Source organism: Podarcis melisellensis, assembly GCF_964234715.1.
Source record: "Podarcis melisellensis genome assembly, chromosome: 10".
Lineage (NCBI taxonomy): Eukaryota > Metazoa > Chordata > Lepidosauria > Squamata > Lacertidae > Podarcis > Podarcis melisellensis.
In genome coordinates, this window is record NC_138542.1 from 66802942 (window position 1) to 67379657 (window position 576716).

The 576716-nt window shown below is 45.7% G+C and overlaps 8 protein-coding genes, 2 long non-coding RNA genes and 1 pseudogene across 20 annotated transcripts in view; 6 read left to right on the forward strand and 5 right to left on the reverse strand.

Annotated features, from left to right (window-relative positions):
- Positions 1-8921: 8921 nt before the first annotated feature.
- LOC309379830 (H/ACA ribonucleoprotein complex subunit 2-like protein pseudogene) lies at positions 8922-10247 on the reverse strand (annotated as a pseudogene). The gene is made up of 2 exons: positions 10090-10247; positions 8922-9078 (listed from the first exon to the last, which is right to left on the reverse strand). The product of its transcript is annotated as an H/ACA ribonucleoprotein complex subunit 2-like protein pseudogene (transcript).
- Positions 10248-33160: 22913 nt separating this feature from the next.
- LOC309378863 lies at positions 33161-51325 on the forward strand. 2 transcript variants are annotated; one of them, XR_014172216.1, is made up of 3 exons: positions 33161-33345; positions 47445-47780; positions 48330-51325. It is a non-coding gene; the product is annotated as an uncharacterized lncRNA (long non-coding RNA). The 2 variants fall into 2 exon arrangements; XR_014172217.1 differs by lacking the exon at positions 33161-33345 and having other exon boundaries at positions 46755-47780.
- On the reverse strand, positions 42950-188879 carry TAF3 (TATA-box binding protein associated factor 3). 3 transcript variants are annotated; one of them, XR_014172145.1, is made up of 8 exons: positions 188548-188878; positions 180604-180846; positions 89091-90889; positions 82258-82343; positions 52804-53059; positions 46642-46748; positions 43426-45298; positions 42950-43368 (listed from the first exon to the last, which is right to left on the reverse strand). XR_014172145.1 is itself a non-coding variant. In XM_081926888.1 (7 exons), exons 1-7 carry the CDS (start codon positions 188711-188713, stop codon positions 45184-45186), a joined length of 2769 nt encoding a protein of 922 aa, XP_081783014.1. In that variant the 5' UTR covers positions 188714-188879; the 3' UTR covers positions 42950-45183. The 3 variants fall into 3 exon arrangements, 2 of the variants coding, with proteins under 2 accessions (XP_081783014.1, XP_081783013.1); XM_081926888.1 differs by having other exon boundaries at positions 42950-45298; positions 82258-82340; positions 188548-188879; XM_081926887.1 differs by having other exon boundaries at positions 42950-45298.
- LOC309378867 lies at positions 167483-180592 on the forward strand. Its single transcript, XR_014172226.1, has 3 exons — positions 167483-168179; positions 170765-170934; positions 179735-180592. It is a non-coding gene; the product is annotated as an uncharacterized lncRNA (long non-coding RNA).
- Positions 188880-196253: 7374 nt separating the features above from the next.
- On the reverse strand, positions 196254-213834 carry ATP5F1C (ATP synthase F1 subunit gamma; the record flags this gene model as incomplete). Of its 3 annotated transcripts, XM_081927409.1 has the most annotated exons (10): positions 213618-213834; positions 212276-212310; positions 211828-211959; positions 202915-203119; positions 201697-201840; positions 201361-201425; positions 200333-200488; positions 199054-199150; positions 197911-197955; positions 196254-196401 (listed from the first exon to the last, which is right to left on the reverse strand). In XM_081927409.1, the coding sequence occupies exons 1-9, from the start codon at positions 213671-213673 to the stop codon at positions 197949-197951; spliced, it is 897 nt and encodes a 298-aa protein (XP_081783535.1). In that variant the 5' UTR covers positions 213674-213834. The 3 variants fall into 3 exon arrangements, with proteins under 3 accessions (XP_081783535.1, XP_081783536.1, XP_081783537.1); XM_081927410.1 differs by lacking the exon at positions 197911-197955 and having other exon boundaries at positions 213618-213833; XM_081927411.1 differs by lacking the exons at positions 196254-196401; positions 197911-197955 and having other exon boundaries at positions 199050-199150.
- A 1487-nt stretch (positions 213835-215321) lies between these two features.
- On the forward strand, positions 215322-233636 carry KIN (Kin17 DNA and RNA binding protein). Its single transcript, XM_081927315.1, has 14 exons — positions 215322-215483; positions 218263-218357; positions 218976-219019; positions 219120-219242; positions 220908-221089; positions 221827-221875; positions 222007-222064; positions 223828-223954; positions 225305-225355; positions 226814-226882; positions 229180-229279; positions 230673-230773; positions 232166-232257; positions 233263-233636. Exons 1-13 carry the CDS (start codon positions 215370-215372, stop codon positions 232226-232228), a joined length of 1176 nt encoding a protein of 391 aa, XP_081783441.1. The 5' UTR covers positions 215322-215369; the 3' UTR covers positions 232229-232257; positions 233263-233636.
- Positions 233637-234129: 493 nt separating this feature from the next.
- On the reverse strand, positions 234130-279532 carry ITIH2 (inter-alpha-trypsin inhibitor heavy chain 2). 2 transcript variants are annotated; one of them, XM_081926870.1, is made up of 23 exons: positions 279325-279531; positions 277243-277308; positions 274413-274448; positions 272117-272289; positions 271471-271575; positions 269229-269391; positions 268401-268508; positions 266962-267090; positions 266570-266686; positions 264657-264825; positions 261623-261748; positions 260307-260488; positions 258819-259004; positions 258062-258201; positions 252324-252496; positions 251763-251885; positions 243008-243130; positions 241240-241326; positions 238528-238641; positions 237898-238096; positions 236316-236488; positions 235294-235405; positions 234130-234619 (listed from the first exon to the last, which is right to left on the reverse strand). In XM_081926870.1, the coding sequence occupies exons 1-23, from the start codon at positions 279406-279408 to the stop codon at positions 234472-234474; spliced, it is 3036 nt and encodes a 1011-aa protein (XP_081782996.1). In that variant the 5' UTR covers positions 279409-279531; the 3' UTR covers positions 234130-234471. The 2 variants fall into 2 exon arrangements, with proteins under 2 accessions (XP_081782996.1, XP_081782997.1); XM_081926871.1 differs by lacking the exons at positions 241240-241326; positions 243008-243130 and having other exon boundaries at positions 279325-279532.
- Positions 279533-287321: 7789 nt separating this feature from the next.
- On the forward strand, positions 287322-344870 carry ITIH5 (inter-alpha-trypsin inhibitor heavy chain 5). The gene is made up of 14 exons (XM_081926882.1): positions 287322-287580; positions 301582-301626; positions 303135-303298; positions 305686-305787; positions 307324-307574; positions 313286-313455; positions 315554-315670; positions 328013-328184; positions 330255-330564; positions 333229-333785; positions 335282-335335; positions 337572-337688; positions 341171-341548; positions 344261-344870. Exons 1-14 carry the CDS (start codon positions 287461-287463, stop codon positions 344560-344562), a joined length of 2859 nt encoding a protein of 952 aa, XP_081783008.1. The 5' UTR covers positions 287322-287460; the 3' UTR covers positions 344563-344870.
- Positions 344871-366138: 21268 nt separating this feature from the next.
- On the reverse strand, positions 366139-416873 carry LOC309379831 (store-operated calcium entry regulator STIMATE-like; the record flags this gene model as incomplete). The annotated part of the gene is made up of 8 exons (XM_081929296.1): positions 366139-366707; positions 373417-373533; positions 378100-378183; positions 379811-379923; positions 396658-396779; positions 406129-406224; positions 406380-406428; positions 416681-416873. 8 exons carry the CDS (start codon positions 416871-416873, stop codon positions 366591-366593), a joined length of 891 nt encoding a protein of 296 aa, XP_081785422.1. The 3' UTR covers positions 366139-366590.
- A 13911-nt stretch (positions 416874-430784) lies between these two features.
- SFMBT2 (Scm like with four mbt domains 2) lies at positions 430785-502943 on the forward strand. 3 transcript variants are annotated; one of them, XM_081926898.1, is made up of 21 exons: positions 430785-430880; positions 442151-442304; positions 444839-444933; positions 446687-446927; positions 456772-456860; positions 460494-460740; positions 463008-463105; positions 474081-474182; positions 474726-474873; positions 478534-478616; positions 482634-482760; positions 484629-484742; positions 487725-487767; positions 489066-489136; positions 491201-491340; positions 492660-492769; positions 496903-497078; positions 498803-498975; positions 499832-500080; positions 500750-500878; positions 502143-502943. In XM_081926898.1, the coding sequence occupies exons 2-21, from the start codon at positions 442199-442201 to the stop codon at positions 502281-502283; spliced, it is 2682 nt and encodes an 893-aa protein (XP_081783024.1). In that variant the 5' UTR covers positions 430785-430880; positions 442151-442198; the 3' UTR covers positions 502284-502943. The 3 variants fall into 3 exon arrangements, with proteins under 3 accessions (XP_081783024.1, XP_081783023.1, XP_081783025.1); XM_081926897.1 differs by lacking the exon at positions 430785-430880 and having other exon boundaries at positions 441613-442304; XM_081926899.1 differs by lacking the exons at positions 430785-430880; positions 499832-500080 and having other exon boundaries at positions 441613-442304.
- A 64307-nt stretch (positions 502944-567250) lies between these two features.
- The window catches only part of PRKCQ (protein kinase C theta), a 54622-nt gene continuing 45156 nt past the window's right edge, over positions 567251-576716 (forward strand). Inside the window, exon 1 of one of the 2 annotated variants that reach the window (XM_081926972.1) lies at positions 567251-567433. The gene's annotated coding sequence lies outside the window, so the exon portion shown is untranslated. The remainder of the gene's footprint in view (positions 567434-576716) is intronic. The other variant, XM_081926973.1, reaches the window with a different exon arrangement.

The window sequence follows — 576716 nt, forward strand, 5'->3', positions numbered from 1 at the left end:
CTCCCTGGAAAAGACCCTGATGTTGGGAAAGATGGAGGTCACAAGGAGAAGGGGACGACAGAGGACGAGATGGTGGGACAGCGTTCTTGAAGCCACCAGCATGAGTTTGACCAAACTGCGGGAGGCAGTGGAAGACAGGAGTGCCTGGCGTGCTCTGGTCCATGGGGTCACGAAGAGCTGGAAACGACTAAACAACAACAACCCTGCTGTATAGTGAAGCACTTCTTTGGCGATCACTCTTAGCCGAGTAAGATTGTCTTCCATAAATACGGTTTTAACAATGAGTCCGTAACTTGACTGGGGAGGCCAATTCTGGATCCACACGTCCTTCCACAGTGGGGACATTGGTTTCTGGGTGGGAGTTGATCACGGTGTGGATTTGCCAAGCGTGCCTTCCTCTTAGCACGTTTCTCCCTTGCGTCCTGAGTTCGAGTGTCTTCAGAGCCCATGACACCTTTGGTAAAGGCTGTTCTCCAACTGGAGCACACTAGGGCAACAAACCCTAACCACGTGTGTGTACAGAACTAGCAGGGACTGACCAGGAAGGAGAACTTCGGACTGATGAGATATAGCACAATGAAAAAGGTCGACCCTGTGTGTGGCAGCTGTGAAAACGAAAGGAAAGGGAAAGGATGGATAGCACAATTGCACACATCACAACGCCCTTGCGCAAATCTATATATTGCATCGCAGCTAATAAAGAGCGAACACGTGTGTGGACTGCTCGTCATCGATCCACCACTAACCCGCTAATATTGCGCCAAGGACATAATGCAGAACAGACCCGCAAAGAAACCCTTCAACAATCGGAGGGGTCCTCATTCTAGTGCTATTAAACTCCAACTTTTACACCATGCACTTTTTTCACCCGTGTGTGCGTAATCTACCTCTCTCTGAGGACCGCCAAGCGACAGACAAAGTGGACTCCAGCCTTTAAGGTGCCACGAAAGACAGCCTCTCTGTCTTGTGGGCTTTTTAAACAAAAAAACTGCAAACGACTAACGCCTCTGCAAATGGACGCACCACCCACACGCATAGGCAAAAGCGGGCGAGAGAGATTAAAGTTGGAGTAAATGGGAAAGGCGAGAGCGCGCGAGGGAGATCCTTTTCCATTCTTCCTCGCTCTGCCTCCTCGGTGTCTGGACATTTGGTGCTGGGCGGGGAGGCGGAGGCGCGCGCAAAGAATCGGGGCTGTTATTAGCCGGCAGGGTTATTAAAGTCCTTAATGAATGAGTGTTTGTGAGATCCGAGGTGGGGGAGAGAGAGAAGGAAAGAGGAGGAGGAGGCGGGGAAAAGGCCGAGGGGACTCGACTTTCATGCCAATCTCCTGGAACAAATAGCGAACATTTAACGTTTACACCCTGCCTGGCGACTCGCTGGCGCTCGGCGGACTCCTGATCCGTCCCCGAGACGTCCAGGGAGCTTTTGGAGAGGACTAGAGTTTCCAGCTATCAGGTTCTCGCGATCTGCTCCCCTCCGCCCTTCGCGCAGAGGGCTTGGGTTTCAGGGCTGCGCTGGCCCGGGGTCTGCAGCAGCGCCAAGGCGCGCTTCCCCGCGAAGCGCTGTCAAGGAGGCCGATGGTGGTGGCGCAGGGGGGGCCCGAGGTCAAGGCGGGCTGGGCAGCCGGAGCCGCCGCGGAGGCCGGAGCAGAGGCTTCTGGGAAGACACAGGGAAAGAAGAGAGGCTTGGAACAGGAAGGGTGGGAAGGGCAGAGGCAGGGCGGCCTAGTGGTTTCAGCCCACAGGGGAGGGAAAGATTGGGGTGGGCGTTTTACGCACGGGCTGCATTTCGAGCAACCTGCGCCGTTTGCCAAGGGGCGAGCCTTGTCGCGCGTGCCAGATTCTCCCTCCCACCCCGCGCTTTCTTTCTGAGAAAGGCAGAACGACCCATCTCGCGTTACAGACAGCCCCAATCCTCAACACGGGACATAGAAAGCTGCCTTGTGGAAGAAAGTCCATCTGGTTCTCCAGGATTTCAGGCGGGGAGTCCCTCCCAGTCCTTCTGCATGCAGGACAGATGCTCCGTTGCGGAGCTGCATCCTTTTCCTCAGACCGACAAGGCTTGCTCTGAACATTTGAGCGCAGAGAGAACCCCCTTTACCTAACCGCTTCTGATGTTTTTAACAACTCTTTTTTCTTTGATGGTGTATTGCTGTAGGGGGCTGTTGTTTAACAGGAAATATATATACTTCTCCTGCCCTAAAAGGGGTGGGGTTAGAACTATTTTCTTAAAATATGTAAGTGAGTTTTAGCCTTCTTTTAACTTCCCTCTTTAAAACTCACTTAAGAACCTGGGTGAGAAAATGTGTATATTAATCATTCGTTTTATTAAAGGAGAAGGGGATTCTGAGCACATAAGTGAACCAAGAGGTCCAGCAATGAGAGGGGTGGGCAAGTTCCTTATGAGGACCCTCGCCCCTTCTTTTCCCTCTGGTGCTATCTATGAATGAGCGGCCCTCTCTGTCAGAAATAATGGAAACTGCACGACCATGTACTTGTACTTCAAAGCTGAGATGTCTCTGTTTCACACATGCAAACCATCACTTGGGAGTTGCGGCCATCAGGTGATACCTGTTGCCTCTTTTAGTGGGGCGAGTCTTATAAGACCTGTTTTTTATTTGTAGAAATGGGGGGGGGTAGTTTTTCGTTGGTTGGTTTGTGGTAATTGGTTTTAGTGTTTACATTGGGTTTGTAAGCTGCTTTGGGTCATTTTGTAAGAAAAGGGACTAAATAATAATAAATAATGCAAACCAGCACATAAGGCCCTTAATTTAAAATGTGATTTCACCAATCCTTAGAAGACAGACCAGTTACCAGTTATAGTTATGATTATAGTTATACATTTATTCAATAATCAAATTTCTATTCTGTCCTTTATTGGGGGATTATGGGGCGGTTTACAATATAAAAGCACAAAAATATATAACATAATAACCAATAAAAGGCTGCACATATGCACCAGTTTAAAAGCCCATAGATAGTTTAATCAGTCAAAGGCCTGGGAGATGAACACCAGTTTTGCCTAGTGCCTAAATATATATAATGAAGGTGCCAGACAAGCCTCCCTGGGGAGAGCATTGCACAAGTGGGGAGACACCGCAGAAAAGGCCTGTTCTTGTGTTGTCACCCTCAAGACTTCTTGTGGAAGGGCCTCAGATGATTATTGCAGGATGCGGGGTAGTTTATATGGGGAGAGGTGGTCCTTGAGATATTGGAGTCCTGAGCCATTTAGGGCTTTATAGATCAAAACCAGCACTTTGAATTGGGCCCGGAAACTAATTGGCAGCCAGTGCAATCGGGCCAGGATCAGTGTAATATGCTCAAACCGTCTTGCCCCAGTGAGCAACCTGGCTGCTGAATTCTGCACAGGCTGAAGTTTGGGAACCATCTTCAAAAGAAGCTCCATGTGTAACGTGTTGCACTAATCTAACCTAGAGATTACCAGAGCCTAGACAACAGAAGTTAGGATATCTCTGTCCAAGCTGATGGAAGGCACTCTGGGCCACTGAGGCCACCTGAGCCTCAAGTGACAGCAAAGGCTCTGGAAGTAACCCCAAGCTGTGTAAATGCTCCTGCTCTGTCCCAGCTCCTGCCAACCTAGCAGTTCGAAAGCATGCCAGTGCAAGTAGATAAGTAGGTACCACTGCAGCAGGAAGGTAAACGGTGTTTCCGTGCACTTTGGTTTCCATCACGGTGTCCCGTTGCACCAGAAGCGGTTTAGTCTTGCTGGCCACATGACCTGGAAAGCTGTCTGTGGACAAACACCAGCTCCCTCAGCCTGAAAGCAAGATGAGCGCCACAACCCCATAGTCACCTTTGACTGGACTTAACCGTCCAGGGGTCCTTTACCTTTTTACCTATACCTTTGAATTTCAGTTGCTGTTGAGGTGAAGGGGACAAGCAATGGCAGGAAGGCTGATTGCACTCTTGATAAGAGAATGTAGAGCTAGTTAAACCAAGGGTGGGAAACAATTTTATCCCCAAGGGTAGCACACAGTGGCAAAATTCTGAGAACTAACTTTCAGAAGAGGTGGGCAGCTACCCTTGCGGTCTTCAAAAGAGGTGTGCTTGGCACCTTTATGATACAACTTTCAGTGATTGCTGAATACCTGCCACTTCACCCTGGCCTTTGGCACCTGAGATGTATATTTTTCAGGACTCGACTAATTTCTGTGTTTGTAAGTTGTTTCAGTGTTGTGTTTGAATGGCTATAAGCTGCTCTGGGTCCTTAGTGTGAAGGACAGAGAATAATAATAATAATAATAATAATAATAATAATAATAATACCCAAACAAACAACAAACACATCAATGAACCACACTAAAATGCATAGCTGAAAATTGATCAGGTAAATCAAATCAAAAGTAGGTAACATCCCACTCCTAATCTTACCCCTCCCCTCCCAGATTCAGTTAAAAGGTAACGGGACCCCTGACCATTAGGTCCAGTAGTGACCGACTCTGGGGTTGCGGCGCTCATCTCACTTCATTGGCCGAGGGAGCCGGAGTACAGCTTCTGGGTCATGGGGCCAGCATGACTAAGTCGCTTCTGGCGAACTAGTGCAGCGCACGGAAACGCCGTTTACCTTCCTGCTGGAGCGGTACCTATTTATCTACTTGCACGTTGACGTGCTTTTGAACTGCTAGGTTGGCAGGAGCAGGGACTGAGCAACGGGAGCTCACCCTGTCACGGGGATTTGAACTGCCGACCTTCTGATGGGCAAGTCCTAGGCTCTGTGGTTTAACCCACAGCACCACAAGTTATATTGCATGCATTACTTCCTCCAGCAAAGAAACACATATTTTTATTTATTATTTGATTTATTATTTGATTCAAAAGTCAGTTTTTGTCCCAGAATGGAAAGAATGCACAATTTCCCCCAGTTGTGTTAATATAATCCAGAAAAAGAGTGCCGGACCACAGCGGGGGAGGGGGAAACGGAATCCACCAACTTTGCTTTCCCTTTGGACAATTTCATTGCAAAGGTTAGTTTCTCTACCATGGCCACATTCCAGATATGGAGCCTTGCTTCCAGGATCATAGTTTCTGCTAATTTCCAGGCTTTAGCTATCTCTAGCCCAGCTACCATTAATAAAAAGGATATAAGAGGCTGATACAGTACATAATTTCTCCCTTCCCATAAGTTGTATGACCAGGCAGAGGGCCTTCTTGGTAGTGGCACCCACCCTGTGGAACACCCTCCCATCAGACGTCAAGGAAAGAAACAACTGTCTGACTTTTAGAAGACACCTGAAGGCAACCCTGCATCGGGAAAATTTTAATGTCTAATGTTTTACAATTTTTGATGTGCTGTAAGCTGCCCAGAGTGGCTGCGGAAACTCAGCCAAATGGGCGGGGTATAAATTATGATGATGACTCAGTTATTTCCCCTTTATCTTCCTCTCTATCAATATTTTGATTTGCAAGCTCTTTGGGGCAAGAAGCTCTTAAAAAGAAAAGTCATTCTGCAAAGCATCATCCATGCTATATGTATGGCAATCAGTGGGAACTGCAACTATTATGATGGTTGATAACGGTGATAAAATAGAGGCTGTAATTAACACTTACTTGAACATACAGGGCATTGGTGGTTAGCATGAAACAGAAGACAGAGGGCTTGTTCACATTCTACCCTTTAACCAGGCACAGGTACTCTCCCCTTTTGTTAGCGGAGGGCCGAACTTCAGTTAGCTATGTATTTTTAATGATTTGGGAGGGTAACTGCCCCCCTGGCTACGCCTATGTGTGCAAGTGTTTGCGTGGAATAGTGTACATTTGATGATTTGTAGAGCTCTGTCACTGTGTACTCTGGTAGACAGGCAGCTCACCCCTCAATGATATGACCTGCCAATAGCTGTAGGAGTGAGCAGCCCAAGTGTTTGTGTACACAAGTTGTACGCTCATTGAATGCAACATGCAAACATCCTACAGTCAAAGTGCTATAGTTGCTGTATATAAGTACTTCAAGTATTGTGAGTGAAGAAGATTGCAAAGCAAAGGTTCATTTTTCTGGAATTTCACTGGCCCTTTCATTTGACCACGGCATCATGAAGGAGGTTAAGGTTTACTCTTACTAGGGAGTAAATGCCACCGAAACCAATAGGACTTACTTCTGAGCAAAACCTTTAAGGGTTGCGATGCATGGTTTACCCAGATGTAAAACCTATGAATCAGAGGGATGTATAGGATTACATTGCATGGGGGGGGGGTGGACTCCTATTCTGCTGGTCCAGCACTGTGGTCTAAACCCCTGAGCCTCTTGGGCTTGCTGATCAGAAGTTTGGCAGTTTGAATCCCCGCAATGGGGTGACTTCCCATTGCCTTTCTCAGCTCCTGCCAACCTAGCAGTTCGAAAGCACGCCAGTGCAAGTAGATAAATATGTACCACTGCAGCGGGAAGGTAAACAACATTTCCGTGGACTCTGGTTTCCGTCATGGTGTCCCGTTGCACCAGAAGCGGTTTAGTCATGCTGGCCACATGACCTGGAAAGCTGTCTGTGGACAAACACTGGCTCCCTTGGCCTGAAGTGAGATGAGCACTGCAGCCCTATAGTCGCCTTAGACTGAACGTAACCGTCCAGGGGTCCTTTACTTTTACCTTTTACCTTTATTTTAACATCCATGCCAACATGACCTTACAAGGGGCCACTCGGGACTTTGTGGAAAGCATGGCCTCCATGGGGTTGTCCCCAAATAAGTTTGGCCCAACTCATAGTCATAGACATGCCTTAGATCTGATGTTCACCTCTATGGAAGTGGGTAATCTGACACTAAGTTCCACTACACCAAAAAAGTGACATGGTCAGATCACTTCTTGGTGCAGCTAGACTTCTCTGTGAGCCTTCCCCTCCTCAGAGAGATAGGACCGATTCAAATGATCCATCCCTACCACTTAATGGACCCTAATGGCTTCCAGAGAGTGGTAGGGGATGTCTTATCCCATGTTGACGGCCTTCCAGCAGATTCCCGGGTGGCCTGCAGGAAGAAGAAGAAGAAGAGGAAGAAGAGGAGGAGAAGAGGAGGTGGTAGAGTGGCTGCCTTGAAAGCCTAATGTCCCAACGGCATCTTCAGATAGGATGGTTAGTAATAATAATAATTTATTATTTGTACCCTGCCCATCTGGCTGGGCTTCTCCAGCCACTCTGGGCGCCTTCCAACAAAGATTAAAAATACATTAAAATGCCACACATTAAAAACGTCCCTGAACAGGGCTGCCTTCAGATGTCTTCTAAATGTCAGGTAGTTGTTTATCTCTTTGACATCTGGTGGGAGGGTGTTCCACAGGGCGGGTGCCACTACCGAGAAGGCCCTCTGCCTGGTTCCCTGTAACTTTGCTTCTCACAGTGAGGGAACCTCCAGAAGGCTCTTGGAGCTGGACTTCAGTGTCCGGACAGAACGATGGGGGTGGAGACGCTCCTTCAGGTATACTGAAGGGGCTTTTAAAACAAGACAAACTGGTTTAATTTGCATAGGGAAGGGGAGATATCTTAGGAAGGGGCTAGAAGCATGTTATAGGCAGCTTCAAACAGATGGCCATTCCGCGTGGAACTGGATTGGTTAGAAACAGAGGAAAGTTATAAATGAAGTTCTTAAGATGTTTTGACTGGAACAAAACGCTGTGCCTTTACTATCAAAACAGCTAGGCTTTGTCCCTCAGAGAGGGTTTGTTAGTAAAATTCCAGTTTCCATCATTCCTCATCTTTATTCCCAGTTCAAGAAATACATGGTTACAGGATGCCTCCTCCCAACCATAAACAATATTCTGTGAACCGCCTTGAGGGTGGTATATACATTCAATTAATAATGATGATTATGATGATGTCATAGAATTTTAGAGTTGAAAGGGACAACTAGGATACTCTAGTCCAATCCCCTGCAATGCAGGAATCTTTTGCCCAATGTGGGACTCAAACCCAGAACCCTGAGATTAAGAGTCTCGTACTCTACCAACTGAGCCGTAAGTGTCCTTGACCTTGTTGCTGAATTTTAGTAACCGCTACCGACATCACCTTGCCAACAAAGGTCCGTATAGTTAAAGCTATAGTTTTCCCAGTAGTGAAGTATAGAAGTGAGATCTGGACCATAAAGAAGGCTGATCGCCAAAGAATTGGTGCTTTTGAATTATGGTGCTGGAGGAGACTCTTGAGAGTCCCATGAACTGCAAGAAGATCAAACCTATCCATTCTTAAGGAAGTCAGCCCTGAGTGCTCACTGGAAGGACAGATCCTGAAGCTGAGGCTCCAAGACTTTGGGCACCTCATGAGAAGAGAAGACTCCCTGGAAAAGACCCTGATGTTGGGAAAGATTGAGGGCACAAGGAGAAGGGGACAACAGAGGATGAGATGGTTGGACAGTGTTCTCGAAGCTACCAGCATGAGTCTGACCAAACTGCGGGAGGCAGTGGAAGACAGGAGTGCCTGGCATGCTCTGGTCAATGGGGTCACAAAGAGTCGGACACTACTAAATGACTAAACAACAAAAACCACACACAGAGAGAATCCCCGAATCCATAGCTGCTTCTGATAGGGAGCGCCTAAGTTTAAGTAACACAGACCTGGTCATGTTGCCTCAAGCCCATTTTAGTGAGGCAGTTTGCCACAATGGGAGTCAGGGAAATGGAAAAGGCATGGGCATCAAGTGAAGTCATCTCACCCCCCACTCTCTCTCTCTTTAAAATTAGTTAAATCTCTCCACCTTCCCCCCACCCTTTACAAATTTCGCTTGCTGCAAGACAAGTCAATAACTTCTTTCTAAATCAGTTGCTTAATATCTGGCCCTTGAAGTGGGTATGAGCCACAGGGCTGGTGACAGTGCCAATTGCAGTATTCTCTTCCTTGCCCCACTCCTCTAAAATCAGGGTTAAGCTACTGCCAAGGCAAGTGCCTGTTTGTCCATCTTAGTAGCATCTCTTACTGATGTTCTTCACAAAGGGAGGGGAAGAGCATCCACATCCTCCATACACTCATCATAGGCTTCCTGATATTCCCCATGGGGCTTGATGATAACACACGTTGGTCGCTCTGAACCTGCAGCTGCTCCCAAGTCCGTTTTGGAAGGGATGTAGAAATATGGAAGGCTCCTGTCCACACGTGATGGGGATGTGGCAATAGATATCAGTAGGAAGTGTGTCTCCTGCAAGAACTGTGTTCCCCTTCTCGCCCTTGTTGATGAATTTCTGGACCTGTTTCACCCCACGCTGGATCTGTTTCTGCTTCAATGCTTCAATAATAATAATAATAATAATAATAATAATAATAATTTATTATTTATACCCCACCCACGTGGCTGGGTTTCCCCAGCCACTCTGGGCAGCTTCCACAAAGACCAAAAATACACTAAGATGTCACACATTAAAAACTTCCCTGAACAGGGCTGCCTTAAGATGTTTTCTGAATGTCAGGTAGTAGTTTATCTCTTTGACATGTGATGGGAGGGCGTTCCACAGGGCGGGCGCCACTACTGAGAAGGCCCTCTGCCTGGTTCCCTGTAGCTTTGCTTCTCACAATGAGGGAACCACCAGAAGGCCCTCGGCGCTGGACCTCAGCGTCCGGGCAGAATGATGGGGGTGGGGACTCTCCTTCAGGTATACTGGGCCGAGGCCATTTAGGGCTTTAAAGGTCAACACCAACACTTTAAATTGCGCTTGGAAACGTACTGGGAGCCAATGTACCGTAGGTCTTTCAAGACCGGTGTTGTATGGTCTCGACGGCCACCCCCAGTCACCAGTCTAGCTGCCACATTCTGGATTAGTTGTAGTTTCTGGGTCAGCTTCAAAGGGAGCCCCACGTAGAGCGCATTGCAGTAGTCCAAGAGGGAGATAACTAGAGCATGCACCACTCTGGTGAGACAGTCTGCGGGCAGGTAGCCTGCGTACCAGGTGGAGCTGGTAGACAGCTGCCCTGGATACAGAATTGATCTGCGCCTCCATTGACAGCTATGAGTCCAAAATGACTCCCAGGCTGCACACCTGGTCCTTCAGGGGCACAGTTACCCCATTCAGGACCAGGTAGTCCTCCACACCAGCCTGCCCCCTGTCCTCCAAAAGCAGTACTTCTGTCTTGTCAGGATTCAACCTCAATCCATTAGCCACCATCCATCCTCCAACTTGTACAGCTTGCGCGTCAACTTGTGGGAGGCCAGAGGCCGCGCGATGGCGTTCACGTTGTCCACCAGCTCGTGGTACAACTTATTTGGGGTCGCCTCAGGCTCCAGCTCTCCCCTCGACTCCTGGTGCTTGGCTTTGCCCATGTTAGCTGCCGAAAGAATGTGGAACCATGTGGGGCCATTTCCGCTCCTGACACCCCCCTCCCCAGGGCAAGGACCTTGGGCCCCCTCTCTGATGTTCAAATGCATCTTGTAATGCCATGTGTGAGAGATACAACCTTATTGCATTTTAAGCTGCTAATTTGTACACACCCCTTGGCATGGGACAACACGGCAGCCCTCCCTGACAGAGATACATGTCTCTGTATGCACACACCACAAATATCCCTTTCCTTATGCTGGTTCCTTGAAATAAATGCCTTTCTATGCGGGTGGTGCTGTGGGTTAAACCACAGAGCCTAGGACTTGCCAATTAGAAGGTCAGCAGTTTGAATCCGCGCGACGGGGTGAGCTCCCGTTGCTCGGTCCCTGCTCCTGCCAACCTAGCAGTTCGAAAGCACGTCAAAGTGCAAGTAGATAAATAGGTACCGCTCCGGCGGGAAGGTAACCGGTGTTTCCATGTGCTGCTCTGGTTCGCCAGAAGCGGCTTAGTCATGCTGGCCACATGACCCGGAAGCTGTACACCGGCTCCCTCGGCCAATAAAGCGAGATGAGCGCCGCAACCCCAGAATCGGCCATGACTGGACCTAATGGTCAGGGGTCCCTTAACCATAATGGCTGGTATCATCTTCTATTTCCTTTTTAAAAATCATTTTCTACCCCCCCCCCATCTGAGACGCACAAAACACATATTTCTCTTTATTGCATTTATTCATCACTTTCTCCCAAAAAAAATATATCTCAACGTCCACAAACAAAAAATGTATTTCTATTTATTGCTTTTATTCATTGCTTTTTCATTTATTACATTCATTTATTCATTCAATGCAATTCATTTATTGCATTTATTCATCGCTTTTTACCAATATATATAAAACTCTAAGCATCTTACAAATATATATATAGTGCCAGCAGCTTGTTGAACATTTAAAGCCAAATACGCAGAACAAAACGCAACAGAAGAAAAAAATTCTGGCATATCATGATGCAGTAATAATATTTCTACATATATCAAGAGCAACAGACAGGAGGACGGATCCCATATATCACATCACAGAGGACACAGATAGATGCAGCCGGCTACAAATACGCCTCCGACCAATGTGTGTGTATAATATATACATATATTCTGTATCCCACTAAGGGAGCCTTTCCGGAGAAATTTCTCAAATACAGCAGTGTAATTTCTCCGCTGATTTTGATTGACATGCTGTCCCTGGGATCATGTGTTAATCCCTTCCTCACTCAAGCCTTTTCATAACTCATTTCTCTCTGCTAGATGGAAACTCTGATGGTTACCGAGGCAACCATGATAGCGCTAAGCCATTTCCCTCTCTGCAAGGAGACCATTATTCCGCCTGCATAGACCATTTGCAACAAAGGTCGCAGCAAAGTCATCCCCAACACAGCACACGTTTATTAAACTTTTATTCTTTGTTTCCCTCTGTCCGTCCCTCCTCTGCCCACCCCCCCAACCTCTGCTTGCAACTCTCTTTTCTTAACTGAGATGCTAGTTTGGCACTTGCATATATATATATATCTGTGAATGAGAAGGGAGGGGGCCCGTACCCAGCAGCTCAGGCCGCAACAACGGAGGCAGATAATATTGTTCCTGAATTGCATACACATGCAAAATAATAATAAAAATAAGGCCAAATCGAGAACTTGGAGCCTGGGCAGAGCATGTTTACACAGGCAGGCTTCACATCAGTGATTTTGGTTTGCCTTTTGTCCCTTTGGTTCGGTGAAGAAGTTTAAAAAAAACACCCCAAAATAAATAAAAACAAGGAAATTAAAATGTTCAAGACATCGATGTAGGGCATGAAAGGGAGTCAGACTTTTGAATGGCACGAACCATGTTGCTTGAAGGGAGGGGGTAATATATTAGCTTTCCCATCCAAAAAAAACGATATCCGCCTTACTATCTGATTATAATGGGTGTTATCCGGCAACTCCTGCAGCCAAGCTGGTGCAAATATGTTGCAATGCTTTCCTTTGGACCATGTCAATGAGGCCAAGAGAGGTGTATTGTCATCTGGGCAGCTCAGGTCCTCCATGCACACTTGTGCTGCCTGGAGAGGTCACTTCCAGGCTGCTAATGCAATGGTTTGACTTCACCCCTGGAGGCTCACTCCATTGTCTTTCGAGACAGACAGATGCCAACAACAAGATGCCAGAAAAGATGGAGTCCATTTAAGGCACAAGAGTCACCACCTAATGGGGTGGGTGCGGCTCTGTAGATGAAATGATGATAATAATGATAATAATGATAATAATGATAATAATGATAATAATGATAATAATAATGATAATAATGATAATAATGATGATGATGATAATTTGTTATTTATACCCGTCCCATCTGGCTGGGTTTCCCCAGCCACTCTGGGTGGCTCCCAACAGAATATTAAAAACACGATAAAACATCAAACATTAAAAACTTCCCTAAACAGGGCTGCCTTCAGATGTCAGATACAGTCATACCTTGGTTTTCGAACTGCTTAGTTCTCAAATGTTTTGGCTCCCAAACTATTTTTGGAAGCTGAACATCCGACAGGGCTTTCACAGCTTCTGATTGGTTACAGGTTCTTGCAGCCAACCCAAAGCCGCGCTTTGGTTTCCAAAAGTTTTGGAAGTCTAACGGATTCCATTCAACTTCCAAGGTATGACTGTGGTTGTTTATTTCTTTGGCATCTGATGGGAGGGCGTTCCACAGGGCGGGCACCACTACCGAGAAGGCCCTCTGCCTTCTTAGACTCTCACTTCCAACCCCATGACCATGGGCCATGTTGACTGGGGCTGATGGGAATTGGAGTGCAACAACAGGGTCTCCATCCCTATCCCAACCAATGCTTTGAGACCATGGCCTAGAATTCCACGATGGTTGGGTCACCAGTTCTCCCTGAGATTTAGAACTGGAGACTCAGGGGGTGGGGCTTGGGAGTTAGTAGGTGGGACTTCTCAGGTCAAGGGGCGGAGCCCAGCTGGTTCAGAGCAGAGGGTTTATGACTGCAGTCTGGCTGCTCCTGTTGCCCCAGGGGCGAAGCCTGATGACCATAGAAGTAAAGTAAAGGGACCCCTGCCATTAGGTCCAGTCATGGCTGACTGGGGTTGCGGTGTTCATCTCGCTTTATTGGCCGAGGGAGCCGGCATACAGCTTCCGGGTCATGTGGCCAGCATGACTAAGCTGCTTCTGGCGAACCAGAGCAGCGCATGGAAACGCCGTTTACCTTCCTGCCAGAGTGGTACCTATTTATCTACTTGCACTTTGATGTGCTTTCGAACTGCTAGGTTGGCAGGAGCAGGGACTGAGCAACGGGAGCTCACCTCGTCGCGGGGATTCGAACCACCGACCTTCTGATCGGCAAGTCCTAGGCTCTGTGGTTTAACCCACAGTGCCACTTGTGTCCCTTTTGATGACCATAGGTGGAACTAATAGCAATTCCTCTCAGACTGAGCAGAAAATAGCCCGCTCCCTTGGTGCTGGCTCCTCCGCCTAGAGTTTTGCTCCTTCTATTGGACACCCTGAGAAAAATAAGTCTGAAATTCTGATAGTCTTTAAGCACCCAGTGTCTTGTATAAATCAGATCCATTTTCTCCCATGTGACAGAATGACTGACAGAGGTGGACTTTGGCAATATGACGCCTTGAGCAAGGACAAAGTTCAGCACCCCCCTAAATATTTCTCATTTTCAAAACAATTCTTATTTTGCAGGGACATCCACGGATTTACAGAAGCCGCCCCGCTTTCTGATTTGATCCCAGAATGTCCCGCTTTTCCTTAGGATGCCCATATTTTCATCGGAGAAATGTTGGTGGGTATGGAACCGCTGTGATCACATTTCCACTTGGTCACCTTTTCCTGGTGTCGCACCGAATGCTTTTTTCTGCCTGGCATTTATTTTGGACCTATTATTGTTACCTTGATGATCACAAGGAAAGGAAAAGTGCTGTGATCATGCATGGCTGTTTCTCTGGCAGATTCCCTGTTGCATTCGATGCTCTACAGTCAGATGGCCAATCAGGACTCTAGAGTATTATTTATTGCATCCGGCGTTTGCCATCAGTCATGGGGGTGGGGGAGGGGAACTTAACAAAGACACGGCGGGGTTTATCTATAAGCAGCTAAACAAACATGTCTTGCTCCTCCGTTATCTACTTGTTAACAAAATGCTATTGGGCGGCTCGAAACATCAGCATTTACTGCGCGAGGGCCCTTTATCCAGAATGATGTATAGAGAGGTCCATCAATTAGTGCAGAGGATTTGTTGATATATCTGCCATATATATTCCCTTCTCTTCCCCAAAGCTCCCCTGATTTCTTTATTTTTAATTTTTGCAAACAATGTTGTGGTCCGTCTCGTGTTGAACATGCATGCCCTGAAAGGGATGATCAATTAAACCATAGGAGCATGATTAAATCTTAGGAAGGTGCCTTGTACCAGGACGGATTCTTGGTCCTTCAATGCCAGAGTTGGGCCACATGTTCCCAGTTCATCACACACCTGTGTGCATTGTACCAGCACAGTTATTTTGATCAGAGTACAGTGGTACCTCGGGTTAAGAACTTAATTCATTCCGGAGGTTCGTTCTTAACCTGAAACTGTGCTTAACCTGAAGCACCACTTTAGCAAACGGGGCCTCCTGCTGCTGTCATGCCGCCGGAGCACGATTTCTGTTCTCATCCTGAAGCAAAGTTCTTAACCTGAAGCACTATTTCTGGGTTAGCAGAGTCTGTAAGCTGAAGCGTATGTAACCCGAGGTACCACTGTACTTTGATCGGAGTACAGTGGTACCTCGGGTTAAGAACTTAATTCGTTCTGGAGGTCCATTCTTAACCTGAAACTGTTCTTAACCTGAGGTACCACTTTAGCTAATGGGGCCTCCCGCTGCTGCTGCCGCCATGCGATTTCTGTTCTTATCCTGAAGCAAAGTTCTTAACCCAAGGTACTATTTCTGGGTTAGCGGAGTCTGTAACCTGAAGCGTCTGTAACCCGACGTACCAATGTATGTTATTGAGAATCTCAACGCGGACAAGTCCTCCTGCAACTACTGCGGCAAGAATGTTACTTGCCCCAAAATGGAAAGAAACAGAAGTCCCGGCAAAGGAAGAATGGATACAGAAACTTTTGGAATATGCAGAAATGGTGAAACTTACCAGAAAAAAAAACAAGAAATCAAGATAATGAACTTTTTTATAAAAGAATGGAAATGGTTTATTGAATATTTACAGATAAATTGTAAAAAGATAAAAACACTGGCAGGATTATTGTAATAACCTGCAGTTACATAAGAGCATACATTTAAAGAAGATAAATAAATGAGTAAGTTAAGTGACTTTGGGTATGCAGAAGATATTAAAAATAAATTTAAGGAACCACAGAAAGAGGGGGAAGAAAGTCAAGTTTTAAAATGCCAAAATGATTGTAAAATCAGTGAAATGTATGGATCTGAAAAGTTTTCTCTCTGTGTGTGTGTCTAGTCTCCTGTTTATGGGACTAGTGAAATAAAAAGGGGGTGGTGGAGAGAATGAGTGACAAAACTCAGGTTACAGACACTTCAGGTTACAGACACTTCAGGTTACAGACTCCGCTAACCCAGAAATAGTACCTTGGGTTAAGAACTTTGCTTCAGGATGAGAACAGAAATTGCATGGTGGCGGCAGTGGGAGGCCCCATTAGCTGAATTGGTGCTTCAGGTTAAGAACAGTTTCAGTTTCAAGTACGAATTAAGTACTTAACCTGAGGTACCACTGTATTTTCTTACATTTTGACTTCCCTTCCTTATGTCTGTGTTGTACCTGTTGTCTTCCTTTTATCTGTGTCCATAACGACCGTTTATTTTCTATTTCAACTTATATTTCAATCATTCATTTATTCCCCTTCCCTTGCCTATTATTTAAATCCTGCTCGCGATTTCATTTGCCTATAGTTTATTCTCAAGTAGTCTGAAAAGAACCTCCCCTCTTTAACAAAGTTCTCATCTTCTTGATCTCTTCTTTTTGCTTTCAACTTTGCCATCTCTGCATAGTCCATTAAATTTAGAATCCATTCTTCTTTCATTGAGACTTCTTCTTCCTTCCACTTCTGCACATACAGGATTCTGATTGTAGCAGGATACATAAACAACTTAACCATCTCTTTTGGGATCTCCACCCAAGAACTTGTATCGTTAAGTTGGCTTTTGAAATGTGACATTTCCCCCCCACCAACCAGTTTTTCTTTAATATGCCATGGATATGTTTAACCCTCTGCTTTTACACTAAATCCCAGCTTGTTATATTTCCTGCCAAAGTGTGGGTTTAGAAAAATGTAAATAAATAAAGAGAGAGGTTCGGTGTTAAGCATATACTCAGAGTAGACCCATCAAAATCAATGGACTGGAGTAACGTAAAGCTATTATTTTTCCATAGGCCTGCCCTGACTATAACTTAATTGGATAACACCCCTTGGCTTTGAAGCAGCTAACATTGATTAAGATCGCAGCTCATTTTTAGAAACTCACCCATATCAACTTTAAAGTCAGCAATAATTAAAAGAGAAACCAGGAAGCTAGCTAAGTTGGGGAGAGGATGACTAAAACTGGAAAACCTCACTGCTAAGAAAGCAGTTTCAAAGGGACATCTTATGACATCTCTTGCAGTCAAACTTAGCTCTGAACTCTTGCGATGAAAACTTTCAAGTACCCAGGACCACTTAGGGTTTGAAAGGTCAAAACCAGAACTACCCAAGATACGGTCCAGTAATGACATACCCTCCACCATTTCTCTGATGAAATAAGGATGTCCTATTCCATAATAAAAACAACAGCAACAATGATTTTATTATTTATACCCCACTGATCTGACTAGCAAATAGAAGGGGACGAAATGGAGGCAGTGAGAGATTTTACTTTCTTGGACTCCACGATCACGGCAGATGGTGACAGCAGTCACGAAATTAAAAGACGCCTGCTTCTTGGGAGAAAAGCAATGACAAACCTAGACAGCATCTTAAAAAGCAGAGACATCACCTTGCCGACAAAGGTCCATATAGTTAAAGCTATGGTTTTCCCAGTAGTGATGTATGGAAGTGAGAGCTGGACCATAAAGAAGGCTGATCGCCAAAGATATGATGCTTTTGAATTATGGTGCTGGAGGAGACTCTTGAGAGTCCCATGGACTGCAAGAAGATCAAACCTCTCCATTCTTAAGGAAATCAGCCCTGAGGCTGGAAGGATAGATCGTGAAGCTGAGGCTCCAATACTTTGGCCACCTCATGAGAAGAGAAGACTCCCTGGAAAAGACTCCCTGTTGGAAAAGTTTGAGGGCACAAGGAGAAGGGGACGACAGAGGATGAGATGGTTGGACAGTTTTCTCGAAGACATAGGCGCCGACTCCATGGGGCCTGAGGGGGCCCGAGCCCCCTCAAAAATTCGTTTGGGGGGGCTCTGCCCCCCCAATAATTTAAGAAAATTATTACCGTATTTTTCCCTCAAAAAGAGGAAGCGGCTGCTTTCCTGCATTCTGCCTCAGGGTCTTACTGCCCATCCTCCTCTGTTTCCTTGCTGTGTTTGCTCAAACGGAACAAAGAGCAGGGAAAGCCCCTCCCCTCCAGGCAAGGAGAGGGCTGAAAACATGCAGGAGAGAGAGAGAGAGAGAGAGAGAGAGAGAGAGAGAGAGAGAGAGAGAGAGAGAGAGAGAGAGAGCTGACTGGCTTGGGTGGGTAGGTGAGGGAAAACTTTTGCCTTCCTTTCCTCCCTCCCATTATACCCCTCTCCTGCATTCTTAGCCAGCTGCTTCTCTGCACACCCCTCTCGTGCTCCTTGTCTGTTCTGTGTTTTTCCTTCCCTCCCCACTTAAAATGTGGTTTAAAAGCATGGATCCACATGGATCCTCAGGATCTTTGCATTGGGTCACCCCAAATTCACCAACAGATCACATAGCATGTCCATGGCTACAGCCTGCCCCCCCCCAAAATCACGCACCCACTGTTGCCTGGGGCTGCAGTGGTGCAAAAATGTGGTTAAAAAGCATGGATCCACATGGATCCTCAGGATCTTTGCATTGGGTCACCCCAAATTCACAATCAGATCACATAGCATGTCCATGGCTACAGCCTGCCCCCCCCCCAAAATCACACACCCACTGTTGCCTGGGGCTGCAATGGTGCAAAAACGTGGTTACAAAACATGGATCCACAGGGATCCTCAGGATCTTTGCATTGGGTCACCCCAAATTCACCATCAGAGCACATAGCATGTCCATGGCTACAGCCTGCCCCCCCAAAATCACACACCCACTGTTGCCTGGGGCTGCAATGGTGCAAAAACGTGGTTACAAAGCATGGATCCACAGGGATTCTCAGGATTTTTGCATTGGGTCACCCCAAATTCACCATCAGATCACATGTCTGTGGCCACAGCATGAAGCACAAAAATGATACATCATTAATATTCACCGCCCACGGCGGCAGCCAATCGGCTGCCGCAAAGGGCGGGCCCTTACAGGTTCACTTAAGGTCGGGGCAGCCCGGGGCTCGCCACTTTCGTTCCCCCAGCAGCAGCGGTTTGGAGGTCTTGGGCCCCCCCAATATTTTTTATAAGTCGGCGCCCCTGCTCAAAGATACCAGTATGAGTTTGACCAAACTGCGGGAGGCAGTGGAAGACAGAAGTGCCTGGCATGCTCTGGTCCATGGGGTCACGAAGAGTCGGACACGACTAAACGACTAAACATCAACAACATCTGACTAGGTTGCCCTAGCTACTCTGGGAAGCTTCCAGCATATACAAAAACACAAGAAAACATTAAACATTAAAAACTTCCCCATACAGACCTGCCTTCAGATGTCTTCTAAAGATAGTTACTTGGCTCAGGGGTCGCATATCTCCATACTCTCCAACATTTGTCCGATGAAAATAGGATCATCCTAAGGAAAAGCGGGACATTCTTGGATCAAATCAGAAGCCGGGATGGCTGCTGTAAATCCTGGACTGTCCCTCGAAAATAGGGACACTTGGAGGGTCTGTAATGACCACACTGCCTTTTCCAGAAATGCTTCTATAAATTCATAGAGAAAGAAATAGCAATTCCCTCTGTTTCCAGCTTTCAGGCGTCACCTACAGCAGGAAAGAATAAGGAAACCTGGGCAAACCTGAAGTTTGCATAACTTAGGAGAAATGGAATATTGCACATTCAAACGGAGGGACACACACACACACACACACACACACACACACTTTAAAACACATTCACATAATATCATTAAAGTGCTGTAATACCAGTTTAAACAGTTGAAAAGGTGAAGGTAAAGGGACCCCTGACAGTTAAGTCCAGTTGTGAACAACTCTGGGGTTGCGGTGCTCATCTTGCTTTACTGGCCAAGGGAGCCGGCTTCCGGGTCATGTGGTCAGCATGACTAAGCCACTTCTGGCGAACCAGAGCAGTGCACAGAAACGCCGTTTACCTTCCCGCCAGCCGTGCTTTCGAACTGCTAGGTAGGCAGGAGCAGGGGCTGAGCAATGGGAGCTCACCCCGTCACAGGGATTCAAACCGCCGGCCTTCCGATCGGCAAGCCCTAGGCTCTGTGGTTTAACCCACAGCACTACCCACGTCCCAATAATCAATGTACTGTACTATAAAATAAATAAGACAGTATTGTAGATGATAAAAATTAAAATTATTATTTTTCTTACCTGCATTGTAAGGTAAGATCTGCTCTTTTGCTTTATCTATACATTATTTCTTACCTGCTTTTTAACATCTTTATGCGCCCCCTTGCCCAGATTATCCGGAGCTTTGGGCTGGGCTGTCACCAATATGCTGATGACACTCAGCTCTATCTGCTGATGGATGGCCACACTGACTCGGCCCCGAACACACTGACCAGATGCTTGGAAGCTGTGGCTGGATGGTTTCGTGGGAGCCGATTGAAACTAAATCCTTCGAAGACAGAGGTCCTATGGCTAGGTCGGGATGGCATGGGGATGAGGGACCAACTCCCTTCTCTTGCAGGGGCCCAATTAGTGCCATTGCCTTCCGTTAAGAGTTTGGGTGTAATCCTTGACGCCTCCCTTTCCATGGAGGCGCAAGTTACAGCAACAGCCAAGGCGACATTTTTCCACCTTCGCCGCATCAAGCAGTTGGTCCCTTACCTTTCCCGCCCCGACCTGGCCACAGTGATCCATGCAACGGTCAGCTCCAGGCTTGACTACTGTAATTCGCTCTATGCGGGGCTGCCCTTGAAGCTGTCCCCGAAACTCCAGCAGGTGCAGAATGCTGCAGCGAGGCTCCTCACGGGGTCTCTGCCATGGGAGCATATTCACCCAGTGCTTTTCAAGCTGCACTGGCTCCCGGTGGAGTACAGGGTCAGATTTAAGGTGCTGCTTTTAACCTTTAAAGCCCTTCACGGCCTAGGACCCTCGTACCTACGGGACCGCCTCTCCCAGTATGCCCCACGGAGAGCCTCAAGGTCCATAAATAACAACACCCTAGTGGTCCCAGGCCCTAAGGAAGTTAGATTGGCTTCAACCAGAGCCAGGGCCTTTTCAACTCTGGCTCCGGCCTGGTGGAACGCTCTGCCTCATGAGACCAGAGCCCTGCAGGATCTGATTTCTTTCCGCAGGGCCTGTAAGACAGAGTTGTTCCGCCTGGCCTTTGGCTTGGAGCCAATTTGATTCCCTCCCTCCCTCTCTCCCCCCTTTCCTTTCCTTCTCCTCCTGCGATGAGGCTACATTTTAATATTTTAATATTTTAATGTTCCATTATTTTAATGTTGTATTTTATTCTTGTTTTTAAGTTGTAACCATTGTATAAATTAAAACCATTGTATAAATAAAAGTTGTATAAATAAAAAATTATTATTAATTATTATTATTGTTTGGATGAGGAGCTTTTATCCATTTCCACAGTCACACAATCAATCAATCAATCAATCAGTAGCTGAACTGGGTTGCACACAGTCACAAAATCAAATTAACTGAAAAAACCTCAAAAACACAAAATAAATAGCAAAAACAAAAGTGCCAAACTTAATCCATCCCAGAAGTCCATTTGACTTCTGAAATGTTCAAAAACCAAGGCGCAGCTTCTGATTGGTGCTGGTGCCCCAGAAACAACAGCTGACAACCGCATCAGATGTTTGGCTTCTGAAAAACGTTTGAAAACCGGAACACTTACTTCTGGGTTTTCGGCGTTTGGGAACCAAGGCATTTGAGTACCAAGGTACCACTGTACTTCGAATCGCTATGAGTTTGCCTCAAATTGCATTCATTGTTTGCCGAATCTGCTCTTTTGCCTTATCTATACATTATTGCATTTTTGATCCGAGTGATTGTAACGTTTTTTGCTTTCCGCTTGCTATTATTCTCGTGACAACTCCCCCCGCCGCCTTTGAGCTCAGAACTGTTTTTGGAAAAGTGGACCGCATATATTAAATCAACTTGCAGAAAATCCCTCCAGACTTGGGGTCAGTGCTAGACATTCCACATCCGTCCGTGCAAGATACAGCAGCATGAATGGAATATCAGAGCTAGAGGAGTTGATGTGGGAATCAAGCCGCTATCAGGAGAGCCTGACGGATGTGTTGATGATTTACGGGTGGAAAAAGTGAGAGGACGTTACAGTCCGGAATGTTCACAGCTTCTAATGGTCTATCGTCATATATTATAAAACAAACCAGGACCTACATTGTGGGAAAATGATTTCCTCTGCAGATTAATGAGGCCTCGAAATCAGGAAAAACAGTCTTAAGGTGTAGGCACTACCCTTTACGTATGTTTATCTCTTAAGGTTTATCTCTCGAGTTACAGGGACAGGCTCGGAATGAAAAACGGCACAATGCTTGGAATTGTTTATCTCTTTATTTCTTTGCATATAATTTATACACTCCTTGATTGCAAAAAATACAACAACAACCCTCAAAAGATAAACCAGTAACAACAAGAAAAAGTCAAAACCATACTTTAAAACATATACACGTTAAAAAAACTAAATCAAACTACCACAGCTTTCTAAACATCTAGGCTGTTGTGGGCATCCATTTGTCTCAAGAGACAATGGAGTGCGCCTTTGGGAGTGAAGCCAAACTGCTGTGTTAGCAGCCTCCTTGGGGCATGAAATATACTCGGAGTCGAGTGTGAATTTCATGCTCTTTATTCAGCTCATAGTAGCAATGAATGAAACTTTCCCCAAAACGTCTAGCTATATATACATTATTTACACAATGGGCCCCGCGTGACTGGCTAATTCCGGGCTGCTCCTGTAGGCCAGTCAGGTTGCGGATTCACCTCCTCCAGAAGACTGATTGGCTGCTCCTGCAGGCCAATCAAATCACTGATTCACCTCCACCTGGAGCTGGATTGGGTGGCTCCTGCGGACCAATCAGACTGCTGCATTCTGGATCCTATTGTTCTAGGATTCAGCTCAGTACATAACAGGGCACAAGCCTAGGCGGTGTGTATGGAGGTCCTGGGTTGCCCAGACAGCAAGACCTCCCTCTCGGCTGCGCTGATGTGGTCCAAAGGAAAGCAGAGTAATACATTTGACACCAGCTTGGCTGCAGGAGTTGCTGCAAGGAGGCATACAAGGAGCCATTCAACCATCTGAGGGACTCTAGATTTGTATAGGATTTGCTCCCTAGCCTTTTCTTCTCCCAAAGATATCCCGCAAGGCAGCAGAGGTTTCACATCAGAGTTTTCCATCTCCTAAATGGGCTACTTTCCCAGGTGGATGAGTCCCATCTGCCCCTTGCTTCCCTCTACAGCACATGCAGAAAGTGCCTTATGGGTAAAGGTAAAGGGACCCCTGACCACTAGGTCCAGCCGCGGCCGACTCTGGGGTTGTGCCACTCATCTTGCTTTATAGGCCGAGGGAGCCGGCGTTTGTCCGCAGACAGCTTCCATCTCATGTGGCCAGCATGACTAAGCTGCTTCTGGCAAACCAGAGCAGTACACGGAAACGCCGTTTACCTTTCTGCTGGAGTGGCACTTACCCATATTTTTTGCTCTTTAGACGCACCAGACCATAAGACGCACCTAGTTTTTGGAGGAGGAAAACAAGGAAAAAAATATTCTGAATCTCAGAAGCCAGAACAACAAGAGGGATCGCTGCGCAGCGAAAGCAGCGATCCCTCTTGCTGTTCTGGCTTCTGGGATAGCTGCGCAGCCTGCATTCACTCCATAAGACGCACACACATTTCCACTTACTTTTTAGGAGGGAAAAAGTGAGTCTTATAGAGCAAAAAAATATGGTATTTATCTACTTGCACTTTGTCGTGCTTTCGAACTGCTAGGTTGGCAGGAGCAGGGACCGAGCAACAGAAGCTCACCCCATCGCGGGGATTCGAACCGCCGGCCTTCTGATCGGCAAGCCCTAGGCTCTGTGGTTAATCCACAGCGCCACCCGTGTCTAAACAATAGTGTTTTTAAAGACTCTGAAAAGAGGATGGTGGAAGGGCCTGCTTGATCTCAATAGGCAGGGAGTTCCAAAGTCTAGGTGCTGCCATCCTAAAAGATTGAATTCTTACAAATGTGGAACGGGTATTATGAGGCACCTGCAGTAGTGCCAATTCCACCGATTGAAGGGGTCGAGAGGGCACATGTGGGGTAAGACGATCTCATGGGTAAACTGGTTGCAAGTTGTTAAGGGAACTGTGGAAATGTAGCCGGGCATAATTCAAGCTCCAGAACACAACACTTTCTCATTCCTTGTTCCCTTCTTTCTCCAGATCCTGGACCCTTTTATGGGAGCTGAAGAAAGATCTAACTCCATATCAAGGCAGGGGTGAGCAACCTGTGCCGCCTTCTCAGATATTATTGGACTACAACCCCCATTATCCCTGATCATTGGCCATGTGAGCTGGGGGGTGATGGGAGTTGGAGGCCAACTGGTTGCCCATCCCTGTGTTTAGGAAGGGCACTGCTTTCTTCTGTATTCAGGAGTGGTACAACTGGGGTAGCTCAGTCGGTAGAACATGAGACTCTTAATCTCAGGGTCTTGGGTTTGAACCCCACGTTGGGCAGCAGATCCCTGCACTGCAGGGGGTGGGAAGTTGATGATCCTCACAGTCCCTTCCAAGTCTACAACACAACGATTCTATGATCTTTGAGTATCTGCTTCAGAAGTCCTCCTCCAGCTTACTGGGGAAGAGGGCCTCTTCAGTGTTGGCCCCTTAGTTATAACAATTTATAATTATAATAATTTTTTATCTGTACCCCGCCCAAATAATAAATTCTGGGTGGCTTCCAGCAAAGATTAAAAATACATTAAAATGTCACACATTTAAAACTTCCCTGAACAGGGCTGCCTTCAGATGTCTTCTAAATGTCAGGTAGTTGTTTATCTCTTTGACATCTTATGGGAGGGCGTTCTACAGGCTGGGCGCCACCACCGAGAAGGCCCTCTGCCTGGTTCCCTGTAGCTTTGCTTCTCACAGTGATGAAACCACCAGAAGGCCCTCGGCGCTGGACCTCAGCATCCGGGCTGAACGATGGAGGTGGAGACGCTCCTGCAGATATACTGGGCTGAGGAATGCTGTCCATCAGTACTTTCATTGTTTAGATCGGAGTGAGCAACCTGCAGCCTGAGGACTGCATGTGACCCTCAGTCTAATTTCATGTGGGAAGGGGTAACGAAGAGGAAGAGGGGGAGAGAAAAGCTGAAACAAACCAAGTGATGGAAAGAACAAAAGGGGATAAAAGTTTTCTGCAGGTGATCAGTTCAGAGCAAAACCTTCGGGAAGATTGAAACACTCTGGATATACAGTGGTACCTCGGGTTACATACGCTTCAGGTTACATACACTTCAGGTTACAGACTCTGCTAACCCAGAAATAGTGCTTCAGGTTAAGAACTTTGCTTCAGGATGAGAACAGAAATCGTGCTCCGGCGGCGTGGCGGCAGCAAGAGGCCCCATTAGCTAAAGTGGTGCTTCAGGTTAAGAACAGATTCAGGTTAAGTACGGACCTCCCGAACGAATTAAGTACTTAACCCGAGGTACCACTGTATTAATAAAAATGCACACAGAAGCAAGTCCCGCTGTGTTCAGTGGGAGGCTTCTGACCAGGTAGCTGAGTAACGGACAGCAGCCAAATATTTCAAACACACAAATCAATTACAATCCCATTGCTTTACATGGGAGCCTCAAGGCAGGCAACAGAATCTAATGCAACACAGCTCTGGCCTAGGGAACTCACTGCCACAGTATGCACAGATGGCGATTCGCTTAGGCACCCTTCACTCATCCCCAGCTGTGAAGGGACAATCCCTGCACTGCAGTCCCACGTGGTTGTGATGTGTGGCTGCGGATTCTGCAACCGCTTGGGCGTGGGTGGATTGCATGAGTATTTTCCACTTGACTGCCATCCGGAAAACCATTGTTAAGGTGGGTGGGGGAAATCCAGGTGGCTGTTTTCTCCTGCTTTGCTTGGGTAGCACACAGAGTTTAAAGGCCGCCTGAGCCCTTATAGTCGTCTATTATTATTATTATTATTATTATTATTATTATTATTATTACCATTATGTAGGGCTGCCTCTGAAGACAGCTCAGAAACTTCAGCTAGTGTAGAATTCGGTGGCAAGATGGTTTGAGCATATTGCACCAATCCTGGTCCGACTGCACTGGCTGTCAATTAGTTTCCAGGCCTAGTTTTGACCTATAAAACCTTAAATGGCTCAGGACTGCATGACCCCAAGGACTGCCTCTCTCCATATGAACCGACCCAGGTCCTGAGATCATCTTTTGAGGTCCTTCTTCATGTGCCTCCTCCATGAGAGGTCTGGATGGTGGCTACACGAGAACAGGGCCTTTTCCGTGGTGGCTCCCATCTGTGGAATCCTCTCCCCAAGGAGGTTCACCTGGTGCCTTCATTACATACCTTTAGGTGCCAGGCAAAAATGTTCCTCTTCAACCAGGTCTTTGGCTGCTTGACATCCAATGTCCTTTTAAATTTGTTGTGGGAGGGTGGGGGATAATTGGCTCATTGTCGTTCTTATTTTTATTATGTACCGGTATATTGTGGTTTTTATCTTGTAATTTTATGTTGTGGGCTGCCCTGAGATCCAGCGATGAAGGGCGGTGTACAATTTTACTATATAATAATGAAAACGAGCCCTGATATTCCAGCCCAGTTGCTGGGGAACACTGTCTCACCGTGCGACAGTGAGAATCTAGTATTGCAAGTCTCATGCTCTGAAACACTCTCATGCCCTCTAAGTGTCCCTATTTTCCAGGGACAGCCCTGGATTTACTGATGGGGAGCCACTCAGGAGGTTTCCAAGCAGTGAACATTCCCAGCCCCATCTGGGGAAGCCAGGAATTGAGGCTGTAACTTTCTGTAGGCAAAGCAGATAACATTCCCAGCCAGTGTGGTGTAGTGGTTAACAGTGGTAGACTCGTAATCTGGTGAACCGGGTTCGCTTCCCCGCTCCTCCACATGCAGCTGCTGGGTGACCTTGGGCCAGTCACACTTCTTTGAAGTCTCTCAGCCTCACTCACCTCACAGAGTGTTTGTTGTGGGGGAGGAAGGGAAAGGAGAATGTTAGCCGCATTGAGACTCCTTCTGGTAGTGATAAAGCGGGATATCAAATCCAAACTCTTCTTCAAATCCAAACATTTCTCCAAGGAAAACAGGGACGTCTTATTCCATCATCATCACCATCATAATTTTATTATTTATAACCCCCCCAGACACACACACACCTGACTGGGTTGCCACAGCCACTCTGGGCAGCTTCCAACATATAAAAAAGCAAAATAAAACACTTAAAAAAGCTTCCCTTTACAGGACTGCCTTCAGATGTCTTCTCTAGGTTCTATAGTTCAGACGTCACATCACTCCATACCCTCCAACATTTATCCGATGAAAATAGGGACGTCCTAAGGAAACAAAGGTCCGTATAGTTAAAGCTATGCTTTTCCCAGTAGTGATGTATGGAAGTGAGAGCTGGACCATAAAGAAAGCTGTGTATCTGAAGAAGTGTGCATGCACACGAAAGCTCATACCAAGAACTAACTTAGTTGGTCTTTAAGGTGCTACTGGAAGGAATTTTTTTTGTTTTGACTATGGCAGACCAACACGGCTACCTATCTGTCACTAAAGAATTGATGCTTTTGAATTATGGTGCTGGAGGAGACTCTTGAGAGTCCCATGGACTGCAAGAAGGTGAAACCTCTCCATTCTGAAGGAAATCAGCCCTGAGTGCTCACTGGAAGGACAGATCCTGAAGCTGAGGCTCCAATACTTTGGCCACCTCATGAGAAGAGAAGACTCCCTGGAAAAGACCCTGATGTTGGGAAAGATGGAGGGCACAAGGAGAAGGGGACAACAGAGGACGAGATGGTTGGACAGTGTTCTCGAAGCTACCAACATGAGTTTGACCAAACTGCGGGAGGCAGTGGAAGACAGGAGTGCCTGGCGTGCTCTGGTCCAGGGGGTCACAAAGAGTCGGACACGACTAAACAGCAACAAGGAAACAAATGGGACATTCAGGGATCAAATCAGAAACAGGGACAGCTTCTGTAAATCCAGGGCTGTCCCTGGAAAATAGGGACCTTTGGAGGGTCTGAAATTCTGTACCAGAGAGCTACAGTGAGGACTGGATTGTAATGGTTATATTTGCACCAGAGTTTGCCGCGGTTTGACTTCAAGAGCCCCAAGACTCTGAACACTCATTTTAAAAAATAAAAAAGTGTCTAGGTTTCCAAGAAAAGTTATGAAGCAAAATGTGTAGGTAATCTTCTAAGTGATATCTGTTAGATGAACCAGCCTGGCTGCTTCTACCTTTTAGTGAAGTCAGGGCTGTGACTGAGAAATGAGTTATTTTGGCCAACAGGCTATATAGCAATCCCTGGGGTACTAAAATACTGCTGTTTCCCCCAGTTTCCCCTTCCTTCCTTCCTTCCTTCCTTCCTTCCTTCCTTCCTTCCTTCCTTCCTTCCTTCCTTCCTTCCTTCCTTCCTTCCTGAGATCAGGTACTCCCTGCACATTATTGTCATTGCACAATAAATGTAGATGGGTGTTAAAGACTCTCCACCAAATGACAAATGAGAAAAAGGTTAGAACTTTGCAAGGAGGTGCAGGTATGTTTCCTGCCATGCAGAAGCTGAAGACTGGACACTCATCAAGACTTCAAGGTATACAGTTAACTTTCAACTTTGTATTTAATGGGGCTTACTCCTAGGTGAGTTAGGGTTACCATATGTCTGGAATTTCCTGGACATATCCAGAATACTGCAGTCAGAAGCAGTGTCTGTGTGGAAATCAGCAAAATGTCTGTGAAAACCTGTGTTGCTTTTGCTACTTTCCCTTAAAAATAGCTAAAAATGGCAAATTTTGTCCCAAAACGCTCAAAACTAAAAAACAACAACACTCAGCAACTTTTGTGTCCGGATTCTCACATTTTGAAATACGGCAACCCTAAGGTGAGTGAATTCAGGATTGCAGCTGAGGCTTTCTTGGAAGGTATGGTAGGGTATATAGTCATATAATATCACCAAGTATAGCACATGGCATTTATGAAAAAGTTAAGTCACAAACTTAGGACTGCTCCTCTTTGCAAAGCTTTTGCATTTTACATTTGCCACTTGGTGAGGATTCTGTAACATCCACCCATATTTATTGTGCAACAACGTCTGCAGAAAATAATTTATCTGGAGTACCTGATCTCAGATGAACCCCTTTTTAATCAAGGTAGGCAATAAATAAAAGTTTATCTGAGAGTTGTGAATCTGCACATGCTCAGAGTCCTTTTGTTTGTTTGTTTTTGTTCATGAAAACTTGTTGTTATTTAGTCGTTTAGTCGTGTCCGACTCTTCGTGGCCCCATGGACCAGAGCACGCCAGGCACTCCTGTCTTTCACTGCCTCCTGCAGTTTGGTCAAACTCATGCTGGTAGCTTTGAGAACACTGTCCAATCATCTCGTCCTCTGTCATCCCCTTCTCCTTGTGCCCTCCATCTTTCCCAACATCAGGGTCTTTTCCAGGGAGTCACTTTTCCAGTGAAAACTTAAAAGGTAAAGTTAAAGGGACCCCTGACCATTAGGTTAAAGGTAAAGGTAAAGGGGACCCCTGACCATTAGGTCCACTCGTGGCCGACTCTGGGGGTGCAGTGCTCATCTCGCTTTACTGGTCGAGGGAGCCGGCGTACAGCTTCTGGGTCATGTGGCCAGCATGACTAAGCTGCTTCTGGCAAATCAGAGCAGCGCACGGAAACGCCATTTACCTTCCCGCCGGAGCGGTACCTATTTATCTACTTGCACTGGCATGCTTTCAAACTGCTAGGTTGGCAGGAGCAGGGACCGAGCAACGGGAGCTCACCCCGTCGCGGGGATTTGAACTGCCGACCTTCTGATTGGCAAGTCCTAGACTCTGTGGTTTAACCCACAGTGCCACCCGCATCCCGACCATTAGGTTACATCATGTTAAATTTGTTAGTCTTTAACAAGACTTGTTTTGTGGTGCTTTATTTCATGAGTTCCTTTACAGGGGAAGGGGCCACCCAACCTCCTTACTCTAGCCTTGGCTGTAGCCTAGTGGTGTCTCAGCCACCGTCTGGCATCTCTGGCTGAAAGGATCTTGGGTTCGATTCCTGTGTGAGACCTTAGAAACACAGAAAGCTGTCTTGGTATATTTAGCTCCTCATTATCAACACTGACTGCTCTCCCTTGTTTCAGGTAGCGGGGTCTGTCTCTGAAGATGGCAAGAATTGAACCAGGTTAGGCCTTCCAACCTTAGTGCGCTGGCGGGGCAAGGAGATGGCAGTAGGCTACACAGACCCAGCTCAGGAACGATGCCCATATTTGTTAGACATTTCCAGAAGATGACTGAGTTGTCCTCTTGCATCACACTGGTATATCTTGAAGTAGTAAAAGTGTGAGAAAGATTATCTGATCTGAAGTTGAGTTACAGCTCTTGGCTGGGTGTTGATGAAGGGCACTTTGAGCAGAGATAAACAGATTTGTCATTACCCAAAGAATTAAAATAGTCAGGGGGTGGAAAGCGTACACTCACACTCAGCCTAGGCACTCTTTGCACAACACACCTGGGGTTTGGATCTGGGCCCATGGATCTAGAGCAACAAGTTTGTCAGTAGAGAATCCCAGGCCTGAGTGAGGCTCCTTTTAAGAAGTCCTCTCTGCCTGACATCTCACATATCTTTGCCCAAAACTTCATCTTAATTTTAGAATCTTAGCTAACCATTTGAAATCACCCCAGAAAGTTAACTTGGTTGTTGTTGTTTTGTTATTTGGTTTGGTTAAAAGATAAAATACTGAGTATAATAAAAGGAATAATTCCCTGGATGCCTAAGAACCAGGATTGGGGCAAGTACTTGCTAGTACTCTTTTATGCTACGGGTATAGGGTAGTATATAAAGTCTAATAATAATAATAATAATAATAATAATAATAATAATAATAATAGTGAGAAAGTCCCAGCAGAGATTTAAAATCACAAAGCATGCAGCAAAGCATGGAAATAAAGGCTGTTAGGCCTTTAAAATATCCCCTTCTATGGATATGAATTTGCTGAACAATTTTTTAAAAGGAATACAAAAAAGGGAGGCGTGAGGAAGTCAGGAAAATAAGTGAATCAAATATGAGAATTTAAAAAGAGGGATTTTTGTTTTTTGGTTTTGTGTATTTTTTGTGTTTTTCTTGTGTTTTTTCTTTTTTCTGTATGTTGTTACTCTTAAAACTTAATAAAATATTATATTAAAAAAAAGTAAAATATCCCCTTCTAAATTACTTCCAAAGTTCCCCACTTCCCTTAGCAGAGAAAGAGACCCCATGTCTGGTAAGTTAAAAAATGGTTTACTTACAAACACTTCAAAGGTCAGATTCAATTGCTTTTTCATATTGCAGAAGAAAAGACAGGCAGTACAACTTAGGTTTCAAAACAGTAAATGTTTCTTAATTATTTCCATAAAAACTCCAAGTTGGCTTGCTTAAGCCACACACTCTGGGCTAGGAGTGATCAGACCTCTTTAGTGATGGGGTTCACATGGTGGAAGAAGAGAGAACAAAGATTTCACAATCTTTCCTGCCAAGGTGCAAGAGAGTGACCTTGCTAAACCTGGCAGGACATCTTACTCTATGGTTTTAACCCCTTCATGCATTAATTAAAGCATGTTGGTTATATGAGGCTGGAAACTTGACAAGCTGATGCTATGGGGAAGTTCCATAACTCAGTGATAGAGCAGGTTCAGTTCCTGGCATCTCCAGGTAGGGCTGGGAGTGATCCCTATCTAAAACCCTGGCTAGATGGAACATTGACCTGACTTGGCAGAAGGCAGTTTCCTGTGTTCTTGCTTCTTACTTCCTGTATTCCTCCACTAGATGCTAAGATGTACTTCGATGAAGGAGTTGAGAATTATTGGTTAGAGATTTCAAGTCTCTTCCCAAAAGTACAATTCCCAGATTCCTCCTGAGGAAGAGAAATGGCTAGGGAACCAAGTGTCAGTTTCCAGTGTGAATATATGCCAAATGTTTGAGAGTTCGCGTTCAAGGCTCAGCAACCCAAAGCATAAGGAGGCTGAAGAGAAGAAGAAGAAGAAGAAGAAGAAGAAGAAGAAGAAGAAGAAGAAGAAGAAGAAGAAGAAGAAGAAGGGGTCCCTGGAATTCAGAAGAGCTTCATGTGATAGGAAGTAGCAATCTCCCTTAACATGCAGGAGATGTCACCAGGAATCAATATGCAAACTCCAACCACATCACTGTTACAGCTGCCCTCCATGTAGACAGGACGCTCCTTGCTTCACAAGGTCACCCTCCACGAATTGCATGGGTCTGGAACCGGCTGAGGGAATTTTTTTATATATATAAATAATTTTTATTAATTTTCCAACACAAATATACAATTTTAACAAAATTTCCACAAATTTGGTTCTTTTTGGACTTCCTTCAGCTTCTCTGGCAATCATCCATATTTACCTCGCAATTATGCATTCCTCTGTTTATATTGCCATTAAACTTCCCTCCCACACCTGTTTCTTTTTAACAATATATCTCAACTTTCACAGTGCTTCTTGAAATCCCGCCAGTGTTGTTTGCACATCACATAGAGAACCGGTTGAGGGAATTGGGTATGTTTAGCCTGGCAAAGAGGAGACATGATCAGTGGTGCAGCGTGGGCGGGCAGGGGGCACAAAATTATGAGGGGGTGCAACCAGGCACCCACACGCAGGTGTCAGCTTCTGTGGGGATCCCCACCCTGGAAAGGTGGCAGAGCAGTCCGGTGGGGAGGGCACTCTGGCACTCTTGGCGGCTTGCCAGCCCCCGGTGCCAGCAACCCGTGCTACACCACTGGAGATGATAGCCATCTTCAAATAGCTAAAGGAGGATGGAGCAAGCTTATTTTCTCTTGCTCCAGAGGCTAGGACCAAGTGGGGTCAAATTATAAGAAAGGAGACTCCAACTAAGTATTAAGAAGAACTTTCTGGTGGTAAGAGCTGTTCAGCAGTGGAACAGACTCCCACGAGAGGTGGTGCTTCCTTGAAGGCTTGAAAGCAAAGGTTGGAGGGCCGTCTGTCATGGATGATCTAGCTGAGGTTCCTGCATTGCCGTCCTTTCAAACCACAGGTGCTGAGCTGCGCCTAGCAGCTACGTGGGATGTTATGTGCATGTATGTGATGAATGTTGCATTAGGAGAGGCCAGCCAGGATGCCTCCCAGTGTTACATTTGCGCACCAGGCCATATTGGTCAGCCTGGGGCACCTTCCCACTAGACCACGTTGCATTGGGGTGCGCCTGCTTCCAACTCGAAAATTCTGCACCTACATGAAGCTGCTAATGTGGGAGGTGCCCTTCCCCATTGCACTATCAGTCTTGATTCAAAGATTAAACGAGTATTTTGCTGTGAGTCACCATGTGATCAATGCAATTATCCATTGATCAGGGCCATGGTTACGTGGATTATAATCACCAATTCAGAGAATGCCATCAAGGTACATACATAAGAGTGTTAGATCCTTCTGGATCAGGCCAATGGCCCATCTAGTCCAAGATCCTGTCCTCACTGGTCTTAACCAGATGCCTGTGGGAAATGTATAAGCATGATTCAAACACAAGAACCCTCTCCCTTCCTGTTCACGCCACACTCATACAAGAGTCAAAGGTAAGACAGGGTCAATGTGAGCCAGTCACAGAAGTCATTATCATATGTGCCGCCGGGGTGCAAAAATCCACCCAGTGCCCCCAAATCGTTGAGTCTGACAAGCGCCACCATTGTGAATGACAAGTGCCGCTGCTGGTGCGGTGCGCACAAAGTCAAGACATTTCAGTAATACATAGGTATATATGTACAGTGGTAAAAGGTAAAGGTAGAGGTACCCCTGCCCGTACGGGCCAGTCTTGACAGACTCTAGGGTTGTGCGCTCATCTCACTCTATAGGTCGGGAGCCAGCGCTGTCCGCAGACACTTCCGGGTCACATGGCCAGCGTGACAAGCTGCATCTAGCGAGCCAGCGCAGCACACAGAACGCCATTTACCTTCCCGCTGGTAAGCGGTCCCTATTTATCTACTTGCACCCGGAGGTGCTTTCGAACTGCTAGGTTGGCAGGCGCTGGGACCGAACGGCGGGAGCGCACCCCGCCGTGGGGATTCGAACCACCGACCATGTGATCAGCAAGTCCTAGGTGCTGAGGTTTTACCCACAGTGCCACCCGCGTCCCTGTATGTACAGTGGTACCTTGGGTTAAGTACTTAATTTGTTCTGGAGGTCTGTTCTTAACCTGAAACTGTTCTTAACCTGAAGCACCACTTTAGCTAATGGGGCCTCCCGCTGCTGCCATGCTGCCGGAGCACGATTTCTGTTCTCATCCTGGAGCAAAGTTCATAACCCGAGGTACTATTTCTGGGTTAGCAGAGTCTGTAACCTGAAGCGTATGTAACCTGAAGCGTATGTAACCCGAGGTACCACTGTATTTTGTTTTTCAAGCTTGATCAAAATTATTTATTATTTCATAACAATTTAACTTCCTTCCGCAGGGCATGTAAGACAGAGCTATTCCACCCGGCTTTGAATTTGAACTTAGCCTGATCTTTTATTCCCCTTCATTCCCCCTCCTCCCCTTTTTAGGAAGATTACCCACTCTGGGATCCCACAGCTAATTCTCCCCTGGTCTCCTCGCTGGTCCAAATAGGACTAATTTAGCCAGCTAGCTCTGGTTGGATGGATTTCCTCCCTAAATTGATTTTTGAATTCTGAATTTATTGCTATTCACTTTTTATACTGTATTTTATGCTGTTTTTTGTTGCATCAGTTAAGTGTTTTAGATTTGTTGTTAGCAACCCTGAGCCCGGTTTTCTGAACCGGGAAGGGCAGGGTATAAATAAAAAAATATTATTATTATTTATTACAACAGGTAGGTACCGTATTTTTTGCTCTATAAGATCACTTTTTCCCTCCTAAAAAGTAAGGGGAAATGTGTGTGCATCTTATGGAGCGAATGCAAGCTGCACAGCTATCCCAGAAGCCAGAACAGCAAGAGGGATCGCTGCTTTCACTGTGCAGCGATCCCTCTTGTTCTGGCTTCTGAGATTCAAAATATTTTTTTTCTTGTTTTCCTCCTCCAAAAACTAGGTGCGTCTTGTGGTCTGGTGCATCTTATAGAGCGAAAAACATGGTAGTTAAGATCTTAGGCGGCTTCAGCGCCGGGCGCCTCCCGGAGTTCAGCGCCCAGGTGCCCCGCACCCCTTGCACCCTGGGTAAAGACGGCCCTGGAACCAGTTAGACTGACACAAACTATGTTTCCAGCTAGGAACGAACCTTAATGCTACCCGGAGAAGTTAGACTTTGTGTTCAGGGATTTGGAGCAGAGCGGGCAGCGTGACTGCCTGAATCCATGAGCAATCACTGCTCAGACATTTTATAATCTGCAGCAGATAACAAGGATGGTGATGAGGAGCCAGAGGCCAGCTCGTAAATCATCTGGATGGAGTAGTAGAAGGGCCAATAATAGCTGTGGTGGAGTCAGCGAGACGTCTTCCATTTGTTGACCCAGCTTCTTCACCGACTTAATCCTGGCTTTGGTTCAGCAAAGACGGCCTACAACCCATTTCCTTGCTCCCTCCCTAATCTGGGCAACTCTCTTTAATCTAGGTTAGAAGCAAACGCAACTACTAATTAAAGAGTCTTCCATGGAGCTGGCAGTTGCCAGAGAGTGCTCTTCGTTCCCCGAAGACCACAAATTGCTACCATTAACATATTGGCTGATAAGCATCTCCCATGCAAGGAAGAGATCGTGATGCAACTGCCTGGAGAAAATCCACCTCCTCTTCCTCCTTGTTTTCTTCTGCTACTTCTGGGTTTCTGGGATCCAGGGCCGAGAATGTAGAGGTGCCACTTCAATGAAAGAGGAAGTGAGGAATGTCTCGACTTTAGGAAGGGCTATGGTTCTGCGGTGGCGCATCTGCCATGCACGCAGGGCCAGTCCTATGATGAGGCAGAGTGAGACAGTTGCTCAGGTGCAGGCAGTAGCCAGAAATATGAGGGCCATGTTCCCAGCCTGCGCACCTGGTCCTTCAGGGGCACAGGGGCACAGCTACTCCATTCAGCGCACTAAGTTGATGAAAGCTACAATAAGGCATCTATATCCCGCTGGGTATAAAATCCAAACTCTCTTCTTCTTCCCTAAACTATTCAAGGCAGCAGAGCCACTGTGGTGTAGTGGTTAAGAGCGGCGGACTCGTAATCTGGGGAACCGGGTTCGCTTCCCCGCTCCTCCAGATGCAGCTGCTGGGTGACCTTGGGCCAGTCACACTTCTCTGGAGTCTCTCAGCCCCACTCACCTCACAGAGTGTTTGTTGTGGGGGAGGAAGGGAAAGGAGATTGTTAGCCGCTTTGAGACTCCTTAAAGGGAGTGAAAGGCGGGATATCAAATTCAAACTCTTCTTCTTCAGAGATATGAGATGATCAGAGCCCCCCCAAACTTGAAGCATGAAAAGTCCCATAAAAAAAAATATAATTTAGGCAGAATATTTGGACTATTTGATATGTATTTGTATAATTTGGAACATTAAATGTGATTTGATTGGATTGTTAAAATGGGAAACTTAATAATTATTATTTTTTTTTAAAAAAAGAGAAGTGCTAGAGCTGAGCTCCTGTGAGCTCCGGCTGCAAAAAAAGTAGCCCTGGGTATCGTGAAGATGTCACTAGCACACCTGATGTGAACAGGCAAGAGAACAGAAACTACTGATTTAATTTGTGGGCATGTAGCGTATGAGACGTTCTGATCTGCGCTAATTGTACACCAGCCCCTGCCCCAAGAACACAACGTACAGTATCACTCTTCCAGTTGTTGCTTCTCTCGCTTTCTTCTCTCTGTGTGAACATACGGGTTGTGTGTGTGTAATGTAGATGTGTATCTTCCTATATATATACAAATGTAAGGCTGTCATCACACAGCCCCTGTTGGAGGATCTGCAGCACCACGACAATAATTCTGCATTTGCATGAAGTCAGAGTGCAGCCCAGATTGGAGGATCTGTAGAGCCACATGACAATCCTCGATCTGCATGAAATCAGGGTGCCATTTTCCTTTCAGTTCTCCGCCCCTCCCTGCTTTATTCAAAGATCTGCTGTTGTTTTAAACCACCACTTCTCCTCCTCAGTGCCTGCCCTTCTCACTTCCATGCCCATGGATGTCGTGCAACTTGCCTTCTCTTTTGCTCCCCGACTCCCCATGGTTGGATTAGACCAATGATGACGCATCTAGTCCAGCATCCTTTTCCCACAGTGGCCAGCCAGATACTTATGGGAAGCCTGAAAGCCGGACCTGGGTGCAAGAGCACTCTCCCCGCTAGCAGCTACCTCTGGTAGAACATGCCCATTGTGACTGTTGTTGTTTAGTCGTTTAGTTGTGTCTGCCTCTTCGTGACCCCCTGGACCAGAGCACGCCAGGTACTCCTGTCTTCCACTGCCTCCCGCAGTTTGGTCAAACTCATGCTGGTAGCTTCGAGAACACTGTCCAACTATCTCGTTCTCTGTCGTCCCCTTCTCCTTGTGCCCTCCATCTTTCCCAACATCAGGGTCTTTTCCAGGGAGTCTTCTCTTCTCATGAGGTGGCCAAAGTCTTGGAGCCTCAGCTTCAGGATCTGTCCTTCCGGTGAGCACTCAGGACTGATTTCCTTCAGAATGGATAGGTTTGATCTTCTTTCAGTCCATGGGACTCTATTGAGTCTCCTCCAGCACCATAATTCAAGTGCATCCATTCTTCAGCGATCAGCCTTCTTTATGGTCCAGCTCTGACTTCCATTCATCACTACTGGGAAAACCATAGCTTTAACTATACGGACCTTTGTCGGCAAGGTCCTCCTTCATGGATCACTTCCTTGTCTTGGCGAAGGGGCTTAAATAACTCAGAGAAGCTATGAGCTATGCCGTGCAAGGCCACCCAAGATGGGCAGGTCATAGTGGAGATTTTTGATTAAATGTGCTCCACCTGGAGCAGGAACCAGCAAGCCACTCCAGTATCCCTGCCAAGAAAATTCCATGGACAAAAACAACAGGCCCATCATGACTAGTAACCATTAAAAGTCTTCTCCTCCACAAATGTGTCTAATTCTAAAGCCATCCAAGGTCGTGGCTGCATTTTAACGAGTTGTGTTCTGCCACGAGAGCTTGTGGGCAGAGGAACAGGTTATAGATACTACTAATCAAGGAAATATTGGATGCCGAGAGCCGAGTGAAGAATTGTGATGGTCTTTTCAAGGCTCCACCTCGCACCCATCTGGCTAGCAATCTGCTAGGCTGCACTTTACGACATCTGATTTGCAGAGCACATGGCTCAACAGTTGCTTCATGCCTTGGAGATGGCAAACAGACCCAAGGCTCCCTTCCCCCTCAATTGCATTAAATCAAGATCGTTTCCTAAAGAGAGAATGACTGACACCATTTGTTAAGAGAGAGAGAGAGAGACGTTATTCAGAACATTATCTGCTTCGTTCTGCAGGCATGGAAATGCATCCACTTTTAGACTTTTAAAAACTTCTGAACAGAGAGAGAGGGAGGGAGGGAGGGAGGGAAAATACCCCACGGCGATCTAAAGATTGCACATAAAACTATTAGTATTGAAAACTTAGCCAGCATGGCTTCAGTGAACTTCATTCATTAACATTCTTGCTGGCAAGGTCTCCATATCTCAGCGTTCATTTTATACTTTAATTTGGTTAGTCGGCCTTTGTTTAATCGTCCTATTCAAAAGGGAACAAAAGAGGTTTAGGTGATACAGAAGGGTAATGCACTATATTTTATCTCTCGAAAGCTCAGGCAAACTGGGGAGGTTCTGATACTCTCCGATTCTCTTTTCTCCCCAGGACATTTGGAATCACAAATCAGGCAGGGGATGATAAAGATCCCCACTGTACTTAGTGGCAGACACCTTCCAGAGCGGGTTTTTTTTGGGGGGGAGGGAAAAGAGAAAGAAAACACTTTGTCACCCACAGAAATTATATTCTCAGCTCTACAGACTGTTCCAAAGGAAGATTATCTCTGCAAAAGAATGTCTGCATTACACCTTCAGGTTAAGTGCCTGACGCTCAGCTCTGCACAAATGCCTCTCCATGAAAAAGTTGCAATGGAGAGGTTTGTGGCCTTCTCCCCATGATCTTATGGTGGGTTCAGATGATCACTTTCCCCCCTTTGCAGCAGGAATGGGGAACCAGGTGGCATTGAAATCAGGGCATTTTGTCATCTAAGGCAAATAACAAGAATGTGCTTCTTCTTCTAGTTCCGTGGACAAAAGCAGCCCAGACTGGTAGCTCACCCTTCCTTTGATACTAGAGATGGGGCATTCTCCTGAAAATACACACAAAAGCAGCAGGCTAGTTTATGGGATGTGAGACTGTTGGGGTGGCACCCAGAACTCTGCCCACCTCTCACCAGCTGCCTCACTCTGACAAGTTGGAAGGGCCAGATCTTCCAGCCAGCATGGCCAGTGACCATGGATTTCATTTTTAAATTCGCATGCCGCCCTTCATCCAAAGATCACAGGGTGGTTCACAACAGAGGTATAGATAGTCCAATGGATTTTAAAAGGCCCCCCAACTCCCCATGCAGCTTTTAAAAAAGGATTCGTGGCATGGAAAAAGCGAGGAGAGCAGAGCGTGGTAGCCAACAAAGTAGGGTCCAGTATAAACGGCCTCAGTCCAGTATTCCTGAAGGAGCAAGTGCGTAGCTCGAGGATATTCCTGGAGATACCTTGGCCAATAGAGGCCCAAGTGTCCTCTGTGGCTACGAGTGCTTTTGACCAGCTGCATCTGGTTCACCAATTATGGCAATTCCTGGGCAAGGTTAGGTTGATCACTGTAGTCCATGCACTGGTAACATTGAGGCTGGATTACTGTAATGTGCTCCACATGGGGCTGCCCTTGGGTGTGATTCGGAAGCTCCAGATGGGTGCTGATGAAGGCATCTGGTCAAAAATGTGTGACACCAATTTTTTAAAATTAGGAATTGTAGGTGCTGAAATTCCAAGGGAGCAGAAAAGACTTTTTATGTATGGAATGACAGCTGCACAGATATTGTTAGCCTAGAGATGGAAGGAAGATAAAGTCCCTACCAGAGAAGAATGGCAAATCAAGTTGGTGGACTATGCCAAAATGGCAACACTGACCGGAAAGCTCAGGAACCAGAAAGACCAAAACTTAAATAAGGAATGGGGGAAATTAATAATTTACCTTAAAGACCACTGTAAGCAGTTGAAAACACTAGGAGGACTGCAATAACGCTTGTAATGTAATGAGAAATTGTCGACCAGAAGGTGTTAAAGAAAGATAGAACATTTTTCATGTATGCAACAACAGCAGCAAGGATACTACTCGCTAAGAACTGGAAAACTCAAGATCTACCCACACTGGAAGAATGGCAGATGCAACTGATGGACTATATGCAATTGGCGGAGATGACTGGCAGAATCCGAGACCTGGGAGAAGAAAGGATTGAAGAAGATTGGAAGAAATTCAAGATTTATCTACAAAAATATTGTGATTTAGTGGAATGTTAAGAAGGATGCTTGGTTATAAATAATTGGCCATCACTAAAATAGATCAGAATTTGATGATAAGAGAGAATAAGAGAAACAAAATTTGTAGGAGAATTTTTTTATTGTATTTTAATAAGTGGTTATAAATTTGGAAATAAGATGATAATTTGCTTGACAAAAATTTATTAATGATGCAAGTGGGAGCGGGAGACGTGAGGAAGTCTAAGGATGTTATGAAATTTTGTAAAAACAAAGCAACACTGTTTATTATTATTGTATTTACTTTCTAAAAATTCCAATAAATATCTATTTAAAAAAAAAAAGTAATGTAATGAGAAATATGGACATAGCGGAGTTAGAAAAAACATATATTACTGAAAAAAGATGTAGTAGAAAAAGGTTTAATGACAGAATCTATGGAGGGGAAGGTGGGAAGTCTAGAGATTAGGAAGAATCTTTTAACTGTGGGTATGTTCTGCCCGGACGCTGAGGTCCAGCGCCGAGGGCCTTCTGGCGGTTCCCTCATTGCGAGAAGCAAAGCTACAGGGAACCAGGCAGAGGGCCTTCTCGGTAGTGGCGCCCACCCTGTGGAATGCCCTCCCATCAGATGTCAACTACCTGACATTCAGAAGACATCTTAAGTCAGCCCTGTTCAGGGAAGTTTTTAATGTATGACATCTTAGTGTATTTTTGTTCTTTGTGGAAGCCACCCAGAGTGGCTGAGAAACCCAGCCAGATGGGTGGGGTACAAATAAATTATTATTATTATTATTATTATTATTATTATTATTATTATTATTATTTTGTTGTTGTTGTTGGATTATAATTTTAAGTATGTAAAACAAAAAATGTTTTTTAAAAAGAAAATGTGTGACGCCATTGTTAAAACAGTTGCCCATTTCCTACTGAGATGGGTTCAAGGTTCCTGATTTAATTTACAAAGCCCTGAAGAATTTAGGTCCAGGGTATTTTAGGGATCGCCTGAACCCTTATATCCCAGCTTGATCACTGAGATTACGTGCAGGAACATCACTGGTCATTTCCCAAGTTGGAAAGGCTCATTTGACAACAAGAAGAACCCAAGTCTTTAGTGTCATCAGCCCAGTCCTATGGACTACTGTGCCAAAACAGATTCAGCAGGTGCCTTCTGTACTAACTTCTGTACTAACTAGTCAGTGTGGTGTAGTGGTTAAGAGCGGTAGACTCGTAATCTGGGGAACCGGGTTTGCGTCTCCGCTCCTCCACATGCAGCTGCTGGGTGACCTTGGGCCAGTCACACTTCTCTGAAGTCTCTCAGCCTCACTCACCTCACAGAGTGTTTGTTGTGGGGGAGGAAGGGAAAGGAGAATGTTAGCCTCTTTGAGACTCCTTCAGGTAGTGATAAAGCGGGATATCAAATCCAAACTCTTTCAAACAGCTGCTGAAATTTGTTCTAGTCCGCCAGGCCTGTACAGGCAATTAAGAAGAGATGCTCCAAACAATGGTTAACCTGCACTTAACTTTTTACGGCTTTTATTGTATGGTTTTGTTTCATTGCTGTAAACCACTAATAGTATACTGGCATACAAATAATACCGCCTGGTGTAACTTTCCTGCTAAATGTAACAAATGAATATATTTGCAAACGTTGCCACAACCATCTGTCCCCTCCCCAATGTTTGCTTGTGTCCAACGGAGGTGAAATTTTGCATCTGAATGGCATTTCCCCCCTGAATTTACATGTGTTGCCCCTGTGCATCTAGTATTAGGGCCCTTGCACTCATCTGAGTTTGTTCTGCCAACCTAGCAGCTTGAAAGCAGGCCAGTGCAAGTAGATAAATAGGTACTGCTGCGGCGGGAAGGTAAACGGCATTTCCATGCGCTCTGGCTTCCGTCACGGTGTCCCGTTGTGCCAGAAGCGGTTTAGTCATGCTGGCAACATGACCCGGAAAGTTGTCTGTGGACAAACACTGGCTCCCTTGACCTGAAAGCAAGATGAGTGCCCAAACAAACCCCATAGTTGCCTTTGAATGGACTGAACCGTCCAGGGGTCCTTTACCATTTTTCTTTTTCCCATCTGAGTTTAAACCCTCTGCGCCAATTTGGGGCCATATGTTTGTTGAAATTTCTCCTTGGGCTGTATGCAGAGGTTCCCTTCCTCCAATGGAAGGAACTTTTTCCAAAGAAAGGAATCCCTCCATCAGAAATAGGGGAGCTACAGACCCAAAATCTGCACCTGGTGGTGTAGTGGTTAAGAGCGGTGGACTCGTAATTTGGTGAACCAGGTTTGCTTCCCCGCTCCTCCACAGGCAGCTGCTGTGTGACCTTGGGCCAGTCACACTTCTTTGAAGTCTCTCAGCCCCACTCACCTCACAGAGTGTTTGTTGTGGGGGAGAAAGGGAAAGGAGAATGTTAGCCGCTTTGGGACTCCTTCGGGTAGCGATAAAGCAGGATATCAAATTCAAACTTTTCTTCTTCTTCTTCTAATGACTGGGGTTATCAGTCCTCAATTCTACCCACTTTTTGTGGCAGTGACAACCCTTTAAGCGACAAGAGGTGATGGTAATGGAGTCTGCCAACCAAAGTGGGATTTATTTATTTACTTTTCATGGTGGAGTTGGACCAATGCCAAGTGATATTGAATGCACCAATATTCCAGACCCAGAGAGATGCCAGATTCTTATAAAAAACAATACAGTTAAGTTATAAACACTCCCTTTTAGGTTTCCTTAAATGCAATGCAGGAGGTAGGATTCACATTTTTTACAATAGTTTATTTACCTCTTCAAGAAATGCAGTGAGATGTCCAGTAACGTTAACAATTTTTATGGCAACCTTAGTTTTTCTGCTCTCCGACAATGGACACAGATAACATACACCTCACGAACACTTTGCATTTGCCTTTAAAAAAAAGGGGGGGAATCAATGTAAAAAGGCTCACAAAACAACTACAGCTCCAAATGAGGAAAAGTTGTGGCTGCAGTGCTGACTCAAGCAAATATGAATGCGGTCAAGCCTGATGACTTACACAACAATTTGGAAATAGGGAGGTGATCCCAGCTCAAAATTCTTTTGGTACAATTAAATTTGGTAAACTCTCCTTTTGTACAGCTGGTGAAATTTCTGGCATTTGGGCTCTATATACAGGAAACTGGCAGACCGTATTTGAAAACTGCAGGTGTCAACTTTTTAAAAGAGAGATGTGCGCTATTTCTTTTTAAAGAAGCACGTGCTAATATGTCAGAGCTTGGGCAGCAGATGCCGTTCAGAGAGAAGCAGCGCGCTGAAGGCCTCACGCACAGTGGATCCGCCACAGCATGTGGCATTCAGCTTTCCAGGTTGGAGAGGAAGCTGAGAGGTTGCTGGAACAACCTCCTGGCATGCAGGGCTGTGGGCAGATGGTTGGTAGCAACTGTACACTCTGATCTCTCTCTCCACCTACTGAAGGCAACCGTACAATGATTGCAGATATAGAAGGTGAAGGAGGTTGAGATAAGTAGTGGGGAGTCTTCACCCAGTGACACACTTCAAGCCATGCCTGTGGTGGTGACCCCTGATTTATTCTGGAAAATGAGGACCTGCACAATGGCACGTAAAGTTGGCTGGAAGAAGACCAGTCTTCCCCTGGGAAGCATTGAAGGGAAAAGAGATGGACCTCCTCAGATCCTCAGTTTCTTCTTCATCCTAAACCGTATCTTCTGCATGCACCATTCCGTTCTTTCGCACCTCTTTTGAACTGCGGTGGAGCTACTGAATGGCATTTACCCATTGCAAATGTTGCATGTGTGCTTAAATGACTGTGTTCAAATGACCGTGTTCCCCAGAATACGCAAGGAAGTGTTAGGGCCCAGTCATTTCGCAAGCATTGGCTTCAAGGTCACTGAAAGCATGCAGGCACCATTTAGAATTGTCAACACTGTGCATTCTGCTGTTTAAACCCAACGGTCATTCTCACATCTGCAGGTATCTTCAGGTATGGGAATAACCCAGAAGGTTGCATCTTTAAAGCATAGCTTGAGAAGCAGCACTGAAACTAGGTGCATCTGGGTAAGCATTTTCTAAGCTCCACCCCACGCCCCATCAGTATATTATTGGGGAATTCCATAAAATGCTACGCTGTACCTTAAAAATAATGAAAACCGTCCTGCTGCAATCTCTGAAAATAACAGAACCTAAAGAGTATCTGCCTGAGGAAAAATCTGTTTATGCAAATAACTTGGACACGCCTGTGAAATGTGCAAGCGACAAAGAAGACAGAATAAACTCCGATGGAAGGGGGGGCAAGAGTCTATATCACATTATTAGAGCCTCAAGGAGCGCAAAAACACACACACACACACAAAAGAAGGAAGTTGGCCACCATAGAAACTTTCCCGTCTTTTAAAAAAATAGAAGTTATTTCACAAAAAGCTGAAGCATGTTTATTAAGGTTAGGTCTTAAAAATCAAGGAGGGGCAGGAGGAGGAGGAGCGAGAAGAAAAGAGGTTTCATATATTCTTGTCAGAAAAATATTTACCAGCAAGCTACCCCACCCTGTGTCTTTAATGATTATCTGGCTACGCGGAAGAGGAAGCTGCGGGAAAATCATTTGAGTGGCTCCCAAGGGACAGCCGCCCACATTTGGGAAGACTTTCCTGTTTCTGAAAGGACAGAACTCTGAAGAGGTGGGGGTGGGGAAGCAGCTGGAAAAAGGGCAGCAATATGTACAAGTGTCAGCAAAGCCGTGGCCGATCAACACAGCTCTCTTTGGCCATAGACTCTCTTGGCTCTTCAGCCGGTGAGTTCGTGGCAGAGAATTCCTGCTCTAGGCCAACACCGTTTGACGAAGGAGCATCAGGGAGGGAAGGACAAGCAGCCAGCTCAGGGCGGACAGTGGGCATTTGTCCCCAATTCTCTCAAGAATCACACGTCCTCAAAACCTGATGGCGACGAAAGGGGTCAGGGCTGAAGTGCTGCAGTGACAGTCCGACCGGTCTCCCCAGTGGTTTCAGTGTGCTCTGTGTTTCCCCTTCTTGTGTTTTTTATCTTTCTTTTTGCTGGCACACCTGGAGCAGAACCACTGCATTTCTTCCGGGGGAGCAGCCGTGATTCCGACGCAAAGCCTGCGCGTTGGAGAACACAAGAGGCAAATGTAAGAAAATGAACAAGGGTTCCCAATAAGTGAAACACCAGCTGTCGTTCTTAACTAGGGCTGCAAGCTCTGCTCTTTTGCGATTAATCCTAGAATGGAAGAGTTGGACGGGACCCTTAGGGTCATTTAGTCCAAACCCTTGCAATGAAGGAATTGGCAGAAGCTTGTTTTGCAGATCTGACCCGGTTATATTGTGGGAAGGGACCCTCTCGCTAATCTAAAACTGGGGTCAGACAGACAAATTAAATCACAGATATAATAAAAAACCCAATGACATAATAACTCCTGTTATTTAAAACCTCTGGGCACTGCATTATGCATTATTTTGCTTATGATAAAGGGATGATATCTAGGTTCCATAACCACCATCTTAATTTCTCACATACACCTAATAACTCATGAACTATTATTCCCTTTCCTTTTAAACCCTTCTTGGCTAGGAATAAAGTAAGAGACTGAATGGGTAAAATTAAGGTCAGCCCAAGTTACTCTCTTATAAAAAAAAAGTTATTGAAATGGCACAGTGTCACTGTATTAATGTGCTAAGTTTATGGCACCTTGTTTGAATTGTAGTTTATGAGTAGTTCTGTAGCTGTCCTTTATAACAACTATGCTATATTCAAAAAGTGTGCCTGCAATTAAATAATGTAATTTTTTTTAGGATATTATATTTTGGCCATTCAGACCCCAAATTCATTGGTTGTGCTGTGTTGCACTTCCCTCTATCCCCTTTCAACCCACTCCCCAGAATACACTTGAACTCCTTTAAAACGCCCACCCCACTTTAGAGCAGCTGGTACTCTTATTTTAGGATGATGCAGGTTAGTGAAAAAAACGTTTCGGGTTTCTTTTGTACCCTTTGGGCGGATCAGTTATAATTCTAAATGCACAAGATGATTAAGAATATCAGTTAACTGAGCCAGTCCCCCAACTTATGGAGCGGGTCTAATTTTGCGGTTGGAAAAAAACTCGTTATGATTTGGCTAAGCGTAGAATTAAGTTCAGATAGCTTCATACCCCGACTTCAGTCCCGTCTGAAGGGAGTTCAGTACTGCACCTAGGGCAAACAGCCAGCACACAGCTCTCGTCTCTGTCACTACTGACAATCTGGTCTCTTTAAAAGTCAACCAGCAGTTGGTTGGGACATTGGAGCCATCGCACTGCTGGCCTCTGCTGCCTCAGGAATGGCCGGATTCAAAAGCAGGTGAAAACATTGCCTGCTTCATATAAAGCATGGAAGATTGTAAAAGAGAGAGGTAGCCAAGGACAGTTAAAAGTTATTCTCCAGCTTGACTTTAAGGGGCAGGCACTCACCAGTGGTACCAATCGTCACAGTCGTCGCAGCCTATCATCGCACTGCCGTCATCTGGCTTCTCGCAGCCGGGGCAGATCCAGATCTTGTTCCCCCATTCGTCTCGGATCTGGGATAAAAAGGCAGGGAAAAGTTGATGGCTTAGGGGTGTGTGTGTGTGTTTTTAAAGGCACTTCATGCAGCCAATTACTTCCCAAAGCTATTCAATAGAGAGAAGATTATGTGCCACCACACTCTATTTACATAGACTCAATATATGAATGTGCACACACACACACACACACACACACACACACACACACACACACACACAATAAACTGTTTCTATATATACATATGCCTGTTGTTTTCGTCCATGGAATTTTCTTGGCAGGGATACTGGAGATTGAGGGCACAAGGAGAAGGGGACGACAGAGGACAAGATGGTTGGATAGTGTTCTCAAAGCTACTAACATGAGTTTGACCAAACTGCGGGAGGCAGTGGAAGACAGGAGTGCCTGGCGTGCTCTGGTCCAGGGGGTCACGAAGAGTCGGACACGACTAAACAACAATATATACATATACATAACGGCTTTGCACTTCCACATGACTAAGGAAGCTGAAATCTGGTACCCATGCAGACCTCCTGAATACTAGAAAATACCCCAAAATAGTTGCAGTATTTCCATGTCACTTCCAGGAAGGTAGAAACCCAGTGCACACACAGCCCAAGATATCCTGATTATTAGAAGTCTAAAAACGGGGCTTTCACTTCCCAAATCTAATGGTAGAAACTTGTGACGTGCCATTTTGTCTCATAATCCAGGCCAGCAGAGACTGCTAAGCTGGCCACGAGATGTAATGAATGCTGTGCAGGGGGACACTGCCTTTTCACACACAAGAAAGAGAAAGAAGGTCTTGGTGGTGGATCTTCTGTAAGTCAGGGAGTGGGTCTTCTTTACCCATAAAATATCATGACCCATATATGCCCTCATCTTGCCTGTGTGTCGATATGTGTGCAAAATATTTCTGACTGGTGGGTGGGGTAGAGGCACCACTAACTGTTTTGGGGTATAGCTTTGATATTTGCTTGCCGCAGTGAATGAAAAAACATCTCCATTCGTTTATTCCAGTGGTTCAAGCGCTGCACAAACAGGGATCGGTGCCGGTGTGGGAAGTAAGATGCTTTTACTTCCATGCTGCACAGGACCAAATCATCACCCCTCTCTCAGAAATTTAAAGACTATCTACAGAAACATTGTAAAATTGAATGAAGCTATGTGGTTTTAGCAGAAATGTTATAAAGGTTTAGGAAAAAACAGACTGTTAATTGGTGAAAGGAGGGAAAGTTAAGATATATTATATTAAGTTATATTATATTAAGATAAATTACAGGACAAAAATTGGAAAAGATGGAAAGGATTTGCAGAAATAGCTAAACGAACTAGAATACAAAAAAGGGAGGTGTGAGGAGGTCAAGGAAACAAGCAAATGAAAGATACGTTATGGGAAGGTTTGATGTTTTTTACTTGTTTCTATTTTTCTGCTTTTTTCTGTTTCTCTTTTTTTTCTTATTGTGATGTGCTGTTTTGTTTTTGTTTAATATGGTGTTTTTATTTTTTATTTTTGTAATTTTTAAAACTTTAATAAATATTATTTTCAAAAAACAAAACAAAAAACAAATCATCACCCCTCTCTCCCACTGCAGAAGACAATCTTGATGACGTGTCCCTAATATATACAGTCTGGGGTGCAGGTATTGCTGTGTTATTACTTATTAGCCAAACTCTTCCAGCTCAACTAACTGATAAGATCAAGGGTATAAAAATTGTTACTGAGTAACTTTCCATTCCTTTGACATTTGTGCCATGGCTCCGTTTACTGAAGGGTAAATGGAAAAAAGAGAGAGAGAGACATAGAAGGTTTACAGCATTCAGAAACAGGCTGGTGGAATCTGCTTATTTCATTCAATATGGAAGCGTATTCAGAATATGACAAAATAATGACGTTTCCAGCCATGCCGTACATTGCAGCTGTCATAGCAAGCTGCTCCGGTAATTTCTATAGCATGTGTAATTTCTATAGCATGTACAACGGGCTTCTCATGTCATCGCTCTTTAAAAGTTTGTTTTTACAAAATAAATAAAATAAATAAAGCTCTATAAAGATAAATCTGATAAATGAAATTATAGGGTAAGTTTACAAAACAGTTGACAAAGCAAGTATTAACTGAATAAATATCTGATCGAAATCATGAAATTCGCCCCTTTTTAGACTTAGGTGACTTCATAACTTATGTGAAAAGCTTCACGTGCGAGAAAGGATACAGATAATTATGAACACGCGCAGAGATTTGTGCTGTCCTTATTGCTACACAGCCAACCCTTCCTCGTGGCTGCTTTATTTTATAACTTGGGGGGGTTTAAAATGCTTCTATGGTTGCAAACACAAAAGGTGCTGAGTGCTCTCACTGGAAAAAGAAAACCCCACGGCTTGGGTCTCTGAGTGCTGGACTAGGGGCTGGGGAGACATGAATTTAAATCCACACTCCTCCACAAAGATTGATGGGTGACCTTGGGCTAGTTGCTCACCTCTCACCCTACCCTGAACCGCAGAGTTGCTGCGGAAGTAAAAAGGGGGCAGAATCAAGTGGGCTGACTCAAGTTCCTTAGAGGAAAGGCAGGATGTAAACGTAAGCACAGGAAGCGACCACTATGTCTGCCTTAGGTCTGTACCAGGAAAGCTTTTATTGTCTGATGTGTTGTTGTTGTTAACAGTCTGCTGGAAGCCACCCAGTTGGATGGGTGAGGTACAAGTAATAAATTATTCTTATTCTTATTCTAGGTCTGGTCAGGGCCCAGATGGGAGACCCCAATGCATGACACCTTGGACTCCACGATAGAAAGGAGGCGAGACATAAAATAAAATGAATGAATGAATGAACCCTCGCATGAAATCAAGTCGCCTTATACTGAAGTAGGCCACTGATCACTCTAGTGCAGCGATGGAGTGCCTCCAAGTCCCATCAGCCCTAGCTAGCATGTCTAATGATCAGAGGATGATGAGAGTTGCAGGTCCATAGATCCCCCATCCGTGATCTAGCCCAATATTGTTTCCTCCAACTGGAATGGCATAATACCTTCTCCTTCTTCCTCAGAGCCTTCTACCTGGGATTGTGCAGCCTCTACCTTCAGCCTATGGTCCCTCCTCAACCAATATCCATCTTAAGGAACTTTGATTGTATGGAATGGGTACCTACGATGAGTTTTCTCAAAGGCAAAAGGTCCCCCGGTGAAGCCTATTACTGTATGCTGGATCACGTGCAGAAATTACACTGCAGTTTGCTAGCGAAGGAGGAAAGCCTCACACGCTGGAAAGCATAAAACTGCAGGTGCAGAATGACTGTAGTCCGCAGGAGTGCCGGGGAAGTGTCTAACCTGCTTGGCCAGTTGTGTTACGGAAACACTGGGTAAAATGGGCCTTTCTGGCCAAAGGCAAACAAGGATCAATTACAAGCAACTGATTTGCAAGGTTTTCCTTCCTGCTTCACAGCCTGAGAAGGCTTAGAAAGTGGGCCTTCAGTTTCTCTACTGTAGTTCTCACCGACGGAGATGGTGACTTTGTGATTAAGACATGAACTGGAGCTAAATCCCTACCTCAGACTTCCTGTTAGGCTACGAGATCAGTAACTCCTCCTGTAGTTCAGTTGTTCACCTGTGACATGGGGAGGGAACTTCCTTTCTCTTTCACACTCCTATTTTCTATTTCCTTTCTCTCTGAATCTCTTTGCCTAGACCTCATTTTGAGGTCTGATATTTTCTGAGCCAGATTTATATGGCACCCAGCAAAAAGAGCTGTGGTCGTTTGCTAAAACATCATGAAATCCTAAAAGTCACGCATTCAGGTTTCATTTTATGGATTGCTTAGTCTTTAGTATTTCTGCTGTGTGTGTTTATGTGTTGTGTTTATGTGTTTCTAAGTTGGAACCAGAGCAGGTTAGCTGCACTTAGGTCCTACTGAAACCAATGTGAAAAGTTATTCATAACTAGCATATCTTCTATGGGTGCAACTAGCTTGCCCTGGCTCTAATCCTGAGCGTATAACCCGGAGGGCTAAACATTTGTTCTTAAACACATCACAGCAATTATGTTTACATGTGAAATGTGAATATTACGCAAACACAGGCAGTCAATCAGGACTCCCAGAACAACCCTACTCTGTTTAGAGCTACAGATCTGCTTTTCACCCTTTATGTGCTTATTATGAGAAATGCCAATGATTGCTGCAAAAAGAGAGCGAGAGAGTATGGTGCTAAAAGCTGGAAATGCAGAGATCTGAATTCTCCTGCAGGTACTTAAAAGAGCAAAGTAATAAAAAATGAGATCCCACCAGCCTTGCATTACTTAAAAGTTCATAACTATGAAAAAGGATTTCACAATCAAACAGGTGCATTAATATTTCAGGCATATAAATCTCCATCATACAGTTGTGTACTTTTCCTTGTTAATATCTGCTCTACCATTCAGTTTTAAATGACACACACATGTAGGTTTACATACGAGCATGCATATTGACATCTGATAAATGTCCAAATCTGTGAATGATACTATCTGCCATGAATTCTTAAGGCTTTTAAGGAGGACAGTGCCAAGTGCCCCAAACCTGGAGATTCACTGGTTATTTCAAGGCCAACAAAGTGCCTCTGGTTATATAAGCAGATTTAATTTCTGCCATAACTGTCACCAACCGAAGGGCAGGTGTAAGTGCTGAAAACAAGATGGAAAAATAAATAAATCTGGTTTGGGTAATATGGTGAATCTATCATGGCAAATGCTGGACTTCCACCTGAATAAGGCTGAAATCTGGTTATTGGTGCTTAGTCAGCCTTCAGATTTATCAGTAAAAATCAGCAATGCACATCTCATGTAGTTTGTTTTGGACATTCACCAACAGGCCTCAGTAAAGTTTCCTGTTTCACAATAAACATTCACAATAAACATTCTTGTTGACTCTTTGTTGCCATTGTCCTTAAGCAAAGATTACTACCATCTTTTCAATGCACATAAAATTATTTTATTCAGAAGGCGATACGGGCTACTGCTTAACACTCAAAAGCCAAATAAAGTGGGATAAAGAGTGTATCCCTTCTAAAGCCCAGGAAGTGCTTCAAAGCAAAATAGCACTTTAAATTTTATTCACAAGGTTACAAACATGAAAACAAGGATGTTTAATAAACTTGGCATAAATCGTTTTGAAGGAGGTCATCAAAGCCTGAACACGTAGGTCTCATAACAAATAAGTTAAACTTAGCATGGGCTATTTGAGTTCAGTTTACCATAAAAATTAATAGCTCTTAAGTCTCATTTCCACAACTATTTATGTGATATTGAAATGATTTGTTGGGAACAGGTGGACTTAGGGACATAATAAATTCATATAGCACCCTATACCCGTAGATCCCATGACAGCCCACAGCATAAAATTATAATATAAACAGCACAAAATACATTAAAAAACAAAAACAAAGAGAACCAAAAAATCCTTCCCGTGTTTTGTTAGCCCCTAAATGGAAAACGAGCGAGGTCCCAACTAAAGAAGAATGGCAACTTAAACTGATGGAATATGTGCAGTTTGCGGACCTAACGTATCGAATAAGAGAACAAGAAGAACATACGTTTAAAGAAGATTGGAAAATATTTATTGAATATACCCGGGAGGGTGAGGTAATTGTGTACACTCGAAAACATTGGCGGCATTAAGATAAATTCAACAGTGTAAATAAGTTTTGATGGATGTAATAATGGAACACTGAATGGTTTCATTTATGTAAAATATGTGGGGATTTGTGTTATGCAAAATCAACCATGGAAAGAAAAGAAGGGAAGTCATTGATATTTTAAGGTTATTTAAATGAATACTCTTAATTGTAAAACAGAAAATTTAATAAAAATTATATGTGTGTATGTGTGTGTGTGTGTGTGTGTGTGTGTGTGTGTGTGTGTGTGTGTGTATATATATATATGGCACCGGATGTCAATCAACCCAAGGCCTGGTTGAAGAGGAACATATTTGCTGGGCTCCTAAAAGGTGTTTCATGAAGGCGCCTGGTGAGCCTCCCTGGGGAGAGCATTTCGCAAGAGGGAAATCAACGCACATTTTGTACTGAAAAGCATCCATGTACATACCACGTAATTACTGACAGTCTCCGTCACCACACTCCTTACGGGACCCTTGGATCCTCCCACAGCAGGCATTGCAGGAGACGGTGGTGGAATTGCAGCTGGGGAAATGATAGCAGGAGGCATAGGAAGAACCACGGGAGGAGGAGGCGGCGTCACGTGGACAGGAGCCGGTGCCGGGGATGGTGGAGGCGGTGGCGTCTTGGGCCGAGCCATGACCGATGGTTTAGCCTCCGGTGCCGACACCACTTTGCTGATGACACTGTTGGATAAAAGGGAGGAAAAGAACAGATGTAACAGCGCACTACAATGATGCCCAGAAAAAAACAGAGGGAAACCCGCCACAGATTTTTATCAAGGCAAGATAGCCCTAGAATAGTTTTCCTTCCCATTCATGAACCATATAGTGCTAAAACCAAATTTTGAAAATTTGCTTGCTTAAATCTTGCTGATTTTTAAAACTGCATTTTATTGCTTTTTCACACTGCTTTGAGGGTCTTTTTGAATGGAAAAGCTGCTCCTAAAATAGGGGAACATGATGGAGAACTCACTCTTGGTGCTCTATATCCAAATGTCCCAAAAGTCACATGATAAATAAAATTTGAAAAATCTGCATTATGGCTTTCATCAGATGGCTATGAAAGCAGCCATATCTGCTTAGGATCCATAATGTTTATATGCAATATATAATCAGCACCCAGATATTAATTGCTGCCTTTGCTAGAATCCATCACAGGGTGTTGTTATGGTAAATACATGCTAAAAGTAAAATACTGCGCTGGCAAAGGATTGAGGCAATCAATATTTATTTATAGACAACTGTTTCCTACACAGCAACAGGCAGACAAGTTATCAAATGGAAGAAAAAACCACAACTGATGAGGGAGAGGAGAGAACCCACAAGATTTGTCTAGGGTGGAGCTTACAGAACCAGCAAGACAAAGGCCATATCAAAAGATTACAATTGAACAGTCAACTTGTTTAGCTGATCAGAATGAGCTTATGTCAAGCACGCAATCCTGTTGCGATTCCGAAAGCTTAGCTAGCAGGGCAACGATGCTGATTCTGCAACGGTTGCCTTCGAACGGAAAGAAAAAGATCCCAAGCATGAACGGAAGGAAGACAGGAAGCATATTGGAGTTGCCATTTCACATACAAACCAGCAGTTCCAGTCAACATGGGTTGCCCAAAGGACAAATAAATAATAGATTATTTCCAGCTAAATTAGATTAATGGGCCTAAGTCATGCCTATAAATGTCAATGGGTCTAATAGCATTTGATACATCCCAATATCAATAAATACTACTAGTAGTAGTAGCTGTGCATAAAAATAGCAGAGGAGATGCTGAACTAACTCAGCTTTGGATTTTCAATACGACTCAAAATCCCACTTTTGTTTTGTGAGGAAGTAAACAGAACAATGCCTACCAACGCACATGGAATATGCGTTTCATTAAAAGGGGATAAGGTAAAGGTAAAGGTACCCCTGCCCGTTCGGGCCAGTCTTGCCAGACTCTAGGGTTGTGCGCTCATCTCACTCTATAGGCCGGGAGCCAGCGCTGTCCGCAGACACTTCCGGGTCATGTGGCCAGTGTGACAAGCTGCATCTGGCGAGCCAGCACAGCACACGGAACGCCGTTTACCTTCCTGCTGGTAAGCGGTCCCTATTTATCTACTTGCACCCGGAGGTGCTTTCGAACTGCTAGGTTGGCAGGCGCTGGGACCGAACGGCGGGAGCGCACCCCGCCGTGGGGATTCGAACCGCCAACCATGCGATTGGCAAGTCCTAGGCACTGAGGTTTTACCCACAGCGCCACCCGCGTCCCTAAAAGGGGATAAGGTATCCTTTAATGACACAACTAACTCTTGCTGACAACACTACACTGCAGCTATTCTGTGCAGCTTAAAGTACAGTGGGGCTAAAAGCTTCAGCCATAGACCTGCATCCAGGAATTTTTTTTATTATTTATTAAATTTATTTATTATTAAATACTGCCCTTCATCTGAAGACCACAGGGTGGTTCACAGCATAAAAATTCAAAATGAGAACACGAAATGTATAATAAAACAAGAACAAACCCATCGCCCCCTGCCCACAAACATATTTAAAAGGCCATGGAATGTTAGGTCAGCCAAAGGCCTGGTTACAGAGAAATGTTTTCACCTGTCATCTAAAGGTATAAAGATGGTTGCCCAGCTCTGGCATTTGCAACATATCTTCCCACCACAAAAAGTTATGGTTATGCTGCTGTCAAGTTTTGGAAGCAGAAGGCATTTTGTGCTCCCCGCGGCCCTGCTGAAACAGCAGCAGCAACAAACACAAGCGCTCTGCAAATTCTAGGCTGAGGAGGAAGGGTGTCATTCACAGGTATGAACAATTCTAGAACAAGCAAAGAGAAAGAGGAGGACTTTTTCAATGTGGAACGCCTTCTCCAAAAAACCTCCAACGGAGACCATCATCTTTGGTACACAAGACATCATGACTCCCTTTGGGTGGGGGGAAGTGGAGATTCCAAGCTGTAGTCTTATTAAGAGCGTGTGAGAGCGTCAGCGTTGGTTACTATGATGTGCCTAACTCGAGAGGGAAAGCGGGATATAAATTATATAGACAGATAAATTAGCAATTAGGAAGATATAGAAGAGACTGAGGAGATGCCAAATCAGGTATGACACAGAACAAATTGCATTTGAGCAATTTGCATTTGAGCAGCCAGTGTCTATAGTGAGCTTCATGCTCAAGGTCCAAGATTGGTCCTCAGCACCTGCTAAGTTTGAACAGAGTACAGAAAAACATTTTGAACAGTCATTAGTACGCACACTAGTTGGCTGTGCAGGACATTTTCAGCCTTGGTAATATAACTTGCAAGCAACAGTCTGGAGAACAGCGAAACAGGGTGCTGCATCTGATGTGGAAGACCGACATGCAGTACTCACTTACGAAACCAAATGAGTGGATGGAGATTGGGCAATTCAACCTAATTCAACCTAAGAAGCTGCCTGATAGGATATATGAAGGTAAGATTTCAGTGTAATCTGCCTGAGCTGTTGGGTACAGAAAGATCTAAATATGTATGGGGAAAAGGTAGAAGCCCAGTTTAGGCTTAATCACGTCTTGGTTACAGAAATGTAAATTACATAGTCAGGTGTCATAATGAACGCAACTTACAAAACTGATAATGCTAAGTGGTGATCAATCAATATTACAACTGTGTGAAAGAATTCTGCTGCATATGCCAATGTAGTTGATGTGCGCAACTGAGTGCATATGTTATGTATCTACACCACCCTCCCTCAGCCATCCAAAGGTCTCCTGCTGCGTGAAACAGCTCCACCCATCTTCCCATACTGCTCTTTCTGCCTGTACCTGACTCTCAAAATGCCTCTGGTCAACCACCTGCCTCAATTCCTTCAAGCCTCTCCTCAAAACTCACATTTCCCAGCATGATTGTAGATTGTCCCTATGACTTGTTGTAACTAAGCCATATACAGTGGTACCTCGGGTTAAGAACTTAATTCGTTCTGGAGGTCCATTCTTAACCCGAAACTGTTCTTAACCTGAGGTACCACTTTAGCTAATGGGGTCTCCCGCCGCCGCCATGAGATTTCTGTTCTCATCCTGAAGCAAAGTTCTTAACCCGAGGTACTATTTCTGGGTTAGCAGAGTCTGTAACCTGAAGCGTTTGTAACTCGAGGTACCACTGTAGCTGACATGATCACACAGGGTGGTAGTCAACACTACTAGTCCTACTCAGAGAAGACCCTCTGAAGTTAAGGGGCATGGCTAACCTAAGTTCATTCATTTTAGTGTGTCTACTTTGAGAAGGGCTTAGTTGAACACCACCCTTTCCCCCACCCCACACCCCAATGTATCCCTGGGTCTATTTTAGATTGAAAGCTCTTTAGGGGTTAGGGATTGTTACCTGCTGTTTGTAAAGTGCAAATGCATATAAACAAATAATATTTGCACCAAACTGCTTCTAACACTCAGCCATGGGCAAATTCGGTTGAAAACAATGCAGTGGAGATGGTTAGCACCTGCACACCAAGGTGCAGTGTTGATAAGTGTCAGCCCTGCATTGTTTGCATTGACTGTGTGCTTGGAGGTGCATCTGAGTGCACACCATGCCCTAGATGATCTGCAGAGCAGATTAATTTGCAAGCACGGAAGTGAACCCAATTTGCCTTTTAGAACACAAACGAGGTGAAATAATTTCAGGAAGGTGCATGTTCTTTGAGGCCCATTCCTCCCCACCCCTGATCCGAAAGATGGCAAGGAATCTTTCCCCCCTTGCAGTTTAAAGGAGCTTATTAATGGAGGCATGTGGGCTGGATGGGTGCACACCTGAGGCTGCACCTGCTTCCAGCCCAATAGCTTCCTTCCCATAGTGCAGGTACCAGGCTAAAGGTAAGCAAGTAGCACCCAGTTTGCTTCCCTGTAGTCTGTTAAGCTCCCAACTCAGCCAGCAAGAGAGCTTGAACCTCCTGGCTCTTTGCTGGAAGAGTTCTTTGGCAGAAGGCAACATGCATGCACAGCTTTCGGTCTTAGTCACTTTTCTGGGGTGTGGTGGAAGTCAAGGGGTTCTATGACATTCTCCTGCACACCTGCTCACTTCTCCCCATCTGCAGGGACCTACCTCTGCACTCTCCCATGCCCAACTTTTGATTTGCATGTCCGCAAGGTTCAAATCCCAATTTTACTAACAGGGAAGTGATTGACTGGCTCTGTTTGAAGTGCAGGCTTCAAACGTGTGCACAACAACAGGCCTGGCCTGTTTATCTCAGGTATCACATCCAAGATCTGCGCTACGAAGAGCACCCAATGCAGCCTGGCCACCACTCCCTTCAGCTAATGAAGCTCTGGCACAGCAGGCAGAGAAATGGTTTTGGCTTACGCCATTTGATTGCGATGGGGCAATCTCAGAGGGGGATGGTGACTCTCGTCATCCTATTGAAGGCAGAGGATGCGAGTGTGGCAACATGCAGGAGGAGACAGAGCCAAGTCTAATAATGATTAATAAGGTTCCTTTAATCATGCCTTGAGTGCCATGGGACTGAGCTGCCCTGGGGCTCCCTGACAGATGACCTCACTCCTGCTTCTTGATCTATCCACAGTTTTTCGATGCCATTGACCATGGCATCTTCCTGGCTCAGGTCCTTGGAATGGTAATTGGGGCACTGTGTTATACCAGATTTGGTCCTACCTGCAGGACAGAGTCCAAAAATGCAGAACTGGGAGAGTGCTTTTCAGCCCCCTAGCAGTTATGCCGTGGGGTGCTATTTTATACCCAGTGCTGTTTAGTATTTGTATGAAGCCAGCGGGAATAGTCATTAGAAGCTTTATGGCAAGGCGAAATCCGTGTGCTGATGACACTTGGCTCTGTTCCTCCGTAACACCTGAATCAGGAGAGGCTGTGCAGGGCCTGGGTTGGTGCACAGATGCAGTGGTGAGATGGAAGAAAGGAAAATAAGCTGATCTAGAATCCTTACAAGACAGGGGCACTGTGGGTGAATGGGTCCTGTGTCTCAAGAAATTAGTTGCCAGCTCTGGACAGGTCTGCACTCCCCACCCCACCCCGAAGGAGCACGTTCAGTTCACAGTCTGGGGGTGCTTTTGGACCCAGTTCTGCCACTGGAGGCCCAGATGGCCTCTGGGGCTAGAAGAGCCTTTTACCAGCTGCGCCTGGTATGACAGCTGCAACAGATCGTGGACCAGGAGAGCCTGACACAGTAGATCAGGCACGGGTGACTTCAAGACTGAATTACTGCAATTAGCTGTGTTCCATGCACTTCATCTGGGAGCTGCAGCCAGTGCAGAATGCTGCAGCAAAGTTGGTGACAGAAGTGAGATCTTGACAGCTTTTATATATATATATATATATAATACACAAAGAAAAAGGAAAAACACCCATTGCACCTATACCATACAAAAACAAATAGACTTAATACAAACTGACTCAAAGACACAAATGACTTCCCGTCTACTCCTTAATTCAAGTACACAAACTTGTTGCCAATACAAACTATTATCAAAATTTAACTGCATCTTAATTTATCTTAGGACTCACATCGTTCTTAAAGCTACTACTGAAGTTAATGAAATGCTGCGACAGAGTTTAAGCTACTGTAATTATTTTTCAAATATATTTTGAAGACTTCCCATTTGGATACAAATACCTGTTTTGGTTTGTTTTTTATTTTTTTCAGACAAACTGTCTAGTTCCGCGTATTCAATCAATCTTTGAATCCATTCCTGCATAGATGGAAGTTTATCAAATTTCCAATTTGCAGCAATTAGGACTCTTGCTGCCACTGTAGCGTATAAAAATATATCCTTTGTGTTTTTTTTAGGAAAGTTCAAGTCCGTAATTCCCAGAAGATAAGCTTCTTGCTTTTTATTGAAAGAGATTTTTAACAGTTTTTGCAATTCTAAATGGATGCCCTCCTCAAACACCTCAATTTTCTTGCATTGCCACCACATATGGTAAAAAGTGCCTGATTTTTCTCCACATCTCCAGCAATCGCATAGGATACCTTTAAACATCTTGGAAAGTTTCCAAGGTGTTAAGCACCATATGTGTTGCATTTTTAAAAAGTTCTCTCTTACGGTAGATCCTGACAGCATTGGACACTTCCACTTAGAGAACTGCACTGTTTGCCGATTTGGTCTATAAATCCTTACTATTGGTCTATAAATCCTTTATTTATATATTTCTCATTATATTCATATGCCACCTTTATTTTGCATGGATCACAAGGTAGTGTACATAGTTCTCCTCCTCCCCATTTCATCCTCACTACAACCCTGTGAGGCTCATGAAAAAGAGGAGGAGGAGAGGGAAATATATGAGGCTGAGGCTCATTCTTGCAGCTGAAAACCATAGTTTCCTGCTACATCTGAACCAGGCCTCAGTCTTAGGGCTTATACTCACACAATTTATACATAATTATTCCCCCCCTTTTAAAAAACTATCTTAATTCATTATAATGATGCATCCTATCTGTCACAGAGTTTCTGAAATAAACGTAATAAATATTACAGCAAACTCAATAATGTCCTAGCCTGTGGATTGCTGCTCTCATAAATGGCAAGCATACTCCGTTTTTCTGTGGAGATTATTCTGATGCTCATTTTATATGTAGGTAGAAAGCTCTCACACACCGACAGCAGGGATGGTTTGCAGATAAAAACGGCTTCCAGTCAGAAACCCCAAGCTGCACCACATCCCCAAACATTGGTGTACAATATGTATCGTCCAACACGAATACAAAGAACAAAAAATTATGCAGAGTGCTCATACGCACTATTTTAATTGTCGCTGCTTATTTTACATTCCTTTTCTTTTTGTTTGCAAGAATTATGGTAGTAACTGGAAATGGAAGACGTTTGGCTGGCTAAAGACCAGAGGAAGGGACTGAGATCTGCACAAGGGCTAAAATGCTACACGTTCTACTTCACACTCATAAAACTCCTCCACAAACTACCCTTGCTTCCAGAGCCTTCAGCATGTAACATCCTCATGCGTAGTTTGCAGTCATGAGGACTATGGCCTTTTTCATTTTTAAAGTAAAACCCCGAGAAAGCGTAATTGTGCGTCAGGTTGTATAGTGCATGGCGAAGGTGGAGACTCCCTCCAACCAATTAAAAACACTGTTGCTTTCTCAACATGTCACCATGCCACATTCTTTCTGTCTGAATCGGTAGGAGTGAGCATGGGAATCTCTCAATGTGTAGTTAGTGACAATTCCTTTAAAAACAACAACAACGACAGCAAACCCTCCCCCCAAAACCCCAAAACCAACCAGGCCCACACAGAATCTGCCCAAAGTACTGGGATCACAGATTAGCTCCACGATGGGTTGCTTTACCAGGCAGGGTTTATTCTGACACAACGATACCCTTCATTAAGAGATAAAAAGTAAATTAACAACAACAAAAATCACCACCCCAGAACGAAGGAGGTGTATGTGAGAAAAGCCTTGAAGCCTTCTTGGGATGAGTCTCCCAAGCAACCACATCAACCCAAAGTTAACAAGGTACCACACACACCACTCCCTTCCCCTGTGATGTGGGAATGGGAGAAAGGCTTTGGCAAGGAGACGGTCTTGCTCTAAGTACGCTTCTCATCGTTTTTCTTGAAAAAGGGGGTACTGGAACACAAGCAACACAGTTCCCAAGGCTGCAACGGAGCGTGGATATTTCTTTCATACATTTCCTCTGTGGTATCAGACAAAACGCTTTATGGTCACTGGGAACTACTGAAAGCTCTATGTACGCAAGGGCGTTCCCACCGCCATCTTGGGGGATTCCCCCTCTGCGCATGCAAATCATTGTCACTCTCATCAAAGAGGGCACCCAGCATGGGAGGGCACCCTTTCTGTGTGCATCACAACTGCTACGTTGAGGTGCTCTCTTATCCTCCCCAACAAATTCACAAGATAATAGCCTAATATCCCAAACAAAGTGGATGGTTTTCCTTATGGCCAGCTTGGGCAGTGCTGTAACTATTTGGGGGGTGGGTGCTGGTTGGTTGTTGCCGCGTTTGCCTCCAGAGGGGCGCCATTGAAGGTGTGTGTGTGTAAGCAAATGAGTGTGGGGTGTGTGCCAATCTGGGTCTTTGAGCCGGGTGAAATAAAGCCCAGTTTCACCCCTGCCTTAGGCTGACATCTGTCTTGTGCTGCCTGGCTCCAGAGCCATAAAACACTACCCATCATGGCACACCAAATCAGAGCGCAGTCTTTTTCCAAAGTAGCCGAGGGCAAATCGTTATTATCATATTCAGCTTGGACTTGGAACTTTCATTCCATTCTACAGGCCGGAGCTCCCCACACGACACATTCCCAGGGAAGGCAAAGCCTTAAACCTGCAAGGGCAGAGCGAGTTCTACCAGTCATTATGATGCCACAGGTAGGCAGGCAGGCAGGCAGGCAGGCAGGCAGGCAGATTGTTTGGGATGTAATTGGCTTGCACAGACGCAAGCCGTGACATGCTGCATCTGAGGCACAGCAAGACTCTTGAGATGTGAAATAATTTCCTATCTTTGGAAGCAATTTATTTGATTTCAATCTCATCCTTTGCAGGCCCAAAGCATCATGACTGATGAAAATAAACGGGAGTGGGGAGAGTGTCACCCCACAAACGCTAAAAAGGAAGCAGCTTTTGAAAGTCAGATTTGATTCCCAGGCCTCAAAGGCTGCTGTGCCAAGTGATCCACAAGTGCAAGTGTGAGGCATTACCGAAAAGGCGTAAACAATGTTTCCCCCCCTTTGAGAAATATTTAAGATCTGCATCTGAAGAAGTGTGCATGCACACGGAAGCTTATACCAAGAGCAAACTTATTTGGTCTCTAAGGTGCTACTGGATAATATTTTTTTTATTTTTATATATATTTCAACTGCATCTAAATAAGTAAATAAATCTAAATTCTGTGCAAAGAACTGTGGCAGTTTTGTAAATTTACTCATCTTCTGTTATTAATTCTGTTCTGTGGTCATTATTTGGATTAAGTAGAAAGCCATGTAACTTTGTAAATGTGTGCTTGTGGGCAAGGCCTTTCCTATATCCATTCTGCTCTCAATGTCTTACACACACCCATGCAATAATTGTATTTATAAATACACACAAACGCAGGCTAGCAGCTGGCCAACAATACTGCTCCAATACTGCTGCCTTTCCTGCTGACCTCCTTTCTCATCAACAGCCCCCAACCCCTTCTGACCCTAGCCTAGAATGCTAACTTCTGAAAAGTTTGAATGTTTGTAATATTCCTTAACACCACAGCTATGAAAGTCTCATTTCAATCAACTGATGCTGGAATTCAAAGACATGCATTTACCTTAGTTTTATTACTGAGTTTATCTGATTGCGGGGATAAATTGCAAAACCACTATGTTTTTCAAAATCTCAGTGTTCTTGCTTAAATATGATACCTCAGCTCAGCTCTCTACAACCACAGAAAGCGCCCTAAAAGATTACCCAAAGCTGGCGCTGATTTAATATATAATTTACATGTGCATAGATTGAAAAGCTATATAGATTAGGGCAAACGGGAGATAAATAGTGGTCTCGTGTACTTAGCCACACTAGTAAGCCACATACCTTAGTAAGCGAGGGGTTCTCAAAACTCTGTCCAATTGAGGCCTGCTTACAGTCTTTCAAAAAATGAGTTCACTGCACAATAAACATGCATTTGTTTTTCACACTGCCCACAATTCTCAAGAGTATGGTTTTGTTCCATGGACACTGCACTTCCTGAGTGCTCTGCAAGTAAACAGCTTTTACATGGGAAAATGCAGCTACTATTGTGACTGAAAAGGTGACTTGTGGGAGTCTTGTGCAAAGGGGAAAAAATGGGTTTGGGGCGTGCTTTGAAAGACTCAGAGAAATGACTGCTCGAGGACCAATTTCGATAGTTATCAACACCAAATACACAAAAAGAATGAGCTGTGCATGTCTGCCTTTGTGGATAGTGACATTATATAGTTTACTGCAGCAGCAGGGAACCTCAAACCCATACTCTTAATTAGGTCTGATAAGTCACTAAGTTTGGCCCGTGAGACCATTTTGGCCAAACCACACCAGCATATTAGTCCCTTGACATAATATATAAGGTGTGAAGACCTGTTATCTCTGATCAAAGCACGAAGGTAAGAGATAAGGAATATCTTCTCTCCGGTGAAAGTACTAAGCACCACAGAACTAAGACTTACCTTACTTAGCACTGTGGTGCTTAGCGCTAAGACTGAAAATAAGCTTATGCAACCACCTAAGATCAAATGAGGTCCTGTACACCTGTTAAAATGGCCCACAGAATCCATTTTGTTTCACACCCCTGGTTTTGTCACTAGGTGGCAGCGGCCAATTTCCTGAGTAGTACCAGAGGTTTCCTGTTGCTTCCACTTCTTGTTTAAGAGAGGTAATAAAGTTCTTCTCTAGCATCCTGACTGATGTGTCCTCTAGCCTTCTATGACACGACTATGCCAAAAGTGTACTGGAAGAAGCAAAGATCACCAGTGTTGAAGCAATGATTCTTCAACATCAACTTCATTGGACTGGTCATGTTGTGTGGATGCCTGATTATTGTCTTCCAAAGCAGCTACTCTCTTCTGAACTTTAAAATGGAAAGTGTAATGCTGGTGATCAACAAAAGAGGTTTAAAGACTGTCTCAAGGCAAATCTTTATAAAAAAGTAGTATAAACACCAACAATTGGGAAACACTTGCCTGCGAGCACTCCAATTGGAGAACAGCCTTTACCAAAGATGTCATAGGCTTTGAAGACACTCAAACTCAGGACGCAAGGGAGAAACATGCTAAGAGGAAGGCACGTTCGGCAAATCCACATCGGCAAATCCACACCATGATCAACTCCCACCCGGAAACCTATGTCCCCACTGTGGAAGGACGTGTAGATCCAGAATTGGCCTCCACAGTCACTTATGGTAAAAGGTAAAGGTAAAGGTACCCCTGCCCGTACGGGCCAGTCTTGACAGACTCTGGGGTTGTGCGCCCATCTCACTTAAGAGGCCAGGGGCCAGCGCTGTCCGAAGACACTTCCGGGTCACGTGGCCAGCGTGACATCGCTGCTCTGGCAAGCCAGAGCTGCACACGGAAACGCTGTTTACCTTCCCGCTAGAAAGCGGTCCCTATTTATCTACTTGCACCCGAGGGTGCTTTCGAACTGCTAGGTTGGCAGGCGCTGGGACCGAGCAACGGGAGCGCACCCCGCCGCAGGGATTCGAACCGCGACCTTTCGATCGGCAAGTCCTAGGCGCTGAGGCTTTAACCCACAGCGCCACCTGCGTCCACCTGTTAAAACCTTGTTTATAGAAGACAATCTTAATTGGCTATGAGTGATCGCCAAAGAAGAAGAAAAAGCCAGAAGTCCAAGTTTTGAATTAACGGATTTCTAATAAGACTAAGGAAAAATGGCACAGTGTCTTTCTCCGTAGAGGCAAAATCACTAAACCTGTCACTGAAATCTAGCGTTTCTACGAAAGCAAGGGGCTGCCTTTACAAAGAAAAAGGAAACGAAGTTTAATACCTCAGTCTTAGCTTTATGATGCAAACAATTCCCACAATGGTTACTGCTGAAGCAAGCAGCTACAAAGTGAAATACTACTTTTTGTGCAGTTTTCAGAATGACGACAGTCGCATTCTGAGCCAGAACTGTTATTAAAGCAGAAAAACACAAAACATAACTTGAAAAGGGGTATCTTCCTAGGGTGTGGGCAAGTGAAGCCTTCTATAGATACCAATGCAATTTATCTTCTTGGAGACTCTTCACAGTCCATGAATCCTTGTTGACCTTGATTAAGGGAAAGATCTGGACCAAGTACAATTACAGTACCGGTGTGTCTTCTAATAAGAAAGAAGCTGGTCATTAATGGACACCTCATCACACAGTTGCACAATGCAAATAGACACAAGTCAAAGGAGGACATTGAGGCTTTTGTCCATCCATGCTGTGTATGCTTCTTCATCAGCAACTGAAAACAGGCTACTCACGGAGGCCCAGAACTTCAAGAAATCTTACTCCGTATCAAATCAGGATACTTCAGGAATGCTTCAGAGATGACTAGAAAGTACTTTGTAAACCATGGACTAATGAATGAATTAAAGGCTCTATCTATCTATCTACCTACTTAGGAACAGAAGGAAATCATATTGATGTGTCACAGTCTATGAAGGAAATTCTAGTCCTTATCTAAGCCAAGCAGAAAGTATGGGGGGCTGATACTGGAAATGACATAGAGAACAAAATCTTATCTTGAGATTACTGCCGAAGAAATAGATCAACACAGACAAAAGGAACCTTTAATCACCACACTGTTACTCAACAGGCCTTGTAAAAAGCCAACAGCTGGCCACTGCGCATCCGGGATGCCAATACTATTCAGCTGTTATTGATTACTATTCAATGCATATTGATACACGCCCTTTTCTTGGAATTACCTGCTGTAGTGTTGTTGCTCAACTGAAAAATACTTTTGTTTGCTTTGGTGCCTTGGATGAACTTGTGACGGACCATGCAACCCTATTATAGGATCAGAATTCCAGGTGTTCCAGATATCCTACAATTTTCACCACATTACCACTGGCCTTTACTACTGAACTCAAACAAAAGGTGAGCTATAGAGAGCTGGGCAGACTTCAGAGAGACAGAAAGACCCATGCATTTCTCATGTAAGTTCCAGATCAACTCTACTGATAGCAATTCTGCTGGGCTATATCCAGTAGCTAATGAGAGAATAAATATAAACACAGCTTCCGACTCCACACAAGAATCTCATTCCAAAGTGGCTTGACCTAGGGGGAAAATGCTGTTTCAGATTAGGCAGGAGAGGTAACGAACATTTCTACAACTGCTGCAATTTAGTGTCGGAACTACAATATTAGGAGCATAGCAAACTCCAAGTACATGGAAGAAATGAGGAACCACACAGATAATATTATGTAGGGAGATCAACACAGTGAAACCCAATACCATCATTTTATTCCTGAAAAGGTACAATCACCAAATGCACGAGTAGTTTCCCAAACTCCAAGATTATTTACTGAGATTCTGCCAGAGCCATCCTGAAGGACCGAAAGCAATGTTACTACTCAGAAGGTCACTCACTCCTGCTGAGTTATTCAGAAACCTTTGAGTTTTTTAGATATGAGTGACTGAATGGGTGAACCACCAGATGTTTCAACTTGCTTTTCTTTAAATCTAAAGGGAGAGATGTGTAGAAAGTGTCATTATACAGTTTAGCCACGAGGCGGTAATGAACTTAGTTGAATCTGGGTGAAGGGCTGGAGCTTCCTGTTGCTGTTCTGTTCTTGTTTAAGACACAATAAAGCTCTTGTCCTGCTTTCTGATTGCTATGACCTCTGAGACCTGCATGGCACTATCTCACATCCAACTAGACAGGGGACTGCTTCATGCTTCGGGAACTGAACTTTAAGTCAAAGGCAGAAAGCCATTCTGAAAAAGTACCTAGCACCTGTAACTGAACGCCATCAGTTCTAGAAGTATGCTTCCAAAAGTCAAAGTGGAGCTCCAAAATAGCAGCTATCTACAACATGGATGTTTGTTCACATAAGTCAAGTGTTTGGGATATGACATTCTCTCTCCACATGGGTTTGGGGTGAAGTAGGCTGACAATAAGAGGGTGGCAAGTGGTGTAAGACCATGAGTTCTTGGGAAAGGGTGGTAACTCAATGGTGCAGCATTTGGTTCAATGTCTGATCATCTCCAGGTGCAGCTAGGAATGTCCCCAAACATCTGAAACCTTGGGCAGCCACTGGCAGTCAGTGAACTGAATGGATGAACCAAGGGTAGACAGCAGCTTCCAACATTCCTATGGTTCAAGGGAGGTGGTCCCCAAAGAAAGCAAGAGGTGTAAGAAAAACAACCCCCCAACTGATTTGCTACCTCCACTAAATATGTGCCAACCTATAAGCAGGGCAATAACTACGGAGACTGCCTTATTTTCTATCAACAGAAGTACAAATGAAAGGGGCCCATAGATACTCTTTAGCACAGCTCAGGAAGAGGCAGGGGATGATGATGATTAGAATTTGTAAGTTGCTTTATCTTTCGCAGGGTAACCTGAAGCTACTTACCAAACAAACAAATAAACAGACAACCCCCTGCTGCAGTCTAGATACGTTAAAATCGAGAGGAAAGAGAAATGCATTAAAAGCATCCCAGGCCACAGATACTTAAAGACCAAAGATGTGGTTACAGAGGAAAGTTTTTTGTCTGAAGCCTAAAGAAATATAATGTTGGCACCAGTGTACCTGGGGATAGCCCAGCAGCTCACCTGCAAGCTAAAAACAGCAACACGTACCCAAATCAAGGTACACAAATCGAGGAGGAAGGTTGGGTCAACTGAGAGACACCACTCTCCTGCAAGTGTCTGCCAGGTCTTCATGGGAAGACCAGCCGCACACACTGAAAACCACAATCCTGTACCCTCTACAAAGTGAAATAAAATACCCCTGCTGCGTGATGCCCTTTCAAAAATAAAACTGTGCTTGAATTCAAACTCTGCACAACAGGTTCTGGGTGTTTCTCTGAAGCAAGCGCAAGAATGTTGCCCACACCTCTGCATCTGCGGCTGGGGGCCTTGGCACAATTCTGGTTCCCAGACATATGTAACTAAGGAGCCAAAGATGCGAGCGTATGTTTGTCTGTTGCCCACACTGTGTTTGCCCTGCAGGAAACACTGATGTGTACCAGCAAACATGTTTCAAGCTGTTCTCGAGCACCTTTGGCCACACCATATTGGTAGGTGTAGGTAACATTAACTACATTTGAGGGAGGAATGTTAGGAGAGGTCTTTCCTGTGCCACCAAGCTTGTAATGAAGAAATCCTGCAGGCATCCACCTTCAGCTCTGTGGCCTTGGCATGGTAAGTGTTTGGTTGGCTCCAACTCGTTTGTGCATGGAGCTCTGCTCAGGCAGGTATATGTCTCAACTTGCCTGAAGCTCTCTCATTTATTATTATTTTTTATAATTGAGATGTACACATCACACACAAGCGCGCCTCCGTCACTCTTGTGCAACAGAGAGCAGAATCAAAGAATCTTGCATCCAAGTAATTGGTCTTTTCTTCCCAATGACTCAAACGTCTTTATGGATTCACTTTGGGAGTCACTGCTTGAGTGCGGCCCAACAACAAAATGAAAATAATTTTGCACCTGCTCCCCCACCTAACACAACCCAGCGGCATAATTGGTGCGGTGGCTTCTGTAATTAAAAGGAGGGAAGAGGACCTAAATCAACACTGGGACATGTTCTCACGCTTAAAATCCAGGTTGCCTTCAGGAGAAAGCTAAAAGGGTGATTATTTAAACCTTCTGGAAATGGCAACGTTATCTACAACAGCATAATTTACTGCAAACATCTACTCGGAAAGAAACGATGGTTCTCTTGGTCACGAGGCATAATATGCAGACTTCTGCAAAATGGGAAGTGGTGTTATTTATTTAATATATTTATTTGTTGTGGAAAAAGGTGTCCCCAAAGCGACTTGCAGATTAATGGAATGTAAATGACATGGAATGTAAATGACATGGAAGGCATTGAAGCCATGTTGAAAAATAATAAAACAAAATACTTGAAAAAGGCCCACCCATCAATATTTATAAAAAGGGGGAAATCCAATCTCCCTCCTACCATAAGAGGAGCCCTACAGATGGGCCAAAGACATGTCTTGGTAAACTCCAAATTGATGGTCAAAAGTCTTGGGTGAACAGAAATGTTTAAGTCTGGTGTCTGAAAACAGACAATGATGGCACCAGGTGTGCTTTCTGAGGGAGAGCATTCCAGAAACAGAGAGTCAACACCTTCTGCACCTCCCTCGAAAGCAGGCATACGAAGATGGGCCTCTGATGACTATCATAGTGCCCAGGTAAGTTCCAGCTGACTCTGAATGTGGAAGCGTCTGACTGTATCTATCAGTCCAACTCCACGTATCCAGGCCCCAGTCCAGATGAAGGTTGTTGGCAAAACAAAACAGGACGTTCTGCCTTTGTTAAAGAAGTCAATGTGATAAACTGGTTGCAAAAGGACTGAGGTGTGAATAACTTTCTCAGGACTGGCAAATAAATGATTCCCCGAGCTGAACACAGCCCAGCAGATATTTTTAAATGAATGTTCCTATGAACTTTTGTAAGTATATATGTATAGGCAATACATAGTCAACAACAACAACAACAAAATAAATAATAAAGGGAAGTACAGCACTAGCAAGTGTGTTCAGCAGCTAACGTAGAAATAATAAGAACAATTGTGTTAAGATGGGGCATTTTCTGCTACTGTCTCTACAACGCAGAGTAGGTGCATCATTCCTAAACGAGACTCGTGCCCCCCTGGAGATGAAATCTACAATGTTCCCACAGATAAAGCAACTAAAGAATAGAAAATATTTTATATACTTTATGTCATTATTTCATTCTATCATTTTCATGCCAATGTTCCTGTAAGTAACGCAGGATGGAAACCATCTGAAATCAATGATGAAGAAGGGGAGTCAAGGGCAGTAAGTGATGGGGAAATGCAACTACACACAATGAAAAATTGGTTAAAGTAGGGAACTAGGAATAAAGGGCTAAAGCCAAAGGCCATGTAGAAAATATGGAATTTAGAGAAGAGATTTGATGTAAGGGAGAGGGGGAAACATGTACTTTTTCAGGGAACTGCACACACTGAAAGGGAAGTGCGCTTGGATAGGAGTGGAGCAAGCAAAAGGAGACAGAATCATGCAAGAGAGGAAAATATTTTTTTGGGCAAGTGAGGATGGATGCAACTCCTGTTTTTGCAATCTGAGGAACGCTGGGCATTTAAAAGCCCTGGCGAACCACCAAATACAGTTGGTGGGCTACATTCACTTTGGTGTGCTACCAAACTGCAAAGCTGAACAGGCATAGAATAAAAAGCTATACCAATTGTCAGGGAACTGCCATCGGAGCCAGAGGCGGAGGGAAGGCTCCAGAGGGATGCCGGAGAGGGTCCCAGCAGGCAGAGAGGCAGCCCATCTGCTGGGGAAGGAAATCAGCGTAACACCAGTGGAGAAGGGGGGCAGATGGGGGAATCGGAGAGGAGGCTCCAGGACTCTTCACCGGAGACCAGCGGGGAGAGCACGGGTCCTCCGCTGCCCACACCCTCCTTGCGCAGAAGACTTCTGCGCAGGGAGAGTAGGAGGAGACTTGGCGTCAAAGAACTTCTTTGCTGGAAGAGGTTCAAGAAACGCCCACTGACGGATTCTGCCAGCAACTGAAACAGCCACGAAGTGAAGGGCTGTCCAGACAGAAAGGGTTCAACCAGGTAACCTAGCCAGGAGTGGCGGCAACTTATGCACGAGCAACCCCTAGAACCATAACACCAATAAAATAACCGACTGAAGTAATTAAGAACATTGGTCTGTGTGCGTGCGTGTGTGTAGTCTCCCTCCCCCCCCCTCTCTCTCATTTTTAATGTTTGATGTTTCAGTATGTTTTTAGATGTATTAGAAGCCACCCAGAGTGGCTGAAGCAACCCAGTCAGATGGGTGGGGTATGAACAACGACAACAACAACATGCACAGCATAACATTTGGACAAGTATAACTGGGAAGTAATACTGAGTTGTGACTTAGCGATAATAAATCTCGCAGGCCTTGCACCCATCTCACCTGCTACCTGGGCAGCCCATGTGCAAGCCTCACACTTTACCATTGTGTGAGGAGGACAGAGAAAACTATTGCAGGAAGCACAGCTTTCCCTTGTCAGAAGTGGCAGGCCCTATCAGTTCTGAGGCTGCCTTTCCCGACCCAGATTCAACCCAGAGTTTGAGCAACTCTAGACCTAAGCCTGCTGGGAAGGGACTTTGGGGATGCTCTATAAGGTGCACCAGACCACAAGACGCACTTAGTTTTTGGAGGAGGAAAACAAGAAAAAAAATATTCTGAATCTCAGAAGCCAGACCAGCAAGAGGGATCGCTGCGCAGTGAAAGCAGCAATCCCTCTTGCTGTTCGGGCTTCTGGGATAGCAGTGCAGCCTGCATTCGCTCCAGAAGATGCAAACACATGTCCCCTTACTTTTTAGAAGGGAAAAAGTGAGTCGTACAGAGCAAAAACTACGGTACATTCTGAGATAACAGAACCATAGGAATCTGCAGAGTTGGCCGGCACCACGAGGGTCAGCCCCTTGCAATGCAGGAACATTTTCGCCCAATGTGGGGATCAAACCCATGACCCTGAGATTAAGCGTTGATAATGTCCTGGAGTAAACTAACCACCTCTACTGGGAAATTTTATTTGATAAACAAAAGTGTGGTGGAGGTGAGTGAAAGAGTTACACTTTTTTGCCCATGTTCTATAATAATTTAATAATAATTTATTATTTATACCCCACCCATCTAGCTGAGTTTCTCTAGCCACTCTGGGCGGCTCCTAATCGAATGTTAAAAACAATACAGCATTAAATATTAAAAACCTCCCTAAACAGGGCTGCCTTCAGATGTCTTTTAAAAATAGGATAGCTGCTTATTTCCTTGACATCTGAAGGGAGAGCGTTCCACAGGGTGGGCGCCACTACCAAGAAGGCCCTCTGTCTGGTTCCCTGTAACCTCACTTCTCGCAATGAGGGAACCGCCAGAAGGCCCTCAGAGCTGGACCTCAGTGTCCGGGCAGAACGATGGAGGGGGAGATGCTCCTTCAGGTATACAGGACTGAGACCGTTTAGGGCTTTAAAGGTCAGCACCAACACTTTGAATTGTGCTCAGAAACGTACTGGGAGCCAATGCAGATCTCTCAGGACCGATGTTATATGGTCCTGGTGGCTACTCCCAGTCACCAGTTAAGCACTCAATAGCATCTCCCCTTCCTCCTTAGGATACATGTAAAGTAAAGGTAAAAGGACCCCTGACCATTAGGTCCAGTCGTGGCCGACTCTGGGGTTGCGGCACTCATCTCGCTTTACTGGCTGAGGGAGCCGGCATACAGCTTCCGGGTCATGTGGCCAGCATGACTAAGCCACTTCTGGCGAACCAGAGCAGTGTACGGAAACGCTGTTTACCTTCCTACCTATTTATCTACTTGAACTTTGACATGCTTTTGAACTGCTAGGTTGGCGGGAGCAGGGACCAAGCAACGGAAGCTCACCCCATTGCGGGATTAGTACCGCTGACCTTCTGATCGGCAAGTCCTAGGCTCTGTGGTTTAACCCACAGCGCCACCTGCGTCCCTAGGATACATGTAGATAGCTATAATTCTGAGGATAAGGTTCAAATTCTCTTGTCTACAGGTCATGGAGAGCTGCCCTTCCTCTTCTGAGAAATGGGTATCCCTGGAGTCCCTTGGAATAAGACATCCACTTTTCTCCAGGACTGAAAGAAGCTTCCACCTGCATACAGGCTAACCTGATCTCAAGGGTAACAGTTTGAATGAGAGGAGTTAGGCAGAAACCCCCTTTTTAGACATCACAGGGACAGAGCTGGCCATTGACCAGCAGCCAGAGATGTCTATTTGTACTTTCAATATACCTACGAGATAGGACAGACTTTGCTAATACCCTCAGCACAGCGCCTACAATGAGGAGCATTCACTCCCATTGTGCACTGAAAAGGCCAGACAAAAGGAAAGGGATCCAAGTCTGCTGCCTCTTTCTGTTCACTTAAGTGCATGTTTTTAGGAAAGGAAGGGGAAAAAGGTCCACACATGAGGAACATTCCCAAGCCTTCCATGACAATGTGCCGTTTCATTTCCTCTTCCTCTCATTTCTACATATAAAAAAGAGAGAAGATTTTTAACTTATCTTATCCCTGGGCAAGGTAATAATATATATCACAACAGCCACAAAGCAGACAAATTAAAATGAACCGAATCAATGCTAAATGTTGGGACCACGCAATCTGTCAGCTTAACACCTATTCTCCCCCAAAAGATGCCAGCCTGAAGAAGAATTCTACCACTAAGTAGCTTTTAGCCAGTCTATTCTCCTTTCGAGATCCAGGGGAAAGGCTGAAAAATGGGACACACTAAAGTTTCAATTCTGTTATCCCACCATTAGTGCTTAGCCATTCACTGCTAAGTGCTCCTTTGTGCAATAATTGGGCTTGCCATTAGGTTTGTAATCAACAGAAGACACTGGCTGCCAAGTCCGCACTGTCTCCCGCCCCAGCTGTGCCTTAAAGCCTTCTACCGCTTTCTCTCTCCCCCCCCACCCCAAAGTATCACTTTTTCCCTGTCTTCCTATTTAATTCCACAGTCAAGTTCTCCTCCAGAGCTTTCTGCTGAATGGGAAGTGTCTCGCGGGGTAACCAACACTGCCCGCAGCTGCGCCCCACAATAGCTCCCTCCTGCTTGTGTTACAGCTTGTGGAAGATTTGGTCACGGTGCCCTAACTGCGGCAAACAGTGATCCGATTCATAAAAACGTGCAGGAGGAGGGGCCTTCCAGCGGGATCCCTTTACCTGTTTCCCCACCACAAAACAAGGAACTAAATGGAATGGGTCGTGGGCGGCTTGGCCTGTAACGGAATCCCGCTGCCTGACAAGTCAATAAAGAGGCAACCCTCCCCTCCCCAGCCACACATGGAGAGCCAAGGTTAGAGGCAAACACAATTTGGATAGGCCTACACAGGGAGCTTAATGAGCCCCATTATTTGGCTATTGTGGGCAAACACTATGAAGCCAGTAATCTAAATTACCAAAGTCTGAATAACTTGTCGCTAAATGGCACACTGAGTTCAAAAGAAACCTTACAATGGCTTACTTATTCGCCCTTTCAGAGGAGGACCATTGTCCCACCAGGAGCCTAGGACGAAGAAGGGATCCTAAGACAAATTCTGAGTGATTTAAATTTATAAGAATTGCTGGACTACAACTACACTGCTCTGTAGCAGCTGAGTGTAACACACGCTACTTTTTAAAAATCTTATATGCTCCTCTATAAGGATCTAGTTATTTCCCTTATGTTTGTCCTGCTTTTTGTATTGCCCAGTCTTGGTCATTTTGAGTCAGAGTCAAAGCTTCTCAAGGCTTAATAGTTCCTTAGCACCACTTCAGCCTGGGGGTTTTCTCTTCTGTTAAACCCATACCTTCAAACTCTGGGGCGCAGGCACTAGGGATCTGCAATTTGCCATAGCTCCCTTGATGCATGTCCACTCTGCCAACCAGTCACACTTTGTGTGTTGGACCACAGCAAACTCTACTGCAACCATGGCAAAAGCAATTGCTGAACAGGGTGTGAAATTATTGCAGGTTCTGCTCATGTGAAATTTCTTACTTTGTGCAGGCACTGCAATGCAGAAATGCGCATATATAGATAGATATGGATAGATATATCCCATAAAGACAAAATCAAACTGTACTGCTGTGAAATACCCATACATTGTTAGATGGATTCAAAATATTTAAATCCATTTTTAAATTTAAAATATAAACATTTAAAATATTTTGTAAACTTTGTAAAAGCTTTGTAAAATTTTATTCTAGAGCTTCACCTTAGTCACACAGATCTTATTCATGATTCTCTCTGTTGAAGGCAGACACTGTACGAGGGTTGAAAGTTACTGTGCTACAGTGATAAATAATCTCACCTATTGGTCAAGCAATTCTCTTTCAACCTCAGTTTTCCTCTCTGCAGTATGAGGACAATAACCCCAACCTGCCTTACAAAGTTAGTTGCAAGGTTTTCTGAAAAATTTTGACTACTTGACAGTGTCATATAAATGCTATGTATTATCATTACTGGTCAGGTTCTTCCAAGCTGGTGTGCTTTAAGTTTTCAAAGAATGCACAGGATCAGCTGTAGGCATGTCCAACTTGGTACTCTCCAGATGTTGTTACACATCCTCAGTTAACATAGTCAATAATGGAGGCTGAAGTCCAATAACATCTGGAGAAAGCCAGGTTGACACCAGTGATTAAAGTACAACTAAATTGGATGCTGAACTGAGTCCAGCATTCTTTGCAAGATTCCCAGTAATTATTTGGTAGTCCACCAGAAACTGGCCAGTGGTTTGGGTCAAACTTTTTTTTTTTAAGCTACAGTAGTGAATGGGGATGCCAAAGTAATCCCACTGGCAGAAAAACGTAGACTTGGTGTGAAATATTAATATATCTGGCAAAAAGGTTAATCAGACAATAGTTCAAAAAAAAGCCAGTTTGTGGCAACAATACACATTAGCTGCTCAAAAATCTATTGGCAATTTAAGTTCAAGAAGTCCACACAAGCCCTTTCCAGATAACCAATCTTAAATGCCTCCCCAAAGAGACTGAATTAGTGATCTTGTAGCCTGATAACACAGGAAAACACACACATATGCACCAGCAGATCATTCAAATCATATAAAAAACGGTCATAGATTTCTCTAAAACCCAGCAAACTAATAAGTCCCAGATCCATTAAGGATAAGATCTTTCACAATAAATTAAATAAAACAATTTATTGAGGCCTGGGCTTGAGATAAAATAGATTTACTGGTTGACCTTTTATTCATTTAAAGAACAAAATTAGCTCTAATTGCATTAGAATGGAATCCAGTAAATTTCTTCTAATGTGGCATTTATGCAAGTGTTGCTGTAATTGTTTACTACAAAGATAGAAATGCTCTGATTATAATCTATTTTCCACTTGGTTTTAGTGTGCAGTCAAAGCACTTGCAAGAAACCACCACCTGGGATGTAACATGTCCTCTACACTTTGCTAGAGCTAGATTTGAATATCTAGCGACCCAAACCTGCATTTAAATTATTACAAAGGAAACTCAGTTTTTAAATAAGTTAGTGCATATTTATTTGGTGGTGGTTCACCCAATGGAGTAGGTCAGCCTTTCCCAGCTTGGTGTTCGTCTGATATTTTGGACTACCATTTCTACCAACCCTGAAAGTTAAAGAGTCCAACTGCATCTGGAAGACAGCAGGTCAGGGAAGGCTGGAGTAAACAGCAGGGCTGTTACAGGGAGATTATATGAAACTCAGTAGATGAACTTTATGCATTAGCTTGTGGATAAGACAGATGTTATGAAATGAAATGAATCTGTTTTTAGTTGATGCAGATAATGAACCATAGCGGGCACCATCTTGGAATAAGCAATCCCTTGGGTGTGAAAAAAGGAACTGCTGAAAACAAACAAAAGCCTATTTTCAGATGGTGATTATCACCCGCCGCTTATCCAAATACATAAATGGTTAACCATTATTTTGCAAAATGCTGCCTCATTGATTGATCAAAAAGGTGCCCCTGATAAAACAAGTAAATGAGTAGCAACTTATTTATCAAATGTATATCCTGCCCTTCATCCCAAAGGAGCCCAGGGTGGCAGAGAAGACATTTGTCCAGATAGAGTGGTGCCTCGCAAGACGAAATTAATTCGTTCCGCAAGTCTTTTCGTCTTGCGAGTTTTTCGTCTTGCGAAGCACGGTTTCCCATAGGAATGCATTGAAAATCAATCAATGCGTTCCTATGGAAACCGCCTTCAGACCAGGTTCGGGGACAGTCTGTCCCCCAACCTCTTTTGAAGGCCGGCGGGGGGCGAAAGTCTTTGCTCCCCCCCCGCCTGCCTTCCCGGGACAGCAGAGACTTCTCCGCTGTCCCGGGGCGATTTAAAAGCCCCCGGGAAGGCAGGCAGGGGGGGACAAAGACTTTTGCCCCCCGCCCGCCTTCAGAAGAGGTCCAGGACCTCTTCTGAAGGCAGGCGGGGGGCAAAGGTCTTTGCTCCCCCCCGCCTGCCTTCAAAAGCCATCCGGGATAGCGGGAAGCGCTTCCCTGCTATCCCGGACTGCTTTTAAAATGCTGGCGGTGGGGAGCAAAGCCTTTCGGCCTCCGCTGGCCTTCCTGAACCTCTTCTGAAGGCTGGAGGGGGGGGGAAGGCTTTGCTCCCCACCGCCAGCATTTAAAAGAGGTCCCCGGAGATTTCCCTATGGGCTTCCTTCTTGCGAAGCAAGCCCATAGGGAAATTCGTTTTGCGAAGCGCCTCCAAAACGGAAAACCCTTTCGTCTAGCGGGTTTTTCGTCTTGCGAGGCATTCGTCTTGCGGGGCACCACTGTAATGGGGTTTGCATAAAGGCACATGGACCCATCGAGTAGTAGTCTACTGCCTTCTGGTTCTTTTCCTGACAGGATATGGGAGACTTCATTTAGCACCTACAACTTTCATCAACGCTGATCATGGACCATGCTAGCTGGAGCTGAAGGCTTTCTATCCTTGAGGAAGAGTGGATTTTAGTGTGGGCCCAGAAATTTGTGTGTGAGAGTGAGTGTGTGTGTATGAGAGAGAGATGACAAGAGGCTCAGAGCAAAGTCCAAGACCCACTCTCAGACATGCTGAAGGTTAATTGCCCAAAAGCAGTGTGCGTTATTAGAAATCTCTTGGCACCTTGTTGGGAATCTCAAGTGTGGAAAGCACTGCTGAGCTCAGGTTCCCATAGGGATCTGATTGATCACTGTGAGAACAAAATGCTACACCAGATGGGCCTTTGGCCTGATCCAACAGTGCTCAATCTGAAGAAGAGTGGCTTATGAGAGCAATTTTAAAAATAAACAAATCCATAAACACTAAAACAGGAACCACACAATTCAGCAGCTCGGGAGACAACAGACTAGCATACCACAAGATCAAAAAAGTCTGGGGACAGGGATAATGTCCACCTGGTGGTCAAAGAGATCTTTGGTTTGGGTCAGTATCTTGAGGGTGGAGTTCTAGAGACTTTTCCCCAGTCACTATCCACCTCTGATGACTATCTTAAGACACGAGCAGGTTCAGGTAGAAGAACTGGGGAAGTCGGACCTTAAGGTTCCCAAATCTAAGCTGTCCGGAAACACTTGTTATCTCTTTCATAAAGGTAAAGGTAAAGGGACCCCTGACCATTAGGTCCAGTCATGACTGACTCTGGGGTTGCGGCGCTCATCTCGCCTTATTGGCTGAGGGAGCCGGCATACAGCTTCCGGGTCATGTGGCCAGCATGACTAAGCCACTTCTGGCGAACCAGAGCAGCGCACAGAAATGCTGTTTACCTTCCCACTGGAGCGGTACCTATTTATCTACTTGCACTTTGACGTGCTTTCGAACTGCTAGGTTGGCAGGAGCAGGGACCGAGCAAAGGGAGCTCACCCCGTCGCGGGGATTCGAACAGCCAACCTTCTGATCACCAAGTCGTAGGCTCTGTGGTTTAACCCACAGCGCCACCCGTGTCATCTCTTTCATACCACAGCATAATAGCCAAGTATACATGTGATCTGAAATAAGTGACCAGGAAAGGAAGGGGCAGGGAGACTTTTAGTAATTCCACGCCTGTGAGAGCAAGTTACTGACCTCACTTCGAAGATGAAGGAGGGAAGAGAGGCTAGAGGACACAGAAGGAAGGAGAACTAAGAAGCACAGACTTAAATAGGCAATTGGTATATATGGGGGGGAATTGCAGAAGCGAGTGAAAACAGAGACTCCTGCTCTGAGCACCAAAGCACCCATTTAGATGAAGCAAAGCCAGGAATTTAGATGGACATTTTAAATAAATGTTAGAAATTACCAATCTCCATCTCTTGCTGGCTGTTTGTCTAAGCAGAGACGACCAAATACCGAAAAAGCAAGCTATGTTCTTATCTGTACAGAAAGGCTCTGTAAGACAGGATTGACTGACCTTAATAGAAACAGTCTGAGGGATGCAGAGCCACAGTGATGTTGCTCTGCTTATTTGGTGCAAAGAATTTCCAATTCCATCCTTCTGGTGGTGTGCATAAATCCCTCAAATCAACCTGCTTCTTTTCAGCTTATTTTTTATTTTAAAAAAAGAGACATTTCTACATCATTTCGGTTCCCTCCTCCTCACATAGGTACTAATGAAATGGTAAAGTTGAAAGATGCTCTGTAAATACTGACAACACAAGATACAAAAAGGCACAGAAACCAAGAGGTTAATTCTACACATCGTGGTGGTTATTGCCTTAAAAGGCCTGAGCTGGCAGTGAGGCTACCTTAGGGAGTTGGTTCTCAACAAGCCGATCTTGAACCCTGGCAAGATGGTGGCACTGTGGGTGAATAGTTCCTGTATCCGAGAAATTGGGACAGCTGCCAACCCTGGATGGGGTTGCAGTTGCCCTGAGGGAGAAGGTTCACAGTTTGGGGATGCTCAGGTAATCTCTGTGACTACAAAGGCCTTTTACCAACTGCGACTGGTTCAACAGCTATGGCCATTCCTGGGAAAACCTTGCCACAGTACAGTGGTACCTCGGGTTAAGTACTTAATTCATTCTGGAGGTCCGTTCTTAACCTGAAACTGTTCTTAACCTGAAGCACCACTTTAGCTAATGGAGCCTCCTGCTGCCGCTGCACAATTTCTGTTCTCATCCTGAAGCAATGTTCTTAACCCAAGGTACTATTTCTGGGTTAGCGGAGTCTGTAACCTGAAGCGTATGTAACCCGAGGTACCACTGTAATTCATGTGTTGGTTACTTCAAGACTGGATTACTGCAATGCACTCCATGTGGGGCTTCCCTTGCGCATGATCTGGAAGCTGCAGTTGGTGCAGAATGCTACAGCACGATTGCTGACAGGAGCAAGGCACAACTCCACTTACCATGGTAAGTGTGCCCCCCACTGACTTGAACGCGTTCCTCTCAAACCTGGAATTGAGGAGGGAGGGAGGGAGGGTTGTCCCTGCAGCCATGCTGCCCTTTGGAAGCACAGTACAGTGCGACTGCGGGGATAATTCCACTTCCAAGTAGCAACAACAACAAACCCTGTACACGACAGTGTGAATGTGGTGCAAGGGAGGCATGTACAATTTGGATACTCCTAGAGACCAGGGAGAAGAGTCGGTGGAGGAAGATTGGAAGAAATTTAAAGACTATTTACAGAAACATTGTAAAATTAATGAATGTTAGAAGGATGTTGGAATGAAGTTATGTGGTTTTAGCAGAAATGTTATAAAGGATTAGGAAAAAACAGACTGTTAATTGGTGAAAGGAGGCAAAGTAAAGTTACATTATATTATGATAAATTACAGGACAAAAATTGGAAAAGATGGAAAGGATTTGCTGAAATAGATAACTGAACTAGAATACAAAAAAGGGAGGTGTGAGGAGGTCAAGGAAACAAGCAAATGAAAGATAAGTTATGGGAAGATTCGCTGTGTTTTTTAATGGATTTTATTTTTCTGTTTTCTTCTTTTTCTTTCTTTTCCCCCCTTATTGTGATGTGTTGTTTTGTTTTTGTTTAATATGGTGTTTTTACTTTTTCTTTTTGTAACCTTTAAAACTTTAATAAATATATATATTTTTTTTAAATAGAATTTGGATACTCCTTTTTCTACAACACAAGGACAAGGGTGCATTATGCAGAATATAAAAACAGGACAGTTGCAAAGGAAGAACTAAGGGTGCACCTTGGATTTGCTCCAGAAGCTTCTTGCTTTTAGCTGTGGCTTTCATTTTCTAGTGGGAGCTTGAACTTTCTCGCACCGGACGTCTTATAGGATGTCAGGCCACTGGGAGGAGGGCAGGATTTATTCCAAATGGCCTGGAAATCCTAACTAGGCTGATGGGCTGGAAACTCCCCACCACTGTCATACACATTTCCTTTTTTTAAAAAAAAAATATATTTTTTATTAAGGATTTTCTTGTTTTACAGAAGTGTAGTGCCTTGTATTTTTTTTTCTTCTTCCATGTAACATTTTTACAAATCCGTTTCACTTGTTGAGGCATTAGGGGGAGAAGAAAAAAGAAAGAAAAAAGAAAGGGGGGTGGAGAGAGGGAAGATGGATGGGGTGGGGTCGGGTGGCGGTGTTTCTATTATGTTTAATGTATGTAGAGTTTGGTGTCAGCGTTGCTTGTGTTGTTCACTTGTGTCCCTTTGGTGGTGAGAGAGGTTGGGGTTGGCCGAGGGTGTGGCTGTTCATTTGTGGTTGGCTGTGGTGATCTTTGTTTTCGTGTGTGAGTGAGGTGTGTGTGTGTTTTGGATCAGGTTAGCCATATTGATTCGTATGCTGTTGGTGGATTATTGTCATTGTCCTGTTGGGCTGTGTATGTGATAAAGGGGAGCCATACCGGGGTGAAGGCGTCTTCTTCTGTTTGTCTGTCCCCGTGTCAGTTTCAGTTTATTGGTTAATTTTTCTAGTAGGGCTGTTTCCCATACTATTTGGTACCATTGGTCCATGCTTACTCCTGACAGGTCTCTCCAGTGTCTGGTTATGATGTTTCTGGCTGCTGAGAGCAGGTGGGTTGTCATAGACATTTCCTTTCCCTCTCACAAAGGAAGGCTGCACCACCAGACCTCATTTCTAGAAAACACTTGGGCACCTCGTCTTTCAAGTAACAGCTCTTGCTTAGTGTCCTTGTCCGTGTACAGGAAGAGACAAACAGAAGCCCTGAATCTATGCACGCAGGTTGTATGACCGGAGGTGGCACCCCTGAATAGTAAGGTAAAGATACCCCTGACCATTAGGTCCAGTCATGGCCGACTCTGGGGTTGCGGCGCTCATCTCGCTTTATTGGCCGAGGGAGCCGGTGTACAGCTTCTGGGTCATGTGGCCAGCATGACTAAGCCGCTTCTGGCGAACCAGAGCAGCGCACGGAAATGCCGTTCCCGTCGGAGTGGTACCTATTTATCTACTTGCACTTTGACGTGCTTTCGGACTGCTAGGTTGGCAGGAGCAGGGACCGAGCAACGGGAGCTCACCCCGTCGCGGGGATTTGAACCGCCGACCTTCTGATCGGCAAGTCCTAGTCTCTGTGGTTTAACTCACAGCGCCACCCAAGTCCCTTACCCCTGAATAGTATAAAGGCTCTATTTGGTTGCAAAATTAAACATTTTAAATCATGACGGAAGCCAATTAGCATGCACGTTTGTCTAGGCAATATATTCATTAGAAATTGGGGATTAGTTCATTAAACAGGATTTGCCAGGGGGAGGAAATAAACAAATGGGATGACACTGCACCAAGCCCACCCACCACCAAGATTTTATCAAACGGGGTTGACTTTATACTTACATCTTGTCCTGACCAGCCCCCACTCTCAGCGTCAGCCTCGGAATCACGGGAGACGGCGCAGGAACAACAGGTTCCACTTTCATCTGCTAAAGGGAACACATTTAACTGTTAAATGGGCTGCATCTCCTAAAGAGAAATGTAACACCGACAGTGGGACATTGCAGGAAATTACCGTATTTCTTGCTCTATAAGACTCACTTTTTCCCTCCTAAAAAGTAACGGGAAATGTGCGTGCGTCTTATGGAGCGAATGCAGGCTGGGCAGCCAGAAGCCAGAACAGCAAGAGGGATCGCTGCTTTCACTGCGCAGCGATCCCTCTTGCTGTTCTGGCTTCTGAGATTCAGAATATTCTTTTTCTTGTTTCCCTCCTCCCAAAACTAGGTGCGTCTTGTGGCCTCCCATGTGTCTTATAGAGAGAAAAATATGATATTTTACGGGAAAGGAAGCACGGAACTTTACCACGGAACAGATTCTGGTTAAAATGAGAAAAGGCTGCGCAGCAGATTTTGCATTTACTCCTTATGACAGTATGGTTTAGTGTGATATTTACCTGGCTTTTTTAAAACTGTGTTGTCTTTGTATGACATTGCACTGTGTAAATGGACAAACAGTGCCATCCCCAAGTACCTGGAATCTAAAACCTAAATGGCGCCAAGGACCAGGAATCAGTGTCTTCTTAGAATCACAGAAGTGTAGAGCTGGAAGGGTCCCCAAGGGTCATCCAGTCCAACCCCCTTCAATGCAGGTGATGAAGCCAAATATAAAGGCAATTGGGTGTCAAAAGGAAGATGGTCTTGGCACCGGCTGAGCCTCCCTGGGGAGGGCATTCCACATACTGGGTGCCACAACTCAAAAGGCCCTCTCTGGTCACCTCCTACCTAACTTCAGAAGGCAAGGGCAGTCAGAGGAAAACCTTGGAAGGATTCTAAGTAGTAGATTAAAGCTAAAGTGCATCTGAAATAAAAATACAATAGGCCTAGTAGTGCTGATGGATCTTGAACTTGTTTACATGTTGAAGTCATTCTGGCTCTGGTGTGTTCTTTTACAATAGAAAACCTCATATGCTATATTTCTAAGATAGATAAGATAGATAGAAAGAAAGATAGAAAGATAACAAGTGGTAGTTTTTCCCGTCTCAGTTTTTTATGTCTTTGCATTTAAAACTGTCCCTTTTCTTAAGAATCCTCAGGAGGCACTGATATTTTGCAAAAATGTATTCGAAGTTAATTGGCCAAGAGCCAGTGGATGAATCAGCAAGGTGCCCTAATAAACACCATTAATCACCTTCCTCTCCAGTCTTTGGCTTTATGATTCAGTGCAGACACTCACAAAGCAGGCAAGGCTTGTATGTCATTGTTTGTTGTCATTTATTCAATGCGCTATATAACAGGAGCTGGCAAACACGCACACAGGAGTTGTCTTCTTGGGCTGTGAGCAAAGACAATCTGGTCCGGTGTTCTGTTTCATTAACAGCCAACCCAAGGCACTTGTGCGCTTCCAAACAAGGAGTAAAGACGGGGGTCTTCCTATTCTGTTTTGTTCCAAGCAACTGGCATTCAGAGATATACTGTACTGGGAAGTTCCATTTGGCTCTCACAGCTAATAATATCATTGTTTGTTTTTTCAGGTTGCTACTGTTCACAGGGAATCCAAAGGAAAGGGGTATGTGATGCTTATATCCAATCTCTCGATGACAGCAGAATTTGGGGGGGGGGACACCACCCTGGATGGGAGTAGGACCGCTGTCCATGAACACATGCCTATGTGTCTGGGAGACTAGGCACTTGTTATAGTTCCATTCTGTTGGTAGTCTTTCCTTTGGATAAAGGTAAAGGGTAAAGGGACCACTGACCATTAGGTCCAGTCATGGCCGACTCTGAGGCTGCAGCACTCATCTTGCTTTATTGGCTGAGGGAGCTGGCATACAGCTTCCGGGTCATGTGGCCAACATGACTAAGCTCCTTCTGGCAAACCAGAACAGCGCACGGAAACGCTGTTTACCTTTCCGCTGGAGCAGTACCTATTTATCTACTTGCACTTTGAGGTGCTTTCGAACTGCTAGGTTGGCAGGAGCAGGGACTGAGCGACCGGAGCTCACCCCGTCACAGGGATTCGAACTGCCAACCTTCTGATCGGCAAGCCCTAGGGCTCTGTGGTTTAACCCACAGTGCCACCCATGTCCCTTATATACCGGCTGTGCATCTTGATAGAGTAGAGCGAATTATTACCAAGCTAATGTTTGCGTGTGTGAATGTAATTATTTGTTTGTTTGTACCCCACCCATCTGGCTGGGTTTCCCAGTCACTCTGGACAGCTCCCAACAGAATAAACATAAAATTAATAAACATAAAAAACATCAAACATTAAAAACTTCACTAAACAGGGCTGCCTTCAGATGTCTTCTAGAAGTCAGATAGGTATTTATATCCTTGACATCTGATGGGAGGGCGTTCCAAAGGGTGGGCGCCACTACCGAGAAGGCCCTCTGCCTGGTTTCCTGTAACTTCACTTCTTGCAGTGAGGGAATTGCCAGAAGGCTCTCGGAGCTGGACCTCAGTGTTTGGACAGAACAATGGGGGTGGAGACGAGGCCGTTTAATAATGTAATAATGTTTAGCTTTTGAGCTGCTGTTTTGTTAGCACTGTTTTATAGATTATAATTATCGATAATTGTTTTAGTGATGATCTGCCAATTGTGTAAGTCGTGTGCTGTCAACTGTGATGCTGCAGTGTGAGGTGAATGGTTTGTAGGCCACTTTGGGATTTGCTTGAATGGAAGTGGCACAGAAATACAGCCAACCATCGATACACCTGCCTTACCTGAATTCGCCAACTTTATTAGAAACTATCTAAGCTGGCAGCTGTCACCAGTTCTTGTGACTAAGCTACACAATGGTGAAATACACCCTATTGAGACTTCAGGACCTGCTATTCAGCTTCGGGGGGTAACGTTCTAGTAAAATGGAGGAGGCAGAAAATTGTGTGACAGTGTGCTGTTTAGTTTGCACCTTACATATAGCCTACTGCTCGTTGCTTTATGATGTTCTGCAGCCACTAAAGATGCCACTGTATAAACACCTCTAGGAAAAACACTGTTTAAGGAATAAATTTTCAAGTGTCAGCATCAGTTGCAGCAGACATTTTATCTAATCAGAAAAGAAATCTTAACAGAAATCATGTTTTGATTCCCCACCCCCCATGGACTGGTTTTCAAGTATGGAGATCCACTCAAAAGCTTGCTTACTTATGGGGTTAACTTTTGGGTCTCCTAATTTTTGTCCAACTGTCACAATCCGGAAAGGTTCCAAATGGTAACCTGAGTCTTTGCATTTAACAGGAAACCAGGAGGTTAGAAGAACCTCTGTATGTCTGTGTGAGAGAGAATAGATGCGTGCAAATGCAAGAGAAGAAGGAAAAGGTGGATGTTACGGAAAAGGTGGATGTTAAGGGAACACGAGCTTTCATTGGTTAAAAATTAAAGAGCTGCAATTCTGGAGTAATACTGGAAATTCGGGCCAGCAGAAGAGCATTTACAGTGGATTACTAAGCTTCCCAAATCACCAAAGAAGTAAAGTCCAGCAATATAAGACTCCTTTGTAGCTAACTAAAAATACATTGTCAGTGGATTTGTCCAGTTTTATGTATAAGCAATACTTCTTTCACCTGAACTAATACTAGTAGTCATATAAGCCCCTTATTGCCATGTGCTGCATTTCCCCCCCTCTTTTTTTTTGCTAATCTTCAAGGATTTAGCTTCTTTGCCACATACCTCAGGGCACCAACTGATAAAGCTCAAACTCTCCGTTTTTCCAGGACACCAGCAGAGCGGCCTTGCAAAAAATGAAAATCACTCAAGAGATTTAAAAGGGGGGAAATTTATTTTCAAAATCCTGACTTGCAGCAAAGAGGTGGACTTTTTCGACTTTTTTTTTTTCCTCCAAAGCTTATCTGTCTAGATCAGTTTAAATTTTAATTCTATCCAGGGACTCTTTCATGCAGCCTGGCTTTAAAGTTTATCTTTTGACAGGGACTTTTCACCAAGGTAACAGGAAGCTTTGTCAATGTAATCTGCCCGAGCTTATATGGCTTTCCCTATAATACAATATATTTTAGGGCTATGAAGAATAGTCTTTTAATAGGTGGTATTGTTCCATTATATTCCTAATGTTACACCGAATTCTAAAAAACCAGGAGAAAAAACCTAGACAAGAACCAGTTATGGAATGGGGTGGAAAACTACATTCACGGGAATTATTTTTGAGTTTGTTCGCATGCTATGGTTTTGGTATAATTCCACCCCACGCCCTGTATTGTGAAAGGCTGTGGCTATGATCAGTTATTCAAAAACTATTGTCATCCATACGTATTTATTTATACCTGGTTTTCCACTGGGTAAGTATAATTCCATACTTAGGGGATTTAAAGCGCCATTTCTTACCCCAAAGCTTGCAAGCTAAATAGAATAAAATAAAAAGGGAAGTAAAGAGAGAGTGAAGAGGCAAATGACTGGGGTGGGTGGAAAAGGGGGAAGGTTAGAAAAGATGCACACACAGTTGCCAAAACCCAAATGACCCGATTTTCTCACTAAGGATATCACCCTCTCACGCACCTCCTCCCAAGCAGACTACGTATCTTTGAGTTGAGACAAACTTCCCTTACCTAAATCTGTTCTTTCCCCAGGACCTCCTCTTTTCTCAGAGAGGAGGACCGCTGCCTCTCTGAAACTGGGGACAAGAGTAACTGAGACAATACAGATTCCTCTCACCAATGCATCTCCAATTCAGCCCTCGCTGCAGATGGTTGGGCTATGGGGAGCGTCTCCACCCCCACCGTTCTGCCCGGACGCTGAGGTCCAGCACTGAGGGCCTTCTGGCGGTTCCCTCAGTGTGAGAAGCCAAGTTACAGGGAAACAGGCAGGGGGCCTTCTCGGTAGTGGCGCCCTCCCTGTGGAACGCCCTCCCATCAGATGTCAATGCGATAAACAACTACCTGACATTCAGAAGACATCTTAAGGCAGCCTTGTTCAGGGAAGCTTTTAATGTGTGACATTTTAGTGTATTTTTGGTCTCTGTGGAAGCCGCCCACTGTGGCTGGGGAAACCCAGCCAGATGAGCGGGGTACAAATAATAAATTATTTATTTATTTATTATTATTGACAGCCTGGTTTACATGCAATGCTAAACCATTGTTTACTGCTCGTGAGGGAGCCCCATCCCCTCTCCTAATCCTGCATGGCCAGGAGAACTTCTACTGAGTTTTGTTTCACTTTTAAATGTGGCAGCTAGCCTGGTAATTGGGAGCAGTTACTAGTTACTGGTCCTAAACGATCTACAATGGCTCCCAGCACGTTTCTGAGCACAATTCAAAGTGTTGGTGCTGACCTTGAAAGCCCTAAACGGCCTCGGCCCAGTAAACCTGAAGGAGAATCTCCAGCCCCATCGTCCAGCCCAGACACTGAGATCCAGCTCCAAGGACCTTCTGGCAGTTCCCTCACTGCAAGACAAACAGCTACAGGGAACCAGGCAGAGGGCCTTCTCGGTAGTGGCACCCACCCTGTGGAACAATCTCCCATCAGATGTCAAGGAGATAAACAACTATTTCACTTTTAGAAGACATCTGAAGGCAGCCTTGATTGGAAGTTTTTAATGGTTGATGTTTTACTGTGTTTTTAATGTTTTGCTGGGAGCCGCCCAGAGTGGCAGGGGCAACCCACTCAGATGGGCAGCATATAAATAATGTTGTTGTTGCTGCTGTTGTTGTTATATAGAGAAGGGAGCAATTTAATGCCAGTGAAAAATAGCAGCTAGATGTACTTAGAGCTGATTTATTTAGGAAATTGGCAGACAGGAAGAGATGCAGTGCTGGACCAGTAAAGACACGAGGTCAGTCATAAATAAAATTTCCTTTTTACCCTTGCCTCCAACACCCCTGTTGTCCTATTCATTTTTAGACTGCCAGCTTTCCTGTGCATGTAAAGAGGCAAATGACTGGGGTGGGTGGAAAAGGGGGAAGTAATGCTTTGGAAACTGATATAGTCCCCCTATATTAGGGGTGTCCAAACTTTTTTCAAAGAGGGCCAGATTTGATGAAGTGAGGGCCAACCAATGTTGTTGCGGTGTTTTTTGGATTTTACCCCAGGAAATAAACTGCCACAGAGGCCAGATTAAACCGACCGGTGGGCTGGATTAGGTCTCCAAAACGGACTTTGGACATGCTTGCCCTATATGAATAGTACAGGTGCATTAACTTGAACGAGCTCAAATTTTAAAAGAAGACTTAGGGTAGGGTAAAGGTGAAAACTGCAGGAAAGGTGTGGATTTAGGGATCTGTTAACTTTTTAAACTTTCATAATTAAAAGACCAACATAAACAGAAGCCCTGCAGGATCTGGCCAAAGGTCCATCTAGTCCAGCATCTTTTTCTCACGGTAGCCAACCAAATGTCCATGAGAAGCCTGCAAGCAAGACCTGAAAACACTTTTGTGATTCCAAGTAACTGGTATTTGAAGTCATACTGTCTCAGACAGTGGAGGGAAAACAAAGCCTTAACCTCCGTCTGTCATGGATGCTTTAGCTGAGATCCCTGCATCGCAGGTCGTTGGACTAGATGACCCTCGAGGTCCCTTCCAACTCTACAGTTCTAGGCTTCTATGATTCCGTTATCCTCATTTTACTACTGTGAAATCCTTTTGATCAATTCAGTTTTTAGGTTTAAATATTTTACTGTTTCAGAACCCTATGAAGCATATATTTAGATGTTGCTCCGGTATAATTCTGCTATGGTGTGGGAAGCTGAGCAATGAAGAACCCCACCACAAAATACACCAATTGCTTACTTTTTCGTGTTTGTGTTTCTCTTTTTCCTTTTCTTTCTTCTCCCTCTCCTTCTTTTCTTTCTCTTTCTCCTTCTTCTCCTTCTCCTTGTCCTTCTCCTTCTCTTTCTTCTTCTTCTTCTCCTTTTTGTCCTTCTTCTTTTCTTTGGGCTTCTCCTTCTCCTCAAAGAGTTTTTCGGGAAGGATCGTCGGGAGGGCCGGCAACAGCGACGGGAGTTTCATGGCAGCCGGGGTGCTGAACAAGGGCAGGGGCAGGTCTTTGGGAGGCAGAACAAGAGGCACTGACGAAGATTTACTCTTGCCTTTATTTTTCTCTTTAACTTTCTCTTTGTCTTTCTTGTCTTTATCTTTCTTGCCTTTATCTTTCTTCTTGTCTTTATGCTTCTCTCGTTCTTTCTTGGTGCTGCCATCTTTTACCTTGACTTTTGGCTCATCATCAAAGTCTTTAATTTTGAACTTGTACGGATCCAAGTCATCATCTCGGATCAAGTCCTTCCATGGAAATTTTACTTCTTTGCCTCCATCTTTGTCTTTATCCTTGTCTTTGTTTTTCTCCTTGTCTTTGTTCTTCTCCTTATTCTTCTCCTTGTCTTTGTTCTTCTCCTTCTTCTTCATTTTTGTCTTCAACTCTTTCTTCAGCTTCTTCATAACTTCTACTGAGGAAGCCAGCTTAGTTTTCTCCTCGTAAACTTTGAGCAGAGGCTCTGGAGTTGGTGGAGAAGCAGAGGGAGATGAGAAATAAGGGAAGTTTGCCGGCAAATTGGCAGGAGGACCCATATTTGCTTTTCGAATGACTTCATCTATGGAGTCATCCATTGTCCATGAAATGTCTGAGCTTGACGTTCCACCAGAGGGAGGAACTGGGGTGCTTCCTGCTTTATTTAAGCTGCTGTTAGCAGAAACAGAAGCTTTGGGGGTTGTAGTCTCTGACACAGACAGTCTTTTAGGGCTAGTGAAAACATCCCCTTCCGATTCTGACCCTGAGGAAAACTCGAATGGGTCCGGGTCCCGTTCAGCACAAGCACGAGCAATTACAGCATCAATGGAATCATCAATTGTCTTGTCGAGCACGGCCACTTTCTTCGCCGGATTCTCACTGTTTGGTTTCCCAGGGTCAACGGGGGTTGGCCCTTGTTTTATTTGGATATTCTCTTTCCCCATCTTTTCACTTAACGCTGCCAAGGGCGTTCTACTCGGGGTCTCCTGCTTAACTGCTACCTGAGGGACATGAACTGGAACCTTTGGACTCTTAGGACTTCTGGGGCTCTTGGATCGGCCCGGCGATTTCTTCTCTTTGGGTCCAGTTTTTGGAGAGCGGATGGGGCTTCCGGCCACTGCCGGTGACGGAGGAACTTTGGGCGCCTTCGTCTTCTGCCCAGGGGAGTTCGTTTTCACCTTTGCTTTAGGTGTAAACGCTCTCGGCTCCAACGGTTTGGAAACCGGCAACTGCGATTTTGCAATGGGAGCCAGTACGGGTGGTTCTGGAGAGAGAGGAGCCACGTCAGCACCATCCTGAACGCAAACCGGGGAAAGCATGGGTGGCACCTTCTGGGCATTGATGGAACTAAGAGGCTCACGCGGTTCCACCGTCCCCTCTGGACTATCTCCTTTCACGCTAGCTAGTTTTGGCCGCTTGGTGGCAGGCATTTCCTCAGATTCGGGACTTTCTAATGGCCTCTTGCTCAAGTAGTTTTCATCGTTGACAGCCTCCTCTTCTTCCATTTCTCCCTCTTCCTCCAAAGGTACTTGCATGGCTTCTGCTGAAGTCCCGCCATCAGTGGGCACCTGCTCTTCCTCTTCCTCTGTTGAAAGAAACAAGCAAAGGGAAAGTTGTTAGCTTACTTAAGACAATGGCACAACTTTCTAGAGAGATCACAAGAAGTAAGCTCACATGGACTGAATGACTCAGTTTAAGAACTGTACAAAAACAAAGCATTTCGCTTATCAGATACAGTATACAGATTAAATGGTACACAACAGCACTTTATTCACACACACTAACACACACACACATATATAGTATCATTTTCATATTTTCAGAGAAATCCATTCTCAAATTGTGGTCCATAAGCAATTTCTCTACTGCTATTTTTTTTTTTTAATCCATTACATCTAGCATTTCAACTGGAGCCAATTGCAGCACCTCCCCCCACGTCAAGTGATTGTCTGCGTCTTTGGATCAAAATATCACAACCAGAGGAGAGATTCTAGGTGTGCTGGATTTCGCTAGAGGGCCAAGGAAATATATATCCTCAGAGAGAGAGAAATGTCTTATTTCCTTCCTTAAACCAACCAACCAACCTGAAACTTTATTTTTACTGCGTTTCACTGAAGTTACATGTAAAGTAGCAAGGAAGGAAGAGCGGACCAAATAAACCAAAAGGAAACATAAACAACTCTGGTTGACCACCGTGAGTTTTATCCAGCACTGTGTGAGTGGACTTTCACTTGCACAGCAGGATTTCCTGTTTCTCTCCTGGGGTTCTCTCTCTAAGCACCCCTAAATATCTGTTCCAGAGTGTCCTCCAATTGTCTAGAAAAGATTTTGTATGTGTGCAGGAAGCTGCAAGGGAAAGTAGGAGGAACAGTCCATTGTGCAAACGAAAGTCTGTTACATGAACAAAACATCAGCATTGGATACAATCACAAGAATATATATATACATTTATGTATGTAGCGGCAAGAAAATATAGCTGGTCATCTAGAATCAAACGTCCCTTAATATGTGACACTTTTTGTTTATGTCAGGGTGTGTAGCTTTTTTAAAAATCAATGTAGCTACATGGATTTGTATTTAATGTCTCCCCACCCTGTCTTTCCTCCCAAAGGAGCCCAGGGAGGCAGGTTAGTCATATTCAGATTCGACCAACTGAAATCAAAGAATGAGATTAATTTAGGTCCATTAATTTCAGCAGGTTTACTCTGAGTAGCACTTGGTTGGACACAACCAACGGTTCAGTCACAAAATGATTTTCTAGCTCTACTACTGTTAAATAACCTCTGTATATTCATTTACCCAACTTCATAAAAAAAAAGTCTGTCTGGCTTGACCTTAGCAACACGAGAGTGGGTGCAGTACACACTCGTCTTTCGCTTAACTATATAACGACCCTCATTTATCCTCTTTCACCAAGAGGCTGCTTTTGAAGCTTAGTAATTGCAAGAATTTTTAAAACTCCAGCATGAAGGCAACCTGTAGATGCTATTAGTGAGGAATACCCAGAATTATTCGGTTTTTGGAAGGTGGCTGCAAGGAGGAATGAGTATGCAATTTTGTTATTTTAACAAACATTTTTTAAAAAATAAAATATTATTCTGAAACTGTGCAAAGTCTTCCTTTATTCTGAATCCAACTTAAAGAATCTCATTTGGAAGAGTTTCCTTTCAGGCTATGGGAGGGGATGTTTCTTCCCTCTAAAATGTGTCAATGCCCCGATTTAGGAGAGTTGAGTCAAGAGCCCTGGGCTGAAGCATGAATGAGTGCCAGCATCACAAATTAAGTAAAACGAGCTAACAAGTCGAGCTTTTGCCAAGGCCCAGAGGATTTACAGCAGCCAGTCCAGAGTGGAGACTTTGCCCGGGGATAAAGCCTTAGCCTTCTGTGAAAAACAGAAAAGTGTTAGGCAGTTCAGTTTTGCTTGGATGGGCATGCACATTTCTGTCTCTTAAAAAAAAAAAAAAGCAAAAGCAAATCACTCTTGACTGAGTCGGCACCTGCTAGAAATAGACTGAACCGCCAGTTTTTGTGCTGCAGGTTTCTCAAATCTGGTTCAATCATTATCTGATCTATTATGAGAATGAAATATGCTTTCTTGCCCTATAATGGTATGAATTAAGAGGGGGGTGAGTGGTGGTGCTGGAAAAACATTTCAAATTCATAGGGAACAGCTTCCAAGTTATAGATGTCAGCCCAATGCAGGCCTGGAAAAATGCCTTTGTGTGGCTTAGTTCTCTGCATCAAATTCCAAGGGGCCCAAGGAACTATGATTCCCCCTACCCCGCTTCAGAAGATACCTCTGATCACCCGCAAAAACACCATTCAATAGCTCCGACAGTCCATCAAGAGTTATTAACAAGTCCTCTAAAAGGTGTTTCAGACAGATGTTTACAGGCCTACTAAAAGCCAAAGATATTCTAGGTTTCTTGCGTTCTTAACAAGAGCATCTGAAAAGCTAAACCTCTTTCTAGATCGTATCAATTCAGACGAAAGGTGAGCTTTCACATGATTATGTTCCTTCACAGCAAAATACAAAATTTTCTTCTGTTTATGAATACGATTTATAGGCTACCTATAACTCACGTTCTCTGGGCGACTATAAACGCACTGTACGTGCAGAAACCCAAATGTCAGGGGAAAGACTAAGTTTGAATTCTTCTCTCTGATATGCAGAAAAATATTTCTGGATGCAGCAGGATTCGATCCTATGAGCCCCCACCTGCAGCCTCAAAACAGGTTTACCTCTTCACCTGTTCTTTGTGAGTGCTAGGCTTGAGTAATTGTGCATTCCCACTCTTCAATACCCAGAACAGCTGATAAATAATTCCAGGTTATACCCTGAATGAACGCAGTGCTACAATCCAACAATCTGACAGCAGCTCATAAGAAGCCAGTTATTAGAGAGAGAAAGAAATCCTAGCCATTTTGTATGGCATGGGATGGGGGCAGGCTGCAATGGAGTGCCTTACACTTCCTAAAGGCCTGAGTTCCTCCACTACTAAAATGGAAGAGCTTGAGCAAGCAAAATGTTAGCCGATATTAGTGATGCTGTAGCAGAGAGGTGTGGGCCTCTTTCTACCCAAGGGCTGAATTCCAAGATGGGCAACTTTCTGCAGTGGAACCAAAAGCAGAAGTGTGCAGGGTGATGGACTAACAACTTCTTCTTCTTCTTCTTCTTCTTCTTCTTCTTCTTCTTCTTCTTCTTCTTCTTCTTCTTATTATTATTATTATTATTATTATTATTTTATTTATATGCCAGCCATCTGAGTGGGTTGCCCTAGCCACTCTGGGAGGCTCCCAACAGAATGTTAAAAACACATTCCAACCACGCAAAAAAAGAGAAGAGTTTTCCACTACTTCTTCCCAGGTGAGCAGTAGGCATGATCATAGTTCAGATCACACATTCAAGGAGGGTGGGATAAGGGCTGGGGAGGAGCATGGTCTGATGAGGGGCATGTGGCCTGGGCAGAGTCCTGGGGGCCAGACAGAAATGCCTGGAGAGGCACATTTGGCCCCTGGGGTTGAGGTTCCCCACTCCTGGGGCAGTGGGATAGTGGTCATTCAAAGTATTCCCTGCACATTGAGATTCTCATTTTGGAGAACCCCAAAAACCTGGGCTGGAATCCTCAGTACTCATCTGATAGTTGCTGCGTTAACAGGGGGAAATGGAATCTAGACACTGAGGTCCAGCTCTGAGAGCCTTCTGGCGGTTCCCTCACCGCGAGAAGCCAAGTTACAGGGAACCAGGCAGAGGGCCTTCTCGGTAGTGGCGCCCTCCCTGTAGAATGCCCTCCCACCAAATGTCAAAGAGAACAACAACTACCAGACTTTTAGAAGACATCTGAAGGCAGCCCTGTTTAGGGAAGCTTTTGTTTGATGTATCACAGTATTTTAATATTCTTTTGGAAGCCGCCCAGAGTGGCTGGGGAAACCCAGCCAGATGGGCGGGGTATAAATAATAAATTATTATTGTTATTATTATTATTATTATTATTATTATTATTATTTAGTAAAATTAGTTTCAACAGCAACTATTGTAAGCTGTTGCATTTTCTCACACCTTTCCATCTTACTTAAAATCAATTTACACTTCTAAAGACTTGTCACAATCTTAGAATTTCTAGGGACTCTCCAGGCATATGTAACTGCCACCATATTTATCTGCAAACAAATACCACTGTAGTCTCTCAGCATCAAGCAATCATGGCTAATAACTGAGAGATCTAGAAACTTTCAACCAACGTGGGACTCAAACCCACAACCTGGGTTTAGGAGTTTCATGCTCTATTGTGCTTTGCATTGAAACTAAAGGCAGAGGAGTGATACTGTAGATGGCTTAGCTCTACTTAGCACATCAGTGAGACTTAAAAGCAGCTTAAAACAATAATATGGATGAACAGTAACAGAACTTTATTTAGCACATGGAAAATTAGCTTTGCAGTTCAAAATCTGGAGCGTATGAATATTTGGCTTGGCTCTCACCCTTTGCCAAAACAGAATATAAGACTTTCAGACTTAGGCCTAACTTTGGGAAGGAGGTTTTAAATGAAGATTTAGAATGGGCAACATTTAAAACATCACTCTAAATAACATCACAAATCAACATTTTTTAACTTCCATGGAGCAAAGGGCCTACACAGCTGTTTCCATACAAACATACCCCAGCATGGGCCAGATTCCCAAGTGCTAGGATGGCAACATGGGAAAAAAGCCATGGGATGTTGGTTCCTGAATCTCTGTAGTAACCAATGAAGGATCCCTTAGGATCCTTGGTCTTTTAAGAATGCCAGCTGATTGGCAGCTCCTGTGACAGGGAGATGCTGCACTGTAAGGGCAAAGAGATTTGAGCTATGAATGGGGAAGCTGCTGGCTTGAATCCCATCTCTGTTGTGAATTCTCCATCGGCTTAAATTAAGGTATGCTTGCTCATCCTCAACTCCTCAACTGCAATATGGGACCTAGCTTACAGGGTTGTTAAAAGGCTCACAAAATAATGTGATGTCCCTGGAACACTCTGAGGTGCCATATGAATGAAGCGGTACCCATGGTTACAAACGGGATCTGTTCCAGAGGCCTGGCCGTATCTCAAAAATTCTTTAACTGGACAACTGCTTTTGCGCGCACACAAACGGCAAACCCACTTCTGGGTTTGCCGCAGCCATAACCCAAAGATTCCGTAACCTGGAGGTTACACAACGCGAGGTACCACTGTACTGTACCTTTGTTGTTGTTCTTGCAATCCATCTGTCTCGAGAGACAACTGATTGTGCCTCTGGGGTGAAGTCAAACCACTGGAGAATCATAGCGCCTGCTGTGGCGGCAGAGGCCAGTAACTCCTAACTGCTCCCCTAGCAGCACCTAAGTGACCCCTCCAGGGCTCAGGCCTAGGCAATGCATATGGAGGTCCTGGGCTGTCTAAGTGATAAGACCCCCCTCTCAGCCTCGCTGTTGTGGTCAAAGGAAAGCAGAGCACGATGTTTGACAACAGCTTGGCTGCAGGAGTTGCCGGAAGGAGGTGTACAAGGCGCCATCCAGCCATCTTAAGGATTTGTGCAGGGTTTACTTGCTCCAAGGCTGTGGGTCAGTCATTCGCTAAGAGAAAAACTACCATCTTCTTCTGGGCAAGTCATTGCTCAAGCTCCTGGAGGGAGTGTGGTACTGAGAAGTTGTTTCTTACTTGTCTGCAAGGTTGGCTGAGGCTACCTGGTTTGTTTTACTATTTATTTACTTAGTAATTTCCTGCTGGGAAACCATGCAAGAAGTATACACATTTAAAAGCATAAAGATCATCAAAAATATTAAAGTACAATAGACAGCAGCGTAAGACTAGCAAAACGTCAACTTGCATGCCTCCGTTTTGCAAGTTTTCACAGCTAGAGGTCCTGCAGATGTAATTATCGGCTTGTGTGTGCGCACACTTTTTTTTAATATCACTTCTGGAATTCCCAAAGAACTTCATTTTAAAGAAGACTTTTAAACATCATAAGGTAAACTGACTGCAGATTTATTTTTCTTAACTTGGGTTTAAAAACTTTGCTATTTGCCCTTAACCATAAGGGATAACGCAGAGCAGAAAAGTCTGAATGTAACAAACAAACAGAATTAATTTCTGCATGGGTAGCTTCTGAAGAGAGAGGGGGGAAATATATTATTGCATGGTGGTGCCAAAATACTGGTCTGGGTTGCTGTTTTTCCTGTTTGGTACCGTTAAGAACCCTCAGCTGACAAATGTGATAAGAATACAGTAACAACCAAAACCATCATCATGCATTTATACTGTGCTTTAAGAGTACCCGGCTTTGCTTAAAAAAATAAATAAATTATGTTGCGCTATACATTACTTCGGTTGGGGAAGCCTTGCCATGACCACCACATACCTTGGAAAGAGCAAGAAATTGATGGCAGTATGCAAGAGATACACAGTGATGAGCAACACACATGCAAAATACACGGAGAATGCAGCACAACAGTGACAAATGGGCAATGAGAAAGGGAGGGAGATAAATGGGTGGTACACAGGAGATACAGGTAGGCCCCATATACCTGCCAGACATGGGGGCAGCATGCAAAGAAAAGGACACTGGGCGGCAGATGACTGACTGGGCTCACATGGGAAAGGGAGACACAGAGAGATGGGCAGAGAACACTGGGACTGGCTGAACAGGAATTTGATGCAAGCTTCCAGTAGCAGCAGCAGCAGCAACAACAACAACAAAACTACAGCATTTATGTAGTGCGCTAAAATGTTCAAAATGTCTCATATATACTGCATTTTTCCATGTATAAGACTATATTCCCCCCCCCAAAAAAAATTAAGTTTGAAATTGGGGGTCGTCTTATACACACTGAATGTTGCAATTAAATATTCTTAACTTTGGGCTCAAAAAATAGGAGTCGTCTTATACATGGGGGCGTCTTATACATGGAAAAATACAGTATTTAACCCAGAGTTCCTTGCAATAATCCTGCAAGGTAGGCCAGTATTGTTATCCCCATAGTGCAGGTTCTTTTTGCGGAGGCAAGGGGGAGAGGTGCAATGGCTGAGTTAGTCACTTGCCCGATATCCCTGGCGAGCCGATGGCTCAATTACGGTAAGATTTGTAAACCGGAGAAGAGAGATCATCCGTGAGTTGCAGAGTTCGATTTTAAAGGAAGAAATGTGAAAACATGGTGTGTGTGTGTGTGTGTGTGTGTGTGTGTGTGTGAGAGAGAGAGAGAGAGAGAGAGAGAGAGAGAGAGGGAGGGAGAGAGGAAGCTATGCACAAATCCCATATAATTCTAAATAATTTCATTTGCTATGCTGGCAACAGTCCAGTTGCTCATCATATTTTTTCCTTTGCAAGCTGCAGCCTACACTGCATCTCACCTTAAGAAGAGCAACAACCAACTGGGGGGGACGGACGGGACAACACAGAGTCAAAAAGCATCAGAAACAAACAAACTGCAAAGCTGAGCAAGTTTTCCTAGGATGTTTGCAACAGGCTCTCTCACTCCCCCCCCCCCACTCTATCTGCACCTCAGCAATAAATCAAGCTTCTTAGACCAAAGAACTCAGTAAAGTATATGCACTATATTCCTTGTTTAAACATATTTCATTTTCCCCCCCTGTTAAAAATGAAATTATTAGCAAAGACAAGGTAATTAGGCAGTGACAACTTGCACACTGCAACCAATCAATAACAGGAGTATATTAACTGGGCTGACAGTTGTGTGACGCTGATGGGTTATAAATGGCTCGGGACTGACCTGCAAAAACGCAGCCTTTCCCTAACATTCTGCAGAATGAAAAGGAGAGAGCCCTAAAATGCTATATAAGCAAGCTAACCTGAAATGACACCTAGTATTATAAATGGCCTAATCTATATGTTAATATGGTTGTATCACATAACTGCAGCAAGACTAAGATAACAATATGACTTTGGGGTTTCTATGGCTACCATCCTGGGCGAACGCGCCGAAAAGTGCCTCATTGCTGACACCACACAAGCTTTCCGAGGGCTTCTCTTTGGTTATTTATGATATGATTTATGATAACGACAACATCTCCCATTTTCTCCCCTCGTCAGATACAATAAATTGCCATCGTTAATCACTGCTCTTGGTTCAGACCCGATTACAATAGTATAATAGGGGCACAGCTATGGTAATAGTGTGCATTAAGGTGAGATTTCTCACACCCGCTCGTTCCCGATAAAAGAAATATGAATTTGGAGATCATCCGAGACAATGTCACTATCTGGAGTATTTCAATAATCTCCCTTTTCAAGTGCTTCTGGGTTGGAAATTTCTGAGCCATCTAAGATCCTCCACCGATCCTCTGACAAAAGGTCATGTTTTACGATCTGCAGATTGGGAATCCAGGCAGTATTTACACTTCTCAAGTGTGCTGCCACTGGAGTGAGCTGGCGGGGGGGGGGGGGGGGGGAGAGGGATGGCGAGTAAACAGTTTCCCCAGCCTGTGCTTACTTATTTAATATTGTGGAGAAGCGGCTTTTCGTGTTAGCATTGACAACGTCTTATTTTAAAACAAACCTGCAAATTCACTCATTTTAAAACATAGATGCAAACAGGCATTACCCAACGCAACAAGGCCATCTATCTGCCCTGCTCTCAGCTGTCCCTTCCCTATTATTTGACACCAGGGAAGCCCACAGGGAATGTAGGAGACCTGTAGCAAAGCAGAAGCATAGACTATCGATGGCTCTCCATGGTGAGGGACAATATGCTTCTGAATTCCAGTTGCTGTAAACCGAGGAGGGGAGTGGGAGAGCACTGTTGAGCTCAGGGGGTCTGCTTGCTTGCATCTATCTGTTTGGCCACTGAGAGAACAGAATGCTGAACTAAGTGGGCCATTGCACACACACACCCCTGCAAAATCCCTATCAGCATGCCTTAGGTGACAATTTTAACAGCACAATGCTAAAAATAAAAACAAGTCAGCACGGCATAAAACTATCCAAAGGCTGGTCTCAACTGGGTGCCATGTCCAATCCCTCAGAGACAGAGGACTTCTCACTGGACATCTTTTCAATCTTCTCTGCTCATCTCCCTGCCTCCATTTTTGGTAAAGAGATCACTTAAAGCACACATAAACAAGAGGTCAAGGTCTTCTATGATTCTTTCCATTGTAAAAGGTAAAGGGATCCCTGACCATTAGGTCCAGTCGCGGACGGCTCTGGGGTTGGGGTTTATTGGCTGAGGGGAGCCGGCGTACAGCTTCCGGGTCATGTGGCCAGCGTGACAAAGCCACTTCTGGCGAACCAGAGCAGCACACGGAAACGCCGCTTACCTTCCCGCTGAAGCAGTACCTATTTATCTATTTGCACTTTGACGTGCTTTCAAACTGCTAGGTTGGCAGGAGAAGGGACCAAGCAATGGGAGCTCACCCCATCGTGGGGATTCGAACTGCCGACCTTCTGATCGGCAAGCCCTAGGTTCTGTGGTTTAACCCACAGCGCCACCCGCGTCTCTCTCTTTCCCTAGTAAGGAGACACAAATTCATGCAATACACCAGGACCTACTTCACAAACCCTGCTTTCGATTTACACGATGGCATTACTGGGTTGTGGTCCAATCTAAGATGGTCTGCAACAGCAGCACTACCACCATACAAATATATATTTAAAAAGAAGAAACAGGGGCCCCCAATGTATGCCTGTGTTAAAGGTGTGTCTCTAGTCTGAAAATAGCGACGACAGCAGTAAACTTGGATCTGCCAACAAGCCAAGATGGCAGTCAATCAGGTTCCCTGACAAAGTGTTTGCAAACAGGTTTATCACATTTCCACCCTAACGTTTTAGATGTACACTTGGTATAACGTATTAGGTGTAAAGCTTAATGAAAATAATATGGCATGACCCTTGGTTGCCCCAGCCATATATTTTCAAGGACAGGGATGTGCTACTGAAAAAAGCGAGAGGGAGAGAGAAAAGGCAAGTCAGCTGCAGTAAGTCCCAATCTATCTACACCCTCTGCAGGCTTCGTATGAACTTCCATACCTAAACACAAGCTCTGGTTTAAAAAGGCAACATTCCTTCCTGGTTGCTTCCATAGCAGGCTGCTAATGATACCACTCTCGATTCACACTCTTGTTAAAGACGCTCTCATTCAAAGCCAGCTTCAGAGATCATGGTGAGAGAGGCAGCATGAAAACCTAGATGGAAAGATACTGAAATTTGCACAGCACACCCCTGCCAGGTGTTCCTACAAATTGGCAGCAAAAGACAAATTGCTTATGTGCGCATACAAGTTGCTCTGCCATCACTAAAATAAACCAAATGCACTTTTTAAAAAAAGTATCAATACAGGTGCCTCGCTTCTGGCACATGACATCAGAGTAAGGTATTCATAGCTCAATTAGCCAAGTATCTTTTGGCGCAGGGTAGATGAGATCTAGGCTGGGCTAGATTTGCAAAGAGCAGCCTATAAAGAGCTGCCAATGTTATGATCTTGTTCCTCAGCCCTTAATAGATTTACACATCACTTGGGAAGACAAGCGAACTCATGCCAGTGTACTGGGAGAAGCAAAGATCACCAGTGTTGAAGCGATGATTCTTCAACATCAACTTCGTTGGACAGGTCATGTTGTGCATATGCCTGATGATCGTCTTCCAAAGCAGCTACTCTATTCCGAACTTAAAAATGGAAAGCATAATGCTGGTGGTCAACAAAAGAGGTTTAAAGACTGTCTCAAGGCAAATCTAAAAAAAAAAAGTAGTATAAACACCAACAATTGGGAAACACTTGCCTGCGAGCGCTCCAATGACAAAGATGTCATGGGCTTTGAAGACACTCGAACTCAGGACGCAAGGGAGAAACGTGCTAAGAGGAAGGCACGTTCGGCAAATCCACACCATGATCAACTACCGCCAGGAAACCAATGTCCCCACTGTGGAAGGATGTGTGGATCCAGAATTGGCCTCCACAGTCACTTATGGACTCATTGTTAAAATCTTGTTTATGGAAGACAATCTTACTCAGCAGCTACGAGTGATCACCAAAGAAGACCAGAATTAGAACATCATATTCACTGCAGGAAGTTGACAGCATCCAGAGGATTTAGTTTTTGTGTTGTCAACATGTCCCCACGCCTACATCCCCCAAATGAGAGGCATCACTGCAAGAGAATAAGACTGGGACAAGTTAGGGAAACAAGCAAGGACTATGGATTCCTTGCAGGAAGTAGATAAATGGAAAGGGGACGACAAACTGAGATGCAAGATAGGAAGCCAATTAGAGCAGTGCTTTTGTACCAGAAGGCTGGGACAGGAATATTGTGATAAATAGAATAAAAATTTAAAAAGTATTTCCTGGAAAAAACAGAATGCAGTGTAGAGGCACATGGTGAGTGGTTTGTAGAAAAATGAATAATGGCTGCTGCAGACATTGGCCTCTGCAGTTAATGCAAGTTTACGCCAGAACCTTCACTCAGCTCTCACCTGTGGTTCCTAGAAGCTGTCAGCATGAGAAAGAAGCCACTATCCTGGGAACAGCTTTGACAGGCATGCAAATACAAAGCTCCAGCAGATTGAGCAGATGAGACCAAGAGTGGATCCAATGGTCAAGAAGGCGGTTTTTGCATGTGCTCTAGAGGTAAGTGAGGGGCAGATGTGGCTCGTTAACTTGGGAAGGTAATCTAAGAGGAGAACTTTGTCCCTAAAATTCTTCTGCCTTGCAGGATTTCTTCGGGGGAAGAAAAGGCTAAACCCTACACAAATCTGGAGTGGAGTCCCTAAGACAGTTGGATGGCACCTTGTACGCCTCCTTCCGGCAACTCCTGCAGCCAAGCTGGTGCCAAACGTTTTGCTGTGCTTTCCTTTGGACCACATCTTGTTGTCTAGACAGCCCAGTACCTCCATACGCACTGGGGAGGTCACTTTGGTGCTGCTAACGAAGCAGTTTGACTTCACCCCTGGAGGTGCACTCCATTGTCTCTCGAGACTGACGGATGCCAACAATGCTGTTAGTTTGAAAATGGTTGACATGCGAACAGCCCTGGAACTTTTCAAGCCTCGATTAGGAGTCCTTGGGCATATGCATGCACGGATACAGAATAAGTATAATAAGTAACAGGAGAGGGGGAGAGAAATTGCACGCACAAATTAAAACAAAGCATTAAATGCTCTGTATCTTGGGGTGGAGGGGGGAGGCAATAGGAGTCCCTCCCCCTATGTTTTTTTCAAACATAAGACTTTAAGAGGGTAGATCATAGCTTTGAAAAGAGCCTCCCCCTGCCCGTTTTATCACTCAACAAGAACTCTGTTCGCTTCTCTCCATGTTCAGCTGGCCTCCTTCCTTCTCTGTGTTTTCTACTTCTAACCCATTCCGCGTCAAGTGCCCCTAGGACTGGGAGTTGAGGAGTGGGGGCAGGGGGCGGGCAGGCAGGGAATTATCAGGTAGTGTGATCTTCCATGCAGCTACACAGTAGCACCTCTCAGGCGGCACTCAGCAGCCATTTGAAACTGGAGAGGAGAGCCCTACTCTCTGTCAGCTTCAAAACGCTGCTGTCAGCACCCCTGGAAAAGTGCTACCAGAGCACCGGGCCATCACACTGAGTAATAATTCTGCGGGTAGTTTTCTCACTCAAGCAAGCAGCAAAATTTAGAGGGCATGAGAAAAATTAAAACCACATCCACTCGAAGGCCTCTCGCTGTTTACGATGACCTTAGGCTTTTCTGTGGAGGAGGGCTGCGGAGATCTACCGCTTCTCCTCCCAGAACCTCATGCATCAGTGCAATGCCTTCTGATAAATCTCTCTGCTCAGGTCCTGGAAACTGAGCAACTGCGACGGGAATGGGGCTGCAGAACTGTTGCAAGAAGAGGCAGAAGGGTCGAGGGCAAGGGCACTAGTTGAAGCGGCGTTTTCTGCTGTGCACACCCTATCTATGTATTTTCTAAGGTCTGGATTAAATTACTGGTCAATTAAATTGTCATTTGTATAGTTCAGAATCAAAATAAAATGAAACACTCAGAGACTCTCTCCCTATATGTACCTGCCCTTGTATCAGCCAAGGTAGCCCTCCTTAAAATGTCCCAGCGCCGGGATCTCCTTGTTTGGCACTGACAAGCCTTTTCCGTGGTGGCACCCCGGCTGTGCTGCCCACTTCCTCTTGAAATTCAGATGGCTCTCATGCTGCAGGAATTTAGATCCCATGTAAGAACCTGGTTGTTTGCTAAGGCCTTTGATGTTATATTTCTGTTTTGCGTTTTGTAATATGCAATTTTAAATGGTGGCTTGCTGTTTTCACTGAATTTACTGTAAAGCCCCTAGAGATTTTTGGGTGTTGGTAGATATATAAATAAACAGATTGCACACATCCTGTGCTGGGGAAGACATCGCCTTAGAAAAGGCTCTCTCTCCAGTCAAAGAGAGAAGGCATATTAAGATAATACAAATGCTTGTATTTTAATAAGACCTATTATCTGTATACTAAAGTTACTCCATTGAACTTTCAGAAGCTGTAAGAAAATAGCCATTTGGTTCACACATAACAATGAAGCCATCTTGTTGTTAAGCCAAGTTGTGGTTGTGGTTGTTTTTTTGTATGTCTGGATCCAGCCCACTAACTATGGTTCGTTTTCTGTGATCCCAGTTTGCAAATTAATGCCAAGGCAAACCATGGCTAAGCTAGAACATGTGGCCACTTCACTCTCCCTGGTTCTTCCTGCTGCAACAGTGCTCAGACCTAAGCTACGGTTTGGCTTATTTTTATGCCTGATCCTACACTCGTGATTTGTCCTACTATAGACAACCCATGAGCCCTGGTTCATGTACACTAAGCCAAACCATGGCTTAGCTTCAAGAAGCATGGCAGCAAAAGATATGGGGAGGGGCAATGGGTTGACTGGGCTGATGTGGGCAAACTCAACAACCTTGATTAACTGCAATTTGCTTGTTTACCATATCTCAGACATCTGAAGAGGCACAAGGAAGAACAGTTAGGAAACAAACCAAGTTTTGTATAGATAAGCCATTACTTATTAGCTTGTCTGTGAAACAAACCATAGGTAAAACAAATCAAGGGTTAGCATGGTTTCGACATGCCTTTCTTTTGGAGAATTCAAGTTGATGTTTAGGAACTGGGAAGACTAAGGGCATCTAGGGATGTTATACAAAAGGATCGAGGAACAATTCCTCCTTCCTCTATTTGTACTTCCTGTATGATACCTGAGCAAGAACCCACACAGGCATTCTTCCAGGCTGAGATGCAAGAGATTCAGATCTGCAAAGAAATTGCCACAGGGTTGGGGGGGAAACACACTAATCTGCGCTTTTGTTTATCTGCTGCTCCACTTTGCTTGACGAAAATGATGGCTGGCTCCTAAACTGGCGACTGCTCAACACCAACAGAAGGTAACCCACTTAAAATAAAAAGGGGGGGGGGGAGAGAGAAACAGGATAAGGTGTCCAAAGCAGTACAATTAAAAAAACAGCCCTCTTCAAACCGCAGCAAGGCTTGGCCCCTGGTGCTCCAAGTGACCTTGACAAATGAAAAGTGGGTGGGTGGGGGAGGCGGGAAAGTATCTTAGGACCTGGGGCTCTAAAACTATTTTAGAATGAGCTTTGAATAATTGTCCTACAATATGAGTTTCCTGATTAATTGCTTAAGATAAGGTCTCCTTTTCCTTGCTGGCCTCCAGTGGCTCTCCCTACTTCCCATAATCACTTGTGTCTCAGTTTTTCCCCTGCACATTGGGAACGGCTGAGAAGGAGAGAGAGAGGGGGAAAAAAAATGAGATACACAATTCCATTACTTGAGGATTAGCCAGAAGATAACCCTACGTATTCCATTACTGACCATTATTTGAGTAATTATGCAATCAAATTGAGTCAGTTTGAAAGATACCCTAATTGTTTTCCAAGGTTTGCTCAAGCAGTGCATCCAACTAAGTCAAGTTGTGCCTGTGCACAACACAAAACTACATTCAGATTGCCAAGGAGAAATTAAAAGGAAAGCATTCCACTTGCTAGAAGCTAATTAGGCTGTTGAAGGGACCGACTACGTATATAAAGTAAGGAGTTAAGGATCTAGTCTGATCAGCCTTATGCCACAAATCATTCATGATGGCGAGCAGAACCCAGGCGGATGATCTCAGGGGTGTTTTCCCAGCTACAGGAATGCAAAATTGGATTTTGCCATGATGTTTCTGACAGTGGTGATAGCACACACACACACACATTAGAGAAGAGACTATTGCCTAAAGCTACACATCTGCATGTGTGTTACCAAACAAGTTCAGATTCCAAAGATAGGAAAAGCTGGTGGACAAATGTCACACACAAACACACACACACACACACAGAGAGAGAGAGAGAGAGAGAGAGAGAGAGAGAGAGAGAGAGAGAGAGAGATTGATTCTTTGAGGAAGTCCACAATTCTAAGCAAGCTTAAAGGTAAAGGTAAAGGTACCCCTGCCCGTACGGGCCAGTCTTGACAGACTCTGGGGTTGTGCGCCCATCTCACTTAAGAGGCCAGGGGCCAGCGCTGTCCGGAGACACTTCCGGGTCACGTGGCCAGCGTGACAAAGCTGCATCTGGCGAGCCAGAGCCGCACACGGAAACGCCGTTTACCTTCCCGCTAGTAAGCGATCCCTATTTATCTACTTGCACCCGGAGGTGCTTTCGAACTGCTAGGTTGGCAGGCGCTGGGACCGAGCAGCGGGAGCGCACCCCGCCGCAGGGATTCGAACCGCCGACCTTTCGATCGGCAAGTCCTAGGCGCTGAGGCTTTAACCCACAGCGCCACCTGCGTCCTTACTCTAAGCAAGCTTACTTAGAAGCAAATCCTATTTAAAACCAACATCATTTTATTCTTAGTAAATACGTTAAAGAGGACATGAGGCCTTAACATGAAGAGGATGGTAGAGGAAAGACAGTATTCAACAAGCAATATAGATGCCCCTATATATAGATGAATTTTCAGGGTGGCAAGAAATTTCCTGATGGGCTTGTACGGTGGTGGTCCATGAAACACTCAGGCAGATATCTAGCCATGTAAAACATTTTCTTTTTCCCTGTCTTCACTGAGTTGCTTAGCTTAAAGGGGGGGGGGAGCGGAGCCCATTATTTTAGTTCAATTTCTATGATTGATTGCCCGCTATATCAAAGATGCATATTCCATGCCTTCATTATATTTGGGTAAACATGCATACACCCCTCCGTGATTATCATAGGGGTGTGTGAACACAGCGGAGAGCAGAAAGGAAGGAAAAAGTAGATGATGTATGCCAAGCTGGATTTCAGGAGTTTTTATAAATCTGCCCCTCAGAGGGCAAAGACCCTGATGCTACTCAATAGCCACCTGTAGGGGAAACCACCAACAAAACCAGAGAGAAGAGAAGTTTAAGGCAAGCAACCGGCATGAATTGCTCATACAGAGCAAAACACCTAGACTGGGGGGGGGGGTGTTCCCTAGATGGATTAGCCTCCTGCCACTTTAGGGGTCCCAATGGAGGAATACAGGAGAATAAAAAGAAGAAGAAGAATTTTTCAGGTTCATACATTTCAATAATTTTACAGTCATTTTAACATTTCAAAACTTGACTTCCTTCCTCCTCTTTCTGCAGTTCCTTAAATTTATTTTTAATATTTTCTGCATATCCAAATTAATTTGTTCATTTATTCATCTACTTTAAATATATACCCTTATGAAACTGCAGGTCAGGGTGAATAAAAATCAATGATTAAAAAATATATATCAGATTTTTAAAAATTTAAATCGGATTTTTAAAATTTAAATTGGATTTTTTTAAAAAAAATGCTTTTGAAGGAAAAATCTTTCTAAAGACAATAATGTAACTTAAATAGAAAACTATCGAAAATCAGATTGTTGCTATTTCCTTGGCATCTGATGGGAGGGCGCGACTACCGAGAAGACCCTCTGCCTAGTTCCCTGTAACTTCACTTCTCATAGCGAGGGAACCCCCAGAAGGCCCTCGGAGCTGGACGATGGAGGTGGAGACGTTCCTCCAGGTATTCAAGTATAGTTAAAGGTCAGCACCAACACTTTGAATTGTGCTTGGAATTTATTTCCCTTAACTATAGTTCCCTCCTCCAATGCTCAGCTGCTACCTGTGGTACAACGAACAGTTACAACATCTAACATTTGAACCAACTGAAATATGAGGTCAAAACCCCAGACTCCCTGTTCCGTGTGTCCAAATCAGAATATCTACCTAGGCTCCACTGAATGCCAGAGGTACACTGATAGATGGTGATTCACATTCTCTTTCACACTATTAGCTGTGCACGCACACAACTATGGCTGCTTTGGCACCCCAATGAGCAACTCTTCAATAGGTGGACATGCTGGGCTGTGAACACATTCCTACGTGGCTTGGACAAACTCCACTGTGCACAGGGGCTACATTGGGTGGGTGAGTAAGTCTCATCTGTCCAAAATCAGGGCCCATGGAATAGTCACATGCAGGCATCCCACTTGCATTGGGCCTGTCCAAGTCAACACCAACAGGTATCAGCTCCACACAAACAGTACACCTGTGTGTGGATATCTGATGGGCTTTTCGGTGCCTGACTGGTGGAGCAGGAACACGCAATCTAGCTGTCCCACCTATACATCCTGACTCTCAAAAGCTTTCTGTTTGGTTTACTTGGTCTTCCCTTTCCATCCCATAAATCATACTTGTTGGCCACCAAGAAACTATGAGCAGGTCTATACCTCTGAATGCCTCAAGAACTGTTCTCGGGTTTTTTATTCCTTGCTTATTATATCCTGGATCATCAGTCCAAGATATTATCTGGGTTGTCAACTAAAGTTTTTTTTTGTTTTAATCACGTAACTGTCTTGTCTTTGAACTTATTAAGCATTTTAAAAATATTTTAAAAATAGAAAGATTCAAAGCCCACCCCATGTTACAAACCTTTGGGTGGGCAAAAATCTCCTTACTTAATTTATCCTCAAAACATCCCTGCAAGGTACGTTGCAATTCTGCCCCCCCCCCCAGGGCACAGATAGGAAACTTAAGATTGAGATAAGGGTTTTGCACAAAGCCACCCAGTGAGTAGTAGCTGGCTGAGACTGGATTAATTAACTAATTGAAATATATATACATCAACAAATCTCAACAGAGGCACAATTTTGAGTGTGTTAATGAAAAACACCCACTCTCATTGACTAAACAATAGGGACAAATCACTTAGCAGTTGGGAAACGCCTTAAACCCACTGCCTTAGCCAAGAGATGTATCAAGATTACAGTAATCAGGGTTAGAAAAGAAATAGAGGCATATTTTATATATATACAGTGGTACCTCAGGTTAAGTACTTAATTCGTTCCGGAGGTCCATACTTAACCTGAAACTGTTCTTAACCTGAAGCACCACATTAGCTAATGGGGCCTCCTGCTGCTGCCGCACCGCCGGAGCACAATTTCTGTTCTCATCCTGAAGCAAAGTTCTTAACCTGAAGCACTATTTCTGGGTTAGCAGAGTCTGTAACCTGAAGCGTATGTAACCTGACGAAGAATATGTAACCCAAGGTACCACTGTACATATATATATATTGAGAGAGAGAGAGACCTGAAATGGTTTACCACCCTGTAGAGGGCTAACATCCTAAACATTGATACTAGTGTCAAAAAAATCTGAAATATTTCCTTTATAATATTTGCAACTAATTTATTTGCCTGCTCTGTGTGTGTGTGTGTCTCAGGAACACCTGATATAATACATGGATCTTGACACAAAATCCCCTCCCCCCAGAAGAGAGAGACTGAGAAGGTACAAACTACAGTCCTTTCAGACTGCAAATACTGCAAATTGCTATACTCAGATTTTATTTCAGGCATCTGATGAAGTGGGCTTGAGTCCACAACAGTCCATGCAACAAACCAACAAACCAACTGTAAGGTCTTGCAGGACTCCTTGGTGTTTTTACTGCAATATAATGTTTTATTTTCCTTCTTGTCCTGCCCTATAGGACTTTGCAAGCATAGCCTTGCCCCTCCCTCTGTAAAAGGATTGTGTTAGACAAATCAATTCATTGCTGGCTCCTGAGGCTGGAAGGAACACTGACCAAAAAATACCCACTCAGGAGCTACAAGTTTGCACATTTCCCACATAGGCGTCTGGTTGGCCACTGTGAGAACATGATGTCGAGTCTTTTGGTCTGGGATGATCCAAAGATGCTCTTTTGCATGTGCAAAACACTTCTGTATTCATGCAAAGAGAGCAGGTGCCAGTTTCTTCTGACAGCACCCTCTAATTACTCAACAAAAGCCAGTCCCAAGGATTCCCTGACCTTCTGGGATGGGCCTTTTAAGGTAGACTTCCCCTGGAAGGGGCAGTCTGAAAAGTCCTCGCTCATTTGCAGGTGGCAGATTCCACATGGCTCTGCGGGTAACATCCCAAGTCTTTCACATGCAATGAAAAAAGTCAACACCAGTAGGAATTAACAAACCCCCCACCTTAAAAAAAACCACAATTCCCAATGATTGGTGGTTGGACATTTGTGTGTGTAAGGCACACAAGACTTTGTCCACAGACTCTGACTCTAAAAATGTAGAGTTCTGGAAGATATTTTTTCTTTTGCATACTTATTGAGCGTATTGGGGGGGAAGGGGAGAAGAGATTTATGGCATGGAGCGTGAACTGTGGATAGTCTCATGATTCGGTTAGAATGAAGAGTGAATCTTCTCAGCCGTAGCTGGGCAACTTCTTCCAAGTTAGGATTAAAGCCACTGCTTGGGAAGCTTCCCTTTTAATGGATAAGAGAGCGCTGCAGAGGCTGCTCAGCCAACCTCCACTACTGCTTTACAATTTGCTGATGAGCAAGGCTCAAAACCGGGTGGGGAAAAGGAGGGAGATTATCCTCTTGCTGCAGCTTGATGTTGAGGAACACCCAACCTATTAATCTAGTTACATGCCAAACAGTAAGCAGCAGTTTGATCAAATCCTATTAGCAACAATATGCCATTGCCCACTTCCTCCAAACCCCTCGTCCCCACCCCCCAATTTGTCTGGGATGCTTCAGCAAAGAACATACAAATGCAAAGTGCAAATAGTAACCTTAGCAGCTTCATAAATCAAGGCAGTATTTGCTGCTGGGTTGGTGGCTAAGCTGGAGGAAAGGCTGAAACTTTGACCTTGTCTCTTGCACTTTTCTTCACATGTTCCTGAAACCATTAGATGTTCTTTCAGCGCCAGCCCTACATATCTAGGGGAAGGATGGTGCTCATTGCTTCCAGTCACCACTAATGTTTGGGAGGACTTCACCCCAAGTTCTTAACAGGCAAGAGGTTTGTATTTAGAAAAAAAGAACATCAAAGGTTAGGAAAATATGGTGTATAAATAAGACACTTGCAGCTTACTTAAGGTGAGCGTGTAGATAACTGTTTGAAAATTTTACACCCACACCCCAAAAAAAATCCCTAAGGGAAAGTCTTTCAATTTTTTAAAAGTCATTTGGTTTCTTCAGAACACTGAAACAGAGGTTGCCTTGCCAACTTTCTCTTTCAACAACAAGTCTCCAAAAACCTTTGAATCTTGCCTATTTTGGCTTGTACTAACCGAGGAAACCAAACGTGTGGGCGAACACTAATTCAAAACCAAATAGTTAATAATCTTTTAAGTCAAAATAAAGCAGGGAGGAAATTTTGGATAAGGGTTTCTGGCAAGACTACTTTATTTTTAAAGTGTACAGTGTGTGTGTGTGTGTGTGTGCGTGTGCTTGTAGGTTGGGGGAAGCTGAATAAAAGCCCATCTTATTTTCAAGTCCTTAGAAAACATTCTCACCACACATAAAAAGTTAAAGACCCGTATTTCTTTTCCCAATCAACGTATCCTAGGCAATCTATCATCTAGATGACTTTTTATAGATATTTTAGGAACAGAATAGGATTTCACCCAGGAGCACACCATAAAACAAATCTACACTTTCAAGTAGGTCTTACTAGCCTCATCAGCTAGTTAAAAGCCATGTGCGTTAATGTGTTTTCTAACATCTAGAGAACATCAAAACATCCTGGCCATCTCTCACATATGAGACTTATGACAGTCAACAGCTCACACTGTAATGTACCGAGAAATTTTATGATGGTGGTACTGATGAAGTCTCTGGCAGCAACTGGCCAAGCTGCCCTAATACTAGGGACCAGGAAGAACCTCAGAAGGGTCATGGCTCAGGAGTGGAGGATCTCTGATATCTCCAGGTAGGGCTGAGAATGTCCCCTGCCTGAACAGAAGAAAGTCAGTATAAGCAATACTGAGCTGGATGGGCCATCTGACTCAGTATAAGGAAGCTTCTTATGTTCCTACGTTCTCTGGCTGCCAATGGTGGAGTTCATGCATAGGCAAACTCAGCCCTCCAGATGTTTTGAGACTACAGTTCCCATCATCTCTGACCACTGGTCCTGTTAGCAAGGGATGATGGGAGTTGTAGTCCTAAAACATCTGGAGGGCCATGTTTGCCTATGCCTGGTGGAGTTGTTCAGATCTTTCACAGAAGGGGAAAAAGAGGGCCTTAGTAAGTAGCAGATGGAGGCCTAGAATGCAGCAAAATGAGGGAATATGATATGAAGTGGAGAGTGAGGGAGTTGGAAGAGGAAGGGGAAGCAAGAGGTGGAGGAAAAGTAAATGAACAGGAAGAAGAGATGTGCACATGGCTAGAAGCTAAAGGTAGATAAGGATGATTTTTTAACATGGTGATTGAAAAAAGTTAGCCGAGTCACTGACTACAGTCCTCTAGTCAAATGGAAAAGCCCCCCACATTGTCAATTCACCTATATGTAGGAAGACAGGCTTTTTCTGCAAACAGAGGCCTATATATTTCAATGGCAACAGCAACCTTACAGAAAACACATTGGGAGGGAGCTTTTAAGCAGAGCTGGGTAATTTCCAAGGAATCCAAGAAGCAGCAATGCAACTACAAAGAAAGCAGGCATTTACTAGTATTTCAAAACACAAGAGAGTTTCTACGATTTAGGTAAGAAGGCTGGAGGGGGGATTGGAGCAAGCTAATATATATTTTGACTGGGCAAAACATAATAGCAAGTCAAAGTGATCACAAAGAACCAAGCACCAGTCTCAATGCATATGCTATTTATGGAAGTATCCAATAAAGTCCTTCAGCTAACGCCAGGATTTCTGCTTGCACAACGGAGCTTCTCCTACCTTTCCTCTCCCCGTGTCCCCCAATATGCTCCATAGGGTTGGGAAAACCCCAAAACAGATTTGGGGGACACAGGGGCAGTGGAGAGGGAGGGGAAATCCCATTGCAAAAGCAAAACTACTCTGGGTATAACCCTGTGGCTTTATGCTTTTATAAACTGCACTGGCGACCAATTAGTTTCTGGGCCCAATTCAAAGTGCTGGTTTTGACCTATAAAGTCTTAAATGGCTCCAGACCGCAATACCTCAAGGACCGCCTCTTTCCATATGAACCCGGATCCTGAGATCATCTTCTGAGGCCCTTCCTTGTGTGCCTCCTCCTCGAGAGGTCCAGAGGGTGACAACACAAGAACGGGGCCTTCTCTGCAGCGGCTCCCTGTCTGTGAGATGTTCTCCTCAGAGAAGTTTGCCTGGCGCCTTCGTCATACACCTTTAGGCGCCAGGCAAAAAGTTCCTTTTCAACCAGCCTTTGCTTGATTTGATTGTGTGATGGGACGATGAGCTGCTTGTGCGTAAAATGCAAGTCCCTCAGAGTTTGATCAGGCTTTCAAACCTCTGCCTGTGACGGAGCCCCTCCAGCATGGCTGCGTCAATCACTAGTAGAATCCGAAAGTGGCTGCTTTCGGAAACGTTTCCAACATAAAAGCTCCTTAACGGAAACACGTCGTCTGGCCTCTCGGCGTGACAGTTTCCGTCGAGGTGTGGGTGTCCCTATAGGAGGTCCTGAGACCTCCCCACTGGTTTCGCTTGAAGCGTCTCTGAGCCATCCCTCCGACTCACTTTCCCTTGGAGTTCTTGCTCGCCCTCTACTGGTTCCCTCTTCCGCTGCTACTGCTCTCTCACCCTCAGTGAGCCTTTGCGCCCCCGGCGCTTTAGATGGCAGTTCCCTGACATCCACCTCCCCTCCAGGGCCCCCTTCACCCCCTCCCGTCTCCTCTCCTACTGGCGGTGAGGAGGTAAAACCCTTGAAAGAACCTCCCTCATCTTCCGACGTCGCGAACACTTCCTTCCACTTGTTGCTGTTCCTACTCTCTAGGTACTCTTCGTCATCAGAGTCCACTCCCTCTTCCAACTCCGACTCCGCGAACCCTTCCATTTCCTCTTCCTCATCGGTGGTGCCGAAATACTCCCTCCTAAACCTTGCTATCGGCTGAGGTTTCCTCGGGAACCTTTGATGGAACGTTTCTGTTAAAACCTCGTCATTGACTTCCTGCGCACTTACCCAGGTGTTTTCTGACTCCGGTTCCCCTTCCCACGCCACTAAATACTCCACCTGATTTCCCTTCCACCTGGAATCGAGGATTTCCGCTACATGGTTGCGGCGTTCCCTCTCTTCCAAGGCTGGTCCCCTGACGTGCTCCCCTTCACCTCCTCCCCTGTATGGTGACAGTAACGACCTGTGGAACACTGGGTGCAATTTCATGTGATTGGGTAATCGGAGTTTGAAAGCTACCGGGTTGACCTGCTGAATCACCTCAAAGGGTCCCAATCTTCTGGGCCTCAGTTTCTTACAACCCCCTTTGAACGGCAACCCTTGGGTTGACAACCACACTTGATCCCCCACCCTTATGGTTTCACCTTCCCTTCTGTTCTTGTCTGCCTGCTTCTTATATTGTGCCTTAGCCCTTTCTAAGTTGAGCTGGAGCTGCTGATGGATGGCTTCCATCTCTTCTACAAAATGTTCAGCCGCTGGGACGCTCCATCTCTCCCCTCCTTCCCCTGGAAATGCCCTGGGGTGACACCCGTAATTAGCCAAAAAGGGACTCATCCCTGTGGACACATTCTCCGCATTATTGTAGGCAAATTCTGCCAACGCCAACTTTTCGACCCAATCGTTCTCTCTGTCATTGACATAACACCTAAGATATTGTTGAAGAATGCCATTTGCCCTTTCCGCCTGCCCGTTGGTTTCAGGGTGCCGGGCAGTTGAAAAATTGACTTCCACGTGTAACAAGCTCATGAGCTTCCTCCAGAACCTGGAAGTAAATTGTTTGCCTCGATCTGAGATCACCCTCGAGGGAGCCCCGTGCAACCTAAAGATATGTTCCACAAACAACTTCGCCGTTTCTTCCGCTGTGACTGCATGTGAGCATGCTACAAAGTGGCACATCTTAGTTAACAGGTCTACTACTACCATGATGGCTGTTTTCCCCTTGGACCTTGGCAGATCCGTCATAAAATCTATTGATATCGCTTCCCAAGGCCGTTCTGGTGTGGGTAAAGGTTCTAATAACCCTGCCGGCGCCCTTCTTTCCCCTTTGGCTCGCTGACATTGGTCACACCCTCTTACATACTCCCTTACATCTTCCCTCACCTTAGGCCACCAAAATTCCCTGGTAACCAACCACATGGTCTTGTGTTGCCCAAAATGTCCCGCCGTGGGGCTATCATGCAACTGCTTGAGTACTCTCCCCCTCAATTCACCTTCGGGTATATACAGTGCCCCTTTGTAATACAATGCCCCATTTCTTTCCTCAAAACCTCCGGGGCTCTCGCCCTCCCCCCTGAGACCTCTGAGCTTATCCTGGGCATATTCATCATTTTCCGTTTCCTCCACCAGTTCTCGTTGCCCCACCATCGCCGCCCCACACACCCAGCGGTCCTCCGGGATGACATGTCTCTCTTCGATCACCCCCTCCCCTTCCCAATATTCTGGTTTGCGTGAGAGCGCGTCCGCCCTGACGTTTTCTGGGCCTGGCACATAACAAATCTCAAAGTTAAATTTGGAGAATTCCTGTGCCCATCTCACTTGTCGTTGGTTGAGCACTCGAGCTGTTCTCCAATACTCTAAATTTTTGTGGTCGGTGCACACTTGCACCTTGTGTTGTGCCCCAATTAATAAATGTCTCCACCTCCGGAATGCTTCGTGAATGGCAAGTAGTTCCCTGTCATACACCGTGTAATTCCTCTCGGACTTATTCAGCTTCCGCGAGAAGAAGGCACACGGTCTCCACTCCGACGCACTCCTCCCCGGTTGAAGAAGGACCGCCCCTACCGCCCGGTCGGATGCATCTGTTTCCACTCTCATGGGTTTTCGTAAATCCACATGCAGAAGTTGTTCTTCCGAGGCGAAAGCCCTTTTCAGTTCTTCAAAGGCTCGATCCGCCTCTGCCGTCCAAACAAATTTCTTCTTGCTGCTGAGACAGTCGGTGATGGGCGCCGTCAAGTGGGCAAAGTTCTTGATGAACTTCCGATAAAAGTTCCCAAATCCCAAGAATCTTTGCACGTCCTTCTTGGTCTTCGGTGTCTTCCATTCCAGTACCGCTTGGACCTTGCCTGGATCCATGGCCAATCCCTTGTCTGACAAGCGGTACCCCAGGAATTCCACCTCCTTGGTATGAAACTGGCACTTCTCCAGTTTCACCCACAGCTGGTTGGCTTGCAGCCTGCCCAACACTTCTCGAACGTCCCTCACATGCTGTTCCTCATTTTCCGAATACACCAACACGTCGTCTAAAAAGGCCACACAATTCTTGTAGAGCAAAGGTCCCAGAACGTGGTTTATAAAAGCTTGAAAACACGCGGAGCCCCCTTGTAGACCGAAGGGCATAACGAGGTATTCAAAGGCTCCCAACGGGGTAAACATGGTGGTCTTCCATTCATCTCCCTTCCTTATGCGTATCAGATTGTACGCCCCCCGCAGGTCCAGTTTTGTAAAAATCTTTCCCTTCCTTACTCTGGTCAAAATGTCATCAATTCGGGGCATAGGGAAAGCCAAGGGCTCCGACACTGCATTGAGGGCCCTGAAGTCACACACCAGTCTCGGTTTGTCTGTGTTCTTTTTGTCCACAAAGAACACTGGGCTGCCCCCCACCGCTCGGGACTCTCTGATGAAACCTCGCTTCAAGTTTTTGTCAATGAACTCCCTCAGCTCCTGCATCTCCCTGTCTGACATGGCGTACAGCTTGCCTACTGGGAGTTGGGCCCCTGGGAGTAGGTTGATTTGACAGTCAAAGGGTCTATGCGGTGGCAGTTTGTCTGCTTCCCTTTCGCTGAATACGTTGCTCAGATCTGCGTATTGCGGGGGCACCTTCCCTTTGTCCATCACTTCCATCCCCGCTAGGGTGACTCTGTCTCCTCCCGAAACCTTCCCCTCCTTGCAGTGTTCTAGGCAATGCGCTGACCCAAAGGAGACCACCCTCTGATGCCAGCCCACTAGCGGATCGTGTAGCGCCAGCCAGCTCATCCCCAAAATGATGGGCGCTCCTCCCAGGATGGCCACATTAAACGCTATCTGTTCGGTGTGCCTTGCCACTCTCATTATCATCGGGACAGTCTGTTGGCTAACTTCTCCCCCCAACAGCTCTCTGCCGTCAATCGTAGTCACCTGCAAGGGGTTACTTAAAGGGATAGTCTGTATCTGGTGCTCAGCTGCAAACTCCTTACTCATGAAATTACAGGAGCTGCCTGAATCCAAAAGCGCCTTGACCTTTAGTGGGTGTCCGTTTGGCAGTTCTAGTAACACCTCTATCACTAAAGCGGGTCTGGGGGGTTCTGGCATGGGCACTTTCATTGCTCTTTGGCCTGGCTGCTGTGCCCCAACGGTGGCAGCCAGGCATTGGCTTTTACTTGCTCCTTGCCTTCCTCTTCCTTTCCCCCAACAGCTCCTGCCATCCCTTGCCATTCCTTTCTTTGTGGGCAAACTCTGGCAAAGTGCCCTGGCTGTTGGCAGAGATAACATCTCTTGGCGCTCTTTCCCTCCTTTTTCCGCCCTTCACTGGGATTTGAAACTGCGCGCGCCCGCGCTGTTCCAACTTCCATCGGCTCTGCCGGCGGGAAAGGTGGCTCTGGAATGTCTGGAATGCGGAACTCCCTCCAACGGTCTCCTTTCCCTTCCCGCTTTTCCATAGCCCTCGCCTCCTGGCGCGCTCCTATGGCCAGCGCAGATTTGGTTAACTGGTCCATAGACTCCGCCCTGGGGCCCCGGGAAAGCTCATCTTTGACGGTTGAAGAAAGCCCCTCTTCGAAAAGCATTTGGATGGGCTCCGCCGATAGGTCCCACCCCAATTTGTGAATCAACATGGTAAATTCAGTCCAGTACTCACGGACAGATCTGCTTCCTTGCTGGCAAGCCATTAACTGCCTTCGCACCACCCCCTGCTCAATATCGCTGGAAAACATCAGGTCCATGGCACGAAAAAACTTCCTCGTGTCCTTTAAGATCTCATTATTCGCTGCCATCAGGGGTCTAACCCAATCTTTCGCCCCGGATTCGAGATGGCCAATCACATACGCCACTCGTGATTCCTCATCGGGGAAGTCATCAAACTGCAAGTTTAGAGCGTATTGCATCTCTGTTCTAAAGGCATGATAGTTCCTGGGATCCCCCCCGAATTTCTGCACCAATCCTGGCACCTTTCTGGCGAGCGGGGTGGTTTTCTCCTTTCCCTTTTCTGCATCCTGAGCCCTCCTCTCCTCAAGCCTCGCCGTTTGCAGCGCCAACTGGATCTCCAACGCCCTGTACCTTTCTTCCAGGCTTGGACCTCCTCCAGCTGCTCCTGCTTCCCCGGTTCCGGCTGGATTGCTCATGATGCTTCTCCCTGCACAAGCTGGCTTTCGGAGACTTTCGGATTGCTGTGATGGGACGATGAGCTGCTTGTGCGTAAAATGCAAGTCCCTCAGAGTTTGATCAGGCTTTCAAACCTCTGCCTGTGACGGAGCCCCTCCAGCATGGCTGCGTCAATCACTAGTAGAATCCGAAAGTGGCTGCTTTCGGAAACGTTTCCAACATAAAAGCTCCTTAACGGAAACACGTCGTCTGGCCTCTCGGCGTGACAGTTTCCGTCGAGGTGTGGGTGTCCCTATAGGAGGTCCTGAGACCTCCCCACTGGTTTCGCTTGAAGCGTCTCTGAGCCATCCCTCCGACTCACTTTCCCTTGGAGTTCTTGCTCGCCCTCTACTGGTTCCCTCTTCCGCTGCTACTGCTCTCTCACCCTCAGTGAGCCTTTGCGCCTCCGGCGCTTTAGATGTCAGTTCCCTGACAGATTGACATCTTATGTCCTTTTAAAATGAAGGGTTTTGGAGGGAGGGACTATTGGATTGCTTTTATATTATGTATTTTGTGGTTTTTATATTTTGATTTTATTCTCTGAACTGCCCTGAGACCTCCAGGTATAGGGCAGTACATAAATTAAATAAATAAATAAATAAATAAATAAATAAGCAAACAAACAAACTCTGCTATTCTGCTGGAAACCGCCCAGAATGGCCGGGGAAACCCAGCTGGATGGGTGGGGGTATAAGTAAAATAAATAATAATAATAATAATAATAATAATAATAATAATAATAATAATGATGATGCTATGTGTAAAAAATTCCTTTTTGTTTTTCAATTTGTATTATTTTATAGTCTAGTCCTGGAAGATAGCATTACTGGTTTGACTTAGTTTCATGCAGGTGATGTAGTTGTGTGGAGGTGTATGTGTGTAAAATTAAGAAAATCTTCAATAAAAATATTAACAGAAAGAAAACACCCTCCCACCCAAAACGGTACTACTTTACTCAGCCTTTACTATGCCGTGGTCTTTGCCCTGCACCTTTTATCTGAAGACCATTCTATGTGCCTGTGAAAAAAAGTCATTTTTCAATTCCCAATTAAGGGGGAAGATATCAAAATTGCACAGCCCCCTAAGAGCATACATGTTAAATAATCAATATATATATATCTATATTTTTAAAAGAAAGCGCTTGCAGTTTCCCCTGGGCACAGAGAGCCCTTTTGGAAATAATGTGTTGATTCCTTTCATTTTATTAGGTCTGTTAGCAATGTGCTAGCGTTTGAGTTATAGCCAATTCAGAAACGCTCGCCATCCTATTGCTGAGGCTTAGATGAAGTGCTTACACAGAAAGGTGTTCTACAGACTTTGGCACTTCTTTTCTGGAAGTTTTAATAGCTGTAGCATTCTGCTCCTGTCCTTCCCCCCCTTTCTGAAGATTAGGATGGAGAGAAGGAAGAATTATCTCTAGAGAACTATAAAAGATAGAATTGATTTTTGGTAAGAAGTCTGTAGAAGTTCTTAATACTACCTTATCTTTACTCTTCCACTGACTAAGCTCCTATCTTCGGAACTATCCTTCCCAATGTTATCTATCAGAAAAGTAGCTTTTGAGGATGGGAAATAACATTTAAGTTCCTCATTGGCTCAAATATGGCTTTGTCCGAACTTGTAATGCCGAATTTAGGCTCCATGTTGGGAAGGTACTCTGTGAGTTGAGCGGCTTCAACCATTTTGCTGCTGCGGGGAAAATCATTGCGAGGCTTTGACTACAAAACTTTTTGCCATGCCGTGCGGGAGAATTTAATTGACGCCGACTGATCAGGGGCAGCTGATATGGGTTGACAGTGTGCCACTGTATCAAATTCTTCTTCTTTGGCGATTACTCGTAGCCGAGTAAGATTGTCTTCCATAAACACAGTTATAACAATGAGTCCGTAAGTGACTGTGGAGGCCAATTCTGGTTCCACGTCCTTCTACAGTGGGGTATAAAATAAGAAATGTATGACACCCAAGGTGGGGTAGTCAATAGCGTGTTGACTTTGACTGGGCGAACCTGGGCTGAAATTCCCACTCAGTCATGAAGTTCAGTGAGTAACTCCCAGTCAAACCTACTTCACAGGGTTGTGGTAGAAGATTTTTTTCTTTAATGGAGCATCTTCATGTTTTGCTGTCTTGAAGGGCAGTTACGAATGAGACAAACATCTTAGTGTGGTGTAGTGGTTAAGAGCGATAGACACATAATCTGGGGAACCGGGTTCGCTTCCCCGCTCCTCCACATGCAGCTGCTGGGTGACTTTGGGCTAGTCACACCTTTTTGAAGTCTCTCAGCCCCACTCACTTCACAGAGTGTTTGTTGTGGGGGAGGAAGGGAAAGGAGAATGTTAGCCGCTTTGAGACTCCTTAAAGGGAGTGAAAGGCGGGATATCAAATCCAAACTCTTCTTCTTCTTAGATATGTTTGAAAACCTTACAGATGCCAAATCATTTCCTGAAGAGGACGCAACAGCTGCATATAAATCAATATTCCAAGAAGCATTTTTACACAGCTAAAATTCTCAATGTCAAAAGGCTTAAGTATTGAAGGAATGCAATGCCGGAGTCTGAAAGGTCTTGCTTGTACAGCATATCCATTGAAATGTGTATCAGCATCTGATACACATTGTCTTCCCGCCAGGCAGGGGTTATGCATATGAATAACAGCTTCCTTTTTATTTTTGGAATTACCTTGGCAACTAGCGCAGGGAATATGGAGAAGAAGAGCCCTGCAGATCCTCACTAAAGACCCGCAGCTGCTGCCTAGCAGACTCTCCAGAGGGTGTGGGGGGACGGACTTTTCTGTTCATCTGCTGTGGCAAAATATTTCTGTCCTCAGGACTTCCAGAATTCCTGCTATCTGAAGGAATTCTTAAACTGAGACTTCATTCCCTGGTGGACTGACTCAGAGCTTAGACGGTCCGCTTTGGTGCTCAATGAGCTCTTGTGCTGTGTTTGAAGGAGAAATATGATTTTCTGGCCAGCCTGGAAACCGATACTTCTTCCCACTGCAGAGATTTTCACCCTATTCTGGCCAGCTTAAATACAGCACAGTTATTTTTACTGATATCGCTAATATGTCCATTCCCAGAAACGCAAACATTTGCAGGACACAGTCCAACACAGATTTGGGGATTGCAAGCTTCAAACTGCTTACTCTGGAGGAGTGCCAATGGAGTCAATAAGGCTACTCCGATGAAAGCGATATGAGGATCCAACTCAGATCTCCAGTATGAAATTTTGAGGCTCGCCTACTTTCTCAGGAAACAAAATAAAATGAGAAAGTGACATACTTCAAAGAAAAAAAAGTCTCTTCTTCAGCTAAGTGGCACAGACAAGGCTTCCTCCTTCAGCTACTTCCATTTCCATCTAGCGGTTAAAGGTAAAGGGACCCCTGACCATTAGGTCCAGTCGTGGCTCTGGGGTTGCGGCGCTCATCTCGATTTATTGGCCGAGGGAGCCAGCGTAGAGCTTCCAGGTCATGGGGCCAGCATGACTAAGTCGCTTCTCGCGAACCAGAGCAGCGCACGGAAACACCGTTTACCTTTCTGCCGAAGCGGTACCTATTTATCTACTTGCACTTTGATGTGCTTTCGAACTGCTAGGTTGGCAGGAGCAGGGAATGAGCAATGGGAGCTCACCCCGTCATGGGGATTCGAACCGCCGACCTTCTGATCGACAGGTCCTAGGCTTTGTGGTTTAACCCACAGCGCCACCTGCGTCCCACGTTACCAGGTTCCCAATCCGTCCTGTCTCTCAATTCAATTTTCCTCCTGACGCATACCTATGTCCATATGTGGTTTATTTGAAAACTGGTAACCTTCATTTTGAGAGAGTTAGGTATTATGGAGGACAAATGCAACACAATGCTTTAAAATATGGGAAGGTTTGCTTAGATGGGAAACTTTCCTCCCTATGCCTGATACACCCATGCCTAAAGTGCTACATCCCCTCCTTCAAATTCAGCTCAAATTCTGAGGAGTCTTGGCTTAAATCAATGCCCAACTAAAATGAAGTTTAAGGTAACTGAACTGCAAGTGCTCGCATTCCTGTTTCCCTTCTCAATCTCCTCTCCCCAAGTTCCTCAGGTGAGAGACTGGTCTTACTCTTTTTTCATACTGTAAAACACAACCTGTAAATGAAATACTTTCTCATAAATTTGCTTTAAAGTCTAGTAGAATGACTAACTGATGTGCATGTGTGCGCGCAATAGTAGATGTGAAGATTGCAAATATGGAGCTTACCAAAACATTCTCAGAAATGTGTCATGATTGGGTATGTGTGTGTGCATGTGTATGTGCGTATGCACACACATATTCCCAGCAGCAGCACAACACTTGTCCTTTCTCTGTAAATTAAGCAAACAAGGATGGCGCCTGCACTTCTGAAAAACACCTGATGTGCACTGACAAATATAGGCGAATTTTGATTTTCGTAAAACCTACCAGTAAATATCAGTCTACCGTAATGCCACTCGCTACTTTGAAGTGGTTGTTAAGAACTTTTTAATTTTGCTTTTAATTTTTCACTGATCTTACTTTTGCCCTTCTACATTTACTGGTACGTTGGTTCAGTTTTTCAGTCCAACACTTTTTTCTGCCCTGCCCTAAACGATGGGGTAGAAATATTAAATAAAGTAAATAAAAATAAAATAAAGCGCTGATCAATGCTCCTTCATGCTTCCAATTGCTTAGACGTTTCATTTTCCTTGGGGCCATGCAACATCTTGTGAAGACAGGTACCTGCTCTCAAAAAGGTAGGGAATCATTTCCCCTTTACTGGGTTAATGGCGTCAGTGCAACAGGGTTCCAATCATGCCCCCCTGAAGCCCAAGCCTGTTTCGGAGGGCTGGGGGGGGGGCTCTAGAAGAAGATGGATATGTGTGTTTGTGAGGGACTGCAGGGGAGGAAAGGAAGGGGAATCACAGAGGATGGGGAAGTCCCTGACTAATATGAAGCTGGGCCCTGTCATTGCCACTAATTTTATCATGATCCAGGTTGCCATTTTGTTCCTCCCTAAAGCTGACTATTTCTCCTCCTCAGTCTGCTTTGGTGTGCCACAGAACAAAATAAATTGTCCAGGTTTTTATTAAGTAGCATAAAAAAATTATCTTGATAAATAAAGGGCTCCCTCGGAACATGTTGGAAGCCACTTCCATCTGTTCAGGTGTCTTTTTCATTTTTTCCCAAAAGCTGTAAGTGATCCTATTTTATATGTCTGAGAGTAGGGAGACAACCTGGAAAGCACAACTCCTGTTGAGCTTCTTACACATAACAAAGGAAATAAAATCTGTGGCTGGTGCCCTTAATCAGCAGAAAAAATGGCATAACACGTGCTCCCCCGCAGCAGTTTATGAATAAGCGTTAGACAAAAAACATCTCTTTGCAATGTCTTACGCACACAAAGTCAGAGAGCATTTAAAAGCATCAGTGACTCTTCAACCAAGAACGGTGAAATTACACTGGCATATTTGATCTGAGAAAAAAAGTCAAAACAAGTTCCTCCAAGCTCATATTCTAGCATAGCAAAGCAACTAGTAACCCAACCTGTAACCTAAACTAAAAAGTATTTCATATCCTTTCTCAAAGGAGTTATACATGCAGATATTTTGGGGGCGAATAAAGTATTCACATGGGCAAGTTTCAGCTGTTATCACTTTGGGCTGTGATTATGACCATTTCAGACTGATTATGGAAATGGCCATGCGGAAAGGCAATACAACTGCTCCTTTGAATGGACCTTTCTCAAAAGCACCATTAGCTATCAAAGCATCCCATAGGGAGAAAGATGCTGAGATAGAGATAGTGCTAGGAGCCTGAAGCACTGGAAAATGACACATTAAACTGGTTTGTAGGCCACTCGTTTAATCACCTATGGTGAATAAGAACTGCCACCAGATGATCCAGCAGGTATGAAAGTTGCTATCCTTTCATCCCATTTAAAGCTGGCAATGTCCTTGCAATGAGTTGAATGAGTGTTGAAATTTAGGCTAGCAAATTCGTGGGATAAAGTAACCATTGCGGACTAATCTGCAATAACGCTCCCCTCCCCCACTACAGACCATTTAAATTTTTGTCATACCAATTTTACATATTTATGTCAGGCTTTCACTGATGGATCTAGACCCTTCTATCCTTTTTTTAACTGCAACAGCATCAAGAATGGGCTGGCCAAGTTACAATGACCCAAGTCTGAAATGGCTTCTCTGAAATCAGCGGAGCTGAAACTTATATATACGGGAGAGTGGATTAAAGTGTCAGAATGCAGTTCAAATAAAGTAAACCAAAAAGAGAGTAGAAAGGGGATGCTTGGAATTGATTTTTCTAACGAGGCATTTACAGGCACTCAAAACATGATCTCCACTTAAAACATAAAATAGTCATTGTGCTGATTTGCTACAGTACGGCTCGCTAAAGGATTTGATTCCACATTATCTGAAACTAGGTAGTTATCCAAAGTCTCATCTTCGTAATGGAATGGAATGTACAAAAGCAGAGCATTCAATTTAACACACAATATATTATCTATACAAATTGGTCCTCATTCAACAAACTTAAAAACCAAATTACAGCAGCCAACCAATTTGTTACATTCCCGGCAGAGGAAAAACACACACCACACAACACTAATACTACCTACTAACCATACTGATCTCTCTAATCCGTTCCCCCCCCCCCAAATAAATTGCAAGCTATCCTAACTACATTTCTGCAAAAGTCAAGCTTGTATGACTTTTCAGATAGTGAAAAACTAGCGTTTAAGAGTAAGTGGAAACATGTATGTTTCCTATTACTGCTTTATATTTTAAAGAAAAAATATCAAAGTGGTTCACAACACATTAAAACATCGATTAAATAATGAATATTACTATAAATTTCAGGAGGAAACTCTTTTTAAACCCATAATAATACTATATTTTCAAGAAACTGTGATGATGTGCATACTGCTTGCAGGAGGGTAGGACCAGTTCTTATATCTTAGATATACTACCCTCCTTTTGCAATGCTACTTATGTGATTTCTATTTCAGAACCACAAGAGGTTGTTTTCAGGATGTACTCAAGAATATCAGCAGTTAACATAATTCTGAATTTGCACTCCCTAAGGCTTAAGAGAGAACTGCCGCTCTTCCCCAGAAATGCAGCCAAGGCATGACTTTTCTCTACATGTGAAGTTCTTTTTCACACAACGTACAATGTTGTGCTTTTAAATTCCAGCAACCTGCCCTGGGAGTGTATGGTAAAAGGGCCAGAGTAAGAAATCTAATCATCACTGCAATAGCCACTGCTAAGGAGTCCTTTAAAAGAAATAGATCTATTCTCCATGAAGTTGTCCAATCAAGTGCTACTAGGTTACTTTACCTAAATTGACCTTCCATGTTCAGAAGCAATAGACCTTCGAATCACAGGTGCTGAGGTCAAACAAAAGGGGATCAGTCACCACCTTCTGCTGGTGTGTTTTATGCAAGTATGACGAATGAAATTTACAGATACAACTCAGAAGTACAGATGATGCAAACGTCCACATCTAACAAAGAAACAACAGGTTCCCTTTTAAAATACCAAGCAAGTCTGACAGTCAAAAGTGTGACAAGGTATCTGAGGATTTTCCATAAGAACCTTAAAAATGATGGTTTGAGATCAGGCACTGTTCGAACTGCATGCATTATCTCTTTTAAAATGTATATACAATTTGAAAACAAATACTGGCAAATTCACTAAATTGAGAGACCAACTTTAATTTAATTTGTTTAAAAAGAAGAAGTTCTCTATTACTAAAGTTGAAACACTTGCAATAACCCTACTTCAAATTCTGCGCCCCCACTAGCTTTTAGTAGCTTTACAGCCTTCTATCAGAATGAAGTTTATCAGATCTAGTCTGAAGGAAGGGTGTTAAAAAAAAAAAAGTTTGCACAAACACAACCTTCTCATTTTCAGGTGAGAAACAAGCAAAATATAATCTAGTGCTTCCTGCCATAAGAAATAATTGAAACCCTTATAAATTCCAGCTCCAAAAGATGGAAATCAGCACAATAAATGGACTCCATTCAGAAGGGGCTTTAAATGGGTTTTGGGATACTCCCATTGATTTATCTTTCTGAAACCCTCCACAGGTGTTGGATTTTTATTATTTTTTTGCTTTTTTACAGGTTGATAAATTAATGACTTTCATATTAGCAATTTTCAAAATACTTTCAACTTAGAAACCCTATTGATACAAGATTCCGCACTCCCTTTAAAGAGTGTGCGGAGTGTGTGTGTGGCTCTTGGGGGCTTTTCCCTGAGGAGGGAGAAGGGCAGCCCTTCTCCCTCCTCGGGGAAAAGCCCCTAAGAGGCTCCATGTGGCTCTTTAAAGGGAGCGCTGAGCAGAGCCTCCCGTCTGCATTCGCTCCATAAGACGCACACACATTTCCCCTTACTTTTTAGGAGGGGAAAAGTGTGTCTTATGGAGCAAAAAATACGGTATTATTCTGCTGCTCTACGTATTGATGGCATGTATTTTATCAGTTTTTGTTTGCCACACTGTAACTCTAACCGGCCTGTAGCATACGTGTATCAAATAAATAAACAACCATGGAAATGATTCAAACCACATCCAATACATTAAAAATCCACAGGTTTTCCCATACTAGCTCAGAACAACTTCCTAATTCTGATAGTTGACAGAACAGTATAATAATAATAATAATAATAATAATAATAATAATAATAATAATAATAATAATTTTACTATTTATACCCATCCATCTGGTTGTGTTTCCACAGCCACTCTGGGAAACAAAAAAACAAAAAAAAATCAAACATTAAAAACTTCAGGACACATTGTTTAGAATAGGGATGGGCAACCTGTGACTCTCAACTTTTTTTCTGGACTACGGTTCTCACCATCCCTGACCACTGCCCATGCTGGCTAGGGCAGATGTGAGTTGGAAATGCAACAACCTCTGGCCAACCAAAGGTTCTTTGTCATTAAATTAGGTGAATAATACAGCCTCAAAAATGACTGACGTGATAACCCCAACACTGGTTGCCTGTTCCTCCCACTGTATGCACCAGAGCATGTTGCCCACACACTATTACGTCATGTTTCTATCATGACAGATCCAGGGGTTGCTGCATGTGTGTGTACTTTCTCCTGGGAGGGCAAAAAGAGTGCATGCACCTTGCATGTGTATTGGCCACCAGTTGCCTGGAGATAACCATCACTCCTTTGCAAGAAACTATAATAGACAAGGACTAGCCTCATAAAAAACCAAAACACACAAAACACTATTCTGCATGGGAAACCCATCACTGAGTAAGTCTGTTCAATAATAAGGGTGTGCTCCTTTGCCCATTTCCGCGGTTCTGTTTAAAATTCAATTCTGAACCACCTGGGACTCTATCTGTAGCATCTATTTGGAAGCTCCCGTTTGACCTCTTGCAAGTAGATGAAAAAGTCCGGAGGGAAAATGGCGCCAGAAGACCAACAAGCCCTGTATTTCATGACTTGATTGTGCCCTCATGAATAATAAGTTTTCCCTTGCAGGAAGTGAATGTGTAAAGTCCCAATTTGGATTGGCACGGGGTTACTATCAAGAATGTATGTTCAGCTGAAACCAGAGCTTTTTTGTACGCAGTGCAGGGCTATGAGGGACTTGTAGTCAGTGATCAGAGGAATTCCTCCAGTGGGCCAGTGAGTGTTTATTCAGGGGAAGTTTCTCTGTGCCTACACAGGACCTGGATGACTCAGGCATCATCTCTTCTTTGCTGTGCCTAGTTTCCTCTGCCCACCCCCAAAGAGCTCTTTTAAATTTGTTTTCTAAAAGAACTCTTAAAATGGGAGGGAAAGTCTTCCAAAGCATTCGCCATCTATGACATTTAGCATCATTAAAAAGAAACAACAACCAAAAGTAAGAGAGAGGTAGGAGAGAAAAGCGAGACACGGAAAGGTCACTGTTGTATTTGGCGTTGGAAAAGCAGACTCAACAGCAACGGGGGTTTCTCTCGCTTTAAAGCTGTCCCAAGAAACCAGCTGCCTCATTAGATGGCACCACTGTGATGTGCTATTAGATGGAAGTAGAACTTGTGTGAAGCTAAGATGCCAACAAACCCAAGCTACAGTTGGGCGAATTCCTTTGAAATCCACAGACATTTTATTTGTGAATTTAAATACTCAAGTATGAATACTATCACATCTATTTTTATGATCTAATTCATGTCCTGAATTCTGAAGTCATAATTTGTATTTTTTCCACGCACACAGACCATGACAAGGGGTAAGGATGGAAACATACACAAGGTCATGATGTCAGGATCTAGGGTAGGTTTAAGTAGACATGAGAGAGAGGGGAACTGGACACAGGGCTGATGTTCTGGGGTTCACAAAAGAGATAGATTAAGTCACTGGATAGATTAAGTCATGACTGGGGCCACTGAAGTGGGTAGGATTTAAGCTTGTCTTGATTAACTTAAGTCCCATCAATTTCAATGAGTCTTCTCTAAGAATAACTAAGCCTGCATCCAACCAACCCATAATGTGCATTTTAAAACAAGGGCCAAACTTAATTAATATTTAATTCTGTATTGTTTTTAACACTTGATTGGGAGCCGCCCAGAGTGGCTGGGGAAACTCAGCCAGATGGGCAGGGTATAAATAGTAAGTTGTTGTTGTTGTTGTTGTATCATCATCATCATATAGACCCCCCCACCCCAGCAACCCCACACACATATGGTGTGTGATAATCAGGTGGGTAAAGGAACATAAATGCCTGCCTAGTTGGGAGACAGTAATGCTCCTGAATACCTGGTTGCTGGTAACCACCGAAAGGGAGAGTGCTCTTGTGCGTGTGGGTTCCCCACTGGCATCTGGTTGGTCATTGCGAGAACAGAATGCTGAACTTGACGGGCCACTGGCGTGATCCAGGAAGCTCCTCTTCTTACGTTCTTATGACTATCTGGTCACACAGACCCTCTTTCCCAGCCCAGATTTCACTCTTAGTCAAAACATGTGCTTATGGTGCAGAATTTCTTCCCTCTCTGCCCTGCGGATTCACCCACCCTGGCGCCAACCTCAGAACAGCAAACAAAACGGCATGTCCCAACGACTGAAATGCCCACTGACGACATGGAGCTATGAAATGTCTTTGCTGTCTGCTGCATGGAATGAAGAGCTGCCGGGCGGCACGGCTGCTGTGAGCAAGTTACGTCCTTGAGTCTGTCATCAGGTACAGAATAAGCCTTTATAGAGAAGTCATACTGTCCCACTTCCTGGCTTCTGTCAAGCGAACAAAACCCCAAGTACTAAACACATTTCATGCCTTGGAGTATCAAATGTTCTTTGCTAGCAGTCGAAATGGAACTCTGTTCATTTTCATTACTGCTTCATATGAGAATGTTAGCTCTATTCATATTCCACATTCGAGATGTTTAACCTGAGCCCGCTGTATGAAAAGTCAACCATGTGTGCATAAATTCAATATATTCTTCCCATTTGTGGCAATACAATGGCCTACCTTACAGACAGCGATGTTTGTATATTGATTCAAAACTATTCTCTTCTCCACCTGCCCAATTCATTTGGCATATTTGAGTAGAAGTCAGGGATATTTGGGTTAAACAACAATTTTATCATCACTCACGACACATTGTGTTTAGCACAAAAAGTGATGTCTGTACAACCGACGCCTGGGGAAGGGGTTCCATTTCAAAATCATGTCACGAAAAAATGATTTTTTAAAAATGTACTTTGCTGATAAACAGGAAATATATTATTGCTACAGCTAACATTTTCAAGGTAAGAAAATAAACACTTTAGCTACATTTGTAGGTTTAAAATAAATTCCGGTGTGTGGGGGTGTTAGCTAAATCAAAACCATATTTCAAGTGACAAAAACGTGGGACATTCATGAACACAATACACTTGAATGAGTCAGTAGTGCATACCAAAAAAGATCTAATGTAAGGGGAAAAAATATTCACAAGGAGAAACTAGAGAAGTTAGAATTCTTTGATTGCGCGATCAAAATAATTAAGATTGAAACTGGAGGTTTGAAGCCACAGAGGGCAGAAAAGTTTCAAGAGAATCTGAAAAGCGGTAAACTCTATTTAATGTGGTTGTAAGGGTCCCAATATGCAACAGGCTAACCAATAAGGAGTTATAAGGTCCAGACCTAAGAGCTGAACCATGGTTATGGCAGATGAATAGGCTTCAGGCTCATGTACTGCCAGATCCCTTAAGCTCTGATTTCTTCCCTCCTGTCCTGGTTTCAGCAAACCATAGGCTGTCATGCTGCCTGAATTTGGCAAACTATGGTTTGCGCAAACCATAACTGAAAATCTGGTTCAAACTGTTATTTGCAATTCTGGTTTGGAGGGAATGGAGGCAAACAGTGCTTCGTGTATTAAGGAAAAGGGGCAGGAAGTTGAGCAAGTGGCCAATGCCAGAGGCAACAGCTACTCATATCCAAGATGAGAGGTTACTAGAAAATCTTCTGCATTAACAGCATGGAAAGCAGGTCAGCTGCTTGAAAGATAAGTGCTGGAGACCTTTCTTATGCAAACTCATGAGAAGAGAGAAGATTGGTGTAAAGGCTGATGATGTCACGAGGACACTGCATAGGCAGAGCAGGTTGGCTGTGGTTTTCTCCTCTGCAAATTTTATGAGTAATTTTTATTCCGAGGGATGGGGGTCTTTTTGGTTGGAGTGGGGAGTTTGGGAGCAGTCCAAAGCCAAGCTATCATTTCCCTCCATCACTTCCTCTTCCTGCTGAGGCTCCCCAAAGGCATCTTTTCTACCTGGGCCAACAATAGTACTTTATATTAAATGAAGCACGGCTATTTTTCAATGGGTCTTGCTCCCAAGTGAGGGTGCATAGGATTGCAGTCTTGGTCTCTGCGCGCCATAGGAAATGCTGCCCCTGATAGATTAACAGAAAACTGAGAAATAGACTTAATAAATAACAGGACAAGCTTCTATGTGATGCACTGTTTTGTTTGTTCGACGCCTCACAGCTAGGAAGCTGCCCCCCTTTAAAAAATGAGATTTCACAACCCTGTTTGCAGAACAGGGTTGGATAACATTCATTTCAATGCATAGGGACAACAAGATGCTCCGTACAAATGGGGAATACCTGTTAACTGTTATACAATAGTCTGTTCTGAGCCTCAAATTTTGGGGTGCATGTTAATTAGCTAAAACATACAGAGGCAAAGAAGAGGAATGCCAGCAAATGCGACATCCAAGCTGCATGCTGTAAAGCTGCATTTTGATGGGAAGCTGAACTTTCCAAGGTGCATCCTATGCTTACAACAGGTTAGCTAACCATGAGTTAAAGCCTCACCCATGTGCACCCTTCTTCTGGTGTGCAAAACAAAATGAATGTTTCACAGTTCCTTGTAATGCAAACCAGAGCGTGTGAGTATGGGTAACCAAGACACACCAAAGTGATTGACGTTTGCTGGCCATCAAGACCACCTGCCTAAAAGCAGATCAGCTAGAAGCTTGTTATCCTGAGGAGGAACAAGTCCTGACCACACGGGGGTATTTGAGAGGCTCAGCTAGTGTTAAATGAGTCCTAAATATCATGTCCCAGTTAATCACGTCAGAGCAACCGCTGAGTGTTGCTTTTGTGGAGAAATGCTTATGAAATTATCCTTGCAAAAAAAACCCACCAAACCGGCGCTAGCTAAGCAATATGTTAAAACTTCCCTACAGCGGTGGAATATCTAAAACAATCACACCGCATATATTAATTGCTTGACAAGTTTTGTCTTTCAAATGCAATTCATCCTTGATGGAACATCACAAGAGTGTCTCAAACTAATAATATGCTGTTTATCCCTAAAGACTCACCAAAATGAAAGTTTTCAAAACCCGATGTAACTAAGCACCTGGGATGTTTATTTTACTTTTTGGTATATCAGTGTAGAACTACTTTGTTGGTTACGCAAAAACATTTTGTAAGGGAAATTCTTCTGCTTTGCTATTTCTAGTAAAAAACAAACAAAACAAAAACAAACAGCAGTGAGGCGTGGTGAACTAGATCTCAGTTTTCAACTTCCAGTTTGGTCAATTCATCAATAAAATCCTACACACAGTTACCTGGGGGTAAGCCCCATTGAACACAGCAATGCTTACTTCTTAGTAAATATGTATAAGGTTGCTCTATTTGTCTTGGTTCTCCTTTAAAAAAAAGACAATAGTGTCCAGTCACGGGAAACAAAACCCAGGTTGCATAGCAATCCAAACGCTTAAAAGTAATATTAATAATGATGCTATCTTTGAAATCTCACAGCACCAAGAAAACAAATACTCAACACTGGCCTAAAACCTCACTTTGGAGAGTATAGCAGAGCTGGTCCAAAGTGGGGGGATGTTATACTTCAAAGTAAAACTAATTATGTATTTCACTAATTACATTTCCAAAAGACACACAGAGCATTACCAACGAAACCTACAAAATCGACAAGAAAGCAAAGTCGACGACTGCCCAGGCCTGGAAAAAAGCTCCTGAGAATTACCCAGGGATTCCAACTTCCCTCAAACACAGCAGCACTAATATCATCCAGATTTGCTGGCCCAGCCTCGAACCATCTCAAGAAACTGTTTACATTAAAGTTGGGTTCAGCTGGAAGGTCAGCTAACGTTTAAGGCTTTCAAAAAAATCGGCAGTAGTCTCCTCTCCTCTAAAAAAAAGAGAGAAGGGGGGTAAGAATTAAAAAGAAAATCATTAACCTGACACATGAATGAAAACTAATTTTGTTCTATTTGCTACTAGAGGAGGGGGAAAGCCCAGTCAGTAGAAAAAAACACCCCTCCGCCCCCCCGAAACATTAACCTTAATTTCCAGAAAGTTTCATGCAATATCTGAGAGCTTTTAAGCTGCAGCTACTGTATTGAAGCCATAATGAAAATAAAAAGGTACTATCTCACACAATTAGCTACGATTTTTATCGGGTCTCTGGCTTTAAACCTGCACATGTATATCAAGTAAGCGAGATAAGGCTTTTAGATTGTACATATTCAGACTTTATTCCCTAAAAATGGCTTTGATGAACACCGAGGAGATGGCCGGAGATTATTTGCCAGTTCATTATGTCCTGAGCAAGGATCAATACAAGCTGGTTTTATTTGGGTCAGGCAGAGAAGACTACAACTTTACATCTTGCAACTGATAAATGATAGCAATAAAAGTAAGGTCTGCAAGAAGAAAGCGAGCCCCTAGTTCATCTAATTGTCGAAAGTACCTAAAACGGAGTGAAAAACACAACCTGTCTGGAGTGTTTTAAAGGGCTTGTGTAATCCAAGCAGATTGCAAGCTGTAATTTTTAACACCGAAAAAAGAGATAACTCACAAAGTTGTTCAGAGGGGTAAATAACTGCAATACAGTGACATCAGTAAACTTTAAAAACTTTAATGTCAACACAGTTTGTGTGAATGATCAACACTTCAGATGATTCCAGCATCTTGAGAAAAAGGGAGATCATTTAAATACTTTTAAAATTTACAATCAGTAGTTGTGCTGGGACAAGAATTTCTGGTGTCCTTTACATAAATTTAAGACAAGGAAGCTGGAGAGAGGCAAGCAAAAGTACCGCAACAAAACACAAACATTATTTTGTGCGCGTAAAGGAATGTGCTGTTTGGAATGTGGCACACTTTTGAACATACAAAAACTGCAAGTATGATGCTTGCTCCGGTGCATATCAGAAATAACTCAAGTTGCTGTCCTAGACCCAGTTTCCCAGTGAATCTGATCAAACTTGCTGGGACTAGTTTCTAAGTGGACATGTGTAAGATTGCAGTCTTGGAGATTCTAGCCTTGAAAGAATACTAAAAGCTTTTTATTCTGCTGCAATAAAACTGCAAAGTTCACATTATTCACTGGAGGAACTTAAAAGTGGTAGTGGGGAAATGAATATCTACCAACCAAACAGTAAACGTACACTTGCAGAGTTTTGCAAATCGGGGGTGGGATGGGATGGTGTTAAGATCTCTACTCTGAATTTCTGGATCAAACTTCTTAAGAGGCAGGCAGGGGGACAAGCAAAAATGAAATTTGGAAAGGGGGGGGGAATCAATTATGAAGCGCCACGGCCTTAAGAGGTGAGTGTTTTTGCTGAAGGAGTGCCTGGCACCAAAACCATTTCCAAACCTCTCTGTCATTCGGACACAAAAGACACAAGAGACTGTTTAGACTACTAATAAGACAGGAACCTTTCAAAGCCATGCTATGCTATTCAACAGTGGATGGCGGCAGTCAAGAAAACAATTCCTTGGAGATGAAAGCTGCCAGCATGTGCCCTCATGTAGGAATCCTATACCACAAGGGAAGAAAGGTAGGTGTATATATCTATGTGTGTGTGTGAGTGTGAGTGAGTCAGTCAGGGAGGGAGCAAGCAAGCAAGCAAGCAAGCGAGGGAGAAGGGAGCTTCAAATCACTCTGGAGTGACAATCTCTCTTTCCTACATTTCACCTTAAGTGGGAGACTGGCATTGGTTTCAGCAACCCCAGCTGACTGCCATCTGCTCTTTCATACCCACGTGTAACATTACAGCCTGCATGTTTGCAACCTCTTTACAATTAAACTGGCATGCAGCGACAAAGGACAAAAGAATACCACCTCCACTTTGATAAATATTTGAAGGCAGGCTTCTTTAGAGAGGCAAGAGCAGAAACAAGCATAGTTTTAATATGGTCACAAAAATATTATTATTTTTTTCCCTTCCATTTCACGAAGCAAAGCGAGATCTCGCTCAAGTGCCCCTTATGAAATTACAGTAATCTAAAACCCGGGATCTCTACTAGCGCCAGACTAAGAGTAACTGCAGAACTTCATAATTAACACGTCTCTCCTATATGTTTTCAATTCTGCACATTTACAGCTGAAAACAAACCCGTGTAGCCCAATTTAATTGCATTAAAAATGAAGTCATTTTATTAAAACCAAACTTGCTCAGAGAAGAAGAATTATTATCCAACCATTTCCCTCCTTAGCTTCTTTCAAAAGGTATTCAAAAATCAAATGAATGTTCAGGGAAAGCTTTTTAAAAAAACAAAAACGGACTAATTACATCGCATGCAAAACATTGGATCTGTTTCACAAAGTTTGTTTACCATGGGGGGGGGGGGAGATATAATACCAATGGCAAACTTTGCTATGCCAAAACAGAATGAGTTGGATGTATACCTGCTTTCAAATGAGCTAAAATGATTACACTGTAAAATCATTAGTCCAATATACTGTCAAAAGCCTAGCTTTAAAAACTTAATGATACATGTATTTTTCTGCACCACACAAAACGCATTACATACATTTGCATTACCTTCTGAATTTGGAGGTTACGCTGCATTAAATGTGGCAAATAGAAAGCGCTTCGGAAAAAAGCTGGAATTGGTACTGGCGTAAAACAGGCATGTAACAGCACTGCCTGCTTCCCTCGAAGCATCATTTAAAACTAACTAAATAAAAACAGACTGGTATAATATATATTTTTATCTTTATTTGCAGTCAATGCACTCACAGGCTCTATTTAGAAACAACTTCTCCCCTCATTATCAAGGACAATGAAAACGATTTGAGCTGATCCCAGCGACTCTTAAAAATACAGTCATTTCTTGCCTAGATAAGATGTATATTTGGCCAGATCCGTCTGGGAAAGGGAAGTTTCTTGAGGTGACCACAGGGCAGCTTCACTTCTGCGATACCTCCTCCTCGAAGCAGGGGGCAGTATTATTCGGGAAGGGAAGATTTGGAAGGAACGGAAAACCTTGTTGCGAGTCTCCCATGAAAACCACTCCCAACCACCGTCCACATGGCAAGTTGTGACCCACCAATAGTCACAGGTGGCTGACGGGCCAAGTCTTCTAGCTACCCTGGGGCTGTTGCAAGGAATGCCACAAAATAATGTCGGAATGGAAAGAGCCGTAATAGGAATCGTGTTAGAATAGAGGGCCAGTTGGACATCCAGCCCATAGCAGCCAAACAATAGTTATGCGACGCCTGCAGAAACAGCGTGAAGGTGACAAGATCAAGGTGGAGGTGAGGATCAGAGCCGAGAAGTGCCAAGTTCAAACTTCCAAGTGCTATGCTACACCAGTTTTTTGAATCTGGCAGAATGCCAAGAAATTTATCCATGGATAATTGTTCTGTACTATGATTTCCACACACACCTCAGGACCATGGGGGGGTGGGGGAAGAATACAAATGTGTTTAAACGGTGTGACCAGCATAATGGGGCATCTGTTTCAAATGCTCGATGAGGAGCACCTGACAGGTTGTCTTGCAAACAAAGCCCCACGCTCAATGAAAAATTATGGGGTTTTAAAAAAACATGGAAAACCTCCAACAATGTACCTAAAAATTCAGTATGCGCTTACTCAGGCTTACAGCCAACAGTTGATATTGCTGTGCCTTCTCTATAAGATGCCGACCTAACTTTTCTCAAGATTCTATTAACAATTGAACTTCAGTCTTCTCATCAGTTGCAAAAGAGACCCTTCTTCTTCCCTTCCCACACTCCCAAACCACAGGCCCCGAGTCAATGTAATTTGAGCATTGTTTCTGGGAATAGAACTCAGCATCTGGAAGAAGGTGGAAAAGACAGACGATCTTTGTCCAGCACATTACTGTTTTTAGAACGCAGCCATCTGAGCATGTTTGTAGTATTTAAATAAGACTGGTAACGAAGAGGCAACTACCTAGATCCCTCTGGCCATGGAATCTCTCGTAACAAGGACGATAATGCGTGTAACTATTTCCAAAGGCTGCCTATCTGATCAACACATGACAAAGTGATGATATTGCCTCAATTCAAACACCCCACAAATTCCATGGCGAAGCAAGTTTAACTATGGTTTAATATAATGTGAGAATTGACAAGCAATTGTTTGCAATCAACCAGAAATACAGAATCAGAAATCATGATTCGATGAGGGTTTGGAAAACATGGTTTATGCTAACGATGGATTTGACAAAATACGCATCTTACCAAGGTATCCTAAGAATTAAATGTGAATCTATTACGAGAGCAAAACAACTAATGATAACTTCATAAAAACAACATTGTAGCAAGTGGCTGATATATTATTCCCCGTTTAATGACTTTAACAAATTGGATACATGTGGATATATAAATAAATATGTGCATCTGCATGAAACAAATGTTTTCTGAAGCCAGTATCTAATGGTTATCATTTTGAAGTTGTTTTGTGCAGGCTACTTTGACTTTTTAAAAATGTTCAATAATTACTGATCTGGGAACACAGTCTCTGACATACCATAGTTACTGCTGTTGCTCCACCTACAGAAGGCTTCTCCTACAGAAACAGGAGAGCTGAACAGACAGACAATGAAAGGAGATTAAAGGTAAAGGTAAAGGTACCCCTGCCCGTACGGGCCAGTCTTGACAGACTCTGGGGTTGTGCGCCCATCTCACTTAAGAGGCCAGGGGCCAGCGCTGTCCAGAGACACTTCCGGGTCACGTGGCCAGCGTGACATTGCTGCTCTGGTGAGCCAGAGCCGCACACGGAAACGCCGTTTACCTTCCCGCTGGTAAGCGGTCCCTATTTATCTACTTGCACCCGGAGGTGCTTTCGAACTGCTAGGTTGGCAGGCGGTGGGACCGAGCAGCGGGAGCGCACCCTGCCGCAGGGATTCGAACCGCCGACCTTTCGATCGGCAAGTCCTAGGCGCTGAGGCTTTAACCCACAGCGCCACCTGCGTCCCGAAAGGAGATTAGAATCTTCAAATTATGATGTACCTGAACGTTTGGAAGCAAAACCATGCTTTTAAGCTTTAACCTATGGTTAACTGCAGATTTCGTGTGATGTTCACGTTTAGTCAGAATGTGAAGAACTGGCTATCGGGCATGAAACTCTATGTAACTGCATAGCTAGGAAAGGAGATGTGAATGTTGCTTACGTGAATTTGTTCCATAATGTGAATTGTGGAGCTGAAAGTTGGACTCCAGGTCACAAACATAAGGATTTGTAAAGAGTAATTTATGAGGACCTGAGGAACTCCTTGCATGTTCAGAAGCAAGGGAGCTTTGAAAAGGGAGCTTTGCACATGCTGTGTGTAACTTGTCATAACTTAGTTTACTTACCGGTATCCATGCATAAAAATAAACTGCAAAACCACTTACGTAACATCTCCTTTTGATTCCTTTTTGCAAGCTAAATGATTACCAGATAAATTCTGGTGACAACTATTAGTGTAATGGGGGGATTTGGAGTATGTTTAGCTTGGCTTGGCTTGAAAATGTCAGCAGGAGAATCCACTGGAAAACTTCCTACAAACAATATGACTTCTCTCTCCTCATCCGATGTGTTTCTAGCTGGGTCCCAAATGCAAAACGACAACAAGTACTGTCATACCAAGACCCAGGCAAGGCTCCTGTTACGTTTTCTTCCAACCTCCCATGTGTTCTTATTTGGCAGAGCTCCAGAAGATCTTTGGTTAGTACAGATGCATAAACAAAAAATATATAAATTTAAGCGTATCTTATTATTCAAGTACAAATAGGCACTGCAAAACTAAAAGACCACCCCCCTTAAAAGAAAAAGAAAAACCCTGCCCCCAGAAAACTTACAGAGAAAGTAATGCCAGGAGGACTGGAGAGAATGTAAGCTATAACTTTTAAGCTGAATGGATCCTTTTAAAATACTCATTCATCTTCGGAGTGAAGAAGCTGTGGCAATCTGGAATCCAACAAGCTATACCATTGCAGGGTACTTGGGTGTTCTTAAAATAAACATTTCTTCCCTTTGTGTGGAAATGGCGTTCTTTTCACTCTACATCTTTAGAAACAAAAGTCTTTCAAAAAGTATACAGAAAAACCTGCAGAACTCCCCTTGCACGTTTGCATAACTCACGTAAGATATACAACGGAAATGAACCTGCAAAGCTATTGCTGTAATGCAAACCATCACTGTCTACTGTCACCATTTAATTTGCATTACGGCCCTCTTTAGACACAGATCCTCCATTTAAAGGAAACATTATACAAAAAAAAAGAGGAGGAAAGAAAGAAAGGAAGGAAAGAAAGAAACGAAACTTTCATTTTTCTTTGCAATATTTAGTTACTTGGCTTCGTTTCCATCCCATCTCTTCCCAGAGGCTCAATGCAAGTAATGACAGTTCGAAATTAAATGAACATGCAAAACAATAAAACACAAAATAGCCAATTAAATAAAGATTATTCCACACCCGATTAACCCTGGCCACTGAATACCAATCCTAACAGGAAAGTTTTACAGCTCTTTCAAGAAAGTATTCCAGCTCAAGCTTTAATGAATTTCATGGGGAAGGGGCTTCCATCATTTCTAACTAAAGCCATTAAATATCTATGAAACAATTTTTGCATAGTATCGTTTATATTAGTTCTGGCATAGTAAGCAAACTATTACTGTACTGGGAGGGCAGGGGAGGAGGAACTATTGGATATTCCTTTAAAAGCATTTCAAAACAGTCAAAAGGATACTGAGGTCGTCTGACACTGGTGCTGTTATGCTCCAAGACTAATTAATATTATGCGGATACACATTCAATGGAGGCTAACGTTGGACTTGAACATCCTGATGTCACTACTTTTCTGTACTTGTTCTTAAAAATGTGAGCATGGAACAGAGTGAGTGGCAAAAGATCTAGGCTGAAATCCGCATTTAGTTAAGAAGCACACTGGGTGATCTTGGGTCAGGGGCTTTAGTCACCTCTCAGAGTGGTAATAAATAAATCAAAATACACACACCAGGCCTTTGGCTGATTAAAATTCTATGGCCTTTTAAATGTGATTGTGGGGAAAGGGGTTATTGGTTTTTTTTTTTTCTTTTATTATGCTTTTTGTGTTCTCATTTTGCATTTTTATGTTGTGAACTGCCCTGTGATCTTCAGATGAAGGGTGGTACACAAATTTTATTTAATAATAAGTAAGTAAATAATACAATAAAAGACCCCATGAAGGCATGTATAGCTCATTAAATGGCTCAGGACCACAGCACCTTAAGGACCGCCTCTCTCCATATGAACTGACCCAGACCCTGTGATCATCATTAGGAAGAACTTCCTGACAGTAAGAGCTGTTCGACAGTGGCATTTGCTGCCAAGGAGTGTGGTGGAGTCTCCTTCTTTGGAGGTCTTTAAGCAGAGGCTTGACAACCATATGTCAGGAGTGCTCTGATGGTGTTTCCTGCTTGCCAGGGGGTTGGACTCAATGGCCCTTGTGGTCTCTTCCAACTCTTATGATTCTATGATTCTTCTATGATTCTATGATCTCAGGCCTTTTTTGGTGTCACCTCCTTGGGAGGTCCAGAGGATGGAAACAGGGGGAAAGGCCTTTTTTGCAGTGGCTTCCCATTTGTGAAATGCTCTCCCCAGGGAGACTTGCCTGGCACTTTCATCTTTAGGCGCCAGGTGAAAACATTTCTCTTAAACCAGCCATTTGAATGATTAACATTCTATTGCCTTTACAATGGGGAAGGGGGCTATTGGTTTGTTTTGCTTTTGTTTTGTTATCAATTTTGTGTTCTTATTTTGCATATTTATGTTGCGAACTGCCCTGTGCTCTTTGGATGAAGTGTGGTATACAAATTTAATAAATAATAATGATAATAGCTGCAGTTTGGAAATATGCTGGTGGGTGGGTGCACTGACAGACAGGGATCTAAGGATGAAGAAATGTTGCACTAATAGAAGCATGTATGGCTGGCATTAGGCAAACAGCCAGGGCACCATGTAGGGAGACTCAGAAGGATCTAGTTCAGGGGGTAGGAATCTGCTGTACTCTATAAAAATCTGGAGGGAAACTCTCACCCTCCCTGACTACTGCCACATGCTGGGTAGTGCTAATGCAGTCCACCAACACCTAAGACTCTAAGTAATTTACTAAATTTATATTTATGGTTTAGGTTTACAAAAAAATAACCAATCAGCAGAACCAACAGCAAAACAAAAAAACCAACCCCCCATAGTGTTGGTTGTATTTGCAGCATAAATCATCAGTGGTTACAATTCTTGGCACTTGCGAGCTTGTGATGAATTTTGTGGACTCTCTGCCCTTCTGAAAGAAATCATGTCCTACAAGGCAAACACTTCCCCATTAAATCTATGGCATGCTGCTTTCTTTACATGAGCAGTTCATTCCACTGACATCAGTGAACCTCTAATGTATACCTGGAGCAAACTATCAAGGTCAGAAGCCAGAGTATGATCACAGAGCAGAATTTCCCTCTAAGGCGTTTTACGTGCCATGCAGCCAAAGGTACAGCAGCTACGAAACTTAATTTCCTGTCCTCTGTGTGTGTTTAATTCTCAGCCATAAAGTTATATTAGTATCGGTTTTTCCTTAGGATTTCCTCCGATTTAAGAAAAGGGAACAAACTGTGATTGATTACCTATTCTTAACGCTGAAGAGTTTATTTGAACATGCAGCGTGAGAGTAAAATGGAAGGCACCGATCGGGGTCTGAATGTTCTCATATATACAAGATCACACACTGAAACAAACACAGCTGGGATTGATTTCAGTAGATGGAGGTCTAGCTGTACTTACTGGGTTGCCTCTGGGCAGAGACCTGGAATTATACACCTTGGTACATGAAAAATTATTGTTTAGCGCAAGGAGCAATTGTAAGCACATCTTTTAGAGAAATTTAAGAAAGGAATACAGTGGGAAATGGAGAATACTTAGCTGTTCTACCCAGAAATTCCAAGAAAAAGAAATATTCGGAATACGAGGTTGCGAGTTTTCTGGTTCTTAGCACCAAGGAAATCTGCACAGCCACCGTGAGAATTTTTATCTTATGTTTGGATGTGACTCAACACCAGGATTTAGCCCACAGCGGGTTCTGAACCTCTGCAGTGAAGGATGTCATAGCACCAGATGCAGCTATCAAGATCCAACTCAAGGAGGGAGTTGTGGCGGATGCAGCCCAGCTAAGGAGGAGGTTTGGATACTGTGTTCCTCCCTGAGAAGCATTATTTTGGCCTTTGCCTACGAGTCGCCTTCCTTCCTAACTTGACAAGAACACTGTGGACCTTTGTGGGGTTCAAGAGCACAATCAAGCAACGAACACAGAGCTACAACTTTTCAGTGAGTGGCAAACAGTCATGCCAGGCAATTTAATGGGCACAAACTCAGAAGCGTACGAAGGATGTCTGTAAGGAGCTCTGTTGTTGTTTAGTCGTTTAGTCGTGTCCGACTCTTCGTGACCCCCCGGACCAGAGCACGCCAGGCACTCCTGTCTTCCACTGCCTCCCGCAGTTTGGTCAAACTCATGCTGGTAGCTTTGAGAACACTGTCCAACCATCTTGTCCTCTGTCGTCCCCTTCTCCTTGTGCCCTCAATCCTTCCCATCATCAGGGTCTTTTCCAGGGAGTCTTCTCTTCTCATGAGGTGGCCAAAGTCTTGGAGCCTCAGCTTCAGGATCTGTCCTTCCAGTGAGTGCTCAGGGCTGGTTTCCTTCAGAATGGAGAAGTTTGATCTTCTTGCAGTCCATGGGACTCTCAAGAGTCTCCCCCAGCACCATAATTCAAAAGCATCAATTCTTCGGCGATCAGCCTTCTTTATAGTCCAGCTCTCACTTCCATACTACTGGGAAAAGAAGAAGCTCTACTGCCAATCAATTCTTGGGGCATGCAAGGGCTCTCTCTTTGGTGCAGCCCAGATAGCTTTGGTGCAGCAGAGCATGAGGCTCTTAACCTCAGGGTCGTGGGTTCAAGTCCCACATTGGATGAAAGATTCCTGTGTTGTAGTGGGTTAGACTAGATGGCCCACATGGTCCCTTCCAACTCAAGCTACAAGATGAGAACAACTCTAGAAATCTGCCGGCTTGCTGGCTCTTCTGGTGTGCATGCGTAGTTTTGCAGTTCTTTCCCCTCCATCTACACCTTTGCAAACAGGAAGCTTGCACAGGCATGGCGTGGAAGATAATCTTGTTAGGAAGAGCATTAACTTCCACCGACATATTCAACAATTACAGAAGGGCAGGCCTACTATGGAGAGCGGCTGCTCGCCGGCCCACTTTCCATTGCCCTTAGAAACTCAAGGAGATTCACAGCATGGTGTTGCTAGAGAGAGCAATCTGGAGCCGCAGAGAGAACTGTAGTTACAACACGGACGCTGCTCCACCTACCTTCCACTGCTTCCGCATCCCATTTGCCCTTTCTATTATGCTTCTCCTCTGTGTCCTTAATTGGAGGGGAGCAAAGGAGGGCTGAGCCGAAGTTTAGGTCATGACATCAAAGAGTGCCCATAAAATAAACAGTTTCCAAGGAGAGCTCTAATACATTTCAAGCTGTGAAAATAATTAGTTCGTTCGACAACTGCTAACAGGGAACGGTAAGGGTAAAGGGCCAAAGGGATGTGTAGAAAATGGCGCTCCAGCTAAGTCCGGGCGAAAGCGGTACTGTTTATACGCCTCAAAACTAGGATCTTACGCATCACACGAAAGGACAAAAGTGTGTCCAACTGTGAAATAGCGCAGAGGACATGAAAACTATTCCGTTTGATCAAGTTTGCCAACAATTGGTTCTTAACTTTGCAGCCAAGATTGTGCATGTTTTAAAATATATATGTATATATTTCAAAAGTTGGTTAGGAACATAAGAATTACAATGAAGGTTCAGATCACAGGAGTAGCCAAGACAGCATGCAAATTCCAACTGTTATCCATTCAGACTCACAGTCTGCGTAGGATAGAGACAGATGTCCCCCAAATCCTATTTTTAAATTGTGCACCATTAACGGCATTCACTGCCCCTACTGTGGCAAGGAGTTCCAGAGGTTAGCTCCCAGTTGAGGAGAGAAATGCATCCTTTTCTTTACCTTACACTTACCATTGAATCAGTTTCACGGAACGAACCTCAAGTTCTGGTGCGCTGAGTACTTTTTCCTCTAATGACATTTCTATTTTTGTCTCTGTGAAATTCTTTTTTTAAAAAATCAAAAAAAACCAAAGGCACTTGATGAGTCTACCAATGCAATGGCTTACCACACAGAATCACACTGGGCTATGACTGCATCTGCTTTTACTGTGACTAGCGACTGGTTTGAGAACCACTTCTCCGTTATATGAATCACACACTCTAACCTCTGTCTTTTTTTCTTTCTACACTAAAAAAGTCTCACGCTCCCCATCACCTGGTCACGTATCATAATAAGCAGAATCACACACAATATTGTGAAGTGGGCACAAGATATTTACGTAGAGGTTTATTTTCAATTCCTTTCCTAACAATCTCTAGCTTCTTTGATCTGCTTCTTTCAGGGCTGCAACCTAGCACTTCCCTGTGATTTTTTGTGAAGACTCCCTAAAATCTTATTTCCTAAGTGATTTCACTTGATTTGTAAGATTTCATCAGCCTAGATAGTTATTTATCATCCTCTAATGCCTAAAGTTTGCTAAGTGCTGTGCAGAGATTAAAAACAGGTCTTGGGCCTAGTGCGCATGACATGTTAAGCCAAACCATGGCTTACTGGGACCACATGAACGTGGGGACTCCTGGAAAGGAGCCTTGTGATAGCTTTGCTCCTCCCTGGTCTTTTTCACTTCCTGGAACACTGAGCTAAGCCAAGGCTGGGCTAAGCATATTGTCTGACTCTGGGTTATGCTCTCTCCTTGCTAAACCCAAGCTTCCTTAATGCTAAGATAGCCATGCAGTGAGATGGCAATACAGTGGTACCTCAGGTTACAGGTTACAGACTCTGCTAACCCAGAAAGAATACCTTGGGTCAAGAACTTTGCTTCAGGATGAGAACAGAAATCGTGCTCTGGTGGCGCGGCGGCAGTGGGAGGCCCCATTAGCTAAAGTGGTGCTTCAGGTTAAGAACAATTTCAGGTTAAGAACGGACCTCTGGAACGAATTACCGTATTTTTCGCTCTATAGGGCGCACCGGACCATAGGGCGCACCTAGATTGGGGGGGGGGGGTAAAGAAAAAAAAATTATTCCCCGACCCCCAGCCCCAAAGAGCAAAGAAGCCAAAATAGCAAGCGGGATCCTTAACCTGAGGTACCACTGTACAACAAGCTGCAATGTTAGTTAAACTACCTCCTCCAGACTGAAAACTAAGCACTATCTCATTCAGCAGGATTACACACACACACACACACACACACACACACACACACACACACACACACCATAATAGTTCTGCATGGTTGAGACTTGAAGAAAATTATTCAGTAACAGGCTACTTGAAAATAACTCTCTGCTGCTAGCTCCATGCTTTTAAAAGACTCCACTTTTGAGTAATATATATGCCGGTGGGCTCCCTTAACAAGGGGTTATCAATGCATATTGTATTTTATTCCTAAAAGCTTTCATTAGAGGTTATTATTATTATTATTATTATTATTATTATTATTATTATTATTAGAGGGGTGTATGTGGATGGTATAACTGATTCACACCTGAAACAACCAAAGTGGATTCGTTCCATTTTGTCAGTCATTCTGTTTCCACAGCACTTTTTGCAGACTAAAAACCAAAGCAGAACCAACTCCAAAATGAAGTTGCCCAGGCCAAGGGGAATTAGGCAAGCCTCGCAGAAATAAAAGGAGAAGAATGATGAGAAGGGGGAGCAGGAGGACATGGAAATGAGTCGAGGGGAAAGGGGAGGGGGAATGAGGCACAGTGAGCCGGGGACTCACTTACTTAAGTGGCTTCACAGAGAAAAGCGATCAGCACCTTTCCCCAGGAGCCCCTTTAATCAACCTTGATGCAATTTCACTAAAGCAAATTCTATTTAATTTCATTGTGCCTGACCAAGCGGTACAATTCCTACTTACTGGACACTTTCTAGCCTTCATCAGGGCTTTCACAACAGCATTCATTCCCTTGGATTTATCAGTGCATTTATCGCCACATTTCCTAAAGCGCCAGCTCCATGAGGCAGAACCTCATGCTCAATACTTTATTTGTATTCCACAGACCAACCTTTGCATTCGCAGCCGTTGTTACTCTGATGATTTGCCCTGTTTCTAGGAGAACTCCTGCTGCCTTGCAATGTAATCACTCCAATATACATACATACAATATACATACATCGCAGCTTGGCATTGTGCTTCCACAAGATTTTATTTTTTAAAAACAACAACGCAACAACAAATAGGTATTTTGATCAGCAGCACAGTCAAATCTAAATTTAAAAGATGCAGCGTGCAGGGACATGAGAGTTATTTTTTAACAGTTAATAAATTTCGAAATGTAAAGAAGTGGTCAGTTTGCAACTGGAGAATCGTAACATGTTCCAGGCAGGGCCAGCTCAACCATTAGGCAGGTGAAGCCTCTGCCTCAGGCGGCAGAAACCTCCGAGGGTGCCTTGCCTGCCGTGCCACTTGTGGAGAACCATTTTGCCTCATGCAGCAAACCAGGATGCTCCGCTCCAGCCAATGAAGAACTTGCATGCTTCCACATTTAAATATTTTAGGGACGTAGCGAAATAACTAGTAGGGTCACTTCACATGCTGCATTTTCACAAAGGCTATAAAAGTAGAGAATCGGGGATGGGGAACATTTGGTTTCCAGATTCTGCAGAGCTGCAACTCCCATCATTGCTGACCGCTGGGAATGCTGTCTGGAGCTGGCTAGAGCGGACAGGAGTTGGAGTCCAACAACATTTGCAGGGCCTACCATTCTCCCAGACCTAGTGTAAAGCCTGTAGCTATGGCAAGAACCAAACTCCGAAACTGAATTGGGTTCCTTCCTTTCCATAGCCGGAATCCAAAGAGACTCGTGTGAATGCACAAAAAGCTTCTGTATAGCTGCCAGCAAGGGGGAGTCACTGACCTTTTCTTCCAGTGGTGGTCAACTGGTGACCTGCATGGTGCTGCGGCAATCCTTCAGGGGTGAGGGGGATTACTAGCATTTAAGAGGCTGCCACTGGAAGGAATAAATAGCACACAGTGCTTTGGATTCTATATACTGCAAACCTCTGCCTCCTCCTGGGACCTCATTACAATGGTCAGCTGTCCACAGATTCCACTCCAATGTATCTTATGCTGATAAGCAGCAAGCATTTTTCTGTGGTTACATTTTATTATGGAACTCAAGACAGTAAAGAGGAACAGGGACCACCTTCACAGAAGGCAAGAATGATGGAAAATGCAGAACCTGACTGTGCAAAAGAGTCAAGGTTATGATTTATTAGCCCCTGTGTATTTTCTACGCCAAAGTACAACTTGATGCCAATTACATCCAAAAGAATGGCTCATCTTCCCCACAAACCAAGTGCAATATGTTTATTAAACTGTTTATATTATATACCTTGCTTTTTCTAAAAGCCATTACTTCACTGATAGCATCTTTCTGCTTCTCCATTTAGAGGCAATTAAGGTTTCTGCACATATAAGCACCTTAAGAGACTGGCTCATAATGATTGCTACCGACTGATTTTTCAAAGATGTTATTACACCTTTGTGTATTTTTAATTTATAAAAGCTCTCAAGTGTCAATTGGCAGAACACACTGCACACATTATTAATGTTACTTGTGTTCATAATTGCAATTAAGCGTGTTTCATGTTCAAAGTGCATTCCCAGAACCACTGTGGGAGACTGCAGGTGGGGGAGGGGTTTGCCAGAGATTTCGAGGCCAACTGAGAAACCATGACTAAGCAGGTATCTCAGTCCCCACAAGGGCTTTCCAAGGGGGGCATAAAATGCATGCCTAACAATATTGAACAAACAGCCATACAGAATCCCAGTAAAATTTTGCGAAGTGGAGGTTCTCCAAAGTGGGAGCAGCTGCCGGGACGATATAACACTGGTGCTGAAAGATTTACAATGTCTCCCAGCACATTTCTGAGCACAATTCAAAGGGTTGGTGTTGACCTTTAAAGCCCTAAACACCCATGGTCCTGTATACCTGAAGGAGTGCCTCTACCCTGTCCTTTCAGCTCAGACACTGGGCTCCTCCTCCGAGGGCCTTCTGGCGGTTCCCTCACTGCGAAAAGTGAAGTTGCAGGGAACCAGGCAGAGGGCCTTCTCGGTAGTGGCGCCTGCCCTGCGGAACACCCTCCCGTCAGATGTCAAGGAGATAAATAATTATACTACCTTCCATAGACACCTGAAGGTAGCCATGTATTTGGAAGCTTTTAATTTGTGATATCCTGTTGTGTTTTTGCATATTCTGTTGTAAGTCGCTCAGAATGGCTGGGGCAACGCAATCAGATGAGCAGAGTATAAGAGGAGAAGAAGGAGGAGGAGGAGGAGGAGGAGGAGGAGGAGGAGGAGGAGGAGGAGGAGAAGGCTGTTTCCAGGAACTGCTTAGATTCTGACCTGCTTACTATCAGGCACCACAGACCAAAGCAAACTATTTGGAGCATATTCAAAAGTGCAATAATAAAGCAAGGCAGGCAAGGAAAACATGATCTGCATATGTTTCATATTATAAATGAAAAGGTGAAGACAAAGCTTATCAGAATAGATTCAAATCAGCTCAAGTGGTCTCCATATTTTCCGTCTGCCAGAGATGGGAATTAAAGTATTATGTTCTGGCAATGTTTGAGCTTCAATAGTTGATTAAACCCAATTTAGCTGGGCCTCACAAAAAGAAAACACACACGCGTACTCACAAAAACCAAACCCGTATAAGAAGTTTTTTTTAACAAGATCCTGTTCTCCTCTATGACACACTTCCAGAAATAAACAGCACCTCGCAATATCTGAGTAAAATATAACTAAACTTGACTGAAAGATCCTGGGAAAAAATGTTGATGACCAATAGCAACAGGCTATCAAAACTCAGCTGCAATGCAATACCGTGTTCCACTCAGGCCCCGTTTCAAAGGAAAGTCGTTTTCAATGGTTGGGTGGTCAAACACAACATTAAGTAGCAAGCACTAAAAAGTTAATTGAATGTTTGCCAGTGGACATACGAGCCATTTTTATACTGGATAATTAATTTCCTTGTTTTTATAAGAATTTTAAAGAGTGGACAACATGCACCCTGGGGGTAATTAGCTTCATTCAAGGGTAACTCCTTGTTTCTGCTGCCACGGGCCTCTTCTAGCTTTTGTAAATGGGAGTAAAACTGACCCTAGTACCCTGTTGGATAATTTTCTTATATATACCTCCACCTTCTCCTGCTCACATTTTTGGATAAACTAAGGTATGTTGTGTTTCAAGTCGTAATCGCACCATGTGCCCTTGCAGCCTAGAATCAACGGTTTAACACCTTAATATTCACAGGGATAAATGTTATCTTAGGGTCCCAGACTTAGCTGAGTGAAGCTGTGAACTGCTATCCCCAGTACACAATCCCTACACAATCTCTCAAAAGCTGCCACTTAAAGCCAAGTCTCCAAGATTCTCCATTCTGTGTACTGAAGCACCATGACAAGGGAGGGCCTTTTTAGCAGTGGCGTCCCATCTGCAGAACCTAGTGAGATCCACCTTCGCTAACATATTTCCTGCACCACGTAAAGACTTCTTTTTTCCTATGCTTTTGACTGAATAAGATGATGCTATTATTAGTGTGCTGCCAAAGCTTCCTGTGGCTGTTTATTGTATTTATCTCATAAAATTTATACGCTACTTGATTGTAAAAACAAAAAAACCCACAAAGCAGTTTACAAAGGGTATTTTTCAAAAAAAACAATTGGGGGTTGTTTTTGTTTTATGCTACATTTGTTGCATGATAGACTGAGATTCTGGTTTGCTTGCCCTTTGCAAAATGTGCATTATGAGGAAGACTGCTTGAAAGGCTTGCAAATTAAAACTCAACTCCCACTGTGCTCCGACACAGCAGCCTTGAACACTCATGGCCAAAGGGAAAGGAGAAGTGTTGCTAGGTAGCAGAAAGGCAGGGACTATGGAAAGATATAGGAAATCTGCCTCCTAAAATGGAAATTTCTCAACATGAAGAAGGTAGAAGACAATTTTCATAGTGACATTTGGGATTGACATGGCAAGAGTTTGCCATTTTGGAATACTGGGACAGAAGGTTCAGTGGGTTCTGTTTCAAGGCTAAGGAGCAGATAAGGAACTTTTAATTTTTATTGCATTCTGACGCTGCTCATCAGGCTTGTTTTTTATGTTGCTTGTTTTGATGTTGTCCACCAGGAGTAGAGCATTTCAGGGGTGGCTTTGCTGCCACGTTGACATCTGTTAGTCACCTACGGTGGGTTTCGCCTCTGCCCCTTTGTGCAATAAAATGAAGCAGCCCTTTAGAAAGTGTGCAGAACCCAACAACTCTATAGCACAATTCTGGGCTGTATCCAGTGTTAGCTACACTCAGTGTAGACCCTTTGACACAGACGTAACAAACTTACGAGCAACATTTCGTTGGGTCTGCTCTGGGGAATGTAATTCTCTGTGTTCAGCACCAAAACTAGCCAAAGGATGCACAAGTACACTTGAAACCACGCCTGCACCTGGTTAAGTAGCCGCTGGCCCTTTCTCTTTCTGGAGGCAATAAATAAATGCTCTGCCCTCTGCTTCCTACCAGCTCAATTATGTGCTAAACAAGACAGAGATGAGCTACGTCTTTCTTGCTTCCCAAGAGTATTAATGAGCTGGCAGCTAAATCCACAGTGGAGCTATGGCGGCTGAACACATAACACACTCTCTCTCTCTCTTTCTCTCTCTCTCTCTCTCTTTCTCCTAGAGCCCTTTAACTACAAGACTGGCAGCAGAGACAGGAAGAGGAAACAATGACAAAATAAAGGGGTCATTTCACCCCAATTATTAACTGGGCTGCCTTACCGCATACCCTCTTTCAAAAAAAATCACTGGTGCTTGGTTATCCTTATGCAACACTGTTGGGTAACCTGTGGTCCTTCAAGATGCTGTTCCGACTACAACTCCCATCACCTTTGACTCTTGGCAGCGCTAGCCTGGACCGATAGGAGTTGGGAGTCCAACAAGATGCATCCAATCACTTGTGTTCCTTGGGCCGTCACTTACGCAAGAATGAACGAAGAGTCACTGTGTTGCGTTCGGTTTTCTACACTGGACAACCAGCTTGCTTCTAAGAGGGCTATGAAGGCAAGAGCTCTCCTCACGGTACGTCCTCCCCACCTGATACAAAGAGCCTGCTCTGGTCCTGGTTCCCACCCCGAATGCTGCCAAGGAGGCCCTTAGGTGTCAGTAAGAAAGAAAATGTTATTCGAGGCACGACTAGAGACTTTGAGAATAGCATCAGGGAGGCTGGGACGGGACAAAAGTTGCTTTTAAAAGTAAGATGTGGTATGTTCACTCATGAGTCTTTTTTTTCTCCCCACGGGTACGGTGTGCTTGGAGGAGCACGCTTCTCCAAGGGGCATGGGTCTCTTCCTAGGTGTAGTGGCACCTAGTTTACAGTGATGGGACAGAAGTCATCATCGCCTCTGGCTCCTTCTCCAGCTGCCCAGCCTCCCCTCCTTACCACCTGATACCCTCTCCTGCTTTTAAGGGATCTCTCCACTCCATAAATGGGGCAGGACATAGAGCCACCAGGACTGCCTCTCTCTCCCTGGTCTCTAAAGACAAAGGAACTGGGAGGGGGCTCGTTCCACTCAGGCTGCTCCCCACCAACAGCACCCTCTGTGCCCTCCTCCTTTTCTTCCTCCGCTGACAGCTACTGCTGGCCCAGCCCCAAGCTAGTTGGGATCACAGGACTCACAACATCTTCAGCTATCCTAGTTTGCCAGTTTTTGGTTTCTGCAAGAGTTCAAAGATCCTCTAGGACAGCGGTTCTCAACCTGTGGGTCCTCAGATGTTGTTGGACTACAACTCCCATCATCCCTGAGCTCTGGCCTTGCTAGCTAGGGGTGATGGGAGTTGTAGTTCAACGACATCTGGGGACCCACAGGTTGAGAAAGGCTGCTCTAGGAGGTTTTATCCTCAACTGTTGTCTGTTGAACAGACGTAGACTTGGGCTGGGATCTGCTCATTATGGAGATATATAAAACAGACTGGACCATTTCAGAGTGCAGGCAGGAACCGCCCTGAGATCTACGGGTACAGGGTGCTAAATAAATTTATTTAATATTAATATTAACAACAACAACTCCTCCCTGCAGGCAGTACACTAGCACTGTAAGGAGTGAAATGGACAGAAATTTGCCCCTCTATTTCTACTTGTAGGGGATTTCTTTTACATATAAGGGCAGGCTTAGAACCTCTCATCCCTCATAGCCTAAAGAGACATAGGGTTGTATCCGAATATGTCATAACCAGAGTAGTAATGGTGGGCATTACTAACGCAAGTCCACTGACTTCAGCAGGCCGAGTCCATGGATGACTGAATCAGATACAACCCATAATGCTGGCACCAAGTCTCCATCCATGTGTAGATTGTGGAAGGCTGCTAATAATGCTTCAAGACATCTCAGGAAGGCTGGCAAAATGGAAGCAAAAAATTATCAGTAACTAGGAAGGCAAAATAACGAAGGTAGGAAGAGAAGGATACCCTTGAAAGTGGGACAACATTCCCCACATCACAACAATTTGCAGTGCTGCCTATCGCCATGGAAGTGAAGACCCAACCCCTCCCCTACAAGCCAATGTCTCAAGGTCACAGTCTTATAGTCTACCTTCTGTTCTACAATAGAACACGCAATTAGGTGGGGTTTTTTTTTTTTTAATCAAACACAAATTATTTCACCGCAAAAGGCTTTCAAGGCTCTAACACTACTTACACACGGTAGAAGCGTGTAACGCTGTTGCGGTCAAGTTAGCGCAAGATATGCCATTTACACTGGCAATTTTCCACTAACAACAAAGACCCAGGCCAGTTGATGCAACGTTTTCAAATCGCATGTAAACTATTTAGATGAATTCTTTTGACTGCCAATCCCAAGGGAGCGGAGGGAAAATGATTTGTTTTACCCTCCGAGCTCAAAAGCTCTCTTGGGAGGTAATTCAATTGAAATTTCACATTCAGAGTAGCCAGGCAGTGATAAACAGATGTTTAAATTAGCTGCATTACGCCATAATCAAACATCTTAGGGGGGGGGGTGGAGAGAAGTTTTGTTTTTCAATCAACACCACAAAGGGGTGTGTGCTTGCAGGAAAGGGGGGGGGACTGCTTTTTGGTATTTTTAGAAGGAATGTTTTTCATACCTCTGTAATCAATCAACCACAGTTAGGACTTCTTGAGACACAGAAACCTCTAACAACATGGAGAATGTGCAGGCTCATCTGGCATTTCATTTATCTGATAAGGAAAGCAATATTTTGGCACAGGGGGAAAAAAACTTCAAAAATTCAGCATGCTTTCAAATTTTATTTCCTAAAGAAATCATTGGGCTGTACAAAATTTCTGCTCTTCTCCAAGCTCTCCAGCCACTAGTTTCATTAATTCCAGGGGAAACTGGCAGAAGTATGAGCCAACTAAGAATATATACCATATATTCTCATGCAAGGCTGGCCGTATGACAGAGTTAGGCTCCCTTTGGGAAGACGATTGGGGCATGATGGGAGAGGGAGAGGACTCTGGTGCCCCACCAAATGGATTTCACATGTACAAGAGACTTGTCTAAGACATGTGCGCATAACTGATATCTAGCACCATCTTGAAGATTTTCTTACCCACCGGTCACAGGGGAACATAAGTGTGTGCTCTAATTGGATGTGGCAGCCTTTGGACCCACATTAGGTGGTAATTATGGTTGGCCCTATATATATTGGTCTTCTAACTTCTGCTAAACTGGCTTCGAATTGGTTTAAATTTGTAATGTGAAAATGCCATAGCATTGTAAGTACTCACAATAACGTACAACCAGCCCTGCTGGATCAAACCAAAGGCCTACTTAGCACAGGATTCCCTTCCAACAGTGATAATAATAATAATAATAATAATAATAATAATAATAATAATAATAAATTATTTATACCCCGCCCATCTGGCTGGGTTGCCCAGCCACTCTGGGTAGCTTCCAATCGAATATTAAAAACACAATACAGCATTAAACATTAAAAACTTCCCTAAACAGGGCTGCCTTCAGATGTCTTTTAAAAGTAGGATAGCTGCTTATTTCCTTGACATCTTCATGGAGCGGGCACCACTACTGAGGAGGCCCTCTGTCTGGTTCCATGTAACCTCACTTCTTGCAGTGCTGGAACCGCCAGAAGGCCCTCGGTGATTGACCACAGTGTCCAGGCTGAACAATGGGGGTGGAGAGGCTCCTTCAGGTATACTGGGCCACAGCCGTTTAGGGCTTTCAAGGTCACCACCAACACTTTGAATTGTGCTTGGAAATGTACTGGGAGCCAACTAGATGGACTCCCTCCGATCATGCTTCCCAGAAACTGGTATTCAGAGGCATAGCATCAAAGATTCTGGAGTTCATAAAGCCGTCGCTGGCTTCTTGGTCACTCATATGCTTCCTTTTCAGAAACCAACTAAAAGAATCAGTAAGCCTAGCTGTCAAAAGGAAGGTCACTAATCCCAATGGCCCCATATTCTCCGTAGGTTGGAATATAGCTTCGGAGGTATCTCACAGAAAGTTCTTCTACTAATAGGGAAGTATCCCATGTTAATCACACACTCAAACCAACACTTGTTTGTTCACAAATGATTAATTTGTTCACAGCAGCTTGTGGGAGGGAAGTATAAAAAACTTTAATCAGTAAAGGAAAATGGTAGTTTAGCGCACACGGCACTGACTTAAATATAAAATATATTTAGGGGGGGAAATTATTAGTAATATGTTCAGGTAGGAATAATAAAGCGTGCCAAATGTGTGCACTGAAATATCCATTGTCTTATTTATTATGTTCAATACAGTGGTACCTCGGGTTAAGAACTTAATTCGTTCTGGAGGTCCGTTCTTCACCTGAAACTGTTCTTAACCTGAAGCACCACTTTAGCTAATGGGGCCTCCCGCTGCTGCCGCACGATTTCTGTTCTCATCCTGAATCAAAGTTCTTAACCCGAGGTACTATTTCTGGGTTAGCGGAGTCTGTAACCTGAAGCATCTGTAACCTGAAGCATCTGTAACCTGAGGTACCACTGTATTTAGAGACCAATGGCCCATCTAATCCAGCATCCTGTTCTCACATCGGCCAACCAGATGTTTGTTAGAAACCAGCAAGCAGAACATAATCACTCTCCCCTCCCCTGGTTTCAAGCAATCAGTATTCAGAAGCATTGTTGCCTCCAACTGCGGAGGCAGAGCGCAGTCATCATGGCTAGTAGCTGCTGATAGCCTTTTCCTCTAAGAATTTGTCTAACCCTCTTTTAAAGCCATCCAAGTTGGCTATCACTGCCACTTGGGGGAAGGAGTTCCATAATTTAACTATACATACCATGAAGAAGGGGACGCGGGTGGCGCTGTGGGTAAAACCTCAGCGCCTAGGACTTGCCGATCGTCAGGTCGGCGGTTTGAATCCCCGCGGCGGGGTGCGCTCCCGTTGCTCGGTCCCAGCGCCTGCCAACCTAGCAGTTCGAAAGCACCTCCGGGTGCAAGTAGATAAATAGGGACCGCTTACCAGCGGGAAGGTAAACGGCGTTTCCGTGTGCTGTGCCGGCTCGCCAGAGCAGCTTCGTCACGCTGGCCACGTGACCCGGAAGTGTCTGCGGACAGCGCTGGCCCCCAGCCTCTTAAGTGAGATGGGCGCACAACCCTAGAGTCGGACACGACTGGCCCGTACGGGCAGGGGTACCTTTACATTTACCTTACCATGAAGAAGTACTTTCTTTTATCGGTCTTAAATCATCCAACAACTGTAAACCGATGTTAACTAATTATCATAAATGTGATAAATATATAGAACTGTATATTATCCAGGGGTTCCCCCCTGCCTCCCCAGATAGACAAAGTGATGCCTAATTCAACATGTCAAAAGACTAACAAGTTTACCCTTGTTGCCTCAACAACCCCCTTACAGATTGCTTCATGGGAAACTGAGTGTATTTTAGTGTGTTTATCGTTTTGATAGCTGATGGATAACCTTATGCATAGTCATTTTCATCACCATCATCATCATCATCATCATAGAAAAAAAACAATGGTCGGCTACCAAGCAGCGTTCAAAATTCAGCAGGCACATTTCACACCTGGCTATCGGCCATTTGTGACCAAGTAAAGAGATCCGGGAGCCAGGATGGTGCCTGACGTCTCCCCATTTGGAGGTGCAAGCCTGGGGATCCCTGATTTTTTACTGTTTTCACACACTAGAATTCTCTCCGTTATATTTTATCTGCATAATCAGAATGAACCAAGAAGTCGTATTGAAAAATACAACTGACCCGCAAATGGCAACTGGGCATTCCCTTTTACCAACTGTAACCCTGGTTTAAGGAGCCATTTGGCACCTAGCTTATATATCGGAGTTTCTAACACTAGGTTATTATATCATTATTATTATTTACTGAATTTATCTTCTGCCCTATAGCCGGAGGTCTCAGGACGGCTCACAGAACAAAATTTAGAGTGGCGGAATAAAACCACAGAGATTATCCAGACGCAAAGCCTCACTCGGCCGTGAACTTCACTGTGTGACCTTGAGCCAGTCACTACACTGGAGCCAAGTGGAGTCACATTTAGAGTAGACCACTGAAACTGATGGGACTTAAAGACAGCGTTCAGGGACGCGGATGGCGCTGTGGGTTAATCGACAGAGCCTAGGACTTGCAGATCAGAAGGTCGGCGGTTCGAATCCCCACGACGAGGTGAGCTCCTGTTGCTCAGTTCCTGCTCCTGCCAACCTAGCAGTTCAAAAGCACGTAAAAAGAGCAAGTAGATAAATAGGTACCACTCCAGTGGGAAGGTAAACGCCGTTTCCGTGCCTTGCTCTGGTTCGCCAGAAGCGGCTTAGTCATGCTGGCCACATGATCCGGAAGCTGTACGCCGGCTGCCTCGGCCAATAAAGCGAGATGAGCGCCGCAACCCCAGAGTCAGCCACGACTGGACCTAATGGTCAGGGATCCCTTTACCCTTAATGATAGTGTTGACTAATTTAAGTCCCACTGATTTCAATGGGCCTCTCTCCTAAGCATGACCAAGCCAATATTCTTCCCACTGTCTTTCAACCTAACCTGCTTTGTGAGGCCAGAGGCCAGCAGCACACCATGTATGTTGCCTTAAACTTATTGAGATATAAATAGAATTGAGATTATTAAAAATAAATAATATTTATTATCTGAAGGAGCGTCTCCACCCCCAAATGTTCTACCTGGACACTGAGGGCCTTCTGGTGGTTCCCTCACTGCGAGAAGCCAAGTTACAGGGAACCAGGCAGAGGGCCTTCTCGGTAGTGGCACCCTCACTGTGGAACGCTCTCCCACCAGATAGCAAAGAGAACAACAACTACCAGACTTTTAGAAGACATCTGAAGGGAGCCCTGTTTAGGGAAGCTTTTAATGTTTGATGTATTACAGTATTTTAATATTTTTTTGGAAGCCGCCCAGAGTGGCTGGGGAAGCCCAGCCAGATGGGTGGGGTATAAATAATAAATTATTATTATTATTATTATTATTATTATTATTATTATTATTATTATTATTATTATTATCATCATCATCATACACTAGCCTGCACATCTAAGTCGTTATTTGCTCTGAAGCGCATTTTCCACTCCCTTTACAATGGGTGAAATCAGCTTTATACATTCAAGTTACACACAGACCAATGCACTCTTTTCCTGGCACTGCCCCAAAGACACAAGCCCATTTACTAGAAAAAGTGGATTTCAAGCTGAAGGCAATAATAAGATCACAGAGGCCCAGTTAAAGTTTCACGGCTAGCCGGCAGCGTGCAAAACACAGCCAGGAGCGCCGCGAGAGGCATTTCACAGGAAAGCTTGATAGACACAGTGACAGACCCAATGCTAAAATTCAAGTTCACTTGACCCCGAGGTTACCACCACACTGCGGGCTACTGCTGTGGTCTGCTTTTTTGAAACCCAATGCAGCCGAGATAAAAACGGGGGGAAAGCAACCTTTCCCAGCTTCATTTGCTTTAGGAAGCTGAAGCCCAGATTAATTTCACACACAGAGCCTCGTGGGCTGTCTTAACTAACATTTAGAGAACACCAATGCAAAATGTAACACATGTTGTTCCATAAAGTTTGCAAGTTAAGAAGTTCTTGTTTAAGGTAGCTCTGCTGTGTTCCAATTTGAGAGAGAGAGAGAGAGAGAGAGAGAGAGAGAGAGAGAGAGAGAGAGAGAGAGAAATAGAGAAATTATGGAATGGGCTTCACAGAAACATTGCATATGCACCAAAGGTAGGTCTAGCCTTCCTGTCCTAAAAATAATCCTGAAGTTAACCGGTCACATTGCATTCCTCTTCAAAACATGATGTTGTGTCATTTGCTTTTGGCCAGAGTTTACGTCTAGAGTACTACAAAAAAACTGTTCTATAATGAGCTGAGAATCTTCTTTTAATAAATATAATAATAATAATAATAATAATAATAATAATAATAATAATAATAATAATTTATTTATACCCTGCCCATCGGGCTGAGTTTCCCCAGCCATTCTGGGCAGCTCCCAATCGAGTGTTAAAAACAATACAGCATTCAATATTAAAAACTTCCCTAAACAGGGCTGCCTTCAGGTGTCTTTTAAAAACAGGATAGCTGCTTATTTCCTGGACATATGATGGGAGGGCGTTCCACAGGGAGGGAGCCGCTACTGAGAAGGCCCTTGCATGCATGATAACATTTTAACACGTAAACTTCCACATCAGGTACTTGTGTCGGTTTCCCAGCTCAGCAGGAACTCACAGAAATATTCCTGTGTCTGAAAATGGGCAATGAGCAGATCATACAGCACCAGGGTTCTTTATTAATTCCTCAGCTTTAATCAATCATCATGCCTGCTACAGGCCTCTCCCCTCTCTCCCAAGGACATTACACACATAAATACATAGTGTGGACTCGTACGGACAAACCGTCCGTCTTGCTCACACAGACTAGTATCTCCCTGCAGGGTTTCAGACAAGGTTCTCTCCCAGCCAAGGACTGAACCTGGAACCTTCTGCATGCCAAGCAGGTGCTCTACCACTGAACTATAACCCTTCCCATAACCCGCTAGGAGCGGGGACATCCTAAATGACTGGCTGCCATGGCTCCTAAGAATTTGATATTAACGGCACCAAACCATCTTCCTCCGTTCTCTACGGGGCCAGCTCCTCAAACAAACAAGGCTGCCTCCCAGCAATTTCAAAAGTTCTGCTGTGCATGTTTAAAAGGGGGGGGGGGAGAGAGAGAGGGAGAGAGTCATTTGCTTGGAACACAAACCATGCTTCAGCAATTGGGAGCCAGGTTTCCAAACCAGGACATGGAAATGTCAGGCACAATGCCAAAGAAGAACTGAGCGAGATGGGAGGACTTCACATGCAAGGAGGGTTGGGGGGGGGTGTTGAGGTTGTGATCCTGCAGCCCACTCCAGATCACGCATCGTGGTTAGAAGTATTTCTTCGCAGCTGCCGCTCAATGTATGCCTAAAGGGTATCTAAGCAACAGCTGCCAAGATATTTTGTAAAACCAGCTCTCCATTAGCTGCATTTTACTAAAGCATTAACCCATACGCTTTTATTATTTACAGAAGAGAAGCCTCGTCGGCTGTGCAGCTTTAGTTTTATTTTTAATTGTGAAGGCCTGGCAATTATTCAGAACTGTTCTAACCAGTTAAGCAGCAACAGAAGCAAGACCTGCGTTGGTTGTGCACAAGGCTTTGCCAAATACATATACACCAAAACGCAGCCATATAGAGTTGTGGGTTTCCCCCTCCGTTTCTGTTTTTAAAAATAATTTTTAACCAGCCCATACTTTAGCCAGGTTTGTATCGCAAGGTCAACAGCAAACAGTATTTTTATGTACTCTTCTAGATGCCAGAGAATGTGAGAAGACCTCTACAAACCCGTTGCAAAGAAGCATGTTCCAGGCAAGGTTGAAACAGTGGGTCAGAAAACTGGTAGGGCAGGACAGGTGAAATGGAAAGTATTCAGTTATGGGATAAAATGAGGGAAGCCTGGGAGGTTTGCAGAGAGAGTATGTTGGCTATCACTGAGAAGTCTCGCCACCTGTGGTTCACAAATGACATGAAAAGGCTTTGCCCTCCACAGCGACAATCCTGAAATTAAAGGGCCCAAGACCATTTGCTCCTTTATGGTGATGCGTTCAAGAGACGCAGAAATGCAGGAACAGACATTTGCCTTGAAGAGGATGTTGCTTTAAAGAACACACACACACAAATGAAAATGCCCACTGTGTATTCAACAGCACTGGTTCAGCAAGCCAGCTCAGCCCAAAGGATGGTTCTGAATATCAGATGCTGGGAACGCCAAAGGGGAATACTGCATTCAGGTCCTGCTTGGTTGGCAACTGTGAGAGAAGAACTGTGAACCAGTTGGGCTGGAGTTGTTCTAAAGGCAATTTCACCCACCAGAAAAATTCCAGCTTGGGTACATTATTGCACTTTTAAACAGCAGTCACAGTATAGTGTTTCTGCCTGACCCTTACTGAGTACTTAAAAGTGGTTTGTTTTTTAAAGTAACCTTCCTCCTACAGATTTCCGCATCCTGAAAACAAGCGAGCGACTTGTCTTGAGTGCTCAGGCACCTACAGCCCTCAAAAAAACTTTGGTTTCACCTGGGTTCTCTTCCCTCAGCCAAAAGCAGAACAGGCAAATCTGAACGGGGGGGGGGGGGGAAGAAAGTCCCTTCCTGCAGTACTGAACCTAAGTGTCCTCTATTCTGGAGGAAAATAAAGTTTATTTTAATAAGATTGACCCTGTGACATGTCCTTTGAGAGGCTCCATCCTGTGACAATGATGCTGTTTCTTAGCAACCTCCCCTTCTCTGTCCCCTGCCTTTGCTGGCATTGTCGAACTACAGTTACGAACACAGCAGCAGCATATAAATTTAAGAAAGCGCACCAGGATCACTACTTATCTCCACTTTTATTTTATTTTGACCATTAGCAACAATTATGAGCCATCTTCCTTTGAAAGGCCTAGTAATTAGGGATGACGGTCAAACAGTGGGTGTGGTAGGAAAAGATAGCAAGTGTCGGGTGGGGGGGTGTTGTATTCTTTGATAGCACTAAGCCAACAAGCAAAGCAGCCTGTTGGTGTCATTCCTTCGGAGTTCATCGGTTGGGAGTGAATGAGATCTGCCTTCAGAGTGATAAATGCACATTTTGATTCGCTTCCCCCTTGAAAGCCAAGTGCGCTTTCATTGGCAGGCTGATTAAAGTGGAATTAAAATGTTCTCCAAGGAAAGAAATTGGGGGGAGAAAAAAACTTGTCACCTTTTCTGCAATGCTATCTGCCCCCCTTTAAGAGATAAGGACCCTCCTTTTTTTTTCCTGAGTCACAGACACCAGATACTTTGGGGTAAAATAAGAAAACTCATTACATTTTGAAAAGGACGATTGTTCCTATTTTTAAAGCTCTCGTTTTTCTGAATATTGGATTAAGGCGCTGTGTTACAAAAGATAACTTTGGCAAAAACGGTCTGGTGGTATTTGGTTCTCCACCCGCTCATTAAATTCCGGCTCAATCCCAGAAGTCCTCATCAACAACTCCTTAACCCCGCAAAAAACTTTGCTCCAGAGACGATGTACACAGAGTTTGGTCTGTGCGCACAATGATGCGTGTGGGTCTACGCTAGGTAGGTGGTGGTCAACTGACCGATTTCGGGTGGACCACCTAGACCTGTTGGCTGCAGGGCTTGGTCTCCTTCAGCAAACAGCTTCTCATGCTGTTGAGCTAGAATGCATGCTTTCAGAGAACGGTGCAGATAGTTTTGCCTGAACTGTGAGGAGTTCCCTGGTGACATCCTCGCTTTGTAAATTTAAAACACACAGCAGTGAGCCTCAGGGATCACAGTAAAGCAAAAAACGAAAGAAGACCACACAAGACTGGTCAGCTCACTTTTGGCCAGCCCTCTCCCGGATCCACCACACAGGGAACTTCACCTACATGCAGGTAAATGGGCCGCAAATCAAAGGAGTGGGGGCAAATTCCAAATGCCTTTTAAGTGAGTAAGCAAAATGAAGAAATGGGTTTGCTATGTGCAGACGTGGTACTCATGAATCCACAGCACCAGAAGTTTACATCTTCCTCTATTTAAAAACATTTAACGAAGAGTACAAAGCCCTGGAGAGAAAAATAGTAGAAAAGTAGTATAATTAGGGGAGCAACACCAGCCATTGCGAGTTATATTGTTATTCTCCATCAAGGAAGCAATAACTCTGAGGAATAATCCCCTTAATGAACCACCAAGATGGGGTTCTGACTTCCTAATTAAATTAAATTAAAAGTGTCAGGTATCAAACCTCGGTGGTAACAATGAGCTGAAGCTACGTAGTTGCCTCCCAACATGATCACATTAAGTAATACTGATTTTAATTTCTGGGAATAAAACAGTTATGCAGATGGCAAACCCATTATGCCATAAAACAGATGGAGGAGGGTGGAGGAGGAGGCACATAGCGGCGCTGAGCCGAGAGATTCTCACTCGTGTGGCAAAATCTGCCGGGTGCTGAGTCTGGAGTGACACTGTGTCCCATCCCTGTCTTTACGCATAGCTATTCTGGGGACAACTCAAGACACTTCCAACGCCATGGGCAGAACAGCAGGATAGGAATGGAAACAGATGCATGAACGGCGCTTGGAAGGCTTCGCAAAAGGTTGAAACACAGAGCTGGCTAAACTGGAAAACTGGATGTTTTAGCCCAGAATCATTTTTACCAGTTACTGGACCATTTCTCCGCAATACCTGAACGGCTAAATTTGAAACACTCTCACAAAAAACCACACCACTATGTGCATTGAATACAGTTTTTTAAAAAATGCTCTGAATCACAAACATATTTAGTTATTAAGTTTTGGACAGGGGTATTAAATTATAAAGACTGATGTTATAAAAGATGATTGGTTTGTTTATAGTGGCGTGGCAGGTTAAAAGGGAGGCAGGTAAGGGACTGACAATGGAAAAGGAAGTTCAATTATTACACTCCGTGCAATATCAGAAAAATCCACGTCACCCATGACAGCCTTTTTCACAACGTGGGGGAGCATTTTGGGGAATGAGCTCATAATTATTCATTAAAGATTCAAGCAACTCAGTTTAAAAACTATGCATGAGCAGCCTTTTATGTTGGTATATATTTTAAGTTGCCAGTTGCTTCTCTCTGTCTCTCTCTCTGCAAACAAGGTACTTACCAAAGACAGATTCCTGAAAGCTTTAAAAATTCATTAGAATCTTGGCAATAAATATGGCCACTGTATTTTACTGTAACAGTATTGATCGCAAAGCACTTGACTTATCTAGGGAGATAAAACTTATCTTGACCTTGTCAAATACGAACAGTCTGGACTTAAACACGCACCCCCACCCCACACACAACCAATCCTACGATAGCCCCTTGTGGGGGGAAACAGACACACAGAGATAACACAGAGATGATACAGAACAGTACATGAGTATTAATGTATTGGATGAAATGGGAATTTACCTTCACTCTTCCCACCCACCCCAAAATGACATATGCTACCATTTACTCATAGAGAACAGAAATTTCTCAAAGGAGGGGGGAAAGAAAAATTAAGGGGGAAAAAACGTGAAGCTTGCTAAACTTGAAGAGTCTGTGTGGAGTCCTATGTGAAAAGTTACCCAATCCCATCAGTTGCTCAGGGACCCAGCAAAATAAAATAAAAATAACCCTATCCCTAGGGTGCCACAAGAAGCAGAGTCCTGAACAGGGTGCAAAGTGTTCTTCCGTGACTATCTGAGGTTTTTTAAACAACAACAACAACAACCCAAAGTCCATTTAATTAAAATCTGAAAGCAGTACCTCCTTTCCCAAAGAAAGCATTTTTTTCCTCGCAATAGGAAAATGGGTAAAAACAAAAGCCTTTGTTTTCGTTTGGGGGAAAAGCTAGAGAGGTCTTCTTCAAACGCTATGCATTTTATATGGGGAAAAACAGCACAAAAGAATCAAGTTCCAATAGCAAAGTGTTCCAAGGGCGTATGTGGCATTCATAAAAGGAACAAGAGCTCAGAACACCCTATTCTAACAGCCTATGGTCCAATTTGGGGATTTCCTGTAGAACCATCTCCTCCGCACTTACAAGCTTCTGTCCATTCCCATGAAATGTTCTCTTTATACTGTTGGGGGCACAGGCTGACATTCCAGAAGAATAATATTTGGTTAATGCTTTCTACTTTTAGTTACCGTGCTTACCATCTAAACAGCTTCCTCCAAGCCTCGTTTATTAAAAGCTCGCAGAGGAAATGCAAGAGAATTCGCTGTCCAGAGGTCGTCCACATTAATCGCATTGTCAAAACTTCTCGGGAGCAGAGTTCAGCTATTTTGAAAAGTTTTTCTTTGAGCTAAGCGAGAGGGAGACAAGAGAACCTTTCTGCAAAAATTAATCCTGCAGCAGTTATAAATCGGAAGATTCACTTGTAGCAAAACTTCTGATTTTTTATTTTATTTTTAAAAACCCTCTTAATGTTACAGTGAACGTTGCAATGATGGAAAAAATGCGCCACGAGATCTAAGTGTGCTGTATCCTCTTCGAGCCCGTAAGACACTATGTGCTATTCTGGCATTCCCTGGGGAGGGGGAGGGCGTAGCACCAATATTTTTTGAAATTATTAATAATAGGCTGTTTAGGGGAATTTAGATGCCTCAAAGTGAACTAGTTATAGCCATAATAACTACTTATGCTGTTCATTAAACAAGTGTTAATTACGCTTGGGTGTAGTATAATTTAGATTTCAGTGCGCTGAACGCCTTGAACAATATTGTATAACTGCTCTGCAAAAAAATGCAGATGAAGCAAATTAGAAGGGAAAGTGTGCCAGGTAAGAGCAGAGGGCATTTCGCTTTCTCACTTAATTAAAAACCATATATGTGTTCGGCACATGTACAATTCTGTGTCTCTTCATACACATAATATTCCCCAGTATTACTCGAACATCTGAATGCCAAGACAAACAACTGTACATTAACAGTATTGTTGCAAAAGCGCCTGCAGGAATTCTGCACGTCTGTTTTTCACTCTGGGCACCTAAACGATACATAAAGTTTTGTATTTCCTCCTTAGATAGTGCTTAGCTGATAGAGAGCGTGCAACAAAACCTCTACATTTAGATGAGCAACAGTGTTTTCCATTGAGTGAAGACAAACAGGCTGAAAAACAACACTATCCACAGCAATGGCACAAAGAATAAGGCTCCATTGCTAATTATTCAGGGAACTGAATTTAATTACAGAGAGAACATTAAACGCTTTCCAAAACTGGAGGGGGGGGTAGTGAAAAAACCCCACAACCAACCCTGAAGACAACTCCAACAGCCACTAGTGCTACAACAGTGCCCTCTACTGGTTTAATAGCATATTGCTAGAAACCATATAATACGAGTGAATGAAAATTTTACTTTTCATTTGAACCACCAATAGTGCAAAGATTTTAAAACACACAGCATAAGATAATTTCCTCACACACGGGTGCTCAAAACATAAAACAAACCCCCTCAAATGGGTTGCACTATTTTTCAGACCCCGAGCTTCATCTGTTCTGCGGCTCTCATTCTGTGGAATTGGTTATTGAATTTTATTTGTTTATCGAATTGATACTCTTGCCCTTCATGGCAAACAATCTCGGGGCCACATTCACATTCAAATAAAGCAAACGCAAAACACAGAACAAAACCAGTCAATAAAAGCATGCCTATCTTAAATATTTTTGTAGCGTGTATCTTTTGTGTGTGGTATCTTTGCAAGCTGCTTAGAGACGATTGCAGTTCAGTGGTATATACATTATTTAAATAAGTAATCGGCTTCCTATACCACTTATCAGGTGGCACAATATCTCTCACTCCCACCAAAAGCCTGGAGGAGGAGAAGGGTTTTCAGCTGAACCAGATACACCTCGGGGAGGGGGGAGCGTGTTCCACAGTCAGTGCCACCACTAATAAGTCCTATTCTGAGCCAAAACACCTTGAGATTTGCTTGGTGATGAAATAAGAAGGGAGGCCTCTTTGGCTGGTCTTAAAGCCCAGGCAGATTAATGCTGAAAGAGGTGCTCCATCGGAAAACTGGGTCCAAACTCACTCAGAGATTTCTACGTAAGCTCTAAAACCTTGAGTATGGTTCTGTGGGTATAGACAGTTGGCCCAGACTATTCTGAACCACTGATTATTTTTTAAGGTTCTGAGCACCAGTCACTCTGGCCTCTGCATTTTGCCCCAGCTGGGGAGCCTCCAAACCATCTTCAAGGACAGCCCCAAGTAGAGTGCATTTCAGTAATCTAGCCTGGAGGTTATCAGAGAATGGAGCTTGATCTAGAAATGCTCCCAAGCTATGGATCTGTTCCTTTGTGTGTGCATATACGCATGCGCAACTGTGCACAGAACAGGACTCTAACCCAGTTCCCAGACACGCAAGCCACCAACCCACAGCGGCTCCATCTTGTTGGGATGGGTACAAGCTTGAATTTATCCAGCTCAATGCTGCAGCCAAGCCACATCTGTGTGGCCTCATATGATTTAGATGACAGGGACAAACAGAGATGAGTGTCATCTGTATACCAATTCCTTGCTGTAAGATGCCCTGAGAACTTGGGAATATTGCTAACAAAGAAGATCCCACTTGCACTCTTCAACCTTATATGCTGTTTTGCATCTGAAGAAGCTTGAATGTGGTTTCTGGATGGTCTCCCATCCAAGAGGCACAGGCCTGTGTTGCTTTTCTTTTCCTGGACCCAGTCTTTAAAAATAACAACACTCATTCCCCTCCGGCCCTTAAGATGAAAATGCATCTATGTCTTCATGATTTCCCACTGCTGGCATAGAGGGCCCATGGCATCCCTTTTCACATCGAAGAGGAGAGGAGAAGAAGAAGAGGAGTTTGGATTTGATATCCCACCTTTCACTCCCTTAAGGAGTCTCAAAGCGGCTAACATTCCCCTTTCCCTTCCTCCCCCACAACAAACACTCTGTGAGGTGAGTGAGGCTGAGAGACTTCAGAGAAGTGTGACTGGCCCAAGGTCACCCAGCAGCTGCAGGTGGTGGAGAAGACGCGAATCCGGTTCACCAGATTACGAGTCCACCGCTCTTAACCACTACACCACACTGGCCCATGGCATCCCTTTCCACGTCATCTGGCAACCTGCAAGGCTGTCTTTCCAACACAGACTCCAGTTATGATGGTCCACCTACAAACTCCTGCTGCCCACCACATGCCAATGGCTCCCCTCTGGCCACAACACTTCTTTGCAACAACAGAAATCTACACCGTAGCAATTGATTTGCACAGCAGGACAATTTGGGAGACACCGACAACAATGTTTTTCATCTCTCCATCCCGTGAGCTGGCCCAAAAGCTCTAGAAAAACGGGCTTTAGAGAATCTGAAACTATCTGTCCACCTAGCCTTTAGTAAACTACAGGCGCCACCTCAGAATAATTGTGTGTTTCACAGGCATCGGTGCCAACTTGCATGTTGTGAAATGCTTAAATAGCACGTGCTCTTACGCAACTCTCCCAAACACGGGTGTTCTCACTCCTTCGCTGCTCCCAAAGCCACAACAGTCCCAATTGAGGAAAGCACCATAGAACAAACTTTGATTACTTTACATTAGCCGGAACCAGCACAGCAGAGATTATTGTTCCAACAAATGAATACTCGTGTATCGGTATGCAAACATTTAGAGAAAAGAGGTCGCTTTGAATGTCACAATAGCCAAGAATAGTAGCCTTGCATTTGCTTTGCTGCCATTCCTCGGGTAGGAAAATTCTAACTTGAACCCTTCTGAGAGGACCTAGCCAATAACGTGTTTCAACTGAAGAGGTATGTAGCAACCTGAACTAAGAAATTTGGAAATACTGTACAGTTCTTTTACAACCGGTGTTACATGTTTGTGGCAGAGAGGAAAAGATCAGCCACAGTCTATGGAATATTCCAAAATAATTTGGATCGCATCAAAATATTCTCCCCAAGTTCAATGTTTGCTAGATAAAATTCCTAATAATATTGAAAATATAAATGACGTGGAGTCATACAGAGATGACAGATATTATACAGAGATATATACAGCATGTGGGCTTGATATTAATATGTCTAGAGAAATGCCACCGATGTTTCTAGCAATTCAGCACCAGCGATCAGACCTGAATGCAGACGTTTTTATCAGGACATCCTGAAATATTGTTGAACTGTATAGAAAACAACAACTACAAAGACAATGTAACAACAGTGTCAATTTATTTCCCGCCCTTCACCAGCAGGTTCCAGGTTGGGTTGCAACCATTTAAAATTCAACATTGAAAACAGTTTAAAACAAATTAACAGCCACAGGAATAGGGTGGGTCCCAAAAATACATATCTCAGGTGTCAAAGGCCAGGTTAAAGAGGTGCATACGTTGTTTAGAGCAAGGGAAGCCAACTCCATCAGCTGGAGCCAGTATAGCCAATTGTTAAGAGTTGTAAACCAACAGGCACCATGTTGGCTACTGCCGGTTTAGAGGAACTGAATTCACACTGAGCCGTCTAGTCTGGCAGACCCTGCCCTATGGAACTCCTAGCCGCCAGGGGCTAGGAAGGTACCATCTTTCCCTCCCTCCATTCAGATGTCTACGGAATACTTTCTTGTTTGGACAGGCCTTTGCAACATGCATTTTCTTTGTAACCCAATCAGTCTTTATTGATGTTTTAAAATTAAGTTCTTACAGATATCTTTCCCAACTTTGTTTTTAATACCTTGTTGTTTTTATTTTATTACAAAAGTGCAACTTATAAATTCGCGAATAAATAAATAAATTCACGAATAAATAAATAAATTCGCGAATAAATAAATAATCGCATTCATTTGCTATCGGTTATATTTGCTTCTTTACTCTCGAATGTGCAGGCACAAGAGGGTGCAAAACTGCAGACCAGTCCCATGCATTCATCTTCTAAACCTTCCTCTATGAAGGAAATTTTGCCGTGCAATTAACTGCACCCACAGATAGGCCCATGGCCTATCAGCACGGACATCCATCCTACATCCTATGTGTAATGTAGAATTAGCACTTTACAGGATTCTCATCAGTAAGTGTCTATTACAGCCCAAAGCCCCAAACCTTCTCACTTCTGACACGCGGATTAAAAGCTCTCTCTTGGCCTCAGTTTCGCTCGCATAGGTTGATTTATTTGGAATTTTCACATTTGCTTTTCAACCGTAGTGGCCTGCCCTAGTGGGGCACAGCCACAGCAACAGCCTCCTCGCAGCAGCGCCACTGGTTGCAGGTTTGATCCCCTTAAGGGACACGCTGCATATTCCTGATTTGCAGGGGGTTAGACTAGATGACCCTCAGGATCCCTTCCAATTCTACGATGCCACGGTTCTGCTTTTCAACTACGTCCTTAAAGCTTTTCACATAAAAATGTCCTCCCACCACCTGAGGTTAGGTGGTGAGGTAGTAGACAGAAGTACAGTAACCTCTGAACCAAGGTGTCTTATTCAGGGTCTGCAGATTTCCTTCACATCCAGAAAAAAGGGTGATCAGCCTCACATTCTGTAACTCTAATGAAAAGCGAAATAAAGAAAGTTTCTGCCTTTCCTAACAAACAGTTCTCTACAGAGGAAAAATGTAAATATGTCCTAAAGGTCAGCAAACATGAGTTATTTCAGGTGAGGAGGAAAGTCTCCCTTCAGTTATCAATCACATATTTTATTATGTGCTTCCCCCCCAAAAAAACCCCAACACCAAACAAATACACTAGAGATCACTGTGCATTGCACAATTATTGAGAAGGGCAAAATCAATGGCATGATCAAATTGAGTCTGGGTCTGGTTCCTGGTCAGTGAGGAATTACTTAAGCAATGTTGATGAAACACTTTGAACACCCTAAGGAACTATATCAATCTTATAATTAAGTACTGATCCTTGTTTCAGTCTGTTTTTTATTTTAGTGTTTTGTGAGGGTTATTTTTTTGTAAGACACCTTGATGATTTTTTTCTAATAAATGGAAAGGCAGTACATACATTTCTTAAGGAATAACAGCCATGGTGTTATTACTAAAACCCGGCAGGTTTTCTTTCACCAAATGTCATTCTATTTCGTCGTTTTGCCGTTTAAGATTTGGTCAGGTCCACAAAACCCAAAATCATATATAAAATTGTTTCCTCTCTGCAGCGCTTCCAATTCTTGAAACACTGGCATCTGCATTAACAACACATATAAATTTGCTATGCATGCAAATTCCATCATTTGGCGGATACTGTTTTCTAAATTTTTTTTAAAAAAAAATCCAGAAAAAGTTGCGCCTTTGGTGCCGCTGTGGCTTTAAAGGCACATGGCACAGAAATAAAAGCCTCTTTAATGGATGCTTTTAAGTTTTCCCATACAAAATCAAGCATTGCTTTGTTTCGTATTTAATTTGCAATAGGATACCCAGCAGCTTAGCTAAAAGAGCTTTCCTGGCCAGGGACTCAGCATCGCCTGCTGAGATGGGCTCCACGCAGAGGCAAAGCGCTATCGGAGGCCAGCTCCGCCAAACAGCACCACGTTCTCCTTTAAAGTTAATCTGAACATGCCGGACTTGAGGGGAAATGAAAGGTGAGTTTCTCTCCCTTCCTATGGCACGGAGACTTCCTGAGCAAAGCTGACTGGGCAAAACCTGCCATTTCCTCCTTGGTATTCCCAATTGCGCCTGTCAGACAGAGTTAGAGTGGCACGCATGGGGGGGGGGGGACCAAAAGCTAACACAGGAAAAAGTACTTTACACAATATAAGGACTCTTGTAAACTCTTAGTATCTGAAATGAGCCCCCCCTCCTCCCGATATTTAAAATCACAAAGCCAAACTGATACTGACAACAAGCCAAAAGAAAACACACACACATATACCTAGGAGACACCAGAACATTAACAAAATACCACATATTTATTTCAGTACTGGGGACGGAGGTGGGATGCACAAAAAGCTGGCAGGGGAGTTTTCCAGTCCACCCACTGGAAGCCAAGGAGTATAGCGAAAGTTGCCATGCAACAGTTGGGTTCAAATTCCTGCTTAGCCTGGAGTCTCATTGGGTGGTCTTGGCAAACTCAACTCTCTTGCAGCTTAACATGAGATAAGGAAATGATGTAACCTGCCCCGATCCAGTGGGGTAGGGTAGAGAAGCAATCCAACGCCCTCAATTCCCAACCACACTTCCTCGGATGCAAGCATCATTAATTTTCAGTAAGAACCTGCTTTCAAATAGACATGCTTTGTATCGCAACCTAAAAAGGAAAAAGAAAACCCATCCGAGTCAGGCATCAGAAAGGTGTTCTTCCGGCACATCCAAAATGACTAGTTGCATTAGTCAAGCACCTTCCATAGTGACCCTTTCCCTTCTTCCAGGTACAGACACTCATGACCACAATGTTCCTCACAACCATAAATGAACACTGTGGGTTTGCAAAAATATCTTTTATTGATTTTTCAACCAAATTTACCCTGCAGACACAGGTTCCTTGAGGGAAAGGACTGTTCCACTCTGGGTGGCTTCCAACACATATACAGTGGTACCTCTGGTTGCAGACGGGATCCCTTCTGGAGGTCCGGTTGGATCCCGAGGTTTCCGCAACCTGAGGACCACTTCTGCGCATGTGCGCATGGCAAAACCCAGTAAAATACTTCCGGGTTTGCCATGTGCGCGCCCCAAAGTTCACGTAACCGGAGGGTTACGTAAACAGAGGTACGACTGTAAAAGCCTAATAAAACAAACATTAAAAACTTCCCTATATAGGGTTGCTTTCAGCTGTCTTCTAAAAGTCACACAGTTGTTTTTCTGTTTGCTATCTGATGGGATGGCGTTTCACAGGGTGGGCGCCACAACCGAGAAGGCCTTCTGCCATGTCACTATAAAGTTACCATCTCCTCCTTTTCCGGCTAATGCATTGTGACTTCCTTAGTTAATTTACAACTAAACCCAGTTATTGGTGCTGGATTATGTTCATATTCTAGTGGGATTATTGCTTGCAGTATACCCCAGCAGCAAAAGCAACTGTCTACTCCACAACACTGTATACAGCTGCATTTTGCTCAGGCATTTTGCCCTCAACCTCCAAATCAGAGGTGTGATGTGTCCATCCACTTAAGGTGAAATATTCCCATAGATGCCACATTTCTGTTGAAGATGCTCAAATACATCCTTGCTGGCTCAAGTAACACCAAGAAATAAAGGGGGTGGGACAATTTATGGAACGCTTCATGATTTCAATAAAGCAGAAGGCTTTATATCCACATATATGAGCCCTAAAGAAACAGCACCTAGCATTTAAATGTAGTAACTACATTATCAGTTGTGACGGCAGTGGTGGTGAAAAAATTTCATTTTTATCCCCATAATCTACCCCATGTACAACTCACATATGCTACAAGTAGAAACAGTGCAGAAATCTGGATGTTATTTCGTTCATGCAATTCCGTGTGGGTTTTGCAGAATTTGGGGTTTTCTGTTCATGTTCTTTTAGCAGAAGATGGTGGCAGGCTTGGAACACCTTAAGGCTTTTGGGAAGAGACACATGCAGAAACACAAAACATGCAAACTGGGACTGGCAAGGAAAATAAGGCAGAAATGAACGGGAACTGAAAAAACTACTGATGTATGATTTTCCTTTCAAAATCAGTTGCACACTGCATTTTCTGTTGTTCTTTTTTAATTGCTCGTGCTTAGTTTCTATTTGTGATACCCAGCAAACACCCATTTATTTAAAAATATATAAATAAGATATTTTTTTTTTAAAAAATGTCTTGCGAAACCAAAGAAGGGAAATATGCCTCCACCATACAATGGGCACAATCTGCCTGGAACTTATCAACAGACGTTATTAAATGAATAGGAACTCCTCAAGAGCTCTATACACAGAACAAGGGAGTTCCCTGTGGACTGTGCTTATTAGACTAATTTGAAACAGATGGATTCTGGGGGAGAAAGGTTCCTGATGCTCCAAATGTAATGAGATCCTCAAGCTGTACACAGTACAGGAAGCAAAGTGGCCACCAAATAAAGCAAAACATTAACAAGAAATGCAGTGGGAGAGAACAAAATGGAATGACGGCTCAATTATGGGATTTAAAAAAAAAATCCTTGAAATAATCATGCTATGAAACTAAAATCATTAGCCCCCCAAGAGTCAAATTTATTTGCCCAAAACCAGTGGTCATTACAAAAATGGAAATATACGCAAGTTGTAAGGAATGTACATTTTTACAATGGGCTCCATTTTGTGCTATACATTTTTGTCTGATCTATTGGGCTGATAGAGTAAACACAGAACCTTTGTACATAAATATATTTATTCCTATCAACCAATAAGTAACAGATTATCTCACTACTGTTCCAAAAAGCAACTGGCCCAGTAATCTCTTTCCCAAGGGGAATTATATAGGCAGAACTACAATATATAATGGGAAATTATCTTCTACTTCTCTCTGGCAACAAATGTAAAGATGACAATAAGCACACAGAGACCTTAAACATATGCTGTGAGCACAGCATGACACATCAAGGCAATAAATGCTCTCATCGCACAATGTGGAAAAAAATTGTCTGGAAAACCACAATCAGATTTAACAGAAAAATAAAATGGTAAGAATTGCCTAGTTTAAAACAACGTAATTATACGTTGTGAACCACCCTGAGACCTGCAAATGATGGGCAGAATATAAATTTAAATAAGAACAACAATTTCGTACATATCTATTGGAAATTTGCTCCGTGTAACATTTTTCATGCAACCTCATATAGAGCATATGCTTTAATTTAAGCATTACGGAAGCAAAACTGTACAAATTGTGGGCAATAGCGAAGGAAACCCAACCTCGAATTTCATCATGAGAACAGGAGCGTCATGTGGGAGGTTTAAGAGCAAAAAGAAATTTGGGGAGTTTCCAGTTTGATGACATTTGCCCACCCCACACTTCTGTAACATGTGCCACTTGTCTAAGATCTTGTCTAAATGACCTTCTTGAAAGTGGGCAAAGTTCAACAGGGTCTTAGTCACTTGTACCGTTAGAAGTCTTGTCGATTCCAGATGCCCTGCCCGCATATGATTCTGCCTAAGCAAAATTCCTACATACTTAATAGGGTACAAGTTAAGGGTTTTAATATTATCCATCATTCACTTATGTGGCTTGGGCCTTTTATCAAATCACATTAAACTTAGCATCAGCACAGCTCAAAGGAAGAAGTTCCTTTTTAGAAAAAAGATCCAAGATCTCTACGAAGATGCCTCATAGTTATCACTGTAATGGATACAAGCGCCCTGCCAGCTTCAGAAACTAGTATGGAAACTTCGTCATCAAAAAATGTGGGAGATAAATGCTGAAGATTAAACAAAAATGGCACAGACATCCATGTCCTACGGTCCTCAGAGCAGAGACTGTATAGGCCAGTTAAACCAAACCCAGCTTTAAGGTCAATATAAGAAGAAAGATTTTTAATTAAATTTAGTGACTCTCTTATCACAACATTTGTACTGAACAACTTAAAGCAAGTGTCTGTCTGACAAATCAAAATCTGAAAACAGATCTAAAATTGCACATATTCAGAGGAGTAGCTGTGTTACTCTCTTCCAGCAAAAACAGCAGAGGGTCTGTGGCACCTTAAAGACCCACAGATTATAGTGTGCCACGTGAACCCACATTGTGTCAGATGAGCCAAAAAAACTTATGTCAAAGAAAATTTATTAGTCTTTAAGGAGCTACACAACTTTTTCCCTCCCCCCCATAAAGCTATAGGCCCTTTCTAGATATATATGGAACAAAACAGAGCACCTATGTATTCTTGGCTTTCCTTTAAAGAATCCATTCTATTCTTCCACTACAGTATTGTGTTCATCAGCATCAATTGCTAATTTCGGCAATATAGGGATTAAATCTTACATATGAAATCCAACAGACTTATGAAGCGATAATTCTTGGGTCTCTCTTGGAATAGATACAAAGCTTGACTCCCATCAAAACTGAATCTTACCAGAATTACAAATAAGTAAAAAGCTTTAGAAATACTGGGGACCACCAATTAATATTTTGTATATAAATTGGGGGGGGGGGTACCATATCCTCATGAGATGCAATTATTAGCAAGATCCTGAAAAAGCTTTCTACCTTTGCCCTCTGTAACTGGAGGCATTAAGGTGTATTCTTAATATCAGGGAAGGTTACTGGCAGACACTTCATTGCCAAGCTATTCCAAGAATTAAATAGAGATTAAAAATGCTCTCCCTACTGTGTGGGTAACATCTGTGTTCAATGGACTATTTGGTTTCCCTCTTTCTATTAGCCCCAAATATACGGAATAATGGGCTTCTTTTTCAGGCAACGTTGTTCTCCTTTATTCTTGACCCCATGACAATGAAACTAAAACAGCATTTTGTATCTCAGCAGTGCAATTTCTCCTTCAATGTAAATAATTTAGGATCTAATTAGCAGGTTTTATGCACCATAGAACAGGTTGGTTTTTTTCCCCAGCAGGTGGCCGAACTGAAAAAACTATTACACTCTTCCTCTGAAATTGTGTCCTTTTATATAGGTTGAAGCATTAAATGGGCAATTTTCATTTAATTTTTAAAGAATTTGCATGGAAGTAAATAAAAATTCCAGCCACTGCAGAGAGCTAAGCCTAACCTTCAACGCAACACCTAATTTATTCAAAATGATGCTACAGTCGCAACAGGCTGCATCCTTCACTTGTACTTATCCCATAGATTGATTAATAGCCTGAATTTCCCAGTCTTGGGGTAGCTACCTATCTAGGTTCATCATGCACCTTCAGCTGTGTTTTTAAGGCAAACAAATCCTTCTAACCAGTATTCTTGCAGTATTCTCCTTGTTAACTACATCAAGCAAGATCTCAGGCAAATTTTAACAATATTTTCAAAAGGACCACTTGATTGACACTCTGGGGGGGGGATACTCAATAATGAGCAGACTCCCCCCCCCCCACCTGCCCAGTCTCTGCTCACATCCCATATTATTCTCCCTTTGAAATCTGTCTTCCCTACTGGCTCTTCTCGAACGGCATCGTCTGTCTGCTTCTCAAGCTTGGCTGCCTTTCTCATTTTGTCCGTTTCTCCTGTTGCTTCTCCCTGCTAGGTCGATGCATACATGGAAGCTCATTTGTACAAAAAGCAATCAGTGTCTGGCACTTGACAAGTGGAATGGCAGAGGGAACTTAACACAGACTTTTACAGTACTTAACCACCAGGCATGGGTAGTTGACAGGAGAAGCTGTTTCAGGCTGGCCTCCTAGCCAGAAACGCAAGGGAAAGGGGAGACAGGAAGGCTGGCTATACAATACAGACTTAAGAGCGTAGCACTGCAAAGCTTCTCTGTCTCCAAAACATGCTGCCTGAAAACCGGCAGCCTATCATGGCTACTAAAATTACGATTGAAAATGAAAAGAGAGAAGGAGAAATGGGCACTCCTCACTGTTTCCAAAGGGTGACACACAATGCAGGTATTCCTGTGCAATGGCGGCTTTGCGTCTCCCAAAAGCAAGTCACATAGGTTTTCATCCAAAAATTTGTGACACATAACAGCAGCTCAGCAAGGTCTCCCGCAGAGACCCAAGACACACAGGTTTCAACCCTACTCTACCACCAACAGCTGCTGCTGCATCATTTTATAAATCTCAGCTTCCCCAATTTTGTGTCTGCTCCACCCTTCCTATGATTCATCATTACTTTGCTTCCCTATATCTGCTACTTCCTGCACCATTCTTTCCCCAAGTCTACTTTCACCCATCACATTCAATCCCAAACGCCATTCCTTCTCTGCCCGATTCCCATGGTCACTACCTCTCTCAAACTATTGCCTTCCATTCCACCGGGCTTCTGTCTCATCACAGGTTAGCCAACAACTGAAGAGAGGTAGTTATGTAACAACCAGCCTTGGGGATTTGTCCCTTTTCTTGAATTAGTAATGAATTTGCTTTTCCGGCAAAATGACAGAATTGGTATTTGACACACATGCTCTTTGCTTTCATAGGGTACCTCATTCTTGCCTATGATCAAGACAGACACCCTAAAAACACAATGGGTTTTATCCAATGTTAGTCCTACTCGGAGTAGACCCAGATAAACTGAAGACATAACTGAGGCCCATTAATTTCAACAGGTCTACTCTAAATATAACTCAACTCTAAATATAACTCAACTGGAGACTACTCAAGGCACTATATATGAAATATGTCCACCCACTGTATTTCCTAATGCACTGTCCTCATAACAACAAGCTTATTAAGTAATACTAAATCCACCGTTTAGCAATGGTCCTCCATTCTTGCCATAGCCTTTCATGCTAAACAAAGCAGCTATCTTTGATCTAATCAGGATTATACAAAACAGAATCTCTGTCTCAACAGAGAAAAGGGAAGATCTGTTCCTCCCTAGATATGGAGGCGATCATATCTATTTACATTGAATGGCAAGCAAAATAAACTAATTCTATATCCAGAAGACAACAATTTGTTTAAGCTTGAATGTGGTATTTCAGCTCACAAAGACCAGCACACGTAGCAGACAAGAGCGCTAACCCGAGTCATTTATAAGGTAGGAGAGCAACACCTGCTGGTCATGGGTTATAGTAAATACACAAAAGTCTCCACCACAGAAAAATTATCCAAGCAATAGGCACTAAAAACAAAAACTTCGCTTCTCAATAGCTACACACATACAAAATATTTGAGAGAGATAATAAAGTGAGAAGAAACTATCAAGTTTCACCCATGATAAATGTATGAATAAATAAATTCTCAAGGGCCACTCACAACATTGCAGCCAACACTGGCTCAAGAATATAGCATGTGAGGCTGTATCCTATACTGGAACTCCACTGGTGCAGGCCCCTCCCATATTGTCAAAACCAGATTTGGGGTTTGGGGGGGACACCCACCCAGAGATTTTGTGGTGCACGGAAGGAGAGGAAATGTTAAGTCTCATTGGACCAGCGGAGCCACATGCGCAGAACACTGAATGCAACCCACGGTCTGCTCTATTTGGCAGAAAGCGCTTCAGATTCTGAATTATGTAGCTGGAAATGGAAACCTGCAAAAATTCACAGGTTGTTGGCAACACTTCTCTGTGTGTTGGTTCCATGCGCCCGCAACATTGGAGCATTAAATGAATACATAGCACAGATCTATGGTGTGACCATGCTTGGAATACTATGTGCAGTTTGGTGGCTGCATTGCAAAGTGGGTGTCGCAGGCCTGGAAAAGACACAGAAAGGTGTGATCAAAACGCTCACAGAGCTGGAGCAATATGAGGAAGGTTTACAATAATGAGTAGTGGCAGGCAGGAGCACATTTTGCTGTTCAGGGTTTTCCAGTTATGGAGGAAAGCCCCCTTTCTGGTCATCTTGTGCCTAAATTCAAAACATGGTGGGACTCAAAAGACAGGTTGTGACAAAGATCATATGGTCCAGGCAGATTCATATGATATAGAGCTGCCACATTTTGCTTCAGATGAACTGAATGTCACTGCATGACGAATGTGTGCCTTTAGGATGCAAATTTTACACAGTCCATAGGAACTTTTATTTACCGTATTTTTCGCTCTATAACAGGCACCCGACCATAACACGCATGTAGTTTTTAGAGGAGGGAAATCCGTAGGCATGCCACCCGTAGGCATTCCCTCCATAACACGCACAGACATTTCCCCTTACTTTTTAGGAGGAAAAAAGTGAGTGTTATGGTGCAAAAAATACGGTATTTCTACCTTGGCTTTTCTCATGTCGTTAGTTCAAAGCAGGTGTCAAAAACACTAAAATATAATATAAATACAGTCCTACCTCGGGTTGAAGTTGCTTCAGGTTGAGGGCTTTCGGGTTGCGCTCCACGGCGACCCGGAAGTAACAGAACGCGTTACTTCTGGGCTTCGCCGCTGTCACATGCGCAGACGGTCAAAATGACCGCATGCACATGCGCAGAAGCAGCGAATCGCAACCCGCGCATGCGCAGAGACGCAGATTGAGTTCGCTTCAGGGGTACCACTGTAACTGCAATTGCTATCCAAGTGATGTCTAATACTATATAACTCACACAAAAAATGCAACAACCAGTACCACGAAATCTGCACAGGGCACAAGGTTTGGTTCCTATTTGTATTTGTCATTTTAGGAATTGGCCCAATCTGTTCCGAGTTGCTCATGCTTGGGATCTGAAGCAGCTTCACTGAAAACAAATGTCACTTTAATAGGAAATCAAAGCAGACAGAAGTGGATGAAATTTGCAGGCATAGCAGCCCCTCAAAAGTGGCTTAACCCTGCCAAATTATAAAAAAAATATGTAGAGATTTGATTTGGGACGGGACACCTTGATTTTTGTAGAAAAAGGAAACATTTCTAACTTTCTTTTATGTTCAAGAGAACTGTATGAAATATGCAGCCACAGTAGCCCCCCAGGTTTCACGAACCCTACACAACACTTCAAGAGGAGCAAACATACAACCCTACAATAGCACTCCTATCACTGGAACGAAAACCTTCTCTGGTACAAGGACTCTTTGCGCCACTTTATCCTCACCGACATATTACTGGCCATCTGTGTAAGTGGGTTCTGAGGCACAGTTCATTCAGCGTTCCAAACCAATCAGCTGAAGTTAGTAGCTCGCGATAATTTTCACCAGCCTACCTACTTGCCATGTCTTTTGAAGCAATTCATAGCACATTAAATTCCTGAAAAGAAGTGGAGGAGAAGAGAAGCTACTTCTTCCACGGTACAACACCTGGTCACTTCCCTGTTATTCTTATTCACCCATAGCGACCAGATGAATGTCTACTTGGAAATCTGGCTCATTAATATACTTCCCAATATGCTTTGCTCACATGCCATGTTGTAATGCACCCCATGACCAATCTTAACCCTACAATGTTTTTAATTCAGGTTCTTCACAACTTTTATCTGGGAAACCAATGCTGGGACATTAGTGAATTGCCCCAAACCTAACAGGGCTGGGCAGTGATTCTAACCCAGCTCCATTTCCTACAATGGCAGCTCTTTGAGCCATTTGTCAATGAAGCCAGTGGAACTACCATGGTAAACCTGAACAGCAAAATGTGCTGCCTGCCGCTACACGTTATTGCAACACTCAATTCTGCTGCTAGCTGTAACATATCCTCACGATGCGAAACAGAAGGTAGCAGACTCCAGGCTTCCTGAAATGCAAGCGAGCAGGAATTACTGCTCAAAAACAAGCAGATAAAAACAAAGCAAAGAAATCATTAATTTCTCACCTTCTTGAGAAGAGACAATGGGTGGCATGTAATCAGGAATATACTCTTTCCTCTCTTCTGCATCTTTGCTTCCAGGCTGGGGGAACTGCAGGACATTATTCTTGCTGACAGGGTATAAGGGGATTTGATGCGCAAAAGTGACTGGCTCAATATTGAGTATGTAATCTTCCAGCTCATGCAGGTTGACCCCCATAAGGTTGAAGGCTTCACCTACATCCTCCAAAATTGGATCTGTCCGGCCATCTGTTAAAAAAGAAAAGGAAAGGTTTTGAAAGCAAACATTGCAAGCGCATAAGAAATATGTTGATTTAGTAGCTTCAAAAGGAAAAGCAGCAAATCACTGTCAAGAAAAGTCCCAGCTGCCTCATTGCCTGGGTGTCCAAAAATCTGATTCTGGCAACTAGGAATATCAACACTTTTTCACAGGGTTCTTTAGGTCCTAAACACCTGACACTGCACTACTCACATTCAAAATTTTTGTTTCTACTTCTAGTTCAGACTTTTAAAATATATACACACAAGGCTACAGCGCCATTGGAAGAATTTATATCCATACATGATGGTGAGTCAAACTCAGGTGGCCAAGAATTACAGAAGCAAGTCAACATGCCAGTGGCTCAACCTATGTGTAGATGCAGAAAAGTGATGCCTCATGATAATTTGTGGGGAACAGAAGGGGACGGGCAGGGACCTGGAAGACTTCCTGTCTCTTTTAATTCCAATGCATTCCTCCATCACCATCAACACAACCTCCACAAGGGAGCCCCTCTGGTAAACCCATTTGGTTGCAGGGATATAAAAATATGTATTTCACCATGTGGTAGAGTTTAAAGGCAACGAGGTGTCCATGTGGCTACAGGTGTCTTAGGCTCATGTAAGCTCACATGACTCCTCAGTCACCTTTTTAGCAGCTGAAAGTATATACATTATTGTGCAGCCATATAAATATGAACAGTTTACCCTTGTTAGTTCCCCACCACCACAGACACTAGTTTTATTTGGATCATCTGTATGGAGTGCCATCACATCCTCTGCTAGTCCCATCTCCCCAGTGCTAGGGGAAGGTATGAAAGGGAGAGGTCTACTCTAGGCACATTACCCACACACCCCTGTTTAGAGCTCTGAATGATGAGGGTACGAAATCAAGGTGGGCAGCATCTCGACGTGGATGGTGGAGGACAGGGGCAGCAAGGGATGGGCCCCCTGTTCTGGTGCTCCATGAGAAGTTACAGAACTACTGATTTGGGCCAGGTAACAGTTCAAGATCTCCACTATCCCTGGGACAGATGAACTGTCCTTTGAAGAACGTATGGATCTGCTTTTTACCTTCTTAGTGCACTTAGCCCAATACTGTCCCCTCAACCTACATCAACTGAATTGGTACTTATTTCTACAATGAGCCATTTCTTTTGCGTTCATAACTTCATACCGTTCTATGTTCATGTATACCCACCTAGATGTCTCTTGGGAGCACTGCTTTCCCTGTGAGATGAACCTCCAGGTCCCTTCCAACTCTATGATTCTATGATCATTCATTAAACATGCACTTCTTGTTGTTTAGTCGTTTCGTCATGTCTGACTCTTTGTGACTACTGCCTTTGTGCCCTACTGCCTTGTTAATCTCCAGATCCACCACCAGAGGGCACCCCATCCATTCCCGACAGTAGTTGACAGTTGCAACATTTTGTCCTCCCACCTCAATTACAAAAAGGCCCACAAATATTTGTGTTTGTGTTTATTGTATTTATATACCCGCTTTTCTCCCAAGCAGCTCTCCTCTCCTCCTTTTATCCTCACAACAACCCTCTGAGAGAAGACAGTGACTTGCCCAAGACCACCCAGTGAGTTTCATAGCTGAGTAAGGATCCGACCCCTGATCTCCCAAGTCACAGTGCAACACACTAACCATTACACCACACTGGCTGGTAATGGCAGGCAGTCAAATTGTGTACTTGCCCAAACCCTGACTGCCTCCACCAACCTCATATCCAAAGTCCAATCAACTGGGAATAACTCTCCATAGGTCCCAACGAGAGAAGAATGGTTACGGAAGCTAATGGAGTATGCAGAAATGGCGAAACTTACTGGAAGAGTAAGAAATCAAGGCAACAAACTTTTAAAGGAATGGAAATGGTTTATTGAGTATACACAAATAAACTGTAAACAGATCAAGACATTGAAAGAATTATTGTAAAAACCTGCAGTTTCAAGAATATATGAGAGAATAGACGAGTAAAAGAATACTGTATTTTTCGCCCTATAGGGCGCACCGGCCCATAGGGCGCACCTATTTTGGGGGGGGGAATAAAGAAAAAAATATTATTTTCCCCCCCGAGCTTGCCGGGCTTTTTGGAGGGGAAAAAGTGCGTCCTATAAGGCTAAAAATATGGTAAGTTAAGAAAATTTGCAGCATGCAGGAAAGGGTGAAAATAAATGTAAAGAACCACAGAAATGGAAGGGAGTCGAAGTCGGAAATGTTAAAAGTTATGGTTAAATAATTGTTGTGATATATATAAATGAAAATTATAAACAAAATTATATTAAAAAAGTGAGTAAGTCTCCATACTCTCCTCCAAACTGGAAAAGAGAATAGGAACCAATCCCTGTCGTGCCCAGCACTGCTATGTCCAGAAAGGAAAATAATGTTCCCCACGGCAATTAAATCTGTGCCCCTCTTACACGATTACCTCCTTGAAGACAAACAAACAAGCTGGCAGAGTAGAAGGCTGCTGTGCCACTAATATTTCTATCCAGCCTTCTTTCTGCCAGCTCGCTTGCTGCTTTGGAGCTATCTGGTATTTAGGCTGACCTCAAGTCAACCCTGTTCCAACATTAAATGCACCCATTTTCTCCTTCATCTAACGGAATCCTCATCTCTTCTCTTCCCTTCAACCATAATTCCCAAATAGGGAGCAAACAGGGAAACTGGATACTAGGCCATGAGAAGCCCCAGTCTTTGGTCCACCACTTACAGTGAATATAACCCTATCAATTACCTTTAGCACCACTTTCGTATCCACCCCCTCTGTGAAAACTAAACTCCATACCCAAAAACACAACCAAAGAGCTAAAGGAGAGCCTGGCCACTGTAACATCATGCATTGATAAACTCAAGATTTAGTTACTGTAATACATTCTATGTGGGGCTGCCTGCAAAGCGATTCTAGAAGCTGCAGCTAGCTACAAAATATGGCAGGTGGGCCATTCTGGGGTTTCCTACTGCTCATGTGTTGCCAATTAGTTACCAGACTAGGTTTAAAGTTTTGGTTCCAACCTATAGAGCCTAAAACAGTTTGGGATCAAGTTACTTGAAGTCACTGCAGCCCTATTTGATCACTACTACAATCAGCTGGGGACGCAGGTGGCGCTGTGGGTTAAACCACAGAGCCTAGGACTTGCCGATCAGAAGGTCGGCGGTTCGATTCCCTGCGACTGGGTGAGCTCCTGTTGTTCGGTCCCTACTCCTGCCAACCTAGCAGTTCGAAAGCACGTCAAAGTGCAAGTAGTTAAATAGGTACCACTCCAGCAGGAAGGTAAACGGCGTTTCCGCGTGCTGCTCTGGTTCACCAGAAGCCGCTTAGTAATGTTGGCCACATGACCTGGAAGCTGTACGCTGGCTCTCTCGGCCAATAAAGCAAGATGAGCGCCGCAACCCCAGAGTCGGTCACGACTGGACCTAATGGTCAGGGGTCACTTTACCTTGACCTTACAATCAGCTGACTAGGCCCTTCCAGTAGTGCAGCTTGAACTTCTTATGCCTAATTTGTATGTGTTGCCGCAGATGGCTTGGTAACAGTGTTAGAAACTCAGATATATAATCTACGGTAATTGCCAAATGGCGCTTTAAATCTAGGTTATGTTTGCAGCAATAGAACATCTAGGCGCATATTATAATTATTGTGCAATGGGGTTTATTCTTCTTCTTCTTTTCATTTCATTTCTATACCACTTTATACTTTAAAGAACAAATCTCAAAAGTGGTTTACAATACATTAAAATATCAAATAAAACAATACAGAATAAAACAAATTCAAGCTTCAGGGGAAATATTTCAGATCCTTCTCTAAGTGACATTTTGCTTTCCTCAGTCGCCAGCCTGGCAACTAGAGATCCCCACGTGGTCACAATTAGACCCACACCAGTTGCAAAATGGGCCTGCCACCTGGCTAATTTCTAGGACTGTTTGGTAAGCTAGTCAGCGAGGCTTGGTAGACCTCATGAGCTCTGCAGGCCAGAGGACTCCCACACCTGCTAGTAGAGGGTCAATTGGCAGTGGCCAGGTGGAGGTCTTTTTCTGCGGTGGAACCCTCTTTATGGGACGCAGGTGGCGCTGTGGGTTAAACCACAGAGCCTAGGACTTGACGATCAGAAGGTTGGCGGTTCGAATCCCCGCGACAGGGTGAGCTCCCATTGCTCGGTCTCAGCTCCTGCCAACCTAGCAGTTCAAAAGCACGTCAAAGTGCAAGTAGATAAATAGGTACCGCTCCGGCGGGAAGGTAAACGGCGTTGCCGTGCGCTGCTCTGGTTCGCCAGAAGCGGCTTAGTCATGCTGGCCACATATCCCGGAAGCTGTACACCGGCTCCCTCGGCCAATAAAGCGAGATGAGCGCCGCAACCCCAGAGTGGTCCGCGACTGGATCTAATGGTCAGGGGTCCCTTTACCTTTTTACCCTCTTTATGGAACTACCTCCCATCTGATCTCAGGCAGGCACCAACCCTCATGACATTTCAGCACCTACTAAAAATGTATATTTTCAGGCCTTCACCCATGTGATTCCAGAAGGTTGTTAGATTTTAATTTTGCCCTGGATTATCAGCGGCATTCTTATTTTTGATCTGATTGATCTTAATGCTGATATTACATCTAAAAATTATGTATATCGGACCAATGTGGTAGATGGCACTGAAATTTCAAAATAAAAAAATAAGAGACTGAAATGTGGAATCTTCCCTCAGCCACAAACCCGTGGAGTCTCTAACCTTACACACGTCTTCCTGGGATGAAGTCCCTCTTAATTCCACGGGATTTACTTCTCTTTCGTCATGCTTGTGGATGCAGAACACGTGAACTTAAGTAGGCCGCTGTTTTCAGCCTCAGCTCCACTCCTGCAATACTGAGATAATCATACGGTGGTACCATAAAGGACTCTTGTAAAGAATGCCAACATAACGTTTGTGAAGTGCTTTGAGGATTACGCAGGGCTAAATAAATACTACAGTATGAAATAAATGCTAGTCCAGGAATGCATAACTACACCCCTTCTTTGTCATCTTTATAACAACCCCTTTCCCCCCTTCTGGTAGACACCTGGTTGGCCACTGTAAGAGCAGGGTGCTGGAGTAGATGGACCACTGGCCTGATCCAGCCAACTCTTTGTATGTTCTTTTTTTAAAAAAAAAATATAAAACTTTTCAAATATAACAATAAAGGAAAAACATTCCATTCAAAATATACATCCAATTCTAATCTTTCCACTTTCAGACTTCATTCAGTCTATCTGGAAATTTTCCATATTATCACAACTATTCACATTTCTTCCATCTGTATTGTTTTTTTTTAACCAAATTAATCTTAGCAATTATTATAAAACAATATTTCTTTCCATTATTATCACAGAGCTTCTTGAAAGCCTACAAACGTTAATTGTCCTTCACATATATTTTTAATATACTCTGTAAATTTATTCCAGTCTTCGGTAAATCTTTGGTCTCGCCGGTTCTGAATTCTCCCCGTTAGTTTGCCTAATTCTGCGTATTCCATCAACTTCATTCTCCATTCTTCTTTCGTCGGGATTTCTTCCTGTTTCCATTTTTGTATGTTCTTATGTAAGACAACTCCAGCCCTTCACTCCATGAACCTGACAGACCCATGCACCGCTTCCGCCTCTGAAGACAACCACATAGTGATCCTACTCCCCCCCACATTCAATATTAGTCAAGTGACAACAACCCACGTGGCCATCCCTCTCTTATGGTCCTCCCCACCCACCCACTCCTTAACATAACAACTCCATGGTACACCAGTGTCCACTACTCCAGTCACCTCACTCTCCAGAACACCATATGCCCCCCCATCGACTGCAGCCCCATGGCCATATCTTGCCACCTCTATAACAACCAACTTGGGGGGTGTCTCCCCAGGGAAGCTCGCGCAGCACCTTTGTTCCAGATCTTTAGGTGCCAGGCAAAAACATTCGTCTTCTCCCAGGCTTTTGGCTGATGAAACAATCTACGGCCTTTAAAACTGTATGTGTGTTTGGGTGGAGGGAATATTGATTTTGTTTGTCACTGTGGTGTGCCTTTTGCGGTTTTTATACTGTAGACCAGTGTTTTTCAACCTATTTTGGGCAAAGGCACACTTGTTTCATGAAAAAAAATCACGAGGCACACCACCACTGTGTGCGGAAGGGAGATGTCAGAGCCCCGCTGCTCTCTATGGGGAATCGGCTGAGAGCGGACCGCCTGTTCGCTCTCATCCGATCCCATCCGATCTGATCCCCACCCAGGACGGATGGAAAATAGGGTGGACACAGTCCGGCGCCAGCCTAGTGACCGAAAATTTGACTTTTTAAAAAAATCTTTCAAATTTTTTAATTTTTCCCACGGCACACCAGGCAACATCTCGCGGCACAGTGGTTGAAAAACACTGCTGTAGACGACCCTGTGATTCTCAGATGAAGGGCGGTATAGAAATTCAGTAAGTAAATACAGTGGTACCTTAGGTTAAGTACTTAATTGATTCCAGAGGTCTGTACTTAACCTGAAACTATTCTTAACCTGAAGCACCACTTTAGCTAATGGGGCCTCCTGCTCCTGCTGCGCCGCCGAAGCACAGTTTCTGTTCTCAACCTGAAGCAAAGTTCTTAACCTGAAGCACTATTTCTGGGTTAGCAGAGTATGTAACCTGAAGCGTATGTAACCCGAGGTACCACTGTAAATGAATAGCAAACCCCACAGCCCTCCTCTGCTTCCCATACTGCAACAACCTCCCGCCCTGCCCCCCATATTTATTATTATTATTATTGAATTTATATTCCGCCCTATACCCGCAGGTCTCAGGGAGGTTTACAGGATAAAATCAGTATATAAAACCACAAAATACATAACCAAAACAACAAAAACAAACCAATAATTCCCCCCAACAAATTTAAAAGGGCATAGCTAAAAACAGTTAAAAAACTTTTTAAAAAAACAATTTAAAAGAAGCAGCGCCCTCCAGTCCCATGGCCACGTCATGACACCTCCATGCCAACCCCATCTCCACATCCCCCAAATATCCGCTCCAGCCCCAAAGCCACGGCGAGCCAACCCCATGCTCCGCATATCTATTCTAGCACACTACAACAACCCCACACATATCGGCTCCAGCCCCATGGCAGCATCCTGACACCTCTATGCCCACCCCATATCCGCTCCAGTCCCAAAGCCATATTGTGCCAGCCCCACGCTCCCCCTACCTAACTCCAGCCCCCAGTTACCCCGTGATGATAACCCCAAGGCCCTCCTCTGCACCTAACACCATGACAACCCCACACACCCCATATCCGCTCCAGCCCCATGGCTGCATCCTGACCCCTCTATGCCCACTCCAGCTCCACGTCCCCTAAATATTTGCTCCAGTCCCAAAGCCACGTCACGCCAACCCCACGCTCCCCCTACCTAACTCCGGCCCCACAGCTACCCCATGATGATAACCCCAAGGCCCTCCTCTGCCCCTCACACCCCCCCACACCCCATATCCGCTCCAGCCCCACTGCCACGTCGTGACGCCTCCACGCCAACCCCACAGCCACTTCCCCCATATCCGCTGCAGCCCCACGGCCCCCTCCCCCAAGATCACCTCACGTGCGCCCCCATTCCTTCCTCCCCCCCCTCCCCGTGACAGCCCCGTCGCCATGGCGACCCCCGCGCCCCCTTTCCCCTCCCCCCGCGGCCGTTACTCACAGAGCTCGCAGTAGCGCCGGCAGCCTCGGCCCAGCGAGTGCAGGTACCTCTGGAGGACGTCGGTGAGGAGGTCGCAGGCGGAGAGCTGCACGGCGTCCCAGCCCAGCGCCTGGCACACCTGCGCCGTCGACACGCGCAGCAGCCAGCGCGAGTAGCTCTCGCACATCCTCACGGCCCCGCAGCCATGGCCTTCCCCCTCACGCCGGAGACGCCGACAGCCCCGCCGCAGCAGCAGACGCCCCCCGGGGTCCCGCCGTTAACGCCGCCGCCGCCACCAGAGCCCACCGCGACGACGAAGGCGCCGCCGCCATCTTGGGGTCGCCCGGGCAGACCGCGCCGGCAGAGCCCAGAGCCAGCAGGGAGAGCGAGCCGCTCGATTCGCTCCGGCGTCGGCTATCCAGGAGGACGGGGGGGAGGGGAGGGGCGTGACGTCACGCGGAGAGGGGCGTTTCCTTCTTCTGCCGCCGCGGCTCTTCTTCTTCTCCTCATTCTTCTTCCCTCACTCGAGCAAGACGGAGGGAAGGAGGCGGGCGAAGGGTTGTTGTTGTTTAGTCGTGTCCGACTCTTCGTGACCCCCTGGACCAGAGCACGCCAGGCACTCTTGTCTTCCACTGCCTCCCGCAGTTGGGTCAAACTTCAAGAACACTGTCCAACCACCTCGTCCTCTGTCGTCCCCTTCTCCTTCTGCCCTCCATCTTTCCCAACATCAGGGTCTTTTCCAGGGAATCTTCTCTTCTCATGAGGTGGCCAAAGTATTGGAGCCTCAGCTTCAGGATCTGTCCTTCCAGTGAGCACTCAGGGCTGATTTCCTTCAGAATGGATAGGTTTGATCTTCTTGCAGTCCATGGGACTCTCGAGTCTCCTTCAGCACCAGAATTCAAAAGCATCCATTCTTTGGCGATCAGCCTTCTTGATGGTCCAGCTCTCACTTCCATACATCACTACTGGGAAAACCATAGGTAGCGGTGTTTTATTCAAGCAGAAACCGGCTTCTGGTGCAAGTTCTCCCGGCTAGAGGTTGCTGCAAATGCATGCCCTGCAACATTTCTCAATTGAAAATAGGGACATCAATAATAATAATAATAGAAGAAGAAGAAAAGCATAATAATAATAATAATAGAACAACAGCAACAATTGTATTATTTATACCCAAGAACAATAATTTAATTATTTATACCCAACAACAATTTTATTATTTATACCCAATGTGATAGGAATTTTGAGGTCTTAGATATATGGTAATGTTCATAAGTGTACCAACCAAGCACGTACATAGATCAGCACAGGAAGACCGACCTGGAACCATTTTGATTCCTAAGCTGAGCAAATGTTTTCTCTGCAAGGTCAAAGTGGGAAACCTCCCCATTGTCTCTTTCCTTACAAATCCCGTCTTAAGGGCACATTTAAGATATGAATAGGGTGTGAGCCTGTGACACGCCCAGGAACTAAGTATTTATCACTACAAAAGACTGGCCAGGCTCCCCAGGCAATCCAATCAAGTAACCTGCCAGACAGGAGATGAACAAGGACAGGAGAAAAACAACATTCAAATTTCTGTTTTAGACCGCCTTTTCTGTGATGTAGGTATGATGTATCTGGGGGGTGGTCTTGGGTTACACCCCTTCTGTGATGTATGTATGATGTTTCTGGGGGTGGTCTTGATCTACAGAGTGGCAATTTCAAAAGTCTTTATAAGGCCTTGCGCGGCATTTTTCTGGGTTCCTCTTCCTCTCCTGCGTGTGAGGGGAGCACCCTGTTGCAACAGATCAATAAAGATCAAGCTTACTAGCTGCTTTGCTTCTCAATATTCTCTGGTTGGCCTCTGTTATTCTCTCCTACCAATAGGGAACCTATGTAAGGACTCTATATGGGCTCTTGGATACCCCATAAGGGAAAAGGGCAATTTTTGGTTACAACACCACCAACAACAATTTTGTTATTCATACCCAACAAAAGCAACAATTTTATCATTCACGTTTTATACTGTATTTTATGCTCTTTTTTGTTGCATCAATTAAGTGTTTTAAATTTATTGTTAGCTGCCCTGAGCCCGGGTTTCTGAACTGGGAAGGGCGGGTTATAAATAAAAAAATATTATTATTATTTATGTCCAGTAGCAACAACAATTTTATTATTTATACCCTAGCCATCCGACTGGGTTGCCCCACCCACTCTGGGCAGCTTCAAGCATATAGGAAATCATAACAAAACATTAAACATTAAAAACTTCCCCAAATGCTTTTATTTGGGGTTGCTGTCCTGTCTCTGCTGTGGATCACAGCGGACTCCTTTGAATCTCATTGTGTCTTAAAAAGGTAAAGGACCCCTGACAGTTAAGTCGTCGAAAATGACTCTGGGGTTGTGGCGCTCATCTTGCTTTGCTGGCCGAGGGAGCCGGCGTTTGTCCACAGTTTTTCCGGGTCATGTGACCAGCATGACTAAGTAGCTTCTGGCAAAACCAGAGCAGCACACAGAAACGCCGTTTACCTTCCCGCCGGAGTAGTACATATTTATCTACTTGCACTTTGACATGCTTTCGAACTGCTAGGTTGGCAGGAGCTGGGACTGAGCAACAGGAGCTCACCCCGTCTCGGGGATTCGAACCACCAACCTTCCGATTGGCAAGTCCTAGACTCTGTGGTTTAACCCACAGAGCCACCCGCGTCCCCATTGTGTCTTGGGTCTATGTAAAGTGCTACAAATTGCGACCCCATAGTCGCCTTTGACTGGACTTAACCATCCAGGGGCCCTTTACTCTCTCTTTTTTTAAACTTACGAATTGCAGGGGGTTTGGGTGGGGCTTGATGACCCTCAAGGTCCCTTCCAACTCTATGGATGCTGCTGTTGTCTGATCGTAGCTAAGCTCTGGAACTCACTGCCACAAGAGGCATTGATGGCCACCAATTTAGAATCACAGAATCATAGAGTTTGGAGGTCTTCCAGGACTCGCAGCCAAGATGGTGGTCAGGTATGCCGATGGCACCTTCTCACTTTAATATGGCTCAGCCAGAGTACATATATATACCAACTTTGGCTCCAAGGAGCTCAAGGTGGTTCTCCCCTCCTTGAGCTCCATGAAGACTTCCAGCTTCATGGCTGGGTGGGGATTCGAACCCTGGTCTCCCAGGTCCTAGTCCAACACCCTAACCACTGCGTCATATAGAACACTGGTACTGTACCTTTGCAGGTTACATAACATTCAGATGATATAAAATACATCTTTGCAGCCCCAAAGCTAAAAGAAACAAAATGGCTTTTAATTACAAGAGCACAAGGAGTTTTAAAGGAGACTCTTCTCTTCCATATGCATGTGAGAGCAGCAAGCAGCAGCCACACTCACTGCTGGATAGTTTGGGCACTAAGAGGATCCAATTCCCCCTCTCTTGAAGAAGCAGCCTTAATTTTCCATGAAGGATTATATATATTTTTTCCTCTAATATTTAAAAAGGGGCAGAAGTTAGCCAAAACTCTCCCCCTTTCTGCATTAGCTATCCATATCTGTCGGGAATTTGCTTTTTTTCCATGCCAACTATAAAGCTGGGCATTTGTCCCATTTTAAAGCATGCTTGGACTGGAACAATTACCTTCTAGTCTGCATTACATTTTGAATCCAAGTTTAGGGCAAGCCTGGGAAAAATGTCATCTCTCACAATTGGGTTTTAATTGAGGACAGCAGCAGGCAAATTGATACTCTGAAGAGGCAATTAGTCCCATCTTGGCAACTCTCTTATAGCTGCTTCCGTAACAAATACCTAAGCAATCCACAGAGGTGATAAACCTGGGTTTAGGCCAGTGGTTCCCAAATGTTTGGTGGTACCACCCCCTTGGTTCCATAAACTCACCCCCAGTACACCCTACCCTATAAAAAACATCGTTCAGAAAAGTAGTTGGCAAGATCCACTTAGGAAGAGAACAAAAAAATCCAAAACGGTAAAAACTAATTGCATATTTATTCAAAATCCAGTTAAAACTATTTAGGTTAATTCATTCAACAAAACCGATTGATCCAGTGAAACAAACGTTTTGAAGTCAAGGTAGTCATTTACACCTCCAGTGCCCCTCTGCTACTCACTCCTAGTTAATTCCACAGCACCCCACTAGTCTAGGTCATGGGTAGGCAAACTAAGGCCTGGGGGCAGGATCCGGCCCAATCGCCTTCTAAATCTGGCCCACGGACGGTCCAGGAATCAGCGAGTTTTTACATGAGCAGAATGTGTCCTTTTATTTAAAATGCACCTCTGGGTTATTTGTGGGGCACAGGAATTCTATCTCGCCCCCCAAAAAAACAATCCAGCCCCCCACAAGTTCTGAGGGACAGTGGACCGGCCCCCTGCGGAAAACGTTTGCTGGTAGGCTATACCACTTGGACCTTTGCATGGCTGAATACTCTTCCCTATAAAGGATATACTCCCTGCACATAGAAAATTAGCATATCAAGAAGGGTGCAAGCCTAGACTTAACTCCCGATGTGCCATTTTAACAAAAATGTAGAACGTAAGCATTCACTCCCAGCTGAAATGCTGCAGCCCAGACAGCAGTTTACAGAGCTCAGTGCTAAGGCCAGAAGGATAGACTAGATTACCTGAGAGGTAAAAGGGAAACATTCTGATCCCAAACTATTGTCATGGTCCGGCTAAATGCTGAGGAATGATGGGAGGCAGCAGCTGGGAAACCGCCAAGGGAAGAAGATATGAAGAGGGAGGAGCAGAGACAGGCACATGGAAATACCCAGTGAAGATTTAGGCAGCTGTCAGAAGGCAGGGACCCTTCAGCCTCTACAACTGCAAATCCTACTGAGAAGAGTCGCCATGCTCCTTAGGCCTGGCACCCCTGGGCAGACCTTGTTTCTTCTAATAAAGTGTTAACTTCACTTACTCAGTGTGATTTATTACTGACACCTGTTATTCCCCCCATCCGTATAGTTAAAGCTATGGTTTTCCCAGTAGTGATGTATGGAAGTGAGAGCTGGACCATAAAGAAGGCTGAGCGCCGAAGAATTGATGCTTTTGAATTATGGTGTTGGAGGAGACTCTTGAGAGTCCCGTGGACTGCAAGAAGATCAAACCTATCCATTCTTAAGGAAATCAGCCCGGAGTGCTCACTGGAAGGACAGATCCTGAAGCTGAGGCTCCAATATTTTGGCCACCTCATGAGAAGAGAAGACTCCCTGGAAAAGACCCTGATGTGGGGAAAGATGGAGGGCACAAGGAGAAGGGGACGACAGAGGAGGAGATAGTGGGACAGTGTTCTCGAAGCTACCAGCATGAGTTTGACCAAACTGCGGGAGGCAGTGGAAGACAGGAGTGCCTGGAGTGCTCTGGTCCATGGAGTCACAAAGAGTCGACATGACTAAACAACAACAACTGCAAATAACCATGGATCACTTCATACAATGGTCAGACATAAATGTCAAGACCTAGCATGAATGTCACAGGTGTTTCACAGCACACTGATCAGGAATAAGAAACCTGCAGATCTCCAGGAGCTCCAGATTCCATCGACCCCAGCCAACAAGGCCAAGTATTATGGAAGCTGTGGTTCAGTAACATCTGAAGGACCATGTTTTCCCCAACCTTACCAAAGACCATCGTTGCTCCCACCAGCCCCAGCCAGAACGACCAATAGTCAGGGATAACAGATGTAGCCCCAAACCTATGGAGGGCACAAGGTTGGGAAAGGCTAGTATATAGCTGGAAAGGTTGGCACCCTTCTTTCTCAGGAGACGATGGAGAACGCCTTTAGGGGTGAAGTCAAACTGTTCAAAGTTAACAGCACCTGGTAGCAGCTTGTGAAATGGCCCTCAGTTGGACTAAGTACCTTATTTTTCGGTACTTAGTCCACTCCCATGTATAAGACTTGGGGGGGGGGGACTCTGATTTAAGAAAATGGGAGATCTATTCATGTATAAGATGCCCCCAAATTTTGGACATTATTTCTTATGGGAAATACCTAGTCTTATACACGGAAAAATACGGTACTTCTTCTTGCTAAATGTATACAGCACTGATGTATTCTAGATGTCAGAGCTAAATAAATTTCTATACTGTTTAGGTAGATCCTATAATTCCCAAGAGAAAAGCTTCTAGTTTAGTTTGGTTTTTTTACAAATGTTATCTTAAACATCTTTTTCAACTCATTATATATCATTTCCCAGTAAGTTTTAACCTTATTACAAGACCACCACATATGAAAAAAGTACCTTTCTCTTTACATTTCCAGCACTTACTCGATTTTGATTTATACTGTACGTTTTTGCCAGTCTACTAGGTGTTAGATACAATCTAACATCTTCATATAAATTTCTCTTAAAACCATAACTTGCTGCAAATTTTATATCCGTATTAGTCGCTTCCATGCCAATATTCAGTGAGAATCCGTGGCTTGAGGTGTATATCGAACATAGGGAAGGCGTGTGAGCACATCTAACCTACTTATTGCATTGTCTTCACCCTAGGGCACGGCTGGTGAAGCTGTTGCCCTCCAGATATTGTCGGACGAATGTAACTCCCATCATTCTCAATCACTGGCCATTGTGGCTGGGGCTGATGGGAGTTGGAGTCTGTCAGGAAACTGCCATCGGAGTCAGAGGCGGAGGCAAGGCTCCCAAGCGATGCTGGAGAAGGGCCCAGCAGGGAGAGAGGCAGCTCATCAGCTGGGGAAGGAAATCAGCGTAACACCAGGGATAAAGGGGGGCAGATGGGGAAATCGGCGAGGGGGCTCCAGGATTCCTCGCCGGAGACCAGCGGGGAGAGCACGGGTCCTCCGCTGCCCACACCCACCCTGCGCAGAAGACTTCCGCGCAGGGAGAGTAGGCAGAGACTTGGCGTCAAAGAACTTCTTTGCTGGAAGAGGTTCAAGAAACGCCCACTGACGGATTCTGCTAGCGACTGAAACAGCCACAAAGTGAAGGGCTGTCCAGACAGAGAAGGTTTAACCAGGCAACCTAGCCAGGAGTGGCGGCAACTTACGCGCGAGCAACCCCTATAACCATTACAGAGTCCAACCACATCTGGAAGGTTACACACTTTTGCTTTCTGTTCTAGTGCAGAACCTTTACCCCCACAGCCCTAATTTAGCCCGGCAAGTCTCAGGGCTTGGACTGCAAACCATTGCCACGTTGCTCACACCTGCCATCATGTGATCTGAAGCTAAAATGGTCCCTACTCTTTGCATCAAGAAATCCACACTTTTAGAATCTGGTGGCTTTCTCTAGAGCCCCGCATGGGAACAGAAGGCAGCGAGGAGTTTGAAAGCTCCAACCTCTTCATGCAACAGATTGGGAGCATGCTTATCGATTTCCCGATTCTTCCTCTGAATTGCCAGCTTCAAAAATCTTCATCTGTAAGGGCAGCTCCAGCATCACCAAAAAAAAGCAAAGTGTTGGTGACGTCAGGTGATCTGACAGGTGGGCAGACTCAGGTTACCAAATTTAGGACTGAAGCTGTAATACCTTAGCACCAAAATATTTCACAAAGTTTTTTCAAACTTACAACGGAGAGATTTTGGATGTTACCATAACTGTGCATAGCTCTTATTTACATCAAAGAGGCTTTGCACACACACCCTCTCTGTCTCTCTCTCTCTCAAGGTGTCTGAATGTTTTTAATGAGATTGACATGCTGGCTGAGAGCATAAGACACTGTTGTTTACTTGTATTGCAGTCCAGCCACCCCCAGTTCCACATACCCAAAGAACCATGCCAGCTCTTTTCATGTAGGACTTTATTATAATATGATTTACAAACAGTTGGGATTCTTTGCCTGAAAATCCTTCACAGAATGACAGACCAATAATTTTGTCTCTCTAGAAAGGAAGCGGGATAAACTGCTTGCCAGAACAGCTTTTCTTCTTTACCTACAGAGAAAAACATTGCATTAAGGGAAGTTTGAATGTCACTCTTGACGGGATCGGCAGCTTTGTTTACTAATTGCTAAATTGCTGCAGAACTTGAACGGTTTCTCATTTTCTCCTTGCTGTGTTAGTCCTTTCTTAAAAGTTTCATTTTTAAAATTCTAAACAGACCACGACAGCACTGTAAAACATTCCATAGAATGCAATGGGCCTAATAGGTAATTTAAGCTAGGGAAGCAGTCTTTACATCACACTGATCTCAGTCTATTGAAACTTTTAAACTGTATATACGGCATTGTAAGGTAAAGGTAAAGGTACTCCTGCCCGTATGGGCCAGTCTTGCCAGACTCTAGGGTTGTGCGCTCATCTCACTCTATAGGCCGGGAGCCAGCGCTGTCCGCAGACACTTCCGGGTCACGTGGCCAGCGTGACAAGCTGCATCTGGCGAGCCAGCACAGCACACAGAACGCCGTTTACCTTCCCGCTGGTAAGCAGTCCCTATTTATGTACTTGCACCCGGGGGTGCTTTCGAACTGCTAGGTTGGCAGGTGCTGGGACCGAACGACAGGAGCGCACCCTGCCGCGGGGATTCGAACCGCCGACCATGCAATCAGCAAGTCCTAGGCGCTGAGGTTTAACCCACAGCGCCACCCGCGTCCCTATACGGCATTGTACAGTACAATAAAGGTATTGTTAATAGAAATGTTTATGCAACTAATTATTATTTTTTTGGAAGGCATCATCTCGGAAGAGAGATAAAGTATGTGTTGTTGTTTTCGTCACAGCTATCGTCATATGAAAATGTGTACAGATTTAAGAGATCAATGCTTGTGGGTTAATTGATTTCTGTTTCTTGAATCGGGTAACCCACAAAAAGTAACCGTGGAAATATACCAGCAGATTTGCCTATACTTCAAAGACCAGCTTGATCTGAAGGAAATCCTTTGCCTTTGTGCAACGTGGTCATCGTAAGTGCCATGACCTAAGCGCAAGAAACTTCGCTGCTTGTTTCCTCAAAGCACTTTCTAAACTCCCACTTGCAGACACTTTAGCACAGGCTTCATGAGTTGGGGAGAGATGAGGCAGGACTATCTTTAAGAAACTGCCTTTCGATTATTTGCAACCCAGTAATTTTTTGAACTCCACTGATAATCCCACCTCAAGGATGAGACAACTGAACATCTTGCTGTGGAATTTTAAGTACAACTGCAGTGTAGCATTTCCAGAACATTTGAAGCTACACAGTTAAAGATAGTATCAAGCATGTCTCTACAACACCCTTCCACCATATCTCTCTAGTGTTGTCTAGAAAAAACATTGCATTTTGATTTCATTTCTGCCAAATGCGTGGATTGGTTTTAAGCAAAATTCTGCAGGATGCAAGTATTCATGCAATACCAGACATTCATAAACATGCACTTCTAGAACAAACATCCTAAGTACTTTAACTACATTCTATTTTTTTTTTTTTATTTCACCACCCTTAACATCTATTTTCCAGCACCACTTTACCTGTTGACTTTGGACGGCCCTCACTTTCTGATTACCCCTTAGTTCCTAGTTGTGGAATGGTAAAAAAAATAATACAAAAACATGCAGTGAAGCAATTAGCAATGTAAATTAAGGCAAAACATGCAATGCATAGCAAAAACACTGTTGGAAGTCAGATCAACTGAAGAGATATACTGATTAACACATGGATTAAAGTCACAATTGCTTTCCATTATACAAAATGCCATTTTTCTCCAGCTTAATTGCATGATTTCAAGGCATGCTGAGGATGCACTTCTGCATTCTGTGGAGAGAGCTTGATCCAAAGGAAGCTGCAGACTGAGCTTTTCAGGGGGGAAAAGTTTGTCAGCATAGAACCGACATAGGGAATTCACTATCACGAGAGATGGAGACAGCCACTGACAGCCATCTAAACTGATGATTATTAACCATAATGGTTACATGGAGTCGTTGTGTTCCAAGGCAGCGGACCACTGAATGTAAGGTGCTGGGGAGCAAAGACCACTGAAGGCTGTTGCATTCTGTTATTGTTTGTTGTCTTGCCAAAGGCAAGCAGGGTTCCTCTCCATTCTTCCTCACCCACCCTGGACCTAACAATGAGAACTTGGATGCAATGTGGTTAGTAAGGTAAAGGGACCCCTGACCATTAGTTCCAGTCGTGACCGACTCTGGGGTTGCAGTGCTCATCTCGCTTTATTGGCCGAGGGAGCCGGCATACAGCTTCCAGGTCACGTGGCCAGCGTGACTAAGCCACTTCTGGCAAACCAGAGCAGTACACGGAAATGCCATTTGCCTTCCCGCCGGAGCGGTACCTTTTTATTTACTTGCATTTTGACGTGCTTTTGAACTGCTAGGTTGGCAGGTTATGTTGTCAGTGTGCAGCCTTAATAAGCACCCTTCCAAAAAATACATGTGCATCAACTCAGGTGCAGGACACAGAGAAAAGCAATATCCTGCAAGAAAACTCCAGTATTAGCCAACAACCACTGCTGTAAGTTTGGAATTAACAGGGAGGGAGTGGTGCCAAACTGTGCCATGCACTGATTACTGATTTTTTTTAAGCATAAATGGAAAATTCGTTGCCCCATTCCAGCGCACGGAACAGAATGCCTAAAGTATGGAGACTCGTATGCCAATACTTACAGAGCAGCAGCACCAGAGATGATCTCAATAAGCTCCTTGGTGATGACAGCTTGGCGGGTGCGGTTGAATGTCAGAGTCAGCTTGTCAATCATCTCAGCTAGAAAGGGAGACGGGAGAAGTTCAATGACAAAAGTATCAATAAATCTTAAGTTACTCGACCATTTTGCCCATTGGTTTTAAGTAAGGAAGCGTTTTGAGTACTTTATATAATCTACTTTTTTGCTTGCTCAGAACCAAGGACTTAAGTTACTTGAAATTTTGTAAATATTGCGAATCGCTGAATATGAAAGGGTACAGCATCAAGGATTCTACCAGCTACTTTCTGGGCCAAGGGCTAATTTCTATACTTTATTTTCTATCCATAACAATTTCTGTTATCGCTTTCCATTCTAATGAACTCTAGCCAAACTGTCCTCAGGCAAGTGCAGTGCAGTCCTATCTACAATGCTCAGAATCATGCCCTATTAAGTTCAATGGCGCTTACTCCCAAGTAGGTGTGCCTACGACTGAAGCCTTAGGCTTGTCTTAACAAAGCCAAGGTGTTTTTGTAAAGCAAGTAACTAAAAGGCAGCTATTCTAGCTGGTATGTAAACATGTGGGATGTGAAACTTAGAGCAGTCAAGTACAACATTCCTACAGTGGACATGCTAGGGGATGTTTTGTACCACTCAGGAGAAAACGTCCTATTTCCTCCTGAGCTGGGACAGAATTCCACTGAAGAGGGTGTAGCCTATTCTGGGCAGAGGAGCAGACGTTCCTCCATGTTGTTTTGTTCTTCTTCTTCTTCTCCAGTTTGTGTTTCTGTATGAACTGCTCAGTCGCATTCACTTGGAACTAATTCCCTTATGGGACAGTTTATATAGTTATATACTTGTGTAACCTAAGTCTGCCTTCAGGGATCTATCTGTGAACCTGAATGAATCTGTGGGTACACTACTTTTATATTACGTTTAATCAGATTCTCATGTCTATTATTTTTAAGAGGGATTAGAAGGGATCTTACCAGGAGTCGTGAGGCTCAGACGAGCCAGCAACAAGCTAAGCGCCGTGTAATTTAAAAAGGGGGATGTTTGGAACTGTGCTAGGATATGGAACTTGCTAGCACAAGTTAGGAAGGATATCATTAAATAATATATCCTCTCCTGCCTCCCTAAACATCCCCACAAAACAGAATCTTGCCTGCTGCTTTCCACTGGGCCTCTTATCTAAATTCTGGTAGTTTCTGCTTTTGCTGCTAACTTATCACAGTACACTGTAAACTGCATGGGGAGTTCCTTACAAGCATTCTTGCTGGCATTGTCCATGGCAGTCATCCTTGCACTTTGCTCACTAGTAGTAGACTCCTTTAATGAGTAGAAGATGATGTTTGCCAATGTAAATTCCTGATAGTTTCGCAGGACATCTGCATCAATATCATCATAGATACTAAGGCTTTCTGAAAAACGAAGAACAATAATATAGGTGGTTTATTAGTTAACATTTATCAGATACAGTAATAGCAAGCCAAACGCATATATGATGGAATTTCAAAAGCACTGTAGATTAGCAATCAGCTTTTTTTTTTTTTAAAAAAAAAGAAAAACACACAGGAAATCCTTAGCTTTCCAGCTATAAGCAATTTCTATTTTACAAAATTCAACTGGCACTTGCACACTGTTAGCTCTAATCGTGCCTTTTAAAAAGCAAAATAAGAGGCAAAGAATACAATAGTAATAATAAGTAGTAACGACACTGTGTCTATATAAAGGTAAAGGTAAAGGTACCCCTGCCCGTACGGGCCAGTCGTGACCGACTCTAGGGTTGCGTGCTCATCTTGCTCAAAAGGCCGGGAGCCGGCGCCGTCCGAAGACACTTCCGGGTCACGTGGCCAGCATGACGAAGCTGCACTGGCGAGCCAGCACCAGTGCCACACACAGAAACACCGTTTACCTTCCCGCTATAAAGGGGTACCTATTTATCTACTTGCACTTAGGGGTGCTTTCAAACTGCTAGGTGGGCAGGACCTGGGACCGAACGACAGGAGCTCACCCCGTCGCGGGGATTCAAACTGCCGACCTTATGATCAGCAAGTCCTAGGCACTGAGGTTTTACCCACAGCACCACCCGCATCCCAGCATCGATAATTTTAGACCAAAATTCTTGCTTCCTACGCACAGTGTGATAAATAAGGGCAATGGTTTGGCCTTTTGCAGTTAAGCACTTATGGAAACACAAACTTTAATCAGCATAAGAAGCAATAGCACACAAGGGGGAAATGCCCCCCAAAATTCAATTGTTTACTCCACTAACTAGCCAAAGTCTACTTACCAGCACCAGAAACAGTCTCAAGAGAATAGATGGGTTTCTCATCTGTCTTGTAGGAGATGACAGACCTAAAAGAAAAAGAAAGCTCTGCTGAACAGTTTTAGTGGCATGGCTTGAGAGGATCTGCCTGCCAAATGTTAAAATCCAGACACACTTAAGCAGCATGCAGAACTTCCTCTATTATCCTGGTGGCACTTGGAGCCACCAAACAGAAACCCACATTCAGACACCCAGCAGAAACCCACATTAAAACGCTAAACTATATTCAAATCTACTGACCTCTCCCTGCCCAATTCTTTTATTCCCCTTGAAAATGATGGAAGTTATGCTTTCTCTTACCTGAACCGATTATAGATGACTGCTCCTTCATCAAATTCGTATCCAGAATTCAGCAGTTCCAAGGCAATGATCGATGCATCTCCAAAGGTGGGAGGCTTCCTCCCCACTTCCTTGAAGTTCAACAAGAAGTTCTTGCCGTGTGTCCTACAACAAAAGCGAGCTCGCATGTAAAGTAGACCCGGCCACAGTGAAACACGCTTGAGTTACTATCCAACTGCTATGAGTTCTATACGGGGCTGGTTTTGAGAAGCGCCCAGAAACTTCCCCTGGCCCATAAATGCAGCGTCTAATGAGGGTCGCACCCATTGCTAGTGTGATTCTCCCTTTCTGAAACGACGGCATAGACAGGAATGTTTACGAATACCTAACGAAAGTTAATGATGATGATGATGGAGACAGATGCTCCCCACTAGGGACGGCATTCTGCAACTGGGGACCCACAACTGAAAAGGTCCTGTCGCAGGTTAGCACCGAATGGGCAACCCCCACCACCAAGGTCTCTCCCCCCCCCGTTCCCCTCCCCTTCTTTCTTTTTATTCCCGTCCACTGAGCACCTCCATCCTTTTCACCATCCACTACAATCTGGAGCTTAAACTTGCCTCAACCTTGCAGCTTCTGAGCAATTAAGCCCTTAAGCGTAGGTGCAGTGGTCCTATGGTCCTGTCGAATGCATCCTAAACATCAGCTCGCTCTCAGCAGTCTTCGGGTAAGTATCACTGCCTTACATTACAATTCTGAGCATATTCAGTTGCTCCTAGGACCGCTTCCTCAGAAGGAAGCTCATTACAGCCTTTGGGATTAATGCAAAACTACCAGTGGAAAAGGACGCGGGTAGCACTGTGGGTTAAACCACAGAGCCTAGGACTTGCTGGTCGGCGGTTTGAATCCCTGCAACAGTGTGAGCTCCCGCTGCTCGGTCCCTGCTCCTGCCAACCTAGCAGTTCAAAAGCACGCCACTGCAAGTAGATAAATAGGTACCGCTCTGGTGGGAAAGTAAACGGCGTTTCCATGCGCTGCTCTGGTTCGCCAGAAGCGGCTTAGTCATGCTGGCCACATGACCCAGAAGCTGTACGCCAGCTCCCTTGGCCCATAAAGCAAGATGAGCGCCGCAACCCCAGAGTCAGCCACGACTGGACCTAATGGTCAGGGGTCCCTTTACCTTTTAACCAGTGGAAAGAAAGGTTCAAATTCAAGGAAAGGGCTGCTGTTCCCCATTACCTCTGAAGTATGCCTCTCAGCTTGTCACCGATTCCGACTAACATGACCTCTTTTCCTGCATCTGTGAGGGCGGTGACTTGGCTCTTGATATTTTTAGCCACAGAAGTGTGGATAGCACCGCAGAGGCCACGATCGGAAGACACCCCTATGAGAAGATACTTCTTCTTGTCCTCAGGGGCCTTGATTTCCGCTTTTTCATAAAGAGCTAGTAAAGAGAAGATGGGGCACAGCCAACAGCAGGCATCATTAGCAGCCATCAAAATACAGCGGCATCAAAAGATACGTGGTAGAACTTCCTACCTTCCCACCATCTGTCATGGATGCTTTAGCTGAGGTACCGGCATTGTGGGGGGTTGGACTAGATGACCCTTGGGTCCCTTCCATCTCTAACATTCTATGAACTACACTACTTCCAATAAGAACCACTTCTACAAGAAATATTGCCCCACCATCTCTGTTACTTAATCAAATTCCAACACAGAGATCAAGATCACGCAAGAGAAACTATGAGCTTCTTCAGCATAATTTACTTTTCTGCATTTTGAAAGCTTGTTGACGACCCAATGTTAGAGTTAGCAAAACTGCAGCACACACCATTTGAGATTAAGTCACAGCCTATATGCTGTGACAAGGAACCAGGCAGAGGGCCTTCTCAGTAGTGGCACCTGCCCTGTGGAACGCCCTCCCACCAGATGTCAAAGAGAAAAACAACCACCAGACGTTTAGAAGACATCTGAAGACAGCCCTGTTTAGGGAAGCTTTTAATGTTTAATAGACTATTGTATTTTAATATTCTGTTGGAAGCTGCCCAGAGTGGCTGGGGAAACCCAGCCAGATGGGCAGAGTATAAATAATAAATTATTATTATTATTATTCCATCAGCATGTACCCCTAGTAACAGCAAGTGAGACACTACAGTGGTACCTCGGGTTACATCCGCTTCAGGTTACAGACTCTGCTAACCCAGAAATAGTACCTCGGGTTAAGAACTTTGCTTCAGGATGAGAACAGAAATCATGCTCCGGCGGCGCGGCAGCAATGGGAGGCCCCATTAGCTAAAGTGGTGCTTCAGGTTAAGAACAGTTTCAGGTTAAGTATGGACCTCCGGAACGAATCAAGTACTTAACCCGAGGTACCACTGTATAGGCAATCAAGGACAAAAAGAGTGCAAGGTATTTTCCGCACAAGCACAGAATATGTCAATGACAGAATACAATGGTCTGAAATTTTCATCTTAGCAACAAAAGCCACTGTCAGGGTTTCAGGGAGAGAAGAGCAGATGAGGGAGGAGACAGAGAGCGAGGGGGAAGAATCCCAGAGAGACGAGGAGGAGGATGACAATGAGCAAAGGTCGTCCATGAGTCTGTCCAGTGAGTCAGAGGACTCCCAAAAGGGAGCCCCCCTGGTCAGACCAAGGGGAGCCCAAGGGGGAAGCAGTCAGGAGCAGGGGAGCGAAGGGAGAGCCCCCAGTGGGAGTTGGAGGTTGGGGCCGGTTTCTCCGCCGGAACGGAGTGAAGGGGGTGGAGTTACCAGTGTGTCAGAGGGAGCAGAGCAGGAAGCAGACAGGGGAAGGAGATCGGGGCAAGACGTTCTGCCGGAAGGGGCGGAGAGTAGCACCGGGAGCAGTGCAGCGGTCTGATGTCACAGACGTAGAGCCACGGAGATGGAATGTAAAAGCAGCAATGTTCTTCAATAAAGACTTTTGTAAATAAACTGGATTGGACTTAGGTCTCTTGTGAGCTGGGACCACGGGTGGCTCTGACAGTAAGTCCCCTCTCTAAGAACGCAAATTTTTTTTTTGCAAAGCTCGCCAACGGTAGCAGCCATGAGTGCGGAGGAACAGCTGCAAGCGCTGGGGAAGCAGGTTACCGAACTCACAGCTGCAGTCATTGCATCATAAAAGAAGAATGACGAACTGGAGAAGCGCTGCCAGGACCTGCAAACAAGGTGGGAGCATGCAAGCAGGGCAGGGTTCCCGGGATCCAGATCGGAGGGAGTTGGACTTGGACGGCAGGGGGGCACCCTAGTCACCCACTTCGATGGGAACCTGAAGCACTACCCTAGTTTCAGGGCAGACGTCTTGTATGCACTGCATTTGCTTCGCAATGATTTTAAAGATGAGGAAGAGAAAGTGGGATTTATAATTTCGCATTTGCATGGGGAAGCCAGAGCTTGGTTGCGCAATTTGTGGCGCGAAGATGGCCCTGCCCGCCGAGACTGATGAATTTATTAAAGCGATGGATGCCTGTTTCCAGTCATCTGTGGACCTGGATATTGCGCGTAAAGAGATGCATGGGCTGCGGCAAGGCAAAGCCACAGTACGTCAGTATCATTCCAGATTCTTCGCATTATTAACTGTGTTAGGCTGGGAAAAGCACAGCAAACCAGTGAGAGATCTCTTCTGGGAAGGTCTTGGCGGCCCCATCAAGGATGAGCTTGCCAGGGGAGATAGACCCCAGACCCTAGAAGACGTGGTGCAAAGGGCTCTTGCGATAGGAGTAAAACACGAGGGACGCCCTTGGCACAATGGGGAAGGACCCCAGGCGCGTGCACCAGCAAGGACACCCCCTTTTATCCCCAGGGACTTTGGCCAGGCGCACCCCTCGCCCTTGGGGAGGCAGGGAGAAGAGCTGATGGAACTTGGTGGTGCTAGGGCTCAGACACCAGCCAGAGCCCCGGTTTCCGGTGCAGTAAAGGCGAAGCCTCCTAGAGGGACCAGGAAATGTTACATTTGTGACAGTGCACAGCATATGGCGAAAGAGTGCCCCCAGAGGCTCCAGAAGCACACTGCAGCTCTAGCAACAGTGGCAGCAGAAGTGATGCAAGGAGAGCAACCTCAGGGAAACGACAGTGCCTGGCTGGAAGCGGAGCTGCTGGGGCTCAGCCAGGCGGATCTGTAGAGCAGTCCCCAGCGCCTTTGCAACGCACAGACCCTTTACCACCCAAGCCAGCAGTGCAGCTCACTGCAATGCTTCAGTTGCCGAATGGAACCACCCTGGAAGTTCCCATCACGATCGATTCAGGGAGCAATGCGGATTTTGTGGGGATGCAATTTGTCAAGCAGCATCGCATAGCGCTTCTGCCCGCAACAACGCCTCTGAACGTAGTTACGGTGGATGGCAGGAAATTGCTAGGGGGGCAAGTTGTGCAACAGACGCCTCCCATGGTGATGCAGATTGGAAATCATCGAGAAGTCATTAGCTTCAATGTCACCCACCTGTCAGACACGCCCATAGTATTAGGCATGAGTTGGCTGGAGAGGCACAGTCCCGCTGTAGCGTGGTACCAGCGGCAGATCACCTTCTGCTCATCGTATTGTGCTCAACATTGCATCCAGTCCAACCAGGAGGAGGGGGCTGAGCAGCAGCTGCAACTTGGCATGGTACAGGCAGTGCCTCGCAAGTACGAAGGATTCTTGGAGGTTTTCTGCGAGAAAGAAGCTGACAAGTTGCCGCCTCACATGCCTTACGACTGTGCGATCGACCTGGTGCCGGGGGCGCAGCTGCCGACTGCAAAGCTGTATTCCATGTCTGAGGACGAGATGCAAGAGCTCAGGGAGTTCATAGAGCATAATTTGAAGCGCGGTTTCATCCGGGAATCCAAAGCAGTGGGGGGCAGTCCTGTTTTCTTTGTGAAGAAGAAAGACACGCCCCAAAAAAGACTCATTGTGGACTACCGGTTCATAAACAGACTGACTAAGCCCAAGGCCTTTCCCATGCCCAAGATTGACGACCTCCTAGCGACCGTTAGGAAGGGGAAGATCTTCACCAAGTTGGATTTGCGTGGAGCGTACAACCTCATCCGCATCCGGAAGGGCGATGAGTGGAAGACTGCCATGTTCACGCCTCTGGGCACGTATGAATACAGAGTTATGCCGTTTGGTCTCCAAAATGGCTCCCACGTTTTCCAAGCCTTTATGCATCACGTGCTGGCGGGACTCCTCTACAAGAAGTGTGTGTGTTTTCTCGACGACATCCTGATTTTCTCGGAATCGCCGGAAGCTCACGAGAAAGACGTAAAGGAGGTCCTGCAGAGACTGCGGGAGCACAGGCTCTACGCCAAGTTGGAGAAGTGCCAGTTTGATGTGACGGAGGTGGATTTCCTCGGCTACAAGCTGTCCGACGAGGGGCTGGCCATGGACAGCGTCAAGGTCCGAGCGGTGTTGGTCTGGAAGAGCCCACGCAATAGGAAGGAAGTCCAGAGATTCATCGGGTTTGCCAATTTCTATCGCAAATTCATCAAAGGTTTTGCAAAGGAGACGGCAGCAATCACGGACACCCTCAGTTCCAAGAAGAAGAAGTTCACTTGGACGGAACAGGCGGAGCGCTCTTTTCGGAAGCTTAAAAGCCTCTTCACCTCCGAGGAGCAGCTGCTGCACGTGAATCCCGGCAGGCCCATGCGGGTGGAAACCGACGCGTCCGACAGAGCGGTTGGAGCCGTCCTTCTGCAAGAAGATCCGCAAGGGAATTGGAGACCTGGTGCCTTTTACTCCCGGAAGCTCAGCAAGACGGAGCAGAACTACACCATATGGGACAGGGAACTGTTGGCCATTCACGCAGCTTTCAAAGCGTGGCGACACTTCCTCATAGGAGCCAAGCACACAGTGCAGGTCCGCACGGATCACAAGAACTTAGAGTATTGGTGAACAGCGAAGCTGCAGAGCCAAAGACACATGCGCTGGGCAGAATTCTTTGCGGACTTCGACTTCAGAATAGAATACATCCCGGGGGATTCCAATGTTATAGCCGATGCGCTCTCCAGGAAACCACAATATCTTGAGGAGACGGCACCAATAGCAGCTAAGCACATTTTTGCACTGCAGGCGTGGGCGTGCGCTGCCATAGCAGTCGACCTGGACGCGGTGCGACGCACGTTGCAAGTGGATCAGTTTGCACAATCCAAGATGGAGGAGCTGCGCAGGGGTTCACAGAGAGACGATGAGTTCCAGTTGCGAGACGGGCTCTTGACTCGCAAAGGTGCTCTCTACGTACCAAGCGACGAGCTCCGCGCAAGGGTTCTGCAGCAGTTGCACGACGCCCCCAGTGCGGGCCACTTCGGCAAGGAGAAGACAATAGAATTAGTGGCCAGGGACTTTTGGTGGCCCCAGATGAGGGGAGAGGTGGCGGATTACGTCGCCAGGTGTGACACCTGTCAGAGGTCCAAACCAGTACACCAGAAGCCAGCGGGATTGCTGGAACCGCTGGAGACGCCGCAGCAACCGTGGGAGAGGGTAGCCCTAGACTTTGTTACTGATCTGCCCAGCTCCAGGGGCAAGACGGCGGTACTGGTGGTTGTGGACCTGTTCACCAAGATGGCGCACTTCATTCCTTGTGCCAAGGTGGCGACGGCAGAACAGACCGCCAAACTCTTCGTCGACCACGTGTTCAGAGTGCATGGGCTGCCGCAGTCCATCCTGTCCGACAGGGGGCGCCAATTTGTTTCCAATTTTTGGCAGAAGCTTCTAGGTATCCTGCACGTCAAGATCAACCTAGCGTCGGCGAGACATCCACAGACCAACGGCCAAGCAGAGAGGGTCAACGCGATCATGCAGCAGTACCTGAGATGTTACGCCAATCAGCGACCCGCAGCGTGGGTGGACTACCTGCCGATGGCTGAGTTTGCCTACAACAACACGAAGCACGCATCGACGGGGGTGACGCCGTTCTTCGCGAACAATGGCCGTCATCCCAGAACATTTCCGAGGCTCGTAGAAACGGGAGAGGGGGTGCCGCAAGAGGCCGACCAGTTCGCAGCAGAGTTGCAAGAGGTGCACGAGGAGCTGCGGAGACATTTGGAGCTGGCCAAACAAGCCTATAAGGTGCAGGCGGACAAACACAGAAGGGCGGGAGAAGACATCCAGGTGGGGGACTGGGTATGGTTAGCGGCCCAAGCGATGCCAGCCAAATCGTTAGCCAAAAAGAAGCTAGGACACAGGCAGCTAGGGCCATACCAGGTTGAGGCTAGGATCAATCCTGTAGCGTTTCGCCTGGCCCTCCCAGAAGGATCCAGAGTGCACCCGGTCTTTCATAGGTCGGTGCTCACTCCCTACAAGGCCCCGCACAGGTTTCAGGAGTCAGAAACAGTACCAGACCCACGCAAAGAGTCACCCAAGAGGGGGGGGGGTCGCATAGGGCCGAACCACTCAACGAGGTCACAGAGATCCTGGACTCAAGATGGGGGGCAGAGGGAGTTGAATACTTTCTCGCCAGAGAGGGCACCCCAGCCAGTGCCAATAGTTGGGTGCCGGGCTACGCGTTAGACGAACCCCTTTTGAAAGATGAGTTCCATGCACTTTTCCCACATAGACCCATGCCAGCTGAGTACTTTGATGACTGGCTCTTTACACCCACATTGTCAGATAGCACGTTCCGGGGCTTCTCTTCCACCGAGGACGGAACGGCAGAATCGAGCCCGCCCAGAGGATCGTGTTCGGGAGTGGACACACTACCCTCGGATTGGTGGGAGGAGCAACCAGAGGAGGACTGGCGTAAGAGGTGGGTGAAGTGGCCTTGGCGGGCAGCACCAGACGAAGTAGCAATGGAAGAGGAGACTGAGAATGCTTTGGGTGAAGAACCCGAGTTCGAACACACATACACAGAACTGCCAGCAGAGAACATTGACGTAGACGACCTGTATCCCGAATCTACCCCCGAAGAGCCGCAGCTCCCACAATCTGCACCCGACGGGCGGGAGGGGGGAAGGGGGGGCTTCGAGGGGGGGATGGATGTCAGGGTTTCAGGGAGAGAAGAGCAGATGAGGGAGGAGACAGAGAGCGAGGGGGAAGAATCCCAGAGAGACGAGGAGGAGAATGACAATGAGCAAAGGTCGTCCATGAGTCTGTCCAGTGAGTCAGAGGACTCCCAAAAGGGAGCCCCCCTGGTCAGACCAAGGGGAGCCCAAGGGGGAAGCAGTCAGGAGCAGGGGAGCGAAGGGAGAGCCCCCAGTGGGAGTTGGAGGTTGGGGCCGGTTTCTCCGCCGGAACGGAGTGAAGGGGGTGGAGTTACCAGTGTGTCAGAGGGAGCAGAGCAGGAAGCAGACAGGGGAAGGAGATCGGGGCAAGACGTTCTGCCGGAAGGGGCGGAGAGTAGCACCGGGAGCAGTGCAGCGGTCTGATGTCACAGACGTAGAGCCACGGAGATGGAATGTAAAAGCAGCAATGTTCTTCAATAAAGACTTTTGTAAATAAACTGGATTGGACTTAGGTCTCTTGTGAGCTGGGACCACGGGTGGCTCTGACAGCCACTCTCAACTTTCTAGTCATGACCATATAGATAGGCTCTTGAGTGTGTGAGCAATACCTAGCAAAGTGTTTAAAACCAAAGGGGGCTCAGAAGTTTTTCCAACAGTGAAGGAGTAGGTGGTTCAACATCTTGAATAGCTTCTTATCAACCCCCTTGTAGGAGAAATACTTTAAACAATGTAAAATTACAATGGCTTTTATCCAACAAAGTTCTTTGGTGACGCTTGCACAACATAACTTCAAATTCATTTCCCCTCCTGCCATGTCCCCGGTTCTGGGGGTTCCCAAACATCTTTGCACTAATGGGATGACTTTGTTGGGAACAATCCAATATATAAAAATATGCTTGATTCCCATACATTTATGGAGGCTGCTGAATTCAGTCTATTTTGGTGTAGAATTTGGCTTGGCAGTTTGAATTTATTTAGAACAATATTTAATGTTGTTTTGGATTACTTTCTTTAAAACAAAACTTGGTACTGTCTTTTATATTTGTATCATTTTCTTGAATTCTTTATGAGTTTTGTATTTTATTATTGTAAATTATTGTTCTCGAAGCTACAAACATGAGTCTGACCAAACTGCGGGAGGCAGTGGAAGACAGGAGTGCCTGGCGTGGTCCAGGGGGTCACGAAGAGTCGGACACGACTAAACAACAATTGTAAATCACTTTAGGGCATCTCTCAATGTGTGAAGCAATATATAAAAGTAAACAAGAAAGGAGGTAGCGAACCTTTGGCTCTCCAGATGTTGTTCACTGGTCATGCTCGCTATGGCTGGAAGGGATTTAACATCTGGAGGGCCACAGGCTCTTTATCTCTGCTTTAAAGGACCAGGGCTTTATAAATCTAGAGAAACATCAAACTTTTGAGCTAACTTAACGTATCATCATTTCCAATGGTCCATAGTTAATGCAAATTTCAAAGATGATTTGCAAGTCTACTTAGAAGTAGTTCATCAGAAAGTTATAGGTCAGAAAATTATCCCTCCTGTTGGTTTCTGCTTTCTTCACTGAAGAAGAAGAAGAAGAGTTTGGATTTGATATCCCGCCTTTCACTCCCTTTAAGGAGTCTCAAAGCGGCTAACATTCTCCTTTCCCTTCCTCCCCCACAACAAACACTCTGTGAGGTGAGTGGGGCTGAGACTCTTCAGAGAAGTGTGACTAGCCCACGGTCACCCAGCAGCTGCATGTGGAGGAGCGGAGATGCGAACCCGGTTCCCCAGATTACGTGACTACCGCTCTTAACCACTACACCACACTGGCTCCTGTGCAGCAAATGCTTGTCACAAGACAATGTTTACATTCCACAGTCAGAGTTACTGTTGGGTTCCCATGGGAATGGGAGACTGGATGTGACGTACACTGGTTTCCTGTTTTTCAGTGTTCTGTCGTTTCTTTGTTAGAGAGGGAGTTGCTTCTCTGCTCTCACAGAGGCAAGATGTATGTCTGTATGCTCTCAGCATAGCTTGTAAATAAACTTCATCATGTAGCACATTACCTTTCGTTGCGTGACTACGCTCTGCTTGGGCTCAAGATAAGATGAGCCTGTATCAGCTCCAGATGGGCAGGAGCTGATCAAAATCTCCCACCTCCCACCCCCCAAATTCCCCCTCCCCCATGATTTAAAGGCTACTGCTGCAAAATCAGCCACGAGAGAGGCAACTCTGCTTACCCAATGCTCCGACTCCATAAACTCTGGCAGGCTTTAACTCTCTCTCTGCCCTGGAATACTTTGCTGCGGCAACCATCTTCATGGACTTGGTAATTTTCTGGATGTTCTTGATGGACTTTAAACGCCGGGTAACTGCACAGATGAGAGTGTATGAACAAAGGGAGGATTTCAAAGAGACACTGAGAAAAAGAAGCATTAAAAAAGGATCTAATTGAGCACTGGTCTCTGTAACAAGTCAAAATCAACCCATCTGTAGAGCATTGGTGTTATGCAGCCAAATCTATCAGTGCAGGGATGAATAACCAGATGTTTGACTATAGTTCTCATCACCCCAGACCATTGTCTGTGCTGACAGGAGGAGATGAACAGCATCTAGAAGATCACAGGTTTACCTTCTCTGCAGTAGTTTTTAACATTTCAGGGTATGCATCTAGAACGGAATACTTACTGTCTTTCAAAGTTGCCATATTCCTGACTTGGACCCTGAAAAATCAAACACAAAACAGATACTTTGTTTTTTTAAATGTTATTTCCTGCTAGTAGAACAGTGATTCACAGCTTTTCTAGGTTCAGAGGCACATCTGAAGACCTAAAGAACTGCTGTAGGTACCCCAAAAAATATTTCACAGGTGGTACTTGGCAATAATAATAATAATAATAATAATAAAGCCACCAGGCATCTGGGGAGAAAGAGTTTGGCAATCCCACCTGCCACTGAACCCAATGTTTTTTGAGTATACGTGATTTTGGCTTTAGCTGTTATCCCTGGAACGTTAACCCCAGCGTAAGCTGAGAGTTGCCTGTATATATTTACCATATTCATATATATGCCAACAGTGAACTCATTCTCTGCAATCAAAACAGCCGCATCTATGCGTGAGAGGCAGATACCAACAGGCATGAGTAAGCCCCAAAGTTGGCAGATGTACAAAAATATATAAATCAATAGGGGGGGAAATCCCCCCAAGGCAGTCTGAGGTTCAGTAGTCACAAAGAACTGGTGCTTTGCTGTTATGGGAGTGGAACAGCTGAAGCACTGAACTAGGAACACTCCATGCTGAAACATTTTGTTGCAGGGCCCACTTGCTATAGGTAGAAAACTATGGAGTTCCACTAAACAGTCAAGCAAAGCGGCTGAAAATCAAGCTGGGAAGTGGACAACCCATGCCAAAACGATTGGGCAGAAACCTTGACTGGAAGAGGGCAACGCTGTCAACCCTTTTGCAGGAGGGCAAAGGGAAAAGAGATATTTGGCGCAGATACACCCCTGCCCCGAATATCCCACCACTCTCCTTAGTCTGGCGGTGGAAATAATTCAGGTTAAGCATTGCAGTGCAACAGCAAAATGCCTGGGGGGAGGCAAACAAATTGAAAGATCCTTCTTAAAGCTGCCCCTCCCCAGGATGTGGAGAGGAGAGGAAAAGAGGAGGATGCAGGTTAAGCTTCACAGATCAGCTGCGGACTGCTCTGCCTCCTTTCTTTTAGCAAATGTTTTGTGCCACTGGGGAAGTATGTGATGCCAATGAAAGGTTTGATGATGATGACAGACCAGCTGCTTTTTCTTTTCTTTTTTGCATTCTGACGGGAAAATGCAACTAGCAGCCTGAAATATAAAAAATTATAACCTTGAGAGGGAAGATATTGGAGGTTGAACGGGACATATTTGCTGCCTAATAATAATAATAATAGCAGCAGCAGCAGCAGGTCAGGTTTCAACCGTGGCTCGTGGGGACCTCCGAGCATGTGCAGAGTGCCCTCCCTATGCCCCCTATGGCAGGGCCTTCACCTACCATTGCGGCTGCGAGAGGGCTGCGGCGGCGGCGAAGGCGGCTCCCCGGGACAGCATGGCGGCGGCCTTTCCTCGTCTCCTTCCTGCGGCCTCCCTTCTCCTTCTCCTCTTCAAGACACGGCCCTTCCTTCCCTCGCGCGCTGCCCGCCCGGACCCGGACCGGCTTGAAGGTCAGACAGCCCCCACCGCGCATGCGCCGCAAGAGCTCAACCTCGGGCGCGGGGCGAATGGTAAAGGAGGAGAAGGCCACGGCAGGCGAGGGGGGGAAGGAAAGCTTCCGGGTGAAAGGGCGGCGGAACTTGGAGCCTCGCTCTACGTGCCTCTCTATGGTCGGCCACAAGGGCAAACCGGTCGGGTTTTACCTCTTCCGGACTCTACGATTTAAATCTCTTATGGCGCGCAGGGGTGGACCATAGAGATGAGGGACAAGAGCGGCCCTTCTTCCCAAGTGATCCCATAGAGATGGTCCATAAATAAATTTCAGAGAGTATCTGAATACATTGTACATACGTGTGTGTGTGTATAAATACATTATAGATTAATTACTCTAGATCTATAGGTAGATAGATATAGATGCGCAGTCTGGATATCTATATAGATATATCTATCAAATGTTTTTAGCCTCTCTCTCTTTATATATATACTGTGTGTGTGTATATATATATATATATATATGCAGGTTTTGGTGTCCTCGGGTGTCTTCCCGTGTAAAAGTTGGGGTGTCTAGGCGACGTTTCGACGAGGTCTCACTCGTCATCTTCAGGCTGGTGCTTTCGGCTTCTTGGTTCCAGTAACAAGAAGCCGAAAGCACCAGCCTGAAGATGACGAGTGAGACCTCGTCGAAACGTCGCCTAGACACCCCAACTTTTACACGGGAAGACACCCGAGGACACCAAAACCTGCATTCCTGTACCCGTGAAAATCTACGAAAGCATATATATATATATATATATATATATATATATATATAGAGTTGACAGCTATATATTTTATATATATAAAATAGCTGTCAACTTTTCCCTTTTCTTGCGAGGAATCCTATTCGGAATAAGGGAATTTCCCTTAAAAAAGAGAAACGTTGACAGCTATGAGATATATGTCTATATATAGAGAGACTAAAAAAATTTGATAGATATGTCTATATAGATATCCAGACTGCACATCTATAGATCTAGTGTATTTAATATAAAATTTAATATAATATTAAATTTAATATAATATAAAAATATTTCACATCTATATCTAATCTATGATATATATATATGTGTGTGTATATGAAAGATATGTGGATTAAATACATTTGATAGATATATAGATCAGCTGTTTGCCACTTCTTTTAACAAAAAGAGAGAGGGATAATTCTAAGAATTGCTTTAACAGTGCCAACTGAGGCGTATCAAGGCCAGGCCCTATTGAAACCCCTCTATTCCAACGGGTCTGCTCTGAGTGTGACTGTGCGTCACCCAATAACAATTATATATAAAAAACCCGCCTGCTACCATAGTGTTTAAGAAACCGCATCTGCTTCCTCTGCAGCAAGTGTTGGCGTCCTTCTTGCTGCAGCCGCCCTTATGTCCAAATTTGGAACCGGAAGTCAGCGTCTGTCTACTCCTCTACACTTTCCGTCTCCCCCGTTCTATGGGAATGAGGATTGGTCGTCACTTCCGCTTCCGGCCCTTCCTAAGGGGGAAAGAACCCGGAAGCGGCTCTGATTGTTGTTTGCTTGCTCCTCTGTCGCTCCGCCGCCGCCGCCATGGGGAAGACGGACTTCCTGAGCCCCAAGGCCATCGCCAACCGCATCAAGTCGAAGGGGCTTCAGAAGCTGCGCTGGTACTGCCAGATGTGCCAGAAGCAGTGCCGGGATGAGGTGAGAGAGGAAGGGGTTTTTGGGGAGGGGGGTGTTGTGTGGAAGGGTGCCCAGTAGAGCCTCCAGAGCCAGGCGCAGCATACCTGTTTCGTGTTGTATCACCATTGCCATTATTATTATTATTATTATTATTATTATTATTATTATTTACAGTCCTTTGCCAAATACCCCAGGGCAGAAAAAAAAAATACAGAGCGAGAACTCAAAATACAGTGATACCTCAGGTTATGGATGCTTCAGGTTACAGACTCCGCTAACCCAGAAATATTACCTCGGGTTAAGAACTTTGCTTAAGGATGAGAACAGAAATTGTGCGGCGGCAGCGGGAGGCCCCATTAGCTAAAGTGGTGCCTCAGGTTAAGAACAGTTTCAGGTTAAGAACGGATGTCCAGAATGAATTAAGTACGTAACCAGAGGTACCACTGTACATAACAAAAGCAGAAACAAAAACAAAGCATTAATATCCCCGTTGTTGTCGTTTAGTCGTGTCCGACTCTTTGTGACCCCCTGGACCAGAGCACGCCAGGTCCTCCTGTCTTCCACTGCCTCCCGCAGTTTGGTCAAACTCATGTTCATAGCTTTGAGAACACTGTCCAACCATCTCGTCCTCTGTTGTCCCCTTCTCCTTGTGCCCTCCATCTTTCCCATCATCGGGGTCTTTTCCAGGGAGTCTTCTCTTCTCATGAGGTGGCCAAAGTCTTGGAGCCTCAGCTTCAGGATCTGACCTTCCAGTGAGCACTCAGGGCTGATTTCCTTCAGAATGGAGAGGTTTGATCTTCTTGCAGTCCATGGGACTCTCAAGAGTCTCCTCCAGCACCATAATTCAAAAGCATCAATTCTTCAGCGATCAGCCTTCTTTATGGTCCAGCTCTCACTTCCATACATCACTAATGGGAGAACCATAGCTTTAACTATACGGACCTTTGTTGGCAAGGTGATGTCTCTGCTTTTGAAAATGTTATTATTATTTGTCAGGGGTTCAGAAAGAGAGACACAGGAGGGGGAGCAAATGGAGAGTGAGGAGGAGGAGTACGAAGGGGGAGCAGGCAGTGACAGCGGCCAGAGTCACTCCACAAGTCTCTCTAGCGAATCGGAGGACTCACAGAAGGGAGCGCCCATGGCCAGAGCGAGGGGGGTTCCAGGGGGGAAGCCCCAGGAGGGAGGGGCCAGCGGGGAGTCCCTGAGCAGCAGTTGGAGATCAGGACCAGCTTCCCCACCAGAGCGCAGTGGGGAGGGGGAGTCCCAGGAGTCGGGACCAATGCTCTCACCACCAGCGGGAGGAGAGGAGTCAGGTTTGGCAACGCCCACATCAGGAAGCGGGGAAACGGTCAGAAGGAAGGTTACCGGCTGGGCGCGCGCGCCAAGTTCAAATGTAGAGGCGAGCTGCACAGCAGGGAGTCCGGACAAGGAGCCAGGTCCTAAAGCCCGCCGGAAGGAAGGGCGAGATTCAGGGGGGTCAGCGTCAGAGGAATCCAGGAAGGAAGTACCACCAGAGGGCAGAAGGACCCAGCGAAGGAAAGAGCAGCGCAGGAGGTGGAGCCGGGCTAGAATCTTAAACTGGTGTGGGGTCAGCAGTGAGTCAGAGGGGACTTAGCCGATCTAGCGTCAAGACGTGGGTCTGCGCGCCCAAAGCTTGGAAATGGAAACTAAACTTCAATAAAGACTTTTGTATATAACATCCAATGGGCGTCGGTCCTCTGTGAGCTGGGACCGAGAGGCAGTCCTGACATTATTATTTTATTTGCCCCCCTTTGCCCGAATATCTCAGGACGGTTCACAACAGAAAAAAAGAAAATACAAAGCGTGAACGCAAAATACATAACAATAGCAGAAACGAAAACAAAGCATTCATATCCCCACCCACCCACAAACATTTGCAAAGCCTCAGAATTCAAAAAGCATCTGGCCGACAGGCAAAGCTTCGCAGGTATGTTGCCCCTGCACATGGGGGCTCTGCTTGACATTAATGGCTCATCACCTTTGCAAGAAAGGACTCTTGTGTATCTTTTGGAGTTGTTCTCAAGTAAGATATGCTTTGGAAATCCGCTCAGGTTAAATATCTCTGATAATTTACGATATCGTGCACCCTTGGAACTTATAACATTACGGCCTTTGGCTAATGAAATAACCTACGGCCATTTAAACTGTATCTGTGAAGGCAGAGGTTATTGTTTTTGTTACTATAGTGTGTATTTTTGTGTCTTACATTGTAAACTACCCTGTGATATTTGGATGAAGGGCAGTATAGAACTTTAATAAATATGCTATAATAATGACATCCTGTGAACCGCCCTGAGACCCCCAAGTTTAGGGTGGTATATAAATTCAATTACAGTGGTACCTCAGGTTACATACACTTCAGGTTACATATGCTTCAGGTTACAGACTCTGCTAACCCAAAAATAGTGCTTCAGGTTAAGAACTTTGCTTCAGGATGAGAACAGAAATCGTGCTCCGGTGGCGCGGCGGCAGCAGGAGGCCCCGATAGCTAAAGTGGTGCTTCAGGTTAAGAACAGTTTCAGATTAAGTACGGACCTCTGGAACGAATTAAGTACTTAACCCGAGGTACCACTGTACTGTAGTAGTAGTAATAGTAGGAATAACAACATAAAATATTTGTGTCTGGGTACTTAAGCCGTAAGCAACGTCCTTCCGGAAAATGATCAAGGAAAAAGCTTCACACATTTTGCATTTCCACCTAAAGTTTTATTGTGGGGTTTTTTAATGCGGGTTGCTTGTCATCTCTGAGTACAACCCTCTTATTACATTTCCCTCCTAGAATGGGTTTAAATGTCATTGCATGTCAGAATCTCACCAGCGACAGCTGCTGCTGGCGTCTGAAGATCCTCAGCAATTCATGGATTATTTTTCAGAGTGAGTTTGGCCAAAATATTGGCACTGTTTTTACTGCTGTTTGTTAATTATTGTTGTATATTATAATCATACAAAGGCATATCATGGAATTCAGTGCGATACTAGGGAAATCATTTGGTCAGTGCATGTTTTTCAGCTTGCCTCACAGAATAATTTCCCACCTTTACTTTTCCTGCATGGTGTTCTGTTCTGCAATTTTTTGTAGATTTGACCTGTTTCCATAATCTTTTAAAACACTTTCTAGAAAAAGAAAAACCTCTTAGATACCAGGACAAAAAACAATTAAGCAAGCAACACAACCTTTTCAGTGTGGTGATTTGCACATACAAAGAACTTTCAATATGTGGATGGTTGTTGAATGAGACTGGAGCATAGTGGAGGCTTCCCCCATGGGGAATTGATCTATCCTTATGTGATTGGGACCAAGTAATCTTCCTGTTCATGTGCCAGAATTTCAGTATAATGAAGAGATCAAAGTCGCATCCTGCCTCTTGCCTAGGAAGAGTTCTGTGTTACTCAGAAGCTAGCATACTTGCACACAAATGAAAGCACTTATCTTCATATCTAATTTTGGTCAGACATTGATTTGCTGCAATTGTCCCTTTTATATTTCCCTAGGGAATTCCGGAATGATTTCTTAGAACTTCTCAGAAGACGATTTGGTAAATCACTTGGCTGGAACAGAACCACATTTCTTAAAATTCAGAATGCTTTCTATCTAACTTCAGACCTGTTATTAAGAGCATTTTTTTCCCCTTCTAGGAACAAAGAGGGTCCACAATAATATAGTATATAATGAATATATTAGTCACCGAGAACACATCCATATGAATGCTACCCAGTGGGAAACTCTGACGGATTTTACCAAGTGGCTAGGGAGAGAAGGTAATTCTGTCTTCTGTTTGTGAATGGATGGCTTCCAAAAAGGAAACCAAGAAACATCTAGGAATTCCGGTGTTGAAAATGTCTGAGAGCATTATCTTGCTGTTGTGAATTATTCTATCTTTCATTTAGTTGTTCCAAATTCATCTAATCCAAAGGGACAGTGTCGTATAATAGATAGTTGGGCACAGGCTTAATCTTTCTTTTTTTAAAAAAAGCAGCAACAAGTTACTAGTACTTAATGATTGTGACAGAATGTTTGAAAGTATGCAAGTAATAGCCTAGCCATTACGATGGGTCTCAAGCCCTCAATGAGTTAGGGATTTCCCCCACATGCAAATACAGTGGTACCTCTACTTACATTCACCTCCAGTTACGTATCCTTCGGGATACGTACACGGCAAACCCAGAAGTATTATTCCGGGTTGCACCACGTGTGCATGAGCAGAAGCGCTCTATCACCGCACACACATGTGCAGAATGGTCCCTCCAGTTGCGGAAACCTCAGGATCCGACTGGAGCTCCGGAATGGATCCTGTCCGCAACCAGAGGTACCACTGTACAGTCTGGTGGATTGAGCAGATGAGACCAATAGTGGGTCCAGCAGTCAAGAAGGCGGTTTCTGCACATGTTGTAGAAGGAAGCGAGGGGCAGATGGGGCTCATCAACCTGGGAAAGTAGCCCATCTAGGATCCTAAACCTCCACTGCCTTGTGAAATACCTTCAAGAGAAGTAAATCTACACAAATCTGGAGCAGAGTCCCTAAGACGGTTGGATAGCGCCTTGTATCCTTCCTTCTGGCAACTCCTGCAGCCAAGCTGGTGCCAAATGTCTTGCTCTGCTTTCCTTTGGACTACACCAGCAAGGCCAAGAGGTCTTGTCGTCTGGGCAGCTCAGGACCTCCAGACACACTGCCCAGGCTTGTGCCCTGGGGAGGTCACTTCGGTGCTTCTAACACAGTGGTTTGACTTCACACCGTTTGACTCTCTCTAGACAGATGGATTCCTAACCCTTGAAGGTTGGGCAGTGCTAGCTTGGGATGATGGGATCTGTAGTCCAAAACTCCAGGAGGGTGCCATGTTTGTGAAGTCTGGTGCATACACTTGTAACCATCTTACAGTGCAGATGGCCAGGTATGGGAGAAGAGGGAATTGATTTGCAGCTGAAAGAAGGGTTATGGGCCCTCTCTTGGGTTTGTAACTGGGAAGAGATTTGAACTGAGGTTTTTGGCTCATTCCCTTATTTCCCAATACAGTGGTACCTCAGGTTACATACACTTCAGGTTACAGACTTCGCTAACCCAGAAATAGTACCTCGGGTTAAAGAACTTGGCTTCAGGATGAGAACAGAAATGTGCTCCGGAGGCGCAGCGGCACATTTCCGTTAGCTAAAGTGGTGCTTCAGGTTAAGAACAGTTTCAGGTTAAGAACGGACCTCCGGAACAAATTAAGTACTTAACCCGAGGTACCACTGTACAGTACCCCAGTTCTCTTTAATACAGCAACAGAGATCTGATAGCTTGTCATGCCACAACATCAACCTGTGACTAATTTTGTATTGACTGAAAAAGAGTGCGGAGGACACCCAAATCTCAATTCCTGGACGTGCATTCCCGTTTCTTGTTTCTGTAACGGCCATAACCATTCTCTTGCTTTGTGTGTTCTTAAGGCTTCTGCAAAGTGGACGAAACTCCCAAAGGCTGGTACATCCAGTATATCGACCGAGACCCCGAGACGATCCGTAGGCAGCAAGAACAGGAGAAGAAAAAGAAACAGGACCTGGATGATGAAGAGAAAACGGCCCGATTCATTGAAGAACAAGTCCGGAGAGGCTTGGAGGGGAAAGAGCAGGTCCGCAAAGGTCTTTTCCATCAGATTCGAAGTGCAAAGGTCATTGGGTGTAACTAGAATGCCCAAGGAAGTTGGTGCAGAAGGGGCGGAGCTATTTTGCTAGCTTCCTAGCATAGATGGGTCTTCTTGTTTACCAGTAAGCAGCAGGAGTTGGCGTGGTGCAAACATTTCAGCAGGGGCACCAGCTTGGCTCTGTCAGTGCATCTGCAGCACATCAACCTGTCCGCTGCTTTGCCTTCCTCTCTCTTGGTAAGCAACAGTGACCCAGCTGCTGGGAGGGCAAGGCAGCCACAAGGCCGGTGAACTGCAGACACACTGCTAGAGCCAATCTAGTGCTCCTGACGGTGCCTTTGCACCTTGCTGACCTGCCCGCCACCTCCCTGCTCCCCTTCCCGATAAGCAACAGCGACCCACGTGCTGGGAAGCTAGCATAGTTGCTCTGCTCCACTGGCAAGTGGTTCCTGCGTTGGTGGCAACACCCACCATCATCCCTGTCTTCCTTTCTTTGATTCCCAGTGCGTCCCTGACCTGTGACTTTCCCTCCTGCAGATCTTGCCACTTTCATCTGTCCAAAAGCCGCCTGTTCTCTAAAAGGGCTCCACTTGGTTCATAGAGTCTTCCTTAAATTCCCTCCTTCATCTTCGGTCACTGTTAAGTTTAAACTCCCAGAACTGCTCTGGCTTGTGTTTGTCAGTGGTGTGCTCAAGCTCTGAAGTTGCTCTGTTATCCTCTTGCAGGGAGAACCAGTCTACACAGAACTGAACCGAGAAAACGAGGAGGAGAAAGGTAAATGGATATGGAACCCTGTGATCTCCCCAGGCAAGGCTTTTGCGGGAACCAATTGGCAAGCCTGAGATTGAACTCATTGTCTGGAGAGCATGAACTAAGAGGGAACGTCTTTTTTCCTTTTATTTCAGTGGTCTTTAATTTGTGCAAAGGAGCAAGCACTTCAACAGCGTCTCATTCCAAAACCAGGTCAGTGTGTTTCCAGTCTGCATCTTTTGTTTCTCATCTGCCCTTATTCGGACGGTGAATATTTTGTTCCACGGGGTGCCCCCCCATTACCTGACTTTTCTGCCTCTCCCTTCCCACCTCAGAGAAAGGAGAACAACCTTGGGGATTGTACTCCAAGCCTGGGAGTTGTTTCCCAGCATGGCAATCTTGCCAGCTTCTGCTTTCCTTTGAAAAATCTAGAACCTGGGTCAGCGTTGGAGGGGTGGAATTTCAAGACATCTCCTTTCCATCTCCCTGACTCTTTCCATAACTTCATTTCATGTCCCTGTGGGCTCTTAACACCCTCCTATCTAAACCCAGTTGCACCATCAATAACCTTCGTTTTCTGATCCTTGACCAGAAATGGAAGGGATGGTTTGAAAATACAGGGAGAAATTCAGCATCTTGCACTTGTGATCATTCAGCCCTGCTTGCGCCGGCAAAAGCTCTTGTATTGCTTCCTACTGCTACGTCTGTTGAATCCAGGCCATAGAATTGTATCCAGTGCTAGCCATACTCAGGGTAGTCCAATTGAATTACAGTGGTACCTCGGGTTATATACGCTTCATTGTTACATACGCTTCAGGTTACAGACTCCGCTAACCCAGAAATAGTGCTTCAGGCTAAGAACTGCTTCAGGATGAGAAGAGAAATCGTGCTCCGGCGGCACAGCAGCGGGAGGCCCCATTAGCGAAAGTGGTGCTTCAGGTTAAGAACAGTTTCAGGTTAAGAACGGACCTCTGGAATGAATTAAGTACTTAACCTGAGATACTACTGTAATGGGAATACCTCTGGATACCTCTGGTACCTCTGGATGTGAACGGGATCCGTTCCGGAGCCCCGTTCGCATCCTGAGCAAAACGCAACCTGCATCTGCGCGTGTGTGGGTAGTGAAACCCGGAAGTAACCCATTTCGTTACTTCTGGGTCACCGCGAAGCGCAACCTGAAAACACTCAACCTGAAGCGACTTTAACCCAAGCTATGACTGTACCTAAGGGACGTGGGTGGCCCTGTGGGTTAAACCACAGAACCTAGGACTTGCTGATCAGAAGGTCGGCGGTTCAAACCCCCGCGACGGGGTGAGCTCCCGTTGCTCGGTCCCTGCTCCTGCCAACCTAGCAGTTCGAAAGCACGTCAAAGTGCAAGTAGATAAATAGGTACCACTCCAGCGGGAAGGTAAAACGGTGTTTCCGTGCACTGCTCTGCTTAGCCAGAAACGGCTTAGTCATGCTGGCCACATGACCTGGAAGCTGTATGCCGGCTCCCTTGGCCAATAAAGCGAGATGAGCGCCGCAACCCCAGAGTCATCTGCGACTGGACCTAATGGTCAGGGGTCCCTTTACCCTTTGCCTTTATGACTGTACCTAACATAGGCTCATTGATACCAGTAGGTCTGAGTAGAATTCCATTGAATTCAACCCTTATTCACTTGGGAACGGAATAAACGGAGCAATATAGGCAGAGGTACAGAGCAGCATTTAATGTCTGAGCACAGGACTTGAGTTTCTTAGTGGCAGTGGGATTGGCACTCTGCTCGGCCAATCAAGCTGCTTCTTGAAGGGGGGTGGAGAGGGGCCCTTGCAGCCCCTGTTAAGTGTTATGTTTCTCTGAGAAAGTTTGCAGTCTCAGGCTGCAGGCCTAGCCCCGCTTACCTGAGAGTAAGCCCTGTTGAATTCACTAGGACTTCGCTTCTGAGTAGACAGGGGTTAGGTTTGCATTGTTCGTCTGCGTTCTCTTTTTTCAGCGCGCTTGGATCCAGTGCATTGAAGGAGGCGGGAGCAGCACCCACAGTGAAGCGGAAAGAAACACCTCAGAATTCAGAGAAGGAGAAGAAGAAGAAGAAGAAAACAGCCCTCGACGAGATCATGGAGGTGCAGTGAGATGAAATTTGCAGAATTAAGTTGCAAATGTGAAAGGGAAAAAAAAGGGAACAAAGCATGGAGATCTGCAAGAAACATAAAGCAGCCATGCGGGGTTAAGATTTCCATCTGAATAGGTTGAAAAAGTAAGAGGTTTACACTTCACACTAATCCGTATCATGGCTTAGCACCAACCTGTGAATTTCTAGAAAGGAGATTACAAAATGCTTTGCATTTTCCTACTGCATTTTGTTGAGCTATGGTTTGGTGCATCGTTCAAATTTGGGCTTCTGGTTTCGCCCTCTTGGACAAACCACAACCTATAAACGTTATGGCGGACCTAGATGGCAGCCCATCGTTGGTCTGGAGAGAGCTAACCAGGAAGAGCAAAGCAATCCCCATCTCCTCTCCCAGAGCCCATTAATTCATGCTTCTCACTATAATAAGAAGCCCCCTTTCTCAAAAACATCTCTCTTTGCACCTTGAGTAAAATGTGATAGAGCCACCAGGGGCATTGCTGTCTGGGAAAGTGTATGGAAAATATATTCCAGACAATAGTTGTTTTTTTAAAGTTCAGATTCTCACGGTTGAAATGTTGAGGGGTGGGCTGGGGGAAGCATATCCCTATCAAGTGGGGTGTGGTCGCATGTTGTTGGTGATACCTCTCTGGAAGTCATAAAATTCATTCTTTGGGGGCTGGTTAATGCCCATGTGATTCTGGACAAATCGAAACAACAGAGCATGTGCTTTGGCTCCAGTGCCTATATTATAGAGACATTTGTATTAGCCTCATCTCCCCACTACTCCATAAGTACCCAGGGCTCATAGGACAATTCTATATTCCCCTGCTGCTTTCAGATACCAACCCTGCTACAACATATAATGTTGCCAGATTCTTCATAGCAGCGCTCAAAATTCGTCGGATGATGACCTGTGCCACAAACTGGATTTACTGAACACTCATATCAGAGTGCTTTGTAAATTGATAGCCATAGGCTTTTATATACTAACCTTTTATGCTCTTCGACATCTGTTTAATGCTCTTTTTTTAAAATACATTTTTATTAATTTTAGCATACAAATTATAAAACGTACCACACAAATTACGACATCTGTTTAATGCTCTTAACCTTTCTTATAGATTCTTTTAGCTGCTTTTAGAGTCTTATAGGTTTTGTATATATACCTTCTGTTTTAATAATTTTAGCTTTCCAAAACGTTTTACAGATTTTAAATGTTTGCAAGCCCCCCTCCCACTTATGCTGATCTATGACCGTAATAAAGATGGAAGCAACACACTTTAAATATCATCCTTCCTTTGATCTTAAATTTGAACCAGTTCTGTGTCCTTTCCTCTCTTAGTTTGAGGAAGAGAAGAAGAAATCTTCCCGGACAGACCATTGGCTGCAGCCTGTAAGTATCCAAAAGGGGACCTGGACCCTATCATTCAGCGTGCAAGCTGCATTTTCACTTTCAGGCTGCTTCCATCCAAACAATACTCTGTGATGGAATAGAGGATTGATTTGCTCACGTGCCGGTTTTGTGTCTGGACCAAACGATGTGGAGTATTGGAAGGGTAGCACTTTATTTTTAATCTGGGTTCAGAATGAATTTTTAAAACTCCACTTTCAAGCCCCATCTGCACGCTGCATTTAAAGTAGTATGATGCCACTTTAAAGAGTCACGGCTTTCTTCAAAGAATGCTGGGAAGTGTAGTTCTTTGAGGGTGCTGGGAGTGCTAGTTTTCTGTGTGCATTAGGGAAGGGTGGACAATGGGACAAGGCCAGAGCAGCTGTGACCGCAGTCTGTGGCACAACGGTTAACCAAATAAACAGGGCCTCTGGGTTGCAGCCAAGGTCCTCACAGGCAGCATCTGCTGAGATCCATGAGAAATGAAAGGAGAGCAACCTACCTGAATGTATTTTGTCCTTTTTTAATCTCTCCACCCCCCCCCCATGAATCAGATGAATTTGTTTTAATTTGTAATTTGAATTGAACAAATGAGAAAAATTGCATGTGGTGGTAATATGAAGGGATTGAATAATGCTTTTGTTTTTATTTTTTTGCATAAATTTTGTTAGGTTTTTCTGTTTTACATTTTAGGATATTCATTTGAACAACCTTAAAATACCAATGACTTCCCTTCTCCTTCCATGGTTCAATTTGCATACCGTAGATCCCTGCATATTTTACATAAACGAAACCATTCAGTATTCCACTTTTAGGGACGCAGGTGGCGCTGTGGGTTAAACCACAGAGCCTAGGGCTTGCCGATCAGAAGGTCGGCGGCTCGAATCCCTGCAACGGGGTGAGCTCCCGTTGCTCGGTCCCTGCTCCTGCCAACCTAGCAGTTCGAAAGCACATCAAGTGCAAGTAGATAAATAGGTACCACTCCAGTGGGAAGGTAAACGGCGTTTCCGTGCGCTGCTCTGGTTTGCCAGAAGCGGCTCAGTCATGTTGGCCATATGACCCGGAAGCTGTACGCCGGCTCCCTCGGCCAGTAAAGCGAGATGAGTGCCGCAACCCCAGAGTCGTCCACGACTGGACCTAATGGTCAGGGGTCCCTTTACCTTTATTCCACTTTTACATCCATCAAAACTTATTTACACTGTTGAATTTATCTTAATTCTGCCAACGTTTTCAAATGTATACAGTTTTCACCCATATATTCATTAATCATTCTCCAATCTTCTTTAAACGTATATTCTTCTTGTTCTCTTATCCTATGTATTAAATCTGCAATCTGCGTATATTCCGTCAGTTTAAGTTGCCATTCTTCTTTAGTTGGGACCTCACTCGTTTTCCATTTTGGGGCTAAGGAAACATGGGCCGCAGTAGTGGCATACGCCAATACCCTTCTCTCTTCTCCAGGAAATTGTGGTCAAAATTATAACGAAGAAACTGGGTGAGAAATACCACAAAAAGAAGGCAATTGTCAAGGTGAGCCCGCTGGCCTTTTATGTGTCAGCAAACATGTTTGTTATGGCTGAGAGGGGAGGTATTTGGCGTGGTTGAAGCAGCTGTGTTGCAGGGCTCAGGGTTTTCCCAGACACTGCTCTGCATCCTCACTGGGCTGCTGTGACATTAGGCAGGCATGGGGAACCTGTGCCCCCCCCCAAATGTTGCTGCCATCATTCCTGGCCAAGGAAATCAGTCTCTTAAACTTAAGCCAATAAAAAGTACCGTATTTTTCGCACCCGCTCACTGTTTTGGGTTCCCCTTTAGCCCCGTGCAGCCTTTCCCTCCCGGGAGAGGCTGCGTGGGGCTAAAGAATCCATAGCCCCGTGCAGCCTCTCCTTGCCGGGAGACGCTGCGCAGGGTTTTCCTGGCTTTACTGGGAGGTGGGGGGATTCACCCACCTCCCGCAAAACCGGCAGAAGCCGCACAACTCCTTTAAAGAGATCACGACTTCTCCTGGCTTTTCTGGGAGGTGGGAGAAGGTCCCTTCTCCCTCCTGTGGAAAAGCCCGCAAGAGCGCACGGAGCTTGTGTGCAGCTCTTGGGGGCTTTTCCCGCCTGCCTCCCCCCTGCATTCGCTCCATAGGACGCACACACATTTTCCCTTGCTTTTTAGGAGGGAAAAATTGCGTCCTATGGTGCGAAAAATATGGTATTGAATATCAATATACGTATCAAGGCTTTGAGATTAGACCACTGAAGAAGTCCGGAAAACTACTTTGGGAGTGTGCTACCTTCAAGCCCCTGTAAAAGGGCCCCATTGGGGGTGAACAGCGCCCTCTTGATGACTTGGACCGCCAGGGCGAAACAGGGCGAAACGCCGGCACCCTCTCGTCTACAACTTCATTAACATCCATCTACAACTTCACTAGCATCTCTCAGTATTGGGAACAACATCAAACTTCTCTTTTGTTGGTATCTTCATGAACTTACCTGAAAAGATAAAGAAAACAAAAGACTGAATTGAGCACTTGAAAAATCCATTGAAATCAGACATTATAAGTGCATCTTAGGTTGGGTAGTTCGTAAGTCTCTGTGGCTTTGCATAACGGTCTGTATTTTTCTCAGAAGATTGATAAAGAACGCATAATCATTTTGGTAATTATTGTGTGTATATTAGTCGCCAACGTGTTGCATGAGTTGTACTACTGATATCAGCAGCACAGGTTGCATTTTTCCAGCATTGTTCCTGGCCAGGCTGGGAGATGGAAGTCCAATAGCCCTGGGTGTGCTGCAGGTTCCACATTCATGAATCAGAGAGCCCTGGTAAAACCTGGCATTGGACCTGCGAGGGTTCATATCCAGTGCCTTTGGGAAAGCCAGGCGCCATGGAAAATTAAAGTGCCTTGGGAAAGTTGCACTGCTCAGTCCCAAGTTTCCCATCTGACATGGGAGATCCACCGTTCCGTTCACCCACCTCACCCTGGCAAGTGTTTCCTTGCCTCTAGAGCAGGCATGTCCAAAGTCTGGCGTGGGGGCCGTTTGGAGAGCAATGGAGAGGAAAGTGCTTTTAAGGAGAGAGGGAAGAAAAAGGGACACACACACACACACACTTCCTTTAACATTTATTTGCTAGTCAAACTTCATCAAGAGGTTTGTGCCAACTTGGTGTTATGTTCCTGTTCATATTTTTTGAACTTAAAAGTTGACAGACAACCTTTATTACCAATAATATGTAATATTCTTTACAATGTTCCTGACGTATATTTCAGCTTCCTGGATTTTTTTCCATCTGGCCTTCAGATACGAAAGGCAGAGTAATTTAACACCTGTTTAGATTTGTCATCCATGTGACGAAATGAAAATTAATGTCGTTTGCAATTAACTTTGCATAAAATAGTTAATTTGCATTTAATTCTAATGGTTCGAAGAACGTCAGGCAAAATGGTCGGCCCTCACGCACGTTCACTTCATCAAATCTGGCCCTCTTTGAAAAACGTTTGGACACCCCTGCTCTAGAGAATGGGCCTTTTCTGCACTGGCTTCCCATTTGTGGAATTCTCCTCCCAGAGATGCTCGCTTGGCGACATCACTACATGTCTTTAGGCACCTGGTGGAAACAATCCCCTTTACCCAGGCCTTTAGCCATAGCCCACTATATTTGTGTGAGGGGACTGTTATGATTATTTTATTATTATGCGGTGTATTATGCTTTTACTATTATGCTGTGTAAATTATGTTCTTGGTGTTCTACACTGCCCTGGGATCTTTGGTTAAAGGATGGTATATAAATTAAAATAATAATAATGATGATGATGATGATGTGCATTAATATTATAGGAAGTAATTGACAAATACACAGCAGTTGTCAAGGTGATTGACTCTGGGGATAAATTGAAGCTTGACCAAATACATCTGGAGACGGTGATCCCAGCACCAGGTAAGCCGTCTTGCCAGACCAATTAGAGAAGACTTTGCTGGATCAGGCCCATCTAGTACCAACCAGATGCCTATGGGAAGGTTTGAAAGCAGGATCTGAGCACAGTTTTTGCCTCCCAGGCTGCCTCTGGCACGGGAGATAGAGCCTGGCCAGAATACCTAGAAGCCACCAACTTGAGATTTCCATTTCCCATCCCCTAGACCAGGCTTCCTCAACCTCGGCCCTCCAGATGTTTTTGGCCTACAACTCCCATGATCCCTAGCTAGCCTAGACTCTTATTTCAGAACACCAATTTCCAGTTCCAAATTCAACAGTGGCCCAGTTCACACGACAGAATTATTGATTTAATTATTACTTTAGTAAAGAATAATACTATGGAGGTCATTATTTTTGCTTGTTATAGTATCTGTTGTGTTTTTATATTGTAAACTGCCCTGTGATCTTCCAATGAAGGGCAGTATAGAGATTTAATAAGAAATAAATAATAATAAATAGTTTAATAGTTCATCCTTGGTGATTGTGGCTGCCGGTAGCCTTGCAAAGATTTGACCCGCTTGCTTTTGACAACCGAAAGCCATGTAAACAGAACCTGAAATATCTCTTCATTTTTTATTTTAAAAAATCTAGTCCTCACAATTTCTTGGCAAATACTTAAAAACTGTATTTATGGAAGACAATCTTACTCGACTACGAGAGAAGAAGGTTGTTTATTTGTGATTGGCTGTGGTGGACTTTGTTTTCATGTGTGAGTGGGGTGGGTGGGTGTTTTTGAATCAGGTTAGCCATATTGATTCGTATGCTGTTGGTGGATTATTGTCGTTGTCTTGTTGGGCTGTGGATGTGATTAAGACAAAAAAAAATCCTTCCAGTAGCACCTTAAAAACCAACTAAGTTAGTTCTTGGTATGAGCTTTCGTGTGCATGCACACTTCTTCAGATATGAAAGCTCATGCCAAGAACTAACTTAGTTGGTCTTTAAGGTGCTACTGGAAGGATTTTTTTTTGTTTTGACTATGGCAGATCAACACGGCTACCTATCTGTAACTGGATGTGATTAAGGTGAGCCATTAAGGCGTCTTCTTCCATTTGTCCCCGTGTCAATTTCAGTTTATTGGTTAGTTTTTCTAATAAGGCTGTATCCCATACTAGTTGGTACCATTGGTCCATGTTTACTCCCGATCAAATCCCACCTTCTCAACCTCCCCAATGCCAGAAGGCAGCAATGAAATTGGGAGATAGAGCTCTGTGAGCTCAGGCGACAGAATAATGTTTTGCATGCAGAAGAATCCAGTTGCTAACCCCAGTGTCTGTGCATTCAGAAAAGACAGCGTTAAGTTAGGCTGACCCAGGGTTTCACTCGATCTAAAGCAGATTCACACGTGTTCATGTTTCAGGCAAAAAGGTGCTGGTTCTAAACGGGGGCTATAGAGGAAATGAAGCTACCTTAGAGAGCATCCATGAGAAAAAGTTTTCGGCTACGATACTCATTGAAACTGTAAGTATCTTTTCACCCCTGCTGTCTCATGGCGTGCTGTTTGGAACTTTAACAAGGCAGTCTTGTGCTTACTCAGAAGTAAGCCCCACTGTGTCCAGAGGGTCTTACTCCCAGGTAAATATTGCACAGGACTGCTGCCGAAACCTCGTTTTGGGTATTTTGGCACCATAAATGAAATATTAAAATATTCCCCAACCCAAAATGCACCCCCCCTTAGAATAGAGCTCTTGATCAATCTTCTCACTAATCCTGCATAACGCTTTGCCAAGTAAGTCTCAGTCTAACCTGTGCGTTTTTCCAAAGCTTGGCAAACTCCTAACATTTCAGCTTTTATTTACTTAAGATTTCTGTGTCATCAGTACTGTTTGTCTAATGGACGAAAGAATCTCTCTCCTTGCCTGTTTTTCTATCCTATTTTTCCTTTTCTGGTCACTTTAGTTTCATGAGCTTTCCTCTTGAGTAAACAGTGCAGTTTGGCAGGGAGGAGAGACTATGAAAAGAGCTCTTCTGGCTCAGACCAAATTCCCATCTAGCCTAGCATCCTATTCAGCATCATTAGCAACTGATCGCAAGGGTGGTATACTAACAGCCTTATCCGGCATTGTTTTTTTCTGATCCACTTTTAAAGCCGCCCAGGTCAGTGACCATCACCAAATTTTGTGGAGAAAAATTTCATAGTTCAGCCATCTGCTGCACGGAGAAGTATCGTATTTTTCGTCCCATAGGGCGCATCGCCCCATAGGACGCACCTAGTTTTTTGCGGGGGAAATAAAGAAAAAAAATTATTTCCCCCCCAGACGCGGGGCTGGCGCGGGGGAAGCTCGAGCTTCCCCCGACCCCAGCCCCCAGAACAGCCTGCTATCCGCAAGCCTAGGGAGCCCGGCGGGAATTCGCGCCGATCTCCCCAGGCTTGTGGAGAGCTGCGTGAAGCCTGGGCGCGCTCTTCAGCGCGCCCCGGGCTTCGGAATGCAGGCAGCTCTGCGAAGTCGCAGAGCTGCGCGAAGCCCTGGACTGCACGCCGGTCTCCCGAGGGTTGCGCAGAGCTTCCTGAAGCCTGGAGAGCGCACCGACCCCTCTCGCTCTCCAGGCTTCAGCGAAAGCCTGCACTCGCCCCATAGGACGCACACACATTTCCCCTTCATTTTTGGAGGGGAAAAAGTGAGTCCTATAGGGCGAAAAATACGGTATTTCTTCTTTGCCCTGAATCTCCCACTATTCACCTTCGCTTTCTCTATACCATGCAGAATATCATATCCTTCTCTCATTTCCCCCCTTACTCACCTTTTATCTTCAAATTAGGATGCCCCAAATGTCATAACATTTCCACATAAGCAGGTCCTTCTAGCAACTGCCTGACTGAAGGTTTTTCTTTTGCCTGACTTCCCTTCCCAGGGACCTCTGAAAGGACGTAAAGTTGAAGGCATCCCCTATGAAGACATTTCCAAGTTGGCCTGAGATGATTGGAAGAACAGACGGACTGGGAGGTACCCTACCTAAGGATTCCGTGATGCACTCAACTCCACTGTGTCGGAGTTTTACAACTTGTATTTAAAAAAACCCAGAATTTTATTATATTTTTATGTAATGAACCGATGATTTTTTTGTGCCTAAAATCCCTTCCATATCAAAATTCTGCAACAGTGTAGTATTTAATTTCAAATTGTCCAGTGTGTTTGATGCGAAGCAGTCATTCCGTTAAGCCAGCTCAGTTCGTGGCTAAGCCGAAACCCCATTTCATCCTCCCAGCTAAGGACGGTCTAGGAAAGAGGCAATTTTTGGTGCTGGCTCAGTCCTTACTTCAGTTTTTGTCATCTTCCCCCATCACTGCCCTAATGTGATTAACTTGGAGGAATCCGCTCCCAGGCAACCCTGTGTTAGTCAGATTATGGCAAAGAACACCCCATGGGAGAGTCTGCCTAGGATCCAAGGACAGTGGTACCTCGGTTTACGAACTTAATCTGTTCCTGAAGTCTGTTCTTAAACCAAATCCGTTCTTAAACGGAGGCGCGCTTTCCCAAATGAGACCTCCTGCCAGCAGTGCCCTTCCACTGTTCGGCTTCCGTTTGTAGACTGAGGTACAGTTCACAAACCGGAACACTACAGTGGTACCTCTGGTTGGGATCCGTTCCGGAGGCCCGATCGCAACATGAAAAGAGCGCAAGCTGCAGCGGCGCGTCTGCACATGCACGGTTTGCGATTCACTGCTTCTGCACATACGCATGATGTCATTTTGCGTGTCTGCGCAATCGGCGAAACCCGGAGGTAACCCTTTCTGGTACTTCCGGGTCGCCGCGGGACGTAACCTGAAAGAACATAACATGAAGCGGACGTAACATGGGGTATGACGGTACTTCCGGTTTTGCGGAGTTCGTAAACTGAATAGTTCGTAAACAGGGCTGTTCGTAAACCGAGGTAGCACTGTAGTTAAACACACGGGGTCCATGATTGTCGCCATTTCATGAGCTTTTACCTGATTTCCTTTTCTACAGCCCCTCCTCCTGCTGCAACATTGGCTCCTAAGCGGTCTCTCAGTTAGCTGTTTGGAGGTCTTGAGGAGTAGCTGGGGGAAATCCTCGAAAGCTCCCCCAGAAGGGGCACCCCATAGCCGTTTGGATCCTCTCGTCTGAACCCCAGCCCCATCCTTGGATGAAATGGGTGGTGTAACACCGGTGATGCAGACGTTTATTTTTGGGAAATGGGGAATACGGCAGACTATCTCCACACTGTTTTCTGCATCTAACCCTCCACCCTCCCTTCAAAATGCTCTTCCGTCACCTCCAGTAGTCTTGTAAAAAATGTATAATGACTTGTACAGTGGCTTTTTTTATTGCTGTTTAAAAATAAAGGAGAATATTTGACAGTGTGTCCTTTTTCCACAACGCATTCACAACGATGGGACCTCCTCAAGTTAAGAATATATATTTCCGCCTCAGCAGACGGTGTGAAATAATTGGGAGGTTTTCTTTCCAATAAGCAGCTGAGCAAGCCTAAATTTAATTTCAGAAAGAGGACCTGTGTTTACTCCCCACTAATTCAGTCCCCAAACTGCTCAGCATCCATAAGCCCCCCTAAAGCAAATGTTGCCCTGAGATGCTATTTGTGTACATGTGTCAGGTGTGGGAAGTGGGACACAGACACAGTTCAGAAACCTATCTGGGGACCTCTGGAAGTGTGGTACTCTCAGCAGGGAAACATACCTGTAGTGATTTAATGGATGTTTTAGTTTAGATTTGTAGCTAATACCGTGTGACTTCTGTCCCAGCTGCAGTGGTGGAAGCCCTGGAGGCTTCGCCACAGAAACGAAACAGACGACATCATCCCCAAAAGGAAGCTTTTTATTCTCTTTGAAAAATATATATATGATGGCCGTATCTTACTTGGCCTTATTTTCAAACTCCACAATGTATGCCAGTTGCTTTTCTGCTTTTTCAACGACACCCAGAAAGGTTATGGAGGACCCTAGATATGAGCAGACAGATGTTTGCTGTCTTTAGTGGGGAGAAGATTTCATTGTGCTGGGGTGGGCAGTGCGGGATCTGCAGGCTGCATCTAGCCTGCCAGGGCTTTTCTCTTGGAAAAGGGGTTTTCACCTGGAAAGTCAGGTTCACAAGCAAATCACCAGTGGAGTGGGTGGAGAAGAGCCTTGGCCAATGAGATGCTGGCCATCTCCTGCCTCTGCTTTAGGCCCGCCCACTCTTTCAAGGATGCTTCGGATAGCTGTATAAAGTGGGGACGAGGTAATCTGTGTAGTGACCGTCGAGAAAGCCCTTCCCACTGTTGTGCACGAACCAGCAACGGACAGCAGTCCCAAACACACGGTCCAGGCGGTAGTCTTTCTGCACACCTCTGTAGGAAAAGCAAAATCAAATAAAAACCACTGTGGTATGCAACTAAGCTGAATAGAAGAACAGTCTTCTCATCTCCCTCACTAATCTGCAGTTGCCAGGATGCTGTTTGTTAGGGGGAAACGGTTTCAGAACCGTTTCAGGGTTTCAAAAAAAGAGGAACCTTTCTTCACCTGTGGTGGGGCTGCCCAAGTCTGGAGGCTGGTTTGTCAAGGAATAACCAAAATACTCAAAACGTCCCAATCTAACTTCACAACAGCTTTGTTTACTAAATCTATGGTACAATCAGTTGAAAAGTGTCAGCTCTCATGAACTCTTGACATGGGTGCTGGTGGCTGGCAGAACCTCCATTCCCCGAAATGGAAAACCTTGCAGGATTTGGAACTTTTGATTCAGTATAAAAATATGTGGAGTTCAGCTGAAAAAAGAACTCGTAAACTACGTGTTTCCCAAAGCGTGGGAGGACCCTGAAAAAAACCTGCCGTGTGGTTGGATTTTATATTGTACACAACTCACAGCTTTCCTCCTCGCTACAGTGTGAAATTTTGCCTCATCCTGTTCCACAATAAACCATGAACAAAGAGATTCACTGTAAGCAAAACTACATCTTTACATCCCATTCTGAGCATCCCTGAGGTTGAGAGGCTTTGGTTTCAGCTAGCTCAAGTGGTTTACCTGGTGACAGTGAGTTTGTGGCCTTTCACGTCCATGGTAGCATCAGCTTTCCCCGGATCTTGTCCAGGCCGTTCATTATAGATGTGCACGTCTGGCTCCAGCATGAACTGCCCTGGTGGAGGAGAATCATCACTTGTCATTAGGCGGTCCTGGGGGGCTGTGTGTGCCCCCTACAAGTGCATTTGTAGACGGGGAAACACTTGTTAAAGAGGATTACCCCTTGCACAACTATAATCCCCAAATATTTAGAGGCAGGAGTCATAACAGTTGCAGATCTAGCATAGCCATTGTTTCCCCAATCCGTTCTACATTGAAAATGATGTGGGATCAGGGACCTGTTGTAAATGTAGCCAATTTAACCCTGTGTGCCATATACACTTAACGACAGGTGGGAAGGGCCATGGCTCAGTGGCTGAGGCCAGATTTATGTGTAAGCTAAACAAGCTATAGCTTAGGGGCCCACTCTCTTGGCCCCCCCCCAAATTAAAGGATGTACATTTCCAAAATATAAGATAAAAAGCAAATAATAAAACCTACATACAGCAACAGTGTTTTGTGTTGTGTAGGCTCCTATGATTTAAGTCATGCACCCCTAAAATACCACTGGTTTGCTCATTTCTATATATAGGGCGCCTACATTCTGCATGGACTGTTATGTGCAAATGGCTTTGGATACCTATTAGGTCCATAAAATACCAGATAGCATATATTCAACAGAAAAAACAGTGGCAATTTGTTGTTGACAAAGGACAGCTGGACATATAAAGGGCCCCATTACCTTCAGTAGCTTAGGGCCTCAACCAGCCTAAATCTGGTCCTGCCTGTGACCACAGTAGCAACATTCAGAATGGTTCAGGTGAGAATTCTGTTCTTCTAAAGGAGAAGCACCATCTTTAACTTCCGCCCACCCTGGTTTTGAGCATTTCCTCTTTTCCCTAAAGCTCATCACTTTCACAAGGACCCATGTATACACAGCAACCAGCAGCACCGAACTCTGCTCCCTGCCTCCAAGGAGACTTTACCAATCAGGCCGTGTACACTGGAGGAGAAGTTGCTTGCAGGAGGGACGTAGATTCCCAGGAAGTCAACATTGACTGGGTGCTTCTTCCATACACGGTGAAGCACGACCACAAAGGACAAGTCCCCATCCACCGTGATATTGACTTTGTTGTCGCTCTTCACAGAGACCAGCACTCTAGGAGAAACGGCAAGTAGATACATGAGTAGTGTGTTGCGAGTCCTCTACTCAGAAACGCATTTGGTTGGGATTTGGCCATCTCATTGGGAACCAAACAGAATCTAGCTGTCATGTCCCGTAAACCTGTCAAATGCTGTCTTGGTTGCAACATGGCGTCATCATCCAAAGAGCAGCCTCAGCCATATGGTGTAAAGCAGGCACCCCCAAAATCGGCCCTCCAGACGTTTTGGGACTACAACTCCCATCATCCCTAGCTAACAGGACCAGTGGTCATGGATGATGGGAATTGTAGTCCCAAAACATCTGGAGGGCCGAGTTTGGGGGTGCCTGGTGTAGAGCAGGGATAGCCCATGCAGTGCTCTCCATATCTTTTGATGGATTACAACTCCCATCACTCCTGGCTGTGATGGCTGAGGCTGATAGGAATTGTAGTCCAACAACATCTGGAGGATTGCATGTTGACTACCCTCGGTGTAGTGGCTAGAGTAGTGAATTTAAACAGCTACGAGGAGAATGGGACTTTCAGTCTTGGCAACTGATTTTCATGCAATAAGAGCACCAGGAATGAGGTGCTCTGCTCATTAGGTCTGACACTCAACCAAGTTTGTGTCTTTGCTGATAAAGAGTTAACTCCATCTTTGAGCTGTGTGATTACAAACCAGCACACACCTTAAATAATAATAATAATAATAATAATAATAATAATAATAATAATAATAATAATAATTTATTATTTATACCCCACCCATCTGGCTGAGTTTCTCTAGCCACTCTGGGCGGCTTCCAATCGAGTGTTAAAAACAATACAGAATTAAATATTAAAAATTTCCCTAAACAGGGCTGCCTTCAGATGTCTTTTAAAGAGAAGATAGCTGCTTATTTCCTTCACATCTGAAGGGAGGGCGTTCCACAGGGCAGGTGCCACTACCGAGAAGGCCCTCTGTCTGGTTCCCTGTAACCTCACTTCTCGCAATGAGGGAACCACCAGAAGGCCCTCAGCGCTGGATCTCAGCGTCTGGGCTGAACAATGGAGGTGGAGACGCTCCTTCAGGTATAGAGGGCCGAGGCCGTTTAAGGCTTTAAAGGTCAGCACCAACACTTTGAATTGTGCTCAGAAACGTACTGGGAGCCAATGCAGATCTGTATTGTGGCATTGCTGACTTGGGGGGCTCACAAAGTGCCATGCAAGTCTCTTTCCCTGCCCCACACCTGAGGCTGTTTATGACACCACCAGGTGTAGGGCAGGTGGGTGTGGGTTGGAATGCAAATACTCCAATTAAATTTCAGGAACACACAGAGGCAAGCTGCAGATCACTGCTGGGGCACACAACGTACAATAACTCTCCCCCACATAAGGAGATCAACAAGTCTAGGGAAACCTGGTGCTCATCCAATTTCCCTATTACCTCCTTCGAATGAGGCTTCCTAAATTGGACCAGGAGAGGGATGTGTTGGAGGAGCCATCCTTTAAACGGATGCCCTCGGAGCTGACTTCAATCTTCAAGCCTTTCTTTTCGAAATTGAACCCGATCTTGCCAAAGTAGGTATGTAGCTTGTTGTTCAAGGGCTTCTTGGCCCCAACCAGCTGCCCATTGACAGCAATCCCTACAAAAGAGAACGAAAGCAGTGTTGGCGTTTCTGCAGATGTACTGCAATCCAGGCTGGCCTTTTTTTGGTCTCTTAGAAGAGTTTGAAGAAGAGTTTGGATTTGATATCCCGCTTTATCACTCCCCTTAAGGAGTCTTAAAGCGGCTAACGTTCTCCTCTCCCTTCCTCCCCCACAACAAACACTCTGTGAGGTGAGTGAGGCTGAGAGACTTCAGAGAAGTGTGACTGGCACAAGGTCACCCAGCAGCTGCATGTGGAGGAGCAGGGAAGCGAACCCGGTTCCCCAGATTACGAGTCCACTGCTCTTAACCACTACACCACGCTGGCTCTTACAATTTCATCCCCCTGAACGTTTCTGAACTCCCATGTTTCTATGACTGTTTCCAAATGCACAAAATAGCTGCAGAATGGCACTTTTTCTCCCTTACCGGACTTGGCATCTGAAATTAAGTTCAGGATCGCTCCGGGTTCAGAATCTATATTGAAGCAGATGTTCTTATGCTGCCTCGGCAGGTTGATGATGAAGTGGGGATCGTTGTCGACTGCAGAAGGAAACAAATGGTGTATGATCGATGCAATAATGGTGTATGATGAACAAATGGTGTATGATGCTTATGCAATAGAATGTAAATTAATAATAATAATAATAATAATTTGTACCCCTGCCACTCTGGGCAGCTCACAAAATTTGCATTGAGGTCCTTCCTAAAGCTGTCAGTCGTCTGCTAAGAAGTTCTTAATCCAATGGTTCCCAAACCGTTTTTTGGGCCACCCAAACCTTGGTTCCATGAACTCATCCGCAGCGCCCCCTACCCTATAAAAAGCCTTAACTAGAATAGCAGAAGCCACAGTAACAAGCAGTGGCGTAGCGTGGGGGGTGCAGGGGGGGCCGGCCGCACCGGGCGCAACATCTGGGGGTTAGGGTTAGGGGCACAAATCCATGGGTTAGGGGGTGCAAATCCACGGGTTAGGGGGCACAAATTATTTGCCTTGCCCCGGGTGCTGACAGCCCACGCTACGCCACTGGTAACAAGACAACAAAGCCCAAAACAGTAACAATCAATTGACCATTCATTCAAAATCCAGTTAAAGCTATTTAGTTTAATTAAGTCAACGAAACTGATGAACTTGATTCAGTGATGCCACCTTCGTAAAGTCTGTTAGTCATGTGCAGAGTTCCCTGCCACCCTTCTTGCCCCTTGGCACCTCCCGCCCCACCTCCACCTCTGTAACTGTGTTGACCCTCGGGGGGCGGGGGCAGTACCCCCCACTTTGGGAATCACTGCCCAAAGCAATGGCAAAAGGGCAAAGACAGAGGCGAGAATCAGACAGGCTGATCTCAAAACTGAACTGCAAAAGAGAATACACAGAGCAATCATGAATTACACCCCGCAATGGCACTCTTAAATCATGCACTGCGCGACACACATCACACCTGCAAATGGGTTTTTGCTATTTCCAAACACTGCATTACAGTGGTACCTCGGGTTACATATGCTTCAGGTTACATACGCTTCAGGTTACAGACTCCGCTAACCCAGAAATAGTCCTTCAGGTTAATAATAATAATAATAATTTATTATTTATACCCCGCCCATCTGGCTGGGCCTCCCCAGCCACTCTGGGTGGCTTCCATAAAAACCAAAAATACAGTAAAATCACACGTTAAAAACTTCCCTGAACAGGGCTGCCTTAAGATGTCTTCTGAATGTCAGGTAGTTGTTTATCGCTTTGACATCTGCTGGAAGGGCATTCCACAGGGTGGGCGCCACTACCGAGAAGGCCCTCTGCCTGGTTCCCTGTAGCTTTGTTAAGAACTTTGCTTCAGGATGAGAACAGAAATCATGCTCCAGCGGCACAGCAGCAGCAGGAGGCCCCATTAGCTAAAGTGGTGCTTCAGGTTAAGAACAGTTTCAGGTTAAGAACGGACCTCCAGAACGAATTAAGTACTTAACCCGAGGTACCACTGTAATTGAAAACAATCCCCCACCCCCACCCCAAAGGGAGCTCTAAGAGAAAACAAACTTTCAATACCACCAACTTGATCTTGGAGCTTTTTGCTCCAGCGCTTTACAAATAACACCCAGTTTTGAGTCAACTGACTTGTCTATGCACCACTGTGGTTCCTCTGAAAACAAAACTATTGGGAAGTGGCAACAGACTTCCTTATTTTGAATTGTTAGAATATGTGACTCCTCTGCAATGTGCGACCAACAAACCGCAGCCTGAGCATCCGTTAAATTGTTCTCTGGATTTTAGGACCAAACAGAAAAGCGCATGATGTAATTGCATTGAATCATTTAATGTGTCCAGTGTTCTTTAACTATAGCAGCCACAGATGCAGAAAAGAATTGGGATTGTGGCATGCAAGGAGTTAACCCTTTCCATGCTTCTGAAACCTCCCCCACCTCCATGGAAGTTTCCTGTCCGAAGTTAGCAGCTGTGGGGGAGAGCTTCATTGGCAAAGGAAGAGGGTTAAATATTTCCTCTCTGTGTACCCATCAGTGCTGGATTAGACAGTGGGCAGACAAAGCACATCCAACTTTGCTGGACTAGCTTAAACCCCACAATAATTTATTGTTATTCATGTTTTATACTATATTTTATGCTGTTTTTTGTTGCATCAATTAAGTGTTTTAAATTTGTTGCTAGCCGCCCTGAGTCCGGTTTTCTGAATCGGGAAGGGCAGGGTATAAATAAAAAATTATTATTATTATTATTACTCCACACTCTCCCACCATAGATTTATTAAATAAAGCACAGATTTATTGCAACACATGGAAAGATTCGATTTCCTCGCATCATTTCTATTTATGTCAGTGGGACGCCCCCTGGTTTAGCTGGGGATACGGAATAAAAAGAGAACATGTACACCCCAGGCTGAAACCAAGGGACACTCTTTCCCCTACTCAAATGTAACCCCCTAAAAACTCAGTCGCTCCCATGTTCACATTCACCCCCGTACAGTGGTGGCAGAATGCAGGAAGATGAACAGCAGGTGGCGCCAGAGCCAAGGGCAGAAAGCAGGAAGACTGACAGTAGGTGGCGCCAGAGAGGCAACTATTTCTAGTTTTGCCTCTGCCCTCCTCCCAGCTGAGTTCGGAGACAGTAAGATGGAAATCCAGCACATTATCTTCTACCTGCATGTATCCCGCTTTGAGGTAGGTTCTTTGTGCCCAAGGATGTGTTGGAATGACCAGGCTTGGACTGGCCTAAAAGTAAAGGTCCTGTTGTGGGAGAAGATTGGGGAAATATAATTATCCTTCTGGTCAGCAGCAATCTCTTTTTGGAAGAAGGAAATATTGTCAGAATGGAAACCGCAGCTGCGTTTCAGTTACTCATCGCAGCAAAGGTGTCCTTGGCAATACTGGAGGCGTTGGCCATAGAACGATGACTTAGAACCAACTGCATCGTTAGTAACACACTAATTGCCATCTTCATTCATGGCTGGGCATTGTTTTCTTAGGTAAAGGTAAAGGGACCCCTGCCCGTACGGGCCAGTCGTGTCCGACTCTAGGGCTGTGCACCCATCTCATTTAAGAGGCCGGGAGCCAGCGCTGTCCGGAGACACTTCCGGGTCACGTGGCCAGCGTGACGAAGCTGCTCTGGCGAGCCAGCACCAGCGCAGCACACGGAAACGCCATTTACCTTCCCGCTATAAAGCGGTACCTATTTATCTACTTGCACTTAAGGGTGCTTTCGAACTGCTAGGTGGGCAGGAGCTGGGACCGAAAGATGGGAGCTCACCCCACCGCAGGGATTCGAACCGCCGATCATACGACCGGCAGGTCCTAGGCACTGAGGTTTTACCCACAGCGCCACCCGCGTCCCCATTGTTTTCTTAATTTATCCTAAAAGCTAATGCTTTATGGGGGATATATCAGGGTAAGAAATACGCAAAATAAAACGTCCTATCTCAAAGATATCAGTGGTCTATGCAACAACGACAAACCCTGGTTTTATGTTGCCTGTATAAAAATTTCCTTATTGCACAATAGAAAGAGGCATAATTCTTGCATATTTCTTAGTTATGGCTGCTGCTGTTTGTTTTAAAACAACAACAACAACACCCAAACAAATACAATTAATTCTTGAAGTGTCTTTTTTTTTTAATGGCCCCATGCTCATTAAAAAGTGGCCCATGTTTATAGCACTGGAACAGAATGCATCATAATACTTTAAGTGTCAATGGTCAATCAATGGGTTTTCCTGGACACATGGGAACTGGGCAGCAAAATGTGTTGGAAAACCCGGACGTAGCTGCCGTCTGAGCAGCAAGACAAGGCCCCTCATCACAGTTTCCTCCATTATGACAAGATGCATCTAAATCACAGTAAAGGTAAAGGGACCCCTGACCATTAGGTCCAGTCGTGGCTGACTCTGGGGTTGCGGCGCTCATCTCGCTTTATTGGCCGAGGGAGCCGATGTACAGCTTTCAGGTCATGTGGCCAGCATGACTAAGCCGCTTCTGGTGAACCAGAGCAGTGCACGGAAATGCCGTTTACCTTCCCGCCGGAGCGGTACCTATTTATCTACGTGCTTTCGAACTGCTAGGTTGGCAGGAGCAGGGACTGAGCAACGGGAGCTCACCCCGTCGCGGGGATTCGAACCGCCGACCTTCTGATCGGCAAGTCCTAGGCTCTGTGGTTTAACCCACAACGCCACCCGCGTGCCTTAAATCACAGCAACTATTTCTAAATTAGCACATGCTCAGACGGCAGTAGAGAAGTACCGTAGGTTTTAATGCTCCTGATGCTCTCTCTGGTTCTGTACTGTATCTAGATTTGGGCCAACAACCCTTCAGACAGAGGACTGCCCTTCATAAAGGAGGACACACGGCCACCTTGAAGTGAGGAAACCCTGATGGCGATAAAAAATGGGGGAGGGAAAGAGTCCAACATCTATTACCTGCATGTATGGCAGAAATAGTTGGACCCATGACAGCAGCTAACGGACCCTGAGGTTTCACCGTAGGTTTCGCCCAAGATGGGATGGAATTGTCAGTCGGTGCTGGGCCAATAACTAAGGATCCTGTTCAGATAAACCAGAAGATAACTGTCATGTGCAATTAGCGCATTGTCCATAGAGCATTTGGGTTTCGCTTTAATGGTGCAGCTCTCATTCTAACATTTGCATCGTTACCACAAATGTGCCCAACACAGCCGTTTTTGGTTTCTTAAAAAGGAGTTAGCAGTACAAACTTTGAAGCAGTAGAGGCGGGTCCATTTGGGCCAATGGGGCGCTGCTTCACCAACCCTCCCTCGGTTCACCTGTTGCTCTGCCTCCTTACTTACAACCGCTATGAAGGCTTTGCTCTGCTTAGGGTCCCGGACCCTAAGGAAGTTAGATTAGCTTCAACCAGAGCCAGGGCCTTTTCAACACTGGCTCCAACCTGGTGGAACGCTCTTTCTCATGAGACCAGAGCCCTGCAGGACCTGATTTCTTTCCGCAGGGCCTGTAAGACAGAGTTGTTCCGCCTGGCCTTTGGCTTGGAATCAATGTGATCCATTCCCCCTCTTTCCTTTCTCCTTCTGTGATGGAACTCCTATTTGGGGACTTCCCTGGCTTTTTTTCTGGCCCACGTAGGACCAGTCTGGATAGTTGGCCTTGGTGAAGATTTGATGTTTTCATCCCCAAAAAGTTTTTGATTTGAGTTTCTACTGAAATGAGGCTGCATTTTAATGTATTTGAATCTTGTTTTTAAGTTGTCTTTTAATCAACTGTTTTTGATCGTGTTAGCTGCCCTGAGCCCGGTCTTAGCTGGGGAGGGCGGGGTATAAATAAAATTTATTATTATTATTATTGGCTTCTTCCCCTTTAGTCTCAGTGTGGCTCCTGTGGAACTCAGCAGGGCAGAAGAGGGGGAAAAACTAGAATTAAGACATTGCCTCTGGCTCCAGCTGCTGTGGTCTCCCTGCCTTCTGCCCATCTGTCCTCAAAGGGCACCGGCCATCACTGCCTTGATGCATGACCATAGAGACACCTGGCGAGAGAACCCTTCTCTCCACCATAAGAGTGTGTCCAGACCAGGGCCGTCTTTAGCATATGCACCGCCGGGGTGCAAAGATCCGCCCAGTGCCCCCAAATTTTGATGTAAGAGGGGGGCGCCAGATACATTGATTCTGCAGCTCTTCCACAAAAGAGAACGGAAATGACCCAGCGATCGCGGTCAACCGGTTGGACATCCTGGAGGGAGATAGTTAAGAGCTTAGGTGGATTCAGCGGCGGGCACCTGGCGCCCCACAGAATTCAGCGCCCAGGTGCCCCGCACCACTTGCACCCCCGTGTAAAGACAAGAACAGGACAGCAAGAAGAGGAAGAGTTGTGCATCATAAACCTTTCTTTTTCTTTATTTCTTCTTTCTTGCAATTGACCAGTATACAAATGGGCGTAGCCAGAATTTATGTTGGAAGGGGGGGGAGAACTCAGCTATCTGCCAAGTGATTGGTCAGCTAGTTTAAGCATTTTTATTTACCGTATTTACGTGAATCTAATGCGCCATTGAATCTAACGCGCACCTCAGTTTTCAAAACCTTGAAACCCAGAAAGCATTTGCTATGTCAGCGGTGTTTTTCAAGCTTGCAATCAAATTTAATGCACCATCAAATCTAATGTGCATGCTAATTTTTGTGATGTAATTTGGCCAAAAAAGGTGCGCAGTACATTTGAGTAAATACGGTATTTACTTGATTTAGGGGGGCAACTGCCCCCCAGCTACGCCCATGAATATACACATTTTGCAAGATAAATAAAGCCATATTATAAAGCAGTGTTTCCCAACCGGTGTTCCGCGGCACACTAGTGTGCCGCGAGATGTTGCCTGGTGTGCCGCGAGATGTTGCCTGGAGGGAGGCGGGCGAGGGCGTTTGCTTCCCGGAGGACGGAGCGAGGGCGCCCCCTGCTGGGCCGGGGCTCGCTCTCCCCAGAGGGTAAATCTGGATCAAATGGGGCGAGGGGCGGGCAGAATTCTGGGGGCCACTGATGCCCTACAGACCCCCCCAAGTCCTCCGGGGGGCGCGCTCTGCTGGGCTCTTTTCAGTCGTCGTGCTTGTGGGAAGCCGCCCCTTCCCTGGGCGACGCGCCGCCTCGCGACTCCGGAGTCAGTCCCGCGGGCTCTCGGAGGGACTCGCGAGTGACGGCGCGGCGGCTCCGGGGCGCGCTCAGCCGGGCCGCCGCGCGCCCCTGCTGCAGCTGCCCGGCGTGGAGCGCGACGCGGAGCCAGCCGGGCTTGGAGGCACCCAGGTAGGGCCGAGCCGGGCGGGGGCGGGGAGGTCTCGGTCTGCTGCGGGCGCAGGAGGGCGAGCGGGAGAGGGGGAGCCGTCGGGTCTCCTGGAAGGAAGCGAGGCGGCGGCTGAGGGGGATGCAGCCCCGTTCCCAGCAACAGGCGCTCCTCGAAGTGAGGCCACAAGTCGAGGCTCGGACAGGGCCTGGAAGCAGCGGCTCCGGCTCTTGGGAGCGGAGAAGGGGACTTCGAAAGCGGCCTGGAGGAGAAAAGCCCCGATGCAGCGAGAGCGGGGAGCGTGCTGCCTTGTCCAGGCCTCCTCGCTTTGTGCCGTCCGCTGCCGGGAGCAGGACACGGGGGCTCCTCGTTCGCATGCTTTCCCGGGTGATCGGTGAGGGTTAGGGTTAGGGTTAGGGTCCCTCAGTCCCTCGCTTTGCTGCCTCCTCCCCCCCCACCCCCCAAAGCTTGGAGGTTCCCCGGCAAGGGGGAGGGAAAAAAATTGAAAGTTACACTTTCGTGCGTCCCTCCCGGCGTGACGCTGCGTGCTGACGTCACGGGGCTGTAATGGTGGTGTGCCTCGATATTTTTTTCATCAAACAAGTGTGCCTTTGCCCAAAAAAGGTTGGGAAACACTGTTATAAAGGCCTTCTAAAACAATATAGGGCAATGTACTTAAGTTGTCAATTCCCCCCCCCCCCAATTCCCATCACAGCCCACGAGCCTGATGAGAAACAAGGTTTTTCATGCGTGTGTTTCTTAAATCACCTCTGACAGAAACACAAACAATTCTGGTATATTGCATGATACATATAATATTATATACTCCAGTTATCCTGAAATAAACCAGCACTTTGAAAGATGCACAACGGCAAGGCATATACACATATAAAATGTGTATGTGTTAATACTTGTGAAATTATATTGCAGGACTGCAGGGCTACATGGGACTTGATTCTTCAATACACATAATTAACTTTTGTATCTGTACCATTCTGCATATAATTAGTCAGGCTTTCCCCACGTTTGTTTTTAAACAGTAGTACTCGGACAAAACTGGGTGCCCCCTTGCGGGCAAAGCTCAGCGGGTTCCGTTGTTAATTTACTTTTAATTTCATAAAATATATGCACTGCTTGATTGCAAACAACAACCTCAAAGCAGTTTACAAAAAGGACAAATCAATAAAATTATGAGTGAAAACAGACAAAACATTCAAGAAATGAAAAGCAGCAACAAACTAAAGAACGCACCAGCATTCTAGATGCCCGGGTAGGCTTGTCTAAACCAGATATGCGCCAAAAAGAGTACAGTGAACACACCTGCCAGGTATCAATAGGCGGGGAGTTCCAAAGGGCACACTAAAAGAATCGATTTCTTACGTATGACTTTGTGGCATCAGTAATGGTGCCGATTCTGCACTGTTCAAAACCCTTAACAGAAGTCAGATGATGGTCCTTTAAACCCCGCCTGAAACTCTGGAGAGAGTTACTGCCGGTCAGTGTAGACAACGCTGAACCGAATGGGCCAATGATCAGACTTCTTTTGCCAGCTCATTTGGCTCCTACATTTCTCAGATGGCCCCCGCCTCCTTGCTGAGACAATATCTTGCAAAGCTCAGCCAGCAGGGCCACTGGGACCAGGCCAGTTCAGCTTCTCGCTTGAATTCCCCCTGCAAAAATGTTGGTTTCTGTTTCCCTCACTGAGCAGCTGCTGGTAGTCACAAGACTATGTTTTCATTCCACAGTTCAGTTACTGTTGTGTTCCCACGGGAAAGGGAGACGTGATGTGACGTTTACTGGTTTCCTGTTTCTTTGTTCTGTCGTTTCTTCGTTGGAGTTGCTCTCTGCTCTCACAGAGGCAAGATGTACATTTGTGTGTTCTCGGTATAGCTTAGAAATAAAGATTAGCAATGTAGCCATACCTGCTTCATCCTTACATTTGCGGACACTGGGATTATACTCTGCTGGGCTCAGTATCAAGATGAGCCGTATCAGCTCGAGGGCTGGAGCTGAATAAACTAACAAAAAAACCCCAAGATCCAGCAAAGGATTTAAACCAGATTGCCACAAGAAATGAATATCTGGTGAAGAACAGCCGCTGAATGCCAGATTCTGCCTGGGTTCATTCCCGTAATATCCAAGGCAACACGATGACCAAGTACAACAATGCAAGGTCAATATAAACTCTTTATATAATCTATACAGAACACGAAACCGTATGCAATCTATGAAATATGCACTCTCTGCAAAACCAAAGAAACAGAAATCTTATAAATCTCTGAAAGTCACAAAATATGCACTCTTGATGATTATATATTGTATAGATTATATAAAGAGTTTATATTGACACCGCATTGTTGTACTTAGTCATCGTGTTGCCTTGGATATTACTGATATTGTTTGCAACACAGGGCTTTAATTGTTTGGGTTCATTCCTGAGCACAGGGCAGTGCAGATGTTGCTTGCTCAAATCCTCCTTTTTTCCAATACAGTGGTACCTCAGGTTACAGACGCTTCAGGTTACAGACTCCGCTAACCCAGAAACAGTACATCGGGTTAAGAACTTTGCTTCAGGATGAGAACAGAAATCGTGCAGCAGCTGCGCAGCAGGCCCCGTTAGCTAAAGTGGTAGGGGTAAGGTAAGGGGACCCCTGACTGTTAGGTCCAGTCGTGGCTGACTCTGGGGTTGCGGCGCTCATCTCACTTTATTGGCCGAGGGAGCCAGTGTACAGCTTCCAGGTCATGTGGCCAGCATGACTAAGCCGCTTCTGGTGAACCAGAGCAGCGCACGGAAACGCCGTTTACCTTCCCGCCGAAGCGGTACCTATTTATCTACTTGCACTTTGACATGCTTTCGAACTGCTAGGTTGGCAGGAGCAGGGGCCGAGCAACGGGAGCTCACCCCGTCACGGGGATTTGAACCGCCAACCTTCTGATTGGCAAGCCCTAGGCTCTGTGGTTTAACCCACAGCACCACCCGCGTCCCTATAGCTAAAGTGGTACGTCAGGTTAAAAACAGTTTCAGGTTAAGAATAGACCTCCGGAACGAATTAACCACTGTACCAGAAGATAGACACGCTGTCCTGAATAATACCTAACAGGAGTATTTTGACAGTCTTTTCCACTATTTGTGGGAGAGCAGCCAAAGACGACATTAAGCACCCCCTCATTCTGACGAAAGAAGAATGGCAGACGAAATTAATTCTATGCAGAATTGGACAAAATGACAGGAAGGATTCGAAACCTGTGGGACCAGAGATTTACAGAAGATTGGAAGAAGTATATGAATTATATGAAGAGCAACTGTAATCAACAAATTACGCTAGTAAGACTACAATAAGTTTTGTAAGGAGAAATATACGAAGTGTTACAAAGTAGAAAAAGATAGAGATATTGGTTATGAGTTTGAAATGTAATAGGGAAGGTAAGAAATGCATACTAAGAGATTAGATTGGAAAATTTTCAGACAGGATTGATGGAAGTAAAAAAAATTGAATAAGATATACAAGTATGTTTAATTACTGTTGAAAATGATATGTTAAAAAACTAATAAAAATTTATATACAAGACATTAAGCACCCCCTCAAAGATCAAGCCTTTGCAGCCTTTGCTACAGGGAACCAGGGAGAGGGCCTTCTTGGTGGTGGCGCCCGCCCTGTGGAACACCCTCCCAGCAGATGTCAAAGCAATAAATAACTACCTGACATTCAGAAGACATCTTAAGGCAGCCCTGTTCAGGGAAGTTTTTAATGTATGATATTTTAGTGTACTTTTGGTTTCTATGGAAGCCGCCCAGAGTGATAGCGATAGACATTTTTCTCCCTAGTGGGAACTGTAGTTTGTTAAGGGTGCTGAGAGTCGTTAGTAGACCCCTATTACCCTCACAGAGTTCTCAGAGTAGTTAAACAATGTATCCCTCCTCACAATGAACTCTGGGAATTGTAGTTTTTGTGAAGGGAATGGGGGGGGTGTCTTCTAACAACTCTCAGCTTTTCTATCGGACTATACATTTAAAGAGGTAATATAACGCTTCATAGAGTTGTCTCTGCAGAGCATCCTGGGAACTGTAGTTTGCTGAGACTTGTGAGGAGCAGTGGCGTAGCGTGGGTTGTCAGCACCCGGGGCAAGGCAAGTAATTTGCGCCCCCTAACCTGTGGATTTTAGTAGGGGCAGAGAGCTGCGAGTGCGAGCGCGCCCCCCCAGATGTTGCGCCCGGTGCGGCCGCCCCCCCTGCACCCCCATGCTTCGCCACTGGTGAGGAGACCCCCTTTTCCCCTCATAGTGCTACAGTTCCCAGAGTGGATTAACAATCGCTCCTTCTTCCCAGGGAGCTCTGGGACATAATTGCAATAAATAAATAAATATAAATAAAATACCCAGGCATCGTAAGACCCATGTCAGTTGCTACCTAGCTAAGGTTGCTGGAGCCCTCAGAACCACAGGTGGTCTCTCCCCCTTCAGAGAACCAGCAGGTGGTGGTGGTGGGTCTTATTTCAAGAGTTTTGTTACTCTGCAACCACTCTGTTCATTTATTTTCATTCAGACTTCCTGGCCAGTTTCTGACTTCTCCTCTTTACATAACGTCTGCTTCTCGCCACCACAGACCACCCCTTTCTCCTTCTCTCCCCCTTACACCCTTCCAGTAGGCTCCTTGTGGCAGCCTAATTTCCTTCACAGCCTGTCCTGTTCCCTTCCACCTCCTCCTTCATCTCTCCTCCTGGCTCCTTCTTCACTCTTGCTTTCTCCAAGTTTCCTCTGTTTACCTTCGCTTTCACTCCTGTCCCCCTCTTTGTGCTTCATCCGGCTGGTACTGAGCAAGAATGTCTCATGGATGCTTTTGCCCATCCAGTGCCTCAACTGTGCTTTGGGTCAGCCACAGAGTCACAGTGCAATCCCTTCCCCTTAACCCACAGACGGAAAAGGTAAAGGTAAAGCTACCCCTGACCATTAGGTCCAGTCGCAGACGACTCTGGGGTTGCACGCTCATCTCGCTCTATAGGCCGAGGGAGCCAGTGTTTGTTCGCAGATAGTTTTTCCGGGTCATGTGGCAAACCAGAGCAGCGCACGGAAACACCGTTTACCTTCCCGCCAGGGTGGTACCTATTTATCTACTTGCACTTTAATGTGCTTTCGAACTGCTAGGTTGGCAGGAGTTGGGACGGAACAATGGGAGTTCACCCTGTCGCAGGGATTCAAACCGCCAATCTTCTGATCGGCGAGCCCTAGGCTCTGTGGTTTAGACCACAGCTCCACCAGCGTCCCTACTAACCCACAGACGAAACTCTGCAGCAAATAGGATCATAGGATCATAGGGACCCCTAAGGACCATCTAGTCCAGGGGTCAGCAAACATTTTCATCAGGGGGCCGGACCACCGTCCCTCAGACCTTGTGGGGGGCCAGACTATATATATATATATTTGGGAGATGAACAAATTCCTATGCCCCACATATAACCCAGAGATGCATTTTAAATAAAAGGACACATTCCACTCATGTAAAAACACGCTGATTCCTGGACTGTCCGTGGGTCGGATTGAGAAGGCAATTGGATCTGGCCCACGGACCTTAGTTTGCCTACCCCTGCCCTTGATCACCTTGGTCGCCCTCCTCTGTACACCTTCCAGCTAGTCGACATCCTTAAATTGTGGGGCCCAGAATTAGACATGGAATCTGTGGCTTATGGGACTGATAATGATCTAGTCCATGGGTAGGCAAACTAAGGCCTGAGGGCCAGATCCAGCCCAATTGCCTCCTAAATCCAGTCCGCGGACATTCCTGGAATCAGCGTGTTTTTACATCAGTGGAATGTGTCCTTTTATTTAAAATGCATCTCTGGGTTATTTTGTGGGACCTCCCTGGTGTTTTTACATTAGAATGTGTGCTTTTATTTATTTGTGGGGCATAGGAATTCGTTCATTTCCCCCAAAAAAAATATAGTCCGGCCCTCCACAAGGTCTGTGGGATAGTGGACAGGCCCCCTGCTGAAAAAGTTTGCCTACACTGATCTAGTCCAACCACCCTGCATTGCAGGAATCTCAACTCAAGCGTCGCTGGCAGGTGGCCACCCAACCTCTGCTTAAAAACCTCCAAGGAAGGAGAGTCCATAACCTCCAGAGGGAGTCCGTTCTATGGTTGAACAGCTCTTACCATCAGAAAGTCCTTTCTAAGGTTTGGTTGGAATCTCCTTGCAATTCGAATCCATTGGTTCACATATTACCCCTTGGAGCAGCGCAAAAAAAGCTTTCTCCATTTGACAGCCTTGTAGATGTTTTAAGATGGCTATCAGATCACCTCTCGGCCTTCTCTTCTCCAGGCTAAATAACAACGGGCTTAATAAATTTCAGTGGCTTCCCCTGTCTCTAGGTTTTGCACTCTCCTCCCCCATATGGTCACTGCGGGGAGGAAAAGTGATGAGCACAATACAGGGACCCATTTTCTCTTACCAGCATGTATGGCAGATGCAGTTGGGCCCATGAGGAGAGATGAAGGATCTTTTGCCCCGGATGTGGGCTTGGCCCAAGCTGGGATGGAATTCTCAGGCTTGGGGTGGCCAACAGCTAAAGCACCTGTAAGAAAAAAGGAATGAAATTACAACAGACCTATGAAAAGGTAAAGGACCCCTGGATGGTCAAAGGCAACTATGGGGTGTGGCGCTCATCTCGCTTTCAGTCCAAGGGAGTCAGCCATCACAGCCAGCTTTCTGGGTCACGGTGCACAGAGGACCGTGACGGAAACCAGAGTGCATGGAAATGCCGTTTACCTTCCCACCGGAGTGGTACCTATTTATCTACTTGCACTGGCATGCTTTCAAACTGCTAGGTTGGCAGGAGCTGGGACCGAGCAACAGGAGCTCACCCCGTTGCGGGGATTCGAACTGCCGACCTTCCGATCGGCAGGCCCAAGAGGCTCAGTTGTTTAGACCACAGTGCTACCTACGTCCTTTACCTACAGACCTATGTAATGCTGTGTCGTACCCTGAGAACTGGGAATAGTGTGGAACCAACCTGGGCAGCACCCTCTTTTGCGGTCTTGGGGTGAGTCAGCCAACATCAGCTCGTCTCCGTTTGGGCTCTCAATCAACATCGCTGTGTATGGGGTCACAATGTGATGGTCCAAAGACATCTGCAAGATCTTCTTTGTGATGTTCCTTTTCAGGGCAGCCGTGGTGGCCAGGTTTCTAGGTGGTACAAAAACAAATGATCTTCAAGGCTGCCCCATGGAAGACAAAGCCAGCTTCTTTTCTCCTGCTCTGGAGGGTAAGACTCAAACCAATGGCTTCAAGTCGCAAGGAAGGGTATTTCCGATTCAACATTACAAAGAACTTTCCGACAGAGCTGTTTGACTGTGGAACGGTCTCCCTCACAAGCTTGCAGACTCTCCTTCCTTGGAGGTTTTTAAGGAGAGGTGGGATGGCCATCTGTCATTGGATGCTTTAAAAGAGATTCCTTCATTGCAGGGGGTTGGACTAGATGACCCTTGGGATACTTCCCTTCTATGATTCTGTGATTCTATGAACCCTCTACGTTACCAAGGGATGAGTGAATCTGTCAAATTTCAGCCCGGACACTGAGATCCAGCACCGAGGGCCTTCTGGCGGTTCCCTCATTGCGAGATGTGAGGTTACAGGGAACCAGACAGAGGGCCTTCTTGGTAGTGGCGCCCGCCCTGTGGAACGCCCTCCCTTCAGATGTGAAGGAAATAAGCAGCTATCCTATCTTTAAAAGACATCTGAAGGCAGCCCTGTTTAGGGAAGTTTTTAATATTTAATGCCGTATTTTTTTAACACTCGATTGGGAGTCGCCCAGAGTGGCTGGGGAAACTCAGCCAGATGGGCGGGGTATAAATAATAAGTAGTAGTAGTAGTAGTAGTAGTAGTAGTAGTTTCTCTCCCTTTCGTATCCATATCTGAAATATACTCAGAGTCGCAAAGTGATTTCATGCTCCTTATTCAGCTCATAGTGGTGAGGAGGAATGAATGAAAGTCCCCTCAAAGTATCTGCTTTATATACATTATTTACACAATGGGCTGCACATGATTGGCTAATTCCAGAATTCTACTGTAAGCCAATCAGGTTGTGGATTCACTTCTATCTGGAGCATGATTGGGTGGTTCCTGCCAACCAATCATACTGCTGCATTGTTCTAGGACCAATCAGACAGCTGCATTCTGAATCCTATTGTTCTAGGACCAATCAGACTGCTGCCTTTTGGATCCTATTGTTCTAGGACCAATCAGACTGCTGCAGTTTGGATCCTATTCAACTCAGTACATAACAATATCCATTTGTGAACTTTTGGTGGTGGGGGAAAAGAATTTCTAGCCTGTAATATTATATATGAGCCTGTACTACTGATGAAGCCTAGGATGGCAAAACAAGGCTAATATTCCGGAAATCCTTGTCTTAGACTCTGTGAAAGGATTCTGTGGAACTGTAACAATTGTTCATGTGGATTATTGGACTCTGAACAGACAGGTGGAATAGACACTTATACATGTGTGGACCTTATACATGAACTGACTAGAGAATGAACTGATCCACTGGGTCTTCTGCTCTTTTCGTTGAACTTTAGGAGACTTCTGTTGAAATCTACAATTTGATACAATGAAGTATACCTTATTTATTTAAAAGTACAGCTGGTTACGTCTTGTGTGTTTATTGAGTATGTTTCACGTAACCATGTTATAGTTCAGAACTTAACTGGTTAAATTCCCTGGTGTGTGTCACCTGCTGACGTCAGCTTACAGAAGCTGGGCGGAGACAGAAGCTTTTAGAAGCTAAGAAGGAGGAGTTTTTTCCTGTACTTTCACTTCTTCTCTCTGTGTATCTGAGAGAGAAAGATGTGCCTTTGGACATGGCTGAAAGAAGCCCTGGACTTTGATGCTGTAATGTTTAATAAAGAGCTGTAAATAGACACACCTGTCTATGTGTGCTTACAAGAAGCAAGACTGCTTTACACGCTGTGTTCTACTCTGCTAAAAGCCGTGTCTGAGAAGAGACAGCAGGAGTTATTGCGCAGCTTGGGAGGAAGCGTGCCGGACCGCTGTAAATGATTGATTGGGATCGTAAAGCTGTCTGAGATCGCGGCCCTATCGATCAGGGAGGATCGATATATATCCGAACAGGTTATGGAGGTCAGCCAACGCTCGTAAAGCAGACGCTGTGAGCTCTCAGGAATGCTTTGAAGCTAGCGGTCTGCGGCTGAGGAGCGCAACGGGAGCTGACTGGGTGCCGGAGAGCAAGAATGATTAATTGCCTGCTTCCGAGAGGCAGTGAGAGCTTCTGATACAGAGAGCTGGAGCTAAAAAGCAGCTAAGAGCTGGAGGCTGAGACGCAGCTCAAGACGTTTCTCCACGCAAAGGAAGGCCGGAGTCAGCTGGTACGGAGTAAGTACAGCTTGGGGCACCTTGGGAGAACGGGAGAAGATGGCTGAAAGCCAGAATATGCCGGTGGAGCCTCTAACTCTAAAGAGTTGGGCAACGTGGTCCAGAAGAATAAGGGGATGGTTCTTGGTCGAAGGGCTTTGGGAAGCAAGTCAATGGGAGCCAAAATCACCCCTTGGCTGGCCAGCAGCTGGAGCAGGTGAAGCAAGCTGTGGGGCTGTGTTGGCTGAAGATAGCCAGAGGCTGCATCAAGAGCTAGAGATGCTCAAAGCATGCGTTGATGCATCACTGAGGCCTCATTTGGAGGGCGTAACGACAGCGTGGGCTGCCTGGAATTTGCTGAAGGGCTTGTGTGAGGCGTCAGCGAAAGGCCAAAGCCCTGGAGGAAGCCCAGGAGAGGCAGAAGGATGCCCAGAAAGCCCAATGGGGGCTGGGACAGTGTTGGGGAGCTGTTGTAATGCTTCTACACGTCTGTGTGATGGACTGAGTCCTGGAGAGGCTGGACTGGCAGGCCCTGTTCCCGATGTCTTGGCCTCTAGGAGCGCTAGTGAGCAGATCGGGGGGGCGAAGAGTTCCAAAGGCGAGTTTAAAGGACTTTCCCTTTGTGCTGAAGCAGAGAGGAGCTTCAGGGGGGGCCAGGCTGGTGGGAGGCGCCGTTCCAGAAGGAGGAAGGCCAGGCCAGCTGGGAGGAGCCCCGGGCAGTGTTTTTCCACTGGAGTTCGACGTCGGCGTGGCAGTTGCCCCCACCGGAGCAGAGAGCCGATGCAGGATGTTTGCAAAGACTTTTCCCATGGGAATCAGGCAGGTTTCCATGGCAACAGGCCTGGGAAGACAGGCAGGCGTGGAACTGAGCCAGGTGGCCGTGGTAAACAACAGGAAGAGTCTTATCAGGTTTCAGCGAGTATGGCAGTGTTCGAAGACGGCCGAGTGGAAAATTCCGAGATGGCCTTTGTTATAGACTCTGCAGCTAACCGCAACATGGTTCCAGAGACCCCTGCAGTCGAGAGGTGGAATTGCACGGCAGTTCCGAAGGGACAGACTATTAAGTTCGCGAATGGACAGAAAACTAGAGTTTCCAAGTGCACTAATACCTTTCTTTCTGTTTTACAGGAGACGGTGGATTTTTGTATTGTTCCAGAGATTCATCACTGTTTGTTATCTGTGCCTTATTTGTTAAATAAGGGGTTCAAAGTTTGTTTTGAAAATGATGTCTGCACAATCTCCAGAGAAGGGTGGTTACTGGCCAAAGTGCGGAAGGGACAGAATGATCTTTTCATTCTTAAAACGTCTCTTGGAGGTGAGGGGAAGGTTGAGAAAGCACAAACGTTGCGTGCTACATTTCCCAACCAGCGTGCTACAATTCCCGCTCATAATGTTACATGTGCATGCGTATGGCATCAGAGAACGATTCACAATCCTTTAGAGGATTTGCAGGCGTTGCCTGAGGTTGTTACAGGTTGTAAAATTAGAAATTGCCAAAGTGCCATTAATTGTGACACTTGCAAGCAAGCGAAGGTGAGAGGGTGCAGTTACCCAAAGGTGGAACGTGTTGCCACCAAACCTTTTGAGCTGGTACACATAGATTTGTCCGGTCCTGTCAAGGAACCAAGTCTAGGGGGGGCCAGATTTCTGCTAACTTTTCTGGATGATTTCTCGCAGAGTTCCTGGGCTCACGGTCTCAAATCCAGGGAGGATGCAGCACAGCTGATCAAGAGCTGGATTGAGGGGGTGGAACAGAGGTTCTCCACCAGGGTTCAAGCGATTATCAGTGACAGAAATGCTGAGTACACTGGTTCTGCTTTGCAGAAGTTCTTTCAGAAGAGAGGGATACGCCACACAGTTACTTCACCCCAGCAAGGGGGGGTGGCAGAGCTGAGGAGTGGAGCTCTGGTTAAGGCTGCACAGGTGATGCTGAAAGAAGCCAGGTTGCCTCCTGAGTTTTGGTTGGAGGCTACTAGGGCTGTGTCATTTACCTGGAATCGTGTCTACAACTCACTGGTAGGTGACACACCGTTCTCTTTGTTAAATGGCCGCAAACCCCAGGTTCACTTTCTGCGCACTTTTGGGACTCCTGCGCTTGTCTCTTTGCCTAAGGCTTTGCAAGGGCCAGATGGAGCCAAAGTCCAGAAAATGATCTTCTGTGGGTATGAGCCAGAAGCCCGTGCATGGCGGTTTGCTTACCCGTCAGGTGATCAGAGTAAGGTGCTGATCAGTAAACACGCTGAGTTCTTAGAGGAGGTTGTAAAGTCAAAGACTCCTGTCAGGCGTGATGTTCTCTCAGATTGTCTCTCTGATCCAGAAGACAGTTCTGATGAGGCGGAAGAAGAGGCTGAGGCTGCTGATGATGACCAGGTCACTGACCGGGGTCAGGAGCAGGATAGGGCATCTCCACAAGCTGTTAAGAGACTGCCCAAAAGTGAGCCTAGTTCTCCTGTGAGTGTGATGGAGAGGATTCGAAGACGCTTTAAGTCAGAGGGTGAATTCCATGATGCAGAGGACACACCTGCTGATCAAAGTGAGTCAGAGGAAACACCTGAGTTTGTGCCAAGGAGGTCCAGTCGCACAACTAAGGGTATCCCACCAGAGAGGTACCAGGCCACAGGTGCGTGGGTAAGTTTCGCACAGTGCGATTCTGAGAGTTGTGAGGTGGTTCTACAAATGCCAAACAGGTTTGCCAAGGGAAGGCGCAAGGCATTGGGGAAGGAATTGATCTCACAAGGTGTTACTGAAGATGTTGCACAGGTATCACGCAGGGACACAAGGGGGGGTGTTATAGTTCAGAACTTAACTGGTTAAATTCCCTGGTGTGTGTCACCTGCTGACGTCAGCTTACAGAAGCTGGGCGGAGACAGAAGCTTTTAGAAGCTAAGAAGGAGGAGTTTTTTCCTGTACTTTCACTTCTTCTCTCTGTGTATCTGAGAGAGAAAGACGTGCCTTTGGACATGGCTGAAAGAAGCCCTGGACTTTGATGCTGTAATGTTTAATAAAGAGCTGTAAATAGACACACCTGTCTATGTGTGCTTACAAGAAGCAAGACTGCTTTACACGCTGTGTTCTACTCTGCTAAAAGCCGTGACTGAGAAGAGACAGCAGGAGTTATTGCGCAGCTTGGGAGGAAGCGTGCCGGACCGCTGTAAATGATTGATTGGGATCGTAAAGCTGTCTGAGATCGCGGCCCTATCGATCAGGGAGGATCGATATATATCCGAACAAACCACTCCACAGAATGCATACTAACTATACAGTACACAGAATCACTAGTACTGGGTCCCAGCTAGCATTATTTCAGAGCTAGAATTACAGAAATTCTTCCTCTTCCAGGAAGGCTCTAAGAAATCCACTGAGTGCTTTCCTTCTCACCTCTCTGCCATCAGTTGGTTGATGGTAATGTAGGCCCACAGCTTTTCAGTGAATTTTGGGTCTGCATGATTATCTTTGCTCAGGAACTCATCCAGTCCCTCAACATCGGCCAGAGTCTCCAAGACCAGCTGTGCATTGGACTAAAAATGGGGAAGAGAAATAAGAGAGATACAAAGACCTTTTGTGAGAAACTTCCCCTCAGGTGCTATGCTGATGCAGTTAAAGTGTTTCTTACCCATCCTTCAAAAACAGGAATGGGAAAATCGGTCCATTTCTAGTTTCTCCATTTTCCAATCAAAAGTTCAGCTCTTCACATTTCTATATTGGTTTGGGAATTCCTGATTATAAAAGTCCTCAATACAATTCACCAGCATTTTAGGGAGAATTGCTCCTAATATATGCACATTTTTATATGCAATTTTGGCTAATTTACTTAATTTTGCAAGCAATTTCCCCCAGATAAAATGCATCTGTTGCATGTTATTTTCGCTAAGATATGTATCTCACATATGTTTTCCCTAGTCTATGCATTTCTGTGCATGTTGCAACAGCTGGAGAACTGCATTGCAGATGTGAATTTTGAAGGATGGGTGCAATTTGGTTTGCATATCGTTTCAGGAACTGTGAATTAGGTAAGTTCACCTGGTAAATAAAAAACTGATTCAAATTTCATCCCCACCCCTACTGAGAAAGCTCCCCACAGTGGCGTAAACATCTGCACTGGGGAATGAGATAAATGGGCAAACACTCTACTCACGGCAGTGGCTGTAATCATACTCTGCAAGTGTTGCACGTTTTCAGTGTCTACTTTTCCTGCGACCACAATCTCAGAGCCTCCAAAATAGTTCTGGAAAGTGTTGTGGGTGACATCGGACACCATTCCGTGCGGGTAGTTGAACTCCAGCTTTTTGAGAAGTGGCGTGGAGACTTGGTTGTAGAATTTCTGCAAAATCCAAGGAAGAAGACAGCTTGGTTTTTAAGAGAAACTTGCATCAGGCATGTGCAAGATAATAATAATACAATAATAATTTATTATTTATACCCCGCCCATCTGGCCGGGCCTCCCCAGCCATGCTGGGCGGCTTCCAACAAAATATTAAAATACAGTAATGCATCAAACATTAAAAGCTTCCCTAAAAAGGGCGGCCTTCAGATGTCTTCTAAAAGTCTGGTAGTTGTTGTTCTCTTTGACACCTGGTGGGAGGGCGTTCCACAGGGCGGGTGCCACTACTGAGAAGACCCTCTGCCTGGTTCCCTGTAACTTGGCTTCTCACAGGGAGGGAACTGCCAGAAGGCCCTCGGAGCTGGATCTCAGTGTCCAGGCAGAACAATGGGGGTGGAGACGCTCCTTCAGATATACTGGACCGAGGCCGTTTAGAGCTTTAAAGATCAGCGCCAACACTTTGAATTGTGCTTGGAAATGTACTGGGAGTCTGGTATCCTAAGAAGAACAGGACATAACAACAGTGGGGAAACTGGGGACAGGGAGGAAAAGATGAGATTTGAAGATCTTTAGTCAAGACCCACTACATTCACTATAAAAGTTATTTTTTGTAGGGGTTCCTCCAGATGTCCTGTTTTTAGTGTGCAACCATTCAACTGGCCAGCTAAACCAGGTAAGCGCAACTGCTTGATTCTCACTCTCTCCTGTCCCTTATTCAGCTAACGTGAACTAGCAATAAGCCTAGGGCTGCTAATGTCCTTTGCGCCGTGATTCCTAAGTGTTCAACAGCCAAGTGGCTGGCTGCTGGGTATTTGAAAACCACAGCAAGGAATTTCAACAGGTAGGTGGGACAACCCACCTGCCAATCGTGAGACACCTGAATGTCATGTGATGGACAGGCGGGTTTGCCTCACCAACTTGTCACAGTTATCTGGCCCCTCAAGCTAAAACACCTCCATTAGAAGAAAGGTCCTAATTGTATAAGCTGTTCAACAGTGGGAGAGATTGCCTGGGGAGCTGACGGGGTCACTTTCACAGGATGTATTTTTGAAAAGAGGCTGGATAGCCATCTATTCAGGGATCCTGAACTTCTTGCACCTGCAAGAAGTTAGTTTAGATGTCCTCCAACGACCCTTGCAAGTCTTTGGTTCTATTAAATCCAGATAATTTAACAGATAACCAGATGATAAGATGATGATGATTTCTGTAAAGAGGTTGTATGTGTCATGTTTTCCTTTCATTCTCACCCTCCTTTGTCTTCTATAAAATTTTGTATAATGGGGAGAGAGGGTGGAAATTCACCTTCATTTGAGATGAGGTCTCCTGGTTCCCAAAAACCCTCTGGGCAACGCCATTGTTTTCATGAGCCAGCCTTTTCAGAAAATCATAATCCACGTCGAATCCGATACCAAGGCAGAACAAAGAGATATCGTCCCGAATGTTCTTCTTCACGTTCTTCTGAATTGTAGGCAGCTTAAGTTCTCCTGATGGGGAATGGAAAGGAAGTAAATGGTCACATTCATCCAGGACTGTTCCATTAAAGTGTTGCATATGAGTCCGAAAATGAAGGAAAATAATAAATCAAGATGCTATTTCTTGGTACAGTGGTCCCTTGGTTCTTAAACACCTTGGTGCTCAAACAACTTGGAACCTGAACACTGCAAACCCGGAAGTAAGTGAATTTTTTTCGGAAGCTGAATGCACTCCATTTTGAGTGTTGTGCTTCCGATTTGAGCACCACACTTCTGTTTTGAGTGTTACGCTGTTTGTTTTTGCTATTTGTTTTGCGTTTTTGTGGCTCTTTTTTGTTTCGTTTTTATGACTGTGGGGAACCCAGTTCAACTACTGATTGATTGATTGATTGATCATCTATTCCAGGGGTAGGCAACCTAAGGCCCATGGGCGGGTTGTTTAACTGGTCCACGAGCCGCCCCCAAACCGAGCCGCCCACTTGGTGAGTCCCCGCATGCTGTGCTAAATGTGTCTGTGCAGACGCAGACACTGGAAATCGTGTCTGTGCAGATGAAGATGCAGACACTGGAAATCGCAGGCGCTCACAGTCCGGCCCACGGAGGGATCTCCGCTGGAGTGAACCGGCCTGGGTGAGGTAAACCTTGCCAACCCCTGATCTATTCCGATCCCCTTCAATCGCAGCTAAAGAATCCCTGATGGATTGGCCACCCAAGCCAAAATCCTCCTTTGTGCTGTGATGCTCTCCCCAGTGCTACCACATTATTGCTCTTCAGAGGAGATATAGCACAATAAAAGTGAGACAGCCTCCCTGCCGCCCCCAAACACTTGACCACCCCAAGAGCATCGTGAGCACAAATAATCATGAATGGGCAATGGAAAGGATATTGCATGCATGAAACAGGTTTCACTGAGCTCAGTGGTGCCACAGGCTAGTTAGTCATGTTTAGTACCACAAGGAGAAAGGGACGACAGAGGACGAGATGGTTGGACAGTGTTCTCGAAGCTACCAGCATGAGTTTGACCAAACTGCGAGAGGCAGTGGAGGACAGGAGTGCCTGGCGTGCTCTGGTCCATGGGGTCACGAAGAGTCGGACACAACTAAACGACTAAACAACAGGACCACATTGTAGCCGCAGGATTCTTACCAACGGTAGGATCTCCATCTGACACCAGCACGATCATGGACACAGAGTTTGGATCCAACAATCCTAGACTTGTAGCTTCATTTAAAATAAAGATGGCCCGGAGAAGGGCGTCGTTGATGTTTGTTCCTGATTCAAAAAATGAGAAAGAGGCAATAAACGACAGAGGGAAGTAGGCGCATTTAAATCCTATTGAATTTAAGGACGTCCCTATTTTCCACAATCAATGGGAGAGTTACAGAGCAGTCCTATAGATGTTTACTCAAAAGTAAAGCCAAGTTCAATGCGGCTTCAATGAGTTGAGTTCAATTGGGCTTACTTCCAGGTAAGCGAGCGTAGTATTGCAGGCATAGTATTCAGTGGGGCTTTTGGACCCTTAATTTTGGAGCACTGAATTCTGAGCACAATAGTTTACTCCTCCTCCTCCTCAATTTACAATTACCAGTGATCCTTAACGAACTACAGCAGCTAAAATTATTTCAGGGGGGGAAACACGCTTCAAATGTGCTTTACAAGTATACTGCGTACATAATCTGATTTAATAGATCATCACTACAGATAGCTCAGTCGGTAGAGCATGAGGCTCTTAATCTCAGGGTTGTGGGTTTGAGCCCCACGGTGGGCAAAAGATTCCTGCATTGCAGGGGGTTGGACTAGATGACCCTCATGGTCCCTCCCAACCCTGCCATTCCATGATTCTACGATCACTCACTCCCAGATCATCCCAAGAGTAGAGCTAATGCTTAGCATTCTCAACAAACTACAAATCCTAGGATTCTTTGGGCGAAACTATTGCAATTCAATTTGTATATAAATGATTATAGAGCAGGTATCCCCAACCTGTGGCCCTCCAGATGTTTTGGCCTACAACTCCCATGATCCCTAGCTAACAGGACCAGTGATCAGGGATGATGGGAACTGTAGTCCAAAACATCTGGAGGGCCAAAGGTTGGGGGTGCCTGTTATGGAGCTTCCTTGTAGTGCAGGTGGACCCCAAGATCATGAGAACACAAGAAGAAGCTGCTGGATTAGACCCAGGACCCATGAAATCTAGCATCCCATGTTGGCATCTCCACTCTGCCAAGCTGATAAAGCCTCATTTTCCTCTGGCCAAGCCTTCGGAATCGCCTCTAACGAATAATTAACGACCTGAGCCTTTGATGAGGCCTCAGGCATGTTCCCATTAAGCAGAGTTTCCAGCAGCACGCGGATGTGATGAGATTTATGGCTACATTGCAAAGAGTTTTCTTTCTAAGCTATACAGACAGAAAAGACATCCTCTCTCTATGAAAGCAGAGAGCAACTGAACAACAAAGGAACAGGAAACCACTAACGTCATATCCCGTCTCCCATGAGACTTCCAACAGCCTGGAAGGTCTCTGGAATGTAAACAGAGTCCTGTGACTCCAAGCAGCTGCACAGTGGCAAACAGAAACTAACATCCCATTCTCACAGTGGCTGACCAGATGACTGTGGGAAACCTGCAAGCAGGATTCATGCACAATAACACCCTCCTTATCCTCTGGTTTCCAGCAACTGGTATTCAGAAGCCTTGCTGCCTACAACTGCATGCATGAGACTCTGTTGCTTATTTTTCTCTCATATATAGTGATGAAGTAGGGCTGCCTTCCCCAACATGATGCCCCTCCCCAGTGTGGTTGGACTCCAACTCCCACCAGCCCCAGTCCACATGGCCAATGGTCAGGAATAAGGGGAACTGTAGTTCAAAACAGCTGGGGGGGGCACCAGGTTGGGGAAGGCTGAACAAGAGCATGTACTGCAAAAGGGGGTTACCCAAGATAGTGAGGCATCTACAAATGGTGGGCATTCCCCTATTAAAATTTACTCCAAATCCCATCACCCTCTTCATGAAGCTCCAAGAAATGTTATCAAATGCTTTTTTCGCATCTATGAACATTAATGCTGCTTTTTTCTCATTTCTCACTTCCAGGTACTCTATAATATTCAATACATTTCTGATAATATCTTTAATTTGCCTGCCTGGAAGGAATCCAGCCTGGTCATGATGAATGAATTCTTTTTTAGAAAAATCATTGCCAATACAAATGCAAATAATTTATAATCATTATTTAATAATGAGATCTGCCTATAAATCTGCCTATAATTTTTTACTAATGTCACATCCAAATCTTGCTTTGGTATCAAAGTTATATAGGCCTCTTTCCGTGTTTCCAGAACTTCTCCTGTTTTTAAAATCTCATTCATTGTGTCTTTCAAAGGGTTCACCAGCTGCTCGCTCAGTTTTTTGTAATATTTTGCTGTTATTCCATCTGACACTGGAGATTTTGAGAGCAGGGCGTGTTTAGTCTGGGAATATAAGATTAAAGGGAGATGTCTTCAAAAAGGGAAAAGGATGTCATGGAGAAGATGGATTGGACTAGTTCACGGTTGCTCCAGGGATCTAAGTAATGCAAATTTAATGGAAACAGATTTCAGCTGAACATGAAGGAACGTCTCCACCCACCCCCATCGTTCTACCCGAACACTGAGGTCCAGCGCCGAGGGCCTTCTGGCGGTTCCCTCACTGCGAGAAGCCAAGTTACAGGGAACCAGGCAGAGGGCCTTCTCGGTAGTGGCGCCATCCCTGTGGAATGCCCTCCCACCAGATGTCAAAGAGAACGACAACTACTAGACTTTTAGAAGACATCTGAAGGCAGCCCTGTTTGAGGAAGACTTTAATGTTTGATGTATTGCAGTATTTTAATATTTTTTTGGGAGCCGCCCAGAGTGGCTGGGGAAGCCCAGCCAGATGGGCGGGGTACAAATAATAAATTATATTATTATTATTATTATTATTATTATTATTATTATTAAAAGCAAGAGCTTGCCTTGGGAGGTGATGGGTTTTTTCACCAGAGGCATTTAAACAGACAATAGGTGACCTCCTACCAGCAATGCTGTGGTTTGAAGCTTCCTGTGCTGAGCAAGGGCTCGTGCACGATGATCTACAAGATTCCCTCTGACTCTAATTGCTTCTATGATGCATTCCATAAACCTACTTTGGTACCATGCTCACCTCCATTCGGATGGATTCCCTCAATGTACTTCTTTGCAGCTTCTGTCTCCGATCTGGAGGCTTGCACCAATTGGTCTCTCCAGCACCGGACGTTGTGGTTGAAGTCGACGACTGAAAACTGGTCTGCAGAGCGGAGTTCCCCTAGGATGGTTCTCATGGCTTCAACCGTCTGTAAAATGAACCGTTGCGGTGAGAATTATGGTTACCGTTCTCCATTCATATAACGTAAAGCCATAGGACATTAATCCATTTCACAACTGTAGCACTGCATTGCCTAAAATGACTGGCAGATACTAAATTTTTTTATACAGTGGTACCTCAGGTTACATACACTTCAGGTTACATACGCTTCAGGTTACAGACTCCGCTAACCCAGAAATATTGCTCCAGGTTAAGAACTTTGCTTCAGGATAAGAACAGAAATTGTGCTCCGGCGGTGCGGCGGCAGCAGGAGGCCCCATTAGCTAAAGTGGTGCTTCAGGTTAAGAACAGTTTCAGGTTAAGAACGGACCTCTGGAACGAATTAAGTACTTAACCCGAGGTACCACTGTATTTTGCAACTTTGCGAATTGTGCAATTTTCTTCATCTCGTGAGCTATCTGGCCATAAACAATTGTGGTGATGATGACCTCAAATGCAATCCCTTGCCTATTTTCTCAGATGCAAAACCCACTGTCTTCAGTCGAGATTTCTCCCTTGTAAGGGTGTTTAAGATTATGGACTACATTTTTCATTATTAGGGGATAAATTTTAGTTTTAATGGGTCAGAGCCTACTCTGGCTGACGCATGGACACCTGACATGCAGCAAACCCTCTGGCATCTGTTTATATTTCAGGGATACAGGTATGCAGAGATGGCACCTGGTCCCCCAGTGTTAACTCCTATGGAATCTCATAAACCCTGATGCGCACTTTCCCTTTCCATTAAAAACCTCTTAGAGGCATGAAAAAATAAACAACCCCGAACCGTTAACAGCTCCTTATCTTAATTCCTGTATCAAGCTATTGCATTGTTAAAAGACCCCCCTCCGAAGTTTCTTATTAAGTTTTCCCAATTTTCACACATACATTTCAATACATAATAATAAAAAAACTCCCCCCGACTTCCCAACCCTCCTTTCCAAGGTGTTTCTGTTCCTCTGCCTCTGTTGTACTCTGTCTTCTATCTCTTAAACCTTAACAAAACTCCTGGAATCTTCAATCCCTTCTGTTGTTCATAGTTCAAATTCTGCTTGCGTGTTCATCATATACAGTGGTACCTCAGTTACAGATAGGAAGCCGTGTTGCTCTGCCATAGTCAAAACAAAAATATTCCTTCCAGTAGCACCTTAAAGACCAACTAAGTTAGTTCTTGGTATGAGCTTTCGTGTGCATGCACACTTCTTCAGATACGATAGTGGTAGCTCAGGTTAGAGATGCTTCAGGTTACAGACACTTCAGGTTACAGACTCCGCTAACCCAGAAATAGTACCTCGGGTTAAGAACTTTGCTTCAGGATGAGAACAGAAATTGTGCTCTGGCAGTGCGGCAGCAGCGGGAGGCCCCATTAGCTAAAGTGGTACCTCAGGTTAAGAACAGTTTCAGGTTAAGAACGGATCTCCAGAACGAATTACCGTAAGTTCTTAACCCGAGGTACCACTGTAATAATATTTATTTAAATAATCTGGATATGCAGTGTTTTATTCCCCTTCAAACGCACATTATCTTTCACCAGGTCAAACTGATTCCATTGGTCTTTTTCACGAAGCTCTGCAAAATTTTGCCTCTGGCTAGATCAGAAACGAATGCCACCCTCAGGCTGGAAAAGGTTCCCCTGCCTCTGATTTCTTAAAAAAGCAGCAACAATGAAACCATCTCCTATACAAAGGAGGACACCTTGCCAAGATGGATGTCTTGTTGCTTCTACCACTTACCTGCCTCATTTTCAATCCCCACATCGAACCGCTGACATCGATCACAAAGAGAATGTTTTTCGGCAGGGGATCCAGGTTTTCAGGAGCAAAGTAGTGGATAAAATACCCGTTGAAGATCTGCAAAATAAAAAGAAGGAACCCAGATGCTTCAATTCTAGAAAAGGAACTTATTCTTGGAAGTTCTGAAATGGGCATGACCTCTAGCAACCCTTGCGGGTCATGAAATCGAAATAATAAGCAGTTATAGCTTGGTCATTCCTATGGAATATTTTAGCCTGTGTCTCCCCAAGCTGTTTGCTTTGGTACCAGAGAGTCCAGTTGATAGACGACTATCTAGCCCGCATTTCTAAGCACGCTCCTTAAAATGCTCCCCATCTGCAGAGCTAATGTACCTCCAGTTCGCCAGCTTTGCTGTCTCTGTTGACATCGTAAGTGACCACAAAATGGCCATCGACTGCTGTAGAAGAACAGGTGGGACACTTTCGTTGCTGGGCCACTGTTGGTTTGAAGGACACATGAGCCTTGAAGGAAAATCACAATGGCACAAGTGAGGCATTTTCATGCAACCAATGGTGTTAAGTTGTGGGTGAACATATCAGACGACACAGCGATTCTTCAAACAGCTCTTGTTTATTCACAGGCCAGGACAGGACTGAACTGAAGGGTTCAGTCAGCCTGCTTATATAGAGCTCCAGTACAACGTTACTGTAACAACTTTCTAAAACTATCCAATCACTGAGCATCACTTTCGATCCCTTATTTGCATAACTATCTACAAGGTGAGAATTTCAGTACATAACAAATGGTATTTGCACAAACCACAGCTATAATTTGAATGCAAAACCTGCCGGCATTTTTAAAAGCTCTCCTTTCCCCTTTCAGTCCTTCATTTGCAGATGATGAAGACTTAAAAAAAAACTATCTGTCTATCCTAAATGTTTTTACAGTGCTCCTTGGTTATATTCTCAGGATGGTTTCATGAAGTGCTGTTCGCATAAACGAGCAATTTTATGCACACATGGGTTTAAATAAAGTGGGAGGATCCAGATTGGGATTTCAGTTACAGGGCCTTTATTCCTCCCCCTCCAACTGCAGTCCCAGTCTGGATTAGGCCCTTTAACATCAAAACAATTTTTCCTTCCACTGCAAAACACAGCTGTAGAGGATATAGAACAGGCATAGGCAAACTCGGGACTAAACTGCTTCTGGCGCAATGGAATAGTGTGATGGAAACCAGAGCACACAGAAACGCCCTTTACTTTCCCGATGCAGTGGTACCTATTTATCTACTTGCACTGGTGTGCTTTCGAACTGCTAGGTTGGCAGGAGCTGGGACAGAGCAACAGGATCTCACCTCACTACGGGGATTCGAACCACCAACCTTCTGATCGGCAAGCCCAAGAGGCTCAGTGGTTTAGACCATAGCGCCACCAGCATCCCTCATGACTAGTAACCATGACTAGTAGCCACTGGTGGCCTTAAACTCCATGAATGTGCCTAAACATCATTTAAAACCATCCAAAACTGCCTCATGAGAGAGTGAGTTCCATTGTTTAACTATGCACTGCAAGAAAAAGTACTTTCTTTCATCTGCCACTGAACCTTCCAGGTTTCTAACATTTCTGAGGTTCACCAGTCTGGACTTTGTGGTCTTATGGAGATCTTCCTCTTTAGATGGGGACAGCACTTCCTTCAAAACGTGGAAAGCCACCCATTTGCATTTGTGGGTCCCTCCTCCTTCTCCTGTTGTGTGGGGCCCTGCGCTCCTGCCCCCAGAATCCTGCCCCAACAGGAGCTCCATTTCTCCCCACAGGGAGACAGTCCGCATTACCTTTTTCTCTCCTTTGGAGATGGTATGGATACCTTCAAACTGGTCTCCAAGTGAACTGGGGACGTGGACAAAGTGAAGGCCCTGAGGCTCGATGATGCGAACGTCCACCTGTGGTCACACAGCGCAGAGGAGTTTAGAAGCAACAAATAGAAACAGTGAAATAACAGGAACATCTCTAGAAAAATGCGGTGCATCTTGCCAAAGCATGCAAGGAAGAATCTCCAATTTAGGATGGCTTCAAAATTACGCTGCGTTTTGATGCATCTTAATACATTCTGATCATTGGGCATGATTTATATTTGTCTTTTGTTTTGTGTACATTGTTCAGAGATGCTTATTTGCGGCACTTAAAATGTGGAATTGCAATTAGTTTGTTTTTTAAAATTTATTTCATAAAATTAGTAGCAGAAGCACAAGAGCTCCTTTGGTTCGAACACGGAATTCGTGTTGTATTACACAGATTCCTTTTGGTTCAGAGATTTCTGATGAAATATGATAGCAAATTAAATTAACTACTGTATTTTTTGCTCTATAAGACTCACTTTTTCCCTCCTAAAAAGGGGAAATGTGTGTGCATCTTATGGAGGGAATGCAGGCTGCACAGCTATCCCAGAAGCCAGAACAGCAAGAGGGATTGCTGCTTTCACTGCGCAGCGATCCCTCTTGCCGTTCTGGCTGCTGAGATTCAGAATATTTTTTTTTCTTGTTTTCCTCCTCCAAAAACTAGATGCGTCTTGTGGTCTGGTGCGTCTTATAGAGTGAAAAATACGGTAAGTCTTTAAAGTGGTGCTCCAAACCCCCAATTCCAGCCCTGTCTTTTTGCTTTACCTCCAGTTGTTTGGCCAGCCTGCCTGGCTGAAGGGGGATAACATGCTCGTACGTCGATAGCTTCCTCCGAATTGGCTCTTGGTAATGGATTTCAAACTGGACTTTGGTTCCTCCTGGCACATTGAGTTCCGCTTTGAAGTTCTCCATGTCCAGAGTGTTGCTCCTGAATCCAGTCATTAATACACACAGGGGAGGAGAAACTCCCTAGCCCTTAACATGCCACCAAAATGCCAGCAGTAAATTGAGACAGGGGCAGGTAGAGGACCCCAAACATCTCATAATAATCTCTGCACTTTAAAATATTTTCCATTCACTTCATCAGAAAACAAATCTTTCACACAACCATTTTATTTTATTTGATAACCAATGTAATCTTCTCTGCTAATCATGTATGTTGCACCAGGCTTGGGAAAGCTTCCAGGCATCTCAAGATCATCTAGATAAGTGTTCGTTGTCGGAGTTCCCCAGAAGTGGACTACAACTTCCATCATCCCCAGCTGATTTGGTGGACTAGAACTCCCATACCCCCAGCTGATTGGGTGGACTACAACTCCCATCATCCTCAGCTGATTGGGTAGACTACAACTCCCATCACCCTCAGCTGATTGGGTGGACCACAACTCCCATCATCCCCAGCTCATTGGGTGGACTACAACTCCCATCATCCTCAGCTCACTGGGTAGACTACAGCTCCCATCATCATCATCATCTCATTGGGTGGACTACAACTCCCATCATCCTCATCTCATTGGGTGGACTACAACTCCCATCGTCCCCAGCTGGTTTGATGGACTACAATTCCCATAATTCTCAGCTGATTGGGTGGACCACAACTCCCATCATCCCCAGCTGATTTCGCCAACGATCAAGAGGGCAATGGAAGTTGTGGTCCGACAGCATCTGAGGACTCAAGATGACACTGATCCACATGATGAGTCGTCACGTGCCAGAAAATCATTAAAAGGTGGGCGAAGCCAGGACACAAGGATTGCTCTGAGACTTTTGGAGGACTGGTTCACCAGTCCCCTGACAAGTCAACATCTTGTGCTTCTGCCATATTAAGAATAAGCCTATATGAACCGAGAATCAATGAGCTGGTTCTTTGCCATCCCTCTGGCATTCAAATATAAGGACTGCCTATGTGGATCGGACCAATATTGGCCAGAATTCTGTCAGCCAGTTGCCCCTAGAAATCTCTCAAACAGTTCATAATAGTGGTAGTTCTTTGAACAAGAAGGCTACAGACTAAATATGCTCTGGCAGTGAATTTGGGAGGTTTGCAGAACTACAAGACATGTTTTTTAAAGCCCTAAGGGGCAACACCCCCCCCCAAAAAAACCTGAGCATTGTAGCCATGGAGAGGGGGCATGGAACGGAGTATCCTGGAATAGGGAATGCCTGGCTGGCTGGCAGTCTGCACACCTGTTCGAAGGTGAGGATAAACTGGTAGTTTTTTGTTGCAGGCTCAGCTTGCCATGTCTGTTCACCGGGGCACCTATTGCCCATTAATGTGACCAACACTTTTTATTCAAAAGCCATTTCTGCAGATGGTTCTCTATGACATTCCACAGAAATTAGTTCTATAAGCCATTGATCGGCAACAGATTCCCCACTCCCCCAGAGGCCAATACTTATGGGAGAGCTAAGCCTTTCTACCAATCTCTCCATCCATTTAAAATGGGCCTTTGGGTTTTGGAGACTGAGGCCCTCAAGGAGAGAATTCATCCTTTTAAATTTTATTCATTTGATTCCAACCTTTTCTCCAAGGACCTCAATGTCCCTCCTCCCCATTTCACCTTCAAAACAACAACCCTGTGAGGTAGGGCTGGCCAACAGACACTGACTGGCCCAAGGTCACCCGGTGAACTTCATGGCAGAGTGCAGATTTGAACCCTGGTCTCCCAGCTCCTAGTCCATCATGCTAGATAGATGATAGATAGAGATAGATAGATAGATCAGTGTTTCCCAACCTTGGGCCTCCAGCTGTTTTTGAACTACAATTCCCATCATCCCTGACCACTGGTCTTGCTAGCGAGGGATGATGGGAGTTGTAGGCCAAAAACATCTGGAGGCCCAAGGTTGGGAAACACTGAGATAGATGATAGATAGATAGATAGATAGATAGATAGATAGATAGATAGATGATAGATAGATAGATAGATAGATAGATATAGATAGATAGATAGATAGATAGATAGATAGATAGATAGATAGACAGATAGATATGAAGTCAGGTTCATACCTCAATATTCCTGCGGCTTTGCCTTTCGCTCTCGCTTGGGCATATTGACTTCTGGCTGCAGATTTCTCCTTCACGGAACTAGTGAAGGTGATGCCGTTGACATTCCTGAGGGGCAGAAAGCCAGTCACAAACAAGGAATCAACAACTGCAAAGTACCGTATTTTTTGCTCTATAAGACTCACTTGTTCCCTCCTAAAAAGTAAGGAGAAATGTATGTGCGTCTTATGGAGCGAATGCAGGCTGCACAGCTATCACAGAAGCCAGAACAGCAAGAGGGATTGCTGCTTTCCCTGCGCAGCGATCCCTCTTGCTGTTCTGGCTTCTGAGATTCAGAATATTTCGGCTCCCAAACGATCAAAAACCAGAAGTAATTGTTTTGGTTTTGGAACCGGAACTGGAACATTCTTTTGGAAGCTGAACGTCCAATGGGGCTTCCGCGGCTTCCAATTGGCTGCAGGAGCTTCCTGCAGCCAATCAGAAGTCACGCTTTGGAAGTCAAACGTTTCGGGAGTCGAAGAGACTTCTGGAACGGATTCTGTTTGACTTCCAAGGTATGACTGTACCCTCAAGTCTCCCCACTCCTGCTGCAGACAGTCACCTGCACATATACCAACCAACTGGTGGAACCAGGCCAGCTCTTACTTACATGGTAAAGTTATGAATAAATGCCCCTTTGGGGATCTGAACATCAAAGACCAGGTTCTGTGGGTGCCTGGCTCGGTTTTCCACTTTGGTCCGCACCATCGTGTTGGCCAGTCGAGATGTGATGGTGGACTGGACCTTGTAGCTGTGGAGGATTATGTTGTCATCGCCCGCCACCTGGAGGAATCAACAGATTTGGACAGGAGTCAGTGAAGGGACAGGTACAACTCCAAATACAGTGGTACCTCGGTTTACGAACTTAATCCGTTCTGGAAGTCCGTTCTTAAACCGAAACTGTTCTTAAACCGAGGCACACTTTCCGTAATGAGGCCTCCTGTCACAGGTGCCCTTCCACCATTCGGATTCCGTTCTTAGACCGAGGTAAAGTTCGCAAACCAGAACACTACCTCCGGTTTTGTGGTGTTCGTAAACCGAATAGTTCGTAAACAGGACTGTTCTTCAACCGAGGTACCACTGTATGCATATCCCTAGAACTTTCCTCAAGGGATGCTTTGATTCTCTCATGGTTGAGCAACTGGATCCCTTGCTTAAATCCATCAGGGCGCTTGGTGGCGTACAGAGCAAACATGCTGCACGGTCCCTTGGCTGGAGGATTCTCGGTCTATGTTGGATGACCCAGACAGAAGAAGCAAAGGCAGCATAGAAAAGCAAGAGCAAGAAGCAAAGGCAGCATAGAAAAAACAGCAAATGGAAGCTATGGGGAATGACAGTGTCGGATTTACGTATAAGCTAAACAAGTTATAGCTTAGGGCCCCACTCTCTTGGGGGCCCCCAAAAAGTTAAAGGAAAAAACCTGGATGTACATTTCCAAGATAAAAAACAAATTACTCTGATAAAATATGTATTTTGTTATGTGCAAATGGCTTTAGATACCTATTAGGTCCATAAAGGGACACGGGTGGTGCTGTGGTCTAAACCACTGAGCCTCTTGGGCTTGCCAATTGGAAGATCGGCAGTCTGAATCCCCGCGACTGGCTGAGCTCCCGTTGCTCAGTCCCTGCTCCTGCCAACCTAGCAGTTCGAAAGCACGTCAAAGTGCAAGTAGGTAATAAATACCGTAGGTACCGCTCCGGTGGGAAGGTAAATGGTGTTTCCGTGCACTGCTCTGGTTCGCCAGAAGCGGCTTAGTCATGCTGGCCACATGACCCGGAAGCTGTACACCGGCTCCCTCGGCCAATAAAGCGAGATGAGCGTCGCAACCCCAGAGTCGGTAACGAGTGGACCTAATGGTCAGGGGTACCTTTACCTTTACCTTTTAGGTCCATAAATGACCACATAGCATATATTCAACACAAAAAAACAGTGACAATTTGTTGTTGACAAAGGACAGCTGGACATATAAAGGGCCCCATTACCTTCAGCAGCTTAGGGCCTCATCAAAACTAAATCCGGCCCTGGGGAATGGTCAGCTCAGCTTATTATCTCTAGGGTGGGGAGATTCGGGGAAGGTCTGCCAAGTGATGCACTTGTTTTGAGAAGCCTTTCCTGAATCAGTCCAGCCTAGAGATCATCAACTGAGCTGACTGTGCCCCTATATTCACTGAGGATCTTGAGAAGGCGGTAAGGAACCCATGGCATGTTATTGGACTTCAGCTGCCACCAGCCCCAGCAATGAGTGATCACGAGGAGGTTTGTGAAAGTAGGCAGAGATGGATCTGCCATCAGAGGGATCCCAAAATGAGGACTAGCGACATGAGAAGGCGCCGAGAGCCAAACTGAGCCACTGCCACCCCAGGTGCCTATTTATTCAACAGGCATAATCATCTAAACCTCTAAGCTGTTTACAGAAAATATAGAATGTATGTGACAATTACGGGTGAAATCAGACAGTAAAAAACAACAGCCCACAAGTTACTCTACAGTTTTGCAAGATATAAATAAAATCAGTGGCCTTATAAACATACCTGACAATATAAAATCGCACGACAGATTGCATATTAAAATAAAATGGCGTATAAAAATATATTGATTGCAGGCGAATAACAAAAGACTGTAAAATCCTGTAATTATGTTTTGGAAAGAAAAATACGAGTGGCTTATGGAGTGCTCCCCCCGAGGTGAGGCGCTTTGTCAATCTGCATTCCAGCCTCCTGGGACAATATTGTGCAACTGTTTCCAAACCCCAGCTAGTTAATATCCTGGTACCTAGATCAAGGGGTTGGGTGGGGGGGTACTCTGAACAAACAGTGGGATTGATCTCTTGCTAATGGTTAACTGGGTTGAGGGTGGGGGCAGGAAATTATAGAAGAGATAGAGGAAAAATCAATAGGCAGGCTCACCAATTCTCCTGAGTCCTCATCACCAGATGTGCTTCTCTGAGGAGGTGGGGAGGGGGAGTTGAATGAAATGAGAACCAAGACTTAGACTTCATACTTGTATAAATACCAGTGGCGTAGCGTGGGTTGTCAGCACCCGGGGCAAGGCAAGTAATTTGTGCCCCCTAACCCGTGGATTTGCGCCCCCTAACCCTAACCCCCAGATGTTGCGCCCGGTGCGGCCGGCCCCCCCAACCCCCCCACGCTATGCCACTGATAAATACAGTGCCAGATTTACAAATAAGCTAAACAAGCTATAGCTTAGGGCCCCACTCTCTTGGGGGCCCCCAAAAAAATTAAAGGGAAAAAAACTGGATGTACATTTCCAAACTATAAGGTAAAAAACAATTACCGGTATATTAAACCTACCTAACAGCAATAGAGTTTTGTGTTGTGTAGGCTCCTACGATGTAAGTCAGGCTTCCTCAGTCTCGGCCCTCCAGATGTTTTTGGCCTACAACTCCCATGATCCCTAGCTAGCAGGACCAGTGGTCAGGGATGATGGGAATTGTAGTCTCAAAACATCTGGAGGGCCGAGTTTGAGGAAGCCTGATGTAAGTAATGGGCTCTGCCTGCTAGCCTGCTCCTTAAAAAACCACTGGTTTGAAATTATTATTTCACATTATAGCAAGTTTCTAGAGACTAGGTTATGAGTCTTTGTAAATTGTGTTTCTAAAGAAACGTTTGTTATTGCCGAATGCCAATGTGTTTGCATTATTAAGTTTGTTATGGATAAAAAAATCATTTTAAGTTAGAGCTTAATAATTATTTCACTATTAATACTATTAGTACTTCTTCTTAATTGTATTTCACTGTTAATATACTTCTTAATTGTATTTCAGTTCAACAATTACTTTGATAAAATACATATTTTGTTATGTGCAAATGGCTTTAGATACCTATTACATCCATAAATTACCATATAGCATATATTCAACACAAAAAACAGTGACCATTTGTTGTTGACAAAGGACAGTCCCATTACCTTCAGCAGTTTAGGGCCTCATCAAACCTAAATCCGGCCCCGTATAAATACCTTGGGTTAAAAGTGGTTGAATGACTAGTAACATACACAGCTGCCTTATACCAGGGGCCCACCTAGACCAGTAATACACTGGTCTGCAGTGTCTACACTGATCGGCAGAAGTTCAGAGTCTCAGGCAGAGGAAGGTCTATCTGATTCTTTTATAACTGGAATTGACTCAGAGCCCTCCAGCACACAAAGCTTGTGTGAATGTAAGAACCTAAAGAACATCAGAAGACACGCAAGGTCCAGCGTCCTGTTCTCACAGAAGCCAGTTAGATGCTTCTAGGAAGCCCCCAAAGTAGGTCAGAAAAACATTTTATTCTGCTTTTAATTTTCTGTTTGTAGCTGATACCCCAGAGTGGCTGGGGAAGCCCAGCCAGATGGGTGGGGTATAAATAAATTATTATTATTATTATTATTATTATTATTATTATTATTATTCCTGTCCGACTTGCATCTGGCATTGAGAAACAGATAACCTGCAGCACTGGAGGTGGCAAACTTGATTCATTTATTCATGTTTGGTTGGAATGACCTTATGTTGGAAACCTTTGGAATAGAGTATTCTCCATTCTACCTGCAATTACAGGCCAACCCATTTCTCCAAATCCTGCCTTAGCCCAACTGTCTTTGGACATAGACTTAGGCTCCAGCCTGCGCCACAGCAAACTAGCTGGCTTCTAACTGACCACAGAGGGGATGCGGGTGGTGCTGTGCGTTAAACCACAGAGCCTAGGACTTGCCGATCAGAAGGTCGGTGGTTCGAATCCCCGCGAGGGGGTGAGCTCCCGTTGCTCGGTCCCTGCTCCTGCCAACCTAGCAATTCGAAAGCACGTCAAAGTGCAAGTAGATCAATAGGTACCACTCCGGCGGGAGGGTAAACAGTGTTTCCGTGCGCTGCTCTGGTTCGCCAGAAGCAGCTTAGTCATGCTGGCCACATGACCCGGAAGTTGTACGCCGGCTCCCTTGGCCAATAAAGCGAGATGAACACCGCAACCCCAGAGTCATTCACAACTGGACCTAATGGTCAGGGGTCCCTTTACCTTTAACTGACCGCAGCACAATTAGCTCAGCAACGGAAGAACCAGACTGAAATCCCCCTGAATATATGGGAAAATAATATCTGGGATATAGCAATGTCTGACTGTGTGTCTCACCAGACACAGGAAGGCAATTAAAGGCCTAATGAATAGAGACACCTTTCAAGAAACATGGACCCCTTTCTTTAACTATGTTAATGACCGAAATCTCAAGACTTTCTTATACCAAAACGTTCAATATTCTCAGTGGAGGGGTTATGTTGAGTAATAGGTTTGAATGCTGAATGTGTATGTGTATGTCTAGAGACAATGGATAAAACAAACATCAATAGATGTACTGCTGGATAAGTGTTTAATGGTTCTTGCATTTGGGTTTGTTTAAAAACCAAGTAAAAAAATATTTGTTAAAAAAACAAACCACTGGAGGGAGTGCAACATTCCAAGAACCGATCACCTCACAGGATTTAAGTAATAATTATATTATAATAATTTATTATTTATACCCCGTCCAGCTGGCTGAGTTTCCCCAGCCTTTCTGGGGAATCAGCTATCAACAGAAAATTAAAAGCACAATAAAACATCAAACATTTAAAACTTCCCTAAACTGCCTTCAGATGTCTTCTAAGATAAATTCTTTGCTTGGCAAGGAATCTATTCTGTTTTTCTTTTCTTCCTCATTACACTTCTTTCCCTTCTGTGCTTTGTAAAATAAGTGAGCAACCTGTACCTGGTGTCTTCCATGGTGCAGAGCGGAAATCGTAGAGAACCCATCAATCTTCGCATCAACCAGATCCTAGAAAAAAACCCAATGCCAAGATCAGAGGAGCAAGGTGTGTGTTCAGTTCAAGACACACCAATGGTGAACTTTCCACCCGAAAGCGAATGAAGACGGTCAAGCAACTGAGGCAGCAGCAACCCAAGATGACTAGACAACAGCAATTCGCTTTGTGCGGGATGTACAATTGATGTTCGTTTGTTACTCCCGTTGCGTACTGATCTGCAAAACGTTATGCCTAGCTGCACTGTCAAGAATCAGAGAGTGTTGTTCTGGGATTCGGGATGGAGGAGACATTTGGTTCGGCGCACAGTTACCGTATTTTTTGCTCTATAAGACGCACCAGACCACAAGACGCACCTAGTTTTTGGAGGAGGAAAACAAGAAAAAAATTATTCTGAATCTCAGAAGCCAGAACAGCAAGAGGGATCACTGCGCAATGAAAGCAGCAATCCCTCTTGCTGTTCTGGCTTCTGTGATAACTGTGCAGCCTGCATTCACTCCATAAGACGCACACACATTTCACCTTACTTTTTAGAAGGGAAAAAGTGAGTCTTATAGAGCAAAAAATACGGTAAATCTATCAAATCTGTGCTTTCCAAAATGATATGCAAACCGAAACACATCTAAAACTCCGAAATTTGCACGTATCCGAATTTTGTGATGGTGCCGAAACTTAACAAGTTGGCTATTAAGAAGGGAATATACCCTTGCCAAGAAAACACAGATGCAGAAGCACAAATCCCCATCCGATTGAGGCTCCATTTAAAGCCTTGTTAAACCACTTTAGCAGCCATGGCTTCCTGCAAGGAATCCTGGGAGTTGTAGTTCATTCAGGGTGCTGAGAACTAATGGGAGACTCCTATGCAGAGACATCACCTTGCCAACAAAGGCCCGTATAGTTAAAGCTATGGTTTTCCCGGTAGTGATGTATGGAAGTGAGAGCTGGACCATAAAGAAGGCTGATCGCCAAAGAATTGATGCTTTTGAATTCTGGTGCTGGAGGAGACTCTTGAGAGTCCCATGGACTGCAAGAAGATCAAACCTCTCCATTCTGAAGGAAATCAGCCCTGAGTGCTCACTAGAAGGACAGATTGTGAAGCTGAGACTCCAATACTTTGGCCACCTCATGAGAAGAGAAGACTCCCTGGAAAAGACCCTGATGTTGGGAAAGATGGAGGGCACAAGGAGAAGGGGACGACAGAGGACGAGATGGTTGGACAGTGTTGTCAAAGCTACTAACATGAGTTTGACCAAACTGCGGGAGGCAGTGGAAGACAGGAGTGCCTGGCGTGCTCTGGTCCAGGGGGTCACGAAGAGTCAGACATGACTAAACAACAACAACAATTTCCTTCACAGACCTATAATTCCCAGAGCTCCCTGGGAAGATGGATGGATTTTTCAAGCACTCTGAGAACTGTTGTTCCGTAGGGTGATCTTGGGCTAATCATAACTTTTTGGCCTAGACTACCTCACAGGACTGTTGAGAGGAGGACCCTGTATTCTGTTTTGAGGTCCTTTGAGAATGGGTCAGATAATAATAATAATAATAATAATAATAATAATAATAATAATAATAATAATAACAACCCACTCAGTGTTAATATTACTAGCAGAAGCCTGTTTCATCCCACTCTGGAAAAGAGACTCTCAGGACGACTTATCACAGAGAAGGCAATCCTTGCCCTCGTGCTCATAATTTAAGAGACTTGACCAAAGAGACAAGAGGAAAAGGAAAGGAGAGAGGAGGAGGTAAAAAGCAAATTCAGGTATATGTATAGAATCACACTGCCAGCTGGTTAGATTGGTTCCATCTTACTTAAAACAACTGTGCTGATTAAGTCAGCAGAGTCCTGTTCCTATTAGCTGGGGAATGAGCCCCAATGAACTCAGCAAGGCTTACTTCTGCGTAGACCTGTAGTAGGCTTGTGCCGTAAAGTTCATAAGAAAGAAAGAGCAGAGGGAGGCAACCTGTTCCTTGTTTTCCTCCGTAGATTTAGAATGTTGTGGCCCAGGATGGAAATGGACGCTTACCTCTGGGTTTTCTTCAATGATTAAATCAAAGCCCCGTATTCCCAAAGCAAACAGCAAAACGAAGAAATAAGCGAGAGGCTTCATTTTGTCGCCTTCCTGAGAACGGCAAGCATAAAGGCTGGGTGGCCGGTGTTTCTGCTCTGCTGAACCAAGTTCAAGGAGGAGTTAAAAACAGCCGCCGAAGGCTTTCTAGTATTTTGAAGGTTCTTTAGAAATGCTAACTTTGGTCGGACTCGGGCAAATATTTGCCCGGTAACGCAAGTGGGGGCACAGGTTAGGAGTTGTGCAAATAGCGGCTTCTCATGCCGGCATCCTCTGATAATGGCTCCGCTTTGGATAGGCTCCGCTCCGCTTCTCTTTGTAGCTTTTGCCCTCTGCCTCTGGACTGAGTCACGTGCTATTATCGGAGAGCAGCCTGGCCATGGCGTGGAGAGGGAAGAACAAGAAGGGGGGAAAACATGCTGCAAAGGAGGACACCAAAAAACAGGGTGGCCTAGCTGGTAACATCCATGGAAGGATCTTCTAGTCCATGGGCAGGCAAACTAAGGCCCATCACCTGCCCCATCACCTTCTCAATCCGGCCCACGGACGGTCTGGGAATCAGCACGTTTTTACATGAGAAGAATGTGTCCTTTTATTTCAAATGCATCTCTGGGTTATTTGTGGGGCCTGCCTGGTGTTTTTACATGAGTAGAATGTGTGCTTTTATTTAAAATGTTATTTGTGGGCCATAGGAATTCATTCATTCCCCCCCAAAAAATATAGTCCGGCCCCCCCAAGGTCTGAGGGACAGTGGACCATCCCCCTGCTGAAAAGGTTTGCTGACCCCTGGTCTAGTTAATAGACATCAGTTGGACCTGCAACAGAATGTTGCAGCACAGGGTGCTCCCCTGTGCAGGAACCCAGACACGCCATTCATTTTTCCTCCCCTGCAGTAGATGGTCAACATTCAGTGGCCACTGAGCATTCCAATTCAGACAGCCCCTAAGTGTCAAAAGCCCTCTTCCTCCAGCTATTTGAAGGAACCAGAAATTGCAGGTGCACCAGGGGCTGGTGGGGCCAAAGGCAGGGAATCGTAGAGTTGGAAGGGACCCCAACGGTCATCTAGTCCAACCCACTGCAATGCGGGAATCTCAGCTAAAGCATCCAGGACACATGGCCATCCAACCTCTGCTTAAAAATCTCCATGGAAGGAGAGTTCACCTCCTGAGGGAGTCCATACCACTGCCAAACAGTTCTTACCCTCAGAACATTCTTCCTGTTCTTTGGTTGGAATCTCTTTTCTTGCAACTTGAAGCCATTGGTTGGCATCCTACCCTCCAGAGTAGGAGAAAACAAGCTTGCTCCATCTTCCATGTGTGTTGTTGTTGTTTAGTCGTTTAGACATGTCCAACTCTTCGTGACCCCCTGGACCAGAGCACACCAGGCACTCCTGTCTTCCACTGCCTCCCACAGTTTGATCAAACTCATGTTCGCAGCTTCGAGAACACTGTCCAACCATCTCGTCCTCTCTCGTCCTCTTCTCCTTGTGTCCCCCATCTTTCCCAACATCAGGGTCTTTTCCAGGGAGTCTTCTCTTCTCATGAGGTGGCCAAAGTATTGGAGCCTCAGCTTCAGGATCTGTCCTTCCAGTGAGCACTCAGGGCTGATTTCCTTAAGAATGGATAGGTTTGATCTTCTTGCAGTCCATGGGACTCTCAAGAGTCTCCTCCAGCACCAGAATTCAACAGCATCCATTCTTCAGCGATCAGCCTTCTTTATGGTCCAGCTCTCACTTCCATACATCACTACTGGGAAAACCATAGCTTTTAATATACAGACCTTTGTCGGCAAGGTGATGTCTCTGCTTTTTAAGATGCTGTCTAGGTTTGTCATTGCTTTTCTCCCAAGAATCTTCCATGTGAAGGCCCTTCAAATATTTGACGATGGCATTCATATCACCTCTTGGTCTTCTCTTCTCCAGGCTAAACATACCCAACTTCATCAGCTGTTCCCTCACAAGGCTTGGTTTCCAGAACTTTCATCATGGTGAATTTTTTTTTAATCACCTAAAAAGTAGAAGAAAACTGGATTATCAAAGGCAAATCTGTGTGAGCCCATATACCAGGGATGGGGGAATCCTGTGGTTCGCCAGAAATTAGTGGACTCCAACTCCCATCAACTGCTGCCAGCATCAACAATAGCCGGGCATGATGGGAGTTGTGGTTTCTGGAGGGCCACAGGGTCCCTATCCTCTACCTTACAGGGCAGAAAAGTCCCATGGGAAACTTAGCAAAACAAATACTGTCAAACCAACTTATTTGCGTGTGATGGCGGTACTTACCCAGGGCACCACTAGGTGGCAGGATGTGCTCAGTTATATTTCAAAGGTGGGGGAAACAATTTAGCTATGGCTTTCACATTTTGTACCGTGGTACCTCGGGTTACATACACTTCAGGTTACAGTCGCTTCAAGTTACAGACACCGCTAACCCAGAAATAGTACCTCGGGTTAAGAACTTTGCTTCAGGATGAGAACAGAAATTGTGTGGTGGCGGCAGCAGGAGGCCCCATTAGCTAAAGTGGTACAGTACTTCAGGTTAAGAACAGGTTAAGAACGGACCTCTGGAACGAATTAAGTACTTAACCCGAGGTACCACTGTACTTGTGTTGTTGTTGTTGTTTAGTCATGTCCGACTCTTCGTGACCCCCTGGACCAGAGCACGGCAGGCACTCCTGTCTTCCACTGCCTCCCGCAGTTTGGTCAAACTCATGCTGGTAGCTTCGAGAACACTGTCCAACCATCTCGTCCTCTGTCGTCCCCTTCTCCTTGTGCCCTCCATCTTTCCCAACATCAGGGTCTTTTCCAGGGAGTCTTCTCTTCTCATGAGGTGGCCAAAGTATTGGAGCCTCAGCTTCAGGATCTGTCCTTCCAGTGAGCACTCAGGGCTGGTTTCCTTCAGAATGGATTGGTTTGATCTTGCAGTCCATGGGACTCTCAAGAGTCTCCTCCAGCACCTTAATTCAAAAGCATCCATTCTTCGGCGATCAGTCCAGCTCTCATTTCCATACATCACTACTGGGAAAACCATAGCTTTAACTATACGGATCTTTGTCGGCAAGGTGATGTCTCTTGATCTACTTGCACTTTGACGTACTTGTATTTGCAAATAAATCAATCCAGCTCCGGATTTTGTTCGCTTTGATCGCAGTACACGGCATTCCCAGAACTTGCATAAACAAACAACACACCCCGACTCTAGAAGCCCCCCCACATGTGAACCCAAGAAATCTCCCCTCTATGATCTTGACTCCAGATTCCTGAGTAAGAAATAAATAAATCTGTCAATTTTTGTTTCTGCATTTGTCATTTTTCTGATCGCAAATCCGGTTCTTCACATTTCCACATCAGTCTGTGGGTTTGTTTAGTTTTTTAAATAATAAATGTCCTCATGGCAATGCACTGGCTTTTTAAAAATATCATTATTACCTGTCCTTCCATGTAAGCTCCCAGGGCAGGTCGCACATTAAATAAAAACCATATAAAATTTTTAAAAACAACTTGTGACTTAAAGGTAAAGGGACCCCTGACCATTGGGTCCATTCGTGACCGACTCTGGGGTTGCGGCGCTCATCTTGCTTTATTGGCCAAGGGAGCCAGCATACAGCTTCCGGATCATGCATGACTAAGCCGCTTCTGGTGAAACCAGAACAGCGCACAGAAACGGCGTTTACCTTCCTGCCGGAGCGGTACCTATTGATCTACTTGCACTTTGACGTGCTTTTGAACTGCTAGGTTGGCAGGAGCAATGGGAGCTCACCCCATCGCGGGGATTCGAACTGCCGACCTTCTGATTGGCAAGTGCTAGGCTCTGTGGTTTAACCCACACTGCCACCCGCGTCCCATAACTTGTGACTTACAACCATAAAAATAAGATGGGTCCTAAAAACACAGTTTTCTCCTTTTATATACATTTGTGTATGCAATCTTGCCTTATGCTGACATTTTTGCGAAGTGATTTCACCTAATATAATTCATTTTTTCTGGTCTGTTCACTAATAGATGCATTTTATACATACTGGTACTTATGCACATCTGAGGATATACTTTGTGTTTTCTTCTTTACAAATTACTTGACTGGAGAACTGCGTTGCAAAATTTGAAGATGTGTGGTATTCAAAGGATGGCTCAATTTCGATTTACATTCCTTGTTGGCATACATCTGTCTCGGGAGACAAGGGAGGACTGTGCCATTGTCAAACTTTTGGAAGGTTGCAGCACCTGTTGTGCCTGTAGAGACTGATATGGGAGAGACATGTTTTGTTGCAGCTGGGGCAGGAGAAGGCGTCCAGCTGTGCTGCTGCAGATGCACCAAGGTGTTTCTTCCAGTGGTCATTCCTCCTGTGGTCGGAGAGTGTGAATTAGGTAGGTTCACCTTGAATGCAAACGGGATCAAATTCCTCTCCACTCCCGAGGAGACCTCCAGCTACTCTGCTCTCTTTGTGCCGTTGCAAACGTTGCGAGTACCGTATTTTTCGCCCTATAGAACGCACTTTTCCCCCTCCAAAAATGAAGGGGAAATGTGTGTGCATCCTATGGGGCGAATGCAGGCTTTTGCTGCAGCCTGGAGAGCGAGAGGGGTCGGTGGGCACTGACCCCTCTCGCTCTCCAGGCTTCAGGAAGCTATCCGCAAGCCTTGGGAGCCCGAGGGAGTTCCTGCTGGGCTCCCAAGGCTTGCGGACAGCAGCCTGTTCTGGGGGCTGGGGTCGGGGGAAGCTCAGGCTTCCCCCGCCCCAGCCCCGCGCTGGGGGGGGGGGGAAATATTTTTTTCTTCTTAATTTCCTCCCCAAAAAACTAGGTGCGCCCTATGGGCTGGTGCACCCTATAGGGCGAAAAATACAGTACTTTCAAGCACAGCTCATAGAACAGTTTTGTTTCCTGTACAAATTTGTTTTGAATTGGTTAATTTTTTTTTTTAAGTTATGGGGGAATTACATTACAATACAAGCCATACAATAACCAATCAAACAACCCTCCCCCCCCAAAAAAAAACCAGGAGCAAGAAACTTCAGCAGCAAAACATGCCACCAATTGCAAAATCATTAGCAATCAACATTTCATGCTCCTCATACTGATTTTTTGCCACCTCTGACCACTGTTAAGGACACAAGAACACTCCAGGTTGGGGGTTATCCGGTCAGTTGGCAATGGGGCTGATAGCAAGCTTCATGCAAGCCTGGGAATAAATTCAGAAGAGGAATTCCGATTCGGTTTCCTGCAGTTGTTTCCCCTGCTGGTATGGAGCTGGCTCCGAGGCAGAAATAACAGCTGGTTGCATGATTAGCCGGCAAGTCAGGACAGAGTGTGTGGGTGTGTGTTCTTATTTGACCTCCGAGAGAGCTGGCAACCTTTTTCGGGCTGGCCTTGGCCCAGGACTGACCAGTTGCCGACAACTAATGTGGAAAGGCAGGTGATGGCACAAGCAGCTCACTCTGTCGCTTTGGAGTGGAAACATGTTCAGATGTTTCATTCTGGAGCGTGCAGGCCACTTTGCAGGGCGCACCTCTTGCGCCGAGCCCTGCAGACATGCCACACGGCCGAGCATGTACTCATTCATGTAACACACCTGTTTGTTTGGGCACCGTTTTGTTCCTCAGGAGCAGCCAAAGAGCAGAAACAAGCTCGCATCCGCATGTTCTCGTTTGTGAAGCGTGCAGTGCCAAACAAAACAGCCACTCAAAAGCTGTTCTTGACTATCAAAAGGAGAGAGGGTGTTATGTACTGAGTTGAATAGGATCCAAAATACAGCAGTAGCAGTCTGATTGGTCCTAGAATAATAGGATTCAGAATGCAGCAATTGGATTGGTCCTAGAACAACAGGATTCAGAATGCAGCAGTCTGATTGGTCCTAGAACAATAGGATCCAGAATGCAGCAGCCTGATTGGTCCGCAGGAGCCACCCAATCCAACTCCAGGTGGAAGTGAATCCGCAACCTGATTGGCCTACAGGAGGATCCCAGAATTAGCCAATCACGTGGGGCCCATTGTGTAAATAATGTATATAAAGCAGACATTTCAGGGGAACTTCCATTCCTCAGTACTATGAGCTGAATAAAGAGCATGAAATCCACACTCGACTCTGAGTATATTTCAGAGGGAGATGAGAGGGAGAAGAGGAAAGGCTGTAGCTCTGAGTGGCAGATCACCTGTTTTGCATGCAGAAGGTCTGGGGTTCAAATCCTGGCAACTCTAGGCAGAACTAGGACAGACCCTGATCTAGAATCCTGGACAGCTTCTGCCAGTCAGTGAAGACGTTACTGAACTGGATAGACCAACGGTCTGACTTGGTATACATTATTATTATTATTATTATTATTATTATTATTATTATTATTATGCCACCCTTTTGTCAAAAGATCTCAGGGCAGTTCACAAGATAAAACACAAATAAAAGGGAAACAACAAAACAAGTACCCTCCTCCCACAAACACATTTAAAAGGCTGTAAGAATATTAATCAGCCAAAGGCTTGGTTGAAAAAGAAGAGCATTCTACAAACAGGGGGCCACTGCAGAAAAGGCCCTTTCTCGTGTGGGTACCCTCCAGACCTCATCTGAAGGAGGCACATGAAGAAGGGCCTTAGGTGATGAATGCAGAGCCTGGGTCGGTTTATAGGGTGGGGAAGAGGTTCTTGAGGGTCCTGAGTCATTTAAGCCAGCTTCGTATGTTTCTAGGGGAACGTGAGAATTGGTTGTTGTTAAGTTGTGGGTGAACACATCAGACGACACAGCGGTTCTTCAAACAGCTCTTGTTTCTTCACAGGCCCAGAACAGAACTGAACTGAAGGGTTCAGCCAACCTGCTTATATAGAGCTCCACTACAACATAACAGTAACAACTTTCTGTAACTATCCAATCACTGAACGTCACTTTCAATTCCCTATTTGCATATGTGGACCTGAGTGAAAACTATCTACAGTATCCCCTTGCTTGCCCAGGGTGAGAACTTCAGTACATAACAGTTGTCCTGATATACCAGTCCTCCTCTGAGCCGACAATACAGAAAGCTACCTTTCCTTCTGCCATGTTTGGTGGATGTGGAAGAAGAGAGAGTCTTGAACCTGCTGGGTTTCCCACAATTAATTCCTGCAGAAGGCTGCCTAGTTGTTTCCATGAAGATAGGTGGTGGGGCTTGGTTCTGCTGGAAGCTGTGGCCTGTAATCCCAGGGCGAAGTAAGCGATAACAGCACTCTTCACATGCACCAAGGCAACACCTTAGCCTTACTTTACATCACCCAGAGCTTTCAGCCTGATGCTGGAAGCACTTAAGAAGAGCCTTGGTGGATCAGGCCAGCATCTTGGTCTTACAGGGCCCAACCAGATGTTCGAGGGAAGCCCGAGAGCAGGACATGAGCACATCTGGGACGAGGGATGAGAAAATCTGTCAATACCAGTTTCTCATTCCCCCCCCCCCCAATTCAGCTTTCCACACTTCCCCACCGGTTTTTTAAAAGCCACCATGAAAATTCACACAATGCCACACAAACATCTTTTTGAATTCCGCTTTGCACATCTTTGCAAGACAATGCATGTTTGTGTGCCATTGTAAACAATATAGTCATTTGTATGTATGCACCGTATATGCATTCCTGCACACCTTCCTTTGCATTGCAAAATTTGGAGAAGGGTGGATTTTGGTGGGCAGCCTGGTTTTCAGCTCGTGTGCTCTTTGGGAAAGTGCAGAATAGGTGGGTTCACCTTTAAATGCAAACTGAATCGAATCCGCCCCCCCCCCCTCTTCCCTATCTGGGACTGAGCTGAATCTGGAAGAAATGAAACCCAGAATCTTGGCCGAAGCAAGCGGCACTCCTGAGCAACTAGACTTTATCAGGAAATCCAGCAAGATCAGCTTGTGTTTCCCTTTCTGGTAAATTAAACTTGAGCGAGGAAACCCCGGGCTTGGCGATGAACTCTGGCAGAGGGGCTGGGTCCAGGGGAGGAGAGTAGGGCGAGGCGAGCAGCCAAGCAGACTGCTGTCAGATGCTTTCCACATCTCAGTGAGCTGCAGGCTGGAGCCGCAGCAAATACGTCCCCCCCCCCCACAACTTTCCCATCTTTTCCCACCCAGTTCCTCTAATTTTGGCTTGTGTTTTCCACCATGATCTGGCTGGTATGGCTTTGCTGTCGTCTCTCGGCCGTTTCTGCACAGCAAGATCCTGAACTCCTAGCCAGGGACCTAGAAGAAGCTGAGATCTTGGATTACAACCTCATTGACAATGTAAGATCTTTTTCAATAATAATAATAATAATAATAATAATAATAATAATAATAATAATAATAATGGTTTTATTATTGCTGTGGGTTTGTTGCCAGGAGACTATTAACAAGCAGGGAACAGAATAACTGAGAAAGGGTGTGTGGAGCTCAGCTCTTGTGACTTGAGGAGCAACCCGACATAATTTAGCAAGCAAAGCTTTTCTCCTAGCCCAGTGGGTAAAGGTTCGCTGGTTTTCTTCCTGCGTGTCCAGCTGCTGTTAAAATAAAAGGGTGGGGTAGCTGAATTTTTTAAAAAAGTGGCAAGCTTAATTAAAGAAAAGACCTTCGCAATCGTCCCTTATATGCAGAGTTGGCAAGCTTAGCCTCTAAAAGGTTTCCCTTATCATATAATAAGAGTTCTACGAGCAGTGCAGCCGGCTGCTCCCATTTCTTGCAGCGCTTTATAGTAATGTAATAATAATAATTTATTATTTATATCCACGCCCATCTGGCTGGGTTTCCCCAGCCACTCTGGGCGGCTGCCAACAAAATATTAAAATACAATAGTTTATTAAACATTAAAAGCTTCCCTAAACAGGGCTGCCTTCAGATGTCTCCTAAAAGTCTGGTAGTTTTTGTTCTCTTTGACATCTGGTGGGAGGGCGTTCCACAGGGCGGGTGCCACTACCGAGAAGGCCCTCTGCCTGGTTCCCTGTAACGTGGCTTCTCGCAGCAAGAGAACCGCCAGAAGGCCCTCAGCACTGGACCTCAGTGTCCGGGCTGAATGATGGGGGTGGAGACGCTCCTTCAGGTATACTGGGCCGAGGCTGTTTAGGGCTTTAAAGGTCAGCACCAACACTTTGAATTGTGCTCGGAAACGTACTGGGAGCTAACGGAGGTCTTTCAAGACTGGTGTTATGTGGTCTCAGCAGCCACTCCCAGTCACCAGTCTAGCTGCCGCAATCTGGATTAGTTGTAGTTTCCGGGTCACCTTCAAAGGTAGCCCCACATAGAGCGCATTTCAGTAGTCCAAGAGGGAGATAACTAGAGCATGCACCACTTTGGCGAGACAGTCCATATGGTTCTTTCACAGAACCATAGAATTGTAAAGTTGGAAGGGACCTTTGAGGATCATTTAGTCCAACCCCCTGCAATGCAGGAATCTCAGCTAAAGAAAATCTTAACTTTGGAGGGGTGATAGTCACACCTGGCAAATAAATAAACCAATATGCACACTTAAGGTGCAGGAGGACCCCATTCTTGAAGGCTGGATTTGACAGCGCTGCTTAAACATGAATGATGCCACCCCAGGTAGCTAAATAAAAACCCCCTTTTCAACTGCAGTATACCTTGGTACTGAGGACAAACAACAGAGGACGTTCATCACCCAGCTTGGATGCTTCCTGTAGCCTTTCTGCTTGCTTAATATAGTTTCCTTGCCTCCCAGTTTTATTCTGTCCTGAAGGATAACTGAGATATGATCTATTATACTGTGATTCTTTTTTTGGGTGGGGTTTGCTGTATATTCCCCTGCAACCCATTCTGATGATGGCCATTTTGGAATTTCAATCGATCTGGCTCGTCAGAATCCTAGGCTTCAGCTGTGATCCTATGCACACTTACTCAAGAGTAAGGCCCACTCATCCTGATGAGATTTTCTCCTAGGTAGACATAGGACTGTACTGTAAATAGACCTTTGGTCTGATCTAGGAAGGCCGTCCTACCGTTCCCAACTCTCTCAGAAGCCAAGGTCAGAATGCTCAAATATCCTTTCGTCCGTCTTGGGGCTGCACCTCGCCCTTTCGGACAATTTCGAGGTGCTATTTCTGGTATCCTCTGGTTGTTTTCTCAGCTTCCATTGATTCTCTGTGTTTTGTTTGGGATCTTGTGCAAAGCGAGGGGCGTGTTGTCCTTTACACCGCAGGAACACCTAACTAAACAAGCCTGAGGAATTCACTAGGAAATCCTGGGCTGAAAGGCAGGGGAGAGGCAAAGACACAGAACAAAAGGAAATTTTTGCCGTGTGTGTGTGGGGGGGGGGGGAATAGGTGATCTGCAGGTGAGATGCAGGTTCTCTGGAGGCTATTGGACACCAAGTCCCATCAGCCCCAACCATCAAGGGCAACAGGCAGGGAATGATGGGAGTTGGAGTCCAGTAGCATCTGGAGAGCCCACCTGCCAGGCTTAACCCTTTCCATGCCCACTGCTTTCCCTCTGCAATTCTGCCACTGGCCACAGGGGCAGTTTTCAATGTGTTTTACCTATGCGTCTTTCATGAGGGGGTGGGGGACGACCCCATTTGGGGTAACAGCTGAAAATAGGGCTTGAAGTAGAACAGCAGCAGGCTGGGCAAGGGTTAAGCAATTCTTTTTTTTAAAATAATTTTTTATTAAGATTTTCACAGATTTTTAGGATAATACACAAAACATAGAACATAGAAAAAACATACAACACGTATAATTTCAGATCTTACTTACTTATAACTTACTTTCCCGACTTCCTCATGCCTCCCCTTTCTGTATTCTCATGTCTAATTAATTGGTCAGCAAATCCTTCCCTTATTTTCAATTTAATTTTGTTAACCCTCATTTTCTTTTATCATAACCATTGTTGCTATTTAACCCCTAACTTTCTCATCCAGCATCAATCTAACATTCACTAATTTTTGAATATTTCTTTAGATAGTCTTTAAATGTTTTCCAATCCTCCTCCGCCGTTTCTCTTCCCTGGTCTCGAATTCTGCTTGTCATCTCCGCCAAAGCCATGTAGTCCATCACCTTCATCTGCCATTATTCCACGGTGGGTAGATCTTGTGTCTTCCAGTACTTTGCAATAAGTATTCTTGCTGCTGTTGTAGCAAAGGGTTAAGCAATCCTTATCCTCCTCCCTCCCGGCTGCTTAAGGCAGCCACTGACACATCGCCAAAAAAGAGGGAACTGATCGCAGGAAGAAGGCATAGGTCTGCAAACATTTTACACATCCAAATTTATATGTATCAATGGACATTTGACGTCAGTGTCTGTGGGTGACATCTGGCTGACATCCAGGGAATGATATCCAAGTAGACCCATTGTTCTACTTTGCCATTTGGCATCGGATCCATGCCAGGGCCTTTTCAGTGATGGCTCCCCATTCGTGGAATGCCCTCCCTCATGAGGTGCGTCTCCCTCCTTCATTATTGACTTTCAGGAGTGAATTCAAAAACATCCCTGTTTGATGACTGGAAGATGCTGCCCCCGACAAGCCTGAAATCATGGACTGAGAAAATATGATCGCATTTAACCTTCTTTTTAGAATGTTGCTAATGATATTGCAATTGATGTGTTTGCCGCCCTCGATGCCCTTGGGAGGAAGGGCGGGATACGAACTGAATAAAATATTCTATAACTGCAGTAGAAACAGAATGCACTTTACCAGGGAGGGTGAAGGATATGCCTCTGAATTTGTCGTCCAGAGGCTCACTGTCAGTGGGCAACTTCAAGGCTCCTCCTGCTTCCTTTTCTTAACGATTCATTATCATTAAACCAGCCCTGGGCCACATTCATGCATTTAAAGCGTTATCATGTCGTTTTAAACAGCCATGGCTTCCCCCAAAGGATTCTGGGAGCTGTAGTTTGTTAAGGGGGCTAAGAAGCCCCTGGTCCCCTTACAGAGCTTTGATTCCCAGAGTTCCCTGAGAAGAAGGATTTATCGTTAAACCACTCTGGAAATGGGAGCCCTGAGAGAGAAATAAGATGTCTCTTGATGTATGCTGTTGTCAATAGGCAGGGAGTTCCATAGTGAATAAGCTGCCCCACTAAATGATCAATTTCTTACAACCTCGGAGATGTGGCATCTGTCTCCCATTTTTTTGTAGTTGTGAAAATTTTGCGGTGTTCCCCAGCATACGAATACTCCCCGGTGGGTGTGTATGAGAGAGAACAGCAATTTTGTTTACATGACCAACAGCACTCATGCTTGGACACTGGAAACGGAAGGAATAATGGTGGCAGTGAAGCACTTGTTGCATTTTGCGGGAAGAGCAAACATTACCTGAATGATTTCATACCATTTGCGTGCCGAGTCCCCCCCCCCCCCATGGACACAATTATTAAGGTTAATGGGCTAAATAAGGCCACAACTTTATTGGTTGCAGGTGATGAGCCGTGTTGGCTTAGGCATTGGTCCTAACTGACTATATCTGACTTCAGCCCGTCCGCTAGAGGTCCGGGAAGGGTTAACCACCAGTAGGGGGAGTCCTGCTGAGGCAACTAGGAACTCCCCCGGGGTCACCAGACGGGGGCGTGCCTTAGGCCCTTACCTCCCTAGGCTTCGGACAGTGCCACGCCCCCCGGAATCCTTTATCGGACTACCTTTCAATATGTGGGACAGGTGATGCCGCTACCTCCTCTCGTCCATCTACAAAACAATACCAATGCCTAACCGCCAATAGCAAGAAAGTTGTGACGATTTGCTACGAGGTAGGCGAAAACCAAGTGGCTGGTGCCAATTTGCCAAGTGGGAAAATTCCTACCAGGCCCCTCAACGGCGACCAACCGAGGTCCATAGCAAGGTCACGGAACGAAAACCTTATAGGGCAGGCGGGTGGGGAAAACCGGAACAGCTGGTAGGCGGGAAAAGAGGGAGATCCCTGGCTGTGTCCTGCCTTAAATAGGGCAGGACACGCCCCCAGAGCCAGCCGATTGGCTGGCCAGGGGGTGATGTGCCCAGGGATTCCCCAATCATGCGGGGGCTGGGCTCCAGCCACCATGCGTGTGGTGGGGCCGTGACACCCGCAATCCCACCTCCTCTGCAGGGTGGAAGTGGCTTTGGGGTACAGTTAATGTAACTAAAGTTGTTTATAGCGTATTCATCAAAGACGAGGAACCAAAACTATGGAACCCCCTTCCACAGGACCAACCTGGATGGCTTTAAAACAGGATTAGACAAAGTCATGGAGGAAAGAGCTACCAATGGTTATTTGCCACAATGACTTTGCCCTGCCTCCACAGTAGTAGTAGTAGTAGTAGTAGTAGTAGTAGTAGTAATAATAATAATATTTTTATTTATACCTCGCCCTCCCTGGCCAGAACCAGGCTCAGGGCGGCTAACACCAGTAAAATTACAGTAAAAACACAACGGGTGGTGGGGGACCAATTTAAGATACAGGTTAAAATGCAATTTAAAATGCAGCCTCATTTTAAAAGTAGCCCATAGATCAAAACCATAAGGGGAGGGAAAACATAAGGGTCAGACTGTGTCCAAACCAAAGGCCAGGCGGAACAGCTCTGTCTTGCAGGCCCTGCGGAAAGATGTCAAATCCCGCAGGGCCCTAGTCTCTTGTGACAGAGCATTCCACCAAGTCAGGGCCAGTACTGAAAAGGCCCTGCCCCTAGTTGAGACCAACCTAACCACCTTGTGACTTGGGACCTCCAAAATGTTGTCATTTGTGGACCTTAAGGTCCTCCACGGGGCATACCAGGAGAGGCGGTCCCGTAGGTATGTGGGTCCTAGGCCGCATAGGGCTTTAAAGTAGTGCTTCTGAATACCAGTTGCTGGAAACCACAGGAGGCGAGAGGGGTCTTGTGTTTGAATCCTGATTGCGGGCTTCCCACAGACATCTGGCTGGCCGCTGTGAGGAAAGGATACTTACTGGACTAAGATGGGGCCATTGTCCTGCAGACTCTCCTTATGTTCTTATATCCCACCCCTAGATGTTGTTGAACTCCAACTCCCATCGCCTCCAGCCAGCCTGGTCAGTGGGGAGGGAGGATGAGAGTCGAATTCCAGCAACATCTGAAAGGCTACAGGTCCATGTGGATTGCTTGAAATAGTTTTACAGAGCTCTGTTTCCTATTTGCAAAATTTTGGAATCTGGGCCCAGGTTTCCCCAGCCCGGTTGAGGGGACTTTACTCCCCCCGGTTCATTCTATATTTAAGTCAGAGAAGCCTTTCCAAATCCAGGGGATTTCTCTGCAATCAAAACGGGGTTGCAGAACTACATTTGAGAGAGCAGCTTAGTTGCTGGCTGGGCGGGAGACATTGCAAAGGAATGACTTGGCTGTAGGATATATTAACGTCATTCACTTTTCCGCCCCGGGGCAGAAATAAACAAATGCCCACACTTGTTGCCAGGGGTTGTTGTGGTAGCGCTGGTTAACATCATCTGTTCCAGCGAGAGGTTTATAAAGCTGTCAGCCCGCTGCTTTGCTCACATGCCCTTATGTGCTTTGCAAAGAAAAAAAATGCAATCTGCAAAACGGTCCGGCAATTGCGTTTTCTACACATCTGCTCTGCAGGTCTTGTTTCTTAGCAGGAAGTTCTACAGAAAGGGCCAGCGGCCAGCCAAATTGCAGACAGGTCTGCCCTCTGGGGTTTTTCTTTTTTTATAATAATTTTTATTGATTTTAACATATAATTTATAAAATATACCACGAAATTTATGACTTATACAATCTTTTTAGACTTCCATCAGCACCTCTGATATAATCCACCATTTTATCCGCTTTTTATACATTTCTTAACTTTATATTGCCTTTAAGTCTCTTAACAAATTATCCTTTCCTTTATCTATTTTTGCAATACTTCCAATAATACTCCTCACAGAACTTCTTGCAAACCTACAAACGTTGTCTGGTCTTCACAAATACTTTTCAAATAGTCCGTAAATTTACTCCAGTCTTCTGTGAATTTCTGGTCCCGCCAGTTTCGAATTCTTCCTGTTAATTTATCTAATTCTGCATAGTCCATTAACTTCATCCTCCATTCTTCAATCGTCGGTAATTCTTCTTGCTCCCATTTTTGGGCTAATACTATTCTTGCTGCTGTTGTTGCATATAAAAAGAGCTTACATTCTTTTCTATTTATATCGCCCTCTGGGGCTTTTCATTGGATATTTATTTATTTATTTATAACATTTTATTGCATGATGCATTTATTGTATTTAAAAACAGCTTTTTATCCAAGTGGGGCACGTGGTTCTCCCCGCTTATTAAATCTCCACAACAACCCTGTGAGGTAGGTTAGGCTGAGAAACAGTGTCTGGCCCAAAGACACTCGGCTGAGTTTCATTTCTGAGTTTCATTTTGAACCTGGGTCTCCCAAGTCGTATCCCAACACTGTAACCACTACACAGCACTATCTCCCCATCATTTCCCCCCCCCCAAGATCTTTATTGAAACTTAACATATATACACAATAACCTGAATTCCCAATGATTTCCTCACATAAAATATAATTACAACAGCTGCATAATTATACACTTAATTATAAAACCCACCATCCTATACTTCCCTCCACAGCAATTTGACTTCTTTATATTTCTTTCTAACTTTTTTCCTTGCATTGTATAACAAATTATTTTTGTTAAATTCTTATTTTTCCTTCTTTCTTTATTGGTTTTGTTATTGTTTACATTTTTTATTCTAAGCCTATTAGCATTATTAGAACAATATTTTGACATATAATCTTCGAAATACTATCATGATATCTTGGCAAGTGTAGATTTTCACATGCCCGATATCTGCTTCAAATTCTAGAAAACCTTTAGATCGAGGGTGTTGTGCTTCAGCCATGTGTGTGTGTGAGAGAGAGAATGCGGCCCCCAGGCCACACTATATGGCCCTCAGAATCTTCCCTAGGCAACTCCCCTCTCTCTGGGCTACAGCCCTGGTCAGCACTTCTCGGATCTCTTCTCCAGTCCATTGGTCTGGTTGCAATTATTATTATAATTATAAATATATTTAGATCCCACCTTTCTTCCAAGTTGGCAGTTTACAACATTTAAAAACATCATCACAGAAAAACAGGACAATAAACTAGCTAAAAACAGCAACGGCATGTGTTCCGGAGCTGAGGATGGAGAGGTGAGTGTGACTTTTGCATGGCTGGGATGTAGCCTGCTGTACAAAGGTATCATGTTTGTTCTGTTATGTACTGAAGTTCTCACCCTGGGCCAGCAGGGGGATACTGTAGATAGTTTTCACTCAGGTCCACATATGCAAATAAGAAATTGGAAGTGATGTTCAGTGATTGGATAGAAAGTTCCAGTTACAGATAGGTAGCTGTGTTGGTCTGTCATAGTCAAAACAAAACAAAATTCCTTCCAGTAGCACCTTAAAGACCAACTAAGTTAGTTCTTGGTATGAGCTTTCGTGTGCATGCACACTTCTTCTACTATCTGAAAAAATTCCTTCCAGTAGCACCTTAAAGACCAACTAAGTTAGTTCTTGGTATGAGCTTTCGTGTGCATGCACACTTCTTGCTTTGGACAAACAGGCCAAACCTTACGCCAAAGAATAAACGGACATAAATCGGACATCAGGAATCACAAGACAGAGAAACCAGTAGGAGAACACTTCAATCTCCCAGGACATTCTATACAAGATCTCAAAGTAGCTGTTCTACTACAAAGGAATTTCAGAAATAGACTGGAAAGAGAAGCTGCTGAATTGCAACTTATTACCAAACTTAAAACCATGGAGAGACCTGGTCTGAACAAAGACATTGGATTCTTATCTCATTATACATGACAAAGCCATTTTTCACCTTCTCACCCCTTGCTTTTTCCTGTAAGACCTATTGCAGTCGTTAAGAGTCGTCAACAGGCTCATCACAGCTATCTGCCAATCACCCATTCCCACCACCCTTCTGAGTAATACCCCTCCCCACCTTCTCACTATATAGAAGGGTCTGGTGACTTCTGTTTCAGTGTATCTGAAGAAGTGTGCATGCACACAAAAGCTCATACCAAGAACTAACTTAGTTGGTCTTTAAGGTGCTACTGGAAGGATTTTTTTTTGGTTTTGGATAGAAAGTTGTTACTGTTGCATTGTAGTGGAGCTCTATATAAGCAGGTTGGCTGAACCCTTCAGTTCAGTTCTGTTCTGGCCTGTGAATAAACAAGAGCTGTTTGAAGAATCGCTGTGTCGTCTGATATGTTCACCCACAACTTAACATGTTCCTTCCACTTTTGCCTCTGGTCACGACCACCCTTGGCATGCAGTCCTGGGAGGGCTGATGTCAGGAGCAGGCCAGCAATAACTCACATGGTGCCAGTGAAGTTCTCTCTCTTTATTCAAAGAAACAACTCAGGAGTCCAGGCCTAGTGAGTGCAGCAACCCTTCTCTGCAGGTTTCCTCCAATCTGAGGCTCCTTCGTCTTGCCTGTCTTTGCTCCGCTCTCTTCATACCTCTTTGGGTTCTGGGAGACCCGGCAGAAGGGAGCTGGTTGCTTCAGGAAGGGGAGACAGCCCGGCTTCCTGACCAGCCTGACTTATTTCTGCTTCTTGGCCTCCCTCCTCTCCAACCTCTGCTTCTGCCTCCGATTCTGGGCTGCTCTCTGCCACAGACTCTTCCTGCTCACTAAGCCCTGTTGCCTCTTCAGCTTCCTCCTCCTCCCAGTCTTTTCCCTCTTCTCCCTCTGGCCACACATTGTCGTCCCACCACCAATCCTCCGGAAACTGCCAGAAGGGCCTCAGAGCTGGACCTCAGTGTCTGAGCTGAATGATGGGGGTGTAGATGCTCCTTCACGTATACTGGACCGAGGCCGTTCATGTGTTTTGACACTGGGGAATGCGTGACTTAGCTCCAGCATCTTGGCATTCCAGCCCCCATGTAAACAGTCATAAAAATCTCATTTCTGGGAGGCAAATCAGCAGATATAAATTGACAGCAAAGAAAATTGTAGGGTGGGTGGGAGGCAAAATATGCCCTTACATTCCTGAAGTTCCTGTTCCTTTTCACCAGGGAAAGGGGGAAAGGGCTTACTGTTCACTTTTAAGAGGGAGATTCTGTAGAAACACTTTCCCTGAACACAATCCCTTCTTCCTTGCCAGAACATTGCACATAACTTGCGAAATTCAGATTGTACCCTCATCAGGAAGAACTTTATGGCAGTAAGAGCTGTTGGACAGGAGAATGGACTCCCTTGGGAGGTGGTGGGTTACTTGGAGGTTTCTAAGCAGAGGTTGGGTGGCCATCTGTCATGGATGCTTTAGATGAGATTCTTGCATTGCAGGGGGTTGGACTAGATGACCATCGGGGTCCCTTCCAACTCTACAGTTGTATGATTCTATTATATATGTGAGTGTCTGGAGGCGGTTGGAGGATGGATGGCGACTAACAGATTGAGGTTGAGCATGCACCACAATATTCAAATTTCTGTTTTAGACCACTTTTCTGTGATGTAGGTATGATGTATGGAGGGGTGGTCTTGAGCTCCAGGGCAGGGAATTTAAAATCCTGCGTGTGGTGAGCGAGGACCCCGTTGCAACAGATCAATAAAGATCAGGCTTACTAGCTGCTTTGCTTCTCAATATTCTCTGGTTGGCCTCTGTTATTTTCTCCTACCAATAGGGAACCTACGTAAGGACTGTTACGGGGGGGGGGGCATGTCTTCTTCACCTTCTTCGCTACAATATATCCATTTATTCCCAATTGTCAATGTCAATGTCAATGTCAAAAGGGACTAAAATCTATAAAATCCGTAGAAAATCAACGTGCCAATTTGCTCAATTTCTCTAGGACTCCATCACCCCTCCCCTGTCCTCCATAATCCCTCAAGTAAGGTGTCAAGACCCTAATCCTGTCAAATCACTCTGCCAAACCTTTCCTCCGGGCAATGCCAAGTGACAGACTATGCATACATGGACCATTGTCTTCCCATCACCGGCACTCAGGAAGCGCTTATCTGCGCATATCTCCAGCTCTGCATATTCCCCCCTCCCTCCTCCATATGTTAATCCGGTGTAACCCAACCTCTCCTTAATGTATTCATGATGTAATCTGTGTAACCCAACCTTTCCTTAATATATTCATGATGTAACTGGGATGTATTTTGCACTGTATTCTGGGACATGGAGGGAGTTTCAAAAGTTCATGTCACCCCTTTCTCGCTGTTCAATCTCGTCTTGAACCTGTTGCGCAATAAACTTGGATCTTCTGTAATTTGCTCCTGTGCCCGGCTGAGCTCATTTTCTTCCGCAGGGACCCGCGGACATTTAGTCCGACGAGCTGGGTGGCAGAGTAGCCCCGCACCCAGATTTTAGCCGTAACAGGACTCTATATGGGCTCTTGGATACCCCATAAGGGGAAAAGGGCAGATTTTGTTCACAACAGGGCCTCATCAAACCTAAATCCGGCCCTGGGCATAGTGGACAATTGTTATAACTATTATTATTTATTAAATTTGTATATGGCCCTTCAGCCATAGATCTTCCAGGACCTGGGAGACTAGGGTTCAAATCTGTACCCGGCCATGAAGTTCTCTGGGTGATCTTGGCCCAATCACTCATTCCTTGCCACAATAGAGTTGTGGTGAGGATAAAACAGGGAGAGCCATGTACCCCTTCCCCTTGAGCTCCTTCGAGAGAAAAAAGAGGGCTATAAGTGCAATAAATAAATAAATATGAAAACATCTCAGAAACAACGGCTGTTCCAAGGGCAGTCCCATGTATAACAGATCCGTGGGGTCTTATCTGTATTTTACCAGAGCATGGATCACAGTAGCACGGCTGCAACGTGACATACAGAATTCTAAAAGGTTCCCTGCGTAGCTGGCTCTGTGTGTGTGTGTGTGTGTGTGTGTGTGTGTGTGTACACTTTATGGGGATAGCTTGGCTTTGCACCAAGGACCATGCATTCCTTAGCTGGACTGCCGCACGTTCCAGCATTCAAACCAGGACACAACCCGGCGATAACTTGGCAATACAACCACAATTCCATTTTCGCAGCTTTGTCCTGTGAATTTGTTTGCCTTTGAGCGCACGTGTGTGTATAAATATAAGGAGAACTTGACAGTTAAACAAGCAATTGCTCAGTACAAAACTGTCCATGACTGCAACCGTTTATTTCTCAGTTAAAATGATTTCTTTCCTTCACCAGGGATTGCCAGTGTGCTATCCATGAGTCCTAGTGTTATAAGAGATGGAGAAAGACTTGCGCTATTACGCTTTCTCCATGCCATGCATAATTTGTGCAAACTTCCATTATGTTTCTTCTTACTCACTTTTTCTCTAAACTAAAAATTCCGAGGGACGTGGGTGGCGCTGTGGGTAAAACCTCAGCGCCGAGGACTTGCCGATCGCATGGTCAGCGGTTCGAATCCCCGCGGCGGGGTGAGCTCCTGTCGTTCGGTCCCAGCTCCTGCCCACCTAGCAGTTTGAAAGCACCTCCGGGTGCAAGTAGATAAATTGGGACCGCTTACCAGCGGGAAGGTAAATGGCGTTTCCGTGTGCTGCGCTGGTGCAGGCTCGCCAGAGCAGCTTCGTTACGCTGGCCACGTGACCCAGAAGTGTCCTCGGACAGCGCTGGCCCCCGGCCTCTTAAGTGAGATGGGCGCGCAACCCCAGAGTCTGGCAAGACTGGCCCATACGGACAGGGGTACCTTTACTAAAAATTCCAAAATGGGGCAACCATCCCTTGCAGAGAAGTGCAAGAAATCTTCATTCCCTAGTTCAGTTGGTAGAACATGAGACTCTTAATCTTGGGAGACTCAGCTTCATTAGAAATATATATATAAAGGTCCAGTAGCACCTTAGAGACCAACTAAGTTTGTTCTTGGTATAAGCTTTCGTGTGCATTCAGATACACTGAAACAGAAGTCACCAGACCCTTATATACAGTGGGAGGGTGGGGTGTGGTTTTTCTCAGGAGGGTAGTAGGAGATGGGTGATTGACTCAAAGGATATGGGAAATCTGCTGATGACTGTTAACGACTGCAATTAGTCCTACAGGAAGAAGCAAGGGATAGTATGCAGATGACCAAAAATAGCTTTAGCATAAATAAAGGTAAAAGGACCCCTGACCATTACGTCCAGTCGCGAATGACTCTGGGGTTGTAGCGCTCATCTCGCTTTACTGGCCAAGGGAGCCGGCGTACAGCTTCCGGGTCATGTGGCCAGCGTGACTAAGCCGCTTCTGGCGAACCAGAGCATGGAATCGCCATTTACCTGCCCGCCGGAGTGGTACCTATTTATCTACTTGCACTTTGACGTGCTTTTGAACTGCTAGGTTGGCAGGATTAGCATATGTAATGAGACAAAAATCCAATACAGTGGTACCTCTGGTTAAGTACTTAATTCGTTCCAGAGGTCCGTTCTTAACCTGAAACTGTTCTTAACCTGAAGCACCACTTTAGCTAATGGGGCCTCTTGCTGCTGCCGTGTCACCAGAGCATGATTTCTGTTCTCATCCTGAAGCAAAGTTCTTAACCTGAAGCACTATTTCTGGGTTAGCAGAGTCTGTAACCTGAAGCGTATGTAACCCAAGGTACCACTGTATCTCTATTCAGACCAGGTCTCTGCATAGTTTTCAGCATAGTGATAAGTTGTAACTCAGCAATTTCTCTTTCAAGTCTGTTTCTGAAATTCTTTTTAATTCTGAAATCAGCTTCGTTATGTTTATGTTTCTAAAAAAATATGTTATAACACTGTGGCACCAGATGGCGCTGTGGAGTCCCATTTTTTGGTAACGTGATTTCCCATTAAGAAGTTTACAACACATTTTCCTGAAACCATTTTTTGTGTGTGTCTAGATCCAGCCAGAATTGTGGGTTCAAGTCCCATGTTGGCCAAAAAAATTCCTGCAATGCAGATGGTTAGACTAGATGACTCTTTTGGCCCCTTCCAACGCTGTGCTTCTCTCCATCTCAAATGGAGAGCTCTCTTTCTGCATGATACAGTGGTACCTCAGGTTAAGTACTTAATTCGTTCCGAAGGTCCGTACTTAACCTGAAACTGTTCTTAACCTGAAGCACCACTTTAGCTAATGGGGCCTCCTGCTGCTGCTGCACCGCCCAAGCACGATTTCTGTTCTCATCCTGAAGCAAAGTTCTTAACCTGAAGCACTATTTCTGGGTTAGCGGAGTCTGTAACCTGAAGTGTATGTAACCTGAGGTACCACTGTACTTCCTTGGTGTGATCTCTTTTTTGGCCACCTTGTTAACATTCTTGATTTCCTTGCAACAAATCTTTCTTCGGCACCTGCTACATTGTTTTTCCTGAAAAGGAATCCACGATGAATAACAGTGTCCCTACTTTTACAGGTTGCTCGAAGAGTCCCAAGGCATAACCGGTTTCTGCAGAGATTGGTAGGTTCACAATGCTTACTATTTCTCTACAAAAAGCTGTTGTCTTTGCAAGAAAAGAAAGGATGAGTTTTCAAGTTTGTTTGCTTGTTATGTTCCCAATATTTCTGGACTTCTTTCACCATAGAGGGTCACAAAACAGTTCACACAACAACCCATAGATCAACTCATCCATCTAAGTAATACGATGCTTAAAACAAACAAAAACTGCAGGTGAAAACATAAAGCTCAACTCCTCATCAAGTATCTGAAGTTCAAGAGGGGGACTTCTCTGATATTGGCTGGGAGAGAGTTGCACAGAATTGGGGCCACAACAGCTCCTGGTAGAGATAAGCTGTACATCTAAACCATTGGGTGCAAGTAACAGAGACTTCCTCCGAGGATCTCAGTGATTGGGTAGGGAGATAAAGTGCTCAAGGTGTCCTGGACTCATGTTGTTAAGACTTGCAGTTTAATACAAGATCCTTGAGCTTAGCTGGTAACTTGTGTGCAAGCTCTTAAGCACCAGAGTTACGAGCCGGCAATATCCTGTGTTGCAACAGCAGAGATCATTCAGTTTGTAACTTAAGGGTTAATCCTGTTTAACACTAACAGCCAAGGGGGAAGATGGGTGGAGGTGTTGCTTAGCGACCAGGCAGCATGACATGAGGCACTCTGATTGGCTGTTTAGTCCAGAAGGAGTTTCCTTCTCTATGCATCTACACTAGGAATCCCAAACTCTGCCCTCCAGATGTTTTTGGGACTACAATTCCCATCATCCCTGATCACTGATCCTGTTAGCTAGGGATGATGGGAGTTGTAGTCCCAAAACAACCGGAGGGCTGAGTTTGGGGATGCCTGATCTACACAATCATGTGGGGAGACACCTGTACTACACCTGAGGTTTTCAATATGTTTCGGGACTCCCACCAGCCCTTTCAGCATGGCCAGTGGAGCCAAGGGGGTTGTGTGATTTGTAGTCTTGCAAAACCTGGACCATCGCAGGTTCCCCATCCCTGGCTTACAATTAAGAAAACCTCAAAGCAGTTAAAAAAAAAAACTGGGGAGGGGAAGGAACATACATTACAAGCATTTGAAAAAGTGCAATTATCAGAAGAGGCACATTTGGAAATAATTAAGAGCGATTATGCCACACCCACCGGGGGTAGCAGAACATAAGAGGAGAAAATTGGATATCACCAGCAGTGTGGAAAACCAATTGCACTTCTCGTAGCCTTTTAAACCACCCACCCGGAATCAATGATCTCGAGGAACGTGCCACGTCCTGGCTTCACCTTTTGTGAATGATTTGCAACTGCTAAGCTGAGCTCCCCGCCTTTCACAAACTTCCATTCACACCCAAAGAGACTCCAACACTCCTTTGCCTATGGGCCTTTCATGCAGGGATTTGCTTGGCAGTCAGTTATGAATGAAATCTGTTTGTACTCAAAGCTCAGAGAGCTGTAATGGATTGCTGGAGGTGCAGCGACATGTTGCAATACCGCTCAGGAATGGCTGCTCTCTTCCAACAGGAGACCAGGCCCCGGATGTCTGAATTCTCGGTGAGATCCACAATCATTTCTCGCTATGCATTTACCACCGTCTCCTGCACTTTGGTGAACACCGGCTCGGAGCCCAGGGAGGGCCAGTTTGAGATGCAGATACCCATCACGGCCTTCATCTCCAATTTTACCATGTAGGTGAGAGGTTTTGCTGAGCTAGGTACTTGTGGCTAGGAACGAGGGGATCAGTTTGCATTTAAAGACAAGCCTAACATATTTCCACTTTCTGAAATGGTAACACCCACCCCCCCAAAAAAAACCCAGCACACCAAATTTCTGGAATTTGATCTCGCAATAGAATGCAGGGATACCTTTTCATATACAGTGGTACCTCTGTTTACGAACTTAATCCATTTCGGAAGTCCGTTCTCAAACCGAAACTGTTCTTAAACTAAGGCACGCGTTCCCTAATGAGGCCTCCCGCTGCCGGTGCCCTTCCACCATTCAGATTCCGTTCTTAGACCGAGGTAAAGTTCGCAAACCGGGACACTATTTTCGGTTTTGCAGAGTTTGTAAACTGAAACGTTCTTAAACAGGACTGTTCTTAAGCCAAGGTACCACTGTATATCGTGGTGAGATGTAGTGCATTTGGGTATTCCAGCATTTATATAAACCAGTTTCCCCCCAAGTTTTTTCTGGGCCATTGCCCTCTTGGTTCCATAAACTCGTCCCTAGTGCCCCCTGTTGTTTAGTCATTTATTCGTGTCCGACTCTTCATGACCCCATAGACCAGAGCACGCCAGGCACTCCTGTCTTCCACTGCCTCCTGCAGTTTGGTCAAACTCATGCTGGTAGCTTCGAGAACACTGTCCAACCATCTCGTCCTCTGTCGTCCCCTTCTCCTTGTGCCCTCCATCTTTCCCAACATCAGGGTCTTTCCCAGGGAGTATTCTCATGAGGTGGCCAAAGTATTGGAGCCGCAGCTTCAGGATCTGTCCTTCCAGTGAGCACTCAGGGCTGATTTCCTTCAGAATGGATAGGTTTGATCTTCTTGCAGTCCATGGGACTCTCAAGAGTCTCCTCCAGCACCACAATTCAAAAATATCAATTCTTTGGCGATCAGCCTTCTTTATGGTCCAGCTCTCACTTCCATACATCACTACTGGGAAAACCATAGCTTTCACTATACGGACTTTTGTTGGCAAGGTGATGTCTCTGCTTTTTAAGTGCCCCCTACCCAATAAAAAATGTTATTCAGAATAGCAGTTTGCATGACCCGCTAAGGACAATAACACAATAAGTTTCAAACCGGTAATAATTAATTGCACATCTTATAAAAAAACCCCAAAAAGTTTGTCTTTACCCCCAATGGTGCAATCTTCTATGGCCTCTCGAGACACATGGATGTCAGCAATATTCAGAATCCGATACAAATTATTTAGTGTACTTAATTCATCAAAACTGATGTACCATGATGTATTGAGACCTGCTTTTCAAAGTCTGATAGTCAAGTACACCTCCAACATCTGCCTGGTACCCCATTGCTTCTTTTGCACCCCTCCCAGGTTACCCCACGGCCTCCCCCCAACTCAATTTGGGAACTCCTGCCAGAAACAGTCATATAACGTCATTCAAAAATGCTCACCGTACTTAAATAACCAATTTTCCCACCAGAAAGGAGATTTTGATGAGCGTTTTGTATGAAGGCTGGAATGCCCAGGTGTAAACTTGACCGCTTAGCTACATGGCCGTGTGGCCTACTTTGCAGAAACAGTCCTTTATTTGACAGTGAAGAACCTTATGTGGGGGAAAGCTGGGGTGGGGAGAGTTTGAAATTGCCCATCATCAGCAGGCGAAGAAGGCACACAGGCCGATGGGTCACAGCCGATCCTCACAATGGTGAGATGCGATGCATCTGGGCATTCCAGCCTTCCTATAAAAACAGTCATAAAAATCTCCTTTCTGGTGGAAAAAATATTTCAGATTTTTTAAAATGACAGTTTTATAAGAAGGCTGGAATGCCCACCCAGCTGCAATGCTTCTCACCACCACAAGGAAAGCTGTGGTGAGAGAATCCACTTGATCCTATACCCCTTCGTGCTAATATTTTCTCTCCCCCCCCCCCAATTTTTTTATTGGTTTTCCAAATTTACAACAAACACACATCAAAAAAATTTACTGTATTAAAAGGAAAAAACCAAACAGACATATAGACACCTATCTGTTGAGAGCCCAATTTAGTTTTCATTGTTAAATGACTTCCTCAAATCCCCCCTGAGTTTCCATAGATCTTCAATATCCCCTTTCTAATAAAATTAACTTAATCAAGTTGCTATCTTTCTTTCTCCTCATAATATTTTCAGTCCATAATGTTATACAATTCAACATATTTTACTCCTAGGCCAATTTGGAACTTACAAATAGTTCTACTTCTGTTATATTGGAATATCTAGCTAAATAGTCCTTAAAATCTAACATCTTTTCTGGGCAATTCCAATCCTATTATTCCAAGTAGAAAGGCTTCTGGTTGTTTAATAAATGTATATTTCAAAAGCTAATATTCTCTGTTTTGTGGCTCCAGGGTCATCGGTGAGAGGGTTTACCACGGGGAAGTAATCGGGAAGGACCAGAAGTATGGGGGCACGGACAGAAAGAACAGATATTCGAGACCCACAGATAACGGGTAGGTGTTGCATAGAGAGGGGCAAACCTCTTGCAGTTTGATCTGTTCCAGGTCTTACGTGGGGGACTCGACCCTTCTGGTCTCTGGACAGATTTCTAAGGGGAAATCCTGGCCAATTCATGTGGAAATGCAAAGGTGAAAAAGGGGGTGGATCATTACTTACAAGGCAATTCAAGGATTTCACTCTTTCCATTTCTTAAAAAAAAAAAACACCTGTTTCAAAGCTTCAGAAACCACCCAGCTGTTTGCAGTTTGCATGTGAGACTTCTTGTCACCATGCCTCAATGAACACCTTCAAGGCAGGATTCAGGCACATTCCAGCCTATCAAAAGCCTTATTAAATGGTGGTACCCAGAATTGGACGCAGGACTCCAGGTGGGGTCTGACCAAGACAGAATTGTGTGGTACGATTACTTCCCTTGATCTGGGCACTACACTTCTGTTGACACAGCCTAGAATAGCATTAGCATTGGTCCATCTACTCAGTATTGTCTACACGGACTGGTAGCAGCTCTCCGTGGATTTCAGATGGGAAATTCCCAGCCTGACCTGCAGATGTCAGGGATTAAACCCGAGACCTTCTACATGCGAAATATGTAGGAATGGATTTAGGAGAGGATATATTATTTAGTTATTATCCTTTCTTGCTCACATGAGTGAGATCAGCAGAGTACCATCCTTTGCAGCTTTAAACTTGGAAGCTAAAACAAGGCTAATAATAATAATAATAATAAATAATAATAATAATAATAATAATAATAATAATAATAATAATAATAATAATAATTTTATACCCCACTCATCTGGCTGGGTTTCCCCAGCTACTCTGGACGGCTCCCAATAGAATATTAACATGATAAAACATCAAACATTAAAAACTTCCCTAAACAGGGCTGCTTTCAGATACTTTCTAAAACTCAGGTAGTTGTTTATTTCCTTGACATCTGATGAGAGGGTGTTCCACAGAGCGGGCGCCACTACTGAGAAGGCCCTCTGCCTGATTTAACCTTCTAGAAACAATAATCCAGGCTACTTTATGGCAAACTGGATTTTCCCTTTTCTCCCCCTTAAAAATAACAACCAAACAGAAAATGTTTGTGAATAAATAAAAGTAGTATTTACTTACATAAGCTAGGTCTTGAAGCAGCAGCAATATGAAGACAGAGGTGCCCAGGCAGGAAGGAAGGATGTAGTGTTACAGCTTCCTGCCAAGGCAGACAAAGGAAGTGATCTCACAGAGCTCTCTCTAGCAAATTTTACAGGAAAGCTCTGTGAGCTTTAGCCCTTCATGTGCCTATCTGGCAAAATATGAATTGATGGTTTGACTGCAATGAAGGCCCACAAAACAAATGCTGTACCATTGAGCTGTTGTTGCTTCGATGGCTACCGCCTCCTCCTGGCTTTTGAGACCTATATAAACCAAAACAGTCTCCTTTCTGCCCTATTGCCTCTGTGGGGGATGAGGTGCTAAGTATATGAAAATATGCACCCTATTGAAACCCACATGCTAACTGCACCTTTGAATTCTCCTGGTAGGGAACACAGAGTTGAGACATTCAAAGCCTCCGGAACAATTCCCCGGAAAACAGAAGCCATCTTCCTGCTGCACTATGAGGAGCTTTTGCAGAGACGGTTGGGGAAGTATCAGTACACGGTCAGCATCCGGCCTCAGCAGCTGGTAGGGAAGCTACGGGTGGAGGTGAACATCCTTGAAAATTCGGGCATCGTCTCTCTGGAAGTCCTTCCTCTCCAAAACAGCAAGAGCAGGGGCAATGGGAGCAGCGAAGGTGAGTAGAACTTAACACGTGGGCAAGGAACGCTTTTCAGCCAAGTGTGCTGGGCCCAGGGGTTAACCCGAGCAACACAGTCCAGGTCCGGTCCCAAATCCAACGGTTCCGCTAGGAGTCAGTCCAACAGGGCCAAGGCAGGAAACCAGGCAAGGTCAAGCACAGGGTCTCAGGCAGGATCTAGGAAACAGCAATGTGCTCCCGCAACCTGGGGCAGGGTCTGACAGCCTTTTATGTCTGTTGGGGTAACGGCCGGTCCTGATCCCCCGCTGACTCACCTCCCTGTCTCACCCGAAGGCGAGCACTCCTCCTGCGACTACTCAGGTCTCTCCTTCTCTCAGACCTTAGTCTCTGCAGCTCGGGAGATGTCGGTCGGTTACTAGACCAAGGGGCCGCCTCAGCCTCCTCTGACCCAACCAGTAGTGAAGCAGCTCTAAGAGATTGCTCAGCTGAAGGCAACGAGGTAATCCCTGCATCTGGAGCCAGGGCAGGCTCAGGCCCCTTGCTCGGACCAGCTGGTGCTTGTTGCAGGGGAACCTGTGCAGACTGGGACTCTTCAGGATCAGGCCCCAGACTTGATTCAGATGCCGCCTGAGGCAAAGGATCCAGTGTGGACTGAGACTCCTCTGGTTCTGAGCCCGAGCCCAAGTCCCAGGGCATCACACCACGGGCCAAATTCCGTTCTAGACAATCTATCAGGGGCCAGCTGGGAGAGGAGGGCATGGCCAGAGGCAACCTTGACCTCTGTACAGTGGGCTAGTTTCTTCATCCAAGGAAGCAAGAGGCGCTATCAGAGTTCAAGGAAACCTCAAAAATATGTACACGCACAGGTCCCGCTTACTGAACACAATGCATTCCCAGGAAACCGTTAATTCATTGAGGGTTTGCTTATTGGGCTGATGGCTTCCTTTATTTCCTATGGGAGAATTTCCAATCCATGGTTTCTCCACCTCTGCCACTGCCGTGGTTTCTTCCAAAAATGGCCACCAGCCAACCAGCAAAAGAGAGGCAAAAGAAACACTGGTTTGTCCAATCTGTTCTGCTCCCTGATTTGTCCGTTCTCGCTTCCTGCTCCATCTTTCCATGGCTCTTGCCCACAAGTGGCCACAGTTGACTAGCAGGGCACAAAGCAGTAAGGAAGATGGCGAGCTCCATCTGTTCGGATATCTGAATTAGCTGTGCAGGTAGCAAGGTCTGGGTATAATTTTTTGTGTCTAGATAAGTGAATTTTTGCATGGACATATAGCGGGGCCTGCGTGTGTTTTGCAAATTTGCAGACACAAAATTGTGTATTGGGAGAAAGTGGTCCAGTACTTTTGAATATTTTGCCATTACAGATTCAGCGGATGCTTTCTGTGCCAGCTTTTAAATGCCCACTGAAAGCCAGTGTGGTGTAGTGGTTAAGAGCGGTGGACTCGTAATCTGGTGAACCGGGTTCGCTTCCCCACTCCTCCACATGCAGCTGCTGGGTGACCTTGGGCCAGTCACACTTCTCTGAAGTCTCTCAGCCTCACTCACCTCACAGAGTGTTTGTTGTGGGGGAGGAAGGGAAAGGAGATTGTTAGCTGCTTTGAGACTCCTTAAAGGGAGTGAAAGGCGGGATATCAAATCCAAACTCTTCTTCTTCTTCTTTTCTATACCACCAGGCCTATACAGGCAATTAAGAATACTTCCTTCTGCAATGATTAAATTCTGGTTTTTACTATTTTAATGATTTTTATTATATGGTTTTTATTGTTGCAAACCACTTCAATGAATGCTTTGCGACACAGTGGTATACAAATATTTTAGTAAATTGGTAGATGTGCACCACACGTGGATTTTAAACAAATAAATCAGAAATGGGTGCAGAAATTTGTGGAACTGAATCTAAGTTTGAAAGAAGAAGAAAACCCCCTGAGAGAAACCAAAATTGACCAATTAGAATTGGGAAGTTTTTAATGTTTCATATTTTACTGTGTTTTATATATCCTGTGAGCTGCCAAGAGTGGCTGGGGAAACTCAGCCAGATGGGTGGGGTATAAATTATTATTATTATTATTATTATTATTATTATTATTATTATTATTTACTCTTGAGCACTGCCTACCTCACAGGGTTGATGCGAGGTTCAAGTGCAAAGAGTGGGGAGATGCATGTCACCCTGTCGTAGGATGGGATGGAAACGTAAACAGAGAAATAAAATACTTTTCGGCATCTGAGAACGATTCTCCCTGACTCCTGATCTCCTCCTGGGAATGTGCTTATTTTAAGCAAATTGTTTTTTCCATCTGGCTGTGCCAAATCGCATAGGAAGTCCAGCTGCTTGACAGTGATGGAAATCCCCGTTTGCCAAAAGCAGTAGCCAGCAGGCGACGCAGAGGCATTCTGCCACTCCTCTGTGTTTCCCCGTCCATAGTTTTTATTGTTCCTTTGTACACTGGCAGCTCTGCGTGAAAGGATGAGGACGCTGTTGCTTAGCCTAGCAAACACTGTGCTAAATTAGCAAGGCTGTCTTGCTAAACGACCCAAGGTGGGGATTGAACCTCTGTCGTGTGCCAACGCTCAGATTTCAAGAACAGCAGCTTGTGTCTGTTGCAAGAAATTCGGTGGCATTAAACTGGCCGACGGCCTTTTCCAAGATCCCATCCTCACTTCTTGCTGTGTTGGAGTCAAACAAGATGTTTACATGGCAGATGGGTGTAATAGTCTCTTTGCTGCAGCCGCCTTCACAATGGAAAACAACTGTGGGTGTTTATGATCTAGAGAAACCAACAAAAAAATCCCTTTCCCTCCAGTCATTTCCCATTCAAAATCCCACTCTTAAACTTCCTTTACATGTATTGGAAAGGGGCTGTAATCTGGAGACAGAAGGTAGTCTTCATGTTCTGCTTTTAAGATGCTCAGATGGACTCAGGACTCAGTTCTACTGCTGCAAATGCAATGTTTTAAGTGAATTAGACAAATGTGACACTAGATGGCGATGGTGAGCTTATGGCAAATTTGATATATTTTTCAAAACGTTTCTTCTTCTTTTTTTAAAAAGCATTTTCACAGTATTTTTTATATGCGTCTAGATTCCACCCCTGTCTCCCTGCGGATGGGAGTAAATTTGACTCCATTCTCATTTAAAGGTGGACCTGTCTAATTTGAACTCTTCGAGGCAACACCTGAACTGAAACGCAACCATCCTTCAAAATTCACACTTTGCCGAATTTAGAATGCAGTTCTCCAGCCAAATAGTGTGCACAAAAAGTCACACGCTGGGTTTAATTGTGCATGAAATTGCACACACACACACACACACACACACACATATATCCCCAGATGTTGTTGGACTACAACTCCCATCATTCCTGACCACTGGTCATGCTGGCTAGTAATGATGGGAGTTGAGGTCCAACAACATCTGTGGACTCACAGGTTGAGAAACACTGGGTTAAGGGAACATGCAGACATGCATTGTTTTAGGGGAAATTGCTTTGCAAAAATGTATACAAAAATTGCATACAAAACTGTGTCACACAGTTGTGTATTACGGAAAATTCACCTTTAAATGCTTGTAGATTGTTACAAGGGTTTTAAGAAGTGAATGGAAATGTTATAGAGAACTGAACTTAGGAATGGAAACTGAGAGAAACCAGAATTGAGGGGTTCACTCGTTCCAATGCCCCTCCACGGTGAACTCCTTCTCCACTCATGAAAAGGGCTCCTCTAGTCTTCCTCTGCAGGTAGTAAGTCTGTTGCCTTCATGAACCTTTCCTGATGGACCCTTAAATTAAAACCAACCTTGCTTGCTTTTACATCAACTGCACCCACATGTCCCGGAAACCCTCTATTAATGAGGGATAGAAAAATTCTCCGTCTTGAACAAGAAGAGGAATAATAAATAATAAATTTTTATTTATACCTCGCCCTTCCCGGTTCAGAAAACTGGACTCAGGGCAGCTAACAACAAATTTAAAACACTTAATTGATGCAACAGCATAAAATACAGTATAGAACGTGAATAACAATAAATTCAGAATTCAAAAATCAATTTGGGGGGGAAATCCATCCAATAAACATTAGATGATCACCAGGGCTAGCTGGCTAAATTAGTCCTATTTGGGCCAGCGAGGGGACCAGGGGAGAATTAGCTGTCAGGAAGGACTGACAATGAAATAGTTGGCTGCAAATGGACAGCTCGCTTAGTAAGATACGTGCGAACCCAGCTATTTTGTTTTCCCCAGGCAGGAAACTTGCAAGCCACCAACTTTTGGAAAACTGTTTTCTGAGCCAGGCAGGTGTTGGGCTATTAAAAATTAGTTATTATAATGATTTGGGCTGCCACCAACAAAATGATGGAAACGGAAGCCAATATGTTTTGCCCTTTTGGATGATCTCATGTCCAGGCTTTATTCCAGATGACATCAAAAGTCCAGAGTTCCTCTCTCCATCCCTGCTGAAATGTCATTTTATTCTCAGCTATAGATGGACGAAGAACTTTTTGATGGTGAGAGCTCCTCAACAGCAGGGCTGGCTCTCTCAGAAGGTGGTGAACTCTCCTTCCCTGGATGTTTTTAAGCAGAAGTTGGGTGGCCATCTGTCATGGATGCTTTAGATGAGATTCCTGCATTGCAAAGGGTTGGACTAGATGACCCTCGGGAGTCCCTTGCAACTCTATAATTCTATGAAATTAGATTCAGTTCACATTTAAAGTTGAACTTACCCAATTTGCAATGAGCTACTTATCTGTAAGGACGTGGGTGGCGCTGTGGGTTAAACCACAGAGCCTAGGGCTTGCCGTTCAGAAGGTTGGTGGTTCAATCCCCGCAACAGGGTGAGCTCCTGTTGCTCCTGCCAACCTAGCAGTTCAAAAGCACGTCAAAGTGCAAGTAGATAAATAGGTACTGCTCCGGTGGGAAGGTAAACGGTGTTTCCGTGCGCTGCTCTGGTTCGCCAGAAGCGGCTTAGTCATGCTGGCCACTTGACCCGGAAGCTGTATGCTGGCTCCCTTGGCCAGTAAAGCGAGATGAGTGCCGCAACCCCAGAGTCAGCCACAACTGCACCTAATGGTCAGGGGTCCCTTTACCTTTACCTTTACTTATCTGAGGCTTGCCTTGCAATTCTCCAGCTGGTTGCCATATGTCCTCTTTTTCCAGGACATGTCCTCTTTTTCCAAGTAGAGTTGTCGTAGCAACAAATAGTTAAAAGCAGAAGTAGGCAAATGTGTCCCATTTTTTGCTCTTCAAATTATGGCAAACCTAAAGGTGTACCAGAATGTATATACTACGGTAAGGTGTGCACAATATGCATATATCCCTGGAAATGTCATACAAAAATGCAATAAATTAGAGAAAATTGTCTTGTCAAAAATGTGTCTATTAGGCAAGGCAGCATACGGATATGTGTATATTAGGAGATTTTTGCACTAAACTGTTGCATTCAAATTTTCATTAAAAAAAATTAAAGACTTGTGCAGAACCAGTTTTAAGGTTGGAAAAAAACAACCAAGTGCTCTTTGAATTTTGCACCACCGTTTTTTGACAATAATAATCATAAAATTATAGAGTTGGAAGGATCCCAAAGCAATGCAGGGATCAATTAAGAGCCAGAGTTATAACGAACAAGCTTGCTGCAGGGTTCCAGAGTCAGCAATACAAGTGGGTACTGCGACAAAATGTTACAGCATGCTGTGATCTTGTTTACGAAGCTTGTCATAGGTACTTAACGGTGTGTTTCCCCACCAGATGACATCTCCCCGCCACCCTCGACAGTGGTTGGCCAGACAAAAACTTTAGCCAAGGTGACCTTCAGTCCCAACGTTGTCCAGCAATCCAAAATCGCACGGAATGGCGTCCTGGGAGATTTTGTTGTCAGATACGACGTCAACAGGGAGCTGAGTGTTGGAGATGTCCAGGTAGCATGGCCTGCCGTTCGTTTCATTGTTTGCTGTGCAATTCGTGAAAGAGGTTTCTGAAGGGAAAAGGCTACCTGGCCAACACAGTGCAAATTGGCATGGGTGGGTTGGTAGATTTAAGCCTCCTGGGAAATCCCAGAAGCAATGCATGATTAAAACTGTAAGGAATGGAAGGCCTAGCAGGGGGCTGGCGGTGCTGGTGTCAACCTCTCTTAATGTATCAATTCAACAGTATCCCTTGTTGACCACTCCTAATTTTTAAGCGTTGTCCCTTTCTGAGAGTCTCCTGAGAAATACCGTATTTTTCGCTCTATAAGACTCACTTTTTCCCTCCTAAAAAGTAAGGGGAAATGTGTGTGCGTCTTATGGAGCGAATGCAGGCTGCGCAGCTATCCCAGAATCCAGAACAGCAAGAGGGATTGCTGCTTTCACTGCGCAGCTATCCCTCTTGCTGTTCTGGCTTCTGAGATTCAGAATATTATTTTTCTTGTTTCCCTCCTCCAAAAACTAGGTGCGTCTTGTGGTCTGGTGCGTCTTATAGAGCGAAAAATACGGTACTTACTGTATCTGTGTGTACATACCTCCAGTAAAGTCTTGTGAGGAACTGAGAACATATTGGGGAAAACTTGACCACCTACCTGAAAGTATAGACTCTCTGTCATCCAACCCTCGGCATGTCTTGGGAGGTGACTTCAATGCCCGGATCAGCCTTGTTTCCCCACAAAATACAATATTATCTGGACTAAACTTGGAGGACGAACCTGAAATCTGCCAGAGGGCAGCAATGGACACCATCTCTAACCACGCTGGGAAATAACTTTGTGAACTTATAATTAAGCATAACCTTTTGTTATGCAATGGGCACGGTCAAGGGGATAGAGATAATCTCTTCCTTTCCCCAAAGTTTGATCTTGATCCTGTAACAGCAACTAGTTCCTAGAAGCTGCTATTCAAACCTGGATCAGACCCGGCCAGTTACCTTGTAGTCATGGATCTGAAGGCGCGGACAGTTTGCTGAGATCTAAGCAACGCCCAGATCTTTGGCCGATAACTGGAGACTGAGGCTCATTGTGATTGGTAGGACAGGAAGGAGGGAGGTGAACAGTAGGTGGCGCGGGAGCCAACAACAGACGGAGCCAACTACCGTATTTTTCGCTCTATAGGACGCACTTTTTCCCCTCCAAAAATTAAGGGGAAATGTGTGTGCGTCCTATGGAGCGAATGCAGGCTCCTTGGCTTCAGCAATAGCAACGCAAAGCCTCCGAAGCGCAGAGGGAGCGCTCCCTCCGTGCTCCGGAGGCTTCGCGTTGCTTTCGCTGAAGCCTGGAGCCTTCAGAGCACAGCGCAAGTTCCCGCTGCGCTCCGCAGGCTTCGGGTTTCTTTCGCTGAAGCCGGGAGAGCAAGACTCTCCTGGCTTCAGTGAAAGGAACCCGAAGCCTGCGGAGTGCAGCAGGAACTCGCACTGCGCTCCGAAGGCTTCAGGGATAGCTTCCTGAAGCCTGAGGAACACAGCGTGAGTTCCCACTGCACTCCACAGGCTTCAGGTTCCTTTTGCTGAAGCCAGGAGAGCAAGACTCTCCTGGCTTCAGCAGAGAGGGAGAGCTGCGCAGTGCCCCTTCAGCCAAGCGGGAGGAGAAATGGAAGGGGCTCCGTTTCTCCTGCCGCTTGGCTGAAGGGGCGCTGAGCAGAAAGGGGGAGATTTCCCCCCCTTGTTCTCCCCATCTAAAACAAGGTGCGTCCTATGGTCCGGTGCGTCCTATAGAGCGAAAAATACGGCAATTCCGATTTGCCCTATTTTTCCCATTCTGTTGGAAGATTCGGGAGAGATGAAAAAGCACATACCGATGAACCCGCTCTCACAGGAGGCAGTTTGGGCCACCAACCTAGATGGCTTTAGAAGAAGATTAGAGAAATTCCAAAGGCTCTTCCTATGCTCTTAATGGACCAGTTTTCATTGCCTTTTTCCAGAGTTCTGCAGTGACACCTGGGCTGCTAGCATCCTTTAGGCTTAGCTGTGTGGGACTTCCTGGGTCTGAAGTTCTACAAGGTGGTTGGCACAGCGCTAAGCTCCTGATTTCTTTCTTTCTCATCCCACCAGGTTTTGAATGGATACTTTGTGCACTATTTTGCCCCTAAGGACCTCCCTCCATTGCCGAAGAACGTGGTGTTTGTGCTCGACAGCAGCGCCTCCATGGTGGGAACCAAGCTGAGGCAGGTGAGAGTCTGGATTCTGGCAATTCCTTACCCTGACCCTCTGCCTGATGGCATCAAAGCTCCTTCTCTTGGGGGGGGGAGTGTTGGACCTGCATTCCCACTGCGTTTGGTGAATGTTGTTGTTTAGTCGTTTAGTTGTGTCTGACGCTTTGTGACCCCCTGGACCAGAGCACGCCAGGCACTTCTGTCTTCCACTGCCTCCCGCAGTTTGGTCAAACTCATGCTGGTAGCTTCGAGAACACTGTCCTACCATCTCGTCCTCTGACGTCCCCTTCTCCTTGTGCCCTCCATCTTTCCCAACATCAGGGTCTTTTCCAGGGAGTCTTCTCTTCTCATGAGGTGGCCAAAGTATTGGAGCCTCAGCTTCAGGATCTGTCCTTCCAGTGAGCACTCAGGGCTGATTTCCTTCAGAATGGATAGGTTTGATCTTCTTGCAGTCCATGGGACTCTCAAGAGTCTCCTCCAGCACCATAATTCAAAAGCATCCATTCTTCAGCGATCAGCCTTCTTTATGGTTTGGTGAAGAGATGGGAGTAAAGGAAATTCCTTTCTGATGATCTAGAGATGAGGGAAGTCCTGCTAGAACGAAGGCAGTTGGTGTTGTGTCTTTCATCAGATTGTGTTGCTCTGGAGTTATTTGCATGGGCCAAAGGGGTCTTTCACCTCTCTGGGTCCCCTAAATTCACTCCCCAAAGTTAAGCTGCGGCCTCACATCAATTAAGCCCAGTTTGCTGAACAGGGCAGGAATGAACAACTAAAGGCTTAGCCACCTATGGCTGGGAACAAAGGATTAAGTCTTTTTCCAGGCAGGAGTTGGTCTGAACAGGCCAGCTCTGTTTTAGGTCAGGGATTAACCTTTGCAAGCACTTTTACTTTCCTCCTGATGGGGCTCGGATTAGGAGGAGGGTTGGTTGCACAGTACAGTCTCAGGTTAACCCTCAAAGAGCTGTGCTCAAACACCAGCAGTGAGTTTTGATCTTGCTGCTTTTATTTTTTTAAGGGGTGTGTGTGCTTCAATGGTGCACTGAGTCGTTGTCATAATCTTAAAGCACGAAGACAGCAAAACATATATGTATAATGTTTTCAGAAGGGAGGAACTTAAGGGGTTTGCCACCCCAAGAGCCCCCAGATAAGGAACATATTGCAAAGACTGTTAACTATACAACTTTTAGAAGACATCTGAAGGCAGCCTTGTATAGGGGAGCTGTTGATGTTTGATGTTTTATTGAGCTTTTATATTTGTTGGAAGCTACCCAGCGTGGCTGGGGCAACCCAGTCAGATAGGTGGAGAATAATAATAATAATAATAATAATAATAATAATAATAGACATGAACAGCGCTTAGGCCACATTGGTATCATGTTTTTAAAGTGCTATGATACCACTGCTATGTCACTTTAACAGCCATGGCTTTCCCCCCCAAATTCTGGGAGCTGTAGTTTAAGGATACCCTCAGGCTGCATAAGAGGGGTTTAACGTTAACCCCTATTCCCATGCTGTAGTCCCAATAAAAATTGCAAAACAACAACAATGACCCACATCTCATCCTATTAGTCCTTTGATGGAGGAATTGTGATCCTCCTAGAATCATAAAATTGTAGCGTTGTAAGGGGCCCTGAACTGATACAACCTCCTTTAATGAAGGAATATTTTGCTCAATGTGGGACGAGGGGGATCTAACCCAGGCATAGGCAACCTTCAGCCTACAACTCCCATGATCCCTAGCTAACAGGACCAGTGGTGAGGGATGATGGGAATTGTAGTCCAAAACATCCGGAAGCCCGAAGGTTGCCTATGCCTGATCTAACCCTTCTGCCCCTGATGAAAGGCAGCAACAAAAGCTTCCTTCCAGCAGGGGGCAGTGCTCATTAGGACTGGTTGGGCGGAAGGCAGGGAGATTGACAGTAGGTGGCGCCTAGGACTTGCCGATCGGAAGGTTGGAGGTTCGAATCCTCACGACGGGGTGAGCTCCCATTGCTCGGTCCCAGCTCCTGCCAACCTAGCAGTTCGAAAGCATGCCAGTGCAAGTAGATAAATAGCTACCGCTCCAGCAGGAAGGTAAACGGCGTTTCTGTGGGCTGCTCTGGTTCGCCAGAAGCGGCTTAGTCCTGCTGGCTACATGGCCAGCTCCCTCGGCCAATAAAGTGAGATGAGCGCCGCAACCCCAGAGTCGGCCACGACTGGACCTAATGGTCAGGGGTCCCTTTACCTTTACCTTTACAGCAGGAATAAGGAATAAAACCCTGATTCCCCACCCTACTGTTATTTTCACACTATATTTGATCATTGCAACCACACAATAAGCATCATGTCTAGGTGCCATGTTTGCTAGGAAGCTATTTTAAGGGCAGGAGGCAACGATACAGAAATGGGCTTATCTCTACAGCTAGACGCAGGTCCTGTTTCTTTCCTGGGAGTGCAATCTAGGAAGTTGGAACAAAGCCCTTATTATCAGAGGCCGTGGGGAAGCTTTGCTCCCTTCAGTTCTGCACACTTTGCTGGAGGGGAAAGCGATAGCGGGAATGAGGGAGTGCGAAGACGGGAAGAGGAATGTGAGATGTGCTGAGAAAGGCAGATTTCAAGTTTTGGAAATGGGCTGGAGGTTAAATTTAAATTACAGATAGCCTGCCTGGCGGGATGATTAGAAAACCGCCCGGACTGCGGAAGGTGCTTGGGGCGAAAGGTTATCCGCATGGCTTCTTGGCAGGATTTCTGCGCCTTTCAGGGATGTGTGCCAGGTAGACATTCAATCGGAGACGCTTCCTGCACGTTTAAATCTTCCAGGAAATGAGGGAGAGCATTTGTTGATTTATTTTGCTGTTAAAGCCACTGGAGATTTGGCTTTGGAAAAGGGTGACAGTCTAGGAATTTGAGGTCACCCCATGCAGTTGGTTTAGCAGGATAAAATGAAATGAACTACTGTATCCCTCTTGTCCGAGGTGAAATAAATTTATGGGATACAAAACCTGCCCTTATGGGGGACACAAGAGCCTTTATAGAGTCCTTTGTAGGTTCTCCATCAGTAGGAGAAAATAACAAAGGCCAACCAGAGAATATTGAGAAGCAAAGCAGCTAGTAAGCCTGATCTTTATTGATCTGTTGCAACAGGTTGCTCCCTTCACATGCAGGAAAGGAGGAGGAACCCAGAAAAATGGCGCACAAGGCCTTATAAAGACTTTTGAAATTGCCACCCTGTAGATCAAGACCACCCCCAGATACATCATACCTACATCAGAGAAAAGGCGGTCTACAACAGAAATCTGAGTGCTTTTGTTTATCTCCTGTCTGCCACGTTATCTGACAATGCCTTATCTGATTGCCTTTCCTGGTAGTCTGGCCATTCCTTTGAGATGGTAATCACTTAATTCCTGAGACAACGGGAAGGTTCCCTCACCCTCTCCCTCCTTGCAGAGAAACATTTGGTCAGTTTGGGAGTCAAAATGGTTTCAGAACTGTATTCCTGTGCTGCTCCAGACATGTGGTTTATATATTTATGTACGTGTTTGCTTGGTACATTTATGAACATTTATTGTATATATCTAAGAACTTAAAATTCTTAAAACATGTGCCACGAGGCATGGTGAGGGCCATGCACACGGAGTTTATGCCAACTTCTGTTTGTCCCATGATTTCAAAGCATAGGTCTGAAAGGTTTTCATTTTGCCCCGCTGCTTTCCCTGGTGTTATTGCTGAATTGGAACAAATGTCAACTGAGTTTTCTGTGTACAGTTGTACCTCCGCTTACATATCCCCCTGGATACGTAAACTTCGGGATGCAAACGTAGCAAACCCAGAAGTATTTTTCCGGATTTCGCCTCACGCATATGCGCAGAAGCGCTCTACATGCCGCACGCATGCACAGGAGTGCTAAACCACACCACACACATGTGCAGAAGCGGCCTCCAGTTGTGAATTGCTCAGGATGCGGCCGGACCTCCAGAACGGATCCCGTTCACAACCGGAGGTACAACTGTATGGATGTTTTTTTTCCAATTGAGCAGTAAATCGCGGGTTTTCCTAGGGAAAGTGGATGAACAAAAGAAAAACTGCTCAGACCCAAAAAACAGACAAATTAGAAGGCTCTTCTTATACAGTGGTACCTCGGTTTTTGAGCGTCTTGGAAGCTGAACGATTCAGAACCCAAACGCTGAAAACCTTGAAGTAATTGCTTCCGTTTTGGAACGCGCCTCGGAAATCGAACAGCTTCTGCTGCATGTTTTTCAATTTTTTCCCATTGGCTTTGCCAATCGCCCTTTGCGCCTTGGTTGCCGAATGTTTCAGAAGTCGGACAGCCTTCCGGAATGGATTACGTTTGACAACCAAGGCGCCACTGTATTCCCAAGGGCAGAGCAGAACGATGCGACGGCTGTGTCTGTTTCTAACAGATGAAGCTGCGAGTCTTGTGATGAATGAGGAGCTATGAAGAGGATAGCCATCTCTCGATAGTAGAGCGTCTGCTTTGCATGTGAAAGGTCTCAGGTTTGGTCCTTGGCATCTCCAGATGGGAGATATTCCCTGCCAGAAACCCTGGAAAGCCTCTGGAACAAAGTTCAGGGCTAGAGCAGATGCTCTCCTTGAGGGAGATCTTGGGCTCAGTCCATGGCATCGCCAGTTAAAACTATAGACAGCTGAGAATCATGGACTCAGAGAACTGTAGAGATGGAAGTGACCCCAAGCTATGGGTACCAGATTTTTTTCAATGAATCTGGGGACACTTTTTTGTTTTTTGTTTTTTGAAGCTGAGTAGCAACAGGGAGTCAGTAGTGGGGATGGTGAGGCGAAAGAGCCTGGGCCCAAGCGCACATGCATATTGTATAAAGGTGCAATGCCCTTCTTTCACATGCCTGTGACTCCCGAGCCTTCCCACTCCCCCCTTTGTTTTGACAGATTGGGGGAGGCTCAGGAGTTGTGGACAGGTGGCCGTTGCCCAGGAGGGGCGCAAGGCGCACGGTTTCTCTGCCAGGCAAGGTGCAACGCCCTTCTTTCGCGTCCTGTGAAACATAAATGCCCAGAGTTTTTTAAAAACTGGGCAATGGCTGCCCACATGCAACTCCCGAGCCTCCCCCAATCAGTCAAAACAAAGGGGGAAGGGGGCAGGAGATCTGTACCACCGGACGTCCCCAGTTCCCCTTCGGCAGTGGTGGCATCAGCGGCAGTCATTAGCCCGGAGCCAGCCTGGTGGTGCAGTTGGCTCTGGCTGGCTTCAGGAGCTGCTCACTGCCACGGCACCCACCATTTTTCCTTGCTGGAAGTCGCCATATGATGGCAGGCACCATGGCAGCAAGCAGCTTCTGAAGCCAGCCAGAGCCAACTGTGCTACCAGGCTGGCTCCGGGCTGCTGAGGCTGCCGCTGCCATGTTTCCCTGGGACAGATTTGCAAATCTGGGGACATTCCTTGGACGGAATTTGTCCGGGGACAGATTTGCAAATCCAGGGACTGTCCCTGGGAACCAGGGACGTCTGGTAACCCTACCCAAAGCGTCGTCTAGGCCGCTGCAGGAATTTCAGCTCAAGCATCCATGACAGATAGCCATCCAGCCTTGAGACTTGAGAGATGCACAGCATTCTCCAGGTCGGACTGAAAAAAACACAAGAGCCTCAGCCAGTCAGTGTATACAGTGCTGAGTCAGTATATAAGGCAGCTTCCTGTGTTCCTAAGTTTCTTTTTTTAAATATATATATATTTTTATTGATTTTCCAATATAAAATTATAAAAAGACACCCACTTTATCACCAACATCCTCTTTTTTGGACTTCCATCAGCTCATCTGATAATTCTCCGTCTTAATCACTTTTTTTTTCACATTCCCTAATTTATATTGCAATATAATAATAGCTTATCCCATCTTATTCTTTTTAACAATATTTCTACTATTAATTCTCACAGAGCTTCCTGAAAACTTACAAACGTTGTCTGATTATCACATATTTTTTTTCATATAATCTGTAAATTTATTCCAGTCCTCAGTGAATTTCTGGTCTCGCTGGTTCCGGATCCTTCCTGTTAGTTTATCAAGTTCTGCGTAGTCCATTAATTTCATCCTCCACTCTTCAATCTTAGGTAGTTCTTCTTGTTTCCATTTTTGGGCCAATAATATTCTTGCTGCTCTTACTGCATATAAAAACAACTTCCATTCTTTCTTATTAATTTCATTTCCTATTATTCCTAATAGAAATGCTTCTGGTTTCTTTATAAGTGTATATTTCAACATTTTTAAAAACTCATTATATACCGTATCATTTCCCAGAAGCATTTCACTTTTTTACATTCCCACCACATATGATAAAATGTTCCCTCTTTTTCTTTACATTTCCAACATCTATTACTTACTTTATACATTTTTGCTAACTTCAGTGGTGTTACATACCATCTATATATCATTTTCATCACATTTTCTTTTATTGTAGTACAAGTAGTAAATTTCATTCCTTCATTCCACAATTTTGTCCAATCTTTTAATTGTATATTATATCCAAAATCTTTGGCCCAATGGATCATAACCGACTTAACCTCCTTATCCTTTGTATACCATTCCAGCAGCGTTCCTAAGTTTCTTTGGTCTGGCTCTGCCTACAGAATGGCAAGATAATAGTCACCTAACATGTAAAGGAAAGTGGCCCTTAGCCTCCGAGTGGATGAAAGGAGATGGACGAGGCACCAGAATGGGGTTATTGTTGCCAGGCCATTACTTCATAGGAAGTTTGCTGTGTGAGGCAAAGCGAGTGCGTTCTGAACAGCTGAGTTCTTGTGTCCCTATGAACTGACTTGACTTCCACTTCCCAGCCAGGGCCACCTCCCCGCCCCCATCCCCCAGCCCACGCTGCGTAACAACGGAGGGATTGTGTGAGACAAATATCACCAACAACGGCTCCCATTTCAGAGGGACCTCCGTCTGGCCTCATGCCGTCACCTCAGCTTCTGGGAATGAGCCTGTCACTAGTTTGGACAGGTGGAAAGCGCCCAGTTAGCATTCTCCCAACTGCCTTTGGTCTCCACGATTTGGACCAGAGATGGAGAACCTAGGGCAATCCGGTGGGTGTTGAACTCCAACTCCCATCAGCCCCAGACAGCAAATGTCAGAGGAAACAGGATTAGGAGTACAATGACCTCTGGAATACTACATGTGCTGAGGAATTCCAAGCAGGCTTAAAGGCTGTATGATTAAATGATTATTGAACAGTTGCAACAGGGTGTTCCCTTCACAAACAGGAAAGGAGGAGGACCCAGAACCAAGGTGTGCCTGCCCTTATATAGACATTTTAAATTGCCTTCGCTGGAGCTCAAGACCACCCCCAGAAACATCATACATACATCACAGAAAAGGGGGTCTACAACAGCAATTTGAATGTTGTTGTTTTTCCTGTCTGTCAGGTTATCCGATAATGTCTTATCTGATTGCCTTTCCTGGTAGTCTGGTCATTCCTTTGAGATGTTGATTTCCCAATTCCTGAGACAATGGGAAGTTTCCTTGACCCCCTCCCTCCTTGAAGAGGAAACATTTGGTCAGTTTGGGAGTCAAAATGGTTTCAGGGCGGTCTTCCTGTGCTGCTCCAGACATGTGGTCCACATATCCATGTACATGCCTGGCCAGCACATCTATGAACACACACACACACACACACATTTGTTGTTTAGTGTCCGACTCTTCATGACCCCGTGGACCAGAGCACGCCAGGCACTCCTGTCTTCTACTGCCTCCCACAGTTTGGTCAAACTCATGCTGGTAGCTTCGAGAACATTGCCCAACCATCTCGTCCTCTGTCGTCCCTTCTCCTTGTGCCCTCCATCTTTCCCAACATCAGGGTCTTTTCCAGGGAGTCTTCTCTTCTCATGAGGTGGCCAAAGTCTTGGAGCCTCAGCTTCAGGATCTGTCCTTCCAGTGAGCACTCAGGGCTGATTCCCTTCAGAATGGATAGGTCTGATCTTCTTGCAGTCCATGGGACTCTCAAGAGTCTCCTCCAGCACCAGAATTCAAAAGCATTCATTCTTCGGCGATCAGCCTTCTTTATGGTCCAGCTCTCACTTCCATACATCACTACTGGGAAAACCATAGCTTTAACGATACGGACCTTTGTCGGCAAGGTGATGTCTCTGCTTTTTAAGATGCTGTCTAGGTTTGTCATTGCTTTTCTCCCAAGAAGCAGGCGTCTTTTAATTTTGTGACTGCTGTCACCATCTGCAGTGATACATATGACCTTGATTTTTTTATTTCAACAGAATGCTTGACGAGATGACTTTTTGACCACACCCTTTCTTATGGTCTTATGTCTCCATTTTAGAGATGGAGCACTGAGGCTGGAGATAGAATGGGTGGCTTAAAAAGCCACACAGCATGTACATGAGCAAGGATTTCAACCAAAACTAGTGTCTCGGGCCTGTGTCCAAAATGCTCCCTACTGAATCACATCAGTGCTGGAAAAATTAAAACAACAACAACAACCACAAAACCCCCCTCCATTGTCCTTGATAGCCCTTGGATCTGACTCCAAGGCCACCAGCTGGAGAGATGACTCCAGATTCCATTGCGGTGGGTAATGTGTTTTGCCATGACATCATCAGCTTCCATCCGAGATCACAACAGAGACGACTAAGATGTTTCGGATGCTTTCCAAATTTATCCTTGCATCTGGGACCAAGAAGCCTTCAATATTTGAAGATGGAAAGGGAATGGACTTGGCACGGGGCTTTTCAGGGAAGCTGATGTGTTAAATATCGGATTGCAGGCAGCAATCATTTAGCACTTGAGTCTGTCAAATTATATAACCCCAAATGTAGAAAACGTTCATCTGGGTGGACGTTTTTGACTTTGGGCTCTTTCATTGCAGGCGCCTTGAAAATATTATCATTATAATTATTTTTATTTCTATACCCCTTTATATTTTTAAGAGAAGAAAAATCTACCTTAAAAGATCAAAACAAAGCATTACAGAAGAAAATCGAATATACATTCAAAGCAACATGATTAACAGGGGACTGAAAATATTACCTGTCAGAGCTGCCCAAGGTCCCAGCTCACAGAGGACCAACGCCAGTTCTTGTTATATACAAAAGTCTTTATTAAGGTTCAGTTTCAATTCCAAAGCCACGGCGTGCAGCTCTACGTCTCAACCCTAGACCGCTGAAGCTCCGTCTGAATCTCCTCCCCCCAGACACCAGTTCAAGACCCTAGCCTTGCTCCACCTCTTCCTTTGCTCCTTTCTCCTCTGGGTCCGTCTGCCCGCCGGGGTGTTGCCCTTTCTGGACTCTTCTGATGCTGAAGAGTCCCCGGATTCTTCCCCCTGCCTCCGGCGTGCTTTAGGACCTGGCTCCCAATCCTCGCTCCCAGCTGTCCCACGCGCCTGTGCATTTGAACTTGGCGCGCGCGCCCAGCCGGCAACTTTCCTCCTGAACGTTACGCTGCTTCTGTCACTGCTTCCCCCTTCGGGGGGGCTCGCTGGATCTGACTTCCCCTCTGTTCCCTCACTCAGCGATAGTGGCGTGGTCAGCCCTGACTCATCCTCTCTTTCCCCTGGAGGGGAAGCCGGTCCTGACACATGGGACTCTTCCCCCCCGCTACGCTCTGGTGGGGAAACTGGTCCCGATCTCCAGCTGCTGCTTTGGGAGTCACCGCTGGTCCCTTGCTTCTGGTGCGTCCCTCCCGGGACCCCCCTTGCTCTGGCTATCGGTGCTCCCTTCTGGGAATCTTCCGAATCACTGGACAGACTCATGGACTCTCTTCCCCCACTGTCATCCTCACCTACGCTGCCCTCGGATTGTTCTCCTTCGCTCTCCGCTTCCTCTTTCCCCTGTGCCTCTGCTCCTGAACCCCTGACATTACCTTAAACATTTCAAAACAAGGCATTGCTAAAGGAGGTCAAATATAAAATACACATATATTTATTTATTTATTTATTAAAAATGTATTTTTTATTTTAGATTTTCTTGATTTACAAATGTATGTGCAATGTCTCTCTCTCTCTCTCTCTCTCTCTTTTTTACAAATCGGTTTCATTTGTTGAGACATTAGGAAGAATAGGGGGAAAGAGGTGGGGGGGGGAAAGATGAGTGGGGGTGGGGTCGGGTGATGATGTTTCTATTTTACTTAATATATGTGGGGTTTTGTGTCAGCGTCGCTTGTGCAGGTTCTCTGCTATTCACTTGTGTTCCTTTGGTGGTGAGAGAGGTTGGGGTTGGCCGAGGGTGTGGCTGTTCATTTGTGGTTGGCTGTGGTGGTCTTTGTTTTCGTGTGTGAGTGGGGTGGGTGGGTGTTTTGGATCAGGTTAGCCATATTGATTTGTATGCCGTTGGTGGATTAATGTCATTGTCTTGTTGGGCTGTGTATGTGATAAAGGGAAGCCATACTAGGGTGAAGGCATCTTCTTCTATTTGTCCCCGTGTCAGTTTCAGTTTATTGGTTAATTTTTCTAGTAAGGCTGTTTCCCATACTATTTGCTACTATTGGTCCATGCTTATTCCTGACAGGTCTCTCCAGTATCTGGTTATGATGTTTCTGGCTGCTGAGAGTAGTAAAATACACATTTATAACAGCATCATTAGCAAGAGAATAAAACATTATATTAAACAAAAACATGCCAAAGATTCCAGAAACAGTCAAAGTGGCTGACGAGCCAATCAGGTTGAGAAGACCCCAGTGACATAGATGATTGCACACCAGTCAGTAGGGACACTAAGAAAGGTGCCACATAAAATACTCATTACACAGTTGTAAAAAATTGATATTTTAGTGTGGTGGCATCCAAACTTTGGAACTCCCTGCCTATTGACACCAGACCAGGCAGTCTTTTCTAATTTAGGCAAGTCTCTCCAGACACACAGATGTTGATGCCCTTTTAATCTCTTTTACTGTTGATTTTAATCATAGAATTATAGAGTTGTAATGGATCCTGAGGATCATCTAGACCAACCCCCTGCAGTGAAGGAATATGTAGCTGTCCCATATTGCGGATCAAACCTGCTACAATCATTTTTTTAAAAAAATGTTTTTAAACTGTTTTTTTTTAACTGATACCTTTAATATTTCCTGTAAACCACTCAGAGGTTTTATTATAATCAACTGCCTGTGAATATTGTAAATAAATAAATATATACATAAATGGTATCCGGGAACAAAACAAATTACCGTATTTTTTGCTCTATAAGACTCACTTTTTCCCTCCTAAAAAGTAAGGGGAAATGTGTGTGCGTCTTATGGAGCGAATGCAGGCTGTGCAGCTATCCCAGAAGCCAGAACAGCAAGAGGGATTGCTGCTTTCACTGCGCAGTGATCCCTCTTGCTGTTCTGGCTTCTGAGATTCAGAATATTTTTTTTCTTGTTTTCCTCCTCCCAAAACTAGGTGCGTCTTGTGGTCTGGTGCATTGTATAGAGCAAAAAATACAGTACCTCATACTGGGCCAGACAATTGGTCCATTTAGCTCAGTTTTGTCTCCAGGGTTTCATCTGGTGGGATTTGAACCCAGAACCCTCTTCACGCAAAGCCGGTGCTCTGTCACTGAGCTACAGCCCTTCTAAATGAACTGCCCTGCTAGTGCAAGGACATTTAGCTGCTCAATGGGACTTTCCTCCTTCAGCCACAGATCTGTTCTGGGGGTTCCCAGTACCCTTGGAGAAGATTTAGGGGTTGTATGGGAAGAAAAGAGGGTATGGGACTACAGAAGTATTAAAAGTATCTTTGTAATGGGGGTGGGGGAATCCAGACAAATCTGGAATCCTGGGAATCTAATTGCAGCATTGGGGATGTTTGGGTTCCGAGAAAAGGCAAATAAGAGGTTAATTAAAATATCCATGGCATGGAGAGAGTGCACAGTTAAAGTAGGGATTTTTTTTTTGCAAAGCAGCAATCCTACGGTGAATCAGGAAAGGCTCACCAAAGTACACTAGTGGCCAAATTTGCAGAAACCTTTTGGGAAAAGTGTGTTTCCGGGGTTTGATGGCTCAACACCACTTTTATTTTTAGTAACGCCATAAAATTATGTATCAATGGAATGACATTTTAATGAATAATGTAATGCAACCAAGTTTGTTCAATTACCTATATTCTATCAAAAGTTATAGCCAAATAACCACAAAAAGGAAGCACGACTTGCTTACAGTAATGTGTTTTGTCTGTGACTGCACATTCACGCATGCATGTAATCTCTTGATACTTCGGTAATTGTTCTTCTTATTAATTAAATTTGCAGACACTGCCCTTCGTCTGTAGAACTCAGGGCGGCTCACAAAGTAGAATCAATCAATTGAAATAATAATAATTTAAAAAAACCAGTTGTGAACTGTTGCACAGTGCATGTATACGTTGCTGTATCTAGTGTAAATATACATCCAGGTTGCGTCTCTCGTTTCAGACCAAAGATGCCCTCTTCACTATTCTCCAGGATTTAAGGCCTGAGGATCACTTCAATATTATTGGCTTCTCCAATCGGATCAAAGTCTGGCAACAAGACCAGCTGGTGCCTGTGACTCTCAACAACATAAGAGATGCCAAGATCTACATCCATAACATGTCACCTACTGGAGGTACTCCTGGTGTCAGGGGGGTGGGGTTGTGCTTTTTCAGTGAGCCTGCAACTTCATTTATGGCACAACACACAAAGGAAGGCTGCACCAGCGGAATAAATTCCATATTGTTATTATTATTACTAAATAATAATCCTTTCTGCGACAGAGGCACTCTGCACTTTGACTACACTTATGATCCAAATAGATCTATCCATTCAAAGTAAACCTATCCATTCTGAAGGAAATCAGCCCTGAGTGCTCACTGGAAGGACAGATCCTGAAGATGAGGCTCCAAGACTTTGGCCACCTCATGAGAAGAGAAGACTCCCTGGAAAAGACCCTGATGTTGGGAAAGACGGAGGGCACAAGGAGAAGGGGACGACAGAGGACAAGATGGTTGGGCAGTGTTCTCGAAGCTACCAGCATGAGTTTGACCAAACTGTGGGAGGCAGTGGAAGACAGGAGTGCCTGGCGTGCTCTGGTCCATGGAGTCACAAAGAGTCGGACACGACTAAACAACTAAACAACAACAACAACATGATCCAAAAGGGACACGGGTGGCACTGTGGGTTAAACCACAGAGCCTAGGACTTGCCGATCAGAAGGTTGGCGGTTCGAATCCCCACAACGGGGTGAGCTCCTGTTGCTCGATCCCAGCTCCTGCCAACCTAGTAGTTCGAAAGAGTGAAGTGCAAGTAGATAAATAGGTACCACTCTGGCGGGAAGGTAAACGGTGTTTCCGTGCACTGCTCTGGTTCCCCAGAAGCGGCTTAGTCATGCTGGCCACATGACCCGGAAGCTGTACGCCGGCTCCCTTGGCCAGTAAAGCAAGATGAGTGCCGCAACCCCAGAGTTGGTCACGACTGGACCTAATGGTCAGGGGTCCCTTTACCTTGTGATCCAAAAGTTCAGCAGGTGCAGCTTTCTTCCAGAGCCGCATCTCTAGGCTGAGAAAAGCTATACCTGTTGGATATCTGCCTTTTGAGCAGATCTTATAGGCACAGAGACAAGGTACTGGAACTTGAAAGCAAAGGAGGGGTTGCAAGAGGAGAAAGCAACCCAAATGTGTTGGCCTGTCTCCTCTCCACCTCCAAATCCAGGTTCTGTGAACACAAGACCACCATGACTAGTGGCTATGGATAGTCCTCCATGAATTTGTCTTAATTCCCCTTTGTGAAAATGCACAGAGACAAGTGAAAATGAATTTTGCCTTCTCCTGGAACGCTAGGAGAAGCCTCTCGGTCCTCCAAGCAAGAGACATTGTTACGAGCCTCTGGGCTTTGGCTCATCACAGGGGGGAATAATTTTTGGCATGTACCATGCAGAGCTGTGAAGCCAAGGGCTAGGGTGGAATCAACTTGGTTGTTGACACACGCATACTGAAAGAATTAGCTTTCTCGCCCAGTGGGATATTTCCAAAGAACCTTAGGTAGCTTTAGTCCAACCGTGGAACAGCAAACTCAGCACTGATGTACTTTATGTTAATATTTTGTTTAAAGGGGAAAAAAATAGATTGATAGAAGGAGATTTCACTGGAAGACTAGATCCAAGTTTGGGGCAAACACTCTTTGGTGAGAGAGCTCCAGCAGAGTTTTAAAATCATAAAACGTGCAGCAAAGTAAAGCATGAAAATATAGGCTGTTAGAACAGAGCTTTCCAAACTTTTCATGTTGGTGACACACTTTTTAGACATTTTTGTCTAAATAAAAATAAAAATTTTGTGACACAGTAGTTCAGTTTTACTAGTGGACCAAAGGTTAAACGAATCCCTTTCCAGCCCTGGGACGAGTGTGTGGACCATTCGCAAAACACAGCTGCCGACACACTGCAGTCATGACACATAGTTTGGAAATCTCTGTGTTAGACCTTTAAAATATTGCCTTTTAAGTTGCTTCGAAAACTACCGACTTACCACATGTTGGGTAAGTTAAAAATGGTTTACTTACAAAGGCTTCAAAGGTCAGATTCATGTGTTTTTCCATACAGCAGCAAGAAAACACAGGCAGTATCAGTGGCGGAGGAAGGGGCAGAGCAACTAACTCCCTATTCCCTGTGCCCCAAAAGGTTAATTCTGCTGTGTCTTCCTAGGTACAAACATAAATGGGGCCCTTCAAATCAGCACGCAGATCCTCAATGACTACATCACCCAGAACGACATCGAAGCTCGGAGCGTCTCCTTGATCATCTTCCTGACGGACGGGCGGCCGACGGTTGGAGAGACGCAGTCCGCCAAGATCGTCAGCAACACCAAAGCGGCCATCCGCAACAGGTTCTGCCTCTTCACCATCGGCATCGGCAACGACGTGGACTACCAACTATTGGAGAGGCTGGCGCTGGAGAATTGCGGGATGACGCGGCGGATACAGGAAGACGAGGATGCTGCCGTGCAGCTGAAAGGGTGAGTGGAGAAAACACAACCAGTTTTTGCCGTGGCTGTTTGGATGTTCTGCTTGCTGGGTGCAAATCCAGCTGTGGACTTCGGTGGGACCTGGGGCACTGTTTGTTGTGGACTCCTTGCTGCTCGTAGCGATGTAGGAAGTTGCAAAGTCGGACCGTTGGTCAGCTTATTTTTTATTTTATTTTTATTTAAATTAAGTACATATCCGTATCCATATTGGGACCTGGGTGGCGCTGTGGGTTAAACCACAGAGCCTAGGACTTGCTGATCAGAAGGTCGGCAGTTCGAATCCCCGCAACAGGGTGAGCTCCTGCCAACCTAGCAGTTCAAAAACACGTCAAAGTGCAAGTAGATAAATAGGTACCACTCAGGTGGGAAGGTAAACGGCATTTCCGTGCGCTGCTCTGGTTCGCTAGAAGCGGCTTAGTCATGCTGGCCACATGACCAGGAAGCTGTACGCTGGCCAATAAAGCAAGATGAGCGACGCAACCCCAGAGGCGGCCACGACTGGACCTAATGGTCAGTGGTCCCTTTACCTTTACATATCCATATTACATTTACAAACAAAATAGAAGAAAGAAAGAAAGAAAGAAAGAAAGAAAGAAAGAAAGAAAGAAAGAAAGAAAGAAAATAAATATAAAGAAAAGAAATGCTAAAAGAAAAGTACTCTCAGATACACATGTTATATATAAGGAGTACAAGCCATCTTATGGTCCTCTCCTATTTTAGTAATACATCCTTTTCCTACTTCTGGCTCGACTCCCTGATTTATATATTGACTTCTCTCCACCCCTAAATGGTCACTAATAATACATAATTCCAGTTATCTGTTTTCAGTTAGTAAGTCTGTGGAGAAACATTCTGGTTTCCTGTGGGGTTAATAATAATAACAACAGCAATAATAATAATTTATTCTTTCTGCCCCGCCCTTCTGGCTGGGTTTCCCCAGCCATTCTGGACGGCTTCCAACAGAAGGTTAAAAATACATTAATCTACACTATTTTTTATTTTATTTTATAATAATATTTTTTATTAATTTTCAGTTACAACAATCCAATAACAATGCCTCATTATAACAATGCCAAATAATAATAGCAATCACTGAGATGCCAAATTATACAATCTAGGTGCCCCCCCACCCCCAAGCTAGAATTAATGGTTTGATGATTTACTTTATTTCTGCGTTCCAAACTCTTATAAATTTCAATTACGCTCCAGTCAAGATACCAATCCCTTATATCACAACTGCAGTTTTAACGACTTCCATTCGTATCAACACATTAAACGATTTGTACACCTACAGAGGTGAAGCATTCAAACTCACTCCTTCCTGTGTGTGGCAATTATTCTGTCCGTAATGTTTCTTCCTGTCCCCGTAGAATATTATGTCTGTCTTTTGCCAGTTCTTGCTGGGCTGGTGTCCCATTGTTGTTTCAGAAGTTCTCCATTCCTCCGTCCCTGCTTCATTGTTTGGCAACTTTAGCAGCAGCTGCAAAAGTCGCACTGTCTCCATAAAAACCCTGTTTTCACCCTCTTTCTCTCTCAGCCTGGGAAAAGAGAACAAGCTGTCAAACTTCAAATAACTTCCGCAAGGCAGTTTGCTGTGGACTTGGTGCTGCTCGTAGGGACATAGGTAGTTGCCGAGTCAGACCACTGGTCTGTAATAAATGAAAATCTGCCCTTATTCCCTTTGCAGACCCTTATAGAGTCCTTTGCAGATTCTCCATCTGTCAGAGAAAATAACAGAGGCCAACCAGAGAATATTGAGAAGCAAAGCAGCTAGTAAGCCTGATGTTTATTGATCTGTTACAGGGTGCTCCCCTCACTGTCGTGCTTTCAAACTGCTAGGTTGGCAGGAGCTGGGACAGAGCAACGGGAGCTTAACCTGTCACAGGGATTTGAACCGCCGACCTTCTGATCGGCAAGCCCAAGAGGCTCAATGGTTTAGACCACAGCACTGCACAAGTTGGGAATCTGATGCAGGGCTATTATATTTGTTATCTGCTGTAAGGATGCTTGTCTGCTTCCACTATGCTCTGTTTATATATCAGTAATGTCGCCCCTTGGAGCTTCTCCCCGCCCCCATATAATTTTTATTAACAAACCAATCAGATCACATTAATTCCAAATTCCAAAACCAAATTTTTAAATTTTTATTGGGGGTACCCATGCTTCGAGCTTAGAAAGGGATCCAAACATCTCTCTTGCTGCTACTTTAATATTCACAGTTCTGTCCAAATAGTATTCACAGTTCTGTCCAATCTTCTCTCCATTATTTTCTTCATCTTCTTGTTGTTATCGTAATTCCTTTCTTTGTGACCTCTGATAGTCTCCACAAGCGGGTTAAAAACAAACATTGTTATATCCTGTGTGGATTTTCCGTTTCTCCAAGAGCTATATTCAAACAGACAGACACCATTTCAACACTTCGGTACAAAGCATTCTTAAAGTCTGCCCATTAATCCTCGCAGGCCTGTCGTTCTCTCCTCCAACTTCTTAGGGGGTTCTGCCAGGTCAAACTCACCTTCCGATATAATAACAAAACCATGGTCTCCTCCCCCTCGATCATAAATCCAGCGGCCAGGCCTTCTCCTAACAAGTCTCTTTTTATAGCTGCGTCACCCCTTGGAGCTTCTTAATAACAAACTGTACCTACCTACGCAGATTCTATGACGAGATCGGGACGCCTCTTCTTTCCGACATCCGGATCGATTACCCTACAGACAGCGTGGAGCAAGTGACCCAGAACCTCTTCCCCAACTACTTCAATGGGTCTGAAATTGTCATTGCCGGGAAGCTCTTCAACAAGACAGCCGACCGCTTACATGTGGAGGTGACAGCCAGCAACAGCGACAAGTATGTCCTTCTGAAAACGGACGTGGCCGTAGACCTCTCTGGCAAAAACCACGTTGGACTGGTCTCCGGAGGTGCCGAAGACCCCACAGATGATCAGAACTATGTCGAACGGACCTGGAGCTACCTCACCATCAAGGAGCTGATGACCTCCTGGCTGAAGAGCGACGACAGCGAGGAGAAGGAGACCTTGAGGGAGAGAGCCGAGAAGTTGGCCCTCGCGTACAATTTCGTCACCCCCTTCACCACGCTGAAGATGAAGGAGCTTGCGAGCCAGGCGGACCTCCCAAAGGAGGTTTACACCGGCCCATCAACTGAAGGAGTTGGGGAGATCGTGCAGGGACTTCAAGGTCACCGGGCACCATCAGGTAAGCATGATGCGCATTTTCTTATGTTCTGAGTTCCAAGAATGGTGTGCAGGTATTATGTCAAACGATGTGGGAATGCAATGTGTCTGTCTGTCCCCGTGCAGTTTAGTTGTGGTCTTGGTTTGAAGAAGAAGAAGAAGAGTTTGGATTTGATATCCCGCCTTTCACTCCATTTAAGGAGTCTCAAAGCAGCTAACATTCTCCTTTCCCTTCCTCCCCCACAACAAACACTCTGTGAGGTGAGTGGGGCTGAGAAACTTCAGAGACGTGTGACTGGCCCAAGGTCACCCAGCAGCTGCATGTGGAGGAGCGGGGAAGCGAACCCGGTTCACCAGATTACGAGACTACCGTTCTTAACCACTACACCACACTGGCTCTTCTCACACTGGTTCTTCAGGTTTTGGGCTTTATGTAGCCTTTTCATGTACAAGGAGAAGGTTTCAGCAGGCTGGGGGACCCCAAGGCTTGCAGAAGTTAGGGAAATATATGGTGGGGGCAGAGGCCCCAAAACAGCCCCAGGAAGGCTGAGTGGCCATGGAAATCAGACCGATCATTGGGTGGGGGGACCAGAAAACTCGATGGCAGGGGGAATGAAATGGAGAACTGTGGAGCAGGCAATTTCATTTAAACCCCACATAAACGGATTAATTTAAGTTGAGCCACAACTACCGTATTGGCCCGAATATAAGCCACACCCAAATATGAGCTGTACCTTTAAAATTCAAGGGGGGGAGAGAAAAAAAGATAATGCAGTGGTACCTTGGGTTACGTTACCTTTGGGTAATGCAATTTTGAGTTACAAATGCAGCAAACCCAGAAGTGTATACTTCTGGGTATTGCCGCACACGCATGCGCAGAAGCAGTCAGCATGCTTCACACATGCACAGAAGCACTCTATCGCACATGCGCAAAAGCGGCGCCTCCGGATGCAGACTTTTTGGGGTAAGTGCGGACCCCAGGAATGAATTAAGTTCATATACGGAGGGTTCACTGTACCCGAATGTAAGCTGTTCCCTTAGTATTCTGCAGGCACTCACACTCGTTCCGTTTTACCATATGTCTGTTTCAGCATCAATATGGTAGAAGCCAATTTTTGTAAGGTCGCGAATTTAAGTCGCACTTGAACTTTTCAAGGTCAGAATTTGGTAAAAAAAAGTGAAGCTTATATTCAGGCCAATACGGTATATTGTTGCAATTCCATTTTTACTACCATTAAAGCTTGAAAGGACAAAGGAAAAACAGCATACAGAAATAAGCACCAAATATTAAGCATTTTATTAAAACACAGAAATTAAAGAAGAGAAGGGAAAAGGAGGGAAACTTCAGATAGTTGTGATTCTTGCATTGCAGTAGGTTGGACTAGATGGCTTTTTGAGTCAACTCTACATTCTATGATATTCTTTGGACAAAAGGGAACCTTAAATTACAGTATGAAATAGTCATGTTATTGCTTATCATGCTTGTTTTCTCCTCCCTGTTTTCTCCTGGCTATCTAGGGCCTGTTGTTGCAAAGCCAGCGAAACAAAAAGTTGAAGTCACTAAAACATCAGGTAAGTACCCTAGCAAGGCAAGCCGTTCCCGTTCAGCATATTCTCTTAACTTAGCACAAACTTTCTGGAAGTATCTTAACAGTTTCCTCCAAAAGGCGTTGGTACACCGAGCAAGCAGGACTCTTTTGAGCGCAGGAGAATATTACCAAGAAGGCCTTGGATCTCGTCACCATTCATGAGACCTCAGACAAGTTGGGTTGTTGTTGTTTAGGCGTTTAGGGATTTCTGACTCTTCGTGACCCCATGGACCAGAGCACACTAGGCACTCCTGTCTTCCACTGCCTCCCACAGATTGGTCAAACTCATGGTGGTAGCTTCGGGAACACTGTCCCACCATCTCGTCCTCTGTCGTCCCCTTCTCCTTGTGCCAATATCAGGGTCTTTTCCAGGGAGTCTTCTCTTCTCATGAGGTAGCCAAAGTATTGGAGCTTCAGCTTCACGATCTGTTCTTCCAGTGAGCACTCAGGGCTGATTTCCTTAAGAATGGATGCGTTTGAACTTCTTGCAGTCCATGGGACTCTCAAGAGTCTCCTCCAGCACCATAATTCAAAAGCATCCATTCTTTGGCGATCAGCCTTCTTTATGGTCCAGCTCTCACTTCCATACATCACTACTGGGAAAACCATAGCTTTAACTATACGGACCTTTGTTGGCAAGGTGATGTCTCTGCTTTTTAAGATGCTGTCTAGGTTTGTCATTGCTTTTCTCCCAAGAAGCAGGCGTTTTTTAATTTCGTGACTCCTGTCACCATCTGCAGTGATCATGGAGCCCAAGAAAGTAAAATCTCTCACTGCCTCCATTTCTTCCAAGTTGGGTTGGGAGCACCTTAAACCGTGACCCATCATCTGCTAGTCTCAAGGAATGCAGTGTGACATGGAAGGGCTGTTCCCATATGTTGATGGCGGATTGGGCCACCAGTTTTGACCCAGAAGTGAGCACAACTTGGATTTCACTTCCGTGGCAGCAAAACAATTCAATAACTGAAGTGCTTTCCTTTTGTTGGATGTTTTGAGCTTTGTGTAGAAATGTCACAATGGGGTTGTTCAACGTTACATGTGCAAGAGTAGCATGAGCCTCATATGTATAAATCTAAATCAAATAAGTGTTGGAAATGGAAAGAAGATTCTTTTTATCATATGTGGTGGTCTTGTAGTAAGGTTAATGTTTACTGGGAAATGATATATAATGAAATGAAAAGGATGTTTAAAATAACCTTTGTAGAAAACAAACACTAGAAGCTTTTCTTTTGGGAATTATAGGGACAGAACTACCTAAAATGTATAGAAATTTATTCATGAATGCTACTACAGCGGCGAGAATGTTACTTGCCCATAAGTAGAAAGGAGCAGAAGTCCCAGCAAAGGAGGAATGGATACAGAAGCTTATGGAATTTGCAGAAATGGCGAAACTTACCGGAAGAATAAGAAATCACGTCAACAAACTGTTTATAAAAGAATAGAAATAGTTTATTGAATATTTACAGATAAATTGTAAACAGATAAGGACATTGGCAAGATTATTGTAATAACCTGCAGTTTTATACTGAGTTTATATTTAAAGTAGATGAATAAAAGAGGAAATTAAGATAATTTGGATATGCAGGCGGTATTAAAAATAAATTTAAGGAACTGTAGAAAAAGGGGGAAGGAAGTCAAGTTTAGAAATGTCAAAATGATTGTAAAATCAGTGAAATGTATCAATCTGAAAAGCATAAATAATTTTTTTAAGGGGTGTGGAATGAGCCTCAACTCTTCACCCCTTTTCTGCTAAATGCCCAATGACCTCCTCCTGCCTATCCTGCTTCAAGACAAACCATAGTTTGTTTCTTTGTCTCATCCAAAACATGGCAGACTATGGTTTGTGCACACAACCAAGGCTGGAAGCTAGAGTGAGCTTGAGGCTCGTTCCAAGCTGCATCAGACAAAACCCACAAAAACATCTGCCCCAATCGTAGTCTTGAAGGCATCTCAAATTCATTGCCCTACATTCAACAGTAGTCCGTTGTGGATGGTCTTCTTTGGAGTCTTACCTATGGTCTAGTTTGTTTTTCCTTTTAGGAAAACCTTACCCCCAAAGCTACAAAATGTTTATGGTGGTTCTGGTGATGGAGCAGAGAAGCAAGAGGTCTCTTCTGAAATGGGGTAGCATTTTTGTTTGGTGCTGTGTGTGCTGGTTTGGGTGGGAGCCTTAAAGGCTGCGACTCCGCATTATTCTTATTTAATTCTTGTCTTTCCAGCGGATGGGGACCCTCATTTTGTCGTCGATTTCCCCTTGAGCAAGCTAACGGTCTGCTTCAACATTGACGGGCAACCAGGAGACATCCTCAGATTGGTTTCCGACCATAAGAACTCTGGTATGTTGGAAGAAGAAAGAAATGTTTACTTTCTGTATTAGCAGAGCTAGATTAAAGGTACCCCTGACAGTTAAGTCAAGTCACGGATGACTCTGGGGTTGCGGCGCTCATCTCACTTTATTGGCCAAGGGAGCCAGCGTACAGCATCCAGGTCATGTGGCCAGCATGACTAAGCCGCTTCTGGCAAACCAGAGCAGCGCACAGAAATGCCGTTTACCTTCCCGCTGGAGTGGTACCTATTTATCTACTTGCACTTTGACGTGCTTTCGAACTGCTAGGTTGGCAGGAGCAGGGACTGAGTAACGGCAGCTCACCCCGTTGCAGGGATTCGAACCTTCTGATTGGCAAGCGCTAGGTTCTGTGGTTTAACCCACAGCGCCACCCGCACTACTTAAAGGGTGACTTAAGCAAGTTTGCCTTTAAACTGACCCAGTCACAATCTCACTCCACAGAATGCATACTAACTGTACAGTACACAGAATCACTAGTACTGGGTCTCAGCTAGCATTATTTCAGAGCTAGAATTACAGAAATTCTTCCTCTTCCGGGAAGGCTCTAAGAAATCCACTGAGTGCTTTTCTTCTCCCCTCTCAGCCAACAGTTGGTTGATGGTAACGTAGGCCCACAGCTTTTCAGTGAATTTTGGGTCTGCATGATTATCTTTGCTCAGGAACTCATCCAGTTTAGACCACAGTGCCACCCGCGTCCATAGAGCTAGATTAAAGGTAAAGCTAAAGGACCCCTGACCATTAGGTCCAGTCGTGGCCAACTCTGGGGTTGCGGCGCTCATCTCGCTTTACTGGCCGAGGGAGCCGGCGTACAGCTTCTGGGTCATGTGGCCAGCATGACTAAGCTGCTTCTGGCGAACCAGAGTAACGCACGGAAATGCCGTTTACCTTCCTGCCGGAGCGGTACCAACTTATCTACTTGCACTTTGATGTGCTTTCAAACTGCTAAGTTGGCAGGAGCAGGGACCAAGCAATGGGAGCTCACCCTGTCATGGGGATTCGAACTGCCAACCTTCTAATCTGCAAGTCCTAGGCACTGTGGTTTACAGCGCCACCCACGTCCCAGTAGAGCTAGATTAAGGTAAAGGTAAAGGTACCCCTGCCCGTATGGGCCAGTCTTGACAGACTCTGGGGTTGTGCGCCCATCTCACTTAAAAGACCAGGGGCCAGCGCTGTCCGGAGACACTTCCGGGTCACGTGGCCAGCGTGACATCGCTGCTCTGGCGAGCCAGAGCTGCACACGGAAACGCCATTTACCTTCCCGCTGGTAAGCGGTCCCTATTTATCTACTTGCACCCGGAGGTGCTTTCGAACTGCTAGGTTGGCAGGCGCTGGGACCGAGCAGCGGGAGCGCACCCCGCAGCAGGGATTCGAACCGCCGACCTTTCGATCGGCAAGTCCTAGGCGCTGAGGCTTTAACCCACAGCGCCACCTGTGTCCCTAGAGCTAGATTAGCAGCGTGCAAAAAAAGTCAGTCATTCTCCTTATCCTTCAGCAGTGGCTCTAAACATTCGTTTAAAAGTGATTGGGGAGGAAGCACTGGGTCTCTTGAGTTGCCCCCCGACCCCAAAGAGAGATGCCTCCTCACACTGCCCCACAGGGGCCTGGGAAGCACCTCCTGGCCAGCCCCAGAGGCACCATTAGCCTGGAGAGTTTGTAGTTAGGGCTGCTGCAACAGCTGTGCTGGGAGGCAGAGATGCTAAAGGGCATCAGAGGAAGGAGGGAAGGAAAGAGGAACAGAGGCCAGTGTTGCCCATGGCATCCCTGACCACCATTCATGGCACACCCCAGGGTGCCATGGCACACTGGTTCAAAACCACTGCTGCCACCCACACTGGGACCTTGTGCTGAACAACAGGCAAGGAATGGAAATCAAAATAACAATGAATACTAACTGCTACCCGTGCCATACAGTGTCAAATGCCAGGAGCCTCCAGAAAACATGTTACACCAGAGTTGTGTGGAGTTCCATGACTAGACCTCCCTATAATTTCCTTCTCCAAAATGCAGAGGGAATTATCTGGATCGGGGCCACAGCAGAGGGAAGGGTGGGGGGCACTTCCTGTTTCTGATGGCTGAATGACCTGATAAAGGCAACCATGTTGTCATCATTGAACATAGCTGTCAACTTTTCCCTTTTCTTGCGAGGAATCCTATTCGGAATAAGGGGCGAGGGAGGGAAACGTTGACAGCTATGTCATTGAATGTCTGTGTGGATTTGGACCCTTGTGTCCTGAACGCCTCCAATTCCTTTGGTACAGTTTGCCTCCAGAAGCAGATTAAATCAAGGCGATGGGAGCTCTTGAGTTAAAATGTTTCCGTCCTAATGGTTTTAGAGGTCTTGAGCTTCTGATCTGGCCTGGAATTCCTAAGCAGCTGTGATTTGTAAGAGGATTATTTATATGTCAGCAAAGTTCTTGACCAGCCAGGGCATTGGGGGGGGGTGACCACGAGAATGAGGAAGACAAGGCAACCATAGTTTTACAAAAGAGAAGGAAAACAAGACCTTTAAGAGGAATCTATCTCATGACCTCTACCTTGTTCCACTCACTCCATAATTCAGTGTTCCAATTTTTCCTTTTATGCATACTTTACCCAAGTATGTGCTTTTCTTTTAGGAAGAACTTTCTGCAAATATCCATTTTGATTGATACTTGCCCAAAGTCCATAGCCAATGCAAGTTTCTTTTTGTAATACACCAGAATAAAAGAAATGCTTTTAATAATCTAATCTAACCTAAAAAGGAACGAAAAGCAAAAAGAAGAAAAGAAGGAAAGTGGGGTGGGGGTGAGAGGAAAAAGAAAAAGAGAGAAATAATAAAATAAAATAAATAAAATAAAATAAAATGATTTTTGGTTCTCTGTCCTGCAGCTAAATATACTATTCATTCACTAACATCCAACTGTTCTATTTTTTATAAACCAACATTTTGTCAGTCTTCAAATCCAGATATTACAAGTTCATTTTCCCTTCCATGCAGAAAGTCTTTAAGAAGTTTAAATATTAGGAAGAACTGTTCAATAGTGTTTGTCCATGAAGTTTTCTTGGCAGGGATACTGGAGTGGCTTGCCGGTTCCTCCTCCAGGTGGATCACGTTTGGTCAAAACTCTCCACTATGACCTGTTCATCTTGGGTGCCCTGCTCGGCATAGTTCATAGCTTCTCTTTGTTTCTTCAAGTTCAATAGTGAAACGGACTCCATCAGAAGATGGTGGACACTCCTTCGTTGGAGGTTTTCAAGCAGAGGTTGGATGGCCATCTGCCATGGATTCTTTAGTTGAGATTCCTCCATTGCAAGGGGTTGGAAGAGACTATATTTGGGGTCCCTTCCAAATCTGAAATGTTATGATCCTCAAAAATAAAAGTGTGTCTCAGAAATCCAATTCATGTTGCAGACTCTACAAAAGCTTGTCTTTCCTGAACGTTCCTCTCAGCTCAGCATCCAAACCATTGCCTTTCTTCCTTGCCCCTTAAGGTGTGACCGTGAATGGCCAGCTGGTGGGAGCCCCTGCCCCTCGGAGAGGCCACAAGAAGCAAAGAACCTACTTCAGAAGCATCACCATTCTCAGCAACAAACCAGAGAGGTCCTACCTGGAGGTCACTCCCACGAAGGTCATCATGGATGATGGGAAGAGGCTCATCCTGCCTTGCGACCGCAGCGCCACAATAGCAAGCAGGAACCTCGAGGTGTCCATTGCAGCCCGTTCCAACGTCACTGTGGCCATAAGGGGCACTGTCGGTTTCGTCGTTCTGATCCACCACTACAAGAACCCCGCTCCCTACCAAAAGGATCATCTGGGCTTCTACATCTCCAACAGCCAAGGCCTTTCCCCAAGCTCCCATGGGCTGATCGGTAAGAGGGAAACATTCTGAGAACTTATGGTGCCAGGCCATGGAGCCTAAATTAGATCGGATGCTCCAGCCTATCCCAGCACCCTCTCCAGGAATTAGGGACAGGGAACTTCAAACTGGGAATCAGAAGATCCCAATTGTGCAAGAATGAGTTGGTACGATGCCTATCGACCAAGGACCCTCGTACCTATGGGACTGCCTCTCCTGGTATGCCCCACGGAGGACCTTAAGGTCCATAAATAGCAACACCCTAGTGGTCCCGGGCCCTAAGGAAGTTAGATTAGCCTCAACCAGAGCACAGGGCCTTCTCAACACTGGCTCCAACCTGGTGGAACGCTCTGTCTCATGAGACCAGGAACCTGCGGGATCTGATTTCTTTCTGCAGGGCCAGCAAGACAGAGTGGTTCTGCCTGGCCTTTGGCTTGGAATCAATTTGATTCCCTTTCCCTTTCTTTTTTCCTTTCTCCCCCTGTGAAGAGGCTGCATTTTAATATTCTAATGTTGTATTTTAATCTTGTTTTTAAGTTGTATTCATTCAACTTGTTTTTATTATTGGTTGTTAGCCACCCTGAGCCCGACCTTGGCTGGGGACGGTGGGGTATAAATAAAATTTATTATTATTGTTATTATCCTTTTAAGAGTGAGGCAAATGGTGGACTTCCGGTTTGCTGCGGAGGCAGTGGCGGCACGCTCCGTGTCGTCCGCTTAAAGGGCGGCATGGTTCTGGCGGCTAGAGCTTTGGGGGTGAGCGCCAGGGCTAGGCACCCCCTCCGAAAAACTCCCCATGGAGGAGTGGGGATCTTAGGGGTCCAGCAGAGCGTGTGAACTCACCCTCCTGTGCCCCCCCGGCTGCCATTTTTGCGCTTTTAAGAATGAGGCAAATAGGGACCTGCAACAAAATGTTGCAGTGTAGAAGAGCTTGGATTTGATATCCCGCTTTATCACTACCCAAAGGAGTCTCAAAGCAGCTAAAATTCTCCTTTCCCTTCCTCCCCCACAACAAACACTCTGTCAGGTGAGTGGGGCTGAGAGACTTCAAAGAAGTATGACTAGCCCAAGGTCACCCAGCAGCTGCGTATGGAGGAGCGGAGACGCGAACCTGGTTCCCCAGATTACGAGTCTACCGCTCTTAACCACTACAGCACACTGGCTCTCACAGTGTCTACACAGTGTAGAATGCTTCTGTTCAGGGTTATTGCTCCTCCTTCTCTTCCCTCCCCTGTTCCCTCCCCATTCCCTACCCCACCCCCCAAGTTAGCATTTAGTGGCCACTGAGCATGGAAGCTATGCCTCTCTAGGATTCCCCCCGCCCAAAGATCTTTGGAATTCTTGCAATCCTTGGGGTTCCACCAAGCCACACTTTTGCAGCAGAGGGCTAGTGTTTTGGCTACTTAAGGGGTGAGAGAGCATCCTTCATTTATTTATTTATTAATTACATTATCGATATTCATGTTTTTGGAATATATCCCAGCTATAAAGAATCCTGTGTCAGTGGTGGTTGGGTGATAGACCTTTGACTCTTTGTGCGTCTAAAAACTAATCATGCTATAGTTTTAATAGAAGAGGTAACAGGACATAGTGAGCAGGAAGAGGCTGTGGCAGATAGCAGTCCAGAATCAAAGGCAGACGCAAGAGAGGAGGGGGCCCGAGAGGCAGAGACGAGTCAAATTGTGCTGGTCCTGAGGGTTAACTGTGCGGCGAGGTCTGAGTCCAGTCCAAGGTCGAGGGTGCGGTATGGAGGCTGTCTGTCAAAGCTGAAGCGGGATCCAAGGCAGGGAGTCGGGTGAGGTCAGGAACTCTGGCAGAAGAGCAGGACAGAGTACAGGCAGGAACAGGCTACCAACAATGTTGCTCCTGCAACCTGGGACTGGGGCTGACTGGCTTTTATCTGCCCCGAGGCATAGGGCAGCCCCGGTCCACAAGTGACTCGCCTCTCCTGGCCTGGAGGCGAGCACTCCTCCTGTGGGAACTTAGTTCCCTCCACCTTTCTGCCCTGAGCCTCTGCAGCTCAGGAGAGGCTGGAGGGTTACTGGACCCAGAGGCAACCTCAGCTTCCTCTGATAGGGCTGAGAGTGGAGCACCTGCAGGCAATGGGTCCTACATCACCTCAGGAGCCAGAGCAGACTTAGCTGGTGCCTGCACCTGAGGATCCAGCACAGGTGAGGACCCTTCAGGCTCAAGCCCCAGCCCCAGCTCAGCTGGTTCTGGAGGCGGGGACTCCTGTGCAGGCTGGGATTCCTCAGGTTCAGCCTCCAAGTCTGAATCCCAGGCCATCACACAAATTTGTGAAGAAGCCGAGGTGTCTCCTCCTGCTGCTATGACTAGCTCCCCCACCTCTGGTCTCCCAGGACCAGAAGAGGTATGAAGAGGGAGGAAGAGAGACAGGCATGCTGGGGGAGTCTCAGATTGCCTAGGAAGGGGGAGGAGGACAACTGGGGGAAGGCGAGGACCTTCAGTCCCAACTGTGTCATAGGTGCAAGATCTACTGAGACAAACTGCTGTGTTCAGTAGGACTGCCCCCTGAGTTGACTTGTTTCCTTGAATAAAAAGTTAACTTGACAGACGCCGTGTCATTTATTGCTCCCCCTCTGTTCTAAGGGGAGAATGTGTCACATGGCAGGAGCCACCACAGTGAAGGCCCTGCTATGAGTGGCTGCAAGATGACTTATCTGTATTCATTCCTCTGACAAGCTCTCCCTTTCCTCCTACACAGGCCAGTTCTTATACCAAGACGTTAAGCTCACTACCCAAGAGGCTCTTGGGGAGAGACACCAAATGTCCAGTGGGAACCTAACGAAAATCATGGACATAAATGCTGGGAACGCATTAGAGCTGAAAGGGCGCTTGATTCCCGTTGTATGGAAGCAGAGGAAGATCTACAATGGCGAACAGGAAGTGGACTGCTGGTTTGCCAAGAACAACGCAGAGAAACTGATCGACGGGGCCTATAAGGATTACTTGGCTTCTCACCCTTTTGACACAGGGACTAGCTCCTTGACGGAAAACCAACTCTGAGGAGAAAAAGAACCCCACTTGCTTTTTTACACATAGGAAGCCATCCGGTCCCGAGGCGATTCCTGCACTTTGACAGCGTTTTGTAAAGCCAAAGAAATCAAGATTTGTTTCGAAAGGAATTCCATTTATACAAGACAGCTGCCTGCTCTCTGGTTCACTAAAGGACATTTTCCCGAGTGACTGTAATAAGGTCTAATGTGGACTTTTAAAAAAAGAAAAGAACAATAAAAGATTGCGCATATTGTTCACGGTGCCCGGAATACAGGAAATAGCTTACAGAATGTGGGCTATTTCATTCGAATGAACAATTTTAAAAGTGCCTATTTTTTACCTCCGCAGTTCTGGTGCTACATTTTCATTGAGTCTGAAAGGTCACAAACCAGCCCAAATGAAGCGCTTTTAATAGATCCCGTTGATTTCATCAAGCAAGGTTAATTTCTCCCTTGAGATCAATGGGATTTAAATGCCCTTCGCTTCAATTGAATCATGCTTTTCGCTTCAATTGAATCATCATCAAACAGCTTCTCTCTGGTGGGGACAGTATCTTCCTGTGTTTGCATGCAAAAGGTTCCCAGTCCAATCCCCGGCCATGTCCGGATATGACTGGGAATGTCTCCCTGTCTGAAACCCTGGAGGGTTGCTGCCAGTCTGTGTAAGCACTACTGAGCTAGGTGGACCAATGGTCTGACTTACTATAAGGCAGTTTTCCATGTTTTAGTTAAGAATAAGAATGCAAGTCCATGCACAGCTCAATTTACACCATCATCGTCGCCTTCTTCTTTGGCGATCACTTGTAGCCGAGTAAGATTGTCTTCCATAAACACGGTTTTAACAGTGAGTCCGTAAGTGACTGTGGAGGCCAATTCTGGACCCACACGTCCTTCCATGTAAATGCAGGCAACAGAAAGCTCCTTCCAAGTGCCTCCTTTGTCTCAGAACAGAACAACATTTTTAGTAGCGTGGTTTCCAAATCTGTTGCCCTCCAATTACTAACTTCCTTGTGAAAAGAGGCTTCTATTTTCCTGCCTCGTTCCTCAGGGCACTTTAGAATTTGTTCCCACATGGTGCTTTGAATTTATCTTATTATTTATCTTATTATAAACCCCCTTCTTCAGTGCTGTGCAGCCTCTCTGGCTGCCTGAACGTGTTGATCTGTGAACGCTCCAGGGGAGGAGTTAACCTCTTGCTGTGTTCTCCTAGGCCAGGCATCCCAAAACTCGGCCCTCCAGATGTTTTGGGACTACAACTCCCATCATCCCTAGCTAACAGGACTGGTGTTCAGGGATGATGGGAATTGTAGTCCCAAAGCATTTGGAGGGCTGAGTTTGGGGATGCCTGCCCTAGGTGCACAGCTGGGGAGACTGAAGAATGCAGACCACCGATGGGATGATTTGCAGAATGAAACAATGGTACACTCACACAAAAAATCACCCACCTGAAAATGATGGTAAACTCAATACTACCCCTGCCCATGATAATCCCACTGGATTTGATAATTCTGTAGTGCAATTTCTTTGATCATTAATTGAGGAAGATTTTTGTTGTTAAAAGAAAAAAAAGGTGGGAGACTAGATTTAGGAAAGTGTTTGTGTAATATCCTTACAAATCCCTTTGTGAGGTCTGTCAATATATTAATTTCAATTTTACTGAGGCTAAAAAAGGAATTGTAGCCCCAGACTACACATTGAGCCGACTGCATCTCGACATTCCAGGTTCCAATCTATTGTCTGATTGTGCAGTGCGCAGACCTCTGAAGATCTGACATGCTATGTATCCACAGGTCCAATTGAAACCAGCACTTAGCCTCCAGTCCTCCTTGGAAAACAGACTCACCCCAGCAACATGTGAATAATAAAGGAAAGGGTGTCTCTGACAATGTGCAGAGTGCTTTTTTTTTGTTTGTTTCTTCATTGGGTTATCACAGGTGCTCAGACTGGGGGGCCAGAGTTCCCAGTTCATTTTTCAGATAAGCTTGAGTATAGGTAGCCCCTCTGCTGGAAAAATTAAAACTGGGTGGACCCTAACTTGGGGGGGAAGTCCACGATCCAATCAGTGATAGAGCAACAGAAGTATAGTGTCCCAATCAAGGTAATAGGTAAAGGGTAAAGGGACCCCTGACCATTAGGTCCAGTCGTGACCGACTCTCTGGTTGCGGCACTCATCTCGCTTTATTGGCCAAGGGAGCCGGCGTACAGCTTCCGTCACATGTGGCCAGCATGACTAAGCCGCTTCTGGCGAACCAGAGCAGTGCAAGGAAACGCCGTTTACCTTCCTGCTGGAGCAGTACCTATTTATCTACTTGCACTTTGATGTGCTTTCGAACTGCTAGGTTGGCAGGAGCAGGGACCAAACAATGGGAGCTCACCCTGTTGCGGGGATTTGAACCGCCGACCTTCTGATTGGCAAGTCCTAGGCTCTGTGGTTTAACCCACAGCGCCACCTGCGTCCCTTTTAATCAAGGTAATAAAGGTAAAGGTAAAGGTACCCCTGCCCGTACGGGCCAGTCTTGCCAGACTCTGGGGTTGTGCGCCCATCTCACTCAAGAGGCCAGGGGCCAGCGCTGTCCGGAGACACTTCCGGGTCACGTGGCCAGCGTGACATCGCTGCTCTGGCGAGCCAGAGCTGCACACGGAAACGCCGTTTACCTTCCCGCTAGAAAGCGGTCCCTATTTATCTACTTGCACCCGAGGTTGCTTTCGAACTGCTAGGTTGGCAGGCGCTGGGACCGAGCAACGGGAGCGCACCCCGCTGCAGGGATTCGAACCGCCGACCTTTCAATCAGCAAGTCCTAGGCGCTGAGGCTTTAACCCACAGCGCCACCTGCGTCCCCAATCAAGGTAATAGTCCCACTCTATTCTGCTTTGGTCAGACCCTACCTGGAATACTGTGTCCGGTTCTCAGTGCTGCAATTTAAGAAGGATATTGACAAGTTGGAACATGTGCAGAGGAGGGCGACCAAGATGATCAAGGGTCTGGATGCCAGGTTTTATGAGGAACGGTTGAAAGAGTTTAGCCTGGATAAGAGGAGACCGAGAGGAGAAATGAGAGCGTCGAGGGTGCTTGCCAGAGAAAGGAATGCACATGGCAGACAGTTAAGTATTTATTGTCAAAGACTACACAGTCGCTTCGACAGCTCTGGATATCACAAGGGCTCTGCTCTATGGAGCAGTTGCAGCAACAGGGTGCCACTCCCCTCCACCAGCCTATGTACCTTCCACCAATGGGGAAACATCCTCTGATCCTCCCTTTTCACTTCCCTCCTGGTTCTGTGAGACAGTGGTGCGGGAGAGAGTGGTCTGGCCTGCCCCTCCCTCCTCTTCTTCCAAGCCACCCTGTGTTCCAACCTCCACCTCTGAGTCTTGCCTCCCGGCACAGACAGAGTTGTTGTTGTTGTTGTTTAGTCTTGTCCGACTCTTCGTGACGCCATGGACCAGAGCACGCCAGGCACTCCTGTCTTCCACTGCCTCCCGCAGCTTGGCCAAACTCATGCTGGTAGCTTCGAGAACACTGTCCAACAATCTCTTCCTCTGTTGTCCCCTTCTCCTTGTGCCCTCCATCTTTCCCAACATCAGGGTCTTTTCCAGGGAGTCTTCTCTTCTCATGAGGTGGCCAAAGTATTGGAGCCTCAGCTTCAGGACCTGTCCTTCTGGTGAGCACTCAGGGCTGATTTCCTTCCGAATGGATCGGTTTGATCTTCTTGCAGTCCATGGGACTCTCAAGAGTCTCCCTCCAGCACCAGAATTCAAAAGCATCTATTCTTCAGCGATCAGCCTTCTTTATGCTCCAGCTCTCACTTCCATACATCACTACTGGGAAAACCATAGCAGACAGAGTAGAATGGGGCCAAATTTGGTCCATTCTAATATTAACGTGCATTTACCAAATTCACAGCTTTTGGGGAACTGCACTGCAACTCTCCTCTGAAATTTGCAATTCCTCAGATTTTGTTGCGCACCTCTCCAAATGAAAGTTTCTACATGCATATGCTAGGTGTTGTTTTGCACACACGAAAATGGGTACCTTGGGCTAAATGGGGATGCTTATATTTCCACCCAGCTCGGGAGTGAGCCTAGCGCACTCCGTTAGAGCATGTTAAAAAGCATCCAGTACAGTGACAGGTAACAGGGAGACCCTGAGTAGCCTCTGCCGATCAATGTTAGCAAAGCTCCACAAATCAATAGATCAGTCTCCCACCACAGCCACCTGGTATCCTCCAGAGGTTGTGGACTTCAGCTCTCATCAGCCCCAGCCCACATGGCCCATAGTCAAGGATGCTGGGAACTGTAGTCCAACCAATGACCTAGTAGAAAGAAGCTTCCCTTGTTTAGGGTCTGTGGCTCTCTGGATCTATGTTGGCTGAAATCCCATAGCAGCTACCAGTACAATGATACCTCTAGCTATGAACTTAATGTGTTCCAGAGGTCCGTTCTTAACTTGAAACTGTTCTTAACTAGAGGCGTGCTTTTGATAATGGGGCCTCTTGCTGCTGCTGCGCCACTGGCACACGATTTCTGTTCTCATCCTGGGGCAAAGGTAACTCTTCCAGGTTAGCAGAGTTTGCAACCTGAAGCGTTTGTAACCTGAGGCATTTGTAACTCAAGGTACCACTGTATATCCTCTGCTGTCTTCATAAATGACCAACCCTGCATGACCAGCTAGAAACCCCAAATTGGGGAAACTGTATTGCTCTGTAAGAGATCATCTGATAGATTCTTAGGACCTCATTTAGTAGGGCAAAGGTATTAAGCGTCCCATTATAGAGGTACCTTGGTTCTCAAACTTAATCCATTCCAGAACTCCGTTCCAAAACCAAAGTGTTCCAAAACCAAGGCGTGCTTTCCCATAGAAAGCAATGCAAAACAGATTAATCCATTCCAGACTTTTAAAAACAACTCCTAAAACAGCAATTTAATATCTAACAAGACCATTGATCCATAAAATGAAAGCAATAAACAATGTACTGCAGTCACACAATCAATAAATCAGGAGATGAACTGGGTTCCACACAGTCACAAGAACGAAACAAAAGCTGCAAAAACAAAAAGGCAAAATAAATAGCTAAAACAGAGAGACCTCAGCATAGCACTCAGAACAGAAGTGTGACACTCAATTGGAAGTGTGGCATTCAAAATGGAGCATGTTCAGCTTCTGAAAAAAGTTTGCAAACCGGAACACTTACTTCCGGGTTTGCAATATTGGGGTTCCAAGTTGTTTGACTACTAAGCCGTTCGAGAACCAAGGTACCACTGTACTGCAATGTGCTTCCTTCCACAGTGGTGCCTCAAATCCAAAGGCTCCTAGTGAAGGAAGTCTAGGTCATAGAATTGTAGAGTCAGAAGGGACCACTAGGACCTATTGCCTAACATGGGGCTCAAACCCCCAACCCTGAGATTAAGAGTCTCATGCTTTACCAACTGAGCTATCCCAGAGCTTCCAGGTCCCACCAACCTGCTTTGGCTCAAGGCGTTTCAGCGCCGTTGACCTTCCCTGGGGCTGTGAACATGTTTTTACAGGTGCGAGGGCTTGTTTTCTTCCCTGTGCCAGGCCCCTGGGGAGAAAAAGCTGGAAACTGGGCCAAAATACGAAGGATGACAGCAGTAGGCTGGGGAAAGAATGTGTTTGTTCCTTCCTAGGAGTCAACAGAAGCAGCACAAAACTCGGAGAAGCTGTGCTATTAAAGAAGTGGGGAGGAGGTTAGGAATGGGCTCACTCTGTTTGCAGGATGCATTCTTGTTCTGAGTGCCTTCTCTTTGAGGGGCATATCCCAAAATATACCATAAATGCCAAGCGCTGGCAGCTAACATAACTGCTTGGTGCATGCTTCATTAGCATGGTGGGCATAATTTTTAATTTATTCAAAGCATGGAAGAAGATGCAGGTGCCTTGCTTTTCCCCCATGACTTCTCCTATGCTGGTGCAGAAGTCACAGAATGCGCATGACCCTCCTCGCCTCATAACCCATCTAATCTTACCGCCCACACCTGCTGTAAATAGTTCCCTCTTGCAAGTCCTAATTTTTGTTGTTGTTGTTTAGTCATTTAGTCATGTCCGATTCTTTGTGACCCCATGGACCAGAGCACACCAGGCACTCCTGTCTTCCACTGCCTCCCCCAGTTTGGTCAAACTCATGCTGGTAGCTTCGAGAACACTGTCCAACCATCTCATCCTCTGTCGTCCCCTTCTCCTTGTGCCCTCCATCTTTCCCAACATCAGGGTCTTCTCCAGGGAGTCTTCTCTTCTCATGAGGTGGCCAAAGTATTGGAGCCTCAGCTTATGATCTGTCCTTCCAGTGAGCACTCAGGGCTGATTTCCTTCAGAATGGAGAGGTTTGATCTTCTTGCAGTCCATTTGACTCTCAAGAGTCTCCTCCAGCACCATAATTCAAAAGCATCCATTCTTTGGCGATCAGCCTTCTTTATGGTCCAGCTCTCACTTCCATACATCACTACTGGGAAAACCAGAGCTTTCACTATATGGACCTTTGTTGGCAAGGTGATGTCTCTGCTTTTTAAGGTGCTGTCTAGTATGGGGTCTAAGTACAGCCCCCCAACTGGCCCTTGAAACAAGTAGTGTAGAGGCAAATGCAGATGTGCAAAGTTCCTTCATGATCATGCCCTTTCTGTTATATGCAATAATCTTAATTATGCAGTATTAACAATTAGGAATGACCAGTGCAGTTCTCCATGTACTGCCTGTTAAATAGATCTACTATTTTCTGTGCAAGGATTTGGGCAGAAGATATTGGAGTGTCCTGCAGAATGACTTACTGCTAAGTTGTGTTTTCCATGAAGTTCCATGGAAGGTAACAGAACTTGCACCCCGTTCTCATTTAACTGAAATACCTCGTCTTTTCAGTGTTCCTAAATGCTTAGCTTGGTGCATACAGCAACTGAAAAGCTCCCCTTTCATGCTGGTTGGGTGGCTTCTAGGACACTGGAGATGATTTTTTTTGTTTTTAACTACACAAGGATCCACACACCAAGGGTTGTATCCAAGGCTAGTTCTACTCAGAGTAAACCCCCTGAATAGTAACTTGGGTCCATTAATTTGAGTGAGTCTACTCTGCTGGATACAACCCAAAGAATATGGCATTCAGTTCTCCTTCCAGGCACTGATCTACCTCCCAGAGCCTCCTCCTCAAGAAACCTTCTTGCTGCAAAACAAACCAACATTCCAGCCCAACAACAGAATAATTAGAGAATGAGCAATGAGGTGCATTTAAGGAATTGGAAGTAACTCTGCTGCCAGGCCAAAAATTGGCTCCTTGCCGTGAAAGGATGGAGGCACACCTAGATGATCCGCTAACATTTTAATTGTACTCACTGGCCTGGATACAGCGAGCAAATTAAGAGAGAAATATTTATCATTTAGGCGTCTTTCTGCCAGATGCCCAATGCTGAAATACTTCTCCCTTCCTTGGAGACATGATTTAGGCTTGCTAAAAGTCACACTAGCTTGCACAAGCACACATTTCTGCCAAGGGAAGCACAATTTATAAATAGCAAGGGGTGTGGCGGTCAAGTGTTATTCCGTTGCAGATGCCTCCCTAGAATTCCTGGGGCCCAGGGCAGAAAACCTAAGTGATGCCTCTCCCATGCTCTGTCAAGCTGTAAAATAAAATAAAGTCAGGCACCCTAAATTCTGCCACCTGAGGCAAGCTGTCCAATCCCGCCTAGTGCCAGGGCCCCTCCTTCCTCATCAGAGATGGGGAATCTGCCACCCTTCAATTGCTGCTGGGATCCAACTCCCATCAGTGCCAACCAGCATGGCAAGCAGTAAGGGATGATGGGAGTTGTAGTCTAGAGAGCCCCAGGTTCCCTATCTCTGCCGGAAGAGAATCTGACATACCAGAGGCAGGGAACCTGTGGCCCTCTGGAAGTTGTTGGACTACAACTCCCATCATCCCTGACTACTGGCCATGGCAGCTGGGGCTGATGGGAGCTGGAATCCAACAACATCTGGAGGGCCATAAGGGAGCCAGCATGGTGTAGTGGTTAAGAGCGGTGGACTCGTAATCTGGTGAACTGGGTTCGATTCCCTGCTCCTCTACATGCAGCTGCTGGGTGACCTTGGGCCAGTCACACTTCTCTGAAGTCTCTCAGCCTCACTCACCTCACAGAGTGTTTGTTGTGGGGGAGGAAGGGAAAGGAGATGGTTAGCCGCTTTGAGACTCCTTAAGGGGAGTGAAAGGCAGGATATCAAGTCCAAACTCTTCTTCTTCTTCCTCCCCCATCCTGTACCAGGCAGACCCGGCAACAGAACTCCTGCATGCAGAAAAGCATTGCACTAAGAACTTGAATTTTTCAAACAAAACTATATGAGTGTATGCAGTTTTGTTTAGCATGTACCATTTTGTGACTGCAATGTTTTCTCCCCACTTTAAGATACAGAATTTAGGTTTCCCCACTTCCTTGGGTACTGTCAAGGGTGCTCCATAGCCAAAGGAATGCAATGGAAGATAAGTCAAAGATAGCATAGAGACCTACGCACACCAATCTAGGGTCTAGGCAGCTATTCCAGGTCCACAGCTGCAGCAACAGGGGGCCACTCCCCCTCCACTCGTTTATGTACCTTCCCCTGACGGGCTGCACACCACACAGACTACGCCTGCATGGAAACTTCTTCTGCTCCTCTCTTTTCAGTTCCCTCCTGGTTTTTGGGAGACAGTGGTGCAGGAGAGGGCGGGGAAGTACCTGCTCCTTCACTTGCCTGGCCTGCCTCCCTCTGCTCCACCCTCCAGCTCTGAAGCTTCCCCTGCTTCCGACTCTTGCCTCATCACCACAAATCACTAGCCCCCTTTCCCAAGTCAGACTCCATCCCTTCTTCCCCCAGTATCTACCGTATTTTTCGCTCCATAAGACACACCTGACCATAAGACGCACCTAGTTTTTAGAGGAGGAAAACAAGAAAAAAAAATTCTGAACGAAACAGTGGATGTATGATTTTTGTGGTTCATGCTGTGGCCACAGCCATGATATGTGATTTGACAGTGAGTTTGGGGTAGCCCAATGCAAAAATCCCGAGAATCCATGTGGATCCGTGCCATTGCAGCCCCACAAAACAGTGGATGTGGGATTTTTTTATGCAGGCTATTTGATGGACATGCTATGTGGTCTGATGATGAATTTGGGGTGACCCAGTGCCAAAATCCTGAGGATCCATGTGCTTTTACCTCCCCCTCCCAGGCAGCCTCCTTTATCTCTAGAGTCCCTTATCCCTCCCAATCACTTGCCGATCAGGTGCTCAGCGGTTTTCTTTCAACACCCCCTTCCCTCTTTATAAAAAAAACCCACGCATGATCTGCTTTCACCCCTGGGCAATTCGGCTCCAGGGACCATGCATTCGCTCCATAAGATGCATAGACATTTCCCCTTACTTTTTAGGAGAAAAAAAGTGTGTCTTATGGAGCGAATGCTTATCAGCAACTAGCCAGCCCCTGACAGGTACCTGGCATGGAAAGCTAGATGATGTCACCCTCTTATTACAGAGATTCTGAAGCCATTCTGCCATTTGGAATGGGTGGACTTTGCATACAGAACCCAACATGATGAAAAAGCTTCTCCTGAGGTTTACCGGTTATGGAACAGTTTCGACTCAGGAACAATCCAAGCTTCGGATAACCAGCAACCAAACACTCAGAATAGACTCCTCTCGGACTTCCGGAGGCGGCGCGAAACTGTGATGGCGGCTCTCTTCGATCTTTGAAGAGGGGCTCCGCAGGAAAGGGTCGTTCCGCTACGGCGCAGCGGCGACCCATCAAGAAAAACCACGGGCAGAGTGAGCCCGTGGCCGTGGGACTCAGCGGGCACCTGAAGCGACCCCGAAATCGCAGAAGGGACCCCGTAAGGGGCTCCGGAGTGAAGGAGGGGGAGCGGTGCTGTGAGTGTATCGCTCTTTCTGCGGGAGCGAAGCCGCGCGGCTGTCACAGATGAGCGCCGACCTTTCTTCCTAAAAACATCAGGCTGAAACAACAAACCCGTGAGTAAGGACGTTAAATCCGGGAAAGATTTTACTGAATTTGGCTGAAACCGGGAGACGAGAAAAAGGAAGTCCGCCTTCCGGCACTGCTTTTAAGATCAAAGCAAAGGACTTGAGAAGCGGAAAGCGCTTGAAAAGGGAAGTGTTAAAGTGGGACTTTAGTGTACTTATAGAACTGGCTTTTAAAGAGAACAACTCCTAAACGTAAGTTGATTCAATCCTCCTGTTTAGGGCTATGGAGACTTAAATACCAAATCATCGGCTGCCTGGGGGAAACTGTTTAACTGCGGAACTGTTACAAACTTTCGGTTATTTAAGTGATACTTTGGAGCATAAACAAGTTGGAGTGGATATTGTTGCAGACACCGTTTTGAAACTTTGGTTAGGTCCAAAAGAGCTCCGGAGGACCCTTTCTTTTGCTGTTTTGGGACTATTGTGTTTTCAAATTGGAATAACAGGGACTTTAATGGCGGAAAAGTTTCCTTCTTTTTTCTGAGTTTTGGTGGCACCCCCCCTAGAGGACTTTGGGAATATAAAGGCCTGGGAACAGCTTTTATGTTTACCTTCTCTCTCAGGATTGTTTTTAAACTGGATCTGTCTTTCCCATGGGACAACAAATAATTTGACCTTGAACATTGTTTGATATGTAATGAGTGGCACAGGAAAGACAAGAGCAGCTAAAGCCAAGGAGGCTAAAGAAAAGGAAAAAAAGCAGGCACAGCTTGTGCAAACAACTTTGACTCAAGGACGCAGATCATCCGTGCCAACTGTGCTAGTGCCACAAAAGGTAGAAGTCGAAAAGCCTGACAAGTTTGTAGAGGGAGATATGGCTGCAGGAGGATCTGAGGCAGTCTTGAAACAAATTTTGGATCAATTGGCAACCTTAAATCAAAAGGTAGATTCTCAATCACTAAAAATTGACCAAGCTACATCCTCGATCCAGAAATTGACAGATCAGGTTTCCCAGCATACACTAGCTATTGAAAAATTGCAAGGTGCAACAGAAGAAAATCGCAAACTTGCAGGGGAAGCCATTCAAATAGCACAGTTAGCGAAAAAAGAGTTGAGGAAGTCAAAGAAGAAGTCAAGCCTCTGCACAAACAGATAGGGGAACAACAAGCCTACCTCTCTATGGTGGAATTGAAAAATCGCGAGAATAATCTTAGACTGAGGGCAATTCCAGAACTTGAACAAGGGGATTTGATTGGTTTTTTGACAACAGAATTTTCAAAGTTCTGGGACTTAAAAGAAGAACGTGATTTTAAAATAGTATCGGCTTTCCGACTGGGAAGATTGGTAAGGAAGGACAGATCCAGGGACTGTTTGATAATTTTGAGATCAAGGGAAGAGAGAGACAAAATATTAGGCCTTCATTTTAAAAAATCATTGGAAATACAGGACAAAAGGGTGGAAATTTACCGGGATATTCCGAAACAGCTATTGGACTTGAGAGCCACCTATTCAGAACTGGCAAAATTGTTGAGATATAACGCAATTCCCTATAGGTGGGAGTTTCCACAAGGACTATCATTTACCTACAAACAAAAGAAGGTTAAAATAAGAATATCAGAGGACCTACAAAAGTTCCTGCACGACCACGGAAAAGATCTCCAAAAAGGAGCAACAGCATCTTGGCCTCTACCTCATCCTACACCGCCTGGAGGCGGATTAACGCCTATACCCTCGGGACCAGAGGATAAAGAAGATACACCACTCTAGAGTTAACAAAATAGTACAGGATGTCTCTGCAGCTACTCAGTTGGAATATAAATGGCGGAAACTCCCCGGAAAAAAGAAAGAGAATATTTCATATATTGAAGAAAGAACAATTGGACATTATCTGTTTACAAGAAACCCACGTGACTAGGCTCCATAGGAAAGTTTTAATCAACAAAAGATTAGGCCAAGAATTTATTTCATCAGACAAGGTAAAGAAAAGAGGTGTGGTGATGTATGCTAAGGAGAACCTGTCACCGAAATTTTTATTCAAGGATGATCAAGGAAGAATTTTGGCAATTGAAATCCAGACACAAGGAGAAAAAATTTTGATATTAGGAATATACGCGCCAAATGATGGGAAATCAGAATTTTTTAAGAAGCTGCATGAGACTTTGCTGGACTACATGGACTATGCCAACATCATAATGCTGGGAGATATGAATGGAGTGGTGTCGACATATATGGATAAGTCTCAAAATCAAAATCTAACAACAGATGGCAGACTGCCTAAAACTTTCTTTGAATTGACTGACAATATGGACCTGATTGATATATGGAGGACAAAGAACCCCCTAGGTAAAGAAGGAACTTTCTTCTCTGAGGCCCACCAGTCATGGACAAGGATCGACCAAATATGGACATCTAGAGGGCTGGCACCTAAGACCAGAAAGGTGGAAATCTGCCCAAAAACATGCTCCGACCACAACGCTTTGAAAGTAGAATTTAGACTTACTCAAACCGGTTCCTTCAGATGGAGAATGAATGACACCTTACTAAGAGACCAAGAGATTGTGAAAAAGGCCCAAAAAACGTTAAAGGACTACTTTGAGATAAATTTGAACACCACAGTAGAAAAAAGAACGATCTGGGACGCTAGCAAAGCAGTCATGAGAGGGTTTCTGATACAACAAAACACAATTAAGAAAAAGCTCTGGAATAACAAGGAGAAAATATTGGAGAAAATACGTCAAGGAGAGAAAAAATTGAGAACCAAACCAAAGTCAAAGGAGGTGCTGAGAGAAATCAAATTCCATCAAGCACAATATTCTAAACTGATAAATCAAGAGATTGAATGGAAAATTAAACAAATGAAGCAAAGATCGTTTGAATCAGCAAATAAATGTGGAAAGCTGCTAGCATGGCAGCTGAAAAAAAGACAAAAGTTAAATACAGTTACAAATCTAGAGATTGAAGGAAGGATGGTTCAGAAACCAGAGGAAATTAGGAAGTGTTTCCACAGATATTTTAAAGAACTTTATGCACAGGGGCCTCAGAAAGAGTTTGAGATAAATCAATTTTTAAAGACAAATGGACCATCCAAAAAAAAACTCAAGATAAAAGATCAATCTTGAACTGTAAAATAACTCCACAGGAAATTGAGGGTGCCATTCAGAATATGCAACTCGGCAAATCTCCAGGCCCGGATGGGCTTACCTCCAAATATTACAAGACCTTGAAGGACTATTTGATACAACCTTTGATGGAGGTATGCAACCAGATTATGGAAGGGAAGAGGGCACCGGAAACGTGGAAAGAAGCATTCATCACATTGATACCTAAGTCAGAATCTGAAAAGACTCAGCTTAAGAACTACCGTCCCATCTCACTCCTGAATGTGGATTACAAAATATTTGCAGACATTTTGGCAAGTAGATTTAAAAAGGTACTAAATGAAGTAATTCACAAGGACCAAGCAGGCTTTCTCCCTGGTAGACATTTGTATGAAAATACTAGGAACATCATTGACATTTTGGAACTTTTGCAAACCAACAGGAATACAAGAGCGGTGTTAATTTTTATTGATGCGGAAAAAGCATTTGACAACATATCTTGGAGGTTTATGAAGAAAAATTTGGAAGGGATGGGAGTGGGACGGGGTGTGATGGGACGATGAGCTGCTTGTGCGTAAAATGCAAGTCCCTCAGAGTTTGATCAGGTTTTCAAACCTCTGCCTGTGACGGAGCCCCTCCAGCATGGCTGCGTCAATCACTAGTAGCATCCGAAAGTGGCTGCTTTCGGAATCGTTTCCAACATAAAAGCTCTTTAACGGAAACACGTCGTCTGGCCTCTCGGCGTGACAGTTTCCGGCGAGGTGTGGGTGTCCCTATAGGAGGTCCTGAGACCTCCCCACTGTTTTCGCTGGAAGCGTCTCTGAGCCATCCCTCCGACTCACTTTCCCTTGGAGTTCTTGCTCGCCCTCTACTGGTTCCCTCTTCCGCTGCTACTCCTCTCTCAACCTCAGTGAGCCTTTGCGCCCCCGGCGCTTTAGATGGCAGTTCCCTGACATCCACCTCCCCTCCAGGGCCCCCTTCACCCCCTCCCGTCTCCTCCCCTACTGGCGGTGAGGAGGTAAAACCCCTGAAAGAACCTCCTTCGTCTTCCGACGTCGCGAACACTTCCCTCCACTTGTTGCTGTTCCTACTCTCTCGGTAATCTTCGTCATCGGAGTCCACTCCCTCTTCCAACTCCGACTCCGCGAACCCTTCCATTTCCTCTTCCTCATCGGTGGTGCCGAAATACTCCCTCCTAAACCTTGCTATCGGCTGAGGTTTCCTCGGGAACCTTTGGTGGAACGTTTCTGTTAAAACCTCGTCATTGACTTCCTCTGCATTCACCCAGGTGTTTTCTGACTCCGGTTCCCCTTCCCACGCCACCAAATACTCCACCTGATTTCCCTTCCACCTGGAATCGAGGATTTCCGCTACATGGTTGCGGCGTTCCCTCTCTTCCAAGGCTGGTCCCCTGACGTACTCCCCTTCACGTCCCCCCCTGTATGGTGACAGTAACGACCTGTGGAACACTGGGTGCAATTTCATGTGGTTGGGTAATCGGAGTTTGAAAGCTACCGGGTTGACCTGCTGAATGACCTCAAAGGGTCCCAATCTTCTGGGCCTCAATTTCTTACAACCCCCTTTGAACGGCAACCCTTGGGTTGACAACCACACTTGATCCCCCACCCTTATGGTTTCACCTTCCCTTCTGTTCTTGTCTGCCTGCTTCTTATATTGTGCCTTAGCCCTTTCTAAGTTGAGCTGGAGCTGATGATGGATCGCTTCCATCTCTTCTACAAAATGTTCAGCCGCTGGGACGCTCCATCTCTCCCCTCCTTCCCCTGGAAATGCCCTGGGGTGACACCCGTAATTTGCCAAAAAGGGACTCATCCCTGTGGACACATTCTCCGCATTATTGTAGGCAAATTCTGCCAACGCCAACTTTTCGACCCAATCGTTCTCTCTGTCATTGACATAACACCTCAGATATTGTTGAAGAATGCCATTTGCTCTTTCCGCCTGCCCGTTGGTTTCAGGGTGCCGGGCAGTTGAAAAATTGACTTCCACGTGCAGCAAGCTCATGAGCTTCCTCCAGAACCTGGAAGTAAATTGTTTGCCGCGATCTGAGATCACCCTCAAGGGAGCCCCGTGCAACCTAAAGATGTGTTCTACAAACAACTTCGCTGTTTCTTCCGCTGTGACTGCATGTGAGCATGCTACAAAGTGGCACATCTTAGTTAACAGGTCTACTACTACCATGATGGCTGTTTTCCCCTTGGACTTTGGCAGATCCGTCATAAAATCTATTGATATCGCTTCCCAAGGCCGTTCTGGTGTGGGTAATGGTTCTAATAACCCTGCCGGCGCCCTTCTTTCCCCTTTGGCTCGCTGACATTGGTCACACCCTCTTACATACTCCCTTACATCTTCCCTCACCTTCGGCCACCAAAATTCCCTGGTAACCAACCACATGGTCTTGTGTTGTCCAAAATGTCCCGCCGTGGGGCTATCATGCAACTGCTTGAGTACTCTCCCCCTCAATTCACCTTCGGGTATATACAGTGCCCCTTTGTAATACAATGCCCCATTTCTTTCCTCAAAACCTCCGGGGCTCTCGCCCTCCCCCCTGAGACCTCTGAGCTTATCCTGGGCATATTCATCATTTTCCGTTTCCTCTACCAGTTCTCGTTGCCCCACCAGCGCCGCCCCACACACCCAGCGGTCCTCAGGGATGACATGTCTCTCTTCGATCACCCCCTCCCCTTCCCAATACTCTGGTTTGCGTGAGAGCGCGTCCGCCCTGACGTTTTCTGGGCCTGGCACATAACAAATTTCAAAGTTGAATTTGGAGAATTCCTGTGCCCATCTCACTTGTCATTGGTTGAGCACTCGAGCTGTTCTCCAATACTCTAAATTCTTGTGGTCGGTGCACACTTGCACCTTGTGTTGTGCCCCAATTAATAAATGTCTCCACCTCCGGAATGCTTCGTGAATGGCAAGTAGTTCCCTGTCATACACCGTGTAATTCCTCTCGGATTTATTCAGCTTCCGCGAGAAGAAGGCACACGGTCTCCACTCCGACGCACTCCTCCCCGGTTGAAGAAGGACCGCCCCTACCGCCCGGTCGGATGCATCGGTTTCCACTCTCATGGGTTTTCGTAAATCCACATGCAGAAGTTGTTCTTCCGAGGCGAAAGCCCTTTTCAGTTCTTCAAAGGCTCGATCCGCCTCTACCGTCCAAACAAATTTCTTCTTGCTGCTGAGGCAGTCGGTGATGGGCGCCGTCAAGTGGGCAAAGTTCTTGATGAACTTCCGATAAAAGTTCCCAAACCCCAAGAATCTTTGCACGTCCTTCTTGGTCTTCGGTGTCTTCCATTCCAGTACCGCTTGGACCTTGCCTGGATCCATGGCCAATCCCTTGTCTGACAAGCGGTACCCCAGGAATTCCACCTCCTTGGTATGAAACTGGCACTTCTCCAGTTTCACCCACAGCTGGTTGGCTTGCAGCCTGCCCAACACTTCTCGAACGTCCCTCACATGCTGTTCCTCATCTTCCGAATACACCAACACGTCGTCTAAAAAGGCCACACAATTCTTGTAGAGCAAAGGTCCCAGAACGTGGTTTATAAAAGCTTGAAAACACGCGGAGCCCCCTTGTAGACCGAAGGGCATAACGAGGTATTCAAAGGCTCCCAAAGGGGTAAACATGGTGGTCTTCCATTCATCTCCCTTCCTTATGCGTATCAGATTGTACGCCCCCCGCAGGTCCAGCTTTGTAAAAATCTTTCCCTTCCTTACTCTGGTCAAAATGTCATCAATTCGGGGCATAGGGAAAGCCAGGGGCTCCGACACTGCATTGAGGGCCCTAAAGTCACACACCAGTCTCGGTTTGTCTGTGTTCTTTTTGTCCACAAAAAACACTGGGCTGCCCCCCACCGCTCGGGACTCTCTGATGAAACCTCGCTTCAGGTTTTTGTCAATGAACTCCCTCAGCTCCTGCATCTCCCTGTCTGACATGGCGTACAGCTTGCCTACTGGGAGTTGGGCCCCAGGGAGTAGGTTGATTTGACAGTCAAAGGGTCTATGCGGTGGCAGTTTGTCTGCTTCCCTTTCGCTGAATACGTTGCTCAGATCTGCGTATTGCGGGGGCACCTTCCCTTTGTCCATTACTTCCATCCCGGCTAGGGTGACTCTGTCTCCTCCCGAAACCTTCCCCTCCTTGCAGTGTTCTAGGCAATGCGCTGACCCAAAGGAGACCACCCTCTGATGCCAGCCCACTAGCGGATCGTGTAGCGCCAGCCAGCTCATCCCCAAAATGATGGGCGCTCCTCCCAGGATGGCCACATTAAACGCTATCTGTTCGGTGTGCCTTGCCACCCTCATTATCATCGGGACAGTCTGTTGGCTAACTTCTCCCCCCAACAGCTCTCTGCCGTCAATCGTAGTCACCTGCAAGGGGTTACTTAAAGGGATGGTCTGTATCTGGTGCTCAGCTGCAAACTCCTTACTCATGAAATTACAGGAGCTGCCTGAATCCAAAAGTGCCTTGATCTTTAGTGGGTGTCCGTTTGGCAGTTCTAGTAACACCTCTATCACTAAAGCGGGTCTGGGAGGTTCCGGCATGGGCACTTTCACTGCTCTTTGGCCTTGCTGCTGTGCCCCGACGGTGGCAGCCAGGCGTTGGCTTTTACTTGCTCCTTGCCTTCCTCTTCCTTTCCCCCAACAGCTCCTGCCATCCCTTGCCATTCCTTTCTTTGTGGGCAGACTCTGGCAAAGTGCCCTGGCTGTTGGCAGAGATAACATCTCTTGGCGCTCCTTCCCTCCTTCTTCCGCCCTTCACTGGGATTTGAAACTGCGCGCGCCCGCGCTGTTCCAACTTCCATCGGCTCTGCCGGCGGGAAAGGTGGCTCTGGAATGTCTGGAATGCGGAACTCCCTCCAACGGTCTCCTTTCCCTTCCCGCTTTTCCAAAGCCCTCGCCTCCTGGCGCGCTCCTATGCACAGCGCAGATTTGGTTAACTGATCCATAGACTCCGCCCTGGGCCCCCGGGAAAGCTCATCTTTGACGGTTGAAGAAAGCCCCTCTTCGAAAAGCATTTGGATGGGCTCCGCCGATAGGTCCCACCCCAATTTATGAATCAGCATAGTAAACTCAGTCCAGTACTCACGGACAGATCTGCTTCCTTGCTGGCAAGCCATTAACTGCCTTCGCACCACCCCCTGCTCAATATCGCTGGAAAACATCAGGTCCATGGCACGAAAAAACTTCCTCGTGTCCTTTAGGATCTCATTATTCGCTGCCATCAGGGGTCTAACCCAATCTTTCGCCCCAGATTCGAGATGGCCAATCACAAAAGCCACTCGCGATTCCTCGTCGGGGAAGTCATCAAACTGCAAGTTTAGAGCGTATTGCATCTCTGTTCTAAAGGCATGATAGTTCCTGGGATCCCCCCCGAATTTCTGCACCAATCCTGGCACCTTTCTGGCGAGCGGGGTGGTTTTCTCCTTTCCCTTTTCTGCATCCTGAGCCCTCCTCTCCTCAAGCCTCGCCGTTTGCAGCGCCAACTGGATCTCCAACGCCCTGTACCTTTCTTCCAGGCTTGGACCCCCTCCAGCTGCTCCTGCTCCTCCGGTTCCGGCTGGGTTGCTCATGATGCTTCTCCCTGCACAAGCTGGCTTTCGGTGACTTTCGGATTGCTGTGATGGGACGATGAGCTGCTTGTGCGTAAAATGCAAGTCCCTCAGAGTTTGATCAGGTTTTCAAACCTCTGCCTGTGACGGAGCCCCTCCAGCATGGCTGCGTCAATCACTAGTAGCATCCGAAAGTGGCTGCTTTCGGAATCGTTTCCAACATAAAAGCTCTTTAACGGAAACACGTCGTCTGGCCTCTCGGCGTGACAGTTTCCGGCGAGGTGTGGGTGTCCCTATAGGAGGTCCTGAGACCTCCCCACTGTTTTCGCTGGAAGCGTCTCTGAGCCATCCCTCCGACTCACTTTCCCTTGGAGTTCTTGCTCGCCCTCTACTGGTTCCCTCTTCCGCTGCTACTCCTCTCTCAACCTCAGTGAGCCTTTGCGCCCCCGGCGCTTTAGATGGCAGTTCCCTGACACGGGGGTTTGAAAATGGAATAGAAGCAATTTATTCAGAGCAAAAAGCCAAATTAATAGTGAACAATGTGGTGACGGAGGAATTCAAAATTGAAAAAGGGACAAGACAGGGGTGCCCTCTATCCCCTCTTTTATTTATTTCAGTCCTGGAGGTGCTACTGAACATGATTAGGGAGGACCGGTTGGTACAAGGGATAGAGGTCGGAGTGAAACAATATAAACTGAAAGCCTTTGCAGATGACTTAGTCTTGACATTACAAGAGCCAGAACCCAGCACAAAAAGAGTTTTAGAACTTATATCAGAGTTTGGTCGGGTTGCGGGATTTAAGTTGAACAAACAAAAAACTAAGGTTTTGACTAAAAATTTGACATCCGCAGAAATAGAAGGGTTTCAGAGAGAAACAGAATTAAGTGTGGTGAAAAAAGTGAAATACCTAGGGATCTATTTATCCTCCTGAATTTATTTAAAGATAATTATGAAAAATGTTGGTTGGAAATTAAAAAGGACCTGGAAATTTGGTCAAGATTGAAACTTTCCTTGTTGGGTAGAATTGCAGCTATAAAGATGAATGTATTGCCGAAAATGTTATTTTTGTTTCAAACCCTACAGATTGTGGACAGAGTGGAATGTTTTGGAAAATGGCAGAAGGATATATCTAGGTTTGTCTGGCAGGGCAAAAAGCCCCGAATAAAGTTTAAAATTTTAACTGATTCGAAAGAAAGAGGGGGGTTTGCCCTGCCGGACCTGAGGTTATACTATGAATCTGCAGCCTTCTGCTGGTTGAAAGATTGGTTTTTGTTGGAAAACACGGATGTCCTAGATCTGGAAGGATTTGACAATGCTTTTGGTTGGCATGCATATTTATGGTACGACAAGGTTAAAGTTCATAAATTGTTTAAAAACCATATTGTTAGAAAAGCAATTTTTGCAGTCTGGTTGAAATACAAAGACTTATTAGAGAGTAAAACCCCGAGGTGGTTATCACCGATGGAGGCTAAGGCTCGAAAAAGACTCAATATGGAGGCCTACTGGCCGAAATATTGGGAAATAATTGAAAAAATTGGAGACAATTGGAGGTTGCAGAGCCTGGAGAAATTAAAAAATAAGGTGCGGGATTGGTTACATTATGCTCAAATTCAAGAGGTTTTCAAAATAGATAAAAAAGTTGGTTTCCAGGTGGAAAAATCGAAATTGGAGACAGAATTGTTAGAACCAAAGACCAAGACATTATCGAGAATGTATAACTTGCTGCTTAAGTGGAATACACAGGATGAGACAGTTAAATCTGCCATGATAAAATGGGCACAGGATGTTGGACATAACATAATGTTTGAAGACTGGGAAAGGTTATGGAACACCGGAATGAAATTTACGGCATGTAGTGCCTTGAAGGAAAACATTATGAAAATGATATACCGGTGGTACATGACCCCAGTCAAGTTAGCTAAGATATATCACCTGTCTGATAACAAATGTTGGAAATGTAAGGAGGCAGAAGGGACATTTTTTCATCTCTGGTGGACCTGCCCAAAAGTGAAGGCCTTCTGGGAAATGATTTATAATGAATTGAAAAAGGTATTTAGGTATACCTTTACTAAGAAACCGGAGGCCTTCCTGCTGGGTATGGTAGACTAGAAAGTGTCAAAGAAGGATAGAACTTTCTTTATGTATGCTAGCACAGCAGCAAGAATACTCATTGCAAAGAACTGGAAGACCCAAGATTTACCCACGCTGGAGGAATGGCAGACGCAGTTGATGGACTATATGGAACTAGCCGAAATGACTGGCAGAATCCGAGATTCGGAAGAAGAAACAATTGAGGGGGATTGGAAAAAATTTAAAGATTACCTGCAGAAATATTATATGTTGTATGAAGCTTAAGTTTGTGCACGATTAGGAAATGTTATGCTTTAGCAAATAGGATTAAGTAAATGGTAAAATAAGTCATAAAAGAGAAAAGGAGACAATCTGAACTAAAACATTATGTTTATTATAAAGGTGTTAAAATTGAGATACAACATATTGAATTTGAAGACATAATGATTGGAAGTTATAATAAGGTTTGAAATAAGGTAACAATTTGCTGATATTGTTAATTTAAAGAACGCAGATCTGGAAGGTGTGGGGAAGTCCAAAAGGGATTTAAGGACAGTTGAATCGTTAAGTATTTTCTTTTTTTTTGGTTAAAAAAAAAATGTTTCTTGTATTTTTTGTTTCTGTACTGTTTGGAATGTATAAAATTATGAAAAGAAACGCAATAAAAATTTTTTATAAAAAAATAAAAAAAAAACAGAATAGACTCCTCTCAAGAGACGATTCAAAGGACAAGCATGGCTTCCAAATACGAGGAAAGTTTAAATATCAGATATTTATTACACTTCTTATAATAAAAGCGTAAAAAAGCAACAACAGTTGAGTCGAGATTAGTCCTCAGGCTTTTTGTTTTCAAAATAGAGTTTTGCAACCTGATTATTATTATTTTTTACGAGTGATCCGTGTGCAGATTTATGAGTGATCTGTGCAGTTTGCATGCCAGAAGTGTCCGCTCCAGACATACAATCTTGATTCTTTCAAGGATGCAGTGTTACCATTCAGACCCACACAAAATCTGCCACCAGCTGGCCAGCCAGAATCAAGTCAACCCACTTTCGTCTCATTTGCATGAGCACAGCTCAGGAGAACAAAATGCAACCAACAATGTAATCTTCTGTCAATCAAATACCCAGCACCATACTCCCGAGAAAAGACCAGGAATGATGGGAAATCCCATGCGCATTATCACTTTTGGACGCAATGGGATGGCGCCACCTTGTGATCCTTATTTAAATGCATAATTGCCACAGTCGCTCCACTTTCCAGGAAAACCAAAGATGGGAGCATCATCTGCGAAGCATCTTTATTGAAGGTCTCTCAGTTGCCACTGTCCCCTCCTTTCGGCTCAGCTCACAATCCCCATTTAAACCGAAACCAGGTGGTCCAATGGTCTTGTCGTCGGATTGACTCGGAGGAAAGATCCTGACTGTTCCTGGACACTCGCAGAATGGTCAAAATCTACGGCCGGACACAGCAGCACCTGCAAAACCAAGGCAGAAAAGCAACATGCCAACTTAATTCTTACTTCATTTATATAATGCCGCTTTTTTAATCGTAACGGGTCACCGCGTATTGCACATTTTAAATCAGGGAAGTTTGTATTTAAATGTTTCAATGGGGTTGTTTTATTGTGTATCTTAATCAATGCTTCATATTTTTAATGTTTGTGTAACGTAGCCCATCTAGGAAAAGGAAGACTCCGATCCTAAACTGTTGCAGCCACACTCATTTGTGAGAAAGGCTTCGGGAGTAAAACCTGAGGAACAATCCATATTCGCTGCCTTGTGGGACATCTTTGGGAGAAGAAAATCCTAAGGAGTAAACCCTACCTACACAGATCAGATTAAAAACTTTAAAATATTCAACTTAATTTTTTAAAATTTAGCTGTTCACTGTTTGCTATAATAAAACCTTTAAGCGGCTAACAAAAAAAAACCATTAAAATCATCAATAAGAGACTGTTAAAAACAGGTATTTAAAAGATAACAGTAAGCTTAGTAAAGGTAAAGGGTAAAGGGACCCCTGACCATTTGGTTCAGTTGTGACCGACTCTGGGGTTGTGGTGCTCATCTCGCTTTATTGGCCGAGGGAGCTGGCGTACAGCTTCCGGGTCATGTGGCCAGCATGACTAAGCCGCTTCTGGCAAACCAGAGCAGCGCACAGAAATGCTGTTTATCTTCCTGCTGGGGGGGTACCTATTTATCTACTTGCATTTTGATGTGCTTTTGAACTCCTAGGTTGGCAGGAGCAGGGACCGAGCAACGGGAGCTCACCCCGTCGCAGGGATTCAAACCACCAACCTTCTGACCAGCAAGCCCTAGGCTCTGTGGTTTAACCCACAGCGCCACCCGTGTCCCTTAGCAGTAAGCTTAAAACAAATTAAAACACACGCCGAGCAAATTTGATCACCACACTGACCCTCCCATGGCCATCAAAAACTGATGGATTGTTTTGTAATTCTGATGCTGTTGCAGAAAAATTCAGCTAACGGCATGCCCTGCATGGCCCCAATTTATTTAACCACCGTACAATCCTATACACGTCTATTCAGAAGCAAGTACCATTGAGTTCAACAGGGGTTGCTCGCAAGGTGCATAGGACTGTTTAGAGAATGTAACGCAAACATTCAGCAGAGTGCCTTGAAAGCTCAGCCCCGGAAAAACAGGGTAGTTAACAATGTACCAACAGCTCTTCTTGGCTCCAGCACAAATGACTGTTTGTTCCTTTCTTGTCTACCTCCCAAAGTTGCACGTTCATTTGCAGAAAACGGAACAATAGGATCTGCCCGTGTTTTAGTTACGGTTAAGGCTGCAATCGGCAGGAAGGCCGGGCGTGGGGGTGGGGAGGAGGCAGCCCCTGTGATGACCAGAAAGCTAAAGAGGAAATCCAAACACAGTGAACATCCTCCCATTTAAGGAGGAAGTGGGAGAGGATGGCAGACACCACAGCATGTGATGCCTAAAGTCCTAAGGAGAGAAGAAAGCCTTGCAGGATAAGGCCAGTGACCTACCGATTTCTCACAGTGGCCAAGCAGACACTCCAAGGCAGGGTCAGCAAACTTTTTCAGCAGGGGGCCAGTCCACTGTCCCTCAGACCTTGCGAGAGGCCGGACTACATTTTTTTTTGGGGGGGGGGGGAATGAACAAATTCCTATGCCCCACAAAACAAAACAAAATTCCTTCCAGTAGCACCTTAAAGACCAACTAAGTTAGTTCTTGGTATGAGCTTTCGTGTGCATGCACACTTCTTCAGATACACTGAAACAGAAGTTTCCAGACCCTTCTATATAGTGAGAAGGTGGGGAGGGGTATTACTCAGAAGGGTGGTGGGAATGGGTGATTGGCAGATAGCTGTGATGAGCCTGTTGACGACTCTTAACGACTGCAATAGGTCTTACAGGAAAAAGCAAGGGGTGAGAAGGTGAAAAATGGCTTTGTCATGTATAATGAGATAAGAATCCAATGTCTTTGTTCAGACCAGGTCTCTCCATGGTTTTAAGTTTGGTGATAAGTTGCAATTCAGCAGCTTCTCTTTCCAGTCTATTTCTGAAATTCCTTTGTAGTAAAACAGCTACTTTGAGATCTTGTATAGAATGTCCTGGGAGATTGAAGTGTTCTCCTACTGGTTTCTCTGTCTTGTGATTCCTGATGTCAGATTTATGTCCGTTTATTCTTTGGCGTAAGGTTTGGCCTGTTTGTCCAATATAGAGAGCTGAAGGACACTGTTGCCCCACAAATTACCCAGAGATGCATTTTAAATAAAAGGACACATTCTACTCATGTAAAAACACACAGATTCCCAGACCGTCCGCAGGCCGGATTGAGAAGGCGATTGGGCTGGATCCGGCCTCCGGGCCTTAGTTTGCCTACCCATGCTCTAAGGGGAAGAATGGAAGCAGGATCTGAGCTTAACAGTTCGTTCCTGGCTTGCAAATTTCCAGCAATTGGCATTCAGAGGCGACAGTGAATACAAAATGTAGCCATGAATTTGCCTAAAGGGAAGCTGAGACTCCAATACTTTGGCCACCTCATGAGAAGAGAAGACTCCCAGGAAAAGATGTTGGGAAAGATGGAGGGCATAAGGAGAAGGGGACGACAGAGGACGAGATGGTTGGATAGTGTTTCTTCAAGCTACCAGGATGAGTTTGACCAAACTGCGGGAGGCAGTGGAAGACAGGAGTGCCTGGCGTGCTCTAGTTCATGGGGTCACGATGCGTCGGACACGACTAAACAACTAAACAACAACAACAAAAGTTACCCCTGACTGTACATCCAGTCGTGGCCGACTCTGGGGTTGTGGCGCTCATCTCGCTTTATTGGCCGAAGGAGCCGGCGTACAGCTTCTGGGTCACGTGGCCAGCATGACTAAGCCGCTTCTGGCGAACCAGAGCAGCGCATGGAAACACCGTTTACTTTCCCGCCAGAGTGGTACCTATTTATCTACTTGCACTTTGCCGTGCTTTCGAACTGCTAGGTTGGCAGGAGCAGGGACCGAGCAACGGGAGCTCACCCCATCGCAGAGATTCAAACCGCCGACCTTCTGATCGGCAAGCCCTAGGCTCTGTGGTTTAACCCACAGTGCCATCCACGTCCCTGTGATGAATTTGCCTAATCCTCTTTAAAGCCGTCCAAGTTGGTGGGCATCTCTTGGGAGTGAGTTCCACTGTTTAACTATATGCTGTGTGAATAATCGCTTCCTCCTTCTGTCTTGTCAAGCCAGTCAGTCAGTCCCCCTTTCCTAAGGAATTCTGGGAAATGGAGCACTTTGAGGGGAAACAGGGTCTTGGCACCCTTATCAACTACAGCTCCCAGGATCCTCTGGGGGAAAGACGTGACGCAGTGGTTCTCAACCTGTGGGTCCCCAGATGTTGTTGGACTACAATTCCCATCATCCCTGATCTCTGGCCTTGCTAGCTAGGGGTGATGGGAGTTATAGTTCAACAACATCTGGGGACCCACAGGTTGAGAAAGGCTGGTTTAAAGCAATATAATACTCCTGTCCTCCTAGTGGCACAGCAATAAAAGTGCTTGCACATTTACAAAGCTAAGCAGGATCTAGGGTGGTTTCAAACTGGGTGGGAGACTGAGTGTTGAGATTCTGGCATTACAGGGGGTAGGACTAGATGACCCTTGGTGTCCCAGGAAGATCACCTCAGAGCTGCTAACACGGTGATTTGTCTTCACCTGTGGAGACATACTCCATTGTCTCTTGAGACAGATGGGGGCAAAAAACCCACCAAATTATTATTATTATTATTATTATTATTATTATTATTATTTACTCGAGTTTCTAAAGGTATGATTTCTAGGCAGGTTTTGCTCATTTCTCCTTCCAGAATGGGCAGCAAGCCTGGCATTTATTTCCTCGCGAAGGAAAGCAAAGGAGATGCTTCTCTCGATTTCCTTTTTTAATAGTAGCAATTATGGAGCTCAGGCAGGACTGCATGAATATTTGGTGTGCTCCCATTCAAGCCTTGCAGGAACTGTATACTTGCCCGCTCTGCCGTACTCTGCACTGCGAAGAATGAAGAGCTTTATTTCAAAGATAGGACCTGAAATCTAAGTGGAGTGGATAGCTCTTGGCGCCTGCTTGCAGCCAGACATGATCAATGCGGATAAAGCTCTTGAGGTATTGACCAGAAGTGAAGCCAGGAGTCCAGGTTAAAAAAAAAGTCTCTACTGTACATCTCTTTGAGGAGCAGGAGGAGAAACTGAAGGGAAATCTGTTCCAAGTATTTTCAGCTGAGTGAGCAAAGAAGAACTATGATTAAGATCGACCTCAAGCAATCCTTCACGTTCCAGAGGGTCCACTTGCACCCTGCTATAACTAAAATTTCTGCGGCTGTTGTTTGTTTTAAACTGTTTTTAAGCAGCCGTTCTCAACCTGTGGGTCCCCAGATGTTGTTGGACTACAACTCCCATCATCCCTGATGTTATGTACTGAGTTGAATAGGATCCAAAAGGCAGCAGTCTGATTGGTCCTAGAACAATAGGATTCAGAATGCAGCAGTCTGATTGGTCCTAGAACAATAGGGTCCAGAATGCAGCAGTCTGATTGGTCCACAGGAGCCAACCAATCCAGCTCCAGAAGTGAATCCGCAACCAGATTGGCCTACAGGTGAATCCCGGAATTAGCCAATCACGTGGGGCCCATTGTGTAAATAATGTATATAAAGCAGACATTCTGGGGGAACTTCCATTCCTCCTCACCACTATGAGCTGATAAAGAGCATGAAATCCACTCTTGACTCCGAGTATATTTCACCTGAGCTCTGGCCTTGCTAGCTAAGGGTAATGGGAGTTGTAGTTCAACGACATCTGGGGACCCCCCAGGTTGAGAAAGGCTGGTTTTTAAGGCTCAATTTTTAATTGCCCTGGACAGAGTGAAGGTCTCTCTATACAGTAGACAGAGGCAGCGAGCCAACCACTGTCTACTGCAACTAGGAGGTCTCCTCCTCTTCCTTCCAGCTAGAATTTGTACATTGCCAAAAAACTGAATTTTCAATACAAACACACGCAGTCCCTGGAAACCGACAGGAGCGAGGTTAAACGACACAGACAACGATCAACTAACCTCGTTATGCCCTTTGACCACAATGCATATGCAAACAGAGACATGGGATGCTACAAACACAACCTCCCCAGGGGCCCAAGTTGTGTGAGCAAAGGCCGAGAACAAAGACCTGCTGGGAAAATATTATGGATCTTTTCCTTTGAACTTGCAACGAAGGTCATGGAGGACACTGAGCCGAGAGGAAGAGCCTCCTTGTCTGCTTTTGGGAACAACAGGAAGATTTCGACCTGCCTGGTTAGTGCCCAATGCCTGCATTGAGTTGTTCCAATTGTGGAGTGGGGATTCCCCCCCCCCTTTCTTAAGATGGGTATTTCTTCCTCGCACCAATTCAGTGAGTCACCGCCGCTCATTTTATGGCGGAAAATTGAGACACAAGAACTTCTATTTCATTCTTTGCCAACCAGATGCCCTGCAGAGGTTCTGGAACAGGAGGAGGTGCAGGGACCAGGAATTGGCCTGCAAAATATCTGGAGGTTTTACAAGGATTTTAAAGGATGTTTGGTTTGTGCTGGAGAGCGGAGCAATGCCTGTTTTTAGAACCTTGTGCTTAATGCACCCAAAATCAGCTGGACTTTCTTTTCCTTTTAGAAAATCTTTTCCTTTTACAAAGGCAAAGGGACCCCTGACCATTAGGTCCAGTCGTGGCCGACTCTGGGGTTGCGGTGCTCCTCTCGCTTTATTGGCTGAGGGAGCCGGCGTACAGCTTCCGGGTCATGTGGCCAGCATGACTAAGCCGCTTCTGGCGAACCAGAGCAGCGCACGGAAACGCCGTTTACCTTCCCGCCAGAGTGGTACCTATTTATCTACTTGCACTTTGACGTGCTTTCAAACTGCTAGGTTGGCAGGAGCAGGGACCAAGCAACGGGAGCTCACCACGTCGCGGGGATTCGAACCACCGACCTTCTGATCGGCAAGTCCTAGGCTCTTTGGTTTAACCCACAGCGCCACCTGCGTCCCTCTTTTCCTTTTAGCTTCTTCTTAAAAGAAAAGAGAAAGGGCAAGAGGGAGCATTTAATGCTGTGAAAATGTTGGGGAAATCCTCAGAGGGACTTCTGCAAACAGGACAGCCACTATCCCAGAGAACAGAATCTCCGCCTTGTGTACAACCACTTATTCAAAAGACATCTCAGGCGACATCTACACCATACAGTGTCGTGCCAGTTTTTGTAAGACATCTTGACTCCCAGTTCTGGGGGAAAGGTGGAATAAAAATGATAATAATAAGGTAACAGAATTAGGGATGTGGGTGGCGCTGTGGGTTAAACCACTGAGCCTAGGGCTTGCCAGTCAGAAGGTCGGTGGTTCAAATCCCTTCGACGGGGTGAGCTCCCCTTGCTCGGTCCCTGCTCCTGCCAACCTAGCAGTTCGAAAGCCCATCAAAATGCAAGTAGATAAATAGGTGCTGCTCCAGCGGGAAACGGTGTTTCCGTGCGCTGCTCTGGTTCGCCAGAAGCGGTTTAGTCATGCTGGCCACATGACCCGGAAGCTGTACGCCGGCTCCCTCGGACAGTAAAGCGAGATGAGCGCCGCAACCCCAGAGTCGGCCACGACTGGACCTAATGGTCAGGGGTCCCTTTACCTTTACCTTTTTAATTTGATGGGTCTTCTGTTCTCACCTGGTATTCTTCATCCCGCAAAGCCCGTGAGATTTCCATCACTCCACTGATTTCAAAGCTTTCTTTCTGCTTGTGTTTCTTCATGATCAAGCTGTCCACTACCCAGAACATAACAGCCTTAAAAAGAGAGAAAAACAAGGGAGAAACCTATTCATACAGTCGTACTTTGGTTTTCGAACAGCTTAGTTCTCGAACGTTTTGGCTCCCGAACGCCGCAAACCCGGAAGTGAGTGTTCCGGTTTGCGAACGTTCTTTGGAACCTGAACGTCCAACGGGGCTTCCGCGGTTTCTGATTGGCTGCAGGAGCTTCCTGCAGCCAATCAGAAGCCACCCTTTGGTTTCCAAACGTTTTGGAAGTCAAATGGACTTCCGGAACAGATTCCATTCACCTTCCGAGGTATGACTGTACTTGAAGAAGAGGGACAAACATCAGGTTCTGTATTTCCAGGGCGGAAAACCTGAAATTCTTCACAAGAGACAGGGTATATTTTGTTGCTGCTGTTGTTCAGTTTTGGGTCCCCACTAAAATGTAAGGAAGATTCCATGTCAGTACAGTGGTACCTCGGGTTACAGACGCTTCAGGTTACAGACTCCGCTAACCCAGAAATAGTACCTCGGGTTAAGAACTTTGCTTCAGGATGAGAACAGAAATCGTGCTCTGGCAGTGCAGTGGCAGCAGGAGGCCCCATTAGCTAAAGTGTTAAGCTCAGGTTAAGAACAGTTTCAGGTTAAGTACGGACCTCCAGAATGAATTAAATTCTTAATCTGAGGTACCACTGTACAAAAAAAACACAAGAAAAGAACAAGCAACACCCAGACACATAAAACAAAAGCCAGCGTTTTGGAGGGTGGAGCAAAGCCATTCATGGTTCCCTGGCAGGACTTCAAGGAATTCATTTACAAAAAGCAAAAGTTAAGAGTGACTGATCAGAAACAAAGCCATCCTGTGTTTCTTCTAAGCATTTAAACCGAACGCTCTCCTGCCACAGGGCTCTGACATCAGAGACATACCGCTGTAAAGGGGGCATTGGTGTTCTGACATACCGCTGTTCTGGCATTGGTGGAACCAACGCTTGCATAAAGGAGCACCAGGCCATGCTGTGCTGGGGGCCTGGTGTGGGGGCACCTGCTTTGTGCCTGCCAAGTGCTGCATCGGCTGCCCAGCAGGCGGCAGGGGGCACAGCATGTGGTTTCCGCTGTCCCCAAGCGGAATTGCAAGGCTCGATTCTGGGGAAGCTGGCGCGAGAAGGGCGAGACAGCCGTGCCGATTGGGGCTGGTGTTGCCTTGCTGGGGGCTGGGCAGGCAAAGTGGGCTCTGTTTGTGCTCTGCCCCTGGCATGGGCACTCGTGTGTGTGCGCACACACACACAAATGCTCTGCCGCTGCACTGTAAACTAAGCGACTGTTACCGTATTTTTCGCCCTACAGGACTCACCCGGCCATTGTTTTAGAGGGGGAGAACAAGAAAAAAAATTCTCCCCCTCTCTGTGCAGCGCCCCTTCAGCGAAGAAGAAGAAGATGAAGAGTTCGGATTTGATATCCCGCCTTTCATTCCCTTTAAGGAGTCTCAAAGCGGCTAACATTCTCCTTTCCCTTCCTCCCCACAACAAACACTCTGTGAGGTGAGTGGGGCTGAGAGACTTCAGAGAAGTGTGACTAGCCCAAGGTCACCCAGCAGCTGCATGTGGAGGAGCGGGGAAGCGAACCCGGTTCCCCAGATTACGAGACTACCGCTCTTAACCACTACACCAGACTGGCTCTCAGCGAAGTGGCAGGAGAAACGGAGCCCCTTCCATTTCTCCTCCCGCTTAGCTGAAGGGGCACCTACCCTTCTTGCTCTCCAGGCTTCAGCAAAAGCAACGCAAAGCCTCCGGAGCGAGGAGGGAGCGCTCCCACTGCACTTCGGAGGCTTTGCATTGCTATTGCTGAAGCCAAGGAGCCTGCATTCACTCCATAAGACACATAAACATTTCCCCTTAATTTTTGGAGGGGAAAATGTGTGTCTTATAGAGCGAAAAAATACGGTATTCTTGTGAAGTGGTCCCCACCTGTAACGTCAGCACAAATACCAAGGGTAGAGGTAAAACCGAGTTTTGGTCGAGAAAACAGCTGCAACGCACTCAGCTTATATGATCCCAAGACGCTTCATTGCAAAATAATGACTGTCTCAAAGCAGGTAATAAATGATAGCAAGAAATTAATTTATAATGAGCTCACGTAGTAACATTACGTGCCAAATCTTTTTATGCCCCTCCCCGGCTGATGGCTTCCTATTGTTCTGCCAGTTTTAAGAGCAGATGAAAAGATTTCCCATAAATGCTCTACGTTTTCTTCTTCTTTTAAACAACAACTGTCGTACGATTTGTCATTTGATAGAACAAGAAGGGTGCAGATAGCAGCTTCCTGGGTTTTTTACTAGCATGTTTTTATAGCTCTGATCCAATCCCCTTTAAAAATAATTCTGCTCTGTCAGATACACAAAAAATCCAGTATCCTTAAACCAGATACCTTCATCGCCACTTGCGCTTGTATTATATATCCGTTAGATTTTTTCAGACATGTGAAATGCCTGTTGTTTTCCAAACTCTTGCTTCTTATTGAAGAGAATTTGAGAATGCAGCTTTCTGGTTTTGTTGCCTTGCCAAGAGGTCTCCGGATTACGGAATCTGTGGGTTCTGGTCAGTCTCCTCCCACCTCTTTTCCCCAGGCCTCAGCACAAAAAGAGAGGGGCATTTGTTCCTCTTCATCTGGGGCAGACAATTAAAGGGCAAATCTTTTTAATCCTGCATTGAGCTTCCAACCTCAACGTCAGCTTCCCAGCATCAGAAAGAGCCAATCACCATTGCTCTGTGGCAGAGAACCTGTTTTATATGCAGAAGATATTGATCGCTGGCACCTCCAGGTATGGCTGAGAGCCCTGTCCGAAATCCTGTTGCCAGTCAGCATAGCCAATACTGACCTAGATTGACCCACGGTCTCCACCCAGCATAAGGAGGGTTTCCTATGTCATCATGAACCAGTAGATCGCCAGTGTTGAAGCAATGATTCTTCAACATCAACTTCATTGGACAGGTCATGTTGTGCAGATGCCTGATGATCGTCTCCCAAAGCAACTACTCTATTCCGAACTTAAAAATGGAAAGTGTAATGCTGGTGGTCAACAAAAGAGGTTTAAAGACTCTCTCAAGGCAAAACTTTAAAAATGTAGTATAAACACCGACAACTGGGAAACACTGGCCTGTGAGCGCTCCAGTTGGAGAACAGCCTTTACCAAAGGGGTCATGGGCTTTGAAGACACTCGAACTCAGGATGAAAGGGAGAAACGTGCTAAGAGGAAGGCACGCTTGGCAAATCCACACCGTGATCAATTCCCGCCCAGAAACCAGTGTCCCCACTGTGGAAGGATGTGTGGTTCCAGAATTGAATTGGCCTCCACAGTCACTTTCGGACTCATTGTTAAAACCGTGTTTATGGAAGACAATCTTACTCGGCTACAAGTGATCGTCAAAGAAGAAGAATCAATATTGGACAAATCTGTCAATTTCAGTCTCTCTCTGTTTCTCATGTTCGTCTTTAAAGCTCAGTTCTCCATCTCAGTTTGTGGATTTATTTATTTTTTAGTCCGCACGAAAATACACTTGCACTTTTATCTGTAACCCCCTTTTCAGTCCTGCCAGGGAAAAAGGCAGGGTATAAATAAATATACAGTGGTACCTCAGGTTACATACGCTTCAGGTTACATACGCTTCAGGTTACATACGCTTCAGGTTACAGACTCCACTAACCCAGAAATAGTGCTTCAGGTTAAGAACTTTGCTTCAGGATGAGAACAGAAATCGGGCTCCGGCAGCGCAGCGGCAGCAGGATACCCCATTAGCTAAAGTGGTGCTTCAGGTTAAAAACAGTTTCAGGTTAAGAACGGACCTCCGGAACAAATTAAGTACTTAACCTGAGGTACCACTGTAGTTTACATTTATATTTATTTAGTGCTAATTTCTCCCTCACATTTGCCCTAGTAGACGCAGAGCTGTAGCTAGGTGATCTTGCGCCCCTGGCAGAACCGTCCAGATTGTGCCCCCCAGCCAAGAAAAATAGGGGAACCCCTCCCTCATATCATATAAAGACCCTCTATTAAAAACCTTTTCTTATAAGGCAATAATCAATATTTTTTATTTATACACATACTTATGGGCATATTTTAGCCGATTTTGCACCCCCCCCTCACCTGCACCCATGGCAGGGGCCTTCCTCGCCCCCCCTTAGCTATGGCCCTGAGTGGACGTATTTTTGCAAAGCAATTTCACCCAGTATAATGCACATCCATTACACTGTTTTGCACACTTTGACCCAGGGCATGTACTTAATCTAAGCATTACGTGCTTGAAGAGAGCAAGTTCTGAAGGACGACTGTGTCTCAGCACACTTCCCCACCCCCCAGAAAGTGTGAATTAGGTATGTGTGCCTTTAAATATAACAGAATCAAATTTCTCACTGACTCATACCTCCAGTCCACCTGGCTTTCCTCAGAGCCCAGACACCACCTCATATTTCCAAAGGCTGAGATCTTCCTCCACATCAGTATTTTATCACAGGGTGAAAATCCCCCCCCCCGCCTGAGCCGCTTCAAAATTGCAGCCTGAAAACAGACAGAAAGCTAAATATTTCCTCCCAGAAGTTACTCACGTTGACTATAAAAGGGACCACAAGCATCACCAACACCAGCTCCAGCTGTGGATCAGGAATGTAGTTCAGAAGAATCTCTTGAAGCTGGAGAAGGCATAAAATACCACACACCTTTTAAAGAGATTAAATGCATCCTGCATGCTTACTAAACAAGGTCTGGTCCATGTGGTCCCCTTCAGATGTTAGGTAGGACTTCAAATCCCATCACCCCTGCCCACACTATCTAGAGAGGAAAGGGTATGTTTGCAGTTGAGGACGTTCGCAAATGTGCCCTTGCCAAGTCTGAAACTGGCTTCATGCAGAGTTGGCAAGTTTCAAGCCCAGCGGTTCAGGAAATCTAGAAAGCCAAGTTGTTTGCGATTTTCCTTTTGTCTCACAATGATCTACAGATTTTTAAACTGCAGCCACGCATCACACTCAGCTGTCCCCAGCCCACTTGGGAATGCGTTTGCAAGAATGTGTGAATCAGGGATTCCTTCCTGGTGGTTAAAGGTAAAGGGACCCCTGACCATTAGGTCCAGTCGCAGACGACGCTGGGGTTGTGGCGCTCATCTCGATTTATTGGCCAAAGGAGCCAGCGTACAGCTTCTGGGTCATGTGGCAAGCTTGACTAAGCCGCTTCTGGTGAACCAGAGCAGCGCACGGAAACACTGTTTACCTTCCCACTGGAGTGGTACCTATTTATCTACTTGCACTTTGACGTGCTTTTGAACTGCTAGGTTGGCAGGAGCAGGGACCGAGCAATGGGAGCTCACCCCATCGCAGGGATTCGAACCGCTGACCTTCTGATCAGCAAGCGCTAGGCTCTGTGGTTTAACCCACAGTGCCAACAGCATCCCAATAGTTTTTCCTATTCCTTCCTTGCGAGCAGATCCGCAGGTTAAAAACAAACCCAGGGTTTCAGGTGTCTCATCTGTTGCTCAAAGGAACGCATCACAAGGCTTATACCCAGAACAAATTTAGTTGGTCTCTAAGGTGCAAATTCACCCATTAGCCATGCCTGAAATATGGGCGACTCCACTGAATCTAACCCAAGGAGTATCTCTAGACCAGGGGTCAGCAAACTTTTTCAGCAGGGGGCCGGACCACTGTCCCTCAGACCTTTGTGGGGGGGAGGCAGACTATTTTTTTTTTTCTGAGGGGTGAATGAATTCCTATGCCCCACAAATAACCCAGAAATACATTTTAAATAAAAGCACACATTCTACTCATGTAAAAACACCAGGCAGGCCCCACAAATAACCCAGAGTTGCATTTTAAATAAAAGGACACATTCTACTCATATAAAAACACACTGATTCCTGGACTGTCTGCGGGCCGGATTGTGAAGGCTATTGGGCCGGATCCAGCCCCTGGGCCTTAGTTTGCCTATCCATGCTCTAGACTAAAGTCCCATCTGCACTATGCATTCAAAACAGTATCATACCGCTTTAAGCAGTCAGGTCTGGGAATCCTGGGAATTGTAGTTTAAGAAGGGTGCTGAGAGTTGTTTGGAGACGCCCCTCTTCCCCTTACAGACCTACAACACCCAGAGGTCCCTAGAAAGAGATATTGTTTGTTTCACCACTCAGAAAACTGCAGCTCGCTTATCCAACGATAGTTCCCAGGATTCTTTGGGGGAAAGCTTTGGGATGGCTTGTTCCCCTCCCTGTCCTCAGGCCAAGCCTTTTCTGCCTCCTCTTATGGAACAGTTCACATACACCTTTCTTACCTTCGTCCAGCCAGGAATGAGCAAGACAAGGCCAACTGTCGTCTTCTCAAAGACCATAATCAACAGGTAGAGGATGCACTGCCCAATCCAAGCAGCTGCTTGTGGAGGATCACCTGGAAGAAAACGAAACGATGGAGGTGAACCCCAAGTCCGTGGGCCTATAAAAGAATCGGCAAAGCCTGACAGGGAAGCCAATCACCCAATAGCACTCAACAACCACCAGCCGCTTTTTCCTTTACACTGATGCATATATGCAAGACAACAGAGAGCCGTTGTAGTACAGTGGTTGGAGTGTTGGACTAGGACCTGGTAGATAAAGGTAAAGGGACCCCTGACCATTAGGACCAGTCGTGACCAACTCTGGGGTTGCGGCGCTCATCTCGCTTTATTGGCCGAGGGAGCCAGAGCACAGCTTCCGGGTCATGTGGCCAGCAGGACTAAGCCGCTTCTGGCGAACCAGAGCAGCGCACGGAAATGCCGTTTACCTTCCCGCCGGAGTGGTACCTATTTATCTACTTGCACTTTGACGTGCTTTCGAACTGCTAGGTGGGCAGGAGCAGGGACCGAGCAAGGGGAGCTCACCCTGTCGCGGGGATTCGAACCGCCGACCTTCTGATCGGCAAGTCCTAGGCTCTGTGGTTTGACCCACAGCACCACCCTTAGGACCTGGTAGACCAGGGTTCAAATCCCCACTCGGTCCACTGAGTGCACTTGGGCCCAGACACTTACTCTCAGTCTAACATACCTCACAGGGCTGTTGTGAGAATAAAGTGGGGAGGAGGAGGACTATGTAAGTGTCAGGGACTGGGCAGAGGAGGAATGGTGGAGACCGCCGCCCCCCAGCCTGAACCTTTCAATGAAGAAGACGACAGTTCAGAATTACAACAGGGGTTTTTGAGGGAGGTCACAGTTCAGAGGCAGATGAGGGGGAAAGCTGGAAAATAATGGGAGAAGGAGAGAAGAAGTAGAGTTTGGATTTGATATCCCGCTTTATCACTACCCAAAGGAGTCTCAAAGCGGCTCACAATCTCCTTTCCCATCCTCCCCCACAACAAGCACTCTGTGGGGTGAGTGGGGCTAAGAGACTTCAGAGAAGTGTGACTGGCCCAAAGTCACCCAGCAGCTGCATGTGGAGGAGTGGAGGAGCGGAGAAGCGAACCCGGTTCCCCAGATTACTGTCAGCATCGCCCTTGAGCCAGTGCCACCAACTGGACTCATACACTTCAGCCCCGACTGGGCTAGGCGAGCTGGGTAGCACTTCCAGAGACCACCTTCTGGACAGGAACAGGTCAAAGTGCTGTGGACTCACAGCTTAGAGTTGTGAGCACCGGATTCACTCCAACAAGAAGACAGTTGTTGCACAGCAGAGTACAGCAGAGTCTAGCAGAGTATATAAACGACTTGGAGAGCAGCTCTGTAGAATATATTCTTTATTCTATCTACAACTACTATACAACTATATACAGAGCTTAATGGGTTCTCTAAGCATAAAGAATGCTGCACTGCACTGAGTGTCTGCAGCTGCTCTTAGCAGCAACCTTATCTCTACACACGATCTGTAACACTCAGTCTCTCTCTCTCTCCCCCCCCCCCACACTGACTGACTGACTGATTGACTGACTTGGTGCTGGAGTAGAATAAGTAGAGAGCAGAACACTGCTCCTCCTCTCTGGAGAATCAGCAGAGATCATCAGGAGATACTTGGATATGGGAGGGGTGAAATCTCCTCAATTACGAGTCCACCGCTCTTAACCACTACACCACACTGGTGGAGAAGGAGGAAGAGGATACACCAGTGGGGTGACAGCTGACGGACACAGTGTCTTTAGAAAGCATTCCAGACCACCCCCCTCTCCCAAAACCCAGCAAGCCTTGAAAGCAGGAGAGCAAAAAGCTCAAAGGCTGAGGGCACTTTTCAGCACCCGTAGAGATGGTGAATGAGGAAGTGGGAGAGACACCATCAAAATCTTAAGGAGATTCTGGGCCCTTGGAAAGTCTCATATCTTGAGGTTCTGAAACACCAGAAGCTGTGAGGGTTTGCTGGCATGTAACCAGACATCCTGAATTATGTAGGCAGGACGAGCGAGAAGAACATTGTAAGCAGCAAGAAATGAGAATTTATTCAGGCATTCTGAAATGATCGTGTTATGAAGAAAAGCGTTCAACCTCGTTCAAAAGAAAATCCAGATGTTCTCTTGCGGGGATAAAAAGACGGTTGCTACATTTCCAAAAGTTACGTAAGATTTAGAAGCAACCCAGTGGCTCACTGACGTCAACTCTTTGCACAAAGAGCAAATTCTGGAGAGTCAGTGCAGTGGTGTGGAGACCAGTGCTGCAGAGACTTGGGTTCAAGTGTGTGCCGAGTTTTGTGCGAGAAGCCGTGCGCCCTCCTTGCCCTATTTTGCTTTGTGAGAGAAAGAAGACAATGCCCTTGTATGTTTCAGAGCACAATTCAGTGTCGGCGCTGACCTTTAAAGCCCTTAATGGCTTCTGCCCTGTCTACCTGAAGGAGCGTCTCCACCCCCATCATCCAGCCCGGACACTGAGGTCCAGCGCAGAGGGCCTTCTGGCGGTTCCCTCGCAGCGAGAAGCCAAGTTACAGGGAACCAGGCTGAGGGCCTTCTCGGTAGTGGCACCCTCTCTGTGGAACGCCCTTCTGTCAGATGTTGTAACTATATAACCCTTAGAAGACATCTGAAGGCAGCCCTGTACAGTGGTACCTTGGGTTACAGACGCTTCAGGTTATAGACGCCGCTAACCCAGAAATAGTACCTCGGGTTAAGAACTTTGCTTCAGGATGAGAACAGAAATTGTGCTCTGGCGGCGCGACGGCAGCAGGAGGCCCCATTAGCTAAAGTGGCGCTTCAGGTTAAGAACAGTTTCAGGTTAAGAACGGACCTCCGGAACGAATTAAGTACTTAACCCGAGGTACCACTGTATAGGGAAGTTCTTAATGTTTGAGGTTTTATTATGTTTTATGTGTGATGGAAGCTGCCCAGAGTGGCTGGGCCAACCCGGTCAGATGGATGGGGTTCAAATAATATTATTGTTATTGTATCTGGCCCCGCCCATTATCTCCCCCCCCCAATTATTTTTTATTGTTTTCTTTATATATTATTTCTTTCCATACATTCATCAACATATAAACCTTTTTGCTCTGCCGAGCTGTGACCTCCCTCCCTCCCTTCAGTTGGTATCCCTTATCACGTTCTTTTCACGTATTTTATCATCACATCTTATCTATTTTACATTGTAGGAGTTACTTCAATCCTGCTAGTGTTTTTAAGTTTTTGCAGCTGTCCTTTAAATACTCAATATATTTACTCCAATTGTCCTGGAATCTCTGGTCGTCATGGTTCCGAATCCCTCCGGTCAGTTTGGCTAGTTCGGCATACTCTGTCATTTTCGACTCCACAATGGTAGGAACTTCTTGTGATTTCCAATTGGAAATTGGCCTCAACCATTATCAGCAAGTGGCCCTCAGAACATTGCCCAGAAGGTTAATGTGGCCCTCAGGCTGAAAAAAGGTTCCCTGCTGCTGAATGATGTAATGGCATTAACATCATTCAGGCATTGCACAAAACACAGAGGCTCAAATGGTCAGGGTCATGGGCAAAAAATCCCCCTTGTCTTCCATGGCTGGGAGAGAGAACAAATGGATTGTTTCCTTTCTGCACTTGAACTCTGCTTCTTTTGAGCTCGTAATCTACTCCCTGCCAGTGCGCAGTGACCCTTGAAGAAGAAAAGGTTAGCTGACAGGAAAAAAAGAAAGACAGACAAACCCACAACAAAACTACAAGGGCCTTTAAACATCTCGCAGCTGTTCCAGTGCCACTAAACATTTCCAGATGCAATCTCAAGCTCGGGTGCAAATGATGTGCTGTGTAAATTTTTTTAAAAAACAGCATAGCTGCCCACCTGCTACTGCCAATTGGGATGGGGAAAGCACTGCAGCTACAACCAAGTTCTCTCTCTGCTTGCAACCGCATAAAACAAGTTTTGCACCCCTCAAAACGGTCAGTTATTCACTGCGGCATCAGCGCAAAGAACAGATGTCCCCAAAGATCTGAACACTGGAAGAGAGGGGGGGTAAATGAAGATTTAGAGGAACGAAGACATCTGCAAAATATTTTCTTGCGAAAAAGAAGAGGGTTGCAAACGAAGTGTTTATGGGAGAATTTATAGGCCAAGGTCCAGAAGAAATGGGGGAAATTAGTTTGCATGCCTGAGGGAGCTCTGGGATTGTGTTTCTCCAATACCAGTCCTGCTGTCCTCCCTTCCCAGTGCAGGGTACGGTGTTTGGGGATCTAGGGCGGACCCCCAAACTGTCTGTGTGATGTGCCAGTGGGGGGGGGGTGTTATTCCAAGGCAATTGAAAATCCCACAGGACTGGAGGCCTTTATGTTTGGCTAGGGATGGAGAATTCTGTCTAGGGTGTCTTTTTAAACACATTCAGTGGCGTAGCGTAGGTTGTCAGCACCCGGGGCAAGGCAAGTTATTTGCGCCCCCTAACCCGTGGATTCGCACCCTCTAACCCTAACCCCCAGATGTTGCGCCCGGCACGGCCGGCCCCCCCTGCACCCCCCACGCTACGCCACTGAGCACATTGACCTAATTACGACCTCCTGGACTAATGATACCTTTGGATTCTGCACATTTTGCAAAATAGTTGTTTCTATTTATTTTTTAAAGGACCAAAATACATTTAAAAAACCTCTGCATTTTAGGACGAAATACGTCAAGACCATGGGTAGGCAAACTAAGGCCTGGGGAACAAATCCGGCCCAATCACCTTCTCAATCCAGCCCACAGACGGTCCGGGAATCAACAAGAGTAGAATGTGTGCTTTTATTTAAAATGCATCCCTGGGTTATCTTGGGGGCATAGGAATTCGTTCATTTTTTTCCTTCAAAATATAGTCCGGCCCCCCACAAGGTCTGAGGGACAGTGGACTGGCCCCCTGCTGAAAAAGTTTGCTGACCCCTGGTCAAGACGGACAGACAGAAAGAGCTTTTTACCACAGATATTTTGGAATAAATATGCATTCCCTTGCCCCCACCCCAATCTTTCTTTTAAATCTTAAGTGGGTTCTTTTTCTTTTTTTGAATTGTTTGGTTGTGTACTTTTCCGGTCTGTATTTCTGTTTTTTATTTGCATCTGCGTTTGTAGAACCTATATTCTTTCATCCAACTCTTCGTAAACATAAGGGCTGGCTAGAAACCTGTTTCCTGTATGTCTGTATTATATGTGGAAAAAATGAAAGCTAACATCCTCAGGAAGCTGAATTACGTTCTGCGCTTATAAGTGCTTCTGACACTCCTAAGGAATTGCAGCACATTCTACAAAACATCCCTGGTCAGTGCCAGTAGTCGAAGTGTATATTTGCAAAAATAGAAATATGTCACAGAAATGTTGTTGTTGTTTAGTCGTTTAGTCGTGTCTGACTCTTTGTGACCAGAGCACGCCAGGCACTTCTGTCTTCCACTGCCTCCCGCAGTTTGGTCAAACATGCTGGTAGCTTCGAGAACACTGTCCAACCATCTCATCCTCTGTTGTCCCCTTCTCCTTGTGCCCTCCATCTTTCCCAACATCAGGTTTTTGTTGCTGCCTCCTGTATAATGTTGCGAGCCTCCATCCATAGTTCTTCAGGCACTCTGTCCACCAAATCTAAATCCTTAAACCTGTTCCTCGCTTCCACTGTGTATTCATAAGGGATTTGATTTAGATGGTATCTTACCGGCCCAGTAGTCTTTCCTACTTTCTTCAGTTTAAGCTTGAATTTTGCTATAAGAAGCTGATGATCTAAGCCACAGTCAGCGCCAGGTCTTGTTTTTGCTGACTGTATAGAGCTTCTCCATCTTTGGCTGCAGGGAATATAATCAATCTGATTTCGATGCTGCCCATCTGGTGATGTCCATGTGTAGAGTCATCTCTTGTGTTGTTGGAAAAGCATGTTTGTGATGACCAGCTTGTTCTCTTGGCAGAACTCTATTAGCCTTTGCCCTGCTAATCTCCAAGGCCAAACTTGCCAGTTGTTCCTTTTATCTCTTGATTCCCTACTTTAGCATTCCAATCCCCTATAATGAGAAGAACATCCTTCTTTGGTGTCACTTCTATAAGGTGTTGTAAGTCTTCATAGAATTGGTCAATTTCAGTTTCTTCTGCACCAGTAGTTGGTGCATAAACTTGGATTACTGTGATGTTAAAAGGTCTGCCTTGGATTCATATCAAGATCATTCTATCATTTTTGAGATTGCATCCCAGTATAGCTTTCGCCACTCTTTTGTTGACTATGAGGGCCACTCTATTTCTTTTATGGGTTTCTTGCCCACAGTAGTAGATATGATGGTCATCCGAACTGAATTTGCCCATCCCCATCCATTTTAGTTCACTGATGCCCAGGATGTCAATATTTATTCTTGCCATCTCATTTTTGACCACACCCAACTTACCCAGGTTCATGGTTCTTACATTCCAGGTTCCTATGCAATATAGGCAAAAACTAAATAGGCAAAAACCGCCCACAAGTTATGATTCACTTGCACCTTTTCTTGGCTCCTTTTCCAAATGCAATGCCTAAAAAGGAGCATGCACAAAAGGCTTAAAAACCCAACCAACCCACATACCTTAAAACAGATACAACAACGAAAGCAGAAAGCAGTAAGACCTGCAAGAAAAATTGCTATTGATAACTGTTTTGTTATCCAAGCTGATGGAGCAACTAAAATTCACCTTAAATGACCAACCAGTTTATTGTGCCACAAGTGTAAGGAAACTAGAGTTCTTCAGAGCACATACCCTAATACTATGGTTCCCCCATGGACCACTTGAAAATTGCTGAGGGTCTTGGCGGACCCCTTCATAATTCTTCCGCTCACTGTAGCAACTGTAATGTGCCGTGCTAGACAATGCATGATTTTTAATTACTGTATATTTTTCCAGACACACTGCAGGAAACCTGGATGACGCTCACAGGCCACAGTTTAGGAACTACTGCCCCCAATGAACTTGCTGTCTTTAAAGTACCACAAGGTTAAGTAAAGGTAAAGGGACCCCTGACCATTAGGTCCAGTCGTGGCCGACTCTGGGGTTGCGGCACTCATCTCACTTTATTGGCCGAGGGAGCCGGCATTCAGCTTCCGGGTCATGTGGCCAGCATGACTAAGCCGCTTCTGGCGAATCAGAGCAACGCATGAAAATGCCGGTTACCTTCCCACTGGAGCGGTAACTATTTATCTACTTGCACTTTGACGTGCTTTCGAACTGCTAGGTTGGAGCAGGGACCAAGCAACGGGAGCTCACCCCGTTTCGGGGATTCGAACCGCCAACCTTCTGATCAGCAAGTCCTAGGCTCTGTGGTTTAACCCACAGCGCCACCCGCGTCCCTGCCACAAGGTTACTGCATTATTATTTATCCGCTTCTGCTGTAGCAGGCGATCACAGCTTCCCCTCTGGAAATTAGTAACTGAAAACATTTTGACCTGCCAGTAAAAATGCAGCCAAGGGCCTGTTGGGGGCTTCGCTCAAGATTCACTTGCCCAAGCCCCCCCTCTCAGGAACAAAAGCGTGCATTAGCAATGACAAATTTGGAAAATAATGAGAAAGCCGAACAGAGTTATCGGCCCCTAGACAGCAAACCATATGAGTTTTAGCCAGGTTAATCAGCAAACTGCTCCGTAGTTTCTTCTGCACTTAACAGGAGGAGAAACTGATTCAGCAACTCATTTCCAAGCACAGCTGTCTGTATTCTATAGATATCTTACGCTCTTCTTCTTATTATTATTATTTAAATACACTGAGCGCTGCTTGAAACTGGAATGGCTGGTCTGTGTAAGAATGCAGCCCATTGCGTTCCTTGAGTTATGCTGCGAGGAAGCAGACTGTTTCTGGCAGAGTCTGAAAAAGAAGCTGAGACGAAACCGCATGTTTTTCAAAGTCAAGAGTCCGAGCCAGCCCCCAAAATATCATCTCTCCCCAAAGGCTGCACATGCATCAAGTGGAAAGGAGGATGAGACAGAGGCAAGGCAGGAAAAGGGTTTGTTTAGCACGCAGGCCTGCCTAATAAATAAGGGCTGCTGCTTTTAGACTTTGGAGAAGCGAAATCCAATGGCATCTGTAAGAGAAATGATGGAAAAGTCACTGGACCATCTTCCTAGTTCATCTCTGTTGTTCAGTGCCAAGGGGCCGGGCAGAGAAGAACCAAGACGCTCTACTACCAATGGCCGTGTCCGCACTAAACCTTGGCACCACCTTTACTGAGATGGCAGCAAGTGGAAGATATCTGGGATAACGTGAACGAAACACTTTTTGAGCCGTTAAAGGTGTGTTTATGCAGTTAAACTTTTTGGGGAAATGATATATAATGAGTTGAAGAAAATGTTTAAAATGATATTTCTTAAAAAACCAGAAGCATTTTTGTTAGGGATTGTAGGACAAGACCTGCCAAGGAAAACAAAGAATTTATTTATGTATGCAACAACAGCGGCAAGAGTCTTGATAGCACAAGGATGGAAGAACGAGGAAACCCGGACCAAAGAACAGTGGCAGGAGAAACTGATGAACTATGCAGAACTGGCTAAACTGACATACAAACTGTGAGACAAGGACAACTGTGACTTTTCACAAACTATTTAAAAAGAACAAAATGAACTGGACTCCTAGGCAGGTTTTGAATAAACATACACAAATTGATTGATTGATAACATGGTAGACAGATAATGGAAGGACTTGTATAATTTTATATTATGCAGAGAATAATATGTGCTGAGAAATCAGAGAGAGGAGCTGAGGGAAATCTTTGGGGGACGGGAGGGAGGGTTTGAGGGTTTGAGGGGAAAGGGGGAAAATAATGAATATAATACCTTTTGATATGTTGAAAATGCTAATAAAAACATTTATTTTAAAAAAAGGTGTGTTTATGCAGAATACAACACAGTGGAACAGTCTCCCTCGGGAGACTGTGGGCTCTCCATCCTTGGAGGTTTTTAAGCAGAGGTTGGACGGCCATCTGTCAGGGATGCTTTAGCTGAGATTCCTGCAATGCAGGGGGTTGGACTAGATGACCCTCGGGGTCCCTTCAGACTCTACAATTCAATAGGTAATGACATAAGAGGAGCCTGCTGGGTCGGGGCAACCAGTGACAGATTACTCATTAGGGCAAACTGGGCAAATAATAATAATAATAATAATAATAATAATAATAATAATAATAATAATAATAATAATAATTTATTTATACCCTGCCCATCTGAGCAGCTTTCAACAAAATACAGTCCTACCTCAGGTTGAAGTTGCGTTATTCCGGGTTTCACTGCTTGTGCATGTGCAGATGCTCAAAATGACGTCATGTGCATGCGCAGAAGTGGCGAAGCGCAACCTGCACACGCACAGACATGCAAGTGCGGGTTGCGTTCGCTTCAGGGTGCGAACGGGGCTCCGGAACGTATCCCGTTCGCATCCAGAGGTACCACTGTATTAAAATACAATCATGCATCAAACATTAAAAGCTTCCCCAAACACTGCGCTCCACCAGCCTTAGACTGCTCTCAGCCAGCTCCCACCTTCCTGTCGTCTTACTTACGACCAGTCAGGAGGGTTTTGACACAGGAAATGGCCTTATATGAAGTCCGACCACATCTAGCTCAGAATCACCTTCACTGACTGGCAGTGGGGCAACTCTTCACAAAGGCAATTCCTAGCCCTACCTGAAAGTGGCAGGACTTGAACCCAGGACCTTGCGCATGCAAAGCAGATGCTCTACCACTGAGCTATGGTCCTTTCCGGCAGACGGCTCTGCCTGTGGCTGGCTCTGCCGCCCCCTGCTGGTGGTCTTCCTTCCATCCACAGCACAAGTACCATTGAGCACCCATTGCCACCACTGTTTGCAGCAAAGACAGGTCCCAAATATCAGCTTCCGTCTTTCCTACCTCATTTCTTCACTGCCCTCTAGCACCAAAACTTCCCCTCCAGGGTGCACACGCACTTCCCAGGAGATGGTGGAATTTGACTGCCTTGTAAGGGAGCGTTGCTGCTTTTGCTATGAGCTGCACCCTGGGATTATTTTTAATCCGCCGCGATTCCAAGCCCCTGAGCAGACAGCAGCCCCGAGACATTCGCCTGCCTGATTTACTGAGTCTTTGTGTGAAACTGTGCAAACTCACGTACAAATCGGAAGACGCACGAGCAGCTATTAAAGACAGCAAAGGCTGGAAAAAAGCCCAGAGAACAGTTACTCCTCTGCACAAAGCACAAAAGCCAATATTGAAAGGTCACTTGCATTTAAAGGGGGAGAGCTTTGCTTGACATCTTGGCAAAGGAGGCCGTGCATTGAAGATGAATGATGCCCTTGCGTCGCGCGGTACAGGCAACAGAACTGAACAGGCAGGCCATTTGCCCAAGATGCTTTAGCTGGACAGAGAGTGCTTCACAGAAGCATAGAGTCTGAAGGGATCCCAGGGTCATCTAGTCCAACCCCCAAAAATGCAGGTATCGCAGTTAAAGCGTCCATGACAGATGGTTGCTGGTTTTCCCCAGAAGCACTTGAAATCAAGACAACAGTCCAGATTAAGGGTCAGCAAACCTTTTCAGCAGGGGGCCGGTCCACCGTCCCTCAGACCATGTGGGGGGCCAGACTATATTTTGAAAAAAATAAATGAATGAATTCCTATGCCCCACAAATAACCCAGAGAGGCATTTTAAATAAAAGGACACATTCTACTCATGTAAAAACATGCTGATTCCCGGACCGTCCGTGGGCCAGATTGAGAAGGCGATTGGGCCAGATCTGGCCCCCGGGCCTTAGTTTGCCTACCCATGGTTCAGATAGTTCAATCCAAGTAATTTTTTATATTTTTTAATATGCTTAGATCTCACTTTTCTCTCCCCCCGCCTCCAGTGTCAGGTGTGTGTGCAGGAGCCAGGCCCTGTGACCAATAGGACTTTGCAGGACTGGGGCCTTCCTAAGTTTGTTCTGAAGAGGCAAAGCGCTGCCACACAGGTGAGACCAATTGGTAACTCACAGTACCTGGTGGCAAGAGCCGGGAAGGGATATAAGGTCAGCATTTCCCTTCGGCTTTTTGCCACAGCAACACGCTTCCTGCCCTGCTTCTTGATCCTCGGACCCCTGACTTCGTGACTCCTTGTTCCTTGATCCTCAGACCCCTGATTTCGTGACTCCTTGTTCCTTGTTCCTTGATCCTCGGACCCCTGACTTCGTGACTCCTTGTTCCTTAATCCTCGGACCCTTGACTTCGTGACTCCTTGTTCCTTGATCCTCGGACCCCTGACTTCGTGACTCCTTGTTCCTTGATCCTCGGACCCCTGACTTCTTGACTCCTTGTTCCTTGATCCTCGGACCCCTGACTTCGTGACTCCTTGTTCCTTGATCCTCGGACCCCTGACTTCGTGACTCCTTTTTCCTTGATCCTCAGACCCCTGACTTCTTGACTCCTTGTTCCTTGATCCTCGGACCCCTGACTTCGTGACTCCTTGTTCCTTGATCCTCGAACCCCTGACTTCGTGACTCCTTGTTCCTTGATCCTCGGACCCCTGACTTCTTGACTCCTTGTTCCTTGATCCTCGGACCCCTGACTTCGTGCCTCCTTGTTCCTTGATCCTCAGACCCCTGACTTTGTGACTCCTTGTTCCTTGTTCCTTGATCCTCGGACCCCTGACTTCGTGACTCCTTGTTCCTTGATCCTCGGACCCCTGACTTCGTGCCTCCTTGTTCCTTGATCCTCAGACCCCTGACTTCGTGACTCCTTGTTCCTTGATCCTCAGACCCCTGACTTCGTGACTCCTTGTTCCTTGTTCCTTGATCCTCAGACCCCTGACTTCGTGACTCCTTGTTCCTTGATCCTCAGACCCCTGACTTCGTGACTCCTTGTTCCTTGATCCTCAGACCCCTGACTTCGTGACTCCTTGTTCCTTGATCCTCAGACCCCTGACTTCGTGACTCCTTGTTCCTTGATCCTCAGACCCCTGACTTCATGACTCCTTGTTCCTTGATCCTCAGACCCCTGACTTTGTGACTCCTTGTTCCTTGATCCTTGGACCCTTGACTTCATGACTCCTGGCTCTCTGACCCTTGAACTCTTGGCTTTCTGACTCCTGGCTTCTGGACCCCCGTTCCTGCTCCCGCCCTGCCATCTTGCCCCAGTCCCAACGTCCCCAGCCGGGACTTCGATCGCCTGTGAACCAGACCGTGGCACCCAGCCCTGAGAGATCAGGGCAGCGTACAGGTTTCTCTCTTCCAATTTAATTTCACAACAGCCCTGTGAAGTTGGCTAGGTGCCGAGATGGGGAGGGAGTGGGGTTCAGATGACTGGGGGTTGAGCCTGGGACCAAAGAGCATAAGACTCTTAATTTCAGGGTCATGGGTTCGAACCCCGTGTTGGGTGAAAGATTCCTGCATTTCAGGGGGTTGGACTAGATGACCCACAGGGTACCTTCCGACTCAACAATTCTATAATCTTCAGCATCGAAATAAAACTCAGTTGAACAACACACAGCGCTGTTTAGCCATTCAATACCTGGGTGAGCAGGAATATTTTTAATTTCTCCTCAGTGTTAATAAAGGGCGGGGGGAGAGAGAAGGACATTCAACAAGCAGAAAACCACCACCAAGGAGGCCCTGCCTTGCCTGGAAAAAAACCTTTTGATGGTCCCACACAGAGATATGTGTCCCCATCAGTCTCCGAAGGTCTGCAAACAGGTTTGTCTGCCAGCAAATTCGTGATGCTGGATTTGTAAAAGGAGGCAGGTGTTTCCCTATCTCGATTGCTCATGCTTCAAAAATCTCCATGGAGGGTGGTGGGGAGAGCAGAAGATGGGAAGGAAGAATGATTTCTTTTTGAAACCAAACAAAAATGGTTAAGAACTCGTTTTGGCTGCTCTTGGGGGAATAGGAATTGTGATGGAAATGTTTGAACGCCGCCATGACAACAGGCCCGAATCAACCCACACATACACACACACACACACGGGTCTTCGGTTCAAAATCCAGCAACCGAAACAAAAGACTCATGTTTCCCACAGCCCACACACAAACCTGATCACGGAAGATGCTTAAGTCAACTGGGCGCCCTCTAAACTATAGCTCCCTCCCACCCCCACCCCACCCCAGGCTCTGCCTGGAAAAGGAGGCAAATAACTAAATATTTTTAAGTTTTGAAAGGGATCGGAAACCCTCATTTGTCCTAGCCAATGTTTTGCTCTCAGCTTCATCTTCTAGTTCCTGAGATTTTAACCAGGCACAGTCTCACACATTTTCAACAAGCCCACCCTGTCTTTGCAATCTTAGGGGCTAGATGCTTGGGTTTTATTTTGTTTTTAGTCCACACTTTTTAACACTTTTTTAAAAAAGCATTTCAAAACTGCTTGATCTTTTAAAACCACCTATGTATACAAAAACAGAGCATAAAAGCAGCGTTATAAAAACCAAGGTACAGGTTAAATGGTAAACGGAATATTATAAACACTGATTAGGGCTGGTTTTCAACATTGCATAATGTCACCAACGAAACATTGCAATATGCTGATGTAACGTGATGTCTGAAATAAGGATGGAGCAATGTAGAACCATTGGGTGCTGTGCCGGATTTATGGATAAGCTAAGCAAGCTATAGCTTAGGGCCCCACTCTCTTGGGGGCCCCCAAAAAAATTTAAAGGAAAAAACACCTGGATGTACATTTCCAAAATATAAGATAAAAAAACAGAATAAAACCTACATAAAGCAACAGTGCTTTGTGTTGTGTAGGCTCCTATGATGTAAGCAATGGGCCCTGCTAACCTGCTCCCTAAAATATCACTGGTTTGCTCATTTCTATATATAGGGTGCCTACATTCTGCATGGACTGGTTGCGTGACAACATGTGCAAATGGCTTTAGATACCTATTAAAGGTAAAGGGACCCCTGACCATTAGGTCCAGTCATGACTAACTCTGGGGTTGCAGCACTCATCTCGCTTTATTGGCCAAGGGAGCCGGCGTACAGCTTCTGGGTCATGTGGCCAGCATGACTAAGCTGCTTCTGGCAAACCAGAGCAGCACAGGGAAACGCCGTTTACCTTCCCGCCAGAGTGGTACCTATTTATCTACTTGCACTGGCATGCTTTCAAATTGCCAGGTTGACAGGAGCTGGGACAGAGCGACGGGAGCTCACCCCGTCACAGGGATTCAAACCGCCGACCTTCTGATCGGCAAGTCCTAGGCTCTGTGGTTTAACCCACAGTGCCACCCGCATCCCTATTAGGTCCACAAATTACCAGATAACATATATTCAACATAAAAAACAGTGGCAATTTGTTGTTGACAAAGGACAGCTGGACATATAAAGGGCCCCAATACCTTCAGTAGCTTAGGGCCTCATCAAACCTAAATCTGGCCTTGGTTGGATGGCTTCACGGTTTATCCCTCATTGTGATTTTTACACAGCACACAAACACATGTCATGATTCGCGACATATTGCCAGGTCAAAAATTACGAAACTGATATCACTATATGGCCTTCAAACCGGTTTCAGATGATATATTGCTATATCGCCCGGCCGTAGCACAGATAAAAAAACAGGAATTGAGAAAGAATGCCACTGATCAGGGAAAGTCGGGGCAGAAAGAGATGCTTTTGCTAAGCTGCCTGAGGCGAGTGATAGTTGATGTTTCATATAGATCAGAGGGGAAGGCAATGAAGGGCAATGGTAGAAAATGGACTGTTTTGAGTTCACTGCCATGTGATATTTCGGCAAGGATGGTTTTGGCAAGAACTAGAACCTTCAGGTTTTGAATTCTGGTGCTGGAGGAGACTCTTGAGAGTCCCATGGACTGCAAGAAGATCAAACCTCTCCATTCTGAAGGAAATCAGCCCCGAGTGCTCACTGGAAGGACAGATCCTGAAGCTGAGGCTCCAATACTTTGGCCACCTCATGAGAAGAGAAGACTCCCTGGAAAAGACCCTGATGCTGGGAAAGATTGAGGGCACAAGGAGAAGGGGATGACGGAGGACGAGATGATTGGACAGTGTTCTCAAAGCTACAAACATGAGTCTGACCAAACTGCGGGAGGCAGTGGAAGACAGGAGTACCAGGCGTGCTCTGGTTCATGGGGTCACGAAGAGTCGGACGCGACTAAACGACTAAACAACAACAACAGAACCTCCAGACACTTTTTATGATTTGGGTTTGTTTGTTTTTACGACACATACAACAGAGCCACCATTTTCAAGACAACTCTTCTCACAAGCCTGGGAAATCTCAATGATACTTTATAATCTGACTGGGACAGTGGCCCACAGGGCCACAATAAATGTGATAATGTATACACCTGGAAATCCTTGAGTGCGCTTCTAATAGGGAAGTTATGGTAACATGTTGCTTTATGAAACTGATGATTTTGCAGGTTGCCCCCTCCCCAAATTGGGGCAGAAACACAGCTAATATGTGAATCACAAAGACACAGCTCAAAGCTAGAACATAAGTTGCTACCTGGTGCAAATGACTACACGTAACACAGGTTCCCAACATGAACACTAACACAATGTAACAGAACACGGTGAGAATCAGAACTGAATCAGCAGAAATTGCCAGTGCTTATTGCGCATGCGTATTAAACATGAAATGAGGTAATGATGTATATGATTGGTGGAATTTGAAACGCGTTGTTTGAAATTTTATAAACACCACTGCCTGGGCCACTGGGTTTCAGTATTGCGGAATGATCCGACTGTAACCTATTGCTTTGCAATAAACAATGGACTTCTAACTCCTCACATCTCTGAGTTTTATTGGCGTAAACACAGGAGATAAGCTATTTTCTGGCCTGTCCCATTTAGCCAATAAGACTTGACTTTAACACCTGTGCAATTGTACTCATTCTGCGTGCCTATTTTGTGGTGTTGCTTTGATTTCCGCCTGTTATAATTGCTCTCCCTGTGGTATATATGTTATAAAATGAAAATTAAACTGGGGGTTTGCTCTTTAAGTATCAGGACTGACAATTTATCTCACATCAGGCAAAGTGAGGTTTAAGAGCTGTCCGTGAAGTCAGATTTCGCATTTGGTAGGAACTGCTGCCACCCAGTGGAACTGTAAGAACAAGCTGCCTCAAAAAAAGACAGTTTCAGAACAGACCAAAATTAAGCGGTGTTTTGTAATTTTAAGGGTGTGTCTTTCGCAGGGGGTTGGTACCCCTTCCAACTCAACAATTCTATGAAAGCGGCTTCTCTGAATCTTGCCACATAATTCTGGGCAGGATGACAACTTCACTTGTGCACATGTCCCTTGTTGTTGGGTAAAAACAAGTAAAGGTGAAGAAGAAGAAGAAGAAGAAGAAGAAGAAGAGGAGTAGTAGTAGTAGTTTGGATTTGATATCCTGCTTTATCACTACCCTAAGGAGTCTCAAAGCGGCTAACATTCTCCTTTCCCTTCCTCTCCCACAACAAACACTCCGTGAGGTGAGTATGGCTGAGAGACTTCAGAGAAGTGTGAATAGCCCAAGGTCAATGTCAAGGTAAAGGCTCCCTGGACGGTTAAGTCCAGTCAAAGGCGACTCTGGGGTTGCGTCGCTCATCTCGCTTTCAGGCTGAGGGAGCCAGCGTTTGTCCACAGGCAGCTCTCCGGGTCATGTGGTCAGCATGACTAAACTGCTTCTGGTGCAATGGGACACTGTGCTGGTAGGCAGATCGCATGGAAACGCTGTTTACCTTCTCGCCACAATGGTACCTATTTATCTACTTGCACTGGCGTGCTTTCAAACTGCTAGGTTGGCAGGAGCTGGGACAGAGCAATGGGAGCTCACCCCATTGTGGAGATTCGAACCGCCAACCATCTGAAGTAGATGGGTCTCTACTTACCATACTCCCCGAAGACAAGATGCATGCATTTCCGACCCTCCACAACCCAGGACACCATTTTAACGCCGAACCAAATTAACAGCATCCCCAAAGTGGCGTCCAGGATGAAATTCATCAGGTAGCTGTAATAAAAAAATTCAACTGTTTTTTAGCAGTTCTTATTTTTGTCTGAAAGCTGCCTTGAGTCCCATTGAGGGGGAAAAGTGGGGTATAGGTAAATACATAAATAAAATAAAATAAAAACCCACGTGAACACTCCAGAACGCACTCAAAACTCCCACCTTCGTTTCTGCCCAAGGCTTTAATCAGGGTGGATTTTATTTAAATCAAATTGATTTAAATCAGGATTTACATCACTAGTCAGTAAGACTTGATTTAAATCATTTTATTTATTTTTACAGAAAGACTCATTCTTGCTGGTATCATATTAATATTGACAACCGGATGAAGGTTTCAATTTTGGCAATAATAGATTTTCAGAGTAGTTTTTACAGTTATATCAAAAATTACTGATTTGGTTATACTGTTAGAAATACACAGACTAATAATAATAATAATAATAATAATAATAAAATTTATTTATACCCCGCCCTCCCCAGCCAAGACTGGGCTCAGGGCGGCTAACACCAGGTATATAAACAAATTATGAAATTATTGTGAAGTTTAATAAGTTAACTGTTTATATTTGGACAACTTTTCTGCTATACTTTATTAGAAGGAGAAAAATAACAATAACAATTTAAATTTAAACAATTTATTTAACTAAAACAATAACATTATAGCATATGTATCCATGTTTGTTAACCTATGCGATTAAACAATTAAAAAAAAAAAACTTAGACTGAGTTTTAGCATACATGAAAAACTTAAAACAAACCCTTATTAATACCTGTCTTTATCAGATAAGAAACTGGCTTGAACTTGTATTAGGGACATACAATGGTTAAAGCACAAAAGTAGAGCAGCTTGTGGTCAGCGAGTAGGTGATGAAGACCACCCTGCGATAAAGATATTCTGCTGATGGATCAATAAAATTATCTAAGGGGGGTTGTGACCATATTTGTACAATGATTAGCAGGCAAAATGGGATGATATTATGTTAAAAAAACAAACAAGACATGCTGTGGTTTCTGTATCTCGGTGTGCCTGTTCTGTATGCAGGTTCATAGCTGTCAACCGTCCCTTAATTGGCGGGAAAGTCCCTTATCCCAGCGCTGTGTCCCGCTGCTGTCCCTTATTGATGATATCCCTTAAATTTCCCGGGTTTCAAAGGAAGCAGCTCCTCTCCCTCCCTGCCGGCCAGGGAGGGAGGGAGGCTCCAACTGTGTTGCTTGGCTGCGTTGCTCACCCAATAAGGAGTCTAAGAATGACTGGGGGGTGCAGCCTGCATGCTTTGTGCCGATCAAATTGGCCGCGTTGCCTGGGGACTCGCCTTTGCTCAGCGCTTCCCAGCGGAGAGGTGACGGTGGTTTCCCTTGCTGCATCCCCTTTGCTGGGTTGCTGCGCTGTGGGAACCACCGCTTGAGGCTTCGTTTGGCTGCTGGCTGGGCTTTCTGCCTTTGGCTCGGAGGGGCTCAGAGGTTGAACATACCTGTGCTTGGAAAATCCTTTATTTTGGCTGCTGATCCCTTATTTTTGAGGCTGCTGGTCCCTTATTTTCAAATCTGTAAGTTGACAGCTATGCTCAGGTTACCAGCTCGCAAGCGTATTTGATAAAGCTTTCCTATTTCACCACACTTGTTCAAGATCATTTCATTAAGGATCCAGAAGACCTTAAGTCTTGATGGACCATTTTTCATATTGTAGCAGGAACCCCCCCACCCCAATCATTCTGTTTGTATAAACTACACACTCACACACTATATACACCACATTTCTGTTATAAATTCATAGAAAATCAACCATACATCGGATTTGCACTGTTCCATTTTTATTTTACTCCATATGACAAGAACTAACAAAGGGGGGTGGCTTAGTCCTGGTCAGCCATAATCCCTTCACTGTCTCAGCACATCCACAGGAGCCCTGCCCATGCCAACCCTGATGATCCCAGACAGAAGACAATCAAGATCACAAAGAACTTGCATATGGGAGTGGATTCAACATGGACTGAAACAAAGGACACTGATCAGATCTTCCCTCAGGGGGCAGGAAACTGCAAAATTCCCTTTGTCTCCTGGAAGTTCCTGGAAGTGACTCAGGGGGAGGGGGAAGGGAGGAACCAGCCAGGTGACAAGACACTCAGGTTACCACCACAACTCCTCCCCCAACCCCTCCTTTCTGTAATGTATGCCTCCCTCAACCCCTCCTTTCTGTAATGTATGCATGATGTCTCTGGGGGTGGGCTAGACCTAGAGGAGGGGAATTTCAAAAGTTTTTATAAGACCTTGCACACGATTCTTGGGGGTCTTTTCCTCTCTCCTGCACGTGAGGGGAACACCCTGTTGCAACAGTTCAATAAAGGCCAAGCCTACAGGCTGCTGTTTTGCTCCAAGTTATCCTGGTTGGTGTCTTTGTTTTGTCCAAGGGAGCCCTCGGATTTTTCCTGCAACAGTTGGCGACCATTCTCAGGGACACTTGGTTCTCCTGCAGAGGTGAGAGGGGAGACAGAGGGGATCGGGCGCCACTGGGCAACCTTAGCCCAGGGATCCTTCTTCCTCTCCCTGCCTCCTCTTTGCGGGCGGTAATCAATCGTCACCAAAAGCCCAACCAGGGGAGCAAAGGCGAGGTCAAGCCGGCTAAAAAAGAAAAGGATCCCGGGATCCGCGGGGGACATCTTCGAACGTGAGTATGGTTTGAAGTAAATACATTGGGAGGGGGATGGAGAAGTAACGTCCTCACGACAGCCAGACTTTCCTTCTATCATTTCCGACGTTCCCCCTCGGGGTCGGCCAGGAACGTTCTTCCTCTATTCTTTTCTCCCCGATTCTCCCCTTTCGGAAAGTGGCCAGGGAGGTTGCGGAACTTTACTGTCTGACGTTCCCCCTCGGGGTCGTCCAGGAACGTCAAAACCTTTCCCTTTCTCTCCCCCCAATTTCTTACGCGGTATGTGACCGGGGAAATTGTGGTACTTTGCTGTTTTCCGACGTTCCCCCTCGGGGTCGTCCAGGAACGTCTTGATCTCTCTATCCCTTTTCTCCCCCGTTTTCCGTCTTGGAATTGAGTCCGGGAAAGCGTGGCTCTTTACTGTTTTTCTCTGACGTCCCTCTTTCGGAGTCGTCCAGAGGCGCCCATCCAAGCTTTTTCTCTCTCTCTCTCTCTCTTTTCTCGTCTATTATGCAAACAAAGCCGCCCCTGCTGCCTGGCGACCTTTGTTAGGGATGACCCGGGTACGTCAGAACGCAAGGTTGTTTGTTTCCTTTCCAAACCTTCATTTTCTCGGGCCTTAATCTGGCATTGCCCTGCGCAAGCGTCCAGTAGGGGTTCTGAACTTAGTCTCAAAGGCTAGGCAGGAGGCTGTCGTGGAGGGTAGAGGGGGGAATTGGGGCCCCACACTAGGATTAGTCTTGTAAGCAGCGCTGAGGTAAAGGAATTCCGGGCAGAGAGAGGCCCGTGGTTTGAGTTTCCGGGCAGAGAGAGACCCGTGGTTTAGTTTCCGGGCAGAGACCCGTGGTTTTGTTTCAGGTTCAGGTTTGAGATTTCCAGAAATTAATTCGTGGTTTATAGATAAGTAGGAATTGTGTTAGTCAAGGATACTTCGAGTACTGAAAGGATCTTTTTTCTGTCCCCCCTTTCTTTCCCATTGCCCCTCTTCCCTTGTGTGTGTGCGTCCACTCTTTCTGTCTTTAGCGTACTTCGTTAATGAAAAGAAAAGAAAAAAGCCTAACAATAACATATGAGAGAATGGGAGCTCACTAAACACCCTAACTGGACTCCTCCTGGCAACAAAGCTTCCATGAAGCCTTTTTTGCCCCAGAGAGGATTCTAATATGCCCCTCCAGCTTGTCATCTCCAATTGGGGAAAAAAATAAAAATAAAATAAAAATAAAGGGGCAAAATGGTCTTTCCAAGTACAAAGTACGAGACCATTGTAACTTTTAGTGGGTGGCTTAGGCCCACCACCTGGAACCCAGGGCACAGTGGCCACCCCAGGGATCCTTCAACAAAATCAGGGTTTGAACCCTTAGGGAGAGCTGAACACATCAAATTTGTGTTGTTAAACTAGAACCTAAAGCTAGAACATGAAACCGTAAATTTAATGGTGCTCAGAAGGCAGTAGATATAATAGCCCAGCCTGGGAGCCCACGCATTTGAGATCTTAGTTTTTCCAAAAAAAAAGAAAGAAAAAAAAAGGATAAGAGATGTACTCAAAGATTTGGAAATATTTAAAGTGTTTGTGTTTACATTGGCTCCGACATCCACAGACTGCTCTTAAATGCACATAGTTTTTAAATTGCAAGCTTGCTTAAAAAAATTTTTTTAAATCTAAGGAAGCCATGTTGGGCCCTATCAATCTTAAACAGGACAAAAAAAATTGAGAATGAAGTGTGCAAATGTTTATTTGAGAGAGGCTCCAATGAGTCTTCCTCCAAGTAGCTTGAGTGAGGAGTATGATTTTAAGTTGATGGTGGATAATGTTATGTTGCAACGTTTGAGTTTATGAGTTTATATCCGTGTTCCAGTATTTTTCCCCAGTATTTTGAAATGTGCTGTGAAGAAACAAATGTTTCTGCTGCAAAAGCCTAGTAGAGCCAACTGCTCTCTCAAGCTAAAATGCAGTGTATGTATTTCATTAAGCGTCTGCCTATAAAAATGTGTTCTTTCTAAGAAAAATTGGTATTAAAATTGGTATTAAATGTAGAAGCTTCCATAGCCAGCAAAATTGTCTATCTGAGTCCAGTCCTGATATCAGTCTTCCTGGCCTCTTTTCTTAAAAAAATGCCCCTTTGTTTCATTCTGTCTCTTTCAGGGGTTTTTTCCCCTTTCTCCTTCTTACTTCTGTGCCAGGTAAATTTACTCCCAAGTAAGCTTCCTTTAAAGGAAACTGCAAAGGGGGGGGGCATAGATCAGGCTTACTATTCCTCTGCAAGTTCAGGAAAAACTCACTTTTGTATTCCTTTTAAATCAAATCTATGGCTGTTTTAACTATGCTTTATAAGAGATCCTCTCCCTCTTAGGAAAAATGTTCACTTCAATCTTCCTTTAAAGATAATTTCTCTAGGAACTTGAAGGAAGCAAACTCAAACTATCTCAAGATCTGCTAAAACGGTTCTGTGTAAAGTTGGCTACTTTTCTTTTTCTCTTCCTTAGTACATGATACGAGCATAGATGTTTCCTTTCACAGCTGAAAATCTGTACTCAAATGTATATGTCCTTTTGGTAGTGTAAATCTTGCTTTGAAAATCTTGCTATGAACACTGTATTTAGGGTTGGACTAGATGACCCAAGGGTCCCTTTTAGCTTTACCAATTTGTGGCTGTGTGGAGGGCCATGTGTCTGCAAGCATGTGATGAGTTGAAATTCAGCCCAACTTTGCTCTTTGTTTTACTTAAAAAAAAAAAAAGGTGAGAGGTAAAATCCGTGATGTTTTGAAGCAGAACTGGTAATTTCAAGCATTTGAGTGATTACAGTGTTTATCATTTTCTCTACTATTAAAAAAAAATCAAACTTCAAAGTCAATTCAAAGTTTAAGCACATAAAATACATATGAGTCTTGACCATTTATCCTGTAAATAAAGGGCAGAAAAATTTGTCTGCAAATGGTAAGGCTGAAATGACTGAGAATGTTAAAAAAAAAATCCTATAAATTCTGACTCTCTGGCCATTTTTTCCCATATATAAGGGCGTGGCATTGTTCCGTGAATGACCAGAGGGAAATCACACAAAATGATAGCCCTTTCCTGTACATAAAGGAAGCAGTCCTTTTTGCTTGGGCTACAATTGCTAACTTTATTGAATACTTTAATTGCTCAGTTTCTCATTTTTGTTTTTTTAAAAAAATCTAACCCTATTTTTTTAAATCTACTCCTTACCCTTCATTTCTTTTATTCAAATGGTAATTTAGCCAAAGGTTTCAACATTTTCAATAGTATAAAAGGTTTGCTGAGATGGCACATGCACAGAGGCTAGATCAGCAACAAAGGGGGGAGAGAGATAGAGGAAGGAGGGGGAACTGTAGGGAGTGAGAGGAGCTTGGGCTGAACGGGAAAATGTATCCAAATTTCCTTATGTAAAAAAAAACTTGGAGCCACTGAGGGAAATCACCCTTAATGTCTCTTTTGCTCCAGGGGCTACATAAGACAAAAGGTGTTAAGTAGTTTCAAATCTTAACATGATTAACATGCCAAATTCTTTTCACAGGTAAATATCAAAGCACTCCCCCCCAAGGGATTAAAATCACAGACTTTGTGTGCATTTTAGGAACAGCATCTCCTGACAGACTTCTCACATGAAATAATTTTCCCTTTTAACAGGATATGTGAACCCCGATAAAAAAGTTTTTGTCCCTTTTCTCCCACAGCAACTTTCTTTCTGTTCTGTGAAACAAGTCTGAATCCCTGCTATATAAGTGACTTCCATCTCTTTGTGGCTTTAAGTTACAAATAATCTCTTTTCATTTATTTAATCAGTTTTTCCATGATGTCTATGAAATTAATCGAAGCACAACCAAACATTGTTTGTGGAATTGTATTTGTTTACCTTTTCGCCTGAGTATTATTATTTTTGGTTCCTCATAGGTCATTGTGTGTGTGTTTTACTTTGGGGACATGTCCATCACATATTGAAAGTCATTTTAAGCCCTTTTCCATTGTTTTCTCATTCTTTCAGTCCAGTAGTAATCTGTGGTTCTGATAATATCTTTGTATTATTTAATAATAATTCCTTTCTAAATCTGATATCTTTGTGTCAAGTCTGTTTTCATCTGACTGGTAATCTAATTTTTGGCTTTCTTTTTTATTTGTTGTATTTTTTACATGTGGAGTAATTTTTTTTAATAATATGAAGAAGAAAAAACAACAACAAAAACTAAGTGAAGGAAAGCAAACAAACTTAGCAGATAATAACAGTAATTATATGAAAATGTGATAATAATATTAAAATGAGTAAAATGCTTAACATGCTAAGATTTTATGATTTGCAGCTAATAACTCAAGGAGATTTTCTTGGGGAGGGGGTTTTTGCTTCTCCCTTTTCTAACTGTCTTTTTAAGTCCCTAAAAAAAAAAAGAACAAAAAAAACCCTAACCCCTTACAGGATATCACTTCTACAAGTGTGTTACTACAGATCCAAGAAGACACCAAAGTTTCAAAGTGGCCACAGCTATCTCTTTCAAAGGATATAGACTGCCAGGGGAGTGGGGCTGACAAATGGGGGGTGGAGTTGAATTGCAAGGACATTTTCTGACTTTTGAACCTCAAGATACATGCGTAAAAATATCACAATTGTCTCAAGATATGTAACTGATACTTAATTAGTTTGTTTTGTATTATGTGTTATTGTGTGGGAATGTTGAAATGTGTCTGACAGTGTGTTATTTCCACAAATGGGGGGGCTATTTGTGGCTATTTTTGTGTGTAATTGTTTTTATGTTTAATGTCTTATTCCTTACACCCCAGTTGAGCATTCTCATACATTTTATGCTTTTTTTTACAGATCAGGCTATTATGTAGTCCAATGTTTAGAATCAGATAAATTTATAACCACATTTAGTTGTTTCACCTGGCACTCTGCCAACTTCCCTACCCATTTTAAAAAATGTGCTAAAAACTCACTTTACCAATGAGAAGCTTCTAAGATACATGAAAGTGAATATGCTTTGGTTTAGCAGGAATAATCCCTTATAGAGTTAAATTGACTTATTTGGACAAGTGCCCTTTTAAGAATGGTTTTCTTTTAACAGATTGGTTTGAAGAGTTGAGAACCATGGGGCAAGATAAATTCAAATTGGACTCAGTTTGAATTGGGCAAGTGTATCCAGGCTGCAATTAGCTTTTTGGTCCTTTAAGTGCAAGTCCCATGACTGCAAGACCATAGCCAATAATAATAAAATCCCATAGAATGGCCAGGCGAGGACATTTCACTCCTGACGTGCCCAAACCTGTGCCAGCTGTGATGAGTGCCAGGCAACATGGTCAATATGAAAGCCCTAAGGGGATTCACCAGGGATTGCTACTACTGTTACACCAGGCCGGTGTGAGACCACAGAAGAGCTACCTTGACACCTGAGAACACAAAATGGTGGGAGGGCAAAGCAAACTGCATCTTTCAGTCATTAGTGGACCTTCCTGCTAAATGTAAAGCATATGGCACTATTGAGAAAATATTTATTCCAAGGTGCTAAAATACCACAAGTAACTGAGCAACAAAATATTAATTTTACGTGATATCCTGTGTCTAACTATGTGCACTGTTACACCATTATATTTCTATACAAATATCCTTAAGAAGCATGACATCCAAGTCCCTTTCAAGTTCACATGGACTCACGCATCTGGGACGGAGAATAGCAGGTTAATATTACACCTTAAATTGTGCAGAGAAAAGGATTGCAAAGTAACCACCTTTGCAATCTTATCTCCGAAGGGGGGAACTGTAGCAGGAACCCCCCCACCCCAATCATTCTGTTTGTATAAACTACACACTCACACACTATATACACCACATTTCTGTTATAAATTCATAGAAAATCAACCATACATCGGATTTGCACTGTTCCATTTTTATTTTACTCCATATGACAAGAACTAACAAAGGGGGGTGGCTTAGTCCTGGTCAGCCATAATCCCTTCACTGTCTCAGCACATCCACAGGAGCCCTGCCCATGCCAACCCTGATGATCCCAGACAGAAGACAATCAAGATCACAAAGAACTTGCATATGGGAGTGGATTCAACATGGACTGAAACAAAGGACACTGATCAGATCTTCCCTCAGGGGGCAGGAAACTGCAAAATTCCCTTTGTCTCCTGGAAGTTCCTGGAAGTGACTCAGGGGGAGGGGGAAGGGAGGAACCAGCCAGGTGACAAGACACTCAGGTTACCACCACAACTCCTCCCCCAACCCCTCCTTTCTGTAATGTATGCCTCCCTCAACCCCTCCTTTCTGTAATGTATGCATGATGTCTCTGGGGGTGGGCTAGACCTAGAGGAGGGGAATTTCAAAAGTTTTTATAAGACCTTGCACACGATTCTTGGGGGTCTTTTCCTCTCTCCTGCACGTGAGGGGAACACCCTGTTGCAACAGTTCAATAAAGGCCAAGCCTACAGGCTGCTGTTTTGCTCCAAGTTATCCTGGTTGGTGTCTTTGTTTTGTCCAAGAGAGCCCTCGGATTTTTCCTGCAACAATATATAACACCTTGCAGCTGCCTCATTGGGGCAAGACCTCCTGGGAAGAGCTATGGTGATCCACTAGGCCTGGGCTGTTTGGTTTCATTGGAGAGTTAACTTCACAGACGACAGGGTGCTTTATTGCTGACCTGACTCCAGCCCCTGACGCCCACCCAGGTCCCTTCGCATGCAAAGCCAAACTCACAGAGAGCAGGGGTCTTCTTCAGTCAGGTCAGACAGGAAGACATTGGCAAAGTGGATGAAAAGGGCGCCTATGGCTTGCTTCGACGTATCGTAAAACCTTGAAAGAGTTTGGAACGCATTGTTATTATATATTGAACTTTCTAAGTCGCGCGCTACACAACAAAGCCTCTGAGTGACTTACAACATACTGTAATACAGAGATCATTTTCCAGATTTTTTATTTTTTTTAAAGGAAAAACAAAGTGATCTCACCATATTCTCCAGGGTCGCCTCTCTCCTTTCGGTTCCTTAAATCGTTTTACTGTAAAGAAAGACAAACATTTTAATGGCTGTAGAAAGGGCAGGGGGGCGGTTCTGTAGAATAATAATAATAATAATAATAATAATGACTTATTATTATTATTTCCCCAGGCACTCTGGGTGGCTTTCAGCAAAATATTAAAAAACACAATAATTCATCAAATGTTAAAAGCTTCCTTAAACAGGGCTGCCTTCAGATGTCTTCTAAAAGCCAGGTAGTTGTTTATTTCTTTGACATCTGGTGGGAGGGCGTTCCACAGGGCAGGCGCCACCACCGAGAAGGCCCTCTGCCTGGTTCCCTGTAACTTGGCTTCTCACAGTGAGGGAACCACCAGAAGGCCCTTGGAGCTGGACCTCCATGTCCAGGCTGAATGATGGGGGTGGAGATGCTCCTTCAGGTATACTGGGCCGAGGCTGTTTAGGGCTTTAAAGGTCAGCACCGACACTTTGAATCATGCTCAGAAATATACTAGGAGCCAATGCAGATCTCTCAGGACCAGTGTTATGTGGTCTCAGCGCTGCTCCCAGTCACCAGTTTAGCTGCCGCATTCTGGATTAGTTGTAGTTTCTGGGTCACCTTCAAAAGTAGCCCCACATAGAGCGTATTGCAGTAGTCCAAGCGGGAGATAACCACAACATGCACCACTACCACACCTGCGAGACAGTGCGCAGGCAGGTAGGGTCTCAGCCTGCGTACCAGATGGAGCTGCCCTGGACACAGAATTGACCTGTGCCTCCATGGACAGCTGTGAGTCCAGAATGACTCCCAGGCTGGCACCTGGTCCTTCAGAGGCACAGTTACCTCATTCAGGACCAGGGAGTCTGGCTGACCACCACTGCTGCGCCACTGCACTAATCCAGCAGGGTCTTATGTTCTTAGTGTCAGCCAGAAGGACAGTAAACAAAGATTCAGTGATAGGTCAAGGTTTGCTTCAGGGACTTCTGGCCTCAAGGATCACATCCAGAAAGGACAAATTGGCTCTCCATCACAGCCTTTATTGTTCCTTCTGGTCCAAAACTGAGACAAGTGAAGAGGAGGAAGGATGTTTTCACCTTTAAAACTTGAATGCTCCCTTGGTTGTTTGCCGTGCAGATGATCAAGGAACAGAGGAGGCATGGGGAAAGGTTTTTTTAAAAAAAACCCAAAAACCCAAGCGCTGCATTAATTTCTAGGGGGACACATACCAGAGGCAAAAACAGGTGGAGGAATTAATGAAAACTACCACCAACAGGGCCTCTCCAGCTCACCATAAGGCCCAAGATGGTTAACCCTGGGGAAATCGCTTGACCTCCCTGTAGTTAAAACCTGCTGCCACTTCTGCCTTCAGTGGGAAACATGAACGGATTGTCTCCCTTCTGCTCTTTGATATACTTGGAATGGTTTGGAAATAGCTGCCAACATAGACTGAGGTAGCTATAAAGGGTATAAATGAGTTAAACACTTGCAGAAACCTTTGTTGGTCTCCGATGAATGGTCAAATACATTCCTGCTGCAAACAGCTTGGTTGTTGGGAGGTGAAGTTATTTTGATTTTAAAAAAAACATATTGGAAATTTTATTTACAACATAACATAAACCCCCCACCCCCAATACAGAAATCCACCCTCATTAAACAAGAACATAACATACAATGAGCATAACATACAACAATACAAACAACCAAATAAAATACTTCCTTTATTCTGTATCTGGCCTCTTTATTTACTTCTTACAAGCTGTTTCCTTTATGAATAATTATTAAGATTTTTCTAATAACTTAAATTTCCACAAAGTCTCCTGCAGACATTAATCGAAACAAGTCCAGGTATGTATTTTAGGGCACTGTTTTGTGAAGTGTTCTCTGCATTTTCCCCATGCTTTTTGAAACTCTTGTCTAGTGTGATCTCTAATTGCCTCTGTTAATCTAGCCAGTTCAATAGACTCTTAACAGTTTGTCTTGCCATTCCTTTTTGGTTGGCAGAGTTTCTTTTTTCCAGTTTTTAGCCATTAGGATCCTTGCCGCTCCTGTGGCATAGAGGAATATTTTCTGATCTTCTCTTGCTATACCTGTGTCCGTTATCCCTAGTAGAAAAGCGCCTGTATTTTTCATAAAGTTATACCTAAATTTTATTTCATAAAGTTATACTTAAACATTTTTTAAGCTCATCATATACTGTGTTCCAGAAGCTTTTGATTTTTTCACAGGTCCACCAAACGTGTATAAGTGTCCCCTCTGTTTTACCACAAGGAGGTGAAGTTATTTTGAAAGCGGCTTCCTTCTCTCAGGGTGTGGCCCACCCTGGTCCTGCGATGTCTGCGATTTAGTCCCCCAGCACACACCTCTTCCTTCCTTCCTCCTCTTCACTTGTCTCAGCTATCCTTATTCTTGGCAAACCTCTAGCTTCAATGGAGTTGCACCCAAGTAGTAGGGCTGGGCAATATATCAATGTATTGTCCTTATCATCATATTGATGTCATACTTTTTGACCTGGCAATATATCATAAATTGTGATATGGGTGTGTTTGTGTAGTATGCAAAAATCACAATGTGGGAAATGTCTCTACACCAGTGTTTCCCAACCTTTTTTGGGCAAAGGCACACTTGTTTCATGAAAAAAATCTCGAGGCACACCACCATTAGAAAATGTTTAAAAAATTAACTGTGTGCCTATATTGACTATATATAAAGTAACTCTCTTTAATAGGCATCAAATAAACACAAAGAAAGTATTTTATAATTACTTTATTATGAAATAGGACGCACCTACATTTTTTTGGGGGGGGGGAAATAAAGGAAAAAATTTTTTCCTTTATTTCCCCCCCCAAAAAAACCAGGTCGGGGAACAGTGGGATGGCGGTGCTGCGCCTCCCCGCTGTCCCCCGAGCTTGTGGGGCTGGCCCATGTCTGCCTGGCGCGAGGGGCGCTCTGCTTCAGGGCGCCCCGCGCGTTGAGCGGCAGGCTACAGTCCGCAGCATGGGGAACCCTCTGTTTCAGGGCGCCCCACGCGCCCCCGGGTGTGCAAGGCTTGCCAACATGAGCGCGGAGCACGGGGCGTCCTCCGAAGGGCGCCCCGTGCTCCGCGCTGCCGGCATCCGCCCGCAAGCCTTGCGCTCTCGGGGGGAGATCCCCTGGGTGCGCAAGGCTTGCCGACACCAGCACGGAGCACGGGGCGTCCTCCGAAGGGCGCCCCGTGCTCCGCGCTGCCAGCTGCTGCCCGCAAGCCTTGCGCTCCTGGGGGGAGATCCCCCGGGTGTGCAAGGCTGGCCAACACCAGCGCGGAGCACGGGGCGGCCTCCGAAGGGCGCCCCGTGCTGCCGGCTGCCGCCCGCAAGCCTTGCGCTCCCGCCGCCCGACTCGCCCGCCTCCCTCCCACGGCACACCAGGCAACGTCTCGCGGCACACTAGTGTGCCGCGGAACACCGGTTGGGAAACACTGCTCTACACAGCTCCATCCTTATTTCAGACATGGCGATATTTAAAATTTGAAATATCTGAAATACTTTATTGTCACTTGTACAACTTGTATACAGTGAGATTACACGCGCAACCCCCACTCAGCTCTCTTAGTCTTAATTCCCCTTGTTTACTCATACTCACACACCAAAACTGAAAGTCAGTTGCCCTGTTGTTATCTTTTCATTCAGCAGCCTAACAACCCATGGACAGAAGCTGTTCTTTACCCTGTTGGTGCAACTAATCCTGCTTCTATATCTTCTGCCCAAGGGCAGGAGATCAAGGAAGTGCTGGCCAGGGTGTGAATCATCCCTGAGAATTTTCCTCACTCTCCTGAGGCAACCTTCTTCCGCCATTTCATCCAGCGGATTCACAGGACAGCCCATAATATCTTGTGCTGTATTCACCCCCCTCTGTAGGCACTTCCTATCAGTTGATGTCAAACCAGCGTACCACACCGTGATGCAGTATGAAAGGACACTTTCTATTGTGGACGGTAGAAGGAGATCATCAAATGTTGATTGACATCGTTCTTTCACAATACTCTGAGGAGATGGAGTCTCTGTTGGGCTTTCTTAACCACCTGGGTTGTATTTGTTTGTATTTATGCTGTGGGTTAAACCAGAGAGCCTAGGGCTTACCGATCAGAAGGTCGGCAGTTCGAATCCCCGCGACTGGGTAAGCTCCCATTGCTCGGTCCCAGCTCCTGCCAACCTAGCAGTTCGAAAGCACGAAGTGCAAGTAGATAAATAGGTACCACTCCAGCAGGAAGGTAAACGGCGTTTCTGTGCTCTGCTCTGGTTTGCCAGAAGCGGCTTAGTCATGCTGGCCAAATGACCCGGAAGCTGTACAGCCAATAAAGCGAGATGAGCGCCACAACCCCAGAGTCGGCCACGACTGGACCTAATGGTCAGGGGTCCCTTTACCTTTACCTTTATCAGTATATCGTGATGCTGAAAACCAGATATCGCCCAGCCCTACTGAGTAGAGTACAAATCCTTTGGCATGATGCAGTGCCTCTCTCATCATGAGTTAGACCAGCCCCGCATGTCTGGCACATGTGTGCACATGCAAGAGAATGTATGAATGTGTTGTATGCATGAATGTGTTGACTGTGTCAAAGACAGCAAAAAATGCTGTGTATCTGATGTACATGTGACCATAGGGAAAGAACAGATTTTCCATCAGGTTCTTCTTATGTAGGGATTCTTTGGGTCTCATTGCAACTGCACTGGCTTTTGGTTCCTTTTAACTTCCTCCCACAGAACTAAATGGGAACCCATTCAGTTTTATGGCAGAAGCCATAGGAAGCTGGTTTCACTAAGCAGCATTCTGCTAGCAAACCAGGGTGAGGAAGTTTGATCAGCCTGAGAAGCGATGAACCTGGTTCTTAGCTAGCCAGGAGATCCGAGGATAACATACACACAAACACAGATCCTCTCTTACTGGAAAATGACACAAAATACAGTTGTTGAGGGTGATAAGATGACAACTTTGAAAGGAGGAGAGTTAATGATGTGCACCCTTGTTGAGCAGGTCTTGTCAGGCCTCATTAGATTTAAGAGAGTTATCAGAGACGGTGTAATTATCACAGGCAGTAAAACGGCTGCATTAAAAGATAAAAGGGAGTATGAGAGAGAAATAATTAACTGCTTAATAGGGCATTAATTCAGAGATGGCTCTGCAATGGAGAGCGCCAGCCAAGATTATGGGAGCTTAAGGGGGCCATGGGATCCATTTCATTTTGCTTGACCTAAAAAGTTATGGGGGGGGGCGTCGCCAGATGCACATCAAAGCAATTCTGGGATGCCGCTGTGCAATCAGCATCTTCAACGGAGGGCAGAGTGAGGACAACACACACACTTGAAATTTGATGGTTTCAGATGACAAGTGGTATTTCTTGTGTACGTTTCAGAGGGTTCTGAAAAACTTAAGATGTTGCTGGACGACAACTCTAATCATCATTGAAGGTATTTATTATTATTATTATTATTATTATTATTATTATTATTATTATTATTATTATTATTTTCCTTGCAGGTTCTTATAGGAACAGAGAAGGCACCCTTGTACCAGGTCCAATCTGTAGTTCTCCTCCTTTCAGAGGAATGGCAGAATGATGGTTTCCATTGGTGGTTTCCTTGCAAAGTTTAAAAAAGCCTTTAGTTTTATTTAGCCTTATTCTATGGGCCACTCCAACTGGGGTTAGTTTTTCCTTGCTTTAGGTGGGACAGGATGAGTGTATACTGCAACATATCACTGATGCAATTAAACCAAATTTGTGATTAATTTATATCAGATCCTCCATTCATCGTTCTGCATTGTTAGACGTTCTGCAATGTTTCCTCAATACTGTATTTCCTCCGTTGGCTGTTCTGCAACGGTTTCTGCATTATTTCTGTATGGAGTGGCACTCTTGCACAACAAAAGCAGGACCAAAAAACCCCCTCTAGTCAGAACATTTGTGGCATGAAAGGTCACAGGATTTTAGCAGGAAATGACAGGACGCACACTTATTAGGAAGAAAGCAGTGCTACCGCCTTGGAAAGTCTACAGGTGCGAATGGGATTAAAAGCAGTATCGTAGATCACTGCCACATAACGTTACGAGCACAAATCATGATGAATGTTCAATAAAAAGGACATCTGGAGAGGCCGTATGCGTACTTTCCTATTCTCCCTGGCACCCAGTGTCCTGTTGTGAACCATTTAAATTCGTTTCAGTCGCAACTCTGAGACGGCGGCACTTTGTTTCTGCTTCAGCTTCACCCAACGAGGTGAAATTTCAAACCCAAATCTTCAAGTCTGCGTAGAACAGGACTGTTCACTCTGCAGTGCCTACTTAGTGCATTAACACTAACCTGCAGTTTAACAAATTACCGTATTTTTTGCTCTATAAGACTCACTTTTTCCCTCCTAAAAAGTAAGGGGAAATGTGTGTGCGTCTTATGGAGCGAATGCAGGCTGCGCAGCTATCCCAGAAGCCAGAACAGCAAGAGGGATTGCTGCTTTCACTGCGTAGTGATACCAATTGCTGTTCTGGCATCTGAGATTCAGAATATTTTTTTTCTTGTTTTCCTCCTCCAAAAGCTAGGTGCGTCTTGTGATCCGGTGCGTCTTATAGAGCGAAAAATACAGTAACTACAAGTTGTCCCACTGATGATAAAGCAAACCATGACTTCTTTTTCCAAAGTTTGGTTTGGTCTTCCAATGCTCTTGCCTCTTGTCTCTGTGGCTTGGTGAACATCTGGGGTGGGGTGGCCAAACAAATTGTGCTTAAGGCAGGGAGCTAGATCTACAAATGCCACTACACAGTGTTAGAAACTTAGATATACAAGGTAGGTACCAAACAGCTCCTTAAACAAAGGGTGAAGTCGACAAAATGGAAAACCTTGGGCAAGATGGCTCTACAGTCTTTTTTTCTCAAATGATGCACTGAAAGTGATTGATTCTCAATTAAATACTCCAATACTTTGGCCACCTCATGAGAAGAGAAGACTCCCTGGAAAAGACCCTGATGTTGGGAAAGATGGAGGGCACAAGGAGAAGGGGATGACAGAGGACGAGATGGTTGTACGGTGTTCTTAAAGCTACCAGCATGAGTTTGACCAAACTGCAGGAGGCAGTGGAAGACAGGAGTGCCTTCATGATCCATGGGGTCACGAAGAATCGGACACGACTAAACAACTAAACAACAACATAATAAGTTTGTTTAATGTTCTGGTTTGTGTTTGTAAGTATTGCATTTATCAATAAAAGTAAAAAAACAACAACAGCACTCTCCTCTTGTGGTTTCCAGCAACTGCTACTCAGCACTTAATGCCTCTGACTGCGGAATGAACGAAAGGAAAACACATGCAAGATTTGGATTTCTGCGCTTATCCACATCTACGGCTCAAAACAGAGCCCTCCGTCAGGGACATATGCAGACACAGGACTTGCCCGCAGGGCCCTGGCCCACTCAGCCGATGAGCTGGCCCCCTCCCCTCTTTGCATTCTTAGCTTCACCAACGCCACTCATCCAGATGGCTGAGTTTTGTAGAACAATGCAAGGCAACCGACTCAGCAGCTGCGTGGCGGAGTCCCGGGAGCAACACATGGCAAGACAAACAGCTAGGGTGGACCTGGGGCATTTGGCAAAAGAGCACCTCGCAAAGCGAGGAAAAACCCGGGGGGCTGGGGGGGGAGAAACATTTAGGATGCTCAGATAATAGGCAAAGTTTACGATCCAGGTTTAGGATGCATACATGCCCTAGCTGTGAGAGCAACTTATCTCCTCACTTTTGTCCCCTTAAAACAGCGACAGCTCTTGCTATTTACAAGTCCAAGCCTCAAACAGAAGCTAAGTTCCTAGGCCTCTTGACAGACCTGAATATGTGATACCTCCAGAAGATACCACCATGGCCCTCAGTTATTAAAACAGAAGCGCAAGAGAGTAACTTTCACGTCTGGGGAGAAGTTGGGACAGGCCCAAGAGATGTCATTACATGCTAAGGTTACCCTTTAGAAGGCCAAGGGTACATAAACCATTTGGAGATTTCTCTTTTTCTGATAAGTGACTAATAAAGTCACATAAATTAATAATAACAAAGTCAGGGCAAAGCCCATTAGGACAAAATTAAGGCACCCTAATATTCAGTCAGACTAAGATGCAACATCAAAATTCCAGCCCATCAGTCCTTCATCGGTCTAACCTCAACTCCTCAACCAGGCAGACCAAATAGATCTGGAATACTGTGTCCAGTTCTGGGCGCCACAATTTAAGAAGGATTTTGACAAGCTGGAAGGTGTTCAGAGGAAGGCAACCAGGGGTCAAGGGTCTTGAAAGCAAGACTTAAGAGGAATGGTTGAGGGAACTGAGTATGTTTAGACTGGATAAGAGGAAACTTGAGAGGAGATATGAGAGCCATCTTCAAATATCTCAAAGGCTGTCACATGGAAGATGGAGCAAGCTTGTTTTCTCCTGCTCTGGTGGGTAGAATCTGTACCAACGGCTTCAAGAAAGGAGATTCAGACTCAACGTCAAGAAGAGTTTTCTGAGTCGTTCTTGAGTGGAACCGTCTCTGTTAAGAGGTGGTGGGCTCTCTTTCCTTGAACCTTTTGGGTGGTCATCTGCCATGGATGCTTTAGTTGAGATTCCTGAATCGCAAGGGGTTGGACTAGATGACCCTCAGGGTCCCTTCCAACTCAACATTTCTATAATTCTAGGTGCAGTTTTTTCTAAATACTTGCATTAAAGATAATAACACACACTGCTTTTTGTTCAGGAGTACCATCACCTTTTTTTGAGGCAACGGCAATCATTTTGTGTTGCCACCGACAACACTCCGATCAAGACAGGAATTACCAGCACTTTTCTATGAAAAAACCCACTGACTGCTAGATTAATTAAGGGCACTATTTCGATTGATTGCAAGGTTTTTAATGATTTCATCAGACTGATATTTAGCGGGGTAGGGAACCTGTTTCAGAGTCCGAGGTGCAAGATGGCCGGAGGAAGGGGCAGCAGGCAGGCGGATTGCAAAGGGTCACTCTGAGGAGGGATAAAGGATGGGGGGCAAGAGAAGGCCACTTCAAGGAAGGTAGGTTGAATGGCCAGGTGTTGGAGGTGCTTTTCAAGCATATGGGATTTCGGTGTATCCGACTTTTGCCTTTTGCTGCATCTTCTCCACCGAAAGTGTCCTTTCGCAAGGATCCACAGAGCCTTGCTGTTGGGGAGGTTGGGATTCCGGCAACATTCAATAACTCAGCTGCTGTCCCTGGACAAACTAACTACCTTTGCAGGATAAAGGTAAAGGGACCCCTGACCATTAGGTCCAGTCATGACTGACTCTGGGGTTGTGGTGCCCATCTCGCTTTATTGGCCAAGGGAGCCGGCGTACAGTTTCCAGGTCATGTGGCCAGCATGACTAAGCCGCTTCTGGTGAACCAGAGCAGCGCACGGAAACGCTGTTTACCTTCCCGCCGGAGTGGTACCTATTTATCTACTTGCACTGGCGTGCTTTCGAACTGCTAGGTTGGCAGGAGCAGGGACCGAGCAAGAGGAGCTCACCCCGTCGCGGAGATTCGAACCGCCAACCTTCTGATTGGCAAGTCCTAGGCTCTGTGGTTTAACCCACAGCGTCACCTGTGTCCCACCTTTGCAGGATAGGTGAGGGGGAAAGCAGAAGAAAAAGAAGGGAAGAGGAACAGAAAAAAAGAAAAAAAAACCAGAGAGAAGAAAGAGGAAAAAAAGAGAGGGAGAGGAACAAACAAATAAAAACTAGAGCTTTTGTGTCAGCGTTGTGAGGATAGGTTTTTCATTTGTCTGTTTGTTTGTTTCCGAACATATACTAAGCAAAAGAATGAAAGATCATTACTCGCCTTCTTTCTCCCAGATTCTCTCCCCCGCCACCCTAAACCTCACAATATCTATGATACCAGTGTCTCACACTAAATGCAACTGACCCGTAGAAAGGACTCTACGAATTGAAAACAGAGACGTTGCAGGTACCCTTGGTAACTACGGAAATCCTTTAATAAAAACAAATTAAAATAAAAGGTGGAGAACACAAAGGGTAGAGAACAGAGGAACAGAAAAGGAGGAAAGAAGAGAAAAGGGAGAATGAAGAAAGGGGGGAAAGGAGGAAAAGACAGAATCGTAGAACGGTAGAATTGGAGGGGAACATCTAGTCCAGCCCCGCGCAAAGCAGGAACCTTTCTGCCCAGCGAGGGATTCGAACCCAGGACACTGAGTCTTTTGCAGGAAAAGAGGGGAGGAAAAGGTAAAAGGAGAAAGGGTCAGAGGGAGGTGTAAGGCAGGCAGGCAAGGCTCCACTTACGCATGAGGGTGCTGAAGGCCACCACGGCCAGCAGCGCCTGCACCAGCACCCCGAAGCGGTCCAGCAGCGCCCCGTTGTCGCAGCCGTGCGGGCGGCTCTTCGCCTGGGTTCCGTTGGCGCCCCGCAGCCGCTCGGGCAGCGGCGGAGAGAGCAGCGGGCGCGCGGGCGCGGCAGGGCGCAGCAGGAGCGCCATCCTGGCCGGCGGAGCCTCCCCGACGAGGCGAGCGCAACGCCGCGCGTCCGCCTTCCTCCGCCCCGAACAAAGGCTGGCGCTGCCGCGGGCTCAAAGGAGGAGGGAGGCGGCTCCTGTAGCTGCTTCCCCCGGGAAGGGGCCGGGCGCCAGGGGGCAACGCCCCCGCGGGGGAAAGGAACCGTCGAAGGGGGAGAGCGAGGGGTCAGCGGAGACCCTTAGACGCCGAGGGGTGGGGTGCTAAGACCGTCTGGGCCCCTAAGACCAGGCATAGGCGAATCCCAGCCCTCCAGATGTTTGGGACTACAATTCCCATCATTCCTAGCTGGCAGGACCAGTGGTCAGGGATGATGGGAATTGTAGTCCCAAACATCTGGAGGGCCGGGATTTGCCTATGGCTGCCTAAGACCTTACTCCAGCCTTTCTCAACCTGTGGGTCCCCAGATGTTGTTGAACTACAACTTCCATCACCCGTAGCTAGCAAGGCCAGAGCTCAGGGATGATGGGAGTTGTAGTCCAACAACATCTGGGGACCCACAAGTTGAGAACCGCTGCCTTACTCCTTTAGCCGACAGCTTGGGCTTTACCCTCCTCTCCCAGCCTCTCCCTCCATCCCCGGAGAGCAAAGCAGGGCTGGGAACTTGGCCCATCCCATCAGTAAAATCAAATGGGGACAATAAATGGGCAGGGAAGACTTATGGGTGTTTTTTAATTTTAAAAAAGTTGCTGTAGGAACGCAGGAAAGGGCTGTCTTATAAGGAAGCAGACCACTAGTTTGTATATTGTCCCCCTGCTTATATGCAGAATTCATCATGCGAAAGGCTGGGCTGGATGAATCCCAAGCCGGAATTAAGACTGCCGGAAGAAATATCAACAACCTCAGATATGCAGATGACACAACCTTGATGGCAGAAAGTGAGGAGGAATTAAAGAACCTCTTAATGAGGGTGAAAGAGGAGAGCGTAAAATATGGTCTGAAGCTCAACATCAAAAAAATGAAGATCATGGCCACTGGTCCCATCACCTCCTGGCAAATAGAAGGGGAAGAAATGGAGGCAGTGAGAGATTTTACTTTCTTGGGCTCAATGATCATGGCAGATGGTGACAGCAGCCACAATATTAAAAGACGCCTGCTTCTTGGGAGAAAAGCAATGACAAACCTAGACAGCATCTTAAAAAGCAGAGACATCACCTTGCCAACAAAGGTCCATATAGTTAAAGCTATGGTTTTCCCAGTGGTGATGTATGGGAGTAAGAGCTGGACCATAAAGAAGGCCGATCGCCAAAGAATGGATGCTTTTGAATTATGGTGCTGGAGGAGACTCTTGAGAGTCCCATGGACTGGAAGAAGATCAAACCTACGGATTCTGAAGGAAATCAGCCCTGAGTGCTCACTGGAAGGACAGATCGTGAAGCTGAGACTCCAATACTTTGGCCACCTCATGAGAAGAGAAGACTCCCTGGAAAAGACCCTGATGTTGGGAAAGATGGAGGGCACAATGAGAAGGGGGAGACAGAGGACGAGATGGTTGGACAGTGTTCTCGAAGCTACCAGCATGAGTTTGACCAAACTGCGGGAGGCAGTGGAAGACAGAAGTGCCTGGCGTGCTCTGGTTCAGGGGGTCACGAAGAGTCGGGCACGACTAAATGACTAAACAACAGCAAATAGTGAGGCAGACCACTAGTCCATAGGCGTAGCCAGGAATTTTTTTGCGGGGGGTGAGGCTTTTGTTAGGGTGGTGCAGACAGATGACAACAACAATCCACTTAGAAGTTGATTTGGCATGAAAGTGGTATATGAATTTAATAATAGCAATAATCATTCAATTGAGGATCATGAGGACTGGAATCTTACTTGATATTTAAGTGAAGGGACTGTAGCTCAGTAATAGAGCACATGCTTTGTGTGCAAAAGGACGCCACAGCCTCTCCAGTTTGGCCTGGGAATATCCCCTGCCTGAAACCCTAGGCTGCTGGTGCCGCTCAGTATACAGAATTCTGAGCTAGAAGTCATTAGTCTGACTCTTTATAAGGTAGCTTCCTATTCTCCTAATCAGAGAAATGGCTTTTATGATATGAAAATTTGCAGGACTTCAAGCAGGGAGTTACAGGACGTGTGCCAATTGGAAATCAAGCAGTACAGTGGTACCTCGGGTTACAGACGCTTCAGGTTACAGACTCCGCTAACCCAGAAATAGTACCTTGGGTTAAGAACTTTGCTTCAGGATGAGAACAGAAATCCTGCTTTTAAAGAAATAAACAAAAGATAAAAACTCTAAAAAGGAAGAAGCTGGTTAAGGATGTAAAATTGGAGGGGTGCCCCCTAAATTTGGTTTTCTACTATAAACCTTCCCGTTTTTTTTCCTGCACTCCTGCAGCAACAGCGTTTAGGATGCCCTCGTCTCTAAGCCACAGACGTCTTCTTGCTTCGCACAGCGACAGAGGTTTCCTTTTGGTCTCTCGACAGATCCATCATGCTTTAACTCCAAGCAGACATCTGGCTTACATTCTCCCGGTTCACGTGTCAAAACAATCCCATCTCGGCCCATGAAATACAGGATTTCCTTTGCCAAAGGAGAAATATCTTTCCAGGGACCTGGTGGCCACTTGGACCTTTGCCAGAGAGTTAGTGTGACACGGCAGCTAAAAAAGCCAATGCAATTCTGGGCTGCATCAATAGGAGTATAGCATCTAGATCAAGGGAAGTAATAGTGCCACTGTATTCTGCTCTGGTCAGACCTCACCTGGAGTACTGCGTCCAGTTCTGGGCACCACAGTTCAAGAAGGACACTGACAAACTGGAACGTGTCCAGAGGAGACGTGTCCAAAATGGTCAAAGGCCTGGAAACGATGCCTTATGAAGAACGGCTAAGGGAGCTGGGCATGTTTAGCCTGGAGAAGAGGAGGTTAAGGGGTGATATGATAGCCATGTTCAAATATATAAAAGGATGTCACATAGAGGAGGGAGAAAGGTTGTTTTATGCTGCTCCAGAGAAGCGGACACGGAGCAAGAAAGAAGATTCCACCTAAACAGAACTTCCTGACAGTAAGAGCTGTTCGACAGTGGAATTTGCTGCCAAGGAGTGTGGTGGAGTCTCCTTCTTTGGAGGTCTTTAAGCAGAGGCTTGACAACCATATGTCAGGAGTGCTCTGATGGTGTTTCCTCCTTGGCAGGGGGTTGGACTCGTTGGCCCTTGGGGTCTCTTCCAACTCTAGGATTCTATGATTCTAAAAGCTATTTCCCTCTCATCTTAGCACTGAAGTTTCTTGGCAGTAGCGGCGGCACAGATATTTGGGTTTGGGCTGAGCGGATGCTAAGCCGGTTTCTGTGCAGACTCACACACCATTTTTCTCCAGCCTGCATTCAGGCAAGCAAGGTGCATTGCCAGACTTCAAGGCAAAAACATTCAGGCAGGGCCAGTGCATGCTGGGCAGAGTCTGAGGGCTGGACAGAGTGACTTAGAGGGCCACATCCAGGCCTGAGGTTCCCCACACCCTTGCAGGGTTGTTGTGAGGAATCCTAGAGCTGTAGAGTCAAGCAGAGATCTTTTTTGTGTGAAATATTTTTATTTTATTTTACAAGTATAAAATTATAAAAATATAACATACTCCCACTATTAAAAGGGACACAGGTGGCTCTGTGGTCTAAACCACAGAGCCTAGGATTTGCCGATCAGAAGGTCGGTGGTTCGAATCCCCACGATGGGGTGAGCTCCCGTTGCTCGGTCCCTGCTCCTGCCCACCTAGCAGTTCAAAAGTACGTCAAAGTGCAAGTAGATAAATAGGTACCACTCCAGCGGGAAGGTAAACAGTGTTTCCGTGTGCTGCTCTGGTTCGCCAAAAGTGGCTTAGTCATGCTGGCCACATGACCCGGAAGCTGAACGCCGGCTCCCTCGGCCAATAAAGCGAGATGAGCACCGCAACCCCAGAGTCAGTCACGACTGGACCTAATGGTCGCTTTACCTTTACTATTAAAAGATTCCTCTGATTCCCCTCCATAGGTCCCGTCATCAAACCTTCTCTACTGCATCTTTTTCAATAATCCATCTTTTATACAACTCCGTTATCTCCATAGTTCTTACTACATTACAAGTGTCATTGCAATCCTGCTAGTGTTTCCATGTGCTTACAATGGTCTCCCAGATAACTTATACTTTCCCCCCATTCTTTGTTGAAGTTTTGGTCTTCTTGGTTCCTGAGTTTTCCGGTCAATTTTGCCATTTCGGCATAGTCCAACAGTTTAATTTGCCATTCCACTCTGGTAGGGACTTTATCTCATTGCGAGAAGCAAAGCTACAGGCAACTGGCAGAGGGCCTTCTCGGTGGTGGCGCCAGGCCTGTGGAACGCCCTCCCACCAGATATCAAAGAAATAAACAACTACCTGACACTGAGAAGACATCTGAAGGCAGCCCTGTTCAGGGAAGTTTTTAATGTGTGACATTTTAATGTATTTTAAATCTTTGTTGGAAGCTGTCCAGAGTGGCTGGGGAAACCCAGCCAGATGGGCGGGGTACAAATAAATTATTATTATTATTATTATTATTATTATTATTATTATTATTATCTTCTTCTTCTTCCAGGCAAGTATCTTTTTGCCCAGTGTGGGACTCGAACCCACAGCCCTGAGATTCAGAGTCTCATGCTCTACCAACTGAGCTATTGGGATGGAGAAGAACCATGAACGCTGCCTAGAGCTCTTGGAGGGGAGGTGGGGTATAAATGTAGAGAGAGGAAGAATAAACCAAGAACAACTGATGGAATCCATAAAGGAAAAATATATGAAGTGCCCAGTCACTCGGCTGCTATCTAGGTTGCTTAGGAACCAGCAATGCAACTCAGCTGAGAGGCAGTGTGAGCTAACAATAGGAAGCCCACTCCTCACCCTTCTGTTCAAGCCTACGGAATGAAATATTCCCAATGCCATAGCAATAGCAGTGAGGGACCTTTGCAGTCCAAACCCCAAGGCTTACTGTAAGGATGAGCAAAGCAACAAGAAAATAGCTCAGTCGGTAGAGCACGAGACTCCTGACCTCAGGGTCGTGTGGGTTCGAGCCCCCATCTTGGTCAAAAAGATTCCTGCATTGCGGGGGTTGGACTAGATGATCCTTGGGATCCCTTCCAATTCTTTGATTCTGGGACCAGCTGCTCTCCTGAAACTTCTGAGGCTGCCCGTTTCCCCAGACAAGGTGTGCACACCCTTAGCTTGCCTTCAAATATCCTGCAGAATCGCTGGTGGTGGTGCTGAACTAGCCTAGGCAGAAGGGGCTCTCGATGGGTAAGAGCAGGGGTAGGCAACCTGAGGCCCAGGGGCCGGATCCGGCCCAATCGCCTTCTCAACCCGGCCCGTGGACGGTCCAGGAATCAGCCTGTTTTTACATGAGCAGAATGTGTGCTTTTATTTAAAATGCATCTCTGGGTTATTTGTGGGGCATAGGAAGTTGTTCATTTTTTTCTTCAAAATATAGTCCGGCCCCCCACAAGGTCTGAGGGACACGGACTGGCCCACGGCTGAAAAAGGTTGCTGACTCCTGGGTAAGAGGAACCCCTGGGCTGAATTTCATGGGTCACCATCCTGCCCTTTGCTATGTTGGTGCAATGTGAACAATGGGTTAAATTACGCAGAACTTGGTCTTCTGACCTCTACATCTGGAGGCTCTGAGATATGGGGGAGGGAGGGCAGGTGGCGTAAGCATGGCCCCCGCTTAGCTCTGGTTGCAAGAGCTGGCCTGGCCTGGCCGGCTCCATTCATCTTCTGTGGCCCACCCCTGCCTGGCAAGAATCTGCACTGCCCCGGGCACCAGCAAACGCTGCTACGCCACTGAAAGAGAGGTGTCAGAGTGGGTGGTCCTGTGCTAAGGTCAAGGCTTTCTGGGACATTATTTTCAATGAATTAAAAAAAAAATTAAAATATAACTTTAGCAAAAAACCAGAGGCGTTCTTACTAGGGCTAACTGATGAAGAAATTAATAAAAAAGATGTAAATTTATTTATGTATGCCACAACGGCAGCGAGAATCCTCTTGGCTCAAAGGTGGAAGCAGCAAAAACTCCCTACATTGGAAGAATGGAGAATAAAAATGGTAGAATTTGTGGAGTTGGCGAAGTTGACGGGGAGGAATCAGATATCGGCCCAAAGAAAAACATCAAAAGGACTGGAGCAAATTTATTTATTATTTGAAAGAAAACTGTACTCATTTAAAAACGTTTGTAGCATTAACGTGAAATGTTTTGTAATGTGAAATTATGGCGCTGATTTATAAATAAGAATGTGATTTCTTAAGGTGATTATAGATAAAGAAGTGATTATGGGAATGCGAAAGATATGTTATAGGCTATAGGGATGTTAGAAAGAGAGGTAGAAGGAAGTCAAAGCTCACTTTGAGCAAATAAGATGTTGTGAATATGTGTATTGAATGAAAATGAAAATGAAATATGGAAAAATTCAATAAAAATTATGTTAAAAAAAAGAGAGAGAGGTGTGAGTGTGTGTATAGACCCCAGCCAACTGCTCAAAGGTAAAGTTTCCATTTGTTGCTGTGGCATAGCTGTCAACTTACAGATTTGAAAATAAAGGACTAGCAGCCTCGAAAATAAGGGATCAGCAGCCAAAATGAGGGATTTTCCCAGCACAGGAATGTTCAACTTCTGAGCCCCTCCGAGCCAAAGGCAGAAAGCCCAGCCAGCAGCCAAACAAAGCCTCAAGTGGTGGTTACCACAGCGCAGCAACCTGGCAAAGGGGATGCAGCAAGGAAAACCACCGTCCCCTCTCCGCTGGGAAGCGCTGAGCAAAGGAGAGTCCGCAGGCAACGCGGCCGATTTGATTGGCACAAGGCATGCAAGCTCCACCCCCCAGTCGTTCTTAGACTCCTTATTGGGTGAACAACGCAGCCAAGCAACACAGTTGGAGCCTCCCTCCCTCCCTGGCCGGCAGGGAGGGAGAGGAGCTGCTTCCTTTGAAACCCGGGAAATTTAAGGGACATCATCAATAAGGGACAGCAGCGGGACACAGCGCTGGGATAAGGGACTTTCCCGCCAAATAAGGGACGGTTGACAGCTATGTGCCACTATTGGTGTGCAGCCCCAGAAAGGTGGCCCAGAAAGAAATGTGAGCCACAGGCCGAAAAAGACACCCCACCCCTGCCATAGAGACTGGTAACAGAGAACAAAAAGGATGTGAAGTTGCATCCGTTTCCACTTTAAAGCAGATTTTATTCCCCAGCAGGTGGTGCTGCAGTGTCAGCGTTTAGCCAGCTCATCTGATCTCTCTTTGCTACAGTGACGGGCTTAAGCATGAGCTTTTCGAAGGTTGCGCAAAAAGAGGAAGGCCACAAGTGGCAACGATCTAATTTCCATGGATGAAAGCTTCCGGTGTAGCTGGGGCACAAACAGGGAGCCCAGTGAACCTGCCGTGGCAAAAGCCAAACTCCAGCAAAAGGGACAATCGATAAATTCTGCTTGAGTTCAATTTAGATTCTACCTAGTTTCATCCATCATGGAACTCTTAAGCTACCGACCCAAAATATGCTACAGCTAAAAATTTGGGGAGAAATTTGATTCAGTTCAAATTCAAAGAGGAACCTACCTACTTCCAAAGCGGTACACAAACTGAAACCTAGCCATCGTTTGGAATTTGCACTGCTACAAGTTTCGCAACACCCTTCGGCCAAGTAATGTGTCCAAAATTGCACACACCAGGGCAAAGTGAGAATAAAAATGCCCGTGTGAATGAAAAGAGCATGCAAAAATGCTTTCTATCAGGAAACACTGCTTTGCATATTTATGTACATTTGGCAAAATTGCATGCAAAATGATAATGATTTTTCCTGCAAACTTTTCTTTTTCAAAAATAAAAACAAAAACCATACTGATATAGGTATGTGGAACAATGAACTTAAGACTGCAGGAGTTGAAATTGACCTTTTCTCTGTCTCTCTAGCTCTAGCAAGGTGTCTACAGCACACCCCCCCAGGTCAATAAATGATCTTGCTTGCTAGTCCTAAATTGTGTGGCTGTTCTTTGAAAGTTTGACCTAATATGGTAAATGGGTTTCTCAAAGTGCTGAGGGCTGGGTGAAGTTTACACCCACAAAGACAGCATTGTGTTTATATCAGGCACAGATCCGCTCCTACGATGCATCTCAGCCTTTTGTCTCCCACCCATAAGCATATAGTCCCCTGCCCCATTTTTCCAAGCTAAATGATTGACAGTAATAATGTGTTGATCAACTGGGGCTGGATCCAACAGCTTCCAAGTTGATTATTCTGATTGCTCTTTATAGCAGGGTAGGAGAGCTGGGGGGGGGGGAACACCTGTATGCTAAATACATTAATTCTGGTAATGGTATGGTCGGGGCTTTAGGTCAGGCGGTTACACGGGTTGTAAGGCAGGCAGTGGGACGTGGGTGGTGCTGTGGGTTAAACCACAGAGCCTAGGACTTGCCGATCAGAATCCCCATGACGGGTTGAGTTCCCGTTGCTTGGTCCCTGCTCCTGCCAACCTAGCAGTTCGAAAGGACGTCAAAGTGCAAGTAGATAAATAGGTACCACTCCGGCGGGAAGGTAAACGGCGTTTCCGTGCGCTGCTCTAGTTCGCCAGAAGTGGCTTAGTCATGCTGGCTACATGACCCGGAAGCTGTACGCCTGCTCCCTCGGTCAATAAAGTGAGATGAGTGCCGCAACCCCAGAGTCAGGGGTCCCTTTACCTTTACCTTGTCTCTCATAATTTTTTTTCTCTCTCTCTGTCTTCTCTTTCCCCCTTTGTCTTCTCTCTCTCTCTCTCTCTCTCTCTCTCTCTCTCTCTCTCTCTCTCTCTCTCTCTTTCTTCTACTCTTTTTGTTTTTATTTAGATTAACATTTTAGTTTCAATAAAAAAACATGTTTGATAATATCCCCTTACCCAAATTCTAATAGATTATTCCAAACAAGTTTATGATGGATGCACAAACCACAGCTTAGCATGCCTACAAATGCACTCAAAACATTCCAGGTTCAATTTGAAATATTGCTTCCCCCGCTCCCCGAGAGTTTTGCATTAAAAAAAAATTTTTTATTATGAATTTCAACATAACAATTTATCAAAATTACATCACCCTCGTTCCCCCCTCATTTTCCCCCTCCCCCCAAAAGAGAAAAACCCACCCTCCCACCCCCAACCAGTCTTCACTCAGCTCCTTTCTCTGGTTTCTCAGCACATATTATTCTCTGCATGTTATATTGTAAAGATCCTCAGTTTTTCGAGTTTGTGAATGTTTATTCAAAACCTGCCATGGAGTTCAGTTCATTTTGTTGTTTCTTTAAGTACTTCGTAAAAGGTTCCCATTCTTCTTTAAAGTCACGGTTATCCTTGTCACATAGTTTATGTGTCAATTTTGCCAATTCCGCATAGTCCACCAGTTTCTCTTGCCACAGTTCTTTAGTCAGGATTTCCTCATTCTTCCCTCCTTGTGCTATTAAGACTCTTGCCGCTGTTGTCTCATACATAAAAATGTTTTTTAATTTCCTTGGCAGGTCTTTTCCTACAATCCCTAACAAGAAACTTCAGGCTTTTTTTTACAAATGTTAATTGGAACATTTTCTTCAACTCATTACATATCAAAATTTAATTTTACTACAGTCCCACCACATATGAAAAAAAGTTCCTTATTTTTCCTTACATTTCCAACACAAATTTGAACCGGTTTTATACCTTCTTCCTAACTGGATGGATGCAGAAACCACAGCTCAGAGTGCATATAAATGCAATTAAAGCATCCCAGGTTGAATTCGAAATATTGCTAATCCAGAGAATTTCAGTGGCGAGACTGTGGGAGACCCCTCTCGACCCCCTCCAGATGTCTCACATCAGGCCCAACCAACATGGACAAAGATCAGAGCCCAGCAGCATTTGGGAGGGGGAATACACTGTTGAATTAGACAATCCTGGTCCAGATGTGGACCAGTGGGCCAGCTCCATCTATGGAAGAAGAAGCATCTCAACAGCTTCATCCTTTGGGGAAATGACCATAGCTCTGTGGAAGAACATCGGCTTTGCCAACAGAATCCCTGGCATCTGCAGGCAGGGCTGCAAATGTCCCTTGCCGAAATCCTGGAGAGGTGCTACCCATCAGTGTAAACATTACTAAGCGAGATGGATTCCATGTAAGACAGCTTTCCAGTGCTCCACCGCAGGTCTCTAGATAACTTACAAGGTGCTTCTAGATTCTTGTGAGTCCACAGAAAGCTGGGAAATGTCTCTGAAGACACCCTGCTGCAGCTACATGGTGGGTGGGAATAAACCGCAGGGGCAACTGAGATAAAATAAGGGCTGGGCTGCTCTAATCTTACCAAGCACAAGGCAATGGTCAACAGAAAATAGGTGAAGAAGAGGCAGCAACACAGCTTTCTCAGCAGTGCCAAATGTGGTCTTTTTTTGCTAGCGATAACTCCTTGCAATTATTTTCTTGCGATAACCAGTTTCCTGTCTGCTGGGTTAGAGGAGTTGCAAGAGAGATTAGGCTTGGACCCTTAACTGAGCACCCCCTAACTTTGTCCCATAGGACTTAATGGGAGCCCCTGAGCTTATTCTACCCCCACAATTCTGCCCCTTCATCCAGATATTCTATTCTTATCCATGTGTTTCCCAATTTCCTGTGATCGTACTGGAAATGCGTGATCCTTTGGGGGTTGTTTGCTTGCTCCCATGCCAGCTTGTTTACTGACCTGTTGCAATACCTTCCTGACTTTTTGCCAAAGCACTAAAGAAGATTTTCGGTTTAAAAGTGATGTGCAAACAGTGGAATTGCCATGATCCAAAAGGAAGAGTGAACGGGAAGGGAAGAGTTAAATACATATTTGCACGCATGCTTCTCAGAAATTCACACACCTTAAGTGCACATATGTTATACGCACTCTGAAATGTCCTAGTGACATGGTTGGTCCATTCTGCCAACATTGTAATTTTTCTATTTATCAGTCCTAAAAGTGTTTTTCTAAAAACTGAAATCTCCTGAGTGTACGCACCCCAACCTTATTACTCTGCAGAATTCAGTAACTGAACTTGCTTTCTGATTTTTAAAAAATGCAATCCTCTGACCCCCTCCAGTGGGGAGTGAGTGACAAAGTCCAATTGAACAGAATTTTGGCTTCCCAGTAAATATGTGTAAAATTGAACTCTGAAAGGCCCAACGCTGAGCGCTATTCACTCCCAGCCTAGTCCTTTGTCTGCTTACTCAGGAGTCGTTCTCGTGGTATCCAAATAAGTTGCCGAAAACATGACACTGCAAAAGCATACATGACTCCTCAGGAGTAAGTCCCAATACCCCTCACATAAGGGTGTCCGTGTTTGTGTATGTTTGTGGTTGAACTGTTTCTAAAAATGTTGTATTTACCAAGTAGTAAACCCATAAGCAAGGGACGCGGGTGGCACTGTGGGTTAAACCAGAGAACCTAGGACTTGCCAATCAGAAGGTTGGCGGTTCAAATCCCTGCAATGGGGTGAGCTCCTGCTACTCGGTCCCTGCTCCTGCCAACCTAGCAGTTCAAAAGCACATCCAAGTACAAGTAGATAAATGGGTACCGCTCTGGCGGGAAGGCAAAAGGCATTTCCGTGCGCTGCTCTGATTCGGCCAATAAAGCGAGATGAGCGCCACAACCCCAGATTCGTCCACGACTGGACCTAATGGTCAGGGGTCCCTTTAGCTTTACCTTTACCTTTAAACCCATAAGCAGTCTCACTTGAAAATAAAATTTTACCCACGAGCAAAACGTTGTGTTTAATTATTATGGATTGTTTCCAACCTCCAAGTGCAAGTAGATAAATAGGTACCGCTCCAGCAGGAAGGTAAACAGCATTTCCGTGTGTTGCTCTGGTTTCACCAGAAGCGGCTTAGTCATGCTGGCCACATGACCTAGAAAAACTGTCTGCGGACAAACGCCAGCTCCCTCGGCCAGTAAAGCGAGATGAGCGCCACAACCGCAGAGTCGTTTGTGGCTGGACTTAACTGTCAGGGGTCCTTTACCTTTACTTTAACTTACATTTATTCATTTCAAAGTGTTTTCCCCCCTGAATACAACAGAGCTAAATACAACCCTGTGGTTATTTATATGGATTAGTTGCCGTATGAAAAAATTTCACCGGGTCACCAACAACAGAAAAGTAGTAGTAATAATAACAATAATAACTAATATAATAACTAATGTAACTAATATAAGACAGCTCACTTTGTCGAGCATGAGACTTTATCTCAGGGTCGTGGGATCAAGTCACATGTTGGGCAAAAGAAACCTGTTTTCCAAGGGGTTGGACTAGATGACTCTGGTGGTCCCTTCCAACACTACAATTCTATTATTCTATGAAGACAACAACAACAGGTGGCACTTTCAGAGAGTCACCGCGCAATCCTAAGCATACCAACTCGGAAGGAAATCCTATTGAATTCTGTGGAGCACCTTACACTCAGGTAAGTGGGTTTAGGACTGCAGCTTTAATAGGCAAAGCTTGGCGTCTAAACCTTAAAAAATAAAAATAAAAATTCAGTGAGGTTTCCTCCTAGCCTCAGACTGCAATCCCCATTTAGGATTGTGCTGTAAATCTGCTTTTGGGGATTCCGCCCAATTATTCATGCCTGCACACAGCTGGGAAATGGGTTCAATATAAGGCGTCCCGACCAAACCCACAACAGGACGGAACTTCATCCCATAGCTGTCAACTGTCCCTTATTTGACGGGAAACTCCCTTATCCCAGCGCCGTTTCCCGCTGCTGTCCCTTATTGATGATGTCCCTTAAATTTCCCGGGTTTCACGCTCGCTCAGCTCACGAGTGAAGCAGCGGCTTGGGGTCCTTCACTGCGCGAGAGAGAGCACGCACGAACTGCCATCGTCTCCGTCTCTCCCTTTTCCCCCTCAGGGGCGTGCTGTGAGGAGACGGGTGGCGGCGGGTGGGCAGGCAGCCCCTCTCTTGCGAGACTTCCACCGCGCTGCCAGGGGAAGCCGGAGACGGCGGCCTGAGGGAGGAGGAACCGGGCTTGCGGGCGGCGTGGGTGAGAGTCTCCCTCCCTCTCTCTCTCTCGGGCAGGGAAGGGCCGATGGAACTCCTCGCACCAGGACGACGGCAGCCCCGACGTGCTGCTTAGCAGACCCTCCAACCAGTGCAGCCTCTTAATGTAGTGATTTCCCCCTCTGCATCCCTTTCATAACGCTATTTTTATAAATCATTTGTCCATCCATAGTTCAAATTTTTACTACAAGTTTTCTGTCAATCCTACCAACCTCTTTACAATAGCTTTTCAAATAACTTATAAACTTTCCCCATTCTTTATTAAAGAGGTCCTTTTCCTGGTTTCTAATTCTGCCTGTAAGCTTTGCCATCTCGACGTCGTTCGTCAGTTTTGTCTGCCACTTTTCTTTGGTTGGAGTTGTAGACCCTTAGGATCATCTAGTCCAACCCCCGCAAAACACAGTCAGTGGCAGCCAAAGCAGCATAGCTCCATCAGTGCCGGATTTCTGTATAAACTAAGCAAAATCCCTTATTTTGGTTGCTGATCCCTTATTTTCGAGGCTGCTGGTCCCTTATTTTCAAATCTGTAAATTGACAACTATGCTTCATCCCTGACCGGGAACCGAAACGCGCGTCCTTCGGGCGTGCAAAGCTGTCACGCTTACTCGGGAGTAAGACCCATCTCTGCCACTCCACGGGGGGGATTTGCGCGACGGGGACTGGAGACGCTGTGGGCGCAGGATGCGCGCGCGTGTTTGGCAACTGTGCCGGGGATTTAAAAAAAAAAAGGTCAGCGAAGGAGCCGGCGCGCACCCTGGCACACGCTCACACACACATAGGCGCACACACGCCAAGTACAAGCGAGTGCGAGGCATGCGCATTGAGCGGATGCCATATTGGAAGGAGTGTGGAGCAGCGGCGGCGGCGGCGGCGGCGAGCGAGGCGGGCGCGGATCGCGCTGGCGGGCGGCTGGCGCGGCGGGGGCTGCGCCCCTTCGACGCGGGGGAGGGATCGCGGGGGAGGGAAACTTCGCGCAGGTAAGGCGCGGCCCCGCGCAGCGGCGCGCGGAACTACCCGGGCTGCATCTAACGGAAGGTGGGGTTTTTCCCCCTTTCTCTCTCCCCCCTTTTTTCTTACGGAGGATGGACCGATCGCGGTGGGGTTTTTTGGGGGGGGGCGGCTTCTCTCTCTTCCTCCCCCCCGATTTTTTGGGTTTATTAGCATGCGCAGAAAAAGCTGACAAGGACCCCCCTAAAAAGCAAGTTATTGCAAAGTGATTTTTTTTTTTTGGATGTGTTTTAATCTCGCCGTTCTGCTAGAAGTCCGTCGTCCCCGCTTCGAATGCGCAGCCCGATCCTGTGCACGTTTACTCGGAAGTAGTAAAAGTGCCTCCCTCGTGCCTGAGGTTCCAGGCGGGCCGTGCTATCCTATGCATGTCAACTCGGAAATCAGCCCTTCCAAGTTCAGGGTCCTCCTACGTATTGTTGTGCGCCCGATCCTATGCATTGAGTTCTAGGCGCGCCTGAACCCGCGTTTGATTGTGGGTGACATCACTCTGGGTTGCATTTCTTGGGGGAGGTGTTGCGATCCAATATGCACGCTTTTTTCCCTAGGGTGGTCCGATCCATTGCAGGCAGTTGGACCTACTTCTGCGTAAAGATGCATCGGGTCGGCTGTTGGTTGTGTGTGTGTGCGCGCGCGGGCGGGCGCGCATTTTTCTCTGTGTTGAGGTATTATTTTTCCTTTTGCAAGGCACGTTTTTGGATCTGTGCCCTAGCGAGTAGAGATGAGCGGAATGCGCGGCTCGTGTTTAATGTCATCGCGTGGATACTCCAGTTCCTATTTGGAAACGCGCCAGATTAACCGAAGACTGGCCCCCCCTACCTTTTTTTTTGGACATGCTTATCTCCTAAAAAAAAATCTAATGTGATCTCGGCTTAGAATTTACTGAAAGAAAGAAAAAAAGAAAAAAATACAATTTTTGAGTCAGTTTCATGGAGCGGGGGAGGGAGGGACGGGAAACTGAGACGGATCAATGGAATACAGATGATTAGATATGTGTATAAAATCGCCCCAAACTAATTCCCGGCCCCTCCCCCCCATTGATTTAGTTCCCTTTATGTAACTGCGGTATAAATGGGTATTTAAAGAGGTTTGTCAGTTTCAACATGGCGGGTTTCAGGCTTCTCTACAAACTGAAAATAAACACGTCCCCCCCCCCCTCAAAGTGGAGTAGAGGAAGGCGGAGAAATGTGTGTGTTCCAGTGTAATCTACGCCATCCTATGTAGGCACATTACTTGGGCGTAAATCCTGCGGAAATCTCGGGGACTCCTGAGTAAGCATGTTTAGGATCCGGCTAGGATTCCGGCTGCGATCCCAAAGACGCCGGCAGCCCGAGTTCTCTAACCTGCTGATTTTGTCGCGATCTGCTTGGGGGTGGCGGCAGCGGTTAGAGTCGTGCAGCGCAACGCAATCCTATACATGCGCACTCAAAACTATGGATTGCACCCTCGGTCCCGCCTGGCGCGGTAGGGTTTACTTCGGAGTAAGCTACACCGGATCCAACTGCAGGCAAGTGTCGCTGCAACTAGGCAGACGGCCCGATCCGGGCTGCCTCAGAAGCGCAACCCCCCCTTGTATCCTACGGCGCTTGCTCCCGAGTAAATGATCGCAAGTTTGGACCGAGTACAGCTCTGCATCTGCTTTTGGTTTCGGGCTCGTTTGTTGGCCAGGGATCCTTGCGGGCTGTAGCTCACAACTGCGCAACATCTGTTTGGCATGCAGACGGTTCAGTGCCTGCCATTGAAATCTTGGAGAGTCGCTGCCGGTCAGTGCCTGTTGCGTCCAACTATCTCAGTAGTATGGGCACTGACCGGCAGCGGCTGCAGCCGTGAAACCCCGCACAAGTTGGGATTTACTTCCAAGTAAAGATGATCCTTGGAGGATCCCTTCCAACGTTACAACCATTGGATTCTAAGTAGACGTGGGCTGCGCACGTAGAGCTGGCAGGATCCTACCCATTTGAGATCTTATCTGCGGGAAAGCGCGTTAACGATCGACAGAGACCAAAGTCTGGGTGAGGACGCAGGGAGCGAAGCGGGCGGGGATGGTGTGGACTTTGGATCCCAATTTTTGGGGGGAGATCAGCCAAGATAGCCGTCGAATCACGGACTGGTCGGTCTCTTACTCTTGCGGAAAAACAGCAAGCTGTGCGCTTTTTATGAAGATGTGCCTTCGGATTCTGGAGAAAGCCTTTGCTTGCTAAGTCTGATCCCATCGTCAAGATGCAAAAAGCGTCTGGACTCGAGGGACCTCGGAAGTTGCTTTTTAACCAAGTCTAACCATTGGAGCCAGCACTGTCTACTCTGACTGGCAGAGGCATTGGGATGCCGGAGACAGCGCCCTTAAAGCTATGGAGGCGCTGCCCCGCCGACCTCAGTCTACCCCCGCCTCCCTTCTTGCTTACAACCAGCGCCCTCCTCCTTTGTTTCGGTTTTGCACTGAGAGGCAGTGTGTCCTAATGGTTAGAGTACTGGACTGGGACCTGAGAGACTCAGCCATTTAGCTTCTTGGGTGACCTTGGTCCAGGCACCCATCTCCCAGCCAGACCTACCTCACAGGGCTGTTGTGAGAATGAAGGACCACCTGCACCATATTGAGCTCCTAAATAAACAGATAGATGATGATAGAGTAGAACTCCGCAGGGAAGAAGACAAAATTAGCGCGAGTGGGCTCAGCGTCTCATTGGCTCTGGCGCCCCCTGCTGTTGGGCTCCCTGCCTTCTGCCCTATCAGTTCCAATGGGTACCAACTATTACAAGTCCTTTCCAAATTGGAAGATGGGAAACTGCATTGGACTAAGCCAATCCGGACTGAGCGTTATCTCTCCATCGGGCTCCGAGCTGTCATATTCCCAGCTTTTACCTGGAGATAAAGGGGATGCAGCCTCCTGCGTGGAAAGCAGGTGTCCGCTGCCCCAAATTTTACTCTCCCCAAAAAACACGCATGCGGTTATGATGGGCAGCCGAGCCACGTTTTCTGGAAGGTCGAGCCTCTTTTGCCAACCCTTTGCGGTGGACTACTCAGAAGTAAAAAAAAAAAACAACACACCTCTCTGCGCTTGGAAAGGCTTGCTCCCGGGTATGTTTGCAGGATTGCATCCTGCGTTGCCCCCAAGCGGTGTTTGTGTGTGTATGCGCGCGCATCGCAGCCTTGTAGTTGGGTTACTCTGAGCAGGGTTGCAACGCTACGCGCGTTTCCCTGCTTTTTAACTGCGCCCGATCCTACTACGCCTGTTAGCTCGGTATCGAGGATTTGCGGGGCTGACTCCGAAGCAAAGCGCGCAATGCGCGATCCTGTGTGAAAGTCCTTAGAAGCAAGCCCATTGCGTTGGGTGGCCTTTACTCCCGAGTTACCTTACGCAAAGAAGGCTTGCATGCGTAAATGTTTGTTGAGGACGTAAAAAGAATGCAACTACTTAAAAAAAAAAAACACAACAACCCCGCAATCCGATCCTATGCACTCTCTTACTCGCGGGTAGACCCCATTGAACTGAGACTTGTTTCCGAGGAAGCATGTCTGCGCTGGGAGGAGAGACGGGCGAGGAGGAAAAAGGAAAACCGCCGCGCGGCTGAAGTTGCGCGGTGCTGCGCGAGCGCCTCCCTCTCTGGATCGGCGCAAGGAGCGCCTCGCAAGAGAGCCCCGCCTTCTCTGCGTGGTAAAAAAGAAAGTGGATTTCTAAAAATTGTAATTCTAAAGGCGCTGGTGCGCGGCAGTCTGCTTTAAAAGCAGGGCGGAATTTCTCGCTGTTTGCTAGAGAACGAGGGTTGGGAACTTTTCCCAGAGTCGTGTTTTGAGTCACTTTGCAAAAATAAAATTAAAAAGTTGGGGGAGGGGGTGACTCGTGCACTAGGACATCATATATAGATAATCTCGCATATTGATCACCAGCCAACAGTGAGGCTAAGGGGGGAGTCGATTTTCAGTCGTGTTGCTGGAACGTTTTTTTGTTTTGGAAGAACTTTCTGTGTTTCCTTCTTTTGCAAATTCCCATCAGCAACAAGGCAGGGGAGCCTTTTCTGTGTAAGTGGATCTGCCGCCTGTGGGATTGGATTGCAAGCCCCGGCAGAGGTCACCCTTTGCAACCATCTGCTGTTGGAGGCACACCACATCTGCACCAGATGTGCAAGTTTCCCCTCTTTTTTAAAAAAAAATCCTCCTTAGCCAGTTGTTTCCCAGGACTTGGATAGCCGATACCCTTTCACAGCCTCTTCAAACTTAAAACTGGGCTTAAGGCATTACTCTTGTTTGCAAAAATGTTCGCCTTCTATGTCGTGAAAATGTTGAGATTCTCAACCCTCCAACCACCGAGTGGTGCAGCAATAAAACTGCTAGCACCTTTGCAAAGCTAAGCAGGGTCTGATGTGGTTTCAGATTGGATGGGGAACTGCGCATGGGTCTAGGGGGGAGCAGATCGAGTAAATAATAAAAAATACTTAACTATGTATGGAAGTGAAAGCTGGACCATAAAAAAGGCTGATCTCCGAAGAATGGATGCTTTTGAATTCTGGTGCTGGAGGAGACTCTGGAGAGTCCCATGGACTGCAAGAAGATCAAACCTATCCATTCTGAAGGAAATGAGCCCTGAGTGCTCACTGGAAGGACAGATCCTGAAGCTGAGGCTCCATTATTCTGGCACCGTATGAGAAGAGAAGACTCCCTGGAAAAGACCCTGATGTTGGGAAAGATGGAGGGCACAAGGAGAAGGGGACGACAGAGGATGAGATGGTTGGACAGTGTTCTCGAAGCTACCAGCATGAGTTTGACCAAACTGCGGGAGGCAGTGGAAGACAGGAGGGCCTGGCGTGCCCTGGTCCATGGGGTCACAAAGAGTCGGACACGACTAAACGACTAAACAACAACAACAACTAAAAAAATAGAAATAATCAGAATATTTGAAATTGAAATGCTCCCTGTGGTCACTTGGGTGCATATGCTAGCAACGCAAGTACCTCGGTTCTGGAACAGGACGGGTGAGTGTCCTTGCTCCCTCGCCCGCCCAACATAAATCCTGGCTACACCCATGGGACGGCATGTTGAGATTCCTGCATTGCATGGGGTTAGACTAGATGACCCCTGGAAGTCCCTTCTGACTCTACCATTCTATGAACCCTCATCACTAGGGATTTTACATGAATCTCAGGGGTGAGTGATTCAATTGCCTCCAATGCAGACGTACCAGAGGCCTCTGTTGTAAGGAGGAAAGGCTGGAGCAGCAACTCATGCAGAGATGCGTTGGGCAGACTCCTCCGGGAGGGAGGTAAATCTGGCTGTGTCTCAGCACCCAGAGTGACAGAGTCACACCTAATACAGTAAAAGGTAGCAGAATCCGCCCACCTCTCAAAGCAGCCGGTTTTCGGAAGGAAGCAAGTTCAGAACGGTAACTCATCGCAGAGACACAGTGGGCAGCCTCTTCTCTGGGTGGGTCCTTTGGCCTCACAGCACCTTTAAATTTATGTCGTTGACTCATCACAGCATCCTTGTGTGAGGTGGTAGCTGGAAGGGGAGCCTGGAGGGGAAGTTCATCCCAGAAAGGATCATATTGACAAAAGAGAATCTGTGAAAGTTGGGTGGAGGAGTCAGGCTGGAACCCACCTTTCCAAGACCACGAAGCCCCGTGCATCTCACCCCGAGGCTCTGTGTTCGAATCTCGGCATAGCCAAAGGAGGACAGAGGAGAGAATACGGTTTCTATTGGAGTGCCAAGAAAGGGCTTGCATCAGCAATCCAATTTTCAAAGGCTTTCAAAGCAAACTTGGTCCGGATGTGCGGCTAATTAAGTAAATAGCTCCAAGAAAAAAGCTCTTTGGGAAGGCGTGTGGGAATTGTATCTGTGAAAAAGGACTTTCTACCCTGGTCGAAACAAAATAAAAAAACTCCTTCCAGTGGCACCTTAGACACCGACTAAGTTTGTTACTGGTATGAGCTTTCGTGTTCATGGTATCTGAAGAAGTGTGCATGCACCTGAAAGCTCATACCAGTAACAAACTTTGTTGGTCTCCAAGGTGCTACTGGAAGGAATTTTTTTAATTTTGTTTCGACTACGGCAGACCAACACGGCTACCTACCTTTTTCTACCCTGGTGTTGCTGCTGATTCCAGAGAGGACTGCTCACATGGCTGTAGAATATATTTTTGGTTCTTTGGACTGAACATAACCTCTGCAAGGATCTCTGGGGATTCTGCTGGGTAAGGATGGAGAGCTCTGTCATGAGACTCTTAATCTCAGAGTTGTGAGTTCGAGTCCTACCCTGGGCATTGCAGGGAGTAGGAGTAGATGACCCTTGTTTGCCCTTCCTACAGTAAATTTATATGAGCCTATGATTCCTTTCTGCGGCGCCATCAGGGTGGGGGTATAGCACAGAAGTCTGGGGCTCAGCAGACTGGCCAGAAGCCCCCCGCAACACAGGGCTGGCTTAACCACATGTTCAAATAACCCTTATTAATGTCTAAAGTGTTGTCCCCCCCCCATAAGCCAATCCGTAAGTCCAGAGTCTAAAATTTCCAAACCACCCCATGCCTCCTTTTATTTTTTGTTAAAAGCACATGAGTTTTCAGTAAAGATTTAGAGCTATTTACCACTTCAAATGCTTGCCGATATTAAATTAAAAACTAGAAAAGGACAGCGCAGGAATGTTAGGGGTGGAAAAGGATTCCTCCAAGTTCTTTCAGTCGGTTCTTAAGAAAGTGGAGTGGGGTGGGAGATAGGAAAAGGAACTTATTTCCCCCCGAACTGGCACAATATTTTGTAATATGCTGCAATGCTTAATCTATTAATTGGTTTTGTGTATCATAAACATGGTTAATTATGGGTGTCCTTTCATCTGATTATACATTTTTAGGAAGTCCCCATTTTAAAATAGGCATCTCTGCCTTTTTTTTTTTTACACCAAGGGAGGAAAAGCCCATCCTTTTCTTTATTTTAGTTTTTACATAAGCACAAATGTTTCTTTATAATGAATGGTACTATAGTTTATTTTATTTTCCTGTAATTTTTGAAACAACTTGGAAAGAAATTAATAAAATGTGTTAAAATGACACAACATAAGCTCCCTCAGGTACCCTGTTCCCAAGCCGTAGAAGGGCTTTTCAAGCTGAGTGCTTAGAATTGTGCTTGGAAACAAATTACCGTATTTTTTGCTCTATAAGATTCTCTTTTTCCCTCCTAAAAAGTAAGGGGGAATGTGTGTGCGTCTTATGGAGCGAATGCAGGCTGCGCAGCTATCCCAGAAGCCAGAACAGCAAGAGGGATTGCTGCTTTCACTGCGCAGCGATCCCTCTTGCTGTTCTGGCTTCTGAGATTCAGAATATTTTTTTTCTTGTTTTCCTCCTCCAAAAACTAGGTGCGTCTTGTGGTCTGGTGCGTCTTATAGAGCGAAAAATTCTGGTATGTCTGTGTATTTCTTGAAGGGGAAATTTCATGTGTAGATTTCTCTCTCACACACGCACACCCTTAATGACAAACTGCACCAGTGGAAGTTTTCTGTGCCATGTGCAACTGTAAGCAGAGGTGAATTCGGTTCTCCTTTGCTTCTTACAATCCTATACACACCCTTTTCAGATTTCTTGAAATCCATCTGCCTCTTCTCCATTTCCAGAGAGATAGTTAAGATAGCTTGTCTCCCATTCTAAGGGATCACTTTCCATAAGTCATTTAAAAAGCATCATTTAAAAAGCAACCTCGCTCCTTGCTTTGAAACCATTGTTTTCACCTGCATGCAAATGTATGCAAATTGAATCCCTCAATGAATCAAACAAAATTCATACGCTTGATTAAAGACTCCTTAAAACCTGAGTGACGGCCTTCATAATGTGTGCTACAGTCCAAACGTCATTTCGCAGGTAGAAGGAGTGCTTTTTTAAACTGGAGCCAAAATAGCTAGCGGTTAACAGAAATCAGCTATGGTTTATTGGGGTTTATAGAATCCTAAGCTTTGAAATGGACCAAAAAGACACCTAGCCAACCCAGAAAATCTGCTACATCCTTGGCTGCATATACCTTGCTTTAAAAACTCTGATCATTAAATCTGCTCTGGGAGGGTGCAAGTAATTCAGCTCAATGAATTCATGGAAAAACAGGTCTTCTTTGGGATGTATTAGAACAGCAAATGCATTGGGATCATAGAATCCTAGAGCTGGAAGGGACCATGAGGGTCATCGTCCAACCCGCTGCAATGCAGGAATCTTTCTGCCCAATTCAGGGCTCGAACCCACAACCTCGAGACAAAGAATCTCGTGCTCTGCCAACTGTGTTTCGTTTGGCCGGCCTTTTTATCCAAATTAATTTGTATCTCCTGGACTGAAACACGTAGCAGAACATGATTTTTATTTATGGATCCTTCATTGCTCTCAAAAAACTTTTCTTTTCTCTCGGGCCGTTGGCTAATTAAATAATCCGTGGCCTTTTAAAATGTGTGGGGTGCATGTGTGTGTTAATGTTTTTGTTTTATTACTATGTTTTTTGCCCCAAAATCTTTATTGAAACTTAACATATATACATAATAACCAAAATTCCCAATGATTACGTCACATAAAATATAATATCTAAATTACAACAGCTACTTAATTATACACTTAATTATAAAACCCACCACCCTCCACTTCCCTCCACAGCAATTCGACTTCTTTATATTTCTTTCTACCTTTTCCCCTTGCATTGTATAATAAATCATTTTTGTTACATTCTGACTTTTTCCCTTTTTTCTTTATTGGTTTTGTTATTGCTTACATTTTTTTATTCTAAGCCCATTAGCGTGTCATTTTCAGAACAATATTTTGACATATAATCTTCGAAATACTTCCCCTCCATTCTTAACTTTTGATTTGATTGATATCTTATAATCGAAGTTAATTTTGCCAATTCTATATACAGTACTCACCTAAATGGAAATCTCAGGACACACCAACAAAGTAAGCGTGGCTTTGTAAATGTTTTATTACTATGTTATGCATTTTAGTGGTTTTATATTGTAAACCACCCTGTGATTCTCTTATGAAGGGCAGTCTAGAAATCACCACAACCACCATCATCTTGCAGTACTATTCTCGGCTCAAAAACTTGCCCAAACTGCATTTACAGATGGCCATCCAACCTCTGCTTAAAAACCTCCAGGGAAGGAAAGCCCATCGCCTCATGAGGAGGACTGTTCCCCTGTTGAACAGCTCTTACTGTCAGAAAGAGCATCTTCCTGATATGTGGTCACAATCTCCTTTCTTGTAACTTGAAGCCATGGGTTCGAGTCCAGTGATAATGCAGAGTCGTATCCCATTTTCAGCGCGTTTTGTAACTTGACGTTTATATTAGTGCCGTTTCGAAATATTATACAGTCGTACCTCATGTTATGTTTGCTTCAGGTTGAGCGTTTTAATTCATATATATATATATATATATGCCCAGAACATTGGAGGCTATACACCACACCCCCTCAACAGTATTTATAGGAACTCAAACACTGAGATCCTGCTCTATTCCAGTAACAAGAAGCCGAAAGCACCAGCCTGAAGATGACGAGTGAGACCTCGTCGAAACGTCGCCTAGACACCCCAACTTTTACACGGGAAGACACCCGAGGACACCAAAACCTGCATATATATATATATATATATATATATAATTTTTATTGATTTTAACATATAAATTATAAAATGTACCACAAAACTTATCACGTATACAATCTTTTTAGACTTCCATCAGCACCTCTGATGATCCACCGTTTTAACCACTTCTTATTCAATCCTTAACTTTATATTGCCTTTACATCTCTTAACAAATCATCCTTCCCCTTATACATTTTCAATGCTTCCCATAATACTCCTCACAAAACCTCTCGCAAACCTACAAACGTCGTCTGATCTTCACAAATACTTTTCAGATAGTCCATAAATTTACTCCAGTCTTCCGTTAATTTCTGGTCCCGCCGGTTTCGAATCCTTCCTGTTAGTTTATCTAGTTCTGCATAGTCCATTAACTTCATCCTCCAGTCTTCAATCGTCGGTAATTCTTCTTGCTTCCAATAATATTCTTGCTGCTGTTATTGCATATAAAAAGAGCTTACATTCATTTCTATTTATATCACGCCCAACAATGCCTAGTAAAAATGCTTCTGGTTTCTTTATAAATGTATAACAGGTTGAGAGTTTTCAGGTTGCTTCCCGCCGCAACTTGGAAGTACCGGAATGGGTTACTTCCGGGTTTCGGCGCATGCGCACAAAATGACATCATGCGCAGAAGCAGCGAATCGCGGCACACGCAGGCGCGGGTTGCGTTCTGCTCATGTTGCAAACGGGCCTCCAGCACGGATCCCGTTCGCAACCAGAGGTACCACCGTATAACCTTTGACAACAAGAGTCATAGAAACCTCGCGTCAGAGGAGGTTCCAAATTTCAGAGGGGGTTGGGGCTTGCACCTATAGCTGGAAGCAGGAGGGACCCCCAAGCTGGTGAATCTGGCGATTGGGACCCCTGCATGGGATGATGGCTGTCTGGGAGTGTTTGTCATGCACCCATGGCCATCATACCACAGCTGCAACATCAAGGGACGACTCCTGTGAACGATACTGTGCAAGCAGCCTCTGGAAATTCTGTGTCTCCACATTTATTTGTCGACTGAGAAATCAAGAAGGGCTGCCCCACTGAATTTCTTCAGGGGAGGAGAAATTCTCCCATCAGTTTTTTGCGGGCGGGGATCACTGTTAGTGGTGACAATTTGCACCCCCACACGAAGCATTTTTTTGCGGAGGGAGATGTTGTTTCAATTTTAGAGAAATGGTACAAAGTTAGGAACAAAACTCACCTGTCAGGTGGCGGTAAGGGACCTGGCAACCCCAAATGTTTGGCCAAGGCTGGCCAAAATTTCTGGGCCCTGGATCACGTGACTAGTACCGGACACTTGATCCATTGGGGCTGGACTAGATCCCTTCCAACTCTGCAATTCTATGATTCTAAGAATCTGCGAAGTCAGAACATGTTTCTAAGTGGGAAAGCTCTGTCCCTCCATCCTCACCATCTTCTGCCACAAATTACTCAGAAGCCTTCAGGGTATTTCGTCACTAAAGCCAGTGTTAGTGGTACTCTGAGTAGATTCATTGAGGTTAATGGGCATGAGGACTTAAGTTAGGACCATTCATTATGGTGGGTTTGCTCCAAGTATATCTGGAGATAATCTTTTGCTACCAGAGCCAGGTGATGTGAAAGAGAGCAGGGGGAGGGAAATATAGATTGATTACTGAAAGGTCTTCTTCCTCGTCACAGGAAGGCTGTGCTTCGTGGTGATGAATTAGAGAATCCTTTCTCTGAGCAATGGAGACAAGAGGGTCTGTGATCTTCAGCATGACTGAGTCTCGGCGCCTCTCCTTGGACGAAAATACAGACCTAGCCAACGGGGATGCTGAACAGTTTGATTCAGGTGGGCTTTTTATTTTTGGCTAAGCTTTATGAGCCGGTGTACTGTAGCAGTTAAGATGATGATGATTATATCATTATTATTATTATTTGAATAATTTTTATTATTTTCCAACACAAAAATACAATTATGCCAAATTTTCACAGATTTTCACAAATTTGATACTTTTTAGACTTCCTTCGGCTTCTCTGACAATCATCCATAATTTCTTCTCAGTTTACGCATTTCTCTGTTTATATTGCCATTAAACTTCCCTCCCACTCCTATTTGTTTTTTAACAATATATCTCTGTTTTCACAGTGCTTCTTGAAATCCCACCAGTGTTGTTTGCACATCACATATTCTTTTCAGATATTCAACAAATTTCCCCCAGTCCTCGATGAACTTTTGGTCTTGAAGATATCTAATTTTTCCGGTTAACCTGTCCAATTCTGCATAGTCAGTCAGCTTCAGTCTCCAATCTTCTATTGTCGGTATCTCCTCTTGTTTCCATTTCTGGGCCAGTAGAATTCTTGCTGCTGTGGCTGCATATTATTATTATTATTATTATTATTATTATTATTATTATTATTATTTTATCTATACCCCGCCCTCCCCAGCCAAGACCAGGCCCGGGGCGGCTAACACCAGATATAAAAACAATTGATTAAAATACAACTTAAAAACAAGATTAGAGTACAACATTAAATTGCAGCCACATTTCAGTAGAAACTCAAATCGAAAACTTTTTGGGGATGAAAACGTCAAATCTTCACCAAGGCCAACTATCCTGACTGGTTGTACGTGGGCCAGAAAAAAGCCAGCCAACAAGTGTTGGAAGGGGCCATGCGTGGCTAAATTCAAGTCCCTACTCAGCTGTGAAGGTCGCCGAGCAACCTTGAGCCATTTCCGAACTCTTGGCCCAGCCTACCTCACAGGGATGTTGTGATTGGTGGCAGACTAGCGGAGAACAGCAACACGCTGCCCTGACCAATCGGAAGAGAGCTGGGATATAAATAAATACAGCTAATGCGCAGGGATGGAGAAATCTGTCCATTTTGGTTGCTCTCCATTTCCCAATTTTAAATTTGCTTCCCTGCATCAGTTTGCAATTATTATTATTAGTTCTCACGAAATGTTAAGGAAAGCGGGGTATGTGAAGTTGCTCATCAATGCTCAGCTCCTGGGCAGCAGGCCCACATGGTCACTGCTTTCCCCAACCTCCCGGTGAGACATAGCGCATTTTGAAAGTACTTCTCGCAGTGCATTGTTAAACTATGGAACTCCCTCCCACTGGCCTCAAGGATGGTCACCAGCATAAAGGTAAAGGGACCCCTGACCCTTAGGTCCAGTCATGACCGACTCTGGGGTTGCGGTGCTCATCTCGCTTTACTGGCCGAGGGAGCCGGCGTACAGCTTCCGGGTCATGTGGCCAGTATGACTAAGCCGCTTCTGGCAAACCAGAGCAGCGCATAGAAATGCCGTTTACCTTCCCGCCGGAGCGGTACCTATTTATCTACTTGCACTTTGACGTGCTTTCGAACTGCTAGGTGGGCAGGAGCAGGGACCAAGCAACGGGAGCTCACCCCGTGGCGGGGATTCGATCCGCCAACCTTCTGATCGGCAAGCCCTAGGCTCTGTGGTTTAATCCACAGCGCCACCTGCGTCCCTGGTCACCAGCATAGATGGCTTTAAAGAGGGTTAGACAAATTCATGGAGGAGAGGACCATCTCAGGCTGCTCCAGTGCTCTGCCTTCACACCTCTGAATACCAGTCACTGGAAGCCGTAGGAGGGGAGGGGGGTCTTGTGTTCGAATCCTGCTTGCGGGTTTCCCCCAGGGATCTGGCTGGCCCCTGTGAGAACAGGATGCTGGACTAGATGGGCCATTGGCCTGATCCAGCAGACTCTTCTTATGCCCTTATGCTGATTTAAATTGTAGATTTATTTTATTTTAAAAATTGAATCTATACATGTACAGTCATACCTCGGGTTGAAGTAGCTTCAAGTATTTTTGGGTTGCGCTCTGTGGCGACCCGGAAGTAACGGAGCACGTTACTTCCAGGTTTCGCCGCTCGCACATGCGCAGACGCTCAAAATGATGTCACGCGCATGCGCAGAAGTGGCGAAACGCGACCCGCGCACATGTTATGTTTACTTCAGGATGCGAATGGGGCTCCGGAACGGATCCCGTTCGTATCCAGAGGTACCACTGTACATTAGCACACACAAAATTTATGCAGATCTTTCTCCTTTCTTTCCTGTGGCGATACATTCCCTCTTTTTTTGATGATGTAGAAAAGGCTACCCGAACAGAAGCTCGCCTTTTCGTGGAGTAGACAGAGTTGACTAAGTACCGGAACTGATAAACAGCTGAAGTTGTGCCACTAAACATATTAGAGAAGCAAGTGATTGAAAGGCAACTAATTAAAACAATTCAAATCTACTTCTAATGAGCCTATTCACTCATTCTTCATTTCCCTCACATAGCCTGTACAACATGAGACCTCATTGCTGGCTTGAACACATAACATATGTCTTTTTGTTTTATATTAAGCAGATGAAAGTTCAAATTCCGAAGACGTTGATTTCAACTGGGATGAATACTTGGAAGAGACAGGATCTTGCGCTGCCCCTCACACTTCGTTTAAGCACGTAGGTATTCTTTGCCCAGAGTTTCTGGTCCTTATTACCAGTGATGAAACCTTTCAAACAGTGTTAGAAACTCATATCTCAGCTAGGTGCCAAATGGCTCCTTAAACCAGTTGCCAAAACAGAATGTCTAGTTGCCATTTTGGAGGAAAGACAGCTTTAAAGTCTTACTTTTCAAATGACTGGGATTGATTCTCAGTTAAACATCTGGCAAGTTCAGATGACAACCTAGAGCTCAGTTGAGAATTTGAGAACCTAAAGAAGAAAAGTCACTTGATCCAGGGACAGTCCACATATCTATCAACCTATTTCACCCTCTTTTTCTTAATGGTGACTGCCCATAACTCCAGAAATTCAGATTGTGCAGATGAAATATAACAGATAGATTTCTACAGGATATGAGTGTGTGGAAACAGTCCAGATGACCCCCAGATGGTGGAGATGTCAGACACAATCCTGGCACCCAGGCATCTTCTCTTGGTCGCAGGTGGTCGAAAACCAGGAGCAAAATGCGCCTGGCGCTTGGCTAATTTCAAACACTGCTTGAAAACATGGTGCCTAGTTAGACACTGGAATCCGCTCCTATGTGAGGTAGCGATGCCCACCAGTGCGAATGGCTTTTCAGTGTGTTAGACAAATTCATGGAGGATAAGGCTATGTTTTAGCACCTCTGCCAGAGGCATTTTTTTTCTGAATACCGGTTGCTCATAGTGCACCTGAGAGTGCTGTTGCTCTCAGGTCTTCCTTGTGGGAAGCCCACAGGCCTATGGTTAACCACTGTGAGAAGGGACGCGGGTGGCGCTGTGGTCTAAACCACTGAGCTTCTTGGGCTTGCCGATCAGAAGGTCGGCGGTTCGAATCCCCGCGACGGGGTGAGCTCCCGTTGCTCTGTCCCAGCTCCTGCCATCCTAGCAGTTCAAAAGCACGCCAGTGCAAGTGGATAAATAGATGTACCACTGCAGCGGGAAGGAAAACAGCGTCAGACAGTACTAGGTCTAGAAACATTTAGACCTGCACATTTGTAAAGGCTGTTCTAAATAAAAATAAAAATAATAAATTTTATTTATACCCCGCCCTCCCCGGCTAGAGCCGGGCTCAGGGCGGCTAGCATCAGTAAAATTGCAATAGAAACGCAATAGGAAAGGAAACAAAACAAAACAAAATACCAATTTAAAATACAGGTCAAAATGCTATTTAAAAAGCAGCCTCATTTTAAAAGTAGGCCATAAATCAAAACCGTAAGGGGAGGGAAGACATAAGGGTCAGACTGAGTCCAAACCAAAGGCCAGGTAGAACAGCTCTGTCTTGCAGGCCCTGCAGAAAGATATCAAGACCTGCAGGGTCCTAGTCTCTTGTGACAGAGCTTTCCACCAAGTCGGGGCCAGTACTGAAAAGGCCCTGGCCCTAGTTGAGACCAACCTAACCACCTTGTAACTTGGGTCCTCCAGAGTGTTGTCATTTGTGGACCTTAAGGTCCTCCGCGGGGCATACCAGGAGAGGTGGTCCCGTAGGTACGTGCGTCCTAGGCCGCATAGGGCTTTAAAGGTCAAAACGAGCACCTTAAACCTGACCCTGTACTCCACTGGGAGCCAGTGCAGTTGGTAAAGCACTGGATGAATGTGATCCCGTGGCAAGGACCCCGTAAGGAGCCTCGCCGCTGCATTCTGCACCCGCTGGAGTTCTAGAGGAATCGTATCTTGTTTCCTTCTTGTTCCTTAAGCCAAAGCAACCCTGTTTCTTTCTCCTTTTTGGGAAGGTGGAAGTCAGCCTGCAGAGCAGTTTCCAACCTGGCATGAAGCTAGAGGTGGCCAACAAACACAACCCAGAGACCTACTGGGTGGCAACCATCATCACCACATGCGGGCAGCTCTTGCTGCTGCGTTACTGCGGCTACGAAGACGACCGCAGAGCTGATTTCTGGTGCGACGTCATGACAGCCGATCTCCACCCTGTGGGTTGGTGCACCCAGAACAACAAAGTTCTCATGCCTCCCAATGGTAAGTGGGTCTGGCATCTTGATACGGCGACGTTGGCCCAGGTCTTCTGCTTAGTATTCAAGGGATTCGTTGTGCCTCTGTTCTACCTGCAAATTTTAATCATTGGCAAGCTATCTGGCTGAAACGAACTGCCACCGCAAAAATGACTTCAATGTAGAAGGGCCGTAGCTCAGGATTGCTGTAGGGGTGGAGGAGAAATGTGATTAATTCATTCATTTATTGAATTTATATTCAGAGGTACAGTGGTACCTCAGGTTAAGTACTTAATTCGTTCTGGAGGTCCGTTCTTAACCTGAAACTGTTGTTAACTTGAAACACCACTTTAGCTAATGGGGCCCCCTGCTGTTGCCGTGCCGCCGGAGCACGATTTCTGGGTTAGTGGAGTCTGTAACCTGAAGCGTATGTAACCCGAGGTACCACTGTATATACCACCCTATACCCAGAGGGACGGGGGGTGGCACTGTTGTCTAAAGTACAGAGTCTAGGGCTTGCTGATCAGAAGATCGGCAGTTCAAATCCCCGCAATGGGGTGAGCTCCTGTTGCTCAGTCCCTGCTCCTGCCAACCTAGCAGTTCGAAAGCATGTCAAAGTGCAAGTAGATAAATGGGTACCGCTCCGGCGGGAAGGTAAACGGCGTTTCCATGCGCTGCTCTGGTTTGCCAGAAGCGGCTTAGTCATGCTGGCCACATGACCTGGAAGCTGTACGCCGGCTCCCTTGGCCAATAAAGCGAGATGAGCGCCACAACCCCAGAGTCGTCTGCGACTGGACCTAACGGTCAGGGGGTCCCTTTATTTTTTATATCCAGGGGTCTCAGGGCGATTCACAAAAAACATCACAATATATAAAATCAAAATAAAAACTCTAACCCAATAACGCACACCCCTCCAAGAGCCACGTTTTAAAGGGTTTGGGGTGTTGATCACGTCAGCCAAAGGCCTGGTTAAAAAGGAACATTTTTGCCTGGCGCCTAAAGGTGTATAATGAAGGCGCCAGGCGAACTTCCCTGAGGAGAGCATCCCACAGACGGGGAGCCGCTGCAGAGAAGGCCCTGTTCTCGTGTTGCCACCCTCTGGACCTTTCAAGGAGGAGGCACACAAAGCAGAAGAAGAGTTTGGATTTGATATCCTGCCTTTCACTCCCTTTTAAGGAGTCTCAAAGCGGCTAACATTCTCCTTTCCCTTCCTCCCCCACAACAAACACTCTGTGAGGTGAGTGGGGCTGAGAGACTTCAAAGAAGTGTGACAGGCCCAAGGTTACCCAGCAGCTGCATGTGGAGGAGCGGGGAAGCGAACCCGGTTCACCAGATTACGAGACTACCGCTCTTAACCACTACACCACACTGGCTCTCAAATGATGATCTCAGGGTCCGGGTAGGTTCATATGGAAAGAGGCGGTCCTTGAGGTATTGTGGTCCTGAGCCATTTAAGTCTTTACAGGTCAAAACCAGCACTTTGACTTGGACCGGAAACTAATCGGTAGCCAGTACAGTCGGCGGCTCTATCGATTTTGCACTTTCAGAAACTATATGTCAACCAAAACACAGTTGTCCTTCAAAATTAAGCTTAGCCGAATTCTGTGATCCGTTTCTCTAGCCAAATAATGTTTACCCCCTCCAAAATAAAAAATGGCAATGTTTTAAAAACTGTTTTATTATGGTTGTGTTTGCCTCCCTGTCCTCCTTCGGGAGGAAAGACGGGATGGAAAATGAATGAATGAATAAAGATAAATAGCTGTGCATGTAGCAATCTTTTGCCAGCACCTGTGCATGAGCTCTCAGGTCAACATCTGTCCTCTTTTCCTGAACCTTATCTCATGCGAGCACATATGGACATACTGAAAAAAAGAAGACAAATTTGAAAATTGAGCTATCCGTGAATCCAGGAAATTCACATGGAGACAGTATGTGTGTGTGTGTGCATTAGACACCGCCCCCTTCCCCAACTCTGCTTTTACAGTGTGGTTTGTAATTCATTTTTGGCAAGGAGGGGAGAAGGGTTTCGCAGAGGCAAGTGAATCATGATCCGCTTGGGTCAAAAGGGAAGAGTTTTTATTGAGTGCTGTAATGACTGGTTTCCAGCTGGAGGCTTCACAGAGATGCTGAATTGTGCCTAGTTTATGTTGATGTGATGCGTTGCCAGACACCATATGACGCATTTGCTAAATAACTTCGGAGTACCGTCTATCAGCAGCCTAGATCTTTTGGACTCCCATCAGGTGTTCTGGCTGGGGTTGATGGGAGTTGGAGTCCCAAACCCAGGTGCTGCAGAGGAGGCAGAAAGGTTCCAGGTTCAAATCCTGACATTTTCAGATAGGGCCGGGAATGCGCCCTCCTACCGCTCCCCCCCTCTGGAGAATCTCTGGCAGCCACTCTACAGTGGTACCTTGGGTGACAGACGCTCCAGGTTTCATACGCTTCAGGTTACAGACTCCGCTAACCCAGAAATAGTACCTCGGGTTAAGAACTTCAGCCCGGACACTGAGATCCAGCGCTGAGGGCCATCTGGCGGTTCCCTCATTGCGAGAAGAGAGGTTACAGGGAACCAGACAGAGGGCCTTCTCGGTAGTGGCACCCGCCCTGTGGAACTCCCTCCCATCAGATGTCAAAGAGAAAAACAACTACAGTGGTACCTCGGGTTACATACACTTCAGGTTACATACGCTTCAGGTTACAGACTCCGCTAACCCAGAAATAGTGCTTCAGGTTAAGAACTTTGCTTCAGGATAAGAACAGAAATCGTGCTCCGACGGCACAGCGGCAGCAGGAGGCCCCCATTAGCTAAAGTGGTGCTTCAGGTTAAGAACCGTTTCAGGTTAAGAACGGACCTCCAGAATGAATTAAGTACTTAACCCGAGGTACCACTGTCTTCTGTCTCGGTCAGGCCCCACCTGGAATACTCTGTCCAGTTCTGAGCGTCACAATTTAAGAAGGCTGTTAACCTGCAAAATAAGCAGGTTTTTCCTCTGTACAGTGGTACAGTACATTTGCTTGCCATAGCTTATGAGCTTCTTGGTAAACAACCAGAGGAACATAGGAAACTTCCTTCTACCAGTTAAGACCATTGGTCTATCTACCTCAGTACTGGCAACTCTGACTGGCAGCAGCTCTCCAAGGATTCAGACGGGGAGGTTTTCCCAGTCCTGCCTGGAGATGGCAGGGATTGAATTGGGGACGTTCTGCATGCAAGGCAGACGCTCCGTCGCTGAGCTGTGGCCCCCCAGCCCTGCATCATCGATAGAAATTTGACTGCCCTTTGCAACAACTTCCAAATAATTTGCGACCAAAGCAGGCAAGAAGTGGTGTGAAATGCCCAGACTTCATCCAAACAGCAGGCGCCAAATGAACGGCATGTAATGACTTATAAGTAATATTGTGGCTGCAGCCAAATACCGAGTGGAAATTTATGGAAGATTTAATGAATGAATATTTTGCGCCCGTTCAGTTCTTCTCGGGTAGTAAATGATTTAGCAGTGTACAAAGGAGCCACCTTCAGGGTTTGTTTAGGCTTTTAAATTGAACTAATTTAATCAACTTCTTCAGTCAGGCTTGATATTGGATTCTTTCTGCATGCTGTACTGTATTTAAAGTTTGTTGGGGACTCTCCGCCCCATTCTCCTCTTTCAGATTAAATAATAATAATATGGATTTATTTTCATTTTTTTTTTTTGGTTGGAAAGCTTGGAAAAATTAGTTTGTCTAATTGTTTTTCCATAAGCTAAGTTGCTGATTTTGGGGATCAGTTGCTGGTTTTCTAAAAAATTGGGGGGTGGGGATGAGCTGAATCCGCTGAGGATACTGATTAGATCATGTTGACTGAAAGACAACAACAGCTTTTTTACATTTGGGGGGTTCTTGGTACCCAAGAGATATTGGGGTTTGTGCTGAGCTAGCTTCCTGGAGGGAATATTCCAAAAAGCAGTGTCACCACTGAAAAGTCCCTGCCTGTCATTGCAGAGCTGAGATGGAGAATCTGCACTCTCTGGGTGGGAACCTAGTGGTGACTGGTGCCCTTTTTAGGTAGGGTAGAAAGGGCTCCATGATCACTGCAGATGGTGACAGCAGTCACGAAATTAAAAGACACCTGCTTCTTGGGAGAAAAGCAATGACAAACCTAGACAGCATCTTAAAAAGCAGAGACATCACCTTGCCGACAAAGGTCAGTATAGTTAAAGCTATGGTTTTCAGAGTAGTGATGTATGGACGTGAGAGCTGGACCATAAAGAAGGCTGATCGCCGAAGAACTGATGCTTTTGAATTATGGTGCTGGAGGAGACTGTTGAGAGTCCCATGGACTGCAAGAAGATCAAACCTCCATTCTGAAGGAAATGAGCCCTGAGTGCTCACTGGAAGGACAGATCGTGAAGCTGAAGCTCCAATACTTTGGCCACTTCATGAGAAGAGAAGACTCCCTGGAAAAGACCCCGAAGTTGGGAAAGATGGAGGGCAGAAGGAGAAGGGGACGACAGAGGATGAGATGGTTGGACAGTGTTCTTGAAGCTACCAGCATGAGTTTGACCAAACTGGGGGAGGCAGTGGAAGACAGGAGTGCCTGGCGTGCTCTGGTCCAGGGGGTCACGAAGAGTCGGACACAACTAAACAACAATGCCGTCCTCACCATGCTGCAAACTTTGCCCACCAATTTTGGTTTAGGATCTGTTCCCTCCATTGGCTACTGATGTGACACTTCCTGTGGGTAAGCAACAACCCTTTCCCCACCGCAAGTGTGGTAGACTTTACTGAGCTAGAGGGGCCGTTGGTCTGACTCTGTATTTGACAGCTTTCGGCGCAGGCCTGAACTCGCTTAATGAACACGGTTGGCAGTCCCTTGGAGCACTGTGTGCGTCGATCTCCTCCCCGTAAAAAACCTCCTTTATTTTTTGAAACGGCATCCCCGTGGCAGGCTACAGATGGACGGTGCCTGTCGTAAAAAATAAGGAGGCTCAGATTTATGGGAGGCTCGGAATGAATAACCGCCGCTCTGGGAGGCAGTGAAACCGTTTTAATGAAATGACCCGGCACTATATGAAAATATCCACTCGCCAACACCGCCTTTATGACAGCTGGGAAGTTGATTTTGGGAGGAAACAAAGGGAGATGAAGAGGATTTATTGTGCTATCGCCCTGCGTGGTGCAACATACATATCAATTATATGAGGGGAGACGGAGGATTATTTAATAGACGTAAATAAATGCTACTCTGCGGCATGAGGAAAGGAAATAAAGGTCTCTGCCTCAAACAGCTTACAATCTCAAGCTTCAAGGAAGTATAGAGGACATGGCAACAGGGAGTTGAAGACTGATGGACCCACATCAGATATCTAGGGAGGGGTATCACCCCCCCCCCCAATACCTTAACTTGTAACTATTTAGGGCCTGGAAGCACCAATAAATCTTTGGCCGTGTGCTCTCCCAAGCCCACATTCCCAACATGATTGCATTTCTGTCTCAGCGATGTCTACGCTGGCTTGGTTCTAAACCACTGAGCATCTTGGGCTTGCCAGTTGGTAGGTCGGCGGTTCGAATCCCTGCGACGGGGTGAGCTCCCGCTGCTGTGTCCCAGCTCCTGCCAACCTAGCAGTTCGAAAGCACGACAGCGCAAGTAGATAAATAGGTACAGCTCCGGCGGGAAGGCAAACAGCGTTTCCGTGCGCTGCTCTGGTTTCAGTGTTCTGTTGCGCCAGAAGCAGCTTAGTCCTGCCGGCCACATAACCCGGAAAGCTGTCTGTGGACAAACGCCGGCTCCCTTGGCCTGAAAGCGAGATGAGCGCCACAACCCCTTAGTCGCCTTTGACTGGACTTAACCGTCCAGGGGTCCTTTAACCTGTCCACAGAATGGGAGATGGCACAATCCCTAAGGAGCTGGCTTCAGGCACCAGTCATGTTGGCAGATCAACTCTGTGGTACAAAGGGGTGTGCAAGTGTGACGCCTGAACTCACTGAGGGTTTGAGACCCATCAGCTCCCCTCAGCTGGTTTAGCCGTCCAGTCAACGCCATTCCCGGGGTGCGGCTGTAGTTGCATGCTAACGGCTTTTAGGAGCCACAGGTGAGAGCTAAGTGCAAGGTAGGGACCAAAGGTGGACAAATGACCCCAGAAGGGGCAAGATATGCTCCCCCCGAGGTACTACCCTCCCCTCACAACCCATACACCCCAGCTGTTGGGAATGATCATTTCATACCCATGCTCTGGTTATCTCTCGCTTGGACTACTGCAATGTGCTCTATGTGGGGCTACCTTTGAAGATGACCCAGAAACTACAACTAATCCAGAATGCGGCAGCTAGACTGGTGACTGGGAGCAGCCGCCGAGACAACATAACATGGGTCTTGAAAGACCTACACTGGCTCTCAGTACGTTTCCGAGCACAATTCAAAATGTTGTTGTTGACCTTTAACGCCCTAAACAGCCTCGGCCCAGTATACCTGAGGGAGCATCTCCACCCCCATCGTTCTGCCCGGACACTGAGGTCCAGTGCTGAGGGTCTTCTCACTGTGAGAAGCCAAGTTACAGGGAACACGGCAGAGGGCCTTCTTGGTAGTGGCACCCGCCCTGTGGAATGCCCTCCCACCAGACGTCAAAAGAGAACAACAACTACCAGACTTTTAGAAGACATCTGAAGGCAGCCTTGTTTAGGAAGCTTTGGATGTTTGATGCGTTACTGTATTTTAATATTCTGTTGGAAGCCGCCCGGAGTGGCTGGGGAAGCCCAGCCAGATGGGTGGGGTATAAATATATTATTATTATTATTATTATTATTATTATTATTATTATTATTATTGCTAGCAGGCAATGGTCCTTCTCCTTCCTGCCCCAAGCAGCCAAGATCAGGCTTGGCTAAGTTCAAAGCCCCGACGAAAATTCCTTCCCGGCGGCAAATGTTGCTCTAATGAACTTAACTATTGACCTTTGATACACACAAGTAAGCAACCTAATTAGACAAGGCTCAGAGGCAACGCAGAGAGCAAGCCTTAAGTCTTTAGGGGAAAAGAAGGTCCCGTTTATCTGCGTGAACCCTCCAGCTAATGCAGCACTTTATTTCCACGGCCATAAAATTGCTAATTCCTCCGGAGACGCTATTCAAAGATAGCATTGTGTAATACCGTACGGTTAGTTATTATTTTAATTTTTTCTCCTTTACAAGGGATGAGAGCAGTCACCTTTGCATTTTCCACAACCCCCTTAGTTTAAATAGATTTGCACGAAGCTAAAAAAGCAGAAACGTAATAAGCAATACACATGTTCCGGATAAGGTGAATTTAATCACAGAGGCGCTGATAGACCGAAAGAGTGTCTGGAATAAAGCACTCCTCTGTTAACAGGGCAGAAATTCGGCACATTTATATATTATGCCTGGCCAATCTGGAGGCTTCATACTGTCTACCAATCAGAAGGGACGATGTTGCAGGCCCCCATTCCTGTCCCCCATGTAGCCCAGAGCGCCCAGAGGTCTGAGTGCAAATGCAGGGACGTGATTGGATATTTTTGTTGCCCTAAATGAGGGATGGAGAAGCCATGAATCTTCAGGCATTTTTGGACTCCAACTCCCATGAGCCTCAGCCAGCATGAGCAATGGTCAGGGATGATGGGAGTTGTAGTCCAGCAACACCTGGACAAGAGCAGAGTATAACCTGTCGAGAAAATAACAGTTTGTCTTCCTGTGATCAGGCCTTTATTGGGGGGGGGGAGTCTCAGGGGCATAGAAAGTCACCTTTATACAGAGTCAGACCATTGGTCCATCTATCTCAATATTATCAGTCCCATAAGTCACACATTCCATGTCAAGTTCTGGGCATAGCTATCAACTTTTCCCTTTTTTAAAGGGAAATTCCCTTATTCCGAATAGGATTCCTCGCAAGAAAAGGGAAAAGTTGGCAGCTATGGTTCTGGGCCCCACGATTTAAGAAGGATGTCGACAAGCTGGAAGGTGTGCAGAGGAGGGCGACCAAGATGATCAAGGGCAGGGGTAGGCAAACTAAGGCCCGGGGGCCGGATCCGACCCAATCGCCTTCTCAATCCGGCCAGCGGATGGTGTGTTTTTACATGAGTAGAAAGTGTCTTTTTATTTAAAATGCACCTCTGGGTTATTTGTGGGGCCTGCCTGGTGTTTGTACATGAGTAGAATGTGTGCTTTTATTTAAAATGCATCTCTGGGTTATTTGTGGGGCATAGGAATTCGCTCATATTTTTTTCTTCAAAATATAGTCCGGCCCACCACATGGTCTGACGGACGGTGGACCGGCCCACAGCTGAAAAAGGTTGCTTACCCCCAATCAAGGGTCTGGAAACCATGCCTTATGAGGAATGGTTGAGGGAGCTGGGTATGGTTAACTTGGAAAAGTGGAGACAGAAGAGGGAGCAAGCCTGTTTTCTCCTGCTCTGGAGGGTAGGACTCGAACCCACGGCTTCAAGTTACAACAAGGGAGATTCCGACTCAACATCAGGAATAACTTTCTGGCAGTAAGAGCTGTTTGACAGTGGGGAGATGGTGGACTCTCCTTCCTTGGGGGTTTTTAAGCAGAGGTTAGATGGCCGTCTATCATGGATGCTTTAGCTGAGTTTCCTGCATTGCAGGGGGTTGGACTAGATGACCCTGGGGTCCCTTCCAACTCCACCGTTCCTCGTTCCTATGAATGGTTCCTGCTGTTGCACTTCTAGCAAGCCAATCAAAGGGTGCAGCTCTGCCCTGCCCCATTGGTGCCCCTGCCCCACCTGTTTCTGACCTCCCTGCCTTCTTCTGCCCTACCAGTCGCAATGGACACCAGCCACCACCCTAAATTATCTCATGCTATTCCCTGGTTGGCGTGAGAGTATCTTAGCGGCTGGGCCTGGCTCCCTCGCCCGTGTCTTCCCCCTTGAAGAACCAGCTGGGTGACAAGTTAATTAAATAGCTCATTTGTAACGGTTACATCTTGCTGCTTTGTTTAGGCCTTGTCATACAATCGGTCCCCTTCAGCCAGTAAATGATGCTATCTATTGATTCTCTGTGCTGGTAACATTTACAGCCTTTTGTCATCTGCTGTTTCCTTGATGGATCTGCTGGTAGCTGCTAATGTCGGAGCCTGGATATAAATCCAGCCTTGTTGTTTGTTGCTTTTTTAAATCCTCTTATCCCCGCAGTTTTGGCCGACACTTTCACCGCTGCTAACGCAATCCCTCTAGAGAGCTCCTGTCACCTCGCAAATCCCAATTTGTAACCTTGTAATGTGTGGCGCTCATGCACATGCCCTCCCAACACCTTGAAGGCAAAAACCAAGAGGCCATGTTCCCAGATGCCATCTTCCTGTTTTGTAATTGCGAGAGAACGGCGGCCATTTTGGGCGCTGTGATCTCACGTGATTTCACACTGCCATATCCTCCTGGAAAAAAACAACAACTTTTTAGTGGGGTGGGGAAGAAATTGCGGCGTGAAATAATGGGAGATTGTGATGCCCAATATGGCCGCCTTTCTCTCACGATAAAAAACGGGGTGTCCGTGTTTTTCTGTGGTACAGGATGTCCACATTTTTCAGGGTATGCATGCCTGGCTCAGACCTAAATCCATGCAGTGCTTGGAACAACTAATTTTCCCAGGGACACTCACTGGTACTTTTTACTGCTGAATTTTCCTTTCCCCCTTTTTTGCTTATTTATTTGTTTTCATGGATTTACTGCCTTTCTTCCACCATGGAAACTCAAATGGCTTGGGATGGATGGTACCTGCAAACCATAGTTTACTGGACCGAGATTGTGATGGGTCATAGAGTTTGGAAGCTACCTCGTACAATCTGCCTCTATGTTTCGGTGTAGCCTTTTTACGGGTCAGAATCTGTCGCCTTAGCTAATCATGTGCTCGCCTTGCTTTCCCAGCTATCAAGGAGAAATATTCGGACTGGACGGCGTTCCTCATACGTGATTTGACGGGCTCGCGAACGGCGCCTGCAAATTTACTGGAAGGCGTATGTATTGAGTTAATATATCCTCTTGAGTGCTACAGTGTTTGTGGTGGTACGATTATTTAAGCCTGTAAAACTGACTCCCGCCTCCTCGCTTTTTAGCCCAGCTCTGGCAAGGCAGCGGGTGAGAAGGAAAGCATTGATTGTTTGCATGTGGGTCATCTAAGATAGGCACAACTTTTAAGTGCAATTACATTCTTAAGTGATCGGATTCTAGGCTATTGGAGCGGTGGAGATGGAGGCAAACAGATCCAGATATTCTTATTTGGGTTTCTTTCAATGCATGGAAGCAAGACATTCTGTGCTTGTTTGGAATTCCTTTTCACAGTAATGACCTTCTCAGAGGCTTCGACCAGGTTAGTGTTGGGCATAGGCGCTAGGTCTTGGGGGCCCTGGGTACCAGAGTACCCACAAAAATTTTTATGGGTGCTTAGCACCCACAACACAAGCCTCCGAAGTGACTTCTGGTTTCTATTGGAAGTCGTCACAGAGCCCTGACACGACCTCCCAGACGATGTAGAAACTGGAAGTCGCTCAGAGGTCTCTGACGTAACCTCTGAGTCCCCGTGAGGCCTTGGCAGTGCTGCCGCATCGCCAGCGTGATGTCACGATGTCATGACGTCAGGTTACGTCACGGGCGCTGTTGGGGACCCATAACATAAGGCCCAAGTCAGCGCCCCTGGTGTAAAGGGCTGGAAAACACATTCTCCTCTTGATATTGTTCATCCCAGCCAGCAGGTATGGTAAGATCTGTGGTCCAGCAACATCTAGATCAGGCTTCCTCAAATTCACCCTTCCAGATGTTTTGAGACTACAGTTCCCATCATCTTGACCACTGATCCTGCTAGCTAGGGATCATGGGAGTTCTAGGCCAAAAACATCTGGAGGGCCGAGTTTGAGGAAGCCTGATGTAGAGTGCTGTAGGTCCCCCTGCCCTGCTGTTGAGGGAATGGTGCTGATGGTGGAAATCATAGAATTGTAGAGTTGGAAGGGACAACAAGAGTAATCTAGTCCAACCCCCTGCAATGCAGGAATCTTTTGCCCAGCATGGGACTCAAACCCACAACCCTAAGATTAAGAGTGCCATGCTCTACTGAGTGAGCTACCAAATATATGATGTTGGAACAGGATGGATCTAACAAGGCAATTCTCTTATCTTCACGATCTCCTAATTGGCTGCAGTTCGGGTGAGATTAAGCTGTGAGAGTATTGCTGTTCGGTTCAGTGTGTCCACAGCGGTGTGGAGTTTGTGTGGGATGGTTCTGAGTTGTGTTTTTTCAAGATGAGGGTTATCTCCAGTCCAGCTGTGATTCCTGCATTGCAGTGTGTGGGGAGTGGGGTTGGACTAGATGACCGCTGGGGTCCCTTCCAGCTCCACAATTCTATGATTCCATTCTTGGTGCAACACAGAGAGATGCAAATCTGGGCATGCACCACAGTGTGTGGCTTGCTAATGCACTGCTGGAGCAATGAATGTTATTGATGCCTTGTGGTGTTCTTTCAGTAAAATGAGCCCTGGATATTCCACTTTTTTAATAGAAAAGCCTCTAGCTCTTTATTTTCCTGAGAAATACGCAGGCAGTACATTCTGTCTGGCTGCTCAATTCAACTCAATCCCAGTGTTTATTCTGCCCAGTGACACCCAACTGCATTTTATTGGCGTATTTAATATACCCCATAGCTTTTAATTTTAACAGAACAAGCAGCTTGCATTTCAGTCTCTGCTGGTTTTGAGGTGTACTAACTTTCAGCTCCTCCCCATGATCACCATCGCTGCAAAACTTATGGCTCCAGGCCTGTTTCACAGTTTGCTATCCGAATTGGTGGCTTACTTGCTAGAATAATCACTCTTGCATTGTTTGCTCAATAGTCAGGAGTGAGGATCGGGCGGGTGTGTGTGTGTTTGTGTGCAAATTGTAACTGGTTCCAGATATTATTATTTTTTAATGGCAATTATTATCACCATCACTGCTTATCGGTTTAGCAAAAAGGCTGTCTGACTGTAGTGCTTCCTTACGGGGTCCTTTTGCTGTAGAAATGGATGCTCAAGGCAGAGTTGATTATTATCTATAGACATCCTGCTCTCCTTCTGTTTCCCCCATTCCTCACCTAAGAGTTTTAATCAGGCAAACCCCAAACCAACAGGAACTTAAAAACACATAGAATGAGTGAATATAAGCAGGACATGCATCATTGTTGTGGCAGGCCCCGTTCGCACCCCACCAACACCCCGTTATAACGTTCCCCGGATATGCTTAAGAGCCATCTGGAAATTGTCATGTTAAAAACATTCAAGATTTTGCAGATTGGATGCTTACGTTTCAAGAATGATTTTATTTATTTTGGTAAAGGGCTGAACCAGGTGCTGCTTTAACAGCGTGTTTAGCGACCACCTTTTTTTTTGTTTTTAAAAATACAATTAATTAATTAACAGGCACATGGGATTGGGGTTAATTGGGACTGCAGTTTGCCAGTCCCCCCCCCCCAGTTGCAATACTACTTGCAGTGATCCCAACAAGCAAATTAGGGAAAAAAACAACTGTCATTGGAACCAATGGAAGTTTTTATTATAACGCTTTTGCCATGCTAGAGGACTTCATTGGGATTGTGGTTGGGGTGTGAAGGATGTTGCCTCTCTTTCCCACATGCTACAAAAACCTCTACAAAATCCCTTCCGACACACGCACACCTGGTCCTTTTTATAAAACAAAAAACACAGGTGTGTTTGCTGAACACGCTATGAAAATAATGTCTGGTTCGTTCTTCAGATTCACATTTGCTGACACACACGTGTGTGCGTGCACACGCACACCCTCAAGGCCATACATAGCTCATCCTTTAAAAAAATAAAAATGTAAATCTAATTCATAAATCAACACCCAGAATCCAGTGGCAGCTGGTAGGGTGGAAGGTTGGGAGGTGGACAGTAGGTGGCGCCAGAGCCAGTGGCAAGTAGAGCCAGCTCATTCTAGTTTTGCCCCTGTCCTTCGCCGCCCTTCTGCTGAGTTCTGCAAGCGCAACACTGGGACTTAAGGAGGAGGACATTTTCAGGCAGGGCCACCCCCTGGAGTATTTGTAAGTAAGGAAACAGGGTAGGTGAGGGCTATCTGGGGGCAAACTGAAGATGGCTGGGCAGTAGCCCATTTCTCCAAATGGACCAGCTTCTGCTGCCAGGATCTGAATATATGTGTGACTTTGCAAGGTGAACATTTAAAAGCTTACTCCTTTTCCCTAAACATTTCCTTGTCACAGCTCCCTACAGTTAAGACCATTTATTTTATTTTCACATAATCCGATTCCTGGGATATTAATAATATTTTTTTTTAAATGGGGGGATGTGAGTCAATTTTGAAAAGAATAATTGTCAAGCATTAAGCACAGTTAATTTCTCTTCCTGTTTTTCCCTTTTTTTTCTTTTGCTTTTGGAATGTATGACTGGGTTAAAATTAGGAGGAAGGAGAGACCGCTGGGATAAAGGTGAAGAAAAACCGTCATCCAACCGCAAACACACACACGCACACATACACACAAAATTAGAATAAAAAATTTAAAAATATAAATCTTCTGCTGTCTCTGTTACCGTGAGAAGACTTGGCATAAAGTTTAAAATAAGGAGTTTTGCTTCTGTTCAAACAGCCTCTGCGAGGGAAAAACCCTGTAGACCTCATTACAGTTGATTCCTTAATAGAGCTTCAGGATTCCCAGAGTCCCTTTCAATACTGGATAGTTAGTGTTCTTGAGAATGTTGGAGGAAGATTACGCCTTCGCTATGTGGGATTGGAGGAGACTGAATCCTATGACCAGTGGTTGTTTTACTTGGATTACAGACTTCGACCAGTTGGTTGGTGTCAAGAGAATAAGTACAGACTGGATCCACCTGCAGGTAAAAATACGAAAGAAAAGAAATGCAGAAATAAGTTTCCTAATACTACAAATGTTATAGGCAGGTCCCTGCCTGCCTGCGGTTGATGAATAGTATAATATGCTTTAAATGTATGGTACCTGCATGGCCTTAGTTTGCTGTTACAGGTAACTCACAGCGTGCACACACATTTAAGTTGCATAAGCTTTGCACAGTTGGCAAAAGGAATTAAAAGTGGGCATAAAAGGATCAAGTATCCGAGGGGAAAAGGACTTTGGCAACCTCACCCGCCTTTGAACCCAAGGTGTTTAGACCATACATGATTTTGCTATCCCCAGAACGTAAGAGTAGGGCTGGGCGATATCTGGTTTTCAGCATCACCAGCTAAACATCACCATATACCAATAGATCATGACATCTGAAATAAGGATGGGGCTATGTAGAGGCATTGGCTGGCTTCATGGTTTTCCCCCACATCGGGATTTTTGCATAGCGCACACACGCACGCGTCATGATTTGCGATATACAGTGGACACTCGGGTTGCGAACGTGATCCATTTGGGAGGCACGTTCACAACCTGCAGTGCCGCGTCTGCGCATGAGCGGGTTGCGCTTCTGTGCATGCGCAAAGCGCAATTTAGCGCTTCTGCACGAGCACCAAAACCTGGAAGTAAACCGTTCCAGTACAGTGGTACCTCGGGTTACATACGTTTCAGATTACATACGCTTCAGGTTACACACTCCACTAAGCCAGAAATAGTGCTTCAGGTTAAGAACTTTGCTTCAGGATAAGAACAGAAATCAGGCTCCAGCAGCGCAGCGGCAGCAGGAGGCCCCATTAGCTAAAGTGGTGCTTCGGGTTAAGAAGAGTTTCAGGTTAAGTACGGACCTCCGGGACGAATTAAGTACTTAACCCGAGGTACCACTGTACTTCCAGGTTTCGGCGCGTCTGTAACCTGGAAACACGCAACCTGAAGCATCTGTAACCTGAGGTATGACTGTATTGCCAGGTCAAAAGTTATGAAACCGATATCACGATATGGACTTGGAACCTGTTTGGGATGATATATCAATATATTGCCCAGCCCTAGTTGAGAGTCGCCTATATTGTGCTTTGACTACCAGAAAGGTGCTTGTGGGATCTTCTGCCTCGGGCGGCAAAATAACTTGGCAGGCCTTGGGCATGCACTTTGACTTAGTGGGGTGAGAGGCCATTCACTGCTCTGTCTCAAGCCGCAAAATGTCTTGGGCAGGTATTGGACCCTCACAAATCAGTTCAAGTTGCAGGTGAGCTCAGTGTTTATCCCAGAGGTGCTGCAAACAGGTGATAACAGTGTTAAGTGTATTTCGGGCCGAGTGCCAAAACTTTGCCCTATTGTCTTCATTAACAGATTTACTGACCTTGATTCTAGGAGCAGCGGGAAGAGAGCTCTAGTTCCACTTAGTAGGAGAGGCTGCTTACCTCTCCCATCATGTTGTATTCTGGGCCGTGCAGTTTTGTGGGGGCGCAGTGAGGCAAGAGATTGCCCCAGAAGGAAAGGCTTTATTTTAATCTCACTTTCCTCCTGTGAATGGATTTACAGGCGTTTAAAGAAAACCCCGCTGTGAATTGCTTAAAAGCACTGAGTGAGGCAGCCAACGGAACTTTCCCGCCCCCTCGATTTACGGTTTTTGTACTTTGCAAAGCACGGTCATCAGTTGAGTCCTCGGGGCAGCTTAAAAGCAGGTTGCTGTGTGAGTCTGTTGGGAGAAATCTGGTAAAACCTACCAGGTGTGCAAATGAGGCCTATGTGAGCAATATATTATATGAATGTGTGTGTGTGTGTGTGTGTGTGTGTGAGAGAGAGAGAGAGAGAGAGAGAGAGAGAGAGAGAGAGAGAACACGTACCTGGGCAGGTGGCCCACCTACGAGAAAGCAAACTGATCCTAAACTTCCTCTCCTTTGGGGAATATCCTTGGGAGAAGAAAAGGCTAGGGAGTAAACGCTACACAAATCTGCAGTGGATTCCCTAAGGATGGCACCTTCTGCCAACTCCTGCAGCCAAGCTGGTACCAAACTTATCTCAGCACACTTATCTCAACACTGCCCAGGCTTGCGCCCCAGGGAGGCCACTTTGGTGCTGTTAATGCGGCGGTTTGACTTCACCCCTGGAGGCTCACTCCATTGTGTCTTGGGACAGATGGATGCCATTCACGTATTTGCAGACCCAGAACTTGAATGAAGCATTGCAGAATGTTAATGTACACTGCTTCAACGTCCATGTGATTTCTGATGTGGTTTGTTTTAGAAATCTGTTCTCTGAAGACTGTGTCTGAATGGCATTCTGCTCTGGATAAAGCCCTGATTGAGGCAGCACAAATTCCCCTCCCTATGGAAGTGTTTAAGGTAGGATCTGTTATTCCCTTTTCAGCTGAAATAACAGCCAGTTTGAATTTCGGTGGCATCCTTGTATTGTGCTCCTGATCCTCGTATCAGACTCATCCATCTTTGTTCGGAGTAAGGAATAGGGGAATGGGCTTCATGGAGACTGCCAGCTCCTTGCTTGATGCTACTTTCTCCATAGTTCTATTACTGCTGCCGCCATTTTGAACCCTGGGCCAGTCCCTCCATGGGTTGCCTGTTGAAGCCATCTTTGCAAAGTCCAGCCTACAGCCACCCCCAACTTGCTGCCCTCCAGAGCTGTGGACTCCAACGACCATCAGCACCAGACGACTGGTCAGGGTTGTTGGGAGTTGTAGTTCAACGTGACTGGATGACGCCAAGTTGGGAGAGGCTGTAGGCTAGAATGGGCACTTATAACCTTGCCGTTTCCATGCCTAGTATTGTCGTTTCCCTGAGAGAAAGCTTGCCTAACCTCCTAACACCATATCAGACCTTAGGTCCATCTAGCTTGTACTGTGCAGTGGCGTAGCGCAGGGGGGGGGGGGAGCCAGGCACAAAATTTGAGAGGAGGGCATAACCCACTCAGGCGCCAGCATTGGCTGACCAGCCCTCCCCCCCATGTGAGCAGGCAGGGGGCACAGCACGACCCTGATTGGCTGTGGTGGAGGGACACTCCATCCACATTGGCGGCTTGTATTAAGTTGGGGGTTGACATAGCAGCCGGCACAGCGATTTCTTCAAGTAGCTCTTTATTTTGTAAGCTGGAATAGAACTGACTGCAAACAGCTCAGCCGGCCTGCTTTTATAGGCAGCCGGCTGTCAACATTGTAACAACCACAGCCCAGAGTTCCCGCCTAAAATAACTGCTGCGGACCTGAGTGAAAACTATCTACAGACCTGAGTGAAAACTATATACAGTATCCCCCTGTTGGCCCAGGGTGAAACTACACTACATAACACCCCTCCCCACCGAGATAAGGCGTTAGTTACAATCGTAATGGTTTCCTTATATACAGCACTACGCGTAATGGTTCAATTAGGCACAAAAGCATATCGGTTACATTTACCATACTTAGACCAACAGTGATACATGTCCAACAACATAGTCCTTTAAATAAGTTGGGCGCTTGGAAACTCTGCCAGACCGCCGGGGACTGGTAGCCAAGTCCGGAGGGCCACACAGTTCTCGCTGAGGCTGTGGTGCGACCCTAGGTGGCGTTGGGACCAACTCCCCTGGATCCGCTGCTGTGGGTGGAGCCTCCGCAAGTGGAGTGGTCTGAGTCTGTTCTGAAGCGGCTTGGTTCGGCTCCACGCTGGTAGTTTGCGAGGGAGGTGTAGGTGGGGCCTCGCCATCTGTACGTGTCTCTTCTGGAGCTGCAAGCGCAGTTGGGGGCACCTCGGTAGTGTCCAAGTTCCCAACCCTGCGCCTAAGCTGGTCTATGTGCCGTCGCCACAAGCGTCCATCTTCGAGTGCCACCTGGTACGAGCGAGGTCCAGTGACTCCCACTACTGTGGCTGGCACCCAAGGAATGTCCCCCACATAGTTCCGGGCAAAGACCTGGTTTCCTGGGACAAATGACCGTGGCGCGTTGGCACAGCCTGGGGGTTCAGCCACGGCAAAGTCCGGGTGTAGCCGGTCGAGCGGTGACCTGAGGCGGCGGCCCATAAGCAGTTCAGCAGGACTCCTCCCTGTGGCCGCATGAGGGGTGATGTGTTGCACGAACAAGTATTCGGCGACCCGCTCATGCCAGTCTCCCCGGTCCAGGCGCGCCAGTGCCTCTTTTGCCGAGCGCACCATTCTTTCCGCTTGCCCGTTGCTGGATGGATGAAAGGGTGCCGTTAGGGCATGGCGGATGCCCAGTCCCAAAAGATACCGCTCAAAGGTGCCTGACGTGAACTGCGGTCCGTTGTCAGAGACAAGGACATCAGGACACCCATGCGTTGCAAACAGGCCTCGCAGCACCCGGATGACAGCTTCGGTAGTGGTGGAGGGCATCAGGGCGACCTCCAGCCATTTGGAATAGGCGTCCACCACTACCATAAAGGTCCGGCCGTGAAAGGGGCCAGCCAGATCGATGTGCACCCTCGACCAGGGTGTCTTTGGCATCTCCCAGGTGTGTCCCTTAGCTGCCGGTGGTGCAGGCCTCGACTCTTGGCACGCTTGACAGGCGGACACCCAGGCAGTGATGGCATCGTCCATATTAGGCCACCAGACGTAACACCGAGCCAATGCCTTCATTTTGACAATTCCCGGGTGGCCAACGTGCAGAGCCTCCAGGACGCGCTGACGGAGTCCCTGGGGAATCACGACGCGGTCTCCCCACAGCAGACAGCCGCGATGAGCTGAGAGTTCATGTTGTCTGGTTGCGAAGGGCTGGAACTCCGATGCAAAAGGCCCTTGTGGCCACCCCCTCCACACCCAGTTGAGCACCCGGCTGATGGTGCGATCCTGGGCAGACGCGGAGGCCACAGTGGTAGCTGATACAGGCGCTGCCGGAAGATCCTCAATCAGAAGGAGCGACGAAGCTGGAGCCGGGTCTTCCACAAATGCTGGAAGAGGGCAACGGCTGAGGGCGTCGGCATGGCCCATCGATTTCCCCGGGCGATGGATGAGCCGGTAGTGGTAGGCAGCCAGGAAAACAGTCCATCGCAGCATGCGTGGCGAGAGGACCGGTGGAGTTGGACGATCACCGGCGAGGAGGCCCAGGAGTGGCTTGTGGTCAGTGATGAGGTCAAAAGTCCTGCCATAGAGGTATTCATGGAACCTCTTCACTCCAGCCACAAGTGCCAATGCCTCCTTGTCGAGCTGGCTGTAATTCCGTTCCGTCGGAGATAGTGTCCTGGAAAAGTAGGCGAGCGGTACTTCTCTTCCATCTGGAAAACGGTGACTAAGGACAGCACCGATGCCAAAAGGTGAGGCGTCGCAGGCAAGGACCAGCGGCCTGGATTCACTGTACTGTACCAGCACACTGTCTGAAGAAAGGAGAGCCTTGACCGCGTTGAAGGCCGCCGTCTCCCGATGACCCCAGGCCCAAGGCGTCTTAGTGCTAAGTGGGGCAGGAACATGTTATAAAAGTTCAGCAGCCCCAGGAATGCCTGCAACTCCGTTTTGTTCTTTGGGGTGGGGGCCTGCTGGATAGCGCGGATCTTGGATGTGGTTGGGTGAAGGCCGGAGGCATCGATAAGATAGCCCAGGAACTCTACCTGTGGAACGGCGATCTGGCACTTCTCCCTCTTTACCTTGAGCCCGGCCTCTTGGAACCTGGTCAGCACGGCACGGAGGCGCTCGAACAGCTGCTGGTGTGAGTCTGCAGACACCAAGACGTCATCAAAATATGGTACCACGCCCGGAAGCCCTTGCAGGAGACGCTCCATAAGGCTTTGGAAGATTCCAGGAGCCACACTCACCCCGAACTGCAACCGGCGGCAACGGAATGCCCCCCGGTGGGTGACGATCGTCTGGGCTTCAGCAGTGGCATCATCAACTGGCAGTTGTTGATATGCTTGGGCAAGGTCCAGCTTAGCGAAGACCTTACCCTCACCCAGGGAATGCAGCAGGTGTTGGACAACAGGAACCGGATAAGCGTGCTGCTGAAGTGCCTTGTTGATCGTGCACTTGTAGTCGGCGCAGATTCTCACCGACCCATCTGGCTTGACAGGCGTGACGATGGGGGTTTCCCACTTGGCGTGGTCAACCGGCTCCAAAACTCCTTGGGCAATCAGTTTGTCCAGTTGTTCGTCCACCTTAGCCTTGAGAGCAAAGGGAACCCGGCGTGGCTTTAGCTTGATGGGGGCGACTTGTGGATCAAGGCTAAAGGAGATGGGCGTACCTGTATATTGCCCCAAGGTGCCGTCAAAAACCTCGGCAAAGTCTTTGACCAGACCCTCAGTCTCTGCGTTAGAGATGCAGTTGATGCCGGTGACTTCCAGGCCGAGGGCATCAAACCAGTCTAGCCCTAGGAGGCTTGGCCGCTGACCTTCGACCACCACCAACCGGAGCAGGCCCGAAAAATCCTTGAAGGCGATCCGGAACCGGCCAACGCCTACCACGGGAATGTCGTTTCCCTGGTAGTCTCTCAGGTGTACGCGGTGAGAGTTGAGTTGCCTCTTGGACACTCTGGGTACCAGTCTTTTGATGGTGCTCCATGACACGATGGACAGGGCAGACCCGGTGTCGATCTCCATGTCACATGGAGCTCCTTCAATGAGCACCGTGACGTTCAGCTTGCGTCGCGTAGGCGAGTCGGTTTGGCCAATCGTGGTTCCAGACGGGCAGCGGCAGTTGGTGAGAGCGAAACAACTTTCCTTGGCAGACTGGAGTGAAGACTTGGACTTGCGAGTCGATGAAGGGGGGGTGTCAGACGGAGCCGATCGGCAGACCTTAGCGATGTGGCCCCTTCTGGAACACTTCCTACAGATGGCGTCTCTGAATCGACACTTGGCACGGGAATGGTTGCCTCCGCAGCCGGCACATTCCGGTTGGCCCTTGGACTTCTGTTGGAACTTCCTGCGCTCCCGCTTTGTCTGGTGCACGTCATCGTCTTCACTGGAGGATGCCTCATCACTGCTGGCCTCTTCATGATGCACCGGAACTGGCTCCCTAGCAAGACGCGGGCTGCTGGACTTGCGGATCTCCTGGGCGGAGCGTTCAGCAGCTTCTGAGGCCACAGCCTCCTCAATGGCTTTCTGTAGCGTGAGGTCTGGCTTGGCTAGGAGACGCCGTTGCAGATGGATGTCCCGGACCCCGCAGACGATTCGATCCATCAGGGCATCGTCTAAGTCTCGGAACTCACAGTGCATTGCAGCCTGGCGCAGGGCGGTGGTGTAGCTGTTGATTGACTCCCCCTCTGCCTGGTTCCGGTGGTAGAACGCATGGCGGGCAGCAATCTTGGACGGCTTTGGTGCATAGTGGTTGCGGAGCTTCTCTTGGATCGTGTCCCATGGTGTTGCCTGGACTGCTTCAGGCGCAACCAATGCTCGGGCCGTCTCAAACACCTCAGGCCCACAGAGGCTGAGGAATAGGCCCCGCTTCCGATCCTTTGATACTGCTGTCAGCTCGTTGGCTTGGAGGTAGCAGTCGAACCGAGCGAGGTAGGAGTCCCATGATTCAGAGGCTGACACAAACGGCGGTAGAGGCACAAGTGAAGCCATGATTCCGATGCCGGCGTGAAGGGCGATGGATGGAACACAGTGCTCTAGCCAGAACAGTCAGCTCTGAATTGGTTCTGCCCAGTGATTTCGCTCAGTGATTTCGCTCTGTGATTCAGCTCAGTGATTCAGCTCAGTTCAGAGGCTGGCCGCATCTGGCTGTGCTCTGATGTCCATCCATCCCATCCTCGTCGCCAGTATTAAGTTGGGGGTTGACATAGCAGCCGGCACAGCGATTTCTTCAAGTAGCTCTTTATTTTGTAAGCTGGAATAGAACTGACTGCAAACAGCTCAGCCGGCCTGCTTTTATAGGCAGCCGGCTGTCAACATTGTAACAACCACAGCCCAGAGTTCCCGCCTAAAATAACTGCTGCGGACCTGAGTGAAAACTATCTACAGACCTGAGTGAAAACTATATACAGTATCCCCCTGTTGGCCCAGGGTGAAACTACACTACATAACAGCTTGCCTGCCCCGGGTGCCAGCAACCCCTGCTATGCCACTGGTACTGTATGCACTGAACTGCAACATCTGCCCCAAGGTTTTGTGTTTTTGGTTTGTGTATTATTTTGGAAAAATGTGAATTGGTATCCTGGACTGGCTGGAGTCAGAGGGATTGTGGGAGGCACCGTTGGGGGGAAAAACCCCGCCCCGGCAATGGGAAGAAGGCTCAGAGCCAGGGGAGTGATGCTGGAAAGACTTCCTCGAAAGCATTGCTGAGACCACTAGGCCTGAGCTGCGGTTTGTTTCCTTGAATAAAGATCCAACTTCACTGGCCTTGAGAGATTTATTTATTTTTGCTGCTGGCTCCAGCCCTGACATTTAGGTGGATTCGCTTTAATATCTGATCCAGGCCTGCCCCCTTCCATCCCTAGACCTCAGCCAGTATGTCTTTCCAGCAATTTAAAATCCACTGTTTTACAAACAGTTAAATAGCAGTTTCAGGAACAGGGTGGCTTCTCAAGATGCACATCTCAGGTGTCAAAAGACCTGGGCCAGCATTTGCCAGTAGCTTCGTAGCGAAGGGGTCAGATGCAACTCTGTGGAGAGAAGGCAGTAGCTTCCCAAAAAATCCTGTTTCCTGCATCTTGCCTTCCCTTCCCTTCTTACTTTTGTTTGGATTTGAGTTTCTTGCCAGCTATGCCCTGTCAAAGCAATAAATTCTCACCTTGAGCCGCCTGGCTTGTGAGTTCAGTTTCCCCTGCGGTGAGGATATATATCGGTATGGAAAATTCTGCAGGTTTAATAAAAGGAGAAGGTGATGAATTGCAAACAAGTGCACTCTATCCTACAAACACCTTTACAATAAGCTCTGAGTGGGGGTGTGGGGGTGTGTTATTGCTCCTGCTTTCAAAAAACACTTGGTTCCTGTGAAGAATGGGGAGTGGAATTACTAGCGTCAAGAATACTGTCATTGCTGCAACACAGGTCAGTGATGGAAGAGGCCCTCTTCCTTTTGATGAAAACCAGGCTGTTGGAAAGCAATAGTTTTCCAGTGGTGGGAAACCGCGCAAAATTGGCGCATAATTGGAGGGGAGAGGGGTCAGTGCTGTGTTCGGAAGCGCAAAATGTGTGGCTTCTGGAATCGAATCCTTTCAATTGCGGAGTCCTGCAGACTCACTTAAATGTGACCCCCTGAAAGGTTGGGGACACCACCAGCCCGCCGCTGCCTTAAGCATTTGAAAGCAACTATTCTTGATTTATTTCACCATTTTTTTAATAATAATATTTTATTAAGTTTTAGGAATAGCAACAAACAGAAAAAAGAAAAAACACATAAACAAAAATATAAAGTTACAAAATACAAAAAATACAAACATTTAACTTATAGAAAAAGAAAAAACCCAGAAAAACACACACTAAAAAGAAAAAACAAAAATCCCTCTTTTTGATTTCTCATCTTTGATTCACTTATTTCTCTCCAACCCGGCTTTGATTCACTTATTACTCTCTTTGATTCATCTTTGATTCACTTATTACTCTCCAACCCGGCTTTGAGGCTGGCGGGGGGAAAGCAGCGCTTCCCCCATCGCCAGCCCCAGAGGATGGGGGGCAGCAGGAAGGCGCGCGACGCCTTCCCGCTACTCTCCAACCCGGCTTTGAGGCTGGCGGGGGGGAAAGCAGCGCTTCCCCCATCGCCAGCCCCAGAGGATGGGGGCAGCAGGAAGGCGCGCGACGCCTTCCCGCTACTCTCCAACCCTCCTGTGGGCTTTTGCGGGAGATGGGGGAATTCCCCCACCTCCCGCAAAAGCAGGCAAAAGCCGTGCGCTCTTTAAAGAGGCTCCGTGGCTTCTTTAAAGAGCGCGCGGCTCTTGGGGGCTTTTCCCCAAGGAGGGAGAAGGGACTGACTGGCCGAGTCAGTCCCTTCTCCCTCCTGCGGGCTTTTGCGGGAGATGGGGGAATTCCCCCACCTCCCGCAAAAGCAGGCAAAAGCCGTGCGCTCTTTAAAGGGGCTGCACGGCTTTGCTGGCTTTTCCAGGAGGTGGGGGAATTCCCCCACCTCGCAGAAAAGCCTGCAAGAGCCGCGCAGCCTTTAAAGAGCGCGCAGCTCTTGGGGGCTTTTACCCAAGGAGGGAGAAGGGACTGACTGGCCATTTCAGTCCCTTCTCCCTCCTGGTCGAAAAGCCCGCAGGAGTCAAGCGGGGCTCCTGTGGGCTTTTGCGGGAGGTGGGGGAATTCCGCCACCTCCCGCAAAAGCAGGGAGAAGGTCTTGGAGTAGCGCACAGGCTGCGTGCAACCTGTCCACTGCTCCCAGAGCTGCGGGGGGGGGGGGATCATATTTTTTCCTTGATTTCCCCCCCTGAAAACTAGGTGCGTCCTATGGTCCGGTGCGTCCAATCGTGCGAAAAATACGGTACCTAACCCTGAACTATGTATTACATGAGTATTTCAAAGAGCGCTTTGTTTATACAGATGAACCTGGGAGCTTTGAGATGCAAAGATGCCACAGAGTGGCTGGGGAAACCCAGTCCGATGAATAATAGAATCACACAATGGCAGGGTGGGGAGGGACCCTGAGGGTCATTTAACCCAACCCACAGCAAGACCGCATACATCCCCTCCTTCCTATTTTATCCTCAAAACAACCCTGTGAGGCAGGCTGGGCTGAGAGGCAGTGACTGGCCCGAGGTCTCCCAGTGAGCTTTGGGTGGCTGAGTGGAGATTTGAACCCTGGTCTCCCAGGTCTTATAGTCCAGCCCAGGGATCAGCAACCTTTTTTCAGTCATGGGCCGGTCCACCATTCCTCAGACCTTGTGGGGGGCCGGACTATATTTTGAGGGGGGAAATGAACGAATTCCTATGCCCCACAAATAAGCCAGACATTCGTTTTAAATAAAAGCACACATTCTACTCATGTAAAAACACCAGGCAGGCCCCACAAATAACCCAGAGATGCATTTTAAATAGAAGGACACATTCTGCTCCTGTAAAAACACACTGATTCCCAGACCATCTGGGGGCCGGATTGAGAAGACGATTGGGCCGCATCCGGCCCCCGGGCCTTAGTTTGCCTTCCCCTGGTCCAGCCCTTTAACCGCTAGACTATACTGGCTCTCAAGTCTCTTAAGTACAAATTGGTAAGAGGGGTTAAGTATCACACAATCACATATATCTGCTATGTCGTATTGAACCTAAAGGACCGGTGTTTGATGCACTATGTGGGATCCATGAGACCCTACTTTCTTTTTTGTCTCAAGAGTAAAGAGAAAGAAAGAGAAGTCTTATTATCTGCCATTGATGTGCGCCAAGGAATTCAGGGAGCAATCCATCATGGCTGCACGTCAATTTGAGCCTAATAGCAATTAAAAGCTTTCTGTTCGCTCCAGTGAAATGTATCCTTCAGAAATTATGTAGATTAATTGGCGTCTTGAAAGGGAGCATATGTTTGCCGTCTCATTCATTCCTCTGAATCTGAGACAGGCTGGTAAAAGGTTCGCTGGGAGGGAGCGTTTTGTAGCCACCTTCTCACGCTTCCCTTTAAACTGGGGCCCAGCACCCTGGGAAGGCAGCCCATCTAAGAGAAGGAAAACCCTGATCCTAAGCCCTGGCGGGATGTCTTTGGGAGGAGAAAATGCTCAGGAATAAACTCTACACAGATATGGAGTGGAGTATTTGACGCGGGTGGCACTGTGGGTTAAACCACAGAGCCTAGGACTTGCCGATCAGAAGGTCGGCGGTTCGAATCCCCGCAACGGGGTGAGTTCCTGTTGCTCGGTCCCTGCTCCTGCCAACCTAGCAGTTCGAAAGCACGTCAAAGTGCAAGTAGATAATTAGGTACCTCTCCAGCGGGAAGGTAAAAAGCATTTCTGTGTGCTGCTCTGGTTTGCAAGAAGCGGTTTAGTCATGCTGTTCACATGACCCGGAAGCTCTACGCTGGCTCCCTTGGCCAGTAAAGCGAGATGAGCGCCGCAACCCCAGAGTCGGCCACAACTGGACCTAATGATCAGGGGTCTCTTTACCTTTACTTTATGCCTCCTTCCAGCAATTCCTGCAGCCAAACTGGTGCAAAACATCTTGCTCTTTTTTCCTTTGGACCACACCAACGACGCCGGGAGGGGGGGGGTTTGTCTTGTCATCTGGACCTCAGTACACACTGCCCAGGCTTTCTCCTTGGGGAAGTCACTTCTAGGGTTGCCATATAGTCTCTTTTCCCAGGACACGTCCTCTTTTTCAGGAATAAAATTTCTGTTTGGGTAGATTTTTAACATTTGGCAAAATGTCTGGGGGTTGTTTTTTTGCTTCCAGTAACTCGAGAAAATTTTTCTATTACATTAGACTCAGACCTAAGATACTCGGCTAAGCTAGTCTGCAGCAGAGAATCACAACAGAAAAGCATCTTAAACTAGCTATATATACTGTATAAATCTCTTCTCTTGTGGCTGAAAGGATGCTTGCTCAGCTACAAGATCTTGGAGAAGGAGTCTGGGAGGGCAAGAGTTAACATCCCCCCTGCCCTTAAGGAGAGCCCATATGTATATGTTAAACAGTTTAATAAATTGTTGTGTGCACACACACAAAAACTTTGATGTGGCAAGTGAGGGCGCAACATGTATATATTATTTAGTTGTTGAAAGTTGAGAACATTGTGGCTAGGAATATTATCACAGCTTCTATAGCCTACATATAGTAGGGGCATTTGAAATGAGAGTTGTCAAAGGGATCTGTATTTAAAAGTAGGAGTTAGCAAATGTGGCCTCTTTTTTGCTGTTCAGAATATGGCTACCCTAGTAACGCAGCGGTTTGGCTTCACCCCTGGAGGCGAACTCCATTGTCTCTCGAGACTGACGGGTGCCTTCAAAAGGGGGTGTGACTAAGGCAGAATGGAGAACAGAAGATACCAGGTCCATGTAGCCATGTTGGACCCACCACCGACCCCAGGGATTCAGATAAATGGTGCTTGCTCCCTACTTGGACTCCACTGAGCCTCTTGGGCTTGCCGATCGGAAGGTTGGCGGTTCGAATCCCTGCGACGGAGTGAGCTCCCATTGCTCTGTCCCTGCTCCTGCCAATCTAGCCGTTCAAAAGCATGCCAGTGCAAGTAGATAAATAGGTACCACTCTGGCGGGAAGGTAAACGGCGTTTCCATGTGCTCTGGTTTACGTCTCGGTGTCCCATTGTGCCAGACGCGGTTTAGTCCTGCTGGCCACATGACCCGGGAAGCTGTCTGTCGACAAACACCAGCTCCCTCGGCCTGAAAGTGAGATGAGCGTCGCAACCCCATAGTCGCCTTTGACTGGACTTAACCGTCCGGGGTCCTTTACCTTTTTTACCTAATCACCTTCTGAGTCTTGGGGACAAAGCCTTGGATTTATTTGTTTTTGTTTCATAGGACCATGACGACTTGAGGAACCACCTGTTCACGGTGGGCATGAAATTGGAGGCTGTGGATATGAAAGAGCCATGTAGGATTTGTCCCGCTACAATATCTAAGGTGAGAAATTTAAAATGGGGGAAGGCAGGGGGTTGGACTAGATGACCCTTGGGTCCCTTCCAACTCTAAAATTCTGTGATTCTAACACAGATGGAAAATAATAATAATAATAATAATAATAATAATAATAATAATAATAATAGATTTCTTACTTTCCCTTCCCTGCGAGGTCCTAGGGTAGGTTATTAGTGGTAAGCTCAATGGTGGGGACACTCTGACAAACTTTCCTTTAGCCAAAAAGAGCACTCCCACTTTCTTTATTAATTATTTTGCATTTCTACCCCACCTTTTCCTCCAAGGCGCTCCAGGGGTCTTACCTGGTTCTCCCCCTCCCCATTTTATCCTCACAACAACCCTGTGAGGTAGGTTTCGGACCTGAAGTGTGAAAATTGCAGACCCACTTTTGCTGATGAGTGTCCTGAACCTAGTATTTTTCCGTGCAAAATGAAAGGAAAACACAAGGCTGGTCCCTGAACACATTTGTTCTGTCCGCGTGTCGATGGCAGGGTTTTCCCTAATGCAGAATTGTTTGGTTCCCTCCAGGTCTTTAACAACCATTTTGTTCAAGTAACCATCGACGACCTCCGTCCCGAAGGGAGCGCAGCCTCCATGATTTGCCATGCCGATTCCTTGGGGATCATGCCAGTGCAGTGGTGCCTTAAAAACGGAGTCCACCTGACACCGCCCAAAGGTCTGTATATATATAGTTCTCTCTGGGCAAAAAGTCTTTCCTGTGTTTTCAGAGTGCTATGGTGCCCTGGCTAGCCCACAGCTTGTTTCGGATTTGATAATGGGTTTCAGGGTTGCGTAACCCAGAACGTGAGACGTGGAAGAAGGCTATAAGTGCTGCCTGCTAAATCTGGAGAGAGGGACTCAGCCATGAAACTCCCAGATATTCACCGTATTTCTTTCGTGTATAAGATGATGCATTTTGCTAAGAAAAAATCAGGCAAAAATTGGGTGTCGTCTTATAAAGTGGTACCTCAGGTTAAGTACTTAATTCGTTCCAGAGGTCCTTTCTTAACCTGAAACTCTTCTTAACCTGAAGCACCACTTTAGCTAATGGGGCCTCCTGCTGCCGCTACTCCACCGGAGCCCGATTTCTGTTCTTATCCTGAAGCAAAGTTCTTAACCTGAAGCACTGTTTCTGGGTTAGTGGTGTGCGTAACCTGAAGAGTCTGTAACCTGAAGCGTATGTAACCTGAGGTACCACTGTACACGGATAGTGAATGCAGAGGGGGGGACATGTGATTCATGGCAGCAGCAAGCAGGAGATTGGCAGTGGCGACTGGGCGGGCGATTGGTGGCTGTGGCAAGGCCTGTTGGCGATTGGCTGTGGCTGCGGCAATTGGGCAGGCGATTGGCGGCTGCGGCAAGTAGGTGGGTGGGTTGTTGGTGGCGGTGAGCAGACAATTGGCAGCTGCGGCGAGGCGTGTGATCGGCAGTGGCTGTGGCAAGCGATCAGCGGTGGCGGGCAGGCGGGTGAGCGATTGGCGGAAGTGACCTCCCACCCCTCCAAAAAGCTAAACAACTTAATTTCTTAATTTTGGGCGTCTTATACATGGAAAAATGCTGTATGTTTGAGAACTGGAATGGTGTACTGCAGCAGTCGCCAGCCTTTCTTGGGGTCGCCTTTTTGCAATCACAAATTGGAGAAGCTATTGTGGGCGCCACAGGAACACCGCAACCACACCACAATCTGTTTTAATAGCAACTGCAGAATTGCCTCTTTCAGCGAGGGAAAGGCATTCAGGAGCACCAGGAAAGACCCGCAATGGTGACTCCTTGCATAGTGGTTCAAGTTTTGGCTAAACCTGGCATCATCTCTAAGCCTAACTCAGTGTGTCTCTAAGTCTAACCCACCCTACCTCACAGGGTTGTTGTGAGGATAATATATGGGGGGCAGAAGCATTTATTTACCCCCCCATAAGCTTTATTACCATTATTAACAACCCAAAATAAGGGACGCAGGTGGCGCTGTGGGTTAAACCACACAGCCTAGGACTTGCTGATCAGAAGGTTGGCGGTTCAAATCCCCTTGAGCTCCCGTTGCTCAGTCCCAGCTCCTGCCAACCTAGCAGTTCGAAAGCACGTCAAGTGCAAGTAGATAAATAGGTACCGCTCCAGCGGGAAGGTAAACGGCGTTTCCGTGCGCTGCTCTAGTTCACCAGAAGCGGCTTAGTCATGCTGGCCACATGACCTGGAAGCTGTACGCCGGCTCCCCCAGCCAATAAAGCGAGATGAGCGCCGCAACCCCAGAGTCGGTCACGACTGGACCTAATGGTCAGGGGTCCCTTTACCTTTTTAACAACCCAAAAGTGCAATGGCAGTGTATTGCATCGCACCACATACAAAACAAGCGAGTCACAAATAACAAGAGAGATAGTTTCATTGCAGTTGAACTTCCAGTTCTAGGGTTCTATGAAATGGTGACACAACAATATTTTTCAAGACATCCTTATTTTTCCGAACTGACACCTAAACACAATTAATAAATAAATTCTGCTTTATTATACCAACACAGCCTACTTTGGGGGGTGGTTTTCTGGGGACGGGTAGAGGTTAGACTGCATGTTTTTCCTAAATGGAATTTACCCCTTTTGCCTGGAGGAAGATTTAATATACATTCCTTCCCTGCTATTAAACAACTGGAAGAAGAATTGTGCGGCTTCCCTGGGGCCCAAAATAGACCCATGTGCTCTCTCTGTTTGGTGCCAGCCAGCAAATGCATCTCCATTAACTGCCAACAAATGTAAGCACTGTGCTGGCACTGCTTATATTTACTAAGCTGGATTTATAGACCTCTTTTCTTTCTTTCTTAAACATTAAGAGCCATTGCGCCCTTTTATGAGCTGTTTAAGGGGAGGGAGCATTTGCTCAAGGATTACAGCACGTTGCAGAGAACGCTCAGCTATGCGCTCGAATGTAATCATGCGCTGCTCCTTTACTGCACGCTATTGCCGGCATCTGATATCTTAACATGGGCCACTGCAGTTAATAAAACATTTAGCTGGTTATAAAAGGGCAGCTGGCCTCCAACATCTAACACCTGCTGCCTGAGATTGATGGGAGTTGTAATAATAATAATAATAATAATAATAATAATAATAATAATAATAATAATAATAATTTATTTATACGCCGCCCATCTGGCTGGGTCCCCCCAGCCACTCTGGGCAGCTTCCAACAAAACACTAAAATACAATAACCTGTTAAACATTAAAAGCTTCCCTAAACAGGGCTGCCCTTAGATGTCTTCTAACAGTTTGGCAGTTATTTTTCTCTTTGACATCTGGTGGGAGGGTGTTCCACAGGGTGGGCGCCACTACCGAGAAGGCCCTCTGCCTGGTTCCCTATAACTTGGCTTCTCGCAGCGAGAGAACCGCCAGAAGGCCCTCGGCGCTGGACCTCAGTGTCCGGGCAGAACGATGGAGGTGGAGACGCTCCTTCAGGTGTACTTCAGGTAGTACAACGCACCTGAACTGCACCTGGTTGGAGAAGGGCTGACTTCAGGCATGACCAAAGTCCAAAATTGCAATAAGTGCATGGGTGGAAGAACAGAGCAGTGAAGACAGCTGGAGAGATTTGAGGCTGCAGCAGATCCAGCTGCCAAAGAGGCAAGACGCCGTTCTTCAAAGGGACCTTGGCAGTGGGGGGAACTTTTTGGTACCCAGAATCATAGAACTGCAGACCGCAAAGGGACCCCTGGGTCATCTAGTCCAACCCCCTGCTGCAATGCAGGAATCTCAGCTAAAGCATCCATGACAGATGGCCATCCAACCTCTGCTTAAAAACCTCCAAGGAAGGAGAGTTGTCACCTTCCAAGCTGCCAAACTGCTTTTACCGTAAAGAATTTATTCCTAATGTTTAGTTGGAATCTCCTTTGAACCTGTTGGTTCAAATCCAACCCTCTGGGCAGCTTCTAAGAAATTATTAAATCACAGAAAAACATCTAATATTAAAAACTTCCCTATACAGGACTGCTTTCAGATGTCTTCTAAAAGCCATATCTAGTATTTATCTGTTTGACATCCAATGGGAGGGCGTTCCAGAGGGTGGGTGCCACTACCGAGAAGGCCCTGTAACTTCACTTCTCGCAGTGAGGGAACCATCAGAAGGCCCTCGGAGCTGGACCTCAGTATCCAGGCTGAACGATGGGGGTGGAGATGCTCCTTCTTATGTCCTTATATTCAGTGCTAGAAAAAAAAAGAGGTGCCAGAACTCACCATGAACTCACCTCTGTTTTCTTATAACGGCAAAGGCGCCCACCTGAGAGGTGCCTGAACTGAGTTCTGGTGAGTTGAGGCTGAAAAATAAAGCCCTGCTTATATTCTTATGCGTTGTCTTGCAGGTTATTCTAGCCAGGACTTTGACTGGGCAGATTACCAGAAGCAATGTGGAACTGAAGCAGCTCCCCAGTTCTGCTTCAGAAATGTAAGATACCGTTTTCCTTTTCTAAAAAAGGTTTATTGATTTAATTGAGACAGATTTTTATTTAATTTTTTGGCTGGCTGCAAATCTAATAAAGGGGGGAGACTTCATCTTCTGACACTAATGCAAATATCCCATCGATATGTGAATTGATATAGGCAACCCATGTGTCCAAATCTAGTGAGAGCCACTGTGGTGCAGTGGTTAGAGTGTTGGTCTAGGAGCTGGGAGGCCAGGGTTCGAATCCCTGCTCAGCCGTGAAATCCGCTGGGGCCCAGTCACGGTCTCTCAGCCTAACCTACCTCACAGGGTTGTTGTGGGACGATAAAATGGGAAGAGAACCATCAATGCCTCCTTGGAGGTAAGGTGAGGCATAAATATGATAAAAGACCTAAACGATATTGATGTTCACAAGCTGTGCGTTCAGACTTAGTGTTATGTACTGAGTTGAATAGGATCCAAAATGCAGCAGTCTGATTGGTCCTAGAACAATAGGATTCAGAATGCAGCAGTCTGGTTGGTCCTAGAACAATGCAGCAGTATGATTGGTCCGCAGGAGCCACCCAATCCAGGTCCAGGTGGAAGTGAATCCGCAACCAGATTGGCCTACAGGTGAATCCCGGAATTAGCCAATCACGTGGTGCCCATTGTGTAAATAATGTATATAAAGCAGACATTCTAGGGGAACTTCCATTCCCCCTCACCACTATGAGCTGAATAAAGAGCATGAAATCCACACTTGACTATATTTCACTTAGAAAGGGCAGCGAGATCTTCAGACTGCTTTTCTTTTATATCTGCTAATCCCACACCGGCCTCCGCGTTTGCTGGTTCTTAGCTTCCGCCTTTCAGCACCACAAACTAAGCAGCAGGGACTGCTTAAACAATGGGGGTGGAGTGGGGGAAGGAAATGCATCATTTATCTTTTTAAAAATAACAACTACCCAACAACAACATAGCATCCCCGCCTGGGCATTTGAGCGTCTGGCCTGGTGGGTAAATGTATGCGGTGGACAAAATAGGGAGGCCGGAAGCAGCCCAGAGGCTGGGGTCCACCAAAGTGATGCTCCCTAGATTCTGCCAGACTCCAGTTCCCATAAACCCTAGCTAGATGGCCCCTGCCCAAAAGGATGATGGGAGATGTAGTCCCAAGCAACATCTGCAGGCCACCACATTGGTTATCCCTACTAGGGAGCGTTGGGAAGTTTTGTTTCCCCGAGCGCAGGAAACTGCCTGACACCCAGTTGGTCCATTGGAGTCTGTTGTCCTGGTGTCGTCTACTCTGAAGGACAGCTCCAGGCAGAGACGAACCATTGCTGATCCTCCTTCCCAGCATCCTCTTCAACTGGAAACTCGGCCGATGGAACCCGAAACTGGGTGGGGTTGCATAGAGTTCCCCTTCGAGGAGGAGTTGGAGGGAAAAAAGGAGCAGAGTAGGAAACATCAGGGATGCGGGTGGCGCTGTGAGTAAAACCTCAGTGCCTAGGACTTACCGATCGTATGTTCGGCGGTTCGAATCCCCGCGGCGGGGTGAGCTCCCGTCTTTCGGTCCCAGCTCCTGCCCACCTAGCAGTTCTAAAGCACCCCTAAGTGCAAGTAGATAAATAGGTACCGCTTTATGGCGGGAAGGTAAACAGCGTTTCCGTGTGCTGCGCTGGTGCTGGCTCGCCAGAGCAGCTTCGTCACGCTGGCCACGTGACCCGGAAGTGTCTCCGGACAGTGCTGGCTCCCGGCCTCTTAAGTGAGATGAGCGCACACCCCAAAGTCGGACACGACTGGCCCGTACGGGCAGGGGTACCTTTACCTTTACCTTAGGAAACATAGGAAGATTCCTTATACCTGGTCCATCCAGGTCAGTGCTGTCTACACGGACTGGCAGCTACTCTCCTGGGCTTCGGGTAGGGGGCATTCCCAGTCCCACTTGCAGGTGTCAGGGATTGAAACAGGGATCTTCTACATCTGGCACCCCCAGATTGTAGTCCCGAAACAGCTGGAGGGCTGGGTTTGGGGAGGCCTGTTCTACATGATTGGCTGGCGCTTCACCAATGAGCTTCAGGTTCTGCCTTCTCTTGGTCAGCTGTTAGGATTCTATAATCATTTCCCTCTCGTTTGAGAGTTTAAAAAAGCTCTTTTTCTCACTCCTTGCTTCCCTTGCCACCTGTAGCTTGAGTTTTCCTGTCCTGTAAAGCTGGGCTGCATTATCTCTGCCCATTCTTGAGAAGCTCCTTCCTTTCTATTTCTTACAGTAAGATTGTGGGAGAGAAATTGGAGTCCGTTCACCTTTCAGTGAGCACCCACCTAATTTGTACTTCCCAGACCAAATTTTCGCTTCTTATAATTTTGTGAGGCAGTTCACCAACCAAAGAATGGTCACAGAGATGCGTATTAGGGCAAACTAACATGGAAAAACGCATTATATTAGGGGAACTGACTTGCAGGAAGTGTTTGCGTCAAGAGAAACCTGTAGCTTTGTCAAATATAAAGTGCACAGTGTAGCTTTGCTGTCTAATCCATCACAGAAATGTTGATTTGAGTGTTTTAAAACAATTAGCCATTATTTGACAAAATGTGAAAGGTCAAAATGCATGTGAAATTTTGTGCCGGTGTGTTTGTTTGTTTTGTAAAACTTTTTCAAACCGGTGAAGAAACGGGGCAAAATGAACTTGGAACAAATGAGAAACTTAGTGGAACCAAAGTGGTCAGATTATTCCATCCACATCAATGCATGTCCTTTTTAAAAGAATATTCAGCTGCTCACTTAGTCACCGTCAGTTTATTTATATATACCACACTTTCCACGAATACATTTCTGCTCAAAATGATTCATGGAAAATTAACAGCCTAAATAAAAACCCATAGTGCTATAACATAATGCTTAACAGCTCCTCAGTGAACACTTTGTTCTATTATATCAGAACTGTTATTGAGCGTAGAGCTACAATATCTAATACCTTTGCAGTCCAAGGAAGCCTCAAAGCTGTTGGCATTGGGGTCTAGCAACGCACCCCCCAAAAAAACCCTTCAAAACTTTAATGGTGCTAAGAATTGCTAGGAGACCTCTGTTCCCCTCACAGAACTTCAGTTCCCAGAGTTCCCTGGGAAGAGGGATCGATTGGTTGATAAATCAATGATGTTCACTTGTCTCATTTCGCCCACGAGGAATTGGCGCTCTGGGAGGGGGGGGACTACACTTCCCAGGATTCTTTGCAGGGAAGCCATTGCTATTTAAAGTGGTGCAATAGTGCTTTAAATGTCTGGTGCTCAAAAGGTCAGGAACTCCCCTTAAAGATCTTCTGGTAACAGCCATCACGTGAAGGCAACTATGGCAGGCGTGTGGGTATAATTTATATATATATTATTTATTTGGATTTGGGACTAACGTGGCTCTCTCCAATTTTCCCTTTAGCAAGCCGCATGAGATCCTCGTCAAATCAGTCGCCATTAATCTCTGCACTCTTTTAAGCGGCCTTGCATGGTGGTGATTGATGAATGTCTTATTAACAAAGTTCAGATTGCAGACCCTCAACATTTAATGGCTTTGCTTAGCCTGCATGCAGTAGGAACTGGGGCACTTTCAGTGGTCCAGAATCAATATTTTTTATCCATTCTCTCTCCCCCGCCCTCCGTCAGAGGAAAATCTCAATATCTATCAAATGAGCGCCACATTTGGATTGTACTAATTTCTGTCATTTGTTCAGTTGAGGAAATATCACATGGGTGACAAAGGCCAAGCGATTGTATGGCCAGGGCCAGCTTCTCAGATCAAACTTAAATTTCGTGCTTGTAAGCGTTGACACATCTCAATCATTCGGTTAGTTATTTGTAATTGCAGTTCTCGCAGTTCTCGCCAAAAACATTGGACACCTGTTGAACCAGAAGTGTTAGGGGAATGGGCATATTCAAGATGAGCATCCAAACCTCTTTTAAGCCGCCGTCAATGTCCTGAAAACTAGACAAAGCGCTGCTATCTGCACAGGGGCCAAAGGGTACAAACTAAGGCTATGTGGCCTTCTCTTTCAGGTATCCTTCAGCCGAGGCTTTACGAAAAACATGAAACTGGAGGCTGTGAACCCCAAGAACCAGGCTGAAATCTGTGTGGCTTCCGTCATCTCAGTAAAAGGGAGGTTAATGTGGCTCCGCTTGGAAGGTAAGTTAGAATATCTATTACCGTGTTTTTTGCTCCATAAGACACACTTTTTTCTTCCTAAAAAGTAAGGGGGAATGTCTGTGCGTCTTATGGAGCGAATGCGTGGTCCCTGGAGCCAAATTGCCCAGGGGCTAAAAACAGATCATGCTTTTTTTTTTAAAGAGGGAAGTGGGTGTTGAAACAAAGCTGGTGATTGTTTGCCAGTCAGGGAGAGAGAGATAAGGGACACTAGAGATAAAGGAGGCTGCCTAGGAGGGGGAGGTAAAGACAGCAAACTTACAAAGGAGGGAAACAGGAAGACTAAAGCAATAAGGAGAGAAATTAGAAGAGAAGGAGGAGCAAAAAACTGCTCCAGCTAAGGAAAAGAAACTAAGGCAAACAAGAGGGAAGGGAGTGTTGAAAGGAAACAGCTGATCGGTGGGATGGAAAGAGAGATAAGAGACGCTAGCGGAGGCTGCCTTGAAGGGGGGGCGGTAAAAGCCCATGGATCCTCAGGATTTTTACATTGGGTCACCCCAAATTCACCATCAGATCACATAGCATGTCCATGGCTACAGCCTGCATCAAGAAAATCACGCATCTTGGGGCTGCAATGGTGCAAAAATGTGGCTACAAAGCATGGATCCACATGGATCCTCAGGATTTTTGCATTGGGTCACCCCAAATTCACCATCAGATCCTCCTCCAAAAACTAGGTGCGTCTTATGGAGCAAAAAATACTGTATATTTTGTAGTTTTCAATGCGCGGTGGCGGCCTTATAGGCTTAGGGCATGGGTCGGCAACAGAGTGCCCATGGGCACCCATACGCCCTCAGAGGCCTTCACTGGTGCCCACGGGATTCTGTAGAAATTGGGCTTGAAGGAAGAAGCACAAGGAAGCCTTCTGTCAACTGTTGTGCAATGTAGACTTCTGGGATATTTTACTTCGGATAAAGAATACCTGCAAGATACTCACTTGCAGAGAAGAAAAGAAGGCTTTGTTTAATCTTAATTGTGGTGGGGAGATCTCAGCTGGGGAGGAAGGATTCAGCACACACCCCACTGTACCAAATTAGGGGTATTTTTCCTAGTTGCCATTAAAAGAGAAGAAACTGCCATTTTGTCTGACTCGACTGGTGGCGCAGAAACTATGTTTGCTGCAGAGCTGATCTCTTACCTGGGCTCATTGCACCCCCTTGTCCTGCTCTGTCTCCTCCTCTCCCCAAACCCCACCACCACCTTAGCAGGGTTATTTTCAGCTGAATTGTTTCCAGGTTGGGCCTGGGATTGTAAGCGGCGATTGGCCACTTGTTTGTTGGGAGGGTGGGGAGATGCCTAAAATCGCTCAGCTGTCGGAACGAAGTGCAAGCCCAAAATTGTAAGTGGCAATTGTAAGTGACACGAGCGGTTGTGTGCTGTGTTCTGGTGGGTGAGCGATTTTAGGTACACCCCCCCCCCAACAATTAAGCAGCCAATCGCCGCTTACAATCTCGGGCTCGCGCCAAAAAAACATTCACGTGTCCCCCCTCAGCACTACCCGTGTATAAATTTTGAGCCTCCTTTTTGGGTCAAAGAAGCTCGTCGTATACACGGAAAAATACGGTATTGTGATGTTGGCATCTGTAAATGTAACCTGAATGCTGTTGTGCTAGAACTTTCTCTCTCTCTCTCTCTCTCTCTCTCTCTCTCTATATATATATATATATATATATTTCAGAATTTTTAAAATGCAGCAGCCTTGTTTATCTTTTGGGCCTCATATGATGAAAGGGTATTTTGGAACAGAGAGATTATTCCTTGCTGCATGTCTTACCCTTTTGAGATGGAGGAGACGATTTCTGCTGCCGCCTTCCTGGCTTTCAAATGGCATAATAAATTTGCTTTTATAGGTTCACAGGTGCCTGCTTCAGAATACATCGTCGATGTGGAGTCAATGAACATATTCCCAGTTGGCTGGTGTGAAGCGAATGCTTACAAGCTCTCGACGCCACATAAAGCCGTGTGTAAGTACACGAAAGAGCAAAATTTGGGCTGTTAACCTTTACTGTGTTGTTTCAGCAGCTAGGCCTTAGTTGGTGGAAGGCGAAGAGATTCAGGAGCTTCCGGGCTGTCGCTGCTTTCGAGAGTGATGCGGTCACACCCTCGCAAATTGTGCGATTATAGTTGGTTGGGAACCTGGCACAGCAAAACCCACTTCTGTTGATGTAGCCTAGAATAGCGTTAGCTTTTTTTTGCTGCTGCATCACCCTCTTGACTCATGTTAAGCTTGTGGTCCACGAAGACCCCAAGATCCTTTTCACATGTACAGTGGTACCTTGGTTCTCAAACTTAATCCGTTCCGGAAGTCCGTTCCAAAACCAAAGCGTTCCAAAACCAAGGCACGCTTTCCCCTAGAAAGCAATGCAAAACGGATTAATCCGTTCCAGACTTTTAAAAACAACCCCTAAAACAGCCATTTAACATGAATTTTTCTATCTAATGAGACCATTGATCCATAAAATGAAAGCAAGAAACAATGTACTGCAGTCACACAATCAGTCAATCAGTCGCTGAACTGGGTTCCACACAATCACAAAAACAAAACAAAAAGAACCGCAAAAACAAAAATGCAAAATAGATAGCAAAAACTGACCCCTCAACGTAGCACTCAAAATAGAAGTGTGGTGCTCAAATCGGAAGCATAGCACTCAAATTGGAAGTATAACACTCAAAATGGAAGTGTGGCACTCAAATTGGAAGCGTGGCACTCAAAACAGAGCACGTTCAGCTTTTGAAAAAAGTTTACAATCCGGAACACTTACTTCTGGCTTTGCAGAGTTTGGGTTCCAAGTTGTTTGAGTACCAAGGCGTTTGAGAACCAAGGTACCACTGTACTGCTAGTACGTCAGGTGCCCCTCCATCCTATATTTGTGCAACTGGTTCTTCCTGCCTAAGTGCAGGACTTGACATTTGTCCCTATTGAAATTCCTTTTGTTCGTTTGGGCCCAGGTCTCCAGCAGCCCCAAATATGGATGTCTCACCTCAATCCTAGCTTGACCCCGTGGGGCTGCATTTCCCTAGACGCCTACTCCTTGAGTAAAGAAAAAAATCATCTCATGGGAGCAGGTTGACAACTGTATTTTAATTGTTGGGGAATAAGGTGGTTGAAAGGGACACAGGTGGCGCTGTGAGTTAAACCACAGAGCCAAGGACTTGCCGATCAGAAGGTTGGCGGTTCGAATTCCTGTGACGGGGTGAGCTCCCGTTGCTCGGTCCCTGCTCCTGCCAACCTAGCAGTTTGAAAGCACGTCAAAGTGCAAGTAGATAAATAGGTACCACTCCGGCGGGAAGGTAAACGGTGTTTCTGTATGCTGCCCTGGTTCGCCAGAAACAGCTTAGTCATGCTGGCCACGTGACCCGGAAGCAGTACGCCGGCTCCCTCAGCCAATAAAGCGAGATGAGCGCCGCAACCCCAGAGTCAGCCACGACTGGACCTAATGGTCAGGGGTCCCTTTACCCTTTACCTCTTAAGGTGGTTGAAAACGATGAGAAGGAACTATGGACTCTATTAGTTTGCTGTTTGGTGGGTCAGGATGGGACATAGCTTGCCTGTTGAATGTAAAATACAGAATGGAACAAATGGCAAGCCTTGCACAGAAATTTGCAGGTCATGTTGGATAATACGAAGGTTTTCTTACAGAGCAAAACACATTTGGCTTTTAAAATCAAGGAGCTATGCCCAATTTGGGAGAACACAACAGAGGCAGCAGTACACAGCCTTCATTGCTATTAATACATTAAGTGAATAAAGACACCAGGGGTAATCAAGCGAGCAAAATCTAGCAACGTAATAAGATTGTTGGTGTATTATTATTATTAAAGTACAGATCCTGTAAAAGCCAGATGAGTGATCCTGTGGAGAGTCATTCAGCCTGCTTCTTAATGAAGCTGAAGCCTAATTGTTTGCCGTGCACACAGTTAAGCAAGCCAGCATTTAATATCAGTGCAGTTATGCCAAAGGGGTGTCCATGTTACTGGGGCTGCACATGCAAACAGCTACAACTCCCAGCACCCTTAGCAAACTATATTTCCCAGGATTGGGGGGGGAGGCAGATGCTATAGTAATAATAATAATAATAATAATAATAATAATAATAATAATACAGTTGTACCTTGTTTTGCGGCCGAAAAGGACGCAGGGCAAAGCGCTGCGTCTGCGCGAGCGGAGCGGTTGGCGCTTCTGCACATGCGCAAAGTGTGATTTAGCGCTTCTGCGCTAGCGGCAAACCCAGAAGTAACCCGATCCGGTACTTCTGGGTTTGCCAGAATGGACGCTAGCCAAGGCAGACGTTCGTGGAGGTATTACTGTAATAATAATAATTTATTACTTATACCCCGCCCATCCGGCTGGGTTTCCCCAGCCACTCTGGGCGGCTTCCAACAGAACACTAAAATGCAATAACCTATTAAACATTAAAAGCTTCCCTAAACAGGGCTGCCTTCAGATGTCCTCTAAAAGTGTGGTAGTTGTTCTTCTCTTTGACATCTGGTGGGAGGGCGTTCCATAGGGCGTTACTCTTGTTTGAACGAAGAGTGGAATAGAAATGCTAACCAAAGCCTAACAAAACGTCTGGAGGGGCCACAGCTTCCCCATCTGTGCCCAGCTCAGTGCAGTTAATAAAATTGACAGCTGTTTGTCATAACCGCTGCATTGATTTTCCATGTTCAGAGGAAGAACCTGATATGGGTGCCAAACACTTGGAGTTTGTAGAGGGTCAGGCTGGCCTTGTAAACTTCTCCATCAGGTCTACCTGGCTACATTTGGGGACCAAATGAACTTCTAGTTCAATCCAGCAAAGCAGTTATTATGTCTGGGGCAAGGGGAGGAAATCTGGTCTTGCTTGCAGATTTGAAGTCCCCCCTCTCCCCACCAAGAACAGAATCTGTTAGACATTTACAAGCATGCATTACCAAAATTGTGTTGTTCTCGCTCTCTCGCTCTGCAGTGCAAAGGAAGAGGAAGATTGCCGTCGTGCAGCCCGAAAAGCAGTAAGTAGGCACTTAAAATGTAAATAACACAGCAGCTTTAATATGTAAATAATAAATAAGATTTGCAGCTAAGCCGAATGGCAGTCGTGCTTACAGCACAGGGTGTGCATAGATATTCTCCTTAAAACGATGCCTGTGCGCATGGTTAGAATGCGCATTGTCTGACTTGGGTGAGCACAGGTTTGCGTGTTTTCATCTGCAGATCTTAAGGGGATGTCTAAAAAAAAACCCTCAGGTATTGGTTGTGTCTGAATGGGCAGGCGGGGTGGGTGGGCAGAATTTGATCCCCCTACCCACATTGTGGGGCACGGGTGGCGCTGTGGGTTAAACCACTGAGCCTCTTGGGCTTGCCGATCAGAAGGTCGGCGAATCGAATCCCCGCGACGGGGTGAGCTCCCGTTGCTCGGTCCCTGCTCCTGCCAACCTAGCAGTCCGAAAGCACGTCAAAGTGCAAATAGATAAATAGGTACTGCTCCGGCGGGAAGGTAAACAGCGTTTCCGTGCGCTGCTCTGGTTCGCCAGAAGCAGCTTAGTCCTGCTGGCCACATGACCCGGAAGCTGTACGCCGGCTCCCTCGGCCAATAAAGCGAGATGAGCGCCACAATCACAGAGTCGGTCACAACTGGCCCTAATGGTCAGGGGTCCCTTTACCTTTACCTTTACCTTTACCCACCTTGTGTCAGGGACTTGAGCCTGCTGATACTCTCCTTGTAGGGAAGGCGGGGCAGTCTACCATTTGGCGACCAGAGCAGGTTTAAGTCTCTTGTGTTAATTCACAATTCCCTAAACAGCTTAAGCCCAACATACCTTTACAGCTCCCTGATTCCTTATGCTCCACCTCGATTGCCAAAATCTGTTGATGGGGTGTTTTCGGTGCTCCTCCATGTCTCTGGGGTTCCAGGGACCCGAGCTTTTAGTGTGCGGAACTCCTGGCCACTAGAAACTTCCTGGGATTTGTTCCTGCTTTCTTTAAGACATCTTTTTTAAAAACGGTACTGTGTAGACAGGCCCTTGAAACATGATAACAAAACAAAACATTAACCAGTCTTTTTTTATGTTGTTGTAGCGCTGACTTTTTTATGTTATAGAGTGCCTTGTTAGATTTGCTATGAAAGTGCAGTTTGTCACCGTATAGATAAAATAAATAATAATAATAACGTAAGGGAACATAACTCGTAACCTTAACATTGGAAATGTGGAGAGGCCGCAATGAATAAATATGACGTCTTTTCGACAGGCAGCCCTGATCCATCCTCAGGTTTCACAGAATTTAAATGTAGGTTTTTGTCATCCATCAGGTTACCACACGGAGAGCCTGTGGAGAAAAAAATTCACGAGCCATTCATGCTTCCACAGACAGATGCAATAGGTGAGTTTCTTGGGTGCTGTTAAATGAACCTTGTGGGCATGCAAGCAATGACATCAGGGTTGGAGAACTTGTGGCCTTCTAGACATTGTTGGACTACAGATCCCAGTGTCCCCAGCCAGGATAGCCAATGGTCAGGAATAATGGGAGTTGTACTCTTATAGCATCTGGGAAGCAGCAAGGTTCTTCATCTGTGCTTTACATGAATCCTGACCATTACGGGCACCACTGTACCACCATTAAATGTTCCTGTAATTAGCATTTTAATTTTGGCTCACTCCTCAGATTTAGCACTAAATCTGTGGGTTAAACCACAGAGCTTAGGACTTGCCGATCAGAAGGTCGGCAGTTCGAATCCCTGCGACGGGATGAGCTCCCATTGCTCGGTCCCTGCTCCTGCCAACCTAGCTGTTCAAAAGCACGTCAAAGTACAAGTAGATAAATAGGTACCACTCCGGCAGGCAGGTAAACGTGCACTGCTCTGCTTCGCCAGAAGCGGCTTAGTCATGCTGGCCACATGACCCAGAAGCTGTGCGCCAGCTCCCTCGGCCAATAAAGCCTCAAAATGGGGCAGACATCTGCCCCCTCAATCACCTGTATTGCAGATATTAATATTGCACAACTTGAAGCAATAGGATGACTCCTCTTGGATGAATAAAAACTGACTCTTCTTGGAATAAAAAATTGTCCAGACCCAAAATATGGTTTCAAAGCTTTACTAACAGAACTTCCTTCAAACATAATAATCAATGTTGTATCCAAATAGTCGTGTAATATCATGTGCATGTCAGGCACAGGTTCATCTTCTTGCAAATTTGAAATAGCTCCGAGCAGAACTAAAATCAAAAGTCTGCCTCTCTCCACACAGCCTCCATTAGCCTGGAGCTCTTTGCTATGCAGGAGAGACCTCATAATCACATCCTTTGCTCCATGTGGCTCCCAGAGAAAGACCCAGAGGCCTTCAAAATGGAGATTTGCAACTGAATAACCCTCTCCTGTGATCTAAAGTTAAGCACCATGCTGAGAGCTAGCGGAGAACATCTTATGTTCGTTATCAACCGATTTAGGTGCTCAGAGAGCTCTTCTTAACTTCAGTGGAATTTCCCCAACCAGCAGTAGACATATAGAGCATACACAGAGTTATTTTCCATTTCAGTGCACAATTCAGCATTCATACTTCACAACCTGCCCCAGCTATGAGGACAGCCCCTGCCACACTCAGAGAGAGAAGCTTTTCGCACCTCTGTTCAGAGCAGACAGGAGAGAAGGTGTATAATCCTGGCATCCAGTGAAATGTGGGTATATTTAAGGGTGTGTCTTCAGTGTAGGAGAAGCTGAGCCAGTGCAAAGAGGAATAGCAAACAGTTGCTGGTACATTTTGGAGGGGATATTTCCTGAGGCCTTTCAAGGGCACTGTAGGAGGTACTGGGGGTCGGACAGTGGTGCCCACGGGCTCCAGATTGGCAATCCCCTACTAGTTGCTTGTTCTTCATTCCAATATGATGGATAATAATAATAATAATAATAATAATAATAATAATAATAATAATATTTTATTTATACCCTGCCCATCTGGCTGGGTTTCCCCAGCCACTCTGAGCTTCCAACAGAATATTAAAATACAATAACCTATTAAACATTAAAAGCTTCCCTAAACAAGGCTGTCTTCAGATGTCTTCTAAAAGTCCGGTAGTTGTTTTTCTCTTTGACATCTGGTGGGAGGGCATTCCACAGGGCGGGTGCCGCCACCGAGAAGGCCCTCTGCCTGGTTCCCTGTAACTTGGCTTCTCGCAGTGAGGGAACCGCCAGAAGGCCCTCAGCACTGGACCTTAGTATCCGGGCAGAACGATGGGGGTGAAGACGCTCCTTCAGGTATACTGGACTGAGGCCATTTAGGGCTTTCAAGTTCGGCACCAACACTTTGAATTGTGCTCGGAAACGTACTAGGAGCCAGTTTAGGTCTTTCAAGACCGGTGTTATATGGTCTCGGATGGTAGCTAGAAGAGAGAAAAAGTTGCTCAGTGAGGTTGCAGGAGGAATGTTGGACCATGTGCTTCTTCTCCGCAGGTACCATCAATGGGAGATACAGCTGCCCTGCGCTGTTCATCAATCACCGCTGTTTCTCAGGACCACACCTGAACAAAGGAAGATTGGCCGAGCTGCCTCAGTCTGTTGGCCCGGGCAAGTGCGTGCTGGTTCTTAAAGAGGTGAGGGTTGTGTTGAAGGGATGGGGCCAAAATTCATAGAATTGGAAGGGACCACGAGGGTCATCTATTCCAACCCCCTGCAATGCAGGAATCTGTCTGCCCATTTGGGGCTTGAACCCCGACCTTGAGAGAAAGAATCTCGTGCTCCACCCACTGTGTTTCGTTTGGCCGGCCTTTTTATCCAAATTAATTTGTATCTCCTGGACTGAAACAACATGATTTTCCTTATGGATCCTTCATTGCTCTCAAAAAATCTTTTCTCTCAGGCCGTCGGCTAATTAAATAATCCATGGCCTTTTAAAATGTGTTGGGCGTGTGTGTGTTAATGTTTTTGTTTAAAAATGCTATGCATTTTTGTGGTTTTATATTGTAAACCACCCTGCGATCCTCGGGTGAAGGGCAGTCTAGAAACCGTCATCTTGCAATACTGTTCTCAGCTCAAAAAGTGCACCAAACTGCATTTTAAAAGAATTGTATTTGGGGATGAAATGTGTCTAAAAAGGCATATATAAATATCCAACTCAATATTAATCTTTGGGTGGATTAATGCAGAAACAGAAGGAAGACATTTCCATGATTCTTTTTTTAAATATATATATTTATTACTTTTTTTAAACATATCATTTTCAACAAATGTAAAACATACTTTTATATCTTATACAGGTTTTTTTTTTTACTTCCATGAATCTCATCTGAAAATTTTCCAATCTTTTCCACTTAATTTACATTTCTTAATTTCACTATTACATTTAAATATCATAACTAATGTCTCCCTTCTTTATCTTTTTTGCAATATTTCATATATTCCTCCTTACAAAACTTCTTGTAGTCCTACTAGCGTAATTTGTTGATTACAGTTGCTCTTCAAATAGTTCCATTCCATGACTCTAAAGGTAAAGGTAAAGGGACCCCTGACCATTGGGTCCAGTCGTGGCCGACTCTGGGGTTGCGACGCACATTTCGCTTTATTGGCCGAGGAAGCCGGCGTACAGCTTCCCGGTCATGTGGCCAGCATGACTAAGCCACTTCTGGCGAACCAGAGCAGCGCACAGAATCGCCGTTTAATTCCCACCGGAGTGGTACCTATTTATCTACTTGAACTTTGACATGCTTTCGAACAACTAGTTTGGCAGGAGCAGGGACTGAGCAACAGGAGCTCACCCCGTCATGGGGATTCGAACCACTGACCTTCTGATCAGCAAGCCCTAGGCTCTGTGGTTTAACCCACAGCGCCACCCGCGTCCCTTCCATGATTCTAAGAAGTCCCAAATGCTATGATTTCTCTATCCTCCATCCTCCATTTTGCTTTCTTTGGGCAGGTTCTGAGCATGGTGATCAACTCTGCTTACAAACCCGGGAGTGTATTGCGGGAGCTGCAGCTTGTTGAAGACCCCAGGTGGAATTTCCAGGAGGAGACCCTCAAAGCAAAGTAAGGGATCCTTTCACTTCCTCCTTTTAAACTTGGGGGTGGCGTTGAGCAGGGATGAGGGTCCGCTTTTCTGCTGTGATGAGGCTGGAGAAGACGCCCAGTCTCTTTGCTTCCATCCTCCCTCAATCCTGCTCGTTTGGAATCCATCCCTGGTGTGGCCGCAGGAGGGTGGGATTGAGAGCAGTGTGGCATAGCGGTTAGAGCGTCAGACTAGGTCCCTGGAGACCAGGGTTTGAACCCCAAAGGAAGCTTCGCTGGTAGTTATGTATGTGACTGCACCCATCCATGAGTGTTTTATACCCCACAAAAACTTCCTCTATGCTTCCCATCTACACCGGTTGGTTTTGCACCAGTTGGTTTTTTGTATTGTATTCATTATCCATTCATTATCCTGAATGGAGGAACTGTGGCCCTGAAGGACCAGATGCGCAGCCTGGGTGTCATTTTGGACTCACAGCTGTCCATGGAGGCGCAGGTCAATTCTGTATCCAGGGCAGCTGTCTACCAGCTCCACCTGGTACGCAGGCTGAGACCCTATCTGCCTGCGGACTGTCTCGCCAGAGTGGTGCAGGCTCTGGTTATCTCCCTCTTGGACTACTGCAATGTGCTCTACGCGGAAACTACAACTAATCCAGAATGCGGCAGCTAGACTGGTGACTGGGAGCAGCCACCGGGACCACATAACACCGGTCTTGAAAGACCTACATTGGCTCCCAGTACGTTTCCGAGCACAATTCAAAGTGTTGGTGTTGACCTTTAAAGCCCTAAACGGCCTCAGCCCAGTATACCTGAAGGAGCGTCTCCACCTCCATCGTTCTGCCCAGACGCTGAGATTCAGCGCCAAGGACCTTCTGGCGGTTCCCTCAATGCGAGAAGCAAAGCTACAGGGAACCAGGCAGAGGGCCTTCTCAGTAATGGCGCCGGCACTGTGGAACGCCCTCCCATCATATGTCAAAGAGATAAACAACTACCTGACATTCAGAAGGCATCTGAAAGCAGCCCTGTTCAGGGAAGTTTTTAATGTGTGACATTTTGGTGTATTTTTTGTCTTTGTTGGAAACCGCCCATTTATTATTTATTATTTATTATTATTTATTATTTGGGGAAACAAATAATAAATACAAATAATATATAATTATTATGATTATAATTATAAATATAAATTATTATTATTATTATTATTATTATTATTATTATTATTATTTCTGGAATTTCCACAACACAGAATTCTGGAATTCAGAAATACAATGGAACCTTGGTTTTCGAACGTAATCCATTCCATAAGACCGTTCGACTTCTGAAACATTCTACTACTGAGGCGCAATGGGCGGCCAGCAATTTCAATGGAGAAATGCGCCTTGGAAGCCGTTCGAATTCTGACGCGCTTTAGAAAACGGAAGCATTCACTTCCGGGTTTTCAGCATTCGGGTTTCAAATTGTTCAGCTTGAAGGCATGTTAACGGACATTTGCTTACCTCTGCCCACGTCACTTTTTATATTTTTTTAATATACTTTATATAGCACGTTTGCACAGAAGGGCAGTCAAAAACAGTAACAAAAAATAAGCACGCCTCGCACAGTTATCTTACTTAACTGTTGGAAGACTGTGCGTTCCTGTTTATTGGACACAATTTATTCTAATGAATGCATTATCCGGTGTCCTTTTTGGTTTGCCCCAACATAAGGTCTGGGACGCAGGTGGTGCAGTGGGTTAAACCACACAGCCTAGGACTTGCCGATCAGAAGGTCGGTGGTTCAAATCCCTGTGACAGGGTGAGCTCCCTTTGCTCGGTCCCTGCTCCTGCCCACCTAGCAGTTTGAAAGCATGTCAAAGTGCAAGTAGATAAATAGGTACTACTCCGGCGGGAAGGTAAACAGCATTTCCGTGCACTGCTCTGGTTCGCCAGAAGCGGCTTAGTCATGCTGGCCGCATGACCCGGAAGCTGTACACCGGCTCCCTCGGCCAGTAAAGCGAGATGAGCGCCACAACCAGAGTCGGCCACGAATGGACCTAATGATCAGGGGTCCCTTTACCTTTACCTTAAGGTCTGGGAGCTTGCTTTTTTTTAAAAAAAAACCACATGTAAATTGTCTTTGCTTCTTTTGCATGAAATTCTGCATTCTGCGCATCATTACTTTGGATGTGCATGCAATGAGATAGCAGAGCTGGCTGTAAATCCCTATTGTGAACAAGGCAATCTGGGCATTCTGGCTGCCTAAGATTGGTGGTGGATCCCCCCCCCCTTCGAAGTTCTCTTATGTGGGTCATTACTTTGGAAATCTTTGATCCTTGCCCCTTTAGCGTCGGTTGTAATACATTTAATTAGAAAAGCAAAATGGATTTTACTTGTGGAATCCTTAATGCTACAATTGACGCAAAGCCCAGTGAACTTTAAAGTCTTGCAGCGCCGCCGGCTAATAGCTTCTGATGTGGGGGGTTGGGTTTTTTTATTGCTCAAAGGTAGCTGGCGAAATGAAAGTCTCGTTGGAGCAATGATTATGCTGTTAATAATATGGATATCCAGGGTGACATCATTCAATCCAGTAGTCTTTTTACTAGCAGGTGGAGAAGTCTTGCATGCTGTAAAATCAGTGGTAGGGAACCTTCAGCCCTCGAGTTTAATCAGCCCCCACCCCACCCCATTTGGCCCAGGCACCTGTTTGTTTGTTTGTTTGTTTGTTTGCTTGTTTGCTTGTTTGCTTGTTTGCTTGTTTGTTTGCTGCTTTGTTGCAAAGCTGTGTCCACTTCCCTTGATTATATATTGCATAAAGGTAAAGTGACCCCTGACCATTAGGTCCAGTCTTGGCCGACTCTGGGGTTGCAGCGCTCATCTCGCTTTATTGGCCGAGGGAGTCGGCGTACAGCTTCCGGGTCATGTGGCCAGCATGACTAAGCCGCTTCTGGCGAACCAGAATGGCACACGGAAACGCCATTTACCTTCCCGCCAGAGCGGTACCTATTTATCTACTTGCACTTTGACGTGCTTTCGAACTGCTAGGTTGGCAGGAGCAGGGACCGAGCAACGGGAGCTTACCCCGTCGCGGGGATTCAAACCGCGACCTTCTGATCGGCAAGCCCTAGGCTCTGTGGTTTAACCCACAGTGCCACCCGCGTCCCTATATATTGCATAGAATTGGAAGAGACCACAAGAGCTATCTAGTGCAACACTCTGCAATCATTTGCCCAGTCTCACAACATTTGTATACAGTCGACTCTCGGCTCACGCAAGGTTTACATTTTGGATATTTCAGCTCATAAAGCCAAGCTTGTTTAGATTTTATGTATTTATTTAGTAAATTTGTATACCGCCCTTCATTCTGGAACAAATAATATAACAAATGGTCAGTAAACAAAAAAAAAAAACCCTGCACATAGTAAAAACAACAACCCAATGTTCAAAAATTAGAATCAGCAATAATCTAAAAGCAGATTAATACACATGTCAACATTCCACATGTCTGGGTAGAGTTGCCTAAACAAAAAATGTTTTAAGGAGGCACTGAATAGAGTCCAGCGAAGGCATCGGTCTGATTTCCATAGGCAGGGAGTTCCAGAGAGTGCTGCCACACTGCAAGATCAATTTCTGCCACATACAGAATATTATGTGGCACCTGTAACAGGGCAAGTTCTCTAAGGGGTTGAATGGACACCTATGGGGTTAAACAATATTCAGCTGATGTCACGTGTGATGTCAGATTTCGATTTTCCTCTCCCCCCCTCTGTCATTTTCCCCTCGTGCCTTGCATTTTTTCATTTTAATTTTTAAGATTGTGAGCCTGTATGTAGGGACTGTCTTGTTTTGACTGTATTTAAGCTGCTCTGGGAGTCTTTTTGGCTGAAGAGGGAGGTATAAATGCTCCAGATAGATAGATAGATAGATAGATAGATAGATAGATAGATAGATAGATAGATATGGCTGGACCATAAGGGGGTTTGCAGCAACTGGGCTTTGCATCCACCAGCAGCCAGCTGATCCGTTGCTGCTTGCAAAATGCTGTACCCTTGCCCACAAAGTTTGATTTCAAATATTGAACCCTGGAGAGTCGCTGCCAGCCAGTGTAGGCAGATGCTGAGCTACCTGGGCCCGTGACCTGTCTAACGTTTGCCGTGTTGCGACTACCCACCTGCACAGGTACAGAGGCAAAACCTACAGGGCCACAGTCAAGATTGTCCGCACATCTGATCAAGTCCTGGATTTCTGCCGGAGAGTTTGCGCTAAGCTGGAATGCTGCCCAAATTTATTCAGCCCCATCCCAGTTACTGAAGCCTGCCCGGAAAACTGCTCCGTTCACACCAAAACGAAATATAGTGAGTATGATGGAACTGCATTGGCTCGTGGAAGTTCCCTGCCAACTTGCCCAGTTATCTTTGGGGACAGATGGAACGTTTCGTGCTCAGAAAGAGGAAAGATGACCCCTTTCCCTAAAAGCCAAAGAGCGGGATGAAGCTAAGCAGGTGTGAGGAACCTGTGACCCTTCAGATGTAACCCTCCAAACATCCCTGATTGTTGGCCATGTTGCCTGGGACAGGAGAGAGCTGAGGTTCATCTGTGGACATCTGCAGTAAACCCTAGCCATGCTAGTTAGTATATGAAGGGGTTAAGGTCCACAGAGTTCTAATTTGCTAGAGTAGGTTCGGTGATGTCACATCCCCTCTTCTCCTGAGAGGGAGGAAGGCTTGTTTCCTGTTCCTTCTCTCTCTCTGCCTCTCTCATTCTCTCTCCCTATTTACTCTGCAAGCAGCAGAGGCAGAAATGCCTCACCTTAGCTCTCTGCCTCAGGCGTGTGTCTGAGGCTGCCTTTGCTATATTTCACTACCCAAGAACATTTGCCTGCATTTCTTATTGTTGCACAAAGGCTAATGCATGGCCGTGACCTCGGATTAAGTAAGTACAGCCTTTTTAAACTTACTTCGGAGTGTGGTCTGTTTCATTGCATGAGGGTTAGGAAGGAGGCCCGCCACCTCAGGCAGCTGAAACATAATGAACGAAGGTTTAATAACCTATTCTTATGCTCATTTAATCTGCCTCAAGGATGGGATTTAAACTCTGGAATGTGCAAGCCCTGTGGTTTTATAACCGGCACCAGCCACCCCGCCCCACCCTTTATTAATTACAGTGGTGCCCCGCAAGACGAACGCTTCGCAAGACGAAAAACCCGCTAGACGAAAGGGTTTTCCGTTTTGGAGGCGCTTCGTAAAACGAATTCCCCTATGGGGTTGCTTCGCAAGACGAAAAAAATCTTGCATCCCCCCCGCGGGTTTTTTTCGCTTTTTTCGCCCTTTTCTTAAGCCGCTAAGCCGCTTATCAGCTGTTCCGCTGATAAGCCGCTTAACAGCTGATCGCTGGAAGCCGCTTGACAGCTGTAGCGCTAATCCGCTAAGCTGTCAATGGGCTTGCTTCGCAAGACGAAAAAACCGCTATACGAAGAGCCTCACGGAACGGATTAATTTCGTCTTGCGAGGCACCACTGTAATTTGCATCCTCTGTAGATGATTAAATAATATATCCTCTGACAGATTCCCATCACAAACAACATCTGGAGGGCCACAGGTGACAATGAACACAGGTTAGGATGACTAAATACAGTCATACCTCGGGTTACAGACGCTTCGGGTTGCACACCGTGCCAAACCCAGAAGTACCAGAACGGGTTACTTCCAGGTTTCGGCGCTTGTGCATACAAAGAAGCACTTAAATCACACTTTGCGCATGCGCAGAAGCTCTGAATTGCAACCTGCGCATGCGCAGACACAGCGCTGCAGGTTGCGGACGTGCTTCCCGCATGGATCACGTTCACAACCCGAGCGTCCACTGTAGTGGAATGAACGGTTGAGCCTTTTGCACATCCCTAGCACTAAAGAGCTGTTTAGCACCGATCAGCCACTTATTCTCAGTCAGCTGCTAAGGAATGTCCCGAAATCATGAGAGTATAGTGTTATCCCCCTGCCATTGTTACCCAGATTAGCTCCATAGGCTTTGGTTAGTTCGGCGACTAACCAGGTGTATTTTTGATGTTCGTCTTCCACTCCAGCTTATTATTGTGGAAAGAGGAGGAAAGTCATCAAGGCTGCAGCTGGAGAAAACAACAGCCGCAGCCCGGAGAGCAGACATGGCAAGCCAGCCAGGCGCAGGAAGATTCAGAAGCCCATTCCAGCGCAAAAGAAGAGTCCGCCATCTATAACAGACCTAGCGGAATCCGCGGAGGTGAATTTTTGGATTAAAAAATCTTATTTCTTTCAAAAGCAAATTGTCAGTGGAACGTGAGTTGATAGAGCCTTGAGGAGGTAGAGGGGAAGGTGCAATTTCAGGAATGATTTCTCATTCTTTTGTCTTTTAAACTATTTCTCCCTGCTGGTAGAAAGCTAGCATATCATGGAAAGTGCTAGGGCCTTTCCCCAATAAGATAGCTTTTGCAAGCCAGCCAGATTTGCAGTTCCTAAAGCAGTAAGCAGGCAGGAACAAAACTACCCTGCAAGATTCACACACCTTGAAAAATGGCAATGCACTTCTCCAAGCATAAAGTGTGCACGAGAATGTGTTTATTAGTTAAATCAGCCTACAGAGCCACATTAAATTTGACGGAGGCAACAGGTAGCTTTAAGAAATATATCATATATCATAAGCATATATCGGCCATGATTGCACACACAAAAATGTGCATATTTGGAGAAATCAGCACCAAAAATGCATGTGATTGTTTTTGTGCATAATTTTATCGTGAATAAGTGGAAATGGGCAAACTGGACTTTAAGTTGGGGAAATAAGAAACCAAAGCAATTATCACACTTTGTGACTTATTATCTAGTTTATAAACCACTTACATGTCCAAATGGCTTTTAATTAGATTCCAAGAATGAAGACAATTATAAAATTTGTTATGAAGTAAGTATTATTTGGGGAAGAACCTTCACTCAGCTTCCTCTTTCCCCCACAAAAACATACAGTCCTGATAACTTACAAATTCAGGGCTGCTTAAACAGCACCATCCACCCAGTTCATATTACCTCAGTTTCATTGCCGTTCATGTCTTTGACCCCTGTGGAAACCCAACTCTCTGCAGGAAAGCGACGAGGAGGAACCCGAGGCCCTAGACGACGAGACATGGAGTGAAGAGACCAGCCCAGAGCTACAAGATGACCAGACAGACATCTCCTCGGCTGAGCTGCCTGCAGCCAAACCTGCGAGCACAATGAGGCTGCGCAGCAGGGCTGACCTGGACCGAGTCTCTCGCAGCGGGAGGAGCAGGCGAGCCCGGAAAACCTTGGCTGTCTTGTGCGCCAAAGGGCAGAAAAGGGCTCGGTTCAGACAGGTGAGGTTTTGGACCGCTTTCTCGTGTCACCAATGCTTCTGGCGTGCTCCGGTTGCTACTGGAGCGGTTTAATAACTACAGCAAGACTCCCGCTTGGACTCCTGCAATGCGCTCTACATGGGGCTACCTTTGAAGGTGACCTGGAAACTAATCCAGAATGCGGCAGCTAGACTGGTGACTGGGAGCGGCCGCCGAGACCACATAACACTGGTCTTGAAAGACCTACACTGGCTCCCAGTACGTTTCCAAGCACAATTCAAAGTGTTGGTGCTGACCTTTAAAGCCCTAAACGGCCTCCGTCCAGTATACCTGAAGGAGCGTCTCCACCTCCATCGTTCTGCCTGGACACTGAGGTCCAACGCCAACGGCCTTCTGGCAGTTCCCTCACTGCGAATAGCCAAGTTACATGAAACCAGGCAGAGGGCCTTCTCAGTAGTGGCACCCGCCCTGTGGAACTCCCTCCCACCAGATGTCAAAGAGAAAAATAACTTTTTGAAGATATCTGAAGGCAGCCCTGTTTAGGGAAGCTTTTACTGTTTAATAGGTTATTGTATTTTAGTGTTTTGTTGGAAGCCACCCAAAGTAGCTGGCAGGAGACTGGGTTAGATAAGCCACAGGATCTCATCCATTTCTGCAATTCTATTTTTATATATTTATTTGCCCTCTTAGGTGATGAAGCCAGAGCCGGAACAGAAGCTTGTGCTGGAGAGCAACCCGTTGGAATGGACTGTCACGGACGTGGTGAAGTTCATCAAGCTGACCGACTGTGCCCCTCTTGCCAAAATATTTCAGGAGCAGGTGGGCCGTTCTTCATTCTCCCGCTTCTTCTGTGTCAGGGCTGAGAGTCAAATCCAGATTCATCTTGTAATTTCCACTGAACATAATTCCCACCCCCATCCCAAGGTTTCCCCTCCTGCGCTCATTTTGCTTGTGATGCCTCCTGCTGCTGCAACAAGCTCTCCTCCCTCTCCCTGGCAGCTCCCAGAACCAGAAGAGGTCTGAAAAGGGAGAAGGAAAGGTTGGCTGTACACAGGCATAGTCTCCAATCGCCTGGGGAAAGCCCTGGAGAGAGGAGGGGACTTTCAGTGTCGGAAACTCGATTTTCACGGAGTAACACCGCTGGGAGTGAGCTGCTATGCGTTTTTGCTAACAAATTTTGTTGTTTAGTTGTGTCCAACTCTTCGTGACCCCATGGACCAGAGCACGCCAGGCACTCCTGTCTTCTCCTGCCTCCCGCAGTTTGGTCAAACTCATGTTTGTAGCTTCGAGAACACTGTCCAGCCATCTCGTCCTCCGTCGTCCCCTTCTCCTTGTGCCCTCCATCTTTCCCAACATCAGGGTCTTTTCCAGGGAGTCTTCTCTTCTCATGAGGTGGCCAAAGTATTGGAGCCTCAGCTTCAGGATCTGTCCTTCCAGTGAGCACTCAGGGCTGATTTCCTTGAGAATGGATAGGTTTGATCTTCTTGCAGTCCGTGGGACTCTCAAGAGTCTCCTCCAGCACCAGAATTCAAAAGCACCTATTATTTGGTGATCCGCCTTCTTTATGGTCCAGCTCTCACTTCCATACATCACTCCTGGGAAAACCATAGCTTTAACTATACGGACCTTTGTTGGCAAGGTGATGTCCCTGTTTTTTAAGATGCTGTCTAGGTTTGTCATTGCTTTTCTCCCAAGAAGCAGGCATTTTTTAATTTCGTGACTGCTGTCACCATCTGCAGTGATCATGGAGCCCAAGATAGTAAAATCTCTCACTGCCTCCATTTCTTCCCCTTCTATTTGCCAGGAGGTGATGGGACCAGTGGCCATGATCTTCGTTTTTTTTGATGTTGAGCTTTAGACCATATTTTGCGCTCTCCTCTTTCACCCTCATTAAGAGGTTCTTTAATTCCTCCTCACTTTCTGCCATCAAGGTTGTGTCATCTGCATATCTAATAAATACTTAACTCCAACTTTGAGCATTGTGATTACTGACTGGCATGCTCCTGTGCCACAATTTTTTGAAACTGCAGCATACATTTTTTAAAAAATTAAAAATCACGAATGTTTCTTCTCCTTTCTGCAGGACATTGACGGCCAAGCTCTCCTCTTGCTGACCCTGCCAACAGTCCAGGAGTGCATGGACCTCAAACTCGGTCCTGCCATCAAGCTGTGCCACCAGATCGAGCGGGTCAAACTGGCTTTCTATGCCCAGTACGCCAACTGACCACGCCAATTGCCACTTTCCCGTCTCCGTGACTTTCGTTCCAAGGTTGCGCCTGGCTCTCCTGACCCTGAACTTTTTTGTATTTGGAAGTGCTGATAAAATATATATTGCGGGGATGAAGGTGGCAGCCCGGCTGCTTGCTCACGAGTAGGCTGGCCTGCAGCTGGGGCTGAGTAAGGGCTGCAAGGCTCCAGGCTCCTCCTGAGAGATTATGAGCCTCAAAGAGAGTCAGGTAAAGGGGTAAGATACGGAGTGATAGGCAGGGGATCCCTCCAGATGGATGGTTTTTTTGCTTGTTCATTTTTGGGGTTTTTTTTTTGCAGATGCGTTCTGCAACTTGTCCCTGATTCATTCAGATTGCATTAGCGATGGATTTATACCAAACCATACACGTACCATTCTGCTTCATGAGTTGTTCTGCCATGCTTTCCGCAGTGTTGGGCACTTTTGCACTATAGCACAGCTAAAAGAAGAAAAATACCCACCCAGAACATTTGCGGCATAGAAAAGGAATGTGCGTAGGCTCGCAAGGGCTGGACTTTGCAGTAGAGAACCTCTGGCAAAAAAAAATTGAGATGACGAGGATGACACTCGCTATCTCAAATCGAGCTTGCTTTTCCCTCTCTGTAAGCACTGGGGTTATTTCACGTGTTGATTTGCTGTTCTAAAGCACACACAAGAGCACCGTTTGGGAATGACTTCGTTTGACAGGGGAAAGAGGGGTCTTGAAGGCAGGGCGGCTGTCATTGGGGTCTGATCCTTGCGGTGCAATTTCCCTGGCCGAGTAATTGTGTACAGAAATGCATGCGCTGAGTTGAAGTGTGCATAAATGAGAAGGAAAGCTCACTGATTCACGGTGGGGGAAGCTGCATTGCAAAAAAATGTGTGCTAAACTGCATAGGGAAGAAGTCGGCAGGACGGATTTTTCAGAAGGACTCAAATCACCAGCTGGTGTGTTAAAAGCGCGAGAGCCGAATTTGAGATTGGGGAAATGAGAAATTAAGAGAAGCCGAAATGGACAGGCTCGGCCACCCCTAGTTTCCAACCACTGTGCAAGATCAAGGGTCCAAATTGTATAAACCGTTTTGCACCGCAGAGCATTGAGGGACACCCGCTTCCCCGACTCCTACAGCCAGCGGCTGAGGAAGCTGCTCAGGCACATGGGGCGAGCTGCCCATAGGGGCAGGATACACCCCGGGGCCTCCAGAGTCTGCCTGCCTCCTCCCACTCAGCCACCCTACAGCTGGTGGGGAGGCAGCAGGCAAACCGTTTGGGCAACGCGGAGCTTTCTGGCGCCCAAGCCACTGCTTCACTCCCAGGGGAGACGTGTGGCTCAGGCATGATGCAGGCCACACGGTGAGTGCCGCCCGCATTTTGTCACCCTCCCCCAGTGGTGACACCCGGGACGGACCGCACCCCCCTTTCTCCAGCCCTGCCTCCAGCCCCAGCCAGGCTGCTTGCTCTACTCCAACAGAGCACATGTGTAGCTGTGTGGGCTACAGGAGCATCACTTTTTCTTAAAAGCCAACATCCCAACATGCAGCTCTTTTGGAAGGGATGGGAGAGTTGGGCGCATTGAATCTAGTCCTTCCTCACTCTCAGGCAGCTCATTAGAAGGATCCCAGGCTTTTTAAAGGGCCGGTGTGCTTTTAGCCCTTGTTCCCGGCTCGGACTGTAGACTCTCCTTCATCAGAGGAGATTTTAAAGCAGAGGTTGGATGGCCATCAGTCAGGGATTCTTTAGCTGTGATTCCTTCATTACAGGGGGTTGGTTTAGATGACCCCGTAGGGTCCCTCCCAGCGCTCTATGAAAACACAAGAATTGGATTCCTTTGCATTATTAAACTTTTCTGTCCGTGCCCTGTTATTTTTCTTGTTACTAGCAGGAGGTTGGAAGTCTCCCATCATCAGATGCGAATGTTCAACACCAGCATCGAAGTTTCAAGGCTGCATTATGCACCATGCATTTATAAAGCACATGACTTCCCCCAAAGCAGCCTTGGAACTGTGGTTAAGGGTGCTGGGAGTTGCAGCTCTGTGGAGGGCAAACTACAGTTCCCAGCATATATTTTTTTTCGATGGGTGGGGGGATGTGCTTTAAATGTATGGCATGCGTAACAGCCCGAGTTGAGAGTGTTTTGGAAGGCGAAAATCCCAAGAGACGGTGAGAGCGAGATGGGAAGAATCCTGTCTCCTTATGCTTCCTGTCCACAAAAGAACGAGGCACGTTGTTAATTCTGCTGTACAAGATTGTATTCTGTATATAAATAAATAAATATATATAAATATATATATATGATTTCATGTAAATAATGGGGGAAATCTATATTCAGAGTTCTATTTTAATTTTTATTCAAAAACGGAGCAAAAGAAAACTTTTTACTCGAAGCGTTGTAAACCAGATTGTTGTTAATAAAGTCATTCAAAAGGATGCCTGTCTGTTTATGTCTCATTTTCCCTCCTGCTTGAACACAATTTGACCCATCATCCACTGCAGATCATGGGTACAGTGGTGCCTTGGTTCTCAAATGCCCTTGGTCCTCGTACGTTTTGGCTCCCAAACTCCTCAAACCCGGAAGTGAGTCTTTTGGTTTGTGAACATTCTTTGGAAGCCAAACATCCAATGCAGTTTCCGATCAAGTTCAGGAAACTCCTGCAGCCAATCAGAAGCTGCACCTTGGTTTTCGAACGGTTCCGGGAGTCGTGGACGGACTCCCAGAACGGATTTAAGTTCAACAACCAAGTTACGACTCTACTGAATATCCGTACGGAAGTTCTCTGGCGGACGGCCCACTGAGAGATGCTGCTGACCATTATAGCTCAATGGAACCCCAAGGTTTTCTCAAATACTAGCAACAGAGGGACGGGCAGGGCTGTCGTTTTCATGTCCTGCTTCTTGGTGACATCTGGATAGGTTTTAGTCAAAAGCTGGACGAGAATGGAAGAAGAGCCCTCATCTAACCCAGCGATGGAAAAGATGCTTAAATTAAACTTGCAAGAAGGACAAATCTCGCCACTTACCTTTGTCCATCAACATGCATTAAGAGGCATGTTGGAGAGAACTTTAGAAGAGAGATTGGACGGCCATCTGTCATGGGTGCTTTTGCTGAGATTCCTACATTGCAGGGGGTTAGACTAGATGACTCTTGGGTCCCTTACAACTCGTATGATTTTATGGGCCCCCTGTATGCCACCATTTGGTAAGAGTTTTTGGGAACGCTTGCCTAGGGTGTTGGGTATCCTCTGCTAGGTGGTTCATTCATTCAATTTTCTCGCTTTCCTTCCTTCCCGGGGCTGTGTCGGGTAGCTATAGGTAAAGGTAAAGAGACCCCTGACCGTTAGGTCCAGTCGTGGCCGACTCAGGTTGTGGCACTCATCTTGCTTTACTGGCCGAGGGAGCCGGCATACAGCTTCTGAGTCATGTGGCCAGCATGACTAAGCTGCTTCTGGCGAACCAGAGCAGCGCACGGAAACGCCATTTATCTTCCCGCTGGAGTGGTACCTATTTATCTACTTGCACTGTGTGCTTTAGAACTGCTAGGTTGGCAGGAGCCGGGACCGAGCAACGGGAACTCACCCCGCCGCGGGGATTCGAACCGCCGACCTTCTGATCGGCAAGTCCTAGGCTCTGTGGTTTAACCCACAGCGCCACCCGGCGCCATATGTTAAATGGGCTTCTAGAGGAGCAACTCTAGAAGAACTTGAGAATTTCCCCTCTCCTATCGGCCCCCTGAGTCTAGTTAAATGCCATCTCCCTCTCCCATGTTTTGAGTCTTCTGAATTAGAAAGGCAATAGAAATTATAGCTAAATAGTAGTTCCAAGAGCATTAATTGCCTGCTCTTGCAAATTTAATTGTATGGGATTCTTTACAGTCATATGCTGATGCTAATGAAACATAACAGGCTGTTATTGGATTATTCCGTGATGAAACCCCTTGGAGCTGAGAGGTTTACAAAACTGCTCTTCATCTGGGAAACACTTTTCACATCAGTTTTTCTGCTGAGGGGCCCTCCCGCGTCTGCCTCCAAATTCCTTCATGCAGGGGTCCGATTCTCCTCGGCCAAATTTATTTCTGCATTTTGGAGCTCTGAATTTACCTGATCTTGTTTCTGGGTAGGTAAGAAATTGAATAAAATACTACTACTACTGATGATGATGATACAGTGGTACCTCAGGTTACAGACGCTTCAGGTTACAGACACTTCAGACTCTGCTAACCCAGAAATAGTACCTCGGGTTAAGAACTTTGCTTCAGGATGGGAAGAGAAATCGTGCGGCGGCTAAAGTGGTGCCTCAGATTAAGAACAGTTTCAGCTTAAGAACAGACTTCCAGAATGAATTAAGTTCTTAACCCGAGGTACCACTGTAATAATAATAATAATAATAATAATAATAATAATAATAATAATACTACAGTGGTACCTCGTGTTACAGACTCTGCTAACTGGGAAGTAGTTGCGAACTTTGCCCCAGTATGAGAACAGAAATTGTGGTGGCAGCAGGAGGCCCCATTAGCTAAAGTGGTGCTTCAGGTTAAGAACGGACCTCCGGAACGAATTAAGTTCGTAACCCAAGGTACCAATGTAAGAATAAAATACATGTCAACCAATTCTAATTACTAAAGAATCCCCAAAAGTCTTACCAAGTGGTGGCCCATAGAATCATAGAATTGGGACCCCAAGGGTCATCTAGTCCAACCCCCTGCAATCTCAACTCAAGCATTCATGGCACATGGGCCGGCCAACCTCTGCACATGGCACATGGGCCAGCCAACGGCGTTTCCGTGCGCTGCTCTGGCTCGCCAGAAGCGGCTTAGTCCTGCTGGCCACATGACCCGGAAGCTGTATGCCGGCTCCCTCGGCCAATAAAGTGAGATGAGCACCGCAACCCCAGAGTCGGCCACGACTGGACCTAATGGTCAGAGGTCCCTTTACCTTTACACAAATCGTAAGGGCTGAGCAAATTTGCATCATTGGTTTTCAACGTTTTGATTAACTGATCATCCACATTTTCTGACATTTGGGGACTGGTATTGTTCAAAAGAAGAATGACACACATCTCACCCTTTGTATGTCCTCCCTAGACTTCTTTCACCATGCCTGCAACATATGGCCAAATCAGCTGTGGTGTGTGTTACAGCAGGATTTCTTGCAGCTACTTTTCACAAGCGGCTTCTTGCTATTGGCATCCATCTGCCTGGGGAGACAAGGGAGGAGTGCGCATTCAGGGATGTCAAGTCAAACCATTGGAGATTTTACAGCGCCTGCTGTGGCCGTAGAGACTGGTAGGGGAGAGACATGTTTTGCTGCAGCTGGGGCAAATGAAGGCGTCCTGTTGCGCTGCTGCAGATGCAACACGGTGCTTCTTCCGTTGTTTCATTTTGTCACGTTAGCGCTGGGAAAATCTCGTGTTTGTCATGGTTTCATTGTTGCATCAGCAGTTTCATACTAGCATCAGACGGGGCCTCTGAACAAAGGACACTTTGTGGCTTCAGCTAATCTTCTGGACCAGCACTAATGAAACCAAACTTTAGATAAGTCATATTTGCGTTTTGCAACCTTGTCGCCAGCGCACATCTCTCTGGCTGCTTCAGCTGCTAATTCTTGGTCGTTATCTGAACCTGAACTACCGTTGGAGATGAGAGGCTCCTCTCCTCTCCCAAAACAATAGGAACCCCTCAAACAATTGCCTTAGATGTAAGATTAAACCCATTCCGTTGCAGATAATAGGACAGGCTGTGGTGTGTGTTTGCTGCCCATGATCGTTTCCCCCAATTTGCAACCGGTGCCCCACAGGCTCAAAAAGGCTGATCGCCCCTGCCTTAAAGCAACATTTCCACTTTGCAAATTTTGTTGTTGTTGTTTAGTCGTTTAGTCGTGTCCAACTCTTCGTGACCCCCTGGACCAGAGCACGCCAGGCACTCCTGTCTTCCACTGCCTCCCGCAGTTTGGTCAAACTCATGCTGGTAGCTTCGAGAACACTGTCCAGCCATCTCATCCTCTGTCCCCTTCTCCCTGTGCCCTCCATCTTTCCAAACATCAGGGTTCTTTTCCAGGGAGTCTTCTCTTCTCATGAGGTGGCCAAAGTATTGGAGCCTCAGCTTCACGACCTGTCCTTCCAGTGAGCACTCAGAGCTGAGGGCTACCTAATTCAGAACTCCTAAATTCAAACCTGGCTACTTTGGGAAGCACCTCGTTTAGACAGGATGGGCAAAGGTGAAGGGACCCCTGACCATTAGGTCCAGTTGTGACCGACTCTGGGGTTGCGGCACTCATCTTGCTTTATTGGCCGAGGGAGCCGTCGTACAGCTTCCGGGTCATGTGGCCAGCATGACTAAGCCACTTCTGGTGAACCAGAGCAGTACATGGAAATGCCGTTTACCTTCCCGCCAGAGCGGTACCTATTTATCTACTTGCACTTTGACGTGCTTTCAAACTGCTAGGTTGGCAGGAGCAGGGACCGAGCAACAGGAGCTCACCCCGTCGCAGGGATTCGAACCACCGACCTTCTGATCTGCAAGTCCTAGGCTCTGTGGTTTAACCCACAGCGATACCTGCGTCCCTTCAGGACGGGCAAAGTGGCTGCTAATTACGGTCCTCAGAAGCAAATTTCATCTTTCCACTTCTTGCTCATGAATAAACAAGGCGCCATTGGAGAGATGGGTATTCAAAATATCTTATTAAATTGTGCAGCAGCGGGTAGAGAAAGCAGTCAGGAGAAACAACAATATGGCAATTTCAAATTGTATCAGTTCCTCCCTTGAGTTTATAAAATATGTAGATGAATGACTGCATAATACGGGGTGTTTGGCATAATCTCTTAGCAGTCAGCATTAGCAAGTCTTCTCACTGCTGCTGCTCCTTTTGTGCTCAGTAATTAGTTCTATCAATGCATCCCAGACGTGCCAGTATCAAGTCTGATCTCTGGCAGTGGCATCCGGAAAGACGGGGCAGTTTCTGGGGGCCCATTGAGTGCTGAAGGGGCCAACAGATCTCGGACCCACCAAGATCTCTTGCCAAGAACCTCTGCTGTGTTACAGAGTGTTTTGCAATGTGCTAAATAATTAGGAACTAACCAATCTTGGAAAGGGACACGGGTGGCGCTGTGGGTTAAACCACAGAGCCTAGGACTTGCCGATCAGAAGGTCGGCGGTTCGAATCCCCACAATGGGGTGAGCTCCCCAGCCTTTGTGTTCCACATCAGGGGCATGGAAGATGACCAGGAGGACTCCATTAGTGGGGTGAAGGTGGCAGCATACTCTGAGACTTCCAGGCCCTGGTGTTGGTGCATAATGATGGTGCCATCACCTTGTGTCACAGAGCAGAAGGGCCAATCTAACAGGAGTGATAATATTGGACTATTCTTAAATTACTAGAAGGAGAAAAAAGGTAAAGGTAAAGGAACTCTGGACGATTTAGTACAGTCAAAGGCGACTGGGGTGTGGCGCTCATCTCGCTTTCAGGCCAAGGGAGCCAGCGTTTGTCTACAGGCAGCTTTCCGGGCAATGTGGCCCGCATGACGAAACCGTTTCCGGCACAACAGAACACTATGACAGAAATAAGAGCGCACGGAAACGCCGTTTACCTTCCTGCCACACTGGTACCTATTTATCTACTTGCACTGGTGTGCTTTCGAACTGCTAGGTTGGCAGGATCTGGGACAGAGCAACCGGAGCTCCATTGTGGGGATTCGAACTGCCAACCTTCTGATGGGCAAGCCTGAGAGGCTCAGTGGTTTATACCACAGCACCACCCACTCCCACACTAGGTGGAGAGGATGCGTATCTGCCATGGTTCTCTCTGAGATGTGCATGTCATATGGCATGGAGAAGTATGCCTGTTCTCAAACCTGGGTGTCAGACATCAAGAAATCCCAAACACTGCTGAGGGTTCAGTGCCCTCTGCCCTTAAATCTCCATGTTAATTTTTACATTTAATATAGGAACCTTTTATTATTATTAATTGGAAGTGAGAGCTGGACCCTAAAGAAGGCTGATTGCCGAAGAATTGATGCTTTTGAATTCTGGTGCTGGAGGAGACTCTTGAGAGTCCCATGGACTGCAAGAAGATCAAACCTCTCCATTCTGAAGGAAACCAGCCCTGAGCACTCACTGGAAGGACAGATCCTAAAGCTGAGGCTCCAATACTTTGGCCACCTCATGAGAAGAGAAGACTCCCTGGAAAAGACCCTGATGTTGGGAAAGATGGAGGGCACAAGGAGAAGGAGACGGCAGAGGACGAGATGGTTGGACGGTGTTCTCGAAGATACCAGCATGAGTTTGACCAAACTGCGGGAGGCAGTGGAAGACAGGAGTGCCTGGTGTGCTCTGGTCCATGGAGTCACGAAGAGTCGGACACAACTAAACAACTAAACAACAACAAGGAAACAAATGGGACAAATGGGACATTCAGGGATCAAACCAGAAACTGGGACAGCTTCTGTAAATCCAGGGCTGTCCCTGGAAAATAGGGACCTTTGGAGGGTCTGAGATTCTGTACCCGAGAGCTACAGTGAGGACTGGATTGTATTGGTTATATTTGCAGCAATTGCACCAGTTTGACTTCAAGAGCCCCAAGATTCTGAACACTCGTTTTAAAAAATAAAAAAGTGTCTAGGTTTCTAAGAAGAAAAGTTATGAAGCAACATGTGGAACACTGTTGGCCATTCAGCTGAGTATTGTCCCTACTTTAGAGAGAATCCTTGAGAACTAAGGTTCCCCAGTCCTGCTTTAGATGATCGGGTGCATTTAACCAAAAGTCAAGGGATGGCATTCTTAGCTTCTACAGATCTCTGTTGAAATACCCACATTTCGGTGTTGTTATGATTATGTAGATGGAATAGGCCTTGGAGCAGATCCAGGAAAGCACTTCTTGCCTTCTCCAAAATCATGAAAAACAGCTCATTTGAAATCATTATATTTTGCACAAATTGCCTGCTACTGGGTTACACTGTCAAAGGCAGAGAATCATCGCTCTCTGCCATGCATAATTCCCACCAACACCTCACTATTAGCTCTTTATTCGTGCACAGAGTTAGGAGAAAGGAGAACCCACTTTCTGCAGAGCAGTAACCAGCGGTGTCATCCGGGGACCAGGCGGAGAAGTTGCCATGTCAGGCGCTAGCAGCTCCTCCGACAGTCAAATGGTGCAATTACTAAAAATCCTCGCTAATGACAAATAAATGGAACCGCAGCTGCTGGTGCCATATGCTTCCTGTCTGGGAACGATTCCACAAATGGCAAACACAATCTGTTGGGATCTTCTCGCGTGGAACTGAGTGACGGCTCTTGCTCAGTGTAAACCTGTGGAGAGTAATATAAGGTCCCTAGATCCTGGCGAGGAAATAGACCAGAAGCCACCCTACCCAGTGCCTCTCAGAGCTCAGGAAGATCCACCAACTTTCCATGAATGAATCTGCACAATCCAGGACACCGCCCTGCAACGAAGGGACAGAGGAAGGGTGCTGGGCCCGGGGACAACCCGAGCAACACGGTCTAGGTCCGGTCCCAAATCCAAGGGTTCCGCGAGGAGTCAGTTCAACAGGGCCAAGGCAGGACACAAAGGCAGGAAACCAGGCAAGGCCAGACACAGGATCACAGGCAGGTTCTGGCATACAGCAACATTGCTCCTGCAACCTGGGGCGGGGTCCGTCAGCCTTTTATCTTTGTGGGGGTAACGGCTGGTTCTGATCCCCTGGTGACTCACCTCCCTGTCTCGCCCGAAGGCGAGCACTCCTCCACAACCCCACCTCCTCTTGAATTCGGAAGTGGCTCTTTGGGAAGGAGGTGGGAGGCTTCCAGCATCTTGCCAGAGCCTCACACCTCCTTTCCAAAGCCCAGGTGCCTCTCTTACTCAGCTGTGGTAAGGGGCCATGTGTCAGATTTTGGCCTTACACAGGTTGCCATATTACCAAGGTCTGCCACTGCTCTGGAGGGACAAATGAGGCTGGCACATCCTTCCCACCCTCCGGCAGCTCCACAAATCAGGCTTAATGGAAGACCTCTCTTCCAGCACCAGACTAGATAATTCCACTTCATTGCTGCTGAGAGCAGCATATTTGCTCCGGTGATTCATGCTCGCCTTGTCAGAGCATAATGTACGCTGATCACGCCAAGCGAGCATACAAGAGTATTCTAACCGCATTTGTTTTAATGGCCTGACTTAATCTGAATGCTTCATTAGGTCGCTGACCTGTTAATAAGAGCAAAATGTACAGGAGGCCATTTATCTAGCAAAGGGAGGAAAGCGGAGCAGCTTGCTGGAGTGAGGAACTTGGTGCGAAAGACTGCCTTCCTCCTATCGGCTATACAGTTACCGAGTTTTGGTCCAAAATTGCAGACAGTGAGACAGTGGGTCCCTTTCCTTCTCCTTTAATTCGAAGTCTCAGGGTGTCAATTTCCCCATTTTCCAGTTAGGTGTTATTAACATTGCAGTTGTTGTATGAGGGATTATTATGAGCGGAATGTAATTGAAATTAATAAGATTTGGGAATGCAGAAATAAAGACAATCATCAAATCTTGCACCCGGGGGGGGGGCTTTATCTAAATTATATGATTCGGTATTTGAACGATTGGTATAAATAATTGTATTATAAATTGGTATTGCTATAATGAGGCTATTATTGGACTGTAATTGAAGACTAATAAAAATTATTATTGTTGTTATTATTATTATTATTAGTTTTTTATTTGAGTTTCTACTGAAATGAGACTGCATTTTAATCTTGTTTTTAAGTTGTATTTTAATGAATTGTTTTTATACCTGGTGTTAGCCGCCCTGAGTCCAGTCTTGGCTGGGGACAGCGGGGTATAAACAATTATTATTATTATTATTATTATTATTATTATTATTATTATTATACCTACACTTATGTGTATGATTCATCCAAGTGTATATATGAGGCTATTTTGCCTTCCCAAAATGTAGGACAGCATGTAAGATGTAGTGATGGATGCCAATTCTATTCAGGGCTGGCCCAAGCCATGCTCCTACCTGATGTGAAAATCAGCTAAAACAATGTGCAACCAGGACTGCCATCCATTGCGGTAGAGCACATACGTCGTGGTCCAAAGGTCCCAGGTCTAGTTCCTGGTATCTCCAGGTACGGCTTGGAGAAAACCCTGTCTGAAATCCTGAAGAACTGCTACAAGCCATTGTCAATGTGATGGCCAGGGACTCGGGCTTGGACTCGGAACCAGAGGAGTCTCAGTCCGCACCGGATCCTTTGCCTCAGGCATCATCTGAACCTAGTCTGGGGCCTGATCCTGAAGAGTCCCAGTCTGCGCAGGTTCCCCTGCCACAAGCACCAGCTGGGCCGAGTCAGGGGCCTGAGCCTGCCCTGGCTCCAGATGCGGGGATTACCTTGTTGCCTTCAGTTGGACCATCACTTACAGCTGCTCCACTACTGGTTTGGTCAGGAGAGGCTGAGGCGGCCCCTGGGTCTAGTAACCCACCGACGTCTCCCGAGCTGCAGAGACTGAGGTCTGAGAGAAGGAGAGACCTGAGTACTCACAGGAGGGATGCTCGCCTTCGGGCAAAACAGGGAGGTGAGTCGCCGGGGGATCAGGACCGGCCGTTACCCCATCAGAGATAAAAGGCTGTCGGATCCCGCCCCAGGTTGCGGGAGCAATGTTGCTGTATGCTAGATCCTGCCTGTGATCCTGTCCCTGACCTTGCCGGGTTTCCTGCCTTGGCCCTGTCAGACTGACTCCTCGCAGAATCCTTGGATTCAGGACTGGACCTGGACCACGTTGCTTGGGTTACCCCTGGGCCCAGCACAGTCAACCAGCCTTTCTCAACCTTGTGTCCCCAAGACGTTGTTGGACTACAACTCCCACCATCCCTAGCTTGCAGGATTAGTGGTCAGAAGTGATGGGAATTGTAGTCCAACAACATCCAGGAACCCAAGGTTGAGAAAGGCCGGTGTGGACCATACTGAGCCCCCGATATTTCTATTTGTTCCTATAAAAAGATTCCTAGTAATCTGCCTCCCTCTTTCTCAATCTCTCTCTCCCTTATCCAAATATGGAGTACATGTGAGCACAGGCTAATGAGGGAGAATGTGACAATGCAATGTGTATTTAAGTTATATGGCTTTTTTTTACAGGCATTAAGCAAAGCACCCCCCGCAATAAACAACTCTGCCTGAGCTAATACTCAATAAACAGTATGGTTTATAAGCAATTAGGGACTCGGAATTACAAAACAGCTCATTTTGGCACAACAGCGCCTTTCAACGGGATAATGCTACCCTAACAAGGCTTAGGAAGATAAGTGGCTTGTAAAAGTGCCATCATTTTCTTTCTTTCTTTTTTTTTTTAAAAAAATCAATTAAAAGCTTGGGTACATTTTAGCCCACCCTCAAGTGCCTCATTCAAAGAAGAATGAATGCATCGCGGTGGGGCCTGTTCTCGTTGCCCCTTCGGCGGCGGCAAGAACCAAAAAGTCTTTTTAAAAAAACAAACGAAAACACGAAGCCATCGCTTTCGATGGCTTGTCGAATCTGACAGGCTGCCGGATGAGTCAGATAACACCTCCCACCTCGCTTTTAGAGAAATAGAGAACGCATTCACCATTTCCTGTTGTTTCTTTTGATTTTAATGGCTTGCTGTTTTGTGAGCCCTAACCACGGCGTCCTGAATTGGAAAAGGGGGTTGGTGGGTGGGGAGAAACACACATTTTGGGGCTTTTATTTTTGCTGGGTGGGTTGCCAATGAGCTCATAGGTTACGTAGTTAACCTACGGCCTTCGCTCCCACAAGTTGGCCACCGACTTGGATGGCCTTATGGTTTTTGAAATATACTCAGAGTCGAGAGTGGATTTCATGCTCTTTATTCAGCTCATTGTGGTGAGGAGGAATGGAAGTTCCCCCACAATATCTGCTTTATATACATTATTTACACAATGGGCCCCACGTGATTGGCTAATTCCGGGATTCTCCTGTAGGCCAATCAGGTTGTGGATTCACTTCCACCTGGAGCTGGATTGAGTGGCTCCTGCGGACCAATCATACTGCTGCAGTCTTCTAGGACCAATCAGACTGCTGCATTCTAAATCCTATTGTTCTAGGACCAATCAGACTGCTGCATTTTGGATCCTATTCAACCCAGTACATAACAGTTTTGCAGGTTCAGAGCTGCAGGAAGACAGCGACGGAGCTTTAGCAAAACTCCTGCAATGATAGCCAAGGAGGGCAGCTTACCAACCCTTTGACGAGCCAGGAAATGGAATTGTTGATGTTGCTGTTAATTATTAAATTTGTATACTGCACTTCATACATAAATCTCAGGGAGGTTCATGACGTAAAATTGCAATATAATAATATTATTATTATTTATTATTATTATTATTTATTTATTTATTTATACTGCGCCCTTCCCAGTTCAAAAACCAGGCTCAGGGCGGCTAACAACAAATTTAAAACACTTAATTGTAAAAGCAGCATAAAATACAGTATAAAAACATGAATAACAATAAAATTCAAAGTTCAGAAATCAATTTAGGGGAATAAGCATTAGATAATCCCCAGGGCTAGCTGGCTGAATTGGTCCTACCTGGGCCAGCAAGGAGGCCAGGGGAGAATTAGCTGTGGGGTCTCAGAGCGTAAAAGGGGAGGGGGAGGGAAGAGAAGGGAAATAAAAGATCAGGCTGGATTCAAATTAAAGGCCAGGTGGAATAGCTCTGTCTTACAGGCCTGGTGGAAGGAGGTTAAAACCTGAAAGGCCCTAGTCTCATTGGACAGAGCATTCCACCAGGTCAGAGCCATCACTGAAAAGGCCCTGGTGGAGGATAGTCTGACTTCCTTAGGGCTCGGGACCTCTAAACTATGATTATTCATGGACCTTAAGGTCCTCTGCGGGGCATACCAGGAGAGGCGGGCCCGTAAATATGAGGGCCCTGACCCACAAAGGGCTTTAAAGGTTAAGACCAGCACCTTGAACCTGACCCTATACTCCACCGAGAGCCAGTTCAACTGGTAAATTACTGGGTGAATATGCTCCCAGGGCAGGGACCCCGTGAGGAGCATTCTGCACCCACTGGAGTTTGTGGGACAGTTTCAAGGGCAGCCCCGCGTAGAGCGAATTACAGTAGTCGAGCCTGGAGGTGACCATCGCATGGATCACTGAAAACCTCAGAATGCATAGCAAAAATAAGAGCAAAGGCAAACCAGTCATTGCCCCTCCCTCAACACATTTAAAAGGGCGTCGGATGTCAACCAGCCCAAGACACGGTTGAAGAGGAACGTTGTTGACTGGCGCCTAAAGGTGTATAATGAAGGCGCCATGTGAACCTCCCTGAGGAGAACATTTCACAAAGGAGACAGTGCCATTGTTACTTCTCCCAGGTGGCCTCAGGACCACAGCTCTTTGCAATTTTCCCAGGTGTAGCAGCGTAAGTATATAAGAGACAGGAACACTATTCCTCAGAGAACTTACTTGTTATGTACTGAAGTTCTCACCCTGGGCCAGCAGGGGGATACTGTAGATAGTTATGCAAATAAGGGATCGAAAGTGATGTTCAGTGATTGGATAGTTTTAGAAAATTGTTACAGTTACATTGTACTGGAGCTCTATATAAGCAGGCTGACTGAACCCTTCAGTTCAGTTTTGTCCCGGCCTGTGAATAAACAAGAGCTGTTTGAAGAATCGCTGTGTTGTCTGATATGTTCACCCACAACTTAACCTTACTACTAACAAGCCAGCTTCAAAGCTCTCATATTAATTTACAAAGTCCTGAACAACTTAGGTCCCTCAGGGATCACCTGAGCCCTCATTTCTCAGCCCGATCATCTGAAGGAGCATGGTTGGGTGTTCCCCAAATTGGTGAGGCTCATTTGATAACAAGAAGAAACTGAGCTTTCAGTATCATTAGCCCGGTCCTGTGAAACTCTCTGCCACTTGAAATTCAGCAGGCACTTTCGGTGTCAACTTCTAAACACCTGCTGAAAACTTTTCCATTCTGCCAGGTCTGTGCAAGCAACTAAGAATACATTCTTCCAGAATGGCTAACTCACGTTTGTTTCCGAATGGTTTTCATTGTGTGGTTTTATGCTATTATTGCTGCAAACTACTATCTTCTTGATGGCACAGCGGTATACAAATGTTTTTTATAAATAAATAAACTCAGCGTAAGAGCAGAGAGCCCGGCAGACAAAAAGACATGAGCTAGATTATTTTGAGAAGGATTTTGTTGCAATGGAGTTTAAAGGCTTTGCAGCTTGCCTTAGACATTGTGCAGAATAGGCATGTGGTTTTTATGCCCGCTGGTTATTGTGTAATCAAGAAAACCCATTATCTTCACCCGCAAGTGCGCTTCTTGCCTTTGAATCAAAAGAACAGAAAGTCAAAGACTTTGAGTTTGTTTTTTTCGTGCTCCAAGACTTCTAGGTTTCTTTCTTGCGAAACCCATTCCGCTAAGCAAATGTTCATACATCACGGGTTTGCTATGACAAATGTGAGGCTTAGTAAGTCTGGCAAGAAATATAACTAGGCTATTGTTTCAGTTTAGCAAGCAAGCACCCAGTTAATGCTAAGAAGGTGCTGTTGTTTGTTAGGGTCCAATAAGTGACTTGCCATTTGCATTCCTCGTCCATCTCTTGACTAAGCCAACCGCGTGTTCCGTTTGCATTATCATCGCCACCCAAAAACTCATTCTCGGCCATAAAAATGCATAAGGCTTAGCAGAGCAACAGCTGCCAAGCAGATCTGGGATTTCGTCAGTGCTCGGGGCTAATGGTAGCTCAGCTTTTGCCCTTCTGTGCTAATGATGGATTGATGTGGCGGCTGAGAGCTTCAGCTAGGAAGTCCCTGGTTCAAAGGGCGCCCCAGCTGTGAACGCACTAAGTTGTCTTAGGGCCCGTTCACACATTACGTCGGAGGACGGATGTTAAGTTGTGGGTGAACATATCAGACGACACAGCGATTCTTCAAACAGCTCTTGTTTATTCACAGGCCAGAACAGAACCGAACTGAAGGATTCAGCCAGCCTGCTTATATAGAGCTCCACTAGAACGCAACAGTAACCATTTTCTGTAACTAGCCAATCACTGAATGTCACTTTCAATCCCTTATTTACATATGTGGACCTGAACTATCTACAGTATCCCCCTGCTGGCCCAGGGTGAGAACTTCAGTACATAACAACAGAGGTGGGGTTTCTTTTGAACCCAGTATCAGTGAGCCCGGTGCCATGGTACACAAGAATGTGGCCTAAACACAAAACTAGTAAGAACCAGTTGTGGAGGAACTGAAGAAGCTGAATGTTAAAATGAAAATAAAAGCCAGCTAAGGTGCAAGGAGGGTTCTGCAGGCACAGTAGAACAACAATGAGTTGTGTGTTTCCAAGGACTGGTTGGATGAGAGATGGTGGGGCAGAAGAGGATGAAACAGCCAAGATGAAACATATATTTTGCTTTTGTAGAATGTGGCCTAATGTAAAGCTCTCGCAGACCATTTTGACTCAGTCTGCTAATGCGTTGCTGAAGTCTGGCTAACTAGGAATTCGATGCAAGTCTCTTTTTATATATATATATAAATTTTTATTAAGTTTTTCTTTAACAAATAATTTTGACAACCATGTTTACCAATTTACAGTTTTTGAACTTCCACCAGTACCTCCTTCAATCATCCATTTTTCGTATCTTTACACATTTTCTATGTAGTATTGCCGATTTAATAATAACCTTCCATCTCAGTTTCTTTCTTACAATATACCTTGGTTTATCACAAAGCCTCTTTAAAACCCACTAGCATTGTCTGTTCATCACATACAGTTTTCAGATATTCCGTAAACTTTCCCCAGTCCTCAATGAATTTGTGATCTTTCTGATATCTAATTTTTCCAGTCATTTTATCCAATTCTGCATAATCCATAAGTTTCATTCTCCACTCAGTCAAGGTCGGTAGTTCCTCTTGTTTCCATTTTTGGGCATTAGTATTCTTGCCGCTGTAACTGCATATTGAAACAATTTATAATCACATCTTTTTATCTCTCTTCCTGTTATTCCTAACAAAAAGGCTTCTGGGTTTTTAACAAACGTATATTTAAACATCTTTTTCAATTCGTTGTATATCATTTCCCAGAAACCCTTTACCTTCTTACATTCCCACCACATATGAAAAAATGAACCTTCTTTTTCTTTACATTTCCAACACTTATTACATGTTTTATACATTTTTGTTAACTTTATGATGCAAGTCTCCATACTTAGAACTCTCATGGGAAATTTCTTTCACAGGAGCTCACATCTGGAAATCAAAGAAACTGTTGCGAGTCCTTTAAAATACCCATTTTACAAAATATAAATGGGCAGATGCTCAGACACCGCCAAACGAGGAGTCAAACCTGTACACGCACACACATGGAAACATATGGAATGGATCACAATAGGTCAAATATCTGAAAAGCTTTTGCATGGAAATTCGTTTTCTGCTGCTCCAGAGGGGAGGACCCAAAGCACTGGATTCAAATTACAAGGAAGGAGATTCTGACTGATGTTCAGTAGAAATTTTCTGGCATTAAGAGCTGTTCAACAGTGGAACAGGCGCCCTCAGAAGGTTGCAGACTCTCCTTCCTTGGAGGTGTTTAAGCAGAGGTTAGATATCCATCTGTCCGGGATTCTTTAGCTGGGATTCCTGTATGGTAGGGGGTTGGACTAGATGACTCCGACCCTACATGTCTCCGATTCTATCATCAGAGATGGGGCAGGCATGTTGAGACACCAGGGGGAATAGCTCCCCGCTATGCATACAGCGTAATTTAAAGGAGCGCTTTAAATTTGTGGGACGTGTATGTTGAATGGTTTCTTTAAATGTAAAGGTTCATCATTGTTCCACCCGATGTGTATGTCTTTGAGGGGCCAGAGCAAAATAACGAGACCCAGCTTTGCAGCTGTGAAACATAGCAGGTGCTGCTGAGTTGCATTGATTAAGGTGTGTCAGCATTTGGGTGTAGTATATAAGGAGCAGCACCTAGCTCTCCCATTACCCTGGGGGTTGGGTTGGTGGTTGGGTCTGGTTTGTTGTTGATGTATTTAGTGTAAATGGAGTTTTTGTTTTTGTTATTAAAACCTTGTTTAAGTTATTTTTGAGTCCCTTTTTAATGCATGGTCTCCCCAGCAAGCTCTCTGCAGCACCACTAAACTGCAAATAGCCAACAGTGTAATTTAAAGGAGCGCTTTAAATTTGTGGGATGCGGATGGCGTTGTGGACTGCCCAGAGCCTAGGACTTGCCGATCAGAAGGTCGGCGGTTCGAATCCCCACGACGGGGTGAGCTCCCGTTGCTCAGTCCCTGCTCCTGCCAACCTAGCAGTTCGAAAGCACGTCAAAGTGCAAGTAGATAAACCGGCGGGAAGGAAAATGGCCTTTCCGTGTGCTGCTCTGGTTCGCCAGAAGCGGCTTAGTCATGCTGGCCACATGACCCGGAAGCTGTACAGCGGCTCCCTTGGCCAATAAAGCGAGATGAGCGCCGCAACCCCAGAGTCGGTCACGACTGGACCTAATGGTCAGGGGTCCCTTTATCTTTATGCATACAGCAGTGATAACAGAAAGTTGCCTTTCAACATAAAGGGCCCCTGGTGCAATGGTGAAAAGAGGTGCCACAATGAAAACAAACTGAGCAGAGAGAAGGGGTGGGACAACCTCTTCAACTTAGTTTCACTGATCTGGGCAGAGCGGGTGAAACCTCTCTGCTCTCACCAGGAAAATGATCAACAGCACCACCTGCTGCTCAGCAAAACAAAATAATGGGAAGCCACACGGAACGGCCAAAATTGCTGTGGGGTTCAGGGATCTGGATATACTACATAGGGTAGCTGCTCTTGTGTGGAAGCTGTGTGATGCAGCAGCAAAAGGAGCTAATGCAATTCTAGGCTGCTTCAGCAGAAGTCTTGTGTCCAGATCAAGGGAAGTATATCCAGAAGAAACAGGCTCTTCTACACCCCTCCAATATCCCAATCCAAAATGCTACAAGTCGAACTAGTGGTGCCAGCGCCAGGAATTGGCTCAATCTTCGTGGGCATCCTAGAAGCTATTCATGCAGAGGAATGAAATAAGGTCTTAGCAGGTGGCTGCCCGGATGGACAAATTAATACCCCATAATTAATCTTTCCCCCAGAAGGCTCCCCCCATTTCTCCGCATCTTGGCTCAATCAAGCCAAACTCAAAGGACCTGAGGAATCAGTGGCAGAAAACAACTGTGAACGCCTGGAATCTAAAACCCAAGAATCAACTATTGCCCTAAATAGCACTGCCCCATTTTGCCTTGGTCAGACCCCACCTGGAGTGCAGTGTCCAGTTGTTGCTGCTGTTAATATATTTATTTGCACCCCGTCTTTTCTCCTGATGGCACTTACAAGATGACTTACAAAGAGAGAGAGAGAGAGAGAGAGAGAGAGAGAGAGAGAGAGAGGGAGGGAGAGGGAGAGGGAGGGAGGGAGAGAGGTACCTCGGGTTACATACACTTCAGGTTACATACGCTTCAGGTTACAGACTCCACTAACCCAGAAATAGTACCTCGGGTTAAGAACTTTGCTTCCGGATAAGAACAGAAATCGGGCGGCGGCGGCGGTGCAGCGGCAGCGGGAGGCCCCATTAGCTAAAGTGGTGCTTCAGGTTAAGAACAGTTTCAGGTTAAGAACAGACCTCCAGAATGAATTAAGTACGTAACCAGAGGTACCACTGTATATATATAAAGTTTCAGGAGCTACAATTGAAGAAGGCTATTGACCAGTTCATTCTGCTGTCCAGGTGCTGAACTGTCAAGGTGCAACTTTAAAGCCCCTCTTGCTCTCACTTTTTAGGATCCTTTATCTTGAAACAAGCTGGAATTCAGATTGCCAGAAGAAATATCAATAACCTCAGATATGCACATGACACAACCTTGATGGCAGAAGGTGAGGAGGAATTAAAGAACCTCTTAATGAGGGTGAAAGAGGAGAGCGCAAAATATGGTCTGAAGCTCAACGTCAAAAAAACTAAGATCATGGCCACTGGGCTCATCACCTCCTGGCAAATAGAAGGGGAAGAAATGGAGGCAGTGAGAGATTTTACTTTCTTGGGCTCCATGATCACTGCAGATGGTGACAGCAGTCACGAAATTAAAAGACGCCTGCTTCTTGGGAGAAAAGCAATGACAAACCTAGACAACATCTTAAAAAGCAGAGACATCACCTTGCCGACAAAGGTCCGTATAGTTCAAGCTATAGTTTTTCTAGTAGTGAAGTATGGTAGTGAGAGCTGGACCATAAAGAAGGCTGATCACCGAAGAATTCATGCTTTTGAACTGTGGTGCTGGAGGAGACTCTTGAGAGTCCCGTGGACTACAAGAAGATCAAACCTCTCCATTCTGAAGGAAATCAGCCCTGAGTGCTCACTGGAAGGACAGATCGTGAAGCTGAGGCTCCAATACTTTGGCCACCTCATGAGAAGAGAAGACTCCCTGGAAAAGACCTAGATGTTGGGAAAGATGGAGGGCACAAGGAGAAGGGGACGACAGAGGACAAGGTGGTTGGACAGTGTTCTCGAAGCGACGAACATGAGTCTGACCAAACTGCGGGAGGCAGTGGAAGACAGGAGTGCCTGGCGTGCTCTGGTCCACGGGGTCATGAAGAGTTGGACACGACTAAACGACTAAACAACAACTCAGCTCTGCTGGCACTGACTGGCAGAAGCTCTCCAAAGAAAGTCCGATGAAAGTAGGGAGGTCCTGTTTTTGTAAATCACCTTGAGATTCCCCCCCCCCCATAATCGAGTGGTATATAAATTTCAGCAAACAATCTTTAAACAGGGCTTGCGATGGGAAAATTGAGGATTGTCTTCTGTGAACAGGGATCCGTGGCCACCCAGATTTTAAGCTGCATTTCAGCACCTGATTTTCCTCTTGCAAGGGAAATTGAATAATTTGAGAAAGAGATGGAAGATCAATATGTGTAAACTTCCATCAGTTCTGGCCTGCATTATCCAGTGTAATTTAATAACCTTGTAATCTATGTTCGACGCTGAGTTGTCAGGGTGCCCTATGCCGTGTGCGTGAGCATTTAGAATTCTCCTGATCGTTTTGCCTCTTGCTTGCAAGAACATTTAGCAGCTGGAGAATGGTAGAGATGGAATGCTGATGGCCTTAATGCACAGGTCATTTTATGGGCAGGTCTGCCCAACGCCACCCCATTGGATCGCCATCTTTTACACGGCACAGAAAAAGTGCAGGAAATGAAAGTTTCTCTCTCCTCTCATCACACCAGTACTTATGAACATCCAATGAAGCTGAGGGTTGGAAGATTCAGGGCAGATAAAGGAAAGAATACAGCATATGGTTAACCTATGGAACTCGCTGCCACAAGAGGCAGTGATCACCACCAATTCAGATGGCATTAATTGACAAATTAATGGAGGAGAGGGCTATTGATGGCTACTAGCCATCATGGCTATGGTCTGCTGCTACAGTTTGAGGCAGCAATTCTCCTGAAAGAAACAGACATAAACAAATACAATATATTACAGTTACATGACAAATTAAAATATATAACTTCCAATAATTCTCATTATACTATTTATATTATCTGTATTCCTTGCACAGATTCATATTATTTTGGTGTGTGTGTGTGTGTGTGTGTGTATTCCAATATTATATTTTATGTACCCGTATTTTTCGCTCTATAAGACGCACCAGACCACAAGACGCACCTAGTTTTTGGAGGAGGAAAACAAGAAAAAAAAAAAATCTGAATCTCAGAAGCCAAAACAGCAAGAGGGATCGCTGCGCAGTGAAAGCAGCAATTCCTCTTGATGTTCTGGCTTCTGGGATAGCAGTGCAGCCTGCATTCGCTCCATAAGACGCACACACATTTCCCCTTACTTTTTAGGAGGGAAAAAGTGAGTCTTATAGAGCAAAAAATACGGTATTTCTTGCTTACCAGTATCACTCTATTTCTGCAAATATCTTATTGTTCGTAAAAAAGCACTGATGGTAATAAGAGTAGCAAAAAGCAATTAAAGCAATGTCATAAGGAACGAGAAGAGGCTATTTCTATTGCTTTGGCCCGTGCAATAGAGGAAGGGAGGGAGGGAGAGAAGGAGCTGACCTCAAAGCTTGGCGGCATGATTCCCCTTCACTTCTAATTTCAGTACCTGTTTCAAGCCTGAACTGAGAGGAATGGAGTCAGGGAGGCAGACTGGGAAGTTAATGGAGTGCTAATGGAGAATCAATGAGTTGATGTATGTTTTCTCCCCTTCACAAGGTCCTAGCCAGCAGCTTTCCCCGTGGTACCTGCTGTGAGTTTCGTCGACAAGGATGTCACTCTTTGGCAATAAGGCCTGGATGTAAAATGCCTGAATTAATCTTTCATGGAGAATGCTTGTCCTGGGGAAAAGGGTGAGGAGAAAAAAAGGATTCAGCTCACGTTTAAAGGAGGAGCTACTCCTTTTCATGTTCTGAGACAATACTCGGACCAAAACACAGCCGAGAATCTGGGCACCTCTAGATTTTTCAGTGCACCTCTCCAGCCGAGTAAAGGTAAAGGTAAAGGGACCCCTGACCATTAGGTCCAGTCGTGGCCGACTCTGGGGTTGCGGTGCTCATCTCGCTTTATTGGCTGAGGGGGCAGGCGTACAGCTTCCGGATCATGTGGCCAGCATGACTAGGCCGCTTCTGGAGAACCAGAGCAGCGCACAGAAACACCGTTTACCTTCCCGCCAGAGCGGTACCTATTTATCTACTTGCACTTTGACGTGCTTTTGAACTGCTAGGTTGGCAGGAGCAGGGAATGAGCAACGGGAGCTCACCCCGTGTCGGGGATTCGAACCGCCGACCTTCTGATCGGCAAGTCCTAGGCTCTGTGGTTTAACCCACAGCGCCACCAGCCAAGTAGCGGTGTGCAAAAACTCACATGCTGCGGTAAAGCATGCATAAAAGTGCATATGCTCATGAAGATGAAATACAAAAATGTGTCAGATCAGAGGGAAATGCTTTGCAAATTGATGAACCTTAGTCAAAATCACACTGAATATGTGCTGAATTGATTCTCAGTTCATTTCCCTGTTCGAGGTTCTCACATTAGTGTTTAAAGCCCTAAGGACCCAGGCCCCAAATACCTGAAAGACTGCCATCTTCCCTACGGACCATCTTGGCCAGGGCTTTTTTTCAGCTGGAACTTTCTGGAACTCAGTTCCGGCCCCCCTCAAGTGGCCATTCTAAGAGAATTCTCATGGAGAGTTCTGGCACCTCTTTTTTTCTGAGAAAAATAGTACTGCTCTTGAGTTTTTAATACTGTGTTTTAATTTGCAATAGAATGCTGACAAGCTCTCTTTTTAAAAATAAGACATTTATTGACTTTCAGAAAACATGGAAGTATACAAATGACAAGAAGAAAGGAAACATACAGGAAATAATAACACCCTGCCCCCAGGCAGTCCCCTGCTTTCACGGAACAATAGAGATTATTAAAAGAAATTGCTGATGAATTATCGGGGGGGGGGCTTTTTTATTTGAAAAACAAGCCAACCACAACTGATGCCGAAATGTAGAGAAATGAACTTCAGACTTAAGTTGAGAATCTGGGGGGAACCGAAATTGGCAGATTTGCCTATTCTTGCTTGGAAAGAAGATGAGAAAAACTTAAGAGTGAGCTTTCCACAGAAAATGCGATATATCCTGTTGTTTTCCCCCTAAGAAAGCCACAGCTATCAGATCACATTTTTAGTGCTACATGAAACCACTGGATTCATCCAGAACATCAGTGGCGTCATTTGTGGACTGAATTAGCCTATGGATTTTTTTTATTTTTTAAATCACACTCCATGTGTTAATTGGCTTATCAATGCCAAGATAAGAGCTCGAGTTCTCTAAGAGAAATAAATTTAATGGCCTGTTGCAGTTAATTGAGACCAACCGTTGTGCGCTGCAGTTGTGATAAATGCAGAGATCAATACAGATTGAGTGGAAGTTCTAGGAGAACATGATCCACCAGGTCATTTTTCCAGATCTCTCTGCTTTTGGGAGCAGGCTTCTGGATCCCAGGAGTTGGGGAACATTGGAGGTGAGACTCCTGTTGCCTTCAGTTCCTACTTGTGGGCTACTCACGAGTAAATGGTTGGCCAACCTGAGATCAAGATTCTGTACTAGGTAGTCCACTGGCAGGCTCTTTGTATATATTTATGCCTATATGTCACACTTTGGGGAATTATGGTGACATGATGTGCTGAGCCTGAGGGTAACAAGATGAATTTTAATAGGGAGAAATGTAAAGTATCGCACTTGGGCAAAAAAAATGAGAGGCACAAATACAGGATGGGTGACACCTGGCTTGAGAGCAGTACATGTGAAAAGGATCTAGGAGTCTTGGTTGACCACAAACTTGACATGAGCCAACAGTGTGACACGGCAGCTAAAAAAGCCAATGCAATTCTGGGCTGCATCAATAGGAGTATAGCATCTAGATCAAGGGAAGTAATAGTGCCAGTGTATTCTGCTCTGGTCAGACCTCACCTGGAGTACTGTGTCCAGTTCTGGGCACCACAGTTCAAGAAGGACACTGACAAACTGGAACGTTTCCAGAGGAGGGCAGCCAAAATGGTCAAAGGTCTGGAAACGATGCCTTATGAGGAACGGCTAAGGGAGCTGGGCATGTTTAGCCTGGAGAAGAGGAGGTTAAGGGGTGATATGATAGCCATGTTCAAATATATAAAAGGATGTCACATAGAGGAGGGAGAAAGGTTGTTTTCTGCTATTCCAGAGAAGCGGACACGGAGCAATGGATCCAAACTACAAGAAAGAAGATTCCACCTAAACATTAGGAAGAACTTCCTGACAGTAAGAGCTGTTCGACAGTGGAATTTGCTGCCAAGGAGTGTGGTGGAGTCTCCTTCCTTGGAGGTCTTTAAGCAGAGGCTTGACAACCATATGTCAGGAGTGCTCTGATGGCGTTTCCTGCTTGGCAGGGGGTTGGACTCGATGGCCCTTGTGGTCTCTTCCAACTCTATGATTCTGATTCTATGGTTCTATTCTAACCTGAGTAACACAGTCCAGGTCCAGTCCTGAATCCAAGGGTTCCACGAGGAGTCAGTCCAACAGGGTCAAGGCAGGACACGAGGCAGGAAACCACGCAAGGTCAGGCACAGGATCTCAGACAGGTTCTGGCAAACAGCAATGTTGCTCCCGCAATGGGGTCCAACAGCCTTTTATCTATGTTGGGGTAATGGCCGTTGCTGGTCCCCCGGAGACTTCTAAAAGTCTGGTAGTTGTTGTTCTCTTTGACATCTGGTGGGAGGGCGTTCCACAGGGCAGACGCCACTACCGAGAAGGCCTCCTGCCTGGTTCCCTGTAGCTTTGCTTCTCGCAATGAGGGAACCACAAGAAGGTCATCGGCGCTGGACCTCAGTGTCCGGGTAGAACAATGGGGGTGGAGACACTCCTTCAGGTATACTGTATGGGATAAAGGTAAAGGTACCCATGACCATTAGGTCCAGTCGAGGCCAACTCTGGGGTTGCAGCGCTCTTCTTGCTTTATTGGCTGAGGGAGCCAGCGTACAGCTTCCGGGTCATGTGGCCAGCATGACTAAGCCGCTTCTGGCGAACCAGAGCAGCGCACGGAAACGCTGTTTACCTTCCCGCCGGAGCGGTACTTATTTATCTACTTGCACTCTGATGTGCTTTCAAACTGCTAGGTTGGCAGGAGCTGGGACCGAGCAACGGGAGCTCACCCCATCACAGGGATTTGAACCTCCGACCTTCTGATCGGCAAGCCCTCAGCTCTGTGGTTTAGACCACAGCGCCACCAGGGTCCCACTGAGATATAAGGTATAAATGCCCAAAGTAAATAAATAAACATGATACATTAAGTGTTGTCAGAGGAGTTGGAGCTGTGTAGAGTAAGGAAGGGGAGCCCGAAATTTGTGTTGTGGAAGACTTTGTCAGACATCTTCCAGGTGCCACAAGGGTCTCTGTGCCACTACTAATTAGAATAATCAGGCTTCTTCTGCTACTCTTGATGGCTGCCTAGGGAAGCTGTGGCAAATAGCCGAGATGATGAAGTTATCAAATTATATTAGAAGAAAAGAGAGCACACAACAAACAGATCCTCAGGAAATTGGATTTTATTTGCATACAATAAATAAGGAATACGGTGGCAAATGCACAGCCATTTGTTTTGCTACACATTTGCTGTGCTGTGCTGCAAATCGTTGCTTTATGTCACTTTTGTTTTGTTTCCCTTTCGAAAGAACTGGATTTCAGAGTGGGAAGAAACACCAGGGCTTGAGAGTCAGTGTTGCGTAGTGGTTAGAGCAGTCGTTCCCAAACTTGGGTCTCCGGCTGTTTTTTTACTACAACTCCCATCAATCCCTAGCTAGCAGGACCAGTGGTCAGGGATGATGCGAACAGTAGTCAAAAACCAGCTGGAGACCCAAGTCTGGGAAGATTAGAATAGAACATGGGTAGGCAAATAAGGCCCGGGGGCTGGATCCGGCCCAATCGCCTTCTCAATCCAGCCCACGGATGGTCCGGGAATCAGCGTGTTTTTACATGAGTAGAATGTGTCCTTTTATTTAAAATGCATCTCTGGGTTATTTGTGGGGCATAGGAATTTGTTCATTTTTTCCCTTCAAAATATAGTCTGGCCCCCCACAAGGTCTGAGGGACAGTGGACCGGCCTCTCCTGAAAAAGTTTGCTGACCCCTGGAATAGAGTGTCAGACCAGAAACTGGGAGAGCCGGGTTCAAATCCCCACTTGGCTATGAAGCTCACTGGGTGCGACCTTGAGCCAGTTGAGAGCCAGTGTGGTGTAGTGGTTAAGAGTGGTAGACTCGTAATCTGGTGAACCGGGTTCAATTCCCCACTCCTCCACATGCAGCTGCTGGGTGACCTTGGGCCAGTCACACTTCTCTGAAGTCTCTCAGCCCCACTCACCTCACAGAGTGTTTGTTGTGGGGGAGGAAGGGAAAGAAAATTGTGAGCCACTTTGAGACTCCTTAGGGTAGTGATAAAGCAAGATATCAAATCCAAACTCTTCTTCTCCTTCTCCTTCTCCTTCTCCTTCTCCTCCTCCTCCTCCTCCTCCTCCTCCTTCTTCTTCTTGTGAGGACTCAATGAGGAGGGGGGAACCATGTATGCCACCTTGAAGAAAAAGGCGGGATAGAAACACAATCATTAAAATAATAAATTGAGTTGGCCTTTGGCATGATGAAGCCAATGTTCTTCCCGGTCTGCCTCTGACTCCATTGTCTCCTCACTGCTGCTGCTGACACCCCATCAAGGATTGTGAATGCCATCCCCTTCCATGACATGGTGGCGTGGAGGTTAAAGTGCCAAACTAGGACCTGAGAGACCAGAGTTCGAATCCCAGCTCCGCCACAAAGTTCACTGGGCGATCTTCAGTCAGTCACAAGGCTTTCTCGGCCTAACCCGCCTCACAGGGTTGTCGTGCTGATGGCAAACCAATGGGACTCACTTTTGTTGGTTGTGGGTGAACATATCAGACGACACAGCGATTCTTCAAACAGCTCTTGTTTATTCGCAGAACAGAACTGGGCTGAAGGGTTCAGCCAACCTGCTTATATAGAGCTCAACTACAAAGTAACAGTAACAACTTACTGTAACTATCCAATCACTGAATGTCACTTTCAATTCCTTATTTGCATATGTGGACCTGAGTGAAAACTATCTACAGTATTCCCCTGCTGGCCCAGGGTGAGAACTTCAGTACTGTCAGGAGTGATTGGTGGGTGCTAGTAGAGATAAGAGTCCGGGAATCCAGCCATATTTACAAAGATTTATTGGTTTCTTCAAGCTATGTACAAGAGCTCAAAAGTCCGTCTCCATCATCGTGAGTCAGTTGCCTCGATTGAAGGGGCTTTCCGTTTTCCCCAGCATATCCATTTCCTGAGCCCAACCCCCTTCCTTCCTCTGTTAGGAGAGTGGCTGGGCCCCGGAAGTGGCTCCCCGCTCTCATATTCATTGCCTCCTGACAGCCCTTCGTCACCTTCCTCCTCCGAGGAAGAACAGCAGCTGATTAACGGAGTCTGATCTCTGCAAGTCCCCATTCTCTCCCCCTTCTCTGCCTCCAATTCCCTGACAAGTACATAACAACTTTTGCATAGAAATGAAAGCAGAAAGTGAGACCTCAAGACCCTCCAACATTTCTACAATGAAAATAAGGGCATCCTATTGCTTAATAATAGTAATAGTAATATTTTTACCATTTTTGCCCTGCTCATCTGACTGCGTTGCCCCAGTCACTCTGGGCAGCTTTCAACATATATGAAAACACAATAAAACATTGAACATTAAAAAAAAACCCTTCCCTATACAGGGCTACCTCCAGATGGCTCAAAGGTTGGATAACTCCATATTCTCCAACGTGTCTCTGATGAAAATAGGGATGTCCTAAGGAAAAGGAGGACATTCCGGGATCAGATCAGAAACCGGGAGGGTTTCTGTAAATCCAGGACTCTCCCTGGACAGTAAGGACGCTTGTAGGGTCTGATGTTGCCAAATTCCACCCTAAACGGCCACCACCTGCTACCCCCAAACTCTAAAATGGTGTCCCTTGTCACCATTCCCAAACAGACTATGCTTCTTGGCTTAGCAGTTTACGTAGCTGTGTCATGTTAACAGATTTCTGATCAGCACACCAAGTAACTTCTCTCTCTTGGAAAACTGTAATGAATATTCTCCACCGCCCAACCCCATTCAGCTTTCTGAGAGCTGTAAGTCGGTGCCAACAGATGCGCAATGCATAGTTATAGCTGAGGGATAACTCAAGGTAGACTGCCTTTCCCCAGGGGGGACGAATGTTCTTTGGAGGTTGTTGGGGTTTCTTGCAAGACTATAAACCAGGCTTATGCTAAAGCTCAGATGGGAATGTCAGAAAGAGGGAAGTAAATTTGCTAATTGGCTGATGGGCCTTTGTTGTAACAGTTTGTTTGTTCTGCATGCACAATGTGCGAGGAAAATGCTTTTGCAAGTCAATGAATTGCTAGCTTCACAGATTTGAAGGCAGAATCACAGGCCGGGTGACATCCCCAAAGATCATGCAGCTTTTTCCACTGCTTTAAGGCAGGGGTAGCCCCCCTTTTTGGGACGCGGGTGGCGCTGTGGATTAAACCACAAAGCCTAGGACTTGCTGATCAGAAGGTCGGTGGTTCGAATCCCCACAATGGGGTGAGCTCCTGTTGCTCGATCCCTGCTCCTGCCAACCTAGCAGTTCGAAAGCACGTCAGAGTGCAAGTAGATAAATAGGTACCACTCTGGCGGGAAGGTAAACGCGTTTCTGTGTGCATCTCTGGTTCGCCAGAAGTGGCTTAGTCATGCTGGCCACATGACCCGGAAGCTGTACACTGGCTCCCTCGGCCAATAAAGCGAGATGAGCGCCACAACCCCAGAGTCGGCCACAAGTGGACCTAATGGTCAGGGGTCCCTTTACCTAGTCCCCCCTTTTAAACCCAGAAGTGTATTTGGAAATTGAAATATGATTGTGGGCACCTTCCACAGAATCACTGCCAACAGGGGCCTGATTAGTTCGAAAATTTTGCTGGGGAGTCGGAGTTCACCTAGTCATGAAGAAGAAATAACTTGCCCAAGAAACTGGGTGCAAATTTCCCTGGGAGTGGTGGAGGGAAAAATTGAGGTGGGTCCTTAAATCCCCAACGTTTCCAGGTAGGGCTAAGAAACTCTGGAGAGTGGCTGGCAGTCAGTGTAGACAACACTGAACTAAATGGAATAATTGGTCTGAATTCTCGAAGCTACCAGCATGAGTTTGACCAAACTGCGGGAGGCAGTGGAGGACAGGAGTGCCTGGCGTGCTCTGGTACATGGGGTCATGAAGAGTCGGACACGACTAAACGACTAAACAACAACAACAAGGCAGATTGCTATGTTCCTAGTTTTCTACTTGGATGGTTTTTTAAAGAAAATTGTTGGTGGTGGTGTTATGTACTGAAGTTCTCACCCTGGGCCAGCAGGGGGATACTGTAGATAGTTACGCAAATGAAGGATCGAGGTGACGTTCAGTGATTGGATAGTTTGTATGCAAATGAAGGATCAAAAGTGACGCTCAGTGATTGGATAGTTTTAGAAAGTTGTTACAGTAACAAGGTACTGGAGCTCTATATAAGCCGGCTGACTGAGGCCTTCAGTTCAGTTCTGTTCCAGCTTACAAATAAAGAGCTGCTTTGGAGAAATTGCTGTGTCGTCTGCTATGTCAACCCACAACTTAACAGTTGGCATCTGTCCGTCTTGGAGGACAATGGAAGAGTACGTTTTTTGGGGGTGAAGTCAAACGGCTGAAGAGTTACAGCGCCTGCTGTGGTTGCAGAGGCCGACACAGGAGAGACATGTTTTGTTGCAGCTGGGGCAGAGGGAGTCATCACTCAAAGTGCCACATTTGGCTTAGTGGCTGCCAGTCGCTGACTCCACCCTCTGGATGATTCTTGCTTCCTTTCCCCATCTTTCCAAGATAGAGAGGGGGAAGAGAGAGAAAGACACACACCTCTGTCTTTTGGTTGTGATGAACCAGCTCATCGATAACTTTAGATGAAGCACACTTGCTTAGTTAATTCGACACCTTGAGATAAGTTGGCTTTGAATGCTTCCTGATTTATTTACACCCAGCCAAATGCAAATTGCATCAACGGGAGTCATTGCAAGAGGGATTTTTTTTGGGGGGGGGATTGTTGTTGCTTGGGGTCTGTTTCAACGCCGCTCATTAGTCTCCAAAGCTGTGCTTCTCCGCCACCTGTTGTGTTTCATATATTTTTATAAGCTGCTTCCCTCTAATAAATGAAATTACACTTTGGTGGTAAACCTCTCCCATAAGCAATCAGAGGCGAGCCGTCTCTCCACACACAAGCACCGCCGGGGCTGCCGTCACATCGTCAAGTTATAATGCGAGCTGGTTATTAGCTTTATCCTAGCCTGACACTTCCGATGTCAGATTGCCAGGGGAAGTCAAACGCTCCCGCGACTGTAGGAATCAAAAATGTTAGCTCAGTGTGGTGCTGATAATGCCAAGGTTTTAGGTTCAATCCCCAAAGAAGAGTGCTGTGTAACTCAAAACCTCGCACATGTTCTTTTCAGCCTAGGGCAGCCATGATTGAGGCATTTTTTTTTCGCTGGCTCTGAGCCTGTTCTAATATAGGTCACCGTGATGACTTGCTTCAAATCAACAAGTGTTCGAGATGGACTAGTGACACAAATAGGGCGTTACCGGGGACAGACCAGCTTTGAGCAATATATCCTAGGGGACAAATAGCTAAAGTGATGGACTTTATCTAACTGACCTGAGTTCATTTGTTTGGGGTGGAGGTGCTGTTAAAACGACAAGCTAATCCCTGGCTATAAATATACCGCAGTGAGATTTTGCCATCTGCATTTGCGTGAATCTGCCTGTCTCTCATTTAGTCAGCAAAACGATCCGTTATTTAGTGTTTGGGGCATGTGTACTTAATGAATTGTTCCTCGCAGCCAGCTTGCCTGTGGGTCTCTTTCGCTTCGCCAGCTGCTGTGAAGTGATAAGAAGAACCCAGCGCATGCCTGAAACGAGACACAGTCGCTAAGAAAGAGTACAGCTCCCCTCTTTGCTCCACCACTCAAATATTTCTGGGCTCCTTAAAATGAAGGCGTCGCTGTACATAGACATGGGCTCATGTACAATTCTGCCCCAAGTCATGGAGCAGTGGAAAATGTGTGGGTGGGTGTGGGTGGGTGGGTGTAAAACAAGCAAACCACAAAACAGTGTGCTATTGGATTCATCAAACAGATTGTGAAAAAGAAGCTGGTTGTTTAAAAAACGGTGTTTGCAAAGGACTTGAGACAGCTGCTGCCATCCAGAGGTTGGAACTGGGGCTTGCACACAGAGGAGGAAATAAAATACAGTTGCCGAAGAATGGATGCTTTTGAATTATGGTGCTGGAGGAGACTCTTGAGAGTCCCATGGACTGCAAGAAGATCAAACCTCTCCATTCTTAAGGAAATCAGCCCTGAGTGCTTACTGGAAGGACAGATCCTGAAGCTGAGGCTCCAGTACTTTGGCCACCTCATGAGAAGAGAAGACTCCCTGGAGAAGACCCTGATGTTGGGAAAGATGGAGGGCACAAGGAGAAGGGGACGACAGAGGACAAGATGGTTGGACAGTGTTCTCGAAGCTACCAACATGAGTCTGACCAAACTGCGGGAGGCAGTGGAAGACAGGAGTGCCTGGCGTGCTCTGGTCCAGGGGGTCACGAAGACTAAACGACTAAACAGCAACAACCTTATTTTACGAATTTAATCCATTCCGGAAGTCCGTTCTTAAACCAATGTGTTCTTAAACCAAAGCATGCTTTCCCATAGCAACGGGGGACTCAATTTACAAATGGAGCACACTAAACAGGAAGCGGAGCATGTTCTGCTTCCAAGGCAAAGTTCACAAACCAAAACACCTACTTCCGGGTTTTCAGCGTTCTTAATCCAAGTTGTTCATAAACTAAGCTGTTCTTAAACCAAGGTACCACTGTATACCTGCCCTTACATTTTGGCATTTATTTATTTTTTACATTCTGTGCAGCAATCATTGGGATCGTGCTCCCCCCCCCCCTAGAAAAAGAATTATTTCTTAACAGCTGGGGGGGGGGAAATCATATCCTTCATTATTTCTCCAATGAAAATAACAACATCCTAAGGAAAAGCGGGACATTCTGGGTTCAAAGCAGAAACCGGGATGGAGTCTGTAAATCCGGGACTGTCCCTGGAAAATAGGAACACTTGGAAGGTCTGGAAAAATCTTCTATACAAACAAAATCATCCATGATAGTGGACATGTTTGCTTTGTTCAGCTCTTGGGAGACACGATTCAGACACAGGTGTAACTTCTGCAAGGTGCATCTCAAGAGAAATGAGACAGGTGTTGACCTAGCTAATAATTGTCCGTCCCCACATACTCCTTTTGAATCTCTCCAGGATTATCTATTAGATACTGTGAAACCTACAAGAACAAATTGCTTAGTGGGATCTTGGCTTGCCGCTCGCTAAAGAGGTCTCTGTGCAATTCAACAGTCACATAAATCAGGGAAAGGCTCTTCTTGTGTCAAGATGTTTCGGGTTTATTAGCTGTGTCCTTAATAGCGGCAGCTTGGTTTCGGGACTTGGCTCAACAACCTGTCAGCTTCCACTCCTGAGAAAACAAGGAAGTATTAATTAACACAGGAGAAGGCAAAGCCCAGGGCCAAACTTTGACAATGTGTCTGCATTTTGCATGCAGGGTTTTTTTTTGGGGGGGGGGTTTGCAGGAAATCCAAACAGCATTAGCTGGGGGTTAATAATTATTGGAATCATAGAAGACATGAAGTGGAGGTAGCTGCAATGGTGTCATAAGAGGGGCGTGCGTGTGCGCCCCAGGTGCCATGTCTGGGGGGTGACAAGAAGGCACCCCGTGGGGGCTCGCCCCACTGCGGCGGCACAAGCAGCCATCGCGCTGCCACAGCTACATGTGGAGTATCCTCCGTTTGTGGCTGCAGCTGCGAGCAGAGGATGCCAGCGGCAAACCGCTATGTACAGCGCATGTGTGGTGTCGCATGCATGCACTGTACATAACGATGCCACACATGCGCTGTACATAGCGGTTTGCCGTCAGCGTCGCTCGAGCGCCGTACAGACAGCAGTGGGATCCCTCCGTCACCACTACAGCCACATGTAGAGTGTCCTCCATTCATGGCTGCAGCCATGAGCAGAGGATCCCGGCACTGTCCGTATGGCGCTAGAGTGCCGCCGTCGGCAAACCGCTATGTGCAGCGCATGTGTGGCATTGCTACATACGGTGCATGTGTTGTACATAGCGACGTCGCACAAGCGCCCTACGTAGCGATGCCCCGCCCTGGGTGTCACGATGCCTTACGGTCTTCAAACAAAACATCTTTTTTTAAAAACCTCCCGGGCCACAGGGAGGTTAGGCTGGCCTTGACCAGAGCCAGGGCTTTTTCAACCGTGGCCCCCATCTGGTGGAATGCTCTGTCACAAGAGACTGGGGCCCTGTGGGACTTGACATCTTTCCGCAAGGCCTGCAAGACAGAGCTGTTCCACCAGGCCTTTGGCCAAGGCACAGTCTGACCCCCTCCTTTGGTAATCCTCACAGAACTCTAGCCCAATGGATGCCATTGATTTGATTTTGATTTGATTTTAGAATGAATTGATTTTAGAATGCTGTGTTACTTTTAATGTTGTTAGCTGCTCCGAGCCCAGCTTTGGCTGGGGAGGGTGGGATATAAATAAAATTTTATTTTATTTTTATTATTATTCGTTCACCCCTGGGTGGCTGAGCTTTCGGAAAAGAAAAGTTGTGCATTTCACATGAAGGCTGCCATCGGAAAATATCTTCACTCAAATAAGGCCTATTGATTTTGGTGGAGTTAACATCCAAGTCAACGTACTTAGGACTGTCGTCATCTTTCAATTTTCATCTTATGATTCAGTTATAACTGACGTGTTTGAATCCCGCTTGCGCGTTTCCCACAGGGATCTGGTTGGCCGCTGTGAGAACAGGATGCTGGACTAGAAGGGCCTGATCCAACAGACTCTTCTTATGTTCTAAACTTTTATCTGAAAAGTGAATGTCCTTCAAGGGACCACAGGAGTCTTGCAATCAGGTGGGACAGGTAGGTGGTGATCTGTTTATTGAAGGAAGTGGCTGTCCTGCCTCCCTTTTGCCCTCTGCCATCACTTAACTCTGAGGGGACTGAGGCTCTTTTTATAGAAACCTGGATAATCTGATACGTGTCTACTCAGATCAGGAGCAAGCCCCATTGAGTTCAGTGAGATGTATATCCCGGCAAGCTGTGTTCGAAATTAGCCATTTGCCAGCTGCATTTTGCACCTAGCTATCAGCAACTATCAGCTATCTGCGGTGAAGGGGGAAGGAATGGGTTCCTGTGCAGTCAGTCTGAAACAGGACCCCAAATCCTCATTTTTCCTCCTCCAAGGGAGCATTTCTAAAATGCATTAACTTGAGCTCTTGAGTCAATGTATAAACAGAAAACCAGATGTATAAACAAGTGCTCAAAGCCCTCTCCTTTATCAGTCCGTGACGGCAATGGATGACCTTGCCAGTTCCGAATGGAGCAGGGATGGCACCTCTGGATCTTATCTTACATCCTGACCACAAAGACGCATAGACCTTGTCAGGTCTGACAAGAGACCCAGGAACGGCGCCAGGAGTGTTCTTAAAGTTCGTGACCTCCTGCCCCAAGATAAGAGGAATATCTGTTTATGGTCATGGATGTCAACTTACGTGTATAAGCTGACGAGGTTGGATTCCTGGGGAAGGGGGGAGAGGGTGCCTGGAGGATATATATACTGCATGAAATTTCTCATTTCTTTGGACTTGCTGTGAGCTGACCACGCAAGTGCCTTCTGCTCTCCGGAGAGCAGAATAAACTCTTTCTCTGAATCAACCTCGGTGTCTTTTGACTTCCTTCCTCCCGTCCGGGAGCAACGCAGATCCCACCAGTCGGTAAAGTCTAAGAAGGCTACAGCGGGAGGCAGTGGAAGACAGGAATGCTGTGGTCCATGGGGTCACGAAGAGTCGGACACGACTAAACAACATCAGCAACTTGCAACCAAGTGAGGATGCCTGGGTGCCAAGATGGTGCCTGACATCTCCACTGTTTGGAGGTGTATACCTGGGGATTTTTGGATCTTTATTTTTTTAATAATTTCTATTAAGTTTCCCATTTTAACAATCCAATCACATCACATTAAATGTTCCCAATTATACAAATGCATGTCAATTAGTCCAAATATTCTGCCTAAATTATATTTTTTTTGTTGAGACATCCCATGCTTCAAGTTTGTTTGGGCCTCTGATCATCTCATATCTCTGCTGCCTTGGGTAGTCTTTCCAATAGTTCCTTTAAATCTTCCTGTTGTTAATCTTCCTTCTTTCATGGCCTCTGAGTCGTTTCCACAAGCGAGTTGAAGTAAGCAATGATGTCTTTCTGTGTGGATTTTAGTGTATCGTTCTCCTCATTTGTTGCAGTATCTCCTCACACGCAGGTGTTTGTGGTGAATCAATCCAAAAGTCATTTCGCTGCTGGCAGACACCATCTTGGGGATTTTTGGATCTTGACTGTTTTCACACACACTAATACTAATAGGACGCGGGTGAACATATCAGACGACACAGCGATTCTTCAAACAGCTCTTGTTTATTCACAGGCCAGGACAGAACTGAACTGAAGGGTTCAGCCAGCCTGCTTATATAGAGCTCCACTAAAACGCAACAGTAACCATTTTCTGTAACTATCCAATCACTGAACGTCACTTTCAATCCTTTATTTGCATATGTGGACCTGAGTGAAAACTATCTACAGTATTCCCCTGCTGGCCCAGGGTGTTAACTTCAGTACATAACAAATACGCCATCCCAGAATAAATTTCAGGGACCAAAAGGTTTTTTCTATGCGGCCTGAGCAAGAGCAGTGAACAAAGTTATAACTAGTTGTTGTCGCTTGTCTTCACTTACCCCGTCCCAGTGCCCTGCTCACAGCTGTGGAGAATATTTTTTAGGTTATGAACGCTTCATTTCACTATTAAGAAAAAGAAGTTGGAATAGACTAATAGATATGTGAACTGTCCCTGGATCAAAGTTCTCAAAGTTCTTAACCTACCTCATGGTTGTCATCTGAACTGGCCAGATATTTAACTGAGAATCAATCCAAGTCAGTCCATCATTTGGAAAATTAGACTTTAGAGCCGTCTTATACAAAAATGGCACCTAGATATACTGTTCTGGTGACTGTAACCTTGGTTCAAGGATCTATTTGGCGCCTAACATAGACAGTGGTACCTCGGGTTAAGTACTTAATTCGTTCTGGAGGTCCGTTCTTAACCTGAAACTGTTCTTAACCTGAAGCACCACTTTAGCTAATGGGGCCTCCTGCTGCTTCCGTTCTGCCAGAGCACAATTTCTGTTCTCATCCTGAAGCAAAGTTCTTAACCTGAAGCACTATTTCTGGGTTAGTGGAGTCTGTAATCTGAAGTGTATGTAACCTGAAGCGTATGTAACCCGAGGTACCACTGTATCTGAGTTTCTAACACTGCTGGCAAGTGTTCAAAAGACTGGATTTTTTCTTTCTTTCTTTCTTTCTTTCTTTCTTTCTTTCTTTCTTTCTTTCTTTCTTTCTTTCTTTCTTTCTTTCTTTTTTAAAGGGGGGGGTTTTCATCTCCAAGCAAAAATAAACAACAGGAAACCGCTGAAGGTGCTGTGATGCTCACAGAGGAGCCTATAAATCACTTGGAAACAAACTGCAAGGAATATAACAAAGCAGCGGAATGAATGAAAATGAACTGTGCTGCTTAATAAAAAAAAGATTTTTGTAATTATGGTACTATCCAGCCATCCATCTTCAGCGATCCTCTGCAGTACTTTCCTGTGAGACGAGGAAGATGGATTGTCCTCCCCTCCCTTTTCCACTGTACAGATTCAGCATGTTAAATGGTACTATAAAATATATTATTCATATGTACAGGAGTCTTCTCTGGGGGTTGCATATTCCTTCCCACACCCTTCCAAAGACTACAGCTCAGGACTTGGTTCTGGTAGGGCACACAGAAGACCTTAAAATTTCCCCCACCCCATCATGAGTCAAGCTTCTACCAGCCTTTGCTTGCAAAGAGGACAAACATATATGGCACTGATTTGAGGCCTGGGTTGTTTATTCTTAGACTTAGCCTTCCCACTCCCATGTTTCAGATGGGATAGATAGCCACTCTTTTTTCCTTTATAAAAGGCAACTTTTAGGGTGCTATCCACTGAAATAAAAAAATAAAGGTCATATATATATATATAATAATAAATAAAAAAATAAAGGTCATATATATATATATAATAATAAATGTTCATAAATGTACCAAGCAAACACGTACATAAATATATAAACCACATGTCTGAAGCAGCACAGGAAAACAGCCCTGAAGCCATTTTGGCTCCCAAACTGACCAAATGTTTTCCTCTGCAAAGTCAAAGGAAAATGGAAAAGCCTCCCCATTGTCTTTTCCTTCACAAATCCCATCTTAAGGGTATGCCTGTGTATGAATAGGGTGAGCCTGTGACCTGGCTCAGGAACTAAGTATTTATCATTACAAAAGACTGGCCAGGCTCCCCCAGGGTATCCAATCAAGTAAGCATTAATAGGTAACCTGCCAGACAGGAGGTAAACAACACACTCAGATTTCTGCTGTAGACCGCCCTTTCTGTGATGTAGGTATGATGTAGGGTGGTCTTGAGCTACACCCTTTCTGTGATGTATGTATGATGTTTCTGGGGGTGGTCTTGGACTACAGGGCGGGCAATGTAAAATGTCTATATAAGGGCGGGCATACCTGGGTTCTGGGTCCTCCTCCTTTCCTGCATGTGAGGGGAGCACCCTGTTGCAACAGTTCAATAAAGATCAGGCTTACTAGCGGCTTAGCTTCTCAATATTCTCTGGTTGGCCTCTGTTCTTTTCTCCGACTGATGGAGAACCTACAGGGCTCTTATGTCCCCCATAAGGGAATAAGGGCAGATTTTCATTTATTACACCAGGGACAGTCCCGGATTTACAGAAGTTGTCCTGGTTTCTGATTTGATCCTGGAATGTCCCACTTTCCCTTAGGATGTCCCTATTTTCTTCAGAGAAATGTTGGAGGGGATGGAGTTATGTGACCTCAGAGCCAATGAAATAAGTAACTACACAGCCTATAGAACAGTGTTTTTCAACCTTTTTTGGGCAAAGGCACACTTGTTTCATGAAAAAAATCACGAGGCACACCACCATTAGAAAATGTTAAAAAAATTAACTCTGTGCCTATATTGACTATATATAAAGTAATTCTCTTGAATAGGAATCAAATAAACACAAAGAAAGTATTTTATAATTACTTTATTATGAAATAGTAAGTAAACAGAAATATGAAAAATTATAAAATACTTTATTTTTAAATCTTTCGAATTTTTCAATTTTTCCCACGGCACACCAGGCAACATCTCGCGGCACACTAGTGTGCCGCGGAACAGTAGTTGAAAAACACTGCTATAGAAGACATCTGAAGACAGCCCTGGATAGGGAAGTTTTTTAATGTTTTGATGGGTGGGGAATAATAATAATAATAATAATAATAACGACATCCCTATTTACATTGGAGAAATGTTGGAGGGTGTGCATTTTGGGGTTTGCCTCAGGTGCCAAGCTGTCTTGGGCCGGCCCTGAAACAGACCATCTCTACAAATGTGTCACGTTTTCCAAAACATGGACTCTGCTCCACATAATGTGCCTCAGGGCTGTTGTCTCACTCTGTGTTATTTTAATTCCCTTTTCTTCAAGCTTTGCTGCAGTTCGTTTGGACGTCCTTGTCAGTGCTGCCATAAATAAAGCTCTCCCAGTTGTGCTCTAGGAGCGGAATATGCCGAGCGATCTTGGCCGTAACGTCTGAGAAAACAGGGAGTCGACAAAATTAAGAAAACCTGGCGAGGACGACTTTAAGCACCAGATGGAGACGTACTTTTAAAGTCAACTCTAAAGGCGACGCGAGGAAAATGAGGAGAAGTGCTGATGGCGCCATATGATGCTTTATGGATGCTGAAATGATGACCTTAGATATTATAGGAGAGAGGATAATTGCTCTGTTTTCTCTGCCACACTTACACCTTAAAGCAGTCCTAAAGCAGTCAACAGCGGAAAAGCATAAATTAGAATCCCAGGTGGAAAACGGGATTAAAATTGACCTTCACACTCACTGAAGTCTCTGATGGAAAGATCTAAGCAGGAAGAGAGGGACCTGCCTTTGACTGACTCAGACCATCGGTTAAAGTAGCACCTGCTGCTTCTTCCATATCTCAAGCACGCGTTCAAAGCATTGAGCCTTTATACGTTATTTTAAAAAGCTGACGAGTTTACAAGCATGAGGTCCTGGAGAAATGTGACTAGTCCAAAACTCCTCCTACAGTTTTGCCTGCGCTGGAACGTACAGGTTTATTTTGAATTCTGCTTTAGGCAAAAGCAGCAATGAAAAGCATTGCTTACGTTGCCATTTCTTAAGCATTCACTGTTTCATAGTATGTATGGGGTTGTGGCAGCTTTTTCCATTGATTTCAAACCTGCCCACGCTCTCTGACTGCAAGTTGTTTTGGGGAAGCATCCCCCAAAAAAACATACTTGCTTCGATGCTGATAGCTGCAAAGGAGTTTGCAGGAATGATGCAAACACCTGCTTGTCTTCTTTGCAACAACATCCTTTCAACCCATTGCAGATATCTCAGGCTGGATCTAGATGTCAAAGAAGCAATTCAGGTAAACGCGTTGTAAACTCATGAAGGGAAATCCAGTAGGGGAAAACGGGACTCCACAGCGCCATCTGGTGCCACAATGTTATATCGCATACACAACACATATAAAGCACTTTTTCTTTACCAATCTAGCTGAGTCCTTAATCTGTTTTAAGTGGGCTTATTTATTAAAGCATCTCACACAGCGACCAGTTTAAATATGGCAAAGTATGTTCAAACTGTTTTGCTTGGGGGCGGGGGATATAAAACGATGCTCACAGTTATTTCTTTTTGGCTCCGTTGTTCTCATCTATTTGACTGGCACTTGTCTCTCGGGGGGACGGGGACTTCTGCATTAAAACTCACATATAAATTGTTGCCTTGGAAACTAGAGTTCTAATCCTGAAAGACCCTGAAATTCTACTCGCTTTGGCATTGCCCAGGTATTAAACATCTATGAGAAAGGAAGGTGTGATGGATAAAAAAAACCCAAATTTTGTAACAAGAAAAAGGTAGTTCTGGGATTTTATATATATATATTGATTTAGGTCATTGTCACCTGCCTCATATCCTAAAAAAGGTGGACAGTGTATTTAAGAAATAAATAAAGGATGATTTTAGATAGCCACTTACCTGTAAGAAATACTTTCAGGTGACCACATAGGGAGAAGCCTCCACAGTCCCCACATCCCCCCCTCATTTAAGGCTTGGGTTGCTAATTTAGACATATGTGGACTTGACCTTTTTGTGGACTAGTAACTTGTGAAGGCTTATTTGCAAGGTGGTAACTAAATTGGGGTTTATAGGAGCACTGAATCTGGTCCCAATAACTGACCACATTTACATCTGTACTGCGTCAGTTTTTAACATTTTTGTGAACTGTTTTGAGACTTTTACAGAAAGTGACTCTGAAATTGAATAAATAACCACAATGCTAAATTAAAAGAAGTTGAGGATTTCTTCGTAGGATGATTTCTTTGGTCGCTTTCCCCCTTCTCTGCGAAGAATCAAGCATTGGCAATGTAAGATGCATACTGGTTTCTATAGTCAGCATACCTCGTATAAAAAAGTGCATCCTTCTCAGTTTCAGGAGAGTTGCGTTTACTGTGTTGTGCAAGAACCCTTTCTGAAATCCCAAATCTCGCCCCTTAACCACTTGCAATGAGCAATCGTTCGGCACTGAGGCATAGAAAGCAAATCGCCCTTCTCAATAAATCCGCACATATATAGGAAGATAACTCTCCTTGACGCCAGTTCTTTTACTTTTCATTTTGATTGTTTCCAAGGCAACCACAACACTATGCTGGTCCGTTGATTACTGCAAAGTTGCACACTCCGCTGAACAAATCTGCTTGCTTTAGTTGTACTCTCGAAGGATTTGATCAAACCAAGAAGGTGGAGTTGCAAATGAGGAAGTAAAATTTGCAACCGGACTGATGCACGCGACCCCTATCCCAAAGAGGTTTGACCTCTGTGACCTCTGTGCTTCTGTTGTCCTTCAGAATGGGGAAAATGGTCCAGGCACCTGATGCAATTGAACCTGGACATCTGCCGCTGACAGGTGGAAAGCGAAAGCAGCAGGGGCGGGGGCCGGGCACCCACAGGAAAAAAATTGTGGGAGCCTGGGCTCCCTGGAGTTGGTGTCTATGGTGGTCAATGTCCTCTGTGAGTGGCTGGAGGTGGCTGGAGGATGGATGGAGGCTAGCAGATTGAGATTGACAAAATACTGTTTGTTGGAGATGGAGGCGGCTCAGGCGGGCAGGTGTGGGGGACTCCCTGGTCCTGAATGGGGTAACTGTGCCCCTGAAGGACCAGGTGTGCAGCCTGGGGGTCATTTTAGACTCACAGCTGTCCATGGAGGCGCAGGTTAATCCTGTGTCCAGGGCAGCTGTCTACCAGCTCCATCTGGTACGCAGGCTGAGACCCTATCTGCCCGCAGACTGTCTCTCTAGAGTGGTGCATGCTCTGGTTATCTCCCGCTTGGACTACTGCAACGTGTTCTACGTGGGGCTACCTTTGAAGGTGACTCGGAAACTACAACTAATCCAGAATGCGGCCTTAGACTGATGACTGATGGTATAGCCACTGGGACCATATAACACCGGTCCAGAAAGACCTACGTTGGCTCCCAGTACGTTTCCGAGAACAATTCAAAGTGTTGGTGCTGACCGTTAAAGCCCTAAATTGCCTCGGTCCCGTATACTTGAAGGACCATCTCCACCCCGGTCATCCAGGCCGGACACTGAGGTCCAGCTCCGAGGGTCTTCTGACGGTTCCCTCCCTGCGAGAAGTGAGGTTACAGAGAACCAAGCAGAGAGCCTTCTCAGTGGCGGCACCCTCCCGTCAAAGAAATAAATAACGACCTAACATTTAGAAGATATCTGAAGGCAGCCCTTGATAGGGAAGCTTTTTAATGTTTAATGTTTTATTATGTTTTTATATGGGAAGCCGTTCAGAATAGATGGGCACGGTATTATTGTTGTTTCCCCCTCATTGGTACTCAGCAAATGCTTCCGAACATGGAGGCTCATGAACATAGGAATCTGCCTTATATTGACCTAGACTGCTGGTCCATCTAGAATTGACTACATGATTGTAGCTCTTTGGCAGACCAAATTGGAGACCAAACCAGATTATTTGATTGGTTTTAACCTTTTGCATGCCAAGCAGATGTTCTGCCACTGAGCTAAATGCCTTCTCCCCAAGTGCTTGGTTCTGTGCCTCGTATAATTCATTTTTTTTCTTTTTAATTAGCTGCGATTTTGAAACTTTCTTCACAGCCACAAGGACTAGAAACTTGATCGCTTTTTATCATTACTAAAAAGCTGGGTTTTCAGGCTGCCAGCTTCTTTGTCCTAAGCCCATACAATAAATGCAGACTTCTAAAACAAGGCATTGCAGTCTAAGGAAACTAATGGGGTTTCTCTGCATTGTATGGTTGGTTTCATCTGTCTATTTCCTTTTGGGCTGTACTCTTCTAATTACGATTCCGGAAGCTGCTGAGGTCTTCTAGGCACGGGCTCCAGATGCTACAGTGATCTCCTTTGCTACTTTTTTCTTTTCTTTTGTACACGTGAGTTTTCACCGGTGCTTTTGGCATCCATCGCCGCAGTGCTGTTACTATAGCTACTCCTGCTCTTATCCTGCATTTCTTTAAACCTTGTCAGCTTGAAGAATTATTCAACCCATCAAAAGTCCAGAGCCGGCTAAAGCGAACAGGCTCTGCCACAGGGAAAGCTTTGTGTTGCTATCCAAAACCAACAAACTAATCCCCGATAGCCAGCACGCAGCGTTTGTGTTCACCAGGATGCAGGCGAGGCGACGGAGTAAGGATTTCTGAAGAGCTACAGGGATGCAAAAAGAAAATGAGGGTAACTCACTCTACGTGGGGCTGCCCTTGAGACTCACCCAGAAACTCCAACGGGTGCAGAATGCCACGGCGAGACTCCTCACGGGGTCTTCGCCATGGGATCACATTCGTCCAGTGCTATACCAGCTGCACTGGCTCCCAGTGGTGTACAGGATCAGGTTCAAGGTGCTGGTTTTGACCTTTAAAGCCCTATACGGCCTAGGACCCTTGTACCTGCAGAGTATATGGAGTATACTCATTAATTCATTTTTGCTTATTTTTTCCATTTATATATTACCCGGGTGTGTGCATGCTTGTATTCATTATTTGGCTGGAAATCCGCCTTGCCAAAACTGGAGAAGCTTGAATTGTGAAGGATGGCTCATTTGTCAGTATAAATACAACTATATAAGTGTGAATTAGATAGGGTCACTTTTCAACACAAACTGAATCAAAGCTGCCCCAGCCCAGCCACCCCTAGGTACCATGTAGATTTGTAAGATCCTTGGGGCAGAGATCAGCACCTTTTTCACCTTTCTGCATGCTGCTCCATGGAAACTTTAGTCCTCTGAGCTAATTCACCCCCCCCCCCAATAATTTTTATTAAATTTTCTGTTTTTCATTTTAGAATATTCAACCTTAAAATATCAGTGACTTCCCTTCTTCTCTTTCCATGGTTCATCTTGCATAACATAAATCCCTGCATATTTACCGTATTTTTTGCCCTATAGGACGCACTTTTTCCCCTCCAAAAATGAAGGGGAAATGTGTGTGCGTCCTATGGGGCGAATGCAGGCTTTCGCTGAAGCCTGGAGAGTGAGAGGGGTCGGTGCGCACCAACCCCTCTCGCTCCCGCCAGGCTCCCTAGGCTTGCGGATAGCAGCCTGCATCCCGAAGCCTGGGGCGCGCTGAGCAGCGTGTCCCGGGCTTCGGGCAGCTTTCCGCAAGCCTGTTCTGGGGGCTGGGGTCGGAAAATATATTTTTTTTCTTTATTTCCCCCCCCCCCAAAAAAAACTAGGTACGCCCTATGGGCCGGTGCACCCTATAGGGCAAAAAATACAGTACATAAACTAAACCATTCAGTATTCTATTATTACATCCGTCAAAACTTATTTACACTGTTGAATTTATCTTAATGCTGCCAATGTTTTCAAGTGTACACAATTCCTCCCATGTACTCAGTAAACATTTTCCAGTCTTCTTTAAACATATGTTCTTCTTGTTCTCTTATTCTATATGTTAGGTCCGCAAGCTGCACATATTCCATCAGTTTGAGTTGCTGTTCTTCTTTAGTCAGTCCTCTGAACTAATTCTTTTATTGCCTTCTGTGTTTTCCTGTCGGCCTCTGCAAAATAAACGCTATGCATGGTTTCTGGGTCCTTAATTGGGTCCCCAGCTACTGCAGTAATCTAGGTACAATACTGTAGTGCAGTATTCACCCAACACACAGATTTTTGCTTTTAATAGTTTATCCATTCGCCGCCAGCTAACCCAGCAATTTAATGAAATGGGAGTGGAGGACAAACACATTAGACAGTTATCTGCTGGAAGGACCAAATTAAAATTCTGGGAGATCCAGTTGTTTAACATTTCCTGCTTCCAAGAACTCAGCATGAAGTCTCTTTGAGCTCAGCCATTCGAGATGGGAGGAAAAATATATATGCTCGCTTTATCCACAAATCTTTTGTTCCATCAACATGACAATGCATTTTAGCTGATTGGGTTTGGGTGTACGGGATTGTCACTGGTCTGCAGCCCAGAAGTCTGTGGTTCATAAAAGAGCAAATGGAAATAGGATTATTTCAAGCGGAATATTTAATTTCTGTATTGCTTAATACATTAACAAATATCTCTAAGTTGCAGCAGCATTAACGTGGAAGGAAGAGATCACCCTGAGCAGAGAAAAATGGCAAACCAAGTTGATGGACTATGCCAAAATGGCAAAATTAACTGGGAAGTTCAGAAACCAAGAACTTTAAGAAAGAATGGGGAAAGTTTATAATTTATTTACGAGACCACTGTAAGCAGGTTAGAACATTAGCAGGATTTTAACCACACTTGTAAAGTAACGGAAAGTATGGATAATTTAGAAGAATTTTATTTTTATTTTATGATAAGTAGTGATATGCAGTTGTAAATATTATCATTAGGACCCATGGAATGGAAGGGGGAAGTCAGGTGATTCAGAGTAATCTCAGGATTTGGATTTCGAATTGTTTTTTGTTACATGTTTATACTTTTTAAAAATCAAATCAAATTTATATATATAATATCTCTAAGCGGTGTACAGAACACTGAAACAAGAGACAACTTAAACAAAGCATTGCAAAAACACACAGTTACATATAAAAATGTTACGTTAATACAAAGTTACTAACACATATTAAAAATATATATATTATAAATCAGTATCAGTTCATTTTCCTTCTGATGCACCCGGCCTCTCTGCCTCCGAGTTCTCACCCAGAGACCAAACAAATTCTCAGCTCATCCACAAAAGTCTCACAGTGGGAAGAGATCCTGGAAACAGAGGACTTTACTCTAGGCCAGGGGTCGGCAACCTTTTTCAGCCGTGGGCCGGTCCACTGTCCTTCAGACAATGTGGTGGGCTGGACTCTATTCTGAAGGGGGGGAAATGAACAATATCCTATGCCCCACAAATAACTCAGAAATGCATTTATTATTATTATTATTATTATTATTATTATTATTATTATTATATTTGTACCCCGCCCACCTGGCTAGGTCTCCCCAGCCGCTCTGGGCAGCCTCTAACAAAGATTAAAAATACATTAAAATGTCCTGCTGCTGCCGCACCGCCAGAGCCCAATTTCTGTTCTTATCCTGAAGCACTATTTCTGGGTTAGCGGAGTGTATAACCTGAAGCGTATGTAACCTGAAGCGTATGTAACCTGAAGCGTATGTAACCTGAAGCGTATGTAACCCGAGGCACCACTGTATTGGTATTACTAATTGTATTATAATTTGGTGTTGTTATAATGAGGCTGCTATTGGATTGTTGTAATTGAAAACTAATAAAAATTATTATAAAAGAAAGAAAGAAATGGAGGCAACCTCCAAGAGAGGATCAGCCGATCTCCTTTTTGCAGACACAACCCTTTAAATTTGAAGCCCTGCATCTGTTGATCTCCTAAGGGCACGTTTATCCAACATCACTCCCTGCAACTGCGCCGCTTCTGCTTACAAATAGCAAGCGTCATGTTCAATTTGAAGGACACAATAAGATTTTAAATGCGAGCCGGTCTCCAAAGACAAGTGCAGAGCTTACAGGCTAGTCTCCTTTTGTTGCAAGAGCAGGACTAGGAAGAGGCGGTTAAAATATGGACATTTTTGTATTTCTGTCAAAGATGGTAGGTATCCTAGCCCCTGATTTGGAATGGGTAGGTGCACAGCTAAATCTATTCCATTCCATTATATATTTTTTTAAAAAAATTGGCACTCAATCATCTATTCCAGGGGAAGGTAACCTAAGGTCAGTCGGCCAGATCCAGCCCAATCACCTTCTAAATCCGGCCTGCATGAGTAGAATGTGTGCTTTTATTTAAAATGCATCTCTGGGTTACTTGTGGGGCCTGCCTGGTGTTTTTACATGAGTAGAATGTGTCCTTTTATTTAAAATGCATCTCTGGGTTATTTGTGGGGCATAGTGTAGGGCCATAAGAAACCCCCTCAAACGGCCTTTCTGAGAAAGGACAGGTCCATCAGGAGAACAAGGCTGGCATTGGTGCATCATTGATGCATCAGGCTCAAATGTTTATTATTCAAGGTTGTCAAGAGATAAGCAGACTCAGGAATGCACATTGTGGTGGTGTGGTGAGGCTGGTGGGGCCATTGCAGGAAGGGGGGGGCAAGCCCATGTAAGGACATGAAGGAGCATAGAATGTCTGGTTAGAATGTCTAGCCTGGGCAGATAGAGATAAAGAACAAGGATTTATTGTCACACCAGGATGAGGGAGGTTGCAGGAAGGAGGGAGAGAAGATCAAGACCTTATATGGTAATATAGGAACTTATTATAAGTTTCGATTTCCCAGAAATCAGGTGACTTACAAGAAATCAGGTGACTCACAAGAGATCAGGTGGTATTCTATTTTGCAAATCTATATAAAGGGGCGCACCCTGACTACTGTGTACAGGTTGCGTACTGATCGCCCTGTGCCTTTGTTCTGCATATGCACTTCAAATAAAAAATCCTGTTAATAACCTGCAAGAGCGTTTTGCTGCTTTGTGTGAATCTGTGCTTCAGGGACCCAAATAGCAGATATGTGTGGTCCTTCAGACATAGGAAATTGCTATAACCTTTGATTTCCCCGAAATCAGGTGGTATTGTATTCTGCAAATGTATAAAAAGTGGGCGCACCCTGACTGGGGTGTGCAGATTGCGAGCTTATAGAGCTGTGCCTTTGTCCTACATACGCATTTCAAATAAATTCTGTTGAATCCTGCAAGGTTGATTGCCACTTCGTGTGAATCTATGCTCCAGGGACCCAATAGCAGATATGGAAAATGTCCAACAATAGCAATTTGTTCATTTCCCCCCCCCCCCCAAAAAAATAAGTCTGGCCCACCACATGGGCTAAGGGACGGTAGACCGGCCCACGGCTGAAAAAGGTTGCTGACTCCTGATCTATTATTCCCTTAAGTGAAGTCTTTTGAAAGCGTCCATGAAAAGTTTGCATTTAAATCGAACACTTTGCACAGATGTTTGCACCGTCTATGAACCTGTGTATGCAACAGCTGAGCTGCACATTTGTACAATTATTCACATGTCATGTTCAATGAGTGTGCAGCTGTGTTACTCCCCGCCTGGAACCCGGAGAGCTGCTGACAGCCAGAGTAGACAATACTGTGCTAGATGGGCCAAATTTTCTGACTCAAATGTCCAGATGTTCTATACAAGGCAGCTCCCTGTGTTCCTATATCCCTGTATTGCATTTCTTTGCAAGCTAGATGGTCGGGTTATTATTATTATTATTATTATTATTATTATCTGTAAATATTCGATTAACCATTTCCATTCTTTTATAAATTGTAAACAGTTAAGAACATTGGCAGGATTGTTGTCATAACCTCCAGTTTTATAAGAGTATATATTTAAAGTAGATGAATAAATGAGCAAATTAAGTTAATTTGGATATGCAGAAGATATTAAAAATAAATAAAAGACTGGAAGAAATTTAAAGACTATTTACAGAAATATTGTAAAATGTCGGATAGAAATTAAGCGGTTTCCAGCTGTAATGTTTCAAGAGATGGAAAAAAAGGTTTTAGAAGCAGGTTAAAATTTATTGATAAGGATTTGCTGAACTAACAATCTGAATTGGAATACAAAAAAGGGAGGTATGAGGAGGTCTGGGAAATAAGTTAATGGAAAATAAGTCATGAAAATTTTGTGTGTTTTTAATTATTTTTATTTTTGTATTTTTAGTTGTTTTTTGTTTGTTTTCTTTTTGATTAATATTGAAAACCTTAATAAATATCTTTAAAAAATAAAATAAAAATAAATTTAAGGAACCGCAGAAAGAGGGGGAAGGAAGTCAGGCTTTGAAATGTTAAAATGATTGTAAAACTAGTGAAATGTATAAACCTGAAAAGCATAAATATTTTTATTTTTAAAAAAAAAAATATTCTAATTTGTTCTGTACGTACCATAGCTGAGCTGGACAAATCAGCAGGCGAGCAATCTTTCACACAAACGCTTTTATACGTGTAGGTATCTCATGGACCTGCCGGCCGCAAACATCTCTTAACTTTCTTATGGCAAATGTTGAGCCAAGCAGATGTGTGCGGAAGAAGAGGAACAGGAAACCCTGCGTTCTGCTGCCCTCTTGTGTCCAAAGGCCGTTATAGCACAAACACAGTGTCTTTGTAACCCCACCGGCTCACAGACTTGACAATTGTGGAGGGGGTTCGTTTTACTTACCTTCTGCTTTGAGCCTGGAAAGCCCCATCGCCTGTAAATACAGCTATGCCCCCCTTACATGCACCAGCAAGTTTGACCTTGAGTGCTGAAATGGGCGAAAGGCAGGCTTGAAGCTTCTCTTCGGAGCTGGAAACAGCTGGTGTTGGTGTCAACTCAGGCGCTTCCAGAAAGCCTGTGCGTTGAGCATTCATCTTGATTTGTTTGCAGGGAAGTTCGACCCTGCTAGCGATTTGTTTAATTCTATTAATGCTTAACTGTTGGTTTTTTAAAATGTTTTCTCTATATTTTTAGTGATTCATGTTTTCATCTTTAAGCCGCCTTGAGTCTTGTCAGGGGAAAAGGCAGAGTAAAAATAATAGAGAATAGCTCAGTTGCTCTAACAATAAATAACAACTACTACTGTAGTAGGAGGGACGCAGGTGGCACTGTGGGTTAAAGCCTCAGCGCCTAGGACTTGCCGATCGAAAGGTCGGCGGTTCGAATCCCTGCGGCGGGGTGCGCTCCCGCTGCTCGGTCCCAGCGCCTGCCAACCTAGCAGTTCAAAAGCACCTCCGGGTGCAAGTAGATAAATAGGGACCGCTTACCAGCGGGAAGGTAAATGGCGTTTCCGTGTGCGGCTCTGGCTCGCCAGAGCAGTGATGTCACGCTGGCCACGTGACCCGGAAGTGTCTCCGGACAGCGCTGGCCCCTGGCCTCTTAAGTGAGATGGGCGCACAACCCCAGAGTCTGTCAAGACTGGCCCGTACGGGCAGGGGTACCTTTACCTTTACCTTTACTGTAGTAGGAACCCCCCCCACCCCAATCATTCTGTTTGTACAAACTTCACACACACTCACACACTACATACGCCACATTTCTGTTATAAATTCATAGAAAAAAATCAACCATACATCGGATTTGCATTGTTCCATTTTTATTTTACTCCATATGACAATGACTATCAAAGGGGGGTGGCTTGGTCCTGGTCAGCCATAATCCCTTCACCATCTCAGCACATCCACAGGAGCCCTGCCCAGTTGTTATGCCAACCTTGATGATCCCAGACAGAAGACAATCAAGATCACAAAGAACTTGCATATGGGAGTGGATTCAGCATGGACTGAAACAAAGGACAATGATCAGATCTTCCCTCTGGGGGCAGGAAACTGCAAAATCCCCTTTGTCTCCTGGAAGTGACTCATGGGGGGGGGAGGAACCAGCCAAGTGACAGGACACTCAGGTTACCACCAGCTCCTCCCTCAACCCCTCCTTTCTGTAATGTATGCATGATGTTTCTGGGGGTGGGCTTGACCTAGGGGAGGGGAATTTCAAAAGTTTTTATAAGACCTTGCACACTATTTTTCTTGGTCTTTCCTCTCTCTTGCAAGTGAGGGGAACACCCTGTTGCAACAGTTCAATAAAGGCCAAGCCTGCAGGCTGCTGTTTTGCTCCAAGTTATCCTGGTTGGTGTCTTTGTTTTGTCCAAGGGAGCCCTCGGATTTTTCCGGTAACACTACAACTACTACTACTACAACTACAACTTATTATTTATACCCCACCCATCTGGCTGGGTTTCCTCAGCCAGTCTGGGCGGCTAACAACAGAATTAAAAGCACAATAAAACATCAAACATTAAGGAGATGCTTCTTCAGGTATACTGGCCTGAGGCCATTTAGGGCTTTAAAGGTCAGCACCAACACTTTGAATTGTGCTCAGAAACGTACTGGGAGCCAATGTAGGTCTTTCAGGGCTGGCGTTATATGGTCTGGGCGGCCGTCCCCAGTCCCCAGTTTAGCTGCCACATTCTGGATTAGTTGCAGTTTCCGGGTCACCTTCAAAGGTAGCCCCACGTAGAGCGCATTGCTTGACCTCAGATGGGAGACCTAATAATAATAATAATAATAATAATAATAATAATAATAATAATAATAATAATAATTTATTGCTTATACCTCGCCCATCTGGCCAGCCCTCCCCAGCCACTCTTGGCAGCTCCCAACAGAATATTAAAAACACAATATTAAAACATTAAAAACTTCCCTTAACACTACTGCCTTCAGATGTCTTCTAAAAGTCAGATAGTTGTTTATTTCCTTGATATCTGATGGGAGGGAGTTCCACAGGGCAGGCGCCACCACCGAGAAGGCCCTCTGCCTGGTTCCCTGTGACCTCACTTCTCGCAGGGAGGGAACTGCCAGAAGGCCCTCAGAGCTGGACCTCAGTGCATAGCTGTCAACTTTTCCCTTTTCTTGTGAGGAATCCTATTTGGAATAAGGGAATTTCCCTTAAAAAAAAGGGAAACGTTGACAGCTATGCCTCAATGTCCGGGCTGAACGATGCAGGTGGAGATGCTCTTTCAGGTATACAGGACCAAGGCCGTTTAGGGCTTTAAAGGTCAGCACCAACACTTTGAATTGTGCTCGGAAACGTACTGGGAGCCAATGTAGGTCTTTCTGGACCAGTGTTATGTGGTCTCGGCGGCCACTCCCAGTCACCAGTCTAGCTGCCGCATTCTGGATTAGTTGCAGTTTCCGGGTCACCTTCAAAGGTAGCCCCACGTAGAGCGCATTGCAGTAGTCCAAGTGGGAGATAACAAAGAATCATAGAATCAGAAGGGACCCTGAGGATCATCTAGTCCAAAGCAGGAATATGCAGCTGTCCCGTATGGGGATCGAACCTGCAACCTTGGCGTTATCAGCAGCACGTTCTATCTTCTGTGCCTTTGAGAGCTTCATGAGAATCAGGCAGAAGAATAACCAGTGCAGGGTCCGTCCCCCCAGCATGGAAATTGAGTACTGTAGTTAATAGTGCAGAATCGTACCCCATTGGGCAAAGGGTGAGAGCCCTGTGTGGAATGGGACACCAATGTTCTCAGCATTTTCCAGGATCAGTATGCGAAAATTGGCTCATAATCCCGCGCGTGAGATGACATCATTTCTACTCGCTCTGGCTCATATTCACGAACCGCGGCTAAGCCTCAGAACTCTAAGGATTGGGACATTTGTAGAAACCAACATCAAACTTAACGAGAAGCTTCTAAAGGCTACTGGGTCTTTGTAGATGATCAAGAAGGGAAAATGTACTTTGAACAAGCAATTCGTGGCAGGAATCATTAATAGGCAGCCACTCTTTTGAGGGCTGGCGTGGAAAAGATTTGGATTGTTGGCTACAGAGGTGCCTAGGCTACATTTTGAAAATGAAATGAAATATAATTTCAAAGAGGCACGGAACTGATTGATCTTTATCTGTAAACAGAATGGTTAAACAGACAGTGTAAACAAACCAACAGATAAATGTCAGTAACAAAATGGAGTTGAAATTGATTTTGTTATGTTTAGTTCCAGTATTCCTCCAAGGAGCTCAAAATGGCTTTCCATGAGAGACAGTGAGAGGGCCACAACAACCTTGCGAGGTAGGCTCGGCAGGCCCAAGTTTCATGGCTGAGTAGGGGTCTGAGTAGGGGATCCTAGTCCAAAAAAATTACTGAAACAAATATTTTTAAAACAAAAACCATCTGAGTAATTAAAAAGGGAGGGGACCTCCTTGCTTCCTCCTACTTTTCTGTATTCTCCACACCATGGTAAATTAATTAATTTAGAAAAAAGATCAACTAAATGTAACATTTGATCAAAATGCTTGCCCAAGTGGTGTACTAGTTAAGAGCAGAGATACGACCCAACTGATAACCACAGTCTCAGGTTAAAAACAAGTATGCACAAAACCATAGGTAGGCAAACTAAGGCCCGGGGGCCGGATCTGGCCCAATCACCTTTTAAATCCGGCCTCCGGATGGTCCGGAAATCGGCGTGTTTTTACATGAGTAGAATGTGTCCTTTTATTTAAAATGCATCTCTGGGTTATTTGTGGGGCCTGCCTGGTGTTTTTACATGAGTAGAATGTGTGCTTTTGTTTAAAATGCATCTCTGGGTTATTTGTGGGGCATAGGAATTCGTTCATTTGTTTTTTTCCAAAATACAGTCCGACCCCCCACAAGGTCTGAGGGACAGTGGACCGGCCCCCTGCTGAAAAAGTTTGCTGACCCCTCCACAAAACCACCATCATCGAAACCAAAGATAAAAATCAATAAAGCAGACAGAGAGGGCAACAGTTTAGTTTCTAAATTACGTACAGTGGTACCTCTGGATGTGAACGGGATCCGTTCCAGAGCTCCGTTCACATTCTGAAATGAACGCAACCCATGTCTGCGTGTTTGCACGTTCGCTATTTACCGCTTCTGCGCATGCGCGTGACATCATTTTGAGCGTCTGCGCATGCACGAGTGGTGAAACCCGGAAGCAACGTGCTCCGTTACTTCTGTGTCACCGTCGAGCGTAACCTGAAAACGCTCAACCTGAAGCACATTTAACCCAAGGTATGACTGTATCTGGGTAGGTTTACTAAAAAACAACAACCCAAAACCAAAAAAATCAGCTAAAATGAATTATGGGGAGAACGATTTGTATCTGCTTCATAGCATCTGCACTGAGCACAATGCAACTCTTTTGCATTGTGGAAAGAATAGGCAGTACCAGAGAGGGGCAAACAACCCCCCCTCTCACACACACACAAAACAAGGAGCTCGCCCCCCGACTTGCCTTCCAATTTCTGAACTATTATTAACACATACTGTCATTTTTTTCTTTCTTGTACAATATGCTTTTTAAGATGCTGCCTAGGTTTGTAATTGCTCTTCTCCCAAGAAACAGGCGTCTTTTAATTTCGTGACTGCTGTCACTATCTGCAGTGATCGTGGAGCCATTCCTGTATCCCTGCCAAGAAAACTCCATGGACAAAGACAACAGGCTTGTACAATATAGGCCACCTTTCTCTCCAGGGAGCTCAGTGGGGCATATATGGTTGTCCTCTTCCTCATCTAACCCACCAACCCTGTGAGGTAGGCCAGGCTGAGAGGGAGTGACTGACCCAAGGTCATTCAATGAACTTCGTGGCCAAGTGCGGGATTTGAACTCTGGTCTCCCAGGTCTAAGCCTGGCGCTCTAACCACCATATGGCACTTTCGCTCCCTCCGCTAGAAATTTAGCTTTGCCCCTTGTGTGTGTGTGTGTGTGTGTATCCCAACCCCCAGAATTTTTTTTTTGCTGTTGCTGCCACAGAGGGAAAGCTGCAGTTCTCTGACGGCGTAGGTGCCGCGTGTTTCCTTTCTTTCAAGAAACCTGGCCCTGCCACAGCCGTAACTCACACGAACAGGTTCGTAGGAACCTTCGCAAAAGCATTTGAAGCATATTCTCTAACCACAGGCGGCCACCCACGCCTCTGGTTTGCAGCGAGGGCTGCTGGAGAGCTTTTTTTCTTTCTCGCCTCGAAAAACTCATGCAAAAAAACACACACATCAAATTGAAGCCAGGATTTGTCTTCCGGTCTCTGTGTTCCAATTCCTCGTCTTGGATGATTTTGCCTCAAGTTCACAGGGCGCAAAGTAGACATTCCAGGGGTGAATCTCTACAATATTTAGACGCCGGAGTAAAATGGCCCTAGACAGCATCTTAAAAAGCAGAGACATCACCTTGCCAACAAAGGTCCATATAGTTAAAGCTATGGTTTTCCCAGTAGTGATGTATGGAAGTGAGAGCTGGGTCATAAAGAAGGCTGATCGCCGAAGAATGGATGCTTTTGAATTCTGGTGCTGGAGGAGACTCTTGAGAGTCCCATGGACTGCAAGAAGATCAAACATGTCCATTCTTAAGGAAATCAGCCCTGAGTGCTCACTGGAAGGACAGATCCTGAAGCATGAGTTTGACCAAACTGCGGGAGGCAGTGGAAGACAGGAGTGCCTGGTGTGCTCTGGTCCAGGGGGTCACGAAGAGTCGGACACGACTAAAGAACAACTCAGCTCTTCTGGCACTGACTGGCAGTAGCTCTCCAAAGAAAATAGGGAGGTCCTGTTTTTGTAAATCATCTTGAGATTTTCCCCACCCCATAATCGAGTGGTATATAAATTTCACCAAATCAAATAAGTAAATAAATATTACAGTGGTGCCTCGCAAGACGAAATTAATTCGTTCCGCAAGTTTTTTCGTCTTGCGAGTTTTTTGTCTTGCGAAGCACGGTTTCCCATAGGAATGCATTGAAAATCAATCAATGCGTTCCTATGGAAACCGCCTTCAGACCAGGTCCGGGGACAGTCTGTCCCCCAACCTCTTCTGAAGGCTGGGGGGGGGACGACAAGGGCTTTTCTTCCCACCCCCAGCATTTTAAAAAAAACCCGGGCCAGCGGAGGACTTCTCCGCTGTCCGGGGCGATCTTAAAATGCTGGCGGGCGGCAGCGAAGCGACTTCTCCACTGTCCCGGGGCGATCTTAAAATGCTGGCGGGCGGCAGCGAAGGTTTCGCTGCCGCCCGCCAGCATTTTAAGATCTCCCTGGGACAGCGGAGGACTTCTCTGCTGTCCCGGGGCGATTTAAAAGCCCCCGGGAAGGCAGGCAGGGGGGACAAAACTTTTGCCCCCCCGCCTGCCTTCAAAAGCCGTCCGGGACAGCAGAGAAACGTGCTGCGTTTCTCCGCTCTCCCGGGAAGGCAGGCAGGGGGGAGCAAAGACTTCCCCCCCCCGCCGGCCTTCAGAAGAGGTCCAGGACCTCTTCTGAAGGCCGGCGGGGGGCAAAAGTCTTTGCTCCCCCCGCCTGCCTTCAAAAGCCGTCCGGGATAGCGGGAAGTGCTTCCCTGCTATCCCGGACTGCTTTTAAAATGCTGGCGGTGGGGAGCAAAGCCTTTTGGCCCCCGCCGGCCTTCCTGGACCTCTTCTGAAGGCTGGAGGGGGGGAAAGGCTTTGTTCCCCGCTGCCAACATTTAAAAGAGGTCCCCGGAGATTTCCCTATGGGCTTTCTTCTTGCGAAGCAAGCCCATAGGGAAATTCATCTTGCGAAGCAACTCGCAAACGGAAAACCCTTTCGTCTTGCGGGTTTTCCGTCTTGCGAGGCATTCGTCTTGCGGGACACCACTGTATTCCCGTAAAGCCCACTTAGATATGTAGAATGTCAACAAGTGTTTTGAAAACTGTTTTTTAGCCTATTGCTGATTTTAATTATGCTTTTGATATTTTCAATAGCTGTATTGTTATCAGGTTTCTTTTACTGATAATTTTATGGTTTTATTCTTTTTGTCAACTGCTTGGTAACAAAAAACAAAAAAACCTCAATCAAACAGGATATAAGCTTTATTAAATAGACTAAAGAAATAAAATAAAGAAATTTAACCTCCCTGGAAACTAAGGAACACTCAATAAAGGCTGGGTTTAATCATCTAACCTCCTCTTAAGCAATGTGTTAGCACATTGGGATAAAGGGGACAGTCTCAATAAAGAGATATTCTGGGGGAACTCATGAGTTTTCCATTGTGTAGTCAGGCAGAGTCCCCCAAACCCTGGGCAGCCCCTGTGTGGAATAGCGACTCAAGACAACGTGCTATGGGATCAAAATTGGCCACAACTTTATTATGTTTCAGATGTGGGTAGACCTTGGCTCAGGCATTGGGCGTTTATCCCTCTCAGTCCCCCGCCGGGGATCTGGGGAACATCAGGGTTATCCAGTGTGGGGGGGCATGAGCTGGCTCTGGAGGACATATATTCAAGCAGAGAGAGCCCGCCCCCATTACGCTGCCGTTGCAGGGGAGAGCAATGATGACCTCTAGGCGTATGGCCAATGCCTCCCCTCAAACAACCCCCTTAACGGGGAACCCTGGTATCGCTGCAGGAGGGGGGTGTGGGTCACCGCTGCATACCCCCCCATTTAGGGAAGATAGACTAAAGGATTCCACCAAAGCCCTGATACTGCCAAAGTTGTGACGTTTTGCTACGGGAAAGGCAAACCTGTCAATGCAGGAGAATTCCTTCCCGACCTTTCAACAGCGACCCTGACGTAGCAGCACCCGCGTACCTGTGGAGAAAAGGTTAACCTGCAAAAGAAGTCTGAACTGAGGGTGGGTAGGGCGGGAGAAGCTCTGCAGCCAACTGATGATTCTCAGGTAAGATCCAACTGGTGATTCTCAGGTAAGATCCCGCAGGGCTCCGTAGGCTGCGGATAGCAGCCTGCTGCACGGAGCGCGGGGCGCGCTGAAGCAGAGCGCCCCGCGCTTCGGGCAGATCTCCACAGCCTAGGGAGCCCTGCGGGAGTTCCCGCGGCTGGGGGGGGGATTTTTTTTCTTTATTCCTCCCCCAAAAAACTAGGTGCGCCCTATGGGCCGGTGCATCCTATAGGGCGAAAAATGCGGTACTTATCAACTGAGATCGGACTCGTGAACCAACATAGCAATGCTACTTACCCCACATTTATTTTTAACAGTGGCAAAGTTTTAGGAATACACATGACCTCTTGATCAAGGTATCTCCCCTGCCAGGTAAGTATAGGAATACACATGACCTCTTACTGGGATTTGTTTGAAAGAAGATATCTTCAACTAACTCATTTTTTTTTTAAATCATATATATGTTTTATAATTGTATTTCACCCACTTCAGGAACGAAAAAAGCTTCCAGCAGGAGACCCTTGTCAGGACAAAAGTGCTTCTTGTGCAATTTGCAGGATAAAAGGTCCTTACTTCCACTGATATTAATTTCTCAAACAATCTTGTTAATTTGCAAAGCACCAGGAACAAATAATGATAGCGCATTTGAACTTTAAAGGTCAGCTGGGTACTCAGACTGCAGGAGGGAGGTCTAATTGAACTTCTTGGAAGCCTGGAGTTCTTAGCAAGGGGAGCATACCTAAATGGATTTAAAAATAGAGGTGCATATTGCAGTTTAAATTGTGGCTGAGGAGTGGGAATAATAATAATAATAATAATAATAATAATAATGTGGTACCTCTGGTTATGTACTTAATTCGTTCCGGAGGTCCGTTCTTAACCTGAAACTGTTCTTAACCTGAGGTACGAATTTAGCTAATGGGGCCTCCTGCTGCCTCTGCGCCACTGGCTCACAATTTCTGTTCTCATCCTGAGGTAAAGTTCTTAACCCGAGGTACTATTTCTGGGTTAGCAGAGTCTGTAACCCGAAGTGCTTGTAACCTGAGGTACCGCTATAATAATAATAATAATAATAATAATAATAATAATAATAATAATAATTTATTTATACCCCGTCAATCTGGCTGGGTTCCCCCAGCCACTCTGGGCAGCTCCCAACAGAATAAAAAAATCAATAAAATATCATATCAAACATTAAAAACTTCTCTAAACAGGGCTGCCTTCAGATGTCTTCTAAATGGGAGATAGTTGTTTATTTCTTTGACATCTGATGGGAGGGTGTTTCACAGGGCGGGCGCCACTACTGAGAAGGCCCTCTGCCTGGTTCCCTGCAACCTCACTTCTCACAGTGAGCAAACCGCCAGAAGGCCCTCGGAGCTAGACCTCAGTGTCCAGGCAGAACGATGGGAGTGGAGACGCTCCTTCAGATATACTGGACCGAGGCTGTTTAGGGCTTTCAAGGTCAGCACCAACACTTTGAATTGTGCTTGGAAATGTACTGGGAGCCAATGTAAGTCTTTCAAGACCGGTGTTATGTGGTCTTGGCAGCCACTCCCAGTCACCAGTCTAGCTGCCGCATTCTGGATTAATTGCAGTTTCCGGGTCACCTTCAAAGGTAGCCCCATGCAGAGTGCATTGCAGTAGTCCAAGTCGGAGATAACCAGAGTATACACCACTCTGGCGAGACAGTCTGCATGCAGGGAGGGTCTCAGCCTGCGTACCAGATGGAGCTGTTAGACAGCTGCCCTGGACATAGAATTGACCTTCGCATCCAGGAAATGTACACAAACACTGCTCTGCTCCCAGAAGATCTGGAGATGGCTAGCAACTTGGGGCTCATTCGCATGTCTGCTTGTTTCATGCCTAGAAAACACAGGTCTAAGTAGTATTGCTGCTCTTTAGCACTAAATCAGAACAAATGACAATTCATGGAAAACTCAATTGACCTTTGTTGCAATTCCTTGCTAAGCTGCGTATTTTCCCAGGGCAAAGCTGCAGGGCAACCAGCGATGTGGAGAAGCCCTTAGGTGGCTTGAAAAGTAGAACATAATGCATTGCAAGGGGTTAGACTAGATGATTACTGGGGTCCCGTGCAACTCTACCATTCTACGATTCTATGCTTTATATTATTTACTGAATTTGCATGCCCAGCTGCAGACCCCTGAAGAGGCATGAAGAGGGTGGTGGAGAAGTTAGCTTCACGCAGGCGCAGTCTCAGATTGCTTGGGGAAAACTTTAGAGAGGAGGGGAACTGGGCAGCTCTGGGGAAGCAGGGACCTTCAATCTCAGCAACTGCTTCATGGGGGCAGGACCTGCTGGAGATCAGTTGCTGTGTTCATCAGGCCTGGCACTCCTGTGCAGATCCTGTTTTTGCTAAGAGTTAACTCCAGTGTGCTCAGTGTGATTTATTGCTGGCTCGCTCTAGCCAGAATCATAGTCCAAAACACCTGAGAGACAAAGAAGTTGGCAAAGAGTCCACTCCGCTTTTGTTTTTTTAAAACCCACATAGATATCGGCAATCTTTGAATCCTCTTTGACAGGCAGTGGTTGAATAATTGCCAGAATCAAATTAGCAATCTCTGAAACGCAGTGATTAACGGCCCCGTCTTAAATCCACAGCGGCGGCGTTGTGTTTGAACAGCCTGTCAAGGGAAGCGGAGGTCAGGATGAGCAGAAGCAGGACTGTCATGTGTGGAGATGTCTTCTGATCGCTCTGGGTGCTGTTATCAATTATTTCCCCATTAAAGAACAAAGCTCCTTTAACACCCCCACACCCCCGCTATGCTCAGGCAGCATCTCAGAGGATCTTGCCATCGTTTAATGGCTTGAGGCTAATTAAGCATTAGTCACATTAAAAAACTAATTGGCAAGATGCTCTGGTGCATGCAAATCAGCAGGCGCAAGTGGCGCAGCTCTCTTTGGGCTGTACCACGAAAGCAATGGGTTTAAATGCTCCACCAAGTTTTATTGTGTTTTTTTTATATATAAAAAAACAAAAACAAGAAAACCCACTTCTGTTAGCAGGCCAGGAATGTAGGAAGTCAGACCATTGGTCTATTTTGCCTGGTATTATTTCCTAAACTGGGTGGCAGCAGCTCTCCGGAGTTTCAGACTGGGCTCTCTCCTAGTCCTACCTAAGGTAAAGGTAAAGGGACCCCTGACCATTAGGTCCAGTCGTGACCGACTCTGGGATTGCGGCGCTCATCTCGCTTTATTGGCCGAGGGAGCCAGTGTACAGCTGTCCGGGTCATGTGGCCAGCATGACTAAGCCGCTTCTGGCGAACCGGAGCAGCGCACGGAAACACAGTTTACCTTCTTGCCGGAGTGGTACCTATTTATCTACTTGCACTTTGACGTGCTTTCGAACTGCTAGGTTGGTAGGAGCTGGGACTGAGCAACGGGAGCTCACCCCATCGCGGGGATTCGAACTGCCGACCTTCTGATCGGCAAGTCCTAGGCTCTGTGCTTTAACCCACAGCGCCACCCGATCTGCAAATTGAACCTTGCACCTTCTACATGCAAGACAAATGTTCTGCCGCTGAGCTACGGACCTTCCCCAAGCAGCCTGAACTATTTTAAAAGAATTTATTGAAATAACCCCACTACTGATTAGGCCAGAAATGAGATGCAACAGACATGCATTTTATGGCATGTGAATCATGTGGACAGAAAATAGCCTGAGTCTTTTCTGGACTTTAAACAATGCTGAGCCCCTTCTTTCCTCAGTTCCCCACCCATCTGTCATTCTCCAGACATCCTTCTTTCCGGTTCCTCTTTCTCACTCCATCTTCTGCCCTGTGCCCTTCCATTACACCTGAGGGGCACCCATCACTTAGATTCCTTCCTAAGTCTCGGTGGGTCCCTCTGTGAGGCTCTAATACCAGGCAAACTGACAACTTTCCCTTCCCTCATAGTAACTGGACTGCAGTGGTTCCCTGTAAACTGAGCATTCCTGATACAATCAGCCAATCAGTGTCTCATACACAAAACTTCACAGCCACGAGAGCGATGCAATACGTATTGCCTTGTGCCATTTACTAGGGCTGTGCAACCGAAGCCCAGATATCAAACCAAAATTGCCCAACACAGAATCTCCTTCTTTAAACCCCAATTAAACATAAGGGCTGAGCTCCAAATGGATCACATCGGAGTGTGCACAGTCCTATCATTCATTCATTCTCCTGTCAATCTTTTTTCATAATCTTTCCCGTCTGGGTCTGCACTAAATAAGGACATTTTGTGGTTGAACCTCCCACTTCCCTTTTTTCTTCTAGATTGTGGTTCGTCGTGGTATAGCTTCACCAGAGCTTCTCTGTTTCGCTGCATCTTCTGCTTCCTCCCCAATACCTCATGTTATGTTTGTTTCATGTTAGGTTCTTTCAGGTTACGTCCCGCGGCGACCCGGAAGTACCGGAAAGGTTACTCCCAGGTTTCGCCGCTCACGCATGCACAGAAGCACTAAATCGTGCTTCGCGCATGCTCACAAGCGCCAAATCGCACCTCCGGAACGGATCCCGTTCGCAACCAGAGGTACCACTGTACAAGCATACAGAGGCTCTTACACATAAGAAAGAGATCTTTCTTCAGTCAAGGAGCAGGACAGGCTTGGCAGCAGACACAGAGCCCTGGAGGAGTCATGATTCAGGAGTTCAGGAATCAGGCAAGACGTTGAAGACTAGATGGAAGCAACAAAGATGTCCCAACAGCTTCCACGCCATGCCTGCCAAGCTTTTGAAGATGAGACACAGTGTGCTCACTTATTAATGTTTTATTTATGTATTGCATTAATATCCCACTTTCTCCTTCAAGGTTCTCTTCATCCTCATTTAATCCCCACCTGTGAGGTAGGTCAGGCTGAGAGGCAAGGACTGGCCCAAGGTCGCCCAGTGAATTTTGTGTTTGAGTAGGGATTTGAACCTGGGTCAAATCCCAGGCTCCTGGACTGACAGTCTCGCCACCACACCAAACTGGCACTCACTTCCCTGCTACGTCATAGGGAGATTTGTGTGGAGCTTCCGAAATTGAAACCTGGAGGTGTGTGCTCTGCTTGGATGTTTTTGTCTGGCCTAACATTCAACAGGCCAGGAGATTAAAACTGTGCATCTTTTTCCAATTGGAAGATGCAGGGCAGACAAAAGAAAATGCCTTTTCACACTGTGCCTAGTTAAAAGTAAGGAATTTGCTCTTGCAAAAGGCAATAATGTTTGGGGAGAAGATTTGGAGAAAGCAGTGAGGAGCAATCATGCTATTATTATATGAAACCTTAATCGTTGTCATCATTAAAACAATTAGCAAATTTGAAATGTTTTCTGGAAATGCAGTCCCCACAGAATGCTGAAAAAGGTATGTAAGATAATAAGGGGTTATGATAATCATTAGGAATTAATGACCTGCATTGCTGAATTCGGCAGGTGAATAATTAAAGTCTTGGAAACTATATGACCTAGATATCCATGATGCAAGGAAGAGTTTGTTTGCTGCTTATTGCAGCCTGCTCATGTCTTTTTCTGGACGAATGCCCATGGCTTCAATTAGGTAGTGATATAAAGGTAAAGGGACCCCTGACCATTAGGTCCAGTGGTGACCGACTCTGCGTTTACGGCGCTCATCTCGCTTTATTGCCCGAGGGAGCCAGTGTACAGCTTCCGGGTCATGTGGCCAGCATGACTAAGCCGCTTCTCACAAACCAGAACAGCACACGGAAATGCCATTTACCTTCCCGCCAGAGTGGTACCTATTTATCTACTTGCACTTTGACGTGCTTTCGAACTGCTAGGTTGGCAGGAGCAGGGACTGAGCAATAGGAGCTCACCTCGTCGTGGGGATTCGAACCGCCGACCTTCTGATCGGCAAGTCCTAGGCTCTGTGGTTTAGACCACAGCGCCACCTGCGTCCCTAAGTTGTGGTATTGCAGGGGGAAATCCAACAGGTGAAGTTTCACCACTGCTGCCTCTCTATGCCAGCTATGGGCATGTTGGGTACCTCCAGTCCCAGCAACTGCTTCATGGGGGGCAAGACTTGCCAGAAACGAGTTTCTGTTGGATTTCTAGCCAGACACATGTTCATACCTTTCTCCTGCCAAACTGCTGGATTCAGTCGTAGAATCACAGAACTGTAAAGTTTGAAGGGTCTCCCCTCAGGGTCATCTAGTCCAACCCCCTGCAATGCAGCGATTTCAACACGCAAGTCCCCCATCCAATTTGAAACCAGACCAGTCCCTGCTTCGCTCTGCAAATGGGCTAGCAGTTTTGTTGCTGCGCCACCAGGGATCACATTTAATAGCAATGCTAATGAAATACAGTGGTACCTCGGGTTAAGTACTTAATTCGTTCCAGAGCTCCATTCTTAACCTGAAACTGTTCTTAACCTGAAGCACCACTTTAGCTAATGGGGCCTCCCGCTGCCGCCGCGCCGCCAGAGAACAATTTCTGTTCTCATCCTGAAGCAAAGTTCTTAACCTGAAGCACTATTTCTGGGTTAGCGGAGCCTGTAACCTGAAGCGTATGTAACCTGAAGCGTATGTAACCTGAGGTACCACTGTACGATATACCTTCCTCTGTGAATTTCCATTTGAGGATTCAATAAGGTGAATCATTTTCGTACTTTTTAATTTTTTTATGTTAAATCTTTTCTTATGTTTTCTTTTTTATTCCCTGTCTTGTTTGCATTTTTGATGTATGTTGTTTGTTGTTTTTGTGATTTTTGTTGATTCTCAATTTTTTGTAAAATTTAATAAAATATCATTAAAAAAAAAAAACAAATCCCCGCCACGGGGTGAGGTCCTGTTGCTCAGTCCCAGCTCCTGCCAACCTAGCAGTTCGAAAGCACGTCAAAGTGCAAGTAGATAAATAGGTACTGCTCCGGCGGGAAGGTAAATAGCATTTCCGTGCGCTGCTCTGGTTCACCAGAAGCGGCTTAGTCATGCTGGCCACATGACCCAGAAGCTGTACACCAGCTCCCTCGGCCAATAAAGTGAGATGAGCGCTGCAACCCCAGAGTCGGCCACAACTGGACCTAATGGTCAGGGGTCCCTTTACCTTTACCTGGTTTGCACTTTTCGAAACAGTAGACATGCCGAAACGCAGCCGTCCTTCAAAATCCGCCTGTCGCCGAATATTCAGTGCAGTTTTTCAGTCCAAAAAGACAATGTGCACATATTGGTGAAGATAACCCAGGAAAATGTGTTGCATTAGGGGGGAATTCCTTTGTGAAAATGCATGTGCATTTGGCAATATTGCATGTGAGGGTGTGTCAATCTCAGGAGAAATTTGCACCCATATGAGGGTGAGTTTTCAGAATGAGGTCTACACACACACACACAGACAGACACACAAATGGATGTGGAAATGTGCAGAATTCCCTAGGGGAGCCCCCAGCTTGCTGGCACTGCGTCCTCTCACAGCAGGCTCCCTGCAGCATCTTGAATTCCATCTCTGTGCCCCAGGCAGCGACAGCAGCAGTCAGGTGGCGGCGGCTGTGTGGGTGGCCGTGTGGGTAACTGAAAGCGGCAGCTGTAGCAGCAGGAGGAGAAGGAGGAGGAGGAGACAGCAGCAGCCACAACTCGAGCTGAACTTCTTGAGAGTGCACTGGCTGAAGCAGACAGGACGGGGGGAAAAGGAAGGAGGGCGCAACTTGGAGATCAGGTATGGGGGGGAATGGGGAGCCGTGGAGAGGCAGAATATTCTCCCCCTGGAACTTTTGTAATGTCACACAGGCTCTCTAAGCTTGCAGTGTGAGTGAGTGTGTGTGTGTGTGTGTGTGTGTGTGTGTGTGTGTAGGGAAAGAGGGTGTATACAGTCCTCGTCCTGCTCATAGACTCATAGAATTGTAAAGTTGGAAGGGACCCCAAGGGTCATCTAGTCCAACCCGCTTCAATGCAGGAATCTTTTACCCAACGTGGGGCTCGAACAACCCTGCGCTTAAGAGTCTCGTGCTCTACCAACCAAGCTATTAATCACAGAGTAGACCTGTGGATGTTGTTGTTGTTTAGTTGTTTAGTCGTGTCCGACTCTTCGTGACTCCATGGACCAGAGCACGCCAGGCACTCCTGTCTTCCACTGCCTCCCGCAGTTTGGTCAAACTCATGCTGGTAGCTTCGAGAACACTGTCCAACCATCTCGTCCTCTGTCGTCCCCTTCTCCTTGTGCCCTCCAGCTTTCCCAACATCAGGGTCTTCTCCAGGGAGTCTTCTCTTCTCATGAGGTGGCCAAAGTATTGGAGCCTCAGCTTCAGGATCTGTCCTTCCAGTGAGCACTCAGGGCTGATTTCCTTCAGAATGGAGAGGTTTGATCTTCTTGCAGTCCATGGGACTCTCAAGAGTCTCCTCCAGCACCAGAATTCAAAAGCATCCATTCTTTGGCGATCAGCCTTCTTTATGGTCCAGCTCTCACTTCCGTGGATGTCATTAGACGTGACTAACTTAGGTTCATTCATCTTACTGGGTCTACTCAGAGTAAAACTTGGTTGGCTGTAACCCCCACTTCCCAACCCCCACCACCCCTTGACAGCATTTTGTCACTTTTGAACATCCATTTCTGCTGTCTCTTTTCACAGCGACGAAAAGCAAGGGGTTGTTTCAGCTCCACACCAGGAAAAGTGTTTTGTTTTTTTCTCCTCTTCAGGTTACAAACCTTAGTGAAAGGCTGGGCCGAATGGGGTGGTGGTCCCCCTTTATAAACTGGCAAGCTTATTCTGTACCTGCCCTCGTCTGCCAGGCCTCGCAAGGCCAGATCTCAAATGGCAAAGGCTTTCCTCTTTCTATAAGTGCTTTTCTTGCCCAGGGCCGAAGCGGCAACTTGCCAGCGCTGCACAGTTATTTGAGGCTCAGGAGTGAGCTGGGGTTGCCAACTTTTAGGCCGGTCCCTGTGCCCTTTCAACAGCAGTTTGACGGGCAGGTGGCTAATGTTGGCTCTGTGCCATGGGAAGGAAGCGCCAACAGCAGAACTCTGTGAAAAGGAACAGGAGCAGATCACACGGCGAGAAGTTGGAAATGCTGTGTTGGGTGTGCAATCTCAGAGCCTTAAGTTGACACCAGGCATGGAGAAATCAGTCAATTTCAGATCTGTTTCTCATTTTTCCAGTATCAAATTCAGCTCTCCACATCTCCACACCAGTTTGCCAGTTGTTTTTTTATATATATATATTTTTTATTAACAATTTCCACATAACAGTATATGAAAACTTATCATATTCATTATTTCCCCCTTCCCCCCCCATTCCCCATCAAACTCCTCCTTCCCCCCACAAGACGTCCTTCAGCTCCTCTATCTGATTTCTCAACACACGTCACTCTCTGCATATTATAAAATTATTTCAGTCCTTATATTATCTATCTACCATGTTACCAAACACTAAATTTGTGTATGTTGATTCAAAACCTGCCAAGGAGTCCAATTCATTTTGTTGTCTTTTTAAGTACTTTTGTAAAAAGTCCCCATTCTTCTTCAAAGTCGCAGTTGTTGTTTTTTACCCCCACAAGAATTCATCAGCATTTAAGTGTGGATATCTCCTAACATGCCCATTTTCCCTATGCGATTTTTGCCTAAATTATGGATTTCGGGCAAAGGGGTTTCCTTAACATAATGCACTTTGCATGCAGTTTTCACAGATATATGCGTTCCACACTCCCCCCCCCCCCAATATTTGCACCTTTGCACACATCACTTGACTGATGAACTCCATTGCAAAATCCGGCTGTGTTTAGCTTTATGCATTGTTTCCAACAGTGCAAATTAAACCGGCTGACCTTTAACTACAAACTGAATCATGTTTCTCCCCTATCTCTAGTTACAACTCTGTAGATGGTCCTTCTGTATTCAGTGTGTAAGTTGGGGAATCTGGACGCAGAAGTCAGGATGGTGTCATTTGTTGTGTCTGTGTTAGAACGCCGCTTGTGTAACTTGTGGGAAGTTGCCGTTGTGTAAATGCCAGAGGGAAAGCAGCAATGGCAGTCAATTAGGAAGTGAGCTGCTGTTGTGGGAAGTTTTTAATGTGTGACATTTTAATGTATTTTTAATCTTTGTTGGAAGCAGCCCAGAGTGTCTGGGGAAACCCAGCCAGGTGGGCGGGGTACAAATAATAAATTGTTGTTGTTGTTTAGTCGTTTAGTCATGTCCGACTCTTCGTGACCCCATGGACCAGAGCATGCCAGGCACTCCTGTCTTCCACTGCCTCCCGCAGTTTGGTCTAACTCATGTTAGTTGCTTCGAGAACACTGTCCAACCATCTCATCCTCTGTCATCCCCTTCTCCTTGTGCCCTCCATCTTTCCCAGCATCAGGGTCTTTTCCAGGGAGTCTTCTCTTCTCATAAGGTGGCCAAAGTATTGGAGCCTCAGCTTCACAATCTGTCCTTCCAGTGAGCACTCAGGGCTGATTTCCTTCAGAATGGAGAGGTTTATTATTATTATTATTATTATTATTATTATTATTATTATTATTAGTCAGCTGAGCCATGGACTGCTCAGTCTGCTTTCCGGTGTGGGAGGGCTGCTTCGAGGTTATTTCTCTTTAAACCAGACCTTGAACAGACTATCTTTTGACAGCCCTTCAAGATCAAAAACTGGCCTTTGCAAAGTTGGAGACCAGGTCACCATCTCAAAAGGACGTCTAGAGAGATAACTGGTGGCAAAAAAACCAAAACTTGTTGACTTTTTGCTCTTATTGGTGGGATGCGCTCCCTCAAAGAGATCCATTTTGCACCTTGCTCAATGCTGCCTGCTAAGCAATTTTTTGTTTGAAAAAGCATCTGCAAGTGCAGGCCAGTTTAGGACTTCTGAACTCATCCTGGTAGGGATGGGGAATAAATTTGATTTGGTTCATGTGTAAAGGTGAACCTGCCTAATTCAAAATACCATTTGAAGCAAAACACAACCTCCTTTGAAATCCACACTTTTCTGAATTTTGTAATTCGGTTCTTCAGCCAAATATTGTGTGGACAAGTGCATATACAGGGTGATTCATAATGAAGTATACAGTTTCCATTGACAGTGTGTTGAAACTGTATACTTCATTATGAATACCCTGAATTAGGATAAAGTGTGTGTATATGTTAATGAAAAAAAGAGCACACAGAAAAGCATCATATATGGGAAAATTGATTTGCAGAAATGTGTGTGTTGGACGAAATTGCATGCAAACTATATGCATTAGGGGAAATCTTTGTGAAAATGCTGATGAATTTTCATGTTGAGTTCTTTTTACTGCAAACTGATCTGGAAATGCGGCCTTACTGATGTTTTGAAAAAACGAGAAGCAGAGAGAAAGCAAAACTGACAGATTTGTCTGTCCATGTTTCTGGGACTGCTGCTTTTATTGTCACCATGTTGATTTATGCTTGTTGTTGTTTTATCAATTTTAATATTGATCTATGACCCCCTTGAACATTCGGTTTCGAGTGGAAAGACAGCTCCGTAAGCATTTCCAGTAAACAAACTGAAAAATGTCTAAGTGAGGTTTTGTAGGTATGAGTTGTTGGGGAGGAAATAGAAAATAAGGTAAAGGGACCCCTGACCATTAGGTCCAGTCGTGACCGACTTTGGGGTTGCGGCGCTCATCTCGCTTTATTGGCCGAGGGAGCCGGCGTACAGCTTCCGGGTCATGTGGCCAGCATGACTAAGCCGCTTCTGGCAAACCAGAGCAGTGCACGGAAATGCCGTTTACCTTCCCGCTGGAGTGGTACCTATTGATCTACTTGCACTTTGACGTGCTTTCGAACTGCTAGGTTGGCAGGTGCAGGGACTGAGCAACGGGAGCTCACTCTGTCACGGGGATTCAAACCGTCAACCTTCTGATCGGCAAGTCCTAGGCTCTGTGGTTTAACCCACAGCGCCACCCGCATCCAAGAAAATAGGACCCTGCCTTATACTGAGTCAGGCCATTGGCGTCCTTATAGCTCAGTAGCTTTCCAGAGTTTGGGACAGAAGCTGTTCCTAGCCCTAACTGGAGCTGCCGGGGACTGAACCTGTGACATTAAGCATGTGAAGATGATGCTCTGTGGCTCTTCCCTAATTCTCCAACGTTCTGATTCTGGTGGCCTAATTCTGAGTGGCACCAGTGTTGGCACAGGAGCACTGCTTCCTTTAAGACCCACTAGATGGGCTGGCTCCCAGCACCTCGAATTAAGTGTGACAGTTAGGTGGCAGAAAGTTGAGAGTGTCAGTGTGTGGTTGGAGCAGGAAACTTACAGGCGGAGAGTCAGCCGTTCCAGGAAACGGATCTGTTTGAATGAGAAACCTACAGACAAAAAAACCCCTGAATTTTTAATACCTTTGTTCGCCTCACAGTGCTTTGTTTTTTCTGGGCGTACTCAGCTGTACGCAGTACCGGGCAGGGACACCAAGTGGTGCAGGCTGAGGGGTCTTCAGCCCCCCCAAAAAATTCAAGGAGGGCTCCCCCAAAAATCCTGTGGCCTGCTCCACCGCCTTCTCCCCACCATGTTGCGCAGGGAGGAGAAAGCTAAGTGCAGAGACCAGTTCCGTGCTCCCCATTACCCATTTGGCTTGCCAGCATCGCACGCTAGGTGGAGGGTGGGACATGTCACATGATGTGCAGTTGGAGGATGGATGGCGGCTAACAGATTGAGGTTGAATCCTGACAAGACAGAAGTACTGTTTGGGGGGACAGGAGGCGGGCGGGTGTAGAGGACTCCCTGGTCCTGAATGGGGTAACTGTACCCCTGAAGGACCAGGTGCACAGCCTGGGAGTCATTTTGGACTCACAGCTGTCCATGGAGGCAGAGGTCAAATCCGTGTCCAGGGCAGCTGTCTAACAGCTCCATCTGGTACGCAGGCTGAGACCCTATCTGCCCGCAGACTGTCTCACCAGAGTGGTGCATGCTCTGGTTATCTTTCGCTTGGACTACTGCCATGCGCTCTACGTGGGGCTACCTTTGAAGGTGACTCGGAAACTACAACTAATCCAGAATGCGGCAGCTAGACTGGTGACTGGGAGCGGCCGCCAAGACCACATAACACCGGTCCTGAAAGACCTACATTGGCTCCCAGTATGTTTCCGAGCACAATTCAAAGTGTCGGTGCTGACCTTTAAAGACCTAAACAGCCTCGGTCCAGTATACCTGAAGGAGCGTCTCCACCCCCAGCTCTGAGGGCCTTCTGGCAGTTCCCTCGCTGTGAGAAGTCAAGTTACAGGGAACCAGGCAGAGGGCCTTCTTGGTAGTGGCGCCCGCCCTGTGGAACTCCCTCCCACCAGATGTCAAAGAGAACAACAACTACCACACTTTTAGAAGACATCCGAAGGCAGCCCTGTTTAGGGAAGCTTTTTAATGTTTGTGGTATTACAGTATTTTAATATTTGATTGGAAGCCGCCCAGAGTGGCTGGGGAAGCCCAGCCAGATGGGCAGGGTATAAATAAATAAATAAATAAATAAATAAATAAATAAATAAATACCTGGCGCGTCACATGATGAGCCCCTGCAATGTAGGGGGCAAGTCAGTGCCCTTGGTACCAGCACAGTTTTTTCTCAAAGAAAAGACACTGGCTCCCCCAGGGTATAGGAATAAATAGGACTGGGGGGTGGGGGTGGAGGAGAAATGATTCTTTTTTCCCATCAGTGTGCAGAACCCACCCCTGAGCAGCTTGGCTTCACTTTACTTTTTTATTGTTGTTGTTGTTGTTGTTGTTGTATTTTACCAACAACCAAAACACAAACAATGAGACCCCCCCCCCCAGGTGGCTGATACATTGGGTATACATAATCAAGAATAACATATTCAAATCAACCATATGTACAATTCTATATACATTAACACTCCTCCCTCCACAAGGTTTATTTAACTTTTAGCATTTTAATTGCCCTAAATTGTTCAAACCTGCCCAAATAATTCAATATCTTCTCAAACCAATCCTCCTCCTTCTCACTGAGCTTAAACCCTTTCATTTTGTGTATCTTCACGGTTAGATATTCATTGGCTTTGCTTTAACGTCCTCCAATGAAAAAACACGTCTCTGTGTGTGTGTTTTGAGACCAGGGGTGTTGTAGAAGCAGAACGTCCCGGCCCTGAGTTCAAATTTCACTTGCATCAAGTCAGCTGGCAATGCGGGGATGTTTTCTTAATTCTAGAGGGTATCGGGACATTGCATGGCAAGGTCCCAAACCCTCCCGCGAAGTGAAATAAAGACACATGAAACAGTATTTTAGGTTAATGGGCGAAAAAGGCCACAACTTTATTGGTTACAGAATGTGAGTGGTATTGGCTTAGGCATTGGAAACCACATGACTATATCTGACTCCTGCCAGTCTGCAGGAGTTCTGAAAGGGTTAACCACCAGTAGGGGGAGCCCTGCTGATGCACATCAACTAGGGACTCCCCCAGGGTCACCGCTAGGGGTCATGGCATGGTCCTAGCCCCCTGTCTGGGGTTTCGGACAGAGACCACACACCCCAGATTCCTTTAACGCAGTGGTTCTCAACCTGTGGGTCCCCAGATGTTGTTGGACTACAACTCCCATCATCCCTGAGCTCTGGCCTTGCTAGCTAGGGGTGATGGGAGTTGTAGTTCAACAACATCTGGGGACCCACAGGTAGAGAAAGGTTGCTTTAACAGAATACTGAGCAGGGAGAAAACAGGGGCAAGCCCTCGGCCGCAGGAAGTTTAAATAGCCCGTGCCACGCCCCTGGACCATCCGGATTGGATGGCCTAGGGATGATGTGGCCAAGGACCATCCAATGGTGCAAGGGCTATCCCGCCCGGTGCGCGTGCAGAGGGCTTGCTCCTAGCCCGCAACATCATCTCCCCAGGAACGGGAAATGGCTTTACAGTGGTACCTCGGGTTAAGAACTTAATTCGTTCTGGAGGTTCGTTCTTAACCTGAAACTGTTCTTAACCTGAGGTACCACTTTGGCTAATGGGGCCTCCCGTCACCAGAGCATAATTTCTGTTCTCATCCTGAAGCAAAGTTCTTAACCCGTGGTACTATTTCTGGGTTAGCGGAGTCTGTAACCCAAGGTACCACTATAAATGCAAAATGTTTGCATTGGAGCTCTAAGTGTCGTCTATGTTCATTCCACACACTCACGGAATCAATCCTTCAGTGTGGTGGCTCCTCCCCTTTGGAACTCCCTGCCCATTGATGAAATTAATACAGTGGTACCTCTGGTTACATACTTCATTTGTTTCGGAGGTCCATTCTTAACCTGAAACTGTTCTTAAGCACCACTTTAGCTAATGGGGCCTCCTGCTGCCACCGTGCCGCCGGAGCACGATTTCTGTTCTCATCCTGAAGCAAAGTTCTTAACCTGGGGTACTATTTCTGGGTCTGTAACCTGAAGCGTCTGTAACCCGAGGTACCACTGTAATAATAATAATAATTTTGTTATTTATATGCCGCCCATCTGACTGGGTTGCCACAGCCACTCTGGGCAGCTTCCAACAAAATATTAAAACACAAAATAGGCAGCTGCCTTTGTAGTATTGTGTTTGGCATCTGCCCAAAACTTTTTTGTTGAGGTGGTTCTACCCAGCCATGTAATTATAAGCCGCCACAACCATAATAAGATAACCCACCCACCTCTGCTGCAACCCCAAATATTATGAATGGGAGACCTGATTAGACTCTCATTCCCACCCATTCATTCTTCCCTGCATCTGTTTATTTTAATATTGAATTTCAGTTGGATGGGCTTTATTGGTTTAGTATTTGATTGTTGCTTAATTTTTTTGCGTTCCCTCATACAGTATGCTGCTTGGAGAAATGTTTTTATTAGGCAGCTAATAAAGGGATTGAATAAATGAATCATTTTGGAATGAAAGCAAATTAACCAGGTTCCAATTGTTGCTGCCCTGCTCCCGCACACTAAATGTGCACCTACTAATATTTCTCGCTGCGCAGATAGTTCAGAGACACCACAAGAATCCAGGACTCTCTCTTCGTGGGGGAAATAACCCTGTAAATGGCTTCCATGAAACTTCAGGAAAATGAAGCCTGATGTCAGGAACCGGAGTCAGGCATGATCAGCGATAAAATACAGACGTACCTCAGCTCCCAAGCGCCTTGGGAGTCAAACGTTCCGGCTCCCAAACGATCGAAAACCAGAAATGAGTGTTCTGGTTTTCGAACATCCTTTTGGAAGCCGAACGTCCAACGTGGCTTCTGATGGAAACTCCTGCAACCAATCAGAAGCCACGTTTTGGTTTCTGAACGTTTCGGAAGTCGAATGGACGTCTGGAATGGATCCCGTTCAACTTCTGAGGTACGACTCTACCCAGTGTAGGTGACGTTAACTCTTTATTCAAAGAAACCAAAACAGCACAGGCCTAGTGATGACAGCAACTCTTCCCATTAGGTCTCCCCCAACAAGGCAATTGTGGGGGCTGAATGTCCCCACCGCTCCCTAAGATTCCTCCTCTCCCTGGGTCCTTCCCAAACAATTAGAATTCAAATAAAATCTGCAGCACTCTGGGGCTGACTGCTTGGCCAGCCGCCATCTTGACTGAAAGCCAAATGTTGAGCTTTTTTAAAGGATTTGACCCCAGGGACCAGATTAAACTGACCAGCGGGCCAGATATTCCCAAACAATCTCAGGCTCCTTCATCTATTTACTCATTGCTCTTCCCTCTTCACTCCTTTATGTTTTCTGGGAGGCTAGAGGTGAGGCAAATTGGTCAAAGCAGGTAGGAGAGACTCTCTGACTCAGGGGTCAGCAAGGGGTAGGTTCCCTCCATGGGCCAGATCGTGCGCGCGCATGAGCCCGTGTGACCACAATTTCCAACATCTGCGCCTGTGCAAATGCGATTTTTGGCATCCGAGCATGCTCAGATGCTCCAGCACCATGGAAGCGAGTCCCCACACTTTGCTGCTCCGGTTTAGCGCAGTGTACGGGGACTCGCTGAGTGGTTATCTCATTTCCGGGGTGGCTCGGGGGCCAGTTAAACAACCTCCGTGGGCCGCTTATGGCCCATGGGCCTTA

Excerpts from the sequence above, each read along its gene's own strand:
- TAF3 (XM_081926887.1), bottom strand. The coding sequence starts at position 188,713 with ATGTGCGAGAGCTACTCGCGCTGGCTGCTGCGCGTGTCGACGGCGCAG. Across the intron at positions 180,847-188,547 it reads CCGGCGCTACTGCGAGCTCT|ATGGCCGGACAGATCCAATT; the intron begins GTGAGTAACGGC and ends CTTTTTTAACAG. Across the intron at positions 46,749-52,803 it reads AGACTGTCAGTAATTACGTG|ATCCGAGACGAATGGGGGAA; the intron begins GTATGTACATGG and ends TTTTTATCCCAG.
- KIN (XM_081927315.1), top strand. The coding sequence starts at position 215,370 with ATGGGGAAGACGGACTTCCTGAGCCCCAAGGCCATCGCCAACCGCATC. Across the intron at positions 223,955-225,304 it reads CCCTCGACGAGATCATGGAG|TTTGAGGAAGAGAAGAAGAA; the intron begins GTGCAGTGAGAT and ends TTCCTCTCTTAG. Across the intron at positions 226,883-229,179 it reads AAAAGAAGGCAATTGTCAAG|GAAGTAATTGACAAATACAC; the intron begins GTGAGCCCGCTG and ends TTAATATTATAG.
- ITIH2 (XM_081926870.1), bottom strand. The coding sequence starts at position 279,408 with ATGAAGCCTCTCGCTTATTTCTTCGTTTTGCTGTTTGCTTTGGGAATA. Across the intron at positions 268,509-269,228 it reads GGCTGGCCAAACAACTGGAG|GTGGACGTTCGCATCATCGA; the intron begins GTAAAGCAAAAA and ends GTGTGACCACAG. Across the intron at positions 266,687-266,961 it reads GCAAAGCTGGCGAACTGGAG|ATCTTCAACGGGTATTTTAT; the intron begins GTACATTAGCTC and ends TTTATTTTGCAG.
- ITIH5 (XM_081926882.1), top strand. The coding sequence starts at position 287,461 with ATGATCTGGCTGGTATGGCTTTGCTGTCGTCTCTCGGCCGTTTCTGCA. Across the intron at positions 301,627-303,134 it reads ACCGGTTTCTGCAGAGATTG|GAGACCAGGCCCCGGATGTC; the intron begins GTAGGTTCACAA and ends CTCTTCCAACAG. Across the intron at positions 333,786-335,281 it reads AGGTCACCGGGCACCATCAG|GGCCTGTTGTTGCAAAGCCA; the intron begins GTAAGCATGATG and ends CTGGCTATCTAG.
- SFMBT2 (XM_081926898.1), top strand. The coding sequence starts at position 442,199 with ATGGAGACAAGAGGGTCTGTGATCTTCAGCATGACTGAGTCTCGGCGC. Across the intron at positions 456,861-460,493 it reads CTGCAAATTTACTGGAAGGC|CCTCTGCGAGGGAAAAACCC; the intron begins GTATGTATTGAG and ends CTGTTCAAACAG. Across the intron at positions 489,137-491,200 it reads TCCACAGACAGATGCAATAG|GTACCATCAATGGGAGATAC; the intron begins GTGAGTTTCTTG and ends TCTTCTCCGCAG.